At 36.6% G+C, this 546,751-nt stretch overlaps 3 protein-coding genes and 1 long non-coding RNA gene across 26 annotated transcripts; 2 read left to right on the forward strand and 2 right to left on the reverse strand.

Moving 5' to 3' along the window:
- Nucleotides 1-68,329: 68,329 nt before the first annotated feature.
- Nucleotides 68,330-449,153, reverse strand: RYR2 (ryanodine receptor 2). 6 transcript variants are annotated; one of them, XM_064413748.1, is made up of 104 exons: nucleotides 448,857-449,153; nucleotides 351,704-351,823; nucleotides 333,165-333,269; nucleotides 313,126-313,146; nucleotides 293,353-293,427; nucleotides 292,519-292,597; nucleotides 291,640-291,752; nucleotides 279,407-279,506; nucleotides 275,932-276,028; nucleotides 266,213-266,287; nucleotides 263,049-263,205; nucleotides 256,846-257,010; nucleotides 255,696-255,817; nucleotides 253,565-253,748; nucleotides 252,772-252,907; nucleotides 250,109-250,204; nucleotides 244,171-244,289; nucleotides 243,648-243,781; nucleotides 239,790-240,031; nucleotides 236,285-236,477; nucleotides 234,552-234,768; nucleotides 234,227-234,331; nucleotides 230,005-230,108; nucleotides 226,180-226,263; nucleotides 223,026-223,185; nucleotides 212,361-212,508; nucleotides 209,236-209,444; nucleotides 207,128-207,302; nucleotides 202,048-202,256; nucleotides 200,840-201,192; nucleotides 200,497-200,611; nucleotides 199,475-199,635; nucleotides 198,705-198,864; nucleotides 198,474-198,560; nucleotides 197,541-197,767; nucleotides 195,829-196,630; nucleotides 195,116-195,316; nucleotides 194,880-194,985; nucleotides 192,363-192,506; nucleotides 190,580-190,853; nucleotides 187,870-187,984; nucleotides 187,119-187,251; nucleotides 185,880-185,983; nucleotides 184,344-184,479; nucleotides 183,464-183,650; nucleotides 182,857-182,962; nucleotides 181,192-181,312; nucleotides 179,726-179,895; nucleotides 178,373-178,593; nucleotides 176,997-177,087; nucleotides 174,360-174,500; nucleotides 173,494-173,657; nucleotides 171,693-171,771; nucleotides 170,950-171,039; nucleotides 169,731-169,868; nucleotides 168,814-168,891; nucleotides 166,062-166,137; nucleotides 163,574-163,697; nucleotides 160,393-160,508; nucleotides 158,799-158,863; nucleotides 156,667-156,788; nucleotides 153,663-153,712; nucleotides 149,908-149,968; nucleotides 148,002-148,240; nucleotides 145,719-145,800; nucleotides 144,080-144,210; nucleotides 142,048-142,368; nucleotides 140,447-140,687; nucleotides 139,949-140,036; nucleotides 138,807-138,899; nucleotides 138,286-138,456; nucleotides 137,248-137,307; nucleotides 133,081-133,215; nucleotides 129,863-129,975; nucleotides 129,124-129,220; nucleotides 124,787-124,890; nucleotides 124,189-124,240; nucleotides 124,004-124,057; nucleotides 122,361-122,384; nucleotides 116,238-116,337; nucleotides 115,315-115,394; nucleotides 113,312-113,388; nucleotides 111,865-111,938; nucleotides 103,842-103,922; nucleotides 102,767-102,855; nucleotides 101,188-101,316; nucleotides 100,422-100,526; nucleotides 96,793-96,874; nucleotides 94,609-95,912; nucleotides 94,150-94,214; nucleotides 92,198-92,345; nucleotides 90,583-90,669; nucleotides 89,544-89,762; nucleotides 87,303-87,433; nucleotides 86,693-86,735; nucleotides 84,647-84,780; nucleotides 80,626-80,686; nucleotides 79,181-79,327; nucleotides 78,186-78,320; nucleotides 75,311-75,467; nucleotides 73,445-73,509; nucleotides 72,597-72,697; nucleotides 71,059-71,110; nucleotides 68,330-69,387 (listed from the first exon to the last, which is right to left on the reverse strand). In XM_064413748.1, the coding sequence occupies exons 1-104, from the start codon at nucleotides 448,902-448,904 to the stop codon at nucleotides 69,292-69,294; spliced, it is 14,877 nt and encodes a 4,958-aa protein (XP_064269818.1). In that variant the 5' UTR covers nucleotides 448,905-449,153; the 3' UTR covers nucleotides 68,330-69,291. The 6 variants fall into 6 exon arrangements, with proteins under 6 accessions (XP_064269818.1, XP_064269817.1, XP_064269819.1 ...); XM_064413747.1 differs by having other exon boundaries at nucleotides 163,574-163,700; XM_064413749.1 differs by lacking the exon at nucleotides 313,126-313,146 and having other exon boundaries at nucleotides 163,574-163,700.
- Nucleotides 449,154-455,646: 6,493 nt separating this feature from the next.
- Nucleotides 455,647-461,976, forward strand: LOC135298140 (uncharacterized). The gene is made up of 3 exons (XR_010360129.1): nucleotides 455,647-455,675; nucleotides 459,334-459,423; nucleotides 461,840-461,976. It is a non-coding gene; the product is annotated as an uncharacterized LOC135298140 (long non-coding RNA).
- An 18,669-nt stretch (nucleotides 461,977-480,645) lies between these two features.
- Nucleotides 480,646-540,926, reverse strand: MTR (5-methyltetrahydrofolate-homocysteine methyltransferase). 17 transcript variants are annotated; one of them, XM_064413755.1, is made up of 34 exons: nucleotides 538,445-539,444; nucleotides 537,144-537,329; nucleotides 525,616-525,830; nucleotides 523,021-523,110; nucleotides 522,134-522,203; nucleotides 520,929-521,021; nucleotides 520,730-520,836; nucleotides 519,398-519,457; nucleotides 516,100-516,194; nucleotides 512,327-512,427; nucleotides 511,921-511,982; nucleotides 511,135-511,202; nucleotides 509,866-509,942; nucleotides 508,666-508,778; nucleotides 507,150-507,290; nucleotides 506,327-506,512; nucleotides 505,560-505,739; nucleotides 504,456-504,572; nucleotides 504,217-504,357; nucleotides 501,655-501,744; nucleotides 500,851-501,003; nucleotides 500,184-500,291; nucleotides 497,320-497,420; nucleotides 495,239-495,306; nucleotides 494,261-494,381; nucleotides 491,249-491,330; nucleotides 490,401-490,499; nucleotides 489,537-489,612; nucleotides 488,254-488,409; nucleotides 487,344-487,540; nucleotides 484,126-484,326; nucleotides 483,233-483,425; nucleotides 482,389-482,501; nucleotides 480,646-482,258 (listed from the first exon to the last, which is right to left on the reverse strand). In XM_064413755.1, exons 2-34 carry the CDS (start codon nucleotides 537,217-537,219, stop codon nucleotides 482,166-482,168), a joined length of 3,843 nt encoding a protein of 1,280 aa, XP_064269825.1. In that variant the 5' UTR covers nucleotides 537,220-537,329; nucleotides 538,445-539,444; the 3' UTR covers nucleotides 480,646-482,165. The 17 variants fall into 17 exon arrangements, 13 of the variants coding, with proteins under 13 accessions (XP_064269825.1, XP_064269831.1, XP_064269830.1 ...); XM_064413761.1 differs by adding an exon at nucleotides 536,895-537,054 and having other exon boundaries at nucleotides 525,616-525,827; nucleotides 537,144-539,436; XM_064413760.1 differs by adding an exon at nucleotides 536,895-537,054 and having other exon boundaries at nucleotides 537,144-539,436.
- On the forward strand, nucleotides 526,887-535,344 carry LOC135296861 (endogenous retrovirus group K member 24 Gag polyprotein-like). 2 transcript variants are annotated; one of them, XM_064413769.1, is made up of 2 exons: nucleotides 526,887-530,142; nucleotides 533,516-535,344. In XM_064413769.1, the coding sequence occupies exon 1, from the start codon at nucleotides 527,908-527,910 to the stop codon at nucleotides 529,855-529,857; it is 1,950 nt and encodes a 649-aa protein (XP_064269839.1). In that variant the 5' UTR covers nucleotides 526,887-527,907; the 3' UTR covers nucleotides 529,858-530,142; nucleotides 533,516-535,344. The 2 variants fall into 2 exon arrangements, with proteins under 2 accessions (XP_064269839.1, XP_064269840.1); XM_064413770.1 differs by having other exon boundaries at nucleotides 526,887-530,121.
- Nucleotides 540,927-546,751: the final 5,825 nt, after the last annotated feature.

Raw genomic sequence — 546,751 nt, forward strand, 5'->3', positions numbered from 1 at the left:
GCACATGCCTGAAAATGGGTTAAGGACAATGCCTTTAAGAGAGGATAGTGAAAAGGAAGGATCACCTGGGTGGCTGAATGTTGTTAAAAACAAATCAAAGAAAGCCACAAGGACAACTATAACACCTTGCTTACTGTTTGTCTTCTGTGTCTTTAGGACTGCAGAAATAATTTATTGGCTGAGTATAAGCATTTCTGGTGATCCACCCTCCAGAGGCAAAACCAGATTTTTGAGGAGAAAATTAGGGAGCTGCTATCCTGAAGAAATATGGAGTAATTTCTCTTTAAGAAAAATTAATTTTAATCTTCTTTCATTGTAATTCAAAAACTAGAATCCTTGAAACTATTGTTGACATTTCAAGCTCAGTATCAAAGGTGTCACCTTTTTAATATGCTCCTGCTTGTCCACACTGCTTGCAAAAGCAGACATAGGCAATGCCTATAGAGAGTTTCAGGGGTACAGACTAAACAAATTTCTCTTTAATTCAGGAACAGGATTCTGACTGAGGGGACAATAGGTGGACCCATGGATTTCTCACAGAAAGTGAACGGATTGACTCTTATCTTTGTGTGTTTGCAGAGTGTTCTATAAGATGAAAAGCTAATGTGTAAGAAAGCAGTTCGAACACCTGCAGTATTTAGGCAGTAACAGACCACAGATTTCAGAAGAGGAGCCCCTTACCTGGCCACAGCTGAGTCACTGGACAGTGATGACACTGTGTTTGTTAGAAAAATAAGCAATGGCTCATCAGCACCAGCTTGCAGGTAATTCATTCCTTTGCATTTAAGATATAGAAAGCTGAAGCAAAAGACTTGGACCATTTTTAAGATGGCCCAAGCTGGCTAAGAAATTGCTGAAATAAAGCTGGCTAAGAAAATGTTGATTTGAGAGCTCCTGTAGCACCAAGGGATTATTTTCATTCAAACATAAAAATGTTTAGGAAAAACTGAGATGACCTCTCCCTCACATTTTGTTACATGAGAAAAGTATTCAATTGGCTACCTTTTACGAGACAGCCCTACCAAAATTACCATTGCTTCTTTCTGTTAACTCATTTATCTTTGGAATATTCTTCACTTCAGCTTTGTTTCCACATAGTCAGCATGTTATCCTTCAAAAATCTAGTGACACACTTTGACTGCTCTTCAGAAGCATATGTTGTAGAGTCTCTTCATCAAAGCCATCAGCAAGCTAAAACATTCCCTGTGAAGAGAAATAGGCCACATTTCTCCAAGGAGGCTAAGAAAGAATTAAAGAATGAAATGAAACCTATGAAATTAAGTCATAATTCTTTCCCATTTCATATGCTGTGCTTAATTTACCATGACTAGATGCTGCCATTCTAATCATATGAATGAAATTATATTTAAAGGGGAAAAAAAAATAAAAGGAAGGCTAGCCAGAAATTTAAATACTCTAAGGTTGTCCTGGTTTCAGTACTTATGTGTTTCAATAGGAATGTATATCACAGCCATACTACTTTGGAATTAAGTGCTAATCACGATGGGGTTAAGGTAAGCCCTGTAATAAACAACTGTCATGATTGGCCTGAAAGCAAGTTGAAGATTTAATCAGCTCCAAAAACTGAGTTTCCTATCTATTGCTAGATAGATAACTAAAACTCAGGTGCAAAGTGTGTGACATTAAAATTAATATGTCAGCAAATATTTCTGAAGTAATTTTCAGAATAAAATTCCATGTCCCACAGCCATGAAACAGCACTACAACAATACTGAGTTATTAAGAGTAAATAATATTAAATCAATTTTTGAACAGACCATTTCCCTAGTAAATGGGCTTTTTGTTCAATTTTACAAAGTATAAGGAAAACGTTCCTTCCATTAGTATCTCTTCTTCATTAATTCCATGCAAGCTGCTTTTTTCTCTGCCAAACACAAATTTTATATAAGGCCAAAATAATACCTGTAAGATTTTAATTTGTCTCCAAAATTTTCATGTCTACACAAATGACACAACAAAATTATTTAAAGTGCAATAAGCATCAACATTTCTATAAGAAAAATAGAGTATTTTACATCACCAAGTATGGCTATGTTTACTAACATTAACCCCTTTAAATCAGAACACATTATTAGTCTACCGTTGAACATACTTACCGCACAATGCAGTAAATACATTGTGTAATAGTAAATACATTGTGCCTTATTAAGCTGCAGATTGACAGAAGCTTGTTGATATGGAGCACAGCAGCTTAATAGGAACATTTACAAAGTCATTATATAGCTTCAGGTGAATGATCTTCACTTCTTTCCTTTAATGTTTTACCAAACATCTGTTTCAGCTGCTGCATGTAAAAAAGCACAGATCTCCAGAGTGAAAATCCATCACCTTACTGACCCAGAAGGAGCCTTTTTTTCATTACTAAGCCTTGGCCTCAGACTCTTTCCTGTGAACTCATTGTGCCCTCTCCTTAATTCCAGTTTTCAGTTAACACACCTTGAAGTGTTCCTCACAAAAGCTCCAGTGAGCATTGCTGCATTCTCCTACAGAAAACAAAGGAAAAAAACACACAAAACAAACAGAAAAATCCCCCACAAATCTCCACAGAGTCCACCACTGCTAGCAAAACTGTTGTTTTCCTTATGAATCTGTTTTCTCACAGCATAATGGCCTGGGGATGAGCTGCTTCCTGCAACATTCAATTAGGGTGAAAGCTATAGCTTAATAGGTTCATGTGAAAGTTAACCATGTATAACGCCACAGACTGGAAGCTTTATAAGCACTTTAACTGCCTTTTTTAGAACACTCCTTCCTTTCCTCAGGCACAGTTGGGCTCTGAATAGTCAGAAAATCCCTGGCAAGCTGTTTATTAGGTGTTATCTCCTGTATAGGTGGAAGAGCACTTAGCAGATCACAAAGGACTTCATGTCAGCATGTGTGACACAGACATAACAAGCAGGGCTGCATGAACTTTTTTGGGTGGAACACAGTAAGAATAGTAAGAAGACTATGCTGAGTCTTCAGTGGAAACAAAAATTTATCCACACACATGCACACAAAGTAGGATTGTGCATTTAACATTACCATTTTTTTGCTTATAGCTCTATTTAGTTAGTGGGGAGGAAAAAAATCTCCAGAGAGCAATTACAAGGATATAAAATCAGCTCTTGCTTAGGCTGACCTTCAGTAAAGATTTAGCCTTTCTATTGACCATTTATAAGAAAGGATAAAATAAGCTGGACTACTTAGCCAGCAAAAATATGGCTGATATGAATATGCACTGCCCAATTGCATCTTTTTTTATACACTAGATTGCAGAGTCCAGGGACACTACAGGATTCTCGATGGCCCTAAAAAGGAGAGACAGAAAAAACAAAAGTGATCAAAAACTGACATTGTGATACAAACCCTTGCACTAAACAAAAGAGAAATTCACATCTCTCTGGAAGGTTTCCTAATAATCTCCTCCCTGTTAATCATTCTTCTCAGGCAAAATGAGCCAGAGTTTATTTTTGCACCTGGAGATTTCTTTCTATAAAATCGTTAGCTGAAGATGAAGTTTTTGCTTGAAAGCAGACAAAGAAGAAAAGTCAAGAAGTAGTCCAGTGCTTGATCAAGCTTTCCCTAGTAACAAAATGTTCTGTTTAGCAGCTGTAACTTTGCCCTTATTATGAGGGCAAATAATAAAAATCTTATTTCAACAAATAATAGATAATAAAAGATAAGATAATAAAAATCTTATTTCAACAAATTTAAACTGCTATCTAAAAAACAGACAGAAAAAGAAAAATATTAAGATAGATTTTTGGATGCTAGTTTCTAATTTGAGAAGACACCATCTAATTTACTACTTGAGTTTTAATGACTATAACCCATCCATCCTGCACTGATTTTGCAGCAAGGTATAAAAGATACCTTTTCTTCATTTAGTGCCTTTTTTTTAGTTTTAATCTAAGAACATAGAAAGTGGCAAAAGGATCTGCCTCATGGAGTTAAAGTCAGTTTACTCTCTTTTCAGTGATTATTTAATTGGTATACAACAATGCCTGATTAAACCCAAAGAAAGCTTGGTTACAGGTGGTACAAACGTGGGCTACAGCTTTGCCAATTTCAGTCTAAATGGAATACTTAATTTGAAAATTTATTAGCACTTTTTAAAATTGAGAATATTTGGTGATTTCTTGCTTTATTTATTACTGGAAAGAGAGAAATGGTCACCTTTCCCTAACTTTTCTCTTTATTGTCATTCAACTTCTCCAGTATATGCTGTCACCATTGACTTCTGTGTTTCCCTGTAGCATCACTCACAGGAAAATTCCCTATTCAGCAGGCTCCGAAGATTTATTCTGCATTCACTCTTATCTTTCTGCCCTATTAAGCTCATGACAGCCATGTTCAGAACAGGAAAGCATTGCACTGAGTTCTGGATGAAAAAAGAAGTGCTTTGCAAGAGATGTGAAAAACAAAGGGGGAATAACTGGGTAAGCAACAGGTTGGGGAGCTTTACAGAGTAGAGTTCCTGCCTCTGGCTAGGAGCTGCTACCTGCTGTTCAAAGTGCATTGGAGACCTGTCCCTTGCAAACAAGAAACTTGTGGCCAGCTCTAACAGCTGAGCAGAAAGTTTCTACCACTCACTGACTAGTCATGAGCCATAAGATGGAAAGACAAAATGCCTGTAGCATTGTCTCAAACTCTTCTTATGGTTCACAAGATCCTCAGCAATCTATCTTCAGAGGAAAACCAGAAAATAATATGCCCCATTGAATAGCATGGCCATTCGGGAGCAAGACAGCATGACAGTTAATGAGAAAGAGAAAAATCTAATCTTTCACAGTTTTGGTTATCCATATTATCTACTCTAGGACAGTCACAGATATCCACAGATAAACTTGAATGAAAGCATGAAAGAAAACACGTGGTATAACACATTATCTGTTCTAGGTATTCTGAACAAATTTTAATCTGTTTTCCTTAACTTGACCTACATGTAGGTTAACTGAATGGAAACAAGGCACTCCTCACACAGGAGAGTAGCAAAATTACAAACTGATAACTGGGACACCATACCTGGTCTTCCCAGCACAACCAGGATCCCCAGAAAGTGATGCATCTGAATTGCCCAGATCTGGCCGAAAGCAGTGTCAGGGGCAGGAGCTCAGAAACATCCTGCAGAGGCTGTTGGTAACACCTGCCAGCTCTCCAACATGCAGTAAGAAACTGGGGGACAACTTCAGTCGTAGGGGTATCCATGAAGGTATATCTTTGTGCCTTTGCCCTGTCCAGCTGACATATTATCTCTCATTTTTTTCCCTTAAATGTGATGCTCTTTCCTTTCCATTCTTATTCTGTTGTTGCTGATGTCATGAACTAGACTACAGCATTAGTTCAGTGACTAGAATAATAAGGCTCTACATATGAATGTGGCAACATTAATACCTGTTATAGTTAAGGTCAAATTCCACAAATGCTTTTAAGAAAAATAATCAGGGGAAGACATTTTGACAGCATCAAAACATTTTGTTTCAGCATGCTGAAAATAACACGCTGTATTTCAGCCTTTTGGAACACTTGTCATTTCAATGGATCGGCAAGGGTCAGAACAAAAAATATAGTTGAGGTTGAACTAAAGCCCTTCAGTGTGACTAACAGCTGTTCTTCTCTGATTTAACAGTAAATTTTTAAAGAGGCTATTTGAAATAGAGCTCATCTTCATTCAAATGTATATATGAAACTATCTGTGCAGCTGGATCCACCTCTGTTTAGTGATACAGCTTTTGAAGTGCACCACAACGGGAGAAATAATGAACTTCAGAAGTGGACTAAGAAATAAAAATTGAACTTTTATTTTAAGGCTGTTATAACATTATGTGGTATGGTTTTGAGGTTAAATTAGAATTTTAAATGGTTGATGAAAAGGTAATTGTTCACGTAAAACCAACACTGTGTAGGGAGGAAGAAACACAGGGAAAAAAACGAGAAAATTTTATTTTGGGTTAACTTAAATGTTTCATTTAGACATGAAAGAAAAAGGTTGTTTTCATTTCTCTGTTATGTGACTTATTTCCCCGCCCTTATCTTTAAGGGAGCTGACTTCAATTAAATTTTACACGAAAGATGCAATTTCTAATGGAAAAAAGTCAAAACACTGTAACTGACGTAGAGCTCAAAGGATAAATATTTGTACCTCAATTGCAATTACAGTTAGTTCTCATTCCTTTCCTACAGACAAATTGAATTTTGTCTATTTCAGAACTGCATGAAAACAGAAATGCTGAAAGAAGGTAATTCCCTTAAAAATAACTGAGAACTCTTGGCCTCCTTTCTCTATTTCTCACAGGCAGCACAGCATTTGCATCCCACACTCCCAGCTTGTCTGCTGAAAAATAATTTATGACATCTACAATTTTACCTCTCTTTAAAAAAATCAAACTTTTACTCTTTTAGGGAAAGAGAACTGAGGAACCAAAAATCCAGCAGCAAAAGCTTATCCTGTCAATCTGAAGATTAGATGTATGGATGCTTCTTGTCATTAAACCTTGGAGCAGCTACATGAAGAAGCTGCTCGGTATGCTTCTTGCTCATTCTGCTTCCTCACAGTGCAGAACACCCAGCAGATCCAAGCCACCACTGGGCCTCATTACTTAATTTGAGAGGAATCTCTGCTTTTGTTGCATTTCTACAGAAATCCCCATATTCTTTTCAGTATAAAGTTTCAAAAATCCAGATAATATGTGACAGCAAAATATTCAATGTTTCTTCTTTATTGTCAGCAGTGCTTATGCATCTGGATTGAAACACTGAGTCAATGCAAAAAATGCTTTTGGAGTATTAAATTCCAATTTTTAAATATATATTTTTCCTGAAGCAGCATTTAATTTCTTTACAGGCTCTGTAAACCACTGTTCTTCTGGCCTGAAGAGCTTCTCTGGGTTGCTACAAAACTGGCTGGTGAAAAGATTGCCCATTTGTCTCATCTTTGTGGAAGAAACACCACCTTATACTCTCAGCGACATTTTAACCCTGTGGTTTGGGTATCCACTTAACTTTTCAGTCCCTGTACATCATGCTGTTTCTGCTGCCAAGATTTACAGCGCTTTGAAGTGGGATTTGGGTTATAATTACTGGATTAGATGCCCAGGTACAACGAAGATGCTGCCAGCGTATCTCCTGGGAATAGCATAGAGATTGCTGCAGGTCATCCTGTCCCATCCTGTCCCTCCACATAATCTCAGCATATCTCAGATCCTCTCAGATGCTGCTAGATCCATGCAGAAGATATTTTTTGCTGTAGTTCTCCCTCCTCACACTGCCAGTGCAGGAACACTCTGGAAGACCTGCACCGCCAGGTTTTTGCTGTTTGATGAGAGACCCTCACTGTAGAATAAGGCAGCTTGAAAACTCTAACTCCCACAGCACGAAGCAGACACCAGGCTTTTTCATACAGCACAGGCAACGAATTTGAATGGTAGGACAAGGTTTTGTTGCCTTTTAGTGCGAGTTGCTCTTCAATACACCATCACTTTACTTTCCTTCTGTATTTTCATCCATTATGAATGTTACCGTAAAATTTAATTGTTTTTCCTTGCTGTCACTCCTAGCAAAAACCAGTATTGTAAGCAAATACAGGATTTCTTTTGAGCTCTCAAAAATATTCCTATCTGTAGAACATTAATCTCTTATGACTGCAATTAAAAATGTGTCCAACACCATGTACATGTCTGCATGCAAAATATTCCTAAGTGGTGCTATGATGACAATGCTCTTACTAGAACTTCATTTTTTAATTTGTGATTTATTGAACTATTTATATAGTTTATTTAATTTGAGATTGTGAATAGTACACAGACTACTTTTGCCAGGTGATTTATTCTTAGTGAAATTATGGATTCACAGTTTAATTACTCTAGTGTTTGTCATTCACAATTTACAATTACCTGTCAGTGTCTGTTGTAATACTTGACTTTCAGGTGTTTATCTTTGCCACATTTTAGTATTCAAGTTGGATGTCTTCTTTTAGATTAAAAGTCTTTGAATGCTTTCAACTGAGATGACTTATCTCTTTCTAAGGAGAGTGATAAAAAATGAATACAACACTTTACCTTCAGTAATGCTTTAGTCCCTTTTTTGGTCTCCCTATGAATTAACTTCTTTTCTCTCATTGCATAACTTTCAACCACTACTTCCACATCCAGTGTCCTCACTGTATATGTGAGGGGAAAGAGTGGAAACAATTATCAATGTAAATGTTAAATTTGAAGTGTCACAGAAAAGGTGTTATCAAAAAAAAGAAATTCCAGCAAAACAGCAACAAAAAAGCCCCAAAACAAAACAAAAAAAACTAAACAAAAAAAAACCCACCCAAAAAACCAACAACAACAAAAAAACCAAACAAAAAAAACCCAAAAAACAATCAGGCAATTTAGAAGCAATCTTATATTTTCTTTTAATATGAAAACCAAGGTTTTAACTCTATGTAAACTCTACCAGACCCAGGAGATACACACATTTTATTAACTTTCTATTTTATAGTGTAAATACTACTCTCTGGTTCTCTTCATCGCTTAAAAATATGTAGTTTTTAAAGTTAACAGTCCTCTCTTTGGGAATTATGACATGTCAGGGATATCACTCATTTCTGGTCTATCTTTGTACAGATTTCTTTCCTATCACAACTGACAGCATCACATACTTTTAAAATCTTCATGGCTGTCTTTGAAACTGCTCTGCCTTAAACGGACACAGTTTTATTCTGTCACTTAGGAAGTATAAATTTGCTAAAAAGTCTTAAATTAATGTGTTAATGTTTACCTGCATGAATTCTCAAAGCCAAAAAACCCACATCCTTTTGGTACAGTAAAGAAGAGAGCAGCAATTTAAAATTAGTTACTCCAAACAAATTTTAAATAGTACAATGAAGAGGAAATATTTTTCTTGCTTCAGGTGTTTGTTTATATTTCCAGGAAGTATTTATCTGGAATTTTCTTGTGCATTACCATTACTTTAATACATGAAGGTCTCAATTGTATATGGATATAATTCTGATTGAAATTACTCAAAGTTTTTGAGCATGAATATATGTGCATGTGTATGAAACTGAAAAAAAATAATGATAGGCAAACAGAGGTGAAGTGTTCTGCCTTGGCCATATAATTTATTCATAGTGTGTCCTTGTACACTAGCCATTCCTAACCATTTAAAAAACATTTGCCTTGGTCTTAGAGTCCTTTTGCACTCTGTACCTTCACTACAAATTTAATTCAAACTAACAAATTTAGGCTAAGGTTGCCTCAACAATTGACATCAGATGTTTCTGCAGAGTGAACTAAAGAAAAGAAAATGCACTGAAAGCCTTGGAAAAGATTAAGGCACAGACTTTTCCCATTCACATCTATTTTAGCTTATCTCAGCAACTTGAACAGCTTTTAAGGTGGATGGCATGGCAAATTCATTACTCTAAAATAACGATAAAAATTGTTTAAGCATTTTAGAGCAATTAAGGTTACATTTTCAGTAGCACTAAAACTATTTTTTTTTGTACCTAAACTCTTTGTCTTTGGGGTTTTAGTGTGAATGTCCCTGTAGCCCATGGAGTCAGCACTCTAATGCGCAGACTCAAAATAAATCCTTGCCTTTCCAAATTATTTAAATTATCTGACTAGTACAAATCTGAGTGCTCTTTCATCCACATTTCTTCAGGTATGCGTGGATTTATTTGCAGATCTGTCAAGCTATCCATACAGGAACATACCTTCCCATCCTTTATGTGCACTATTACATACAGACAGGTTCCAGGTGCCAGTATCAGCAATTGGCTGCTAACTCATATCAGCTAAGCACTGAGATACTAACTCTCATTTCCTTTCAAAAAAGATAAAGGAACTTGATTTTGGATGAGGAGGTTGTTTTCAATGAGAGTCCTTTTGACTGCTTGCTGTTCTGGAAGAGTCTGTGCTGCAGTAAGTATTCCCCAAGTGGCCATAACCCCAGGGCACACACATTAGAGGCAAGAGGGAAAGCAGCATGACTTGGAACTCCTACACAAGCCGTTTCCTACACTAATGCTCTTCTAGAGACATGAACTAGTTCTCCTTTCTTAGCCTCAAGGAAAAGGCTACCCCAGCCCTAAGCCTCATCTTTTTTTTTTCTCTTTCCTGTATCCCAACTTTTGTTGGTAGGGTGACTGACAATTTATCAGTTTTGCTTGTAAAAAGAAGCAGGATGATTGTTTTGAAAACTCTATCTAGTCTGTAGTAGCTTTTCAGCTACTAATTTTCAGAAATTAGTACCTAAACTAAGAGCAGAAATTTAATCAAATTAGTTGCTCCGAAACTGATGTAATGAGTGAAGCAAGATTTTCTTTAGTAAGTGCATAAAACAAAATGTCAAGAAATAGTGAACAGACTCAGTGAAAAAACTAAGAAATACTTTAAACATATGCTGGATTTCTCACTGAGATTGTTTTCTCTGATAATACTAAATGGTTTCACTTACATGTGATTTTTGCCATGATTTTATTAGGAATTGATTTTGAATCTCTTATGAAAATAAGAAGCTAGAGTAAGAAGGTAAAAGAGCAGGAAGGTAGAGGAGAGAAGGTATGTGATCGCAAGAAAAAGTGAAGTGGAAGTCTTTTGACTCTCATTTTCCAGGGAATTAGTTCAAGGGTCAATATCCATGGCAGGCTTATTTTAAAGCCAACTGGGCATTTTATGGAGTATGCTCATAGACAGATCACTAAATTAGGAGACAAAATTTTAATTATAGAAAAGTTTAAAATGAATATTCAGTCCTGAGAAAAACTCTGATATGTCAACTCTTGCTTCTATCCTGTACAGAAAGGGAAGGTTTTAATTGGAAACTAGTTGGTGAGAGATTAACAGCTGGCTCTTCTTAGACTGAAATGCCAGGTGCTGATGCTGGCTAAACCATTTTCCTTGACCATGCAGAACACTACAAACTGCCCTTAAATTTCACTCATGCATAATAAAGATTTACTGCCTCAGTGACCCTAAAAGATTAACAATCCTAACAGTAACACTTGCTTCCTTAAAACACTGTGAAAGAATTCAAAACTGTAGTCACTTTTGGAAATAGAAAAATAGATAGTTTTGACATTTCTGTATTTTAGAATAAGAAAGGTAATACAATAGAATTTACTAAAACACAGGAAGTTTCAATGGCCACAAAATAAAACACAAGAAGTTCCAACTCAACATGAGGGAGAACTTCTTTGGGTTGAGGGTAGCAGAGCACTGGAACTGGCTGCCCAGGGAGGTCATGGAGTCTTCTCCCTCTTTGGAGACATTCACAACCCACTTGGACATGTGATGATGTGTGTCACCTGCTCGAGGTGATCCTGCCTTGGCAGCAAGGTTGAAGTCAATCATCTCCATAGTTCCCTTCCAGCCCTAACTAATCTGGAATTAATTGCAACAGAAGACTGTGAGATAATATTTCAACCCAGACCAGACTCAGTTTTTTGGAACATCAGTTGTAAGTCAGACAGGCAGACAAAGGCCAAAAGAGAGTGGTTTTCACCATGAGTATTTGACAATGAGGTGAGAAAGTGTCATAAGGATAATCAAGAACATTGATTTGTGTCATCAAGAATAAGATTTATCCTTGAGGCTAAATGATTAAATGTTCCAGCAGCAGTAGCAAAAACCTGAAGAAAGCTGCAGTAATTTCACTGGATGTGAGCTAGACAAGGTACTAAAAAGAAGATACTAAGCCGTGGAAGACATTAAAAGTTGAGCTTTTGAAGAATAAAAAGGGCAGATCTTTTTCTTTCTGCAGGCAGGGCTCTGAGAGCTCTTGATCTGCCAAGAGTCCCTCAGAGCTCCGGCAGTCACCGCCTAACATGATGAGTGGCAAGGACCAAACAGAGCAGCCAGATCTGGAGAAGGAAGAGGATAAAATGTATGAAGAAATGAGGAATAAAGGAGGAAAGTAGCCAAGTTATTACAAACAGTAACAAATGTTCTTTTAAAACATTTTAACTGCAAGGTTTTCAAGAAGGGTGAGGTATAAAAACTAGTAGCAGGAGAAATAAAACTGATGTGAAATGTGTTTCATTTTCATGTTTTGTTGTGAAGACAAAGCACACCGTTCTTTTGTCCTTATTATTACAGGTGTGAAAAGAAAAAAATCTTTTCCATTCCCATACAGCTGTGCAGCCTTTTTTCAAGGGCTGGAAAGAGTCATCAGAGTAGGAAATGAATGAAATAAAGAGTAGGCCAGGACAAATGCATAATCATAATCAGATGCTTAAGGGATTTGGATCGTCAGGGGAGCTACTTCAACACACTTCAAAAAAGCAGAAAGTAGAGTGACACAGGAGAGATGATGTATTTCCCTAGGGTCCCAGACAAGCAGCTGGAAAGATAATAGGGACTACTTAAGGAAGACAAAAGAGAAGGACAGAAAGGAATTAGACTGAATCAGGAAAAGAAGCAAAAGCAACAGGCATGTAAGATGTTTCTAGCAGGGAAAAAAAACCCGTTAGGTCAAAAAACAGAAAAAGTGATAGACCCAAGGAGTCCTATGGGTAGTGCAGAGTAGCACCATCACAAGAGAACTGGGCAAACAGAGCTGTAGGTGTCAGTGAGGACACTGTCAGAAAGGAGCCAGAGTCAGCACAAGGTTGGTGGCAGGATCCTGTGGGTGAGGTGATAAGTGGAAGCTGGCATAGGCACATTTAGAAAGCAAAAAGCCTTTACATCGGTTCATTTCTTCAGAATACTAGAAAAATAACATGATGAATGGAGTGATTTAACCCCCTATAAATTATGCTGGCACTGTGCATAATCGACAACTGCATCTACCATGCTAAGTAATAATTCTTCTGCATCAGTCAATAAAGAATTCCTAAATTCACATAGCACACACTAACTGTGCCCAAGGAACTATTGCAGTGTATCACATCAATATTTAACAGTCTAATGTCTCCCTAAGCAGGCATTGTCAACATGCACCCAAAGGGCCTCAGCAGAGCTGTAACAGCATCCTGTGTACAAAATCTGTGGAATAAACACTAGTTTAATAGGCTGCAATGTAAGAGAATGTAGCAGGTACTGCCCATAATGCCAGTCATCCATGGGTAATGGGAGAAACTTCCAGATTCAAACAAAACAGATTCAAATTAATGGCAGCAAGACAATCATTCTACCAGTGCTTTTCAAGCACCATATTGGGCACAAATTCACTAATGTAGCCTGAATTAGATAACTGATTATGTTACCATTTTAAATTGCAATCATAAAAGAAAAAAAAAAGAAAAAGAAAACCAGAAAGTCCTCAACTTCCCAGCATCATGGAGAACTTGACAGGAACCCTTGAGAGGGGGAATTACTAATTAATGCAGCCCTATCCTTCTGTTTTAATTTTGTGGAATGCGTGGTGGTGAAGATCATGCTGTATAACTTCCCCCAATAAAGATACTTTTGCAACAAAAACAGGCTTGTTTTCACTCAGAAGAATTTCAACTTGCAGTAATGGCTTCCAAACCCCTCCTAAGATTTCCCCAGAAAGGAGATGCTATTTTGGAGGACGTGGAAGTGGTACAAATGCAAAAGATCTGAAAATAAAATCTGAATCCTTTCACTTTTCACTATTAATAATTTGTCTGCCTCTGACGTGCTTAAAAAAGTATGTTGTTCTTCTGAATATATATCTATGTAGCCTCTTATTCCTGCAAACAGAAATTGTACCACCTCATACTGCAGGAAAGACATGAACAACTTCCAGAAACTTCGGAGAAGGAAGGGGAGGGAGGGAGGAAGGAAGGGAGGGAGGGAGGGAGGGAGGAAGGGAGGAAGGAAGGAAGGGAGGGAGGGAGGGAGGGAGGGAGGGAGGGAGGGAGGGAGGGAGGGAGGGAGGGAGGGAGGAAGGAAGGAAGGAAGGAAGGAAGGAAGGAAGGAAGGAAGGAAGGAAGGAAGGAAGGAAGGAAGGAAGGAAGGAAGGAAGGAAGGAAGGAAGGAAGGAAGGAAGGAAGGAAGGAAGGAAGGAAGGAAGGAAGGAAGGAAGGAAGGAAGGAAGGAAGGAAGGAAGGAAGGAAGGAAGGAAGGAAGGAAGGAAGGAAGGAAGGAAGGAAGGAAGGAAGGAAGGAAGGAAGGAAGGAAGGAAGGAAGGAAGGGACAGCCCATTTTCTCAACTATACTTTATCTAGATGAAGCACACAGCAGGAGTTATAGCGCAGGCCTAAACCAGCACCCTCCCAAGTAATCTCAGTGCTACTGTGCTTCTACAGAAAGAGTCAGGGAACAGTGAAGCTGCAGGATGGTGGTTCCTAATGGTTGGAGCCATTCAAACTGGACTCTGTGTCCCTCTCCAGTCAACCTCAGCAAACATTTTCAGATCACAGGATATCCTGAGCTAGAAGGGACCCACAGGGATCATGAAGTCCAGTTCTTGAGACTGGCACATCTGGGGATTGAAACCACAACTTTGGTGTTTTCAGTATCATGCTCTATTTCTTCATGGAGAGCTGTCATTTCAACAGTTTTTCCAAACATTTGAAGATGTACTTTGGAACAGAGTAAAGGGGACCTACTGGGTTCAGAAATTTGAGTCAGATGTTCTTCAAAATATATGAAATCCATATATGTTGAAATCTCATTCCCAAACCAGAAAGTTGTGCTTTATTTTTTTTCCCCTCATATATCAAGCCCATTGCATGTTGAAATCTCATTCTCAGACCAGCAAAGTTGTGGTCTCTCTTTTATTTTCTTCTGAGCTCTTGGAAGACAAGCTTTCCACTTTCTACAATAAGAAACATATTTTGAAAAAAAAAATTACTCAGATTCCCACAAAATCACCATTCCGGTGTTCAACACACAAATGTCATTAAATACCCCATAAAGCAAGAAAGAGCAATCTCCTAAATGGCAAAGCCCAGATTTCTTTGCTCTTTAGGTGCTACAGAGATTTAGATAGATTTTATCTTACTTGTTTATCCTGGTCATCAAAAGCTGTCTGCAAACCTATCTCAAAAGATCTGCATATAGCATTTATTTTTTTATTCATTTTTCCATGACTTCACAAATAAATATAATGTGGGTTTGGGTTTTCGTTTCTTGGGGTTTTTTCCTTGTTTGCTTCATTCTCTATTTCTAATGTAAGGGTAAAGAAGGAAAGAAAGTGTGATTGTTCCCACACTTGAATTTATTTGCACAGACTTTGCTTTGGGACTGCACAGCCAAGAAATACAGAAGTACTAGAAAGGCCTCTGATAAATGTAGCACAGTGGCATTTTTTTATTTCTCTTCATCCAGCCTCTTCCCCTCAGATTTCTGAGTTTCCTTAACACTTTTAATTGAGTAAGTAATCTGGTGATTAAAAAAACTATTTTTCCTAAGTCTGGCCAATAAAAAATAAATAATAACAAGCAAGCATAAAGGAAGATTCATCTGGTAGGTTCCTACCACAGATAAACACAACCACAGACACCAAATTATTTGCAAATGCTAATGTTCAAAAATGCATGAGTAACTTGGGAGTCTGAGCTCCATATTTTAAGAGACAGTTGGGAATCTTGCTTCCACTGATTTCTGGGAAAACTCAAGATACTTCTTTCTGAATTAGTGGTATCCAAAACACAAATACCAGTTTGTCCAAGCTTCATTCTACCCTGCCTGGCTCTTCCTCTAATCATACCCTCTATATCCCTGCTAGGAAACCTTTCTTCATCCAAATGAAGACTTACTATCATCCTCCCAGAAAATCCCTGAAATGTGTCCCTCTGACCAGAAAAAGTAATTGCAAACCCCCTATGAGTAATTATGAGCATATCAGTGCCTATGTGAGTTTCTGTGAGAGATTTGCAAATCATCTTGCAATGGCCCTTCCTCCATGATTTGCATATATATTAAATAAATAAATAACACACTTTTAAACTGACTTTCAAATAAAAATATCTATATGTGATATCACAAAAACTTGACAAAAATCATTTTTAGTAGAAGTTTTTGACAGACATATTAATATAGCTCTCTGAGAAATGCTTGATAACAGAAACAGCTATAACAGCTGAGAGGAACCTCATCTGAATGGGAAGTTGGGACTTAAAAAGACTTCATAAGCAAATGAGGCAGCTTTACATTGTGGCATAAAAGAGAATGATACAAGAGCAGTCTCCTCTCAGACTGAACTTTCCCCTCAGACTGCAAAGACTTGACAGCAGAAGTGAAAAGAAGCCTCAGTTCTCAGCACGCTTTCCACCCTCAGCAGTGTACTGAGCTATCACACCTCCACAGGGATTCCAGAAGCCAGGAGAAGGTTATCTGCTCAAATTTGACTACTGATCTTTCTTCAGAAGCAATGCTTAACCTTTATTTTCTGAAAAAATGTGTTAAAAGTAACACTTTATGTCTATCAGCACAGAAAAAACCTGCCAGACTATCTAGAGGCGCAATAATGAATATGTAACTATGATTTCTTTGATGCTGTGAGTGAGATTTACTCCTTTTGAACTCAAGGTCTCAGTTCAGGCCTTACCAGGGAAGCCAGCTTTACAACTGTGTGAGGTTCGTGTGCAGCCAACCCACAGAGCTGTCACTGCTTTAATGTCTCTAACACTTTACAGTACTCCTAACAGATGAAGATCCTCAACTATTTTAGCACAGCTGCCTGAAATACATTGTGAAATACATCCTGAAAACAGAAATAGGACAAGCAGAGCCAAAGACAAAATAAACTATTTCCCATCCACTGAAATCTGAGTAGATGTCACACTTTGGGTTCTGTATAAGGTCCTTGATAACACCAACAATTCCAACACAGAAAACTTCAGTTACTAGCTGAAAGTGCAGACATAACTTCTTTTGCCCAGTGCCACAGCACACCTATGAACCAAAGGTGAGCCTTGGCAAACAATGTCTCTAACATTAGGTTCTAAAGCACAATGGAGCACAATGGAGCAAAAATTATATTTGAATACACACAAAAAAGCTAATTATTTTAATTCCATCTTTTTTTTAAGCAGAAAAGTATTTATGCTACAGTTTTGAATCCCAGCTTTGATAAAACAGATAAAATATGCCTGGTTTTTGCCTGAGATTGTTACTGTTACCAAAATATGGGCATAGCAGAATAATGGCATCTAGAGCAGCTCCCAGTGGATATTTTTTTTCAACAACAGACATGTGTGTGAACATATAATGAAATGCCTAGCAAAGGAAGCCAATGGTAGAATGAGTGACAATAAAAATAATACACAACATCAAGAGACTCATGCTTCACTAAATTATGTCAGAGGACTGGGGCTGAAGCCATTTATGGGGCACCAGTGGAGCTGCCTCAGTGATGAGATTTAGGGGCCTGCATCCCAATTGCTTTGTGGTCCACAGTGCTGCTATTGCCAGCACAAGGCAAGCATGACATAAAGTCTGCATCACATTTTTTCAGATGATTTAAACTCTGACCCAAGAAGCCTGCCACCACCTCACTCTTCTGACATGACTGTGCCAAGTTAATCATTTATCCTGTCTCTGCTGGTTTACTGCAGAAAGAATAACAACAGCTTTGCTCTTGAACGCTCTCTGCCCACTTGGCATCAACAGCTCGCATAAGCACAGAAATGTCAGATGATTATCCAGAGAAATTATGGCAAGGAGGGTGGACAGCAAAACTTTGCTATTGTTTCTCATCTCCACTGGCAATAGAGAAGGAGAATTGAATAAAGTACTCAAAGAAGGAGGACAACAAGGCAGCCACTTTGAAAAAAGGCAGAAAGCTCCAGATGGTTGTCATTTTCACAGAGCTGCCTCAGCTGTTTGTGACACATAAACCTGTACCAGTGCCAAGCTGTCAGAAACACAGTGTGAAGTGGTCAAGCAGAATCATAATTGGGGTCCTTGAATGTACACAGTGGAGTGTCAAATATGAACTTAACACTTTCTCTCTTGAGACTGCAGTCCAGTATGTCAAAGCACATACATCAAAGGAATTCCAAAAGGACTGGAAAGGGCAAAATATTATTTAACCCACAGGATAATCTACAGTGGAAAACTGACCTATATTATTCAGAGACTATCTATCATTAGCAATTTTTTTCTGCTCTTATTTATATACACTTGCCTCTGTGTGCTCTGACACGTACTGATTTGATGGCAATAAGATTCATCTGTAGCTTTTATTTTTTCATGGATTTTTTTGTGAAAATATACTTAAGTGTGATTTTCACACTGTTTTAAGAGGTGCAAGGGAAAGGAACAGAGGCTGTACCAAATAGATATTGACTGCGGGTTTCTGCAAAGAAAGTACCTACAAAATAATTAATCAATTGCGTACCTACAAAATAATTAATCAATTACTCATTCCGTAAGGAAAAGATGTGATTTGCACCATTAAAGGAGTAGTTCATCATGGCCATATTGGACATGCTCCTGCTCTGAATCAGCCACAGCAGGAGTTTTGTCAGGAATAATTACCCACAGGACTAGCCACAAAAATCAAACTTATTTCAAGGAAGTCCCCAAAGGATAATCATCTCACTGTGAATTTTGTTGACTACTCATGCAGAATGAATCTAAACTAGCATTTCAGTGAAAGAAGGCTCTAAAACTTGGTACAAAGCCATAAAATTAATTTGTCTTTCAGTCAGCTTTAAAATGGCTCTTCTGATATTCAACGAAGGATGAAAAGAAATAATGTAGAACCCTACCATATGTATATGGGACTTCTAGAATGAGTGTAGGGTCTTTATAGAATGGTAATTCATACATTCAGAGAATTAAATATTTTATTACTTACACAATAGGAAAATTTCTGAATAGGTAGTGGAAACTCAAGTAGTAAACCCAACATGACTGTAAAAAGTCCTTAGACAGAGGGAAGTCAGAAGACAGCACATCAAGCTTCAAACTGTGCTAAGGAGCAACTAAGGCTGACACTTCTCCCCCTGGCTGATGACTGCCTTCCCAGCAGGAGTTTGCACTGGGGTTGTCTGCACAGCATTATCTTTACCTCAGCCCTTCACTCTGTGTGTTAGCCAAGAAAAAACCCACAATGTGCACTTATAGTTCGGGTATGACCCTGCTTGCAAACAAGTAAAACTTGCCCAGGTGTGTACAGTCCATAGAACTCCAGGTTTCAATAACAATGAATATCATGCTTACTACCCTTTTTTGCTCTCGTGGATCCTACATACTGCAGAGCAATCTGGCTGCAATCCAATTAATCACTCAGAAAAGTGCTGAGTGTAAGGGTAACCTACAAGGGGGATATATGCTTACTTACAGAAAATGTGTGATTAATTTCTTAGGGGTAATGGTGATCAACGATTCATTTTGCCTGCAGACTTGAAAGCATGAAGCTTTTTATCAGTCTGACTAAACCCTCTAGATTAGCAGGAATACAAAATATGTCAAAATAAAATACAAAATCTTCCTGAAGAGTCACACACAACACGTATTTTTTCCTAAATCATGTACCTGAATTCATATAATCTTTATGGTAACTTTTACCGAGCAACAAAACCAGAAAACCCTTTAGCCACATTCAGTTCTGTTGTCAGCTCTGGTTCATACCTCTGCTACTCACTGCAATACATGCAGAAATCATAAGAATAATAGATGACATCTGTCAGACTGTAGTGCCTTTGTCACATAAGCCCAAACTGCTAACACTCAGGGAATTCAAAGTGTTCAGCAAATATTTTCTACAGAAAAGTTGCTGTAGGATCAGGATTCAGAGTTACATGTCACTATAAAATGGGCTATCTGCCCCGTGTACTAGGAGAAAAACTGGAAGATACACATCAGAGGATAAACCTGCTTCCTCAGAAGATTGCACTGATGACCTGACAGGGCACCTGTTTCCACCAGCAAAGTCTCATTTGCTCATTATATTGATTCATGTGTCTCTCATGAACCTTGCGCTGAACCTAGCACCTGTAATTTACCTCGAGTTTAATCCCTGGACTTTCAAAAAACATCCTTAAAAAAAAAAAAAATCTATTTACAAAAAGCAGCTCCCGAATTTCTAATCCAGGGGTTTTAAAAGATTCCCTAAGCTTATGCAGAGCTAGGGCTGTGCTGCACAGACTGTTCACTACTTTTATTAGTGGAAGAATATATATTTTCTCCAGTCTTGCTTTCTACAGCATCAGTATGCCTGCATGTATGCAGGCACACATCTGCGCATGTACAGCTGGCTACATATTTTCAGCTAAAAATATTTTAAAATTTAATTTTTTTAAAAAAAATTAAAATTTAGAAGATGAAATTTTAATTACAAATGTTTATATGGTATTGTCCGTCACAGCTTTATACCTACAGTTAAAAAAAATTTGCAACAGAAAATAAAATTATTTGAAAAAATTAAGATAAGGGGAATGAAATAAAAGTGAATTATTAAATGGTCTGATTTGTGGAGGACATACTGTTTTACTCTGCTAAGCAGCATTAACAAATAGTAAAAACCAATAAAGATTGGTTAATTGAGAGCAATACCTTTGTTATTTCTTAGCTGCTGACTGAAATGTAATGAATTAAATCTACGGATTAAAGGAAACACTAGCAAAAAAAAAAAACTTTAAAAGACCTGAAATGGGAAAGCATATGTAACCTTTCAAAATTTCATATATTCTTCCATATATCTGGCCTTTGCCAATTCTAAACCATTTTCTACAGTGGTAGATAGGATCCCAGGGTCATAGTCTTTCACAAATCAAAATCTTATTTGCCTTGTTGCAGATGATCTAACAGGGACCCTGTCCCTGTTACACCATAGAATTATTCCTACCCTGGTGGAAACTACAGATGGAGCTGGAGCATTCAACCAGACAGTGGTATCTTAGGAATAACTCTAGCCATTGTAAACTTGGCAGCTTTATTTGGGGGGTTTTGGGCTGTTTTCTTGTTTGTTTGGTTTTTTTGGTAGGTCAGTCACAAGATCTGTCTTGGTAACTTATAACGTCCATGTTCCCACACAGGTCCAGGATATAGAAAGAGAAACACATAATCTCCTCTTCAGGCAGCTGTAAACAGAGCTCACCAGACAAGTACAAATGGCTTACACTTGCATTCTTCATTAAGAACAGTAGATTCGAAAGACAAAAAGGAACAAGCTTATCATAGCACTCTGGTCTTCCACCTAACGTTTGCACATTCCCTGAATTTCTCCTAGTGTCAAATTTAATTGCTGTGATTTGATCCTTTTATTTTCTAAATTGCCAACGACAGAACACAGCAAAAACATACGTGAGTTGTTACAACAGTTAATCGACTTCTCAGCTAAACATATTTTCTGTATTTTTCTTGTTTCCTGTTCCATGTGCTCGATTTACCATAAAGTAGGGTCACCACTCTGGTATTGTTATCTTTTATACCAGTATAATCACAAAATAAGTGTTGCACATTCTGCTCAAAAATCAGAAATAAGTTACATATTAAAAACCTCTACAATATCTTATTGTTTGTAGAGAGGTATATTTGAAAACTGGTTTGAATTTTCACAGAAAATTAGTAAGAGCAGAAATCTATAAACACAAGGATTGCTTCCTTCCTCAGGGCCAGTTTGTACTTCATACCCATAGGAGTTCACAAAACAAGTCCAAAAGAACAACCAACTTTCTGCTTGTCATGTAAGAGTTAATCACAGCCACAGACCTTTTTGTCCATCAATGTGCTATGGGGGCAAGACGTGGTGCTTATAAGTACTGCATGGCATAAGAATTTTTAATATTATTCTTACAAATTTTAGTATTTCTTTGATGAAATAACAACCTGTAAGTTAGTACATTCAAATGGTAGAACTTCTAGTAGTTTTAGAAAGTGAGACTAAATGAATCAGCTTTTACATGCTTACTGTGCCTCATGATTTACCTCACACAGCTCAAGAAGCAGTTACTGTGGTGCTCAGGCGTATCATGGCATCACTTCACATGTTTTCAGCAGATAGGGTTGGTCTGCTACATTACCATGGAAGCACCGTGTCTGGAAAAGTATAAACTTTGTTCAGGATTTGCTTCATTTTCCCTGGCAGTTACAGAACCTCATGGCTGGAATGAAGTACCTTCCACAAGTAGGGAGTTCACTCACACCATGAATTTCAAGCTGCTCATTCTTTATCTGTAGAGCACTGGTCCAGGGCTCATGTGGCTGCATTTCTCTTCACAGAGAGAAGTTTCCCAAGGATGTTTTCTGGGAATTGCAGTGAGGAACCTCAGAGAAAGAAAAAACAATTCTTATCTCATTTTCTGTTCCTGTGTTGTGCCAAAGTAGAATGCAATATGGAGATTGTTTACCCAAAGTGATGGTGTTTTGTTTCCTTGGCCTGTCAGGGCCAAGCGTGTGTCCAGACTGTTGGTCAAGAGATAGTCACAAGATTCTGTTCAGAGCAGTTGAGTGCTTGTGCAGATTCAGTTTAGATGTAGGGTAATGTAGTGTAATATATGATAAAGTAATTAATTAGCCTTCTGATATCAATGGAGTCAGATGCATAATTTTTCCCTTTGTCAGGGCTGTCTTGATCCGAGAGGCTCAAAACCAAATATTTTGTCTTCAGTGTTTTGTGACTAAATTACTATACACTTAATAAAGCAGAAATATTTTCTTATTAGTAATATTTTTTCATACATCCATGTTACAATTGTCCTTTGAAATTTGGAGGGAACCAAATCATTGTAATAATTGATTTGAGAAGGCAAAGTTACTTATACAAATAGTTGGATAGGAGGTGTCTAGGAGACATTTTGTCCCTTAAAAAGCAATCAGTAAACTGAACAGCCCACTGCTCTAACCATGGATTTTTTCACATCATATTCATAACTAGAGGGATAGATGCTTTCACAAATGCAGGATGATGATGGAAAGAGCAGACAAAAGCAACAGCTGATGTGTGAAAGAGAATTTTATTAAGAGAAACTTGACTGTCTGACTTTGCAATATTACAAACATGATTACTCTGAGGAAATTTCTTTTTGTAATTTTATTTTCTCATTGTAAAATTATTGTACCATGAAAGTCTCCTTTTTAAGGATCTGAGCATAGTTAGTTTGGGGCACTTTTTGCTTTGACTATTCAGGGTAGAAGTACTATTAGAAGAACTAGAACCTACAATAATCCATCTTCCCCCATACCGACCTCAGCAAGCATGGCAGAGCCCCTTCTGATGAAGCTTTCTAGGCTCAAAATGTTTGCTAAGATGGAGGAGATGGGATGGGGGATGAACAGTGGAAGATCACATTCTTTCTTAATTTGGTAGGGCATAGATTATCACATCTAAAAGTCTTCAAAACCACATTATTAATGAGCACTTGCATTTGCCTTTGAATGAAATACTTTCAGCTGACACTTGAGGGGGTGTGTTCAGAGAACGAGGTGTGAACAGGAAACTGGAACTAATACAAGGATTTCTGCCTGGCTGTGAGAGGGGCCATTTGTCTGTCAGAGGTCAGTAATTAGATAGATAGATAGATAGATAGATAGATAGATAGATAGATAGATAGATAGATAGATAGATAGATAGATAGACAGAGAGATTAGATAGATAGATCTAATAGAGAGAAGACAGCTGGAACACCTAAGGAGGAAGCCAGAGGCATAGTCTGATCAACAATATCATAACTATACCAGATGCTATATTTTTCACCACATATCATATCTTTAACTGTGATCTCTGCCACTTTATCTGAAGCAACAGAATATAAACAAATCAGCATTGTTCAATTATCAGGGCTGAGTTGGGCTATTAACATCAATTTAAAATCCAAAACGTTTTAAACAAAACTACTTACCAGATTTGACAGGATATTCTCTTTGAGGATGTGAGAGGACTTGAAGACATTGCAATTGGAGGAGGAAATTTTTTTTCATTGGATCTTTTTTGCTCTTTGTGGGGTTTTTCAGGTTTGGTTTTTGGGAAGGTGGGGAGGTGGGGAGAGGGGGGAGGGTGCTGATTTTTTCATTTCTTTTGTTGGTTTGGGGTTTTGGGTGTTTGGGCTTGGGGATTGGATTGGGTGGGGTTTTTTACAGCCAGAGCATAGTCAAGTTTCCCAGATACAGCTTCTAGAAATTATGTTTGTATTTTATAATAAAAAGGGAAGAACAAATATCACCAAAATAAAACATCATCTGTAGTTAAAAATATGTTGCCTCACTTCTTGCACAGTAAGTGTTTTTCATCTCTCTCATGTTCTTGATTTTATTTCTTACAGAATGCCTTCATTTCACCAAAATCATCAAAAAATACTTTTAGCCTGTGAAGGTTTCTTAGCCTTCACATTGGTAGAAAGGTTTAAATGTTATTGGCCTGCTATGAATGAAATCCTACTATTCTTGGAGGACTCTGCATAATATCTGAACTTTCCTCAGTGCATTAGTTGAAAAGATACTGGTCAATAACTTTTATTATACTTCTCCCTGCAGTTTTTATTGCCTCAGGGTTGTTCTCGTCAGTTTCAGTGAGGTTAGAAAACCTAAAGGGCAGGTCTGAGGAAAAGGATGTTCTGAACTTGAAAGTTCAAATAGGTTTTTTGAGATTCACATACCTCTATTCTTTTTTACATTATTAAATTCTTCAAAATTCCTACTCCATGTGATCATTTACAGTTCTACTCAAGTGCAGATGCTTCTATAACAACTTGTGTAAATCAAAGTAGGCATACCAAAATTAATTACAAGGCTGGATTTCATGTGTATAATTCACCATATCAATTATTTACTAAAGGTCCTAACTGAAGTGCCTAGAGTATAATTTAGTAAAAGGTCCTTTATGATACCAGAAGGAGCAAATATTTTTTGAAGGCTTTAAGTTATCTTGCCAGCAAAGTCAATGACCATCTCCCCAAAAGAAAAAAATCATTTCAGAGACATAATAGCATAGAATTTTCAAGTTTAAGATATTACATTTTTATCTTTAGTGTAAAGGGATCCATCACATATCATAGAATCAAAGAATAGTTTATATTTGGATCTTAAAGATCACTGAGTCTCAGCTCTCCTGTCTGGTATGTCTTGTCCTCTACTATGAACACAATCTTTCTTAAAGCTTGCAAAAACCCAGATGAATATTTAAGGAGTCTGATTTTTACTTTTCTTGAAATTTCTATGACTTGAAAAGAGACATGCACATCTACAGCAAGCTACATTTTACACTGAAAGCACCAAAACAGTAAATCAAACAGTAAAATTGTCTGAAGTGGCACACAGAAATTTGTCTCTTCTTCAGAGAGCTCTAGTTTCAGCATCATAGCTGTCCTACAATAAGAAAGTTATATTCCTACTGAAAAGGCAGCATTTGCAAACATATATAGGCATAACCCCAAAGAAAGCAAAGACATGCTAGGAGTATGTGCATGATGTGTCTTAAGGAAGAAAACTACAAATATGTGAAAACAGAGGAAGTAGTTTTGAAAAACCTTTACAGTGACACATCAGTTTCCATCTACTGGTATCTCTGTTCTTAAGTAATTACTGCATTTGGTCTTCTCTCACAAATAGAAAACTGAATTAAGAACTCAGTCATTAAATTTACAAAAACAGAAGAAATTCCACCATTCACGTCAGCAACATCCACAAGCATGTCTGATTTTGCACACTGGTGTTCTGCAACAACAAAAATTTTCAGCAGCCAGAATTGTGGTTAATGTGATCCTTATTCTCTCACACTATAACTTCTGCAAGATGTGACAAACTAGTGCTGTGGAAACACACTCTTGCCAGATTCTTCAGCAGATGACAAAATTATGCAGTATCTACCCCCTAGTCTATAAGATACTGAAAGTGGCAGTGGTGTGTCTTCACATATTGTTGAGAGTACACACTAGGAGCTCTACCATTAAGCCAGGCCTAATGCAAGTAGAAAGAGAGAGCTGTGGTTTTGGAGAATATAACCCAGCCACAGGCAAACGTGCACCGGCAAAAAGGGAGACCATGTAAAATATGTATTTCTCTTGAATTGCTTTGGTTTAGTTAAATTATTTTTATTATGAACACAGTGTTTATAACCACACATAGAATAATTTCTTCAGAGGGATTTGAGCTATAAAGGATTATGTTTATACAAGGCTTCCCTTTTTGCATTTAGAATGACCTCTAATTTAAATTGTTACAGGCAACTGCTCTAACTCTCATTATTTTACAGGTCCTTCTCTTTATTTATGTCATGCCTCATTATCACCTCCACTAGGCTAATGTATTAGTAAAATTTCATCTGCAGCTGTGGTATGCAAGGGAATAATATTTAAGTTAAGCCATTAAGCCATTTGTCCTTATGAAGCCTTTAAACTTCCTTATGAAGTGAATACAAGTTCAATCCTTTCATGTTTTTCAAGTTTAGACTCAAGGCCAAATCACAACATTGAAGACAATCTCTCAGATTAGAAACTGTGCTTACATAGCCTAGATATGAGGACCCTGAAAATTTTTGAAGACTGACTTTTGAGTTGATTACATGCAACTTTTCCCCTCTAATTTTTCATATCTCACTTCTCAAATATACTTCATTTCAAGAATTTGCATTGCAATGGAGGAGCTTTTGGCAAATGAAGAATGTTGTAAATCATACAGCATAATGCAAGGTAAAAGCTACATTAAAATTCACTGTGCTCCTCTACAGGAATCTGTAGCAAATATATGAGTAACATAAGTTCACATGTGTCCACTAAAGTAGTCTGTGCTATACACTCATCCATTAATGGAGGGAAACAGAGCGGTGCTTAAATAATGCATACAGATTCCACAACTGCTCAGGACTGAAAATGGATACCAATGCAATAAATCAATTAAAAATGAAGCCAAGAACTGTAAAATTTCAAATAATGACTTTGTCATAATGGCAGAACTAACCTCTGTTATGAAGTGGGGAAAAAAAAATTAACTGGACAATGATGAGTTCCCAGCAATGCATCTAAAATCAAAATACTTGACATAAGCAATAGGACTCACGTTAATACTACCTCAGTGTCTCATGAGAATAAATCTACTCCATTACTGTAATACACGTAAGTGCCTAAGATGTCTTTTACCCAGACACGGATTGAGCTTGACTTTGCTTATTTAGGAATGGGTCACTAATTCAGCATTATGGAAATGAAGGAAAATAGAAGACACACAGAAGACACAGTCTCATCATATTGTTGTATGGCCTCTTGGTTTTGTGAACTTTCAGTAATCCACAATTGTGTCACAACTTTCTCACCTTTTTATTCCGCTTCATTTTTTTTCTGCTCCATTTAATTATTTTTTGTTTCTCTTGCTTTCAGTTATACAATAAAGGAGACAATTCTGCATGCCAGGAACACAAATTGCACAGAAGTTAGTCACACTCTTGGTGTAAAATCATTCCACAGATTTCAGAAACCTTAAAAGGTCAATATTGTTTACAGGGCAACAAGATAAAAACATGAAGATCAATAAACTAGATACAGCTTCAAGTGCAAATAATTCAAAATTTAAAAGCACAGCAGAGAGGTGAAAGTCAGAGGCAATATTGAAAGGTGTATAAAAATGCATGACAATCAGACTGGTGAGCATGCTAGCTGTGTCCAGCATCCTTCATACTGGGGAGGAAGATAACTCTATTCACCAAGACAGCATTATAGATTGTCATCGAGCCTTTGTGTGAGGTCTCAGTTTATGCCCTGAAGTGTGAACCTTGGTTTCCCTGATTTTATTTGGAATAATGTTGCTGGTAATAGGAATTTGGCGTTCTCCCATATCCAATAGAAGTATTATTTTGATGGTGAAAACATCTTCCAGATCTATGCTATGCACTGCACAAGTGCTGTAAAAAGACTGTGCTTTGTGAGATGGTGCATTGCTTACACATATATTCACAACTTTGAAATATACTCCTTGGATACATTTCACAGATACAGTTAATATTTTTTAATACTTTTTTTTTGTTAAATCTTTTATCCTCTCACCTCCCATGTCTTAAGTCAAAGTTTTACAAGACAATTTTTATTTCAAATTCTGGACAGCTTTGTAGAGTCATCCTTTAAAAAATGCCACTCTGATATATCTTTTCTCCCTTACTCACTGTATATGAATATATATATATATATATATATATATATATATATATATATATATATATATATGTGTGTGTGTATATAAAGAGAAAAAAGAAAGTAATACTTCCCTTTGGTGTGTAATCTCTCCCTGTCCCTGTCTCAATCCATGACACCTTGGTTATATTTTCTCTCCCCTGTCTAGCTGTGGAGGGGAGGGACTGAATGGCTTTTGTGGGTTCTTGGCACTCAGCCAGCATCCACCCACTCCAAGTTCAAGCACAGCAATTAATAAAGCTTCATGCCTACCTTAGTACCTTTTTTCACTGATCAAAAGGTGATGTTGCTGCCATCACCCTCTTAACAACATTATTAAACTAACATAAAACAGCTATTAGTAAATGTAGGGTACTTTTGCTCTTCAGTTTGCAGTTGACAACAAAAAAATATATTCAAAATATATCATTTTGCATCTTTTTTTCATCCAAAGATTACACACTTCAGCTGACATATCTTGAGACAAGTGAAAATACAGGGCATTTATTAAATACAAAGAGTATACAAGGAATGCAGGGTGACAGTCCTGAAAATACTCACTTGTTTCCCCTTCCCAAAGCCATAAACATCACTGAGAGAGTCTTCACTGCAGTCTGTAAAAGCCTGCTGAAGGGTCCCCATTTGCCTTTGTGAGGCAGAACTGTATTAACAAAAAACACTGTGGTAATTACTGTATTTTGTAATTTCTATGCAAATTGTATGTGGGACTTCAAGTTGATAGTTGAAAAAGGCTGATGTTCTCTTGCATTTGTGAGTCCTGTGACAGGAGTCATCGTCAGTAACCAGGGGGAAACCAGTCTCTCACAGGTTCTGTCTTTTTTGCCCTTAAACGGTAGGGCAAAAGTTTTGCTCTTTTTCTCTCTTGCATCCTCTATTGTTCATAAAACTTTGTTTCTAGAATCCAAGAAATTAATTCCAACTGAGTACCAACACTTCTTACACATTTAGAGGAGATAAGCTGTATCAAGTCACATCTTTTTTTATACAATTCATCATTCTTTAAGTTGTAAAACTGTGGAAATACAGGCTGTTTTTTCTAACATCTGAACCATGTAAACAGGACATTAATTCCACTTGCAGCAAAACCAGTGTCTTTGTGTGCAAGAGAAGGGTGTTCAATAAAATGGATGATGACTATGGGCTTTAATAAGTCAGGAGAAATGAACTTTTAATGGTTTTATGCTAGATGTAATTTTTAAGCAGACAGCCATATCTTGAGGCAGTCTCTAACACTTCTATTCCAATCTGTTCAGTGTGTTCATCATCTGATGAAATTGTTATAACACTGTATAAATGTTCTTCCCATTTACCCCAAAGGAAAAAAGCCCGTAAATTCTGACTGTCTGAGGCATTCAGAGGTAATACTGCTCTCCTTCAGTATAACAGAAAGTCATCTCGCTCACCGGAGTGAATGGTACCTACAACAAACATCCATAAAAAATTAATGACAGGAGCTGTTTCTTCTTCCATGGTTGGTGCTCTCTAGAATTTCAATCCATGTTTCTCCATTCAAGAAAGTCAGTTGTATTCCCTGGCTTGCCCTGCAGGACAGCAGGTATATTGGTCTTGGAATGCCCTTTCATCACCCTGAACACAAGCTGTAAATCCAGCTCTTGCTTCTCACAGGCAGTGACCCTTCCTCACAAGCACAGTGAGGCTCATGGGTCCAGCTTATCACACGGGCTGGGGAAGCTCAATGTGTTCAGAAACAGCAACTCGCATCTCACGAGTGTTGAAAGGAGTCTCACCTGGAAGGTGTTTGTCTACTAACCTGTTACTGGAAATGTCCTTTGACTCAGAGATTTGTCAAACTTGATAATGAAAACAAGAAATAAAAGAAGCAACATCTTTTCAATTTTGTCCAATTCAAACTCTCCAGAGGGGAGAAGAGCAAATAGGAACCAAACAAAACTAACATTCTATAGTATACTAAAATAGAAACCTTCCTGAGCAATTTGTTGGTAATGTTTAAGGGCACATCACTTCTTACAGATAGGAATCCTGCAAGTAGCTTTAATGTGAACAATTAAAAATAAAAACATCTTCTGCTACATTTCAGTGATGTATTCCTTTCAGCTGAAAGTGTCTGATTTCCAATATTGTTCTCTTATCTTAAAGGAAAAGAATCTTCAAAACTCTGATTTCTGGCCTTTACTGCTAACAAAAAACAATACTTTTTATTTCTTCCTCAGTTCTCCTCTGATTGCACATGAATATGTATTAAGGACAACTTGGACTTTGTGTCACCTGGGCAAAACATTTTTGTCATGTTAGTTTTAAAGCTGATTCACTAAGGCCACAGGTTTTGGAACTGAATGCCTACAGCTTGACATCTACAATACATGACCCAGACATCTGAACAATTAGCAAGAAGCTCGTATTGAATGCAGAGGAGAATACCAACTCTTTCAACCAGCTCAGTTTCAGATACTTTGGTTGTTATTAGGTAACCAATCTAAACACACTTTCAGAGGTAGTGAGTAAGCAGAGAATCTCAAGCTCATGCCCTGTAGTTTTCTGGTCTGAGGTGACTTGAAGTATAACATATGCACTCACTAAGAAAACAGTTGTAATACTGAAAACATAAACAATGGGGAAAACTCACTACACCATATCATGGTTTAACCCAGCCTGCAGCCAAGCCCAAGGCAGCTGCTTGCTCATTCCCCCACCAGTGAGATCTGGGTGAGAGCAGAAGGGTGAAAGCTAGAGAACACATGGGCTGCACTAAAGACAGTTTAATTGGGAAAGCAAAAGATGTGCATGAAAGTTAAGCAAAACAAGGGATTTCATTCCCTGCTTCCCATGGGCAGGCGGGTGTTCAGCCATCTCTCCAAATGTCCACTCCTTCCTCCTTTTCCCCCTGACTTCACATACTGAGTAAAATGCTCTATGGTCTGGAATGTCCCTCTGGTCAGCTTCAGTCACCTGTCCTGGCTGTGCCTCCTCCCAGCCTCCCAGCATCCCCATCTTCCTCACCAGTATGGCCTTACAAAAAGCAGAAAAGTCCTTGGCTCTGTCTAAGCCCTGCTCAGCAATAACAAAAACATCTCTGTATTATCAAAACTGTGTTCAGCACGAACCCAAAACACAGCCCCATGCCAGCCACTGGTAAGAAAATTAACTACTGCAGCTGAAACCAGGGCACACCACCAGTCCTGTATCCAAATGTATAGAAAGCTGAAGTGTCCTTTCAGAGGTGAAACAGGTGCAGCAGGAAGAGGGGAGGAGAGGAGCCTTCTTTTATTAGCTGGTATGCTCGTTATCTAGCCTTATGCAACCTAAACTGTCTCTACTCCCACAATAATGCAGCTTCTCCCTGAACACCATGGGTGTCCATCCTAAACCATGACTCAATCATCTCTTCTGTCCCTTGAGCCATACAAAAACACCTCCAGTTTCCTCTCAGGTTCCCAGAGCTTTGATAGCAAGAGCCAGAAAAGCCAACTCTTAGGAAGCCAAGCTAAAGATAAATCTAATGTGGTATGTAAATCAACAAATGCAATATCCCAGACAGTTTAATTTTTTACCTTTCTCTGATTTCTAGAGAGCTTCTTATCCAAGGAAGACATCCACATCAAAAAACAAGGAAACTTCATACTATAATATGACTGCCTGGACAGAGATAAACAGAAGAAATAAATGGTCAGGAGAGTAGAATTATGCACTTTGTGGTGACCTGTCAGGGTCAGGAGGTGATGTACTATCCCTGCTGTTCATACTTTATCTGACCTCTTAAAGAGGGAAAAGGGCTGTAAGTCAAATCAGATGGTCATTTTCCCCTAAATGCAGGAAACACAGGAAGCTTCATAAATTTATCACTTCTGACCACTACAGAGAAAATAAAACGTATCACATCTAAAAAGAGAAGATCAATCCTTCAGACCTGCCATTCTTCAGAAAATAACAGACCTTTCTTCATGTCAAACACTGAGCTTTTTTGAGTCATTATATAGTAACGCAGCTTCAGAAAAACTGAGGGGAGGTGGGCATCAGTCAGATATGAGTTGCTAAGAAAGGGAAAAGGTGAGGTTTGCTAATTATGTCATGTTCTTATTTTCTGTTCTAGGAGTAAAATGATATTTTTGAGGAATAAACTGAATTATTAAAAAGAGCATATTGATTCAGCCTGCCAAAAAGACACTGCAATATTCATTTTTCATTAACAGCTTTCTTAATATACTCTGTGATACATCCTAACAAAGGTGTTTATCAGCACCAATGTGGGCAATTTTAATAAGGCAAGCCTTGACTATCACACAGATTACACCCATTTATTATCTAGTACCTCAGCCAATTTCAGTCTCTTTTCCCAAAACAATCTGCCTCCAGCTACTATCCAAATTTGCCTCTGTAAAATGTCATCATGAATCTTGGAAAACTGTGAAAAACAAATGAAAAAATAGTTTGGTGCCATAAGGATTGATACAATGACTACAAGAGAAAAAGCCATATTTGTAGCAAACAAAAAAATGTGTCTTTCCTTTGCAAAGTCCTCTTGTACGCATCAATATCTTTAACTGTACACATATGCTCAATTACCAATGGCTTCAGGAGAACTTTATAAGTTACTTACAGTTAATAATAGCTGAAATATGTTTCAGAACACTGATAAAGTTAATCATATGCCCCAGTGTTTTACCAGAATCAGTTTCGTGTTGGTAAATATTAAAGTAAGTACTAAAGCCAACACTATTGGCTATGACTTTCCATTTTATCCAATTCAAACCATGGAAGTCAAAATGTAAAAAGAAATCATATCTGGCTTTTTGCCCATGAAACACAGAAAGTTCCAGCAGCCACATTCAAATGCACTATTAAGGACTGTGCCGTTTCAGCTGTTAATAATTATGGTAGGTTGATGGCTTTATCTATTCAGCCCTCTTCAAGATGGCTTTCTTTGCTAGCAACATTGTATCTCTGCCTTTCTTGATGAAATGAAATGCTATAAAAAAATAAAATTGTAAATTGAGCGAATACAATTAAATGGAATGGGATGACATGAGGTGCAATGAAAAGGACCCAAACATGCTGAAATGATACTCATTGAAATCTAGAAATCAGTTAAAGAATTGAAAGGAACAGGAGAGGAATTATCACATATATTCCAGTGGCACAGTGGGGCTGGAGTTTCAACTGATTGCTATTTCATGGGGTCTGCACCTCTGGTTTGGCTCAGGCTGGTCCTGGTCCTGGTGTCTCTTCTCTTGGCAATGTCAGGGCCTGAAAGACTTGAGTGAACTCTATCCAAGATTTTTAATCAGACAAAGTGACATCCAAAAGATGACCACACAGAGAAAATCTGTACATGCACCCACACATCTTTGTGTTAATCTATGTCTTTCATTATCACTCCTCTTTCAGAACCTTACCTTATTTTCTTTCCGAAGTTTTAACACTTAAAGTTAAGTGAAGAAGTTTTGGTGGTTTTTTTATCTTTCCTGATGTAACATCTGAAGTAAGTTAATAGAGTGATGCCTTTCTTGCACCTATGCCTTTTGTGGACATGAGGAAGGCATCAGAAAGATGTTCTTTCAACACAGTCCAATGTCCCTAATAGAACATTGAAAAAAACCCATGGTGCCAGAAATATGCTAGTGAAAGAATAATTTCTATGACTGAAGAGAGAATTCAGTTCAGTAAATTCACTGTAACATCTAGAAGTCTTTAGAAGATAGATATGTATGTATGTATTTAAAACTAGACTTGAGATCTGATGTTTTAAATAAAATGACATTTTCATAGGACTATTATTTAAACTTTTAACATTTTTAAAACAGAGACAAATGCTCTTCCTTAAATACATAAATTCTTAACCAAAAAAAAAAATTAGAAGGTAGAAGACAAATATTTTGTCTCTATATCTAAATATTTCTTTATTGCACTTAATTACCGTCAAGCCATTTACTGATTTCCAGCAAAGGCTGTAAATCTTTTCCTATTGCAATCCATATTAAACCCTCCCTTTCTTACAAGTGGTCCACATGCAACCAGGCAGTTAGAAAAATACAGGGATTTTTGAGTCTGTGCAAAAACTGGTGATTCCTTTGCACTAAGCTGAGCTCAGAGAGCAATTTAACAGTCTGGACATAAGCATGAATACCATGAATGTATGTGTGTGGAAAATAGGTACTTATTTATATTACCAGAATCATGAAAATGTTCTTGTTAAATAGCACCCAAGATCTTTGTGTTTCACAAACCTCTGAATAGCCAGAGTGCATGTATAAAGATTAATATATTTACATAATAGAGTGAAAATTAGTCCTTTAGTGTCCTGAAAATTAACAATGTGACATCAGCTAGTTCCTTCTTAAAGAAATAAATTAGCAAGAATCATCAAAAGAAACCTAGATTTAGTTGGAGATAGATAGGGCGAGAAAAGTCAGTGGTAAAATGAAAACATTTAAAGTACAAGGATTACTCAGACAGAAAGAGCAGACTTTCTGACCTCTGTAAATATTGCAGAGAGATTTCTGACATTAAGGAGAAAAAATAGATGAAATTTTGTATACACCTGTGTCAGCCTACCAAAGAAACTAAGAAAAGGAAGGAAAAAGCAGTTTTTGTTTTCACAGTTGATGGTTAATTAGATTTGATTTTGAACAAATCTCACCTGCATTGCTAACAGATGAGTAGGGTGTGATGTATAAAACCACTGTCCTTCTATTAATTTTTATCTATTCTGAACTTCAAAACAAATGCTCACCATTACTCAAAATTTGCCATTTACTCCAATTTCAGTAAAGTTCATATTGATTTTTATTCTTATGCTGCAATAAGATAATGACTTGAAACCCATGCTTAGAAAACTATTATTTAAATAACTTTCAGAAATCTTTTTGGTAATAATGAATTTGTTGGATCTAAGCCCACTGATGAGTTGTAGAGAACACATGAAAGAGCATGGGTATGAAATTGATATTGTGACTTTTAGAGAAAAAAAATTCCCCTAGCCAAGAGCCTCAGAAAAGCCAGACTGAAAGCATCCTATCAAGATAATTTACCTGGTTGTATGCAGATTCCCTGTTTTTCTTCCTCAGGACATGCATTTTATTGTTAAAATGCATGTATTAACAACCTAAGTATACTCTTTGACTTAAACACCTTAATTTCCACAGAATCCTCATTAAAATGTTTTTAAATTCAGTATTATGCTAACAGGTATTTGCTTCTGAAATTAATGCGTACAATTTTATCTCTAGAGCTTGAATAACACTATTTTGAGTTGGTCTGCTTCTAATGCCTCACAAATTTTAGTACTATTAAAGAGTCAGAAGCTTGCAATACCTGCTTATGAGCATTAAAAAATATAAATATTTGGATTAATGTTTTTAAACTTCAGACTTACAGTAACAACAAAGTATGACTGGATATGTCTTCAACAGCCATGAGGTTGAGAAATATCTCTAACAAAGCAAGAAATTTGTATAGAACAGAAAATTTCAAGGTAGCTAGAAACAAGAAACACAGCATGTGAAAAGGTCACACAGCTTTCACCCTGCTGGGAAGCACCAAAGAACTCTATGGAGAATAAAAGATTAAGAATGTCTACATTACTGCAGCCACACTTTTTTTCTGTCCCAGCTAGCAAGTACAACAGAAGAGGGAAAGTGGCCATAGGCTGAGCACAAACCACCAGAGGCAGAAATTACTTCACATCAAAGATAATGCAATATTAAAATCAGCAATAGAAGACTTTTCTTTATCTAACTCATCAACAACCAGCTGCTAGCTCCCTCTTTCCCCACACCCAACATAGCAACTTTTCAGGTGACCATGACACCTCTCTTTCTGTACTTTGCAGCACTAGCACATTACTTGAGTCTTTCACTTTGAAGGCAAATTAGCACCAGCATGTCAATCTGAGCATCACAGACAGGTCAGAAGGCTCTGGTACAGCAGTCAGGAAAATGGAAGCAGAAATGGACTGACCTCTGGGCATAGAGCAAGCACCTGTTAAAAGGAGATGAGCTCATGGACAGTTTATGAGGGGAGTATAATAGGATTAGTAACCTTGCTCTGAACCTTGCTGTCTCAGTAGGAACTATTTCACTGATTTGCCAGTCATCACATTTTGCCACTGTATATTCAGCAATCACATATAAAAGCAACAACTCTTACTTTATAAGTAGGGTTAAGTAATGATTTTAAGGAGTGGATGCAAATTTTTCCTTTCTGCTTCAGCCTTTAGACACAGCAAGACAGTGGGGGCTGCAGCACTAAGGAGGAAAATTTGAAATGGCTGTTGTAATTTGTCTTTGTCTATACACTCACATTAATGCTTCTCCCAAATTCTATCACTATTTAATCTCTCCTGATCAATGTGCTGATACCATCTAAATTCTGATTGCTAACCTGTCAGTGTCTCCATGCCCATTATCCACTAACACAAAGGCTAAAACGAGCTCAAGCTCACCTGTGGTGTCCAGCTCTGTTCTGTGAAGCTGTTTCCTGAGCCCTGCTGACATGAGATACTTGGCATGGGTAGATGGCCACAGGACCTGGATGATGAAGTTCTCAGAAGCAGGGAATGTTTTACCCCTGTGCATATCAGGGGAGATGTAAAGATTAATATATTTACATAATAATACTTTTAATACATGAATGGGGCTGACCATGCTTTAAGATGTGAGGTAGGTGCCAAAGCAGAGGGTGGAGGGACAACTTAACCACTGAGGTGTTGTCTGCTTAATTCAGGTGTGGAAATATGAATCCTTTCCTAATAGTGTAGAAAAGTACTGTATATTTTATTTTAGCTTATTTTTTGAGTTGTCATTTAGTTTGCTCCAGAGCTTGGCGTAAATTTCCAAGACAATTCTGTCTTAGAATACAACAGTGCTCCATCTGGGCACACTTTAATGCTTCCTATTGCACTAAAACTGCATTTGCAATGAAAGTCACATGAAAAGATGGTGAAGAAAGTTTTAAACCTTGAAATATTGCATTTTTAGATACATACAAACATGACACAGAAGAAACAATTTTATTTTTATAATCATATTTTGAGATGTCCTTTTCCCATAAAAATATTCTAATTAGTCTTACTGTTATGCCTGGAGAGTACGATATGTTTACCACAAAAATGTATCACAGTGTAACTAAAAACATATTTTCACTTTCATTTCTTACATGCCAGCAGTAATTTTTACACCCAGAGTTATACTTATTCCACAAAACTGTAGTGGTAGCCATAGTGCCATGACAGTTTATAAAGATTCCAGTTGTGAATTAAATTGAATTTATGTTTTCTACAGTAAGTAGTAAACATTTCACTTTGTTCTTAATGATCTTAATTATTCAGTTAAAGAACTTCATATCTCAAGTTTCAAAAAACCTCCATGATAATAAGATCTGGTAGTTGGTAATCAGTCATAAAGCACAAATATATTATATTTTAAAAGCCTTTGATAAAGTAACCATTTACAACAATTTTTGAAACTGAATTTTCCAAACTGACATCCATCACATTGCTTTTCTATCCCTTCATTTGTATTTTCCCCCTACTGCTGAAGCTAAAACAGACAAAACAGTCTATTATGATAACAGAACTGCTTAGCCAAATTTATGTACCTGAGGTTATTTAATATTTAAATGTATATTTATATTTATGTATACACACTCACAGAAGTATGAGTGCTTGTACATCCAAAGGTAACTCCATCAGTGAGGAATGGCAGGCAAGCTATCTATCCATAATTTAATTTTCTATATTTAAACCAGAACCACATATAAAAAATTAATCTGTTACTGACTTAGTTTCAGCCCTCTCTTTTGTGTTTCTTTAAATGAAGCCTTCACAGGAACCAAATTTCTGGACTGAAGGAGAAAAAGAATAGGGAAGGGAGGATGATATCCATGCTTGTCCTCACAAAAAGGAATTGAAGGCAAGAAAAACCTGGAATTATTATTACCAGAAGAAATTCTGCACTGCTCCCTCCCTTTTGCCACTAGACTTAATGAACCCACAGCCTGAACTGGTTTAAAAGAGGCTAAAACAGGACTCAGATTTTGGTTGTTACAGCTCTGCTTGTAAAACACTATAAAGCAACAGACCAAATGGCATTTAGTTGATCCAGAAAACCTTCCAGAAAGGATATATGACCTGCAGCTCTGCAAACACTCAGAACAGTTTCCTCAAAATAAAGCATTTAATCTACAGAAACGGAACTAAACATAAAAATGGATTTAGCACAACAAATGGTCTACATGCACTTAATTTAACAAACTTATCTAATTTAGTGGGTTTTGTAAGCTAAGATGGATCTAGGTGCTTAAAGGACTATTGAACAGTTTGTTCATCAACCTGTTTCCTCATACCCTCTATACCTTTATTTCAACTCCTCTGGGACAGACTTTTCCATTTAAATTACTTTGTTCTAGAAAATTTTCTCTTTTTACATCCCAAGATCATTAATGAAAGCATTTAAAGCTCCCATGCCAAGAGATATAAAATTTTAATGGTATCATGTCCTACACATAGAAGCTGAAAAGACGCAGAAAGTTGAAGAGTTTCAGCAAACATGGGACAAAATTTCAGTAATGGCAGGTATTTCTGTGGGTTGTGTGAGGGTTGGTTTATTTTAAAGTGTATAACTAAGTTGATTAGGCTGTAGTGTCTCAATATTGCTTAAAACTTACAAAGTCAGTTTTTAGTCTGGTGTGTGTCTTAGAGGTTTCTTTTCCAAAACATGGGCCATCTGTGTATTAGTCACTGCACACTCATAAAACTAATTCCCCTATTTTCACAAAGCAATCTCATTAAAAGCAGGAGAGTACAACCAAAATGGTAATTTCTATCATTTCAATGCCCTAAACCAATTTCAGACTCTACTTTTCTGTAAACACCACTTCATTGTATTGACTTTCTCTTGCAGCTTGCATGTTGTGAAGAACCAATTTCATTTTTATTTATGCTTCAACATATGTCACAAATCTGTTTTCTGACATGGGGTGAAAAATGACTACAGGGGCTGTACACGTGCTGGGACCTTTAGCAGGTGCCACAGTTTAGGAATCATTTGGGAGAAAATCAAGGGAGGCTCTGTCCCTGGGGAGACTCTGCCTGACAGCCCCTCAGGGGAGAGAAAATTTCCACAGCTGAGCTGCCAGTGATTTATCCCTTGGAGGCAGGCAGACCCTGGATGCCTGGGAAAAAATTCCCAGGGAATCAGGCTGTGGAGGAGCATTAGCACATAAAAGCAGTGAATCCCCCTCCAGTCCAGGGGGATATCCTTTATCAATAAACAGTTCTCAGACACAGTATTTGCCGCTTCTGGGCTTTATTTTTATCCAAGAAATGGATGAAAAAGAATCCTCCCCAACTCTCCTTACAGCGGGATGGGACACATGGTTCAGCACTGAGTAAAATGAAATTTTCCAAATCACTTACATTTTTTGGGTTAGAAAACAGAACTATCCTTTGGGCATACAAATTGAGATTTTATAGCCTCAAAATTTACTTCTTTATCCAAGAACTATCTGAAGCCAGCAGACCCTTATTAAATAAGACTTATTAAAATTTGTGTTAGAATTATTGATTGAATACCCAAAGGTCTGTGTGAGTCTTGGTATTGCTGAGCATGGCAGTATTTCTCTAAAATAAGTTATTCCTACAGCTAGGTCCATACATCGTTTAAGTAAGAGAAGTTACTATTGGTTCTGTCTCCTTTGCAGGCCAGCAGGTATGCTTTCCCAAAGACTGGAGAGAGTCTTGAACCTACCTGCGGAATAAATGCCATAACCATTACCTACCTTGAACTTGCATTGCTCTGTCGCTGTTACTGCAGATTTCCATCTTACCTCACTACCTGCTGGATTAGAAGAAAAGAGAAGGAATATGTGACTTTTTAAACTAGTGGTGAGATCCACCAGCAGAAATATTGGAGTTGAGACCTTCCTGTCAAGTTACAGTCTAAGTGCTTACATCAATGTCATTAATTGGACTGTGGAACTGCACAGATGCAAAGAAATGGACCTTAAGTACAGATGCTTAAGTCCTAATGGGCACCAGCATTACATATTCACTGCTTTTGGCCACTGCTTTTCAGCTCTGGTAGACCATCCTCTTATAGAATACTACATTTTCTGTTCACAGCTTTCTCTGCAAAAATATTGCAATCTGCTTCTCTCAGGACCATTAAATACTAAAGTGCTTTTAAAAGTTAGTTGCTGTGACAGAAACCTTTTGTAATTAATCCCTAGAATTCAAATCCTAAAAACTTTGTTCTATTTTTGAATCCTACATCCTCAACATAAAGTTTAACAAGGAGGATGTTTCAGCCACTTGAGACTGCCAATATAATGAACTAGTATTTGCATTTCTCTCAGAAGACCAAACACATGAAATCCTGTTCGCCTGAAAGTCAATCATAGTATTGCCATTTCATTACCTTTGGGGACAGAGGCTCAAATGCACCCTTAAGTGAAGAAAAGAAAGCTCTCTTGCCATGGTGATTCTGAAGACAAGAGAAGAAAGGGGAAAGATTTGGACCAAATGAGAAAAAAGACATCTCTTAGTTTCTAATATTGAACTCATAATTGTAGTTACTAATTCACATATGTAGTACATATAGACAGAAGTGGAGCTCAGTGCAGTAAGGAGGGCCTAGGCAGAAGCTAACCCACAGTACACATATTAACAGATTGTTCCTGTGTATTTCCACAAAACTCTTCATAGAGATCACAGACAAAACTGCTTTCCTTGATAACTTAAGAATTGCTATTTTCAAGAATTGAAAATACTCTAATAATCTGATAAATACCAAAGAGAACACAAAAGAAATTTCTATGCCTGCCTTTCATTAGGCTGCTGTTTTGGTGGAAAAAGTTACCATTTGTAGGAAGTTTCCCCTTTGCAGTCATCCAAGAGAACCAGAAAGAGTTAATCTTTCACCCTGAAAGTGATACTGAACCACTGGTCCTTCACTGGTCTACAAGATTATTATCATATAGATTAGAGGAAATGATGATTTGATGGAAAATAAGGAAAATCTGCTCCAAGGTAGAGATTGGACTAAATGGTCACATAAATTTCCCTGCTGGTATAGGTAAAACATGTATAAAGAAATGCTTGAAGTGACAGAGGTTAACAAATAATAAGTGTAGCATCTTTATAGACAAGTGTCCCTTCCTGGATGGAAACAACTGAGTACAGAGAAGCAGATTCCTGCTACAGTATAGTGGGTCTATTTGTCATATTTACTGTGGGACTATCTGAAGCACTTCTACCACAATCCAACAGGCTGTCTTTTCATTCATCTTTCATCCTGTGTGCAATACAATGATCATTTGTCATAATGAAGACAAAGATTTCACATCTCTGTAGCATCTTTCATCTAGGTAAATCACAAATCACTTAAATTTCACTTAAACATATTGCATCTAGCTATTTTTTGCCAGTCACTGAAATAGGGCTGTTATTTCTTCTTGTGCCAAGAGAAAACTGAAATGGATGGAAAATCCAGCTTAGTGACCCCTTAATGCATAGCTGTCTGCCTCCTCTCTTTCACAATACAGTAACTGCATTGTGAAGTCTGCATTCTGCAAATAATTTCTGTAGTTCAGCAGTTCTGCACTTCAAACATCATAAGATATTTTCTTAGAAAGTCTTCTGTTGCAAATATCATAGGCCCATGATGGGTATGTATACATGGTGGCTATTCCCACTATCTGTCTGAGACCAGTCTCCTAGGATAGCTTAAAACAAACTGCAGTAAATTTGTGGTGATATTCTTGTGCTTGAAAAGCTAGAATTCAGACCTTTGATTCTTACATTTTCAGAATGCCTAAAAGTATTACTTTTCTATATTTTCTTCGCATTATTTTAAAACTTGCTTTACATCTTGCACCTTTTTGACAAAATAGGTTTGAAGTACATAATATTCCCAGACTTTTCCTGACTTTTAACTATTAGGGTAAATGTTTATATTTCCTTTTTTAGTGCTATTTTTGTTCAAGTTGCATTTTCAATCTTTAAGCTTATTTTGTTTAAAATAACCTCAAAACTCTATGGATTTAATTTTCTCCTTCCATTCTACCTGTTTCTTCCCATGCTAAAATAGCAGTTAAAGGCAGGTAGCATCTGTTAACCTCTGCAAACCACTTTGTTTCATCCTATTTTTTGTGATAGTTAACTATTTTACCACTGAACAGTAAGGGAATTTTTTTCACAACATACCACAAAATCCCTCTCAGATGGTTGCCACCCAGCTCCAATTGTCATAGATTTGTCTTGGATTCTTTACCAGTCTTAAAATCATAAAGTGTTTTATTTCAGCAGGCATTTTCTTTTTATTTTTTTGTGACAGCATAATGTCACAGAAGAACATTGTTCCAGTAGTGGTTACAGACATTTCAGTTTGGAGAATCCAGAAAACAAATTTAATGTCGGAAAAAGTATTAAAATCTGAGAGTGATTTAAAAAAATTAGTCATCAAGATCCCTTTTCTTGATGGAATTTTGCAAATAAGGACTTAGCAACATGGAGTCACTGAAGAAAATTAATCCAAATTATCTAAAGGTGTTCCCTCTTAATGTTTTTTATATACCATACTAAAGACTACTTCAGGATAAAAGTATCTTAATTAAATTTTAGTATTGTTATTTTCAAAGTAAATTAAAGTGACTAGCATCAGAACCATTTCTGTTCTGACTTGAGGCATCTCTATAGGCATTCAACACTGCTTAACTAATCCATGTAGAAAACTAATTAGGCTTAATTTTCCTGAATGTTCTCACATAAACAGGCTGACAGATATGCACTGAGCAAATCCCACTTCATATAAAATATGGGAGTTGAAATACATGAGTGGAAATGCCTACACTATTATCTCAAGCAGGCAAGAAATCAAGTGTTGATGGTTGCAGTCAGCGTTGCTTGAGGGATGAGCAAGAGGCAGCTTATAAAAGCCAGCTCTGTTGCACCAGACCCACCCTCTCCAGCTCAGACCTGCTTCCTCACATGCTTCTATCAGAAAAACAGTAAGAAATTTTGAATAAGACCTATGCTTCTAACCAATTCCATTGATAAAGGTGAAAGGAATTTGAATGGCTGAAGTCTACCTGGAAAGTAAATAACAGATTCCTTGAAGAGACAGAGCAGAGAGAGTAAAGCAGAAAGCAAGCTTACACAAATGGAGTTTAAAGGGAAAAGCGTGACACACTGCTAGCAAAAGTAAAGTCTGCAGTAAATGGAGCAGGTTGATGAGAAAGCATAACTGAGAGGTTAGTATTGAGGCTTACTGATTAACTTCTTTCATGACAATTTGAAGACAGTCTGAAGTAACAGCATATTGATTTTCTTCATGGGAAACAAATAGAGTACATTACCAAATTTACTGTCAGCAAATAACATAAAAAATGCAAAAGAGATGAGATATAGAAGAAGAATTAGAAGCCCAGCTGTCTATTTACCAGACCTGTCTTGTTAGAGGAATTCTAAGTTTGTATAGCAAAGGAATGGACTAATCTGAGCTGAATTGTTTAGCAAACAGGGACTCATAGCAAAATAAATATTTAGGTTTAATTAACAAATTTTGATCACCCCATTTGTGATACCATATTTAGTAGTTCGAATTAGAGCTTTCTATTTATTATACCAATGCTATTTAAAGAAGGAATAAACAAAAATTCACAGTGAACTAAAATTTACAGCAAAGTATCTGCAAAACAAAAAGGGTTACCCAATGGCCCCTAGTGCAATACAACTGTTTCTTTAAAAAAAAAAAAAAAAGGCAGCTGAATTTCTTTACAGAGTGCTTCCCCTGCAATGCAGTTGAGATTTTCCTTCATCCCAGACTACAAGAATTAATTCCAATCATGCCTTTATCTCTACCATCCAAACACAAATAACACAGGTTTCTAATGGTAAGATGTTTAAGACGAAAGTAATTTTGCACACTAAAAGTATACACTGTCTGGCTAGTGAGGAAATGAATTTCTAGATTTGGGACCACTTTTCAAGCAACAGACTGAGGGTCTTATAACACAAGAAATAAGAACACACCTTTTTCTCCCATTCAGGTTAATCAGTGTTTTAATGTGAAACGGAAATCTGGATCCAGACTGTATCTATCCACATATCACCTATTAATTCAGAAAATCATGGGTTCAGTTAGAGATTAAATATAGTCCATAAGTTGATTACACCAAGGTATCAATAGTATAATGACTTATAAGAATTATGATGGACCTCTGTGGCTCCATCCAGTGTTTAAAGCCACTCCCAGACCAAATTAAGTGCCTGAGTCGATTTCTTCTATGTTGATGTGTCCTTGGGACTGACTTCCTCTGCAAAGGAAAAATTCCAGGCACATTCAGTGCATAGAGTAACCTCCAGTGTAGCATGAATGGTGTGACACTCAAGACAGACTCCAACCCTTGCATCCACCTTGTGGGGACAATCTTTCTGGAAGGTGAAATATCATCAATCCTGCACATCAGTGCAGGCTTCCTATCACAGGCTCCCCACCACAGACACTACTGGCACCAGGTAGCAGTTGCATCCTTGTTAAACAGAAAGACAGCAAAACACTGCCCTAGGATTATACCAGCAGATTATATAATTTCAACACAATAAACGTCTAGGGGTGGCTAAATTAAACCTGGCAAACCTGAACACACAGTGGACCATTGTAAATCTCCACCAGCTTTCTCTCTTTGTCCAGGGAGGCAACCTGGGAAAGTGATGGTCATTCTACTGCTCAGAAGTGCATTACTTGTATTCTCACTCCCATGGGACTGCTGCCCAGCTGCTCACACCCACGCAATCCAAATTACCATACAGCATGTCATGTCTGTGAGTCTACCTCTGGAAAGGGCTTATTTCCACCATCTGTGTAATAGTCCAAGAGATAGTGCAGAAGCCCCTTCCCAAAAGCTTGAAAGATGAACTACAAAAGAAATAAGTGATGAACATGATAACAAGTGTTTCTTTCTTTCACTGTCCTGCATTTTTCTAGGGATTAGAAGGGAATGGTGATTGATACTTTGATGACTGCATTGAAAATAATGTAAAGGGTACCTAGAGGAAAGGGAGAGATGTTCTTTTATGAATAATAAGCATGGAATAAGCAAAACATGGTCACCAGAGAGTGTAACTTTTCCCTTCTCTCCTAATTACTGCTTAAAGAGCTAAAGTTTTAAAATTTTATTTCTTAGTCACTAAAATGTCAAGAAAAATTATGCAGAAAATAAAAGCCATAGACAGTCTAATATCTAGAGAAATTACTGATAGGTTTTGGAGGTTGTAAAAATTCCATTCAGAAAAAATCCCTTCTGGTGAAGAAATCTCTTAAGTCCAATTTCACAGAATGGATCATGATGAACTCTTCTTCCAACAAACTTTTAGAAAATCTCCAGAAGTCCACTAAAGGCAAAAAAAACCGCAAAACCCCAAGTCTTCGGAAAAGATCCACATCCCTCCCACATTATTCAATCATTGTCTACAGGACTGTTAAAATAAAATTTAACGGGCAGAAAGATGCATAGGATTGGGTTTGAATTTTTGAGAGAATAAACAGCTTAAACCAAAGCTGGGTGTACTCATGAACTGATGTCTGGGTTGATTCTTAGGCAAGAAATTTGTAACAGTATATCTCTTATTCCTTCTCCATCTTATGCTTGAGTTACCTTGGTCTCACTGGAAACAGAATCCGCTTTATTTTGCTTTTAACTCCCTGATTAAGTACAAAAAAAGGTTAAAAATTCAGCCCAAGGCATTATATATTTCTGGCAGTTGGCAAAAATTATGTACCAGAAATAAGCTGAGATTAATCCTAGCTGAAAAGAGAATCAAGTGCTTATTTTCTGTTAATTTTGCATCCTAAGGTTGCATTTTTTATTTTCATTATTGCACTGCTCCCATTATTGTCTCAAGTCCTGTAGGAATAATTGTGAGACACTGGTTTGTAATAATAAAACAAAAGTTTATGCAATGTAATGTGATGAAAAAAAAAGTTCAACAAAGTTATATCAGTTTATTTCAACTAGGGAACTAGATTTGCAGCTTCATCAACTTCAGTTGCTCATTTACACCTTTGTAAGTTAAATGAAACAAAACAAAACTGAGCATACAGGAAGACTTTGATTGTTTCCTTTTCACTGTTGGTAGAACAACACAGTTGAGACCTATACCAACAAAGAGATTTAAGTATCTGAAGCAAGAAGCTTGAAGGCTAAGCCTGGTGTTTATATGCCCAAAACAACTGCTTTTAATTAACTACTGCTGAATCATAGAGCTGCTTATGTGCCAATAAACGGCAGTAAAAAAATTAACACCTACTTCTTCTTCATCAGCCAAGTCACACCAGGCATTTTCTCAGTCTCTTTCTCTGGACTCTGAACACCTCAAATTAAACATTATGAAGCACAGCCTAAATGTCCTTAATGCATTTAGCTCTTAGGCAGAAACTAATCTAGAAACACTTTACAAGCTACTAACACAGGACTCTGGAATTCATATCCTAAATGGAAGACTTCAAATTCTGGGCTTCTGGAGCCAGAAAACCTGAGGGTATTACACAGATTTGGCACTATGTATCACGTGAGACACCTGTGCAAACAAGCAAATGACACAGCTAAAAAGTGAGGTGGTGAAACATCTGGTTCTCAGAGTCATGAGCTGGACAGCACAGACCCAGCAGCTACTGGACTTAGCAACTAACAATCGGTAGCAACTGGAAGCAACTTTCATTGAAAATGCTGCTCACTTTTGCATGAAATCCCACTCTCCCTACACCACCTTTAAGACCTTTCCTAAATCTCAGAGTATTCCACTGAGACATGCAGCTGAGAATAGAACAGAAAATAGCCAGAGAGAGACAAATGGTGTGAAACCTGCTTCCCTATGAGTTTTTAATGCAAGGTCTAATACATTTAAAGCATAGAAAACTAGAGTTCCCAGATTCCTCCTTCTCTGCTCTCATCCATGGACTTTAACAATTAAGCTAGGCAGCCTAGCTTTTCCCTGATCAAAGCAATATCTATGTGTAGCAGGGCTAAAGACCATCCAAATGGAGGATAATATATTTAAAGCTATTAGATAACATGTGCATCTATTATCTAGGTAAGAGGAAGGCAAATAAATAAGATCTGAAGTACATAATTTTAAATGTCTGCAGAATCAGAGAAAAGGGAATGTTTAAAAGTGAAATGCAGAAATACAATCTTCTTCACAGACACAAACACAAAGACATATTTAATTAAATCTATCCCTTTTGCTATCTTCTAGGGAGAAGACTTGTCTGGCTGTAACATTTTTTACAGATAGTAAGGGATGCCTAAGAATAGGCCATGAAACAAATACAGGTTTTGGCTTTGTTTTGCAAACAAAGGTTTTAGTTTTGTTTTTCCTAAAAGAAAATGACAAGTTATAGGAAATAGCAAGTGGTGATGTCAGGCTTTGTCACTCCTTTCTTTTACAATTTTTTTCTTAACAAGGTAACTTTGAGGAAAATTTGCAGTAAGATTGGAAGGCCCAGCATAAATCACTCAAGCTCTTTAAAATCACATTGACTGGAAGAATAAGAAAGAAAAGGTATTTAAATTGTTTCTTCTATTCTATCATCAATATGTACAAGATTCTCAAGGCCCAATAACAAACCAGATGGTTGTAAAATGAGACATTTTTCCACCAGGCGTTTTTTTACTCTTTAAGGCTAATTGGCACTATGCACTGAAGAATTATCGAATCTCAAATTAGCCACTTCTGATAGCACATCACATCTGTTTGTCTGTCATTCTCGTGATACACTGGGATTGTTGAAAAATTTGTTTACAAATAGGAGAACAATCTGTGCTAAAAGTTTTGCAGATGAATAGGGACATCTGGAGAAGAGCAGCATTGCATTGATTGTTTCAGAATAGCCCCAGCAGATTGAAAAACAAAAACCTTTGCAGACCATTAGTCAACATGATGGTATGTCTCCACAGCTCTGTTAGCTTGAGGTACAATTTAACTGTTGTTCCCAACTCCAAACAATGCTGTTTTATTTCATTTACAGCTAGTGTTTCCTGCACTATCAGTATTTTTTTCCCAGTTTCAGTCTCTACTATCAGATTGATTTTTGTGAAATTGCCTGCACAGTTGTATGCTTGACTGGACAGAAAGCTAAGGGCCAGTAAGAGATAAGACCTTTAGTAAAAAATATCTGATTTGGATTGAGGAAAACAAGCATCACCAGTGGACTGTCATTGTTGAGAGAAAAGAAACATTACTTTGAAGGCAGAGAAAGGAAATGAAGCAGTGATTTCAATATACTCCATGTTTAATTGCCTTTCACTGTAAGAATGATATATCCTTCTGTCTTTGATAATTTCTTGTGCCATCTTAGATGTTACAGCCCATCACATAAAGAAAGTGTACAGAATATCCTAGGATTTCTCCTTTAGCCAGTGTTTCCTTCCAATGGCACAGCTACTATTTTGTGAAATTAGCAGCAACAGAAACCTTTTCTTTTTCTGATTCTCCACTGGGTAGGTGGATATCTTCATACTAATTTCAGGATTCAGTTGTATGAGATCTAGAAAAATCTGTCATAATAAAGAGAACTAAGGTTCACTTCTCATTGAAAATCAGATTGAAAAGAAAACCAAGTTTGCAGAATCCTGTGGATAGATAAAAAAGAAAATATGCTTACCAAAATGTCTTGCATTACTTTTATAAGAGAAAGTCCTCCCATGAGTTCAGTTTGCTTTATTTTTCGGAATACCTTCTAGCTACCTTGCGTGAACTAGATAAAATTTAACCAGCAGGTAATAGGTGGGAAGGAAGTATTTGACAATTGTAAGATCTATCACTGACGAATGAGAGTGTGGAAAAATGAGCAGAAATATCAGAAACCAAATCCCATAAAATATTACATTATTTTGAAATCCCACTGTTTTAAAATTTTAAAAAATAATTACACATTACCATGTGTGAACCCTATTCTACCAAGATCCATAAAAGATATGGCTACTTTGTTTCTTCTATTTGTCTATACACTGTGATTTTACTAATATATATCAGAAAATTTTGAGCTCTAATTCTTCTGCTGCTGACAGGAACAAAGCTTCTGAGCATGCTAAAATAACATTAAAGAGTCCCAAGACAGAAATTGAAAAGATAATTAAATACCCAGACGTAGCTGTTCTGTGGATGCGACACCACAAACCAGCAGCAGAGAGGTGTAGGATCAGATGCACTAGTGAGAGTAAGAAAACAGTATATTAGTGGCCAGGAGTTTCATAAACAGCTCACACAATGAAATATACACAGTACAAAAGGCTGCTTGTCAAAACAAAAAAAAAAAGAAAAAATTTTAAAAAGGGAAAATCTCTATGTGTCTTGGATAACCTTTACAAATCTGAGGTACTGCTGACCTAGGGGAGCACTTGTCCCACAAAGAGATCAATAAACCCGCTTCCCTCATTTGCAACTAAATATATATCAAAGCTGATCCAATAGGTGCTAATACTTAGCACTGTGTGACCTAATCAGCACCTTCATTCCAAAGACATCATCAGGAACTGAGATTTATATGCTAAGCATGCTATGAGCATTCAGAAAATCATTATCCTTGCATTGATGGATGCACAAAATACAGAAAGCGTAAAAAGACACGATGTGAGAAAAGAGAATAGTATGTAACTTATACTTATGAACCAGATCCACTTAAAGCTGCAGAACTAAAGCAGTTATGAAAAAGCAATTTTGTTTAGAAAACTGAGGCATCTTGCAAATAAAACACAATAAATTCTCTACTGGAAGAACATTGTGGGTGAAATCCACACACAGCACTTTAAAGGTCAGAAAAGGAACCCAGTAAAAAGGTTAAGTTATGTGTAGGTAGAACACGGATTTATAGTCACTATGCATAGGTGCTAAAACATACAAAGAAGAGGAAAGATATAAAGGCAACAAGCAGGGGAATATGGAAAACTGCTTGTATTTTCTTTATCTATTCTAGAGTTCTTCCAAACTTATGGCTGTAGTTACCACAAAGTCCACAAAACAAGTTCAAGAACAGACACCTAAGAGTTAGGTTGGACTGCAAGACTCGAGAGATCTAGATGAGGTAGCACCGGAGACAGATCATCAATTCATCAATGAGGAGAAAGCTGAACAAAGTCACCTGAAGATGACAAATGAATTGATGACTTTATGACTTAACTGGAGGTGGAGACAGACAAGGGGTACCTCCTTAGGGCAGTCAAGCAGCCAGTCTAGTTTCTGTGTTTTTTCTGGTGTCAGACATGAACATAAACCGTGGTACCAGTACTCACACATGCTCTTCTCTCCTTGCACAGCTGCAGCACAGATGTTTCTGCTTCACTGTCAGCTTGTGAGCACCACAGCAGCTCCCCAGACACAGACCCCACCTGGAGTGGCTGCATCCTTGCCATGGAGCTACAGCAACAAGGGCAAGCCTGGGAGAGTGGGGCTAGTGCTGTCTGGTAGGTTTAAAGAGAGTAGGACCAATCTGCAGTGCGGATTTTTTTTCTTGAGTGCAATCTTTGACGCCAATTTACTGCTTGTTTAAGACTTAGAAGTAAGGAAGATAATGCTTTATTCAAAAAAGGACTGCAAAATTACCCTTACTTATCAAACAAAAACTAATTGACCTCAACAGGAACAGAATACGATACTTTGTTTGATCAGTACTACTTTATATAACTACTAGCATAATTTCCTTTAAATTAAGCAAAGCAGTAAATAACGGCCCAATACCAAGAAAAAAATCTCCTGAAAACCCTGCAGATAAGTTTACGCTTATTAGACAAAGTACTGTTAATAAATGATTGTTACAGATAGATAAAATTTTAGAGACATAAAAACCCCACTTTTTGCTGTGAAACTAGTGAGATTTATCTGTAGAGCAAATAACAGTAATAAGGCTGAGTGGTCATTCTCCACTCTTGAATTTCACACACAAAGATGTTTTATTGTGAAAGGAAAACTGCTAAAATAAAGAAATGTTAAAATTGCCTATATTTCATATCCAAAATACTTCAACAAGATTTTAGTGCCTTTGGTAGGACATTTCCTTGGTGCTAATTACCCAGAATGAAAAGAGCCACACATCTAGTAATTATAAAACTTCCTCTAGCAAGAAAGGAACAAGATGTGTTATGCTTGTTTGCAAAGAGCAACTTCTCAGTGTCCTGCCTTTGAAAAGATAATTTGCAGCTGTCTCAATGCCTTCTTATCCTGCCACATTATGTTAGAGTAAACTTCTAAACAGAGAGCATTTCATTCGTTTCAAATAAATTCTTGAATTTCTTGTAGTTGTTAAAAATAAAAGTTCAAAGTAAGAAAACTGAGAAAATCCTTTCTCAAAACAACCAGTATTCCAGTCCAGAACAGACTGAAAAACAATACCTTTATTGGCATTTCCCAGAGGAAGAACATTACTGTCATCAAATTAAATATTTAGCATTGCAAGTAGCATCAAGTTCCTGGTCATCACCCCTTGTTCTTAGGCTTCACTATGATGAAAAAGAAAAATCAACTCCCACATAACTATTCTTACATCAGTCTAGACCATGTCCCTTTGTCAGACAGACCAATCTCTAATTGCACAACAACAAAAAAAAAAAAAAAAAAAAAAAAAAAAAAAAAAAAAAAAAAAAAAAAAAACCAAGACAAACATTTAGTATAGAGACTTGTGTCATTGGGGTCATGAACATAGACAGAGCTCATGGGTTTGATTGACTTACTTGGCCATACAGTAGGCAGATTTTGGCAAATAGAAATAGACACTCATGTAACAGAACAAAGATGCCGCAAGTGTTTTCTAGAAACAAACACACCACAGGTTTGGTAATAAAAGACAAGGATTATTCTTGCATCTCTTCTGTTGCTTCATTGCCTAAAGTTAGAAAAAATCACTCTCCCAGCCTGTGCCATCACTTCTCAGGTACAGGCTGAAGACAATCAGTTTCCTAAATTTAGGAAAAATCTTGGAAGGTTCACATATAAGATTTTTATGAACAGGAAGTTTGAGTAAAATCTAAAGTCGATCTTACAGAAGTAACACAAAATTGCAAACAAACTGAACCATAACTTCTACAGCCTGCACCTTTCTCATTTGAATGTTGCAAGCCAATGCAGGTCTGTCAGCAGCTACTGCATATACAACCACAGAGAGATAACATAAAAATCTTTTTGTTCCATTCAAGCAACAATTGCTATTTAAAACTCAATGTACACTAATTTCTCCAAATTATATCCTTATCTTGCTAGTGGCTATAATCCTCACTGAAATTAAGCCAGGATTTGGCACACTAATAATCAATAATTAAGTAGCAAAGATAATTATAGAGCCGATGGGGAATTTACAGAGAGGAGTTATTAGTTTATAAATTGATTTGCATTCTAACAAGAGGTTTTATAATGAGGCTTGTGTAGCTGTCACTAACAGGCACCTGGGACATGATCCATGACTCTCTGCCACCCTCAGATTTTAGACCATTACAAAGCAGAACACTTGTGAAGAAGAAAAAGGCAAATAGTTGTTTTTGCTAACAAGAGTGATTTCCAACCAAAGATCAATTCTGGCACCCCCCCAAAAGAGAAGAATGTCATGAAGCCAGTGAAGCAATGCTGCCTGTCTGCTGTTTTGCCAGTGTGAGTCATTCATTCACTATTATCCTGGGCTGCAGCTGCCCTGTCTAATAAGGCTAATGAATTCTCCACTATATCTCTCTGGCATTACTGACATACAGAATTGAATAACACAGCATCACTGGGAAAAAGTAGATCTAAAAATGTGTTGAAGCAAATGAATATGGGTGTCTGAAGGAGCAGAGGTGGCCTCGCGCTCCTTACTCTTCTCATTTGAACATTCCTTCTTGCACGTTTCAAAAGATTCCACTGGCAATGTTTTTAAGTTACTCAAATTGCTTGAACAGGTCTTTTCTTTCGTCTCAAAGTTCCCATGGTGAATCCACCACCGAAGTGGCAATGTGTCTGAATAAATACGTAAATACATATTCCTCAAGGATTTAATAACGGTAGTTATTAAACATTCACTTCAACTCAACTTCTGCTGTACAAGAAGTTGCAAGAGCTTCAGTGAATATTTTCACAGATGTCTAGGCTGGTAACTCTGTTGGGCGGCAGCATGATTTCCTGCAATGCAAAACAGAATAAAGGCTAGTCAACACACACAATCTTTCAGATGATCAGGTGAAATCATAGTGACAAAAAAGTTTGGAATTAGTGTTATTAGTTAATCTTCTCACTGAGCTACAGTAAACTGGAGGGCTGTTCCACTGACAGGGCAGAAGTCCTTGGACAGCTTGTTTGACAACACCTTATCTTTCCCACTTCGGCCTGCCTTGAGGTCTGGCACTACTGTCCTCCCCTCTACCCCAGTCACAGAACTGAGAGCAGAAAGACCAACCTCAGGGAGACCTCAGCTGGTACACAAGCAAGCAGGGCTCACAACATAGCTCACTTTCTCTATCTGATTCTCAGTGAAAAAGCACTACAATAAGATTAACTTTTGCAACAAATGAATTTCCAACATTAACACAGCAGCAATAAGGACAAGTTTCCCCTGGGATCCACTAAAATGAGCACATCTCATCTGTAAAGCCAAGACAACATACAGCATACACACACACTTCACATGCAGAAAAAAAGTACTTTGAAATACCTCAATATAACCAGTAAATGAAGCTAGAGCCATCTCTGTTTAAGGGCAACAAATTACTCTAATGCATGCAGACTAAGTCAGCCTCTACTGAATTAAAAAGTGTGATTCATTTTATCTTCAGTTAGTACCAGCCTATATATTATATTGTCTCTGAACACAAAACTAGGTCTTTACTGGTATATTTATATTTATAAAGACACTGAAAGAGCATTTCTCTAAAGGGCACTATGTCAAACTCTCATTTTAAATTATTTGTTGACCCATTTTTTCACAGGAGAAATCTGATACACTTTCATAGAAGAAAGAAAACAGAAACAAGATTGGGGAAACAAGCTTGAGATTGAAGAGAGATGAGGATAAATAAACATGACAGATGTTGATTAATATGATCTGACAAACATTCATTTTTTGAGACTCTAAGTAACTATTATTATTGCAAGGAATTCAAACCACACAAGAGTATTTTAAGACAGAGTAACATAACAAAAAATCACAGAAGAGAATGAGCATTTTCTTCTATTTTGTTATTGTGCTATTGATTCAAAACATACCATTACTTCACACATAAAATAAGATATAATAAATTATGATACTGTACTTTCCTGTGTGAAAGTATGAGCCATTGATGGAGAGCTATATGGTCTGAAGTGAATGTAAAACCACATCCAGAGAAAAACAGCCCTCTCCAGAGGATGGACCAGATAATCTGAAGGAAGCTCCACAGATGCAGCCTATGGAGACCACTGGGCTCCTATCACCTCAGTTAAGGACTAAAAGTTAAGCAATCTGTAATGGTACTTTCAGACTCAAATAATACAGAACTTTATAAATTTCAGTTCATTCTCAGGGCTTGGATTCCCGATTTCAGTGTGCAGCAGTGTAATCTGATGTCAGAAAAATCTGAAATATCTGAGTTATTGTTCTGTTAGTACATTCTGGTCATTAGCTTGCCACTGAGTTTGGTTTAATTACCTCCAACTGAAATCAATGGATACTCAAAGGAAGAAGCATCCAAAATCCTAGGCACACTTCCATAAAATCAACATCTTTCACCTGGTTATAGCTATCTGTACATACAAAAAATAACTTTTAAATTCTAGCTCTTATTTACGTGATTTCTCATATTAATTTGTTTGTAATTGAAATAATTACTCATTCTCACAAAGGAATCAGTACATAAATAAATTAATCTTCACATTTCTCAATTCTTCTGACATTGAAAACAAGAATTTTTATTAACATGACATTTCCCCTAGGGGCAATCACCTCATGTTTCATGGTACAAGTAATTAATGTTTTCATTCAACTTACCTGAGACTATGAATAGTATTTCAAGTGGGTTCCACTCTCATGTATCTGGTATCAGCCATATGGTAGGAAGGAATAATTACTGTTTATTAAGCCTACATTAAACTTTCTGAGAACAATTTTATGAGATGCCATAAGGTCGTATACTTACTGCAGTCATTAATCTTCTCTGGGCATCTTTAATCAAGCAGTTCTGGGAGAACCATTAAAAGATGTTAGGCCTACATAAATGCTTAAATTATTACACAGGTTTTGTCTTTAAGAACCAATGTGCTACTGAATTATTTTCACACGTGAAATTGCTCTGTTTTCAGCTGGAATCAGGTTCCCCTTATAAAGTTATTTTTTTAACGGTTTCTGAATCTGTAGTGAAAACACCATATGAACACGACATGCCAATAATAGAATTACTGTGAAGTATTCGCATCAAGAGGTCAGGAGTTGGAGAGAAGATTTCTAACACAAAGAAAAATAACAGCAATCAAACAAGTAACATCTAAAGTCAGTCGCCAAAGTTCATGGAAGAGATAAGTGCAAATTGTCTAGTAAAATAGCCCTGAAACATTGAATGGAATAATTTTAGGGGTTATTGGCATTGCTGTATGGTACTTGCAAAACAAGTGGAGAATAGAACACTGCAAATGTTATTGATGGCATCTCCATGGTCCTGAACAGAGCTACTGCAGGCACTGACCTCTGTGTCCTCCTGCTATGCTACACTGTGATGGGAATTTGGCAGCAACTCACACATGTGCTACCAGCCAGACAGTCTGGAGGAGGCAGGTCTGGCACTTGGTCACATGCTTTATCCCACAGAGGGTACTGCCTTTCCTGAGGAAGCTGCTGTGGTTGCCACACTTCCACAGGGAATTCATCTGGTGCCACAAAATATCAGCTAAAATATCAGTGCAGCTACATATACAGGAATTAATTTGAATGGAAACAAGGATGGCAGGCGTACAAAACAAAAAAGAAATTAAGTAAAAAACCTGACTTCCAAATGTCAGCTAAAATGTCTTTTCCTCTGGGCCTCCTAAGCATTTTGAGGAATTCAGGAGGGGACAATAACAGATGTCAATGGAAAGATCAGATCCTGTGAAGAGAAGTGTCATCAAAAGAGATGAAGTATGGCTTCTATTCATAATATAATTCTTGAAAATGCATTATCAGCCTCTTTGAGGAAACTCAGCTAATGTTAAGCAAAGCACCCTTTCCATACTAAAGAAGTTGCTAAGGCTCTAACATCTAGAAGTCATTACCAAAATGTCCTCCAAAGGAACCCTACAGAAAGCAAGCAGGAGGATAGGAAGAGAAAAACACCTAGGGGCAGTTGGGTCAGGAAAGGAGCTGCTGGTTTGGTGATGAATATTGCTATCCAAAGGTATTTCAGACACCCTTAAAAGACTGACAACTTGCATAAAGAGAGAACATAAACCATTAATTATTTTTCTTTTATAAATTGAACCTAGAATATTTTCTTGCGACATTTTAGAAGACAGAGAAGTGAAAAGTTCCATAAGGTATTCCGTTGGAATTAGTGTTGGGTAACCAGCAGTAGTATTTTAACTGAAATTAGTTTAAATACTGTTGCCAAACAGCTCAACTCCTCTTACAAGAGGAAAACAGCACAGCAAGGAGGACAAGACAGTCACATAAGGGTTTGTATATTGACTGGTCATTTTGAATAGTTTGAAATCACAGGTTCACAAATAACAAATACCATTTCATTTTAATCTGGAAAGCAGTGGGGCTTGAAAATATGCAAATGTGATAAATATGTGTTCGAGCAAATAGAGTCACGTTTTCAGCATGATGCTTCTTTCAAAAGGATTTAACCAAACCCTGTCAGCACAAAGTCATAGGAGTGCTCACTTGATTCTTTGCATATGCTTCTACAATGCATATGATTCTCCAGGTCATGCTTGAGAAAACATGCTTTTCAAAAAATTGATGAGGTCTGAGGAAATCCTCTTACAGAGAAAGATGTCAAGAATTCAGTGTACTTAATTTATCAAAACAAAATTGAGAGAGGCATCAATACATCTGTGTGGGCATGAAAAATAGAGTATGAAAAAGTGCTTTAGAAAAATGAAGTTAAGATAGGGAAAGTATAGAAAAATTCTTTTTTGTTGTACTTGACAAAGGAACTTTATAAATAAATAAGGTTTTAATTTCTATAATTAAGGCTGATCAAGAATTGAAATAAATAAGGAAAATTTTGTTTCTGTAAAGACTGTTACCTTAATATAAGAAAAGTTGGATGTTTGAGAGATATGCTTTCTTCAAATACAATTTATGTGCAACTGTATAAAACATAAGTCTATTCTACACAGAAACTAGAATAAAATATTAAATTTATGCTCTTTCTTTCAAAAATTTGTGAAAGAAAGTCAGTTCAACATTTTCAGTCAGGGTAATCTTACAAAATTCAGAGGCCCCTTTCTCACAACCTGTCCTCCTTTAATGCCATGACTTGGCTGTAAAAGGCTGCAGGAGGTTCTATTTGAACCAAAACAAGCAATTGAAGGAGTCAGCTAGCATGAATTCATAAAACAGTAAGAGTGCGCAATTAATTCTAAATATATTTCATAAGGACAATGTATGAAATGTAAAGCCCCAAATCTGAATGTTACTATTTTCATGATCAAGAATTTTTTACTTTTAGGATTTCTAAAGTCTTTTTCATATCAAGAACATACATACATACATATATATATAAATATATATATATGAGGAAGTCCACTCCACATTAACACATCTGAAATTTTTTCAAGAGTATTAAATTAAGAAGTCTTCATTGCTTTGATACAACATAACAATATTTGTTAAATGAAGCATAAAAAGATACTAAGCAAAAAATGAATTTTTGACTCTTTGTTCTTCGCTGTTGCTTTTTTTTGAGGCATGAAAAGAATCATAGAGGAAATTCTATTTCATTGGTTTATATTTTAATCTTTAGGTGGAAATGTATGAACATTTACACACAGCTGACCTTAACAGGAACACTATAACCTACTGAAGTTAAGACATGTTTTTATTGCAGCTGTAAATATGCGATAACATTCTAGATTTAATGATTGTTGGAGGTAATAAAAAATTTGGAATGGCATTGGATCCTTATTTTTAATTGCATTCTCTTCCTTAATGTCTGATACACAATACATTAATTTAAGTGGTAAGCATGTTACTCTAAATTTTCTGTTGGAAAACTTTGGTATCCAGAAAGAGTTTAGAGATTACTAAATAATAATAAAAAAATTAACAGAAATAACAAAATAATAAATACAGATATGAAAAAATAAGCCTCACAAATTTGCAGGTGAAAAAGTCATAATTCTGTTTTTCCAAGAGACAGTTGAACAGCTCTGTGACTGGCAGAATCCTCTGGGGGAAAAAGGTTAACCACCAACGAAGAAAAAACATATGACACAGAAAAAAGAATTAGCATTTGAAACAATGAAAAAGGATTGGGAAAATAAAGCATTTGAAGCACATTAACATACACTTGCTATTAAGTGTCAAGAAAAGGTAGGTAGTTCTGAATAGAAATCTTTTTTCCTCTTTTGATAGTCAAGAAATTATCACAAATTGAAAATCAGTAAACAGGAAAAATACCAGAATCTCTTTACACAGCTTGTTGACAATTGGGAATTGGTTTCCAAACAACAAACTGAGAGAAAGTAAGTACTATGTATCTACTTAGACAACACAGTCATATACTGCAATGGTTTCTTAAGAATAAAAATATTTAAGAATACAAGGATCAACAGTTGCTTTTAAAATTATCTTCTTTCTGAAACAATGCAGTAAAAACTAAAATCCGTATAACTGTGCCTCATTCTGCTCCAGGGTGCCAGGGTGTTCTTCATTTAATTTACCAGACTGATCTCCCTGAGTTGTGCAACACCTACACATCAGGGTTCCCAAGAGGCTCTACCACAGACACCCCATGCTGGTGCTCACCAGTTCATGTCCAGCTGGGAACTCACCTCACTCTGGGAATCAGACATTCCACTACTCAAATGGACTTTGAGGTTTAAATGAAGGGAGGAAATGGCAACCTCGTAATTTCATCATGATTCCTTTTTTTTTTTTTAATAAAATATGTTTCTGTCACTTTCCTAAAGCAATTATCACATTATTAAAAGGACTGAGGTTACTAGTAAACATTAAGCTTCAAGTTTTATACACACAAATTATTTATTCTTACATTATTCTTGTGAATCAGAGCTCGGGTCACTTTTTTATCTTTCTATCTTATATTGCAGTGTAAATAACCAGTGATAACCATTCACCACATTAACAGATAAATTCTTCAATATCCTTTCCAAAAATGAAGGTGTCTCCTCAAGCTACTCGCTGTCATAAGGGCTAGAAGCCTGTTCAAAACTCTCCAAGATATAAAAACCTTGTGCTTTTTCAATGATTTTTTTTTTTCCCCCAGAACTCTTTTAACAGTCGGGCTTGCATGGTTCAATTATTTAATTTTGGTTACAAAGCCTGCAGAGCTCCCAGTGGGTAAATCCTGGTAATAATTCTGTTCTACCTGTGTCTGTAACAAGCCAGAGAAGCTGAGTAGATAATTTTTATGTCTCTAATTCCCCACTGGTTGGTCTTTGCTGCATGCCTGGTGATGGCATGCACTCAGGCATATAAAAGAGGCTTAGCATTTCTCAGCATGCAGGGCAGCTGCAATCCAGCCTGTGAATTGGTTCAGCCACAAGCTAAAGCATGCTAGAACACTGCCACAAAACAGTGCTCAGGGGTATATGCCCTCTATCAAATCCTGCTGTTTCTAAAACCAGGGAACACAAACATTTTCTCATTATATTCTAGATTTATTTTTCCAAGTCCTGTTTAGCTAGAGGTTGCTCCCTGTTCTGCTTTAAAAAAGAACCACTCTAAAGAAATCTAATAGAAATCCTGCATTTTAAATTATTTTCCCCAAAGAAAAAAAAATAATTTCAGAAACCTTATTACTTTGTAAATGAGCTTGCAGTTTTGAATGATTTTCTCCACTTCTGTAGAACACATCTAAGTCACTAAATATATTTTCTAAGTAATTTCCTTCTTCCAGAAAGGGTTTTGATAATAATTAGTGGTCTTTTTTCTTCTGTTGATTATGATTATTTGTGGATCTTATTTTACTGAGTTCACCTACTTATTTCTCCAACCCCATAAACACCTAGACATGTTTTATCCTGTAAAACCCGTTTTGACCAAAAGACTCCCTTAAATGTAATTTGCCATATTGGTTTCTGATAGTGTTCTTTGCAATTAATCTTGACAGGGCAACAAATTTGCATTCTTTAAAAGAATGTTGGTCATTTCAGCTGCCTGTTCTTTCTGAGCTTAAAAATAACAGTTTCATGGTAGTGCAATAGGTTACATAGAATATTTTGGGACATAGACTTTTAAAGACCATGACAGCTGAAAAGGAGCAGAAGAAAGCAGAAATGAAAGTTATTGTCAAATTTGTTTCCTAAAAGCCTTCTGTTAGGCATTCTAACTCTTCAGTCAGACACACTTCAATCACTTTCAAACAGGCACAGACCCACAACAATGGCTTTGTTGTCAAGAAATTCTATATCCAGATTATTACCTTCCAAGAGAAGTTGTGCTATTCCTCTTCATGAATTAAAATAATAAATTTAAGTCACAGAATTACTTTCAATTTTTTTGAGAACTTAGAGATTTATTTTAGGTTAATAAAAACCTACTTTAGTTTTTAAAGCCTTTCTCATTGTCATGACCTTTCTAAATCACAGTGAACTTCTGGAGAAAAAAAAGTTATGTAAAAACTTTTAGGACAGATAATAAAGCACAAAAGTATAGTGGTTTTACTATGTCTGACTAAATGGACACGAAGCCCAGCAATTTGTTTCCAAAATTAACTGCCCCCATAACTGGAGGCTTAGGAAACAGTAAGAACACTTTTGATGTCTCTGTCCGACAGAAACAAAGCAGTCTTGCTTGGACAGCACTTTTGGATAGCATCTAACCCCAGGCTTCTACCCAGAGATGAACTTTGAACCTTTCCAAGGATGGGAGTCCCTGGACAACTTTTCCAGTGCTGCAGCCCTCTCCTACTGAAATTTTGTTTTTTCTAATTTCCAGACTATATCCCAGGAGCCACTGTTTAGTCCCCTTGTCCATTGTTTGTAGGGTTAGGGTTAGCACAACCAATTTCCATACTTTCTGAGCAGGACACTCATGATTTTCTAGACTTCTGTTTCTTTTATTTAATTCGTGTGATATTTTTTTCCAAAGTAATCTCTTTTGTAAATGGATGAATCCTTCCAATGAAACTGCGCTTCCCGCAAAGCTAGTGCAGAAGGCTCAGAAGATGGTTAGTCAAACCTTTAACAAAACTAAGTATGAGATGCAATTATTATTATGCTTTAATGAAATTAAGCTTCATATTGTTGTACTGTCCCCCTACTATCCCCTCAGAAAATAATTGATTTAAGAACACAGAAACAACAGTTTTCAAAGGCTGTTCTCCTTGGAGAAAAGTAGAAATATTTATCAGATCAATATAGTCCTCATGAATTTTCAGAAATTAAGACAGTGTTTTCCTTAGAAATTGTTTCCTTTTGTGGTTCCAACACTGTATGTTCTCATTACTCATGAGGAAATCTGGGAAATACACTGTTTCACTTAAACTGTAAAAAGCTCTGGGGTTACAAGCCTCAAAATGAAATAAGCATTTCTTCCCAGCATTATTCTTATGCGTATTTTATGCCTCCAAATTAGACCAGATTAATTAATTTGAATCATATTAAGAATACAGGTGTATTGCAAAAGCAATATACAAAAACATCAATCTTTTCAGGTTATATTGAATAAGTTAATTTTAAATATTAAGAGGGTATTATATCATTTCACCATGTAATAATAGTGGTAAAGTATGTAACAATATCTGTAGGCTTCCAAAAGGCTAATTTTCCACTAAAAATGTTAATTCTTCTCTAATTAGTATTTATGGCAGAATTTCTCTTTTCCAGCTGGTCATGCCAAACTTATTATAATACAGGTAATTGTGCTTTCACTGCCATATAACTAACTCTGCCATACATGCATGGCATAGTCAGAATATATACAGTAAGTCTAAGACTTCCCTAAATATCATCACACACATTAGTTCCTCACTGTTCCTCAGCTGTCTTTGGATATATTACTAGAATAATGCTAGTTTTGTCAAAACAATTCATTTTGCCTGCTACTGACCCTTTACTATCCTGGTTTGTATGAAGTTTTGTGAGTTGGTTCATTTATTTTCTCGGGATTGCCACTTCCTGCTTTTACGATTGTTTGAAACTGCCAGTGCTCCCATGCAAGTGGACAGGTTTGTATAATTATTCTGTGCATGTCTTCTCCACAGAAAAGAAGAGGGCATGTGACCTAGAAATATGGTACCCTAGATCCAGTTGCCTGAGCCAGAATCCATCTTATCCCAACATGTCCCTGTTCAGTTAATTCTGGTGCATCACTTAGACCCCCTGGCTATACTCTTTCAAGTTTCTGGAGCATGTAACAATTTACATATAGTGAAGAAACTTTAGAGGATCTCAGGTAATAAAAGTAATCCAAACTGTGAGAACACAAATTAAGCCACAGCAAGATACAATGAGGATGCAAAGCCAAAAAAATACATCAGATAATGAGAGTAGGGCTCTGGGACATCTGAGTTTCACTAGCCTACAGTGGCAAGACCACAAGCACAGCTTGTTTATTGCATCTAGGTCAACTTGGTCAAAACAATGTCTGCACAAATGTTTCTACGCACAAATAATGGTTAAACTGCAAACTGTATAATTGGGCCTCAGTTTGTCAAGAGCAGCTCATATATGCAAAATGCTAACTAAAAAACAGCCTTGCACAGTAATTTCCTTTCAGAGTTACAGATTCTCGTACTTAAATTGCCACAACTGACAAATTAAGCAGTAAACAATAGGAGAAGAATTTAATGTGATTTGTTTTTTAGCAATTCTCCCAGGCAAAACACTTTGAGCACTAGTATTCAGATTGCTCCACGGAAGCTGATTTTAACCAGCCTTTTGTAACTCTGTTGGATTCCCACAGCAAGGAACCCCTAGACTGCATAAAAATGATGTAGGTGAAATGTGCATATTAGTCTTGCAGGCATATTAATTACTTTGATTATTTTGGTTTTTTAACCAAATAAGTCCAGATAAGAGGCTACCGTAATTCAGACTAAACAAAGATTCCTTACAAAAATAGTATAACTAATTATTAATTAATTATTCATGAGTTCCATGATGCATATAGAAGTGAAAAGTGTGTAGATTATTGATTATATACTTTGGAGATTGCTATTAATACTCAATACTGGAAAGTCCCTAATTTATATTTTAGATGTTAAGGAACATTCAGACAAATAAAGATTTGGAAAAAAGATAAAAAGAAGGATTTACAGTCTGTGACATACAAGGTTTACAAACGGGGTTTATAAAATCATTTGCAGAAGCAAAATTTAAAGAATAAATGGATTTCGTATATTGCCAAAACCTACTAGTTAGGAAAATGATATTGTATTTTTCTCTGAAATGATCCAGGATTATTTTGGCCTTTGTAAATAGTCACTTCCAAGTACTGCAAAATATGGAATATTAACCCACTGATATGGGGCAGAAGTCTGAGCAAATAGAAATAAAATTGCCTCATTACAGTCAGGAACAATGAAAGCTAAATCAGGGAGAGACAAATTCTTAGATTATGGATGTATCTTTATGTATGGATATATTTTTGTATTCAAATTTTTATTAAATACAAACTATACTTGTCTGAGCATAAAGAACCAGTGTCAGTATTTCCTGTCCAAAGCTCATTCATTTTCTGTCAGATTTATTTAAACACTGAGTGGTCTTCCAGATGTGCATAAAACACTATGAACAACTGCTCTTTTCTAAAATATTGTTATTGTATATTACCATAGTATTATTTTATTATTACCATTTATTTTTTATTTAGGGTAACATTGTAAATCACTTTAAAACAGATCAATAGTTACATCAAATCTATGAAGCTACTTATTCTGATATAGATTGTAGGTACCTAAAAAGTTCATAGTATTTTACTTAGTGCCTGAAATTTTATTTTGTTTGGACAGAGCTAAAAATCAATTGCCACTATATGGCCCAGTGGCATTAATATTTTTTAATTTCCTATTCAGTGAATTTACAACTTTCCTTCCATTAGGTGGACCACATGATAAAAGGACACGTGTTGTTGTCAGCACTGAGCAGCTGTTTAATCAATTTAACTTCAATTTGTTCTCACGAGGAAGTGTCTGCAAGTGTGTGTGTATCAGCAGGTACAGCGGTGCTCAGTCTGCTGCCAGAGGACTAAACCAATAACACAACCAAGAGAACACAGATGCTCACTTGTCTTCCTTTCGCAGGCACTGAGGGAGATGGGAAGGGACCCCTTCAGAACGGGATGCACTGAGCATAGTGTGAGCAGATTACCACAGCAGGGAAGAGCAGCCTCTCTGGATGCCACTGTGTAAGGCAGATGCCATCCATTCTCCTCCCTTCCCACTGATCTGCACGACAGGCACAGCATGGCTCCCAGAATAACACTTCTCTGAGCCACACTGTGCCTGTCGTGCAGATCACACTGCAAACAACACTTCTTCAAAATTACTGTAATTTATTAGTCTCTGAAGAAATACAACAGCAGCGTGTGACCCTTCACACTTCTTCCATTTATTCACTTGTAGCTACAGGACTGGAGGACCTTCCCTTCTCTGATTCTCCCAGCATGGTTCTATATTTTCAGTGCAATCAATTCACGCAGTTTCATTCCACCCTCCTAGCACTACATAAAGAGTAACTAACCAAAACCTTTTGAACCATTTCAGTTCTCAACTTCCATGATCCAGAATTCTTTAGCCATTACTTCAGCATTCCAAAGGTTCTTATTAAAACATATCTTATTAAAACATAGAGAGGTATTTCGTTTGTGTAACTGCAATTTCTACAAAGTCGGCAACTTTTTCATCTTGCATGCAAACTTGGAGCATTTACACAATGGACCAACAGCATGGACCTGCAGCTTATTTTAATTGTGAAGTTTTCAGCTTTTCCCCCTTCCATTCCAAAAATTTCAATACGTTCTTTTCATGAGAACTTTAGCTCTGATATTCCAACCCAGCAGCAAATGAATAGGTTAAGCCTTTGTAACTGCAGATTAGCCCGCAGCCATGCTATTAGAGAAGCAAGCTGCTCATATCAAGAAGTGCCTCAGCTCATGACCTCTGACATGCAGAAGGATGCTGCTTGGCTGATGGAGATCTTCAGTTACTTCTGAGAAGGGTCTTATCTACCACATAAGAGAGAAACTTCCTTTTGCCTAAACATCCAATTCACAAATCCAAATCAAAAACATAATCGTGAAGTAAAATGGAAGGAGTTGCATGGATGCACTTAAAATATTATGCAGGTGAAAATTAAAGCAGGAAATACAGGAAAAAAATCCTACAAAACCCCCCTAAGAAAACATATAAGTATACCTTTCTGCTTAAATATCTTGCAAATTTTCCATAAGAACTTATTTAAGATCTGTATAATCTGAAATTCTATGTGTAACCTAGCTTCTATGGCTTGGCAAGGCTTTAGAAAAGCTGAAGAAAACTGATAAAGAAGCAACTAATTATACAAATAAAAGCAGCTATGACTTAAAGGAGAGATTGCAGAAGCTGTATTTATAAGCATAAATATTAGACAGATTTAATTAAAGAGCATATCCACCCATGCTCTCTGTGATAGATGTCTTATGATTTGACAAAGTCTTTTTGGACACCAGTTTTATTTGTTTTGGCTAATGAACAAAAAAAGCTTAAAATATTCCAGTTTAGAAAATATTACATCCTATAAATACTTCACAGGTGATTATGTAAGTAAACTGAATTATTCAGTGCCTCTGAAGATGGCAGGAATATTATCACATTTATAGAAAAACATTAATGCAATTCCTATTAGTAAGAGCTCTACAACAGTAGGAAGATAGTAAAAATTAAAATATTGATAAATTTAAATAGCATATTAGTGCTATTAGAAGTAATTTGTAGTCATGCAGGGGCGGATATTACAGAATCATTTTCGTCCTTTCTATTTTCTGTGATTGTCTCAGTAAAAACACACAGATAAGCATCAAACTAAGAGATAGGAAAGACATAATAACAATATCAAAAGAAGGTGCAAAAATTTTCAGTTCAAAGAGAGAAAAATATAAGGAGGCAACAACTTCCACAATTAAATCACACCACAACTACTCTTCCATCTTACTTTGTTTTTCCATTGCCTTTCATTTCTTCATTCCTTTGCTGAAATCAACATGGGTGGGCTGGGATCATCAGTTTTGGAGGTCGTCTCAATTTTTTTGACATTCAGAGATAAACAGCAAAAATTCTGTCTTTGTTTTTTTCAATAAAGGGTGGGAGATACTTTATTTCCCCATGAAAATTAGTGTTTTACTGACACAATCAGTAAATTTAACTAACAGCTAAAAAAAAAATAGCATACACAAATGTATGTTTAAGTATAACCTTACCTTAAATGCAATGTGCATAAACAGCATTTTTAAAGTTTTCTTGGATCTAAAACTGTAGTTTTCAAGTGACATGTTATTATCACCTGCTCTTGTACATTGTGCTAGTATACAGGATACTTGCGTCAATGTTGATTTCTTTTGATGCAACTATTAAAGGTGTGAACTGTCTGTATTGGTTGACACAAAAATTCAACACAAAAATTCAAAGAAGTTGCATTTGGAACAGTCACAGAATGTTCAGTAATTTTCAGTAAAATCTAAGAATTTTTTTCAACTTTGTGTAAGGCTAAAATAAATTTAACTGTATTAAATTGCATCCCAAGTGTGTATTATATAGTATGTGGACTGCTTAAATCATATTATCCTGTGAAAAGTGCACATTAGAGGGTTTTTTATTGAATTATCTGTTAAGATAAAGGCTCTCCATGACAAACTTAGTGCATCAAACAGGAAACAATAAGTTTCTGAGACTCACAGAAAGCCTACAGCTACTGCAGAGGGGACTGTGTAAACCAGAGTCTGAAGGTCTGTCAAAGAAAGTCCAAATCCTTTTTCAGCACTAAACACTAATCTTGTAAACTGTCCTGACCAGCTTCCTAGATGCAGGAATTTGCTTCTGTTAAAACTATAATTGATTTAATACATGTAGATTTTTCATACCCAGATTTTTTGTATCACCATATAATCGGTTCATCTCATCATAAAAAACCTCAGTTGTTTAAACCTGGCTTCACAAATATTTGTTAAACAGCATACTGGATTCAACAGGATGGATGCCCCAGGAGTTCTTTTACTTGGAACTTGAGGTTAAAGAAACATGTCACATTTATTCTGGTATTTACCTAAAAAGCCCATTTGAATTTGTTTTGAAGATAAAGGAATCTTGAAATATCCCTCAGAATCATTACCTACATATTTTTCTACAAAATGTGCAAAACTGAAATAGCCTGTGTACCTACATGTGTGAAATAACAACTATTCTCATGTTGTACCTCCAAAAAGAAACATCACTGCAACTCCCCATTTCTAAATCTTAGACACAAGTCCCAGAAAGGCTGAATAAAGGTGCTTTATGATGAAGTTGTTCCAAATAAGGAGGAAAAAGAGCTGTACTGAACATTCTGGTCTGGGTGGGAGTGGTTTAAAAACTGAATACAAATTGCAGTTGCTGTACCTGGTCCTTGCACTGTCACCAGCCTGCCCAGCCTCTGGCCTCAAATCTTGCAAAGCTTGGGAGAATTTTACCATTACTGTGAACAAGATACCAAATTCAGCAAAATTCACAGAACTGAAAGCCTGGCTTTTAAGAATACAGCCTTAGCATTTTTAAGTGATTATTCCCTTAATTGCATCTTTTTCCTTTTTTTTTTTTTTAGTTATAACTGAATATTGATTCAGAAGAACTTTTTATGATAAAAACATGACCTGTAAAGAAATGAGGGAGAGCAACAGAACAGCAAGAAGTCCAGCAGAAAAGACCAAAAACAGTACCAAAAACTTTCATTAGAGTAGCTTAAACCTGGTTTGAAGTGGTTGAAATTAATTTAGGAATTGATAAAAATACTCTATAACAAAGACTTCAAATGCTACCAAAACCAGCTTTTTTCCATTCTGAATGTCTCTTTTTATTTGTAAAGACTGGCATTACAATTGAAAAGGACTCAAAATGGAGTAATGTACACATCATTGGTGTTTCATGATGCAATTGATGGAGTCCCTGAATGGATATTGCTTCAGCTTTGCTTTTAAAAAATAATTTAACAAGAAAATCTTCAACTCCACTATCAATCACAGGTGGCAGAAATGAAAGAAAGAAAGAAACCCAAAATTACTGTAAAATTCATAACATATATTCATATTTTTGGTTGATGACACTTGTTCCAGATGTACAATAAAGCCCACAACACTTTATTACTATGGATATAATTATTGTGAATGTTTTTCATGTTGATCAACTTGTTTCTGAAGGTTGTTTTTTGATTGTTTTAAACTTGCATAATAAACATGCAATGAAACGTTTCTTGTTAAAGTGTTTTTTGCAGCTGTCTTGTATTCATACAAAGATTTCATAAAGTAGCAGTGTTGTATCAGAGCATTACCAAAATAAGAGCAAAAAGCTAAAGAGGAAGGTAAATGTGAAATGAACTTGATGAGAATAACCTAATCTTGTCCTGAGACACTCCAGTCTTGTTAAAAAGATGTGCACAATCAAATCCCTTCCTCCCAAACCCATCAAAACCATAACATAAATACTAAATTGGAAGGGAAGACATAAAGAAAAAAAAAATGTCATCATGCACTCATCTTCTGCATAGCTCAACCCACATATAGTAAGGCACTATTTCCCCACAACTTAGTGTCCACAACAATCTTTTTATGGTGCTCTGTGAACTACATATAGTTCCTTCCAGGATGATGAAATAAACAGACCAAATGAGTGTTGCTACCATGTCACCCCATGTGTGATCTTTTAGACAAGGGTATCATCTGGCAGTTTCAAAAACAAGCTGTCTCAAGTCTCTACTTGTGTGTGCATGTTATGTATAGGGACATCTTTTGTCTGTGCAAGTGGTTGGTTTGGTTCCAAAGTTGCTGTAATTTTTCATTGTTCTTTACTCCAGTGTTCTCAAAACAAATACACAAGAAAATAAAAGTGCAGTTAGGTCATTAAAAACAGAGCTTTGGTGCTCCAAAATGCACACAGCTTTGGGGATTTAAGAAATCTTTTAGACATTCCAAAAAGATCTGGGAAATACATGGACATTTATGTCCAGAAATCCTCATTTTTGCTTAGTTGAGCTGGTCTTCATATTGTTTTCGGAAGCAATCACCAGCAGGAAAAAATTCCCAGCACCGTTCTTGATACATTTTCCATACATATGATTCCTGAAAGAAACACAGTTTAAATTATTGAACTTGATTTAATGACAAATCATCAACCATTACTTTTTCTCCTTTATTTATATATCACTTCACTTCTTTTTGATTCTGTGCATGCAAGGTTGTTGAATATCAATCTGCAAAATCATGTTAATAATTTTGATTAGTTTAGAATAGCTTTTAGTTTTTGTCACCTGGTCAAAAAGCACTATAGAAATGCACAGAAGAGAACCAGGTATTTCATTCTTTTTGCACATCAAGGAGCACTGTAAAGCTCAATTAAAGCTGACCACATGACAGATAACAGGGTGAGCAGAATATTTGCTGTCATAGAAATTTGATTGAATTTCTGCATCAGTCATTTCAAGACATGTCTACAAACAACACATAAAGCAAAATGACCTTTATAGTCAGTATTTTCTATCAGTGACATTTGGTATTTCTTCCTTTCTGATTATTTCTTTAGGTAGGGTTCTGTCCCTAGACATTCCAAAGAATAGTAAAGAATATGCCCGTTTGTCTCTATTTTAATCACACCACTTAAATGTGGTTTTTATTATGAAAATTTCATGGTAGAAATGACATGTTACACCCCAGTTACAAAACCATAGAATAATTTAGGTTGGAAAAGACCTTTTAGATCATTGAATCCAACCATAAACTAGTGCCAAGACTACCACTAAAGCCCATTCCTAGAAGTTATGTAGTATGAAGTACACTCAATTTTCAATCACCTATCCCTATCACAGACTCAAAACTGAATAGTTAATAGAAATCTCTCTTCACTGAATACTAGGATGCACTGCCAAGAAAACAGAAAGTGTATACAAAAAATACATTCAAAAATCTCAGATGAAATCCTCAAATGACAAATGAATGTTCAAAAATAGCTAAGCAAACACATAAAATCTCATACTGGACAAGGCTGAGATTTATGCAAAGAAGATGATTACATCACATGTCAGAGTTCAGAAAGAGTAAGCTATATAGATTTATAGCAAATCATCCTTCTGACCCATGTCTGTAAGGTTATATATGTGATACTACACAGTTATTTTGTGTTTTGATCTGCAACAAAGGAATATTTGCTTAGTCAGCTGAAAGACTATCACTAGGAAAGAAAAAGACTGTGTCATACATTTCTTAGTGACTTTTATTATACTAAAAGGAAATTGAAGGGGGTACCAGAAGTTTGAAAGAACAGAGAAGAACACAGTAGAAACCTCCAGAGGAAAGATCACATTTTTCATTTTAGATATACGCACAAGTTCTTTAATATGGACTTATTCAGGAATGCAGACATAGAAGATTATACGCAGATGGCAATAATAAAAGAAAAAGACTATTAAAAAAAGAATCAAAAGGGAGAAATGAAGAGTGTTGCTTTCACAGAATACGTCAATGTTCTGTTTATCGTTATTTTGTTTATAATATGTATTAATATTTTGTGGAAATAAAAATTTTAAAATAACAGTTTCAGATACCAGAAAAAGCATAGAAAGTGCTTCAGAATTGATACCCCTAATATAAAGCAACCAAAGTCTTCATTGCTTAGAAGAATAAGAATTAGGTTCCATACCATACAGGGGCTATCTATCAGAAAAATCTTTGTTTTTTCCAAGCCTGAATGATTTTTATTTTAGAATCAGCTGACATTAATAGAGTTGTTCAACCTACCTGTCCTGTATGTTCAGTTTCATCTTTGTTAATAAGATACATCAGGAAAAACCTACAAGCAAAGAAACAGCTATCATGAATAGAGTGTTTGGCAAACCACAAGGAGATGAATATTCTTCAGTATATACAGTAATAATGCTGTTATGGACTTACAAGTTCCAGACTTCTATCTATGTTAATATTCTGAGACAGATTGAACACTTTCCTGACACTGTTGACATTAATTGTTCAATGAGTAGCATATTAAAAGGCATGATAGTCAGTTTGACTTAGCAGTTAGCAACTCAGTTTAAATGAAGATTTTCTAAACTTTCTAATCCAAAACTTAAACAGACAACACTTTCTTGCCCCTGAAAACCGACTTGGGAGTAGAGAGAAAATGGTCACTGAAAATTTCTTTTTTTCCTCTTCCCACACTGAATAAAAAATGCTGAAGATATCTAAGAGATTTCTGTTGCTGGAATTACAGGTTGGGGATATTTTGGTAGTGTATGCAATATCAACATGAGTAGAAAAGAACTTGTAATTTATTTTTTTTTTTTAAACATTAGTCTTGAGGGTTTGAGCTGATATTCACTGGGTGATAATTTCAAAAGTTCACTCATAAGAGACCTTCTCTCCAAACATATGTAAAAACATAAAATATGATCATACACAGAAAGAAAAAAAATATATTCCTAAGGCTGAGGCATTTTAAAGCAAGTATGCTACAGTATGCTATTTTTAAGTATTTATTAAATAGGAACAAAACCTCTTATGATAGTGCTTCCAATGTATTTTGTTTGCACAACCTTTTTTTCAGGTGGAAGGCTTTTAGAGCCATGTTTGACTTTGAAGTCTCATTATTTTGTGCATATACAATGCCAGTTTAAGAACACAAAGACACAAGCCATCCCCTGCTTCATACTGACAGCACTAGTATGAAATACACTCTGGCACTGGATTTTCATACATGAGAGGAACAGTATGATATAGTGATTGTAGACCTGCTAATTGGCTTTATTTAGTTTAGTGGTCACTGGTGCTCTGCTTGGATTTTCCAGAGATGGACCTGATGCCCTTGGTTGATCCCTCTCATCTCTAGTTCCTCATTATAGTTCCCCTACCTCCCTTTGTCCTCGGTTCTCTTGGTCAGTCTCAGCACTCCACACAAAATATTTTGTCCAATGTAAGATTTTTTAGTGTTAATGCTGTGTTTATTCTCTCTTTCCATCAGTCTCCAGGCCAGGTCATACCGCTCCTCTGTACCTTACACACCTCATTCAGTTTTGCAATTTATGTGGTCTCTGCAGCCATGTATCAGGTTCATTTCTACCTACAACATACAAACTTCTTGTGCCACAACCAAGCTGGAAAGCAGGATATGAAACTTAATTAATTCATTGCTGTCACTGCCCCAGAATAATACATTAAGAAAGTACAAGTGCACACCAAAGCTGAACAGCACTGACTATTACTTATGCAAATGAGGCAATCAGGTACCTGCAGAGGCTGCAAGGATCATGAGTTAGTGAGGAGTGCATTTTTATCGTACTCACAAATAATTGGCCAAGTTGTGCTCCTGTAGTGTGTGTGTTTCAAAGCCATGAGGCACCGTATCAAAGTAGTCATTTCCTATTCCACAGATAAAGCACTTTGTCTAGAAGAAAGAGTACAGAGCACTTCAGCACTACATATAACACCTGCCCTCCTTTCAGAAAAGGCAACAATTTTCTTCAAAATGGCAATGCATCATATATAATCTGCGCTGAACAAAAAGGCTTTTCTTTTAATGATTCAGACAGGATATCTCAATAAAACCACTTGAATAGGAGCTTAGCTACCATCAGAATAGCTTCTTACTGTTTAAAAAAATAAATCTTTGTCAGTTCTAAGTGAACAGGTATCAGGAGACAGAATGGTATACAATGATCACAGCAGACCAGCAGACTTTTTTTAATGTTAGGTAGCACTTACTATGACACATGGCAATATTTACCTCAATGCTTGTCCAGCTGAAACTGAATATGCTTCAAGTTCACATTACAAAGTAAAGCTCATTTGCAACACTTTCCTGACTTCTTACTTCAATGACAGAATTAAAAACCACAAAAGTACAAGATACTTTCACACATATATTAACCAAACAAAATTACATCTGAGATTAAATGTAACAAGACAGTGTTAACACCCTGTGTTAGAAACTTCTAGTTTGAAGATCCAAAAGACTTAAATAGCCACTGACATGCAATTCATTATAATTCATATTGTATGGTATCACACCATGTAGAGGGCTGTATTTTTCTCTTAGTTTGAAAAATTATCCACTAGCAAACTCATATTTTGACTGAAAACATGCACTCATGAAATCTAAAATAGGTGTGGTTCAGCAACTGAATATTCTTACCTCCATGTCTTCCTTAACTTGCTCTTGCTGATCTCTTAACTCACCAAAAGCATCAATAATTAAACCTAGGGTTTAAGTTAAAATGATAGTTAATGTTCAATAACAATTGTGACAAAGAATATCTGGAAATTCAGTGATAACATAACTCTGATAAAGAATATTAAATGAGAACCTTCTGTAGAAATAATAGAAACCAAAAGCAACAAAACCATGAAGAAAAAAGAGCAAGCCAAAGAAACACCAGTAATATGTCTGGCAGTACCATTTTGAATTATAAATGGGACAAGCAGACTTTATTTTTATTCCCAGTGCTCTAATCTTGACTTAGTATATTAAGATATATGTGGGTTTATGTGCCTTGCTTCTCTCTGGGAACAGAAATGTGGCCACAGGTTTACAGTGATTAAGGCCTTAATACAGAAAAAATAATACTGTACATTTAAAAGAGATGAGATATTTATTACATGGCAGATGCAGAGAGGCCCAGACCTCCATGCATGATGGAGCTCAAAATGGTGGTCAAGTAGTAAAAGGTTCCACTATTGGAGCTCTGACAAATGTAAAGGGTCATTTGAGGGAGATACAGAAAGAAGATGAAAAAGAATCACAGACTCTATGGCTCACACTGTAAACTGCTTATAACCTTCCCTTCACTTATTCCAATACAAATAAGGACTAGCTCCACAATGACTATTGACACTCCTGTACCCAAATGTGGATAGTTAAGGATTCTATTCTTCAGCCACTCACAAAATGAAGAAATGAACCACATGAGATATGCCAACTCAGGGTATAAAAAAATTTCCACCCTCCCCAAGCTCTTCAAAAAAAGCCCTTTTGCTTGAGTAAGAGTAATAAACAATTTACCAAAAGCTCAAAGTTGCTTCTTGAATTTCCTTGTAGTGAGGGAGAAAGCACCCTTACTGCTGTCAAAATTATTGTAAGTTAGCTGTCAGCTGACAGAAAGCAATGAGGTATGAGTATTTATGACAGCAAGTGAACCCAGCAAAACTGTTTATTAATTTTTCCAATATTGAGGATATGCTTCTGTTAACTTGTGCAAACTCTAATAAAAAATTACCTTTAGGGCATTCTTGACAATATTTTAAAGATATAGTATGAAAACAAACAGGGGTTTAAGTATTCCAGGTAATATCAATAAACATAATTAATGTAAACACAATAAAAAAACTCCTTGACATGCCAAAAAAAGGTATCCACTATCCAGATTACAACAATGAAATTCCGAAGCTAACTAATGGCCGCTAACTTTCCACTGTCATTAAGCAAGCTGTACTAAAGCTATTTCATATCAAGCACTTTTTTACTCTTACACACTGTTCAAATAAGGAAGCATCACACAAAACAGCAATTTTATGTAGGAAAAGATTTAACCTCTTAAAGCTATGGTCCAATTTTCACACCATTATTACCAATCTGGATATCTGCCAGATAGTCAAGAACTTATGATGTTGGCAGAGGGAATACTGACAGCAGTACTGATTTTGTCCATGAAAGCTCATGTAGGGTGGGTTACACTGAGGAACAATTTTAAGTTGTGCCAAAAGATTCCTATAGGAGGCTGTTAGAAAGGACGGTGACAAGACAGAAACTGCAGTGACAACAGTATTCTTAGGGCAAAACATTTATTTTGTTTCTATTGATCCAGTTAGAGCCTGTTGATTTTAGAGAGACTCAGAAGAGCAGTGTATAAGAGTCAGCTGGGTGTGATTTTCTATATAAACCTATCCTTTGTGATCTGCCCTGCTGCTCTGCCTGAATCTTAGGTTTGTGATTACCACAGCACTGAGAACTTTGTGCTGCTAAATAATGCTTTCAGTCCCACTGTGGACTACAAAAGCATACCTTGGATAATTGCAAGCAGGATGACAATCACAAAGAAGAAGAAAGTGATGTCAAAGATAATCCGATAGATTTCATATTCATCTCCTGCTGGATCTTCTATTTCATCACCAATGCCTCCTCCTGCACGTACTCCAACATACATATGAAACATGTAGCACTAGAAAAGACAAAACAAAGGAATACAAAGGCTGTTTGCAGCTAAAAAGCAAAAATACCCAGTGTTACAAATTCAATAATTGGTAGAACTGATCTATGGTCTAGGAACTATGACATGTCAAGCCATTTTTTTCTCTCCTTTGAGATTATGCATATTTCTGATTGAGGGGAAATGCTACTGTGCAGCTGAAGCTTCAAATGCTAAAAATAAACAATCCTCCTCCTCAAACCAAAATAAAAAAACCCACAACCAAGCAAAACATCTTATGAATGCTTGTGCAGAGAACATTATTGAAAATTTCTGAGAATACTGTGAAACTATGATATGAAAAGTGGTAAAATAAGTCTATCAGAGAAGTTGCCTGGGATGCTGACAATACAAAATTTCCAGTTTTATCATCTTATAATTTAATAGAAAATTATGGTATCACTCTTTTGAGGTCTAGAGCAGGCAGTTTTTTTCTTTAAGCACTTTTGCAAACTACAGGTAAAGGGTTCTCACCCTCTATCAAAAAATAGTGATGACAATAACTAACTCCTAAAACCTCACTGATGTATCGTGCCTTTGGTTTTATTAGTAGGTTTATGGTTTGATTTGTGATTTGGTGGTTTTCCTTGGTGCTGTTTTCTTTTTGTCTCCGCCTTTTCCGAGTTATTTCGCCAGCTAGTATCTAGTTTCTATTTCTCCAAACTTTAGCCGTTTATTGAAACCGTTTTTCCTCCCTTGGAAGTTTATTGGTTCACTATTGTTATCCCTGTCTAGGTTTTTTACTCCCAACTCTCCTGATTTGTTGAAAGTTCTGCCTTCCCCTGACCTCCCCCCACATATAAGTCTTTGTTTGCCCCTTGATCAGGGTCCCTGGAGAGGAAAAGGGGAAGTTTACCATCAAATAAAGTTTCCCTGGGACCCATGCGCGCTGCCTGTGTTTTATATTGCGCCGAAACCACTGACAGCTGGGATTCAACGGAGCTCCAGGGGGAACCTGCCGCCCCCCCCACTCTTGTCATCAGCTAGCCGGGGAAAGAGAAGCGGCACCTCACCATACAAAAAAATCCATTCTTCTATTTCTATGCCACACTGTCCCCAGAATCCCTTCTGTAAGAAATTAATATAGTACCATATAATGCTGAGTGACCCTTGCCTGAAAAAAATCTAACAATTTCTAAAGATAGCTTATATTCCAAGACTAAAAGGTAATAATTAATTTAATGAGTGAATGTAGTGTTACTTATGTAAAAGGTTTGGGTTTTTTGTTTCTAAAAGGTTACATATATTAATTTTCTTTGAAATCCCATTTCAAGTCTTACTGTTTTCACAAGACACAACCCTGATTTTACAGCATATCACATGTTATTCTAACTAATTCCTGTACAATATTATACCCTTGTGGTACGAGTATTTTGAGATAATTACAGAGCAGGTCAGGTCAGATCACTTCATGAGATCTCTGCTCCAAGCAGAGCCCACTGCAACCTCAGAAAAAAATTGTTTTAGGCTTTGTCCAAGTCAGTTCACTACAACTTCCTAAGGATGTACAACAACCTCTCTGAGCAGCGTGAGCCATTTGGCTCCGCTCAATCAGAACACATTTTTCCACTTTATGTCCACAGTCTCCTGCCATGCACTTCCTGTTAGGAGCTTGGATGTGTCTTCCCAATAATCTTTCTGCAGACACTGGGAACTCCTCTTACCCAAACCCACCCTCAGACTTTCTCCTCTCTAAGCCAAACAAGCCCAGTTCCCTTCACCTGTCTTCCCGCAAAAAGTGCTCCAGCACCTGACAATTTAACAGCCCTTCACTAATTCATGTTCCAGTTCATCTGGTTTTGGTGTGCTGAATGTCCCAAACCTAACAAAAATAAAGACATACTAGTTTAGTTTATCTAGTTTATCTATTTAGTTTAGTTTAGCTATTTTAGATATATCTATTTATTTCATCAAATAAATAGTTTATATATTTATTTGGCTTTTAAATATTGTTGATTCCCTGGAAGAGATTCATGTTGCATAGCACATTGAAACACATTTAACACGATTTTTTACTTTTTTTTTTTTTTTTTTTTTTTTTTTTTTTTTTTTTTTTTTTTTTTTTTGAGAGAGAGAGGTATCAAGGGAAATGCATCTTGGAAATTCTTTTTGGTTTAAACTCTACCAGTCATAACTCCAAAGCCTGTCACTGTCTTAGTTTGTTCCAAAATAATTTAAAACAGTTGTGAACACTGCAGTTACCGAACTGCCTATTAAAGATAACTATGGCAATTCATGCTGAGAGAAACTGATGGATTTCAAAGCTTAAACAATAGTTTAACTGTTTTCATTACTTATGAAAATGCTTGTCTAGGAATGACTTGTTGAATTTCAAGATCCAGAAATGCTGCCCTTTAGCCAGCTCAGCTTCACAGCTTGTAGTTGTTTCGCATTTTTTAAACAGCTATAGCAAAGTGCAGTACCACATTTCTTCTACTCCTTTATAGAGGAGTTTTTTGAGAATACACAATATCTATCTATTTTTTGAGCATCTTCATCATATTTGTCTGTTTGTTTTCAACAGCAATCTTTCCTCCCTGCTGGCCAATAGTATGACTGTATGAATACCAATTAACAAGAAGGTCAGGACAAAATCACAACAGCTTGAGGAAAAAACAAACAAAAAACCCAAAGCAAAAAAAACCAAACAAAAAGCACCAACTAAAAACCAGAAAGCAGAACAAGCCTTACTGTTAGCATATCATCACATTTCATATCTGGCATGTCACCGTCTTCACTCTTGTTGTAGAACTTGCGGAAAAAATTGAATGCCACTACTGTATACAAGTATACTACTACTGCCAGTAATCCCACTGTTAGGACAAGCTGGAAGAGAAAATTACAGAATGGATTTAACACCATTATGGAACTGTGATTTATCTTTTCTTCTTCAAAAAAAAAAAAGGAACTAACAATAAACTGTATGTAGTAGCAGCAGGAAAACTTTTACTCTTTATATATTTTTGTAATACAGAGTAATATATCAGCATATTTTCATGCAAAGATTGTGTCTATCCTTTTTTTTTGATCAAACATAATTACAAAAACAAATTACACTGAAATATAATTACAAAGACAAATCATATGGATAGACAGACAAGGAAACAATTATTAGAATCATATGGAATCCCCAAAATCAGCTGGAGGATCTGAAAACTCACTACCTAATAGTAATATTACTATCACCTAGTACATAATTAATTGAAATACAGTTATCTACTAATTTAATAGGAAAGCAACTTTATTGTTTACATGTATGAAATTACAAATAAAAAGAAGCCTGTTCCTAATATTTTAATATCTCAGAAAATCAGGAATAAGTACTCCACTGCTCAACTGCAGCATGATTCAGATTTTGCTCTGAGCTTAAAGGAAAGCAGCTGGAAGGGGGCTTCAGTATCCTGTAAATCCATATTTCACTTGTGTAGCTCCCAGATCTAAAAATTTTCTTATAAATAATCCCCCCTTAATTCATAGGTAATTTGCCAGAACTTCAGGACTATTTTTAAAAGGGATTTTCTTCTTACAAATCCCATTGTCTAACTTCGTCATCCACTCAAGTTCTAGAGCTCATGATGAAAGAACATTTCTGCTGTCAACCTGTGGAGTGCCTGACTCAAGTAATGAAGTGATCTTGCCTGTGTACTCCTTAGGTAAAAAAGCTGAAAAGAGATGACAATTGATACCTGTTTGCCATTGTGGGTAACTGATGACAGGATAGTCCGCAATGTCTTGAATCCCATCGCAATGTCAAGGAGATGAGCAGCAAAGAAAAAATTGTTGTAATGGCCAAGGACTGACATGGTCATGTACCATGCTAGGTAAAGGAAAGACTAACAAAAAAACAAGTACATTCAAAATAAAATTCATGGCTTTCATCTATAAATTAATTCAAGACAATAAAGGAAAAGTAGAAATTTCTCAAATATGCTTTTCTTAAAATAGACAACAGTTCTTTTTAAACAGAGAATTTTCTAGATATTGTTGAGAATTTTCTATTCATGCAACAACATTAAATCCTCAAATACAAGTCAACAAGATATGGGCAAAATCAAGAAATTCAGAATTTATACTACAAAAACTTAGTTTGAAATTCTTAAACCCCTATTTGTAAATGTTGCTACTGTAAAAAGAGTTTTTCTGATTTAAATTATTTTTAAAAATAATTTCTAAATAATTACATTAAAATATTAATGCCTAAACTTAGTTAATGACAATTACAAAACAATGCAGGCAACAAAAGAAATTTTATAATTAATTTGAGCTACTAAAATTCCTATTTAAACATATAGGTATTAATTATGTAACCATGAATGTTAATTTCATATGATCCTCTATCAATTAATTTTTTTAACCATAAAGACAAGTATTTATAAGAGAAATTATACTACATCCCTTAGAAAAAATCCTAGTCCCAAACAAACACTGTTTAGAGATCATGTTGTCTCTAGACATGGAGATTTACTGTTTCCACTTTTCCTGAGTACCTTCAGATTACAATTTCATTTTCCATCTGTTCTAATTCCAAAATAATTTTTCCCTAACCATTTTTTTCTTAACAGCAAATTAAGTAACTAGGCAAAAAAATAATTGTAAGACTGAAAAATCTTATGGTGACTGACTTAAACTGCATTTTAATATTCTTGCTTATTTCTCCTTGCTTTTTTTTTTTTTTTTTTGCTTTTAAAGACTCCCTTTTTCAAATTATTTAAATAATGTCTATAATTTTGTGCATATCTTACTATTGGTTTCAGTGATACTAATTTAGCAATTCAAGATACCTTAATTATATTTATATGACTGTGCTCCAGGAATATTCAAGTGTTCATAATATTTATGAACAACAGGAAAAATGGCAAGTAGCATTTATACAGTTTTCAAATTCTACAGTGCAGTGCTTTCTTATTGCTTCTAATAAAGCATATCAGAAATAGGGCAGGAATTGACTGAGGTTCTATTAACTACTACCAATCTAACTGTGAAAATATTTTGTAAATATACTACATCTTGTAGTGAAATAAATATAATCCAGAGTATTTCACACCTCTCATTGAGGCATTTTGCATTAGCAAGTGCCTAGTTCATTTTAGAACATGAATATATACATATACGTATAAACTGAGAAACTTACATTATCAGTGAAAACAACTCCTAATTTCCACATCTGATATTTAACATCAATGGAATTTAGCCTGCAAAAAATAAAAAAAAAATCGTTTTATAGCAAAACACATCTGGAAAGCATTAAACACAATCTGTAGGAAGTGCATGGTCACATAGCAGGAGTCAACAGCTGATCAATTTCTTCAAAAGCTGAAATACATTAGAACCTTTTTCTAATTCAGAATTTTACTCTGGAATTAATCTGTCAAAAAAAAAAAAAAGGCCAAAATCAAATTCATAAGTACTGTTTTGAATTCAGCAGACCTAATGCTAATTGATGTCTAAAAAGTTATCATGCATACAAGTGAAATAAGCTGTCTTAAAATCCATGGAGAAGAAAATATTTTATTTTCTTTTTAATTCAACCCACCTAAGCCTGAAGTAGCTAGTCAAAAAAGGTAACTGAATTTGCACCTTAAAATGCCAATTCTTTACCTTAGTTATAATAGCATACCTCGAGTGACAAAATTAGATGTCATTAAAGACAGACAAATTTAGATCAGATGAATCTCAGCACTTGCTCAGAAAATTGTCCCATTTTTCTAAGGATATAAGGAAAATTGTTAATGAAAATAGGATAATTCTTACCAGTTAATGAGTTTTGACATAGGTACTTAGGAAAAACTTCTATTAATGTTACTTTTTTAAAAATAGAAAGCATCCCATCAGATAAAAAACATGCTTTATTAACTGCCAACTAGGTAGGAAATAGCCTTTTTATTGCACTGCGTCAAAATTTTGTGCCAGGCACAGAACAACATCAGCAGGTGATACTTCATCAAGAATGGTGCCATTTGACCATTACAAAAAAGAAACCATTGAACCAAAACCAAACAATGAGTTATAGGGTGCCTGCCAGCTTCCTGTGTGTCTTCAAGACAGAGCATAGAACAGATTCTTTTGAGGTATCCTGCACAAAGCCCCTGCAAGGATCCACTACGCTTAAGATTCCCAAGTAAATAATCACAGGAGGAGATATTTTACATGAGCATCCATAAGGGAAAAGATTTGAAACTGAGATTCCTGTATATGCAGCAAAGAACAGGCTGGGAATTTGAACACTAACAGCGACTATGTCTCCCAACCACAACAGTTGAAGCCCCTATCCACCTGCAGATGCACACTTCTACTCAGACAAAGAGGCACATCCACACTTTTGTAAATCCTATAGTGTCATCATAGAAAGTATAAATCTTGAGACTTCAGGTGTAAAAACTACTGCAAGTAAAATTCCTTACTTTTTCACTAGCCATTCATTACAGGCGAGATATACCATCACTTGAGGAAAAAGTCTACTATTTTTCCAGGAACAATCATGTTCCCTGAGATAACACTTTACTAAAAAGGGAGTTATCCACTCCAGAATATTTTGAAAACCTAGGTTATTGTTTCTCATGGAAAGGAAGAGCAAGACCTTTTAAATTCTTCCACATTCTCAGGCCAACTCCATTCACTGTTTGTACACTTCACATTTAGGATATGGTTTAATTTCTCACCAATCTGTAAAAACTTCAGATCTTCCAGGAGAAAATTACTTACAATTTTTCTATTTTTGAAAGTGGAAGACTTATTCTTCCGTGTGAGCATTTGACAGAAGCCCTGCTTATTTTCCAAATTAGCCTTATGTCAAAGCTCGCTGTAGATGCTTAAGCCTTATCTTGCCTCTTCTGTTGACTCTGACTAAACGAATGATCCCAGAAAAAACATCAGTAAGAAGGCTAAAGGAACAGGGAAATAACGATGGCATCTTTGAAAATTAACTTTCCTATCTGTGTCTTCCATATTATTTTCTCAAATATTCTACATCCATGATGCATCTAAATAAACACCATTCACCCAAAAGAAGAAGCAAATTCAATGGGAAAACAGCACCACTGTCCCAATTTCAGTGTGCAAAATTTAACTGTCTTTACAGCTAAAATCTAATCTACAGGAAAGTTGCAACCACATCATCCTTCTAAGTTGGTTACAGTGAAATAATACTGCAACATATTTAAATAATTTAAATATTTGTATATTCAATTAAATACACTTTAAAAACATTCAAGGCTGTATCAATGAGCTGGATGGCTCTTCAAGAATCAGTAAAATGCAGATTTTTTTAATGCAGTATATCAGTGGGACAGGTGGAAGCTTTTGAAGCATGGTCACCTGCAAGTAGAGTGCTTTAAGTCCATTGCAAAAGGACAAATGCAAATCCAGGCTATTTTTCCAAAGGAAAGGAAGAGAAAAAGTAGGAGCTAGGGGTCAAGGGGACCTGTTCAATTGTATTGAAGATGAAAATGCTGCTCAATGCACCTCCCTTCTGTGTTGTGAGACACAGCTATCTGGTCTGTGACACTTCCTCCTGGCACAAGCAGAAGCACCAGATCTGAAACCTGCACCAGATTACACCAGTCTCTATTTTCTTCCCAAAGTACTGCAGTAAGGGATTGGTTCCAGTGCTTTTCCCACCTCTCTCTTCACTGCATGGTAAATACATGTCAAATTTGGAACCTGGAATATGTGTAAATTTTAGTAGCTTCATTAGTATTCATTTCTGAAACTGTTAAAAAGTGGATAAACATACCTTCCTGAAGAGTATTTTTTTATGCAACTGGTTCTGTAAATTTTTATAATAATTTATTTTCCTGCAACATATTAATGTGTTAAGGGTATGAAATTATTCCCCCAGGGAGAACAGGAAAGATGGATGAGGTAATACATTTTTTTTACTGTATATAACATGGAGGAGATATTAGAGATGTTAAAAAAAAAGGCATCCTTCAGATATGATTCTTAAATTGCATATTTCATCCGCCTCCTTTAACTGTTTCATTCTGATCTGTTTTTTCAAGATTACTCACAGTAACATTATTTAAATGTTTTTCCCCTCCTATGAGTATGAGCACACAGGGGAGAGAAAGTAGTTGTATTTTGGTTGTTTTTACCAATAATAAAAGTAGTAGGTTTTTTTCCTGAACTCAAGCATGGGTTCTACTGTAATCCAGCAGGAGCAAAACAGTGTGAAAGAAAGCACTCAGGAAAGTACTTCTGCCACAATATTAAATTCTTTTAGTACCAAAATGCCACAGAGTCCTTGAGCCTTTACACTGAACCTGATTGATTGTTCAGACAGACTCCTGATTTATTAATATCCATCTTTTACAAAGATGGACTAAAGAGCCATCCTTACAAAGTCAGCTCTTGCTTCAATGCACCTCTAATCCACCAGTAGTCTCACTGCCTACTTCTGAGAATCCTTGCACACCCATAGATAAAATGATGCTTTTAGAGAGAACTTTAAATAAACCCTTACATCAGAATCTCTGTAGCATTAAAATTCTATCTGTGAAAATGTTCTCTCTAGCTGAATACCTTTTTTAATGGAGAACTGGAAAAAACATATTTTGCAGTGCTTTATAAAAGCCTGTTCTACAAAGGAGAATTTACTACTCTGAATGTCTAGGGGCTTCTCTTTATTTCTGTCTCCCAAATGATATATATGATATATAAATGCATAGTTTAGGGAAAACGAATTATAAAAGGATGTGAAGATTAATCATCCAATAATAATCCCAGATTTTACTGGTCACTAGCACTTCAATTTATTTCATAATTTCTTTATAATCAGAACACACAGTACCATTTTTGCTCATTCTTTTTAGCATGGCTGAACAGAGAACTTGAAAAAGAGATTCCAGCCCAGCTATGATGACACTATCAAAAGAGTGGGAACATGATGTATTCAAGCTGCTGTGCACTAAACTAAATCTTCATACATAAAAACCAGAGAAATTCTGCATATACGTTGTCTATAATTAAATAAATTTGCTGTATAATTCAGCATAAGAATTGATTTCTTATGCAAATATCCATAAATGATCAACAGATGTTTTGTCTGAATGAAAAACCTTGAATGATTTTAACTTACAAAAACCCCAAGAAAATTAAAAAAAAAGAAACAAACAAAAAACCCTAATCACAAACAAACTGTAGGCAATGCTTACACAGCAGAAAAGGAGCTATCCTTCTTTGGTTTCTTCTTTTCTCGAGCATCACTAAAATCAAGAGCAGCTTTGTCCATTCCGAGTAATTCGCTGATTCTGTCACGGCCATAGAATTCACCATATTTATCCATTACCTAAAGTTAGAAGGAATATTCAAAAATATTCATTAGTGGGGTAGATCAGCAGTTATTTGGCCTGGATCTGAGGACAAGAGGTTTAACATACAAGAAGCCTGAAAACAGTGCTTCATGACTATGGATGATATTGTGATCACAAGATCTTGAACATAGAGTTACGGCAAAAAACTATTTTCAGTGAGGCCCTATCTCTTTCTTAAAAAATTTAAGATGTTTCACAAGTAATTTTGCAGAAATATACTTGCTTGCTTTCATTCTGACTGAACACACAGCTCCTTCCTAAATATTATCTGTATCTTCTCATTTCAAAAAGACTAGACAAAGAAATACAAATTTTTCCATAACAAGTTCATAACTCAGTGACTCCTGCAGGTGAAGAGGTATTTTGCCACCTTTCTAATAGGAAAGGCTTTAAATATTTATTGATATTTTTTCAGATTTTTAGAGAAGCTTTTTTTGTAGCAAGCCTGAAAACAGTGCTTCATTATATGGACTACATTGTAGACTGGGGATTAAAATACAAATATATATAAAAGAAGACATTCATTGCAGAATAGCATATTTTATGACAGTTAAATCATATAGCACAGTTCCTCAGCCAAAGCTAAAGTCTTCCACACAACTTAAAACCATATTCCTTTCCTTTTGATTTGAGCCTTCCTTGACCATCTACATTGACAGAAGCAAGGTAGAATTTTATTTTCTTTCCTAAGTACTCTTTGAGAGCTACTGCTTCCCCTTTGCTTAGACAGACATGTAGAAATCTCTATATAATAACCTAAAATATGAAAAAAACTTCCACAGTAAAATGAGTACACAATTCAAAGGAATTTTTTTGGTCAGGTTGACCTAAGACTGTTACAAAGCAGAAGAACTAAGAGTATTAAAAAACATGTTTCCAAAAGTATGATACAAGATTGGCATTAATGTGTGAAGCAGTGGTAAATGTGATCCAATAACGTGCATACCCTCCTTTTCAATTGTGGCCAAACACACTAAAAAGATTCTTCTTGCTGTAAGCTATTGCAAAAGCATTAGATTTATTTCTTAAGAGCAAGCTGAGAAAACATTTAAAATAGCATTTGTAAGAATGCTCGAGCCTAGAGGACTACAGTGGCACAGGGGCAGGTAGGAACCCAAATTATGGATTCACAGTGAATGGATGCTCTGCAAGGTCCCCCCCAGGGCAGCCCAAGGAGAGCCTCAGACCCAAATCTGAAACCCAGCAAAATGAGTCACTGGTAAAAACTCTCCAGATCACCTGCCAGACTAAGAGGATTACTGCCAAGGGATGCATACACTTATGCAACCCACAAGTCGGATGTTATTGGTTGTTACAGAGAGAAAGCAAGATGGAGAAAGGGATGGATTTAGGTACTTGGGGAAGAAAAACCATGGGAAAATAGAAAGGTAAGGGACAAAAAAGGCCAGTACATATATATACCTTTCAGAGAGTTATAGCTGCCTGATTATGCCCTGTACCTAAATACCTCAATTTGTCCTGTCTTCTTATTAATTACTTTTTTACCTTCTATTGGGTGAGGGACACCACTCTCTGTGTATCGAGGTGAATACACTCTCTGTGTATCAAGGTGAATACATAAATACAGACAAGACATTTTACAAAATTTGCATTTTGCATACAAAATTCTTCATGTAATTTCATTAATGTATTTTAATTCTTGTTTTACACAAAATCTGTATGTAGAAAAAGTTTGAAATATCTAAAAAATAGTTGTAAGAATGTGGTAAGGAATTCTGTGTATTTCAGAATTGTAAATCTCAAAATCTAGATTGAGTCAAAGCTATATTTCAAAGAAGGGTAGTCCACATTTCTCCCATCATAAACATAAATATGCATTAGAATTTTATTTTAACCTCATAAATCTTTTTAAAAAATAAGCTTTACCTTTCTTTTCACAAACTTGTCCCAATAGTTATTTGGAAAAGACCTGAAAAACACAGATAAACAAGATTACATTTCAGAAAAATATATACCAATTCTGTTTCTAAGAGTCTCAGTGTGGTGGCTATCACCAGTCAGTCACCTGTGAACGCTCTGGAGTGAAAGTTGCCAAATGGTGCTCAGCCTACCATGTAAATGTGAGAAGTAGAGCCAATGCCTGCACACAGGATTCTAGAGCAGCTGCATCCCACACACAGCCCCATCAGGCAGAGAAACAGAATTTTAAATATGTGATGCAAAGCACAGCTCACTCTTGAACTTACAGCAATGCACAACCATCATCACTGTCCTTGCCAAAACAAATCCATCCTGTTTCTTTTTTTCTTTTATGAAGAGAAATAATTTTAAGGCAAAAATTTGGGAATGCATAAGATTAAACAGTAATAGTAAAAATTATAGTAAACATTAGCCTTGCAGGTGCCTGAAAATGTGCCAGAAATACATCTCTAATAATTGTTTATTTTAGACAAGATGGATGATAAGTATGTAATTGAGGAAACAGAAGAGCAATTACTTACAGGGCCATAATGAGACAGAGTAAATAGAAACTCACTGTGTGTTGATTACAAGTCTATCCCACTGTCCCTTAATATCATCCTCTGACGGCTGCTCAGTTATATACAGCCCATCAAATTCCAATTTCCTTGCCACTTCCTTTTCTCTCTTAAAAATAACCAGTGGAACCTGCAGTTGAAAGAAAAGACAGGAATTATGTAATATGCACTAATATGTCTATAAACTTTAACAAAAGCCAGTTGTGAAGAAATAAGTATCAAAACTGAAGAGAAAAAACAGTACTTGAAAAAATTAAAACTTAAAAATTTCCCAGAACACAGAAAAGGTATTGCTACACAGTGTCAGGTAATTCAGAATCATTAAACTACAGTGTTCTAAACAGTTGTAAAAAGATGGTCAAAACACCTGAAGAGGGATGCTTCAAATAAAAACAGTTTTTCAGTGCTATGTAAGGATTAGAGGTAGTCAAGTGAAACAGACCTAAAATGTTTTTTTAATCCTTCGAAATTTTAGTTCCAAATATTATTTTGGGATGACATTTTTTGATTTCATTTTGATACCCAGAGATGTTACAGGGTCCTTTCATTTACTAAAGAATTTTTGAGGTTTCACCGTGGGAAACAAAGTGTTTTGCTGCAGAGAGCAAAGACTGTAAGCAACAAAAAAGGACTGTCAGCAGCTGAGACACCTAGCCAGGCTTTACCTACATCTCTCTTTCATCAGCTAGATGACTTCAAAAGTACACAAGAAGGCAGATGTAAATAGTGGTCCAAGTTGAGTGAATTTTTCTAAGAAATCTTTTACCAAAAAAAAGTAAACTCTACTCTTTCCTGGAACTATTTCACAGATCCCCAAAATTCACTCACCTTAGATTATCCACCTTGACTGTAATAGTAGTCAAGATTATTACTATTTCAGTATACTCATGGACATGGACACAATGAAATAGTAATAATGAAAATCAAGACTACTCCAGAAACATGGTGATTACATTAGATACTATAAAAAAGAGTTCTAACACTATTTTCAGACAGCTAAAAGAGAAAAAATATAATGGATTGCATGCTAAGCAATATTTAGAAGCAAACATATCACACAGGCCTGCACTGTAGTTCGGAAGACTTTGGACTTAAAAGATCTCCAAAATTGAGACTGAAACCATATTTGGACCATGTTTTGGTTTCAGAATTGTAAAGAAGTCAATTAATTAAGATAAATATTTATAACAATGTTTTTCCCCTTCCAGTCAGAGGATAAATGTTAAGAATTAAAAAAAGTAGCATAAAAGGTCATAGTAGAAACAAACAAAAAAGTATGAGGCAGGAGAAGAAAACATCTCAAAAATCAGAAACCTAAGCTTTCAAGCTGCATGGCAAGTAATGGAACAAAAAAATGGTTTATGGGTCAATTTATTTATTGATCCATAGGAATACTTAAAGTAGAGATGAAAATCAACACTTAAAGTAGTAACATGATGAACATTTCCTTGAGCTACAAATGCAGATCATGTATTTTAGCAGAGAACAAATTACTAGCCATTGAAAGAGGAAAATAAAAAGATTAAGGACCACACAAGACCTTTACAGAGGTATAAGGACAAATGAGAAGCTGGGTCATATCAAGGGTCCATTTAATTTAGCACTATCCTGCACTTTGACTTACAACTTTTGCCCTGGAAGTGTGTAAAAACGGGGGAAGTACATGTCAGATATACTTCTCCCAGCTCCTGAGATTTATGAAATTTGGTTTTCTTAAACCACAATCACCGTTTTGCCAACCAAAGTGGCATGTTTAGTTTTCATATCCCTAACAGGTATCTTCTCCAAGACAGTCTTTCACAAGATGCTTTGGCTCCCGCCAAAACACTACCAGTAGAGCGTGTGTGTAGGAACAGCAGGCATTTTATAGAGTCACAATATGCAGCAGCAGTAGTCCAAAATGCTGCACTCTTTTCAGATTACCTAATTGACAGACTAGTTATGCAGCGTCTAAAATTGTCATCTGCATCATGTGTGCTCACACCTTGTCTTTGCAGTCACAAGCAGCTCCTGAAGCAGGTTACTGCTGTAACTGTCTGACAGCAAATCAGACTCTGGCCTACAGCCTCCTGAACAGACACATCACCTAACACACTTTCTGCGTACATCACACTAACAACCCACATTTCTTTACACAATGCCCCAACCTGCTTAAGCAGGTTGACTTTTTTCTAGGTTATACTGCTAGATAGAGTAAAAAGTTTAGACCTAGAAAAAAAAGAGTTAATTTTCTTTCTTACTTTCAAACAATAATACCCTATGATGCAGAAGAATGAGATGACTGTGTGTAGGATGGCCAAAATCCTCAGTGTGGGCTCCATGTAGCCACTGCTTTCTTCCAGGACATAATGCACTGCAATGACCCTCTCATCATCACTTTCCAGGATGTTCAGCTTGGTACTTTCACCATCAGATACCACAGGAAGCTCCTTTTCTTCTGTCACAGCAGATGTGGAGACCTGTTTAAAACACATAATATTGCAGCTGTATTCGTTTGACAGGAGCTGTACAATACTACAAGCTAAGTTGCTGAGCTGAAAAACTGATGCCAAAGACAATATAACTATAAAGAAACTTTAAATATTTTTTTTTACATAAAAATGTCCACAAATAATACATCAGCGAGACCTTTTCATCTTGTTACACCAGTCCATGAAAATATGCTTTTTCTTTTCCTTTTTTCCACTGTCTGTCCATGTTACCAAATCTGGTCTATGATAAATTTTATCACTTCAAATTCAAGAAAGGTTGCAGCCCTCTTAGAAGAAACCCCTGATAGTAGTCTTTATCATCACAGCTCTCTGCCAGAAAATTATTCAAGTCCAAAGACTCTAGAGTTGCATTAATGTAACTAAAATCTTGACAAAATCAGAGATATTCTAGGCAGCTTAAGATGATGTGACTCCTGGCTGTAAAAACCCTTTCAGGAGAGCATAATGGCACAAGGAAACATCTCAAGTGATACGGATTAATTAAAGTTACCTGTGAAGTCCCAGCTTGGCAGGTTCACTGGGAAATAGAGCATCTGAGGCAAGGGTGTGCCTCTCAGCCTGCTCCCTTTGTCCTAGCACAATGCTCTGTCAATGGCTATTTGTGTACTGGAAGTCTATTTTTACTTACCATAAACATTTCAACTGTCACCATGTTAGATTTCTGAAGGGGTAGGATGAAGCAGGTATTTATCCTGTTAGGCCAAACAATTTTACCATAACATATCGGCCACAAAACCCAGATGTTCTCCAGTATGCAACTTAAAAAGTAATATTATGAGAAATTTACCTTATAGAAAAGAAGGATGAAGTTGATGGCAAAAGCAACAAATAACGCCAACATCCTCATGTTGTAAAAGTTTCGTGCAAAATAATTCTGAAAAGAGGACAGAACATAAATATACTTTGCCTAATAAAGATTCAACCATCATTACTAAGTTGCTGCTGAGAGGGTTTTTTGTGGGTTTTTTTTTCCCTTATGAAACTTTTTCATAGCATTGTAAATATAAAAAAACCCAAACCAACAGACATTTTGAGTGATGTACAAGTTCTACTTTACACATGTTATACAAATTCTACTCTACACATACAATAATGAATAAAGGGCATTTTGTTTTACTCCATTCATAAAGGATGAAGGATTTCTAATTGCCTCTCGCATATTTTTCATTATCCTCTCAATACACTTGGAAACAACACAGAGACATCACAAGTAGGAGTAATGTAATAATACAGAAGTCTCTATCTTCCCTATAGTTCAATATTCATACATTTAACAAATTGCTACTTTTACCAAAAAATAAAATCCCCTGCATATAAGTTCATCTTAAATATTTTCTATTTCTAAATCAACTGCATTTTTGCCAGGCCATCAAAAATTTATGTGTGACATGATTACCATGAATAGAAAGCTTTTCTGACATTCTGTCACTGTCAATAGGACTGCAGAAATGTACCTTTTCCCTTCCTGACAACACACAAACATTTACAGCACACATTTTGAATCTTTTAACACTCCAACAGGAATTCTGTCATTTTTTAGCCCTAATGACTATTAGTGAAATATAAAATGAGACTATCAGAAAAAATTTAGCTAAGTTCACATTATTGCAATGGGAATTGTAGCCTAAAAACATATCTCAGTTCGAAAGCCAAACTTAAACACTTAATTTCTTAATAAGATTTTGACTGCAGTTTTGTAGTTTTGCTATGTTCTCATGCTAGAAGTAGGCCACCCCTACATAATTATATACTATATACATAGCAAAAGTGTATTTCTTTTTGCTTTGCATTTCACTTTGTCCTCAGAGAATATGAATGGATTTTAAGAAGTTATGGAGCAAATACTATCTGATATTTTACTGAGAGACTCTCAGATGCAGTTTTACATTTTCATAAAGACTTATTTTCTACAGCTTTTGAAAAACTTGACAAATACTGACTTGCTATTTCACCAAAAAAAAAAAAATATCTGCAACATCTTTTCTTATTCACATCAGGTTAAGCATTATATCTCAGCTGATTCTTTTTACAGGAGAGCTTGTTATTTCCCAAAAGTGTCACTCTGGGAAGGAGAAATCCTACTGTTTCACTAGCTGCTGTAAAAATTCAGGAATTTTACTCCCAGAAACATGCATGGATGCTTTCCAGTGATGCACAGGCATCTCTGAATGTCTATGTTTGGGACAATAATTATCTTCCTAAGAATTAATATTTGTATACTAAGTTATTTGTGTGTTTCTTTTCTCCAGCATTCCCATTTAACCTTTGCTTCATGTCCTTTTTACGGGCAATGGTGGATAGAAGAATGTGGTGCAGCAGATGCTATTTGTCTTTATATTGTTAGAATGTGGTGGTACAAGTCTCTGCCAACAGCTAAATACAAGAGTTAGATAACAACTTACAAGAAGCTTCTGCTGATATGCAATGATATTCTTCCAGAAAACTGATTCCTGAACTTCCGGTTCTCCATATCTGTGTGTATGCATCTGTCTTAATTTCTGTTTCCCTTTGTCTTCCTTGGTTTTCTCTTCTTTTTCTCCATCTTCTCCTCTTAGGATACAAATGAAGACAAAATAATATGTCAAATTAATAAAATTGCTAAATTAAAATCACACACTGAAAAAGGCTATTGCATCTTTAAATGAGGCTCAAGTAGACATGATTCATGCAGTTCATGCACGTAACAAATACCCCTCTTCAGTCCAAAGTGTTGGCAAGGGTGACAGTCTGGTTAAGGCCACAGATGAACTCTGGTTCAGCACCCTGAAGTGGGAAGGTAGAGGCAGGTAATCAAAAATCTGCCAACCTTGCTATCAGAGGTTCTTCATAATTGTGCACTGATTCTTGCAGTGACAAAATGTCTGTAAGCTCACAGCTCTATGTCTACATGAGTGCCTACATGTTTAAGCGCTCCCCTCCAACCTCATGCAATTAAACAACCCAGTTCCCACAAAGGCTGCAGAAATCATTGGTTCTTCTTGAACTTACAAGTCAAACCTCAAGTTTTAAATTCTTCATTTCTGCCCACCTGGTGAAGTCATAAGTACCCAGTGCAGGAGGAGATGAAGTAAGATTTTGTCAGCATCTGGTGTGTGGGTATCACCATGCTGTCTCATTAGAGAAAGTCAGATTTCATGGGCTGCCTTCTCCAAACACATGATCTAAAGAACTGCGAATTGTCTTAGAAGTTAACTTGAACTGTCAGCATTATAGATGAAAAGATCACAGATGTTCATTTGAAGCCAAACCAGAGTGAGAGGCAACTTCTAAATTACATTATTTATTTCTCTGTTCCTATCTACAAACAGAATGACTGATGTCCAAAGCCAGCTACTCTTCCTAGAAGACATTTCATAAACTTTCACTTGAAAGTTTGTCACGTCAGGAGTAGCTTCAGGGCAGTTAATAGTGCCAGGCACTGTACTCTTGGCAGAGAATAGAGGTATTACTGCAATTCACACAGTCAAGGAGAGCAATCAACAGTGAATGACCTTCAAAAGTCAAGAAGACTCTCCCTCACAGAGTTACAGTGGCCAAGTTAGAAAATTGCTACACTGATTAAGAAGAAGAGCTTTTGTCGTGGACAATGCTTGTCATCCCAGAAGAGCAGTAATTATTAGAGTTTGAAACTAAGGGATCTTCTTGGAATTTTGACAGTGATAAATGAGCTACAGAAACTGTACACAAAAATGTACATGTATCAGGAGCCATAAAATACAGGGATAGAGATTCACAGTTTTTACTGGTTAAAACAAAGTACTGTATTTTGCTTTCCACTATTTTATCTTGAGCTAATGGCATTAGCATTAGATTTTAACATGTCCTAAAAGGGTTTAAATTATTATTGATCAAATATCTTCATAAAGATGCGAAAGTACTCTGTAATTCATAAAAATTGTACTGGAATGTTAGGGTTTTGCAGAACACCAATAACTCAAGACATGTCATAGCAAATGGGAGAGGGTAAAGCAGATTCAGCCTCTACCACTGATGGATAGCAGGTCTCTGGAACTCAGACAAACTCTTACAAAGTTTTCAAGAAAATTTTTTTCCAGCTTTAAGACTTGCCAAGAAAAAAAAAAAATCAATTAAGCACATTCTAAAAGAAATTAAACGCACATTACACAGGATACTTCTGGGAAGAGAAATTATAGAATCAGAGTGGTGCTTACTACACGACATTTCCTTGCAAATGTGCACAGATGAAGAAAATTGTTAAAAAGAATAGCCCAGCCTAATTGGAATGGGAATGGACAGAAAATTAAAGGCAAAGGTGTACAAATGAACCTGAGGTTTTTTTTCAGTGAAACAAAACACTTCTTTTTGTAGGATCAGAGGTTAAAGTAACACATACTCAGCTTTTTCAGGTTCTGATTTTGTTTCTTCTTTCTCTTCCCTTTCATCTTCTTTCACCTTCTCCTACAAAAACAACAGGATTAAAAACTGTGAGTAAATATTATTATAAAGTACAGAGTTAGTTGAAAGAATACCCAGAATGTAGAATGTTAGGGGGTTTTGGGTTTTTTTGTTAAACAATGGAAAACCTGAAAAAAATATGATCATTTGATTTACATTAATGAAGAGAGGCAATTTAACACTGAATTAAAAGCAATCCAAAACATTATGTACTTAGAGAAGGCTGTGGAAATTCGAGTTTATGACATCAGAAAGAGTAAACACCAGTAATTATACATAGTTCTTTAAAAAACAAAAGTCAGAAAACCCAGAAAAACAAAGATGCAAGTTTTATTTCCAGACTACATTTAATATATGAAAAAGAGAAACAGATATCAGATATAGAAGATACAATTACCTGGATTTTTTCCTGCACCTCGGGCATTGGGGGTAAGGAGGGAGTGCTCAGTAAATCACTCAAACCAGCATTTGGATTGTGAGGGATCAATTTATACTGTCCACCTTCTCGTTTCAAATCCAAACCAAATATATCTGAGAGTAGATCACTCTCTTCTGTTAGAGTCTGCAGATCTGTCAAGTCTTCTGCAGGCAATGCAGCTTCTGTTGGTTTCCTCTCCCCTTCTTCTTCTTCCCCACGCACTTCATCCTGAGTGGGATCTGGCATATTAGCCAACAGTTCAGCCACCTTGATTTTCTTGGCTCCTTCCACTAGGCTTCCTCCAAGCAGCAAACTGCATATGATGCGAAAAAAACCCCGGACAACACTGCAAGCAAAATGTAGTAAGCCCACCAAAATGCTCCAGTAGGAAGAAAACAAAGCCATGACCATGTCCTTCATGGTCATTTTCTTCACTTTTTTCATTTGTTTCTTTAGACTCTTCATGCTGAGCATTTTCATAAGAGTCATTAAATTATACTTGAGAGCTACTAAAGCTGACTTCATGGTCACGAGAGAGAAGAAACCCATTCTAGGATCTTCTTCCTCAGGATTATCTTTCTCATTCTCCTCTTTATTAGCTGACCTTTCATTCAGATCTGACTCAGAGATCTGGGCAGCCAGTTGCATTTCAAAAATCGTATCCTCACAGAAGTTAACAAAAAGCTCCATCTTTTCTTTCTCCCCACCTTCGTTTACAACATCAAATATAAACTGTCTCTTTGACTCTTTTACCTGAGGTTTTTCCCACTGAGTCCGACTTGACTCACTTATTTCAAAATAAACTCGTTCAATGCGCTTTGCACTGCCCATGATTTCTATACGTCCGAGGAAAGGCTGAAAGTAATTCAGCACACTCTCTGAGAGCTCCAGGAAAGTTTGCAAACGCGTATCATGGGGCATGTGTTCTGACAGGTTCGTCAGGAGAACAGCAACATTGAAACCAATGTCTTTTGCAGGCTCATGAAACCGTTTCACAAACTCCTCATAGTCCAAAGTCTCATTCTCGTCTGTTTCAGCACATGACAGCAGAAACTCCGTTTCAGACTGAGTGTAATGCTTATGGCTTTCCATTGCCCTGTGAAAATCCCTCTTTGAAATTATCCCTTTACCATCAGGGTCATATTCTTTGAATGCATCAGAGGAAGTCAAATCTTTCAATTTTAAGAACATGTCAAAAAACTTCAGAATCATCTCCACATTGTTTGACGATTCCACAAGCATATCGACCATCTGCTTTCCAATAGTTCCATTCACAACATTACCTAGAGGTAACGACAGGATATTAGAGATAATGTCAGCAAAATTTTGGCAAAGAAAAGTGTATTATAATGATTAGTGAAGCAATCAAAGAGTAAGAATGATAAATTATTGGATAACACACTCACATAAGAAAGCTAGCTATGAAATCTTTTACTATTAACTCTACCCTAAGACTTGGAAAAAACATGACTAAGTATGTTCAGGTACAGAAAGGAATAATTAAAAAGGCCTGTAGAGAGGGATCATACGTTTAATGCAGTACTAAAACTGGGGTAGCAGATTATAAATTTCACTATAGTGCAGCACAGATAGATCTAATGTCACTAGTTCACTACTATCTGGATGAGCAGATCAGTAGGCTCCATACAGAGCAAACCCTACTAAGAATTTATTTTGCTTCTCAATATTAACCTAAAGCCTGGGAAATCAAAACTTCAGGACCTTGAACATAGTCACTAGATGAATGAAGCCTGTTCTTTATGGACAAGATCACTACCAAAATAAATGCAATATATTAAGTTTGTTAATGAAATGACTGAAAAACGGTTTTCTCCCCAGAAGTCGAGATTTCAACTTAAATGTAAAAACCTCCTTATCTAACCCAAAAGATAAGTCAAGTTCACAAAAAAAAAAAAAAAAAAAAAAGTCAAACTTTTGCTAGCTCTGGATTTTATAAAGTTCTGGCATTCAGAATTAATATAACCTATGTCAACTACCCTACTTAAATCTCCCACTCACTTTCAGACCTGAAAGGTCTTCTCACAATTGAGACATGAAAATTAAAAATGCAAAGAAATATAGAGCACTATCTCTCAAATTAAGAAAATTACAAAGGTAAAAACTTTGCTAGAACAACTACAAGAGATTTCACATTTTTACTACCTTCCAGCATAGACAGCAACATGACAACCATATCTTTCTGAAGATCCATTAATTCCTTCAATAGTTCAATTTGACTGGAATCCTAAACAACAAAGAAAGTATATAAATATAAATTATATATTGCTTTCTTTGACATTTATGTGCATGCATATTTCAGCTTGTAAAAAGCAGACTTAGAAATTAAGAAGACAGAAGCATTAAAATGGTTATACAGTGAAAATATACTTAATTGCTTAACTCCTTTATATTTACACCATCATCTGTTTAGAAAGAGTAATTTAGTAAAGACAAAACTGAACGTGGTAAAAAATTTAAAGCAATAACTGGGTATGTTCAAGGTCACAGATGATGCTTCTGTCATGTTTCCTGTCATCTAAAATATTGTCACTTTTGGTGTCATCAAGTTTACAGCTACGGAAAATTGTCAAAACAGCAACAGCAGTAGCACATAGAGCTCAAAGTATAACATGATTCAAAATAAACAATTTCATTATAGGCCACTGAACTTTTTGGAGGAAAAAAGAAAAGTTGAAATAAAATGTTGAAATATTTATTAATAAAGTTCTATTAGTAGATCTTTAGACATGCATTAAATTGATTTTTTAAGCCACCTCTTATCTCTGATAAGAGAGTTTACTGAGTTTACTACGTCACTTGCCAGGAGTCTACCTGGATAGAATTATTCAACTACTTAATTTCTTCCTCAGTGATACACTGCTGTATCATGCCATTGATAATGAATACTTGAGCAATGCCAGACTTCAGTGAGTGGTACAACAAACTCAAGGTACTTTATGGCTGTGGCAGGATGCTTTGCCCTGATAAAGCTTATCTGCTTGGCCTGGAACCTAGTCAGGAGATAAAGCAGTGCAAGCCATCTGTGGTGAGCTACCATAGTGCTATTTTTAGTGTTGAATATGCTAAAAGGCTGATCTGGCTTACCATCTTTAAACACACATCTGTCCTTTTGAAGTCAGACTTGAGAGATAAGCTGCAAAACTGACCTAGTGACCTATGACTGCCAGCCAACTTCTTTCTGCTATAAAAATCTCAGGCCACTTTCATACAGTTAGATTCTTCCACAAACTTGAAGTATGTGGCATTTCTCCTGTGGATTTTGGACACCTCTCCAGTTACTACACAAGGATTAAGAGAAAGAGGAAGTACACCACAAAAAGGAGTGCGCTGAGATTCATCAACCTCTACATAATGTTTCTTCTGTTACTTGTATACAATTGCTTTAAGAGAATTGCTTTCATACAGTGTGCTTTGACATTTAGTGTTATAGTTGACCAGTGTTTTTAACTTTTATACTGTGTAAAGTAATTCTGGTTAACATCTGTCTGTTCAATTTTCTTAATAATGAACTCATTTTTTATACATTTATCTGATCATCCATCATTAAAACTTGCAGGACATTGATTTAATCACACCTCTTTAATTCCTCAAATTTAAACTGTTAAAAAAATCTGAAGCTATGGGAGGGTTTACTTTCATTTAAACACCTTTCTGTGAAGGAGTTTAAGTACAAAAAGATTTTCTTTCTGTTCTTTAAACTCAAATAAAAAGCTTTTATAATAAACATTGTGTAAAGCAACTACTCCACCGTCAACAATGACAATTTGGATCTTGGATTGACTGCATAATTTGGAAATACCAAGATTTTTAACTGATTTGCCCAGTAAGTTTTCATTACAAAACTTTTAACTACAAAAGTGATTTAAAACCCAAATAATCTTTGTTCATTTGGATTGAAAATTGTACTTCTTTTTCTGTCTTATATTCTTAAGAAGCATTACCATTATCAAATTGTTGCTTCCTCGTACAAGATAGAGATTTAAAATGAAAAAAAAAAACACCAAAAAAAACCCCAAAAACACCAAACTGCAAAACCTAAACAAAACAGTGATTTAATTTTGGTCCTGTTAAAATCTTGCTTCAAATGTTTTCCAAAAGTGCTCTGGAAACGCAAGTATTTAGCCTATGCAGGCCCCTCTTACAGACCAAAGTCATACGGCAATTCCTTGTAACTCCACTTGCCACACCCAACACTTTTGAAAACTGGTATTTCAACAGAATCTGAAAAATGTATTGATATATTCTTGTAATAAATATAAACAAACAAAAGAGCCCGTGTCTGTTCTGGTTTTTCCTGCTATGCTCCTTAAAGAGTTTCAAAAAGCCAAAAGCTCGATCTCCAAGCAAGGGAAAGATACAATCACTATTTATAGTGATGCATTAGGAATGATACACTTGGAGTTCTCTGTGTTTCTCTCATCCCACAGAACATCATGAGTAAGTCCATACTCCTGTTGTGCAAAGCTGCTGGGCTATCTTTGAAGAGGTGGGATGAGTATCGTTATTTTCTAGACTCAGTAATCAAAGATGCTGTGAAGCCATTCTGGGCACAGCTGAGATATAAACTTGTCATTACTGTAAAAGCAAATCTTCCCAACAGCCACATCTTATTTAATAATCAACACACAGCTACCACATGTTTGCCTTACTGTCAGTAACTACTTAAATGCCTCTTTCCAGTTTGCTTTAGTGGAACAGGAGAAAACACAGCCTTCACCATGGCCTACCCAAATATGGACTATTTAAAAATTCTTAAAATAACAAAGATGTTTCAAACCCAGAACAGTATCTGCAGGCACTTTTAAATACACTTCAGGAGAAATTCAAGGCATTTCTCTTGAAAATCATGTTTGACTGTGATGCCATTTGTGGGAAGAAGACTTCTATTTAGCCATAAAGAATGAGAAACGCCCCTGTAGCCCAAAGTCCTTAAGTGTCAGCAAGCAGCCTACTTTCATCCATGAAGTTCCAAGGGCAGGAAGAAAAATAATCTGAACAAGACTACTTTAATTTATGCAAAGAATACTTACATGGACACCTTTGGAGCCAAATAATGAAATCTAAAACCTCAGAGACTTCAGAGCTGCATTTCTTAACAATAACACTTTCACAAGTGTATGACATTTTTCTTCAAAAATATCAGATTATTTAAAAAATAGAATTAGTGCATTCAATTAAAATGTGCAATTCTTTAAAAAATTTAAGAAATTGAAAAATGCACTGCTTAAAGATAGGATTCCTTGCACCTCATTTTCACATTCTAAATAACTGTCTCTGCCAGGCCCTTCACTATTTCTACAGCTTATGAAATGAGTACTCACATTCAAAAGAAATTCTGGTCTGACACTCTCTACTAAGAGTGAAAAAGGTTTACATGCAGACGTGTTGAACTAGGGTTTAATAATGATGAATTAGGGGTCAGTGCAGGAGCCATCAATGAACATGACGGGTTCTACTAAAAGGAAACTACAGAAAACACTGTGAGAGAATTTTGGTAAAAAAGACCGGAGCTGAAAGTTCTTTTTGAATATCAGTGATATACTCTGTTTGCAGTTTGATCTAATCTGCTTTGCACCTGAGGCCAGTGATCCAATAATAGGCGTGCTATTCACACCCGCTCTACTTTTGCAATTTTCTCCCTCAATTTTACTGTATTCTATCATCTCTTTTATTTTTCTTACCAACATTCATGTCTCAAACATATTAACACTTACTTCTCTTTTATAAAAATGCTATTTACTTATGAAGGAAAAAGTGAACCAAAAAGATACCTGAGAGAGCTTCATCTGCATGTGGGCAAACACATGAAGGAAACCAACTACAGCATCCCACAGCCTGCTGTGTGCCAGACTTTGCTGATTACCGGTACATGGCCCCTATTGTTCAGGAAAATAGAAAGGGGGAAAAAAAAGGGAAAAAGGAAAACCAAAGTTTGTTTGCAAGAAATTCAACAAAACCAGGAAGAAATACACACAAGCACATAGTTTAGGGTTGTCCTTTAGAAACACCTATGAAATATTAAATATATCTAGAATTATGTATATAGTAACACCACTGACTGTAAAAAATGCATACTCCTAATAACCATTCTATTTTAGCCAAGTCTCAATATACTAATTCAGAGCACCAAAGTGTGTATCTGTTTGCAACTTCAAACAATAAATGCTGATGGGATACAAATCTATAAGCTGTTTCATCTTTATGTAGTCCTGTAAATTAGGAAAAACCTTAGAGAAGGTTAATGTAAAATTGACATAAGGGATTAGAGAATCACTTTCCTGATTTTTTTCCCCCCCAGTACATTGTAGAGAACAGTGCTAAAAAATATTTAAGGAAAATTCTAATAGGCAGTGACCAGTGTATATACATATATTTCATTCTTTAGCTTCAGACATAAACAAATGCACTAAAATAATGCTGAAGAATAAATGTATCTATATTATATTTCTATGTTATACCTAGCTACTTTATGTCTTCATGCTAATTGTATGATGCATTTTCTTTTAAGTTCATAACATTACAAGGAAATTAATTTACCTGGATATATTCTGTGAGAGTATTGAAAACTTGTTTTGCAACCTGGATGGCTTTGGAAAAATTTCGTTGTCCTTGTTCATCAATAACATCCTTCCCAGAATAATACCAATAGAAATCACTGATGGACTCCTAAAGAAAAAACAGTTGTGAGAAGCATAAAGAGATTCTGTGGCCAAACTGGCACCAACTGGATATTCATCAATATAAGAAAAAACAGTAGTAGTTTTTTTTCTAGTTCTAGAATTTATTTAGTTTATAAAAGCTTTAAATGAATCACCCAGCGATTCTCAAGTACTGCTTCAAGAGTTGTAGTTTCATCTCAAGAGAATCAATAGGAAAACAAATACAGGGAAAGAAATAACTTAAATACCCCACAGCAAACCTCAAAATAAAATAAATTAAAATTAGATGAGTTGGTATCTGATAGTAAAAATACAACCACCTGCATTCTGAAAAGAAATGCTCGGTAGTACTGCTATGCTGCATGCTGTTCATTAAACAATGTCTCTTTATACTGCGTGCTTGACACCTAGTCAATAGTGGGAGCAAATGTTGCTTTGTGTGCACAATTCCTCCCTCCATCTTCCCCAAAGGCGAACTTATTAAATTTTCAACAAAGTAAGCAATGGAATGAAAATCATTGTATTGTCTCCACAACTTCTACAGAGCGCATAAAGATAGAAAGCAATGTTGATAACAGCAGCAGTGTAAACAAAAAAAAAGAAAAAAATTTCAAACTCTGGAATTCTCAGAGCAAATAAATGAATGGCTAAATGGAAATTAACTACATAAATAATTTTAAAAAAACAAACCATAATATATTATCATGTACAGTGATTTTCAGAAAGAAGACAATTATAGCTAAAAATTATGAACATTTATCACAATATATGTTTTCACACCATTCACATGCTGCAGTCTGGAAACAAAGTAGATTTTTTTCATTAATTTCTACCGTCTTGTGACAATGAAATGTTTTCGTACTAAAAGGATTTGGGAGATAGTTAAAAATAGATTATTGAAAGGGTTTTTAACACACTGCCTTCCGCAGGTTTTTTTTCCTTTTGTCTTTTTTCCCCCTTCTTAGAAAATCTGCTATTCTTATGCTTCACTCCACTCCAGCACATGAGCACACCAGCACATCAGCAGTTCACAGAGCTGCCAGTGCTCAGCCTAAATCAGAATACAGATGAAAAAGCAGCTGGCTGAAACTGAATTTCAGCAATACAAAAAGATTCTCGTTCACAGGGTAATTTCAGCCAACACCTGGCTACCTGTGCTCAGGGACCCACTGAGCATGGCCCCATCTCCTGCTGCTCTCTTCGGTTAACAGCCTCCATCGCATTCCCACGGATAAAGGCTGGAATCAGTTTTTCACATGTATGTTACCTTTGACTCTGCCAGTATAAAGTAGCAATTCTTAAAGAACTGCAACCACTACAGAATTTCAGCCTTTCTCATCAGCTTGGGCTACAGGGACCAGAACAAGTATGATGACAAATAAACATGGTCCTCCAATAAAACTTGTATAGAAGTAAGTCATATTTTCATCTACATACTCAGTATATAAATTACTTACCTGAACTCTCAATAAGTAATCCACAGTAGAAATTATAATATTAACAGTTGTGTTGTTACCAGTTTGAGTTCTCAGGTAATTCTGAAAATCTAAAAATTCAAATAGAAGTTTAATTTAAATGTATTTAAGTTTTGAAACACTTCTGAAAATTAATTCTGATTTACAATGGTCTAGAAAAATTTAGCTTAGAGGCATGGATTGGCTTCTCTTTCTTTGATTTTTTTTTAGTCTTTTTTTGGGGGGGTTGTTTTTTTGGGGGGGTTGTTTTTTTGGGGGGGGTCCTTGTAAGAGTTTTAACATCTAATTCAGAGATCACACGCCAGTGAACTTATGAAGGCAGAACCTTGTTTATCTATTTCACATGTAAAACTTAACTTGGTCTTACTTTAATCTATTTATGACTAGAACTACATCAATACCAATGCAATTATACTTTGAATATATTTTGTTATGTAAAATTAAATCACATAATTATAGAAAACTTGATAACTAAGTCAGAAATATGTCTAATGCCTAAAAAGGAAAAATATCCCTTTTTTTTCTTTTTTCATTCCTTAAGAATGACAGAGAGAACACATGGAAATATACTTAATAATAAAAAATTAAATTATGCATTTTTAATGTGTTCTTTTATATTTAAAAAATATGTTATTTCTTCAAGAAAGGTATTGTGTACCCTGTAACCCCACATAGAATTCAAACTGACAGTAGTGGGAAACATCGTGCACCAGGAAGCAGAGACATGACAAAGGACAATCAATACAACTTCCTGTTACATTTTCCTCTGAATCTTCCATGTCTAGAAGTTACAAACCACATACATTTTCCTATGTAAATTCAACCTTCCTAGTGGTGCAAGATCCAAAACTCATCGTTTTGGAAACAGTTATCTTATTTATAAAATTAGCGCTGTTAAAAAACACTGGCAACTTAATTCCACTTAAAGATCTTCCCTTCGTGTACAGTCCAGCAGCTATTCCACCTTTCATAATATTTTATGAAGGCTGCCAAACCTCCAACAATTAAGAGCTTTCATCATCAGTTATCATCACCTTGATTTCGCCTGCCCACAAACCTGAATTGTGTCCTTCACAAAGCAACTGAAGGAAGCGGAAGAGGTCACAGGTGAACTCATCATCCTGCATCACCTTTTCTCCTGTAGAAAGGCCAGATGAGCAGGTTATCAGAGTCTGCCAAGCATCAACTCACAGCCCCTGAAGAAAATCTCCATAATTAAGAGAGAAGGGGAGAGAAAATTTATAACCACCAACCTATCTGAAGCACCTACTACTTGTGCTTGGCAGATAGTTATTTGGTTATAAAAAAAATTCAATTACAAACTTAACTTGTGATTTATAAATATGGCAGCATGAGCTTGGCAACATTTTACAAATAATCCCTGATTTACATTCTTGTTTGACTTCACTGGACATGGAGGCTGTGACACATACAAAGGTTAGGCTAGATCAATTTGGTTCCCATTCATCACAAAAGAAGGTACTTAAAATACAGAATGAGATTTAATCAGTTATGAAAATAGGTCCTCAAATAAACTATTTGATTTTAAAATATTCTAAAACAACCCATGAAATTTACAGCTATATGCATTCTCAAGAGCCATTTAGACTGAAATATTCGAGGATTTATTATCTGTCTGCTGCTGATACAAAGTAGAAGTCTCCTTTGACAAAATATAGCAATATAGATATAATTAAGACTAAGTGCCAAAATGCTTTACTGAATTAGGCCCTTCAGTTAATTTCTTGGTAAACAACTAATATCCAAATGAATAAAGCTTTAAGCTTTTTTTTTCCCCACACAGGAAACAGTCTACTAAAAATCCCTCAATTGATACATCATTATTTCAAGCACACCAGTACATACAGTTAACTTTGTAAAGGGATATACAAAGAGGAGAAATAACCGCTCACCCAGGAAAACAAGCACAACTGAGGAAAATGTAGAACAGCTTAAAAAATGACACATGAAGACAATACTATAGGTGTTAAAGCAATAAAGGCCACCTATCAAAAGTAATAAAATTCCCATATAGAACCTTGGAGAATTATTTTGACTATGTATGCAAAGGTAGAAGTCACAAAAACTTCTACTAAATAAGAATATACATAATTTGAATTTATAACAAGTGCTATTTGTAAACAAGAAAAACAGAGATACAAAAATGTAAGCAAACTGTAAAATGGTTTGGAAGAATTTTTTTGAGGGGATATAATTTAGGTTCTACAAAGACAGAATCTTTAGTGTGTGAACAGGAGACCAGAAAAGTGAGTAAAGGCATTAATTTTATTTTTAAAAATTAAATACCTTAGTTAAATTAACGATTTCTTCCATGCTGTTTTACTGGTTAATAATTCTAATTACAATATCCACAGTTACAGATTACTATATTATTATAATTAGATTATCACTGGGCTAGATTTGCCTAAGATCAAGTTAATTTTCTTCATATTAGCTAGCTGAAATGTAAACAGCATTTAGTACAATTTGGAGTATAAACAGACCTGATCAGAAGTTTAACTTTCCACAAAGTCAAGAGCAATTATAATTTCTAGTTAATGGACTTATCAGTCCACAGACTGTGAATTTAAAGTGAGAGACTTCAGTACACTAGGAATAGGAATCAAAAGCACTTTGAAAACTAATATGAATATTTTAAAGCACAAAATTTAACACTTTTCTTTTGCCCTCAAGACAATGTTTGGTATTTAGAGTATTTATCGCTAAGGGATATGCCAATATAACTTGTTACCACAGGGAAAGATAAGATGCTTTTCGTCCTAATTCTAGACATATAGTTAGGCCAGTTACAAAAACCACCCAATTGTTTCTCCAAGAATGAGCCAAATATTTTGAATGACATTCCACGACATTTTTCTGCAGTGAAAATATAACTAGCAGGCACACAGTTTTTCAGTCACAGGAGACTGAAAACCCTTTCAGCTAATCAAACAATGGAAAATAACTAACTGTTCCTGTCAGTACTGATGAACATATACATGCAATACAGGGCCAAGAAGGCAAAACCAGGAGGTGGCTGGGCTCCTAGAAGTACATTTTTCAATGCTATATGCAAGTTCAGTCCTGCAAGAGAGTTTCTCATGCTGCTGGCCAAATGCTATAGTAGAGAAGATTTTTCAGGGTTAGTTACTTTCTTCTTTTCAATTTAACTGAACTCCTGTCACACGTAAAGTGATATCTGGGGTCATATGCTTTGTTGAACTAGGTGCAAAAATAAGAATTGCAGAAAACCAAAGATTTGGTGAAGCCTCTATCACACATGTAATGCTTGTAAATTGACTGCTGAGATGGCAATGACTTTACAAAATAACGCATCAGGAAACTTGCTTGGAAAAATCAAGGCTGTGAAAGGCCCAATCATCTATTTCTTGTGTATTAAGGCACCACTGAATCAAAGCCATTTGTAGGAATGAGACTACAGAATAAGTTTAATATTTTTGACATCTATATTCCTTGCTCTCTTAAGAAGTAAGATATTCCAGAACAAGAAAGAAAACAAGTCTCAAGTTGAAATGTTATACAGGTCCTGGGTTTTAGTAGAATTACTGGACTTCAGGAATTTTTATTAAATAAATTACATTTTTATTACTGGAAGGGCCCGGAAGGGTCTTTTAATTAGCTCCACTGTAAATAAATCACAATTTGTACACCAGTTATTATAAAATTCTTAAAAATCAGAAGGTGTCAGGTGCATCATTGCCCAAAAGCTGAAGGCCTGTTAATTTTAAAAATATTTCTACATATTTTAAAATTAAACAGAAAATGCCTATCTCAAACCACCTGGCCACACTAAGATTTACAATATCCTGGTTTTCATTTTTGCAGATTTTACATCTGATCAAAACCAGACAAGAACCAGGAATTTTCATTTTCAGATTGTACTTACTGACTACAAATGGTACCTCACTAGCAACTACAGAACTGAAATGGAGATCCATTTCTTTCTAAAAAATTCAGGAGAACAACCTTTGCTACTGTGCACACAAATTCATGCCAGTTCACACAAAGATTTGCAAATAATGTACTTAGAAACATACACACTACATATAGTATGATTGAGGTTGTTATGAAAAATCATTCTTTAATTTCTGTTGATATTGGATATATTCTGGCAAATATTTGCTCAGATGTTAAAATGCTGCCATTGCTCATGCTGTAGGAAAATGGTATGGCTGTACACACAAAGGCTTTAAGCCTGCAGCTTTTGCAAAACTGGCAGTTTGTGTTTGTGAGATACAGGAACAGAGGTATCATGTGCAGGAAACAAAAATAAAAGTCAATGAAAAATTAAATACATGGAGGTTTTTTTCATTGAAAGTGCATGTGTCAAAGTTCAATGATTCTCTCCCTCTTTCTCGTTTTATTTTGTAAATCCCCAGTGGAAAAGATCTGGTTTCTCTTGTTACTCAGAAACATGGGTTTGATAGTACGCATTACAGAAACATAAAAATACTTCCAGCTTTCAAATGGGAACAGGACTTTTTATGATGGCTGTTAAACAAGAGCAAATCTGCCAAATAATAAAGCATATGAATTTATTCTTATCACAAGATCCAGACAGTACTAGGTTGGATTGTGAATGCTGCATACCTTTGACATCTCAACAATCTAATGCAAGTAAGAAATACATTTGTTTCTTCAGTGAGTGAAATTCTCTGAAGTTATTTAAATCCCCTTTTAAATGCAAACACTGATTCAAATACAGTTTTATAAAGGTGAAAAACACCTGTCCAATGCAGGCTACAGTGGATTACACAGAATTTAACCATCTACTTTAAGTGTGACTAAGTTGGTGAAGGCCAAAAGCATATTTGTTAGTTCCATATTATTAATGGCTGAAAATAGCCATGATGTGAAAACCCACAGTACAGCTAGTTATCATATCACATGTACCTTTCAGATTGGTAAAAGCCCTTTAAGAGCTACTACCTTATTCTAAAATTGTATTTTATTAAAATAAGGCTTCTGTGAACTTACAGAGAAATTAAAGTAAGACATGATAATATATTAAAAAATTGAACACTTAAAAAGAGCTTTCCTGGAAAGGTAAATAAGTAAATAATCTAAATGTAAACTTAACAAACATCTTAAGTTTTGTACTTCACAGAAGTAAAACAATTCTCTCCAAAAGAGAATAACATTGCACTTTCAAGATTCTTGTGACTCATAGTGAAGTGGCAAGGAGTATGAGTTTAAATGAAAAAACATTGCAAAATAGTAAGTATTTCTACATGTCTTTGATTTTGAACCCCCCTTTTTGGAAAAGGAAACAGAACAATCAAAACAAAATACATACAGAAGAAACAACATTGAATACGCCACAAAAACAAGTAAGAAACACATTTGCTAAAGAACCATCAATGTTGTTACCAGTGGGGGTTCCAGGGTTTGGAAAGGGAAGGTAGTACCAGTCAGAGGAATATCAGGACAAGGCACTTACGATGTGGACAGCACAAAGAAACAATTGGAATAGAGCAATAAATTTCACATCCATGTTGACTGAATAAAGGGCTTTCTATCTATTGCTAAGGTGGGCATGGGACCAGAAACACAAACTGCATGTGAGGAAAGGTTGACTTTATTCCCATAAGGTTCAACAGTTTTTCTTTGACTATGGGAATAATAGTTTCGGGCTTGTAGGTTGCGAAGTCAATGACAATTACTCATGAATGTGCTTCTGCAGCCGATTCAGATGAAATGAAAAGCAGGCAAAAATGCACATTTTACATCCCATAATTTCCTTGGGAATCAATAAAAATATCTTTAATTGAGGATTAATTAAATATTCATAGAATAAGCATCTTTCTCAAAGAAACAAAACTAATAAAACCAGTGCGAAAATCTCTCTCATCTTTGGTACTTCCTTTGTAGTATTTACAGATGGTTATTCACAGGATTGCAGACATAAGAGCTCAGATATCCTATAAAATCTAGGATACTTTGAAACTGTTCACTAGAGGAGTTTCCCCACAGACACACTGGCTTGGTTTTCTTAATGCTATCAGGTATTAATACCAGTACCTCTGCAGCTCTTATGTAAACTACTTTTCAATTAACTGAAAAAGGTGTGCTTCATAATACAAAAAAATTGTTACTATTTGAAGGTAGCATATTATCAACAATAATGTAACTTTGAAATGCGAAAATACAGTATTTTTTGGTTGGATTTGGTTTTCTTTTGTCTTGAATTTTCAGTATCTGGATATTAATATGTAGGAAAATATGGTATTTGCAAATATTATCCCTTTGTGCCAAGAAATCTTTGACACAGTGATTACTGTATCTTGACACTGCTATTGCTCACTAACAAAGAAAACAAACAAAAAAAATTATCCTAATCACTGCGTAGAATTTTGTTAAGCTGCCAAATAGAAAACTTCCACTGAGAAAACAAATAAAACGCCAGATCATCCTCCTCCCCAACATTTGGCTAATGAAAAGACATCTGCTGTGTTGGAGTTCATTGTTTCTCCAGACTGGTATACACATTTTGTATTTTAAATTCTCTTTTCACATGGCGACATGAACATCTCATGGCAACTGCTCTTATAAAGCTCTTCCTTTACTTGAAGTAAGGAAACTTTGAGGTATAGCAACCATAACACACCAAACAGCTTTCAGAATAAGGAAGAGTCACCTGAAAAAAGCACTGACTCGTCTAAGTTAGCAATGCACCACCTCTTTCTTGTATCAACTCCTGACTGCATTAGATAAACCTAGCCAGTGGCAAATCCTCCCCTCACTAACCACCCTCAAATCCTCACTGGATCCACCACTGATTTCCTGTGCTTGCACAAATCAATGCAGCAATAAAGCCACATTCAATACACAACAAAAAGGCTACAGGAGGACTAAAGCACAAGGCTTTGTGTATGTATATATTATTTTTTTCCTTTTAACATTCATCCATTGCAAATACGGGGCTCACTGAAATGAAAACAAATTAAAAAAAGAACAGGAAAGAAAAGTATAAAAAAGCTTGTTGCTCTTACATCTACTGTGTCAGTCACTGTGCAAATCCTGAGAAAGAGAGGAAGACCAAAATGGGAAGTTTTGATGTTTAAACCAAGAATTTTAGGATGAAAAATTTTAATATAAACAGAAAAATCACACTAGTTTAGCAGTATTACAGGAAAAAAATCTAGTGATATTCAGGAGCTGTACAATGCTGACACAAAGCAAAGAGCAGGGAAAATAAGGAATAGGCAGTTCTTTTTAATAATTACCACGCTCATGGGTGATGACTGAGGAAGGGAGGACAGGACAATTAGTTCAAAGAAAAAGAAACAGAAAAAAAAGAAAAAAAAGTGAGAATTTGTTTTAGGAAATACAAAACATAGTTAGTATTGGTTTTGCCAAAATTAGTTCTGTACTAAAAGAGAAACATCAAATAAACAGAAAATGAAAAAAAATCCCTCAAATGAGGAAGCACAAAAATACTCTTAACATCAGTAGAGTCAATTATGCAGCATTTAAATATTTATTTATATTTGCATGCAAAATCAGTCATTTCTAGAAACAGAGGCAGAGGTCAAAAGAATAATGAGCCAATATCTTGAAAGTCCATTTCGGAATCCTACATTATAAGTAAGTTTAGTTATGTAATGGCAGAAATGTTGTCCAAAAGAACAAAAGGTTGTGCAGAATAATCTTCAGTAAAACATGAGAGTAATGGCCGAAAATTATATGCCAGACAGCTGTACAAGGGCTCAATTTACCATCTTGCAACCAAATTTTATCCACATGGTTCACTTTTTAATCACTCATATAAGTCTAGAAAGATTTAATCTATAATTTAAACTATGAGAGCACTTTCAGAGAAGTAGAATTTTTGACTGGCCTTGAAGTCATTCAGGCAAATGTAATAGTTAATGAAAAATCATTATTTAAGCAGTTGAATATTAAAGAAATAGGCCGCATAAAAGACCTACAGGCACAAGGGACAATGAGATATGCAGTGTTGCTGGTATGAATTATGATCCTTCAAATGCAATAGGGATTATACAGTCAAGCTTTTTTTACCTTGCTTTTAAGACAAAAACATGTTAAAACGTTAGGTCACTGTAGGATTTAAACATAAAAATGCACTGTAAAAAACTCTGAAGATAAGGGAAGAAAATGTGCTTTGGTAGCTCTATTAAGCACGTAAGAACGAACTTAATGTACCCAGACAATCACAGTAAAGGAGTTGTAGAACTTACTATCAAGCAGAAGAAAGAAACTGACAGTGAAGTAACAACACCAAGGGTGGAAAGCCAAATTGGTTCAAAGTCAAAAGCAGAGTGAAAATTTTGCAATATTTCCCCGAAGACAAATAGAAAAAAATTATTTTGAAGAAAAAGCTTTTCTAAGACTTTTTTTCCACAGAGTAGGTAGATTTCCATCAACCTCTTATATTTCATTTATGGCTTAAGTAAGTGGTGTGATTTTCAGTTTTAGAAATCAGGTGGGAATTTTTAATTTCATTCTATGCTGAAACTGGTTGGGAACATCTGAAATCTTTTACATGCATAAACACTGCTGTTTGTAACTGGAATATGTTTTTAATTTTACATGTAATGTCTTTACTTCTTCAGAATGATGAGAAAGAGTCCTCTGAGACCATTCTGAAACTCAACACATGCTTTACCGCTGACAAGGACTAGCTTAGGTAAGTCTATTAAATATAAATCACTTTTAGGAAACCTGGTTTAGCTTTAGATAAATAAAGATAGATATACATTTACAGGATACATGGGATCATAGACTATTCTGAGTTGGAAAAGACTTGAAGAGATTTGAAGAAGCATCTTCAAATTCTAAATCCTGGCCACATATGAGACACCCCAAAAGTCACACCACATGCCTGAGAGCATTGTCCAAACAAACACTGCTTGAACTCTGCCAGGCTGATGGTCTGATCACTTCCCTGGAGAGCCTGTTCCAGTGCCCAGGCACCCTCTGGGTGAAGAACCTGTTCCTTATACCTAATTTAAACCTCCCCTGGATTCTTTCAAATTCAGCTTGCTTCTGCAAAACTTCAAAAAGGTCATGGATAATTTCTGTTGAATCAATAGTACCTGATCCCTCTTCAGTCACCATGCCAAGGCCTTCTGCTTTGTTCTGACGTTCAAACGCATTTAGGTCAAGAACACTGCAGTGAGAAAAATTACATTTATCCAGTGATTAATTAAATAAATGCAATATTTAATTTTGTGGATGTTAAAAAGGATGTGTGATTTCACTGAAGTTTACAAGCATACTAGTATTAAAAAGATACATCTCAGTGACTTGATATATGTGTCTGTTACAAGACTACAAGTCTCAGCTCAACAGCCTGAACCTGCTTTTGCCCTGAATGTGACCACAGAACTCAGCTCTGTATGACTAACCAAAAAAAAAAGGGGGAATGTATGTGTTTATGATGTGCACACCCATTTTTAGCCATTTCCTTGGCTATAAGGAAGCCAAGTTATTGACTACTTTTGTATTATAGCCCAGTTCATAACAAGAAGCAAGGTCCATTAAGAAACTGTCCTTGTTAGTTTCATTTAGTGTTTCTCTTCCTCCATATTCTGAAAAACTGAAGCTGCCAAAAGGGAATATGTATTCAACTAACCGGATTCAAGGAAGGAGGATACCTCACATATTTTTTTTGTGAACCTGTAAGGCTCTGCCTTCCAGGTCTTTGCATGCCAGATGGCCAGGGATAACTTTTGTTCATAAGCAAAAATGGTTATAGAAGTTAGATTAACACAGAACTATGACAGAACCTCTGCTGGCAAGAAATCTCACTGATTTCAAAATGAAACTTGGCCACAGACAGCCTTAAGAAAAAATAATACATAACATGTTACCCTGGACATAACAAGAAGACTGAATCACCTGTTCCAAGGAGCCCCTTTTAGTCCTATGTTTTATGTTCACTAATACATCATTTACTGATACAGTTTATTCCGTTTATTCTAAGAAATTATGTATAAAACATTTAAACACATACATTAATATATGAAATGAATATAAATCATAAATAAGCATGAATGAACAAAAAGCCACAGTATCACCTCAATTTATTAAAATTCATTAATTTAATATTAAATTAGATATTTAATTTCTTTTTCTGACTTCTAAGTCCTATGAATAATTCTAACAAATCTGGGGTTTCCCAAAATTTTTAATGATTATTTAACATTGATCATTAACCTGATCTCTGCAGGATTACTGGATGCCTCCAGAGTTAAGGATTTGCCTCTGAGGAATGCTCGTAATTCTGGAGTTGTTTTCTGCCATACCTCAGGTATACTCAAATTCTGTACATATTTTTGTAAAAAGCTTAGAAAGGCAGATCCATATCACCAAGATTTTTACACCACGAGTACCATTCTGTCCTTTAACCCAAATCTAGCACATTATAAACCCCAAGCGCTATTTGCAGGAACTATGTAGGGCATCATTCCAGAACTATAAATCTCATGGAATAAAATATACATGCAAAATAATAAGTTTTTCAAGTCAATACTTTCTTACCTACAGGACTGCATAAGACCGGCAAGGCTCTGAAAGAACCCCACATCCTTTTTATCCTTGAGGTAGTCAAGCATTTTCTGCAGCAACACAAATAGTTTACACAGCAAATTAATATTCCTATTATGTGATAACCTAGGTAACTTAAGACTATATGCATTGAATACTGTTAGTGATGTTGGTGTTTGGAAATATCTCTAATATTTAAGACTTTTGCAAAGAAAACTCCAGATATCAGACCCAAAAAGAACATTTAATGCTCATGTACTTTATAGAAAAGGTCATACATTTTGGTTATGCCTTCCTAAAGCATAGAAAATAAAGATAGCAACTAAAGTCAAAACAGCCAGAAGAATTTAGAGTTTAATACAAATGCAATCTTGACACTACTAGGCTAAAAATTTATATTGACACTATTGTTTCAGCACCAGATGAGGCTTTTCTTAACCTCAGTTTGTTTTAAATTATTTTAGCTGAAATATCCTGGTAGCAGTAATTTGAGCATATTTTAAATTTTTTTTAGCTTTATTATAATGTGTAATAACTATCTGAAAACTGATTACAATACCAAGAATTTCACTGAACTGTGATTCTAGAATGCAATGCATTGTTGAATAAAGACACAGGATGATACCAGAGCTCTCTGTTGTGAAAAAAACCATGATGCTAAAGGTCAGACTTAGTAGACAAGCTACAAGAATTCATTATGTGAACAAAGTAAAAGTATTTTTACAAAAATAATAGGAAAAGTGGATAATAAGTAACCTCCAAAATGGATAGCACATAGGCAGACATTGTTAGCAAAACACATCATTATAAACCCAAGTAGACCCAAGATTACAGAAAAAGAATACCCCAATCAACAACATTATAGCAATAAAAGCAAAGAACTCCAGAGGAGGATGATAATAATGAATTTTAAAAACCACTACTGCTCCTCTCCCCCCACCCATACCACTCTTCCCAAGGAAGACTAAAAAGCTAATCTTAGAACCTAAAGGAAAATTTGAAAGATAAGCATAACATCAGAAGAAACAGGTATAAATGAGGCAACTAAAAAACCCAGTAATTCTAACAGTACGACTGATGCTTTTATGCTGTATGTTATTTAGACTAGTAGCATTCCTATCAATGTAAAAATACTGTTTCATGCATTTTGATTAATTAAGTCTTTAATAAAATATTTTTAGTAATAGATTGTAGGATTACAAATTTCATGATTTTCCTAATTTAATATCATGACATCACAAAGAACGGGCAGTGGCTCAAGCAAATAATTTTTGCACTTCTTGTAGTCTTTCATGTCAATTCCTGGCAATGACAGCTCCCAAAAAGAACATTATTATGACTGCATTCACCAGCTTCCTTTGGGACCTTAATTGCTCCCAGTCGTCTGTATTCTTTAAACTGTACTACAATAATTTAGTAATGGCAGGTATAAACCCTTCTCAACACAGGAATCTTCAGCTAGTACAGAACACTGAACATACCCTATATCAGCCTCTTCACTTCAACAGTGCAGAATTATTTTAATGTATCAGACTTGTCCACTGGGAACCAAATTATCTTAGGATAGATTAGTTATTCAGGATTTTCTCTGCTTTTATCAGTAAGAGTCTCATTGTATAAGCTAAGGACTTCTGAAGTTGTGTATCATTCTTTTTGGTGAAGACTGGGGTCAGCAATTTTGCTCTATAGACTATAGGACAATGGCAATCTCCCAAGAAAGCCCTCCTTCCCAATGAATTCCTAAAGAAGTAAATGACATAACATAAAATTTCCCCCTTACACCTGAAGTGCTAAATAAATCTTTTAGAATTGTAAACAAATAAGAAATACCCATCAAACAAGGTACTTTTTTATACAATTTTGTTCTGCAAACAAGAGTAAGAGGATAAACAGTTTTTCACAAACAGTCACTCTATGTAATGTGCTACTACAGCAATAATTACCGTGGTATAAAGACCAATACTGGCTAGAAAGGGTAGAAGAAACTAGTATTTTACCTGTTGAACAGTAGAATTTCCTCCATTTAGGATGGCAATTCCTAGTTTTAAGGTTGCTGCAACCATTGGCCCCATCTCGCCTTAAAAAAATATTTAAATTTTTTTTTTTTATCATATATAAAAATAAGAATGTTTTATTAATTATTTCATCCATTCAATGAATTGTAAAACTGAACTATTTTTCCTTAATTTCTTCATGAGTGCCTACAGACATAGTGTAATGCATAAAAAGCACACAGAAGAAGCAAGATATAAGTTCAGTGAATATAAATCATGTTTCAATAACTAGAGCATCCAACAGTTGTTTTAAGGCTGGGCTCACAATGATAAGCTAGCTTTCAAATTTAACAATATGTCCCCTCTGCATGGAAATCTGGATGTCCTTCTGGTTTATTCAGAAAATGACAGTAACCCAAGAATTTAACTACAGTGGACAAAATTTGTAATTGGGAATTTTTAAAACATCACTATTGAGGAAAGAAATCACAAAAAAAAAACAAAACTAAAGCATAAAACCCTAGAATAAGATGATTTCTAATCGAAAAAAAGCATAATTTAAACTTTTGAAATGTTTTATCAAAGTACACCAATAAATCCCATTTATTAAAGCCATTTGGAGAATGGGAAATAAGAAAATTACTTAAGTCCACACCTACTTCAGAACTGTACACATTCCAGAATTTAACGGCCATTTTGTCATTCAGTGCTGCTAAAGCTATGACACAATTCACACATCCTCAAAATTAGCACTAGAAAAAGTAATTATAACTAGTTGTCAAAAATTTTGAAATTTCAAGTTCATTTTGAAAGCAAACCTAAGAGCCAAACATCTGCATGTTTTGCCCGCTAAGAAATAAAATCAATGAACTTCAAAGTTCATTAGAAATAAGGTTTAAAATTTAATCTACACACCACCACCTTACCTTTACTTGCACTGATTGTCTGCAGAACCATCTCAGCAGCACCCCGATCATGCAGTCTGGCTTGTTGATACAGAAGTTTTTGCTTTTCCATTTCTTTTTCCTGAATAAAAATTCCGGTCATTTAACATGAGATTTGAGTTACTATCAATCCTCCAAAGGTTCTTGGTTTTCTCTTAGTATATGGGCTCTATGGCAACATCATGAACCATTTTAATACATACAATGCTATTGAACAAATAATTAACAGGTTCAAGTAATAATCTCCACTTGGTATTTTTCTTTTATATGCTTTTAGCAGTTTATCTGGAAAGAGTCATCTCAATTGTGAATCATTAGGTTAGTTCAAAGCCCCTGTTCATTGTATATACTGCATGTATCAAACTTGCACTTTTGTGCTGTGTTTTTGTGCAACAGTTCATACTCTTAATAATCTTCTATAGTATGACCATAACTTCATACTGCTCAGTATGTGGCTCTTGAGTTGTAAGTTGTTGCTGAATACCAGAGCAAAAGAAACATCTCAGAATTTTTTTCAAAACATATTATATTACAATATAGATTGCCCCCCTACTTACAGAATATTTGATAGAATACACTGTGCTTTTATATTTTATATTCTCTAGCGGCAACAAACAATACTGCATGGCGTTGCTTGAGCAATGGTGAAGTTTCTTTTTTGTAATTTAAACTACTACCGAAAACATAACGAGCATAAAGAGCAAACATAAAGGCACAGTTAATTCCAGAAGAGTTTCAACTTTCATCAGGTTAATTGAAGTTTGCTGGAGAATTGAGGGTGACTAAGCAGTATAAGTTGCAAAATGTAAGTTGCATAGAGCCCTATGACAGTGAGTCCATCAGATGGCGTGGTAAAAAGCTTACTCAAAAGGAACATGACACAATCAGTTAGTATCATGTCCAAAAACACAACGCCCAAAACATGTATGACCTAGAAGCAGGAACAGCTGCAGCAGAAGTAGCCAGAATGACAGCTTTGCTGCCATAAACTTTCCATCCAAATTACGGAAAAAATACATTGGAAGATGGAAGAGGTTTAAAAAATGAAGGCTTGCTAAATAGAGGGTATGAGTAATAAATTAAAAAAGAAGAGGTAAAAAAGAGAAATATGTTCAAATGAATGAAAAATAAACCTTTAACTCAAAAGCAAACCAACACAGACATTTATGCTGTTACCAGAGAGTTCTCGCCGAGGCTGGCAAATTTGTTTCTTAAATCTTTGATAATATCGTGCTGCGGAAACAAAATTCATCAGGGTTTTTTTTTTTTTCACACTATTAGCTCTCCTGTGGTTAAATTGTATCTTTCTTTTTGCTTGAAATTATGTGACAGATCTAGATGGAGGCACAAAAAGGAAAAAAAAATGGCAGCGTTGCTTTGTATTTAGCCATGCTAGGGTTTGAAAGTTTTGCCTTCATGTTTAAACCTCTTCCTGGGAGTTCAACAAAAACAAAACAGAAACATACACGCACACGCACACACACACCACACACACAAACCACCAGAAAACCATGACATCACAGGTTCAGTATAGCTACAATAAAATATTTTCATTTGCTTCAGAAGCCATTGAAAGTTGATCAACCTTTCTTTTCTTAAAAACTATTTCCTATTTCTAGATACTTTTAGTTTTCAACCCAACACCTTTTCATCTTTCTTCCATTGCAAAATTTACCATTCACAAGCTTAACATCAGCTATACTACTTTCATTGTGCAACATTTTTTATAAGAATGTCAAAGATTTACAAGAATGCTTACAGTGAGGATGTATCTACATAATCTACAGAATAACTTCTTGCAATAACAGTATAGAAGAACAGTAGAAAGAGGCATTGCCAATCATCTTAGCATGAGAAGAGTGACATTTCCCATGGAAATCAAGATGTCTACAATATTAGTAACAAACCAGATGAATAAAAAGAAAACCAAAACCAAACCAATCCACCAGCAAAAACACCACAAGCATTTCTCTTAGAAGCAACCATTCTTTGATGGTAACCCACAAAGACCATGGTTCCTTCTTCAGCTTCACAATGCATTTTCACTGTTACTTTCTCCCTGCCAGCTCAATACATATATATAAATATATATGTGATGGCAGCACTTGCACGAAGAGGGCCACCCATTGCCTACGAAGTGTACTAAAATAATAAGGTTATCCCCATTTCTCTAAGATATGCTTACTGTTTACACTGTTATCTGTGCTACCAGTTTCAGCTTTTTGTACTTTATCTACTTACTTGCCAGTTGTAGTCAAGAAACTACCAAAGTAATTAGCCAATGATTTGAGCTTTCTGTCATTCACCAAACCATCACAACAAGAGCAAAAATACTTCACTAAATGAAACATTTAAAATGATTGAACAGAATTAAAAAAAAAAAAAAACCCTCCAAAACCAAAAAAATCCAACCAAAACCAAAAAAGAAAAGAAACACACCCCAAAGCCCAATCCTCAGTGAGGAACAAACCTATTTCATCTTGGATGTTTTCCACTCATATAGGAAAAAGCTGACCGCTTATAAATGTACATACACATGTTCTCATATTATAGACTTTTTCCAGCATTCTACCAAACCATGGAAAATTTTGAATCATACTCTTTGAAAGTAGAGACCCAAATATTTTCTACTTCATTCTGTTTTTTGGGGTTTAAATCATTATGAGAAATCATATGCCAAAATAAATGAGGCAAAACCACAATTTTTAGTTTGAATTTGTAGGCAACAAACTTGCTAAAACTACAGAGAAGCTTTAACTGACAAGTGTGTCTCTGAAATTCTTAAATTTTCTTGTAATTCATACAGAGACTGATTATTGGAGTCTCCCTTTGAGCTAGGACATATGGAGAGGTTTGTTTGCTGCTACCACTAATCTCCAAAATAGAGACTGCTGGCATAAGATCCTACTTTTACAGAGCTTTTTTCTTTTTTAATATGAAATCATGAAATTAAGTTAAAGAAAAGAAAAAATATATAAACAGAATATGTAAACAGAAATTGCTTTCAACTCAGCTATTAGAAGATGAATGCTTGTCCTGTGAAGTGTCTTCATATTTTTTCAAGACTTCTGCTTAGTCCACAAAACAAATCCTATTAGGCAGGATTTACACTGGCCAAACATTTGTTCATTTCAATGTCAAGCATGCATAAGTATAAGCTATGTAATTAAAATATCAAGTACTCATGCATAATACTTCTGCACTTTTTATATATACCTCTTTATAAATACTTCAATCCTTTAAGTTCAGTATATGCTGGTTTCTGCTCTATTAAAAAATTTTCCTAAATCACTCTTTTGGACTTCATCATTTAAGTATCATTGCTTGTTACGAGGGGTTTGCATTCAAGGACCTCTAAAGGTCCTTTCAAACACAAACTATTCTATTAATAAATAATGTATTCTGTAGTGTAGAGAGTGAAAACATGTATTAGGTTCCATACAATCCATTACATGCAGGAAAAACTGAGGAAAAACACATTTTTACATAGTTATTTGAATTACTTTCTTAGAATTGATAAATTCTTAGAATTAATAAATTGTAGAGTCTGATCTTAATTCACAGTATAAATAGTTATTTATTGTAAATACGTAGTATACGGACACTCAGTGGTTTATTCAGGATTTGTGACAGTAAGAGATACAGGTAACCATCTTCAAAGGGACGGAACCTTATGAGGCTGTATTATTTGTATGTAAAGAAACATGAAAATTTTTGTCTGAGGTAAGTGACAGCACAATGTATCATTTTGTTACAAAACTTGTAAATAATGAAGTTTACCAATAAAGTTACTACTAGAAACAGGAATGAAAAGAACTGACATAGGAAGCTCTATTTCCCCCATTTTTTTCCTCCAGTGAAGAGTCAATTTAAATCAATTGAGTCAAGAGTCAATTTAAATCAACAAATGAGTTTAAAAATATGAGCTAAATTTTGATTCCTTCTTTGAGTTCCCATCCAACACGCCTTTAACTCACATTAATATGTAAGAGTGACTCAAATGCAGAAAATTATTTGCATTTAGCTAGTGAAACAGTTTGATTTAAAAGAATTTCCTATCAGATAGAATCAAAGAAGACAGTGGCACCAACTTTACAGGGGGTCAATTGAGCATCTGTTGATGCTCAATTGACCCCCTGTAAAGACAAGTTAACTTACAGACAAAGGGGAAGGGGCAAAGACATCTGTAATAACTCAAAGCAAATACTAGCAGGTAAATGTTGACAGGAACATACTAACAAACAGAGAACATCACGTCCCTATAGTTCACACTATTAACCCAATTCAAGTTAATTGCAGAAAAATAAGACTACACTGCATGAGATATGAGCAACAAAATTGTCAATAAAATACACTCGGCATTTTCATCACATTCTAAGCTTGCCCAAATGTCTCTATTGCTCTGACTGCAAATGGATTCAAGACTTCAAACACCACACATTTTTCAAGTCAAGAGGAGCAGTAGACTTTTATCCCCAAAGAAACTGAAGTCACACTTTTTACATGCAAACACAGGATAAAGGAACTGCCTTCAATATTGACGTCAATCACCAGACAGAAAGAAACACACAAATGCACACACAAGCACACACGCATCTGGTATATACAGTTTCATATCTGCACAACTGTTTAATGCCATGTATGAAGAAAGCAAGGGTTATTTCTTGTTATGCTTTTTTTCCCTTTTAAAATACTTCAGTCAGCAAGAAAAAAATTTTCAATGGAGCATATAAGATTTAGTGGTAATCAGGTAAGCAGAGTGATAGATATGTAGTATTTGAATAGCTGAATTATTGGAATTAAAAAAGAAGAAATTATATTATTAGATTCCTTATATATTTTCTTTGGGGTTTTTTGATATGCACTTTTTTCACAATAATTACAATACCTTTTAAATAAATTTTTGTGAGCACATTAATCTTCCAGGATAATGCCTTTATCATATGAAGATGGAACAGACCTGCGCAAATTTTTGGAGGAGTAAGAGTAAAGTTGATCCTAAAATATATAATCTCTCCCCACAGATGCATGGGAACCTCTTTCTTTTGTGATCTGAATGTTAACAGAAGACTAGCAAACAAAGTACCAAAATCCCCTTGCTCCTTTCCATGGAGAATGTTACAATTGTTTCCCTACATTGCCACAGGAAATTAAATTTGAAGTTACTGACTGAAGTCTGACCATTAGCTAAATCTGTGCATTTCAAATCTCAAACAAGTCATCTTTACTTACTCTAGCTGTCATTAACCAGAGCACAAATAACTGTATATAACCACCTCAGAACCAAAAACTAGCTACTCCACACGCCATACCCTCTCAGAATACCAGACTTGCAGCACTAACCAGCAAGTGGCTGAGTCAACAGTGGGAACTGCGACTTTGACCTGCATGAAGCAGGCAAGTAGTCAGCTGCACAGCCATGGGACACCTTTCAGTAACAAATGGTGAGGCTTTCATGATGACACACAAAAGGCTGAGTAAGAAATTGAGCCGATAAAAAAATTAACACTGAAGTTTCAGAACTATTGCCTCTATGTCCTTAGAGAAAACATAGAACTATGAATCGTTTAAGGTAAGGAGTATCTAAGGAGTTTCTGTCAAATACTATAATGTTGAAGGCTGATGACTCAGTTCCAAAGGATCTGAATCAGACATGGACTATGATTGATGCTCTCTCTGTGACAAATATTGGAAACAGAATTCTACCCCTATGTCAGAAATGTGTCTCTGCTAAGGTACAGAAGAAAAGTTAAACTACTTTCCTTTAATAACAAGATAAGTTGTTTTACTAATTCAAATTAAGTTAAAACCAGAAAGATAAATGATTCACGATAGGTATGAACAGCAAAACAATATGAACAAGCCAAACAACACTCTGTTTTCCCCAAAACAATATCACAATTTTACATGGCATATTCTGCATAAATAATTCCTGAAATCTTTAAAGATCTTGCGTACAAAAAGGGTTTGGTAGAGATGTCATGCTGGAACTGAAATGTTAAAAATTATTTCAAGACCCTTTAGCTGAACTTATCCAAGATGTTGGGCCTGAAAAATCACAAAATTGGACCCAGACAAATACACACATATTTTTTTTTGTTTTACCTTGCTGCGTTGTGATCCTGTCACCTTAAGGAAGGGCAAGGACAAGAAGCGAAATAGTAATAAGAAAAAGAAGTCCAAATTTTTTTTCTGCAGGTGACTGACCAAATACATACACAAAATTGTCTTTTGAACATATAAATACATTATTTAAACATAAGTTTCACAGCTACAGGAAAAATAATAAAGAGAAACAAATGAATAGGATCTTCTCTCAAGACAAAAAATTGAATGCTGAACAAAGAACCCATTACAATTTAAGTAAGGAGCACTAACAAATTTCTTACTTATAGATTTTTCATACACCTCAATGACTTCCTATTTAACAATTTTTATATCTATAAGCATGAGACTTTTGATATCTAACAAGCATTTACAGGCTGATAAGACCCTATAGGAATGTCAGTGTTATGTCATAAACTGCATTCTCAAAAGAAAAGAAAAAAAAAATCAGAAAAACCCACTGAAATTTGGGTTCATACTGAGATATTTACCAAGAAGCAAAACTTTATATTTTGAGTATATTACTTGTAACTCAACTGGACTTCTCAGTGATTGAAAATAATTTAGTATTGATATTCTTTCTGATTTCTTTATACAGTCAAATAAGGAATATGTAATTAAATAATTCAGTGCTACACCATATAGCATCATGTAGAAAACATACAGAACATTCTATGTCTATAAAACAATGAAGTAAAAGTAAACGTGACCCAAACCACTCCTCAACAATCAGAACAGCACAGATAGTTTTACAGCAAATCAATCAGTGCATTTAGAATTTTTAAAGAAATAATAAAAGTATTTATTTCATGCTTCTGTGTTTTAGTAGATATGAAATGTAAATACTAATTGATTTGAAAGACACAAGATTCTTTTAATGTCAGAATCATAATATTAAAAAACACATTAAAATATTAAAAATATTAAAGAGTTAATTCCCTCAGTGCCCCTCAGAAGAGACAAATTTCTTGCAAACTCCATTTTATTAATGGAAAAAGAGAGACAGATCCCAGAGCAAGCACATGACAAAGACTCAACTATTACATTTGTAATCAACTCATGTGTATATCCTTAAACAGTGATGATCACTAAAAACTCAACATTAAACAGCAATAAATATAGATCTCCTATTTTCAACACTAGCAAAAAGTCTTAGCAGTACCAATGAATAGAAGTTCACATTTTATTAAGAAGCACTAACATACATGTGAACATAAAACTACTTTTTGAATCATTGTAAATTATTCAAAATGTAAATGACTACTGTAAAAAATAGTATTATAGTATTATAAAAAATCCAATCTAAAGGTAGGGTCAGAATAATTTAAAAGATAGAGTCTGTTATTATCAGACTTTTAAAGTTACTATCTGTAATACCTAAATAAAAATTAAAGTTAAATGAGATAAATATATAAGATCCACTAAATTATTCTCTATTTAACCTTATATTATGTAACACTGTGCACGTTTTAGTTTCATTAATATTAATCTGGGGACGTGTATCTGCCATATCCAGCTTGTGACATGCAGTTCACTGGCAGAATAAGCTGCAGTAAGCCATGAACCAAAAAACATAAATGTCAGCTGGAAGCTATGAAATAATGTCTAACATGACAAGAAAAACAAAACAAGTATGATCTTACTTCAAAACTCTTCACTTCTTCTTCACCATCATCATCTTCTTCATCATGGCAGCTCTGATATCATGTAGAAAGAAAACATTGCTGATAACTCACCATTTACTAATAACACTTTACAAATCATTTCTCTTGATCTTCAGTAACTTAATTAAAACACAAAATAAGCAATAGGTATCAAAACAACTTACCTTTGCCATAATGTCAGCATAAGCCATATACAGGAAATCTTCTTCCAATTTGCTGGTTAATAGAGAGAGAACAGGTAATACGAGGAAGATTAGAGTAATTGCAATAGAACTGAAGTACCAAAATATTTTTAAACATCTTAAAAATATTTTAAAATTACTACTATGCTCTTAAATAATTACTAAAGTATTTTTGGAAAATGAAGAATTGATTAACTTATACAAATAAAAAAGTATAGCCAGCTACAAACACAGTACTCAAATTCATAAACACCTTCCAGTAAAGTGAATATAGTTAATTTTTAATTATACTTGGAATGTATTTCATATTCAGAATGTAACTGTCAATAGGGAACATAGACAGAAGACAGAGGAGTAGTGAGCCCTGAACATAGCATCCATTGCTGTGAAAAAGTCATGTTAAATTCTCTTTACATACCACAAGCTAAAGAGGTTTGAGTGTAAGTCAAACTCACCATATGTTCACATGCATGTTTTGGCCTAGCTTATGCAATCTCACTTGAAAAGAGACATATATGACTTCAAATACAGAAGTAATGTGAAAATCTGCATACACTCTAATCTCTCACACCATCCCTACCATTTTTCAGTCAAGGCTGTTCGACTGAATAGCAGAATAAGCTGATGTAAAGGATCAACTCTTTTAAGGCTTTCATCTTCTTCTGGTGGTTCCTCTCCAGGTTTCTTTAGGGAAAAAAAAATTTAAAAGTATATTCAATTATCAATAGTGAAAAATGCTTTACTCTGTGCAATTTACTAAACATTAAATATTAATAGATGTAATTTTGATTTGAACAACCAAGAGGAAGCAACTTTCAAGCAAAGTATGACAAAACTGACGCCAACTGTTTATGACCATGAAGACTTACAAAGATGATTCCACTTGTAAAGCTTTGGAATTCTTCAATCTTTTACTCTGTTATCCTGAACTAGTGGTAACCAGATGCCATCATTTATAATTGTACTGTTTGTTGCTATGTTAACCAGCTTCATCAGATAAAAATGAGAATCCCATTTCAAGCCTATGCTAGGTATAATGTTCACTGAGAAACTCTGAGAGACTTGGAGGGAGAAGAAATCCAAACCAGAAGCTTACCAAAAGGAGCTCTGTCTACCTACCTACAAAAGTAATGTTGGCAGGATGTAGAATATTAGGAGATGACAAATCAATAATGTACAAAAAATATTATATATGATTCAATAATATACATAAATGCATAAAGAGGGTTCTTTTTTGATGTGGTTATTTTGCTTTCAGTTTTCGACAGCTCTAGTTGGCTTTCTTTGGAAAGAAAATGTAGTCCTAAATACTATAATGACAACAACCACAGCAGTGTTCTGAAAAGCATCTATACAAATCTCTGGCTTCTTATTGTTTGCCGAAAGACATTTCAGAAAGCAAGTTTTGCCTATCAAGTTATTAACAAAATTGCTTCATCCAGACAGTTTTTTCTATGAAGAATCTGGTAGCTCAGAGAAAATTGGTTGTATAAAATATGCCCACTTTTCACCCTTGTTTTCATCTAGCACTATACACTAAAATACAGATAAAAAGAGTTCCATGCATTGATAAGACAGCATGAGTAATACATCATTATATTGCCATATGTTATCTGTTAAGCAATCAGGCTGGGTTGGCCACTTCAGAGATACGAGGAAAATGGATTATTGTCTATTAAGAAAACAAATTTTGCATGACAGATTCCTGTGGGAATGCTTATAGCTTTCTATGAACACTACTATTTCTATGGGCCTGTGAAGTCCACCTTTTCCACACAGCTGTACCAAACGTGACTGGCTGAAGCTGAGAACTCCCTTTGTGCATACACGCCAGCTGATGTCTGTGCACAATGGTTGTTCCATATGCCACTCCATGATGGCCATAAAAGGTTCATTTCACATTTTTCAGTATGTGATAATATTTCAGTATCAATAACATGACCTGAACAATTGTGGATCTCTTCCCCTGCTCTTTATTTCAATCTCATTTAGAACGCTGACCTTCTCTTTAATTAACTGGCAGTATTCTGTACTTATAATGTTATCAACCAGGATACCTCCTTAATGCTATAAAAACTGATGAAACAAAAGGGCAGAAGTTGTTTAATGGGTTACTAGTTTACATAGATTTATAGAAATTAAATGGAGGATCAAGTTCACCAACAACTGAGTTAAGTAGAACTCATTAATAAGCACAGCATGAACACTAGAATCAGTGATTTTCTGACATTTCTGACAAATAGGTATGCTTAATTTTCATTGTCTTGAGACATTTGCCCTATAATTATTTAATTGTAAAACAAAAAGCTTTACCTGAATGTAACATAAGAGGGTAAAACAAATAGATTTGGTACATTTTAGCTGCCATTTCTCAATCTTGAAGACTTAAAAAATATTATTTTATATAATCTAATTGTATTATTAATATTTTATATAATCTAAATTTCTAGTAAACATATTGTTCTTAGAATTTATTATGTCCACTAACATCTACCAATAAAACAAATCAACAATTATGTCAAATAAGCCTAAGTGTTATTTATTAAGCTTAAACTTAAATATAACCTATTTATTTAAGCAGAAGCATTTTTTCAATTAATAGAAAGTGTTGAATACCTTATGATGCTAACATGAAACATAAAAATCTAGTTCCCTCAGAGGCTTGATATGTTGAAACAGAATTAAGAATCAGCACAATTAAACTCCTCAAAAAGAGCACAAGTGTATTCTTTTATCCTTTAACTTCACAAGTGGAAGAAGCAGACCCACTTTTGTATAAAAGACTTAAGGACAGAAGATTCAGGGAGCAAAACTGCAACTGTAAGTTCAGTTCTCAGCTTTTATGTGAGGGAAATGCTCAATTCCCACATCCCAAGAAGAGCTCTTACCACCAGTCTGTAAATCACCAGGATCTGGCAAAGTCAGGAATAAAGTGGCTTTGACTGTATTTGTTCCTTTCAATAATTTTTACTTAGTAGAAAAGAATGGTCAAGGTTCTCAGTACTGAGAAAGAACTCACTATGGCATAAAAGACTGTACTGTACTAACTACAGAGAGCTAAAGGACAGGAATCTTGCCTATAGTTTCTAGGTCCTGGATTGACTAATTTTCGTGTTTAATATGTGAACAGTCCAGAAACTTCAGACAACCCTTCAAGAATACATCTGAGAGCCCAAGGCTTCCCCTTTCTCCCCTTCCAGATGAGTTCTGCTACCCTAGCCTAGGCTGTGATTCCATCTTGCAGTTCAATAAACTTTTAATTCCTTGCTAAACCACGGTATAGTTTCCCTGAGAGGAAACTTCACCAGCAACACAACCACATCTTCCATGATGTCCACAAAACATTCTGTGTCAGATCTACAAAGCTGAAACTCAAACTCTCACCCTTCTGAGAATGAGTACTCTAAGGCAGCAAGAATGTGATGAAAATTTATTTAAAAGACAGATGGAGTTTTGTGCTCTCTTTTTAATAAAATGTGCAATTCATGTCTCCTGAAGAGAGCAATGGAAACACACATATCCATATGTTTGAGGAATTAGAAGGGAATTCCTGTAGTTTTTTTAATACAGGATGATATAAAAGCTAGTTCAAAGTCTTTTTCTGTCTTCTCTGAGACAGTTTTTCACTCAAGCTAGCAGCTGGCAAGGAGTTGTTAATAAACAGCAAATATATAGGTTCATCGTGGAGGTAAGGAGGTAATCCTTCATGTCAGTGTAGTCAAATTACCATGATGGGCTATTTCTTTCCATGTACACACCTGTACATGCACACACACACACAAAGACCTATGTTGTTCCACTGCACATTCATGCTCCCAACTGCTAAAATAGAATTATTTTTGAGACTCAACCTGCACTATTTAAAACACTTGCACTGTGTTGGGACACATAAGGCTATCAGTTTAAAAGGCTTTCTACAAAGTAAACATTTGTAGAAGTCTCTCATTTTTTCTCAATGCTTGTTTGTACAATAAGGATGCCGCAATAAATTAGTTCTGCATGTGTGCTGGCAAAACTGAACTTCCAAAGTCTGTCTGCGTTGAGCTCATTCCTATTGATTTCCCTTTCACTATTTTGATCTTAATTTTCAAAATTGTTTACAATTTGGGTAACTGGTGTTAAGCATAAGCTTTAAGCAGTAAAAGCAGATTATTACTTTCTTTTTCCTAATAGAAATTTTATGGTTAGCTTCCTCTCTCTATTGCAGAGAGCAGGCTCTCCTTACAATAAATTGACTGATTTCAGACTTTGTTCTGTTGGACCTCCCAGGGACTGAATCAGTTCCTATCTTCCTGCCCAAGCTGTGAAATAGCTACCTTTCAGAGAGACAATTGTAAGGGATGAGGACTCCAGAATCAAATGAAAATCATTGTAAGTATTTGCAGGGCTGAAGACATGGCTCTAACACTTCACCACTGGGAAAAATCTTCATGTCCCTGCCAAGAGGACTCTTCTGTGAAGAAGCAGACTCTGACAGCGTCTAAGGAACTGATTGATCTAAGACTAGATTCCTCTAGTTTCGTATTCTAACCTTTTGACTTAAATGGTTTTAATGTGGATTGTGAAGTCCTCAAATACACAAAGGTTAGCTGCAAAACAAGAGGGAATAGGCTGTTCCAGTTCTTGACAGGGCAGAAGATAAGAGATAGGGGAATGACAGCAATTTATATGTAATTTAGAAAAAAAAAGCTTTATAAAAGGTTATTGAAGCCCTGAAGCAAAGAGCCTGAGGGGATTTTGGAATCTCCATCATGTGTAATTTTTAAAAAGCTGTCAAAGTGACTTGGTTATAGCTCATCCCTTTGGGCACAGATAGCTTAAGTGTTATCTTAGCTACTTCACGGATTTATAATTATTGCTATACAAGTTGAATGCCAATCCATAACACATTCCTATGACCCTTTCACCCAGACGTACTGCTAAGTCTTCTATCAGTTTGTCTTCGAAATAGTGTTCTTCTGTTTCAATCCAAGACTTGTCATAGCCTTGAAGAAAGAGATTGACGGCTCGGTGTCTAAAAAGGAAAATTTAAAACAAAAGGTGTAAGCATTTAAAAAGAAGATCTGGTCAATATGAATTTCATTTAGCTTGAACTGTCTAGTCATTACAACAATTTAAAAGGGAAGAAAAACTTTTACGTTAAAACCTATCAAAGCACCCATTTAAAAAGAAAATTTACATTAAAATGTTTTATTTAAAACTGTGTCACACTAAATTGTAAAACTGCTGCTAAAACAGTAATAATTATTTAGGAACAGATATTAAATACAACTTTAGAGATATTTAAGTGTAACAAATAAAAAAAATAAATTGCCACATTGGTGTGTTTTATGGTTTTTATATATAAAATATTTTTATATTTTAATACAAATATTGAGATAACAGCAATAGATAACTTTGGATTCTGCTCAAATAATTGCATTTATTAAAGCTGAGGATTAGACTTGAAATCAGAAATTGAAAATTATATTTTTTGTTATTTTTTTAAGAAGCTAGAAAAGAAGTAATTAAAGCTAATAAATGAAACAATATAAAAACTATAACACCAAGTAGTTTATCAATTACTAGTTTGGGGTTTTTTTCCATTTTGAGCTTGCCAAATAGCTCAGTATGAGCGTTAGTGCATTTGTGAAAGACAGAGCAATACAGCTCTTACCTTGGAAGATTATACAACGGTGCCATTCTAAAGCAGGCCACTACTGCTCTTTTCCTCTGCTTAGACAGCAGTTTATGCCACACTGCTTTTTTGGACCGCTGAGGATGCTCAACCTGGTACACAAAATGCACATACAAAAATAATGTGGCAATGTCCCTAGTGTCGGGAAATAGTAATATTAGTAAAAATGTTAGTTAACAGATAAATCAAGTAGAAAAGCAACAGAAGAATAGATCTGAAAAAGTGTTCCAGACAGAGTTCAAGCATTCAGCCAAAGCATAGAATCGGAATTTAGAAAACGAATTTAAAGCAAAAATCTCCCTTTCCTGATATGATACAGATATTCTTCTTTTTCACTTCATTCTACTTTTTCTATCTTTTAGACAAAATACTATCATCAATAAGGCCACCTCTCAGGAAATCTTAACTTTCAATGCAAAGAGCCTTCATTCATTCTATTTTTTATATGTAAGTCTTTACACATGTACAGGAAAATTGTACACCTTCACATTGCCTCAGACAATATTTTTAAAGACATTTTCATGGACACAAATAATCTTTTATTTGTAAAATTTACCACGATCACACTTCAGCTACATTTCAGAAAACTACAGCTCTGTCTTAAAATATATTCTCTTTCTGCATCTTGTCTCTACAGCAGCATGAGATGAAATAGGGTGCGTTCCATCTTTATCTTTTATGCCTTTAGGCTTTCTTCTTCCACTTTTTATTCTTGATTCCATCCCAAGAAAATTACTGCTGTGGTGCTGAAGAACACCTGTATACTTCTGTATATAGCCCGACTGGATAACTGGGAACCATGGTTGCAGATCATGCTACTGATCTCTCCTTTCCCACAGTCTATTTAGTCTCTGTGATTTATTTCACACAACTTCCATAAAAATTATATAATTTGATTTAACTTATGCAACTGTTGTAGAGTTAAGGGGAGTTGAACTTTGGGGTGGGCTGTTTGGTTTTTTTATGGGTGGTTTGTTTCTTTTACAAACTACACTCCACTGTGTTCCAACAGCATGAAAGAAGGCAGTGTAATTTAGCATTTCTACCCTGAAAGTCTTGGTAATTCTACCTTGCAATAAAATCAAGCATTACATGAAAAAAATGCAGGGACAATTATGATATTTATGTAGACTCAAAATTCAATCCAAATTTGGTTATCCAGTTTAGGGAAATACAAAAAAAATTAATAGTTAAACAATGAACATTTAATTAAACAGACAAAAATACTGCTATTCAGTGAAATATATAGTTATACTTGTAAGTTTAAATGGTAGCAATCTTAAATAAGTTCTTTCTAAAAGATAAAATACAAAAGAAAAATATTTTAAGAGAAAGGACAAAAAAGCATTCACTGCAAATATGTTTACAATCACAAAAACAAGTGCCAGCACTACGAATTTAAAAGTCAGACAAATCCAAATGTGAAAGTTAGGTAATTAGTAATATCTTCACAAACAAAAACCCTCAATACTTTCCCAAAAGAAATAGCCTCGGCCCACGCAAGCAGATTTCTGAAAACAGTAAAAACAAAGAAGTTAGGTCTGCATGGAAAGAAAATACAAAGAATGGACTGTTCACTGCCAGTGTAATACAGAAAACATTTAAAGTATATATGAAGGGCAGAGTATTTGTATACAGAGAGCAAAGGATTACTCAAGACTATCATAAAAACAGATGTAGTGCTCATATATTCATTAATTTTAAAGACACCAGATGCTCCTGAGAATTTACCTACAGAAGATAAGAAAAGCTGTGAGACTAAATCTTTAAACAAATAGGCGCAAGGCAGCCACAAAAAAAAAAGGCAGAAAACTCATCAACAAATTAAGTCTGATCAGAAATACTGATCTTAAATGTTGATCTGGTATGACAATGGGAATCCATCCTGTTCTATACTACTGCTGGATCATCTCAGTCAACTTTGATAAAACCAGGGTAGAAGAAAAACCTTTCCCTCCCTCACCACCCCCCACCCCCCCCCCCAATATTTCTAGCTTTTCTCTAGTCTTCTTCCCTCAGAGTAAACCTATATCCTTTCAAATGAGCACCCTCTCTCGCTCTCTCCCATAGACCATGACTGACAAGAATTTACTTCCATACTTCTATCCCTTTTTGCTTGCTCCCCACATATTCAGCAACAGGTAAAAATTAGTGACTCCTCCTCATTCTCTTCTACCAAACTGCATAAGGCTGTTGAACTTGCAGCAAATCCATATCAAGGCTGGCAAACCATATGAAGAAGAGTTGTGTGATGCAACAGACAGGACACAGATATTCATATCAACACACCTTCTGCAGAGTGTGTATATGAGCACACTCACATATCTCTCCAGCTCCTACTGACCGAACCAGCGACTTCCTGACAGTAAGGAAACTTCCTGACATTGGATCTGAAAACTTTCTGAGTGAAACCAACTAATCTAATATGAATGCAAGAGAACCTCGAATTTTCAAATATTCTTTGAAAAGGAAAAAAAAATTAGTAACATTTATATGAAGATAGTTTATAGCCTATGGTGTGTAACCAGCTATGCTCATTTCTGCCATTAGGAACACCTTCCAAGTTAATGTCCTGTTTTTCCACTACATTTTAAAAAGGAAAAATCATAATAAATCTAAAGTGCATGATTCAATAATTATGTAATTATTCAAAGAGAAAAGTCACAAAAATAACTTATCAAACTAGTCTTTGACCTATAAAATGTATCCATATAGGAAAATTTTTTAACTTCATTTTTTAAACTATATGGAAAGGACATAAAATAAAAAAACCAGAATTGCTTAAATAAAAGTTACTGTAGTTCAGGCCACATGGGAAGCTCATATATTAATGCAAAAAAACATTAAATAATACAATAGAGTTTTTTGCCAGATTCTGAAGCAACTTAAAGTTTGACAGAACTTTTTCAGAAAAAAAATATTCCTCCAACCTGCTTCTGCTGTTTCTTGAATGCAGCAAGGAATATATGAGTTTTCCATACTGGCCAAACAAATTGTTGGAGCTGCTGCAAATACACTGCAAGATAGATATGACCATGATATTGAACTACAAAACACAGGATTAAGCATGTAAACAGTAGCTATCAAAAGAAAGAAAAAAGATTGTAACATTAAATACAGCAGGTGAAAGTACAAATGAAAGGGTGAATACTTTTATTTAGATTAAGAAGCCATGAAATTGGTAAAACGTGTCTAACCTGTTCCAGGTGAAACAGCACATTAGCTATATCAAGGACCCTTTCCACAGTCTTCTCAGGATCTGAGGAATCTTCAGTCCTGTTTGGCAAATCTTTGTAAAGTGCCATCTGCCATCTAATGGCAGGATCCTCAAGCTGCAGGAGAAAGATTGCACATGTCACCAAGACAAAATGTCCCAAACAATTTAACTAATAGAGAAACAGCTTCAAAGGTAAACTGAAACACTTTATATGACTAACCTACACCTTTACATAACCCATCCAGCATCCGTTACTCTGTGAGAACAAGACTAATTTGTGCAATGCTTTGTCAGAGTTTCCAGAAAACAAAGTGTTTTGGGATGGAAGGCAATTTTAAGGCCATCTACTTCCAACCCCTCTTCCATACACAAGGACACCTTCCATGAGATCAGATTTCTCAAAGTCATGTCCAACTTGGCCTTGAATACTTCCAGAGATGTTGCATCCACAGTTTCTACGGGCAACCTGTCCTACAGAACTAAAACAATAATCATACAAAAACTAATAATCATACAAATAGCAAAAAATCATTGGTCAACAAATAGCACTGGCACCAGCAATGAATTCAATATCTGAGGAAAAGTAATGAATATGAGATACACAGACATAACTTAGTACACTGCCTTTCACATTATTAAATGAAACAACATCAAAAGTGTTGCTCTCTTAGCTGGGATTACTTAGTTTTCAGTCATGGAAATTAGTAGTATCACTAGTATTTAAATTTTTTTTTCCATTTATAATTTTTTAATTATTAGGAAATCCTAATTTTACTGATTATTAGCTAAAAAATTAGAAGTTAATTTGGAAAAATGAAATGCAGATGCATTTGCTTATCAGCCTACAAATTACAAAGAACTGTAAGAAGCAAAATGGTTTCTATCAAGTATTTCTTTTTACATTTCAGTTTTTCTACTTCATTAATCTGTGATTCTCTGTTTTACAACTGGTGATTTGTTTTTGGTTTGTTTTGTCTCCCCAGTCCTTCTGCTAATCAAGACTAATGCAACACACTTTGCAACCATTTACTGTGCCAGTTACACTGATGACCCATTTTACTGAGAACTGTGGCCCATGATCATTCCTGATTCTGCAGTTGGTGTTGAAGGCACACTGGCCCAGATGGCCACAGACCTAGGGGGGCTAAACCCTAGAGATTTCCATAGGGCTTGAACTCCACACTTACTTGACTAAAACTTCTTTGGGGATCCAGATTTAAATTTGTGCCTAAGGTGAGACAATAATGCTAATTCACCTCCTCAAAACATATTATGATACACGGTTTACTCAAGTTCCAGGAATGATTAAAAACTTACACAGTCGTTCATTAATAGTTTATTATAACCTAGAAAGCCACATTTTGCAGGCATTTCTTCCACCTTTCGGCTTTTCCATTTCTTAAAAACTGTCACATCCACAGTCTTTGTGTGAGCATTTGACTGGTTCATCATGAATGGATAGTCCACAAAAGACTTTTTAATCACAGGTGGAGATGTCTTTTGATCTGAGGACTCCTCACATTCTACCAAGGTACAGCTTTTTTGTATAGGTAGTTTTCTAAAGGTATGAGTAGTTGGCATTTCAAGGTGTGAATTTGAAAGGCTGGAAGAAGATTTTGGTGACTTGAGCTTCATCCATGTCAAAATGAATGCAAGTTTCATCATCAATTTCTTGAAATAAAAGGCTTGGTACTGAGTAACAGCATGCAGGCATGCAAGGAAAGGAAAGACAGAAACAGGGTGAAGACAAATGTAGACAAAGGTAGACAAATGCATGAAATAGACGCCACAACATTAATAGCTAAAGATTCAGAAGGGTGATTCTCTAACAGCGTAGTACTCCAAAAATGAATCTAGATAAATTACATTTTAGCTCTAATGTATATAACAGAATGTTAGGTGTCTGTGAGAAGAAGTGCTTAACTGAAAACACCATTTAAAGAAAGAATATTGCTAAGGTTGGAAGCAAACCAGCCTTTCAAAAAACAGTATTTTTCCTGTATTTTGAAAGCCACTTTACACACACCACTATAAATAAGTTATATATTAATTCATAATAGAAAATAATAATTTCAATTTATAAGACCATTTGGACCTCATTCCCATTTTATCTAATTCAATTAGACAACAAAAGGGTAGCCTATGCACGATGGCATCATTTTTTGTAACAAGAAACACTATACTTGACTGTATAGTGACTGAATCCTAATGATATCAGAGAATTATGGAATAAATTATATTGTAATTAGCACATAATTACTGAATTTAGCTTTTGACATTATACATTAAGTAACTAGCTACACACTTACATTTAGTGTTAACTCTAGAATGTGTAACTGATAAAATCACTGTTTTGTCTGCAGTTAACTACTTGTCACAAGTCGAAATCAGAGCTTTTAGAAGTTATTAAAGTAATATGTAAACAGCTGTAAAATAAAGCCTACTACAATAGCAGTTTAGTTTTGTTATCTATGTATTATGTGGTTCTCGTTCAGATTTTCATCTTCCACTGGGAATTCATTTAAAAATAGGAAATTCTACAGTCACTGATGAAAAGTTTACAACTGGAAAACCCAACAGTGTGGATTTTGGATTAGCTGAAATTACTTTTGTCTTAATTATCAAGGCACTGTGAAATTGCATCAATCCAAGAAATTTAAAAGCACTTTTATTCTCATGTAGTATAAACAGAAAAGACGTATGTTGCTTAACAACAGCAAACTTTTAATCGAAGCATAGGAAGCTTCTGAAGAGAAAGCATAGATCAAGGTATTAAGATGTATCATGACTTTCAGGCAACAAAGCAGTAACAGACAAAAATTTCTCAACAGCAGAATGTGTCACTTAAGAAACAAAACGGAAACTGAAGTAGTTAAAACAGGAAGGTAAGTGCTAAATAGCAACATGATGTACCAGGCAAGACTTATAACTGCATGGCTCACAATATTACAATGTACAAATACTGAAAATGAACAGAAATATCTATCACTGTCACTAAGAAAATGCTAATGAAGTTTATACACAAAATCACTTCATGTTCAGAGGTTTTATGTTCATGGCATTCACAGAGGTTTTATGTTCATGGCATTCATATTGGTTAAGTACTGTTGCTCATTAATATCTTCAGAAACACTGCTTTCTTCCCAGTACTTTGCCTGTTTGTTTTCTGCTTCTCAGTATATAGCAATATGTGCTACATAAGGATAAGTATTTCAAGGTTTTAGGATTTAACCAAATCTTTTGCTTTCAGAGCAAGCTTTTCTATGTGCAAACCCTATAATTTAAAGCTACTGGATTAAACACTTTTGTTGTTAGCATGGCAGAGACATATGGAAAATATGATGGAAGAAAATTAATCTTCACATATTCCTCAGGAAGAACCATCCCACTACCAGCTCATCAAAAAAGATTATTACTGCCATGCACTGATTGCAGTGGAATCTAGACTTCTGAATGATTCTTAAATAACAGTTCGGAAAAAAAAGTACCTGATTTTCAACTCATGTTTACTCTTTTAGTGGAGACAGATGCATAATTTCATTACACTTCCATATCCTGGCTTTTTTTTTATTTATTTGAAGCCTTAATAAAACAGTTTCCTTACACTGGCCATTTCAAGACTTTCCCCCTAAAGCTATTCACCTGGCACTAATTTGAATTCAGTAACAGAAATCTATACTTCTTCCCAAAATACCTTCTTTTCCCAGGGCTGAAAAGCAGGAACCAAATTGAGAAAACTGGAGATTTTTCACTTCACAGAGTATGTCAAAATGGCAGCTTCCTTTTCATTTACACTTCAAGTTGATACTAAGTAACTCAAATACAATCTCAAATACAAGTAGGTGCAGTTTAAACAGTGATAGAACTTCCTTTTATCTCCAATTTTGTATTAATGGTGTGAATGGAGAGAGATTTCAAGGGCCATATTGTATACAATGCACATACACACCCATTAAAAACCTAACATTTAAAAGTTAATATGAACAAGTTCCTTGACAGAAGAGAATACTACAAGATTACAATACTACAATACTACTAATACAGACGACAAGTTAGCCTAATGAATCAAGGCAGGTTATCATTATATGGCACCAACAAATGAATTCAAAGGAAGAAAAATCAAATTTAAAAACTGCATATAAACTACCTTGCCCTGAAGGTGAAGATTACTGCGGATGACATCTCGTACTTCATCTTCAGTGTCTTTCTGCGAATAGATTACAAATCATATACATTAAGAATAGAAAGTAATTAGTAAATGTTTTGATTCATATAAATATCAACCTTGGGCATCATGAGATGATGAACAAAACTGACAATGTGAAAGATTGTGAAACATCTCAGAGACAAACCTTTTCTTAACCAAGCTTGCAGGATCAAGTTCTGGAAGGCATCATACATATCTGTTCACAGTAACACACTAAATGTGAGCCTGAATTCAAATTACTAACATGCACATAGTAAAAGTTTGACCAAATAAAACCAATGGCATGAACAGAGCCTTCTATGATTTGAGTTCTCTTTTTTTGCAGAGCTCTTTCACAGCATCCTTTATAGGACTCAGTTCAGCAGTCCAATGGTCATACAACCCCCTAGAGTATAGAAAGTATTATAGCTTGAAAAAAGGAGTATATTCCAAATTAAAATCAAATTATTGCACTGTGAGTATATACCCAAAAGAATCACTTTTGAAAGAGTCTATCTCTACAAAAATTATTTAATTCACATGAGAGTGATTAAAAGGAATTAGTTATGATATTGGGCACAGAAGTTAGGAAACAGATAGTTCTTAATTTTATGAGAGTCACAGAATCAACTAGATTGGAAAAAACTTTAGAGATCAACTCCAACCAAATTCAAGCTTCATAAAATATAACAAACACTATTTTGCATTAAAAATTAAGAGAAAGAAATAACTAGTTCAGCTACTGAATGCTATCTCTATTCATGTAGGGATCATTCTGAAATACAGCCATACTGATTGTAAGTATGATCAAATTTAAATGCTTTAAGCCATGAGGAAAATATGTGTATATACACCATAATCACCCACTGTACCCTTAAGAAACAGAATTATAATCTTGATTCTCTGTGTCATGCTGTAAGAATGAACACAGGGTGAAACATTCAAAAAATCAGAGTAGTAAATATTTTTAACTTTTAGAAGTGCAAAAAGAACACCTACCATGCTAAAACGATTTTTGGCCAGTGCAATTAGCTCTTGGTCTCCAGGAGCACAAATGTTTAGGCCTATTGGAAGCAATCTCTTCAGTGCTGCCACAATGAGAGAGGTCTGCATAGAGTAGCGGTCACCTTTTCGCTTCATCTTCTTCCTTTCCTGGTCAGAAACTGCTGCCTGCAGTAAAGATAAAAAAGAAACCAAATCCAATATTAAATAAAAGAACTGTACTGGCAACTTTGAACTTGTCTCTGGCTTGACAATTTCCTTATTACCTATACAGGTGTGACCTCATCCAGTGAACTGGCATTTTAACATTGCCAATATTTTGCAATGTGTTACTCAAATGACTGTACTTTGCATCTCAACCCAGTATTTTCAACAGATTTCTTCACCTGAGAAAAACAAAACCAAAAGCAAATCCCCTCCCCTACAAAAATATCAAACAAAAAAAAATCAAACAATAAAAGGTGCTTCTCTGGAATCTTCCTGACCCCTTCATAAAGAGAAAAATATGATTACGCTACCTTTGACATCTTAGATTTGGTGTCACTGATAAGGAAAGACATGTTGTTGATTTCATTTTGTACCACAAAGTTCTGCTCTTCCCTTTTGAAATTCTGGAAATACACAGATCTCAGTTAGAAGCATTTATGTGAGTACTCTATCTAAACATACCTTAAAAAAAAGTACAAATTAAGTAGAAATCTGTAAAATCCACAAGCGAAGACAAGGGCAGTAAAAATTAACAGATGATCAACAATGTCCTTAAATTTCAGCTTCATTTACATTGCATAACTCAGGTAGTGTATGTTTGGGGACTTTCCCCATGTTAGAGAGAAGGAAATGTTTCCCTATCTATGAAAAAGACATGCTAAAAATCTCACTCCTCCTCCAATTCAATATGAAAATATTGAAAACAGGTTTTCCCTTACTAATAAATTATTAATTCATTTTCCCCACTATAAACTTCCACTATATCAGGAACATAAGAAAATATTTAAATAAAAATTGCAGTTATGAATACACAGGTGATTTTGTTATCTGGTATCTACCTAGAGTGTGATCACTTTTTGTGCACAGTGTTGTTTATAATAAATCTCACAGCCAAATTCAGCCACAAGTACTGAAGTTATAAGGTATCTTGTTCCCCAGACTTGAGACAATTGAAGCTATAGCAAATAAAGAAATTTCATATAGACAACAGTCCATACAAAGATCTAATGCCTTAAAGTAATTAGACTCTTTTGGGTTTTTAATTCTTTGTGCTCCATTATTCACTGAATCATGTTTTACTTAGGAAGTATCAGTGCTTACTAGGTGTGATTACAAAAAGACTATGGGGTTAAAATAATTGAAAAGAAGAAAAAAGGTAAGGACACAAACTGCAATGAATTTAACACATTAAAAAAATCCCCAAAACAAACCCAAAACAAACAAACTAGAATCTGTAAGAAATATACTTTTAATCAAATTACTATGTTACAAAATACCTATCCAACTCTCTTATCTTCTCTGCCATTTCAAAAGTGTCAGAAAAGTCATTAATACTTCCCATCTGTGGTTTCACTTCTGTCATTAAATGTGTTTTACAAATATAATCACTAAATAACTGATCTACCTATTAAGAAACCTCATTAAAAAAAGTATTTACCAAGGAATTACTTACATGAGATTTTGACCAGTAAATAAAAACCTCAGCCACCATGCGGAACAACTCTTCTGCTTCAGGATTGGGCTCTTTCAGCCATTTTGCCCTAGAATTTGGTAAAAAGGTGAAAAAGGGGATAATCCTCATTGTCTTAATGCTTTGAAATCACTTTCCAACATTTTACAAGGATATAAGTCAACAAAACCAATGATATATGCTTTTAATCATTTCTGGTAGCAGTGGCTTTTTGATGTCCTATTTCAAAACCCTTACAATCCTTTAATATTAATCCTAATTCTAATCCAATAGATCTGGATTGTAATTTTGTTTTCTTGTCTTCTCAAAAAGACCCCAGCTCCTCCTAAAAGTCAGAAAGCATTAGCTTGAGCAACTGCAAGGTTGTCAGACTGAGTAAAAGCCACTTTAATTCAGTGCTGGGCACATCAAGGGACAAGAGGCGGTATCAATAAAAAGGAAGATTTTATGAGATTCATTGACCTAGTCCTCTCCACATACCTGTTATAGTCCACAAATCTAATCAACAAAGGGTAGAAGGCATAGAGGTCCCGTGCCAAAGTGGTGAACTCATCTAGGATGAGCAGTTCAGCCTCCGACATGTCACCTCTGCCTTCTGCTCTTAGATGCTCTTCATCCGATACAACCACTGCTGCCTTTTTCTTTAGTTTATCCATCAGTGGAAGGAAGTGTGTCTTTAAGAGCTGTGGCTTCGCTTTACTTATGATGGGCTGGGAAAACACTATTTAAGGCAATGAATATTATAATATATACCTGGCCACAAAATATAACTAAAATCTTCTACCTTTTCCCACTTTCTTGAATCTTACTTCTAGGCTACAGAGCCAAATCCTGCCCCCATTGAAATCAGCAGAAGTTTTGCCAAGAATTAAATGTGGTCAGGATTTCACAAAATCGATTCACTTTGTCTGAGGGCAGAAATTGCAACTTCACAGAATAAGGTTGCAAGATCATAAAGCTGAAACACTTCTTTACTGGAATTCTGTCAACATGGTATTTGTCTGCATAGTTTTATTGAGCAATGCCAAAGTTGTTTAATGGTATGGATGGATACACATACAGCTACATAGTGCATGCAAGTTTTGTCAGCTGCTGGCTCCTGCTTTGAACCTTGCTTGAGTGAAGAGGAGCTGGAAAGCATGCTCTGGTCATTTGAAAACCTGTGGAAACATCTTGCCTGTATTTCTTCAGCACAGTAAGAGGCCTTGTATGTAGACACAAATGGGAGTGATTCAAATGATTCATTTCAGACTTGTCAGCACAAGCTTTTTGAAAATCTACTAATAAGAACAGTTATGTAAATTAGCACTTCAACTGGGCCCATTGGTACCAAACCATTTGTAACACACTGATTAAATTACACAGAATTTTAGGCAGTTGCTGCCTATTCTTAGAGTGCATTACATTACTAACTCTCAAAACACTAGGAATTCTGAATGGTACCATGAATTAAATTACTACTACAGTAAATACTGAAAAGTCATAAGAAATTCTAATTAAAAAATTGAATTCACACCACTGAAGTGACTTTTCCTCAGAGAATGTAACACTGAGAATTAAAGTGTTTTTAAATGAATTTCAAGTTGCTCACGAGATGAAGTCAACATAACTATTACTAAAATTACATGAGAATTTCAACATTTCATTGTAATGAATATGTTAGATATATGCCTTCAAACCCAGGTTTTAAGGATCCAGCACTCATACAGAATAGTAAGGAACTGTATAATGCCTGCAAATGAAAATTTGCTATATAATGAACATGGGGGTAAATTACTATAGTCCTTGAATTTAATACACTGCAAAAGGCACATGTGTATATTTTGTGGGAAAAGAAATATTCTAATGTACTTATACTACTTATAGAGAGATTAAAACATACGCTTACACAGCTTTTTCTTTATACTTGGTATTTCTGGGTCATCCAAATCTGTATTGTTTAAAAATGTAAAAATATGAGTGTTCTTCTATTCCAGCTTTAACAGGGTAAATACAGAGTGATTCAGCGTCTCTGTGTGTGTATGTACATTCTGAATATACACATACATTTGCTTGATAATTAATTTATTTTCACATCTTACCTGCTAATCTCTTCATCCAGGCTCCTTCATCAATACCAAGGTTGTTATAGATGATTTTCAATATGTTACCCAACAGAGTGTTCATGTGCTCTGATGTCAAGGCTGTGCAACACATTTCAGCCTTGTCAGGATTGTTCTCTGGCCCATGCTCCCACCAGTGAGACATGTAACTACACAGCATAGGCAGTATGACTTCCATGATATGTGGCATTTGTGTGTAACGAATACCGGATTCTGCCAGCTCCACTATTTCTTCCATCAGCTTCATCAAGGAAGGAATGTTTGGGCAAACCTCTTCTACACTAGTTGGCAAATTGAGAACTGTTGAAAAAAAAAAATCAGTAAACTAGGTCACAAAAGGAAAACAGTTTTCAGCTGCTATTCAGTACAATTTCTGTTTTCTGTTTACATTTTCGCCCTTGTGATCCAAAGGAAACATGCCCAACACAACAATAAAAAACACATCCTTTCATACTGTTGAGCAATAAATTGTTTATATGAACAGTTCTGTAATTAAAATTTCTATATGAAAGCTTCAACAATGTAAATATTGTGGAATTAATTCAGAGAAATCAGATGCACTTTTCTATATAAAAAAATAAACCTTAAATTTCAAAATCCCTTCCAGTGTAAGTTTTGCAGTTGAGGAAACAAATGGATACAATGAAATATCTCTCAACAATACATCAGATGAGACCTGGAATTCTAATAGAACAAACAGAAACCATTGCCTGTCCTAACAAATTGAGCAGATTTGAGAAACTGATTCTAGAGGTGAATATATGATTGTAAATGTTTACTTTTGAATGCATTTGAATTCTTAGTTCCTTCCTCTGAAAAGGCACTGCAGTTGCCTTGATTTTTGAGGTAGTTTCTTTCATCTACAAAAAAATCTCTGCAAGTGCAATGTGTAGCTCCTGAATGTTTATGATATAAACAGACACATACCATGACATACGCAGGTATCTATAGAGCAAAAATTTAGCCTGTAACTTGTGAATACAAGTGTCTCTACCAGCATTCCAAAAGTCCTTTTTGTCTTTTTTGCCAAGCAAATATATTTTACAGAGACATCACAAAGTCTCCTTAAAGATTATGCAATTTTGGAAAAAACATTAAATTTTCTGTTAAAAATCATGACAATAGAGTGGATTGTATATGTATATGACAAGTATGCATAATTGTTGATATTTTGAAGTTTGCATACTACAGCTCCTTGGAGAAAAAAATCTGCTATGTTTCCTTTTTTAAAAAATAAAGGTGAAGTTATAAAATTATTTGCATTATAAAGTGGCATCTTACATGAACATATGCTGTTATCTTTGTGTATCTGTAATATGATTCACACAGCATATATACAGAGCTTGTGAAGTTCTATTGCAACTTCTGTTTATTGCAGGAACAGTTTGTGCATGTGACCTTATTCAACAACCATGCTGCAGCACAAGAAACATCAAGAATGGAAGAAAAAGATATATGTAAAGTAAACATATATAATGTCACTGTAAAGCATCTGTACTGCCTTTTATGTCAAACAAAATACAACCAATCTACATACAACTCTGCAATTTTTTTTACTTTAGAAGGACACAATATGTAATTAATACAGCAAAGCTATTTTCCTGCAGGTTGAAGCATGTATGTTTTAGGGACCCGAAACTGTTTATGCAAACTGAGGAACCAAAGCTACTGACAAGAACGTTTAATTTTATGATCAAATATAGAGTATCTGAGTTACTAAAAATGTGCAGTCTCTTCATTGATTCAATTTCAAAGTGGTATGTTGAGAACAGAATCTCAAAATTAACACATCAGTAACATTAGGAACATATAGTGATCAGTTTTATCAGATTTAGAAGAGAAATTGATCAGAAAATTGATTTAGAAAGAACAATTTAGAAAATAAATTAATCCACGAAATCACAAGAAAATTGTTGCATATAAAATGTATGCAAAATCACACATCTTAAGGCAAGCAGCATTTATAGTGAAATCTTGTTTTCATAATCATGATGTCAGTTTCTGGAAATACCTGCTCTATCTCTCGCATTCTTGGTATTGTAGATTGAGTAGATATTATGTTTGTTCAAATGAGTTTCCAAAAAAGCCACTGGAAAGGCCCCTGAGAAAGCAGCCAAGCACTCTCCTAGTGCTGATCGTTGCCTGTGAATTGACAAAGATCATTAATGACACACATCTTTGATCACAGAGCCACAGAATGGGTAAGGTTGGAAGGGAGCACCAGTGGAGTCAGCTGGTAAGTACTGACTGACCACAGCTGGGGGTTGTGTTCTGAGATCAATGCATTTCAAAGAGAAGCTACGGCATGACTGGGATCATCAACACAAGAACATGTAATAGAAAACAAAGTCTAGCAATGCTCTGCTAATATATGAATAATATGTAAAGACATAAAATGTCAAAGGTGGCCTACACAGCTTAGAGAAAATTAAAAACATGTATGGGAAACCAAAGTAATTATAAAAATGCCTTCTTTTCTATTACTTCCCTCTCAGCTTTACTGACTGTATAATCCCTGCTATTAAGAAAAAGCTACTGGATACAACAAGAGAACAAAATCAACTATCTTTTTATCTAAGTGATGTTTCATTTTTCCAAGAAATAATGATAATCATTTTTATGCTCAGTCTAGTATGAAAGTCAAGTTCTTCAGCTAGTGGAAAATTATTTCTAATGATCAAGAACTCTGAAATTTTCTCAGAAAGCCATTGCTTTAATATCTTCAAATATATGCCATGTATTTGATAATCAAAATTCTTTGTGTGTCAAAATTTTAAAAAGCCTTTTTCTAGGAAGAAGTAAGTGATACCCTGTCACTTTACTTGGGTTCTTAACAGGACAGCTATACTAGTCTTTCTAATTTTCTATTGAATTGATCACAGCAGAATTTTGAAATGTGAGAAATCTCTAGCAGAGACCACATCACACATGTGACAGAAATTGAAGAGAATTTGAACTCAGGAGAACCATGGACTTTCAAATTAAAAAGAAAAAATACCTCAAAACTGATTTTGTGATTTAACAAGGTTCATCCTCGGTCTATAGTTTATCTCAGTCTTGGAGATTTTATTCTTTCTAGATCTAACTCATTAAAGTTCATTTTGTTAAATCTAACTTCATTCCCATTATTATTCATACTGCTTTCTCCTTCTTCCTATTTTTCCCCTTTTCATTGAGTCTTCATAAGCAAAACATACATCCATCACACACACCTGAGAAGAGGATGTGCTTTTTGATTTTGGTGGCAGACAATCGTACACAAAAACTATCGGTTACACTAATATATTTTGTCTTCAAAAGAAATCTCATATCCTTTATTTGCCAAACAGCAAAATAAATTAATTTTATGTCCTTCATGAAATCAAGGAGACCTGATTTTCCACAGATTTGGGGGTTTTTTATATTTGGGTAAAAAACCCCCAAATCTGTGGAAAATCAAAATTTGGGGTATTTTGACAAACATAAAATGCAATATTTCAAGCATATTATAGTAAATGCACCTGCATTCCACTTAACATCTGAGCACATCTGTATTTTCTCTCAAGATATCTTTCCAATAATACTCTCCTATATTAATTTCTGAACTGAAAATTCATGATGCTAAATATAAATGCAAATATTAAAAACAGATAAACTATTTACCCTCTTACCTCTCTACATAGATACTCTTGCTGGTTCCCAGAGCATATAAACTGGCCAATATTCTGTAACAAGAGACCTGAACATCTTCCACTAGAGAGAATAAGAAAACTAAATTCACAAAGAGATTTTTCTTTGCAATACTTTCCCAAAGAATTAAAATAAATTACTTTAGACAATAATGAATTAAAAATATTAAGCTAACAAAGACAATCCACAGAAATCATCCACTAAATACAAAGTCTTTGGATGTCTAAGTGCTATACTTTTTACTAAAAATTTCCATTTATATAAATATCATGTTAACAGCTAAAATAGGAAACCTATTTCACTAGTGCATTAATTTTTGTAAAATTAATGGCATACCAACTCTTCACACATGACACCTTTACAAACAGAATACCACTGTACAAAGTAAAGGCAATCCTGTTAAATATATATTTAATTATTTTAATCACAGTTTATATATTTTTTTTTAATTTAGGCACTTATGCCAGCTAATACCATGTACTTAATTTACACTTTAAACTTACAAAAGATTTTAAAAATTAACAAATTCTTTATTCCATATGAATACTTTACCAAAGGATGTTTTAAAATTATCAAGTAATTCAGTCATAAGACTGTAAGAATAATCCTAAAATCTATTTGAAAAGTGCTTTTGTAATGCACTCTGCAGTAACAGTGTAACAACAGTGTAAGGACCATCAAGGACAACACTCCCATTCTTGCCATAGATATCTTTTGTAGTCTCTCCTGCAGTGCTGATTTCAGCCCTCAACACTCAATGGATGAAATATTGTGAGTAAAACAGGGTAAGACTTCATGGGCTGGGAGAGCCTGAAAGATATTGCGTCAAAGCTGCATGGCCCAGCCCTTTCCTGTAGTGTGATTTGAGTTCAGATCATGTCAGAGTTCAGTGTTTTTACACCGTTATAGTAACCTCAGGTAGACTGACCCATCTTTGTACATGATCCGCCCACAGAGTATAGTGTAACCAGTTCTCTCAGGTACAAGCACCAGGTCAAGAGGCTTGTACAAATAATATAAATCTTACTCTTAACAAAATGTAAAGATGAGTTGTGTTTAAGCAAAATTAGTCTTCCCACTATGCGCTAGACAAAACAAATAGGCCCAGTTTTAAATAACTATTCTTTCCCAGCTCATGAATTCTAAATTTGGTGTTTTACACCAGTCTGATGTATGTAGAATAGCTGATTAAGAACACTAATTTAAGTGATAAAGAATTTTTTTAAAGCTAAATATTAAGTTCCAAAACATGGGATACCAGAGACCAAAAATTATAAAAGGCATGAACATGTTGCCTGAAAAAGTGGTTTATGATGAACAAATTACTTTTTCTGGATACCAGCACAGTCTCTGGAATTTTACAGAAATAGTTTAACCAAAAAAAAAGTGGATGTTTACATCTTATTACTTTCAAATCCATCAATACAAGTGCAAATTTTTGAAGAGTTCTTTTAAGGCTACTTTAAATAATACTGTTTACAGATTCTAAAATGAGAAAAAATGTAACTTAATATTCTTTTCCTCCAAGTCCTTCTCATGGATTTTCATAATTGAGTAACAGAGTTAGCTATGCAGGGCAGGATTTCTCCCTTTAGTACAGACAGTGATATTTCTGTGAGTTCCTAAAATATATAAAAAGTCAAGTTTTGTGTGCAGGCTGCAAAGTCTGCAAAATTTTGGCTGCAAAATTCTGGGGTTGGGAAAATAAAGAACAACGGAATCCACTACAATCAGAACCTTTAGAGAAATCCAATATCCAGACACCCATATACATTCCCTTCGCTGGTGTCTAAATTCTTCAGGAGGTCTTTCCACTTCTCCCTTTTCCCTTAAATTTTCAGAATTTAAGGACCCACACAGATTCCCCTCTAACTGAAACTGAGGTGCACGTATGATGGTGCAACACCATTCTTGTAGTACAACCTTATTTATAGACAGAGTAAAGGCAAAGTAACTTACACAAAGTGAATTCTCACGCACAAGAAAGTCACAGTAAATCTATGATAAATTTATAAACCAAATTGATCCTTCTGACTTTGTACTCATGTACACATCTGCTTCAATATTTATTCTGAGTCCACTAAAACCTGGAGACTGTTTTTGGTTAATTGCTGCAAATGTTTGAATAAATCAATAAAAATTTTGTCAAAATTACACAGGATTTGTCCTTTAATAGACTTGAGAGTCCAGTAATGCTTACTACAGATATTTTAATGGCATGGACCTGGACCTTCTACATGCATATATGATAATATGATACATACATATCAAATCTTCCCCAAACTGGTGCTGTCCAATATGCTCAAATAATGAAGATAGCACTGGCAGGAGAGCAACTGTGGTATAATTAATGATTTGTGTAACTCCTTTTGGCTGGTTTCTGCTGTGTGTAAACTGGCCTTGCTTAAGATTTTCCATTGTTTTCTCCAGATCCTCAGCAGCATTGTCCAAAAATGCTCTCAATGCCATCCTAACAGATTCCAGACCAGTTTTCATTACAGTCCTGTTTATATCATGCAAAAAGAATGAAAAAGAATATTCTGTTAGACAAGCATGGAAGAAAGCCTAGTCTTGGATTATATGTAATAGATAACAGAGATCTGAAGAAAAATACTTCATCTTTTAACATTGTAAAATCTCCTCAGATCACAATAACTGACTGAAAAAAGTTTCATAGGTATCCTGAAGAACACAAAGATACTTTATCTGTTTTCCTGCCAAGCAAATGGTCCTTCAAAATTTATAAAGGGATTCATTTGCCTTCAGAGAGGAAAAAACCCAAAAAGTATACAACAAAAATAAGAATTACTAAGTCTGTGATTCTTTACTCTAGAAAGAGAAAAATTGACTCAAGCTAGAACTCAGAAAATCTTCCTAACTATAACAGTCACATTTCTGTCTCCAGAACAATGGCATGAGAAAGGAATGAGTAAAAACAACCATATCTGTTAAAATCAAATCAATCAATCAATGCATTTATTATGTAATTATAGCACCATAATCAACAATGTAAAGATATAATCCAGGAGAATTATTACCTTATATGATTTAACTAGCTCAATTACAAAGACCCTTTCTTTAAAGAAAGTATCCATTTAGGCGTGTGTGAAATTAATTGACATGATGCTCTTTTGTAAATTCAGTATCAGTCCAGTTCTTTTAGTCTGATTGTTTATTTTAAAGAGTGGATATATACTGTTTCAAGAGTAGTATCTTTAAACTTCCATGTTACTTCCATTAATTCCTTTATCTCCATCTGGAGCTACTTTCACATGTCTACCAAGAGCTGAATTAATGACCTTCATTTCTGTCTGTATTCTATGTCATTGCATGGACCACGGACAATTTATGACAAAAAAACCAAGATATTGCAAACTAAAGGTGTACCATGCAAGAACTGAGCCATATTCATGGCCATGATCATGACTCTACCCCCTAGCAAATGGAATATAAAACTTGTTCATAAAAGCAACTGCAAAGATACTGAGAAAGATAACTATATGCACATAATATATACAATTGTTTTGAGACTTAATGCAAAGTGAAAAAATTTACCTTAAAATTTCCATGGAGGCAGTTTTATCATACTTTGTTTAAAAATGCAAAAATCTAAAAATCAGCTGTCAGCAGAGATGGCTGACTTTACAGCAAATGAAAAGCAACACATTATTCTCCAATATATCAATGCCATCTCATACATAAATCTCACAATAATAGCTCAAGCAGCCCAATTTAACATAAAAGTAGCACTGAATTCTAGGCAAAGGGTCTGTTTTCTTTTAATTAGAATCTGAATTAATTTTGCAAATAAGACACTCTATAAGACATTTACTGTGCATTTAACTCCTGAATTTTTGATTAAACAGTGTAAGGAAAATAATAAAATATTTCTAGCATTATTTTGGTTTTGAGAAAGTCACATTATTAAAACCACATAAACCAACAGTCAGAAGTTTCACCACTGATCCATAATGAAATTTAAAGTGTATCCTACAAATACTCTCCTGTCAAATCCTAGTAATTGACCTGTTTTGCAACGGGAATTCTTTTCAGCACTGTTACTTCTCAAGTGTTGAAATTCTGTCACCTTACACAGGTAGCACAAATGTAATTACACATTACTTTCTTCAGTGATTTTCCTTGTACTTTAGAAAATATAATCAGCGTTACCTTGCATCCAAGGTCTGTCCCAGTATGTGAAGACAGTTGACTATTGATGTTGCATCGTTTCCTAGAGAGGGAGGAAAATTATTCACCAGTTAAACTGAGCACAGCGTATAGCTTATCAACACACTGCTAACTGTACCCCTGGATTTGATGAAAGAATAAATGACATAGCAGAAGAGCAACTAAACTTCTGCATAATCTCATGTTAAAGAACATGCAGTTTTTTGTCTTAGCCTTGTTCACACAAATGCAGAAACTAGAGGCAGGAAAGCATCTCTCATAAAATAGCTGAGGCAGTCAAGATGGAAGCACTTAAATGTGGGGTTAATTACAGCTGCAGTGTATTTTCTGGTTTCCATTTGATTTCTCTAAGTTTTGCTTTAATTAATTCAAATTTATCTGATTATTTATCTTCCTCCTCTCAGTAACATAAAAGCTGTTAACTTTCCAAAGTTGCTATTGCAGGAAGAGAACACTTATAAAAATGTCATTTAAAAAGTTCATTCCCTGGTGTACTCCATAGTCTGCAGTTATTTATAGCTTAGTTGGGTCCACAAATAACAGTCCCTGACATAATACAAGTATTCTGTAATTATATTTTCCCATTTAGGTATGTAAAAAGAGGACTTACATACAAGAAGCCTTCTATACATACGTACATCCCAAAATGCTGCCATGTACAAGTCTGTTTCCTCTAAGATCACTTTTTAAATCCAGAACAGATGTACGCTATACAAACTTGAATCACAGCCTATTTTTTAATTTACTTTTTTAAATGAAATTATGCAAAATAAAACTGCCTTTTCTTGCTTTTCTTTAAATTTTCTTGATTTAAAAAAATAGAAACAAAATGTTTAAGAAAGATTTCTGAAAATACTCCTATCTGCATATAGTGCTACAGCATACTGTATTTTCTCACTGGTGGTTATTTCTTAAAAATATGAGCAATCATTCAAGTAAAATTAGTAATTGCTTCAGTGAACTAGAGGTTTTAAAAGATAAAGTGCAAGGAAGGTGTGGGAGGTTTGTTGCAACATTGAGAAAGCTGTTTTATGCCACCAAAATTAGGAAATACTGATGTGGTGTTTATCCACAGCAGATTAAAAAACCTGGACCACAACTTCCACAGTTGCTTCAGCCAGGCAGCCTCACTTTTTTTTCACTGGCACATGTGATCATGCAATGGTACAGCAAGCAGATAAGAAAGCTGAGGCAACCTAAAAAATCCTACCAAAAGATTAAGGTTTTTTGTCAGATCAAAGTTTTTTCCTTATTATTTTGATGCTCTGGTGATAGGAATGCCCGTGCTGACGAAGAGAGCCCAGGACTGTGCTAAAGACAGCAGGTATGGAGGGAAGTACTCAAAGTACACCAGACTGTGCGTCAGACCATCACAGAATGGCTTGGGTTGGAAGGGACCTTAAAGATCATCTAGGTCCAACCTCCTACCCTGGGGGCAGGGACACCTTCAACTAGACAAGGCTTGCTCAAAGCCCCATCCAACCCATCCTGAACACTTCCAGGGACAGGGCAGCCACAAATTCTCAGCAACTTGCTCCAGAATAGAATGGCTTACTAGAAATCGAAACAATCAAGCTATTTAAATTTGGCTTTTAAATTTGAGAAAAAATAAATCAACATGCACAATTAACCAAAATTATTCACTGAAATATTTCCATTTCTACCCAGTAATACTAATGAAAATAAATCAATACTGTCTTCCTCATGTACAGCTACAGCTCTCAAACCATAAATTATTGTAGCCAAAATCCACTTTCACATTGTAATGAAATAATGATTCCATGTTGAATGATAATTCCATAATCTCAGTGACACTCTCAGATATCAAATGTGACTATTTAAGTTCACTCTGTAAGACATGCATGCTTAATTTCCCATTTTAACAAACTCCTACACCCATCTTAAGCTACATGACTTTCACTAATGATTTCAGAAATGCAGCTCTATATTCAGAAGCACCATTCATATTCACAGTAATACAAAGTACCTATACAGCAAAACTATATAGAATTGTGATATTCGTTATAGCAAACTCCACACTATCCATAGAAATTACTATTAGCAACACTTGCTCACTGAAGATGCCCTCAAAATGCACAAATAATTTTCTAGGTCCCAGGTGTGCACAGTTATGAGCACTTTCTTCTCTTCTGCACAGTCTTTGCTGGAATAAGTGCAACTCTCTTAATCAGATTTTCTCACATCATGCAATTCACTTGCATGAGAAAGCAAGCCGTAAGGTGACTTTGACTTGAGTTATTAAGTCCATAGTAAACAACCCAATCCTGCTCCATAGTCTCGTGATGACCTTGTCACAGTTCATGCCAAAACTACTGTGTTGGCATAAAGATTTTGTAATCTGTTAGTTACTGCCGTCTAGGAAGAGAGTTAAAAAACAAACTGTAGCTGTCACAAATAATCAGATGATCCTATCTGACTTATCTCCTAGCACTTGAACCCAGCCAAACAACAGGAAACAAGCAAGCTGAGAAGGGGAATAGAAAAGATCTTTTCTTTACTACTGAAGAAAGTTATATTGACTTAGGTTTTTAATTTCAACCATGATTCATTTCAGGAAAAAAAAAATTCTGAAAACCAAATGCACAAATAACAAAAAAGATTTCCAAAATTTTAATAGTATACCTGAGCTAGTTCATTCTTTGAAGAAACAACCTAGGGTATAAATCAGAGCTTATGTGTAGGTTTGTGACATATTCCACCCTCCAGAAAAAGCTGCAACAATGTCACACAGCTGCAGAAATAACTCCATTCCTCCTACAATCTTTTGGCTTTGTAGGCAAAACCACTCAGCTCCTCCCAAAATATTTAAAAGCAATTATGCCAAAAAACCTTCCAATGTTTTTCCACAGTTTAATGGTTTTCATAATGATCTGTAAAATTTTTAAACACCGCGCTACTGCAGCAAGTGAGTTCCTTCCCTTAAAATTGAATGAAATATGCAGGAATTGAGTTAGGTGCATGTTATCATAATGAAATTCTAATTCACTAGATAATTACCCAATTAGGTATGTTCATGGATGCTGAAGTTTGCACTGCATCCATCACAGAAGCCATGTATGCATAGGATGTACTGTTCCAGCTCTCCTAGCACCATGGCATAAGAGAAAATTGCAAGGAAAATTACTGTGCCACACACTGCATAGCACGTATACACTTGATACAAACTTCAAATTTACTTCAATTTAGTGATTTTCACATGGCATAAGACAAACACCAAGCTCCTGTCAAGGTCACATAATACCAGAAAGAGAGTACACATGCGTATGTGGAGTCGAGCACATCTGGGAATATTCAAGAATTCCACAGAACATAACTAAGCACTTCAGCCCAGTTCTAATTTTCCTTAATGACTTTCCAATACAAATGTGCAGTTCCAATTGTCAAATGTTTTTCCCAAATTATTCAGAATAACATCACAAATCGGTAATTTTAATTTACTCATCAAAATTCTTTGATATGATAATGAAACCCAAATATCAATTAAGACACACAAAAAACTAAAAAGCCCCAATTGCCCCCCCCCCAAACTGAAAACTACAAAAGCTTTTTATTCCACCTAAAAAAGTCTTTGAACTACCAGTCTAAACAATTGGTGGTCTGTGTAGACCATGCATTTCAGCCATGCAGCATGCAACAAAGCAGCACTTAACACAATGCAAAAATGGCAAAGAAAACCAAGTGATGGCCATGCTAGTATTTTTCAAGGGTCTCCTTACCAAACAGTGAAATCCTATGCCTGACAAGAACTCCAAGTTTGCAGAACAGGCTGAAGACAAAAGAAAAATAAAAGAGAAGAGAAGGGAAAAGGAAAAAAATAAGGGAGGGAGGGGGGGAAAGAAAGAAAAAAATAACAGCTGATATATGAGCAGGAAAAGCAACATGATGTCACGCAGAAAGAATCAATTGTCTGAGCAGAATGTGGGACAGAATACTAAAGAAAGAATTTTCAAGTGCATATCTTTAACAAACATGGTTAAATAAGCACATATTATAATTAAAAAAAAAAAACAAACAAAAAATTAAAAGCAAAGCTAATTAATATAAAAGCGTTCTATACAATAACCCACAAGGAAATAACCATCAAAGCTTTAAAAAGTAAAATGTGGTCATTGTGCTACACAGGATACCACTAACAATTTGAAAACACACAGAAACAGAATCAAATTAAGTGAGTGTGTGATGGCAAATGTTTTACTAGTTCAATTAGGATCTTGTAAACTTGAACACAGCAAGAATTTACCTTCAAATAAGTTTTGTTTTAAATATCACCTCTTACATGGTTTTAAACACTTATTTTGTTTCACGTTTGAAGTACTTCCTGTGCTGACAAACAGCACTCCATTGAGAAAAAAGAAGAGTGAAATTTTGTGTTAATTCATAGAAGCAGAAGCAAATGACCATACCCAAATTGACCTAGGCTCCAGATTAAGTTGGAATTATAACAATCTTCAAGATCTGGTTTGGTGTGAGAATTTTCACCATGAACATCCATTTTTGTGGTATTATTTTATGCTGCAAACCCCTTCATCTGCTATAAATGACATGAACAATATCATGTCATTTTATTAAGCTACTTAATTAATAGGCACACTGGATATTTATTAGCCTCTGATTTAAAAGCAAAAGATACAATAAGCATGTCTGCACAGCCTATGGATGAGATCTGAACATGTTGTTCCATTGACAGACAAGAGCACGGTGTCAAATGGAAACCTCTATGTCCAGAATCACAACAGCCAGGTTAATGTGGGATTGAATCCAGCTAATTAGCCAATGCACAGTGATCCACTCTAGCAACAGTAACTGCTCTGTTTTAGAAATGAGCCTGCTTGGTACATGTTTGGGGATCTCGGTTCACTTTTTATTCCATGATGCAGACATAGACTATATATTCTTTTATGAGGATCTTGGATCACCAAGTCCAACAGGAAAGATGTAGAGAAGCATGTTAGCATCACAGAGATTTTGTGTCCATTCTGGAAAAGACATAAATAGCTCACCACTCTATCTTATACTCTGACAGACAAATGTTACACAACTGATTGTATCTTTCTGCAGATGCTATACTTTCACAAAGTGAGACTGAAGCTATTACCTACAGCGTCTTTAGCTGAGGCCAAATAAATAAATAAATTTAAAATACCAAAAGCTTGTTATTCAGAACCAATTTCATACAACTACAGCAGTTCAAGAACTTGTAACATGGTCTACTGGATGAGAAATTCGAAAAACCCAATCATGAAGAGGTTGGTTACAAATACAACAGCATATAATGCCACCACATTTCAGGAAGAAACCTGACCCGTATTTGTCAGCAAAATAGATCTGGACTTACTGTATTTTCTGAATAAGGAATGGTTGCTAAGACTTGCATTGCATTAAAATTATACTCTTCCACAGCTTAATGAATGCAAGTTTATCTTCACTGGAGAAGGAAAGCAGCCAGGAACTGCCCTTAGCTTAAAACAAATTCTGCGTAGGAGGTGCACTCAATAGAATTAGCTATTACTCATCCAAGATTCCCCGGCATCTTTTCTTTTCTTTGGCTGACACATCTGGATGGCACACAACCAAATCAAGTATGGTAGCAGCTCTGATCTTTTTTCAGGCCTATAAGTTCTAGAATCTCGCACAGCTATAGAGCATATGTGCATAAACCCTGAATCTCTGTGCAGCAGGTATGGTGATATAGCTGACATATTCCAGAAGTAGGGAGGTTATTGGCATGACTTAATTGTAAAAATACTTTTATCCAGAACATTACAGACAGAAAATTAGCAGCTCATAAGACTGAAAAATTATTTATATGCATGCAATTTCATACAGTTTTTAAATCCCTTGAAGAACAGCATTCAGATAAGCTGCCAGTTCAGATTAGTCAATGAGATGATGCAAAGTCAATACAGACATTACTTACTTGAGCTTAATATTGTGATAAAAACTTCACTCAGCATTCACACAATCCTGCAAACCCTGCATGTCTGAATGACCACCAACTGGCTGTCAGCCTCAAAAAGCAGCAATTCAATATTGCTTGGTTCATGCCCAAGAACAGCCAAGAAGGCAGCCATCATACATGCCCACATTACAGGTACTCAAGAGATCCTGTGTGAAGCTTACTAAATGGGAAATGTGGGTTTCAATTCAATCAGAAGCGAAATTAAATTAGAACTTCTTAGAGAGATGGTCTTAAAAAAAGAGTAACTTCAGAGAAAGAATCTAGTATTTCTGTGACAGTAGTACTCACTACTATTTATAAAACTATAGAGCAGAAAGAATGCAACTCCCTTATTTTTATGATGGACATTAGTAATGATATTTATTGAAACTTGGCTACAAATAAGTTTGGCTTATAAATCTAACAAAGTTTTGCAGGAATAATGATTTCAGTATGTACCTATTTCTAACAGTGAAAACTGATACATAATTGTACAGCCTGTGCCACAGACTGTGCAAGTGTTTCGCTGTTGGATATAAGGATAAATTGAAGTTCCCTGCATGCTAAAATCATCACCTTTTAAACAGCATATAATAACTCTGTACTCCTCTCCATTTTATACAATGAAATTTCCTAATGGGAAAATAAAATGAAAAATGTTTAATTTGCGTGTACATAAAAATACCTCTGTGTTTCCCACTTCTCACTTGCCCACAATGAACTGCTGCTCTTTAAAGACCAACACACATATGCATAGACATTAATATTATTTTAAGCTTTACCTTGTCACCATTTCTTTCTCTTTATTAGAGGCATGACCTCCACTGCTGAGAGGCCTACTTGCTGAAGATAAGAAATACAGGCGATGATTTTTAAAATACTGATCAATCAAAGGGAGCACAACCTGAAATTATATCAGAAAGAGTGGTTATCTCAGGACCTTCTTTACTATGTTCTCTATTATACTTTGTAGGTCACAACTGAAGACAAGAGATTTCAAACAGGTTTTCTGTTATCAATCTTCTATCTGTTTGGATTTTTTCTTTAATAGCTATTCCTCTGAATGTATTTAATATTCAAGGCACTTAATATGTCATCAAGAAAAGCAGCAAAAAAAAATACCTTATCTGTGGGGCTTTTTTACGAGTAGTACAAGGTAGAAAGTAAAATTTAATTTTATCTCACAATTTAAGATTTTTCCTATGCCACATAACCAAATACAATTATTGTTTTTTGGTCCTTTTAATGTAGGTTAAAAAAATTCACCTACAACTGTCAGCATACTAACAGCACTTAGTTCTAGATTTTTCAAATAAAACTCCCAAAACAACATCACTTACTAAGGGCTTGTGCCACAGAAGTTTTTCTGTTTACTTTCTGTGGTGATTATTACTCAGTGCCCACTACAGATGTCAGCCAGCAGCAGATCCAAAATAAATGGCTGAAAAGAAAATATGGAATTGTTTCCTTTTTGGAGCATGGTTCACAAGAGAGTGGAATGCTAGCTTCTGAGTCAATCAGCTTGATAAATAATACCACATGGAAGTACTCTAAAGCATTGAAATAACAACTTGCTGCAAAGGATACCAGGGTTATAAAATGCTGCAATCACTTTTTCTTATTCAGTAATGAATACAAAACACATTTTGAATATATAAATACAAGATTTTATGTGTCAAAGGTAGCAGCAGATTTTCTTGGTTTATAATGTGCAAAATCACGACAGAAAAAGGAGAATTGTCCTGAGAGGATTTCATGGCTGTCAGGAGGAAGGGGAAGTGCAAAGTCCTGCACCTGGGGAGGAATAAGTCCAGTTCCCAGGACACACTGAGGTCTAATCAGCTGAAAAGCAGGTTTCAAAGAAGGACCAGGGGAATACTCAGCGGACAGCAAACTGACCATGAATCAAAAATGCAATTTTATTGCAAAGGCAGCCAATAGCATCGTGGATTGAACTAGACGGAGTGTTTGTCAGCAGGTCCAGGGAGGGGGTTCTTCCACCCTACTCAACTCTGGTGAGAGCAGACCTGAAGTGCTGTATCTGGTTCTGGGCTCCCCAGTACAAGAGAAACCTTGACATGCTGGAGGGGGTCCAGTGAAGGGTCACAAAAATTAAGGAACTAGAGGATCTTTCAAATGACAAGAGATTGAGAAAGCTGGGACCCTAACCTGGAGAAGAGAAGGCTCAGGGATTATCTCATCCATATGTGTAAATATCTGAAGGGAGGGGGTATAGAAGATGGACCCAAATTCTTTTCAACTGTGACAGGGTCACAGGCAATGAGCACAAACTGAAACATGGTAGGTTCTCTCAGACCATCAGAAAACACTTTTTTACTGCCAGGGTGACTGAGCACTGGCACAGGTTGAGCAGAGAGACTGTGGAGTCTCTACCCTTGAACATATTCAAAAGATGTCTGGGCAGGGCTCTCTGACACTGCTAAGTAAAGGGTCCTTCCAACCTCAGCCATTGTGTGACTCCATTGTGGAGACACCAACAAGGTTTTAAAACAAGAGAAATAACTACCATGACACTGACAGATACACAGCCATGTTAATTCCAATACCTATTGTTCACACTAACCCATCTGAAGATTGTAAAAGGTAAAAATCTTCAAAATTAGACCAATTCAGAAAACCGAAAATGTAGGGAGCTTTTGAATAACATCATATGAGTAGCTGCATATCATGAAGCAGGAAATAATGAGAATAAAAAATATAGTCTGTAATCTTCCCATGTTTATACTTCATCCCACATTGTTTTCAAGCTATTTTTATTACTGCTGTCTTTAATTAATAAAACAATTAATTTAACACAGAAAAACACCACTATAACAATAACAGTCACTAAAAAATATGTTCTCACTTCTGTTAATCACTATGTTGACAAAGAATAAGCAAAAATATACTGTACTTTGGCAAAAAACTTGATTTCTTGTTCATATGGGAATTGCTCTCCTTTGCCTCTGCTGCCACCATCTGCAGAGAGAAGAAAAATAAGTTCCTTGTCATGTATCCAAATTACAGTCTACTCTGCATTTTTCTTAGGAAATGTACACTATAAACAAATAACACTGGTCATCTTTAGATGTAGATTTAAGGTACCTCAAGCATTATAGGTACTAGTTAAAGTGGTATTTTAGGACTACCTCATTAGAGGAAAAGTGACAGCAAATAAAATATATAAAGAATAACTGCCCAAATCTTCATAAAAGTGTATGCATCTCATACTCCAAAGAGATATGGATGTTTTTGTGAGATAAAAATCTCACGCTATGTTTATATTTTCCTGTTACAGGTGACAATTTGGAAACCTGAACTCAGATTCTAACAAACCACCTTTCTCCAGTCGTTCCCAGGAGAAATGGAATTAATGAATTCTCATTCCTTATTTATCAACTAGGTACCAAAGAACAAAATTAATAGTTAGATATATCCAACTAACATTTAACTTGCTTCACTCTTCTCTTACCATACAAAACAAAATCTCTTTCAAAATAAAATCTCTTACAGCTCCCAAACTATTTCTCATTTATTTAATGTCTTCTTTCCATTAATCTATTGAGGGACTCAAACAGTATTTTTTCCACCAATGTTTCTAATGTTTCAGTATTTAATCATTATCATTCTTGCAGTTATCTCAAATTTATGTAATTAAGAATGATGAAGCCATGGTAATCAAACATTAACAGCAGAACTAGCCTGGTGAGTTATCAAGACCAGACTTTTGCTACTGCAAGTAACCATGGCATATGATAACTTCTAAATTTGCCAAATTTCCACTTGAAAACTAGATTGGTTTTTAAGTGAGCATTGATTTATTCAATCTCCCTGATGTTCCTGTTACTGTCATTTACAGCATATATGACTATGAGGCACAATATATGTTATATGCCATTGCAACTCCCATGGTCACAACAGAAGCAGCACCTGGCCAGGTTTTTTTGGCTTTTACTGCTTGTGTAAGAAGATGTCTTAGGTCACCAAACCTTTGTATTTTTTTATCTTCACCAAAAGCAGATGAAGTTAAATCCTTCATAGCACTGTTGACAAAACATGATGGGTATTTGTGAAAGAACATTCCCATTGTGGGAGTTTGTTGAAAATGTTTCTCTACTACCTTTTTGAGAGAAAATTTCAGAATGGTACAAATGACTGGTTTGATTTGATCTCTAAAAAAGGGATTACATGTGAATAGTAACTATTATTGTGCACATGTGAGAGATTATAATTTTGTGTATAAATGCAAGGGGGCAGCTAGTTTTCTTTTTCAAAGAATGAAAGTCATAAATTTTTGCTGAAAATTTTTAATCTGATGAATGAATATGGGAAATTGGAATGAATGGCAGTTTCATAACTCCAAAATTCATGATCTTCATCACCTACAGGAAATTAAAGGGAAAACTAATCCAGAAATGCTCCAATTAAAAAAAAAATTCTGGTTGTTTTTATGACATCACAAATCTTAGCTAATACTTTTTTTTAAGAATGTGCAAGGGGTACTATACCAAACTCCAAAATGTACTGATGGGCTTCATCCACATATCTTATAAGCTGCTGAAGGAAACTATAGGCAAAGCGTTTCTCAATGGAAGGCGTGTCTAATTCCAGGTCCTTAAGTCCTCTGTAAAAGGAAGCAAGTAAATTTTTACACATACAGAAGGACTGCAAACACTCTTACCTCTCCATGTAGTCTGACACCATTTTCTCTGGTAATGATCATGTGCTTATTGATATAAGATTTTTTTGTGTTTAATGTAAACAGCACTCTCACACTTCGATTTTGAGTAAATTGTTAAAACACAAGTAGATTTCCCAACCAGAAGGCTAGAAAAAAAATTACATTTGTCAATAAAATTAATCCACTATTACTATAATTTCTTTCCATGACTTGTACTATCTTGCATTTCCCTACAGGGACTGATTCTTGGGTGAGGAAGTTTGGAAGCTGAAAAAATACTTTGATTTAAACAATCAAACTAGAAGTAAATCTAAATATCCAACACTATGACTTTTCCTGAAAAGTTTGCTTGTAATGGAAATTTTTTGAATAGCTATGCAGCATTTCTGAAAAATCAGAGGAAAACCAAAACAAAGTGATAGAATTGCTTTTCCAGCATGTTCCATCCATCCTAGTTACTAGTCTGATATAAAAAATACATCATCTTTCCACAAGACTGAAACTCCAAAGTGTGAATCCATATCATGGGATGACATCCCTAGCAACAAGCTGGCATTGGCACAAGCCTTGTTTATGCAGGATCAGGACTTAATTGATGGCACATGAAACATCTATTCTTAAACAGTGAGGGAATCAATCACACCTCATCTCCCCCTGACTCATGCACCAAGTTACACTGGCACTCAGCTAGGTTGCAAGTTTAAAAAGTACACCTACTGCACATATACAGAATGGAACTGCCTGTGTATTGCACATTTATGCTTTAAATAAAAGCATACACCTAGAAACACAAATCTGGTAGACAAAAGATAAAGGAAACAATGCTGGAGAACAAAAGTCCCAAGTTTACTAACTAAAGGACCATTAAGACAACTTTGGAGAGGGCCGCCTGAACTTTGGAACTCCTATGAGAAAGGGACATGAGAATTTGGATTATTTGAGGCAGCTCACTACACGAAGCAATGATAGACTGTACAGGAGGAAGAATAAAAAGCCAGGTACAGAAGGGATGAAAACAGATTTCAAAATAGCTGGTGACATGTAAACTATCAAATCAATTGACTGACTGAGCCCTTTACCTTATCACTAGAGTTTGCCCTATATTCTTATTAAATGCTTTTGTACCCGTATCTCTGGGTAATGTCACTCACTATTCCATCTGCTGTCAGGAGTAGATGGCAGCTACTGGCAAGACCAGTATGAGCTGGATACTGGGCCAGCAACTGGAGTCAGGCTTGGGGTGTAGGTGCTGCCAGGTCTGTGACAAGTGGGATGAAAGAAGGTCTCAACAATCAGCAGCTGGAGACACCACAGCTTTGGGGAACAACTCCATGGGCCCTACAGACCTTGAGTCCAGAGAGGCAGCTTCAGCAGGGGACTGGCATAAATGCATTTGGCAGTAGCCATTGGAGTCAGACAGTCAAGGGCACAGAGCAGTGTCTGCAGCTCCAGCATCTGGAAGCCCCATTTGCCTGCCACTGGGGTCTAAAACAATTCCAGCTAATGTGAAGGAGCAGTGTCAGTAAGATGAGTGAGGGCTTCTGCAACAAAAGTTGAAGTGGGCCTGAGTGCCACATGCTTAGTAGGGGGCAAATGTTTCTATCTTCCCAGAAGCCATTTTGCATGGGGTTGCAGAGACCTGAATGGTCACTGTCAAATAAAGACTGGAAAGAAATGCGAGCAAGGCATATATGGAAAGTATATGAAGTGAGCAGACCAAATTAAAACATGAATCAGGCCCTTGTTTGTTTGGACAAGGTAATTGTCAAAGGTGCAGCAAATACATTTAGTTTAGTATTAGTGCATCAAATACATCGTGGAAAAGCCTGAATTCAACCAGCAAAGGAGGGTGCAGGTGTACCAAGAACTAAGTCACAAGACTATGGCTGTGCCCAAGTTAATGGCTATTTTACCATCCCTCTTAGCCTTCCACTCCCAAAAAAAAACCTAAAAGCCACTTTTCACTTGTGTTTAACAGGAATAAAAAGGGTTAATACTCCTGAATGCAGCTGATCATATTTACAGGGAATAAGGAAATAAACCTCTGCTGTCTGGCATCCCTCTTTGTACATCCTACGACACTGACAGAAGTAAACTCAATTATTCAAGCTAACCTGAAAGATTTTACCAAAATTATTAGATTAACTGTGGGGCTCCAGAAACAGGCTGGAATTCACATTTGATAGAAAAGAATGGAAATAGGCAGATTTTAGGTAGATGTGCAAGGTTAATTAATTCACAGTGATTACTTAAATTGATCTCAGTGACTGTTTAATTCACTTACTAATGTTCAAGTCATGCAAGGCTCAGATACGCTTTCAGCCTTTTCTAGAGATTCTCATTTTCTAAGTCATGCTGATAAGGCAGAAAAGACTCCAAATTAATTGGAATTTTATCATGCTACATTTAGAAGGTAAATACACCATATTAAAATGAATTATGCATGTTATTCTGCAGACTATTCACTATTATTACATTTACACTGTGGATTGTTAAAATTATTTTAAAATATCATTTTTCACTTTTAAAATATTTTAATAATACTGTAAATGAACTCAATTGAAATAAATTAGTCATATGTTTTAGAAATAAAACTGTTTTGTCTAACCAATTGTCTAGAAATTCCTTTAGAGAGAGACATGTGCTTGAAGATGTGTATGAACCTGTAACTAAGACTTAAACCCATCACTTGTAAAAAACTGGTACGTTTAGTACCAGTTGGATGCATGGCCACATGCGTCATGTTCATGCCTTCAAAAAACCCTGCTACTAACTCTGTAATCGATTTCTTCCTTACAATATTTTATATGAAGGAGCTCATCCTTATTCCCAGGTACTGAAACATAAAAAAAATTATCACAGAATTCTAGTTTGATAGAAGAAAGCCCAAAAGACAATAACATAAACAAAATGCTCCGCCTCAACCAACCAAACCACAAAACAAAACCAAAAAACCACTAAGGATTATCAGAAACATTCTGTGAAATTAACACTGAACTGAGAATTACCTGGAGACAACATATCCATTAATCTGTAGAAATTTCAGAATATCCTGTGCTTTTTCTCTATCCTTGGCTTTTTCTTTGGCTGTGAGTGTATCATAAGGGACAAGAAGGGGATGGTTGCCTCCTCCTACTACGGAGCATAAGGAGAATTAAAAATTAAAGTTATCTGTTGACGTGATAAGTCCCAGTAGGTAAAAGTACTATCACAATAATACACAGCACATTACAGTAAATTCTACTCTGAAATAACAATGTACTTGTCTGTTTCTTTACACAAACTTTAAAAAATATTCAGGTAGAAACTTAGATATGCTTACATCATTTTAAGTGCAAGTACAAGCTAAATACACTGAACCTATTGCAAAAAACCCTTAAGGAAGATGAAAATGCTTAATGATTACAAACATGTATTATAACTGCAACTTCATTTAATGAAACTGAAAATATTTCAATAAATAATACGTAATTTCCTCAGAAAACCTATACATAAACAAATACATAAACATACATGAAGTCCTGCTTTTAAACATTCTAATGACAGGGTTCCTCAAGATTAGCAAGATACACAAATATCTAAAAATATATTAAAGTGATATAGTTCTACTTATAGTAATAAATTAAAGACAGAAAATTAGAATACATGATTCAAACATGGTTCACACTATTGTCCAGCAAGATCAAAAGAATGCTGCAAAACCACAGGTAGAAAGAACAAACATCATTGTATTGCTTATTAAAATCTTATGTATTGGTATTTACTGCATGTAGATATTTAATGTGGAAGAAAAATAAAGTTGCTATTGTTAATATAAATATCTGCATAAAAAACAGCATTCTTAGGAGTTCAACTTCTAAAATCACCATCGCATAACACAACACAAAAAATTCTTATGGCAATTTCTCCCAAACCCCAGGAAACTGTAGGGGTAATGATAAGACTTATCTCTGGAAAAAAAACACTAAAGCAAGTATCTAAAAATAATAATAATTTTTAAAAGGAACACATTCTCTATAGAAAATATTGGAGACATAACACTGGGTGATTTTTTTTTTTTTAAGCTAAATATTCTGAATTTTTCAATTAGTTCTGTCTGAATCTATCTACATGCAAAATGAAAACCTAGTGGGCAAGTCTGATGGTGGATTGGGTTTTTTTGTTTAGTCTGGATTTGTATTAGGAAGTACTGTCTTTAACGCTGGGATGATTGGATTTTATTCTCTTATCACCAACATGATGTCATTGTACCACAGGACAGCTGAACACAGAAAAATGCACCTAAATCCACATTATTCTTCTCTTCCTTACACACGGGTAAAATAATAAAAAGACCAGCATATGAATATACTGAAGACAAAACTCTCAGAATTTTTAAAGGCCAAGTTTTGCTCAGCTGATAAATTAATCTACTTTTCACATACCAAACCTCTCCAACAGAAGCCTGTCCTTCAATCACTACAGCCCAGCCACCTCCAGCCTTCCCATACTGCACAACACAACAAACACTGTACAGCATTCTTATTGAAGTGCTTCTCTTAGGCAAAATTCTGCTTTCAAAGCTGTGAAAAGCAGCTGAAATATTGAAATATCTCATCTTTCTGTAGCCTATGACTTCCCAAACTTGGCCCATCCTGAGGCTACTTATCCTAAGGAAGGTTTTACAGAAAAGGAATAATAAAAAAATTATATTAAGGGGAAATATCATTAAAGGTATGGAAATATAAAGTGTTTATCAAAGGGACATCCAGATAGAACTTTGCTTTTTTATAAAATCTTAGCTGATATACCTTTTCTGGAATTTTACAAATTTAGACCTCTTTTGGTGCATACAATATACACCTAATAGACACCTTCAGATAAGGTCAAACCCTAGCTTCAATAATTTACAACTGAGAACTTGTTTTCTCCATGCACTAATATAGTGTTACCTGGGAAAAAAAATCAGCTTTACTACAAATAAAGAAATTATTTTAGCACAGAGGAAAAACAGTAAGTTACACAACAGATGAAAAAAAATCATTTAGGTAAGCAGAGATCATGAAGCACATGCAATTTTTATATGCAATCAATTATCAGCTCTAGGTTTTTCCACTTGTCAATTCAATACATGATATGTGCAGTACTTAGTAAACACTTCAGATCTACCTGCAATAAAAGAAGCAATACAAATGAAATCATAGCCCATCGGGTAATAGTCTGAAAGATTAATGCTACAAAGAAAATGGATTTATGTGCTTAAATTTATTTACAACCTTTGAGTTTCCTTTCCTTGATATATTTGAATTGGTAAACTATTTAAACAAGAACACTTACAACTGGTACTATAACAATTTTCAGGCACTAAAATGACAGTCAAGAATAGATACTTCACTGTTTCTTCTTTGTCAATTTAAATTTGCTGTTCCTTTTTCTTCTTTTTAATGTTTTGAAATGTATGACCTAAGGTAGTCACAGAAAACTTTAAATATTTTAAATACCTATAGGTAACATTACCTTTTGCTTCAAGCTCCAGCTTCTTTTTCTTTGCCCATATGTTATGGTAGTTTTCAGCCATCATCTCAGCCATAGCCTTAGGAAAATTGAGAGGTTAGTGATGTGGGTTGCATTGAATAACGCTCAAGGAGTACAAGTTTCTGGCTGATATTAAATAACAATGTTTGTTCTCTGGGAAGTGTAATACAATTACACTATAATGGTTCACTGGGAACAAATTTTTCCTGGAAAAAATACTGTATAGAATTTGGGTAGAATCAGCATGGGCATAAGAGTCAGGAACCTGGTGCTGAAGAAAGAACTCTTATTGCAGAAAGCAAGGAACCACAAAGAAAAGAGCAGTCTGGAAATAGTTCTGGGGTGTCAGATGAGGGACTTCATTCTGAAAACAAGGCCAAAAAGAACCACCTGAAGGCACTTTAAACAGAAAGAGAGAACAGCAAGCCAGAAGACTGAATGAGCATAGTTATTGCTGGCTGTGGCAGACTAATTATGAACTGATGGATACAGTTTCTTCTCTGTGGATACTGTTCTCATTTGTGTGATCTCACTGTTAAAACCACCAACCACTTTAGAGCATAAATTAGTCTATATATTCTTCCTACAAAACAAACTTCTCCACACTGGTGAACTAGAAGCTAGACCCCCAAACCAAACAAAAGTGACAAGCTCTCCAGTGTCTACCGAGTAGGAAGTGTTTCAATATGAAACAACTTTTTAAACTCACCTCTACTGTCCTCCTGGTTGTGTACTCTAATTGTACAGAGTGGTGGAATTTACTGCAGATTTCACTTTACATTTCTTTCATGAACCTACAGAGACCTTCTCATCTTCAGTAAGGATTCTGAGTCATGAGTATTTCTCAATACCACTTTCTTTATTTGTGAGTATACTCATGAATTGAGAAACTTTTCAGCCATATCTTATCTGTCCACAAGACAATTTGTTTCATAAACGTTTTTCCAGTAGAGTAAATGATGATACATTTCTGTTGTGTATGGTAAATGCTGTCTGTCGTGCACACTCTGATCCTGGTATTTTCATAATCCCAATTAGGACCTTAAAAGGATGTGTTTTCATAGAACCTAGCAAAGCAGAGTGCAATGAATATGTTTTTTAGAGCAAGACCTAGCTGCTCATGGAACTAGGATGTGATCAGGTGACTTAAGACCAAAATAACGAATATTTTGCAGACTTACAATTTAAGATATGGTCATGATTTTTGATAGTTAATCCTGAACTCCAACTTGAAAGATATTAAATATTTTCCAAAATGTTCAAAATTACACATAGTTAATTTTTAAAACTCATTAATAACTAACATGTTTAGATATTTCCTCAATAGCTGTATCAGGACAATTAATAGCTGAAATTGCATTTTAATTAAATTTATTTAGCTTTTAAATAACTGGATCTAGAGCTGGTTTCAAAGAAGACCTCTCTTTATAGGGCAAATTAATCATAAAGCAAACAAGTTCGGCCTTATAGCTAAGGGCTACAAAGGAAATACAATTAATGAAAACAGTTAGAGGGTACAGCATAAAAAAATACGCAAAGGACTAACAGAAGTTCCAATGCCCTTTCTATGTGACTTGTGACTTGGATGGTTACATTTGTGTGGGCTTGGTTTACTGCATCATAATATCATGATGTTGGTCACATCTTCAGTTGTTTCCTGAGCATTAAACAAAGTCTGCAAGGTCCTTCAACCATACTGAATTTATACAAACATTAAATGTCATAATTGTAAGGAATCTTTGTCATCAATTTAAAATAAGAACATTATGGTAGAGGCAGATATTCAGTTATCAATTTTATGAACTCTGGAACTCTGATTGCTCTGATCAGCAATCTACTGACACTTAATTGGCAGAAAATTATTTTAAAGCTAGTCAGCAATCAAAAACTGCTACAACTATCAAACTGGAAACTGCAAGACAGAAACCAAGGAGTGGAAATTCAAAGCAAGAATTTGTTTAGAGGTACAGTAGAGTATATACCACACAGTTTGTCAAATAATTTACTACCACTGTTTGTTTGCACTATGGCAAAGCTCGGTGTCGGCGAAGTTAAGCCTGTGTTTCAGGACTCAATTGTAGTCAGCTTTGAACACTATGCAGCCATCACTAGACTGGTACAAACACTCCTACTAACTAATTTAAAGCTATTTGATACATGCCTACATTACATTGCAGTTATACTCACGGGAAATTAGCAGACTATGAAACCTAGCAAAAAAATTCTATCTAATGACAGAAACAGACCATCAACTAAAACATATAAGTCCAAATAACAGCAACCTACTGACACATCTATCAAAATCCTACCCCCAATTCCTTCATTCTCTATTCTCACAATACTTAATGGTTTCTGACTCTGATTCTTTCGGTTTAGAGAAAAAAAGAGCATTGAAAAAATGCTTTGTAAAGTTGATAGAAATGAATGGGAAACAGAAAAATGTGATGCTGCTAGCTCTTCTAAATGAGATTCTCCTCAAAATGGCAAATGTTCACAAAGTGAGCTGGAAAACCAATCCAGGACTAAAGAAAGTTTTGAAGATTTTCAACATGAGCCACGTTTTTTAAGCAACAGAGGATGAGAGAGCAACAATGAAAAAGACCAAAAACTCCCCACACCAAATGCAAAGCATATCAAAATAGGTAATATTTAGTACCAAAATTGTTTAAAATAAACTAGAAAAACAGACAAAATTAAGTTGTAAAACAAACCATTTTAGGTGTTTCTGACTTACATGTAAGTCTCTGGAGAGGGTGACATTGCTCATGTCAATTGCTCGAGGAGTGTAACCATGGGCTGTATCTACAGAGATCTGAACAACAAATGTGCAAAACAGTGGAGTTACACAAGCATTTAATATGAAGAAGTTAACGTTAACAAGATACTGAAAGTAATTAAGAAATTTAAAGAAAAATCACATGTAGATCTCTAGAGAGCAAAAGGATCTTTTGTGGCCAAGCTGAAAATATATCAGGGGTGGTAAACTTCAGTGAGAATTAGGCAAAGGGCAACAGAGTTTGTTCCCAAAGACAGATGGCCATCAGAAATAAATCCCTTTCATTTGAATACAAATTTCACTTGAACTCATTTACAGTATGAAGGATAAGGTTATGATTAAATCTCTGAATTATCTAGAGATTTTTTTTTTTCAGCAATTTCACATGATCTAGTTTAAGGAGAATTTAGGCAAAAATCAAACTTTTAATTTAGCTTTTTAACCCTATTTCTACATTTAAGACTAGAGCCTATAAAAAGTCATCTTTTACCTTCTGTTCCTCCTCCCCACCCAGAAAATATCACCATTTATTTTATTCTTTGTTTTTACTGTATAAATTTGTCAGAGGTTTGCTCATTACACTGACACAAATGGTCAAAGGAGGATAAAAAGTGACAGAGGTTCCCTGGATAACAAGCCACTGACACAAGAAGTGTGGCTAGAATAGAGGAATTGACAGGCTTTCCTCTATGGATTATGCAGTAACAGGTACCTCCTGCTTTAAAAAGAACACTGTCCAGGCTTTTCTTCCTATGTGTGACGTTATTTTCATATGCATGTATATGAACATACAGAGCCCTAAAAGTTCAAAGGCTTCCTTTCAAAAGGCAGTTATTAACAGAGAATAACACAAAGTTTTTAGGAAAATGGCTCACTTGACTGGTTTGAGATATGCGACGTGTCCGATTATACAGTGCCATGGAATCTCCTTCTCGTGTTCTTTCAATTCTCCATCCCCATGCCAACATGGTTTTGAGTGATTCTTTGATTGGCCATCGATAAATTTCTTTCTCCTAGAAGAATGTACATGCAATAATTAACTTGTTTATTATGTAGCTGTACAGAGCAAAAAGAAACAATTAGACTTTTTCCTGGTTATACTTAGATGCAAAGACATGTGCTGAATTCAACCATTATGGCTCAGGGTTATTGAAATGATGCAAATAAATCATACAGATATTAAAAAGTTTATTTATCATTCCAGAGGTAGGGAGAATAATTCTGGCCCTGCAGAAAGCTGATGTTCTCAGGCAAAACTGTGTTAATAGCATGAAATCAAGGGTGGAACAGAAATTATCAGGAGTAACTCAGTGTTTAATCTGCCACATGAACCAAAACACAGAATTATAGAATCATTAACAAGTCTATGTTGGAAGAGAACTCTGGACATCTTCTGCCTCTACCTTCTGTTGAGGTAAGGTACCTAACAGGGCTATCAAGATTAGGTTATCTAGGTCTTGCTATGTCATGCCTTCAACATGCAGGTCATTTCACCACCTCTTTGGGTAAGTTATTTCAATATTTAAGCTGTCAAGATGAGAAGTTGTTTTAGAAAGCATTTCTGCTAAAAAGCTTACAGCCATTGCCTCTTGTCCTGTCACTGTACACCCTGTGAAGAGAATACATCCATCCATCTTCTCTGTAAATAATGTTTAGGAACCAGGAAACCAAAACCACATCTCCAGCAACTTTCCCTTCTTTGAGCTGAAAAAACCCAGTTCCTTCAGTATTGCTTCATTATTATCAAGTTCTCAGATGTTGTGGTTTTCTGCTGGAGATCAGACAAAGCCTAAACCTAAGTCTTCACTAAGCAAGAAGGCGTTCCTCTATGACCTTACGGCAAAAACAGACTGGCAATATCATATTTTGGTTTCACTGTAGTTATGCCATGTAGATTCAGCTCTGGGAGAAAAAGTTTGAGTGGCCTATTTATATACAATAAAACTCTTCTATAACTTTTCAGGATTTTGAGGAAGGCAACAACCACACATTAGCTGACATAGTGTACTTTTTTTCTTAAAAGAATGAAAAGACAAGGCAATATTTTCAATGACATTTCAGCAACCCTGGATCAAACATGAACAAATCTCTTACCTTTTCAGACAGTAACTTATATTGTTTCATTAATGGTTGCACTTTTGCAGATTCAGAAAATGTTTCACCATAGGTCCATCCATTGGCAAACTGAAAGCAGCAATAAGAAAGATAAAATGGGGAAATGAAGAAAAGTAGGAAAAATCCTTTCTATTGGTAGAACTTAACTGAATAATGCTTCTGCAGAGCTGTTCTCTTAAAGTATCCTTTCTACTATTTTCTCAACATTTTCTCAAGTAACATTTATATTATTTACAAATTAAGATGTGTGTCATGTAGCATACCATCTTTTTGCAAAAGTAACAATTACCAAAGCAACCATATCAATATATTTTTATTTCAGAGATTTTTATAAAGGAGAATACTGTGCTACAATTGAAGAACTATTTTTTAACACTGGACAGACAAAATGCCTAAAGGAATAAAAAGGATAAAGAGTTTATTTGTTAAAAAAAATAAGAAAAGAAAAATTCAGGTCCATAAAACTGTTAAACTATTATCAAGTATATTTACTCAAAATCAGCAATAAAGATTATGAAGTAATTAAACACTATTTTGAAATACCCATATGCACTTAAGAAACTTTCCCCCAAATTTATTTCAAGAATATAGTATGTCCTATCTTACCTACATACCAACTTGTAACATCATGAAAAAGAATAATGTTCAGAATATAATATTTTAAAGATTAAATTGATAAAAATAAAAATATTATTTTGCTTTAAGAGGAATGCAGATTTTACCTTTTCCATTGACCATTTGTCATGAGCATGCTCTGCATATTTGTTAATGAAATATTCCAGCTTTTCAGGGATCGTAATGCTGAAAGTGAAAAGAAAATCAGCATTATATCACAGAAGCTAAAATTTAATGTTTTTGTTGTAAAGAAAACTTTAAAATAATAAATAATGCAATATTTGTGCAATAATAAATAATGCAATATGTGTGCTAACAGTCGTTTTTGAAACATTATGTATTTTATATATTTCAAAAATATTTGTCAAATATCAGTTGTTTACTTCATCAGCATTGCTACAAATGAAAGGGAATAACTACTTTTAATCACTGAGGAAATAGTAATGCCATCCCTCCTAACAAAAAGAATTTCAATACCAGTAGTGTTAGAGCGCCATCTACTGTGGAATAGAAGTCTGGATTTTCAGTCTTTTTCAAAAAGCAGAAATGTAAAACCAAATTATGTCAGAGTAACAGCTTGCAAGAGCCTCACACACACACAAAGGTCAGAAAACATTCATCCAGCATTGTCAGCAGGTTTTTATTTAAGATTGTATTTTGAGGGGAACTTTATTAATACTTAAAATATTTTCAGAAATGCAATAAAATTACAAGCACACTAACATCCTATTATCTATACCTTCATACAAATAGGTCCAGTATTAGTAAGCAACACAAAGCTGGATTTGCATGTTAAAAAATGTAGGATAATTTGGACATTACAATGATAGCAGCAGTTCTGTCTTGGTCTTGAAACATCACAGAACTGCTGACTCCTATAGCAATGAAGTGACATATAATTTCAGTAATATCAAGTAATATTTTCTGATTTTTTCAACTCTATTCCAGCTAGCTACATTTTGTTCTGAAATGACACCAGATAAATACTCAATTAAATGATAATATAATATTCTAAAGGAATTTAGTTTAAAACCTTCATGTATTTTAACTACATCTTAGAAAAATTAATTTAAATGGTCACTGATGTCCTTTCTATGCTCTAGATTCGATTATGACTTTTACTGCAGTATTTAGATGTGCATACATGTGCAAACATGCTATAAGAAAGGTGTCAATCTACTGACAGCATCCTGTGTGCTGAATGTTAATACAGCACAAAACTCACAGGAGCAAGTGAAGCAAACATTTTACAATAGGAATTTTTTTAAATATAGTGCATAGCCATGCTTCTCTAAGACTATTCTATACAAAGGAAAATGGCACACTTGCTGTAGTCAAAAATCAGAGCAGAAAATTTCTATTGAGATACATGCTTTCTCTGGCTAATATACTTTAAAAAGCAGGGCCAGAGTCTGGTTGCCTAGAGAGAATGAAGATTATTCTGCCTAAATCCCATTATTCATATTTTAAAAGATTATGTGAAGGCACAATCAGACAATTTTCTGTAGGTACACTGTCATTCACACAAATTGGAATTAGTGTCTTGACATATGTTAATAATGACAGGGGTGATGTAGACATCTACTTATTCAGCTTCTAAGAGCATGCTGGTTTGTTTGCAGCAAACATGTAAAGACAATTGGATAGTTCTATCTCCTGGTTAAAAATGCATTAAAAATATTCTAAGTTAACCAAGAAATTAATGATGTAACTTGCTAGTTATTGATTGCTAGTACTTGATTTAAAATAACTACATAAATAAATATATTAAGATCTCCATATTATCTATAAGTTAAACATTCAGAAGAGAAGCTTTAAATTCACATCACACCAAACAACAGACTCTCCCCCCTCTTTTACACAATCATAATCAAAAAAACCCCCAGGTGCAACAAAGTAATTCCTTACTTTGAGGTATCAACAGGTTGAGGATTAAAATTCCCATCTGAATCCATTGAAGACTGTTTTTCCATCATATTGACATAATTTGATTCCATATAATCTGGAGGTAAGGCCCCTGCGACTGCACTCAGACAAGGCAAAGCCAATTTGAAGAGTTCTTGTTCATACTTCTGTGGAACACACAGGGGACAGAAAGTGAGGAGCGGGTGGGAACCCTCAACATCACCAGTGAAACTGATGCAGCTGTAGATGAAACGAAGCAGCCAGAGAATGGCCTTCTTACTCAGAGTGAAACTGAGTTTTTGTTCTGAAAATAAAGAGAACTGACTGTCCAAAGCAGAAAGCTAGATGGAAATATTAATCTTGCTCAAGTAAATGGGAAAAGTGCTGACTTCACTAGTAGAAACGCTAAACATTCTTCAGATGTCAAGAAGAGAGCACAGCAAAGGAATACACACAGCATTCATTAACACTTAGATTTGGAATTAAACTCATGAAATTTTAAGCAGGTTTGTTAAAAATAGTCACAGAATGAACAATAAATACATACCAAGACATATTATTAAATTTTTGTTTGATACAGAATTGATTCAAGTGTGCTGTAAGTACAACTACTAAACAGAGAAGTGTACAGATACATCTCAAGATAATGGCTTTAGTGTTATAATTTTGTTAATTAGGAGATAAAATTTTATACCTACATTAAATTAGAAGCTATATGAGAAAGATTTAAATTCACTAAAGCCTGTATTTTTTTTTCTTCAAAGTGCATGATACAATGTTACTATAAGCTGGGTAAAAATTACAGATTTAAGAAAAACGATTCCACAGTAAGGATTTTACAGTAATAGATGGATACTAAAATTGCTTACCTTTTGAGATAAAGCATCAAAAATACCCCAGAACAATTTTCTGGATAAATGAAGTTCTTCTTCTGATGCAGCACCAAAGTTACCCCATCCACTTGGCAAACAATAATACTTCCAGCATCTTTCATAATGATTTGTCAGCAACTGAAACAGAACATATTTTGAAAACAAATAAAATGTAACTGCTGAGGTTCTTCCATTCTGGCACTCAAACATCAGACAGATGCTACCAAAAAAAAATGCTATACTTTTATCAATAAGTGATGTTGAATATACATTTTTTAAATCACTGGTGCATATACATCCAGAAGGAGCAGTTTTTTCATCTTTGTTTCAACACCATTTTGTAAAGATTTTTGGAAAATATTGCAAGTCACAGTCAGTAGAGAGCTGATGTGATTTCCCTTTTTCCAGTCTGAATAAACTTTAAGTTGGAAAAATGCAGACATTTATAAAAAAAATGTGTATATGCGCATAAATAGACAGGAATTAAATTTTAAAAACCCACACCTGATATATAGAAGTGAGGATTTTAATAGCCAAAAATATAATCTTGATACTGCACTGTTCTCTTACACTTTCAACAAATCAGGAAAAAAAAATCCCAAAACAATACATGTCATATGTGTGTATATCTTCATATTTAAATAATCTGTAAATATATATTTACTATTTAAATTGTTGGATGACTAAAGAAAAAATGCAAAGTACTTAGATGCATATAGAATGCAAAAAGACAGAAGTTTTACCATTTATGCAGCACCACGGGAGTCTCTGAAATATGGACTCTAAGAGCTGAACATATTTGAAAATACTTTTTTAACTATATTCAATTACACAGTGGCCAGACAAGTTTGCTTTTGGACTACATGTCAATAATAATATATATAAATATGTTTTTAAACATACTCAAGAGAGTAAGATAGGTTTAGTCTTAGAGAAATCCCTGATGAAGCACTGAATATTATTTAAGAGGAAATAAAAACAAAGTAGTCCTATTCCAAAATGTCTCAACTACATGGAATACAGAAACAGCATCACAATTTGAATTTGCATGCTGCTTAAAACCTGAGGCAATTTTTAACTGTAGAAATCAGCAAATGTCTTCACAGTAGATAGCACTGTATTCTGATTTGCCTTCTCCATTTTCTCCTCTCTTCCCAATCAAAATTACATTTTCAAATGTCTGATTAACTTACAGCTGCCTCTTTATAGTAATATAACTGGCTTGCTAGCACAGGCCCGTAAGGAATGCACACTACAATACTACAATACTTTCAAATCAGAAACACAGCAGATATGGGTAGGAGTCCCTTGTTAAATCACTGGATTTAACTGTCAGTGAAACCTTTTAAAAGTTATAGGTCTATCTTCAGATAAAGAGTTCAATTTCTTCAGAAGTTTTAGTCTTTTAGGTGTCAATGGACAAAATCCTTTGCCCATGCCAACACCATGGTTCTCTTCACTTGCTTTTCTCGCAAAGCCTGATTAGCCAAAAGGATCCAATTATTATTTCCTTACTGTTCAGTTCAGCAGCAAGGGCAGCTCACTGCAGTCATGACCCTTGGTATCACAATATCTTTTCTTTTAGATGAACAGTTGTCAAGGAGCTGGGTTTGTTTCTTCTCCCCACAAAAAAAAAACAAACCCTGAAGAACTACAGCCATACATGAAGTGCCAAGTTACTATTTGGTTTTAGCAACACATAAAATGCCATAATGCATCAGAAGGGTCCCCTTCAGGGCAATATACTGAATTATCAAGTGTTTTTCTCACAGGCATGAAAGAATGGCTACTTCAGAATCTTTAGCTTGATTGAGGATTTCTGGGGGGCGGGCATAACCAAATTATGAAGTCCTTGGAAGAACTTCAGCAGCAGGCCCTGGCTATGGGATAACAATTTAAATTCCTCTTATATCAGAGTTGCAAATGTGCTGATATGCTCTTAAAGCATAAAAACATATTAAATGAGAAAATATTAAGTATCCAATGCAAAACTGTGGTGGGAAAGCATTAAAATAGACTGCTAAAAAACAGTAGGCAAGGTGTGGAAGCAAATGTTTATTAGAAGTGATTATGACATCAGGAATCTTTAAGGAATGTGTCAGCTCCAAAAGGAAAAAACCCTCACTTTTCTTATGCATTAGAAATCAGAATAAAATGATACAGCTAAACTTTCGTGAGCTGAAAACAAAATGTAACATTACTACTAAGCATTATTACTTAAGAGATTTCCAGGCACCACCACGAGAGAAAGAGTCCTTTTTCCAGAAGCAAGGAAAACCAATGCAGAGGCAAATGGAAGGTCACGTACAAACTGTAAATTGTTATGTTCTGTGCACTGGATTCTGTGCCCTGCCCCCAAGGATTTTTCAATGCTGTTTTCACATAGGCTGAAGCAAATAGGCAATAACTAAAGGAGAAGCAAACATTAGACACAGACTTCATAATTCCATATGGATGGATGTAAATTAGATTGAATTTCTCTTAAACCAACAATTTATCCTTAAAAACTATGGTGTTAGATTACTGCAGAGTGGAAATAACATAACAAAGATTACAGAGAATCTTCTCCATGCAAATACTTTCTGTTGCATTCTGTCATAAATAATGCTGTTGAATACTAATATTTACTTTTACCTTGAGAGGCATCTTTGCATGTTCATTTAACAGAGGTACATCAAATACTAATCTCCTCAGCAAATGCTGCATCATGGAAGGCCGCAACTGCCTAAAAGCAGACAAACCATTTCAAAAGGGTGTACCAGCACAGTTTCATGTAAATAATTGATAAATACTTTAAAGCAACATATCAGCTCTATGCCGTTAAAATTCTTCAAATGCATACAATATTATTTTCCTTGTGGCACTAGGGCACTACGGGTCCAGAAGAAAGCAAACAAGTGTTTGCATCAAATGCTTCAAAGAAGCCAAGAAATCATTTGATCTACAGACAGAGAAAACCAGGAAAAAAAAATCCTGGATTTTGATAATGCGTATTAGGATCACCATGCTCATCAAAAAAGGGTCTAATGTTGATTGCTTGTAATATATCTCAATGACTCTTAACATATCTTATAAGCTAATGAAGACATAAGAGCACTCTCTCTTTAGGTGTGCTAAACGACACGGCAGCGGGCACCAACTGGAAGGACAAAAGAAATTGTTAAAATATGTATTTTAGAATGGCATGGACGTTAAAGCTTTCCAGATAAATAGCAAAATCTAGTCAATTTTATTGGTTCCCATCAATGCCATGTATATATTAAATAGTCATCAAATACCATCTAATGTAATATATTTTTACACTTTTTTTTCAGTATTATAATATAAATGTCTTGCACATATCACACACAATTAAAAAAAGTCATGGTGAAATACTAAAAAAAAAGGCAAACCAAATCCTCTGATGAACTGAAAGCCTAAATGCTGACTGCAATTAGAAGTTGAATTCATAATTGCCTAGTCAGCTTTTCATAATTCAGCCTGTGAATTTATAAAAAAATTAGATAACCAACTGCTTTTGACCCTGCAGACACACAAACAAAATCTCTCACAAAGCTGTTCAGTAGAGACATAACAATACTAGTCATTTATTAGGATTTCAAATGGAATACACCATAAATAAACCTCTACACAGAATTAGATAAGTTACTGAATATCAATCACAAATCTGCACAGCCAAAATTATTTAAATAGCAATTCAGTCTATGTATAACTCTACAATTCCACAGCTTTTTCTTTTTGCATTCTTTTAGCTAATCACCAAGATTTTAATATAAAAGGTTTGGTGATGGCAGAATAACTGAGGACTGAATGAATGAGAACTGAGGAAATAGTGGTAATTCATAAAACTGCAAATTGAACACAGTAACTTAAAAACTATCACAATCATCTTAGGGGGGAAAATAATCTTGTTTATGTTACTGGTGGCATAGTTCTGCATTCCTGTATTATAAATATCACATATTACTTTATCACTTAGCATTCTTGTACAGCCAGGAGTATTTTCTTACCCACAGATGGACAGCAAACACTCTTCAATAGAATCTCTCTGAGCTTTGGTAAGAGAGCATCCCTTGGAGAGTCTGTACACAGTGTGTAATAAGGAATCGATGAGGGAAGCATGGTGCTCCGTGCCAGCAAACAGGGGAGCACATCTGGTCAGGAGAGGCAAGACTGCTGTGCAAAGATATCGATTCAGAGCCAAAGCCATATCCGTAGCACTTAAAGCAGCCTATAAATTAAACAGGACAGAAATTAGACTTGTCTCATCAGTGTGGTTACAAATGAAAAGAAATTGTTGGTTTTGTTCTGCAATTATAAAGGGGGAAATTTCCATAACACAGAAATAAGGATATGATGTCTACTGGAGCTAGATGCCTACCTTCTTCTGCTGCTTTTCAAGCATCATAGAAAGATTTGGTTTTGTTTTTAATGAACAAAACCAAAAACAGTAACTATGGTCATTCAAAACCAAAATAATTTTCAAAATTATACTGAAGAACGTCCTAGCTGCTAAACAGAACACTCCAAAATTTCTTCACAGAAAGGGTTGTCAAGCATTGGAATATAGGCTGCCTGGTAAGTGGTGGAGTCATAATTTTGGAAGTGCTCAAAAAAAGCAAAATATATATTCCAAAAAGTGGATATGGCACTTGAGGATATGGTTTAATGGTGAACATGGTAGTGGTGCTAGCTTGACAGATGGACTTCATAATCTTAGAGGTCTTTCCTGACCTTAACAATTGTATGATTCTATGATCCTAAATAACAACATCATTATTTTCAGAAAAAAATGTTGTATTAAAAGGTTGAATAGGAAAACCAAATTTAATGCCTCAGCCCTCATAATAGCTCTCTAACTCTAAGCTTTCTGGACAAGGACAGCTAAAAGAAATTAGATAAAAATAAGACTCACAGAAAAAAAAAAAAAAGGCAGCAACAGTGAGGAGGAACAGAAATAGAAATGTGGTAATTTTCTAAATAACAGCGTAGATGTCCCTAACAAATGCACAGAGATGAACACTTTCTGTCTATCACTGGAAAGAGGCTCCCAGTCGCTTCTTCCCTGCTGCTTCATTGGCAGCTCATTTGATTTGGATTCCATAGCACAAACTCAGAAAGTCTCCTGAGGAAAGGCATTGCATCTTTTCTAGATAAGGGTATCAGTGCAAGTTCTTAAAAAGGGAGCATTACACTGGATGATGCATCTTGAAACATTATCAAAGCTCAGAAGCAACATGCAGTTCAGCCAGCATTTGAGAAACGCAGAAGATGTGAAGACATAAAAAACACTGTTTCAAGGGATGAAAAATGCTGTAATGTTCAATAAGAGAAGCAACATAAAAACAGACTGAAAACCTTACCGTATCTAATGAGGCAGCAGCACGAAGGTCTGGCAGAAAGCCAACTTCTAGAAGGTGTAGAAGAAAATCCTGGTCCTCAATTCCATAGACCCTGTCAAGGAACAAAACCATGGCTGCCTTGTGATCTGGGCAAAACCCCGCAGACATGTCAGGTTCCACCACAGTACCATCTAAAAGGAAGAAATAAGACTTCAGTGACAAGGATTCTCCTTCATCAGCAGACTAGGCAGTCATGCTGCTACCTGACAGAGCTTTTTAATCTCTGTTAATATCTCGGCATCTTCCCCATATTTTTTTTACACAAAGGAAACATATTTACAGTTAAATCAAAAAGAATGCGTAAGACAAATTCTACCCAGAGACCTCAAAGTCCCTGCATGTTTTTCTGTTTATGCTTTGTATATTAAGAGATTCTTAACAGTTGATATTCTAAATGCTAAGTACCTAAAACACAATCATTAACCCACATAACTACCTAGTTCTCAGCAGAAGCAGATGGGAAGTAAAATTACGCTTAAAAGAACGCTGCATCAGAGATCTCAGAAATGCAGCATTGGTGAGAATATCTTTAATGTATGACAAAGAATTAAGAATGTGCTAAAAAGTCCTACCTATCTCAAAATTTTAAAAATTGAATTCATTGAAATTTCAATGGAATTTCATTGAAATATTTTAAAACATTAGTACTTTCATTTTGGAAAGGAAACAAGCACTTCTGCATCTATGAGCTGCAGATTCCTACTGAGATTTCACCTATAGGTCTATCCCTATTTGGAACATAAGTAAGTAATAGTAAAATGGACTTATTGATCTTTTCATCTCTTCTACGGTAACCTATTGAAAAATCTTGTCCTGTGAGTGTCTCAACAATACAGGTTGCATTTATAATGTTTTCTCTCCAGACCCACAAAAAAGCAGAGGCAAGTCCTTTCCCTTTTATATAGGTGCTCACATAGCTCCCACTATTGCAATCAATTTTATATAGGCAGGAAAAAGAAGATATGCTTTTGCCTATGTATGTTACACCTATCTCTTCACCATAGTTGCTGGAGAACAACTCTGGTATCTTAGTAAGATCTGCTAGAAGCAATTGATAGGGTTAGAACAGCAAGAGCTAAGCATTATGTTATTCAGAAATCAGACTGCAGTACTTTAAAATAGTTCTAAAATCAGAAAGCATGCATTTTAAAAATTATTTTTAAAGTTGTAATAGATTTTCATCGTTCAATTTAACAGGATTTATATCCTGTTAAATATGTGATTTAGGAGCACACAGAATTGACTACAACATGCAGAATGATTTTTGAAACATGTATGAGATACACATGATCTGTCTTTTAATTCTCATAATAAAAAGTTGAATTTCTATAATTTTTTTAAATGCTGAAAAAAGTATGACTGTCAGTATGACAATAAATTGCAAATCATAAGAGTAGGATAGAGGAACAAGTGTAGCAAAATCTTACCTTTTGCTATGGTTGGCATGTGGAAAGCAATACTGATTACTCCCACCAAATCTTCAAGTGGAATCAAAGACCGTAGAATTGATCTGATTCTAATGGCTTCTCCTTTACCAGCATGAATTAGCTAATAAAAAGACAAATAAAAATTCAGAAAGGTCTTCTTTTTATCTTCTATACAAAAGAATTATAATGTAATTTTTGGAACAGTTATTAACAATGTAAATTTCATGCAATCTGCATCAATTTGCTGTAGTTTGGATGCAAATGTACGAAGTCTAAAAATCTACATGTTTGCTTATTAAAGAAAACTAAGTTCATTTTTGTAGCCATGATATTTTAGTGAAAAATCCTCTGCTAGGATTTTTCCTGTCCTGAGGAGCTGAGAGCCTCAGGAAAGAAATGTAAACAATAACTATCTGCTGCTGTGGAACGCAACAGGTGAATCTTCCATTGGTCCATGTGGATTGCTTTCAATCAGTGACCAATCACAGCCACCTGTGCCAAGGCTGTGAGCAGTCACAGGATTTTGTTATGCATTCCTATTCTGTTCTTGTCTTTGTAGCCTTCTGATCATTCTTCTCTCTGTTCTTTTAGTATAGTTTTTATGTAGTATTTTAATATAATATATAACATAACAAATCAGCCTTCTGAGCAAAATGGAGTCAAGCCTCGTGTCCTCACACAAGGGGTTGCCGAGACAAGACATTTTCAGAACAGAAATTAGGTAAAGCTGGTGAACAAAGCCTTACAATGCAGCAGCATACGGTGAGAGGGGTGGGGAGGAAAACAAAAACAGATTTTCAGATGGAAAAAATTAGGGTTTTGTCCTGGTCAAATAAGACACTTTCAATATCTCAATTGTTGGTTTTGTTTTTAAAAGAAAAGGCAGCAGGACAGGGAGAGAACAAGACAATTTTTTTATTCAAACGAAACAGGTATTCGTATTCATACACTGGCCTTATTAACTACATGTATCTCTCCTCTCTCAAGTTATCAATCCCTGCACAAATTTGATACTGATCTATACTAATGTATATTAATTAGGACACATTCCAGTATGAAATGAGAAACTATGTATAACTAAATTTCTGAAGAATAATAATGTATTTTGAATCATAAACAACAAACATTTTCAAATAGTTTCAATCTCTAACATAATAAGAGAAAGTGTTCATGGTGTTTCTGTCCTCCATCCAATGCCTGAAATAGTGACATCTTTTCTTTGAGGTTTGTTCAGTGTGAATAGATTTTGAGTTATTTATGTGTATATCCAAGTATAATGCTTATCCCTACATTTTAAAAAAATGCCCTATAATATTTACATTTACATGAAACTTTAAAAGTCTGTTTAAAATATGAAGTATAAAACTTTAGTTTATAAAGAATACATTACTCTACACCATTCCAGCAAACAGGGACATTTGAGGAATTTTATTGTCACAATGGACAGTCAAAAAAAAAAAATCTATTAAAAAGAAGAGCTTCTGAGGATCTTTTCCCCCTTGCCAATCAATAGAACAGGACATTATGTCCACTAAGATACTATGTGGCCATACCACTGCTTTAATACCTGATAGCATGATACTGAGAAAAAAATGAATGGCAAGCCTGTAACCTATAAAACAAGTATGCCTTTACTTTCCAGTGTCTGAAGAACATAAAACTTACATGCATTTCAGGAGCACAACGTCCTAAGAGATCAATTAAGGCCGCATAAAAGGTCATGATTGCATTTCCCATGTGAATAGTGTCATCTTCCTGCTCTTCTATTTCACTGTAATTAGTTAGATGTTACAACAAACAAAAGATTTTTTAAAAAAGAACTTTTTAACAAGAGTAATAAATAAAGAAAATCTTCTCATAGGTGTAACAGCTTACAGAGAGTAGCTTCTGTTAACAAATGGACTCACAGTAGACTAAGACAAAATGTAGTTTGTCCCTAAAGATTGCAGCAACATCTCCATTGTAACCACTGGCACTATTTATATGTCTCATTTTGCATCAATGGACTGACTCTTAATGGAATGAAAAAGAACAAACAGAATTCTAGAGATGTCTTAATATTTGGAGAGAGTTAATTAAATTAATAGTGCAGAGGAAGCACTGTTTAGCAAAAGATAAATCTCTCTCCGACACAGAATCCAAGGAAGGATGAACTGGTAACTCACAGTTACCAGTTTTGTTTTAAGTTAAAACAAAAAAGTCATTTCGCATCTAAGATCACAAAACAAATAAACAAATATGATGGCAATGTAAGCAATTCTGCTGCACTTACAGGGTTTTGCTAGATCCATTACTTGGGGAAGGTCCATCTCTTGTTCGATCTTCTGATATTTGTATTGCCTCCTCCATGGCAGCAAGCAGCCCATTGCCTCCTTCTCCTCTTAGAGCAGGACCAAAACACTCAGGTCGGCGAATAAGCAGTCTGACTACAACATTAGCATTCTCCTCCACACTCTCACCTACCACACAGAACAAATATCAGGATAGAAGATTATATCAAAAAGAGTTCTGAAATATAATCAGGAAAAAAGGTACAAAAAAGAGCAGAATGCATAGATACCTTTTACTACAAAACAGTTTAAATATCACAAAAGAGTTGCATAAACACGTATACTCCTCTATTACTGTAATGAAATGAAAAAAAAAAAGTATGAAATAAAATATTATTTAATTCAAAATTAATGAGAGCCTAGGAATTAACTATGTTGTAAAGGATGTTTAAAGCACCACTGAAACTACTGAATTTTAGTAAAGACTCAGTCAAGTGCAACGGTTAATGAGTATACCAATATAATTGCTTGGACACTAAAACTGGACTATCTAAATCTTCATAAAAAGATAGGGCTTTGGCTCTATATCTGCCATCTTTTTATCACAAAAAAGATTTAGGAATCTGCTGTACTTCCAAAGGAGACATGGGCATTTCAAAAACCAAAGATGGACCCAAAAAATGGGGCACAGGTTCACAGGACCCTAGGTGACCATTTCAAAACCCATATAAGTTAGTGTGTCTTGAATAATTCTACTCTTCCTGCAGGTTCTTTTATTTCACCAAGTTAGTAACTTACCAAGTTAGCTTGTGTTACTATTTAAAATTACAAACTTATTTAGATATCGGAAGAAGTTATAAAATGTTTAGGCTTCTACTCTACCATTGCAAAAAACAGCAAAACGAAGAAAATCCAAATATCTTTCTCCTTCAACTGGATTCCATCCAATGTCTGGGTAGCCTTTACAAATCAACAAAGGACAACTCTGCAACCCACATCCAGCCAAGTAGCGAACCACCTAAAAGCAAAGTTGGATGAAAAAGATATTAAATGTGAAAAAGAGAAGTGCAACTACAAAGGGAAGCCTCATCATACATTGTCAGGATATGGTATCCTCAATCTCTTATCCCTGACAAAACTGTGTCATGCTTTGGGCAAATCTGAAGAGCACCCTCTTTCTTGGTTCACTTTTCCAGTCTTTTCCTACTCCTGCCATGAACTGCATGACCTACTTATCTCTATTTCATCATTTGTCTCTCTAGAATATGCTTCTCTACCTGTTATCTCATTTCTCTTGCAACTCTAAATATTACAAATGAGTCAATTTTGCAATATCCTCCAACCACATACCATCCACAATCAAAACCAAAATTTTTTCTTTCATAAAGAATAAAAGGTCCATTATTTTATTTTCACCATTCATTTTCACTTGTTTTTTTTTTTTCCTTTGTTTTTTATATGCACAGCCATAATTACAGCAGGAATTACACTCCCTGTAACTCAGGACTATATGCTCAGTAGTAGTTTTCAGTTGGCCCTTTCCTTTCTGAACTGTAAGAATTATAAGCACAGCCTTTAGCCAGTTTGGACAGCTTCTTCTTGCTGAGCACTTATAAGAAAGCTAAGACTGAAAATGTTCTTTTAAATACACATGGTCCATCTTCCTATTCTAATTAAAGAACATCTGCACTTTTATTATTCCTGACATAAGTTTTCCTATGAAGATTACACCATCTCCAGAATCTGAAGTCTTCAAAAAGAAATTGGATATTGCAATGCCTCTGTCTTTTCTTAAAGTTTTTAATGTCTACCTTGAATCTATCTTTCCATTATTTAACCTGCTTTTCCTATCCACTACTGACAATATAACTATTATTTTATTCCTCCTTGCAGAAACAATTTAGACATACTACACAATTGTCACAGATTCTCTTGAGTGTTTTATTCTTTAGTGTAATTAACCCAAATTTCTTAAACTTTTCTGAAACAGGTTTAAATGTTAGGAGGAAATACAACAGATATAGACAGATATCTCTATGAAAATTTGTCATCTATTGTAACAAGTTGTCACAAAGCTCCTAGTAACCCTTATTGCCTCATGTCAACACTGCATATCACCATTAAAAGAACAACAAAGAAAGATTTCAGCAACCAAGTTTTGCTGGATATGGACTCCACTACTGCAAAATTAAGTCTCCCTTGAAGCAACTCTTTTTGGCTACAACTGTGTGTGTAATCACTGCAAAAACTCTGTTCAACTCTTCAGACCACCAGCAGAAAGAACAACCAACCAGGTTCTCAATCTTCTCCTGAAAAGTACCAGAAACTGACATATAATCTTGATTTTGTTTACTCCAAGAAAAGAGTATCTTCTCCTATATACAGGGGAAAAAAATGCTTGATGAAGAAGCTACCAACCTTCTCCAGATCAGGCTCCCTTAAAGCCAGAGCAAGTTCATTGTTATCCATTACAGATGCTGCAGCAACATCTAAAGGAGTTGACCCTCGCATAGAAGGAGAAGCTGTTAAAAATAACATTAGTTTTAACATCAATTGAATAAACAAATTCACAGGAAATGCAGTAACTTTTTTTAATAAGATGCAACATTTTGTCATTAGTTAGATTATAAATATATAATTTATACATCTCACATTATAATACATCATCACACACTTGCATGAAATTTGACACTGATATGAAATGAAAATACAACATGAATGTTCAAGCTAAAAACAGCTTGTCTTGCACATTCCTCTTCCTATCATATACTTTAAGATCTCATTCTCATTTTCCTAACTGACACTACTCTGTTTTGAGGAAAATGCAGTAATTATTTTATGTCTAATACATGGACATGCCACGAAATTCACTGAAATAGAAAATATATTTACACTTTGAAATATAAGCTTATAAATTGTATATATTTTAAATGTCAGTAAATATAGCATTAGAAAAATCTAAGGTTTTCATATTGACTCTCCAAACACATTTGATTTGGGCTCTTCCTCTTCAAAAAGATTTTGAGTTTACACTTCTGTTCTATGCCTTTACATAGATCATTTGTGATCATTTAAAAAATTACCATGATGATTCCTAAATACAAATATATTGTCAATTTCAACTACTAAATTAAAATAACGACAAATATATTTCCTTTACAACACTTCAGGCGAGTAAAGGAAAGCAATTATTTTAAGAAAGTTTCAAGGTTAATTTCTGGGCATCAAATCATGCTTCTAATCAAGCAAATGAGGTCTGTGTTTCTCCCACTGTCACAGCTGTATACTGACCAGTACACAGAAAAAAGTATAGGGGTGCAAGCTTGAGCAGTGAGAGGTAAGCCTTAATGAAATGCTGCCAAAACGTATCAATGATTCTCTTTGTAAAAACAGGAATATATTCTGTTCCTCAACATTAGCAACTAACCAATATGTCTCTGAATGTTCAGGCATATACAACAAAGTGTACTAAATTAGCTCAACTTAATGCTACTGTCAGGGAAGTTGTTTAGAGCTAGCAATACAGTTAATGAAGATATTTTGCACCAGAAATACAGAAATTTCAATACATAGTGAGTAAATAGAGGGATGAAGAAAGATATAGGTGGTTGCATATATAAATCAGCAAGAAATTTTACATTTTGTTTTAATACTTACCGAGGCCAACACTGCTGTTTTCCAATAAATAGCTCAGATGATCAAACATAGCTTTTTGATTCTGCCTGCTGATGCGGCAAAAATAACATAGAAAACGACAGCAGTTTGCCACCATCTTTGGGAAAGTGATTTCCTAAAATGCAAATAAAAACAGACTGATGTTCAAACTCTAATATAGGCATACAACATGCAAAGGATCACTTTATATAAAGCCTTCTAACATACTAATATGCAGGTGGTGTACTCATTGTCCCTCAAGAAAATTAGCTGCTTCGGTTTCTCACTGGAATCAACAGGACTTTCCCAGGCAGTTAGTAAAATCTTACGCTTCGAAGATCAAGGTACCTTTAAAAACTAAAGCTGGGATCATCCACAGATTCTAGATTCAAACATGAAAAAAAGGAGTATACTCAGTTTCATAGAGTAATACTGAGTTGTTTTTTAAATTAGTTGATAAAAAGATCTCCCCCTTAAAACATAATAAACATAGAAGTTTATTATGTAAATAATACATAATAATGTATTATGTACAGTTTTCTCTTTAAAGCATCTAAAATTGCAATGTTAATAATACCTTCCTCTGGAATGGAAGGAGAGATTCTTCTAAAAAACTTAGTCAACTATTACGTTAATGGAAATTAGTAAAAGGTTATGATCCCAGTTCCTCCAGTCATAGCTCAGTGCTTTATACGAAAAAGCTTTAAACAGCTCTATCATGAACTCTCTGCCTTCTAGCAGTGAAATGCTTTACCTTGGATTCTCCTCCACCAAGCACATTCACCATCACTTCCATGACAGTTTCATGCATGCCTAAAGCTCTCATGAGATTTGGATGTTGGTAAAATACTTTATTATTCATGATGTCTCTACAGGAAAACAAAACAAAAAAAATGTTATGGACCAGAAATTTACCTATTATGTTATTTGCAAAGCTGATTTACTGTGCAATTCTTCACTACCTCCTGAAGTAAAAAATTACCTCAGGGACTTCTCCCATTGAGTTTCAATCTCTCCTGTCTATTTTTCTATGCACATTGTGGAAGAATGTGACCTTTGTTTTCCCATATTATAGTTAGTGCGCTAATTACCCCTTAATTACACTGGAGTAGAAGACTCTTCTACTCTCATAGAAATGCCATTCAGATCTAAATCTATGTTGTGACAAGAACGTCATCAAAACTGCTACATTATTTTACATTTTAAATTCAATCATGCAATATTTTTTGACACAAAAAGCCTTTTAGATCATTGAAACATGGAGACATTTCCTATCTGCCATCAAAAGCAATAAAAAAATCCTAGGGGAAAGAGGTATCCAGCTATCTGCTAAGTGTGAAAACCAGAAGCTGCACAATGATTCATGACTTACTGTTCAGTAAAACTCTTCTATATATTTCATCAGAACAGATTTTCATATTTAAAATCAAACTTTAAGATCGTAATGTCAATATTTTATTTGACATGGTATATCCAATAAAAAGTCTAGTTTAAAGAGTAATTAAATTTCCAAAAAATATAATTAGTCTTGAAATCAAATACAACCCATAAATAACTGTGGAAGCAATTAGGCCATGGGAGAAAAGGATTAGAAGGTCACTAGAGAAAACACTGTTGGCAATTGCTCAAATTTCACTGTACGTTTTAAACAGTTTTGGGTTTTTTCCTCCTGACCTAAAACTCCTTCTCTCAGGCAGGAAAAATCCAGCCTTTTAAAAGATGAGATGTGAAGAAGACTATTTGACACTGAGTTTTTGCCTAAAACTGAATTTCTATCAGTAATGGTGCCTCCAAAATCTTTCTCATCTCCTTTCTGCACTAATGCTTCAGGCTTGAAAAAAGACCTCAATGGTATCAATCTTCCAAGACATTCTAAACTCCTGGTTATCTGCAGCAGCTTTCTTTTACAGAAAGCAGTACAGAATGTCAAAATGTCACTTCAAGGGCTGGCCAGCAGCATTGCCCTACTTTGCAAATTATATCCATTTTCAGTGTTCTGTTTAACTGTGAACTGTATTATAAAATGACATGCTTAGGGAAAAAAATCTTAACAGCATTTCTGAGGAAACTGAGTTTTAAAGCAGCAATAAGTAACACTTCAATTTCTCAGCTGAAAGAAAGGAATACCACTCACAGCAAAAAAAAAATTGCATTTCTGAAAAGGTGTTGGAGCTCAGTTTAGCCTCTAAAAGGTACAAATACCGCAGCTGGGTAAGTTACAAGTTAAACAAGACGTCATAGAGGTTACCAAGAAAGGTGACAGGGAGAGGCAGCGAGAACAGTGGCTTAAGTTACACCAGACTTTCACATATCAGCAAAAAAACCCAATAATATTCAATATATTCAGAAAATCTTGGTTCTTAATTCACAGCAGAAAATGTTGAGGGAAAAAATGTGTAAGAGCTGAACACAGAACATGACATGAAAACCAAATCTAGCAATCACTCACTCATTTTAGACTTCCTAAACTGGAGTGAAATCAAACATTTTCAATCTGTATAAAAAGGTAGATTTGGAAATGCCAGTACTTGACAGAGTCAGACTATGCCTTTTGCCAAAGCCTTACCATGAGTATGCCGAAGACTTCAGCAATCATAAAATACTGATGAGACCTGCTGGTAACCTGAGAAGTAGGCATTGTTTATAATGACAATACAAAATTATGTATAGACATTATTTGGGTATTTGAGGTTTTCAGTAAGCTAAAAAAAAAAAAGAAAAAGTGTTTTGCACAACAAAAGCTTTGCTTCTGTTTGCATTCCCGGCATTCTTCATATGATGCTGTCTTTCATTCTCATTGCTCTTGCTGACTGGAGATTTTCAACAGATCACAGCTGATGCTTACAATCAAAAGACATCTCTTTGAAAAACATGAGAGAAAAAAACTAACTAACCTCTTTCCTGCTAGAGACTATCATGTTTGCTTTATTGTTTCCTCCAACTGACCTCTTTATTAGCCTATACTTCACTGTTATTAATCATATCATTAGGAAGAATAACAGTGTGTGAACTACTTCCCAGCTCAAACACACTATCTACATTTAGTGCAATAAAAAGAATGGCATATTGCAGACATGGGTAGGCACAACTCCATTAGCTGAGCGCTGCACGAAATCCTATGTGTCAAGAGCCAATAGTCAGTGCACTCATAGAAATGGATAGTATTCTTGACAGGATTCTTCACAACTATACAATTTAAAATGTAGTAGTAAGACAGGTTCTGATGTCATAAAATATTACATACATATTTTCAACTTACAGAGGTCAACAGTTTCTCCCCGTATATGATACCTATAATGCTCCAAAGGCTTTATCTTACTACTGAGGATACTGTATAACTGAGAGCAGTGTCTGCATTTACACAGGTATTCAGATTCAAACTTCATGTACAACCTTGGCCACAACCACACAGCAAATAACAAAATAAAATCTGTAAATATAGAGAAGTTACACCAGTTATTTACCCTAATCCACGAATCATAAGTTTCTCCTCTTCCTTCCCCATTCTGACACTAAGCAAGGAGCGGATTTGGCCAAGGGATGCCAGAAGATTGATAGTGTCTTCCACAGACACACTATTGATGGTGTAGGTCTTGGGTAGGGCTCGAACCAGACCACCAATACCATCATACTGGCGATGCAGCAGCACAAACATGGCCCTCACTAACTCCGGGTCTTCTATCACTGACTCCTGGGCCCAACGCACCATCGTGTCTGAAATCAACTGCTGCAGAGTAGCTGTGAAGAAAATAAATAAATCACAGAATTACCATTAATTGCTCACTTAGCTTCTTCCTTTGCCAAAGACAAAGGCCTTTCAAAAGAAATAAAGACACTAATATTAAATAAATGTCAAATCATCATTTGTATATTCCCAGTTCAGTCTCCAATGAAACAAGAAATCCATATCAGGTAGTGCCACTGACAATCTTTATTAGTAGGGGTATATGTATGTTTGGGAAAGATATGCTGATATAGACAAGCTATGTAATTGCAGTTAAGGTAATTCCAGGTTAACTCAAACTAACAAACAAAAAGAAAAGTAATTACAGAAAGATACTGAAGAAACAGTTTACAGAAAATAGAATGTTTAACAAAGAAGAGAATTCATGCTAATACAGGGAAAGGGGTGAAAATAGTAGTATTTCATTACTACTGTCCAGGCACTGCACTGCAGGTCTTTCCACTGACACAGAGTATGGCATTTTTTAAGAATATAAACACTTTAAAATAAGGAAAAAGGTGAAATGTATCTGGGCTGATGATTCAGAAGGACTGAAATAATTAACAATAAGAAGGGACACAATCCTAAGTTTTTTTGGGTGGGTTGGTTTGTTCTGTTTTGGTTTTTTTTTTTTTTAAGGAAGAATCCTGGGAGCAAGCAATCCAATTATCCAATTTTTTCCTGTTTTGATAACTGCAATACTGTATTTCACCTACCTGTGGGTCTGTTTGTTTAATGTAATAGTCTTTCTACTAATATGAGAAAGAGAGAATCAGATTTTATAGAGCTTTTATGCTCACTACAAGGAAAAAAAGGAAGAGATAAGATTCATCACCAGATTCTGCACTGACCTAGCCTCTAATTATCACATAAAAAATAAGGACACTTGAAAGTGCCACGTACGACAAAAAAAGGGGAAAAATAGAAAAATAAAGGCAACACCGACAAATAAAAAGATAAATAAAATTTAAATAGTCAGTTGGCACCAACTGCAGAATGAGGATGCTACTGGCAGTGATCCTTATCAAGATGAAAAAGCAGTAAATATCAGAAAAAATGACAGAGCAGCAGTTACAGTCAGCAAATCTTGAATTTTAGGTTGGGTGGGGAGGCTTCTGCTAATTGCAGTCTAATTGCAGATTATTTCATATGGTAATCTTCATGCAAATCCTGATTTGAAGCTGCTGCAGCTGAGGAAGTTCTCATAAAACAGGACCTTGCTACGATTATTAAGTCTGCACTAATTCTATTAAAAGCAAGATGTATTCAGAAAAAATTATGAGCCAACAAAAGATATAGGGCAAGAGTGCCACTAAAAGAAATTTTCCTCTACATCCCACTAGGAAACAAATCTGCCTAATAAATTCATCTGTGCCTGTTTTGAGTTAAGCTACAAACTTTAGGGTGCACAGATTTCCCTAAAAATACAACTTGCTTTGGCTGAAAATGTGTGAAGAACTTCCTGGTCTGTTTGGTCACCCTTTTGTAATTAAGTTGCAATAAACTGATTTAATTTTGCTTACAGGATGTCTTATCATCCTCATCAACTGTCTTCTCATCTTGTTTCTTCTTCATATTTGTAACTTTTTCCATAAGGTATAGGAGGCGACCCCTAATGGTTGAATCACTGTTGCCATCCAAGGTTCCATCTTCATCTAGTTCAATTCCTGAAATTAAAATGCACCAAGCAGTGAAAGAATAAAATTAAGCAAGCTACAGATATCTTGCATATACAAACATAATTAAACTGAACTACTGTTCTGCTCTGAGAGTTTTCTATGGGACATGCTTAACCAGCATTTGGAATAAGTATCGAATAGGCCTATATGCCAAGCAGGAAAGTACAACTCGCAATTAGCAATTTAGCATATAAATTGTGTGATGTTACACATAAAACCTACAATAAATATATGTCCCCCAGTATGCACTTTTACACACTGATGTCTGTGTTTTGGACATATGTAGCCCAAAAGTGTAGATTAAGTCCCCAGAGATATAGTGTGGTGGAAATGATAGTAGTAAAGATTTTTACCTAAAACATATAAAAGAAGTGAAAGCATGAGTGTTACAACAAATGTACTTTCCAGTGATCAGTCAGAAGAAAGTAGCCACCCTCACAATACAGTGCTTTTTCATGACATTACTATAACAAGCCATAAAAAGGTAAAAGCAATTAATGTGAAGAGTCACTGAATCATAGAACAGCTCTGTTTGGAATGAGCCTTTAGAGTCCAGCCTCCCAGCTCAAAACAAGTCCAACTAGGGCAAGTTGACCAGACCTACATCCACTGAGGTTTTGAGTATTTCCTATGGTGAAGAGACTCTACAACCTCTCTGAGCAACCTATGCTTGAGTTCCATCACCCTACAGTAACAAACAACTATAATTCCTTGATTTTCAATTCATGTCACTAGACATCTCTGAGAAAAGTGAGTCTTTACCTTCTAAACTCCCCCTGCCCAACAGGTATTTATATACATTGATACCATCCCCCTTTGAGCTTTCTCTTCAAGTTAAACAACCCCAGTCCTTTCATTCTCTCCTTGTACAAAAGATGGTCCAATAATTTAACTATCTTTGATGGCTCCTCTCTGACCTCACTCCAGTACAGCCACGTCACTCGTGTACTGAAGACCCCAGCAAAGCTACTTTCTAATTTGCTCCTTAGCCTGTCCTTGCTGCAGGACTTATTCCTTCCCAGGTGCAGGGCTTTATACTTCCAATGCTGATCTCCATGGGATTCCTATAAGCTATTTCGCTTATTTTTAAACTTACTGACTCATGCAGAGGAATTCAAAATTGCAGAGGAATTCCTCATTGCAGAGAATTCCAAATCTTGACCTGCACCTATTACTCACAGTAAGTCCAAGTAAAAATGTCATTCAACCATTTTCTGGATCTTTTTGTTTCCAAAACAAGACCTGAAGTTAAGGGTTTTATGGAGAGTTCTTTAGCAGTCTTGAATTTTATAGGATGTTTCTTCATGACATAACATCATTCTTCTCAATTTATTGCATCTCATTCTAGTTGTCTGATTTTTTTAATTAGATACAATTCCATTTCTATTAAAAGTCATTTTGTTATATATTGTTGTAACAGGGCAATTGATGCTACATTAAGCAATGGTCATCTAAATTCGTATTATACACTAAATCATATTACAAAATTATTTGAATGGTAGTCTCCTCTACCAAACTAATTAACAGTTAAGACACTGAAATGTCTTATCAGTTGGAATACAGAGATGGTCTGAAATCACGTAAATGAAATGTCTGTTTTCTCACAGTTATGCTAGTCCCTGAGCTATAGTTGTGATTTTTTTATTTGCAAACTTTCAATATATTTTCTCTCAACCATTCCATAAAATGTGAATCCCCAAGTGGTGGCTGACTAAGCAGGCAAACATTGGACTTAGGACAGGTAACTGTTTTACTTATTTTGCAATATACAGAGCAATTAGTTCTTCTTTATTAATTAATGCACCCTCTGACCCACAAAATTAATTTTCTACTTGTAGATAATGCAAATTCCTATTTTCTTCTACAAGAAAAAGGTAACAAAAATTATGTTAAGTAGTTTTAACAGAGCAGAATGATGAAAAACAAGGAAAGAAAAAACAAAGAATCAAAAGATAAAGTTTGTTTTCTTTTTCAAATGTTTATGTATATTATTTATTTCATCTGCATTTCCTGTTACCAAACACAAAAAAAATATTGAAAAGCTGGAAAGCATTGAACAATAACCCACTGATGTCTGGACTGCTTGCCCCATAAGGAGAGAATAAAGAAACTGAGTTTGTCAGCTGGTAAAATAGATGCTTATGAAACAAAACATACAACATTCCCTTCTAGTTTAACCAGGTAAGAATATTTCCTTGGTCTTGACTAAAGGCTAATTATTTTTATTTGATAATATTTAAAATATGTACAGTGTAATTTACAGACTATTCAGTTGATGTTTCTTATATAAAATTACTTATCAAAATTGCTTCTAAAGGTAATATAATTTAAAAAGTAAAAATATTCAGTAACAAGACTTACCACAGTGTGTCATTAGGTCTTCATGGAAATCCAAGAGTTGATCCCGAATTTCTTCAGGGCATGGACAATCATTTTTATCATCTTTAAAGTTCAGCAGCATGTTAATCTAGAGAATACAACGAAAAGACAAATCACACTGATCTCCAAAAGGAAAAACTTTAAAATCAAACAGAACTCTGCAACATAAACAGGCAATAAAGCGCAACAAGTAAGAAACTGTCCATTGTAAGCTGTACCTGCTCTTGAGGAGGGGATCGAAATTCTTTTGTTTTCCTAGCTGTCAGGGCAGCAGACATGTTCAAGGCCTGCATCACTTCATTGTACCGGAAGCGCTGATTCTCTTGAAGCTTGGCCACAAAATCATCAGAAAATGCTACAATGGCTTCTATTCGGTGTCGCACTTGGCAATCGCACAGGTACTGGAGTAGGTGACACATCTGAGAAAACAACATTGTGAGAGGCAGGAGTTGGAAAGCTAGGAAATATCTTCTGGATAATATGCAAGTAAGGATGGATTTCCTACTGCAAGTTACTATTAAATAAAGTGACTAGATCATTTAATGCTGTTGTTTACTACACATAAAGAAATCTTACAGCAAGAATATCTGGCATCTGCAAGGGATTAATGGGCCTGAGACATAACTAAAGCTACAGCAGAATGGATTTACCCCTTTCTGCTAGGGAATTTCTTTTCTCTTTGGATCCATAACAAGGAGGAGTCCACTATTAATGGCACTGAGCAAGTAATTCTTTTTAATGAAAACATAGTTTCTTGATCTATGGTGAGCAGGTTTATATCATCAGAAAGATACTAAGTCTTCTCATTTTCTGAAAGGAAATTACATCTCTATTTAACTGAAAAAATTAATTTCAAAATGCTTTATTCCTTGAAAGATAAACTACCACATGAAGAAAACAGAAGCAACCACTATCAAGACAATATTTTTACCTGCAATTTAACAGGTTCTGGAAGTTTCATCTGAAGGAGTCCTTCCTTTGGCATTTGCTCTCCTCTGGTTTCTTCTTCTCCTTCTTCTGACTTGAGCTCATCTGAACTGAACTCCTTCTCTGAGAAATCAACTTCATCATCCTGGCTCACTGCTTCTTTGAAAACTCGGGGCTCAATCAACTGCAAGATGTGTTTCAGATCCTCATTGTGGAAGATTCCCATAATTAGGAGGGTATAAAAGAGCTTGATGAGAGGAACAAACAGAAATTCCGTAGAACCCCCAACTGGATCTCTGACATGGAGGCTTCCCTCCTGGACCGCTTCAGTCAGCATCTCTATGGTTTTGGCCTTCAAAATTTCCAGAGGGAATTCAGGACTGAACTGAAAGCATTCACTGCTAATGCTTACAAAACTCGGAGAGGAAAACTGCATTCTTGGCCGTAATGAAGTGCTAAGTCCTATACCAGGAAGGCCGTGTTTTTTGTTTTCATCAGGAAACAAAGTAATACTCTTGGTCTCATCTGTCATTGGAACTATAAATTCATTATTCATCATCAACCTGGCAGTTGCATAGGTATTGAGATGGATGTCAATGAGTAAATCATAATATCCTGCACGTAACAATCCTGGCATGTATTTATTCTCAATAGCATAGAGGAGCTGAGATTCATCCACATGGCTGCACAGAGCATGGGCCACTCGGTTGTTGCCTAAAGCACAAACAGCTGAATACAATCGGAGGGTGTGGTAGTGAAATTTCAGCAGTTCCTCTTGTTCTGTCAGCTCTAAAATATCAATGGTTCTGCAGAGAAGGAAAACAGCATAGTAAATCACATATTCAAAAATGTCTTTTTAAGGGATTCAAATTTCGCCCTAAGGATAACATTTGCACAATATCAGTTCCAGAGATGAGTTTTTTCCACATTTCAGCTTCCATGTGAGAAACACTGTCAGTGTAATAATCAAGACTAACAACAAGGTTTAATCTCAAATTTATTCAAGTCACTCCTAAAATCATTACTTAAACTACTTTCAGTGGGGAAAAAAAGACCAAATTATTTACTTAACACAGAATATTTTTCCATACTAAAACAAGAATTCACATAACTGAAAATTAGGGTTTTAAAACCAGTTGGGGTTAAGATATTTATATCATTTACTGACTTTAAATCTGGGGCTACTAAGGGGCAACAGACTAACCAGAACATTTGAAGAGGGTTCAGTGTTGGGGCTCTTGGTGACTTTGTTTTCAGTTTAGGCACTGGCAAAATGGTCAGATATTTGGGTATCAAGGAAATCACAGAGTTAAATTCCTCAATTGTTTTGATTAAATTTAGGAAAATTAAGGGAATTACATTGGTCACAAATCTTGAAAAATCTCAACATAACCAGATTTTTGCTTATTTTACAGATTATCTTAAATAACTTATAAGCAGATTTTCTTTCATTTTCTTTGCAAATCTACATATACTATTGACATTTTTGGAGAGAAACTGGGAGAGGCTAGAAACAAAGTAAAAGAAGGGAGATTTTAAAACACTGGAAAATTGTATAATTTTTAATACTAGTTAAAACACACTGTCTGTATTTATTTGTGTTATAAACACAGTAAATACAAAAGAAGACCTTGGGCCTTTCTTATATAGATGGATATACATGACTAGGTCCATAATCTCAACATAATTCTGGTACAATACAAAACAAACATCAACCTGTTTTCCTCAGGAATATGAAGGGCCATGAACTGCAAAGGATTCATGCACTGTATCATCCAGCCTTGACGTTCACTGATCCGAGACACATCCACCTTCAAGAAATGGTTTGGCACTCTGCTCCAAAGCACATGAGTCAAAAATTGGACATGGAGACGTGGGGGACATTGAGAGACTGGGTTTTTGTGTTCACTTTTGAATAATCCAGCAGATAATGGCATTACATTCTGGAAAATTCCAATGAAAGAGACAATCAGTTTCCTCATCTTTACCAAACACTGTATTTCTTTTCCAGAAATATACTCAACATATAGTAAAGTAGAGTAAAACAGGAAATCATCATTTTCACTAGTTTTTAAAACAAGCCAGGAACTGTTGGAAGATTAGCAGTAAGACAGCATTTTCCATATTTTTTTTAAGAACAGCCAAATTTGAAATATAAACTTGACTGCCACAGATGGTTACTTCCATGGACTTCACATTTCTTTTACCTCTACTGATTTCTTAGACATCCAAGTATCCAAAGCAAGGTTGAAAAATTCAGCTCAGTTTTCTTGTGTTCTATCTGAATGTACTTTAAAAATTATTTTGAAACTCTAACCAAATTCTTCAGATACACAAGTCATCCATTCTCTGTTTGTAAAACTACAAGATTTGCTTTACCAACCCAAGTGATTTTATTTCACCATAAAATACAAGACTCAGAAAATTGTGATCAGTTTCAACCTTTTTTATTCAATGTACTGTGTTTTAAGTTCATCAAGTATTTAAAACCGAGTTAAGAATAAAAATAGCAATAGTGCAAACACCTGGAATCATAGAAATGTCCCAAATACCAAGAACACATCACAGGAAATAAACAGCAAAAATAAAATGAACTTTTTTTATATTATTTGCTAGTCGTTAACCTGCACAAAAGCCAACATTATTTACCTTTATTCTTCCCAATTCAAACTGGAAAACATTGGGGCTTGTAGCTTGAGCAAATACAGCAGGAAACAACTTCGTACTTGGTTCAACCTAGATCAAACAAAGGGAAAACTTGTTGCTGTAACAGTGATGATTTCTTTTTTCTCTACAATCTTGTACTAAAGCCTTTAATGCTGCAGGCTAAGGATTCAGTTTTCCCCCTTCCCACTGCAACACACCATCCAAAAATCTCACCTGATAGTATGTGCCTAGCTCCTTGCCATTAGCTGTGAAGGTCAGCAGGCCACTGGCAGCATCAACCAAGCAACCAATCTCCAGACCATTGTTATTACGTCCTTGTCCAGGGCTCAGGCTCTCTCCTGCGCACACCATATAGCAGTTGCTGCGTTTTATACTGAATGTCAAAAGATAAATTTATTTATGAATGGTCTGCAAAATTTCTGCAACATACTAAGAGCAACCTTGCATGGCTGCAAACATACAAGCCCTTGTGGCCAAAAACAATGGATCACATCCCAACCACTGCCAAAATTCAATGAAACATGGACGTCATAACTGAAAAGAAAATAAAAACTGAAGATGACAATGTATGAAAAAGTTCAAGTTGTTTGTAAAATACCCAAGATGAAACCGACTTTGCAAGTCAAAATTTTAAATCATTTAATGTTAAACATAAGAAAAGCTTCTAGTACACATAATATTTTGAAGTGCTGAGACAAGCGCATGTACTGATTTTAGCATCAAGTTAATATTTACAGGATCATAATTTCAAACTATATAGAAAGCTGCACTATATTACTTTTCAGTACCTATTGATTTGACTAGACCATTAGTCCACTGCAAGCAAGAGCAGATAACAATTAAATTAACACTTCTTCCTACTACTGCTGTTTCAATTATTTTTTCTACATCAATCCAATTACATTAAATGGAGTGGATTTACACCTTATAAATTGCAAGTGGCTTATACAATATAGATTTTTTTTAAGCAAATTGTAACCAACCTCTCATGAACCTTCCCTTTTTCGTCTCCCAGTGTAACTGTGACAGTACGCACTCTGTCCAAGTCAAAGCTTGTGTCATACTGGTGAAAGTCGGATGTAATCCAGCCCACCCAGACATTAGCAGGTTCTTGACCAGGAAATATTCTCACAGAATAATAGTACTGTTAATAAAAAAATAATATTATCAAATGTTAGTGTTTGTTCCCCAATGTATCAGTTTGATTCAGAATTTGCTGCTCTAAATCTGAAAATACATCACCTATTTAAAAGTAGCACAGGCTTGTTCAAGTGTAATTCGCAAAGCAACAAAGACTATAAACACAAACAAAAACATGGCAAACAAAATATGTATTTTAAAACAAAAAAATGAACAAGATTAAATATGTAGTTTATACACTTGTACTGAAGGCTTCTGCAACATAGCATTGTAAGCTGTATTGCTAAAGCAACTATAATTTTTATACTGCAGGTGATTCAGTTTGTAGTATCTAATAACTTTTAGAAAGAGAAGAACACATCCTGAAGAGGAGTGTTTGTTTTCCTTTGAGGAATGAGTGCTTAGAAAGCGGATCTTGTCAGAGAATGATCTACAAAACCCGCAAAAATCTTCCATTGGGAATTAAATTAATGTTCTGAAGAATTAGTAGTGATGTTTTCAAATGGTCCTGAACACTGACCTACTAGTTTAATGTACCTTTTCCAATTTATTCCATTATTCTAAAACTGTTTAATCTTCCTCTTTTATATCTAGTGCTATCAACAGTAGTTTCAAATACGGATTAAACCAGTTTATAGCTTTTCATTTGGAAACTGTTTTAGTCTGAGAATCAAATCAAAATAAAAGGAACAAAACAGTCTCAACTTAAGTTGAAATTCAGAACTATTACAGACATTTAAACTGAAAATTAGACTGTCGATGAAACTCTTACAACAAGCAAAAGAAAAGTATTTAAAAAACCCCAAACAAAACAAAACAAAAAAAAAACCCAAAGAGCTAAAACATCAATCCTGTATTACAATACCGTGGAAGTTTGCATCAAATAATCATAGTCATCCCTATCATCTGCTAGCACATCCTCAGTAAGCCGTGCAGAGTGACTCATGCTATAATCTGGCTTTGTCCTCCTGAGCATAAATCTGCAATAAAAAAATTAAAATTAAAATATCTTCTAAAAGCCCAATCACAAAGGCAAATTATTCAGAAAATAGAAAGAGACAAGCTTATTTTTAAAAGTACTTAAATTCATTCTGACCTTAAACTGTATACTCAAAAGTTACTTGACTAGTTTTGTCAGACGAGTGGCATTTTGCTCTACTTTGAGCAGCAGAAGGGGGAGGGGTGGGAAAATGTAGCAAGCTACTAACCTTTGCTTAAGACGTGAGGGCTTTTCTTGAACATAATCTTTATGGTTATTCAGCTCTGGTTTTGTGGCATCTTTTTCCCTTTCTGTCCGGTCAGGAACTAAATGACCATGAGCAGTTTTCATAAGAACCTCAAAATCAGAATCAGCATCATAATCCTCCAAGTCATTTTTTGGGCCAAAAAGACCAGAGCTTGGTAACCCTCCTGCAGCTGATCTAGAGAACACTTCAGCACATTCAATGGGCATGCTCAATCGAAAAAACATGACATCTGTTTTACTGTTCTGCGAACCAAAGGACTTCTGCGTGACCTTCAGACAGGGGCAGCTGTCTATGGTGCCATCAATTCTCATCACCTATGAAACATAAAGATGTAGTTTTTTTTAAGCTGATGCTTTTTCTGCCATGTAAACATTCAATTACTATTTCCACAATAACCATCCATGACTTGCAAAACTTGCAACAGCATGGTGTCTACAGTCTAATGCATTGCAATCGTGTGCTGCCATTTTGAAGGGAAATAAATACTATGAGAAGTGGATGATTTTTGTTGCTCCATTATTAAAATAAAAAAGTCACAAAGAAGTTATGCCTCCCACTCTTTGCAACATAAATCCAACTCTGCCCAGAACAACACAGACCAAGGAATAAAAATCATGCATGTACCTATGAAAGAACATACTGTTTCTTAAATACCACACACCAGCCGAAAAAGAGTTCTTATTATATCATTTCAGAAGAATTTCATGGCAAACCTACAAGGCATGAATTTGGTTCCATCAAGATGCACAACTAATTGGGACATAAGTGTTGACACAGTTGGCTAATAAATATTTATTACAATCAAAACCAATTAGCTATGGAAAAATTAAAAAGTGTGTGCACTAGAACACATGTTATCTGTTATTTTAAAATGCCCAGTTTCTGGAAGTTGCTTACATAGCTGTCACTGCACAAGGAGCTCTTAATGAGGATGTCTTGTATAATTTGTCTCTCAGATTGTCACGCTAAAACACGTCACAGGTTTTGTAGAATGACAAAATCAAACAATTACATTCTTTGCAACCCTACTGAATGTAAGAAATTTGTAACAGGTGTAAGGTTCATTCAAAATTGGGTCAACATATCACATTAAAATCTTGTGTGGAAGTACAAAAGTAGAGACGTAAACATATTCAAGTGTCTAAAAACATTTCACTAGGATCACAAACCTCAATATGTTCATGGTTTTGTGGCACTGGTAGAAACTGAGGAAGCCTTTTACTCAGCCATATGGTGATGTCTCTGTTTGTATTAACAGCAAAGGGTTCATACCCTTCCTGTAAGCCACATATAGTGAAATATTTTAGCGTGCTGACATCTTTTCCAAAATTCATTCTTCCCACTTGAGATGGCCCCAGGCTGCACACAGGTAGAAATCCTTAAAACAAGATGAAAGAACACGTGGGTTGTACAGAATGAACATCAGTGAACTGCTTTCTTCCTTAACTGAACTAAAATTTGTGGGGAAAAGTAAAAACAAACCCTACGAACAAACATTATAAAGGTAAGCAATCATCAACGACACATCTCATCTTGCATGTCACCAAGTAATGTATCTTAAACATAATTCTGAAAATAAAAGCCCTCTAATGGCCATGGATATTTTTAGGCAACACTTAACCTACTTCACAGAGTCTGATAGCCAGCTCTTGGTTAATCTCTCTGCTGAGCTGGTAGAGTCTTGCCAATTTTACTTTACGTCTCACTACTGTTGGTATTTTTCCTAAAATGTCCTTATTCATTGTATTTTGAAGGAATCTTACTTTAAAAGCAATAAAATGCTTGTCCATGCAGCTACAATAGTAGAAAAAACCCTACAAATATGCACAAGTGCATGTCATATATATATACATATATATATATATATATATATAACTTTTTTAAATAAAATTAACTAATTAATTCTAAAAATTCAGAAAACTCTGGCTCTGGAAAATGGGAACTGACAATATGACACCATCGTTTCATGAAACTTAAGGCGCTTTAGTTTGGGATCATGTTTTCTGTCTTACCTTTTGAATCAGTTTTACATTTGTATACATCTTACTGTTTAAATAGCACAGGGAACGCATTTGTGACTTCTTTTTACAAACAGGGTTTTTTTCCTGATTCCCCAGAATGGGCAAGGGCACTTCCCCCCACAGCCCCAGCTGTGCTGCAGGCACATTTTCCTTTTTTTTTTTCTTGACTTCAGCTTCACAGTCTAAAATCCTATGAAAATCTTTTATTTCATCAATTTCTTTTCATCCTGCCTTTCAATTTCCACAGCTACAAACTACTACGCAGATTAATTTGACCTAGTTATTAACAAAATGTTTTCTTTTTTATCTACAAGAAACATGAAGTTCTGTTCAGTGATTCTGATTCACATGAACATAACAGGTATTGAAAAATGTAAGGACAAAATACCAAGTGTTCCTCACTTTTCTTTAGATTTCCCAGATAAAAAAATGTCTCTTCATGATGTTTGTTCTTCAGAGACAAAGCAAACTCCAGAGCACCATCTACAGGAATTACTGTCCACCAGATAAATGATCAGCCTTCAGTACCACTTCTGGAAGATTCTACTACACATACACAAGACTGGTTGTCATATGTATTTACATTAGACACGATAAATTTAATGACATAACACTATTAGCCATAATTTGAAGTCCAGATTTTTATCTTCACAACTTGGCTCTTAGATGACAAGGCATCAACTCCTCAGATAACATAGCTATAATAGACAACATAATAAATGTCAATTCTGCTAGTGCAAATGTAGACATGGACAATAATGCAAGTATTTTCCAGCATTAAACAGAAAATAATTGTGTTACACAACACATAAATAGGAAAATCACATTTACATATAGAGATATGTGCCATGATAAAGCCTAGCAGCTCTAGTAGGGACAATTTACTAGGCTCCCTCTTGAGTTAAAGGAATCCACAAGCTGTTGCATAAGTTGCTAAGCAAAGCCAAAATCAAAATGGTTTCCAATCACCTTACAATTCTCATTTCATCACCAAAAAAAATGGTAATTCTTCTACCTACCTGTGGTTTCAAAAAAAACCCACCCCAAACCTCCCAGACAGATTAGATGTGAAGCAAGTATCTTAAACACACACACAAAAATAAAATGTAATAAAATGTAAATTAGCATTTCCAAGATTCCCCGAAAAAAACCCCAAAGAAACACAGGAAAAACTCCTACACAGGTAAAGCTGTCATTGATGGTTTTACTCAGTGTAGCGTGTCCCGTGAAATTTGCCATGGGAGGCAATGTGAAATCAAGGTGACAAACCCTCTCACCAATACAGTTCTCACTTATAACAGAAGGCACTGATCAAGTAGCTGATTCAGGCACGTAATTGTAACTGTGGCTCTGTGTAAATGGAATAGAAACACCAGTCCCCGTCCTGACCATGAAAACCCTACTTCCATCTCTGGTGAAATTCTGTATCGATTTGCCAATTATTAAGTTGTTATTTAGGTTGTTTTAGGGCTCTTCCATACATGGCAAAGACAGAGCATGTCATAGAGGGTGCGCTCTTAAGAAACTACATATCTTTCTACAGAATAAAAATTTCAATAGCCATCTTTGAATGGATATCCAGCCATTTTAAATATTATTATTCATAGATCCCCTATAACCCTTGCAAGCTGAAGGCTACATAAAAAGATTATTTACCCCTAATCTGGCTCCTTATCTCGAGATACATAACTGGGCTATGGAGCAAATTTTATTTCACGGTATTAAATAGCAAAACAAGTAAAAAGACTTGAACACTGCCACAAGAAAAGTAAGCCTCTAGCACTGTCTGTCACAGAGAGCAAAATCACAGGACAGCAACACTTTCCATAATGTTCCCTACTTTCAAGAATACAACACGAACCTGATTCAATCTGTAAAACGCTACAAACAGCTCCTGCTCACAGAAATCACGACTTGACAAAATAAAATTTGGGTTGTACAAGTGTACCTGTTCATATATACAGTCAAATTTATCTGTCACAAATGCATAAGACACCATTACATTTATCAATTTTACTACTGAGATGACATCTCTTAAATAAATTCATCTGCCATAATCCCAGAGAGCTCTCCTTGTTGATAGTACAAACTAACATGCAGCACAAGCTGTATTAGTATTACTTAGCTGGCAGAGCACCACATCCTCTTTTCACTGCTCCTAAGTAAATTAAATCTATATGACTGTAGATTTACTGTATGGCTGCACCAGAAATTTTAAGTGTTGTCAAAAGAGAAAGGTCCCTTTTTGCAGCAATACAACATGCACAAGATTCACTAATTAAAGTGACCTGCAGAAAGGTCTCAGTGCTGTTAAGCAAGAGCCAGTAACAAAATCAAACTAAAGCCAGACTTCCAAAAAGAAAGAAAATTAAATAAATTTATTTTGGGTATTTCATATGTGTGTTTACACATACACACTCATAATCAGTTGTCGTCACTTTCCCTCTCCTTATGCCTCCAATGTTTGTGTATTAAGCACTCGCAATAATTTCAAATATAGCTTTGGTGTTATTAAATATAAGATAAATCAGCACATTCCCTTGAAAACAGACTAGGACATCTTATTTAAAGGCAAAGTTCTTTCCTACAAAAACAATAGTAAAGGAAATTAATGTGAATTACGAGGATATTGTGGAAAATCTGAGAAGTTTGACATAAAGTCTTTGACATGGTTACCAAAGCCTTCAGGCTCCATGTCAAGCCAGGAACTCCTTTAGCAGAGAGATCTGTTTCAATTTGGACCTGCAGCTAGAAACAAGCACCACCCTGCAAAAAGTACTACACTGTGATTTCATCAACTTGGAATAAATGCAACCTTCCCTGAGAATTTAATGGAATTTGAGTTTCTTTCAGAATCCCCTATTCCCCAATGGGAGTATACTAACTAATAACTGGAAAGCCACTAAAATTTAATGGCACCAAGATGATTTTTTGCATACAACACTAACAGCAAGCCAGTTCTCGTATCCCTTTTCATCATCATGCTACCACAGCATCTAAGGCAATCCAAAGGCGGTAAACTAACAGGCAGCAGTCCAGAAAATTAATGGCAACAATGTAATTTTAAATAAAATATTTCTGATTCCTAATGTATGGCAGAGGAAGGGAAAAAAAATCTCCCAAAGTACTCTGGAAAGTAAAATATTCCAAAATCCAGAAGAAAATAAAGTGGTTAAAATTCAAAGAGGGAATTGCCTAATTACGAAGTATGAAATCCATATTTCCCATGGCAATAGGGTAGGGATAAGTAACCCAACAGCAGCATATGGGTTTAAATTTAACTTTATTTCTCAGCTACAGCTGTATTGTTTAATAGATGTATAATATCTATGGCAGAATATATTTATCTAAAGGTAATGAAAGCTTAATTTTAAGCATTAACATAGTTCAGAAGTTTTAGGCAGTTAACTTACAATTTCTTACCCCTTTTCTGTTTCTTTCTGCACACAGATACACAATTAAAATTATAAACAAAAATACTTCTTTGGTGCAGAATCAATCTGCCACCTGACAGACCCTCACAATCTTTGCCATCTTTAGCAATCTCTTAGGTTATGTCTTGACAGTAAACTAGCACCTGCTTGTGGATGCTGAAACCTGCACCAAAACCCTGCAATAAGCACAAAACTCAATCTCATGGTTTAGAATTAAGCAGAATATTTTGGAGGATAGTTTTGTGTCAGCTGACTGGAACAAGCGTCATTTCTCCTCCCAGTGCTAAAACAAAACTTTAAAGATAGCGAGAAACTGGTAGTGAGTTTAAGCTAATTGGACAGACACTTACTATTATTTCAGTCCTTCATCTAGATAATTTCTGATGTCTTTGCCCCCCATGGCAGGGGGGTGGACTTGGTGCCTTCCAACTCAAACCATTCTATGATACATTCTATAATTCTATTACATCATATAGTGATCTACTGCAGGGAGGATGAAATATTATAAGTCATTAATCTCTCTCTTCAGACACATCCCTGAAAAACAGTTAAAGGGTCTCACAACAAAAGACAGCCACAAAGATCACTACAGAAAAACTCCTTCCTCATTGTCACACCCAGCAAATTCCCTTTCCAAAGGCTAATAGTAATCAAATAGAAAAAAGGATGAGACAGGGGAGGCAGGGTCAGGGATGAGAACAGGGAGATGAGAAACAAAAGAAACACATTGAAGTGAAGTCAAAGCAAAAAACAGGCAATAGCAAGTTAACAGCATGACGTATTACATTACTTACCATCAGCAACCTCAAAGTCCTTGAACGCGAGTTCTGAGCCTGAGTCATCAAGCAGGATTTCACCATTTAAGGTGAACATCATAGTGTGCTCATTCATGTCAACCATACATCCAACAACATCTCCTGCCAACCAAGAGCGGCCAAAATGCTCATTACCTTGATGCCACCGCTGTGCCTGAAATAATTAGAAGTATTTAAAAGAAAAATAGTGACAATGTATGTGTTCTTCTCATCTTCATTGGTAGAACTAATAATTAACTGCCTCAATTAGGATGGCATTAAAATTAACACTTTCACAGAATATCATTCCAAAACTGTGTCTGTGAGTACTCCAAGCTGACTCTGAATATGGAAATCCAGCAATTAACTTCTTGACAGCACCCCTCACTTCAGCATTATAAAACATTGCTAAGGGAGCTGACAGGGAAAATTGCTATTTCAACATTTTAGTAAAAAGTAAGAGTACGGTTTAGTTTTCTGCAGAAGCTCCATGAAAGACTTTTAATCACAATAATATGCTATCTATTACAATGTTTAATAGCTACTCCACAAACTGTTTTTAAGCAATTGCTTTTATTTACTTTAGCAGCCTAAAAATTCATTACTTGCAAACAATCTGTATTGTTTCCGTAAGTATAATTCTTAAACTATTTTGTGCAAAATAAATTAATCTTTCTCTCATATCAGATTTTGGAAGGAATAGAACTGTCTGTGAATGAGACAAGCACTGGGTTCTGATAGGTTCCAGAGTAGCTGAGGGCATGATTCCTCTGATGGACTTGCAAGTCAAAAACTGCAATGGCTTTCAATGGGGTCCTGGACTGGAGCTCGAATAAATGAATAATTAATTAATAGTTCTGTTAAGAACTACTGTAACCAAGTACAGGAATAAAAAAGTATTAACAACCAGTAACTGATACAATTCCTATTCAAGTATTTCATCACAAGTAGATGTTCATGTTCTGTATCCATCCAAGAAGTTGTACAAAACCAGTGAACCTTTCTTGATATCTTGAAGGTCAATTTTTTTTTTCCTAACCAAGGAAAGAACCCATTAAAACCAAACACAACAAAATAGCTTTGTGGATTGAGGCCTAAACATCAGACCCTAAGATTCAGAAGGCAACTACACAGCTATTCCAGTAAAAATAGAGGACTTGCATGGTTTACATAAAATATTTGCAAAAAAACTTTCCACTTCTCTTTTCAAGGCATCTTCTCATGCAATGCAGGATGGGACCAAAATAAATTCCCACAGCATAAATAAAATACATCTTGAAAACTTTATCTTACTGGGAATATGCAGGAATTCTGTTGATTTCTATTACATATTTTAACAGTAATAAGAAAATTAATTCCAATGCCAGATACAAAGAATAATTTGACAATGAGTCATCAGTAGCCTTAATAAGAATTAAGGTTCAGATAGCAGTTGCACTTGCCTTCATACTGAAATTGAAAATTTCAATGAGGCGCTCAATCTATTCTGAGGATAGTCAGTAAAATAAAGGTTTGCTTTCCTATATTTTATTTTTGTATTCCTATTTTTACTACTAGATTTAAATTGGTCATTCTTTTTGTGCAGAGTTAAATTTGAGCAAATCTTAGTGGTTCTATCATACTTCATTTAAGCTGTAAGGATTTCTAAGAAAACCTAGCTATACTCTTTGGAACTCTTACATTTTTACAAGTACATTGGATCAAAGTTTGCCTCAAACACTTACTGTTAATAATCTTAACCATATTTATTCCCTAATGACACATCTTATAGAGAGAATAACAGAGTAAAACTTTAAGGAATTATTCAAAGCTAATTACAGCTCTGTCAGTATTTTGAATTTGATTAAACCACTTTGGTTATCAATTCTTTATATTGTAGAAACATGTTAATTTGTTAAAAAAATTATAAAAATGCCAAACCTTGCTAATTAATTTTTCAGGTGACACTGATTCTAGTTATTGTGCCTAGGCCCTCAAAGACAAAGAAATAATGTCATGAAACATCAGTGAAAGCAGAGAAGGCAACTGAGGCAATGATACATAGAATGAGACACAAAAATTAGAATTTTTTCAGCCACTCATATCATTACAGATAAACACACACAAACCTTAAAGCCATCAAAAACAAAAGCTTCTTCATCTGAGCCAAGTTCCTGATCTGGCAGACAACCAGGCCTGGTCCAGCCAACTCTCATGTCTCCTGCAGTAACGGCCTCAAACTCAAAGTACCACTTCCCAGCCTTCACTGCGTACGTCTTTTCTGTGCGGAAGATCCTGAACTTTTCCATTATCCCACTGCACACATCCAGTCTTGTTGCTGTAAAGATTTAAAAAATAAAAATAAGTATAAGGGAACAAAAAAAGAAAAAAAATCAATGCAGAAAGTACTGTTTTCAACTACTGATAAGAAACAGTAAAAGCAAAAGGTAAAGGAATCCCTTTGAGCACAGACATGAAAAGAAGAATGTGCCTGCAGAACAGCCTTGTGGGGAAGTGTCCTTGCCCATTCTGGGAATAAGGATTTAAAAAAAAAAAAACACAAGAAACCAAGAAACAAAAAAAAAGACAAAGAAAGGAGAAGTTAGAAATATGAAAGCAGCTACAAAGTGATGACTCAAGGATCACTCTGATTCTTTTTCTCAGATTAGGGGGAAAAAAGGCCAAATGCATGGATCTTCTCCCACAAATTTGTAATGTATCAAATAAAGCCTGTGCAACGTTTGAAAAGTCAGCATTCCAGTCTAATTGCCACAATTCCTCTTCTCCCTGAGAGTGTTCTAAGATCAAATTTGTCTGCACCTATTTGCACCTGTTTGTTAGGCCATCCTAAAAACTTCTCCCGTCCTCTTCTATTTTCTCACACACATCAAGGTTCAAATTTCCAGTATCACCTAGGATAGCCTATAAAATCACATCCTTCAGAATTAACCATCATTTCTCATGCCTAACTTCAGTCACGTGAGGTTCATGAAGTTTCCTCTAAGCAACACATCTCTCTGCCACGTAATTCTTTATCAGTAAAATTTTCTCTTTTATAGTCTATGCAATTAATGCCTTAGAAACACCTTTGAAGACCCTCAGTACATCATCTATACAGATGAAGCACCACAAAGCAGGGTACCTGATAAATTGTTTTATTTTTGGATTCTGAGTAAAAAAATGCTTTCTGAAGTAAAATCAATTCCAAAAATGCAGCTGCTGTGGGAAACCAGTAAGTAAAAATAATTTAAAAAAACGTAAAAACCAATACTTAAGAACTGTGTAAAATTAATGTTTAAGATTGACTGGACATGCAGAACACCACTAGAGGGCTCTAAATCCCTTAATAACAGTATGAATTTTGGCTAATGAACCAGGATCCTTGTGACATGTTTTATGCATCTCCATAACTTGAGAAGCTCATAAACTCTAAAATCTAAATCTCCAAAATGACTAAAAAAATCTTTTGCCGAACACAATTCCAGCCTTTGCTCAAGGAAGACCAATTTGTGGGACACTGTTCTGCAGAACCTTTCCTCTGAGAATTTTGCAACAACCTTGATCACATCTTTCAGATGCAAGGATTGCACTAGTGTTCTTTACATTTCATTACTGACTCCATTCACAGAACCCGCTCAACAATCCCTGCATTCTAAGGAAAAAGAGAGTGGTTTTCAACAGTCCATTCCCAACGAAAGGCAGCAGTATGCACTGCTGGTTCTCAGAGCTGTAAATGAAAGAGAGGATCACTGTTGTTCAGCAGGATGTGGAAGACACTGAGGAAAAGGAGTGTGCTCGCTCCCCCTCTTGCCTACACCATTAGACAGCCCATATATTTTCACAAGAGGCAAAAGCCTCCTGTACCAGCCAACCCACCCTCTCAGAACCAAGCAGAAGTCATGCTCAGTCTTTCTCTGCAGCATCTGATTCCCAACAGTGGGAGAGGAAGAAATTCTAGGATTATGCAGCAGGGTTACCCAGTCTTGGCAGATTTAAGAGTGAGACCACAGCATTTTACCACCAACACAGTCCATTCCACTGAGGAACATTGTTCTACGTATTCAGCAATCCAGCCTTGCTACACATTCATGATCTCAGCAATGCCTCATATTTAAGTGTAATTTAATGACGATATCTCATAAAACCTAAGGATCAGATCATGCATGTGCTTTGGAAAAGAAATTCCAAATGATAGGTTCCCTGTGTACAATTTAGATGTCCCCTGCAGAAATGCTTTAATGAAGGTCAATGGCCTAAACAGGTCAAAACTTAACAACCACTATCACTATCATTATATGAAGGGGGAAAAATAAGATTTAGACACATTTCTCAAAATGTCCAAATTTTGCTGAGATTATAAAGATCCTAGTTTCAATTTTGATTATTCCATATTTCCTTATCTTTAAGTGAACTTCTGAAACAGAGTTGATAGGGGTTAGATCTATTTATTTTATTTGGACATTTTATCCTGATTTTTTGTACTTAGCATCATATATGCTGCAGTTATTGAGTTAGTTGTTGTGCACTTCCTTTAAAAATACGTTGTCATTAGTTCAGATTTTTTTTTCTGCTCTAGGGTGTCTCAAAACTGAAAATACTGCCCACAGTATCAATAAAACATTCAACCCAGCAATGATGGAAGTTCAAAGAAAACTTTGTAAAAAGTGAATTATAATTCACTTATTGTCTAATTCAACTTCCAAGAGCTGAGGAAGCCCAGGAAACTTAAAGGCTTTAACAAATTTAGTCTAATTATAGACTTGCAGGTTGATATTCACAGAAATTTAGTTTGCAATCATTCCTTTTAGAAAATTTCATCTTGTATCTTTAAGTGCTTAAATACAAGATTGTACACAAACTGTAGAATTCTTCATTATTTAAAGTTAAAATTTTAGGAATATAAAATTCACATCTACTGAGTTTACAGGGTTTTTTCCCTATTTTGTCTTGAAATAGTAATAAAGCATTAAATAAAAACTATTCCCAAATATTGTGTTGATTGGTTGAAATTTTAAATAATTGCTTTAAAATGTAAAAATGTTACATTTTGTAGATATTCATTTGAAGCCACAGAACAATGAAAGGAAACAAAAATGAAAGAAAGAAATTAAGATCTAAGAGAAGAGAAGATGGAGAAAAGCACCTATTATATTTGGAAACATCCCTACAAAATGTTTTATTGTACCAAAACATTCAGTAGCAGAGTAGAAAATTCAAACCTTTTTTTGAGGAAAAAAAAGCCAAAATTAATTACCATGATCTTGATCAGGAGCTTCCAGATTGTAACCATAGCCTAGAAGGGTGCGGACTGCTTCCCGAAGACTGTCTTTGTTGGACTTCTTCGTCCGATCATCCAAAAGAGCGTACGGAACAAGGCGAGGGTTTCGTCGGTTTTTTACATCCTGCATTAGTATGAAAAACCAGTTCAATTTCAGAAACTGTGGTTTATCTTACAGACAAGGTTATTCTTCAAGAGCAGCATAAAAATTACTGTTATACCAACTAAAATCATGTAACTTCAAATATGGCAAGAATCAAAGAAATTGCAATAGTGTAGAAAGTACAAGACTGAATTCACTTTAGAAAAGTGACGCATACAAATAAACAAAGCTCCGATTCTTTTACCTGATGCAAGTTTCTGTCAAATTTACTTAATATAGTAACAATACAAACCACAGAAATAACAGAAAAATCAAAATAATTATATTTCATACACTGTCTATGAAGCAGCCACTATAACAAGAATCGTGTTTCTAATCAAAGCTGACATTACTGTACCATAAATATACAAAATTCCCAAGTAATAAATGTGATAAAAACAAAAGAACAAAATACTACTAATAAAAAATAACGAATGTGTGCAACAGTAATCAATAAATTACAAAATAGATAATAAACACGTGCCTTATTATAACAACTATTTAAGACATGTATTTTTCAAAAATAAAGGGGTTTGCGAGAATATGATTCATGTGTTCCACGTGTAAAGTTTTTTCAATAGATAATTGAACTAACAACTCTCCAACTATAATTAAAATATTGGTAAGGTTTAATCTTTGAATTTTTGGTTTATTAGAAAACATTGATTAGGTTTTCCTCTACTGCAAAATGATCTTATTTGAAAGCAGTGTTTAACTGGATTGTTTAAGTGGGTAATCTAATGTTTAGTGACTAACAGAATTGTTTTCTTCTCTATATTTTCTTCTCACATCCAGTCAGAATTTGTTGGCAATGAGAGAAACCATGCAAAGAACTCTCCGTGTTTTTCCTAATATCTATATTTATTTTTAAAATTACAGACTTGACATAGCATATGAAGAATAGCTGCTGTTGAGAGACTTTTATTATTGGTTAGATTTATTAAGAAGTCCAAAATCAATGCCTATTATTTTAGAAGACAGTGAAAGTACCTTACTTCTTTTACAGGATTACAGTTCTAGTTTTAGGAACATATGTGGTTTCAATCCTATCTTTTCAAGAAGAGAAGAAATGGAACATCCATTTGGAAAAAATTCTCGCAAGCATCTTTTGTTACCCTTTAAATGCTCAGATACAAGACTAACTGTCTCTTGCTTTGTCATAGTGAGCAGACAATGAAAGGTCAGTTATAAACCAGTGCTTGATGAAATCTGGTCCTACAAAATACTCCTCTAGGAGAAGAAATATTAAGGCATTACCTACATGCTAAAAGGGCTAACAGAAAGATAAAGGTAATGCATTGCTGGTGACACAAATTACAAACCCATATCAGCTCTAATTATATTTTGTGGAAAGGACAGTGGCAGGACCAAAACTAATACCATTTGAGGGATCCACTTCCCCTATTTTTTCCAAATTCTTAAGCTGACATCCTGCTTTGTCCAATGTTTAACTTGGTAGATGTGAAAAAGCAAATGCTGAAGTAAATGTTATAAGAAATTATTTTTTTTATATAAGAGCATTCACATTAACATCTGAGGTCATGCAACACTACAAGTTTGATTATTTGTTATTGAAAGGACACAAAAAAGAGAAATCATTTCCTCTGAAGCACTCTACATCCAAAAACATTGTAAAATGCTGTCTTTAAAAATATGAAAGTTTGGAACAATAAATGTGTAACTTCTTATCCATGATATAATGTTAAACTAATGCATTTGTAGTTGCCATAGCAACCATGACACAAATTAACATAGACTGATAACAATGTATAAAATGAAATATAGTATAAGTGCTTTTAAAATTACTAAGCACAAAATGAGAGCAAGGAGAGAAAAAAAAGGAATAGAGAAATTCATTAAATTGGTATTAAACCAACTTAATTTTATAGATTTTTTTTTTCCTTGGATCTGATTTTATAACATTGTGACCTGTTTTCTAATAACATTGTGACCTTTTTCACCTATTCAAGGCTGTGGCTATATCTTTAAATTTGAATGTCAGAAAAGATTTTTTCTTTTAACAACTTTGTTCTTTTTTTCTTATTACACATCTATTTAAATTTTGAATGCGTTACTAATTTCTGAATTAAGCACTCTTATTGTTATATTCATCATAAGTTTTAGTACTAATGACCTTCTGCACCTCTCTGATTTAAGTGTAGACAATGATCCTGTACAGTGATTGAGCTTTGCACACTTGCAATCAAGTCAACAAGAAAACTGATTAGCTAAGAGTGGTAATTTTTACTGAGTACATTTCCAAGCAGTACAGAGACTGAATTGCTCTTACTCAATACAAAGATGTTATTGTAGACTGTTAAAATACGTTTTAACATTCACCCTAATTTTTTTAAGTTTTTTTGCCAGTTTTCCAGATTTGACAGTCTAATGATTCATCAGAAGACTGTCTGGTACAGAGTTTGTCTGGTAACTACTTCTTAACAGGCAAATGGTTTGAGCTGGGTAGCATACATGATATTTATACAATTCTTTTGTTTTGAATTCAGAACCTACCATATCACAGAAAAAAAAAAAAAGGAAAAAAACCCTGTGTATTTTATTACACAGCTTTGTCTTCATTTCATGTGACAAACATCCATTAATAATTCAGAATTTAATTTACTTTACTTAGGAAAACATTGCAACCATAAAAAGTTGGGATGCCTGGCAGAATGTGCCCTGGATGGAAGTGATAATGTTAAACGTCAGTGATATAGCACTGACCATGGAAAGTCAGTATTACTTTTCATAGTGACATGACAGATTTACATAGCAAATGATAGACAAACAATTATTTAAATGGGCACTCACAACTCACTTTTTTGTAGGGTATATAAGGATATCAATTAGGCAATAACTGGTCAACAATAGGCCAATTTAACTGCATAAATTTTTTAACCTACATGGAGCTCTTAAAAGCAAAAGAGCTACACACACCAAAAAAACATCAAGAAGCCTCTTAAAACTTCCGTGACAGGTAAAGAACACTGCTGCAAAGTAACTCCATGGAAACACATGGCAGATGTAAAGTGCATTCTTTTGTTCAACGAGTCTGTGATGTGTCTATAACTGATCTCAAGGCACTGGACCTACAACTGGTCTTGGAACTTGCACAGACAGATCTCACATAAGAATGAAACAAGGGATTTCCATAACGTCTACAGCAGCAGAGAAAACCATAGTGAAAGCTCTAAAAGAACCTATTAAGAGATGCAGTGTGTGTAATACAGTGTTGCCACATTTCTCTTCATAGAGAAAAGCACAGCATAATTCTTCCCAGGGATATTTCTGGGTTTCACATTCTTTGAACATCAGAGAAAGGGAAAACACAATTCTTATCATTTGCTGTGCCTGTGTTGTGCCAAAGTAGAATGCAATATGGAGATTGTTTACCCAGAGCAAGGGTGTTTTGTTTCTTTGGCCTATTAGGGCCAAGAGTGTGTATGTGTGTCGGACTGCCGGCTGACAGTCCCGGGATGGGTGCAGTGCTGTGCAGATGTGTGCAGAGTGAATGAATGGCAGATTCAGTCTAGATGTATGCAATATAGCATAATAAAGTAATTAATTAGCCTTCTGATAGGACAAAGATGCATCATTCTCTCCCCTTCACCTGGGGCACCCTTGCTTCACTAATACAGTTGAGTGCTTCAGCAGTAATCCAGTAACAAAAAACAAAGTGTCATATAAACTTCTAATAGACATCTGAAAATAATAATGTTGTTTTCAGAGTTATTAATGTTGTATTGCCAAGCTATGCACTCCTGGACCTTCCCAAATCTCCAAGAAGCTCAGGAACAGCACAGACCACTAAACTAAAGGGAACAAAAAGTCACCAGAAACATATGTAGGTAAGTGCTTAACAGAAAGATAAAAAAAGATTGACAAGTTAAAACACATAGTAGGAAGAGTGCAGGAAAAATATTATAATAATTACTTGGGAACACATATTTTGTGATTTAAAGTTTAAGAGCTGTACTGATACATATTTTGTGTGGTACTGAAATTATTTCGTTCTCATAAGCAAGGCTGTAAAACTACAACCACAAAACAAATGCATTCAGCACATGTCCAGTGAGACAGACATGCTGTTGTTTTCTCAGCTCCCTTTGCACCATTAGCAAACCCTCATTCCACAGCTGTGAATCGATTCCACTTGCTGTCAGATCTCCACCGACACCCAAGTTCCACACCTCTCGCTATCACAAAGATTTCTGTGCAATTTCCACAACAAATGCTACAGGGCAAGCTTGCCAGCAGTGCTGCCAGAAAACCAGCAAGCCACCATGTGTGTGTGCAGCACAGGCACTGCAAGCAGGATCATTTACCCGCACCATGCCTTTCATGCCTTGCTATCCAGAGGGCTAGCTTTTCCACACCTATCACAGCAGCTCATATTTAACCAGAAACCACGAAAATTAAAAATCATCTTATAGGGGAAAAGGAAAAGTACAATTCTAAATTAGTATTTACTAAAAAAGTAATTTTCAAAGTCCAGAGCATTAGAACCAGAAAGCACAACAAAGCAACGTTAATAATCCAAATGCACCCAACCAAAGAAGAGGTTGTATTCCTCACATGGAATACTAGCAGCTGAGTTCTAACCTTGCAATTATGTGTATCTTTAGTAATACATGTACAGCTTCTGCCATCTTCACTGAGGACTGCAGCCATACAGAATGCCTGGCAGAATGTGCCCTGACTATAAATGGAAGGAACTAATATAGCAGTATAAATCATGTAAAATGTCAAAGTGAGGTAACATAAGTGGTTTTTACAAGGATAAGATGCTAGCTTTATATATATTTAATGAAAAAATAAGCAACAACTTGATTTTTCCCACACATGCATATTTTACTCAGCCTGACTTTCCAGAATAATGCCTCTTCTGTATTGCAGCCTTAGGCAGCCTGAGAAGACCAACACCTAATCTTAATTAATGATGCCATATACTTTCCGTACATCTGCAAAAATAAGATCTTGACTTTAAAAGACCAAAATGTCTTGCATTTTTGGGCCAAAGAGAAGTAAGATTTTATATAATTGCTTAGGAATACCAGCTGACTATTCTAGGACAGGAACTTCAGAGCATCTTTTTTAATATGTTTTTCCCACAGTGGAAGGAAAATTTTAAATTGCCAATATTTACAAACAATTGTTAAAGCTGTGATATTTTAATTTTTTTTCTTTTTTCACTATAAATGGGATTTTTGATTGTTAGCTTTTCTAGCCAGAACACAATGGAGTATGAAGAAAAAGCAAGACAGCTTAATCAAAGGGTGTCAGGATATGTGGCAATGTATATAAGCAAAACGTGAAAGAATCTTTGCCTGTGATCTCCACAATCAGTGGGGAGACCTAGAAGTCATGTATTCAGGAAGAGGGATGAGGCAGGCAATGTACTATAAATTATATTCATTTGCTTTCTTATCTCTAAGCTTCACTCTTTTCTTTTCTGTCTTTCCCTTATTCATATGGATGTTGGGATTCTCCTGTATGCATAAAATCACATTTTTTTTAATGTCAAAAAAATACACTAAGTTCATGGATATGCCAAAATATACCCTAAGTTCATGGATAAACTTATATCAGTTTTGAATATTTTCCATTAAATTGTGAAGATTTAGTCACAAATACATGCTTTTATACTTCAATGTTTTTTTTCCATTAGCTTGTTATGAAAAATTCCTTAAAAGTAACCAAATGAAAAAACTCATGTAATTATGACAGGATTTAATATCAAAATCCATAAAGGTAAAAAAAAAAACCCAAAAAAACCCAAAAAAACCCCAAAACCAAACAAAAAAAAGAAACAAAACAAACAAACAAAAAATCCCCCTAAAAAAAAAAAAAAAAAAAAAAAAAAACAACCACAAAGTCTTCTCTCATAGCACAAATGTGATTATTTTAATTCACTTACAGCAAGGCTAAATTGCTTCTTTGCGAGGATCTAACTCCTGTATCTGTCCTTGTACATTTACCATTTCCCTAGTTCCAAGACCACCAACTTGCAGGTAATTCTGTTCTCCCTTAAAGGGACACTGTCAAGTATTTAATACTGATATTTGTGCTTGTTTTTCCACTTACTGTTGCTACTGAATGCGTTCTTTTAAGCAGAAATACATAATTTTCCTACCTGTTTCGCTCCTTCTGCTTTCTTCCTTCATGGAGCAATAAACAACTGTGAGTCTGTACTACCAAAAAATACTTGTTTGTGATCAGTGTCATCACAGGTGTCAGGACAGTTCTGGAAACAGGATTTATTAGCTAACTAGTGCTCCCTCTCCTGGCTGGCTATCTGGCTCTGCAGCAGCAAAACAAAAATACTGTACATAGTCATGCATAAAATGTAGCTTATTATATCTTGTTAATAAAAAAGCCTGACAATCAGTAATGGATTTAGAAGAAGAAAAAAAGTATGGAGGTTGGAAGGAATTTTCCCAAACTATTCCTAAAGAAATAAATGGTTTATACTTTAACTATTTGAGACTATCCCTTTAATTGTTTCATTTTATATAATCCCAAAATGATGAGGCTCTCATATTGAACAGACCTACTAGATTATTCAATTCATCCTACAGCCACAGCACAACTGCTGTTCAGTTCATCTACCTTAAAACATCTGTAAGCTTCTTTCCCTTAAGAAACTATTTTACAGCTCTGCAAGATCTGTTTATAGTATTATACAGCACAACATCATGTCACTGTATCACTCCAGTACTGAAGCATGTCACAGTAATATGACAGGATGACAAAATGTAGCCCATGAAATAAACCCACTGGAGTCAAGCAGAAGCATGAGGCAGTGTGGACAACACCTAGAGCTGGCAGCTTCCATGTAACATGTATGCCAGCTAAATGAGAGGCATCTCTGCACTGCACCCAGCGAGGAGCAACTTGCTCTTCTGCTCTCTTCTTGTGGGTTTTAATAAATGGTGTTTGTTATCTGTATATGGCAAGCACTCCTGAAACTCAGCTATTGGTCTTTTTTCCAGAAGAAATATTTGAAAAGAGAAAGATTACAGAATTAAGAACAAATCAATATTAATATCCATAGCAGGGCACCTTCTGCAAGACATACTATTGTTGCAAAAGGTCATAATCTACCTGTTTAATTACCCATGAGACTGTCATAACTTGTCTGCCAGGAATTAGGAAGTATACTGTTGACCTTGCAAATCTGCTTCCTGAAGGTCATGAATATTTCTGAGCTCTCATCCACAATTACAATCATACTTGGCTGAAAGCAGAACTATGACACTGCTCACTACACTGCATTCTCAACAACAGTGCACAACTCAGCACACAAAAGTCCTTAGACAGTAAAAAATTTCTTGGATGTTTAAAGCATAAGCATTCAGGACTACAAAAGCCCAATTAATCGTCTTTCCAACTCCAAATGTGATCAGTTTCATAGGCACTTAAGCTTTTTAGCTGTAAATTCTCCAGACTCTTCTCTGCATGACCATAACTGTCTTTGCCTTGATAAGGAAGAACAGCTAAATACTTGTCATATATACCTAAGCCCAGTCAAGATTTAGAGCTGAAGCATTTGTCTAAGACTCTTTCAGAGCATAACCCAGTAGTCAAAATCAGAGCTTGATACACATGGACCACTCAAAAAATATCTGAAAACTTAAGAAGGGGCTACCATTCTAATAACGTTTTTATACAGAAACTTGTCCTTGGCCATCAGAATGGATGAAGATACAAAATCCTATTTGTCTAGTCAGACATCTTTGAGGTTATGGAGTCAATCTTTTAAAATTCTTGAAAAATGGGCAATGTACCACTTGGTAATTACAAGGCTAAGGGGTTTTAAATAAAACCTCTAGCTGCCATGAATTTTCTCACAACAGACTATAAATTTTAATCAGTGAACAGAGATTTAGTTTTCACGTTAAACTTTGTCATCCAGCAAGCAGGACATTTATTAGGAAGGGAGTCTAGGATAGGCCAGAGCTCCCAGAGTTTCCCTCAGGAAACTATTTTAGGAGTCAGTAGATAAAATAGAGAGAGCTGTTCACTGAGTAGATCACAGTCCTCCTTTTCCCCCTCTGCTTTCTCCCAGTGAGGCTCAAAAATGTCTCCTCACAGGGCTACAACATCTTTGGTTCAACAGTCAGTTTAGTCTCTCTCCCAAAGCACAGCACTTTATGATTCTTCTGAAGTGTTTAATTTTAGGTTATATCCCATACTAGATTTGTCTGATCAATGTTTTTTGGGTTTTGGGGTATTTTTTAAAACCCAAGTTGTGGACTTGAGCAAATCCACGGCCTTTTGGGAGCCACAGTAAAACTAATGGCTTATAACTATCAGATCACACCTCATCAAACGCAAAACCTCCTATATCAACAGGCACACCAAAACACACATAAAGACAGCATATAATAAAACTATTGTGAAGATGTAAAGAAGACATTTTTTCATTGCCACCCACTCCCATTACATCTTTTATGTATTATTCCCAAACCAGTAACATTGGGAAAAGTCTTTGACATTTAACTGACTTTCCTGCTTAATACCTCACTAATTCAGAAAACATGTAATTTAGCTGTAAATTCACTCCAATAAATACAGCAAAATTATTTGTGGGGTTTTTTCCAAAGATACACTAATACAAAGGGTAGGTTAAATTGTCTTCAAGATCTAAGAAAATTTATTCACTAGATGTGAGTCATAAGATTAGATTTTCCCAAAGCTAGTTAGAAATATAATTAGCTAAGAAATTCATTTGATTCCAGAAACTTCTTAACTTTTTCTTAACCAATAAATTCTGTTGCAAAACTAAATTTAATTTTGGGCTATGTCAAGTTTCTATCACAGTTGTAACAATTTCCCAACTTTCATTCATTTCAAAGTTCCCAGCTGGCAAGGTCCTGTATTGAAAATAATTGGCTTTTGGAAGAATAAAAAATATGAGAGACATGGTATAAATTCTTGAGTGCCTTCCTTTATATATCAGAAATATTTGTTTTGAACATACAGTTTTTCATTCTAGAAATGAATTGTGCACTGACTCCATAAACACAGGATTGAAATATTGATTTCAAAACTAATTAATCCCCTCCCCCTAACCTGACAACAGAAAACCATCACTTCCAACCCTTCTCATGATTCATGTTCCATCAGAAATGTTAGCAGCATTTCAAAGGCCACCTTTTACTAAAAGACGCAGTATTAGGGAAAAATTTTGATCCTGGGGAATACAGGGGAGTTGCACAAACACTGAATTGTCTTCAGTGTTTTCCTAGTAGAGAATATACATATATTCCAATGAGCAAACAGAAGAATTTACTCAATTTACTCAGTCTGTCTAGACCCCAACACAGAACATAGATTTCCTAAATAGCTTACAGAGTAACACATGACAGCTTCATAGTAAGATACTATAATGAACAACACTGAAATGCAGATATGCAGCATATTTTGTCACATAATCATACCTGTATATGATGAGGTGAAGAGCTTAATATATAAAAGCGCAGATTATTTTCTTGTTTTACACAAAATTTTGCAAATAGAATGAATTTTGGTTCTGTAGAAGAACAAAATTTGACATATGTGCCACTAAAAAGTATAACTCAAATTTTTATCAAAAACAAGGAGAGGGGTATATACCTACAAAACAGCTGTATGTCATTTTTGCAAAAATAATAATCTTTCATGCTCAGCACAAAACTATGAAAACACTTTTTTTTTTCCCTAAGGGGTAAATTGCCCTAAAATTTCACGGTGAAATGCTACCACACATTTATTAACACAAGTGAAGAGATCTTTCTATATATAAAATTCAAAACCAATCACAAAAAGAATAGAAAATCTTAAGAGAAAACTGACGTAGAAACTGTCTTGGAAAATACTAAATTAGGCTCATGGTATACACAATTGACTGGTTTTGGGTGTTTAAGAACCAAAGAACCTGAGTTTTGCTTTAAATAATCCACCATGCTTTATTCTTACTCTCTCCCTTGTAGCACATTGGGATAACTACCAAATAATATTCACATTCACTGGAGCAGAACAACTAAAGTAGGACTGGAACTTTGAGACTGACTTAACTATTCTCAGTTAAACACAGCTTCTGCCAGAAATACAACATATTAGCAAAGTTATTACTAGAAGTTTACATTCTGATTTTCCTGGATAAACAATGTTATTCAATTCCTGGAACTGCAAACATTTAAATTATTTCCCTAGTGGAAGTCAATATTTACATTTCCTAAAATACTGGAGCATGTTAGCTTCCTGCATGCAATTTTCTCACCCTGAGATTTAAATAGCATACAAGGATACACCACCACGTTTTTTAATACTGCTTGTAAAAAAGTATCATACTGCTATTTAGCAAGATTGTTTTAAATTACGTATTTTTTTCTTTGACTGACAAACCTGCATTCACTAGCTGTTTCTTCCTGACTGTGTGTCACCATTATTTCCATTTGGCTGTGAAATATCTCAATAGATAAGTGTTGTTTTAAGTTACTGAAGTTAGCACTTACCTGCTGGATGCCATATGTCCAGCCTTGCCTTATACGGTCCCTTGCCCACACATTGTGAGCATTCTCTGCTAGTTTATCCACCATAGCTTCTTGTGAGGGGGTCAGTTTGATAAAACTCAGATCCATGGGTGCTGGCTTATATCCACTCAACAACTGATAGCTGTTGAATAAAAGCAGAACTTGCAGTTACTTTTCAGCAAGGAAAAAAACCTAAGAGAAACCACAAAAGAAAGAAATATCATCTATGCAACATATCTATATAAAAATTATATCTGCCTTTGAACATAAAGAATGAAAATGTAGTTTTGATTACTGATTTGTTTTTTATTTTGGTTCTGTTTCAAGCTAATTGCATCTCAATGGGATGAAGTAACTGGTAATGAAAGCTATCCAAAATAGTCTAAACTAAAAATGTTTTTACAGTATTTTAGTAATACCACATATTCAACGTATTAGATTAAGATGCTGTTTATCTAAATGCTTATTTCTACCTCTGAACAGATGACAATATTTATTAAATTCTATCTACTTCCTACTGAAATGAGAAAATATATTCTTCCTGTTGTATAAAGGGATGCTAAGAGACAGAGCAGGTCAAATGGCTGACTCAAGACCAGTTTTGAAATCCACCTTAAAATGTCTTCATAACAATTCATACCTTAACTCTTCAAATCGCAGGAGCAAATTTTTAAGTATGACTTAGAATAGATATGGCAGCTAACTTTTTTTAGCACTCCTAGGAATGCTACTTGTGTAAAGTTATTCCCTTCCCATTAATTACAGAAATCTCCTACTTCACTTATGAGCAAACCTTCACTAGAAGACATAAAGCATTATAGTCTTTTCCAACCTAAGTGATTCTATGATTCTATTTCTCCTTCAGCATACAAAGTACTATTTTGGTTGAAACAAAAGGAGTCTGTGGAAAATAAGCAACAGCATTCTCTCACTGAAATTTTACACCCTGGGGTGTATAAAGAATGGCTAGTTTAAATAATCACTCAATTATTTTCTACACAATTTGGCAATTTTCTTTATTTGTACTGACAAAGAAAAACCCATAAAATTAAACAGTATTTATCCCTATTTATATCCTAAAATATTCAAATCCTTTACCCATCTTAATTAATTCTCTTCTGTAACAACTATTTTAAATCACAGTTAAACAAATTATTTGTTGAAAATAATAATTTAAAACAAGCAGGTATTTAAGAGGGATTACATCTATAAATAAGAGTTTGAATCTTCCTTCAAAATTACCACAATAAAAAGAAAAAGTTTAAGCTAGAAAACAACAATTCAAGATCATTCCAAAATCAGCCATCCACATAGTTCCCAATCTGCAGGTTGCTATTACAGCAGGCCCCCAGAGGAGTTCACTGCCCTCACAGTTACCTCTCATCAGGTTTCTGTGAAGTCACTTCAGTGAGATAAGTAAAACAAGACAGTAATGGAAACAGTGAACATATGAAATTAGCACACTTGTCAGGTTGGCAATTACTGTGCTCTTTCCAGTCACGCTCCCTGCACAAGCTTTTATGAATACAGCCACAATGTTTTCCTTTCCTTTTTGCTAGTTTTTTTTTCAATCCATTATACGTGAGGTATCAAAATTCTAACTTTGTATGTATGGTATGACTTCAGGTTTCTACAGTTATGATGGTTAATGACATTAAAAAGTCTCAACATTATTAGATTTCTTATATTAGAAAGTATAATTTCTTCAGACTTGAGATTTAGCTACAGTTTCTCAAAAGCAGGAAATTTGATTCACTTAAACAATCTTGCAAATACACATATACTTCTACCCAGGAAATTCAGAACAAAAATACAGAAGGCCCTAGATATATTTTCTTCTTTGAGAGATAGAGGGTTATTTTGGCATACTGAAACTGAAGAATAGTTTGGGGGAGTAACTTAAATTAATACCCTGCTTTTCTTCCCATTCATTCTGGCAAAGCCACCACATCAGGGATTCTGAAACTGTAGTATCAATGGTATGTAAATCTGTGCAGTGTGGTAGATATCAAAGGCTTGATGGTCCAGATTCTTACAGCTACCTTGTAGTAAAGTATTACCTAAAAGCCTGCAGGGATCTTGCCAGAAGGAGGCCCAGGCTTTTGGTTCACAAAAGGAAGAAAGACGACATGCTTTAATTAAACATGCTGGAGGTTGTTACACTGGCCTCAGGGACTGCATGTAATGCAAAGGTATGGGTCAGTGAAGGATTGCAGCGAATAATGGAGATATGCAATCCCAGAGGAACAGCTGCTTCTGCACAGAACGCATTCCTGTGAAGAGCAATGAGTTCCTACTGGTGGCAGGAAGTCGGCAACCAGCATTTACCATTGCTCTGAGTCATAAACAAGGAAACTAAATTACTGTCTTAAATTCAGGAGTAACAGATCATGCAGAAGTTCTCTCCTAGTAAAACTGTGGCTCTTACCTTTCTGACGTTTTACATATTATATAATCTTCCTTCATCCCCTGGGCTCAAGTGTATGTTGGGCAGTAGGGCTATCAGATAGGCATAGGAAACTAAAGTTCCATTATCTCAACTGTGTCCAAGTTCTCAGGTTCTTTATGCCCAAACTCTGTGTGTGCATACTGGTGCTAGGAAGCCAGGGCAACTTGGCTGGGCCATGACAGCTGTTTTCAGAGCTGTGGTAGTGGAGGCCACTATACCATTCCAGGCTAAGCCCAGTCCTACCAAAGCTGATGCCAACAGATCACTCAGAAAAAAGTCAGGTGATTGCACCAGTTCTCTACACCTCAAGTCATGGCCATTTGAGAACTTTCAAAAGGGTCACCTTTAAATATCTGCAGCACCATAAAATACATTGGCAAATTTACTGTAAAAATTCTTTGCAAAGTCTCTGTGATATGCACAAGATATAAAATAAACACATAAGATTGTCAGACATTACAACACAGAACAAAAAAACCCAAAATTTGTCTAGGTGACACATTAGGTGGCAAATATCTGGAAGAAAAACTGTGAATTATGGTATGTGAAAATTGCTGAAAATTCCTGAGAATTCATGCAAGTACATGCATGCCCAAGAACTAATACAACTAGCAATGTAAATACTGAATTGTTAAAATAGAATTCACTTAATTCACACTGCCTAACAAGAAAACACACTGAACTTACTTCTTTGGAAGTTTCATTTTTTTCACTTTTTCTTCAGCACGTTCATCAGCAATTCCAACATGGCAGCCTAATGCCAGCAGGGTTCTACGGCACAGAAATCAGAGATTAATTACTGATAATGTTCTGATATTTAGAGTTCCTACTGTTTATAGGCACACTATAGTGCCTATAAATGGAACTATAAAACAAATTAGACTTGTAGAAATTATTACAGTGTAATATGGAAAGATCAACACCAGCCTTTTTGTATACATAGTAAGCTTTCTGATAGTGCTAAAAAAATGCCACAAGATGTTCCAAAAAATTTAGTAAAAATATGAGTCAGGTACTTCAAAATGGAACTATCATACAGCATATTTCATCTATGAGGTATCAGTTTGAAGACTGCCCTTGAAATATTATTTCTGCTTTATACTCATATGGCTTACAGTCTCACTCATACTGCTTCATACCTACATCTTTATATGTTTTGCTACTGTAAATTATTAATTATTTGTTCCTGCATCTATATTCAATGTTGGCTTATAAGTCTTTGTTTAGTCTAGGTGCATTGATAAAACACTGACATTGAAATTAACAGAAATCTAGACAAAAGTCAGAAACTTAACTTTGGAGTCAGATGAGAATTTTCTCAAAACCTGAGGGTGATAAACCATATCTTTGAAAGAAACTGATTACAGAAGAAATCACAGGTGTAAATACCTTGGACTCCATTCCAAATTTTCCTGAAGTGGAAGAAAGGTGTCGAACAAGGTTTTTATTTGCTCTTGCCACTAGCTAAAATGGTATTTTCTCATCATGCTCCAACTATATTTACTGCTCTTGAACTAACAGGGGGAAAAAAGAGCATAAATACTCTTCTAACATTATATATTTTGGCAGATTAATTGTTCCTTTCAAGGAGATTCTTACAGCATATTTTCAGTGCTAGCTACATGAAGTAAGTCCTACTGCTATGGACTGCGAACCCTGATTTAAAATTAGATAGTAAAATCAGAAATGAGGAAACTAATATCCAGTGGCCCCTTCCTGCAAAACACACTATCTGCTAAGAATATTCCATGCAGCTACATTTCAACTGGCATAAATAGTACACGATTCCTATGCAGCTATCACCAGCCTAAGTAGGAGAACATATGTAATAGTGAAATGCAGTACAGACGAGCTAACCTCTGGTAACCCTAATTTTCCTGTAATGTAAGCCAGGAATTATCTCTACCCAAACAAAACAAATTCAAATAAGAGTGCCACAGGAGGATAAAATGACAGACTATACTGGCAGAATCTGAAATACAAAAGTTATTTCTGAAATTAAAGTACTTCAAACCTAAACAAGAAAATCAAAAGTGGCTGAATGTAGCTCTCATCATCACAATGGTAGATGTAATTATCACACAAGACAGAGTAAATACACAGAAATGGGAAAGCCAGTCACAAAACAATAAATAAGAACAACCAGAAAAATATGCAAGACCAAACTCTAAAACATATATATAAGCATGTGCAGAAACAGTATGAACAAGCGTATTTTAATCTCGACATTTTCAGAGGCAACTCATTCCTGCCTCTTGACATTTCCTACAGTATATAGCTCATGAAAGTATCCAATCTTACTTAAAATATACAAAGATACCAATATATGGAAAAGAAATGTTGTATCAGATAATATGACTTAGATCTTCCTTGATTTCTAACTCTCTCATCTGGCAGCAAAACTGACAACAAACCACAAAGGAAAACAAAATTACAGTCAGCATTCTTCTCCATGTTTTGCAACCATTTCAAGTATGCAATTTGATGCAAAATGTAAAGATAATGATTAGAAGTTTTAAAATAAAATTTTCTTTCCTTTTCCCCCTTTTTCCTCGTGTCAAGATTGACAGCTAGTAGACTAGACACATCTAGTAAAGAAAAAGTCAAGGTAAGTTACAATTCAAGTCATCATCTATGGGTCACCTAGAACTGATTAGTGCATTGATTTTTCCACATTTTCAAGCATGTAGAAACAAACTGAGCAAGAAGCTCCTAATCCCTGCACAACAGATGTCTACATGATAAATACAACTCAATACTACAAAATTAGAATTTCATTTATCACAAAACAAGGACTGATACAAGGAGGTAAGGAAAACTTAGTTCAGTAAGTATACAAATTTTAAAGCACGTAGTAGGACTGAATGCTTTATATTTTGGATATTATCCATTTAATAGAAAGATTCTTTCTCAAGGAAGCAATAAAACTAATTTTAAAAAGAGTAATCCATAACTTGTATGTTTATAAAACAAAAACTTGGAGATTTTTTACAGGGTTAGATGAGATAAGCACTGGATACTGATCCAGTAATCATCTAAGGATTCATTAAATTTGTTCAATACTCAGTGGAACATTGGCAGTGTGCATTTAATTATGAGAGCATGATTTTACTGCTGTTTGAGCCTTATTATATAGAGTATTCTAGGAAAATATCCAACCATAGTGAAAGTTAATGACATCATCTTTTATAGTTTCATTAACTAGAAAGGAAGAATCTATTCTGAATCCTTAGCACATTGCTCTGCTGATGGGAAATGCTCAAAAACTTTCCTTTTAATTCTAATATCTACCCATAGAAAATGTGAACTTCTTTTCTTGTTTCCAGTACAATTTGTCTCTGAATGCTTTACCTCTAAATAATGGCAAGGTACCCCTCCAGAAACTGTTCAGCACTCAGGGTCATAAATATGACCCTAAGTACTCAGTTTCACACTGAGTAATTTATTTACTGTGGGAATGGTAGATCAGTAAATAGTACAGAGAAGCTGGCCTGAAAAGAAATCTGCAAGAAGTTCTAGGAGTATTCTACATAGCTTTCTACTATGAGGCTATAAAGTCCTTTTCTTAGGAGTATAAATACTATATTGCACTATCAGTTTACCTGGCAAGGATTTTTATAATATAGGATAAATTTTCACAGAAAAGTAATATCACATGCAGACATTCATCCCTTGTAATCTCTCTGAATAGTAAAAAGCAACTATATTCTAACAGGGGAAAAAAAAAAGAAAAAAGAAAGAATAGATTTCAAGTATGGATGACTGGAGAACCACATCTACCATCGAGCATTTATCAGTTTGAGAAATATTTCTATACATTGGCTACATGCAATCCTACATGTGGAAGAAATTACTTCACTAATAGATTTTTCAGTTAATTCACAGCAAAGTAAGAACTCACACCTCCTTGACCGACAAAGCTGAGGTGAGGATTTGTATCTTTGTAAACCAGAAAACTAGATTATTTCAACAAAACCTTTAACGTCCCACTGAAATTTTCTAGCATTCCCACTGGGGAGCTTCCATGACATTCACACATCTAACCACTCATCCACAAAAGGAGGGAATGCCTGCTACTGTTTGCTCTGTGGCAATATGCACACTGACACAGAAATAGCAGCAAGGGGTCCTGAAGCAAAGTTCTTAATTTAAATATCTACTGAGTGTCAAAGTGTGCTATATCAATAAAGAAAATTGAAAGAATTAACTACATTGAATAAAACCAAAGAAAAAGTAAAGATTTTTTTTTAAACCTTGGATCTAATCTCTTTCCTCCTAGATGAAAACTCTGAATTTTTATTTCACATTCAGCATTATCACAATAATTCTAAAAAGACTATCAAAGTAATTTTCAGTGCCAAATACATAATTCATTAATGTATCTCACTCTCTCATTTGCTTATTATTACCTTCTTCTACAAATCAAATTTTAATTTGCATGTCAATGTATAATTCTGGAAACTTCATCTCCTACAAAACTCTAACTATAAATTTCAAGTTCAAGCAACTTACTTCAGTGTTTCAAGTGACATTTGCAAGTTATAATTTCTTTCCTGCTCCGGCAATTTTGAGAACTCCACTAAGCATGGGTGTTGCCTTTTGTTGTCATCTCTAACCTGAGAAAAAAGTAAAAAAAATAAGCTTAACATGCCTCAAAAATTAAAGAAATTTAAAAGCAGTCCAATCAACAAAGTACTTAAAGCTGATCCTGTTAGAACTACTCAAACTGGACAACACCTTGAAACAGAAAGTATTCTGTATTCTCAGAGCATGACCAGTGTTCAAGCAAGGCAGAATTTGCATTCGCAAATAAACTTTAGATTTGCATATCTCAAGTGGAATAAATGCAAATTTGTACACACTATTATACAGATGTTCACAGGAAATATGCAAAGTTCAAGAACAGTGCAATCTATACTGTTTTAACATACAGCCATAAAATACCACCTCATCTTCAGCCCCATGTTTCAAAAATTCTACATCTAGTTTGTATAAATACATTGAAATAGATAGTACTGAAATCCTTACTCAATGAAAATAATAATGTAAAAGAAATCTTCCCAATACCTTAATTCTGAAAATCTTTGTTTCTAAGTTATTTCTAGTACATAGAAGCAGAATATGACTGTTAGGAAGTCACATATGAGTGGAACATGAATTTACTTTTAGTGTAGTGATAGGAGAGACATACAGACTACAATTCACAAAATCCTGTATTTTATAAACTTGCAAATCAAAAACATTTTCAACCTCCTCTACTTTACACAGTTTTAATCTAACACTTGCCATAACCTAGAAAGGCACTGATAATGAAGCATTCTATAGCTCTCAGCTTACCATCTCATGCTAGCGTTCAGCTAACAACATCTACAAAGGCTTGATAAAATACATTCATTTGAAAATAGTACCTAAAAGTCCCCAATGCAATTGTTAACATCTGCAAAGTAATATTTTCGTGTCAATCTTATATGGACCACAGGTTCACCATTTATATCAACCTTTAATGGTGCAAAGTGGAAGTTATTGGAAAATAACATTAATGATTTTTGATCAATCAGATAATTCTGCTGGAAAACTGAATGCCAACAGTTGAAGTTAAAAAGCCTAATTGTTATAATTTTTCAAAATTGATATTTACACTACTACTTAATCTAGTTTATTTAACATGAAAAAAATCACATTTCTCTATAACATTGCTGAGTAACATATTTTTTGCATTTTAATCCAAGCACATAATTCTCAAATTGAACAGCAGTCATTTATTTATGTTTTGGACTGAAAAATTGTTATAGTCTCCAGGGGGTATTTATCTTGATTTGATCTGATTAATGTTCTTAGGACAGAAAACACAGGCAATTCAACTGTCAAACTACTCAAAAAATTTAATAGATGATTAAATGAGAAATGTCTTTTACTAGCACTGAAAATGTTTATTTACAGATTCCTAAGATTTTTGGTAATCTGTATATTAAAAAAAAAATGAGTATAGTCTCTGAGTTTAGATCTGTGTACAGCTAATTTAAGTCTTGGATGTCAGGTATTTTCCTCAGAAATCCAAATTAATTTATTTCCCCTACTGACAGTATTTCTGTCCTACAACTACAATGCATAATAATTATATCATATAGCTAACATCTTTTGTGGGTTACCTTGTAGTGTCCTGGTTTTTTTCTGAGAACAAAATAAAAATCTACTGCCTTGTAAATTACATTAGTGGCAGAACTCATGCATCGATTCTTAATTTTTGTGGCTGGTTTTAAATGTGCAGTGACATTGAACAGAAACAAAGATATGCAGATGCATCCGATTATTTCAATAGCACACATATTCAGAGTTAAATAATTTTTCTACATTAACTTGATATTTTACTTTGTTATATGCATAGAACACCATAGTAACAGGACATGCAATAGTGGGTATCACTTTGGTGATACAATGTACACATCTGATGATGCAGATATGTAGGAAGAATAGAAAAGTCTACAGCAGAAATTTTTGATAATCTGGAGGACCATTTAAAAAGTCTGTCTATTAGCCCTTAAACTTTTAGACGGTGAAAAAATACCACTAGCTACTACATGCAATGCATCTTGCTCTGAACTAAAAAGACAAAATATAATATTAGAGGACTTGTGTGCATCTAAACAACCTAATTTCTGTGCCATGCCTTCCCCCACTACTCAGTAATTGCAGTGCATGAATTCAGATAACTAGAACTGGCAACAGAGGCTAAAATGCAGCCAATGCAAAACTGGGAGGAGCTGTTGACTCCCTGGAGGGCAGGGAGGCCCTGCGGGGAGACCTGGACAAATTACAGGCTTGGGAAATCACCAACCCCATGAAGTTCAACAAGGGAAAGCCCTGGATTCTAGGCCTGGGGTGTGGCAACCCTGGATGTACAGACAGACCAGGGAATGAGACACTGGAAAGCAGTGCCAGGGAGAGGGACCTGGGAGTTCCTGGTCTTTGGAAAGCTGGAGATGAATCAGAAGTGCCCTGCCAGCCAGGAGGGCAGCCTTGGCCTGGGGACTTCAGGCACAGCATCCTCAGCCAGGCAAGGGAGGGGATTGTCCCACTCTGCTCTGCACTGGGACAGCCTCACCTCGAGTGCTGGGGACAGTTCTGGGTGCCACAACCCAGAAAAAGTCATGGCACTGTTAGGGAGTGCACAAAGGAGGGCAATGGAGATGGTGAAAGGCTTGAGGGGAAGGAATTTAAGGAGCAGCTGAGGTCACTTGGTCTGTTCAGCCTGGAGGAGACTGAGGGGAGACCCAATTGCAGTTACAGCTTCCTCATGAGGAGAAGAGGAGGGGGCAGGCAGTGATTTCTTGTCTGTAGTGCCAGTGGCAGGACCCATAGGAATGGCCTGAAGTTGTGTCAGGGGAGGTTTATGTGGGATATTAGAAAAAGGTTCTTCACCCAGAGGGTGGCTGGGCACTGGGACAGGCTCCTCAGGGAAGTGGTCACAGCACCAAGCCTGACAGACCTAAAGAAGTGTTTGGACAACACTCTTGGGCACAGGGTGTGACCCTTGGGAAAGGTGCTGTGCAGGGTCAGGAGTTGGACTTGATCCTTGTGGTTGCCTTCTAACTCTCGGTATTCTGTGAAACTGATAAAATCATTTGTGAGGAACCAGTATGAAATCAACCTCCAGAAAATTATCAGCATATACTGTATCAGGATGCTAAAGAGAGAGCATCCTGCCACAATGCATTAAAGCAAGGTAATTTAGAAGATTTAACACTTATTTTCATTTTGAACATAACTTTATCACTTGGTACTTATCATATATGGTTTAAATAGTGTTCAACTCTACAATTAGACTCTCAATATGTAATGGAACACTAAGAGTTCCTGCAGATTGCTGCACAGCTGGTATGATTACACTACAATTAAAATATTTTGACACATTAATTTAACTAAGGTTTGGTGGGGAAATTAACTACAACAAAATCTAGAGATCTTCTCTGTAAATCATATATTTTTAAGTACTGCTGTATGCTAAACCAAATAAATACCTTAAACCTGTAATGTGAACTCCTCAGAAGCCCAAAATCTTTTTAGTAACAAAAACAGAATACATACATGTTTTTACACTTATATCTAGTACATACAGTATGTTTCTATGTACTCTTCACAGCAATAATTTTTCATAAAGCAGCACTTGGGAAACAAATAACAAGCATAATAATTTTTTACTGATTAAATTTTGAAATAATTTTTTTTTTGTACTCCATCAAAAGTAGGAAAGAGACAAGAAAATAGTTACATACAGCACCTAATACAGACATGAGACTGAAGAAGTGGAGAAAAGGAAAGCAAAAATCAGTTTTAATGGAATTTCCTACAGACAATACTTATTTGGGACTTTAAAAGAGTAATGTCAGTCAGCACATGTAAAGAGAACCAAAAAAACTGCTTTCATTGGCTTATTCCCCCAGTCAGTTGAACATCTTGCTCCAGGAACAAATAGGAGGTGAAAAACTCACTATGTTCATTCTGTGTGGACAGTTAGACTGAAAATTTCAGTACCAAATAGCTTTAATACCAGAATTTTTGTTCAGAAATGCCCAAGTGCCATTGGTTTCCACATGCTTTTGGTAGGAAGGTGTTTAAAACCTTACTAATTTTGGTGGGGGGGGATGATGAAAAATGCAGTTCCATCAGTACATTGAAACCAATGTACTGAATAATACAATGCAATTAACAGAAAATTAAGTTGGAAGGTACGTACTGGTCCATACTGCCAGCCAAGTTCAATCTTATTCATAACCCAAAGTTCATGGATGTTCTCTGCTAATTTTTCTCTAATCCTTTCCAGGTGGGGAGGCAAAACAATCTAAACAGAGAAGAGATAAGAGAGGAAGAGGCTATTACAAATAAGTTGCTTGACATGCCACCAAAATTCCATAACAGACGAACTTCATACAAACCAGATCTCAATAAATCCCAAGAGAAAACAAGTTTGGGACAAGGTGCAAATTCAACCAAATTAAGTAAAATAGGCATGTAATATGTGTGTGTTTAAAAAGGAAAGTGCAATCTTTCCATTGCCATACCTGGCTAGTATCTACAGGAACTGGAGTGAAAGCTGCTTGTGAGAGAGAGACAGTGGGACCCAACAGGTCTCTTGTGTAGCTACGATCCTGTTTGTACTCTCGGCTGTTCTCCACTTTCAGCCTCTCTTTTGGTAGGACAGCTTCAAAGCATGGAGCATATCCAGGTGGAGGAAGAAACTTGAACTCTCCATGGCGACCTCCAAGCAAGAAACGAACCCTGTAAGTATCAGAATTACTTTAGATAACCAAGACACCTCTGGAGGAAAGCCTAATCAGTCTCTAAGCCTAAAGAATATTAAATGTTATTTTAAAAAGGGGGGGGAAAGTAGGAAAAATGTCAATGTTGCAGCTTCTTTTCATTGTTTACAGTTCAATTTTTTCTAACTGCTGCTGGTTTATGATGTAGGAGGTCAAGAAAACACAGAAAAAGTAAACGATTCTTTTTTCTAGTTAATTTTACTTCACTGAAGGCATTTTAAATCACAAGACCAATAATCTTTGAGAGAGAGAACTATCAGTTTACTCTGCACACCTATAAAGTAAGAAGCAGCCTTTTGAGTCTCAAAAGGCAGAGATTAAAACTCTGAGTAATCAATTGGAGAACTTCAGAACTCTCTCCATTGAAGAGTTCTCCATTCAATTTCATTTGAGAAATGAACCTAAACCCTCTGGTTCTTTCTTTTCTCTCACAAAATGCTAAATCTTCAGGACACAATTAAAAAACTCCTGAATTTCCTTCCCTAAAACTTTTATTTGTTGTATTAATAGAGACTCAGGGGAGTCTGTTATTAATGACAAAATGGTAAACATGTCACGGTCTTTCTGAAAAATTCCATCAAGGAGATAATAATGGAGTAGCAATGACATAATACCAACGTGACACAGTCATGGCATAATACTGAAAAATCTTCCTAGAACATTGCCATCGAGAGGGAATTAAAAAACACCCAAAGACTAGACTTAAACCAGAAGAATTTTGTCTTTTCTGTTTACTCAGTATTTTACAAGATTTTTGTTAATGCTATACCAGCACACACTTAAAAACTGCATGCAGAACACAAATAACATCTGTGAATAATATCTCTGATAACAGAAATAAAGCATGCAGGTTTATAGTGTTGCATTTTGTAGTATGGAGATCTATGATTTTACTACATTTTATCTCCTGTACTATCAAAAGCAAAGTCTAAAGGAATGTATTTTGCATCTGGAGTAAGAGATGGGTGTGTGCTCTGTGTGACAACTTTTAGCTTCTATGGTATCCTTTGAATGATCCCTCAGAGAATGTTGCTCCACCTCCAACAGCGATCAGCTTTCAGCCTTCACCTTTGCCAGTCCTGATAATGTTGTTCTTCCCACTAGAACACCACGCAATCTTTTTTAATATTATTGTCTAAAATTACATGGAAGCAGATGTTTGGCACCTCAAGTGTGACTTGAAATAGTATAAAAAACCAGAATACAGACTGAATTAGTTTTAACTCATGCTGCAGAAAAGTGTATGACTAAGGTAAGTGCAGACAATGCATATTTTAACATTATTTACTACCTCATAACAGGTGAATTAGGGAAAATATGTTTTTAATATCAAAGGCCGATGCAAAGTGCTGCCCTGGAGTGAATGTATAGCAATGTGTCAGCAAAGAAATTATTAAGAAGCTGTTTCTAATATATGTCTGCAAACCACCAGAATACACTGGTGTGCTAAAAAAACAACTCCATGGGATGCTAACTTTATTCCTGCAGAGAAGCTGACAACTGGGAAGAAGAGGCCATCTATGTTGAAGTTTTCAAACATTCCTTGAACTGGCTGACCATTTATTCGGAAAGAGATGCTGGGGGCACTCAGGTCCAAACAGCAGCTAATAACATCATCAGTTCTTAATAGATGCTGGTTGGGAGAATTTACTGTTCGTGCTACACAACCTATGGAAGTAACAGAGGCACATTTAGTGAAACTTACAAAAACCACACTGGTTTTCACAGAAGCCTATAAAAGAGAAAAACATCACTTTAGAGCACAAACACATTAATACACAAATATCTAACCTATGACACCCAAGATCTGGTTTTAAGCTTGCAATATAGTGAATAGCAGCATACAGTCATATCAACACAGCTATTTCAATCATAAATAATATAACTCAATTAAATTTAATGTGAGAATAATTACTGATATCCATATAAACACGCAAAACTGAGAAAACTACATTTTATTCCTCACATTACAGCCATTAGTACCTAATATGAAATGTAGTATACTTTTCTAAAGAATGCTTCATTATTTAGACAAAGAAAACTATCTCACTTTGAATTATTTATGGAAAATTAGGTACTCCCTGTTAATGGCCACATCATGGTACTCTTCCAAACTTGTATGAGATTATACTATTCAGTTTCATCACTAAACTGCAAACCCGAGTTTTTCAGCAATATACAAAGACATCTGCATTTTGAAGGTATATATATTCAGTAATAAGTATTTTAATCAGTTTCTATGATTTCTAGAGGATTATCCTATCTTACACCAAGTTTATACAAGCACACCTGCTTCCCAAGAGATACAAGCTGTAGAATTTAGAAATAGAAAATTATTGTGTCTGAAATATACTGCCAACTACAGTACAAAATTTTTGAAAAACATGGAATATGTTTGAAAACAGGTCTACATATGTTTTCCAAAAATAACTTATGCACTGTCTGCAAGAGATACTTCCTAATGCATACTAAGAACAGAGCACTAACTTTTTAACTAGGGCGTCCAACTTTTGTAAACATGAAAGACTTAACTAGCACTTCATTTCCAGGATGAAGCTGAAGGCATATGGTTTTATCAGAAGCAGAAATAATGAAATCTCAGTAATTTTTCTACAAGTGAATTTTCATGCACATATCTCCCCAACCCCTGAGGAAAAATAAAATACCAACACTTTCAAAACTCTATATATGAAAAATGACTTTGTGATGCTGCCAGATGAAAATATCACAGCTGAAAGTTAGTATAAAATAAATCACAGAAATGGACAATTATTTAATAGCAGGGATAACAAAACACTAAAAAGCTACCAATGAAGAGTGGATATTTCATCCACTTAAAGAATACTACTTCAGACCAGATGCCTTTTAGACACTAACATTTTGCCAAATATAGGTTCTGGAGATCAATGCAAAGATGACTGCTAACAGAAATATGTATTGGTCATTGATGAATATACAGTAGAGCAAATGATCCAAATGCCTTTTCTGGCCCCAGACTTTAAGGATCTATGAGTTCCACTTCTCCACAATAGGTTATTTCAGGACTGAAGAACCAAATGTAAATTATATGTGATTCTCATACAGGCTTGGTCGAGAACAGAAACTTGGGGGCAGAAATTATGGTTGCTATTCAGTAAATACAGTAAATATTTAATGGTAAAAAAGTTATTCTTAAAATGCCATTGGAGAACTTATCAAAATGCAGCCTGGGATTGTGGAAGCAAAAAAAGGCTATGATTTTCAATATGCAACAACTTGAAGTTCTTCCATGTTTTTTGAGGTATGTATGTGTTACACAATATTATCAACAAAGAAAGATGACACAAATCTTTTCAAATCTACCAGCCACATCCATAACAGATTAAAAAAATTGGAGATACATTTGTGGTCTCACCTATTTTTTTTGACAGGACTTGAGAACCACAAAAAACTGCTCATTTTTTCTGTTGTTACATTTCTGGCTGGAAAGTTTGTAATGAGTACAAAAATAATTTTTATTTACAGTAATCCTTTGTCTCCTCCCTAAAAGTGACCTTAAGTACAAAAGCTATCTTGGTTAGCTCATTATTTTCAGGTTCTTCTGTAATAATACTTTTTCTGTCAAACTCAGTCACGACACTTGAAATGATACCATTAATTATGCATCATTGTTCCAAAGAAATTCTCGCTACACATGAGAGGCTAAGTAGCAGCTTCTTTCCTAAGATGCCACTCCAGTTGATATGCTATTATTTATTAATAAAATCTATTGCTATTCTGATTGGAATGTTCTTTTGAAATGTAAAACTATATTATTTTCCAAGTATCAAGCTACAATGCCTCAAAACTGCAAAAACTTTGGATGATGCAGCTGACTCACTAAATTATCTCTCTTGTCAGCTAAGGAGCTTTAGAAAACCTGCTCGTAACTTTATGGTGGAAAAAACTGCCAATCCAAGGAGCCTTTCCCAGTTTCCAGGATGTTCTCTACTTCACCACTACCCAATAATCTCTGAAAAATCAAGAGAAAAAAATCTTCTCAGCAAAGTGAAATCACAGTAAAATCTCCTTTCAAGAAGTTCAGGACTGTCTAAGTGTAGGACTACACAATATAAATGCTATCTGGGAATCTTTTCACAAGTCCAAACTTGTCAAAAATATTAAGAAAAAAGAGAACAAGCTATCATTATTCTGATTTTGCTGAGCTAACCCAGTCTGAAGAGACAATAAGGTATTTGCAGAATCAAAAGCAAATAAAAATGCTTTAGATACTGAGTTCAGCTTTCTGTAACACTAGAATCTTCATGCATGAATTACTATTAATGATTAGATTTTAGGTAAGCCAAGAACATTTTAAAATGAATACCTGAGCAAATACATCATATGAAAGCTAGGAATGCGATTCTGCAAGTTTTGCAGTAATCAGTCTTAATATATGCAAATAAAACATCACTACATAAAAAAATATATTGTTTTAAATGTATGGCAAAAAACATATTTAAAAATCTTCTTCACCTCTAAAGTATCTCTGAACTCCTAAAGACTCATAATAAAAATCTGGCTTGAAAAAGAAAAACAAACCAAAAATCAAAAAGAAGAGTCCTGTTACTTAAATCTGTCAGACTGTTCTTATACTACCACACAGGAATTACAAATCCAGATGACTGTCATACTTCAATTTTTCCAGCTGTGAAGTTTTAAATAAAATTTTCATAGTTACCATGAGCACACAGTCTCCTATCCACCCACCCTCCAAAATCCCAGGCTGAAATGTAAATTATTAGTCTACCTGCATTACTTCAAACAAACCAATTTTTTTTAATGGACATTGTCAGTTTAAATCATATTCTGATATAGGGTACTGTTTCCGTATGTTCCAAGTGTCAGCTGAAATAAATTATTCACTTTGCTGCTGTTGAAACCAAATTCACTGAGATTGCAAACACAATCACAATGTTTAAACACAAATAATCAACAACCACAAAATACCCAAGAGAATACCTGACCACAGATGTAGACCATCAAATCCATAGGAATATAGGTCATCACCAACACCATTTCCTCCCCATTCCGCTCCTCCCCCTGGGTAGGGTGAGTAGCCTTCTGTTGAAGCCCAGCCCACTCGTAGGTGAGTTGATTCTGCAGTCACAAAGGGCTCTAGATGGTCCACCATCAGTTCATAGTACCATTTTCTGTACTGGGCCGAGCCTTCACTAATCCCTAAGAAGATGTTGGGTCGCATGCTTAAACAGAAAGAAGAAAAGTAGTTATTAAAATCTTATCTCAAGGACAAGATGAGCTGCTGTGTACTTTTCATTGACTCAAATTTCAAGCTAGTTTTGTGCGATTAAAACAACAGAAGTAATTTTACTTCACGTAAACACACAGATTACCAGGTAGGAAAAGATTGCAAGAACCATCTGGTGCATACTCTCTTGACAAAAGCACAGTCAGGACAAGATGGCCCAGCACACTGTCATGCTGAATCTTATACATGTCCAGTGTTGGGTAATCCACCATTTCCCCAAGCAAGATTATTCCAATTAATGATTCTTCTCATTCTGAAAAATGTTACTCTTTTCTCCAATCAAAATTTCCCCAGGAGATACTTGTACCCATTACCGTTTGGCTTTTCCATGTGTCTCCTGACTGCACCTGTTTCCCTAACTGGAAAAATGGAAAAAAGGGGTAGCTTCAGCTCTAATACTTTTCATTTGCACTCCCAAAGCTTTATTCTTTGTTGATTCTATCGAGGTTCCAGCTTGCTGTGCCATTTATGCCCCCATGAGAAGAGTAACAATGGATAGCAATCTGTGCTCTGGACAAGTTGAGGCACCCTCTAGGCAGCATCTTAGACCTTAGGTCCAAGAAGGCAGTATATATAGTTATTTATTCTGGTGAAAAATGGCCTATACATTTTAAATTTTTTTTTAAAAATGTGCTTCAGTAACTGAAACACTATCCTCATTCAGATCCCAATAGTAATTGTTTTATGTGTTTGTACAATTAGTGGATATTAAATACTGAAAAAAAAAATCACAGCTATTCACCGGGTACCAACACAAGCGTAGTAAGTACACATTGCAGGCTTAATTTTACATAGCAAACTGCATTCTGTAACACTGATTATCCGTTCAAGAGAATAACATTTTAAAGAATACAAAAGTGAAGAGTCATTGTATTTCAAAATTCTCTTGTACCCCTTCCTCATTTTTTCCAAGTCCTGTATAATTCAGTAATTTGCAGTGGTTGTAGAAATCCTTAATATCAATGTGATGTTCCTACAGTTACTGGTTTTACACTACTTCACAGGACTACTTAAAAAAAGGCAAGCTACTACTGTACTTATTCAATATCTAGCTGAAGAGCAATATGTAGAGTCATATCTAAAGGTCAGGAGGGAGAAAAAAAAAAGGAAAATATCCTATGCTTTTCTAATCTGATTTTTGGGGATAATATTGAATATAGACTCTCATACAAAAAAAAAAAAAAAAAATCTGTCTCCAGGCAGTCATTTCTGTGTCAGCTTTGTACTAAGAAAGACATTCAATCTTGAATTAAAACCATAGAGCATAGAAGCATCCAAAATCAATACTAGCTATATTTCTTCAATGGTTGGTTACCCATATTGCAAAACATCTTTAAAACTTCTATACTGAGTGTATGTAGTCTTCACATTCCTTCACTAGATTGGGTTATTACTTGTATAAATATTTTCTTTCTCCATTTATGCTCACTAATCAACAAAAATGTAGCTCTAAGCTAGTCCCAGTAGATTTTCTGGTAGAGGGAATGCAGGGGGAGGAAAAAAGGCTGGTATGGGTGGTTAAATACAAGTCAGTGTAAAAGCAGACTCTACTTATCTGGTTGCTTATGAAATGACAAATTTTATCAGGTAAGATGAATACACTGTCCTTCTAGAAGCATATGGGTTGTCTTTTGCCAAATGTCTAAGTAAAGATACTATTCACATTGCTCCAAGTCAAAAATTTAATGCAGTTAGAAACAAAATGTGTTTGACAAATCTATCTTCCAGAAAATTTCTATTATTTGTAAATTATTAGCAAGATCATCAATTTAATCTTTTCAGCCTGAACAGAGTAGCACCTTATTATACTTTTGCCCAGACTTCACAATTTAATCAGCCTCATCAACCAAATTTCTCTTGTTCAAAAGAGGTTTATGGACAGAATTTTCCATGAAAAAGTATGTTAAAAAGCAGTATCTTCAAAAGTTCCAGTAATACCTTAAAAAGTTCTTTTGACAAAAATTTTGGATCAAGGAATACACGTCTTCATCTAACACTAAATTTCTTTAATGATTCCTTGGTATTATTGACTTTTGAAGAAAACATTTTCTCCTTATACCTGCAAGAATAAGAATCTTCTCATTCTTACCTTTCTAATGAGAAGCAAAAATATGGAACAACTAATTTGCTTTTTCTACCACCTTATTTGGGAAAGACAAGTCTGTATTCCTTGTAAGATCCAAAGTCATCCTGGAAGCTCAAACACAAATTGCAGAATCCCTGAGGCTGGAAAGTACCTGCATGATCGTCAAGTCCAACCTTTGCTCAAATATCTTCATGACAACTAAACCACAGCACTAAGTGCCATGTCCTATAATTTCTTGAACACTACAGCGTATGATGACTCCATCACTTCCCTGGGCAGCCTGTTCCAATGCTTAACCACCTCTTCCATGAAAAACTTCTTCCTGCTGTCCATTCCTCTCCTGGTGCAGCTTGGAGCTATGTCCTCTAGTCCTGTCACTGGCTGCTCGGGAGAAGGGTCTGACCACCAGCTGACCACAGCGTCCTCTCAGGGAGTTGTAGAGAGTGATAAGATCTCTCCTGAGCCTACTCTTCTCCAGAGTAAACAAACCAGTTTCCTCAGATACTCATCATAAGACTTGTGCTCCAGATCCTTCCCCAGCTCCATTGCCAGGGAACACATTGCTCCATTGCTGGGTGCTGGACACACTCCAGCACCTCACAGCCCTCCTTGTAGTCAGGGGTCCAAAACTGAACACATTATTCCAGGTGTGGCCCCACCAATGCCAAGTCAAGAGAGACAATCAGTTCCGCAGAACCTTTACCTTTAAATAGCCTCCTTATAATATACAGTGTGGGTTTTTTATGGTTTTCAGCATCTAGTAAATCCTATGGACTCTGAATTATAAGTACTATTTCTGTATTTCAATTTTCATTCTCAAGCAATGATTGAGACTTTTAAAACTAAACAAGTTTGAGACAGAAGAAGATCCCACAGATCTTCACCCAAGGCCACATTCTTTGGCCTCAGCATGAATTTGAATTTAGGAAAAACATTTACTTAATAATATTTGTAAATTATACTTTACCAATTTAGGATGATACTAGCTTCATTATGTTATAAATATCTGCTTGAAGGCAGCTTCTAAAAATGTGTCACTGGAAGGAAGGGTGAAGGCACTCTAAATATTCTAGGCACTGATGAAGGTGTTTGGCAGTAAATTCCTAATTTGGACCAAAGGTGATTAAGAAATCCTCACAAGACCATAAATATAAAGGCAATCACAGGACATCAGTTGACAATACTTCGAATGTACAGCTAGATCTAGACCATAATCTTCAGAAGAGACTAGAGCTTTGCAGATTTAAAACAGTTTAGGGCAGCTATAGCTTGTGACAGCTCTCTCTGACCCACGTTTCTAATTTAATCACTACGGCAAAGTGTAAAGAAGTGAAAATAAAAAATCATAACAAAAGTTTTGGGAGTAAAAGAGATTTTCTGTATTGACTACTTCTTTTAAGCACAAGTTGGGGTTTTTTTCTTTGTTCATAGATAGAGATGATTTTTTTTTTCCTTTTCTTTGTACCTGCTCACATGGTTGACAAGGCGTGTCTGTAAGAGAAGATCTCTTCCTGGCAGGAGATTATCACAGATTAGATGTTGATTAGACCGCACAGCTACTCCATGACAAACACAGAGAGAACACAAAACATCCAAAACCTAAAAAAAAAAAAGATTATTTTAATCTTAAATATTTTTTATTGTCATGGTTAATTACTTCAGGCAATGTAATGCTCTATACCTTGTTACTGGAAGACATGTAATGGTACGTAATTCATCCAATACAGTGGTTTTATTTTAGAACAATTCTGAAATTCTCTTAACATTAAAACATTCTTCCCACTTCCCTCACAAATTTTTATGTATCAATGCTTTTTGCCAAAAAGAAGGTAATATTTCTCTTTGCTTCTTCAAACTGCTTATATATATTTTAGGATAAGTTTCATTCCTCATTATCGAAACATCATTAAAGTCTTTGAAATGAACTTCCACACAGAAGAATGAGCTTGCTCTGTTCATCTAAATATACTTGTTTAGTCTTTACCTACCTTATGGTTCCTTCCATGCTTGTCCAACAGACAGATAATTGACTTAATATGTCCTTCCTTAATAATGTTTAGAGCTTCTGGGCTTTCTACCAACACACAGTGTAAAACCTCTAGAATTCCTGGAGGGGGGGGAAATAATTATTTCATTGATGTGCATATAATGTCATAACTGTACATAATAGTTTGCAATCTGTTGCTCATGAACATGAAATAGTTTCAAAAATCATTGTATATGACAAACAAATTCAATAAAGCAGAAGTCATTGCCATGAAGAATCATTAGCCTTAAAACATTTCTCTGCAATGGGAAAATAAAACAAACTCACACGTGCACTGGACCAAATCAACACCTGCTCTGGGATCTTCTGCTTTTGGAAAAGGGAAATATTGTACATGTAGTTTATCATTATCTGTTGCTACAGTTGTGGCCACAGTGAGAAAAATAAAAGGAAAGAATGCTGAGAAGCAGCCTTCAATCTAGATATATGCAATTCCTATTAGCAGTGTACAGCTCTCATCATTCTGTCTTCAGCCCTTTATTTAAACCACATCTCCAAACACTCAGCTTAATCCTTGCAAACCAAAATCCAGAGCATGAGTCTTCTGCTCTTTGCTATGCCCTCTTTCCATTTAAGGAAACTGTAGCACTGCAAACTCCCCTGGATGTGGGAAAAATAGTGGTTTTGTCTGATGGTTCTGTCTCAGTACTCAGAGAGTACTCTGGCGCTTCTTTAATCCTAGTGAGAAAGAGAACATCAGCTGCTACAGATAACCTACAGCACCACCACCATTTATCCCCATACTATTTAATATTTTTACAGAGGTCTGAGGGACATAGGCTGTCATCACTAATAAAGAGTAGGAATTACTCAAGAATTGAAATGTAGAAAAGGTGAAAGACAACAGGTAAGTGATCATTTGATTCATTCAGTAAACAGGTTTCAAACAAAGTGTCTTGATTAATATACTTGTAGACAAAATCATGCACATTTAAACAGAAAATGCAGGTAGGGGTGAACGCCCAAAGTGCTTCTATAGCCCTGAAGGTTTAAGTGAAAGAAGCCTTAATTATAAATAAAAGAACATACTAAACCTGAATTTGCCAGTGGTATGATCTGTGTTGCAATAGATGTGCACTTCCATTATTCCACCATTCTATGATTCTACGAATACTGACACTAACAATATTTTTAAAAAGGATAAAAACCTAAGAGTCATGAGAGCCAGCTAAAAGACCAGGCACTCTGTAGCAACATAGCAGTAGCACAGTCCACCCAGCCTACCAACTGGATGAGGTCAGGGGCCACTGATAAACTGGGGCCACTGATAAACTCAGGGAGGTTAAAAAAGTGCTACAAAAGGATCCTTAACCTAGAGGTGTAATCTAGAACAAGATCAACAGCTTTGTGTGTCACAGTGATCTGGGAATGCACAATAATCACCATTCAAAATTACCATTCAAAATATGGTAACTGGATGTTTGCCACATCTCATTGTAGCACTGAAACACACTTGATCAATATAAATAATAATCCACTATTAAATGACACCACATAAGTGTGGCAACCATATCCTTGCAATTTTCTGTAGGTAGAGTCATAACCTTTTGTCTTAAAATAGTACACAGGGTTCATTTTGCAGTCTTAACATTGTCAATAACAGAATTAAAAATCCTTTGAAGATGTAAACATTCAATAATAAATGCATGCTATAAATTAGGCGCAGCTGCCCCGCACTTTCTTGAATTACTATAGCATCTGAATGCTAATTACCAAATATGCTTTGTTCCCTGTGTTTCAGAAAAAATCACATGTGAGTGTACAGTGTCTGTTCAGCCTGACTCACTTTTAGATTATCTACATTAAAGACAACCATACTTGTTCCAATTTCACTGGAGCTGCTCAAGGCAGTAAAGCAGTAAGCATTTGAATCTAATACAATTAAACAGTATGATATACAGAGTTCATAGTAAGGAGAGTGAAAACTTTCTTAATGACTAACAGATGAAAGGAAGCATGTATATTCAGGAAAATATATTGACTCCTCTGATGTCACACTGTAGAACACTAGAATAAAATGCAAGCATTTGAAAAATAATCCTTAAACCTGGTTTCATCTGGTTCCAAAAACCTTTACTAGAGGATAATTGTGTAGGAGAAACTTCCCTGTCCAACCATTCAAGAGCCACTCTGGCAGTCACTCTTGCACCACCTGAGTTTGGAGCACAGCCCCTTTTGAGCTACACATCCCACACCTGCACAGTCAGATCAGGTTTCCTTGTCAGCTCAACCCCAAGTTTCTCATAGCAGAGTCTCAAATGTCCCAATCCTTAAAATAATTCCATTGTGGTACATAACAAGATATGTTAAGGGTCCTACCAAGGACAGATCCCCAAGACGGGAACCTGAGATTATCTCAGCTGGTTAGAGCATGGTGCTAGCCATATCAGTTCTGTTCAATCCCTGTACAGACCATTTATGTAAGAGTTGGACACAGTGAACCTTTTTGGCATCTTTCAACTCAGAACAGTCTATGGGCTCCTGGGCTTTTATACCCTTACAGTCTAAGCATGCAGAACTCTGGGGTCCTTGACTCCTGCTGTGTCTCTGACTGTCAGCTGCCCTGGCTACAGGTTCCTTTGCTATGCTACGAGTCAGCAGTTCAAGGCTTCTCATCTCACCCAGAGTTCAACCAGCAGCTCAACTGCATGCTGCAAACAGAGCCTCCTGCACTGAATGTATTCCTCAACATTAGATTACTAACTTGCTGTATTCTATTTTTTTACCTATGTTTTAATGCATTTAAAATTATAGAAAGGCTAGTTAATTCCATCTGGAATATATTTCAAAGTGAAAGACTAATCTAATCTTAATTTATGGATTGAAGAGACAACTGAAGCATTTGCATTGCAGCTCTGTGATATCTCACTTCTCACATGGTCTGCTCTCAGACATATTTCTACTTGGACAGATAGTAATTTTCCTTCTTTTGCTTCAGTGAAGCCCAGGAAATGAATCAATTTCTGATCTAATTTGTACAATCAATTCACAGTTGCTGTTTATATGTTTAATGGCTTTGTTCTGTTTTCATAACACTTTTAGTTCCAGTACAAGAAAAAAGTGAAACCAGGAATTTTATAGATAATAGTTGGTCGCATCAAGTCTTTCAGTTTGGCATTCAAGAAAACACATGCAGGAGATGTAGCTGACAACTTTAATGTTTAAGGTGAACTTCATTTTGGTATGATTAACAGATCGCGGTTATGGTCTTTCTCATAAACACTTTACCTTAGGAAAAAATTTATTCTATGTGAATATATGTATCCAAGCATTCTTAGTTTAAAGATTAAATATAAACCAGTATCTCTTCCTATTGAAGATCTACCACCGTAAATTAAATCAGTGAATATCCACAGCCCGTCAAGCCAAATACAGCTTAAAATCAGAAAATTACATACTAAAACTACTGTTCCTCTCAAGATAACAAAAGCACAGCCTAATTAGCATCTTTTATAACTGACTCCCTCAAAACCAGAAAAAGTCTTTATTATAAAATCAGTTTTGGAGGCAACATGGAAGTTATGTTACCAATACACATGGGAATGAAAGTGGCCCAGTTCCTAGCAGAAAACTCAGAACAGGTGAGTTTTGCAAATATTAGTACATTCAGAGTTCTTGCTGCACTTCAAGAGGCTCACTATCCAGAGCAACTAGTGTCAGAATACCCTGCAGTTTAGAGAATGCATCTCATTCCTTAGTATACTATCATCAACAATTACATTTTTCATTCTCAAAACTCTGTGGTTTGAGATTAAAAATTAAAAATACATATGTACATAACAGAAACCATGTAACACAGCATTTTTAGAGCTGTCATAAGAAATTTCATCTTGCACCTCCAAAAGCTGAGCAAAAAGTTTTGCATTATTTCTGAAAGCCCTACCCTGAGAGTTTCAGATGTAAAAGTTGGTCTTTTAGGAAATAGTTTCACCAATAAGATCTTGAGATATACATTGAAATTAAGCAAGTTGTAATCAAATCCCATGCAAATACATAATTGTGAGATCATTCTCCTTAAATTAATGCTCTCACACCAAACATGGAGCATAGCAGAAAAAATAATTTATGATTTTGACATTTTTCAAATGTTTGTTTCAGTTTAAATTCACTTACTCAAATGCCCAATAGAGCAAGGAGATGACAGCATCTGCAGAGCAGGTTCCCCAAACAATAACGTAAACCAACACAAATTATGTTCAGTTATGACATGTGTTTAGTTAGGATCACCAACCCCAGTGCACAAGCTGCCATGACAGGATGATCTGCAAACCGCTAACTAGCCGCCCGTGCTGGAAGCAGCCATCTGAGTCAACAGCTGAGAACTAACGCAGTGATACAGGCAAAGACTCTCATGTTCCTGTTGCTGTATCTTTTGAGCTACTCAAGCATTCAGAGCATAAACATACCAGGCTGAAAGAGATTGGGTGCATGCCAGAAGTAGGAGGCAATCCTGCAGTGAAACAGGTCCCCTGCCCTAAGGCCACAGATCTGCAACTAAAACGTGGAACAAAACTCTGCAAAAGTACTTCCAAAACTGCTTTTTGCAAGTGCAATGAACCACCGCACATCTTGTCAATCACCTAATGAATGTCATGCCAGTTTACCCTCAGCTCTGAGAGGGAGAACACTCCTGCCACTGACATTTGACAATATGTTCCCATGTTGTTGGTCAGTTCACCTCAGGAACAGATTTATGGCAAATAAACAAAATGCCCATGAATGTTTAATGACAAAGCTGAGGGGAACACAAACACCTCGTTTACTACAGGACACATCTGTTCTCACGGCTGCTGCTGGTCCATTGGATATAACCAGGGTAGGAAATGTATTAATATATGCCAATGGTGACCTGCACTGAGACAACTCCTGGAACTACATGGAATACTAAGCAACAGCAGGGTATTTTTCATTTATTAATGCCACTGTAAAAGGCTGTGCTATGCCTATGACTTTATTTTATGTTTACCATTTTCTAATATAAATCAAAAAACTTTTGCAATGGGGCACATACTTCCTTCTTGGCCTTAATATTTCAAAGATTCCTAAAAATTGTACGAGGAATGCAATTTCAGTTCCTGAGGACAACTCTTTAATCAATCATTATTTCTTCCAGTTCATGAAACAACACATGACACTAAACAAAGAAGATGATGGGGATAAGTTACAAATATGTAACTGAAGAGGTATGTAACACTGTTATTTAAACTATATTTCCCACTGGTTTGACTACAAATCTTCCTGGCCTTTGAACTTACTCTAGTATTATTGCAAACAAGAAGTCTTGAAAGGGTCTTAAGAGCCTACCTTCCAAACAAATTGTAAAAAGTACTATATTTAAATCAAAACAGACTCAACTGCTACTGAAAAACATTTCTTGTTAATTTTATACAGAAATTTGCACCTCAGGAGCAAAAGAGGTGATTCAAAAGGAAATGTATATGTATTATGTAGGTAAACACTGTTAGGCAGAACAAATTATATCTATTCCATATGATTTCTGTTATATTTAGTTTGATGCAAATCCTGAAAAACAAGCAGACTTACAAAGAAAAGGGAGGATACTAGAATTAGAAAACAACTTAATACAACTTACACTATTGAATAGCTATTTTATCAAAAGCTTTGTTTTTCTGAAATAAAAAGTAATACTACATCCAGTTGGTCAAGGAAAAGGCAAGACTGCTAGAACTTAAAGTAGCAAAGTAGAAGTATTCAAAGTAGAAGTACAACTAAAACAGTTGTAACAAATATAAATCTCACTTTATTAACATAATTTACGTTCTCATAATAAATTCATTATAATTAGGCTGAACAAGTATTTTAACTTTAAAGAATTTAGAACTGGTCAAATAAGGAAGTTAAAATACTAAAAAGCATACCAGAAGAGGCTTCCAGTCTTTCTAACCTGCTGATCAGCCAGTCAAGGGATCCAGAAAATTGAGCACAGTTTTTACGATTTCCTCGAATTAGAGCCGCTATTGGGAAAAGAGAGAGTGAGAGAGAGAAACTGAATCACAGTTATAAGTGCATTTAAATTTTAAAAATTCCTGTCTTCTCTTGTCAGAAAGAATCCAATAAGACAGAGTCTTAACCTTTAATTGTTGATGTTCTAGATTTAAAATTAAATAATACAAATGATAGAATTCAGTATAAGAAATACCTTTGCTATCAAGTCGACCTTTAGGGAATTTAGATTTTGGCTCTACAATCATCTCAATAATCCATACAAAATGCACTACATAAAGAAGCCCCTACTTACACCACAGAAGTCAGCTGGTATTATAGAAACAAGTTTCTGTTAAACAGTATTCTTGTAATAACAGACAGAAAATATTGCAAAAGAAGAGCGTGAAGCCAACACTACAGGTGATGAATGCAAATTATTTTCTGTTACAATGCACTTGTTCAAGAGTAATAGGAAGTAAAACAAGATACATGTCTAGGAACTGCTTGCTATACTTTTGACAAGGTTGTAGGGAGGAAGTAACAGCTTTGAATCTGTTTCACCCTCATCCTTTAAGATGAAGATTGAAGTAGACTGAATCATGCACTGACATGGTGGGTACAACTGAACTGAAATCTCCCTGAATGCTGCAGGCACCCACAAGCTTGCCCTGTCCTGGATTATGTGCAGGTATGTGCACACACACAGGCTCCCAGAGAAGCCTCTGCTCTACTCCAAGAAAGGACTGAGGCGCAGAGATTTCTGTTTGGTGTGTGGAACAGTACAAACCAGTTTTAAGATTTTTTTTTCCAGTTCCACCAACAAATTATTTCAACTTGAAGTTTCTGTGATTATTTCCAGCAGCAGAGACTGTTGCTAAGAAGCAATGGCCTCTTAAAATCTATGTTAAAATATATACAAACTCCCTGTAGTATATTTTACTATGTTTTTATGCTGCTGTATTTATAAAACGCTAAACTTAGAGACTTACAACATATATATGACATTAAACTATCTGCAAAGAGGAAGAGCAATGAGTAATCCTGACCACAGTTATTTGAAAAATACTCCGGAATCAAACGAAGGGGAACATCTTGTTAAGACACACAGACCAGAACTAAGGAACACCTGTATCTGACTGTGACTTTTTTATTGGTTATAGGCAAGCCATACAACCTCACTGTGCTTCAGGTAGGAACATAAATTGAAGGCAGAACAGTTCAGTGCTTAACACGTCACTAAATTTAACTTCATTAACAGTAATGAGACACAGATGGTTTCATAAATGCTGCTCAGCACAAGTTTGTGAAAGGTCAGTATTCACTGGATAAAGCTGTGCATTAAATGAGGCACACAGACACTTTAAACTGCAAACAAAAAATAACATCCTACAGTTGCTTTTCTTATTGCCTATTACTCTGAACAAGACTGACTTTCAGTTTTAAAGAAATAGAAACCATGATGTGGTCAGTCAGACATTAACATCACATCACTGCATATACTCCTGCATGTTCTTTTGTAATGCAAAAGGATCTAGTACAAGTTCATAGTGAATGTATGTATTTGTAACAGAAAATAGACAGATGCTTTAGTAGACATATGTCAATTATTTCAAATTGAAAGACAGTAGACTTTGATTGAATATAAGGAAGTATCTTTTTCCCATCAGGATGGATGGACTAGATGATCTTTAGAGCTCTCTTATGAGCCAAACCATTCTAAGATTATATGATTTTTATATGCAATAGTATTCAGCCTCGGCATCTATAAATGCCTTCATTCTCATCACAGTGAAATACAACACAACGTCAATGACATGACAAAAGACATGAATTCTGGCGTTACAGTGTACTTTTATTTATGTGCAGACTCAAAAAACAAAGTACTATTTGCTGAAGCAAGACTGAGCAAGCAATATCCATTTGTCATCCATATAATTACTGTAGAGATCCAGCATTATTCAGAACAGAGCAATGTACAAATTCATCATAGCCAGATCAAAGCCAAGCTTCCTGAGCATTAGATGCCAGAAGATAATGCAGTTAGAGAAGTAACATCCAAGGGCAGGAGGGGCACAAAGACTGGGAAGTCAACAAAAGCTGTTTGTTCTCATCACTACAAGTCCATGGAAGCAATAGTTTGTACAAAACAGGCAGACTCCTCGTAAGGAATTTTCTAGCCTTGCCAATTGGAAATCAAGCAACTACTTCCTACAATCTGCCCTGTGCTTAATGCAACAAGAGATAAACTAAATTGTAACAAAAAAATTGAACTCTACCCTACATCTACGAATAACCAAGCCACAGAATTTTAGACTCCATCATCTACCAGCTATACCCCAAAAGGTCATTATTTGATTTCATGGAGATGCTAACTCTCTGGACCTAGTTTGGATACTTTAAAATGTTTGTAATTCCTGACATGACTTCATTTACTGATTATTAATACATAAAATAACTACAAATGCAAAAATCTTACTTAATTTGTATTCTAAATTTCTAGACAGTGGAAATTATTCTGTGCTACAACAGTTATTTAATTCTTTATTCTTCACTATTTTGAGCTAAAACTATCCAAGTAATCCATAATATGTCTTACCTAGTAATTCATACAAAGAATTCAGAATAGATTTCCATGCCTCTCCAGCTTCCTTCCCAGCTACATCTGCAAAGTGAGCTGCACTGCTGTATACATTCAAGCGATCAATACATTCAAGAACAAGGTTGATCATACCCTAAAAATAAAAAAGCTTACATTGTCAGAGGGAAAAATGAGTTTTAGATGCAAACACAAAAGATTTTCAAAAATCTAAGAAAACAAAACATGAAAGACCAGATATACAAAACATAAGAGTATGTGTCAAACAGACAATCCCAACAGAAAATTTGATGGAGGTAATATACATCTGCCATTTAGGATGGTCAAATTAAAACAAAAATAAACAGTATTAATGACATAATTTTAGGCAAGATTTTATTCAGGAGGACATTTAGGCATCTGACAAAGTCTATGCAACTATTATTACCAGAAAAACAACACACAATATTAAACAAAATGCTTTAAAGAATGCTTAGTAAACCAAAACATCCTTCTACATCAAGAGATTATGACAGAAAAAATTGATTCACACATAAGTAGAAAATTGTGGGTAGAGTTCAAGGCACAAGGTCATCTAATTTTATCATAAAGGGAAAAAGAAGGCCATAAATGTATTTCTTCAAATAGGCAGGAAAAACAGCAGATCTAGAGATTTCGAATGTATCAAATGCTAATATAGTTTGAAAAAACCCCCACTCTAAGCACCCGTATTACACATCAACACTATAGAGACTGTGAAAGAACACTTGCAGACAACATAATGGAAAATCAAAAGTAAAAGTGAGAGAAGTACCTCTTCTTGGAAGAGGTTCTGGCGATTCTTCAGTGCTCGGAGCCTGTTTTGTTTGTTTTCATGCTCCAAATGTTCATCAGGGGGGTGAAAGTAGCCAATCAAGTCCTGAAGGCTCAGACTGACTGACTCAATAGGCAAATCAATGGTGGAAGACTTCACTTTCTTGCTGAGAGCATCAAGGCCCCTGCAGGAAGATGCAAATTCTCCTGAGAATTGAAAATTATTTTATCGTTCAAACTCCTTCTAAACAATATTTACTTTTAAAGATGCCAAAGCTCATTTTCTGACAGCAGCTTGTCAAAAATTCCTCATATCTGTCCATTCTTCATTTAACAACCTACCCCTTCCTTCCCAAACAAAATGAAAAAGCACGAAAAATGTTATTTCAGGTAATATTTTTTCAAATCAGAAAACCACATTTTAATATTGTACCTATGGTTGCAGCAGTTTCAGAGGCAGAGCAAAAGATGAAGAGAAGTTTGTAAACCAGTACAAACCATCATGCAACTGGAATGGACACGAGTTAAAGAGACCAGTCCTGCGGTGCTGTGGAGGGTCCAGATTGTCCATGGAGACTCTCAAACACATTTCTAACCTGTTCTTAAGGCCTTTTCAGTGTGGAAAGATGCATCATTTCTACATTCTGTCTTAGCACTTCATTAGCCTTTTTTGTTTCCCTGATATCCAATTCAAGCTTGGCCTTGCTGACATCTATGAACATTCTCTCTTAGAAGAAGAGGGCTGACTCTTCTCATCCACATTACACCTGCCCCTGGCTCAACTGAACCCCTTTGCAAATAATACAAAGCTTCAAAGGATTACTACAAATGTTATCTTTAAAACTTAATTTTTATCGTGAGCATGCTATCCAAAACACAATTTTTCTACTGACTTTGTGAGGAAGCACTGGAGCATACAGATAAAAGAATAATTTTCATCCTCTTCTATTTGGCTTTTTCTTTTTGAAGTAACTGCCTGCCAAAACTAAACTGCTAAACACTGCCTGGGACTCCCTGTGCACTCCACAAAAATCTCCACTGTAATTTAGCAATACCTTGATTTGTGAAACCTTATCATTAAATTGCCTTTCTCTATCTTTATCTTTTAGGGCATTCTTAGAAACTTCTATGATGGTGTATTATATACAAAGTAACCCATGGCTTATATTTCCTTTGTATTTCAAATGTCATACCACAGACAATTCTCTTGATGGTGATTTTGTCCTTTTTTTTTTAAGTACCTTGCTATATGCTTTTCAAAAAATTAATATGTCTGTGTCTTTGTCGGTGCCCTTATTTAGGACATGGTTACTTCAGGTCACCATCTCCTACATTGTGTTTTATTTGTGGCAAGTAAGTTCTTAGGAAATTTTTATCATTCCATAGAGTCTTACTGCATATCATTTTTCTAATGCAAGCTACACTGATGAAAGGGCCTTTCATCAATTACTGAAATCACAAGCATTTGAGAATTAGCATTTTATCAGCATTACTTAGGAATAGAAAAATAAACGCAAATTGCATACATCTGACAGGATTTTTAAATGGCTAATCACTATAAAATATAATACAACATTTTTCATGTTTCAAAATATTAAAAAAACAAGTAGCATTAAAAGGGAACAAATAAGCCAAGTGTAATGTCCTGGTAGAAAGAAGGTATCATTTAAAATAAAACTTCTCCTTGATACTGTGAATTTCTTCAGTATATTTGTGGGTTTTACTGATCTGCAGTTACACAGTTATCTCATTCTTCCAGGTTTTTCCAGGAAGATCACCTTTAAAAACCATACTTAGAAAAGAAAAAGCTAATTTATGCACCACATGACTTAAAGCAAATTTTGGCAGGGAAAAATCTCTTTATGGTTTGTTTGTATTTTCAGTATGTCTATGCATTTAAATCAAGATTGAGCAATAAATTAATTTTATAAGATAGAGAAAAAAAATTGACCAGTATCTGTCAAGGTGCTTACTTATCTGCTGATAACACAAAGAATTGACATAAAGTCCAGTTTGAGAAGCATTGATCTATTTTTTCTGAAGGATATATTGTTCCCTGTTGTGAAAATGGCAACTTTGAAAAAAAACTGGATAGAAAAAAGAGTGAAGAACAGATAATTTTAAAAACACACCTTATGAACCTGTTGAAAAGGAAGACTGTACTACGGATGACACGTGCAGTACGGGATTCTTCATTCTGAGATCGGGACAGCGTTAAACCATCATCCATGTGCCCTTCATGGTGCATTATTGCCTGAAAACAAAATCAAGAAGCAGTCACTGCAAAATGAGACATTAAATAAGAAGTTTGAAAACATACATAGGAAGGCAGGCTAGGAAATTATGAGGTCACATACAAAAAAACCCCAATTATATTAAAAACAAGTAATTCCATGGTTTAGTTTCTTATGTCCAAGGATGGACCTGTACTGGGCCAGCAGGTTCAGTGCCATAATAATCTCAAAGTTACAGCTTTTGAAACAACATGCTTTATTAAGAAAAATCTAGGGGGTTTTGTTTGCTCTGACTTTATCAACATTAAATGTACTTCCCCTACAGAGCACCAAATCCTTAAAGCAGAAAAGGTCATAACAGGTATTCTTTACTGGTCCTCATTTCTAAGGGTGCCACTGGTTTTTCTGACCATGCTTTGAGTCATTTCCAATAACTTACAATTTTTAATGTCTAGTTATCATGGCTCTAATGGATTGAATGGCTCAATCCAATCCACTAAATATTTTAAACCTCTGCTCTGTGTAGTTCTGCTATCTGAAATAGTCATGGAAAATACTACAGTGTTAAGTTGCAAAAGAATCCTTTCCCTACTTTATGATGCTGAGCTAGCATTCAGCTTGGCTGTGATTATTCTACAAAGAAAGAAATCTCTCAGGACTCAAGACTTGAACATTCTAGACCAAAAGGTAATATACTTACAATGTGGAAAAAAATGCTTTCAACTAAAAGCCTCCTCAATCCAAACTACACTGAAGAAAGGAAACCTCCTTCAGTTTGAAATCAAATATATCCAGATTTATCAATATTTGTGAGATAATGTCTACAGGATAACACATAGACTTTGTCAGGTCTTCAGTTTGAGAATTCAGTATGCCACTTAACTTTTCACTATGTGACTGAAAAACCCCAATCTTTCATCTGGAAAGCATACTTAAAATACTTGAAATGCAGAAATTACCTGGCTCACATAGCTCCCTTCATATCCCAGCCCCCCAGCCCTCACCCACCCTATGAGTGAATGAAATGCATTCCTGTTTACAGCCTTACCTTTCGCTGCAGTGAACCCATCCTTACAGACTTTGCATCAGCAGACTGGTATGTGAGCCACAAGCCTGTATCTACATGTTGTATGAAGCATATTGAATCCCCATACTTTATTTCAGGTGCTCCCATTCCATCCACCTCCTTTCTTGTCCCTACGTCCAACTTTTCCTGAAGAACAAAAAAAATGTATACATGAAAAATAAGCAATGTGCTAATATTTGCATGAAAAATTAAATATTAGGAAATTATCCAGAACAGCACCTGAAAGAATATTTGAAATCCTTCTTTAACGATATTACTAAGAAAATGGGAAACTGTAACTTTTAGTTAAAGACAAAGAAATCCCATCCATGAAAAAACTTAGACTGTTAAACTTGAAAGGCTGCACAGGAAAGAACGAGGATCATATTGCCAGTACATGTCAATATTGAAACATAAGAGCTTACAAAACAATCCGAGATATACTGACTCCCCTAGCTAAATGAGGCTATAACCTCCACAAGTTTTTTCTTGAGCATTTGGGGGTTTTTTCTAGCCTGGAAAAGATGAGCTCCATCCAACAATCACTGAGAGATGGCTTTTAACTTGTTACTGACAAACAATGGGCTCACTACTTCCTGAAAAAAACAATCCATTTCTGCACGATTGACCCGCAAACTATTAATGGCATGACAGCATGTCATTCCAGCTGGTGTCCTGTAGAGACAGAAGTTGTTTCAGGAGCAGAAATGTAGTATCCCAAAGAATACTAGAGATTGTGACTAATTTGAGGTGTTTCCCCAATACTTAGTTCTTTTAAACAAAAACTACTTCAGAACAGACTTGTATGTACAAACAGCCCAAGCATCCCGCTCCCTGGCAGATCATCCATTTAATCTCTCCAAAAACATAAGGTTCAACTGACCGATATACCTATTTGGCTGTACATTCTGTATGCAAAATGACTCCCTCAACCAGGTACAGCTTCAACATTCTGGGCTTCTCCTGATCAGCAGGAGATATCAAGCATCTTCCTGCAGCTACGCAGGAGTCATGTTACAAATAGTGTGACAAAAATAACTTCTTGTTCTACCTGTCTGCCATCAGGAAAGATCAGAAGAATGATTACTTCATACATTCGTGCCCTGACAACACGGGAAGACAGTTTCACATAAAAGTTGAGAAAGACTGGCACATGTATACAAACAGACAACAACCTCTAACCTATTAAAGGTTTCTTTAAAGCATTTTTTAAGTAAAGGGAAATGGCCTGTAACAAGATTTTCAGCCTATCGTTATGAATGTATTTTGAACCATTTGAAAAAAAAAGTACAAAAGTATGGAGGTGAAATTTTTATGATTCCTTTTCATAATATTAAATTTTCAGATATAATATATTCATCAATTCAATTTGTTTTCTGATTATTTCTGGACACAGATGTTAATTTCACTACCTCATAAAACACCTTCAGCACTTCTTAAGTGCTGAAATTCTTATTAAAATCTTGTCCATTGATACATTGTAGTAACTGATTTATTATTAATCTGATGCCAATTAAAGTTATTGCATGCCTCTATTTCCTATTAACCTATTATTTTCTAATATAATTTCTCTAAATGTTGTAATCAATGCTTTCAAAAGCTAGCACAAATAACCTGAATGTAGTAACAGTTGGAAATTGAAAAGCTACTTATGACATTGCAAACAAATGATGATCCAGGAAAAAAATAAATTAGATCCTGATTTCAAGCTCCAGGTTTTTTGAATTCTCTTTATAACTAGAAGATACTGTGAACACAGACTGTGCTTCCACATTTTAAGATTTTCTTTTTTCAGGTCTCACAATTAATTTCTTAAGATGTGAATACAAGAATTAACAAATTTTCTCATAAAGCACTGTAAATAACATGAGGGATTATTCATTCATATTTTTGCATTCTTTGTTAAAAATCTACTGGCTGTAACAGAAAGTGAAGGGGTTTGATACTGAAATCTCCATTCCAATTAGAATTAAATTTACTTGGCATAAAAATTGCAGTGTCAACAATTTGTCAAAGAATATTTCTGTTCTCACTGATGTAAGTATACTAACATCTCTGCATGTATGTTTAAAGCCCAGATTGAAATCAATCCCATTAATCTGAGCTCTGCAAAATAAATATAATAGCCAGGAAAGCTATTATATAGTGTCAAAGTTGAATTACACATAGGAGAGAAACAAGAGACTAGAGGATGGTGTGGGGGCAGCAGGCATTACATCATTCATTTGAGAGCTTCAAGACATTGAGCTTTTTGTGGGAGTGAACAGGAACCACAAATTGTTTATAAAGGGGAAGATTTGAATGGAGTGCTCAGTTCACAACAATAAATAGCAGGTAGCTGAAAAAGTACATACAGTGAATCAATCTCATTAGCTACAGTACAGTAGCTCATCAGTGAAAATGAGGATCTGAAAAATATCAGAAATCAGCACGTTACTAATTAGTAATGGTGCATGGGCACAGACATTGCATGGTAAAAGTTTCCAGCCACACTCTTACCACATATGTAACCTGTCATTACCAAACCATCTGCTAATTCTTCCTACACCATTTTTACAAAGAATATCTTCAGTTTTATTTGTAATCTAGACCCATTCTCAGATGCTAGCCTTGTCTAAACAAGGATCAAAAATCTTCATTTATTACACTGGACCAAACAGCAACAAATGGATTTTGCAACAGTCTGTAAACTATCTCAGAAATGCAAAACAAGAATGCATTGGAAATGAACAGGCTTACTGAACAATAGGCCAGATTTTCTCCAGAAGGCTGTTCTCTTTATAAACAGTGTTTATTCCACACATACAAGAGCACAAGCCAATCTTCCCACTTCTATCTGGGGCTAGGTGAACAAAATTTTTAAAAAATTATTTCATTCTAATGTTGAAAAATTATTCTATGAAGCCTCACCTTCACCATTATTTCTGCCTAATGTTTCTATTCAATTCCTTATAACATTCCAAAATGGATTGCCTTGATTAAGGATTGTCTTTTCAACTTCACCTCTTGTCATCTGACCTAACCCATACTCTCTGTGGTACACTTTCAGGAATGATATTTTAAGACCTCACCAACTGCAAGAAGCTTATTTATGGCTGCTTTTCAAATTAATATAGTTTCCATTAAATTTTAGAAGAAAAAAGAAGAAAGAAAAAGCTGAAGACATAAAAATACAAACCATAAAATTTTATTAAAATTGATGTGTTCCTGTCCACTGGAAAAGACTATGGACATGAAAAGCAGACCTGGTACAGAATGTACAAACATTACTAAATTGGTAAAATTACCTTATTTCAGGGAGTAGTGATATTAAAACAATGTTCTTTATCAAAAAGAATCAATATTGAGTAAATGGAAGAGAAAAAAAATCCACAAAACTTGATCTCTACAAACACAAGTCTATTAAAAAAATAAACTGTAGATGTCTGCGGACATCCTGTGCTGAATGATGGAAAAAAATATAAAAAAAAAAAAAAGAAAAAATAATTTTCTGAACTTCAGATTCTTGAAAGGCTAATATATTTTGCATTTAATGATAATTATTAGGGTAGTATATGATAACCAGAGAACAAAGCAAAATTAAGTGACTGTTAATTAAGCTCCCTTATCTTCTGGGTGCTGTTTGGCAACACTGTGATATTTTCAAGATTTCACAAAAAATAAATAAAACCAAACAAATAAAACCTTTTAGCTTTCTAGTTCTCTTCTGGGCTGTTTTTAAAATGAAGTACTGGAAAGGTAATATGTTTAAGATTATGAGCCCTTGCAAATAATAGGGTATAAAAAATAAGTGTTGAGCCACTATACTTGCATGTGAATCTTCAGGTTTGCAGGTGACACATTTTCAGCAGTATCTCTGCAAAGATGAAAGCTGGTTTTCATACAGAAATTGAAGTTGTCTACTCACATGCTTGAAGGAACTGATCCCTTAACACCTTCCTCTCCCTTGTTTGTTTTTGCCTATTTTAAGCTAACTTACTATTGTGCAACACATGGGAGATTCACAATTCTTCCCACTTCTTTCCAGCTACTGCAAGGAAGAATTATGACTGTGGCAAGAAAAGGGATGAAATTTCAATAAGAAAGACCCAGCCACTTGAAACACCCACAGGTTTTTATGCTCTGTACTCAATAAATAAGATTAGGGGCTCTCTCTTATCCATCAATAATTGTTTAGGGTGCTAAGTGAATACAACAATATAAATGAAAGTTTGAATGGTTTGTTCAAATACACTTAGAGGAAAAGAGACCCCAAATCTGCATAACTTCTTTACAGAAGCCTTTCTTGCACTCCTATAATTTGAAATATTTTTTTTAATGCTCCTGCCCAGAGAGGGAAGGCACCTAAAAATGTTTAATGTTACTAGCCTAATAAAGTGAAACATGACACTCCTATAACAAGTCCAGAGCAGGAGACTGAATCACAGAATGGGTCAGGTTGGAAAGCACCACACTGAGTCATCTGGTCCAACTTCCCTGCTTAAGCAAGGTCATTCTAGGGCACATGACACAGAAATGCATCCAGACTCAATTCATCTTCAGCACAACATTTACTCCTCCTCCTCTGTGGCAGATCTATAATTCTCTCCAGCTAAATCATTTGTTAAAATTAATTTTGATATCCACTACATTTACATCAAATATGATCTTCCAGATTTCCAATTTCTTTGAAAATACATATTTAAACAGCAATAAGATTATATTTGTCTTTTGCTGATTAGCTTATATGCCCCTCTTAAAATTCTCTCATTACTTCAAAAATTGATTACCATAACAAGTTTCTACCTTCCCCAAAGCCTTTTGTCTCTGCTCAGCTCAGCATAGGATAGGTTTGGCCACCAAAAACAAAATAAATGTTAACTTTTCATTTTGAGAATGGCAGAACAAAACCATTTCAAAATATAAAATCTCAAAATAATTTCAAATGAGACTTCCAAATTCAGGCTGGGAAAAAAGAATAAAAAGCAGAAATTTAAATACAGCATCACCTAGTCTCCAAAGCACATGTGCATGTGCTACATAGAAAATAGAGATAAACCACCTTATCCATATCAACAGGTGACATTCTTTATTGCTAAAAATTCTTGCCTTTGAGTATTTTTTGGACTAAATAAACCATGTAACAGTAGAGCACAGTACATTGTTCCACTCTTTTTGAAGCAATCCCTGCTGACAACCCATCGTAAAAATCAGTGAGTGAATTATTCTACCCCTCTTGTTTTCAAGTGTTGAAATCTAGAGTAGCTGCAACAGGAAATTCCCAATATGCTTGCACTGCATTGTCCTAAAATATTTAAGCATTTCTATGATTTTCTAACTGGTTTCAAAAAAGATAGATTGTCTGAGTCTCAAAACCATCACCTGAACTACAGGTTCATTGTTATCAAATTGCAAAAGGCAATTTACCTGCTTTTGGGTATCTTTTCTTATCTTCCCAAGCAGGCAAATAATTAAAACATATATATAAATTAGATGGTACAGAGAAGTTATTGAATAATTCTGTTTACTGTTACTTTGTATTTTGGAAGACAGTTTTTACAGTAACAAAATTATTGTTCGAAAATTTTCAGACAAAATGCTACAGATGAAAAGTATGAGAAATAAAGGGTATTTAAGAATTTATCAGAGTATTATTTACCCACAACAAAAGTACTGGTTTATACTCAAAATGCTTATTGAAGCTGTCAAAATGAAAAGTCAAACTCTGGTAATGTCATATTAGACTACACTCAAGTATCAGCTGAGAGAAAACCTGAATTTGCATTTAATTTCAGTAACTCACAAAATGATAAAATTTTCCTATGTCAGACAGCAGATATAAGCAAGGGAAGCAGCAGAGAAGTTAATCAGAACAACAAATGAGAAATGAGTATACTACTCAAATGTGGAAAAGCAGTACAGAAAAACCCCAACCCAACCAATGAAACAACAAAAAAGCAACATATTAACAAGAAAAAAAGAAAAAAAAGAAACCCACAAACAGACAGCCAGGTAACAATACATAAAGAATGTATGGTAGAAGAAGCTTTCTAGTTATTGACTATACTGCATTTTGGATTTTTTTAAATCAGTTTTTAAAATTTTAATAATTAAATCAATCACAACAAACAGAAAGTATCTTAATCTTGCTTTCTAAAGAGACTAGAATTATTACTAGTAACATTAATGCTGCACTGATTCCATACCTTGGAAGACCGAAAACAGAATGCTGTAGATTTTACATCTGCCTTCTCTTTTTCTGTAAGAAGAAGACTCTTGTCATCCAGGAGACTTAAATATTTTCCTGTTGTTATATGTCTTAGCCTGAATGGCTGTCCCCATCTAATGTGGCTTCCACTCCACCTAAGAGAGTCCATTAAAAAGAACTTATTATTTTTTTTAACTACTGGCAATAATATTTTAAAGTAAAATATATTGCCAACTAGTTGCTACAAAATATAAAATTCCCACATTGGATTATCAGCAAGAAAGTGGCTACTTTATGGTTATCCCAAATAAAACCATTCTAATAAATAATCTTAAGGTCTTCTTTTGCACAAGCTGTCTTTGTTCAGACTGAATTCCTCTTGAGAGAAGGTACAGACCGCCTACAGAAAAGGAGGCTTATGCTGTACACAAAGAGTTTAGATCTGCCAGTTCCCTCTCCAACAGTTCATCTACCAGCAGCTGCCATTCTACTCTCTCCCAGAGATCTTTTAGCAGTCAGCAGATTTTAAGCACATTTTAAATGTTGTGCAAAAATTAAATGCCTTAAAAAAAAAAAAACTAGAAAAATTCCTAAAATAAATATTAAAATTTATTAAGCAAAAAATAGCCCAGATTCTTCATATTCTATAGAAGGAAGAAAGGCAAAACTCATCTAAGCTCCCCAAAAATTATTCACCTTAAAGTACAGGTCACAGTTTTCCAACTTCTTGCCATAAAATGAATATTCAGCCCTACTGCTCTTCCTATTTAATTCCTGAACTTGTGTAGGGGTTACTAAGGAGTATGAAAGCCTTCAAAAAGGCTTTTCAGATTGGAAAATTGTCACAACTTTTTCTAGTCTTCACAGAATTTTCTTCAGTTCTGTATTTGCAAAAGTTTGCACTTCAGATGTATATGAATACTGCATTTTGGAGAGGAAATAATGTATTTATTCTGTATATGTATTATGTGTATGGTTTTTTATGTATGCACATGGAACTCTGAAATTCCATAAAGTTAGCACTTACACAGGTTTAAGTTAAAGTCATTTTCATTTTCCCTGATACAGATGCAGCAGGTTAAAGGACTTACCTATTTAACACAAACATCCACTAGTTTAAATATGTCTTTGTTAGAGTTGGCCATACTGGGTGCAAAGTATGCAAAATCAATTTGGCAAACATTTTCAAAGTGCATTTTTTAAAATGCTTCTTTTTTGTAACAGGGTTTTTTACACTTCAGTGATTCAATTTCTAAACCTTTTTAGCTATTGGTTTTAAAGGAAACAGAAAAATATAAAGGTTTTCACCCTCAACTATTTTTTTTTTAAATCTAGGGTCTCTTCTGTTTAAATTGAGGGAGCTTTGGGGTAGAAGGAAATAGGGAAGCTTTATATCTTAGAAACATATTTATCTTTTTCTGTCTTCGGCACAGGAAAGTCCATATACTCCACAAAAGGACACCTGAGTCCAGTGTTCTAGCATAACTTCTGTTTCTCTAGTCAGTGAAATGTCAGGTCATCAATCTCAGCTATTGTGTTGCCAAGTCTGGTAAATTACATCGGTTCTGCACCTTTTATATTACAGGTCATGCTGGGGAGCTGCCTTTTCTCTTGTCTGATTCAATTTTCTTTTGGTCCCAATAGCTACAGACCACAAGAAAAAAAAAAAAGGTAGCATAATTGAGCCATGCTTCTAGTTCATGCCTGCAGGATAGGAAAAATACCAATTCATGTGCACTTACAAAAAAAAAAGCCTTTTAAGCAGGAAGTATCTTGTGAAGCCAATTCTAACTACTAAAAATATTTTTTGCAGTGTGTGAGCATGAACTCTGCCGCCTTTTAGGAAAGAAAGCAATGCTGAGCAATAGTATTTGTCGTCCCATGGCAGAGCATCCCAAGGGCATCTGTCCATGTAGACTACCCAGGCAATTTTTATCAGAGTTCTCTACTAATGGACAGAGTTGAGAAAAAAAAATTTGTTCCTTTAGAAACGTAAAATTCACAAAGCCTTATATCTGCAGTCATTCTGGGCAGGACTAGAACTGATAGAGAACTTCAGGATGCATACACAAAGCTACAAACTGAAGCATTTGCCTGAATATTAATGGACTGCAATTCAGCACTGAATATATATAGCAATTAGAATATCATACTGGAAAATAGGCTGGTGAGGGAAGTGTAGGAGAGAGTGTTATTCTTGGGATTTTATTTGGTTCTTTTTTTCCTGGTAAGAAAACCCTGTTTTTTAAGAAGATAGATAACTACTCCCTCTGTAATAATTGTTTTGACAGTTCTTACAATTTCTTTCAGTCATGTATGTTGAAATGTTTGCTCTTCAAAATTTTGTATACAATGCCTGTCAAAGTGATATATATGATGGTCATAATAGAAACCTGTCTTTACTTGAATCCCCACATTACTCTTGTACTGCTTGTTAGGGAAGTAAATGTCATGGGGAAAGAAAAAAGCCAGAGATCCTTCACAGCTTCATTGTTGTCATCACTGTCTCAAGGTCCATTTTAGTCTAAAGGAAAAATCTCACTGCCCAATCACTGACATTTAATGTCATCCTATTAATAAAATGCACACAGAGAAAACAGCATCATTGGAATGTAACCTTTTCATAAGCTTCTCTGATTTAATCTCTAAAGAGCAATCATTTATTTCTCACTAGAAACTTTATCATAGGCACATATCGGAATATGATTTAAATACAGTTTTACACTTCAATTACTTTTACAAACAGGGCACAATTCCTTACTGTTACTCCGACACTTCCAATAATGCATGATTGAATTTTTTCTTTTAAATTTTTTATTTTAAAGTCTTTCAAATGACTTAAACAAGCTGGGGGAGGAGTGTCACAAGTGACTTTTATTTTAAGGAAACCAGTCCCGGTTTTGTCATTTATGTGCTAAAAATGTAAACTGTGAATTCACTGACAGCTATAACAACTTTAAAAAATAATCAAAATGCACACTCTCTGTCTCTCTAGGAACTTGTTTAGTGCTCAATTAAAGTACTATAAGGCATTTTTTAAGGATTATTTTTGTTTTACTTGTCTGGATTTATAATTATCATTTCGATTTTATGGGATTGCTCTTACTATACAAAAAGTGTCCTAGCAAATGTCCTTATTTTTCTGAGATAGATGTTACTTACGCAACTCTTAGAGTCTCTAGTCGCCAAAGGGAACGAGCATGAATGGACACAGCACCACCTTCATAATGGACAGTTCTGAAAACCAAGCAATGGCACAGACTAAGTGTTCAGCAGAAATCATGACCATATGTGTTTGTTCATTTAACCGCAGCTCTCATTTTAAGATTGTCAAAACAATTGTGGCATTTGTCAAATTCAAAGGTTATTAGCTTCAAAACCCAGTCTTGTCAATTAAACTTTCATACTTGGTTATTTAAATTTTGTTTTAATTGTCCTTAGCATCCATAATTGTAACATTCATACCAACAAGGTTTATACAGCATTTGCTTAGACATTTTTCTTAGTGTTTTAAGGATAAAGCATCCAGGGGGAAAAACAGTACCAATAACCTGATTATTACAACATTTCTAGATTCTAACAAAAAACAAGTTTCAAAAATGATTAAGATTTGTGAGCACTGCATGTATCTCCCAGGAAAGGTAGTGTTGTCTCAGAGCTTATACTATTAAAATAACTGCAACTTTTCACACTGAATTTTGAAGATATACTTATTTAGCACTTTATTTTAATACCATAACACCTAAGATATAACAACAACCACACTGACACAGTCTTCACACATCTCAGATGTTAACAGCTTCCTATTTACAAACTTTTAAATGCAATGACCTCTCAAGTTCCTGGATATAACCAGAAATCTAAGTATCACTAGAAAAACATCAATTAAGCCTAAAAAAGATTTTTTTTCCTCCATTATTCTACACATAGATAAGTGATCTATACTGGATGCACAACATGTTGAAGATCTATGGTCAGCAAAAGCCCTGATCAGACAACCCTGTTTTGCTTCAAAGTAAACACCAAGGAAAATTAGCTTTGCCATTCCCAAATTTAGGGAGCCATTCTTTGGATTGTGTCCTGCCTATGTCTGTATTTCTGCCCTATGACATGGACAGAATTTAAAAGCCTAGGCCATTCCTTTGGGAAAACACATTAAAGTCACTTAAGCACAGGAGTGATGTTACTATGCTTATCAGATTAAGCATGTCAGGGGAGACTACCAAACAATGGGCTAGTTTTATAGATCCTGGAAGAGCTGATGTTTTGAGTTAATGTTGTGAACTTCAGTCAAGATCAGGCACCACCAAAAACAGCCAGCAGCATAACTTAAGGGAATGTTAATAATGAAATTGTAGGCATTCCCCAATCTTTGCTAAAAGCTGTTTTTGACAACTAGAGTTTTGGAATCAAGTACAAGCTTACTAAGCTTTACCTTTCAAAGTCCTCCTGTGGATATATTACAGAAGGACTGAACGTTTAACACAGAGGAAAACCCAGCATTGAAAGAAATAGTTCAAAAACCAAAAGAAAGAAACTATGTTTCCCAGTACTGTGAAGCATACATGAAACTATATATGTGCTAAAATTCATCTTGGAATGTTTTAAAAACTATTATGGAAATAAACACTCCCAGACAGTGTGAAAAAATGAAGATGAATCATACAAGAGAAAAATTAGTCCAAACACAAAATAAATACATCTCACTACAATTACAGAATCAGAAACACTGAACATTCATGACCCAGCTATAAATAGAAACTATGGCACATGTTCCACATAGCAGGAAGTTACAGATGGATATAAATATGTACAATATTCACCCCTTGACCTTATATCTACTATTTTCCCCAAGTATTATCTCAGCCATTTGCTGCAATGGTTTGTGATCCTAGGAGCAGCTAGCAAGTATTAGCAAGTCTGTTATTTCCCCCTCACAGAAGGAAATTATATTCAAAGGCAATCTTATTTTTTATTGAAATGTAACTTTATTATTACAGTAAAATGTAATTGCTAAACAACCTTGAACTCATTTATTTCTCTGTTCAGACATTCTCTTTGGGTTTCAGGTATTTGTTCAAATTCTTCTGCAGCTAACAGACCAAGACTGGATTTACGCGGCAACATCTCAAGAATAACAGATCAGATATCACCCTGGTTGGTGGGTTTGGATTGGGAGTGGGAGAGCGTGAGTTGTTTGTTTGGGCAGTTTGGGTGGGGGTTCTTGGTTTTATTCAAATCTGAAACATTCTGATTACATGCTGGCTTATTTCATTATGAACTTCACTCACAAAAATGCATTTGGAATCCTTGCACTTGCACATTGCATAATATGAAATTAAATTTTATTCAGCAGTTTTCAAGTCATTTATTATGTGAAAAATTGGGTGGAAGCAAAGGTCTAAATTCAATAATAATGTTTCATTCTTAAGTTGGTACCTTTTTACTTTTCAGAGATTAAGCACTTCCTCATAAAGGAAACCCCAAAGCTGTCACCAGTTACTCAGTTTGACTATCCTTTTGAAGCGAGTTTTGGATTATCTATAGCTGTTGGGTCAGTGTAACACTAAAGATCTAAAAAAACTCCCATTTTAAACTTAAAAGAATGGCTTCTCATAGATGAAGAAGTTTACTTTTACATGGCTGTCTATCCATTATTTCTTTTCTCTCTTCCTTCAAAAGGGAGCTATCAGTCTTAGAACAGTCATGTAAGATGAGAAAATGGGAAAGAGATAGAAGAAATCCTAAATAAAAACATATGACTTGTTTACTAGAGGAAATAAAAATTATTCTAGGGTTGTCTGTTAGTTTCATATGAAGGACCAGGTATGGCAGCAAGAGAGGGAGTAAAGGCTAAAAGACAGTAATAGAACTTTAAAAACAAAAGCCAAAGAGGGCAGAAGCTGAGCCTCAGCAAAAGAACAAGTTACAACAAACTGGAGGAGAACTGAAAGAGAACTGGTAACTGGAGGGCTAGGGATAAAGGATCCCTACAAGGAAGCAAAAGGAGAAGCCTAAAAACTAGAATAAAGGATGAAATGGCAAGACTTTGAAAGAACAGGAAAGAAGACATGTGCTACAAAAAAACCCCCAAAAAAACCCACAAAGCTTTAGAACAGTGTGTAAACTCTTGTGTTTTTAACTAGATACTGTCTTTGCTATAGAAAAGATGATAATGAAAAGACAAATAAAAAAATATTTTGAATAAAATATTTCTTCAATGAAGAGCGAGTCACTTTGCCTTTACCATAATAGCATGCATGCTGAACATCGTCCCAAAGCAGATGAACAAGTTTTTAACCCAAACCATCTCATAAGTTTTTATTCTAAGGAATTGGAAGTTCATTTTTAGTTGTTTTCACAAAAAAAAAAATGTAGTAAACTGCTTTGAGATTGCTCAAACCAACTTCCTTAGCACTTGCTTTATATATCATTACTTGATGGGATGCACGTCATTTCTTTTTATATATTTCTGATGACAGTCCAGTGCTGAAAAGGAAGGATGGTTCAAAACATCTGAAATTTTCCAGAAGCTGATACTAGTAGGTCTTATCAGGTACTGGTAGATCAAATTAAATATTGCATTTAATGACATGAAGTAACACACAAAAATTCTCTATCTAGATTTACTATAGATTAACATTGACAGGATGAAAAAAAAAAAAAAGAGAGAATACAAGAATCTATGAGTGTTAGTTTTCCTCAAAGCTTTGGATACCCTGCATCTTCAGAGCCATACCTTCATCTAGTTAGTTAGCTGGTGCAATTAAGCTGTTTTTTGGGCTGACCAATGACTGTAAGTTAAATTTAAAACACCATCCTTTTTCTGACTGTGTCGTTCATCTATTTAATTCGCCTTAATCCAAACCAGAGCTGGGAGTGGACATCGCCTTTGCCTCCCTGTGTCCGGTTTGTGTGTGCAGCACCACGGACAGCGCCATGGCCCTGGCGGGACCGGGCTCTGCTCTCCCCGGCTCGCTCTCCGCGCTCTCCTCCAGCTTTCCAAGAGGGCATGCAGGGGCAAAGAGACAGTAAACATCAAAAAGAAAGCTTCATATCTGAATCTATCATCTTTAATTTCAAAAATGAATTAATTACAGAGGTTTAAAATAGACTACCACGTGTCAACCCCCCTGGAGAACCATTATTGAATTTATATTCTTATTAAAGTATTGTTTGAGAGAGAGAGGGCAATCATTTCACTGAAACTCACTGACTCAAGGTACCTGTAAACAAGAAGAGATTTAAATATTTTGCTGGATAATCATATATAACCCTCCAACCAAAAAATAACGTAGTATTAAAAATTATTAACAAATTTCTCCTCTATGAAACTGGAGGGAAAAGGTGGAAAAAGAAGACTATGCAATCCTTTATTTAAATTTAAAAACAAATGGGAATTAAATGAGTTTAAAAGAAATTACATAAAATGGCAGTGTTTCAATACTGCTGAAGTAATCTTGGTTGAAGAAACTGCAAATCCTAAGTTCCACACCAAGAAAATAATTGAACAAATCTCAGTTGCTTGGAATGAACCAGGGCAATATAAAGAACAATAGTGTACCTGGATCACACACAAATGAATAAATCCAAATAATATGTCAAAGTCCAAGTGAAAGAAAATTTTCCACTTCTCTCTATGACAGGCAAGCCTGGTTTTAGTTTGAAAAATCAGTCACTAAATATCTCTATATATATGTTTTCAAAATAATTTTTTTAAGCACAGCCATCATTATTCAAGGCTCAACAGTTGTTTGAGGTGTGGGGGAAAGGTTATTGACTTATGCTGATTGAAAACTTTCTGAGCTTATATTTCAGTCATAAATCATCCTCCACACATGCTTGATCCCAAACTTTCTGAGGTACAACAGACCTCGTTAGTGCATAATGCCATAAGAAAAGGTGTCAGGGAATGGCATGGAAAAAAAAAAGGGATTAGCTAAGTCATACTGATTTTGACCATCACTTTAAAAGCCTGTCCATCCTGAGACTAACACTAAGTGTTCAATGTCATTTACAAAATCCTCAACATAATATGTTTCACCCAAAGAAAGTCTCAAAGGCAGGAATGGTAAAACTGCTTCTGAAATTGGGCTACATTTACCCATTCCCCCATGAAGACCCATGGAGGGTTTGAGAAACTGGAGTCTGCTCCAGCCCAAATGATACTTTGAAAAGTCAGGAGCACTTTTCTTTCTATCACAGGTAATTGCTTTCCACAAGAAAATATTTCTGAAGGGTCCAAATTGCACTGCAGTCATCACTTTAAAATACATATTGCAAATCAAAATGCAAATAAATTGCAGTGGAAACACTCACAGTTCCTTTCTAGACCGGGAACTATGACTATCAGAGCCCTACTTCTGTGAAGTATTTAAGTTCTAAAAGAATATGAAAAATGGTGGTATAAACAAGAGCAAGCCCCACAACCCAATCAAAAAATAAAAACCCACCATGTAATTTTGATTACATAGTTCTACTTCTACCTGCCATTAGCTTTTTTGGGGACATCTATTTTAAAAAAAAAATCACAGAAAACCAACCAACCACCAAAAGAAAGAAACAAGCAAAAAAATATAAAATAAAAACCCAACCCAGCTACAAAACATATCCTCCCAACATGAGAAAGCAATCAAAAACTCTACAGTCAGGCCTGCATTAATAACCAGCTTACATTTCTACAGGAAACTAAAAATAACACACATAATACAACCATGTCAACATGTAAAACAATTCCACTGAACTGCAAAAGGAAGGGGGGAGGGAACTGGTGACTGATTAAATTGCGATAAACTTATTAGGAATATTTTTACTTTTTTTTTCAGAGATTGAACCAATGGAAAGCAATTTCACAGAAGCACATTAATATATACATGCTTTAAATACCAACTCCCATCATAATTAAAATAAATGTATTCATTCCTTAGATATTATAAATTCAAAATGAACACTCAATATTATAATTACCAAATAACAGGTTTAAAAAAGAAAAAAAAAGAGTCACAATTTTAACAGGAAAATATGTCAAAGGAAAGTAAAGACCATTTCAAGGTACCTGTAAACAAGAAGAGATTTAAATATTTTGCTGGATAATCATATATAACCCTCCAACCAAAAAATAACGTAGTATTAAAAATTATTAACAAATTTCTCCTCTATGAAACTGGAGGGAAAAGGTGGAAAAAGAAGACTATGCAATCCTTTATTTAAATTTTAAAACCATATGTAAATCAAGGAAACTGTGGTGGGTTTGCCTCATTCCTACTGACAAACTGTTTATATCAGCTGCTGTGATGGGATCTACATCATGAACCATGCAGACAGAGACTAAAGGAAAAGGAGTCAAGATAAATATGGATTCACAGCTACTGTGCTGCTGCAGAAGATTCCCCTGGCTTTGAAGATAGACAGAAATCAAAGTAACCATCATAAGAACAACAAACTGATGATACTAGGCCTTCTCTTGTCTGTCTACAACTGTATCTATTTTCTACTCTACCTGGAAATGCTTCCGAAATTTTACTTAAAGAGCTACTGCGCAAATTTTGGTCTAGCTTGCAAGATGTAACTAAGACACTTTGAAGAATAAAAACACAGTTTAAGGGTTCTATGCATAAGGCTTAAACCAGCTGCCTTAAAACAGCAACATACCTAACTGGAATATGCAGCAAATTTAATTCATGAAAAATGCATGTACTTAATCTTTCGTCTGTTCCTTTTTTCATTCTTTGGCTGTGTCAGTGAGGAAAGACTCCCAGGGTGTCTTTGACCCTGCCTGTGGCATTTTAAAAATAATACCACTGTATTCCTCTACTGTAACATCAAGTAAGCCATCATATTACCACAAATGTCTCCATTTGTACTGCTTCCAACTAAAATGCTTTTTTATTGCAAAGCAAACTTAATCTAGCAACTTCATGGAGCATCTACATGAAACTGCTTCCTAAGGAAAAGCCAAGTTTCTGACTCAACAGCAAAGTCCCTCTTCCATAATATGAGTCCACCCTACCTTTTAGGGATCACAGTACCACAATCCAAGGCCCACGTGGAGGGACACACAAGCACAACAATTAAGCAAGGAAACACAGCACAGACTCAGAAAAAAACCTGAGATGCAGAAAATTATTTTATAAGCTTTTTATATGACTCCTTCTGCCACTGTACTAGGCCTCTTCCAGTGTAGATTTGGATGACCTTGACTCAGAGGAAGCTTTGTTAGGTACTGTAATCATGAAGACAGTACCTGCACTGTCACTGCTTCATAGGTCTCCACTGTGCTAAGTCAGAGCATTAACTCTCATATGTACAAGAGCCTGAACATCTTGAAAATGTGTGCAATGCTTTAATTTGAACTCTTGGTACTCTTTGAAACATTTTTATACCTAAAACTTATGCAATTGTATCCATGTTCTAAGAATAGAGTAAAACTACAGTTATTTTTGGACACTGCCTAGGAGGATACTTCATGTCTAAACTATTTATTTATTCCCTGAAATAGATACCAGGTGACATTATAGAATAAAACTGTTATTTTAGGACTGTCTGATCTTTTATTTATTTAAAAATGCATAAAGAGGAAGCCTCTGCAGAAAAATAAAAATGAGATAGAGGAAGTAGTGAGTCATAACAGGGATGGTACTTCTCACTGCTCCTTTATGCTGACATTCTGCAGAGCAGACCTGCTCTCCAGGTGTATGCTAGAACAAATCAAACCAATCACAATCACAGTAATCTGTCTTCAATCAGCCTACTTAAAGAGACAATGACAGGACAATATGGAATTATTGTACTTCAAATATATCATACCTTCGTATGCCTCATGTGCAAAAGTTACAGAACTGAAACTGAAATGAAAGACAAAATAATTTGTCTTAATTTCCTACCTGCCAAAATGACACATATATTTACACATAATTCTGCCAGATGTTGAATCACAACCATCAAAATGATGTATGCACACGTATTGAAAACTGAAAGGAGCCACAAATTATTTTGGATAGGCAACAGTCTTAATCAGAGATAGAAGTAGAGATGCTTTAAGCAATAACTAAACTTGCTAATAATTCAAGAGGAGAAAACATGGGTCACAGAGTTACATAATATAATTAAAAGTAATCATAGATTATATTCTAGTTTTATTTAAAAAATACTTTTAAATATTTCAGAAAAATAGAAAAATTGCAGAAATAAGACTATGGAAAACAAATTTAATTTTATTTTGCTTGTTTATAAAAGAAAGTTCCTGAAAAATAGCACATTTCAGAAGATCAAATCTGTTTTTAAGAAGCACATAGAAGCAATGTTTCTCAGTATTGCTATGAGGAAAAAATAAAGGCAAAGACATATGTCCTATTTGTTGCCTAACAGCTCTGCTTCTTTGGGGGTTTTAGACAGATACGGGAAAGGGATAAAGAAATACAGAACACTCCAGACACTGCAGAAAGAAATACAATTTTCCAATTTGTTTATAGGCATTGGTCTGCAGATTAAGAAATTAACCATATTCTTCTCATGTTATAGGACAGAAAGATGCATCATGTGAATGCACGAGTAGAGCAAATCAATTTTTTCTTAATTTGCAACTTCACACTCCATTATTGTGTTTTACATATAATGTTAGACTTGTTGAAAAGAGATAGATTTTTAGTGTATTCTTAAGCACTAAAGTTCATTACTGAAGTGTTTGATCACCCCATAAATCTCAAGTTACACTGCAAGTACATTTTTAAAGGAATTTTGCAGGATTTAGACTGTTGTAAGAACAAACACTATAGCATCCTATTTATTTACCACCTAAAGTTTTCCTCGGTTTCAGGCTGAGGATAATAATAGCAGTCAGTGATCAAGGGGTAATGACTCTCACATGGTAACTAAAATTGAAACCTGAACAGATCACATTTTAAGTATCAGCATTACAAACTATCTTCTGCATTCAAAAACTATTCCCTTGTCTGAAATAAGAAATATCCATGAAATGTTGGTCACCAGTTGTACAAGAAAACTCTGAGGTTTTTCTCATTAACATTTAAAAATTCAGAGAAGAATTTTGAGATGAGAACTTCCAGAGAATTGTCCTTATCTTTAAAAATTATAATAAATAAAATAAAAAACATACTTCTATTTGCAAACCAAGAAAACTCATTTTGATGAGTGAGTTAATGAATAGTATTTCCTTTGTCATGGAAATGAAGCAACCCAATACGCTGCATTAAACAAACTATTCTAAAATACCATTGAGTAACATTTAGCAACATTTAGCCTGAAGGTAGAAATAAATTATACCACACTGCCCTACTGAAAAGAAGCTTAGGGCATATGTTATTTGGGCAAATAAAGAGGAGTGATGCAATCACTCCACTGAGACATAACACTCACTGTGTCAGTCTTAGTTTTTTAGTTAACAGACACACAGACCAGGCTGTTATCACTACTTCCATTCCAGGACTCCTTCAGTCAATAAAATAACCATAATTTAAATTCTAGACTGCCATGACAGGTAGACCTGAGATTAATCCCAGATTAGTTGCTTTGAAAGATTGGGCAGGATTCTTACATACCCTGTCCTGAGGAATTTTTTGTAATTACAGAAAAAAAAAAACTGATGAAAAAGTCAACATATTTAATTCACAGTGCTTTTAAATTAGGAAAAATTACAATAAATTATCAGAAAAATCACTATTCCTTTTACATCTGGTAAGTGAAATCAGACGTGAACAATACAGAAAAGAAAATACAAAAGGCTTATATCCAAAGTTTATCTCAACAATTCTCATTCTTATGAGTATAAATATCATCACAACATCTTTCAAACATCTGTACTATGACTGACACTTAATTCAGTAACATTCATTACATGATTCTATTATAAGATGGAAACCTACCTTCTTTGTTCTTCTCCATGTTCACCCGAAGGCACTGTCAAACATTCATCCATGTGCCCATGCAACAGCCTCAGAACATCCCCTCCTATCAGGTATCCTTGAATAAAGGGAGAAAATTGAGTTCATTTCTCTAAACACAGCAACATGTACTTCATAATTCAATCTGTAATAAATACTATCAGGTTGATTTCACTTTTTTCTGTTTGAAATTTTATAGTACTTTAAAAAGAAGAGTCCGAAGGGGAAGCTATCTCATACTCCATGGAGCCAGTTGAACATTGTCAAGTAAGAAAAGTTCCAAGTCAGCAACTTGGGAAGGATGGATCAGGGTAAAGAGAAGCTACAAGTAGGGGATTCTGCATAGTTATCACAACTCAGAAAAAGACTGAGCCAACCAAAACAAGGAATCAAGTACTCCCCTCCCAGATTACAAGAGAAAAAGTGGGAAACTCTTCTATCTTACCAACTCACTTTTCATTTTATTTAAGGTAAGAATTCTAGTTAAAATACAAAACCAGACTGATTTAGTTAGTTCATTATTTGTAAAGCACTTTTTGAAGTATTTGAAAGTTCTCTGTGAGAAAAACTTCTCATAGAGGAAGATCTACCCTAAACTCTACTTGACAGAAAGTTCAAAACCAATAATCATGATTTAATTGGACTCCAAAGGGAAACTGCTATATTGCAAATGCTTCCAATGCATGTGCAGGTTCACAGCCAAACACCTGGCTTCACAGTGTACTCTGTGTGTGTGTGTTCTCAAACTAAGGCACAGACCATACACACAGCATCATCACAATATTTGATGTCCCAGGACTTAGCAGCCAGAAGCTGAAAATAAGGCAATAATTCGAATCCGTAAAGATGTTAATAAAATAGATCTTTTTTTCCATTAGTCTTTCTGCATTAGAGATGTGACATTAAAAACAATATAATTTTATATTATCCTACAATTATTGTATTATAATCAGCAACGGAACAGTACTAAAACTTAGTAGGTTTTAAGCACAATTCCATGATTTTTCCATCTGACAAGCTAAATGTAAACATTTTTTTGTCTCCTTCCCTTCTTGCTAAAAACAATTAATATCAAATTCTACATTTGAGTGGGATGCCATTACATAAATCTTTGCCTAATCTTTAGCAACAAGATTTTTAAAAAGTTATACTTGGAATTATATTTTGAAACAATGTCTGTACTAATAAGTAATGCTGTGAAGTAAGACAGATCTTTGAAGGGAAATGGTGTAGAAGACCCTTCAGTCACACTGTACACCATTCACGAATTTATTTTGAAACTACATTAAATCTTTTTCCTGAGTATATTAGGTAATATTTCAGGATATAATTTTCAAACCTTTGACATTAGTATAAAATTGGAATTTATGTGGCCAATTTTAGCACTGATTTTTCCAATTCATGATTTTGACAGAGCAGGGCATGCCCAAGTAACTGTTGTTACATAGATTCCTTTTTACATGGGCCTGTGTCAATATAATTCTATAATTTAGGTTTTGTCTTTAAAGTGACCCCCATCTACTTCATCATACAGAATTAGCAGAATTACTTGATTTAACTCTAAAGCTCTGTTTTGGCTTAAACAAAAAATTGACTTCTGCATAAGCCAATTTTACAGAAATGCATGTAAAAACTAATTATTTTCTTTGAACTACCTCCAATATCCTAGGTCATCTTACAGACAAATTATCCATTATTTTCACTTAAAAATAATTTCATTTAACTGAATGGTTTAATTTATTAATATATTTTAATGGGGATTTTTGATTAAGAGAGGAGATTGTAGAGCAGTTATTCCTATACATTAATATTTTAGTGATGAATGTGATAAAGCATTTTACAGATCTAACAAAAATAAGTTTATTCCCTTCTTCTTCCTTTTTGAGGTAATTTTCTCTGGCTTTACTACTGTTTTACAGAGGACATAGAGATAAGGCTTTACACAGTGTGAGATTCACTCTGCCTCCACCACAGGACTACCTTGATTACAGGAACAGTTGCCACTTTTTCAAGAACAAGGCCTTTGGTGCAATTCTTTCTAGACAGCTGAACTACTCTAGAAAACATGCTTAGCTTAAAGATAATGTCTGTATCTGAGGAAAGTGAAAATGGAAAAGCATAGCAACAAAGAGCAGGCACATACACAGATAAATGTACAGCTACAAAAACAGTATTACATCATTTTCCCATTTCCTGGGAGTACGACTACACAACATGACACTATGTCATTGTGGATTTCTGCTTCTCAAAGAGACAGGCAGGTCTCAGTAGTGAGGTTCACCAGGCAGAGATGCGGCATAGCACAAATCTGGGTCTCAGCACATGAACCATGCTGGGATTGTTAGCGAGAGTGACACACCAGTGCTGCCAACAGTGGGAGGACAAGGAGAATGGGATTAATAGGAAGGAGCAAAAGGAAAAGGTCTTCTCATTAACAGAAAGGTTTTCTCCATAAAGTTTAGGATACTGCCAAGCAATCATTTTTTAATAATGGTTTGTGCTATAAACCATGTCAGAGAATCTGTATGTGCAGAGTGATTCTCATATGTAAAAACCAAATGGCTGTATAAAAATAGATGATGGCAATGGTCTCCCTAATATCTTAATTAGCAAAGTTGCAAGAACATTCCATGATTGAGTTTTAAAATATGCCAGATAATAAGAATTGATGTGAAATTTCAGTGTATTGCCTCTTTAAAAAACAGCATCCAAAAATCACACAAAATTAAATGATCTGCAGCTTTAACCTTCTTTAGATTCTACTACAGCACCCACTCAAAACAGTTGGTCTGCAGGAAAGTAGAAATCATTAGGCTTTGCATTATGACAGAATTTTCAGAAAAATGTTGTTGTTCTCTGTGGAACCAGTATGGCATAAATTCAGGGATCCTTGTCCTTTCAATGTCAGAAATTGCATTAAAACTCATTCCTAATTCCTAAATAAAAGAAATAGTTCTGGAAAGCTGTTCTCTTTCTGTCTTTACCCTCCTCTTATTTTTCTTTCCAACCATATGTTAGCCATAAAACTATTTCCCATCTTCACTCTTAGGATTTCACATCCTGCTTCCAAGCCTCTTGCCCATTTTTTACTCAGTCTCAGAAACATGTAACCATGACTGCATACATCAGAATAATTTGAGATAATATCTTAAACCAGGACCAAAATCCATTTCAAAAAACATACTAGGAATGTCATCATATCTTTAGCAAAATGAGATTTGAATGAGCTGTTTAGTATTCAGCAAAAATACACAGAAAACTATCAGTGTTACTTTCAGTATAACCTTCCCTCTGTTTCAGAACAGTTGTATGTTTATTTATTTATTTATTGTATTCAGTGTTTACATAGGAGAAAACCACTCCCACACTCGGCATAATAATTTAATTTTTTACTCTCTTGGTTTTTTGATTTCATTTACTCTCAGTCTTTCAATAATTAAAGTTGAGTCAATCTTACCTTGGGCAACTTCACTTCCTGAACTGATTGGAGCTACACTCCAGAGCGTCTGCTGGAAGGCTGCATCAACATGTAAGCTACCATTGCCATAGGAGAGATGCTAGAACCAGGAAAGAGGGAGGCTTTTATTTGAGGTTAGTTGAAAATCTCATTACAGTATACAATAATAGAACCAAACATTCTCTTTGTTTCTTTCAAACATTAATTGTTCCCATTGACTCTATAAGTAAACACAAAGTTCGACCTGGGTACTCCTCAAGGGACTTTAGAAGTAAAGCTAGAATTGTAAAGTATATTCGACTCAAAAAAACTATATAGGAACAGTGCACAACACAGTCAGCTGCTTGGCATCTTAGACTTACTGAACACTCTGAAGAACTAATTTTTAAATGCTGTGGGATTTTTACACTAGTGTTCTTCCTTCTACATACAATGGGTATTTCCATGAGGTTTGAATATTGGAATATCACCGTAATCTGTACTTCAAGCGTAACTCACCACTTGAATTTTTTTTGCAGGTCACTGGCTTCTTAAAACTCCCGTTGGGTAAAAGAAATTACATAAACAAACTATTGACTTTGTAAACCACTTGAGACAGTTGACAAAATCTATCTTGAATAAGGTTCCCAAGATCCAAACAAAACTGAAACAATCTTTCTTTGGAAGGCTCACCTCCTACCTAGGCATTCAATGGATACTTTTTGGCTGGGTTGCCCCCTACCTTCTGCCAGTGTTGTAGATCTTTGTCATAAGTGCAACAGGTGCTGTCTTTTCTCAGAAATTCCGTGTGTGTGAGCTCCTGTTATTTCATTGACATGGTGTCAAAAATTCTTATCTCAAAGCATCTTGTATTGCACTCATGTTTGTCCCTCCCACACCATTAGCCAATTCTACTGTCAATGACAAACAAGATATCCTTATAGACGATTATGGAACCAAGGGTTCTGTGAATAAGCAGCTGTTTTGAAGCATACTTTTTATCTTACCAGGTACTAATTTTTCAAGTGCAGTAATATTTAGATGCTTTCTTCATAATTTTATTTTATTCTACTGGAAAGTAACTGTTTATAAAGCAGTATTGTCCTCTGTTTCCAAATGTTCAGACCAACATTAACAAATTCTGGGTAAGCTAATTAATGACACAAAAGACAAAAATGTCAGTGAAAGTCAGAAGAGGGTAGATTCTCAAGACATGTGCAGAGTTCTGTCTTCCTGACTGCACACCTTCTGGCTGTACAGAAGTACAAGAAATAGCATATCAACTCATTTAGAAGGGTCTCATAACAGCTAATGGCCTACAAAGTAAGAGTTCTCACAAAAGCCACATTTACACTGCACCAGTGCCACTCAGCGCATCATGGAGAACATGAATGAGCTAACAAGTTCTTTGCCTTTTATTCTTCACTTACTGCAGTTATATAACTTAGTGAATGGCAGGCCATGATGGGAGACTAGGATCTGGTTCTATTTTTGCCCTGTGGGCCTTCATTTTGTTAGGGTTCTTCTAAGATCACCAAATAGATCCAGTTAGTGGCAACAAGCAATTCAACCAAAGCAGGAATATTAAGTTTCAAGGAAAACACTTCATTCAGGATAGACAAAAGAGAAGGAGAACTCCTCAGTTGTCTAGATCTGCCGTCAACAGAGCACTCCTTCTGTGTGTTCTGTACATGTTAATTAACTTATTTTCACACACAGTAGTATCAATTGAAAAAGTGTTACATTTTTATAGAGAGGACACTGAAAAAAAAATACATTCCTGACTTCTCTCTTCAGAGTATTTGTACTTTTCATCCATTTATTGGATTCTAGTTCCGACTCTAATCCAGCTGTCTCAAGGTGAGTCACCGTCACTTTAAAAAATATAGTTCAAATGATACATCATATGACTTCTAAAACAGAGTATATTCTGCAATTCCCTTCTTATCCTCACTTCCCTAGATTCCCTGTAGCATCCTTTAATTTACAATTGACAGCAAGGGTCCTACCATTTACAATTCCACAAACTACGGTGTTCGCTCCCTGGAACCATTCATAGAAAATGGCAAAAGAAAGCCATTGTTAAGGGATATCCAAGAATTCAGTTATTCATTTTTTCAAATGTATTGAAAAAATACCAAAATATTAGAGATGACAGTATTTATCCTGGCATTGTCTAAGTTTTTTATGCTGGATTCTAACAATCTCAATGTTGCTTTAAAGCAATCTGCTGTCTGTCAATAACTTACTGGAGTTTACCTGTTTGGTTTTGTACCTTCAGCACAATAAAGCTATGAAAATGAAACAAGTTCTGTAACACGATGTCCAGGATGTGGACATAACACTCAGACTGGTGCTGAACAGCCTCCATACATGCTGCACAGATATTTGATACCTGGCACATCAGTGCATATGGCAGAAGTGGAAGGCTGCCATCAGCACATAGCATAGCACGTCTTTTGGGTATGTAGTAATTTGAAAAGCAGAAATATATTGGGTTCAGGAATCCTGATGTCCAGTCTAATCTTCATACAGGTCTTCCCCACCACAGGCAAATAATATTTTTTCTGCACTGGTCCAGGTTCAAGCAAAGAGTTGGATTTGTCTTCCCTGCTGATAGACCGATAATCTCCTAAACCAGCATTTAACCTGCAATAGGCTTTTCATCACTTTTCAGATTTAAAGACCATATTTTATGAATATGGGTTAACACTATAGTCCATAGGCAGTTTATCTCAAGGATAAACTCCAAGACTCATCTCTCAGAATACTGCAGGTTTCCCAACTGAATTTAATGACATATTGTAAACTCTCTACTGCTTTGCAGCAAAGTAATATAATCATAGCTCTGTTCCTAGGTCTTCAAAAAGAACACAGTGTATTTAAACTCACTGAAGAGCTTGGGGATCAGATGGTAATTTCCACAAGAACCCTTTAGCAGCAATTGCTGCAGCATAGCTGCATTTACAAGAGCTCTGAATAACTAGAGCTTTTAAATTTCACAGTCTGCATGAAAGTTTCTCTTCTCCAAAACATGCATGTGTGAAAAGACAAAAATATAAAGAATGGCAAACTTCTGCTTCAAGCTTCCTCTTGGCTAAGGTGTGCCAATGTTGACAGTTCATCCAGCAATATCTATTTTTATCTGCAGTTTGATAACTCTGCCTTCAATCTCAGGCCACTTGAAATTGCAAGAATAGCTTAAAAAACCCCAAAACATTATTTACTGGTAGATTTTGAAAACTATTGCATTTCTCAGAATGCTTTAGTACTGCACAACCACAGCATCAACCACACTCCTTCAGATTTCTTAGTACCAGCTGGTGCAGAGATAGATGGAAGCTATTTCCTTTCCTGTATGCAGACACTCTGACAGCCCTTGATTCCTGACTTAAAATTACTACACTGATCCCAACAGAAAAGCAGTTTCAAATAATTTAGGCACCTATCTGACCCAAGAACCTCTCAGATGTTCCAAGTCTTAGACAGACACCATTCCCACAACAGGTGCACAAGAATTTACTTGTATCTATAACAAAAAACAAAAAAGTAACCAAACAAACTATACTCCTTTTCATTTTTTAATTAGGAGGGGAAAAAACTGCATCAAAAACCTGATGAATTAGCAAACTTCAATAAAAATTCAAAGGTTAAACTAAATACAGTCTCTAGAAACAAAACTATTTTTTAACTTCCTACTTATGACATGTCATTTCTATTAAAATTGATTACCTGAGTCATTTAAAAATTATTCTGTTACAGAGAATTATATTGAAACAGTCAAAACAAATACAAATATTTATTCACATGAAAGGGAGATATTGGACAAAACTACAAGTAATAAGTGTGTCACAGACAGATTTTATGAAAAATCCTTTTGCCAGGATCTTTTCTCCTGAGAAGCGGGGAAGCTTCAGCTTCTCCATGTTTTGCTGCTTTGGAGAATTGTTTACCCAACATGTGAAATTGTTTTTGCTTGATGACCAATGACAGCCACCTGTGTTGAGGTTGTGAGCAGTCACAAGATTTTGTTATTCATTCCTTTCTATTCCTTTCTAGCTTTCTGATGGATCCTCTCTATTCTCTTTAGTATAGTTTCAGTATAGCATTTTAATATAATAATATAATAAATCAGTCTTATGAAACATGGAGTCAAGATTCTCATCTCTTCCCTTGTCCTGGGACCCTCAAACATAATCATATAAGTACATCTGTGTGAAATTTTTATAGAATTAGGGGTTTGTGCTCATGTTTTATAGTGGCAATATATTTATATTCATTGAAATACTATTAATGCTTTGAAAAAGTTTGAACGGAAAAACATACACTGCTGAACAAAAAATTAGTATCTAGATTTTGATCCAAAGTAGGCAAAGCCCAGGAAATTTCCAAAGGGTTTAAAGTACTAAAAAAAATGTGGTTTCTTTACTTTTCTCCACAGTGCTTAAGCAGTTGGCCCACAAACCCAAAAGCAAAGGGAATTTTTTCATTGATAAAGACAAAAAATTACAGCAATATGCTAAACAATTCCAACTCCTTCATTCATCATATATTTACCATCAGTAAAGGGAGAATAGAAGGTAAAACCTGCAGATACTCAGAATTGTACCATTACAATGAAAACCATCTACTCTGCTGCAGCATTGCTGAGCATGGGTAATTGCAGATGCATGGCAGAAAAAGCATAAGGGATCCATGGAGTGTGGAAGGGGATAGTTTGCATTCCTCCAATTCATAATAGCTTTCCTTCTGCACTGGCTCATGAAAAGCCTGAAGCACATCAGCTACTGTGCTTCCCAACAACAATCATTTTGCATGATTAGTCACAAGAGCTTTCATTAACAAAGCATTAATTTTATAGAAGCAAGCATCAAAAGTTAGGAAATGTCAAACTAAGTACCCTATGAAAAAGGAATGGCTTCTAGTGAGCATATCCCACTACAGTCTCCATCTCTCAATACTATTTTTTGCACATGTGTTGCCTCATTGTATATACAGGATAATGGAGCTCACTTTGTCAACAGCTGCTCAGTGCTTTGTTGTCTCCTCAATCTTCAATTTGCAGCCTCATGCTTTATTCAATATAGTCAATTCTTCAAAGCTTTGAAAAGAGAATTATTAATTTCCTCATAAGCTTTTCTCTTGCACCAATTACAGTATTTCACAAAACACAACTAATATTAATGGTTTAATTTTCTCAAAACCCCAAAGAAGTAGTATTATAACCCATTTTCCATTGGGGAAGGGAGGTACAGAGATTAAACTAAGAAATTTTCATTAATCTAGGATGCCCAGGTTGAGATGACTGCATTATATGTAGTTTATTGGCCAAGCCACATCTTACATTCACCTCAGCTGCAGCTATCAGGACTGAGCAACTCTGAGGTTTCAACCTCAAATAAAAGGAGGAGATGCACAAGACAGAAACCCAGTACAGAATATTCCCAGTAAGGGATGAGTAGTGACCCCTTGAAAGCAAGCCTAGTATACAAGATCATCTACTCAGCAAATTCCACAGCAGAGTCTGGTACAGAATCTAATTCTTCAGGAAAATAATTGTACCAATACTCCAAATGCAATTCCCAGCTTGAAATTTCATTTTCAAAGTTGCTTCATACCACAGCTTCCCTGCTACACAACCCTGACACATCCACTGAACTTTCATCATCACTAAAATAGAATTCCATAAAAAGCCAGTGTGACTGTACACTTAGGAGATGTCCTAAAAATATACCAGTACCAAAACTTTTGCATTTCTGAATGCCTGTGACTTCTTAAAATTTAGGAAAATGATTTTTATTTTATCATTTGTATGTAGTTTTCCTAAATTGGAAAAAAAAGTTTAAAAAAATTCCACCATTACAGTTCTCTACCTGTGATTCATGTGGGTAACTTGAAAACCCTTTTTCAGACATTGCCTTCTTATACTACTATAAAAATCATGACCAGAATTGTCAGCATACCGCATGTAACTTCTGTGCCTTAGTACAATGGGTTTCCTGGATAGTTGCTGGTAGTAGTTATCATCTGGCCTAATCACTCCAGGCCTCTACCACTCTCTTTTCCTTTCCAAATCTTTACCCCAGTCTCACTAGAAATTCTTCCCTGTGAAGGTGGTGAAGCACAGGCTGTCCAGTGAGACTGGGGCTGCCCCATCCCTGGAATTGCTCAAGGCAAGGTTGAATGGGGCCCTGAGCAACCTGCTCTAGTAGAAGGTGAACCTGCCCACAGCAGGGAGGTTGGAACGAGATGATCTTCCAGGCTCTTTCCAACCCAAACTTAGAATCTACAAATTTTATTCCATTTAGCCAAACCAGCTTCCTGACTTAATTACAGGCCACATTACCACCAAGAATTAGGACCTCCTCCTACTTGAAAAAGTTCTCCTTAGACCTACAAAGCCTAAGCAGGGTCTTTTAGCTTTTTTTTCCTTGCTCCAGCTCTTCCTCACCACATCAGCCAGCATCAGACTTCTTTCCAGAACCTCACAACTCCTAACCCACAATACCCTTTTCATTTCTTGGCCTCCCTCTGCATCTTTGTCCAGCAGTTTGGTTCTCCCCAAAAAGCTCATTCCCCTACAGATGTCTCTTGTCATCCTTCATTTCCATTCTCATTCCACTGGTTCTTCTCTCAGTTTTCTCTGCCAAAACCACACAGTTTTTCTAACCTAAATTTTGAACACAACTTCAACCAGTGGGTGCCTACTCTTCCCTTGTCACCAGCTTCTTGTCCCAGACAATTTGGATAGACCCTTTCTACCTGCCTGCCTTCAGTTGACAATCTTTTCAGCCACTCATCAAATCCCACTCAGTTTCCCTCCTTCCCAATTCAGTCCCACTCCTGTCACTGATACATCACCTGCCTTTTGTTCCTTCTACTTTGTCACAGCTTCTTCCTCCACATATCTTAAATGACAGGAGCTCACCAGCAGCACACACACACTGAGTTATATGCTGTCAATACAGTGCCTGGCTTCATTCCTGCCTTGAGCAATCCATTTCAAGGAATATCTGTCCCACCAGGTTGGCATGTATTTAATTATTCACTGTAGAGGGAGTTTAAACAGTTCATTAACACACAGGCAGTGCTAGCTTATGTAAAAGAGACAAAGGCATCAGACTTCTACATACTCAAAGAAAATTTAAACACTCTTCCCTGGTCATGATCAAGCTCCATTGTTTCAGAAGAACATTTATTTACTAAGCTGAACCAGGGAGAGGTTTGTTGCCTTTTTATTTATTTTCTTGAGTTTTTTGGTTTGGGTTTTTTTTTTGTTTGTTCATTTTGGTTTTTTGGGGTTTTTTTGTAAGTTACCAAGAAGTACACAAGAAAATTACATAAATTTTCTTAATTATGTGGCTTTGTTTTCTTCCCTGTCTTTGAGCTCAAAAACATCTTATTCCTTCTGGATGAAATCAAAAAAATTATCTCACACTGATTAAAAAAAAGAAAGAAAAAAACCACAGAAATAGATTCTACTAATTCTAGTAAGTGACTTTTTACATCACATGCACTTGATTATAAGCACTTGGAAGCAGGACTCCATAAGGCAGAGCAGCTTGACAATCTTAATTATTGGAAAGTCCTACCAACCTCCACAATAACATTTCAAATCTTTGTATAAAGGCTCCATGGGAACTGCATTATGATCAGTGTAACAGAGCAGCTCAACACTACCTCAGTTCCACTAATTTCAGATTTGCTTATGCAAATTAAAATTATTCTTCACAAAAACCTTTTTTATAAATTTTCAACAAAGGAAAATGATGGAATTGTGAATTTACACAGAAGAAAGTAAAGTCCAATACTGAGTGTCATACTTTCAGAAAAAATGTGAAAGGGAAGAATAATTTTTTTTTACACTTAAAAAAAAACCCTCACACACTGCTGTATTTCCTGACTACTGCACCAAGAAGCAATACAGACACTTGGAAGCTGTTCCAAGCATATGACATGAGAAATAAAACTCAGAGCTGAAAATAAACAATGTATTTGATACAAAAGGATACAAAAGTAGTGCCTTTGCAATACTGAGGAACCTCTCCTCCTTCCCAGGAGTAATGGCATATATGGACTCCAGCTTTAAAATAGTTCAAGCTAACTTGGATGCTATTATTTTTGAAAGGGAACTCTGCCATCAGTTCCCAATTAGTTTCTTGTTAGTTGTCAGTAGGCAAAAAAAAAAAAGTCATATCAATCAAATAAATGTCAAGGCCTGTTCACAGATCTGCATAATGCAGTTCCAGGTCAGCATTGCAGCCACTGAGACAGTATCTCAGTAACTACATATAAACCACAGGGTATATACAACTGTAGTAATATACTCAAAACTGTGCACTGTAGATTCAAAGCTGAGGTGTTACCCTCTTTCCTGACTTCTCAGCCAGAGTTACACCAACCTGATGGATAAAAATTTTCAGTTTTTACTTCATTTATGCATTTTGTTTTTCAGCTTCCTGTCTAAGGACTTTTTCTTGAATTACGTTTAAAAGCTATTTAGAGACTTCATGAATTTGAAAGAAATTACAACTAACTGAACTTCTAAGCTATTGAAAATTATTGCATATCAGGATATGTAGTTATCAAGAGGCATAGGCAAAGCTTAGTGCTGAGGTAGATAATACAATGTACAATTTGGGGAAACATGATGGAAATATCACATCTGTTCTTTGTCAGGCTGTACTGCCTCAAGAAAGGAAACATAGCAACTCTGGCTTGAACTTAAATGGCGGCAATATTTATAGCAGAACATCTTTTTGCTCTATGCTAACAGAGTTCAGCAGAGCCAAGTTCTCCCTCTGAAGTATCTGGCAATAGCACAGCTCAGACATTATATAATGTCACAAGCACTTATGTAAGTGCTTCTCCTCAGAAATGCTACACAGTGTAATAAGGATCCAAAATCCCATTGTCTAGGTAGATAACGAGAGTCAGAGCTAGTGAATGACTTGCCCTGGGACACTGCTGTGAGTCAAAAGTCAAAATCCACCTCTCCAGACCTTTGGCTTATAATTGTAACACTGATCTTCCTATCAGTTTAGTACTTGGTTGGTGTAAACAGAAAGACAACTCTTTGAGGAAAAAATAGAGCCAATTGTCCCAAAATATTTTATTTTGTGGAAAGAGGGGAAGGGGTACTACAACAAAGTCCTGATATTTTCCTAATACTTAAGATTGTTGCCAACCAAATGAGGTCTAAACAAAAATCTACTCATCACACTGAGATCATAAAGTGTCAAAGTCAATGTTAAATTAATTAAGCTAAAGCCAGACAGCTGGAAGATGAACTTAGGAAGATGACATAGTTCTTCTCTCTCCTCTTGCATTATACAAATTCAACTAAGAGCTGACTAGATTTTGAAAAAGCCATGCCCTACGAATGAACTGTTTTCATCTGTTATTTTTACACACATATCTTTGCCCCAGGATGGTTAACCTATTTTTCTTCAATCAGAAAGAATTAGCAAATTGTTTGAAAACATAGAGCAATATTGCAATATACAAAGATGACATCCCAGTCCTATTCCTAACAGCACAGTTACATAAAACATTTGATGGAGAACTTACATTTTCCTAAGATTTTAATTGTAGACTATGCAACATACATAAACCTAACCCTCAGCATCCTGATGGACACTATTTTCTGTCAAGAAATCCCTATGAGGAATTCCACTCCCTTATAAAAAGCACTCCTCAACTGGATTCAACAGAGCTTATTTGGTCTCACTGTTGGAGCAGATTCACAAAAATAACTTCATCTCTCCACAGTCCTAACTTTTACAAAAGATCTAATTTGCTACATTCTTTTAAGAATTGTACAAATTAGCAGCTACAACACAACACTGCACTCAACACGTAAACAATGAATTGTGTATATTTTCAAACTTATATCCTTTGAAGTTATTTTGGAAACAGCCAAATGGATTAAGACAAACAGCTTAAGACAGAGAGACAGCTTTCATGAAAAATATTGGTCGCTCACTGATTATTCTTTACCAACTGTTTCAATTTTCATGAAAACTTCACTGGTTTATTGACAGTGCAGAAGTTCAATTACTGAATAGGTAGCAAAGCCACTAACATTTTTATGACTGTGGAGCTACACAGTTTACCAGCTCTTATTATAGTCTTGAAAAACATCTGATCATAAAAATATGTGAGTGCATGTTAGAGCACAATTAATTTGCTGACTCCTTGCTCCATCCTACTCCAAACCAGAGCTATATAACTGAAATAGGCTTAATAATTATTCATTACAATCTAGCTCTAAAACACTTTAAGACTGTAATACAGTGTTATTTCTCTCTGCACTGAAAATATTATTTATTTTTAGTATATTGATATTTTGCATGGAACACGCAGTACATGCATTAACACCATATCTTAAGGAAAATCAGTCTCTGCAGACAGAATTGTGCCTCTTGCTGTATAAAAGTACATATGACAGCCTTGAGAATCAACAGCTGAGGCACAAAACCTAAATAATAGGCTGAGCTGATTATTACTAATTAGTGGCCAGGACATGCCTACACAGAGACACAATCTGTACCAAAATTCAACTTCAGCAACTCAATTCAGCAATTCAAAGAAATCCAATGTCTTCGAATAAAACCTTTCCATTAATTGGATTTCTCAAAAATTCAGTCCACAAGAAGTTGTTTTTTCACTATGTGTAGTTACAATTCTCATAAAAGTAATTATTTAAAATAATTTTTAAATGCAAAGATGACCAGAAAGTTTTCAGAACATCTAATTACAAAAAACTAATTAAATAAGCTACTGAGCTCCTAATTAGAAGTTACAATTATATTCTAACAATTGTATTCTCATTTTCCTATGTATTTTCAATAGAAGGGAGAATATTTTCAATTTTATAAAGGACATCCTATTAAACTACTCACTTTTTTCTTAAATACTTTAAAAAATTTAAAAAACTCATTTTAAAAAAGCAAATTATAGAGAATAAATTGTAATGTTATATGCACATTTCATAGAATCATAGAATACCAGAGCTGGAAGGGACCCACAAGGATCATGAAGTACAACTTCCTGCCCTGCACAGCACCACCCATAAGAATCACACCTGTGCCCAAAAGGGATGTCCAAATTCTCTCAGGCTTGGTGCTGTGACCACTTCTCTGGAAGTTCTCCGGGACATCTGTTCCAGTGCCCAACCACTCTCTGGACAAAGAACTCTTTTCCAATATCCCACCTAAACCTCCCCTGGTGCAGCTTCAGGCCATTCCCATGGGTCCTGTCCCTGGTCACCACAGAGAAGAGATCAGTGCCTGCCCCTCCTCTTCCCCTCCTGAGAAAGTTGTAACTGCAGTGAGATCTCCCCTCAGTCTCCTCCAGGCTGAACACACCAAGCGACCTCAGCTGTTCCTCAAATTGCTTCCCCTCAAGTCTCTTCAACACCTTCAATGCCCTCCTAGATCTGAGACAGATTTTTGACATACTCACAACACTTCCTCATTAGAGAATCATTTTAAGTTGGGCCAAATGGCCAAAATGGCCCAACTGGGGCTGATTTTTCAGAAGCTTCCAGCAAAATTATTTTCTTCTTATTTTCACCTTCTTTTTGCCATAAAGTGGAATGCAGGTGTTTGCAACACCAAGAATAAAAAAGAAATACATCTTAAAGTGCTGACCTGCTTCATTACAGAAGAAATGGGAGATCCTTTTGTGAAAAAGAAACCTGTATAAACCAGTGACAAAAAACAGCTAGCACAATAACTTGTAAAATATTTCAATTCTATTTAATCATTGAGTATTTCAATTATATTTCATTTGACATCTCAGCAGCTCTATATATTACACTGTACATCATCTCAATAAAATACGGACCTTCTAAGCCCACAAATCCGATAAACCTATGTTAGATATCCTAAAATTTTGTACAAAGTTTTAATATATATGATAGTGTTGTTAACCTATGAACACTCACACGGATTCTAAACATCTCAGTCATGAACTTTTGAAATTATTTTTTTCTGTAATCACTCCTTCTCATCTAAGCAAATTTTAAACTCCTAGTCCACTACTGAAATGAACAAAAATTAGATTAGTCATATATCACACTTTCCAGACCTTCAGTATGTTGCAAAATGTTGTTTAAGAAAACAGTTTAAGAACCTAAAGTTTTAGTTTTAGGAGGCAGAAATGTAAGCCAAATTTTACTGTAAAACTTCCATAAACTTTTTTTTTTCCCTGTAGAAGAACCACTGTACAGATAATTTTATACAACTTACCAAATATCTTTCTGAAGAGACGCTGACTAAAATCAGATCATCTCCAACACGCACTTTTTCTCCTTCTGACCGTTGTTTGGAAGCAGGATGTATGGTCCACCAGCAAGCCTCACCTAGTGTCAATATTAACAGCAAAGAATGAAACAGGAAAGAAAGGGCCCAATGTTACTGGTGTTACCATCACACTTGTTTCAGTCTTAAAAGTTCTGATCCAGTTTTCACTGGGCTAAACCAAGTGTCCATGTGTTTTCCATAACTAGTATCATTCCTGCATCACCTTGTTGGAAACTCAACTCTAAATAATGCACATAAGCAAAAGAGTAGGACCTCTGAAACAGTGACTCCACTGTTGAATAAGGCGATGGCGCTCTGTGTTCTCTAGGCAACCTGGTCCAGGCTGCTTTTGCTAAACAAGTCCCTGTCACCTTCGTTACAGATTCTGGAAAAGACATTGAAGAATATTCTGCTGAGAATTTGGACAAAGAAATAGAGCAACCCATAACTAAGGGCAATGAAAATAAGCATTTACATACCACTTAATATTTGGAAGATCACATTAATCCAAATATGTTCTTTAACTTTTACTGACTGTTAGTGCCTCTAACACCCCCCAGAATATGTGTAAATACTAAAGTCTAATACAAATTCTGTTCCCATAATAAATCTTGTTTTCAGATGGGCTTCTTTAGCTAAAACCATGCTATTTAGAAAAGAACTCAGATCTTTGAACTGTTCAATTGTTGCAGCTGATATTTTTACTACTTCTATCTAAAACACAGCTTTCAAAAACAAGCAAATAATTTAACTAAGCTATTCTTACACTTTCATTTTTAGACTGATGGTATTCTTCATTATATAGTCTTTTAAACTAGTGGTTACCTGTTGTGTCTTCTTGCAATCCTACATCAAATGCCAGCTTATCCATTGATGATCGAGATGTAGAGAGACAGCATAGGTACTACCAAAAGAAAAAGCATACATTACTTACTCTGCTCACTTCTAATAATATAAAAAGCCATCAACCTACTAACACATGATTAAATATTCTTAGATTACCCCCATTAGTTATTGCCTGCCTGCTAAGCTGAAATGTATGCCTGCTAAGCTGAAATGCACTCAAGGAGTCTTGACAAAAATATGTGTTCTAAATTAATCTGTCAGTCTACCCAAGTCATCTTTTCACTAAGATAGAAATACTAAGAGTGGAAATAATGGAGATAGTTGTATCAGATTTCAGTTCCATGAAGTCTCACTTTTAGCTAAGGAGTTTGGAACCTATATAATTCATCAGGGAATTTCCAACTAAGACTTCTGTCCAAAATACGTGTAAGAAGGAATTTCGTTTTCCACCCAGTCTCTAACATGTTCAAGTTGACAGCACGGTGCCAGCTGTAGATTCAGTCACAGCTTTTGCAAGAGGGAAAATCCAAGGGGAAAGAAATGAAAACTCACCAGCTGAGACTGACAAATAGGGGATTCAGCACTAGGGGAGCCAGACTTAGTTTTGGCACTTACCCACATACAATCAGCTTGGGTTTGTATTTCCAAGCACCTACCCTTCATAAAGGTTTCTAGGGACCACAGTAAAATGCCTCTGATGTGATTAATTCTCCAGATATCAGTAAATGGTAATATTCTGGGCACCTTTGAACATAAATTCCATACAAAAAAGAAATCTCTGCTGCTCCCAGCTGATGTAACACAGTTACGTACCATGCCGCTGTAGGAATGGCGCAGCAGGATTGCATGCCCGTAGAGCAGTGTTCGATGTCCACCACCTTGTGCAGACTGAAAGGCAAAGAGAAACAATATACTGCTATGTTTTAATAAAATGGAACCTTTTGAGAAAGAAAGAAAGATGAGGGAACACTGTGTACTTTGAGCCATCACTTTTTTGGTAAAAAATATGTTCTAGAATCTTGAAACCTTTTTCCTTGAGCTGAAAGCAGGTAGCCTCTATGAGCAGCTTAGATGCGTGCCATGCTACCCTCTACACACTCAACTATTGTTAGATGTCTTCACCCATTTTTCCTACAAATTATATCCTTCCAAGACAGATGGTATGCAGAGGGAGATTTTTGAATATTCTCCTAATTTTACCAGGGAGTAATGTGATCTTCAACCACATTGAAGACCATCAGCCTGCAAATTGCTTTGTGCCACACAGCTTTAATATTATCAGAGAGAATTCTTTATCTGCTAGGACAGGTAAATGCTTAAAGACATCCAAGCTAACTCAACAGTATTTGGGGGTTATGAAAACTCAGAAATCATGTCCAAGTAATAGTTCCTCTTGAGAAACTGTATAAATCTTGAGTAAAAGATAATTAAAGTGATAAAATTCACTTTTATTCCAAGAAACTACAACCATTTTCCCCCAGTATTTTCACAACAGTTTCTGTTAATCAATAATCAGTTTCACTACTCATGAAAGAATAAATAAATCTTGTTAAGGCATGAACAAGCCTTCAATTTCTTCTGAAGATTTATGTATTCCTTATGCTGAAATGCAGAAGACTAGAACTGGACAGGAGCAGACGCTGTCTGACAAGACACTCTCAAGAGCATAAGTTCATACCCCTCTGACAGAACAACTCAAGTAATATTATGCACAGCACACTCTCCAAGAAGCAGTGATAAGTAAATATTTTATGAGTCTATAAATGTGACAACTCCATAAGTAGCATTACTCTTTCATATAGGAATCCTTTATTTAATTTAAGGAGTTTACTTTCTTATATATGGTATTTATACCCTTTCTTTTACCATAGAAGACTGATCTTCAATTTGACTGGAACATCAGATTCATTACAAAATAAACTTAAAAAATCATACTATCTTACATCTCTGGTAGCTACATTTCAGTGCTGAAGATCAATTTAACTGAATGGCTATGAGAGCAACACACAATTATTTCTCTTCCATGTTTATTTGTTGTCCTTCTTTATATTTTATGCATTAGCATTTATTGAACTTTGAATTACTTGGTCGAGGAAAAAAACAAGAGGGATAGGTGGTGGAGCACCAAGTACTTCAAAGGTAATAATTTTAGCATTTTTAAGAAACTGCCAAGAGTTTCTGGCTTTTATGTTTATTGAGAAAAGAGCAGCTTGATGGACACAAGGTATATTTTGACTGTCAACAAACTGCATAGCAGGCAAAATGCAGGGAGGCACACTGAAAAATCTCTTTGGAAGAATGAATGACATGAATTTTTATTAAGAAATAGTCAAAGTCATGGAGTTTGTCACAGGCACAGTCCTGACAATAAGATATGAAGACTTAACTCTGAGTTACCGTTAGCACCACCACTTTTCCAAAGGCACGAGGAAAGAACAAGGCATTTGATAATGTCAGGCCCAGTTTGCCAAAGATGAACACTGAATGTCTGCTACTCATCACACGGGGGAAGAGAGAAAAAAACTGCTGTGAACACACTGCCCTACCAGAATTTCAGATTTACCCACAAACTTTATCAACAGCGCATAGAGGTACTCAACTAAAAAAGTAAGTAATATGAAAAAAGTCAAAATTACACCAGTATTTTTATCAAAAGTATTCTATTATCCATAAATTTGATATCTAGCATAATGATCTGACTGCCTGTTGCACAAAAGTTGCAAATAGCATAACCCAAAAATTTGCTATATTGATTTGTCTGTCTAGCAACTATTTTGTTAAATTCTTACTTGCAGCTGAACAGAAGAAAAGTAGGTTCTAAAAAAATTAAATCACTTCTGTCAAAAATGGAGGAGCAGGTTTTTAGATATTTTTTTCCAAAAGGATTAAAGTGATTCTTTTTAATTAGTATTATTTTGTCCATTAGAAGAATGCAAGCAAGTCAGTGGTTTGTTTCTTAAATGTAATAACATTTATAGCATTTTCCACTTAAGGGTTTCTGAGAGGCAATCATAATCAAACCATTCTTTTGGACACAAATTGAAAAGATGAAACAGAAAAATACAGAAAAGGATAGAAAACAAGGCTGCCTCTATGAAACTGCCTTCCAGGACATGTACATACCTGTAAGTTCATTTCCTATTTTAACAGCTCATTTCATAACTACATACTCAGCATTTATCTTTATGCCAGAAGCTGCACAGCAAGTAGCTGTTGGACCATGACTGCCTACTGAAATAATCCTTGATTTTTAAAATGATCCATTCAATTTCCAGCAGAAAACTAAATTTTCCAGATTAAAAAAATTAATTTTTAACAACTACATTTCTGTGGCAAAAATGCAACTCCAAGATGAAATCTGACACTGAAGTTTTACCAAATTTATTCAAATATTGCAATCAGAAGATTCTGCAAGACTACTTGGAAGCCACAATGCTGACTAATTCAATCCATAATGGCCACAGATTTTTGCACAGATGTATGAATGGCATTAGCATGCAAGGCAGTTGCTAACAACCACATTATTTACCATGAGTCTTATTTTCTTTATGTTTAAAATTTCCAATTTTCAGAGTAATTTCCAAGTTGAACAATACATTCATATTTATTCCTTGAATAAAACCAAGCTGAATAAAAATACCTTTGTTTTCAAAGAATAACTTATCCATTGAAGTACTACAAGCTATGCTATTCAGGAGTGTCAATTATGTTAACAAAAGCTCTTCACATTTTATTTTCCAAGAATGTGGAGTATACAAAAAAACTTAGAAGTCTTCAGAACGGGTAAACACTAAAGATAATAATTTCAGATTGAAAGCACACAGGACTGACAAATTCACACTGCTTGTGAAAACTTCATGTAAACTGCCCATCTCTAATGCAATATTTCTGCAGCTGGAATACAAGATTAATTTGGAGTCATCTCATTACCCAAAAGTCATTTCTAAAGAAAAGGCAATTTAGAATAGAACAACAAGAATTAGAGCTGAATAAATCAGCATTCAAAAAAATATATACAGCTTTCAAATTCAATGCATTGGAAGACCAGGCAATGACAACAGATTAAGATCTGTTTAACTTGATGTAAAGAGTGTTATTGTAAACAAAAATCAAAAATAATAAGCTAAAATTGGGATATATATTTCCATGTTTTCTTAATAGAAAAAGGATTAAAATACTAAAAAGTACTCAAAAACTACAACCTGAAAGCCAGGTAGTAAAATGTGCAAAGACAGAACAGTAAAAATTATCCATTTTACCATGAATACCATGACTGTCACAGGCACAGACATGTAATCAATCCCCTCACAGACCAAAAGACACACAACAGCACTGCATTGCTGTGCCTATGGTGCACTGCTGCACTTCTGGACACATGAGAAGCTGCAGGAAATTAACCATGGTCACATGAATACATGTTTTAAAACCATTTGTGCTTTTGGGAACCTCACAATGAGACCTTTTAGAGGCTGGTGAATAACCTTTTATCATCCATGATTCTAAGCCAGCTATTACCATTCTGTTGTTTTTATACTAACAGCCTTATTTCTACTAGACAAAAACATCCCTTAGACCAATGAGAACTGTACTGCAAGCAAATGCTGACTATTTTTTGCTGACTTTTCTTCACAGCTCTGCACAATCTTCAAATGTGTGAGAAGAGAGAAAAAGCTCTGATCTTCAGGGAGGAACCAGAGAGAGAACCATGTGAAAGCATTTAGAAGTATTTAAGCAAGACAGTTGTTTCAATGCTTTGCATATGTAAAGAAAAAACTTCTATAATGTTATTATTCAGAAATAAAATTCGTAAGAAAGCCTGACAGCAATTGCATTTAACACATGACTATTCAAACAAGTCTAGTCACCCACAAAAGAAATTTTAAAATACTGAATGTGTCACACAGGAACTGATTCACACTCTAGAAACACTCATACAAAATAACATAGCAAGTTTTTAAGTAGCATGTAAAGGCTTTTCCTGCTTCATTCCATGCGAGGTCCATATTATTAGAATGGAGTTACTTACATGTGGTATATGGAAAATGACAGTACAAAGACTAAAGTGTAAGGAAAAATAGCTTTCATAGACTTCAAAAATAATTTTGAATAAAATCAAATGAAACAATAAACCATATCAGTAAATCCTTCGACAATGCAGTCCATATAACTTACAGTTATGGTATAGCATGACAATCACAATCAGCTGTACAGCCTTGTATTTCCTCTGTGCCCCAGATCCAGCCCTAAGAGTCTAGATGGAACTTATGACCGATCGGAACTTATGACCGATCAATATTGTTTTTAATGGGTTTCTAAAAAAATACTGCAAAACTGCTTTCATGGCATTGAATATGGCAGCATGGTGGTACAATAAAAGAAGAAATATGCACCACATTTTTCTTTGCAAGTGTTTTTCAAGGCATCTACTGTAAGACACCATTAAAAGTTTCAAATATGAGTATCAGTGGTTGTTTCATATGTATATTGGAGTAAAACAATGTCCTTTAAAGCAGTGACCACTCACACTTCATTAAAATGGAACACATAGACAATGGCCATCTTGAATTTAAATTAGATGCTGGAGACAGCACCATGTTAAACGTACTACACAAATACTTCCATAAAAACACTAGCAAATATGAATACTAAAGGCGTCACATTCTCCATCACAAGGATGTTCCAGGTTTCATGAAGTTCAGGAGCTTATACTGTTAGAAAACTGCGAAGTTATTTAAAAAATACTTCTAAATCTGGACATTTAGTCAAAATACATAACCAGAAGCATAGAATTAAATACAGAATAGCCTACAGTTACCTGTTTTGAACCATTTTAAATGTAAACCTACCACAAGTACAGAAATAAACCAAGCAGGATATTGCACCCACCACTGATGGAAATGCCAAAGAATTATATTTACAAAAAAAGGAAATGCTCTTCCAGTGACAAAATCTTTTCCAAGTCCCTTCCCCAGGACCCACACTGCAGCTGTCAATTTCTTGATTCAAGAGAATTTATTACATTCTGAAATTCTGGGTTTGATCCATTAGAAAGAAATCAAACAGGAAACCCGGGTCTGACCACATTTACTGGCATGAGAAAAGCAACTACCATGTATTCTGAGTACAAGTGTATTTAGGCCCTGGTGTTCCCAGTCTGAAACAACCTGTGTCAAGATCAGATATGTAAAGGCTGTTGATATTGATGCCTTTATCAAGATGCTGAAGTAAGTTTTTAAAACCAGCAGGCTAATATAAGTATTTATTGTACGCTAGATACTGGGGAACAAAACCAAAAAAACAAAACAAACAAAAAACCAGTGACTGCACAAGAAACGTGCTTTGTTTATATAAAATTCTTTACAACTTCCTTCATTTAAGCAAATTAAAGCTTTCTATTTAAGCAACCTGCAAGACAAAAATTATTGAAAGGATGTGGAATACATGTAAATCTTGAAAACTTTGAATCCTTACTTAGAAGGAAAACCCCAGATGGCAGAATAAGTCATGAATTGAAAGGAATCAGGAAATTAATAAAGGGACCTAGGAGGAATAGGAGGGAACCATGTCCCATGGTTTAAAACCATCCCACCATGACTCTAAACATAAATATTTGCACGACACTACAACCACTTCTGTAGAGGAGATGATTCTCAAAATATTTCCATAGCAACATCATATCTACTCACCTACTGATTTCATTATTAATGTGAAATTTCTCAATCTGTTGTAGACCAATGTTGATGGAGGCCAGTATCCTTTGCTAAAATCAGCAATGATACAGTGCTACAGAGCTGCATAGCATAGGAGGCCACAACAGGTACGTGTTCAACAAGACCTCTTGCTCCCCACAAGTCCATGCTGTCTAAACTCTTTCACACTGAACACAGCTACAGATGACTAATGAGAGCTTCTTTCTGACACCGAGAAACAGCCAGCTAGAAAACACGGGAAGGCTTGTTCTCTTAATACCACTATGATCAATTACAAGGAAAGCTGGAAATGAAAAGCTAAAGAAAAAATTCAGATATGGTGGGTTGACTTTGGCTAGATGCCAGGTGGCCCCACCCCCCCAAGCTGCTCTATCACTCCCTCATCTCAGCTAGACAGGGGAGAAAAAGTAAGATGGAAACAGGAGAGATAAGGCAGTTTACTAAAGCAGAAGTGAGAGGTCATGCATGCATACAAATAAAGGAAAAAAAAAACCCCCAAAAATATTTTATTTGCTACTCCCCATCATCAGGAAACTGGTCACTTCCCCAGAGGCAGGATTTCAGCATGCATCATGTTGCTCCAAAAGGCAAATGTTGTAAACAAAAAACGCCTCCACTTTCTCCTTTTCGTAGCTTTTATATGTAAGCTGACACCATATGGTATGGAATATTCCTTTGGTAAACTTAGGTCTAGTGTCCTAGGTGTGTCCTATCCCAAGATCTTTCTGACATCAGCCCACAGCTGAGAGGTGGAATGTTGGAGAGACAGTGCTGATGCTGTGCCAGTGCTGCTCAGCAATAGCCAAAACACCGGTGTGTTATCACCCCCAATGCAAAGCACAGCCCTCTGATGGCTGCTATGGAGAAAACAAACTCCATCTCAGCCAGACCTAATACAGATGACAAAGGACTCAGATGATGTAGCTTAAGGCAACTAAATAGCCAGTGGATAGAAAAAAGGCCCTTTTAGTCAGTAAATCAGCCCACCCAAAATCTGAGCATTCTGCTCGTGGTTACACAGAGAGCTCAGGATATCCATGGCTCTAAGTCTGGCATTTCAGTTTGGCAAGATGACTGCCAAGCAGAGTCCACAAAACCCAAGCAGTGGTGAAAACAGAGTGTGTGGAAACAGGCTGAATCACTGCAGAACTTGAAAAGTAACCCTGGAACACATCTAAAAGGCTTGCGAGACAAGATTAGTCAGGCAAAACTAAACAACTGATGCTTGGAATACTAACACTGGGAAATTACATCTTTGGCAACATCAGAGAACTTGAAAATGCTGCAAGCAGTAAAGACTACAAAGCCACAGAGAATAAGCCAAGAACTATTACATCATCTTCTTGCTCACAGAAGTACACATTTTTATTTAAAATCTTGATACAAAACAGAAATAATTTCCTTTCCAAAGTCACAGCATCCAGGCCCAGAACCCTTGAATTCTTCTATGGAAGAAAACAACAAACCTAACCCTTTTGCAATTACTGTGCTCTCGGGTTGCCATTTCCAGTGGTTGGCACCAAATAACCAGCATTTAGTTGCTTAAAATTTAAAGATACAAAGTAAATCAATTCATTGACATGAGGCATTGAGCTAATATTCCCTCACTCTGCTTGTGTCACATAAGAGCAATACCAAAGGGTGAATCCAAATAGTCCAAAACCCCTTTCTTTGTCTCACTGTAGCCTACACACCACGTTACATGAGAACAGCAAACAGGAAGTTGAATCTCTCAAGACATTATATATGCTATACATATTCATGTTCTTATATTTACTCTTAAATCACTATAGACTTTCTGTGAAATTCACTATCAAACAGCAAATGCTGCAAAAATTCAGCCATAGAGATTGGCATGATTGATGACTGCTGGTACCTTACTCCCAGATAATGATGGCCACTGAGGCCAAAAAAATAAAAAAAATTAAAAAAAAAAAACGAAGTAAGAAAAAAAAGCAAGAAAAAAGTAACAAAACAAACTTCTTTTATTAACTTGATCAGCAGTTACCTCAGATTTTGTGCCAGGCCAAAAAAAAAAAAAAAAAACTAGAAAAAATACTTCAGCTAAACTATAGGTTTCCTAAAGATGGCTTGAATTTAAAGCTGCATCACAACATGTAATTCTGTTCTATATAAACATCACATGAAAATCTGAATTTGAATAAATAAGCTGGCCAAAAAAAGCCCATAAGCATGTCTTATTCCATTGAGAACACAGAAATATTTTACTATCAACATTAAAAAGACTGGAATAATTAGAAATTATGTCAAATATTTGTGCCAGCACCATGCTAAATTATCCCAATATTGCTAATATTGACCTCTTGGAAGGAAGAATTAGAAACACTTCAAATATACTTCATTATTAATATTTCTGACACTGCATTTATGTTATCACTTTCCTAGCAATGGGAAGCTTCACGACAATGAATAGCAGACACAGCAGTAAAAATTAATCAAAAGTAAATAATATTGATTGTCTGTTTCCAGATTTATATGTAAAACATTTATATTTATGGCTGGGGCAATACTTCCATTACAAATGCCTACTTTCAAGCACTTCCAGTGTTTTGGAAAAGAAATTAACCTAGGAAGATAAAATTTATCGATTTCTCCTTTAGCCTAGTGAGGATTTCTCTTCCCCCGTTCTCCTCCTCCTTATCTGCATAGGACATAGAAGAAATAATAAAAATATTCCTGGTTATTTTAGAGCTAAATAAGCGGAGGAGGGAGGCATTTTTCACAGGTTAAGGATCGTGACTAAGCTTTTTCTGTTGTTGTATGGTACAAGGAATGTGAATCATCCTTGTCACTCGAGAAAGAAACTCACAGATAAAGAATAAGACAGCTGAGTGGGAAGGAAAGATGGATCAGCAGAGGAATCATGCTAAGAAAACTCCTCTGACATCATTAAATCCAGCTCTTAAAATAGAACTGCTTATCTAGCTGAGAATTGCTCACTTTTGGAGAGTGACAGTGAAGCAGGACCATACCATAGAAAAGTAAATTCTTAGGGGATGAAAATCTGAAAAGAAATCAGTTTAGATGTTGAATTGGGAATAGATTAGTAACTAAAGTAGAAAATGGATCAGCACCACATTTTGGAGAAAACTGCAGGTAATTATTTAATGTCAATTATTCAAAATGCTTGGAGGTTCAAGTGCTTTGTCATATTCTTAATGAGAAAAAAAAAAAAAAAGACAAAAAGCAGCCCCAAGAAACAGAGCTCCAGCAAATGCCTGTGACAGCCCAAAGGCTGTCCAACAAACCCACAGGTGAGACACAAAACCATCACAACAGCATTCTTGTTACAGAAGAAACAATGTGACGTCCCTGCTTTCTGAAATGTTTTGCTGTAACTTCTGTTATTTATTCATTGTCTCAAGTCCTTTCTCCGCAGTGTGCCTTTGGTCCTTCACATTCAAAACCCCAAAACAAACTAAGAGTCACCATGGTTTCTAAATTCAATTTTTTTTTTTAATTTGGCATGTTTTATGCTCAAGAAGGTGAGTTTGAGTCTGTTGTTAAAAATTAATAAATAGAATTAATTAAGTTGTAGGAATACATAGGAAGTATAATACCAAATGTTTAACTTCCTTACCTTCATCATAAATTTCTGTAGATCCATGAGAAGGGGGAAAAAAAGAGAAAATGTGAAATGAACATTTGCTTTCAGGTGCATAAAAATGGGATTTGTTTCCCCTGAAAAAGTGAGTGGGATACACTCACTAGAAACCACATTTAAAAGGTACATTTATCATTGCAATTAACATAATTATAGCTCGTGCTAGATAGCAAAACAGCTACTCTGAACAAGACTTTATCTTTTTTTGTTGTTGCAATAGTTTTCTCAGATTTTTCTTAACTTGAAATAATACAGCACATGAAACTCCTATTGCTTAAAGATTAAACACAGTACAGGTAAAACAGGAGCCATGCCTGATCACCTTAAACAACTTGTTCTGATGAGTTTCTAACAAGAAAAATGTGAATTGTTAAATCCTGCACTCAAAGTGCACTGCTGAAGAGCAACACCACAATTGTAGTAGCATATTGTATGCAAATGAAAAATAAATTAAGAAAATTTAAACATTATTAAGACTTCATGCACTGGTTTAAAAAAATCAAGTGCCACATGGCTGATGCTAGAAGATTATGGAAATTTTTAAGCAGATTTTCACAAAGGTTGCTCAAGAATAAAAGGAGAGTGGTGTGTTACATGCAGTGATTTGCTTTTCTTTGTCAGAGATTTATGGCCACCTTTCCCCTTTTGACCTCATCAGTTCATGTTCTGATATCACAAAGGTTGAAACTGAGGACTGAAGTTTGTCTCTATCCCAAATGAAAAGATATTCTAACTGGAGAGCTTCCAAGCAAGGCTGGCTGCTTTCATTTCGTATGTGCTTTTTTGAAGAGAACTATCTGTTCTCAAAGATGTACAAGATGTTCTAGCTAAAAGGAAAAAAAAACCCTATAATCTAATAATCTTAAAATGTTCAAAGACTTCTCTCCCTCTCTTCTTTTAGGGCTATTTGGTTGTTATCAGTATAGCTTTGTAGTTGTCACTCTCAAATTTTGCTGCTTTTACTGGGTGGCTTCAGAAAACAACCAGGAATCTTTGCTGAGCTTTCTACAGTGAGATGCGTGTAAATTCATTACTACATAAACAATTTATGTAGATAATTAATTCAAATAAATCCTTTCATATTTGTGAAAGTTTGTATTTGTCAATACAGACTTTCACTTGCCAACATGCTGTCAGTTTATCAAGGATATTAGATCTATCAAAAGATCTCAGTCTCTTCCAGCAGTCATTCATATATAAAATTTTGTTCTGAAAATTACATGACCCCATTGTTTTTTCTCATATTACAAGTACAGTAAACAACAGCCCTGTAAAACCTTCTGGTTCTCTTTTTGATAATTTATTAAAATGCTTGATTGTAATCTTTTAACTACCTTCAAATTAAAGTGAATAGTTTATATCTTCTATTGATTACTAAAATGATACAGCAGCTTCTTGCGCCAGATTTTTTTTTAAAGACCAGATATATCAATTCATTTTCTTCAGTTGATTCATTAAATGAACTACAGCAAATGAGACAGAAACAATTGTCATCTATTTGGCTCAGTCATATCATGTGCTTTAAAGCTACTTTGGTTCCTTAATAATTTTTAAGATAATTCTTAGAGCTACAATGTGCTATGAATAAACCCCCCAAGAAAACCTGAAAGACAACAGTGGGTGAGGGAAGTTTGAACACGTATCTGTCTGTCTGTCGCTTTAAAAATCCACCATACTCTGAAATGTTATCACAAATACTTAAACATGCATAATGCCCACAAATGCAAGGTGAATGGCCCCGTGAAAGTTCAGGCCAAGCCTGAGAAGTTACATATCATGACCAGTGAGGGCCACAGTTGCAAGCAAATGGCCAGCACAGAGGGTTCTGGACACTCCTGTCATACTGTTCTGAAAGAACATTCTCCAAGGTTTCTAGACCAAATCTCTTCTTAGCTAAATGAGAATGCTTACTCTGAAAAACATTAACTCTCAGCTTGGAAACAAAAAAAAAGGAAAGAAAAAAAACCAGCAGAAATTATGTACTTTATGTATGCAACAGGCTGTTACACAAGAAATTTCCTCCAATTCATTCTCTGCAGAGGGCAGAACTACCTGCTCCTTAACACTTGCTCTCTGTGTCTCAGGACAGTGGTGTACATGAGTTTCTGGACTAACATTAGCAATTCAGAATGCATATATGAAAATTAAACAGATAGAACACACATATCATTTCAAATTTCTTTCAAAAATCATTCCAACTCCCTGTACTGATTTTGTCTGGGACAGAGTTAATTTTCTTCCTGGTGGCTGGCACAGTGCTGTGTTTGGAATTTAGAATGAGAACAGTGTCAGTAACACAAATATTCTAAACAGTATTTATACTAAGTCAAGGACTTTTCAGGTTGTTTTATCACCCTGCCAGGGAGCAGGCTGGAGGGCACAAGAAGCTGGGAGGAGATGTAGCCAAAACAGCCAACCCAAATGGGCCAAAGGGATATTCCATACCAAATAGAGTCATGCTTTGCATACAAACTGGGGACAAAGCTGGCCTGGGGCCACTGCTCAGAAACTGGCTGGGCATCAGTTGGTGAGTGCTGAGCAATTGCATTGTGCATCACTTGCTTTGAATATTCTAATTCTTTTTTTATTATGATTATTATTATTTTGTTTTCTGTCCTTACCTCAACCCACAAGCTTTACCTTTTTTTCTCTCAATTCTTGCCCTCATCCTATTGGTGGTTGGGGAGGCAATGAGCTAGCAATGTGGTGTTCAACTGTCGCAGATTTAAACCCCATCAATCCTTTCTGGAGCCCAAAATGGGGCACACAGGGATGAGATAAGAATAGATATGACCAGAGAGTGCTATAAAAATTATTTATAAGTATTCATTTTATTAGTCTCTGGTCACAATGTTGACTTATTTGCTCTAAGAGTCCAGGGAAATGTAGAATCATGGAACATTTTGGGGTGTAAGGAACATTTAAAGATCATCTAGTCCAAACCCTCACAATGAGCAGGGACATCTTCAGCTAGAACAGGTTGCTCAGAGCTTCATCCATTCTCACCTTGAATGTTTCCAGGGATGGGGCACTCACAACTTCTTTGGGCAACCTGTTCCAGTGTCTCACCACTCTCATAAAAAACTTCTTTATATCTAATATAGAATGACCCTTTTTCAGATTAAAACTACCAAACCCATCCTATCACAACAGGCCTTAAAAAAAAGGCCACATTTCTTACAGCTGCTGTACACATTCTGAAAGTTGTATTATGTAACATCTTACCTGTGGTATGCATTCCCTGCCATGCTGTTTATTACTTCTGGGGGCTGGATGAATGCCATTATTTTGCTGTGTTTTGTAACACTGCATTAGGATAGGTTAAATTGAGGATCGTGAGACTAACCTGGAGTTTGTACAAAGCATTGCCAATCACCTCTGTGTTCCAGGAACCATCTACTGGAAATTATTAATAATTATACCTTTTATGTTTACTTCAAGGAGAGCCAATCTATGGGGGAGATACCTTCCTCCATCTTCCCCTTCTCCAGGCTAATTACAACAGTGCTTGAGAATTCTGAATATCCTCAGGATGTTCAAACCAGCATGTTCCTATTGCTAGGGCTCCTGAACGTGTTTCAGGTCTTGTTTATGGTTAAACAATTATTTAAGAGTACCACCCACAGATCTGCACTGAGGCTGGATAGCGAGGAGTGGCAGGGTATGTGGGATAGAATACACAACTGGTTAGGACAGTGGCCAGCTCCAACATTTTGGAATCACACCTCTGAACAAGTGCAGAATCCTGAGAAAGTAGTAAAATATTTGGAAGAAGTATTCTGTCATCCTGGGAATTCCAGAAAGACACAGATCACCTGCTGGGGCCTGACTCAGGTCTGATGAGTCCTGTTCAACATTATTCAGTACCCTCAAGGGGCAGAGGAGGACTCTGGATCTGACGGCAAAAGGACAGGCTCTGCAGCTACCCCAACCCTGGCACTGCAGCTGAACCAAAAAACCAACGTGTGCCAGCATCAGTCTTCTCAGTACACAAAAAGAAATATTGGAAGCAAAATTGAGGTCATTTAGTAAGGGATGAAAGAGCATCTCCTAACAGGAAGCAGGAGGAAAAAGTGGACGAGGCAGACTATGCCAAAGCAGGGCCATCACAAGAACAGGAGGAGGAGAGAGGCAGACACTGACAAGGGAGAAGAAAGAGCAAAAACTCACAAATGAGGTGCCAACCACTGGACCTCTTTCCCTGAGTGAGCTCTGAGATGTGTGAAAATATTTCAGCTGCTGTCTAGTGTCTAGGTTAGCCCATTGTCACCTTGCTGCTCTTATGTTGGGAAAAGGGAGCAGCAGCCCGGAATTAGAGGGTGAGGAAGCAAAACAGCTAGGATTCCCTTCCAGGTAATGAAGCATTGACAAAGTGGATGGAAAAGAGGTACAAGTCCTTAGGTTCTGAAGGGAACTTCTGTCAGATGTGAAAGAAAGATATTCTATGTCACACAGGTAAGTGGATCACCACTGAGAAAGATATCCAGTACCTGAGGAAATTAGCCATGCTGAAGGTGGATGAACTGGCTGGCCAACTCCAGCAACATGAAGAAAATCTTTCTTCCTTCATCATCTCAGCTGTGGAAAAACTGGTGCAGCAGCACAGAGATCCAACTCCCCACCTATATAGACCAGTATCTCAACTATTAGGAGTAAGCTTTCCTCTGCTCAAAAGCAAGGACGCAGTGAGTACACACCACCCTGTGGTTTGACCTGAGTGACCACAGAGAGAAGAGGAGGAATTAAGCTCGAAAATCTGCCTCAGTCCTCGAGGTACAAACATGTGAGTTGCAAGGAAAAATAATCACAAATGTGGTTCTTCCAGGAAAATTGCTGGTCCAGTTTCGTGTGGGAAGTTCCCCAGAGCAGAAGGGCTGACTGTATTCTTGATTGAGGGACTCAATCAGGGACTTCTGATTCATATTTACAAGAAGTGAATAGTCACAACTATTGCTAGGACTACAAGGACCTTGCCCACAGAAAGATGGATGAAAGGCACAATTGGACTTATCTGGACTTTACTGGACTGTGTAGATCAAATGGTCTGGCTCATCAGACCCACAGTGGTAAAAGGCTCTAGTATACACCCGTGTACAGTTGTAATACCTTCAATTCCCATTTTTATTTCTGGAGTGACAGGGAGATCCCAACAACTGACTGTACTGGAAGTCAAACAGAGCCTGACTAGGAATGAGTGGCAAAAGCCCTCCCCTGTGACTGGGGTGAGGGGAGCAAGTAAGCAGTGAGTACAATAAACCCTGTACAAGTGAGACTAATGCAAATTTGATGAATAAATGCATTGAAATTACCACTTCCTCCTTCTCTTGTTATAGAAATCAGTGTCCTCTAATTTTTAATGCTGTTTCTTTAGTGCCCAGTTTTTTCAGAAGTTGTCCTGAGAGGTAGGACTGGTAATTGAATGTAACCAACAACAGGATAATCATATTCCTCTGATTAAGTCTTCAGTTGCATATGCCATCTGACCTTTCTGGGACAAATACTTATGTGAGTGCTTAGCATCAAACAAATAACCTCATGGAGGAACTAAACTGAGCACTCAGCAGCTGGAATACCTGACTGGCTTGGAACAGGACTTTAAAAAGGAAGAGTAATAAAAAAGCCATTGCAGAACTTCAAAACATTATATTTGAGGAACATAACATCCATCATTCTATTCATCCTCTTAATTACTTCCTCCTTCTCAAAATAAAGCAAATTATTGGCATTTAAAACCTACTGAAGGTTTATCTGAGTACACTTAGATGTGTTTTTAATATAAATATTTTCAGTTGTTTGAGGCCATTATATTCCTTGGCTCCTTGGACAGCTTTCAGGTAGCTTATCACTTACTATTCTAATTTATCATAATTTTACCTTAATTCTTGGGCTTTCTGGCTAGATGCAAAGAGAAAAAAATATGATTTATGTTTTATTTGGAATTTTTTTAATAGAAAAGCTGCCAAAAATCCTTTAATTTAATCTCCTGACTACATCTTTTGCAGAATTTTTGTAGCATTCCATTTGCTACTTAGAAATATTAGCTCTTTACACTCACCTATCCAACAAGTATTGAAAACAAGTAAACTGAGACAGTTTGCCATAATTCACAGAAATTACTATTGCTATGTAAAGCACAGCTTGAAATTTTCAGATCTATAACAGGGACTGAAGGAGAAACACCAAAGAAACTTCAGCATACATTTGGAAATGTTACTATTTGATTAAGTTTTAATCAATTTGCACACAGATTTCTTTTGAAATTAAAAAGTGTACTTAGAAAATGTTTGTATTAGGGTTGTTTTGCAAGTGAATTAGACTTGGGCTGCAATTAGCATCTGCTAAAATATACAATACACTAAGGATGGAATTACAGATGTGGTTGAAACTATCACTGTAGGTGTGACATTTTAAGAAGCATTTCCATAGTCACTCCATTTTGATATTCCTGTTCACTTTAACATCATACAGTATTATCTCACATTTTCCTTCAAGACGTGTATTAGAACTGAGCTCTCAGCATATGAAACTCTGTTAACACTGCTCATATTACTCCCTACATTGAGCCACCTCTGCAGTCTGTTACATCTAAAATTTGAATGCAAATTCTTTATATTTGAGGATTACATATTTGTGCACAAATGTATTTTCCCAAAGCAATATGAAAAATCAATCTATATTTAAGCAAATTAACTAAGTGTGAGCAAGAAATTATACTATAAAAATGTCCTTGTATAATTCATTTAATGCTTGAACATCATACTGATTATAAAGTACTGATGTGCAATCAATTACTTGAATAGAACTGAAGATGTATTACTTGAATCATTTCTCATGATGAAGCCTTGTTTTGTGGCTCACTCCAATCTCCACAAGAACCCTAGGTTGTTTCCACCAGACAAATTCCATTTGTTATATTTATCCAGTCCACACTATCAAAGTGAGAATTTATTCACTACTTCTCAGCTTAGAAGTCTCTGCAATGAAAGCAATTATTTTGAAAAGTGTCTAAAGTGTGTTTTCTTACTCTGCAAGTTTCTTTTCTCCAAAGAAACTGAAAATTAGCTTCACTAGTGGCATAAAACTGAGCTAACATAGTTACTACTTGATGCAAAGAGAAAAAAAATTACCATTACCCTCAGCAGAAGATGTTTCTCTGTCTTAAAAACTGAAGACAATCCTGCAATGTTATAATCAGCATAGCTTTGCCATCAGCCAGGGTAAACATGGAAATTCTTGGACCTTGCACTCTGAAGTTAAGAAACAACACACTTCATTTCCTTTCAAGTAAAAACCTCTTCAGAGTAATCCCTCCTGAAAACAATAGATCTGGATGGCCCTTAATGCCAAATTTCCACAATAATTTACAACTAGATGTAGTCAAACGTGTAAAAAAGGCCAAATTATTACATCACCAAAGATACCCAAGAAAATTTCTTATCTTTACACTGCTGTAGAGCTTAGCAGTTATTCTGAAAGCCAAGGCAGACATTCAGATACTTTTACGAGTACATCAGTCCTGTTGTATGCAAGTATACAACACCTCCCTTGATATCACAAATTTACAAGCACATTGCTAATTCACAGAAAAAGACACTTTATTTCCCTTATTTCATAAATACATTAAAGAAAGAAATGTCAGGGAGATTAAAGGAATTCCTTTCACTATGTGGTATTCAGTTTCATCTTACTGCATTACTGTTATTTTCTCTGTGAAGAAAGTACATTCAGGGTCTTCTAAATTTTGGTTCAAATTTAATAAATCCCTTTGATCAAATACTGGGGGTTCCCCACCTTGGCAGTTTATAAAAAGCAGAAAAGCCAGTTTCAGATATGAAATGGGAACCAGGATGCCTTACTTCCCATAGGTTTTACATTGGGCAAGATGTCTTTAATCTGCTTGATTCTGCACTGAAGCAGATCTACAAGCCTTCGCACCCATACCTACTCAGAGACAAAAGGATGAAGCCAAGAGTTCAACAAGTACCTTAAAGCCATTTAATTTGTACCCAGCTTCAGCTGAGAGCACATCCCTTCAATGGAATAAAGATTTTGGAACAAAATCACAAGAAGAATTATAGTTATTTGACAGAAGTACACAGGAACTGGAGCAATTTCTTCTAAAACTTTGGTTAGTACACTTCACAGGCTAGAACAGCTCCGAAGTTAATGACTTTAGCTTATCCTTTGAACAGCATGAAACTGCTTACAGCAAGGTTCAGTTACTAATTCGCTCATTAATTTGACATGAAGCTTCTCTCTGGGCTTGGGCTTTAAGGTTTCCACAGACGGATATAACCAAACACACTTGCATTAACCTTGTGTGCTCTGTGCTGGGAAATGGCTTAGCAAGAAATGCATGTGTTAGAGTGAGGTGTCTGCCCCAGTGAGCATGCAGCTTTACAGCAGCCAGCTCTCTACTGCATTAATTCACTGCACCTCCAATCCACCATAAGACCTCTGGTAACACTCTGGAGCTACAGAGGGAGTTAAAAGCTCCTTTACAGGCCAGAGTGGAGCTTCATCTGAGAGAGAATAATTTTATGTATGAAATAAAGCCAGTATGCACTCCACCCCCATCAGAGAGGTTGTCTGGATTATCGAATCAGTCTATTGGAAAAATTCTTTACCTAATTTAACTTGGAATGACACATTTAGCCTTTGCTCTCATGGGAACCAGTTCTATTAAAAACGGTTTAACACATGTTGATGAAGCAGTCTTTCTGAAGCAAGATTTTGATGTTGCCAAGTTCTGAATTTAAAAACAAACAACCAAAAAAAACCCCGCCAAAAAACAAAAACAAACCTCCAAAACAGCAGATTTTATTTCTATTTATGCAAGTAATACTACATCTTCCATGAAGAGATTATGAATACTTCAAAATAAGCCATGTCAGTGTCACCAATTAAATTCTGGCATATAATATTTGATGTGTTGTGGAGTATGAAAAGCGGTGTCTGTATAGTACTGAACATGCTCTTTATTGCTGTTTTTCCTCTTTGTAGTAAAATTTTTCATAGGAATAAAGCAACAGACTCTAAAGATGTATAACCAAGCTTTCTCAATCGTAATTATAAACGGGACAAAATGAAAAGATAACCTGATCATCAGTATGTCTTAAAAACACTTAAAATCAATTGATGGTTGTCACAAACACCAGATCCACAGAATACGGATAATGCTTCATACTGATACAATTAGCAAAAAATAATACTTAATTGAAGTTATTGTTTAATAAATATTATAAACATCTACCTATGTATGTGACATGACACAGATATTTTCGAGTACAGTAGAAACAGTGTTGAAAAGCCTAAGCTACTATTTAAATAATGTACTTACCTACAGGAGTCTCAGGCAAGCTCTAACTTGAGTTACTACTCACTATAAAGATGCAATAATCACAGATTTAAATTCTGTAATTTCTGGCTGAAATAAAATGAGACCAGTGCTATAGTTATGTTATTGGCCATATTTCAGAGGACACCTGAGGGCGTCTCTGTTCATGTGGAGCCCAATCAGAGTGTTATGAAACCAAGGATACCTATTATGGTCCAAGCTTTCAGAGAGGCCTCAAATATTTTGAAGGTGAACAAACAATTCTACACACATTTTACAACCACTAACTCTCACATAACACTGGTGTTAGAGATTACATTGAAGAAAAACATACATAAATATGTCCCACAGAGGGGAGTCGTATCAGATGCCCAAACAAATATGTATGGTATACACAGACACATTAGGAAAGGTTTTAACAACACATTAAGCAGAGAACTGTGCTTTATTTGCTAAGATCTAGGAAATATTGTTTTTATTCTGTAGCAGCTGTTCTACATCACTAAATATATTTTGTGTATTTGCAGCTACACACAACATCACACATTATTTATCAGTATTAACTATCTTACTGTCATGCAGTCTAAGATTACAGTGTCTATACTGGAAAAGACAGGGTGGATTACAGAATGGAGTTATAACATTAGACAGCAGGGCTCAAAACTGAAAGGACATAATCATACATTTATATTACGGGATTCTGTGATCAAATTTAAAGAGATAAAAGTCACTGTGATAACATGAAATTTGGTAGGACAATTCAGGAGTGACCATATATTCACCTCTTTTTTAGGTTTTTTTGAGCCGTGCAAGTTGAAGGGTCATGAACACACAGGGTATCAAAACAGACAGGTTAGACTCAGTGGCAACATGAAACATTTGGGATCAAGTGAATAAAAGACAGAATCACATACCCATTTTTCCACATCAACTAGCTGTAGAAAGAAAAAGCAAGAAATCAGTAAATCTCTTTCCTTAAATACAGCATATCAAAGTCTATTTTGAAGTTAACATTTCATACTTTCAGAAATGTATCTAGTATAAAAGAAAATGTATTCTATAGCTTCTAGTAATGAAGATATTCTCCTGGCATCTTCACTTCAACATGCCAACACCTCACTTTCTGTCTTTATTTTGTGGAAAGCACTTCAAATTCTAGAACTCAAAAATGTCCATCTAAAATCAGATAACAGGCAGCAAAGGAAGACTGATGCTGAACTATTTCCACACTGTATTCTGTACCAACCAGTCAAAAATGCAGAATACAGTATCCTACAAATCATCTCTCCATTTCCTCTTGAGTAAAGCTCTGCCATTTGTGAACATCACTGACTTGAAAAGGTTTAATTGCAAACCATTCATGGTTTGCCATTTTAAAGAATGCTGTAATATTAAAGTAAAAATTAGGAGTACCTGTCAAACCCTGATCCTACAACCTGCAGCATATGAGAATATCTTGCATAAGAACAGAGAACAGCACAATGAAAATGTAATCCATTTCTTCTATAGGGAAAGTGAAAATAACTCCAAAAGCTTAAGGTTTTATATTCACAAAACTGTTTCAGGACTCATTAAGGAAACAGATTTTAAATTATTCTCTGTAAAAACTCTTTGGACTATCTTACAGTCTCAGAAAGGATTGAGAATATCTACTAGAACACAATTCAGCTACTAGAACAGATAGTATGCCACTACCTATTAAATACTTAGTTGGCACTAAAAGCAGTATATCTGTAGTAAATTGGTCTCTGGCCTTTGCACAGAAAATGGTGCAGAATATCATGCCTTCAGTGGTTTTATTGCATTCACTTATTGACCTTTTGTTAGCAGATGCCACATAGAAGTTTAATAATTTAAGATAGCTTAGTGCAAAGCAGGAGCAATTTTCAAAACCAGTAATATCTGGATGTCAACTTGCTTGTGAAATTACTGTAATAAAAGGCAATGTATTTAGTTCTCATCTGTTAAAATAGCTCAATTGAAAGTAAACTTTTTTCCTTTTAATATACATTTCAATTAAAGAGCAGCTTTATGTTTTTGTTCAGTGCTACACAAAATTCTGATTTGCTGTTATTTATTTTCTTAGCAATCCTTACTGTGACTTTTGTTATCAACCACAGCTGAACAAATGCTTCCTCAAAAACAGCTAAATGTATTGAAACAGATACAAGATAAGAAATTATTTGATAAAATGTTGGCAAGTTATAAAAGTAAGCAATTATTTAAATCTAAATGCAACTACACTGTCTTAAAAAAAGAGTAAGAAATAGCCAAGTTAGATTTATGTACAAGGATTTCTTTTATTACCTTGCCTTTTTTTTTTAACAAAACAATCCTTTGTTTTGTTAAAATTTTATACTCACTGAAAACAGCACTGCAAGCCATTTGCCTGTGTGACAATGCTAGAAAGAGGTGATGCATGCTTTATTGCTCTGCTCTGAGAAGAAATTGCTGTCCCAAAGTGTAAGTGAACAAGCAGCCTCAACTGTTAGCAGAGAACCCACTCAAAGCTCAACAGCCATAAACAGTTTTATAATTAATTGCCTTATAATTGCTGGATTGTCCACTTACGTTATTTTAATGAACACCAGATAGCTACATGAGTCATGAGCAATATTTTCCAAGTATTTATGCACTGCACACACTAATTCTGCATTGGTATATTAATGTTTAACTAGAATGTCTCTCAGGACAGCTGCTTGAACGGTGCATGTACACTTGTCAAACCGTACAGAGTTTGAAACCCACATGGGAATGACTATGTATTTATCCAAAGAGATCTGATTCTGAAAGTTTGGTACAGTGCACAGCAAAATAAGATCCTCCACATATAATTACAGCTCTATGTTATAGGCTTTCTGCCGTGAGCCTCATTAGAGCCCTCCCAGGCCCTTCTGTGTTCTCGTCTCATCTGTGGGAGAGACCTTTGAGTCACTCAAGCCACAAGAAGACATTTCTTTCTTACAGACCACTTTGTCACAAATTCTAAGACTTTTTTTGTGTAGCATATGGAGATAAAATTTTGTCTGCTTTTGGAATCCATTCTGGAAGACTTGTGACCTGGACATTTTGTATCCCATTTGGGGGAGGAAAAAGACTTAAGAATGCTAGAATATTATATTTACCCATCTGAAATTTCTAGGAATACAGATTAAGTAAAGCTAAAAATAAATAAGATTACTCATATCCAAGAGTAATTGTCTTAATATAGATAAAATAAATGTAAAGCTCACATAAACAGAGATGAAACGGTTGATATCTCAGTCTAGCACATGTATCTAAGCTATGATTCAGAAAATAAGCAAGCAAATGCTTCACAGCACATCTAAATACAGATCCTGCTTCACACTGACACCTCCATCTTTTGTCTGTCTTCAAAACTAGAAGCCACAGAAACCCTTTTCCCATGGATTTCCCAGCACCCATCCAAATTTAGGAAACACTAAGATTCAAAGCTTCTGTTGCTATATATGCATTGGTCATTAATCCAAGGGGAGAACTGAAAAAAACAAATTAAAAACCTAACAAAACAAACAAAAAATCCACATATACACCAGAGAGTGAACAAACAAGCAAACAAATTCTAACATTCTCTTCTACCAGACAACATTTTATTACCTCTCTTGTGGAGTGCTTAATGTTCTTGGACTTGAAATTACCTGTTCTTACCATAAACAACTCAGGCTTTGTTGAGTTGTTCACCTGTTAGGAGGTGTAGATCTTTCAACTAGTCTAGGAAGGTTTAAAATTCAGGAAGGGCTGGGGACATGGTAGGCAGGGACTGGCAGTCACTTCCAAAGTTACCTCTCACTGTGGCATCTCAGAGTAACTGCTTCATTTCAATCATACATTACATTAAACACAGTCCAAAAGAACAGTACAATCATTTCTTTCATAAAGCACAGGAATTTTTGCCTAGTCAGGAAAAAAAATGCAGATCCCTGGAATTCAATAACTTTTTTTCATCCAGCTAATTTTCTCTCCTGACCACTAAGTCACATTTTTTGGAAAAATTAAATGTTTAGTTATGTATACACTGATTTTTTTCTCTTCTTCTTTATTCTCTTCTCTTACCCAAAGAGTATCAGGATTTACAACACTTTCTTCAGCAGAGGATGCAGGATCCATATTAAAACATATATACCTCAAAGCAGTGTGCTACTTAAAAATATTCTTTCCTCATGTACCTGGGTAGTCAAAGATTTTCTGAGGAAAAACAAAAAAAAAAAGAACATGACCCTATCTAACACTGGAATATCATAATTTAGTGAGTACATTTTCCATATGACAATTCTGAGTACAGGAAATATTATCTTGCCATGAGAACGTCAGATTTAGCAAAAGACTAAAGAATATATCACCTCTGGAATTTATTTAGTGATTCTGAACTACTTATACTACAATAATCATTTTACTGAAAGCTACCATTTGAAGACAAAAGAATTATTTCACTGTCTACTGCCAGCAAGTAGCCATCAACCTAAGTTAATGAGTAAAAATTTTGACACTTGAAACTGGAGAGCAGTGGATAATAAAATGGTACAGCACCCATATATCTGGGTCTATCTAAAATATACAAGTAGTGCTATAAAATAAACCCAGGGATTCTAAGTTTTGTTCTAAGAATGAAGCAAAATATCAAAGATAGCATTTAGAATGATGAAATAATCTCCCTCCTTTAACTAGAAGAGAGCACCACACTACAGTCTTAATACTTTGCTTAAAATTTAAGGTAGCTCTAGCAAGAAGAACATACAGCCAAAACCTAATAATTTACTGCTACGCTAATCCACAAACCTCAGAGTGATCTGCACTTGTTGACTTCTCTTCAGGGGCACATCAGAGCTCAAATATTTTCAGTCAAGCTTTCATTTTAAATGCATTTAATCCAAACTGGAAAGCTGTTTTTTTCATCATTTTTTCCCAAGCACTGCAGATACCCGGAACTACACTAACCACACATGAAAGCCAGTTAAAATAGCAGGAATGCTATTCTGATAACATTACTTTCTCTTGCCATAAGGAGCCATGAACTAACTGCAGAGAAATAAAGAGGGATCTTGCCAGCATTATGAGAAGTTTTTTTCATTTTTTAAATTTGACAAAAAGCAAGATCACAGAACATGTACTGAATAGCCACTAATACAGAGGCATTAATTGCAAGTGCAAAAGCTACAAAGTAAGCTACTTTAAGCCATGAAAACAACCTCCCGTTCCTAATTCTGGCTTCTGAATTCTGTTTCCTTTCATCTTCTTGAGCAGCACACAAAAATACTAAGGAATTTTATTTCACAGTGTATCAGAGAATCTCAGCTGCCCTCTGGATAATCACATTCTCTACAAGTATTTATGAGAACTGCCATGATAATTATAATATATTGCCATGAGCCACACATGGGATTGTGTCTGAAATCTCAATGAAGAAATGTATAACATTCACTAGTAGATGTTTTATCTTTCCTTGCATTTAAACTCATTTATCTGAACCAAAGTTTTATTTTAAAAGTTGCAATTTTTTTTATTTCTCTGTTGTGGAAACTGAGAACATATAGCAAAATTTTTGTCTAAAACTTTAATAAAAATAAGCAAGGTGAGAATAAGTAGAATTGAACTAGATTCCAAATTGAACTGCATTCTTTACTTCTATTATAACACTTGATTAGCTTCATCAACACCTTGACTTCCTGAATTTAATATTAAACAAGCTAATTAACAATATGCCTTCTCTTCCAGCCTAGGGTTGCCTTCCAGTGTAAACTTTTGTCATCAAGACACTTAAAGAGCTGTGCTTTCATGTCTACTTGTTTTAACTCCTTCTCTGCATGTAACTGAGATCAGAAAACGTTACGGAGTAGAAGCAAAGTAACTTCTCTTCCCCCGGCATAATTTTTTTACTGACTATCACCCTAGAAAGAAAACTTTGAGCACATTAACACTCCAAGGATCGTGGTAAGGACAAAAAAAAAAAAAGACCTGCTGCTATCTACCTCCAAAATAGGAAACTTTTATAGGAAAATAATAATGTTTTAATTCATGCCATACATCCGCATCCCAAACACAGTGCATACACTAAAGAAGGGCCCATGTGCCAGGCAGAAGTATTTGGGTGTCACAATTCTGTGATTTGAAATAGATACTGATTTTATTCCTGTCCTCGCTTGACTCTGAGGATAAGAAGAGTGCAAAAACACTGTGCCTGCCATTCTTGATCTTTTCCAGTACTTGCACTTGATCAAAGTGCAGTTCATCAAAGCTAAGCCATATACTTTTTGTGCCTTATTTGAAATAGCCTGCTAACAATCACTTCTGATGCTAAATAAGGCTCACTGAGGAGGAGAGTACACGTTTCTCTGTAAAAGCTCCATGCTTTTTTTCCCCATTGTTTTACTTCCCATTCCTATTTCCAGTATGGCATCACTAAAACGTGTAGTCAATATTTTAAGTAGAATAGGACTCTAGCTCATCTTTTTATAAAGTTTTCCACTGGTATCAAATATGTACGTCCATCTATATGATACAAAAACCCACACAGCACTAAACACTGAGATCCTTTTCCTCTCCTTCCTCTTTCTTCTGTCATTTTCTTTCCTTGCAGTAAGAAGCACTTGGGTCATGTAAACACAAAAGTCTGGGATGGACAACCTTGCAGTAAGTACAAGCTAATGTTGTTGGACAAAGCAACTCTGTCCCTCTTTATGACACGCCACCATCTGACAAAGACTTGTTCAAAGAATTTATTAAGAAAATTACTGTATTTTGTTATTTCAGTGAGTTATGACTGGTACCTGTAGTCAACCCTTAGACTAATGAAAAAACTCAAAGTATAGAAATGAAAAGCTATAACTTGGCCTTTTTGCCCAAAAGTTTGATTATGAAAACTCAGGTCAGTAATAGGAAACTAAAGCAGCTCTGGTTTGTTACATCAAGAAACCTCTGGTTCATTTCTGACTCTTCCTTCCTACATGTGGGGGTTCTTCTGGCAAACCTCAAAACATTTTCAGCCTGTCATATTCACAGCTGCTGTTAGCTTTCAAATAGGTTATTAACTAGGCTACTGTAGTGTGAATCAGAGAGCTTAAATTTTCAAGAGTGCATTTAACTGCCAATCTTCATACTTTTTTTAAGGAAGTACCTTGGTAACTTGGCTTATTCATTAATATACAGAACACTTATTAAAAGAAATGGGAGGTGTTACCTCTTTCTGCTGGCATGAGAGATGAAATTACTTTTGCCCTCCTCCCATGCTGAGAAAATGACAAAGCTGCCAGCTCTCCGTGTTATCTTGCTGCTTACTAATACAAAGTAATTAATGAATTCAGAGTTCCACAGTTGGAGATAGATTATTTGAATATTCAAAAATCCACCAGCTACAGTTTCATTCCTATCCCAAAAAGGCTCCATTCTGTCTTAGAAGCACAGGAAAGATTTTCAGCTCTGTGAGGAAACACACATTTTCCCTATCCCTTAAACACAGAAGGATAACCATACATGCAAGACACTTGCATGTGATAATTCCTTCACAGAGCCCTTCAGATCAGAGGATAAGGGCTTCACTTTAACCCACAGCAAAGACTATCCTGCACATGAAATTAGACAGCAGTTTGCTGGCCAGTGGCACAGAAAACAGATTTTAATAAAACAAGGCACCAGGAGGAGTGATTAATCAGCCATGACTGGATGATTAGATGGGAGTTAATAAGCTCATGATGCAATTTAGCTAGAACGTTGCCTTACCAATGGTATTTTGCAGACAGCATTTTCCTGAAAAATGAAGTTGTCAACTATTGGAGTAGAGGTTGGGAAATTAAATTTTTTCATATTACAGAAACACTTCAGCTTTGAATTCACACATAACGTGTGCAACAAATGCTTTCATTCTCCTAATAAGGTCTGACATAGATTTATGAGGGCACAAGTCTGAAAAAACTCCTAGCCTTAGTTACAATGCTTTACCATAATATTACTGAGACTTTTAAATAAAAGATATTTGCTTGCTGCCAATGAGTTATTTTTGTATCCATTTCAGTGCTTCTCTAACGTAATTGCATTATAGGGTAGGGGGAGAGAAGGGGAGGGCAAAGCAAAGATTGTGATATTTGGAGGAAAATACAGACATTCTAGAAGTAATGTTACTAAGGAAGGAAATAAAATATGGATATTAGTGTCAGTAAGCAGGCAGCAGAATGATCAGCTCTATGCCAAATTTAAGGTCTCCTGTTAGTAACAGGAATGAGACAACAATGTATAAAAACAGTCTCACAAGATAGGGAAAAATGTGCAGCAGATGACAAAATCACAGTATAAATAAAGGAAATAAAAGCTATCAAAAGAAATTAACAAAAATAAAGAAAACCTTTATATCAATACTAAAGAAACATACCTGTTTTTAATTGTTGTACTCTAAAATCAGTGCAAAAATCAGTGTCAGGTTTATATTAGAAAGACAATTAACTCAATAACAGTCTATTTATTTGGTTACACCAAGCTAAAGAACAAATTAAACTTATAGCTAAGCACTTCCTCACAGATTGAAGTCTTCACTTAGACATGAGTGTTATGTGTTGGCATCACTCCCTTTAATAATCACATTGACAATCTCATTTTGGCTCTCTGAACCTGACTTCTTGATTAGTCCGGTCTTGCTCTCAGTTTGAAGTGATCCAATAAGCCAAAAGAAAAAGAAACTGCTGGAAATGAAAAATCCACCCAGAATCAGGAAGCAAAAGAAAGGAAATTTCCCCTTATGGAAGGCAGTTAAAATATAAAAAGGAGATGGTTATGAACCAAAATTTCCTAAATGTTTTAAATGCAAGCAGAATAAGCATGTAAGAGAGAATTTAGAAAATGCTTCCTACTCTGCTGTATTTAAACCAACAGCTATATTTGCAGCCTTTGAATCCTCAAGAGATTTACATGTCAAGGTACAAGGAAAGCCCCTAAACACTACCCTATCATATCTAGAAAACGTTTCAAAGAGTGGCCTGTGGTAAAACACATTGTGAATTAGATGTTAGGGTGAAAAAAGAAAGAGGAAGAATAAGGGGAGAGAAAAATGTTTTGGCATAGAACAAAATTGTTTTTGTACTTCAGTGATAAACTATATCAAGCAGAAATTATCAATTTTAACCATGAAGATCCACAAATCAGCTTATTTCATTAATCTCTTGATTAAGCCTTTACTTGTGTTAAGGAATTATTTTTCTTTACTGTTTTTACATCAAAACAATAAAATCTTGAAGTCATCTATGAAAATGCTAATAATTTCACTAAGAAAATTTGGAAAAGTTACTGGAATTTCAGAAGAAATCTCAGAAGAAAGCTTATTGCATGTGCTATTTCTTCTTTCAACTCATGCCATGGCATACATGAGTGAGAAAGGACTCGGCAAACTGGGTAGGGTTGGACATCTGAGGTACAAAAAGGCTGTGCAGTCTCAAAACTCAGCATGTTTGTGTTTTTCCACGCAAAGCTCTCAGTTCCCTAAAAATATTTTATATTTTTGCAGCATCTTGCAATACTCAGAGTCACAAGAAGCACTGGAGTCTCATACTGCTTGCAGTAATACCAAGAAAGCATACAGAAAGAGAACTGTGGTCTTCTGGGCAGAGGCAAATGTTGGCTGCCTCATATGTTCCTCTGAAGATCTCCAAAGCCACCAAGAAGCCATTTCTTTAGGACAGAAATTTTGTATTTCCCTAAGTAATGTACCTAAAAAATAGTGACATATGGCTGAGGAAAGAGAAAAAGAAACTCCACCTGAAATTTCTTGGAACAGCCAAAGGATTTAATCAGTTACTGACATTATTAAAATTTGGGCAAATGCACAAGTTCTTTTAAAGAAGCCAAGCTATACCCAGTAAATCACTTATGTTCTAACAAACAAACATCACCTAGAAATGGACTTTTACAGGAAGACCAAAATGCATGAATACCTAGATAACTAAAATAGTTTGTTGCCAAATGACCTACATATACACTAGACTATGTCAATTTACCACATTAAATAATCACCAGTAAGAAAAAACAGGATTTCCAAATTTGTCACTTTCCTTCTGCTATTTGCATACCGTTATCTTGTGACTCATCCCAACTTTTTTTAAATAGAAACATCTTTCAAAAAAAAGTGAGTATTCTGCATATTTGTCAACAGACCGTCAGCTATCAAAGGCTGCCTCAGGAGTGGAAGCTGCACGTACCACCATCATTACAAGCACAATCCACTCTATCAGCAGTATCTGCAGAAACGAGCATTAACTACAAGAATCATCTACAACAACACAGGGCTCCCCAAAACAAAGCAGGTGACACCAGCCAACATAATTAGAACACAGGTTAACTAGCAGAAGCTTGAATACCCTTTGTTCTTGTCAAGTTTCTTTTCTTTGTTTACTTAGAAGTACATCATTTCCATAAAGAAAAATAAGGCTTGAGCTTTCACCCCTATCACATAAAAAAGGAAATCAATGCCTTATCTATTTATACACAGAGGGAAAGTTATTATTTAAAAGACTAAAGGCTTAGTTCAACTGTCGAATTAGCAAATGCTAAAAAGACTGTAGCCTAGGCAGAAAGAGGAGACTGCAGGGGAAAGGGAGGACAATCAGCAGAGCTCAGCAGCTATTATATTTGTCAAAAAAATATTAATGGACCAAGGATCAAAAACCTAACCATGTGGGGATAATACCTCCCCCTCTCACCTACCCTGTACTCTAAAACACAGGTTTCAATTTTCACTTGAAAAATGAAGGACAGGTACATACAAAGAGGTCAGGAAGTGTCAAGCACATTCCCTCTTTTTAAACCTAAATGTGTGTGAGTGTGTGTGTGCATGTATACATGTATATTTATCAGGCATGCTTTTGAAGAGGAAGAAGTCAATCCAGACTGCCTGCAGGAACACAGCAGGAGCCTTAACTGCTGTTGAGATCCTGCAAATACTCCAAAATGGATCCTGCTGGCATGGGACCCACTCCCCACTACAGATGCCAGAGGCAGCTCGGCAGGTTGGATGCACAGGATGCTGTGGGCAGGGGCAGCTCCCTCCCCTGCCCCAGAGCCTGCAGTTCTGACTGAACCCTGAGGGAACAAGGCACTGCTCATAAGAGTGGCCACTCAAACACTAAAAAATTAAAATCTAGGATTAGGAAAAGCTGAGTGATCCTGACACAGACTGAGACAAACTCATGGTCTATAGGTGGATGATCCTACGACTCAGAAAGGTAAATCAGCGCCCCTGTGAAGAGCAGGGGTTCACTACTCACTCAGGTTTCTCTGTTGTGCTCAGGTCCCAGACTCAGTTACAAATAAGGAACCTGGAGGCCAGGGACAGAATCTCACCTCTGCCTACCAAGCTAGGATTCCCATCCTCTCTCCATTTACTTAACACTCCTGGACTTAAATCCCTTCATTTCTTTCACTTTCCTTCCCTCCACCCCCAACTCAAGAGTTTTTATCATCCTGATGAGTAAATAAAAAATGGTAATTCTCTATGATAAGACAAAAACAAAACTTAGGTCTTAACTTTAGACCTGAAATAGGGTAGTTCTCACACTGCAGTAGTATTCAGATACAAGACCAATACACTCACCTGCTTGGAAGGCTCTTGTCTCATTATAATAATTGAAACAAACCATTTTCTGACTCTCCAACAAAACATTACAAAACCAGAAACCTTCTTGGTGAATCAACGCTACCACAGTCACTAAGGAACAGGTGGGCATGAAAAGATGCCCACAGACAAATGGTTGCTCCAGGGACGGGTGAAATAACACCTGTTCTCACTAAACCTATTATTTTTGCTAAGATATCATAGATTTGCTCAATGATGCAGCTACCATGGATTCAAAATACCTCTTGCCCTGAGGAGATGCAATTACATACATGTAGATGAATCCTCATGCAGAACAGAGTTCATTGACAGCAGCAAGAAACTGTGCATATTTATCAGCAACTCTGACAGACACCCCACAGAAGCAATAGAGAGATGAAGTCACCCCAAACTCAATTCCTTCCCATTTCCTCTGTTCAAGACAGGAATCCAATCTGTTCACTTCTGCTCAGTCTCACTACACCAGTTCTATCTCTTCTTTTAATGCTACCCTTGTTGATGTTGCTCAAGTGTTAACACTTTGGGGAGGACCATTCACATCCAAACTTAAATATGGGAGTCTATGATGCATATAGAGCACCATTAAAACCAAAAGCACTCCAAGGTGCTGAACCCTGCAGGATAAGGAGAGTTAGGAAAAAACTCACATTACAAAAATCATGACTGAATTTGAGGAAAAGGGTGCTTTGTTGTTTTCTTTAATTACCACAGAAGGTATTGGTAGCTCCTGGAGGTTGAACACACTGAGCACATTTCAAGAGGGAGACTCCCATCTGTAATCTCCCAGCTCCAGCTGCTGGGATCCTACAGAGCTGGCTGATAGGAATCTAGTTTCTTGCTACACAGTACTGCAGACAGAATCAGTGTTTTTCCACACTGCCACTTCTGTAGCACTGCTATGCATTTCCTACCCTGATAACATTTTACACCACTCATCAAAATATTATTTTAATTTGCTATAATAAGTCACTGAGTTGGAAAAAAGGATCCTCCCTTTTTTAGATTTTGAACGAACTTAGCCAAATATTTCAGGAAGCTACCCTTATAAGAAGCCATTACAAGACAAATAGAGATATTAAGAATGTTCATATATATTATGAGGTGTTTATTGAGTATAAGCAGTCTGTTTAAAAACATTGAATAATTATTACTTCCAATCTCAATATAACTGGATAAAAGTAAAAGTTATGAGGGTTTTTTTTAAATTTAAGTTCTTGGGCTTTACAAATAAATCATTTTACATCTGTGTGCATTGCAACAGAGAACACAGTGTTTGAGTATCACTTTATCCAGGCCTTGCCTCAGCCAAGAGATTCATGTAAAACTGCACGGTGTACAATCAGTAGTAGAATTGTAGCAGACAAGAATCATATATAACCATGAACTCAATATCTCAAAAAACTTTTGCCTAAGCTAAAGTCTAGGGTTTTTGTGCTTTCAAACAAAGTTTTCAAAACATATGCTAACTTTTAAAAAAGGAGTTAACAAATTTAAGACAAAGAGAAAAATGTCACTGTTTTATGATGCAGGCTTTCACACGTCCATATCCTTTTCAACATCAAATCTTCCTCATGCAAAACATAGATGAGAGTGTGGTCACTTACTATTTTGTTTCATTCCAGTTTGTTGTGCAACCATTATACTAAATACTGATTAAAAAACTCTTCTAAAAAGAAGACAATTAAATCCTATCCATTTTATGAAATTCACTACCATAAAGCTAACCTCACAGATATTAATTCAATTGTCACAATACACCAGATGACATATTAATAGATTTTAAAAATCCACTAAAGTCAATGTGATACACAAAGCAGGGAGGTTAGTCTGAGACAGCCAGGTCCCAATTTCTAGCATTATTTTATCTGTAGCTTTCATCAGCTATGGTCCTCAACACATGCATAAGTCAGTCCTGAGGTATGAAGACAAATAAAATCAGAAAAAAATGCAAGCAGCAATCACTGCTTAGCTTATTGATTCCAATTGCTTATCTACGCTGGTCTGCTTTAAAAACTCAGTGTGTTACTAGCTATGTTGAGACATCTGGTAGAATTAACAAAATTAGTGGATAAGGGTCTATCTCAGCTTTACATAGGACTGAGCAGCAAAACTGAGACTCTTCAACATTCTAGAACAGCATCTGAATGTGAGGATTTGGTGGGGTTTATCTCTTCATCATTTTGCATAAATAGCCTTTAGCACATCAATTCCAACTGCTGATAAAAAAAGGGGGGGGCGGGATTTGGTTGTGAAGATAAATTTAACTGAATCATTTTCAATTTTGCTGTACTTAAATTTCACCAAAAAACCCCAAGCTCCTTCAGGAACTAACTGGGAATCTTTACTGAAAAGCATCAGTATGTTGCTATATTTTATTTTAACAAGTTATAGCTTATAGATGGCACAGGGATAATACCTATAAAATTGATAGGTAAAAGGCATAAAAACAACCAATCCCCTTCTTTTTTCATCCAAGGTAAAAAGCCACACAGTACACCTTGGGTTCCTCATTCTAATCTCTCTGTCATTATTTCTCAGCTGTCCTTATGACAGCTCAATACATAGAAGTGCCAATTTCAGTGATTTCTACATTGCTTATATTCAGTCAGCAACTTTTAGTCCATCTATTCTCACTTAGGACCACATGGAATCTGAAGCAATTCTTGCTTTAATCCTCACTTTTCCATTCTGCTCCAACGGCGGAACTGAATTTGCTACAGTTCTCCCTAAGTTCAACTGCAACAGTGCACTGAGTACTCATTCCACAATCAGATTTTTCCTTCCATGGCCAATGTTCTTCTTCAGATGGGTTGGGAGAACACTCAAAAGTATTGAACAGAAAGAAGTCAGCTTCCAGCTCTGAACCTGCAGCTCTCTGGAACATTAGCCCTCAGGAGATGATTGACATGGACAGGGTTTCACATCTTCATCACCAGCCACGAGGACAGGATAGAGCTGCCAAGCACAGCAAATCTTCATGGCATGAAGTATTAGAATAGCACAGTTGCTGGGCAAATAAATATTGGGGAAAATGCAGCAAACTGCACACTGAAGTGTTCAGTAGATAAAGTAGCAACTAAGACTAATTTGCAGGAAACTAAGAAGAGATTAAAACCTACATTTCATTTTGCCTAAAAGTAAACAAATTTCAAGCTTACTAAGGCAAGTGAGAGCCAATTTTTCCCCTGTATAAGGAAGTCAAGAAAGACAAATAGCAAAAAAAAAAAAAAAAAAAACTTCAAGTTTCCTCAGAAGTAAAAAAAAAAAAAAATCAAACACAGCATGGTTTTCTGAATAAGCATTTAAAATTATTTCAATATAGATTCTAGAGAGTCCTAAGCTCTCCTGATGCATTCTAGTTCCTAGTTTATTGTGTCATTCAAAACACAAACTGTAACTACTTATATATTCACCTTCTTGCTACAGGTGACATGCAAAGAAATCCTTCCTTATTTCACAACTACACTCTTTTCTAGTAAGCAATCAAAAAGCTGACACTTGAAGTGAAAAGCCACAAAAGCAGCTGAGAGAAATCCATTGGGTTCCATTGAGGATAAGCGAGTTTGGTGCATCTGTCCTGCTGGAGTCATTAAAACACAATTCCAAAGGAAACACATTACGCTCCAAGTGCAGATGATTTTACTAGTGAGAAGTTCATGTAGCATGAAACCTAGCCATTAGCAAAGGAATTGAATGTTCCAAATACTTCACTGACAAAATTGGAAAAAACAAAAACCAGCAAACAAAAAAACCTACAGGAGTCTCATACATATACCTGAACAAAAAAAAAAGCCTATGCATATACTTCATGTTGGCAGAACAAAGCACAGATCAACAAACAGCAGCTCCAAAAGCTCTCACCAAAATAGATGTCTCTTACTCTACACCCTCCCAATGATACAAGATTTTCCTGGGGATGTATGGTGCAGCAGTAGAACTGGAATGGCTTGGCACTCACCAGTCTTCTGGTAGACCATAGTGAAGTGAATGTTTTACCACTGCTGACAAAAATTAATTAAATCTCTGTAAAAGACAATTTATTAATAGAGTTCTCAATCACTCCAATGGGATGGTCCAGTTAAGAACAATCCTCTGTTTGGGATACAAGGTCTCCCATCCCACGCAGATGTACAACACACTGGCATGTGAAAGCAAGTCATGTACACTTGTATTTATATGTGTCATATATAAATACACACATATGCATATAGTCTATTCATCAGGTATGGCATGTAAAATATAATCCAGAATCTTCAAATTTCAGTGGTCTCATTTATTACAATTATCATGAAGTACTATAAAAGATATAACAAGGTAGAAGAAATAGTATCTTATTTATATAATGAGACTGTTGGATATATTTCAGAAAACGCAGGCAAGCCAAGTGTAACTCAGCATAATAACAAGATTTTTTTTTTCCAGCCAACACAGATGATAGATGATTTTGTGCTTGTCCACTTACAGAAAAATTTCCTTTAAATGCCAAACTAATTTAATTTCCTGTACCTAGTCATTGTGCACAAAACTGGTTTTTATCTCTTTGAAGTAACAAAACCATTAGAATAGAATGAAAGTTCTAACTAGCCCCTTTTTATAAAAATACTAAGAGTAATGGTGTCTGGAATACTGAGATTATCCCATTAGAAATATAATTCATATTGAATCATATGAAAAATCCTCTGAAATATATTTCAAATAACAGTTTGTAGCAATGGGCATTATGAAGGTTACCTTACACTTGATTTTAATTTGCACACCATGTTGGAAAATTTTTAACTTAATACCTATTTTTCATGTGGCATGTTAGCTTGAGGATTATTTAAAAAGAAAAACCTTTTAGACGAAATCTAAATCATTTTTGGACCAACTGAGGCTAAGAAAATACCTGGCATTCTTCCATGTCAAATATGTCTGGATACCCTTTCTTCTGGATACCCTTTTCTACTGGGTATACAGCAGCACAAATTGAAATAATTTTCCTTGTCTTAAAATGTGAGACCGGTAATAGCATACAATGTATAGGCCTCTTGCTTAACTTTCATGAAAAAGTCATTTAAATCTCAAAACTGAAAGAAGCCACAAAATTATAAATCACTCCCTCACACTTGAAACCTGGTAACTTCCTTCCCTTGTGACACCTTTTCTCAGTGAAAACAAATCTGTGCAGAAGGTGCAATAGCACAAGAGCAGTTGATGGTAATGTAAAAGAGAAAACTCTGCCTTCCTTTCCTCTTATAGGATATAGAAAGTTAGATCCCTTTCTCCTACCCAATATCCATCATATCTGGAAGAACTATCTAATCCTGTTTCTAATATTGCTCATCTTGTCCAGAAATTGCAGAAGTTGCTGAATTCAAGAGCACTAATGGAAAGATGGCCAGGCTTCATTTCTCAAGAAAATTGGGGAAAATGTCCAGGGATTGATTTGATTATGGCATTCAATCACTTTTACTTTAAGAAGAAAGTACTAGATTATAGAGGTCTTGAATCTAGGAAAGGAAGATGCAATTTTAAAAAATAAAATATTTTTAAAAAAGAAAAAAATATCAAACTAACCAAAAAGAAAATCAGAGGAAAAATAATCAGAAGCAAAACACAGTTCCAAGAAGTTGCAATGACCATTCCTAAATTACTCCAGAAGCTATGCATTCACCTTCTCAGGATCACTCCAAATAATAAGCTTTAGTGAAATACAAGGTGTTTGGGTCCAGAGAAGGTTCGCTGGAAATAACAACCAGGCTAAGAATAGATGGCCTGAATTCTTTTTATGGTCTTAAATGCTGTATAAAAACATAAAGACTTCCATTTTCATCTTATGTCTGCTTTTCTAATAATAATAAGTTACACTAAGAAAGTGAGCCAAAATGATTACAAAATAATTCCTGGGCTGTAGGTCACCCTTGTGTAGGACAGTGCACCTGTAATTCTGTTTGCCTAACACACCACAGTCCAGACTACATGATGATACTCCTCATTAGAAAATTATTTACTATTCCTTCTCCACAAGATTCCTCCCTTTTTCCTCATCTGTTTCTGGTTTGTTGGTTTTTGTTTCTTGTTTCTTTCCTGCTGATTAACTGATGAAAGTGGTACATGCATATGGCACTCCACACCCCAGCAAAATTTAAAAAATTACCTGTTTAAAATGAAAGTGAAAATAATGCTACCTAAGCAAATAAACTAGGTTGTAGTTCTATTGTTGAAACAAAAAACATTCAAGCAAGCTATGAATGTCAGTGTTTTAATAAATTGTCAGAGTTAACCATACCATTTTTACAGGGAAATTCTGAAACCTCAGAGCACAAAATAACTATTCAGTGCCTAGAAGAAACAGAGCACTACACACATTCCTTCTTCGGAAATTTCAGTCATTTTCCACTGTTGCCTTTGATACCAGCATTTATCTGGTTCAGGAGAGTCAAGTAGGTATACTCAGATGGATCACTGATCTCACAAAGTATGAAAATTCTCATTTTGGGATTCTTGCACTAAAAATGTAGTTTTTTATTGCAGAGCAAATCTTTCACCTTTAATGCACACTAATTGAGAAGCAGCAGTAAATCCAGTAAGTGCACAGTTATTCTTTCCTAGGCACAAGAAAGCTGCTTATTGTTTTGACCCAAGCCAGCATGAGATTTTGTTCATATTACTCAACCATTATATTACTGCTAACTTACCTGTTATATAACAAAAATGCCTATTATATAAACATAGCATTCAAGAGATTACACAACACAAAAGGCAAACCAGCACTCTTATAAGCACAGCATCTTAATGATTTCTAATGAAATGAAAAGTAACTGAGGACTGAAAAGACCTCTTTTTGGAGGATTCTTTCCACTAGAAAACTGAGGTCACACTGAAACCAGTTTATAGCAACAATTTCTCAAAAAATTGATGTACTTTCTTCTACTAATGAAATGAAGCACTGTTATTTTAATAAAAAGAATTTATGCTTCTCTAGGAGGATAATAGTGCTTCAGGCAAGACAAATTACCTCATATCTTAAAAGTTCTTTTAACAGTTGCTTCAAACAGATACGAAGCTGTCTATATACCTACATGGCCTATGATATACAAATATAAATGCAAAGGCAAAAGTTATGTATTTTTCATAGAAAGTACATACAGATACCAAATGTCAGTTCTATTAATTTATCAATAAGTACATATTCAGTCATTTTAGTACCATCTTGACTTTCAGAGAGTTACTAAAAAGAAAAATATTGACATTGAAAACATGACCTTGTGTTCATCTACAAACCATTATTTTCAGGATTGTTCTCTTCTAACATCAATATATATATATATACACAAGAGACACAAGCATATTCCTAATGCATTTCTACAGAAGCCATTGCAGTAGAAATATATTTATGATTTACTGAACACCATCTCTCTTTGTTGGTACAGCTGTAGCTCTGTACCTTCTGCTAGAGTTGGCATTTCATAGGAGCTGAGAGCACAGTAAACTGCTCTGTAAACAGCCAAGAGCCACATAATGACCACACTCAGAACTTCGCTTTATCTTTCCTGTCCACATCTCAGAAGACGTTTGAGTACAGAGCACTGTAGACCAGGGCAGCTGTCATCAATGTTATTCAGGCACGGGTGTAAGTGTCCATAATTCTGACCTTCATGGTTATGCACAGAAAAAATCAGTATTACCAGATTACCACCAAACATGGTATGTCTCATCGGTCAGTGTGTCCTACAAAAATCTTTTTTTACTCACATCTAGTGCAGAAAATAGTCCAGAACTAGTGCAAATATTCCACCTAAGACCTCTAAAAGGCTCTCTTAAGTCTGCCCTGTTCCCAGCAGAATACCTGAGCTCACACGGTCTATTCATTCTGCAGAGAGGTTTGTTCATTCTCCCATATTCTCTGGGTGTGATCTCTGTATTAAAAGCAAATATTCTCTTAATACATGGCCCCAGCACTCTGCTAAAGACAGTGCAAGAGAAAATCTGCCATTTGATGTTAGATTTAAAGAAAAGTTCCAGTACCTCATATCTGAAAATTGAATGCTTTTTCATTCACTGCATTCCGCCCTATAGCATTACTCTATCACACATTCCCCCATACTTCCTTTAGTTCATGCCCCTGCTCACACCTGTTGGGAAAAACAGAAAGACAACTTTTGCTCTACTTTACATATGTGGCCATACACAGTTATCACTGTACATCCTGGGGTTTGAACTGTGATTTTTGACATTATGCCTGTGTGTGTCTGTTCTTTTGATTTTATTTTTTTCCCCTGTGAATTTGCTTGGTTTCAATATTCACAAAGCAAGGGAAGAAGGGTTTAGAAGTCTCTATCTGCTTCCTCTGGTACCAACTCTTCTCTCAGATATGCTTTTCATTCTCTTGGAACAAACTGTCACTGCAGAACACACTCTGGATCATCCATGGGACTGCTCCCAAACTTCATTTCCCAAATACCATTTGCATTCTAAGTGCCTGGCATTTCATGGGACTGACTACTCTACATTAGTTTGGTTTCTTGAGGCATCCCCATAAAGATCAGAGGCATGCTTATCTCCTGCCAGCTTTCTTGACTGATGGACTTATGGTTAACACCTACTTCTCTTGTGCCTGTGTATCTCCTAAGCCTACAGTCACTCTTCCTCAAAAATTTACAGGATTTGAGCTACAGCATAGCATTCAAATGAACACTATAAAGTGTATATGGAACATGCAATTACAGCACAACAAATCAAATTAATTGCACTGCAGGGAACAGTAATTACACTACTACAATTTATTTGTAAATAACTATTTGCTAGTAAAAAAATTAATTCTATTAAGAATAATAATTCTTATAGGATTTAAGTAATTCCTATATCCTTCATCTTCCAGACTGCTATTTCTTGTCCACCAAGGCTCAAAAATAATTTATCTTCAGCTTAAAGGTCTGTCACAGCATACTTTAGCTCAGGTCACACACAGGAGTTTCATTATTTCCAGACATAACCAGCATACATCCAAGTAATTTTAAGACCTTTTGACAGTCTCACCCAATATAGTCAAGAATGCTCAGGAAGCTTATTTGTTCAGAAGAAGTGATCAAGCTTTATATTACACATCATGAGAATCCCTAATTAAAACACCCTTGTAACTCTACACTGACTCATAGCACATTAAAATTGCGAATTTACAACTCAAGCTTCAGTGGACACTGCAAGCGCTTATAATTTCCAAAAAAAAACAGGCCATTCCTGTAGCAAAGGAGGAAAGTTCAGCACAATCATGCTAGAAGCATATGACAGCCATGAAACCTGTGGTATCATAGGAAAAAAGCACTATTGTGCAAGATGAAGAAAGGCGACTATTTAATAACTTACCCCTTCTGCCTTTTCTTCTGTGTTAGCCAGCATCTCCTGGAGGGCCCGTACTGACAGAGACTGCTCCAGCACAAAGGTGCAGATGGACAAATCAGGTGGAACATTCTAGGTAAAAGAGAACCATGAGATCACATTAGTAACACATTTGATGAATAGCACTTTCCAGTGGCTCTATTTTGCCTCACTATCCATGGATTTGAAAAATCTAATATATCTCTGAGGATATGAAATCCAGCCACACACCAGGCTGCAACAGTTAAGTTTTAGCCAGTAAAGGGAAGCCATGCTCTGCTCAGCAGGTGCAAGCTGATACCTGAGGTATCAGGTCCCCTCTAACAAAGAAAGAAACTCTCCATAAAAGAAGAAACCAACGAATTTCAAGTTCAGCAGACGATCGCCATGAATGTCAGGGCTAGTGCACTCCCCTCTGTGACTGCAGAGAGGAGGAGAGGAATCTTGTGAATCTCTTTAAAAATCTAATGGGGAATAGAGGCAGACTCTTCTTGCATGTGCTCCTTGGAAGGACTAGGAGCAGCAATACAAGTTGAACAATGAAAATTAGAGAAAAAAACTGGGAGTGAAAAGGCCTCTAAGCAAAGCAATAATGGGTCTGCTTGGACATTAGCACATGGAACATGTGTCCCAGACATCATGCTCAGAATGTGAGGAAAACCAAATCCAATCTTTAGGCTACTGGTAGTTAGCCAGAGCTCATCATTATCATGAAGGTCAAGATAAATTTTCATAGCAGAAATAGTGGACACCAAGTATCAAGGCCAAGCCAGCAGCTTCAAAGCCTTGCAGGGTACTGTACTTCACCACAGGCTGCTCTAATTGGGCTAAAACTAAAAATTCTTATAAAAATTATTACTTGTCATGCTTGAAATAAATGTCATTGAACTATTGAAAAGTTAATTTTCCAGACTATCATAAAAATTCATACAAAAATAAAAGAGGTTTGTAATAGCAATGTCTAAGTTACAAAGCAGCAAAGTAAAATTAGATTTTATGGGGAGATCTTTTCTTCTGTTAATAGAACATGCAACTCCTACACTCCTTTACTTGCCTCCAGAAATTATTTCGTATTCTTTCTCTATTTTTTTTTTCATGTTAGTTGCATATTTTAGTTTAGGAATACTTTTATTGACTGTTGGAATTCAGTTTTTTACATCATGAATGCTTTTGCTGCTAGAGCTGTAAAACTGCACACTAACTCAAACTGTACAAAGTGAAGAGGCAACTTCCAAACTGTAAAAGGTAGCTGCAAAATCTTCCCCTCCCCCCCCAAAAAAGTTACTTTTCTCAGAGTATCTCGCACTCTTACTAGCTTATTATATTTCTGTTCATCCCAACTAAATACAGCAATTCAGGTCTGTTTAATACGTCACAGATCTTTCATTATTTTCCAATACCTATATTTCAATGAAAGTAATGTAAAATTGTATTTTAAGTTGCTGCCAAATGAAAAAGGTTTTAATAGCATCTTCTGTTGTGTGGGTTTTTACTGACTTATGCAATGACACTTTGGCATGAAATATTTTTTCATCCAACTCTTTCAGAATCAGGTCTCTAATTATTTGTCAGTGTTCTTGTTACCATTTCTCTTTTGTAGCTAGTCAGACACTAAAATAGTCCTTTTAATGGCAAGAGTGGGCCAACAAACAACACATTAGATTGTCTTCAAAACATCCTTATAATGTAAGTACCATCACAAGCCCTTTTTGTTACAAAGCAGGAAAGAGAACACTCCAAGATCTCAGGCTGCAAGGTGCTGCTTCTACTCAGTTAATGTAAGGACAGTTTTCCAGTCTAGAAAGCCTCACAACCTAACAGTGCAGCTCACCCTCCAGTCTGCCCAATTGAACTGACAAACAAGAGTACAAACAAAAGAGAAAAGATGCCCCATACACTGTGCTCAGAAATGAGCCAAGGCTACCTTCTCTGCATCTATAAGCAAACAAAGTCTCCTTAACAATATCCCCACTGTTATTACTGTTATTTAAAGTAGCATTTTTGCTGGCAGAACATGTCTCACACATACAATATGGGACATATCAAATGTTTTACTATTGAACCTACCCCACAATATTGAAAATCCTGCAATTGTTCCAAACACTGATCAATTCCTTAATCCATTTCACTCTCCTTTATGTTCAAGACAGCCATGAGCACTTCCTTTCCTACCTATTAAGACTAAGGCAGGAAGTCCCAATGAACACTTTTCAGCTATTCTCTTTGCAGGTGAGTAAGGCACACTTTTTGCTGCTAGGGAGTAAAAAAGGAGGACTGAAGGAGATCATTTTGCTTTAATTTAGTGAAAGAAGTACTGTGTTCTTACAGTCTAGCAAAACGTTAGAGCCAGTTTCTTTTTTTCATGAGGCAAAAGGGAGAGCACATTATCCCACCTCATCTTTGTTGCATGAATGCCTGCCTGGGTACTTGGTGGCCCTCAGAGAGAAATGTTTTTCCCTTAAGAGCTGAGGAAAGATGCACCTACTGATGCTTGCAGGGAGGATGTGATTTAGACCTTCCTCTCTGGCAGTTCCTCAGCCAGCTCTGCTCTACTGCAGATCCAACAGGCATGACTGCATCAATCCCAGCACGTACAACTATCAAAGCATGGAAAAACAGGGGACAGATGCAGACCTGCCAATGTAGGTCTGTATCTGTCCCCTGTTAGCTCAGTTACAGCTCTGCTCATCCCTACACACTTTATTTCAATGCCGATGCTTTTAATGCTATGGATTTTAGGGGATGAGGTCTGGGGCCTCAGACACAGACTGAAGCTTCCTCTCTTGAATAGCCCCCTCTAAAGACAATAATTCCAAGTAATTTTAAAACTCTCATCTAAATATTACAAAAATTAATCACAGTGTCTTTTCCATCTCTTTAAAACATAAAATTATGGAAGAAAAACAGTATTTGCGAGACCTGTGATTATCTATCTTATTGTCTGTCAAATTATCTCACACACAGACAGAGGATGGCATATGAAAAATAAAGGTATTCCATGGCAGTCTAACATTCTCTACTGAAAGATATCTTCATGCACAGTACATTTTAGGACCCAGCCTGGAGAGCAACTACATATTCTAGTGGCTGCAAGGAAAACATGTAGTAATTTATTTTCAACATCAGGTTTTTTTGAGGACAGGTGAAATATTTGGCAGATATTTCAATGACTGCTTTGCTAGACTATGAACACACTATTAAACATTAAGTAATTTTAAAGAAAATATTTTGCTACATGTCTAACAAACCACCAATGCACTTTTAATAAACACCAAAACTATCAGGTTTAATCAACAGTTAAATGGTAATAATACATCTGTTTTGTTAACAGAATACAAACTATAACCCCAAAAACTGATAAGCTCAAAAGCAGAGGTCTCATCAGATATAAATAAACATATTGGCAATATTCAACTTTTTTTCCACCAGTGTTCATCACATTTATATTTGCTGCAGTAACTTTTTAAATGAAGACGTAGAAAATTAATTCAGATTCCAAAGGAGGGGTTGGTGTGTTTTGTGACAGAGTATGTAATGTCCTTGGATAATCCAGGGAATCTGTATCACTTCAGTTCATATGATCAGTGGAAAATGCTGATAAGCAATGGCAGTATTCAATAACATTTATTTTCAGTTCACTTCTGACACATTTGCAAAATCAATCATACTTTAATGGGTTTGAATATAAAATGTACTCACTGACTTAAAAGGTAAATAGTCGTAACTCCAGTTTATCTCAGTATTAATTAAAGCATTACTGATTTGGCTGCCAGTTTATGTTTAGATTTGCCCCCTTGTCAATTTTTCTTTTTAGAAAATCTACTCAGTCATAATTACACACTAATGTGCAAGTAGTTCGATTTTTTAAAAAGTTGTTAAATAAATTAATAGAAATTGTATATTGCATTTCAGAAGGACATTCAGTACCTCTAGGAGAAAAGCAATTATTATCTTGTTCTAATGTTCCTTCATCATGGTTTGTAATAGCCCAATCAGCAAAATTAGACAAGTTAAAATAAATGTAACGGTCATCTGGCATTTTTAAGGCATGCCCATTACTGAAGCAATTACTAGATTACTTAGAGAATTGGTGAATTTCTTATTGTTCCTGTCATTTTAAACTACATTTATTGTGTACACTAGTTTTCTGTAGTAATATTTGCATATTAAACTATGCTTTACTCTGTGGGAGGCAGATTTGCAAATTAGATAATCATACCCTTTATTAAAGAGGTATTTTGAGTAAAGCTTTTGAAATATATTTCAAAATAACCCTAACTGCATTCCAACCCACAGGTGAATCATGGGTACTGGATGTATTAATTATGCTCAGTTTCATTTTCTAGAGAATTTCTATTTACACACTCCAAAAGCAAGAGGCTGAGACACAAAACTCAGTGCTATTGTCATTACTCTGAAAACCACACAGTGTTAACAAGCCACTGGAATGTACAGCCTGCTCATATAATATGTTGCATGTAATCTTATGAATGTAAACTGAACTTCTGCCTCTCATAAATATTAGTGCAAGACTGAAAGATAATAAATTGTATCAGCAAACAGAATTCTGTCTCTAAGAATAAGCAGCTTCACCTCAGCTTTACCTGTCTAGATATTTGCAAGCTTCATAGTTATTTTCCTAAGCTCACAGTAATTTTTGTTATTTTTCTAACTGGATTCCCAATTAAATGGACTTGCAAGTATTTGGGTTTTAGCCATATACTGGGAATTCACACAGCAGTGCCTAATCAATCACCTAATTAAGCAGCCTGATGTCAAAAAAATGAGATGTGGGTGTTCATAACTCTTTTTAATGCTAGCACATTTACTAGATGCCTAACTTCAAGAATCCAAGTAGGAGGACTCAAAATTCATTTTAGTACAGAATTTAAGCAAAACATCTGTAGTCCTATTTGTGGGAGTAGCCTGAAAGAAACTGAACCCATCAGCTATTTTCAAGTTACACTGCAATTTATACATCTCTATCTTTCTGGCAGCTCTTTCTATTTAAATGAGATTCTGTCTGGTGACAGTGATGAAACGCACTCAATATAACCAAGGAAAAACTTCTGTTTCTAAGATTCTACATAGAAGGCCTAGATTTCCTTGTTTTCAAGCTTGTCATTGAAACAATGGACCCAGAACAGAAATATATGAGTCTGACAACCCAAGTTCCATCACCCAAACAGAATGAACCATATTCATCAAATCCCAAAGCAGAAAAGACAGAGAATGAATTATGAGTCTTACAGTTTCAGTTCTATAGAGTGTCAAGTAACACTGTCCTCTCCCTAGAACTCCTCCAGGAGCAGTGTCAAGCTCCCATGTGTTTACCATGAACAGACTCTGAAAGTTGCCTGGACACCTTCTACAGAAAGTTTGCTATCAGCTGCTTCTGACTATTTCAGGGTGAAACCATCATGTTCTGTATGAGGCTTTTATAGGACATGCCATCCCAAGCAGTTGTCTCCCTAAAAAGCGGAGAAATTCTCAGCATTCACAACTTTTTATGTTACTCTACCTAAAACTTGTAATATCCTCATATTTTTGGAAAAGCAGTTTGACAAGGGAGTGGCTTTTTATCACAAATACACTTTTCACTTTTTCTAGGAAAAAACTTCAAAAATCTGGGTATGCTCTGCTTCCTGAAAAATGTCATTTTCACATAGTGCAAAGTTTCTTTTTAACATCTGAATGCTCAAAAGAGTCCTTTTTAAGAAGAAAGGAGACAAACACAGGGAAAACAAGCTAGTGGTGGAACTGAGTTCAGACACAAATACATAGCAATCATTCCATTTTCAAACCTTAAAACACAAGACAGCTCCATGTCCTCAGTGGCTCTCTTGAATTGGTTGCCTATGCCACAAGCTGATCTCCTTGTTAATCTCACCTAAACAACCAACTATTTTCTTAAAAATACTCTCTGTGGTCGCTATATAAGTTTCACCATCTTGTCCAGATCTCTGAGTACAGAAGTCTCCCACAAGGGAAGCATTAGATTTGATAAAACCAGCAGTGGAAGAAACCTTGATATGCTGAGCATACTTTCTGCTGATACATCAAACAATCTTCTACACTGATTACAGGGAGTTACTAGTTTTTATTCTCTATGAGTTTGCACAGCACTGAACACAAAACTCCTTTCCTACTTTCATTTTCAGATAGTGAAATGTCATCTGCTGGTCACTCTGTAACAGAGCTTATTGGCAAAGAAAATTGTGCGTGCCTGAAATTTAATCTGTGCAAACCTGAAGTTATAGAAGGAAACTGCTTCTTGGAGTTTTTCCTTCCCACAATCTTCCTCAGAAATCCATAAGAAACCTACTTCTACTTAAGATGTTCTTACTTAAGTACAATTACAGTTTTTTCCTTTATGCAGAAAACAGGTTTAAAGTTTCATCTTACAATTTTTCAGTTTTTGCTCTTTGGAAATAGCTTTGATCCTGAAATCTGTCAAAGGTCTTGAGGCCATTATTAACAGAGCAGAATATCTTAATCACTTGGAAGCTGTAGTTCCTGGTAAGGTATTTACTTTCTGTATAGATTAAGGGCTGCATACATTCCATCCTTAAATGGATAAGAGGCTTTTTCCTCTTACACTCCATCTCTTCCCTCTAGTCTCCTTTCTAACCTAAGGACATAAATCCCACATATTCACATTACTAGAGATGTTTCCTTTTTATTTCCTTTTTGAAAATTTAAAAGTCTTAGCCACAGATAAAAGCAGTGTTAGGTAAGAAGCCATACAACTACACTGCAGCATTGATGGATAAACTTGGTCAATCAGCTCAACTCCCAGCACAACATTTGCTCCTGTAGCCAGAAGCTTAGATGAACTTAATTAATAGTGTATCACCCTGATGCAGTGAAAATGTGTTAATTTTTAAGGTAATTAGGAAAATTTCCTGCTGATTAATAAAATAAGAAAAGCTCATAGGATCAACAGTGCTACAGAGGGTCTAGGCACACATCCAAATTAACAAAAACATGGTTTGTTTAGCTTCATATTAATGCTGAAAATTCTATCTTACTATGTTAATCTTATGTGTATAATTCAAAACTTTAATGTTCCCTTTTATTTTTAGAGATTATGTTGTATTTGTAACTACTGCAAGTAATGGAAAAATCTAGGATGATTATTATCATGGGAGGGTACTGTTGCTTTATAACCTGGTAGGAAGTAGCTACCATTTGATTCTTGCAGCATCAGAAAGACAACCTTTATAAAATACTACTTTGTCCCTCTCTGAAAAACATACCAGACAGCCAAAAGGAAAATCTTCCTAATCCCTGACCAGATTTAATATAAACCATACACATTACAACAGTCATCTTTCTAAGCAGCAATCCTGTAACCTTCCAGGATCAAATAAATAGGACAGACATGCACATCTTTTGTGCCTGTAATAAGTGATACAGCCTGACCTGTGTCAGTGGAATTCTTGCCTCTGCATAACAACTAATATGTCATTATTTGCTGAGATTATCTTACTGTTAAATTTATCCCATATCTGAAATCTTCACAGTAGAATTTTCACATTTAAAAGTATATCCATAATCCTTCCAGAATACCAACTGTTATGAGCAATTCATCTACATTGCAGTAAACATTAAAAACTATGTCTAAGAAAAACAAAATCTGCTTATTTATCTCATAAATTATCAACTAAAAACATAACAGACATCAAATTGTAACTTTTAAGGATTTTGTTGTAAGTTTTAACTACTATATTTTCTATTGTATGTTGCTGAAATCAGTGGTCAACTTGTGTACCTAAGAAAATCAAATATTGCTTAATGGGGCACTGGAAGTTTATGCTCTGAGTCACCCCTGGCTTGCCCTTAAATGAAGGGAAGAATATGCATCATCAGCTCTCTCCTGGGCATGACAGTTTAAAATTATATTTCAAAAAAATAGATTACCTTAGAAGATCTCTACATCCACCTCTGTAATGTAAAGCAAATCAATCAGAATTGTATATTGAAAGTTTTTTAGTTAAAAAAAAAAAATTAATAATTAAGTTCTTGTAGCTCAAGAGAAACTCTAGCAGACAATTTGGGTCAGGGACAAAAGGATATGAAAAGTCCTAAAAGCAAAGACTGCCTGCCAGGAAACTTCCAGGGATTTAAGGACTTATACTGACATGGTTTCACTGCTGATAAAAAGCGCAATAATACTTTCCAGAATAAATATCTGTTTAAAAAAAAAAAATCTAACCATGTATACTTAGAAACTGTGGCTTATCTATCAGTGTTTAAATATATAAAGCCCCTGCTTGCCTGGGCATGGCACTACATCTGAACATCCACTGCATGATGTGAAAAGTAAACACTTGTTTTTGTATACAGCCCTATTAACTACAAAATCAAATAGAATAATTGCAAAAGTAATTTGTCCTTAATATTCAAATTTTGTTCTTTTTTTGTCTAGGTTGCTCAAATATCGCTACTAAGCCCTTAATATAAAACCAACTGCTGCTTTAAATAATTTTTTGCTTATCATTCAGTAACACACAGAACAAACAGCTTCCACAAAGTACTGTCTAGACAGAAATACCCACATGCATTTCCCACCTGCCTCGGAAGTGAATTATGCAAGAAGCAATAAAGCAAGAGGCTTAAAAATTTAGATATGGTAAGGACAGTCTCAAGGACCTTAACAACCTGTGGACTTTTTTTTTTCCTGCTACACTTGAATACATGTTCAGTGAGGAGTATAATGAGGAGGGAGTATAACAAGTTGACCCAAGTTTGAGTATAACATGAGATATCACCCCTACGTGAGAGTAGAGATCATTGACCAACCTAGTTTCCTCCTTTACCACAGAGTCAAGATCTTCCTTTTCGAAATATCACATTCTGACATCAGATAAAAAGATAATAACTACAGACCTTTGCAGACGCCTATTACTCACAAGCACATATTTTCTAGATAGTTCTAATTTTAATTTGCCCATACCTTAACATTCAACTAACCAGTCAAAGATGTTTCACTCCCCTACTCAGGTGCCTTCCATGCTGGGGTTTAAAATAACCTTTCAATTGTCTGGTATTGGTTTATTTTCTAAAAACAGACCAAAACCAAATCCACATAATCTTAAGTTATTCAAAATAACCAAAATTCTCTGTCATTAATTATTCTAAGGAATTCTCCTTTTTATAGACAAAAATTAACTAAGAATTATGCAGACAGTTATGTGTATCACCTCTGTGATAAATTTGCCAGAGACATGCAAAACAAAAAGGAATTATTTGGCCAATTTGAGCTAATGAAGGCTTACATACTCATTAATCTATATGCATTTTTCACATTTATCAGCCCAAAGAGACTTAATTTATTGTTAGTGTACTTCAGACCAAGTCAAATATGGCACTCAAAGTTTATTAAGCTTTATTCTTAAAACAGCTAATCAAACTAGGCATGTTTCTTATTTAACCTTATTGCAATTTACTTAATTTATATGGGCCTTTTTATTTGATAACACTCAATCAACTTACAGTAGAAAGAAAAATTCTCTATTCATGGGCTTTCTAATTTATTGAATAATGGGCACTCAAATGCTCTCTTGGAAAGTCAGTTCATATTTCACCTTGCACTGAGTAGAACATTTGTTTGCTTTCTGGGACCTCTGTCCAACCTTTTCATGCAAGATCCTGTGCTAGCCCTGTTTCTTTTTCTCTCACAGTACTCAAAATGCCACAGTTTTGCAATTTTCCTTCATATAGAAATAGCTTGCTCCTGCTACTTCTTTTGAAGATCAATACATACCTTGGCTGTTTAAAGCATCTTAAACTACCAAAACTAATTCATCCTGCATCATCTAAAGTAATTCGAACAACTGTTGATCTTGATTTGCATTTCTGTCAATTATTGCCTTATTGCCAGCTGTAAACACTGTACTGTGCAAATATAACCAGTCAATACTCAGAGAAACACCAAGAAAACATGAAATGAAATTCTTAACTCCCTATTATCATTAAAAGACATTATAACTCCCTGTTACCATTCAGAAGACATTTAGATGTGGGATAGAATAGAGTTTGCAGCATTAAGACAAGATTGTATCAGATGTTAAAAATCAGACCGGTGACATTGGTTTCCTGTTCTTTTTTAATCACATGTAAAAAGTCAGTGCTCATGAAAAGACAACATTTTTGTGGAAGGTGTCTTCGTAAATATGCCAAGACAAGAGTACAAGTACCTGGAAGATGGAATTAAATTCCCACTCCTAAATACATTCTTTATATCCAATAGGGAAGAAAAAGAGAACTTGGAAGGAGTTAAAGCTCCGAAACATCCATTAGCATTATTCACGTATTCACGTCCATCTCTATTATGTACAGGTTTTCAAACAAGCAGCAAACATTCAGCAATTATTCAAAAAACTATTAAACACTCAGGAAAATTAGCCTGAACTGTAACCTTCAGCATTTATGCATCATCTTTAAGAGCATCATAACTTATTTGGCCATCTGGGCTGTGGTTTTTTTAACGCAAAATAAAGCAGCTGTTCTTTTGTTTGTGAAACCAGAAAAAGTTAATCTTGTATTTGTATATGGCAACCCAAGAGTCAGCACTAGGAAAGTTTCTAAAAAAACTTGCATTTGGGTTTCAAACACAGGGTCACAAAGCATACATCTCCAAACTACTTCAACTTGCCTAACTTCCCTCATCCAATTCAGATTATTTATAAACTAAAAGTCTTAATTTAATGCTGAAAATATTCTTTTTACGCTATCATATTACAGAATTTGTCAGTTGCTACAAAAGCACAAATAATCTCCCTTCTTTTTCATGGGGAAGTAGCCAGGAGGTAAAGTCTAAAATCTTGAAATCACAACCCAAAATGTCTGTTTCAAAAAGCCATGAGAAATAAACAAAAAAAATGTGATACTGTTTTTTCCATTTTGTTTCAGATATGATCAATATTAGATGCCTCAAATAAAAACGGATTCACTCATTAATAGGCCACATTTCTTTGCCCTAATTTCTGGGAGCCCATTGGGCTAGGGTTATTCATACAAGTCTGCTGAACCAGATTTAGCCTAACAGTTCTTAAAAATACTGAGTACAAAGTAATAATACCATGACTTGAAGTGCAAAGAAGGGGTACAAAGATAATTTGAAACTGCTGTTTTAGACAAACATTCATCTAAAAGGCTTAAAATAAGCATTTATAATTTTATGTGTTCTTAGCTTGAAACACAGATTTATTCATGTTTTTTCAGGTTTTCAGATGTGCAGCTACATATCAGTCTAATTAAAACTCAAATGACTGCTTTGTAACTACTCTGCGTGTACTAATGAAGTACATTTCACTCTAAACCCTTCAGAGAAAATATTTAAAATGCTGAGCTCCAGGGGACTTGGCAGAACATGCCAGCTGCGTAACCTTGCAATGTTTGGTTTCCCAGGGTAAGTCAGCAAGCCTGAAGCTTCTGGGGTGAGCTTGCACTGAAAAGCCAGCAGCTCTAGCTTGCATCAGACATGAATGTACCCAAATAACTCCTACCTAGAAATATTTTTTTATTTCCTCTATATATCACTTATTTATCTTTCAAGGACTTTCTTATTGTATTTTACTACAGTTAGTGCATTTGGTGAAGACAAGTAATCTGTTTGCAGTCCTTAACATACAGTCCCAAGATTTTTAGACTCACAAGGCTTGTATACTAAATGGGAAAAAGACAAACCCAACCATCAAAACCCATCAAGTGTGCACTTGGATGAGGGCACTGCTTTGAACAGACTGCACAAAATGCAAATAGAAAAACCAATCATGCAATTATAGCAACTTTCCTTTTTACTAGGAGCTGAGCTAAAAATGTTTGGACTCAGAAAATAAATCACAGCAAACTGGCAGGCTTTTAGAAGCCTCCAGAAACTTACCAAACCAATTACAGAACTGTACACTATATATCTGACTTCATTTGATCACAGTGTTCGTGTTACAGCCATACCTCAGACAAGATTTTTCAGCATAATATCTGCTTCTTCTTAGATTTTAATCTTTAAGTAATAAGATGCCTGAACAGTTACTGGGATATATAGTTATAAAGAAAAACTGATTAAATGGAATGTTTCAGGTTTTCTTCACTTCTTTTAGACCAGAAGTGGAATTCCTACATCTGTTTTACAAAAAAAACCACCCACACAAATGCACCAAAAAACAACAAAAAAACCCCTACACAAACAAAGGAAAAAACACCCAAAACAGCCACATTATATGTGAGTTTGTTAACATTTAGGGTTTGTTTGTTTTTTAACATACATTTAGATAATGAAGAAAGTTGCAAACCACATATTTGGCTGTAGAAATTACAACTCATGTTTCATTCATTAAATTTCATAAATTTTATAACTTTGAGTTAAGTTTCTTGAATGGATGCCTATGTTACTATTAACGTGAAACAACTGATGAATATTAAAAAATGAGACTTTGAAATGTTTTTTGCATTGTTTTGTTGACATGATGCATGCATGGATATCATATGTACTATCCTTTCATTCAGTGCCATCACTTGGAGTACTATCATCAGCTAAACTGACCTACAATATGACTTGGATTCCATCTCTCAGCTTTTGTCACTATACGTTCAGGTTACATGTCATGAAATCTAGCAGCCTATTTAGGAATTCAGAACTTTCCTTTGGAGGTTTTTTTTCCCCAGGTGCTTTATTGACTACAATGTTACATATTTCTAAATTATGTTTTGACAAGAAAACCCCAAGTACACAATACACTTAAAGTTTTCTTATAAAACTCTCTGGGTTCTAAATAACTGGTATTAAAAGCATTCAGGATTATCCCTAAAACCAGAGAACTGGCCTATAATAACATCTTCCTTTTAAAAATATTAACTGAGCATAATTTAAAAATAAACTCCTTCCCATTCATGAATGCACAGTTTAAAGATAGGAAGAGCTTTAAATTTATATTTCGTAGCAAATAATGCCTTATTAAGCTAAAACTCAATGTGAATCTCAACCAAAACTAGATTTGATAAAAAATATTTAGGATCAGAAATAACCCATTCCTGTGTGAATTTAAAAATTCAACTATCTGCTTCAACAGGAGATAAAATGAAAAATTAAAATACTAAGGTTTCACAGATTGGATCTACTGTTATTACACTGTTTAGTCTGTGATGATCTCCTTTTTGTTTTCTTTTTAAAAGCTACCTCAGTTACAGGTGACAGTACAAATATTCTAAGCTGTATTGTTATGCCTAGTAACAATGCCCACAATTTTCAGCTGATATAAAGCCATATGTCTATTGCTGCTGTACAGCCATAGAGATCTGACCATGTTTTTCACAGTCCAAATGGTTCACATTCATTTTATATTATTTCATTTCCATCTCAATAAACATTTATGTTGGTTTCTGGGACTAATTGCAAGGACCACAATTTTACTGGGAAAGAAGGACTCACTGAACAAAATCCTGTCTGATCTACACCTGTGAAGAATTCATCTACCTGTGTCTAATATATGTATGTCAAGTATGCCAAGTAATGTGTAATTATTCATAAATTCTCTTCATTTAAATTATTGAAATCACCAGCTTTAGTCAAAATTGACTAAATGGAGTCTTCTGAACCTAAGATTAATAAGATTAAGTGCCATCTTTATCATTAAATGGGAATAATCATTTTGGCAATATGACACAAAAGCAATTTAAATGGCCCTAGAGGTGCAGCTGCAAAGTCCTGACAAAATTTTTTTATTATTATTATAAAAGGATGAAGTGGAAACTCATGTACAGAAATGAACCACAGCAATTACATTACAACAAATTCCAACCAACCACCTCACTAAATGGCATATTCACAGAATGACCCAATGTAAACACAAGCAAACAACACTGATCTAATTTCTGAGAGTGAATCAATTTTTTAACTGCTCAAAAAGTATCTGCTTGCATCCATGTGTTAATAGACACCATGTGCTTTTTTTGTGTATTTGGATTTACGGAATCAAAAACTGCACAATACAGATACTGTTTCTCAGCTGTCACAGAGAGTTTCAGACTCAGTCTCTCTGGAGACAGATTATTTGTCTTGGCCACTGAGAATATGTTTGCTGTAAAAGACAAAAAAAGAAGGCAACCCTTGCCTTCAGATCTTACACTCTAGAAGACAAACAGAGAAAAGAGATTTTCTCCCAGAGGCAATCAGGGTACAGGAGTTCAGGCCAATGTCCCACCATTCAGGATGACACCCTTCTCCAGACACATCCATACATAAATTGACTGCTGGCATGGAAACAGCTTGCAGAAATACTTTAAAAAAAATCATACTTCGATGCAGCCTTGTCTGTGCCAGGTATAACCTTCTCCAGACCCCTCCCCCCATTCTCCTCTTCCCATTAAGCATAGCCACCTGTCCAGTTCCAGCCAATTCACCTGACCAAAAAAGGCAAAGATGAAAATAAAATTATTTGCATTTGTCAGCACAAGAAGCAGTATGTCAGTCTTACCATCAGGCTTTATTTTCTACTCCCTTATACAACAGTAGCATCTAGGGACCAACAAACAACAGAGCATTACTGACATACTGTGGATAATGGAGTCAGAATTCCCAACCAACTGGCCTACACCAAATCTGAAGAACCTTTCTGCTCTGAAACAGAACAGACTCTTCAAAAGCAAAATGGAAAATAAGTTATCAAAGTCTTACTTCCATTTGAAATACCTCCTTAACTTTACAAATAGAATTATTATCAGTTTCTGGACTCTGCTCTCACCACTGTAATTTGCTATATGCAAAAAAGATCAAAGAATAGGATAACACACTGCACTGCCTTCTTGCCTTCTTCAAAAAGTTAAATGAAGAAAAAAAAAACACCAAAAAAAACTTGGGAGACTTTTCAGAGCTTCAAAAACCCTCACTATGTTATCCTCCCCTCTCTCAAGTCCAAATTACAGAGACTTCAAGAGGGAAAAAAAGCTCACACATAGTTTTTATCAGTATTTTTCAATGATGTAAAGTAGGTACATACCTTGGGGCATAATGAAATTCATATGAGTTTACCACCTGCCATAAAAACAGGAAAAAACCCAAACCCTTATGCCATTTAGAAAAGCATAACTTAGCTTTCAGCGTTCTGCTGTGCAGTGATTCACAAGGGATCAACACCACCTTTGTGACTGACCCAGAGCTGAGTATTTTTCATCCTGCACTATGGACAGGAATAGTTTTCAGAAGCTGTTAAAACACAGCTCCACTTTGTCTGTTTTTCAGCAATCCATGTATTATTTAAGTCTAAAGAAAAATTACTTCACTAGCAAGACAACATAATTTTTTAATTAATAGACTTCCTCATGTTACCAATGTTTATGTATAGAAAGCAACAACTAGCATTCAAATGTAAACAGATCTCACTGATCCTGAGATAAGTTAATTTATGTTTCAATAAAAGGGATTCATTTAAAAGTACAGCAAATAATGATGAAACAAAATTACCTATAGACAATTGCTGAAAAGGAAGTTTACAGGTCTGCTGGTTTTGGCCAGAGTCAAGTTAATTTTCTGCGCAGTGGCTGGAATGGGGCTGTGTTTTGGATTTGTGCTGAACACAGCACTGATAATATAGAGATGCTTTTGTTATTGCTGAGCAGGACTTGCACAAAGCCAAGGCCTTTTCTGCTTTCTCAGTTTTACCCTTCTGATTCTCTCCCTAGTCCCACCCCTGATCCCACTGGAGAAGTGAGCAAGCACTCTCTGTAGGGCTTGGCTGCTTGCTGGGGCTAAACCATGACAATGAGACTTGTACCTTTTTCTTCTGACAGCCATCCCTTATTTTCTTCTTTTTCATGAAATAAAAATTCATGCTATATATATGACAAAACTTGCTGAAGAAATAATCACGAGATAAGGAAAGTAAGCATTTTAAATTTTGTCTTCAGCATGTCTTCTTTGGGTTTTGTTGTTCTTGCTGCTGCAGCTTTTTCAATGTTAAAAAATTGTGATGGTTTATAAATCCAATATTGTTATACCCTTGACATTTCCAACCTATTCCTAGGAGGTCTCTTCTGAGACAGATTTGCTTTGAAATTGGTAGAAATTGAAATAGAAATATTTTTTCTTGAGCTACTACATCTCTACAGATGAGGTAGTCATGAGTTTATCTTGGGCAAGCCTGTATGTTTTATATTCAGGACTGTAAAATTACACATAATTTAGACCTGATGTCTTGCTTATCTATTATCTTGCTCTTCAAGATATGGGGTCAATTAATGCAAGGTGACAAACTGCTCGATGTCAAGACCTTTTCTGGTCCTCAACCCCCTCCACCAGCGAGCAGGCCAAGGTGACAAGGAGTTGTGAGGGGATATTGCCAGGACAGCAGACTCCAACAAACCCAAGGGATATTTCAGACCATATGACCTCATGCTCAGGCAGGGAGATGAAAAAAGAAGCAGAGGGTGATCAGAATGACAGCATTTGTCTTCGTAAGCCACTATGATGCATGATAAAGCCTTGCTTTCCTCGGGATGACACCTGGCTGCTTATGGGAACAGGTGAGTGAACTCCTTCTTTTACTTTGCCTATACATATTTTGCCTTATCTCCCAGGGTTAGTGCTGTACAGAGATAAGTATTAATTTGCTGTTAGCAAATTATTTTATCAAGATATCTTTAATTTGACCATTACTTAAGTAGTGTGAATTATTTAGTGATCCTGGGGCAGGAAAGTGCACACAAAGAAGTTGTGCTAATAAAACGTCAGCTACGCAAGGAGGACCCACATCCTGAAAGATACTGGAGAAAAGCATGGCATAGCAACAAGCATTCTCAAAAATGCAAGTCCAGGATGACAACTGAAGTCTTGTGTTTGGCCTATTACTGGTGTTTGGGTTTGCATCCCATCCTTGATCCCTCTCTGTAAATCAGATGCCCCCACTACTGTTTGCATTAAAGTGCATCACAATCCCACTCTAACTGGAAAACAGCCTCTAAAATATGCATTTTAACAGGCTCAAGAATTCTGTTGGAACTATTTTCAAATTATCACACCTCTTTAAATATTTCCTATGTTCCTCTTTGTATAATGCAATAGTAACATGCTATGGATACAGACATGAGGGATAAAAAAATTTATTTAGTCTTATTTATAGTCACTTTTGCTTTAAGGATTTGATAATTTTATGGCTCCCTCAGTATTTATATCTATGAGTGACTTCAGATGAGTTCATCCTAGCAACTGTCAGCCCTTAAAAATTAAAACACAGATGAGCTGGATGGGCTTGCTTTTGTTTGCTTTTTTACCCCCAAGCTCATGAAGAATGAGCAGAATACAGATTGTGTCATAAAAGAAGGAGAAAAAGCAGCATCAGCAGACAAGCATACAAAACTGATACAAAATCTACACTGTATACCATAAAGACAGAAATATTCAGGACTTTTATATGGGGAGAGAGAGACTGTAGATCTAATATCCAAACCTACTGAATGATAACAAATTCATTAAATAAATCTTTCAGGCCTCACAGGCAACTAGAACTACAACCACTTCTATCCTGGCACATTTTTATTGTTAAAAAGATTCATTTAAAACAGAGCAGCATGAATTACTTCATCAAGATCACTGCTATTATAATGAATAATTAATATCCTAGTGAAAAATTTATTATTATGAATAATGCATTCAAAATGATGAGACAGAAAATGAAGCATTACTCTGTGAAGTATCAGAGAAAATCAAAGCAATGTTATCAAAACTGGCAAGATAACCATCATTTTTTGTTCTAAATCTTTCCAGATGCTTTACCTTTATTATATTTTCTTGTCACATATTTACATTGTAACCAAAGAAAAACAAATATGTTCTTCCCTTTCCATGAAAAAAAAGTCCAAGTATATATATTTCTTTGTCCACAAAGCCAGTTCTGCCCTCAGGAGGCCCATTTTTGTCTTCATAACATTTATTTGAGCACATGTGATTGTGAAACAAAATCCCTTCTTTGCAATAATCAACATAGTTATTTTTTGAAACTATCTACTGCATATATACCAGAGTTAGAGGAGGTTTAGATAAAATGTGTTAGATGAGGTAATTTTGATACTTGCACTATGCTCAGATAGGGAATCAGGTATCAAAGCAATAATAATTTCAATATAAATGCCATAGAATAAAAATTTACCATAAATATAATAATTGCTGGGTTTTCTCTGTGGATTATAATCAGAGCAATCAACTTGTCTTTTGATTTGCAGTACACAAATGTTCCTCTGTGGCTTACTACAACTGAGTTCAGAAATGCAAAATAACAAGCATATTATTTGGGGTAGCCTTCTGCAGCTAACTAGTTTTAAAGTAAACCCAAAACAGAAAACACTACACTAGAGTCCAGCCAAAGGAGAAAGAAACAATCTTTGAATGGCCATTAAGTATTCCTTATATTATTGACAGACTTGATTTGTTCCTTCTCCTTGACAGATTTGTGCATATTACATCAAAGCAAGCAATGCCAAACTATCCTTGTTTCGTGACATGAAATTACAATTAAAACACTCAGTGGTACCTTAGAATTAGATGTGGATTCCAAAAAGCAAAGCCTGTTGCCAAATCCTTCTGCAGCAAGACACAATTTCTGTTGCTCCTTGTGAACAGTTGCAGTGCACTGCAGAACCACTTCATCATCCTATCAAAAAAAAAGCAAAAAGAGAACTAGGGTTAGGTTTCTGACCCGACAAGACCTATGGAAGCTTTTAGAAAATCACTGTTAAACTGCTGTCCCTGAACACAAGCAGAATCAAACCCCAGCATATTCTTTATTTTGAATTGTAAATGGGAGCAAATCAATTAAAATAATTGCAATAACTGCAAATGGTTTGCCTGTTCTGGTAATAAAATTCAGAGCAGGAGTTTTATTTTAACTACACACAAAGTACACAGGAATTAGTATTTCTTTCATAGCAAAGAAATTGTTTCAGTCATACAATGCAAAGAAGTAGAAAATCCTAAAATCTTAAAGTAGAAAATCTTAAAATTGATGGGTACCATATACATGTGAATTAACTTGTTTGTGCATATACTGCACATATTCTAGTTAGAGTAACTTGCTTAGAAAGTTGTAAAGAAATAAGTAAACAAAAGAAAATATAGTCTTCCTATCTTCAGAGTCATTTTGTATATATAGTTCATAAATTAGTGTTTTTGCAGTAAACTGAAAAGTATAATCTCATGTAAATAAAGGATTTTACTCCTAAAAAGCTAGTGTCTACTCACTGCTGCTCCTTGTAAAAGCTGTGGAGAGAACTACCCACAGTTTCTTAACAGAAAGAGGTGTGGTGACTTGCTGAGACTTTTGTGAGCAAGGAAGAGTTTGTGACAGAAGATAATAAAAGTATGATGACTAAGCAGAGTGCTGAAGCTTATCAGAGAAAGTACTACCACTATCTTATACCGAGTTTAATAGACTTTATGAACTTGCTAATTAAGTGCTCTGAGCTTATCCTAATGTGCAAGCATATAAGGACAGACGGAAATACTCAGAATTAAAAGGGAAAATGAGTTATTGGGGCAGCTGTCCCATAGCTCTGCTCAGTATTTCAGAGAAAGGAGGGTCTAGGAGGAAGCAATGATATCTGGCACACAGCAAAGCAAACAGTGTGTTCCTCAGTCCTTAATATATATTAACTAAAATTTTATAGGTCTAATTCTGCGTAGTAATAGTTAAAGATCTTGTCAACAAGCCCTAAAAAACAGAGGCAGACCCTTATTTAAATCACAGTTCTTCTAAGTAACACAAGCAGCAGCTGGAGAATCTCTGTAGGAATACAGTTCCAGTATTTCTGGAAAGATTATAAGAAAGAAAATTTTGTTGCAATGAAAAAATAACATCTCCCTATGCATTCTGCCAAATCACTTATGAATTTCCAATAATAAATTTCAAATGAATTACTATGAAGAGGCCATATTGAACATAGTAAATAAAATTCAACAAAGAGAACAATAAAACTACAGTATGAAGTGTGCAACTGGAAGCGGAACAGGCTGAGACTTCAAAAATGCATGCTTTAAAGCAGGAATGTTTACCAAAGGAGTTGTTCTTATAAGTAGTTTGTTACAGAGGAACATTCAGAAAAGTTCATCAAATAAATGAATGCCTGAATTTAAACTGAACTGAATAATCTGAAGCCACCCATAAACATTCACCCTGAATTAAGCTAGTTTTTCATTTGGTTACATTTTCTTCACTCAAATAATTTAACTAGACTAAATTAAATTTTATCTCAACCTGAAAAGAACTTACATAGGGTTTAATCGGACACTTCATTTCTGTTATCCTTTTTAAATTGTCCCCATATGGCCAAAGTAAGTGTAGGTAAAGCAATTTTCCCTGTATACCAGCAACAGTGCCCATGCTGCAATCCACAGTCAATTGTAGAGTTGAAAAGTAATAACTGCTTCCAGTCAGGCATTAAATCCAAAAACCGTAACGCATGCATATGTTCTGGTGAAGTTCACAATGTAAAATCGCAGCTAACAAAGAAAAATCCCTGAAGGCCAATACCGAGGATTGAAAAGACCACACATACAGACCAAGCAGTTTTGTTGGGTACTCCTTGTAAAAGTAACATCATCTATTAAAACCCAATGCATTTGTGGGGGGAGAGCAAGTGGTTGATTGTGTTTGTTTTTTAAAGCACTAAATTACTATTTTCTGATCTTAATTACATTTGATTCAAATAAAGTTACTTTTCAGTTAAAAATGTTGCTGTTAGATAGAAGAAGTAGAGTGTATTTATATAGCTTCATTCTCTTCCTAGCCCTTCTTTCTGAATCAACCACCCCAGCAGAACAGAAATTTCAGTAATCCTGTCACCATTGTCCTAAAGTTGTCTCCAAAAAGCGTTGCTAAAGATTATAACATTGTACCACTACAGCCAGAAGCAAACAACATAATAAGGCTACTTTCTACTAAAATGAACCACCAATTTTGTTTTGAACTGCCCCATTTTCTACCATTGTAAGCTAGGTTTTTAGGGAACATCTGAGAACTGTTTGACATAGCCCATCTAGAAAAATTAGTGTATGCTGACAGGAGCAAAATATAAGTTGGTTTGGGGCAAGTCCCTTAGATACTTAATTTTAGTTAATGATCTAATGTATCATATCCTTCCCTGAAAACCAATTAAGCTCAATTACCAGGCACACATGTATAATGTAGATGCTGACTGCTAGTGGATTAAGAACAGGAATACAGCAAATGTTAAATTTCCTGACACACAAACTTACTCGATACATTTTGCAAACATTTTCCCCTTCTTTCTCTGTGCAATGTATGGCATACATGGATTTTTTCGCTGCATACTTGGCAAACAAAAAAAAGACATTTTATTAACAAATGCCTAGAAGTTCATGAAAATCAATCACCCTCCCATACCCTTTTCCAATGTTTGTTTCTGGCTTGGTAGAACATATTCATTAAAACAAATGAAATTACAACTCTGTTATATATTATTTTTTATGGAGATGTTCACAATAAATGTTCTCTTAAATCAGGCCTCAGAGTCACAGTGTTGTGGAACTTATTGTTCTAGCCCAGGTGGTGTTGAAACAACTGGCACAGAAGGTTAAGAAAGATGTGATGCCATTGTCATATCACATGAAATGTAATTATAGATAATGACTGTAACAGTTACTGTGCATGTCTGTGCATGCCCATCATTATAGAATTGTCTTACATAGGCTCCACATTAGATTCAGTCTTCCAACATTTACTGACTATATGTTAAGAAGATTTCTATAGATATTCAATTTGCTTGTGTTGCAGAATTATTTTCAGATACATTATTCCATTACATTTCTTTAAAGCAGACTGGTAAGTGGGTAAGCATCTCAGCAGTGTTTTTCTAAACATGTTTTCAAATCAGCAAATGATAAGCAGTTCCAGTGTCAAGAGAGCTAAAAATGCAATATTTCCTTAAGTCACACCACTAAAGAGACCTTCCTGAAGGTCACTTTGGTCTTGCATGAAGAACACTACAATATGCATCATACTAAATGTCTATTAAAGAAAAATATCTTTCAGATATTTTTACATCTTGAATTATGATATGTCTCAAACTGGTTCATTCCTTCCTATTATCTTCTGATATTAGATCATCATCACTTTTGTTGTCAGGTCAACATAATTTATAGTTCAAAGGGCTGTAACTGTAGTCTTCAAAAGTTAAGCAAATACATCAACTCTCTTCATACATGACTGAAAATTCAGGGTAGAAGAGGCAATGCAAAGTTCCTGACCATAATGTTGGTACCTTTTAAACACATCTGCAAATGTTATTTAATATCACAGTAAACTAAGCAGAAAAAGATCTGAGAGTTCAAGAAACCAACTTCAAGCACAGGTGTTTAATGCTAAAACGTAATCACTTGTACAAACTTTTTATCCACATGGAATATAAACTCTTGGACAGAGTGTTTCAAGACATGTAGAAACCTGTGCATGTCTGTGCATAGCTGCACTGATGATATGAAGTGCACAGCCAAAAGAACAAAACCTAGTCTTTTGTAATACAGTTATAGGTCTTTGTAATAGATCAAGATAACATGCTTTAATAAACAATAGCATGTCTCAATAATTTGGAAATAAATTAGTTACGTATATACGTGATTTCATTAAAATGCAAATAGAAAACAGTATCTATATCAACTTTAAATTTATTTTAATTTAAAAGTCATATTTAAAACAAGCAAAATGGATAGAGATTATACAAAGTTTCTTATAGTCTTGAAAAAGCTTCAGTACAGCTTGGAAGAAATGGCAGTAGCACAAACCTAAAATCCCCGCAGTCTTTTCCACTGACAGATATTTCTGCTACTCTTGGTTTGCTGATTAATCATCACTTCAGTAAACATCTGCCTGTTTTCTCCATGGAAATTTGAAATGTTACTATTTCCACCCCAATTCCCTATCACCATAGCAGCTTTCACATGTAAGTCCAAAGGTGCTGCTTTGTCTTCTACTTTTCCAGGATGTGAATACTGAAAGAGGTATCTAGAGAAGAAAGGAAAGTAGGTCCCAAAAACCACACAAAGTCTGTGCACACAATTACCAAATGTACAAGGAAATGCCAGCCACTATAACAACAATGGAGCACAGTCTCAGGTGTATTACATTTACTGCATCTAAGAGTGAATCTAACTTGGGAAGCTATCCACTTAGACACTTTAATGAATGATTCTTCTATCCATTCTCATTCATCCTTCAGTTCACAATCTGAGGTGCTTCGTGACACTAAGGAATTCAGAAGAGCAGCAATCTCTACCTCAAAGATGTGGATGTGAGGAGCAAAGAGGATACTACCTAGCTACAATAACAGAGGATGCCTAGGGGATGTGCCTGGGCCCAGCTGACTGATAACCTGAGCCAAAAAGCTATTCTGCTCCCCAAGTTTGAGGACTGAAACATCATCTCTGTGAAGACAGGATTTGAAAGCTGAGCCTGTTCAGCCTGAAGAAGAGAAGGTTGGGTGGAGACCTCATGGCAGCCTTCCAACATCTCTGGCCAGGGAAGCCAGAGAGGGACTCTTCATCAGGAATTGAAGCGATGAGACAAAGAGAAAATGGTACAAACTGAAAGAGGGGAAATTTAGGTTAGACAGGAAGAACAAATGTTTTACTGTCAGGCTGATGAGACACTGTAACACGGCCCAACCCTGGAGTGTTTAAAGGTTGGATAAGGCCTTGAGCATCCTCATCAAGTGGAAAACGTCCCTGCCCAGGGTAAGGGGGTTGGAACTATCTATCTCTGAGGTCCCTTCCTTCCAACCCCTTGATATTCAATGGTTCTATGAAACGAGCTTGTGGAAGGTTATGCAGCTAAAGCTTCCATAACTAGCCATACACAGTGCTTTAAGATGATGAGCAAGATTCATCTTGGAGTAACCCCTTAATCCTGATAAATCCTTGTGTTTCAGCCAGTACACCAGTTCCCAGTTTTAAAGATACCATATCTCCCAGCATGAAGATATTCTGCTTTGTGTTGTCTGATGCCTGCACCCACTCAAAGGGCACAAGCTTTTGATAAGCACACTACAATATTATTTCTGATTTTTCAAGAAGCATTCTGAAATTTCAGGTATATGGTATCTATGCCACAAAGCCCTACTTATGTTTAAAACATCAAAATTTGAAAAGCAAGAACAGTTATTGACTAAAAAGCAGAACACAGCAGATTTTTAATAAAATCTATTCAGTAAGGGCTATATAATTCTTGTCATGAAATCTTTACACTCACAGAAACTAAATAAATAACTGAATGATTTAGTAGAGGACACAGTGAATTTAAAAGCCAGTGCTTATTTTTAACAATGGCACAGCATTTTCTACAGCTAAAAATTACACCTAAAGCCAAAATATTGCTAGTAATAGCCATAAATTTCAAACTGCATCCTTAGAACCGCATGCTGGAAAACCAGATTAATGAGGGAAGAGAATGGATTTGCTCTAAAGATATAATATTGAAACAGCAAGTTTTCAAGCTCCTTAATAGCACTTACTTTCATATGCAGCAATTATTTGACTTCTCTATGAAATACACTCAAATCTCCTAAGATTACAAGAAATATATATTACTCAGTCAAGAAGAAAGGTTAACTTCTCATGTCAAGATCTGGGCATGTTATGTTCCAACATGAATGTTTTGACTAAGTGTATTTTTCAAAAAACACCAATTTAAAGTTATAACTGGACAAAAACATACATACACATGTATACATATGTATCTACATGTATATATGTTTTTGTCATATTGTTCATACATATATGCATGCATATACTTGCTTTTAATAGCATTGCTGTGTCCTACTAAACCCTGAAAATTGTCACCTCCCATGTAAAGTCAGTTCTGACTAATCCTTAACCTTCTCAATGTTAATTCTATTAAAGAACTACAAGTGTCTGGCAGTTCCCACAGGTGGGCATATCTAAAGTGCAACAGCTGTTTGTACCTCCTCAACATGGATGTATCTGGGATTTAGAGGGTGGAGTACTTCCTGTGCCATTTTCCTGGAAACCTGATACTTGTTGGTTTGTTTAGTTGGGTTTTTTTTAAATATTCATAATGTTTGATTTTATTTTATTTTTATTCTGCACATTTTAGTCCTTTAAAATTTTAATCATGTCATATACTATTCTAACTTCTAAGTTCATTCATATCTGGTAATGGTTTAGTGGAGAGTAAAAAGATAAGAAAGATTGAATAATTTCTTTTTTTCTCTCCATTCTCTAAGAATGTAAAATACATTTTCCTACAGTGTGTCATTCTCCTGTTTTACAAACTATCCCATTACTACCTCCAAGTGTTTTACTTTATCTATGCAAGAAAAGCACAGTATTGGAGCTTTTACTCTTGCTACAATCCTTTGCAGAAAAAGGGGAAGACAAAGTAGCAATATATCATAAGTAATACATTTATTTAGAAACACTGCATGTGCTCCAGCCTGAGGTGCTTAAACTCATCACAACTATGACGTTTGTGTTTCCCTTCCATTTCATGACAAAAACAGGCAACCTTTTTAAGTATTTTCCTTTATTTTAGGTTTTATACTTTATATCATACTTCTTTGCAGAGAATGCAACAAATAACACGAGTTATTACTAATCTAAATAATTTGCTGTGCTCTTCACAATCCAATTATATATAATTACCTCTCAAAGATGTAATGCTGACTCTGTGTTTCTGTGTCATGACAATATATCAATTCTGAAATAGTGTAGAGAGTGTCACATTTACAAAATTCAACATTCAAAGATTAAACTTTGTAAATTATGCTTGTACATTCAAATTCCTACTGTTGTTTTATATGACAAATACTCTGTGTAGTGGAAGGTTTCCTCAACTTCCATATGCTATAAATCAGGATCTCAGGACAGACTTTAATTTAATATCTCAATTTTTAATAGGTCACAGAGGCAGAGTTCTGCTTCACTGCATCCAATTTGCTGTTCAGCTGTGCAACCGAATGGTGCAATGGGAATAGGTGCCACACATACTTTAATCTATTTTGTAGATTTACAAATAGAAGTTTAGCCAGTACAAATTGCTTTCTGCCTAGGGAAACTACAGAATACTTCTTGATTTATAAACTTCACTTCAACTTCCCTTTGTCTTGTCATGAAAGTTGTAAGATTACAGCGTAGAAGATTACAGATAGATTACAGAGTAATCTAGATTACAGAGTAGAATAAAAGGTTTGAAGGATCTATGGATCATCAAGCACAAGACTTATATAATTGCAGACAACCATATGATATATGCTAACAGGATAATAGGGTCCACAAATCAATCCCCTAAGATGATCCTAGACATCTGACCAGCAAGGGAAAAAAAAATCAGATGCGACTTTTTTATTATAGGCATCTGAGTAACATACACAACATGTTTTGAGTCTTGACAGAAGTCCTACTACTACTGGTTGCCCCAGAGCCTTTTCCTTCTGTGATTTAGAAGGTAAAAAGCTACAACATAGAAGTCAAGTAAAAAGTTAAGATGGTGTTTTTCCTTCTCCAAGTCCCTGCAGACAACAAACAGAAACCAAGATTTATGAAACACCACATACATAACACGCAAAAACTGTGACCTGCAGAGATTAAATAGCTTTTCAACAACTTTATCAAATACAGCAACGGAACATCACAGAGTAGCATTACTGTTAAGTCTATTCCTGACTGATCAGCCAGTCAACAACCACCAAATTTTAAATACCACTTTAGGACAATGACTCTAAAGCTTCTGACATCTGAACACAAAGACTGACAGAAGTAAGAAAAGGCCACAAACTTCTGATTATTCTATCTGAGCTTGAACCACAACTAGACTATCTCCTTGGATGCAGATCACCATTGCAATAGTGCAGTTCAGCCATTTTGACTCTTCATTTTGCATAAGGGAAGAACAGAGAGCAAAAAGATTAATCATACCTACAGGAAAAAAAAGGAAATATTCAGGAATACTTCTGGGATGCAGTCTCCTTAGATGGTGGGACAACTTAGCAACACTGGTATTTTTGTCACTAATACATGGAAGAGAGGACAGGTAATACTGGTTCTTAATGCATTAAAGAAAGAAGTATTAGACAGTTGGGGAAAAGTTTTCAGAAAATAAAACATTTTTATAGACCAGTTTAAGAGCCTAATCATTAAGACTGCAAAAACTGCACAAGAAAACTTCTTTCAGGATGATTTATGCATAGCTGAACTTGTCTTAGGATGAGAAGAAGAGATTACTTTTCTGGTCACACAATTCTAAATGGTCTGAACATATTTAATTGTACATGTTTCAGTTTTATCCTGTAGGAGGAGTAATTTCCTAAGGATTCAACTTTATTCCAATGGAATCCTCCTTTGAGAAAGAAAACCCCAGGCAAAACAGATTCCAAAGGACCAGATTAGCTCGTATTTCTCAATATGAAGGAAGGACTATGAAGCCAGCTGCTTGAACAATAACCATGTTACCTCCTCCTCCTTCCCCAAAAAGTTCTAACTTAGTCATCAAAATAATTTGCAACATTACAGCAATGCCATAGCAATCTACAGCACTAAAGACATGTGGCAGGGAAAAAAAAAAAAGGAAAATCAAACCTGAAGAAAATAGCCCATGTTGAGTTACACAGATTCATATTCTGCATTTGTCAGACAAAGTCTTCATTAAAGAACAATGACACAAGGAGTTTGTCAGAAAGCAAACACTAAATACCAGGTAAAAAAACTTGTTACACACCACATGGATAGTGTGATGCTACATGGCAAAGCAGAGTTTATCTGGGAGCTGTGCTTCAACACTTCAGAATGTCTCAGACACAGTGACCATCCCAGCCTGTGCATTCCACAGCTACCCAAGGGAAATGAAAAGCATGACCAGAAGGCAGTGAACAAACAGAATGCCCAGCTCCAGCACAACCAGGTAACAATGCACCGTGTGTGCTCTGAGAAGTGCTCCATGGAGAAACAAGCACAGCTCTGGCTTTGGTCTGGCTGGGCACTGCTGTGGGATTGCAGGTGACTGTAACCTTCAGCTGCACATGCTAGCCAGCCATGTCCTCAAGCAAACTACTCACTAGTGACAGTAACATGCACACAACACTGAATATATTTTCTATAGACACAAAATCTAAACGCTTCTTCTTCCAGCTCTTTACTCCACTGACTCATCATGAAATAGTGTCAAATTTATTTCAGCATTCATGTGCATGTGCTAGCATGTTCTTGATTGATGTCTACTGTGTCTGCTAATGATCATATTCCCAAATTAGATGGTTCATTTCATTATTTCTCACCTTCTGTGGTCCTACAGTCTTTAAAAAATGACAAGTTCCAGTGTCAATGTCTAATAATACATTTGTTTGTTACCATAGTTAGCAATGGCTAACTCTGCATCTGACACAGTTGACAGAGTGGTGAGAAACATCTGCAATGAAGTGTAGCTACTAAATTAAACACAAACATCTGGTGAGCTGATTTCAGCTTCTTAACAGCCTCAGTATTTCAAATTTATCTCTGATGTAATTCACTTATTTTAGGAATTTGATAAGAATTTATTGCGTTAGACCCTCACTCACCAGTTCCAGGCTATGCCTCTTCTGCACTCAAAGCTGTGATAACAGCATGGGAGATCTCCATGATATGTTTGATTTTGCTGGTGTGAATAACAGCAACAGTAAAGACAGAGGTGAGAGCATGCTAGAAAAGGTGTCCATAAGATTCTGCAGGCAAACACAAGATTATGTCTATTATCTGAGTCAGGAAAGTAGAAAACTGACTGCAACAAATATCAAGGACTTAATAACCCCACAGCACTCAATAGCTAATAAATCCCTAGCCTCTCCAGTATCTGAAAATGCTGTATCTGAAAATAATCACTGAAGCATTTTAGTTTTACAACACTTTTCTGAGAAATACCTCATTAATCTCAGCTGAAAAACAGAGGTACTTGTTAAAGCAAATAATTTGTTCAAGGTCATAAAACACTGAGACTCAAAGTGAACAAACACACTTTTTTTCTGTATATTCCTACTAACGAGTTCCAGAGCTAGAAGGCTCTAGGAATGCACCTGTCACGAACAAGGTCCTCTCACTCCAATTCAGACTGTGAAAACTTCTCCTCTATGTCATCCCTTTCATGCAAGAATATGGGAGAAAAAGTTTATCAGCCCCCAGTCTTGGATCTTGTGAGCAGTCTCAGGCAGGTAAGTTTGTAATATGACCATCTGCTTGAGTCTGCACATTCCATCCTAGTTGACTTTCTCTTCCCTTCATCTTTTATCAGCAGTATTTCTTGAATTGCTCCAATTCAGTGCTCTGACAAACTGATATTTTTCAGCAGCCCAATCAATCACGCGATTTTTCTCTCCAATTCCCAAAAACTCACGCCGTCACTCTCATTTATTTTTGAAGCAAGGGGAAAGATTGATGCCCATCTTCATCTGTTTCAGCCATGTAGTCCTCCATCAATATTTCTCCCTGCTTTCATTCTGAAGCTGCTGTAATTTATGAGATTAACCCTTTCACTTCACACATTTACTGTAAGATACCTCCTTGTTTCCATGAGAAGTCTACCACCTTTCTGTATTCTTCTTAGACTAAATCCATTTTTTAAAATTCTCTCAGACTACAATTCACTCTGAGCATCTTTGATTTATGACCTATTCTTTCCTGTAGGCCATTAATACAATCATTAAGATGAGATGTGGAACCCTCCCATGAACATGTCAAAAAGAGCTATTGCCAATATTCAATCTCTACTCAGCTTAAAATGCCACCAAAGGCCATCAGGTAGCTGGAGCTGAACCATATTATGAAACCCCAAGCAATCATTACATTGAAAATCCAGTTCCTAGACATCTTCACTATATAATCAAGTGCAAAAGAGATTTTCATTTTCTCATTAAAGATACTGGTTGTACCTTCAAAAAAGGGACCAATATCCACTGTCTCCAAAGAGAGCTGCTGTTCAACATTTATCTCTTCTTAACCTGCCCCAATGTACCTATTTCACAAAACATCAATGTACAAAATAAAAACTGCATCAGTCTTAAAACATAACACTATAAAATTTATATCTAAGAAACTATAACACCTAGATACTAGAAAATAAATTTCTTTTGTAGGGACAGTGCAGTTGACACGAAGAACACTAAACTGACAGAACTGGTAGATGAATTTCACTCCCAGATCTCCCACCAAACTTCTCATTTGTCAAGTTACCCCCCCTGTGCTTTTTCCCCAACTTATTGGCTGTATTTGTTTAGACTTCAAAAAAGGACTCAGAAGAAGAAGCCTCCGTAGGTACAGTGCTAGGAAAATATATACAACACAATAAAGCAGCTGGAAGTCTGCTTGGAGGCCTTACCTGCAGGGCCCTGGGACCAGGCAACAGTGAATAGGTCAGATGCTTGGTTCCAAGGCTGCCTGTGACCTGCAGCTGAGATATTTTTCCTCTGTTTAGCACAATTATAATCAGGTTTGACCAATACTCATATTTTGCAAAATCATAATATAAAGTCTTACTGCTCTTCTCAACAAGAAGGTGAAAAGAAGTAGCAGGATAAATGGGAACTGATATATTGAAACAGCAGTGATTAGTGATTTTGACTACACCCACTGATTCAATTCAGAGCTACATACGGCAGGAGATCACCATCCTCACCTGAATATGGAACTCTTTTTACAAATTAAATTCTTAATTTCTTATCCAGCTTATCCCTGAAAAAAATTCCATGGCATTTGCCTCTGAATTTCCAGATATCTCATAAAAAATTCTTCTTCTCAGGTACTCTGTCATTCCCTGATTTTCTAACCCTACCACTTCAAAATTTCAGTTTCAAAAGCTTCACTAGTATTTCCTCTACCTCAGTTCTAATGATTCACACACAATTGACCACACTGAGCAGTAGAAAAAAAGGAGAAGTGTTGGCCCTTCCACACACCCGGGGTTGTCACTACAAGAAAGACAAAATGCCAAACAGAGGCAGCCTGATCTTGATTGCATTTAGGAATAAATATATACCTAGGATATTACAGTTTACATGTATATTGTGCGACAAAAATAAAACCATTTCTGTTTTGAGGGGAGGATGTTCTACCCATAATACCAGCTGCCAGTCAAGGCAGCAGCACAGGGATAGCCAAGGATGTGAAGCCTGCTAGGCAAGGTTGAGAGAGTCCTTTTTTATTGTCAGGCATTTTCAGTCCTAGGAATGGTACTCAGCTTTACAAGGAAAGTGTTATCAGGAAAATATTCTTCCAGCCAGGAACCTCAGACCATACTGACAGTTCTTGTTAACTTTACCCCAATTTTGAATCACAGTAGTGAAGCTGTATTTATTTTACAACTTTAATCAAGTTATATGACAAGCCACACCACTGGAGCCCTGTTTTTAGTGAACTCTGCTTCAAGAAAGATGTTCTGGATAGTAATAATTGAGCATTTTATTTAATTTGCCAGCTCTACTTTTACCACATTTTTATGACAACAGAAAATTTGAAAAAATATTTTGTTTTTAAAATTATGTTTCAAATCAATGCAATGCAATCCATAAAATTGCCCTGCTATGTCCCAGAAAAAATATAATTAAGTAAAAACTCTTTGTTTTACTTGAGACATCATGGCATACCATGATCACAGAGCTTACCTAGCAAGAGCTCTCCCCAGAAGCAGTTTCTGAACCACTTAAGACCCATTTACTCTGTATAAAGTTAAAAAGAAAAAAAAAAGTGTATAAGGGTTGTAAAGTGATCGAACTCTTTCCTAATACTAGTAGGGAGGATGTTACATGGTAACAACAAGATGTAATAGGCAAGGTGCAAAAATAATCCCAAAATATTTTGACAGGAGCTAAGTACTCTAGCTGGCCTCTGGGCTTTCTGTTTCTGACATTAATAGGCTACTTCTTGGCAACTCTTGAAATGCTGTGAAGTAGGGGATGAGGAGGCAGATCTGTGGCATCCTGAAATGACACATCTCCAGCATCAACACCTTGAAAATTGAAACACCTCAACAGGTCTCATCTGCAGCATTCCCTCCTCAAACAGAACATATTTTGTATTTTACACTGAAGCTGACAGGCAGGGTCTGCCAAAGGTCAGATTTCTGTGGCAGGATTTAGGTCCAGATCATGCAGCAGCAACAGAGCCATGGGTTTTAGTGAATTTTGGATATTGCTCTGTACTTTAGCAAGTGCTACAACTTGCTATTCTTCAATCAGTACTGGAGAATATCTTAGAATGCCTCCTCCAGAGAAGGACACACTGTTTATTTTGTAGCAATCGCATTGCCATTCCATTTCCATTTTTTGTTATAGACTGAAAAGTAATTTTTGTATTCAAAGACTGAAAGATTCAGTGCAATAGTAGCACAGGATTGACAATCTCTGCATAAGAAATGAAAGCACCCTGAGGTAGAAGACTTGGTTATTAAAGACTCTGTGAAGGTATTAACAGAATACTAAGCAGATCCCCATGCATTCTGTGCTGATCCTGCCTTTTGAAACAGTAAAAAATTATAGTTTCCTAGAAGAATTTTTCTTTATCCCAGTTTTCAGGGCACCCAGTTATTTAATCATTTATCCTGAGTCCTTCACAGTCTTCCTTGGAGCTGAACAATTCATGGAAAAGCTGGAAGAAGACTGAACTAGCACACTGTATACTGCTAACTTAGAAACATTACAGAATTTTCAGGCACATAGGAAAATGGCTTTCTATCACCATGTTCTTGAGCCAGCAGGTAACTCCTCACAGATTTTAATCAGGTGCAGTGACAGAAGGCTGCAGTGAACTGTGAGTCCCAAAAATATGTTATTAAGCAGGTGCAAAAATACCTTTCAGGCTTGTGTACGTGTTGCAATGTAACATTCAGAGACAGCTCAATTTTTATTTCCTGTTTATTCCCTTGAACAAACTCACCAGCTATTGTACATGAGCCAGTGAAATGGAAAATTATCACCAAAAATATTGAAACAGCAGGAGTATGTTTCAGCTACTTCAACCCTAATTTTTTTTAAACCCTACATTTTCCCAAACAAACAAATGTTAAAAGTAGATAAACAATGGCTGAAAGGAAAAATTCTCAAATACTGATTTCATGATCATATGCTGAACTCCATTTTCCCCATTTTTCTTTAGAATAAGAAATTCTATCATTGCTTCCACTGTACTTTGAGAGTACTTGGAATAGTAAAAAGTATCATGTTATCATAGGAGCTGCATCTGAAATACTAGAAGGCCTTCCAGAATATATCAATTACTACTAAAGACAATAGAAAAATAAACATTTTTATTTCTAGTATAAGGCTCTATGTATAGTTTGTTTTTCACAGGCTGCTCTCTATCAAGTGCCACACTTGCTAAAAATCACACTATTAGCTGTAAATCAGAGACGCCTGAGAAAGAAACAGGAACACTTTAACTAGGGAATGAATTTAAAATAATGGTTTCATCTGAGCCAAAGAAAATCAAAGCTGGATCTTTTAATGTTGGACAGTTCCTCTAATTTTCTTCATACGTTACATGACTAAAGAGTTGTACTGGTATATTTTCAAAATTTAACCCTTAATTTAAGATATGCTTAACTCACAGAATACAATGTAATAACTCACATACTTATTATGTCACTTTTCATTACTACTTTTCTTCTTTAATTTTAACTGATGTTTTAACATTTATTATTAAAACAAAGGCATAATCCACAATTTCATTGAAATTTTCACATTGCCTCAAATACATTACATTCATGTAAGTTCATTTTGGGACACATATTTCAATGCTTATCCTCTAGATTCACTAACTGTATCATTTACTTAAACAACTTTAAGTATGGCAGCAAAGCTATGCTGACAATCACCTGTGTACCAAAGAAACTAAGAACCATGAGCCCTTAAGTGTTTCTTTTGGCTCCACTGAGTCCATCTGGTTCACTGAGCCCCTGCAAACCCTTTAGACTAGGATGTACCACGCTTAAAGCACCTCAAATTCACTCAGCTAAGTCTGTTTAGCTACATCTGTCACTTACAGCTACTCAGCTTGAGCTTCCTTTGCAGTGGATGGCAGATCAGTTCTGCACAGAGAGACACCTTGTGAAACTGGGACTAAAGAGAGCCCTGGTAAACCACTCTCTGCAGGTATCTACTCCTCTCCTTGGACTCTCTCAATGATCAGCTTAGGCTGGCATGACCAACACTTAGCTGTCCCAGTTTAAGTGATGTGAATCCCAGCCTAAAAGTGCTTACAGTACCCTGACCACTTAGAGGCAACAGGGAAACTTTCACCTTCTGCAGAAGACTCTCATGTGTTCAGTGAAGAGGACAGATGAAAACTAACTCACAAGAGCTGAAGGCATCAAATGGCAAGAAATTTAGACAAGCTTTGCATAACTATTGAAATTTCAAGTGTATCTTTAATAACAACAAATAGCACAGTGTGAACTGGATCTTCACATTTTTTGGTCTCCCAGTGCCTTAACCAAAACAAGTAAAGGCCAAGCAAAGAATACCTCACTTATTAATTTCAACCTGAATCAGATACAAATCTGGATATTCAAAAGAAACATTTGTCAGTCATTTATTCCATCTCTACTCACAACCCCTGAGTCCTGGGTCACAAGGACTCATTTTCTCCCCAGTTCTGGTATTAACTTACAAGCACATGCAATGCAGCCTTCAGCCCCCAAACAGCTAAGGGGTGGCCATCCTGAGGCAACTCAGGATTTACAGACCTCAGCCAGCACAAACTGTGAGCCAGCCAACTCCCCAGTGCTCTGTCAGCTGCTCCAAAACATTCAGACGAACTAGGAAAGGCATAAGAAAATCCTGTGAAGAAAGTATGAATTTTTTGAGGCTTTGGCAGTGCAGCTTCCACACAACTGGTAGTCCCAGGATGAGGAGTGGAATTGCTGCAGTCTTTAGGGATCTGTGTCCAAGCTAGTGCCATTAGGAAATCAATGTCAAGGGAAAAAAAAAAAAAACTTAACTGAATAGCTGGCGTAAGTCCTGCTATTATACTTCTCATGTTAGGTCAGCATTACTAGCTGCCCTCATGTCCAATTTTTATGGGCAGGCATAAGATAATAGAACTAAATTACAGGTCAGCAATCACAAATTCTCACAGTAAGTACCACAGTAGAAAAGGATATTTAATAAAAGCTGGCAAGCCTGAGGCATGACAGAGCATGCTGGTAGGATGACAGTACCCAGATCACGGAACAAGATTTAAATATGCATGCATACACACGCACACATTCACACATACACATATATCATTAACAAATCAGTATTACTAACTAGTTAAAACTTAAAATTCAAGATTTCTGGTTTGACAGGGCTGCCAGCTCCCAATAATTCATCTTAAGTAATGATAAGACATAATTTTGTCATTTCCCCACATGCTGTCATAAATTTTAAGAGTATTAATGGCTAGGTAGAGATTTTCTTGACCCTTGTTGTACAGGCCATTGATCTCAATACTGCAGAGGTAAAAAAAATATGAAAAAAAAATCTCTTTGGAAAGAAAGATATATAGACAAAGGCAGATAACTTGAACCACAAACTTTGCTTACACAAATGCAACATTCTCTGCTTCAATACTGACCTCCTTTTAGGTTCACCCTAAAGCCCACATTTACTATTGAACTAGAAAAATGGTGAAAATTAAAGGAAAGTGAAGCCTCTAGAATGAAATTATACTGGCCTCTTTGTGCCTTACCACCTGAAAACACTACAGCATGCAGGAACTAAATCAATTTAAAGCAGTAGGTCACGAGCACAGCATAGACAGCCCTACAGAACAACCACTGGCCTCAGTGCTCCAGAAGGGAAAGGCTGCTATGGCTGCCCAAGGAACTACAAGTTAACTGACAAGATACTTTTCTGCTATGGACAACACAAATTCACAAAATATGAAACAAAATTTTGACATCACCATTACATTGTTTATTATTGCACCTGATGACTCAAACCTGTAGGTTTTGCATTTGAATTATCTAAAAGGGGTAATTTTTTCGCCTGAAATGCTCAGACTTGGTCTTTACTTAAAGGTAATGATGTTTTCAAGGCGGCTTTTTAAGACCTGAAAGCCTGAAATCTGTCACACATACTTAACTAGGAAATTAAAGCTTATATTGATGTAGTGATAAGAATACTGAGGCAAAATCACAAACTGCAAAATTTAAAAGTGCTCAGATGCTCCAACTCAATTTTGGCTTTCTCAAGAAATACTTACATTGATAATATAACATTGTAAGACTGATTATATTTATTCTGTGACATGCTGAGAAGCTTTCTGGAAGGTGCTGCTTTTGGCAGAAACACACTGTGCTATATCACATTGCTAATGGTAGGCAGAGCCTAACAAAACTGGACTTAATTACTAAAATATGGAATAAAAAAACAAGTAATCAAGGTGTGCCTTTACAAGACATTTTGTATTAACAACAACAACAACAAAAAAAAAATAAAAGAAAGGAAAGAGATAGATTACAGTAATATGTTTATTTAGGTTTATTTCAGCAGCTTGAAAATTATCTTCTGGTGACTGCATCTGTTCCATTTACCCAGACAGGTCTACACATCTGTTCAGTTTGACTTTGCATCTTAAGAGGAGGGGACAAAAAGAAAAAAAAAGTCTTAGTTTGACTTGGTTGGGTTTTGATATTTTCCAGTTAAGCTGGGGCGGGTTGGAAGGATTGTCCTTCAATGTTCAATTCCCTTTAATTCTTGCAATTAGATGCCCTGTGTAATTTTGCCATCAGAATGCAGCTTCTAATAACATCTACACAAATTCAGAATGCTTTCAAAAATCTTGAAGTATATACCTAAGTAGTTTCGTCATGAGCAAAATACTTTGTTAAAAAACAAAACAAAAAAATATTTTTAGGCTTCATAGTGGTCTTCTCCAAAAGATATGACTCAATTCTCTTGGTCTTATCTCCAAAAACCAAATTCAACTTTTTTCAAGTCCCTCATTCATGTTCCTTCCCCTTCTATTCTCAAGTCATGAAATAACAGTCTACAGAGTTTTTAAGATAAAAATACTAGATCAGCAACATTTCCCAGAAACAGAGTTAAGAAATAATGAATTAAAGATCTAATTGTAGTATGCAGATCAAAAAGAAAACAGATCTTAGAAACCTACTCAGAAGTACAAGGGCAATAAGCATAAACATTCATATAAAGCAAATACTACGAAATAACACAAAAAAACTAGTGCTGAACACCCTTGCCTAAAACAGACTGATTCTCTACAGGACTTGCCACAAAGCTTAACGACTCTAAACAAACAAGCCTTTGTTTTGTCCTCTGTTTATTGGATTGATACACTTTTCTAACTGCCAAGAAACTGTCCATAACTAACTACTCAATTATCATTTCCATACAGATAACACCTGGATTGATTTTGCTGCATCAGATATGTTCCTTTCTCCAAAATAAGGTATATGCTTGTGCATATAATCCATACAATAAAGTGGCAAAATCTTGCTTTCTCCAGGCAGGCAGAGCCTTGACTCCTTGTGTCAAGCTTGGCTCCCTCACATGCTCCTCAGACATCCCAGCTGGTACTCTATCCTGGCTTTTCTCAGGAACATCTCTCTGCCACTGCATTTTTTTTCTGCACCAGTTTCTCCAAGCTTGTGTTCCTTTGCGTCTGATTACCAAACCACTCCTCTTGCCGCAACAAACACATTCTACTTCAACTCCTAACTTGGTAAAATGAAAACATAAGAGTTTCTTAAACATTTGCTTTGAGCCTTTGTCACCTTTTTCATCACCTTCTTGCTTTTCCTCATTCCAATTTTTATGTGTAGCCTGATGCTGTTATTCATTAGAGATGGTCAAGAAATGTAGTACCTGGTTAATAAGAAAAATATTGGGGAGTGGGGTCTAAGAGGGGCTGAATAGCAATGACAAGAAAATCACTTTCATATTCAAGAAAACTTCATGTAATTTCACACTTTACTGCCTTCATGTAGCTTTTAGGAAAACTCCATAGCGCTCAAAAAACACTTGCAGCAGCTTTATGCATTACCAAAATCCTTAACATTTATTGGAAACATTTGGTATTAAAAAGCAAATATAAATCCCTAATTCCTATGTAAAAATAAGAGTTTATGTGCAAATAAAGCCCAAGTATTTTATTTACTGTTATTTACAGCTGGTGGCTGCCTAAGAAGCTTTTACAGTTTAGAAAGTTTACATAATTTTCTAAGTGTGCTTAAGCAATCTCCCTGGCAAAGCCAAAAAACAAGTTACTTCTCCAAGAATAATTACACACAAGTTAGATGCCTTTTGGGGGGATTAAGATCCTTAAGAATCATAGCAGTTTTAAATAGATATTTGAATGTGAAAGTAAATATTTACATAAAAGAGGGTGGTTTGTGCTTATGAGAAATTCCCATTAAACCGCTAACCAAATATAAAAAACACATCCAAAGATGGAGAAAAAACCCTCCAGAACCTCTCATTTGCTGGGGTATTTGGCAGATCTTTCCACACAGACATAGTCATCACCTTCATGGACACCATTTAGCAGTATATATCCAGAATGCAGGTGATTCCCAAACACTCATTAAGGATGCCGGGCCAATAAAAGAACACTTGCTACTACAAATTACCACTAGACAAGCCCTCATATTTCTAAAGTATGCAGGAGGAAGCTACCCCAGTGCAACGCCTGCAGCTCACGGCTTCAGAGATGTCTTGCTCCAAATCCCCCTTTCACCTCAGTCTGCCTCTCTCATGCGCACATGCAGCTGCACAAGGAGGGAGGGAAAACGCGCTGCACTGCGAAGCGCCAGCACCACCAGAGCTTGGGGACATCCCTGTGTCTTCCACACCATGGCTGAGACAAAATCAGCTGCAAGCGTGCCTAATGGAACTACATGCATTTTTTCCCTGTGTCATGAATGCAGTGTGATACTGAAATCCTACTTACATTTATGACTAAAAAAGGTTTCTCAGGCAAAAAATAAAGTAACCACTTTTTCTAGGTATTCCTGGAATGGGAGACAAGTAAGCTGACACAAGTAAAGAGTACATTTATTTTGAATTTAACCAGGATTTGCTACTTTCCCTTTCTAAAAACAGGCTTGGAGGGTAAGGAGTTTTTGTGGGTTTTTTTCTGTATGGATGTTCACTTGTTTTTAAGATGATTGTCTAAGTATTACTTCTGGCTTCATATAATTTGACTCTTATTTTCCCACTTTTAACAAGGTGATGTTCCCAGGATAAACCATAGATTATTAACCTACTGTTCTGTAAAATTCCTAATCTATAAAAAAATTGTAGGTTTTTTTTAAACTACGCCATGTAATCATTGTTTATACTGAAAATAAGACAGCTTTGTCTTATCTGCTGCTAAATCCCACAGCCAGAAGCTCCCAAAAGTTTAATCACAAGACCTTCTCTATAGAGTATAGAAAAGAAACCACAAAACCAAATATTTCTTCTTCGTAGGGCAAGCAGGGTGTTCTTCTTCTTTTCTTTACAGTAATTCCAATATTGAGCTTGTATTGCCTATTTTTAATCCTAGAGTTGCCTACCACAAATTTACAGAACTCCATAGAAATTAATTTATTGTCAGTAACTTGTCCTGGAGGTTATTAAGAGAAACAGATATTAAAATCCTTGGTTTTGCAAATTGCACTATTAAAAAAAAACCTGCCTTTTAAAAACCCATACATCATTTTCTGTCTTGCATAAAAATTATATATTTTAATGGAAATTGAAACATTTCATTTAAAAAGAAAAATCTTTTTAATATTAACCATTTTGAGGTAAAAATGTCCTCACAGATATTTTTGATGAGCTCTGATGCTATTATAGCTATAAAACTGACCTCCAGTTAAAAGAAAATTCCATCTGCTTCTCAAGAGCTGGAGATGACTCATTTTTGCCTCACCACTGCTGCTATCTTTTGGCATATTCTCTTATATACGTGTTAAATTTAGAAAATCTCTCAGATCTCCAGATAGAGAAAATGACTATGAGTGCATTTAGATGTTCAGGTTTTGCCAAATTCTTACATGCCTTCAGTTTTTTAGCTTGTAGAATGCAGTCATTCAGCAAAAGCATATATAATGAAGCATTTAATTCACAGCAATGAGCAATGCAAGAACATAATTTTTACTATTGCTCTGGTCCAATGGCTGACTGACCTGCCAAGAGACCTTTAAGATGGTGTTCCATTGTTTGGGTTTAAAAAAAAAATTATTTTCAGGAGCTCTATTAACAATCTATTCCAGTCCTTGGCAGGATGAAAAGCCATCACAGAGCACAGAAGACAGTCAAGCTGCTTAGTTCCACTTCTCCATGTTTCTACTCAGAGTTTAAATTCAAGATCCTAATCTCTCTCCATTTACACTGTGAACCAGGGTGGGGGAGCCCCTTCCTTGCTGAGGATCAGGCAGCTCTCTCAAACATTCTGAGTGGACCATGTCTAACCACATATCTTAGCATTATCAGAGTTACTCAAACACAAGTCTTTCTCCAGCATAGTAAGGACACTTCTATTCAGACCAGCATTATTGCCAAGTGCACAACTAAATGCCTCTGATAGATCTTGGAGAAATATCCACGCTGAATTCAAGGGGCTGCAATGTGCATCCCTACTCAGAGTTACAGACAGGTGAAAACAAGTCAATTTCCTTGACCTTTATCTGTGTACCAAAAAAAAAAAAAAATTGAACTTAAATAGGTAGCATACTAGATGATGTTAACAGCAACATGATGTCTTTTTTGTGATCATATGCATCAAAGAGCTACTTCCATATTAATTAATATTTCATATTTAAATCTGTAAGTAAAACAACTGCTAGATTTCATACCATGAAAAATTATTTAAGTGTAAAACTTAGGGTGATGTCCTTTCTTATTGGCACTGAAAATCTGCTAAGGTCTCAGATTTCTTACATTGCTAGGGTAAGCTTATTTGCTTTTATTCGATTTCATTAAAATGAGATTCTAAAGAAAAGCTGCGTAAGTGGTGAGCTGTGATAAGAAAGCACTTTATCATACTAATGAAGTTGATGTTTTAATATGACAGTTGAAATCCGAAGCAGTAAACAAACAATTAGCAAAAATGCTGGAATGGAAGAATTAATGGGCTGAGCAAGATGCACAGAGTCTCAAGAAAATAAAAATATTATTGATCTGTAACCATGCGGCTCTCAAAGTTTGGCCCCTGAGAAACTGGCTTCCATCAGTAATAAAGAATGTGGTACATTTTAATTAAATTACTTAAATCATTGCGCAGTAACAAGATCCTCAGTATTCTGTTGCGTTCGAAAGCAAATGTCTGTACTTTAAGCTTGTACATAAGTTGAGGTAATCATATGAATCAGCATTATGTAGAGGTTGTCTCTTTTCAAATATCTTTTTAGACAGAGATCAGGTATTTACCAGAAGTAACTTTACTGTTAGGAAACCTCATCCAAGAACACCACATAGGGTTGGCAATGTACTTTATGCAGGAATACACTGGAAGAAAAAAAACTTTGAAAAAAATAAAAGCCAGGAAAAATTCTTGAGCTGATATCAGCAAAAGGAATGGACTATCTTCCACTGCAATAATCCATTAGCAAATTAAAGGGAGGATATCATCCTCATATGGCCACTTGAAAAGCTGAAATGCAGCATTTTCAGAAGGGGATGGAAGCCATGCAAACCCACTGTCACTGCATGTAGGACTCAGGTGACTGGCAATAAGGCAGGTGACTGCTAAAAGACACTGGACTCTGTCCACCAAATGCTAATGGGCTTGTCCATCCACACCCTGACATCACTCCCAGCAGACAGCTGAACACTCCATTGTTAGATGTACCATGTTAAGCAGAAGGATGTCACCTCTGACCCCAGAAGCTGCTAATCGCTGGGGGCTGAAGGAATCTTGTGGCTAAGCAACACAATATGACTGCGCTGTTTAACACCAAACACCCCAAATTAGAATTGCCTCAGTCTTACTGTGTTTATTTCAAACTCAAATCTCATGACTACCACTGGACCTCAGAGATGCAGCTTTGCAAATCCTCTCATTTGTGTTGTATTACAAACTTCTGCAAGCACTGAAGGACAAGTAAATATGACCCTTAATTGCTGGAAAACAACTGGATAAAGTCTGAGGCAGGGAGACTATTCCATGCAGAATGAAGGGAGATAGAAGTCCTCAAGTGTCACTTAATCTATTAAGGCATCTTCCTCTCTCTTTAAATGAATCCCTAGGTCACCCCAAAGATGCTCGTTACAAAGAGCAGAAAGGCAAACTCTCATTTCCATCTCATTAATGTGCACATGACATCAGAGACCAGCCTGGTGACAGTCATTCCTGCAGCCAGCTTCATGGTAATAACTCCTTAATGGCAGGCCTCCTTTCTTCCTGACAAGACAAGAAGGCATTAAGAATACCGAGTAGTTTGGGGGACAGGAAACTGTAGTTGTTCAGTCCCATCTAAACCAGTCACAAGGGACAGTAAGTGACGGGTGTCTTCTAATAGCTGCCTTACGGGCCTGAAACAAACAAAACCATCAAAGAAGAAACAAACAGAGATAATGTTCACATCTCAAAACAAAGGCACTGCAGCTGTCAACTCTAGGTGTTATAGCTCCTACAGAGATAGGAGTAAAAGAATTCACACAATTCTTCCAGTACGTGCACAATGGGCCCTGTCAGTCGAGGCTGAGGCTTTGCCACAGCAAATCTCGTACAAATATCTCCAGTCTTTCCAGACCTGGCTCTCTGGGCAAACTAACTGTCTCTCCCTTTAGAATTTTACACCTTAGTTCTAGTACAAATATGAGCTATATTACTATAATAAATAATCCACATTAAGAATAAGTTATTTTCCATTTCTCCTTGTATACTGGTAGAATAACAGGTGGCTTCTTCAAATGAAAGGAACTAATATCCAGACATATTCTTTCATCCAATTCCTATATCTACAATCACTTTTTTAGACAGAAGCCAAAACTAACATAAAAATTAAAGCAGTTCATGAGAGTTGTGGTGCTTTCCTTGGACTTCCTTACATTTCAGACTGCCCTAGTTTAAAGAATCCCTTTTTATTTCAACCAAAGTCATATAGGAGGTAAAAATTCTTTTTAGAAGTCCGCAAACTTTCCTTGTCGAGACATAACATGGGAAATAAAGGTCAAAGATTAATACAGTACTTATTGATTAAGGAGAGTACAAAGAACATTCTTCAAACCACAGCAGCTGGAAGCTTTAAGATGTGGCCACATGACCACTACCCAGCAGTCACAGGAATGTGTCACAAACACAGCTCAGCAAACTGAGGACACCATATACCCCAGGCCCCTAACTGAAGGAGGCCATAGACCCACCTACAATCAAGGATTTGACAAGGTAACACCAAGAGTATTTTTCCAAATAAAAAAGAAAGGAAGAAAACAGGAAATTCTAAGAATACCAAAATTTAGGGTGGCAGAACAAGAAAATGCAGGAAAGAGCGAATATTTTTTTGTTTTCTATCTTCTTGTTGCTCAGCCCAGCCACAAAATAGGGGCTATGCAGAATTAAGCATGTTATGGAAGACTTTCCAATATGCTTTCTAACAGCTCCTAAGGCTCAGCATAATTAAAGATTATGGAGAAATAATTTATACATTTTTTGCAGAAAGCCACAAAAGCAGGAAATTATCTGAAGAGTCTTGATAAATATAGATCTTGAAAGTTGCTGAAACTCAAGAAAGGACTTACTGCTTTGGTAGGGTAAAAAACAAACAACTTAATAAAATAAAATTTTAATTTTGAAAGGGCTTTTTTCCTTTTTTTTTAATCACCACCCTCTTGCAGCAAAAAGGAGATTAGAATAATGCCTGCAGGCTTTTAAGCATGGTTATACTTTAATGGTAAACTGTGTTCTCTATTCTAGAACACGTACAATAATAGGCATACTCTTATGAGTGAAAAAATACTACACTGGAACCAATGTAAGCAAGGTAGACCATTTCTTTTTCCATCTCTTCACTCAAGGAAAAAAACAGATCTCCTCCTCCTCGAAATCAAAGTGCTTTAGTAATTTTTGCTACTACACAACTTCAACATTAAACCGTTAATACTTAACTGCCAAACAACAGACAACTCTCAGACATCAAAACAGTATGCATATGCTAAAAAAATATCAAAGAAAAGTAAAAACTTCTATTTAAACACAGAGGACAAGTACTGATTAAAACTGCAAGTATCTGAAAAATTATATATCATATTATAAACATGACTTTTAAAACAGTACAGAAGGAAAAAGCTGAGGTGGAATTCGAGAGGAAACAATACTGGTTCTTCAGAAGACATCACCCACAATTCTAAGTGGAAAATCCCTGACATCCAGCAGTCCAACGTACAAGAAAATCACAGAGTCACCTGGATGGAGGACAGCTGAAATGTGGGAACCTCTCTTCTTTTGATTGAATTAGCAGATTCGTTAATTTAAAAACTGTTAGGAGACTGTCCCTCCCCCTTACAAGAGAGTGGACTATCTGTGGAAATATGTACATAACTAGACACAGTTAAAATCTATTATATCTATATGAAAAAATCTATGAAAAAATCTATTATAAAATCTGTAACTTTAGGTAAATGTCTGCTTCAGTTAAATAACAAAATGAGCAATAATAAGGACACAAAATTAAATTTTTTTCTTTCAGTACATGTGTAACAGTCTGCAGGAGTTTGATATGCCAACCAAGTAGCACAGACAGCTGATTTGTCTTCAGCAATTCATTAGATAATTCTAGAGAACAACCTGCCTGTAATATACTGAGTCTTTCTGAAGGATTCTGAAATAAAGGAGATGATACCTCCAGGGGCCTGGATTCAAAGTTGGATTTAGCTCTGCAGTGTTCACATCACTTCAAATAAACGGGAAGTTAGTAAAAATGTTTTGTGAGACTGGGCTATGTGTAACCACAGGTGAAAACAGAACAGGGCTGATGGGAAATCATACATAAGTCAGTACACAAACTTTGTATTAAAGTGTGCATGTAGTCATATATCCTCACAAGATCATGCTTCTTCTCTGCATCTCTTTTCCCATTCACATTAAAGGGTTTCTGCCTCTCTTCTCTGAAGCAAGTTGAGATAAAAGAAATAAATAAGCAACATTTATTATGATTGTTGTTCTATGAACAGAGTTCATCAACACTTTAGGTGGTTTCTGCATGAGATTTCAGACACAGCTTAGCAACAACAAATACTTAAGCTGGCAAAACACCATAATAAAATGTTCTGATTCATAATGTAATTTCCAAGGCACTAATAGTGGAAATAAAATTTTTGCTCTTCAAGATCACCCAGTTGTAAGTCCTCTATATTAAGTATGATTTCCAACTAATAAACACACTAAACCAAAATTTGAAATGGTACAATAAATACTGTGAAGCACAGATAGTTGAGCTCATTTTCAAAAAAAGGACAGTGATTAACTTAACTCTTTGTAATACTGACTACAGACCAAAACAATTCTAATAGCTTTAAATATTTTGAACAGTGCAAGAATGTTTTTCTAGGTACATGAAGGAAATAAAAACATCTCTTTTTTCCTACAATACCTCAAATTATTTTTTTCCTTAGTCTCCTCGAGAGGTGATAACCATTTCATAATCATAATGAGTTAAAATGAAACTATACAGAAGATATATTTAACTCACTCACATCTTACCTTGTCAGACAAGTACAAATATTCTAAAACTTGTATTCCTACTCATTTCTGCATTTTAGATTTCATCCTAATGTACACTCCAAATAAGCAGCACTACACTAATAATATAAAGTATTAGCTCAAATGTTTAAATTATTGACATAGAAAGTAATGATTCACTATTTCCATATCAGAACATACCAGCATATGGGAGCAATAAATAGAAGCAATTATGTGGGCTTAATAAAAAGAAAACATATTGAATCAGAAAAAGTAATACTGGCATAGGTTAAAAGGTACTATTTGAATTCATCAAAGTTTTGAGATTTATTAAAAGAATAAGTTTTAAAAATTCAAGAGTTCAAATTTATGACCAAGTACCAGCAGTAGGCCAAACCTATTTTTTCAGTACAATCACAGAGCTACTTAATCTTATATTGTATGAATACTTATGTAAAAAGAATTACATGAAAACCACACTTAGAGCACAGGAATTTTCTATACAATGATCACTTTCATTTGTCATTGTTCCAATTTACTATGAAGCAAAAAAACCCCAAACTTGTCCATATGGGTTCTTTGAAAGAACCACTGATGACATTTTGAACCAAGAAGTGATACCTGTCCTCTCTCTTGCATATTTTACATGAGTACCCCTCACAAAGAGGTGCACACATGAGATGGTTCAAAACGCTGCAGCAGTAGTGGGGCTAAAGCTGGACTGAGAGGCAGCATTGCAGCATCCTCATGGACTGAGGGAGCTCTGCAGTCGTGGGAATTTCCACAATAGGCAAAAGCCAGTGTTGGCAATGGAAGACTTTGACAGATGGTTTGCAAAGTTCAAGGGGACTGACAAATAATTCCTCCACAGAGTCTAAAGACTGCAGAATTGGCCAAAAATGTTAGATTAGTTATAATTGGGCATCAGGGTGATCACAGTACCTTCTCTTTGTTACTTTAGGGAAAGGGGGAATGTAGGAAGGGTATTCTGAAGGCTACATTCAGTTTCTTAGTTGGAAACTGAAGTTAAGGACCTCCATGGCAACTTTCACCAAAATGCTTAAAAATCCTTGTCCAAGGCCCAAGAAATAGGCTGTGTCAATGAAACTATAAAATAAGGGGGGGATAAGAGGAGATATACAAAGGACTGGGGAAGTCAGGATTAATCAGAAAGGCAAGTCTGACCTCCTGCAATGTCAGCTGACCTGCAATAGTTAACAACATAGTACAGGTAAAACTTTTAAGTGCTTGTACAACAGTATTAGAAGCCTAGAAATGTGTTAGGAGACTTTCATAAAGAGATTTTATCTGAGACAAAAAAAGGTCAATATGCAGATGCAGCAATTTTTTTTCTCTCCACATGCAGTATGGACTAAAGTCAGATCAGGACAAGATGAAGAAATACAATTTTTTGGATGCACTGACTGGTTCCTAGAAGAATTAGTCTTAAATCCCCCAAGAGAATCTCTTCAGGCTTTATTCAAAAATGAAGCTAATTACTTGTATCAAGTTGTGAGTGGGAAAACACAATGTTTAAAAGTAATCACAACAAAATGAAAAATAACACTGAAAAAAAAGGAATATTCCAATAAATCCAGCATAAGGATATCCAATTTCAAGAAAGGACACAAATAGAAATGGTACAAGAAGACAAATCAAATGAACAATCCAAAAGGATTGGTCAAAAAAAAGCATGAGAGAATGAAAGCATGAGCTATTAAAAAAACAATGTACTAGATGACCAGATAAAACTGTCTAATATTTCTAATAGAAAACAAAACAGAGACCTTCTTAGCTCAACAGGAAAGTAGAGAATATCCCAGTGAAAAAGCCAACAGTTAAAAAAACCTGAAACTCACACAAACAGGGAGAGGAAAGCACATAAACCATGACAGATCATATGTACTGAAAATAAAGGAATAATTGAGAAAAATTCAAATAAATCCTAGCAAAGTTTACAACAGACTAAAAGAAATTCTCCCACCCATTTTAGGGGTTGTGGGGGTTTTGGTTTTTGTTTGTTTTTTCCTGGGGTGGTTTTTGCTTTTGAGAACAGAATCTATAACTAACTTCTGGAATTTCTCAGAGGATACTGCATAGGCATATAAGGAACCTAAGGAGTAACAATCTCATGTACAAGTACTGCTTCAGGGCTGACCTGCTGGGAGCCAGCTCTGATGAAAAGGACCTGAATGTCCTGCTGAGCAGGTTAACCATGGCCTTTGCAGCCAAGGTGGCCAGTGGTACCTTGGGGTGCATGAGGCAAAGGGTGGCCAGCAGGTCAAAGGAGAAGACCCTGCCCCTCAGCCCTAGTGAGTCTCCATCTACAGAACTGCCCCCAGGGCTCCTCAGTAGACAGAACAGTGATCTGACCTAACAGAGCATTTATTAACTTAAGAAACATGTTAAAATAAAACCAGGAAAATCTAAGACTCTTCATAGAAACAGAAGACTGAAAGATAAGAGGTCATAATCACTGTGTTCAAAGTATAATAAGCCAGTCGCTGGTATAAAGGTCTTCACTTTGTCACCTAGTTTTTGGAAATGCATCCAGCCATGTTCTTTTCTTGACTTCACTATTTAAAAAAAAAAGAAAAAGAAAAAAAAGCTGAAGAGAAAAATCAGCCATGTGTATTTTCTGCTCTAATATGGCAGAAAAATTGTGGTAGATCATTGTCAACTCAAAATTAATTTAACGAAAAAAATAAGCAGAACAAGGAAATGTCATTAAATAAAAAATAAAAGCAATAGAAGAGCATTCTATGCAACTCACAATTCAAATATTTGTTATTTAACATTAATTTTTTTCATGAGTAAGCAATTGTTGCTAGTGTTTGCTATGCAATTGCGGTAAGGGGGAAAAAAAAAAGGGTCCACAAGGCATAGGAACATATTTGAAGGTTAAGTGATCATTAGTAATGAAACTGATGACAATTGTTCACTTGTGACAGTTTCTCTCAGAAGGGCATCAATGTTCCTGGACATATAGGATTTCTCCCAGAGAGCAAGTAACTATTCTAGCGAGAAGTACTAGAGTTACTGTTATAAAATTAACATTCACCTTATGTAATGAATGCAAAATCAGACAGCCCAGTTAAATTAAAATAGTCTCCTTTACATGCTGCATTGCTTCAACATTAGCTTTGATCATATTACACTTGAAAGGTGACAGATGAAAAAAATTAATCTCCCACCACAGTGTTTGCTCCTTCTCTGGACAGCCGTGGCAGTCTCTGAAGGGATCATAAAGAAAAACCTAATTGGATGTATGTCTCTGCTTTTCCTGTGTGCATCTCTCCATCCCACCTTCCTCCTGAGTCCATCTTGCCTTATGCTTGGGACATAAACACATAGCAAGAGCTGGATTTTTGTTATGCTTCTCTGCAGTGTGTGACACAATGGGAATCTGTAGTATGATAAATGTCTCCAAGAACTACCTCTTTATAACTCCCCAGGGTACAACTACATACACCAGGACCTATCCTAACATTAATAGCAATTGAAATGTCTCATCATACTAGGAAGAGGACTTACAGGACTAAATTATCACAGTCCTTTATCACACAAAAATGAGAAATAGAGAGATTCAGTCTAGTTTTTCCTGTTTTTCCACCCTAACTCTCCTTCCCCCTGTGAGCAAATTGGTGGAAAATCAGAATAGTAATTCCATTGAACCTACTCCTCAAAATGAAACACACAGTGTAAGCTCACAGCATAAACATGTCCTACAGCCAGGAAGGAGCAAAACAAACTTGGCTGCCCCTTTTCCAGGACATGATAAAAGCTGCATCTCAGTCCTGACCAAGCAACAAACAACTTCTTCAGCAGACAAGAAGCGCAGCTGCCACCCATACAGAAGCAGCAGCTATCTTTAATCAGCTTGATGCTCTTTTTATTCATTATTTTGACAAAGTAACAGGGAAAAATGGATTTTTTTTCTATTTCACAAACATCAGAGGAAAAAGGAGTGAATGCCCATTAACTCTTCAAATACTACTTCCAGTTAGCTGAAACTGAAAACGCACATACAGAGGAGTGATGGCTTTCTGTCTAAGGCAATGGACTAAGTATTTTCTCCTTTCAGATAACAGTAAATATTCTGTCTCAGTTCCTTAACCCTAGAAATATTGGCCCCTTATCTTATGGGGATAAGAACATAGTGCATTAAAACATCATAACACTGTTGTCTTTGCAAATACATAAAACATTTTAAAAGATGACAGTGCTACAAAAGATGACACAACAGGGCCAACAAGGCCATCTATAACTTGCCAAAACCTCTAAAGTCAGTGATTATATTTCACATCTCTCAACTCAATCAGCTTGGTCAAATAAGTAATATAAAAAAGTGAGGTATACAAAGGATGTAATTAAATTTATTCTTTTCTTTCATTCTGGAAATCTTTAGTTTGGGACTTCGTGACACAAAGCTAATAAAGGCTCCCAATCATCCTGTACTGGGAATTACATTAAAATAATGAAACTTGATTGCAAATCTATTACTAAGTCTGTTTAGAATCATGTAAATCTGCTGGGTTTGGGTCACTAATCAATGCTGGGTCTATTGGCAAATTCCATGAACAAAGACCATCCATAGCACCCTGCTTAGCTTGGACTAGGTGAGGCATCTTAACAGGTTCCACTGCTTTATTGGTGGATTTTTATGCTTTCAACTGACTTGTTTTATGCTCCTATCAAGGGCTTTTTGACTTTTCATGCAGCTTTCAACTGAAATTTACTGCAGAGAGTACTGCCCTATTTTGTCCAAGTCCTGACATGGATTGCCTACCTGACAGCAGAAACACCCAGACCTGCCCCTTGGGTTTTATCAAAAGAGTCATAAACTCTTTCTCCTTATAAATTTGGAGAGAAGCACTGGTCAGGGCCACTCAGAAATCATTCACTCACTTTTAGTCAGACCATAAGTCATTGCCTCAATGGTACAGCTGAGTAGCAAAATCTTGGATGGCAGTATTCAGCACAGGGAACCAAAGATCTGCAATGCAGGACTGAAAGACTGTGATGAAGCCAACAATCTAATAAAATATTTTCAGAAATTAATTTTAGTGCTTAATCCATACTATGTATCATGCAACATTAAAAAAAAAATTAGGTCCTCTAATAGACAAGTTTATAGAATAGGAAAAGCACTACAAGGGATTCCCTGAATCAGTGAATAAATCCCCTAGTGATGCCTGTATCATATCTTATTATTTCCTTAAATTCTCTCCATCTTAAACACACCTACTTTCTCTTACACAGATCTGAAATGAGAAGCTACTAATTATGAAGGCTAGGAAATTTATTTTGATTTCCCAAACACATTTAATTTTATATAATGTATATGGTAACATAAAAAAATTCTCAAGGTTCTATAATTCTGTTTTTTCCCTCCCTGATGTATTATTCCTCTCAGAACAATTAGATTTCCTTTTAGCCTTAAAACTTTCCTCCACTAAGAAGCTGCTGTCTTCTTATTTACCCCATAAAATAAATTCTCCATCATACTTTCCTCTTTCTCCGCTTCATTTTGCTTGCAGTTTCACTAAACAGATTGAGTTTTGCTAACAATTTGCACAACAGCATTAATATTTCTCCACTGGGAGATTAATACTCTGAATGGAACACACAGAATATAGGATTTATAGGTTTAAAACTGCAAAATAAATCTGGTTGAAGTGCAAATTATCTTTGCTACTTCTATCATTTTAATGGCACAGAGAAATGAAATCCATGTCAATATTTAATATTATTACTATACAATTAAAAAGCCAAATTAATAACTTTAATGTCATGATTATCACTCCCTGCTTTGAGATACTTGGCTGAATCTGTAATCAGGTTTGCAAACCCAAAGTATGAGATGGCAAGGTCAATGACAAAACAATACACCCACTGTTTTTAGATATAAGCATCTAGCACAGCTTTTGCCCTTCTCAAATCCCTGGATGTCTTTACTGAGTGACTGCAAATGCTGCTTTTCCTCTGCTACAACCGGCAATCAAAAAAAGTTATTTCAGCACCCCTCACATATCAATAACATTACAATTTGCTGGGGTTTTCTTTTTTAGAAAATCAAAATCCCAAGAAACAACATTCTTCCATCATCAAAATTTTTGTCTTAATGCCTCTTAAAGGCTTTAAGTTGCTTCACTACTAGCTTGAACATTTTCTTTTTCCTCTTTCATAACACATAAAAATCTAGTCACTTAGATTACAGAACACTTCATTTCCTCAATTCCTCCCAATATCTCTGGGAAAAAAACTGTCCTTGACACGTTGAACAGTATATTTTTTCAAAAAATGGTTTCCTGACATCATCTTAGTTTATACTAAGGTTATCTGATAGAACATGATACTAGTGTACGCACTTTCAAAGAAAAACCAATTTGGCTATGTTATAGAAGTATTTTTCCCCTTACCTAGCCAAAAAAAAAAAAAAAAAACCACACCAATCTGATTCCCTTCTGTCTAGCACGAAAGGCTCCATAGTTCATATTTTTGGCTCCCCATCTTGGTTTAGTATTATCACATGTATTCCAAGACTATGTAAGAGACACCCATAATATACAAATAAACCTTGAGAGCATTATGTATAAATCCTGCCCATTCATTCTAAATGGAGCAGTGACTGAAAATCAGCATTTGCTTAATGTTCCCCACAGTCCTTTTTTAAATGGTGACAGGGGCAGATAATAGCAGCAGGTAGGACATATGTTATAGCTCTACAGAACCAAAACCAACTCACTGGAGAAAAAATATGCCAGGTAAAAGGCAGATTCCAAGTATCACATTACTTTCTAAATATTAAGATTTTACATAGTAACCTTGACTTAATTAATGCACATAAAATATTTCAAAGATTATATCAGAATGAAGCAAAAAATTACAATTAGCCTTATGGAAAAGCATAATTTACAAAAAAATGCCAAGAGACAGTACATTCTCTGTCCTCTGTAGCTACAGACATGTCTAAGGCCCAGGAAATAAAATTCTATTAGACATTATAAGCTTGTTTGTCAGTTCATAAAATATGTATTTCTTTTCAGTGCCGAATTTGGCTGCAAAGCTTTCCTTTCACTAGACATTACAGGGAAAACTAACTCTGTTCATGTTCTGCTTAGCAAATTAAACTAAAAATAACTACTATCATTGTATTTAATTAGTACTTCTGATAGTAACACTATCAGAGACATCCATGTCTTCAAGCAGTCAAAAAACAAACCATACCATAAAAAAGAAAAAAGGGGGGATAAAACATCTCCTCCCACAAATTAGTAACAAGATAAGAAGCAAAACAAAAGAACACCAACCACCATTAAAATGGTGGGTTTTCATTCATATACATGGTTCATCAGTGGAAGAGCTGTGGACCGTGAAACAAACAAAAAAATTACGTGTACACTGCAGGATGCTCAGACATATTTCTGTCAATGACAGTAACTTCCTGAAGCCTTTCCTAAACACTAAATTGACTTCAAATGAAAAACAGGTCAATGATCCTGGAAATACCATCTGCACCAATGACAGACCACCTTTTAGGATGTAGTGAAAAAAAAGAATACTAAGTGAGAAACATTAACTACCAACTATCACAGTTCCCTTCCATAGTATCCAACATCTATGCATTGCATAGAAAACACACATCTGCCCAATATTTTTTTTAACAACAAAACTGACAGACACCACTATTCAGCCCTGCTGAAGGAAAACCAGCACAAAACCAGTGTCAAGAAAAAAAAGGAAGCTAATAGAGATAATCAATAAGCATCAAGTCAAATTCAGTATCTTTCAAATATCAAAAAAAAGTAAACCATGATGGATGGAAGTGCACTCCCTCTCCATCCATATCAAATAAATTTCACCATCCCCATCAAAAAATTTGTCTTTTTGATACTCACCCCAGACAGTGAGTTGCACTGACAATTTATATGCAAAGTTTTCCTCCACTAAAATGAATCTAAAAGTAATGGTCTAATATTAAATAACTTGCATAAATTTTCTCATTTGTCATCCATTTAAGAAAGAAAATATAATCCTTACAAGTGGCCTTACAGCTAAAGGCAATACCATTATTTATAGCTACAAAGTGAGGAAACCTGGGAAAAATGCCCAAGCTCAGAGAAACAGCCAGATTTTAGTAGAAAATTATAAATACTCAGTAATCAATGCATGATCTTCTGCCAGGTACTGTGCACCTCTATTATTAATATCTTACTCCTTACATACTCTCTTATAGCCTTAATCAAATGTTCTAAGGACTACTGGAGAACTTCAGCCAGTACCTCTGGGAATCACTTCATGTCTGTGCAGTAACTCCTTCCACTGAAGTTAAAGCTCATTAAAGGATATTTTACATATAAATTCCTGACATACATACATATTCCTCACATAATTGCTAAAATTGACACATATCTTGTATGCAACTAACCGGGAAGAGCAGTGGTTCCACAGTATAAACTGTTGAAATGCAAGCTCTGCAGTTAAAAAACCTAAGTGTCTTTCTTTCATAAAAGGCTATGGCTGAACAGTCATTAACAAATTTTATAAAATTCTGATACTAATATGCACTGCTGTGCATTTTAAACTCACCTTGTGCTATAAGGGTATACTTCAGTTCTTTGAGCCTATCACACTAGCTCAGGAAGAAAGAGAATCGGAATTCTTTCCTCCTCAAGACAAAGGCAGACAGAAAATCTCTTTTTATAGCACTAGTCTAGATATTCAAAGCTAGATGACACAGCAAAATTTTGCGAATACATTCCCACACTCAGCACAAAAATAAAAGTGAGGTACCTATGTGAAAATAATGTGACCAGGAGTTTTGCTGCGTTCCAAGGATTCCATTTACACTTGTTTAATTATTGATAAAAGTAAAAAATTGTTCAAAAAGCTTGGAATTTGAGTCTCCCCATGAATTTACAAATACATTGAGCTGTGGTAATACTTTGTCATTCATTTCCAAACTAACGGGGATAGAGATGTTTCAAAACTGAGCTAAATTTATCTGAAATATATTCTACGCCTATTTTGATTGGGTTACACACAAGAGAATTGCAATTTTCAATTGTTAGAGAAATTATTTTTGTCTAGCTAAAATATCTACCACACAATTATTCTAAGGATTCATGAGTGACTTTCCCAGTTTTAATATGAGAACTAGCTACCATGCAATCAAATAGCTTAGACAATATTAACAAATAATGAAATAATCATATTGCAATCTAGTTAATTGCAGGCAGGAAGCAAATGCTGCAACATATGAATTACCTGAGTGATTCCATACCAATGGGAGTAAATACACACAGTCTTATGGGACCAGAGGGTAATCAAACCACTCCCCATCTCCCCATCTGTGCAGGGCCATAGTCATGCTCCAAGTTTTAACCCTGAGTTCAATGGCAAAATAAAGTTCACTGCAATAATATTATCAGAATAACTCTCATACAGTTCTCCAAGCATTGCTAGTATGACTGAGAATTAAGAGATCATATCAGAAGAAGATCTGTCTGTTAGAACAGGCATGAAAAACTTGATTTCACATTAAATTGGGCCACTAAAGCAGGAGCATCAATTCCTCCAGCAGCCCCATTCCTTTCCTTGGGCTTTATCTCCTCTTCATCCTGTCCCTTGGTCTCTTCCAGTTCCCCAGCCACCTCTGCTCACCCTCACCCACGCTGGCCCCAAACAGCACAGCCATGGGGCAGGGAGCACCAGGGTGAAACAGCCCAGTGACAGAAGGAAAACATGGGACAGCATTAAGTGACCACTGCTTTAATCAGCTGCAACAACACGGGCACTTGAATCCTTGTAGCAACCCCCAGCAGGAGGCTCAAAGGAAGCAGTTAGGGCAGCATAAAAATACTGCCCATCAACTATTTCCTCTCCCAAGTTAAAAGACAACATGTGTCTGTCTTGTTTGTTTTCAGCAAGGTAGAAGCCAGATTCATGGCACATGTTTACTCATTAAGTTAGATCAACAAAAACTTTTCCAGAAGTACTGAGCACATGTGGGTTCAACCAATGTCAGAGGAAGCCATAGGCAGGTATAAAACCTAAATGCAGAGACTCCCATAAAACATGCTTTCATTTTTTTCCTCATGCAATAGCAGCTTCAAATAAATTAATCCTAATGAAAACTCAAGAAGAAATAGCATGCTAAAAAGTTATAACTATCTTCTCTTCTAACAAAACTTTCTGCACCATTAGACTTTTGCTAGCCTTTTGACAAAGCTCTGAACTTTCCCTGAAAGCAAATTATCAACCTTGTAAAACCATCTCATCTGTACAAATTTGCTTTTCTATCTGTGCCAAATAATGACAATCATGGTAAAAAGCACCTAACAGCATCCCTTGCCACACAACACTATTCACGTAAGTATTCAGCAGGACTCCCCACCAGATGACCAAAAAGTGGCCATGTGATTCCCAATACTGCCACTACTCACACAACCACTAGGCTTTCCAGTCCAAAACAGCATACACTTTTTTCATATTAAATAATTTTCTCACTCCATAATAACTAATAACAATTAAGCTTTCAGCAAAAATTCTCTTCTACACAAAACCTAAAGGTAATTTTCAGAGTGTGAAGATTATCACACAAGATTATCATGCTGACATATTTCTCCATTGTTTCTTGTCTTAATTTTAAACTTAGACCCCTTCGGTGCAGGGACTATCTTCACTTTCTCAATATTTTTTACTCCTGAAACATTATAGTCCTGGGTCCTAACAAGAACAGATAGAAAAAAAGGCTTAATAAAAGAAGTGGCAGGACAAGAGCATATAACGTCTTGCAGTAAAACTCTCTATAAAGAGTCTTCTCTAAAGAGATGATTGAGGGTTTAAAATAAAAAAACAAAGAACATTGCCCAAAAACTCTGAAAGATACCTCCCCTACCTGAATTTAACCAAAGAGGATGAAACATACTTTGTAGACAGCTGTTATGTACGATATCTGACCTATTTACTTGCAGCTCATCCTCTCATTAGAACAAGGAAAACATATCATATAGGGTGAAATGTATTTGATTTTGAATATTTACATCAAGGTAAGATAAATTCCACCCCATGTGACTGGCAAGTTTTCAGGAAAATGATGGGAACTTTTAATAGGTAGACTATAAATTTTCATTTAAGCATCTAAACTCTCCCTAAAGAAGGGTGCACTTGTAAAAATTTTGAAAAAAATCAATTTTTCATTTGCAACTTACATTAGAATTAGAATTCTCTAAAGCTCTTTGGGACCTAGAGAACATCACACATGAAAAGGAAAAAAATTCTTAATAAAAACAGTTAAAAGGAATTAGCAGGCTAAGAAGAACTTTGATTCCTTGTTAAAATGGGCAATATCTGGAAAGTAAAATCTTTAATTCTTCTGCAGCCTGCATTCTCCAGTGCTACCAAACACTGCCCAAAACAGGGAAAAATGTTACTACCTTCAGTTAAGGTCACGATTAATGTTGATACATCATGCCATTGCTTATTTAAACAAAGGTGCTTCAGGCAAACAATTTCCTGACATCCCATATGCTCAAGACTGAAGAAGTTAATCATCCATAATTAAAACTGAATTAGCGTATTATCTGGTCCAAATATTAGAATAAAGGTAACACATTTTATTAAAGCTTTTTCTTCTATCTGAAATAATTAGGCATTTGTGTGCATGGTTGATCATCACCCCTTGGTTTTGACCTCCTTTCTTCAGCAGAGGCACAAGAGACCCTCTATACAAGAGAACTAGGATAACAATTTTATATATCCTTGATGGTAAAGAAAAATAGCATTATTCCACAATGTCTTTTCTGAGCAAGGTCAAAACATTTGAGAAACAGATTTGGAAACCAAGGACATTTAACCCCTAACAGCAATTTGCAATAGTTAGACTGCAACAGCTTCACTGTAAAATTTTACTTCCACAAATAATTCACCTTTTGTAGGTTTTAAAAACATATGAAAGAACTTGAGCAGATATGAAATACAACATTCATTTGCTTGAGGTTCACAGTTTCTTAAATTAACTGTAAAACTTTCTTCATCCAAGAATCAATCCAGTTTCAAAATACTTTGTCATCTAAGCTTCAGAGCAATTGATTGCCCCAACTCGTAGACAGCACTGCCACAGAAGATGAAACAAGAGGTACTGATTATGGCCAGTTTACAGTGTAGACCTGATTTTGAGACTTTTCCTATAAGATGCCCCAGCCTATGCAGAACTCGAACAAATAAAACGAATTTGCTACTCCTCACAAACACACATAAAGAACTAAAAACCTTAGCTAACAAGCCTATACCCTTTATTGTCAGCATTTCTGTACTACACAGAAGGTGTGCTTCAGAAATGTCGAAGACAGAGCAGTGACTATGGTGAGTCTCACTGGCATGGAATTAACTCTCCACAGTGGCCTATGCAGTGCTGCATTCTGGACTTGTTTCTGAACTGGTGTGGGGACAACAGAGCAGTGTTTTAGCCTACAGACCAGTGCTTGCACAGTGTCATAGCGTCTCTGCTCCTCACTCGGACACCGCAGCAGGAACTTCAGGGATGGCTGAGCAGCCAGAGTGGGCACAACCACACCAGCTGAACTCACCTGACCAAAGGCATATTCCACCTCGTGTAATGGCACACTCAGCCATTAAAAGTGAGGGATCACCTTTCCAAAGCAGCCACTGCCTGGAGACTCACAAGGCCTCAGTCTGCATGTGAGTGGTGGTTGGATGGCTTTTGCATCACCGGGGCTAGAAAGGGTGGCCCATCTGTTTTCTTTACACTCCTAGTTTGACTCAAGTTTTTTGTTTGGTTGGTTTTGGGTTTTTTTTGCTTTTCCAATTCTTTCCCTTACTCCATTTAAGGTGAGGGGTGAGTAAGTGACTGGGCTGGTCCTGGACAGCAACTAAACCACACAGTGAGATTTGGGGTTCATGAAACTGTCTTTATGTTGCAGACACCTCCAGTCCTATTGCATCTGTACAAGGGTTTCTATCTTCAGATTTACACTGCAGTAACATTCCATGCATCTTTACCATACATTAAGAACCATATCAAGGATAGTATCTGACCACTCTTTACCATATGTTTCATTACTTTTCATAAGGCATCTGAGTCATTTCCTAGAATGCAAGCGTGCTAATGGCTGCTCATGAAAAGCACTTAAACTTCAATACTACAGTTATCAAAAGAAGGGTCCTTAAATCATTGCCAAATTGCTTTTTATATATCAGACACTGTCTGCATTTGAAGATCTGTTGCTACACTACTTGTTTTGTATCCTTACATGAACTTCTTTCATTAATACTATACTTAAGTGGTGATAACAGAAAAATCAGTCTTAGTACAATAACTGGTTTTCTCTATAGTTTTTTTTTATAGTTTCCCATAGCTTTTCCAATACTAAAAATCTAAAGAATGTTTCCTGATGAAAACTCCCTGATCAGGAAAGTGCAAAAACGTACAGGCTCTGAGTCATAAGCACTCTCTCACTTGTGTCTTTGCTAACTTTCATCTGCCATCACTCTACTAAATTTCCCAGGCTGAATTAACCCTTCTGGAGATCCACTTTTCTTTAATTCACCTTAATTAAACTGAAATCTGAAATACATGATTCTTAGTAAAGCATATAGAGCATCTTATTAGGTCTGCCTTCCAACAATGTTTATGCATTTATCTCATTCCAAGGCAAAGGGGAAAAAAAAATTCAAGATCACCATAATAAGATAAACTTCATACTTGAACATAATGTACTTTTCACAGATGATTCACACAAATAGCAAAGTAAATAATATATGACAGTTAATTTATTTTTAATAAAGTCTAGATTTTGTACCACAAGATAGAACCTTCTTGTGGATCAGCCTTGATCAAATGGTAAGTAAACATCGAATCCACTGCAGTCAATTTTAAACAAGTCTTGCTCACACAAATTGACATTATTAATGAAATGTTTCTAATATGGATTCTGCCACCTTTAATCTGAAAATCATTGTACCTAGACTTCTTCTTACACTTTAGCCATTGTTTAGTCCAGTAAGACATTAGTGTTGTTAAGTGATGTGCAGGATAAATACCACTCACAAAAAGCCTCAGTGTTACTTCAGAAAATTCTGGGTTAGAAGGAGAAGGCAAAAAGCATTTGTCAGCACAAAGAAACAGCAAAAACTTGCTATATAAAATGCAGGACCCAAAAATCAGCAGGGAAACTCAGATCTCAGCTCTTCTCTCTCTGCACTGATACTCCCACCCTTCCAAGCTTGATTCACTCAAATCTATATCGCCATCACCTCTCCTATTCTGAATTTTACTTTCTCCACAACAGAGACATTGCTTTCAAGGAAGGGTGAGAAAATATTACAGCTGCCTCAATTTCATCCTTCCAGTTTCCATATTATGAAAAAATAATGTATTGCAACAGTTCAAAATCCCTCCTGAGAGTTTCTAATCTCATCTGCTAAGCAATCAGATGACTCTCAAAAGAGTATACCATGCCTAAAAAAAAAAACCAAAACAATAATACAAAATGAAGAAACAAAAAAATCCCACAAACATAAACCCTAAAAACAGTAAGCAATCACAGAAGTTCTTCAGATTAAATACAGATAAAAAACTGAAAAATTTAGTTCATCAATGTACAAAAGACTTCCATAGATCTTTATTGTTCTGAGATTTTAAAGTTCAATAGCACATATATTAAATGCTAGTGAGAACAATTTCACTGTAAAGGTTTATCCATAATTGATATGCAAATACAGCCTTATATGGGCTCTATTATCAGACTAGGAAAAAATATTTGATTAGAAACTTTTATTCTGTTCAAAAATTAGAGACAATTTGGGATGGAATTTACCAAGTGATGTTTTTTATTCTGTGCTAACCCAAAGGTTGGGCAACAAAATTGCCATAAAGCCTCCTGGCCATGCAGCCTGTGACATCCCAAAATATGTTATGCTACGTTTTATGCTGTAATTGTTCACTGTGATGCTGACATGCCCGCAGGACACAGGCTAAGAAAGCAACAAACATCAGAAAAAGAAAGCAAAGAAAGAGCAATTGAGCTAACAACTAAAATTTCATCCCCTGCAGTGGCAACCAAATACCACCAGAACATTAAACCAATAAAAAGTTAAGCAAAACACCAAAGAGTCCAAACTACAGGTAACTGGCACAGTCCTCTTGCATTTACTAGCTACATTCTTGTTTATTTATTTGAGAATACCTACATGCAACAATCTGTTAGCAGTGAGAAATACAATCCAGGACCTCAAGCTCACTCACTGCTTCTCTGCTATGCTGACATTGCAACATGTATTCACAGGTTCTGGATGACTAAACAGCTCCCTCCTTTTTCCCAATACATACATCTACAAATGTGTTTAGTTTCCACTGCTCCTTTCCATCTCTGTTGTCTTATCCTGGCAATTTCACAAAAGCAGTACGAGAGCTGAACTCACTTGTTTCTTATGAAGGAACATCATATAAGTATATAGTTCACTATTTGGGCACCCGGAATTGTCATTAGGAGATAACAGACTGAAGTTGGCAATAGAATTACAATTTACAAATATAAAAGCTATGGAGAGATTTTTAAAGAGTGTAAAGTCTATCAAAATAGCCATCTCTGTTTATTATCTATGCTACATTTCATTTCTGACCACACAGGAGAATGAAACTCTGCCCCTCTATAAGTTTAATACTAGCAAGTGTTTGTGTAATGTTTTTACTAAAGGAATAGTAAAGTGCTAAGTCTCATTTTGTTATAATAAACCAACTTAAAAGTAAATCTTGCTAAATTTCCTAGTATGTTACAGTGATATACCAGCCTAGGCATAATCAAAAAAAGCTTGATAGACATAATAATATAAAACAAATTTTTAAGTGTTATACAATGATTTACATGAAATCCAAAACTTTCTAAATTTACATAAACTCTATTCATAATTTTCACAGTCTCCATATAAAGAAATACACAGGCACAAAATTGAAACATAAGAAAACAACTATTAGACAATGTTCAAGTACAGCCTAAAAAAAAAACAAAAAAACACAGAAAATCCCACATGGACTTTCAGAGCTAATCTTTCAAGATTTATTTATTGAAACTGAAATAAAATTCTGAAAGTCTATGGGGCTACAGTTTTTACTACTGCCACAGCTTGTTTCTCCAATATCACTTCTATCCTTATTCCAACAAAGGCACTACCATCAAGACTTCTAAAAATTGTGTTCTCTTAATACCTGCTGAGAAATTGAGCCTTTCAAATTAATATTTTTTGTTGATAAACAAGTCACCTTGCTAACAAAGGACTAAATATTCAAGGATTCCTCTGCAGCTTTGAGCTTCTTTATGCTGACAGGATTACAGAAAAAGACCACCAATGTCTCCCCACACCATGGTAAACCCTAGGATCAAGGACTTAAGGCTGAAACAAGTTAGCATTTGTTAAAGGCACTCTAAGTACTTGCACCCAGCTCTTGCCATTCACTATTTGGGCTCTGAACCTGCCTGCATCTTTTGAGAGAGCTAAAAGAAGAGAGTAGAAAGGCTTCTTTGGAGGACAACGGAAGTGTTGAGTCAAAGCTTGCAGTCCAGTCAGTACTTTGTGTTATAGTCCTTATTCAGAAAATGAGAATCAGTTTTCCTGAGTAAGACTGCAGAACTAAAATACCTCTCTGCCACCACACTACTAAATTTTATTCAAACTGGGAGTGTCCAGAAAAGGTCAAAATCTCTAATTCTTAATGTACCAACTTGTGGTTTTGTTAGGAGTATTAGTACATCTGAAACAGCCATAGCCAGGGGCTAATCCAAAGCCTTGCTAGTGGCAATTCTACTCAATTACTCAGCAAAAAAGCAAAGGAACTGACAAACTAATTCCAGACCCAATGTTACCCATATTTTAGTAGCTAGGCAGAGATTTGCATTACACTTCTTTATTATATAATTTCTATCAACTTATTGCTGGAAAATGAAGCAAAGCAATAGGAATTCAAATACACTGAAAACAGAAGACCTAAAGAAAGGCAGGATACATTTCTTTCTGTTTCATTAAAAAATAAAGTAGTACTATAGCCATTGTGCCTTGCTACTGAACCCAAATTAAGGTTACAAGGAGCTGGGGGAGGTAAGACACTTGCAAAACAATAATATTTATTTTCTTGCACAGACAAAACGGATGAAAAATTGTGAATTTAGTCACAGACCAAAAAAGCTCTTTCATACATTGTGCATCTCTCTAACTTAATGTGGGACTTATAACATTGCTCATTTCTGCTCCCCTTATTCTTTGAGATGCGGCAGTGGAATGAAGCTTGGTTTATGACAGCAAAGCTCCCTGAAGACTTAACAATGCAGACTGCATCACCCGCAGCCTATTATCACTGCAGCCACTTGACACAAACACATTTGGATGCTGAATACTCACTGCAGGCTTTGGATACAGTCAAATGCCCTCCAAAAGGGAAAATCAAAAATAAACAAGACAAAATATGGGCTTTCCTTAGATGTTCCTCTTAAGAATAAAGGACAGGTAGACAGTTACCAGTGATAAAAAACATTCATATACTTACTGAAAAAAGTTCTAACTGAATATTGCTGAACAGAAAAATTATCTAGGTGAAGCCTTATCACAACTAGATATAGTTAAGAAAATAATTTAAGCATTGCCCTCACTAGTTCTGCTGCTTATCTCCAGATTTAGACAGGAAAAGCAATTTCTAGGAATTAAACTGGACACAAGCAGCCATTAAAAGCAATAATGCAATCAGTAACTTTGCACATGTAAAAAGAATTAAAGGTATCTAGTTTTTCAGTGTATTTGCATTCAGATTTCTGTGGCGCGGCATTATTTTTTCTCTGAACTACTAAAAATTTTTCAGCAGACATTACTAAACAGTACAGATATCTGATCCTGTCAAGCACTACTTCCCAGAAATCCTTTTGCTTAGAAGTCAGCTGAAAGATTTCTCATGAATTTTTAGACCACAAAATTTTAGAACAAGAATTTAAGGCTGCAGATTATGAGGAGGAGGAACAAGAGAATTATGTAATATCAACATCATTCTGTCATGGAATCAGATTCATATAAGTTACCATGAAATAATGCTAATATTCAGGGCAGCCTAAACATTTATTACAGACACATCTGTAATTTAGGTACACTTTTTTCTACTCATAGGAAGACCTTCAGTAAATCAGTAATATGCACAGTGTTCAGTGCAAGATTCCCTGTTAGAGGGGCTGGTCATCTAATTTAGGTACCATTCTCAATTCATGTACAAACCAATAAAGAGACTATATACTATAACGCAGGACAAGAACAGAACTAAAAATTGCATGGTTACTTCTATTAGGTCTGCATAACTTACAAGGCCCAATATTATTTTTTAATAATTTACTCCTAAAGACTTGCAGCTTTTGGTAAATGGAGATGCACAGCTTTAAACAAGAATGTTCAAAGAAAAGAAAGGAGTGCTGCAGCAAATTCCAGTAAAGGTTTCCTGCAAACCTCTACAAAGGCACTTACACGTATGAAGCCTGAACAGCAAGACCAAAGTCCCCTGTGCATGAAGTCAAGCAAAATGAAAACTTCTGCAGAACCAAGATGGTACCAGGCAAGGATGCAGGAATGAAGTAACTGGAGGGTCATGCAGCACAACATTTAAGGATCAGAGATAAGAATGACTGTTTGTTTTGTAGGATAAACTCACTCCTTTTATCCCCATTACTGTACATTACTATACTTAACTGCCATAATGGTTGCAGCTTTCACAGGAAATAACACAACTCTACTCACATCATTAAGGTAATTACATTACCTTTAATGTCATTATCTACAGTAAGAAAATTATATAAAATTTTAAAATGCCATCAATCTCTCATATTTTAGGAATAAATTACACTGCAATAAACACCTTATTATCAGCACAACTGTACATCCCAGAAAGGCATACACATAACACAGGAAAATTAAGGAGCACACAATTAATGAGTATTTTACTTTCAAGAAAAAGGACAATTTCTTTGTCAAGGCATTTATTTTTAAACTATGAAATGTAATAAAATATTGGAAGAGAAAAACAGCACATGAAGCTGTATTAAAGTTTTGACTTAGTTGCTTGTACATAAAAAGAATGAAAGTAAATTTCAATTTTTTTGGCTTAAAAATACCATTTTTCTTATGAAATAAGGCTACAAAGGTGAAGTCTTATGACCAAGCATATTAAAATTACGTTCCAATTTTAGAGTCTCATTCTAGGCAAGTAACACTAAAAAATCCCTGCCACAAATTAAGAGGTAAGGCTAAAAATGGCCTGTTCCACTGAGGCTTAATATCTGCTCCTGATAGATGAACAAAAACAATTGTCAAGAGAAGCAAAGCTCCCTAGTTTTTCAGTGTGAAGGATATATGGATTTTTGTGGTTTCATAGGTTTAAGAAGGTTAAAGCCTTTACTAACTAAATTATAAAATTTTATAACATCATTTTAAGAAGCATCTCTAAAATAAGAGAAAGACTGCCCTTGAATACTATAAACTTTACTGGACTATACTGTCAAAATACTAAAAAAAAAAGTGTAGTCAATTCTATATCATTGTCTTTATATGAGATATGTAGTGGCCACAGAACTAGATTGAGGAAAACCATACTGTAAAAGCTGTCACCACAATAAATATGTGGCATTTGAATTGGATGAGATCCACATAATATGACAGAAAAGTCAAGGGGTTCCAGAGTCTGCCAGATCAATATCCCAGGTTCAACCTGCAGCTGTTCTTGAGTGTATGCTGCAAGTGATGAGATGTTTTAATGTCAAGAAGGCAGTTGTAGTGTCAACTTCCCATCTGCTGCACGCTGAGCAGAGGATTTGAGAGTGTTGGTGCTGATCACTCTAAGTCTCAATAAAGACAAATAAAAGCTTTGAAAAAGTTTATTCTGGCCCATGTGTTACATCTGAAACCCAGGTAAAGGAGAGAAACAAAATTCCTTCCCAGTAAACACAACCATGCAAAGTTTTAGAACCCAGAAAATATGAAATGAGATGTCCAGCTCTTGAAATTTATATTTCCTGACTGCTCCAGTTATCTGTTTACTTTTTATGTGATGAGAGCTGAAAAGTATTTGCCAAGTGCTGACTAACAAAAACAAATGCAATATTTCGAAAGGTAGCATTAAAATTACAGACTAAAAATCCTATGCCTATTTTTCCAATTAAGACTAAGAGCCAAAATAATGCTGAGGAAAACTGTCTTTGAGGATTTTCAGAGCGCTTAGGATTATTTCTGGGTTATTACACAGGTTGTGAAAGCAGACACACAAAAAATGATTTTTACTATTCACTCCATTTATAACTTAACCTTGTTAATTTAGGCAAAGGCCACCTTTTTTTTGGATGTCTCACCTTTCAAACTGAAATGGGACAGAGTCCTTAAAACAAATCAGAACTTGTCATTTTAAGAGATCTCCAGAAAAGTTTAGCTCGGGTACATACACAGAAGAATAAAAAATTATAATTTAAAAAAACCCTCACAACTCTGAAAATTATTAACCAACATGGTTTGACTATTTGAGAAAACATTTTTTGAAATATACCTGGAAAAGCTACCAATACATGTTACATGTTTTATGTTACATATAGCTTCATCACAACTGCCCTGTGATGAAGCTATAACTGGCTAAGAGCATAAGGTAAGGTGAACAAATACAACAAAAGAAAACAGTGAAACACACAAAAATCTCACTTTCTCCCCATCAAATAACCGTATTAGGACTAGTGTAAGGCTCTGTATCTACTCTCCACCCCAATGAGCTTAGGTGCCATATAAAATATTTGCACACCATCTACAATTCTTTTACATCATATAGTATTTGTCTATCTGCAGTTGTAGTTCATTTTTATGTATGTTGCTTACTAGAGCATAGCCAAATTTTATAGAGAGACCAGGAATATCTTCTGCATTTTACCAAAGCAACATTTCATTGATGACTTGGCAAAAATAACCCATTTCCAATTATAGTTTCACATAAGTTAAAATTACACTTAAAAATAAATAACTGAAAAAACTTCAATTGGCTAAATTAAGCTGCATCACTGTAAGAAAATCTGTATTAAAAATAAACTACCAATTTAGTTCTCTTCTAGAATCCATCAATCCTTATTTCAAAACTTGTTGGAGGCTAATTTGACCATTTGGAAATGTCTCTTGCACTACTGAAATTCATTACCCAGCGTCTTGCCAATTAATATTCTTATTTATACATGCCTAATTCTCACACTCATGTATTCACTTGTTGTTGTACATCCAAATTAAAAAAAAAAAAAACTAAAAACAGCAGCATGAACAAAGTCACTTCACAGATAATATGCAGAACACAAAGTATACTTCTCATCCACATGAGCTCAGGCAGTAAAAATCAGGCTCAAGATTTTCCAGCTACTTATTGGAAAATTACAATACTCATAAGATATTCTTTATTCAAATTGTGAATTTAAGACAGAAAATTTATGCAAGTGAAATGAGCATACCAGCTAGATCTTCTATGCTTTGCTTTAATAACAATCTCTATGCATACAGATTTTACCTAAGCTACAATTTCCTAAATTATTTTACTCCAGAAATCATATTTCATTCTAATATTTTTTTTTAAGTCCTACCTCATCACCACTCTTCTGTATTCCCCACGATCTCATTGACACAGCACTGTAGCTACTGAAATAGAGCTACTGTTGACAGAGCAGCAAAAGTCAGCTCAGAAAAATGCCTTTGGAGGGTTTTTTAGTGACCACTAAAATCACAATATGGACAAGTTTTTCCTGGGATGTAAAAATAAAGGCCTCAATTCATTGCATCCTATGATCAAGTTGTCATATGTTTCCTAAGAATTTCAAAGGCTTCCTACATATTTACTTTTCAGAGGTTACCTGAAATACTGTCAATGATTATACAGTTCAATAACTATACATTCTGGTTAATAAATGTCACTGCACTAGGCACAACAGAGAAGAGACTCAGTCCCAGAAGGCTCAAATCTGCATATCAGATGGAACAAACCTACAGATGGAGGTGAGGTGGGCCAGAAAGATGAACAGATCAAAGGGATGCATAAAAGAAAAAGAGTAGCATTGCATATCCACCGCTCCAAAGCTTAAGGATAAATACACACAACTCTTTTTAAAATATCAAAATGTCCAACTTTCAGGTCAGGATTTTCCCACTAAAATACAATTTTCTTTTCTTTGGGGAAAAATTGGGTATTGTTATAATAATAACAACAGAACCAACAAAAATATCATAGAATGGTTTGGGTTGGAATGAAGCACCTACTATCTTGGCCACAGCTACCACCTCTCTGGGCAATCTGTTCCTGTGTTCCACTCTCATCATAAAAATTTCTTCCTTCTTGCCTTGACAACAATAACAAACAAGCACCACACAAAAAGCCTTTGATATTACTTGAAAAACTTTCCATTTTCTTTAGGACAGCTGAAGACACTTCCCACCCTCTCAGCCTAGAGGCACCCAGGGATGCTGGTTCCCAACTGCACATCTACTGAACTGCCCCGCTCCTTCACCAAACCTAATGAATTGCTGGACTGTCCAAGCCCCTCGCTCACCACTTTGCAGGTGAACATGCTGGGCTGGCAGCATTCCTGCTTTCTTGCATTCTCTGCCTTTTTCTGTCTATGGGGCTGCCAGATTTGACAGACCACCAACCATGCGTGTTGTCACATGGGCTTGTTCTGCCAGCTGCCTGGCTTTACAGCAAGGCACACAGATACCCTGGGATTCTGTCTTCATTTGCTCTGAATCCAAAAAGAGCTTAAATTTCAAGTCACAATGAAAGCTACAGACTTTCAGCAATATCTCTTTTCCTCATGGAGGAAAAGCCCACTTCCTACATGACCCTGACCCTCTTGTCAAGATGCAAAGACAATTCAGACACTTTTCCTTTCTTACATGCTTGAAAGACACTAGAGAAGTATTCGTATAAATACAGAAATAGTGCTTTAATCCTCAGGTCCCAGGCATTTGCCACTGATAGTCACAGCTATCTGACAGTCTGCAGTGTGCTTGTGAGCATCCTGTGAGCCTTGGCAGATGCACCAGGTCTCTGAATCCTGCCAGCATGACCCTGTGCTAGGTGAAGAGCTATCTTGTGTTACATCACTGGCCACTGCAGTCAAAGTGTTGTTTTCTGGCTCCTCTGATTCTTCTCCTTCACTGTGTCTTGATTCTGTTTTTCTAGTGAAAAACAGTTTTTTCTATTTTGCTTTACTAAGTCAAAAAGTTGTCTATGTGTATTTCATTTACAGTCTCTTTCATGCTTTCATTTAACTTTTTCATTGCATTCTGGAAGGCGAACTCATCAGTAGAAGCCTAGATATTAAATAAAAGGCTACAGAAATGTGTTAGAACCTGCCCTAGATGACTGCCCATTCAAAAAGAGACTTTCAATACCCATTATATTCATGACAGTAAAAAAAGCACCTCCTTTCTCAACTAAGAAACAGTGGTGAGAGCCACAGCATAGAATAAATTTGAGTTTAATGTCCAGAAAGGGGGGGTGGGGTGGGTGTAGGGTCAGAGGGTGAGAAACACCCACGAAAATAAATTTAAAAGTCTATTTCTCTTGTTTTCCCTGAGGTTTTTCTGTGCAGATTTTTGGGTGGTTGGGGGGTGGGATTTTGGCTGGGAGTGGGTGTGCTTCTTTTGCTTTGCAGCAGCTGCTTTTTTCATCCCCTCTAGAACACTTTGACCTAATACTCATCTCTTTTTCCTCCACTTCCTCGCAGTTAATCTAGAGGAGATTATAAAAGCAACAAGGATGTGCATCTTAATCTCTTTTTTGACAATATTGGGGAAAGCAGCTTATGGATGAAGTTTTCTTAGTACAACAGAAAAGCAGTCTGCTCTGTAGCAGGTTTTAGGCAATTTCCTTAGAAAAGGCTGAGCACATCAGATCTCACAAGCTAAGAGCAAATCCTGTCCACCAACATTTGAGAACTGCTGGCATGACGGAGCTGTTACAGCAGGGAAGATTAAGGATTCTGCAGATGGCACTCTTCCCCCTGAATCAACACAGATAATAATGCCCCAGAATAAACTTTCTGAGCTCTTATCAGCAGTGTCATTTTTTAATGAAACATTAAGAAGAAAAAGAGCTCCATCTACTATTGCTAAGCATCAGTTGTATTCTACCCTTCACTAAAGAAGGATAAATAACATTCAGGTAACACTTAAACTTTCCCTTCATGAATTCCTTAGCTTATCACTACTGTCCTCTGTCATAACCCTTAAGTGCTAATTACACAACTGTACCCTGTTCAATAGATATTTATACTGCTTTCTTTGGGTTTAGCACTCATATGGCTAGATAAACCTCTAGCCACAGCTAATAGTTACACACCCTAAGGCAGCAGCAAACAAAATTCCATCACCTTTTAAGGACTACTAAATGGCATCCTTGTTAACTGGCTGAGAAGAGCTCTTTCAGCTATCAGCTGCATCCAACATTCTGAGAGTCACTTCTTGTTTTGCTGTTTCCTGGAGTCTGTCCTAAAGGCTCACTGTAATGTAACTCCTGAAGAGCAATACTGCAGAAGAACAATTCTGGGAGAAAGAGTAAAAAGCTCTACATTGTAAAACTGGAAAATCACCAGATTATATAAGTCATTCACATTCTTATACAAGCTTAAGTAACCAGCTGTTAACAAAAGTGATTTGAAAGTGACAAAAAACCGTGAAAAAATACTCCTATCTTCAAACTTGACAGTATACCTTTAAATAAGGTAATAATCTTAGATAACTACATCCTTATAAATAGCTCACATACAATCTTGACAATACAATCTGTGTAGTCCACATATAATGCATAACATTACTCAGCTGATCTGTAAATGAATACACAACATAATGTCTACTCTTGATTTAACCTCATACAGTCAAAAGAAGTTTGTAGAGACCACCACTCTGTTTCTCTCTTTTCCTCTTGATTTTTATGCCTTTAAAATGAGTTGAAAGTTGTCAGCATTTTGTCAGTAATAAATTATCAGGACATGCTAATTTATATATCTATGTCTGAAACACTAGCATAATACTTTAACAAATGTAGCCAATCCTTTGCCAACAACTGTCACTTCATTATTATTATTATAACTTGCAGGAAGATCACTCTTCATGAGTGAGACGCAAAACAGATAATACACAGGAACCTCCAAAAATTAATTTAGCAATGTCTATTAAAGGCACACAAGACCTTCCATCTAAGGCTAAAGAATTGAAAATCACTGTTCTTTTTCAACAGGTCCCTTTTCTGACATTCGCCATATACATGGATATGCATACATATACATCCTTATAATCTATGGGATTTCTTCAAAGACTTTACAGCATCCATTAGGAGCCATGACACACTGTGCTGTTTTTCCAGCCCTATACCCTGATAAGAAACAGAGTTGCTATGAACTCTGTATTGTATTTTCTTTTCTCAGATTCTCCACTTTGAGTTAAGAGGGGAAAAAACAGAACTGGGGAGCTCAAAGAAAAGGAAAGGCTTAAATGGTGCTTATTTGCTATGGGGCTGTCATTGTCTTATACACAAAAGTTGATTTGTTTTTTTTACTTAGAGATGCTAAGGAAAATCAGGCAAGGCATTCAAGAACAAAACAAAACAAAACAAAAAAAAGAAAAAGAAAGATATCACCATACTACTTAAAGCTGTGGATTTGGTCTGGACTGCATATACCAGCCAGTCTGGTTTGGCTTTTCTTTTTTCCCAGATATAATAACTTCTTGAAAGCAATCAATATATTACAACTGTCAGAGTAATCAGTATGTTACAACTGTCAGAGTCAGATGTATATGGTCATTTCTATGGAGGTTTGTGAGTCCATTCTAAGACAGCTGAAGATAGGCTGCTTCCCAGGCTGCACTGAGGAAATTTGTGTCATTTTAGGCCTGCACATGTCCATGTGAAGTTTTTACTGCCCACAGTAAAGCCCTCTCAACCAACTACAAATGCATGAGCACTGTGTCCATAGCACAGAGATAGAATTTAAGTGCAAAATACACATCAGAGATTTCCTAAAGAACATCCTGATTCCTCTACAGAGCGTACAGCAAGAGTTTCTCATTACAAGGTTTGCATTATAAGCAAATCAACTGCACCCCTACTAAATGAGGGAGTGCAATCAAGATATCAATCATAGAATGGTTTGCATTTCTTGCATCTTTCCAGATCTCCTTACTCTTGCCACTGCTGGAGGCAATGCCAGAGCAGAGTCACAACTCACAAGTTTGGAAGAGCCTGCACTAGCTTATGTATTTCAGCTTGCTCTTCACTTTAAATGTTGGCACACCCATGAGGCATTTGTCACCAACTGAAAAGTATGGATCAGAGTCATCCAAGAACGATCCACTCATTATTTCTTCAGTAGTTTGGAATAAAAATAAAACAAATAGGAATCTTATACAAAAACTGTCTTCAGGACGATAAGCAAAGTACTCCAGATAATCCTAACAATCTGAGCCTTTGTTTCCATCCTTGCTTCTATCATCATAGACATCTGAGAATACCAACCAACCTACTAAGGTCTGCTTTTACCATAGATTTCTTTTGCCCTTCATCTCTATATCTAGAAGCAGCATGAAGTCCTACTCCTCTGAGAATCAGAAACCATCTTCTAATTTCAGGCTAAGCTTATTCAGGGTCAGTTTACTCCCTTTGGTTTTAGTGCCAACATTGTCTTTAAGATCAACCAATTTTTATTCCTCCATGATGTTTATATCCTAAACATTTTAAAGGCCACAATCTAAGTTGCATTGTCCTAGGATAAACAAGGCAAGCTCTCCCTAGCCAACTTCCCCTTTGTTATAAGCAGCCCATAGTCAAATTTCACAGTTCTTTAACAACAGGGGAAAGAACTACTGTTAAAATTACAGAACAGTTCTCATCAGTGACTTAATACAATAGTATGAATACTATTTTCTATTGGAAATACTTTTTGTGACATATTCTATATTTGCATTAGCCTTCCTCATAACTACATTCCATTACTGGTTCAAACTGAGTCCTATAAATTAGGCAATTTACACGCCTTGTGCTGGCATTGCAAAAAAACAAAATATCCAATTTGAAATATTTCTTCTGTGTCTACACTGCTTGTGAATATAGTTCAAGATTTATTCTTGTTATTTTTATCGTTACTAAAAAAAAAAATGTAATTTTCTCTGCATATGCAGCGCAGTATATTTCCCCACTTTCATATGGACTTCTATTTTCTCCAGCTATGAAACTTTCAACTGTGCAACACCATTTACACTCTGGTCTTGAGTTAAAAGGAAATAATTGGAGCTATCATCTTAAGTACACTGATCAGTTGAGTATTACTGAAAGCATAGTTAAGAAATTTCCTGATCAGCTAGCAAGAAGTAACTTCAAGCCTAAAAGTTTAAAACAAAACCATTTGGAGAGGAAAAATACAGATTTTTAGTCTACAAATAAATTAATTCTGCATCACCAGCAAACCTTCTGTTCTCTCCCCATAGCTCGTCAGTAACATTGCTTCCAGTAACTTTCCTCAGGAAAAAAAAGCCTTCAGCTTCAGAATATATTCTCCTTTAGGAGAACTCCCCTCCAGTTGTGGGAGGGTACAAACAGCCTTTAGGACTTTGGGAGGCAAGGACAGACCTGGGAAAGCTACTTTACATCCAAACATTATGCTAGCCTAATAAATACATGGTGCTACAAACTGCTCCTCTACTTTGCACGTTCCATTCAACTCAATCAGCATTTTCCAATAATTCGTAAGTGCCAACTGAATTAACGTGGTTTCTGCTGGGTTGTTGGGGTCCACTCTGGCTAGCTGTGGACCCCTGCCCACATGATATTTCATAGATGAAAGTAAAAGACTGAGAAGTGCTCTTCTCCATGTGTGGCTTCTCTTTATTCCAAGACACACAGCAGGTGGACAAACCCATGGGAGAAAGAGGGCATTCCCTAGTGGCAGGGAGCTTTTATACCGCAGGGATGGGGGACAGAGGGAGAGGTCCACAGCCAATGGGACACCAGTGAGGAGTAGCAAAGGGAGGGTCTCTTCACCCAGAAAGAGACCACCAGGGGGTACTGGGGTGGGTGAGGGAAAGACACGTGATGGGGGAAAGGGATAACAAACCATGGGATATAACATAAGCTATACAGTGCAATATAAAGACTACTCTGTGCAAATTTCCAATCATCCAGTGCAAAACAAAAACTAAATAAACTAGTGCAACACCACAGCCAACAACAATATTTCTTACCTCACAGTGTTTTAAGCAGCTGAAAAAATTATTAGGCTACCAAAGGCCAACCATGTGCATGCCAAGACAAAGCTCCATGGGTGCTAGGGCCCAGGAGTAGTGGGAGATCCCTATGAGGGGTGTGCCTCTAGGTCTGTTAGCCAAAGCTCATCCGACCTCCCAGACCCAGACACTGTGCACCTCCCCAGAGTCAGTCCAAAGCTGGGCTGGGATGTGGGCCACCAGTGAGCATGGCTCAGCATGACCAGTGGCTGGGCAGAGCAGGGCTGTGCATGGCTGGAGATTGACCCTGCTGCAGTGCTGGGGCTGACACGGGGTCCCAGTACAGGGACAGGGTGGGAGGGGAGCCCTAGGGGCTGTGCAGGGACAGCAGTGTCTGAGAGTGCCCGCAGGGTCCTTACAGTGTAGACAGACAAAAGTGAATGGATTTGTGGTGGGACGTTTTCATAAAGCTAAATTCTTCCTGATCTCTTCTTCATAAGGCAGAGGACCTCTTGTTTCCGTGGTGTTGATTTCTCTCTAATTTAGTTTCTTTTTCCCATTCAAATGGCTCCTACACAACACTGGCTGTTGAATCACTGAAGGATCATTCACTCTCTGAGTGTGGAGGTTCTTTATCCTTTTCATCCATTTCTTCACAGGAGACAAAGTCCTTCCACCTTGTCGTCTTTCTGCTATGCTCAAATCTGATCCTCTAAAGCCTTCCTCACTTATTGTCCTGGAATAGCTTCCTCCAACTTTTGTTTTTCAATTTATTTTCATTTTCTTTATCTTTCTATTGCTTCCTTTTTTCACCTGCACCTCATCCAAAGAATTTTCCTTTTCTCCAATTTTAACATCTTCCTGTTCTTAACCTACTCTGCTCCTCATCTCTGTCTTGCTAATCTTCATCATACTTTTTTATCTCTTTTTCCTCATACTTTACTATTCATTGACAATCTCTCTTTTTCCTCATACTTTACTATTCACCTTGCATTACAACAGGGTCCTAAATTCAGGGACCATAAAGAGAGAGGAAAATGTTTGGATGTCATCTTCTTTTATTCCCTGTCTGCACTGAGAGTCAGAAAGAAGGAGAATGACAAATAAGTTCCTCAACCATGATACTGAATGGATTGGACCACTAAATTTTCTAATGATTTTTTAAAGTAAATTCATCTGCACAGTTTTATATTTTGTTCTTTTCATTGATTTCAAAGGACGAGAATCACAAAAGAATTTTGGAAAGAAAGTGATCAATTCTACCTCCCAAAAGTTGCATCTAAACAAGGATTAAGAAATTTAAAAGAAATTACTGCAAATTAAGCAAATGCCAAAGACAGAAATCTCAACAACACAAGTTCTTTTTTATCACCATTACACTATTTTTACTATTTATGTCTTCATACATAATCCAGTCATCTTCTACCCATGTAGATTCTCAGAACTGACTTCTTACCCAGTCTTACCACTGCAACTAATGAGTAAAGGCCACTGTACAAGTACATACGTTTTTCTCATAGTTCCCTCATTTTCCTGGGATATTCAATAAGTTCTCTCATGCTAGGCATTAATTAATTTAGTTCTCAAACACTATACATTTTACTAATGATAAACTGATGCTACACTGTTCTCTGGACCTTCTCACTACACTGTAACAGACATCCAGAGGGGAGAGGAAGTGGAACTGGATAGAACAGTCCCTGCAGCAGGGCAAACTTCAAATAAGGACAAGAACATCCAGCTAAGAGGCTGGCTGCTTCTTTCTCCCAAATGTTTTGCTGCCTTCTTAGAGAATTTAGTACATACCTTACTAGGTACCATACAAGCAGCAGCATAAGCACTGTCACAGGCATGACCTGTTTGCTACAGCATTCACTGCATTCACAGTGGTTGTGTGCTGAGGGGCTTTAATTCAAGCTCCATTCGATGACTGAATGCAAATGTTGCCAAGGGGATACTTCTGCCATTATATTTAAAGGGACTAATCCATGGCTCTCTCTTATTCAATAAATAATTTCATAATCCTCAAATAACCTCACAGCTTTACAGTTTTGCCTGACACACTTTTTTCAAGTGCAATGGGACACTGCACTGAGCTTGTCTTCTCCTAATATTCCATAGTGAACTTAAACAAGCTCTGTCAGGAAGACACAGCAATTCTGATAGCAACTTTTACAAACATCTAGGAAACAGTTGCATCATTGTAGTCTGGGAGGAGAAAGAGCCTAGTAAGCCACACTCTCAATGACCAAGGGGTAAACTTCTTATTCTGATTTTTTAATATGAATATCCCTCTCATAATGGTGACAATCTACAAATCCTAATTCACCAGACCACAGCACAAATGCCATGTAAGTGCTGTAAAAGTTTTCTAACTCATGTACAAAAGGTATGTTATGAAGACTGTTAGAATTCTTCAAATTTTTCAAAGCTATAGAAGCCATAAATGCCAAATTTCCTACTCCTCACTCTTTAGAGCAAAGGGAGTAAAGACAGAATGTATTCTGATTAGATTATATTACAGAGAATTTTTAATACAAAAAACCTTCTTTGAAGGATCTTGAACACAATCCACTAAGCCTCCAGAGGTAGGCTCTGTACAAATCAATCTTCTCTCATTTTCAAATGTTCTCTTCCCTTTAGCTGTACTGATTTTGAGTATCAAGACTGTGGCTAAAGCCAAGCAACGACTAAGAACTCCACGCTATGAGCTTCACATTCATCTGCACATCAGCATCACTCTTGATTTCAGCAGAGCTCCTGAATACAGCAATTAAAAGGAAGCTGGGGTTTCTAACAAGGGCAGAGAGTTACTGGGAGTGTTCTTAAGGGAGATAATCCTGAACTAGGCTGGCAAGGAGCCTTGCCTCCCCCAGCAGGAATGCAGCAAGACAAAAGATGCTGACAGAACTTGCCGATGTAGCTGCAAGGAGAGACATCAATTAATTTAGTCCTGTTTCAAAGAGGGGTGCAAGGGAGCTATGCCATCATCTAGTCTTTCTGTTTGAAATGGAAAAACAGATAGTTTTGAAAGAAAAAAATATTAAAGAGGTCCAAAGAACACAATTCTTGTCAAGCTCTGAGGTTGATTCTCTTTTCAGCTTTAGAATACTGGGGTCACAGAAGGGCTCTCCCTGCTCAAGAGAACAGCGCCTGTGGTACAATAGCACCAAGAAATAAAAGTCATGACTGAAGGCAAGTTTTCACTTTTTTAACAAGACATGTTAAAAAAGAAGAGAGTGAATATGATTATTCCTCCACCACATTAGTTTACTTAAGACAACTAAATTTAGGAAATTTAAGAAGTAAATATATGCCCCATTTATGTGGTAGATACACATGAACCTACCATACACTGTGCAGAACATCAAACTGTTTAATGGAACAAAAGCTTTAACTAATAAGTATAAACATCTCTGTCAAGATTTCTCATTCCAGAAATACCACATATCTTACTCAAGTAGATGATTCTGCCTCTTTCAAAAGCAGCACTGCCTCTTGGACATTCTCAGGCTTCAGAGACCCAGTGTATAATGATTGTCAGAATAAAATGTTGCTTTCAAGTTACAGTGTTCTTGCTTATATCTCTTAAGTCAACATTGTAGGGAACAGAAACAGCTAGTTTCATGCTTAATTAATACAAGAGGGAAGATTCTGTTTTGGGACTTTCATTTTCACTAGAAATCTTTGATTGTAGTCAGCTAAATGCAAATTCAATGTGTCTGAGTATGATAAAGAAGGACAAGGCCCTCTGGCAAATGAAATTGCCTTAATCAAGACTCTAGTCTAGTAACAGATGCAATTATTAATATATGCAATTACGCACTTCCACCAGCAAGGCTTTTAGGCAATACAAAGTTTTTATGCTAGACTAAGAGAAAATAATTTAAAAACCCACCCTAAACAAGCAAACGAAACAACTTCCAGAAAACTTTGAATAACAGTTGAATAATCCATACAAACACAAGTTGCATAGAATAAGCTTTCATAGAAACAGATAAAAGAAGAAATAATTTAAACCTCCATATACCAGTAGAAGGAGAGAGCATATTTACTCTCTTCCATGACTTCTCTCCCATTTTAAAATGCCTACCTGGACTGGGTAGCTATTTTACAAAATGAGCCTTTGAATGGGCTGCCAAGGGAGGTGGTGGAGTCACCATCCTTGGAGATGTTCAAGGAAAGACTGGATGTGGAACATCACTGCCATGGTCCTGTTGACATGGGGGTGTTCAGTCAAAGGTTGGCCTTGATATTCTCAGAGGTCAGTTCCAACCTAACTGATTCTGTGAAAAAACTTCACAAAACTCCACCATTCCAATGTTTAGCATTTCCCAGAGCTGCACAAAGGTCACATAGTTCCCCCTCTGTTACCACTAATTGTAATTATTCTGCCACTCGTTTCATACAGGCTCCACTTCCCATTTCTACTGCCAGTCTGGCCAGAAAACACAACAGTTCTAAGGGATCATGCTGACATAACCATCAGCTAAATCTTACCATTAAATTCAATCCATATTTTTCTAATTAAAGAGAAATACAGATCTATCAAGAGCATTATAAAGCACTGCAGCTGAGAGCATGCCATCCACCTTTCATTTACAGAAGCCAAGGCATGTAACATTTCCTAGCCTAATCATATAGCTCAGTGCTTCAGACAATGCTACCTCAAGATCATATATAAATGGAATAAATCAGGGAGATTTTGAAATCGAAATATTACCTATCAGTTTAAAATTGGTCAATAAAAGTGAAAGAACTCTTCTTAACTACTATACCTCTTCCCAGTTTCTTACTAAAAGGACTGTAATCAAGGTCTGAATTACTGACCATGTCTGGAAAACAAAACAACTCATTCTTGTTTGTATCTTAGTGATACACACCTTGTATAAAACTTAGTGATCTTAATGTATGTATCTTAGTGACAAAATTCTTCTATTGCTAAGAGATACTTTATGACTTAGAGTAAATTTGTGAATACTTGAATACTGCTTTTGAACCTACTGTAACAGCAATGAAAGTCTTGAAAAACAAAATAAATCCCACCAACACATTCAGCAAGATACTTAAAATGATCAGAACCACCCCCAGCATTTTTCATGGCTCATCACTAGTTATTCTGAATCCCAACACCCTGTTATCTTGGCCAAAGTTCAGTTCAGCACTCAGATGGTGTTCCTCTAGAAACTGAGATAAACTGTAGCATGTCTGCTGTTTGTGAGCCTGGAAATTCTCTAGAACCACTTACTATTTTTAAGCACATTCTTTTAATGGAACATACTGGCATGCTGTCATTTTTTCCTAATGAAAGGCAATAGCCAGCACATTCTGATTGTCATGAACTCATGTGAATTGTTTCTCTGTAACAAAGCCATCATGAAATATAGCACATATATTCCTAGATGATACATAGCTCTTGGTGTGAGTCTCGGGACAATGAACAAATCCAATACAGTGTATACTTGGGAGAAAAATTAATGAGAACTTGAAGAGTGAGCTCCTGAAGAGATTCAAAAACAAACAGCATTCATTCTTGCCTATAGTTTCTTCATAGGTACTTAGATAATTGAGTGATTCATAAGCCATTATCTCCTACAGGTATGAATACTTGGGTTGCAGACCCTGCCAATTTGAAGAAGAGTAATTACACTGCAGATTAAGCCTAATGAACTCACGGAAAAACAAACTTTAAAAAAAGAACTGCACGACCTTGTGCAGAGCTCTGCCAAAGTACAGTAACACAGGCCATTGGGCCAAAAGGAACACTGGTGGCCACTGCTGCTGCAGCCCAGTAGCAGACAGGAGCCACCACAGGCCCAGATTCAGAACACACTGGACAGAGGACACTCGGTACCTGGCCACAGCATCTGGTATTATGCCTAGCAGGCCTTCGTCAATTCACACTGCCAGCTAACATCTGTGAGTTCAGCTTTCTCGGCTGTAATTCAGGTCACTCTCAGCCAACACTCAGCAGTTTTAGTGACTGATCTGGCTGCACCACAGTGTCAGAAGGGCTGCATTCCATCTGCTTCCCAAACTTCTCACCAGCACAAGGCATACACACACTAGGAGTGGATAATATGAAGGTGTAAAGATTGACAGATTTCCAGTACTCCTCCTCACCTATGATAACCAGAACAGAAACGTAGCAGTGAGGTACTGGATTTGGGATACTGAACTTGCTTTTCACTGGGATTTGCAGCCCTACATACTGCCAGAGCTCTGTTTAAAGGAAAACACCTGAAGACATAGCTTTTGAGAGAGGCAAAGCCTATCTTCTAATTCTGGAGTCCCTTAAAATAGTTTATTATAATCAAAGAAGAAACAAAAATTCGAACATTTTGAAATGAGACACTGGCATTTCTCAGCGTGGGGCAAAAGGTACTTCCTGGTGCCCATCCCTGTCCTCCACTCCTAAATATTAGTGGGAAAACATCAGTCTCAGATTACAAGCCTGGCTGACTTAAATATTTTCATCACTAGTGGACTTATTCACATAAAACCCTGTATTCTGCTTCAAGCTTACCTCCCCATAACTTAACCTATTCCATAATAAGATTCTTTCATATCACTTACCTGAAGTGGTGAGATTATTTTACTTCTCCAAAGCAGCGTTGCATGAAGGCATTTAGTGTTGTCTTGTATCTGACTGCTATTATCTTCATTGACTCCCAATATAAAGAAGAGAATGAATTCCGCAAATAATCCATAAGTAATTTTATGATGGGATTTGAAAAAAACAGGAAGGATCTAATTCCCAGATAGTGACTTATTACTATGTTGATCTAAGGCTGGATGAAGTAATGCATCACTGAAAATATAACTGCATCCACAGTAGTTTTCTAGGCTTTTACATGACTTCAGGAGCTAATAGAATCTAACTGGTTTTATCTCTATAATGCCATTTGAACAGATGCAAACTGCAAGAAACAAAAATCTGCAAAACCAGTCAGTTAATAGCTTTATTCTATTAAGAAAGAGTAGAGCTCTCATTAGCCTGCCATTGTTTTTTGTTCTGAAAGAAATGAGCAGTATAATTTGGATGTAATCACACTGGAATCATTTCAGCATTTCTCATCTCATTTTTTATCCCTATTGTACAACAGTCATTAAGGGTGTAAATGCATTAACATTCACCTTTTGAAAATCAGCAAGCAGCTCTCTCATTAAACAGAGCTGTCTTTTCATAGAACCATATAGAATCATCATTATTATTATTACATCTATTCAAGAAGTGCACCCTGTCTTCAAGCAAGTGCTACCTTAACTCTATTAAGCCTTGAGTAAGAATGTAAGTAGGTTTTCTGAATCAAGAAGCAAGGATCATAAGGAAAACATCCAGTAAAAAAAAAAACAAAAAAAAAAAAAGAAACCCACAACAATACACAGCCCCCAACAACAGATTTCACTGACAAATATCACGATATCTTCTGTAGATCCTGGCCCACTCAATTTACAAATCAAAAATCATATCCTTGATTAAGAACTAAGAAACCTTTGAATAATTTATTTTTAGTTTGACAGATCTACATGCAAAGAGTGCTGTTTAAGTTAACTGTTCATTATGTTCACTGCTGTCTCTGCTACGCCCTCTCCTCTCCATCAGACAGGAATGTTGGACACATCAAATCACTGCAAACTCCAGAAAGGACAACTAACTCTTAACTGCCATCAGGGATTTCACTAGATTCACACTGCAGAGATCTGCAGTCTGTTCCATCAAATATTCAGCAAAGCAAAGCTTCCAAAGGCCTTACCCTGCAGCCCTTCAATTTTTTTTATTTTTTTTTTTACTCATGGGTATCTGTCTTTCAAAGTTCTGCCAGTCCAGGTTTTTTTTGCTACACTTTTTTGTTGGACATTTAGGAAAGAAATTCACCTGTGGCCAAGCTGTCTCACTTCTTTTAATGGTCAATGCCTGAAAAATTGCAGAAAAATAAAGCAATTCTATTGCATACCACATTCTGTATCACAGTTTTTTCAAAGCACTACTGGAACTTAAATGGCAAGTGATGGTTTAATAAAATAATAGAGTTATCTGATTATCAAACATAGTTTAAGCAAGAGACTGAATGTACAGCATAAGAAAATGCTAGAACAGCCCTTCTTAATACCTTGAGTACTGGAATTAATTCTTTTTGGTAATTATGTCAGTCCACAATTATCTTGACACAAGCCTCCAATAAAATCCTCATAAGAACAGATGTTCACATGAGAACATCATGTGGCTATACATACTGGGTGGGTTCATCAATACAAAGATATTCCTATATTAGTTTATGTATATACTCCATATTGCTGTTTTAGAGGTTAATTTCAAAAAGTTATACTATTGGAAATGTATTCACACAACAGGAAAAACCTTTTCCAGTGTCCCCCTAAATAGAGATGATGTAAAGTCTTCGTGTCCAGTGCTAAAGTCAACAGAAACTCTAGAGATATGCTGTATCACTTTATTAATTACATTTTTCTCATTAAATAATTATTTCCCAAGAACATAAAAATAATGTTTCTATTCAATTCATTGTGGAGACATGGCAGATGTTAGAATGATTGATATTAATTCTAGGCTTCTATTCCCATTTTTTCAAGTTTATTCATGCTCCTGCTATTTACTTTCCAGTGGCACACAATTTTTGACTAACAAACTCCAAAAACTGCAATGCGATGGGTGAGAAAATTTTTTAAAGAAGTCAGTTACTAGATTCGAGATAGACTTTCACTTCACTATATTAAATATTTTAACTCATCCCCAAAATAATAGTATCATCTAATAAATTCTGGTATTTTGACGTTTTGCAGATTTAGAAGATGTACCTACACTCTGCTACACCTTCCAAATGATTTTACGAACAACTGAAGTTTTGCTCATTTCTATCAATAAGATTCTCATATGAAGTCCTCATTTGGATACTGATTTTATTCCTTCTTGCTGCACAGATTTGGAAGTTATGTGGGAGAACTTCAGATGAAAACTTAATGTCCTCCAGGTGAAGCATAATACAGGCAAGTAATATACCAGATTCAATTTTACTCTCAGCCCCCCTGTAATATACATCTGTGCTTCTGCTGTCAATGCACATTTATTATATACTATATATTTCCTCCATCATACTGAAAGCAGCAGCATTTCTCTTCCTTCCTACCCCTTTCTAAAACAGAGGAAATCGATACAAGCAAATAAAGAAGTTAATCAGGTTTTGTAAGGAATATTAGCCTTCAGAATTTTCACCAGTGATCAATTCCATTAGTATGCCACAAGGCCTGGGAAATGAACTATGGAAAGACAAAGGTATCATATGATAATTACCAGTGAAAAGAGTCCTGACAAAACCATGTATTAAAGATAAAATGGATCCGTGGTAGGATGGCTGGAAGAAAACCTAGCCATGTTTCTACATCAAACCCAAAATTATTGTAAGTAAAATAATTTCAAAGGTCCACAGATACCACTTCTGACAGCTTTCTCACTCTGCAATAAGCTTTGAAAATTTTTCATTTTGGCAAAATATTTATTCCTAAGGGGAAAAAAGTAATTCTTTCTACTGTGAAAATCTCAGAATCATTTTTTAAAAAACAGTAGACAATATCCAATTTACTCTTTAAAGTTTGCAACCATTTTTGGACGCAGCTCTAAAGAGCACTAAGCAAGTGTCTTTGTTTTGAATTATATCCCTTGGGAAAAAAAAAGCAAGCCCAAACCTAATATGTTTTGTTGAAATCAGTATCCAGGAAACACAAAAGAACAGTAATAATGAGAAGTCTCTCTTATTGTCGTAGTGGTATGTTCTCTACTCAATAATTCAAAACCTGAAAATAAAATATTGTCTGGGGAAAACATACTAGAGTAACTATTTCCTACCTTCCTGAAAACTTTCTGGTGGGGATGGTATCTGAACTAATATTAATCCTAACCATCTCATATCTAAGATAGAATTCAAATTCTAGCTTAGTGAAATAAAACACACAATTACCTACTTCTTTTTTACTTCAGCAGCAAAGAAATCAAGGGAAGCAAAAACCATTTGAAAACTGAGACCAGAAAAACAACATCACTTTGTTTAAGTGTCCAGTCTCCCAAGAAGCCCTGTAGCTCTTTTTGCTGCTAACAACTGCAGCAGCTTCTCTCCTTCAGTCCTCTCCTGCAGCCTGGGTACCAGCGGGACTCAAACCCAGGACAGAAACAGGTGCTAAATAAAGGGACTTGCTACTCTTAACAGGAGGATGAGTTAGTGTCTAGCAGCTGGCAGTGCTAAAGAACAGATAAAGAGTTTAGAATCTAGTTCACTCCATGAACCCCTATAACACTTCACAGAAAGGAAGCTTTGCTTTTACAATTCCTTCAGGGGTGGCCAGGAAAAAAAAAAAAAGCACAACACAAAAACCACCATCTGAAAAAGTGAAATAGTAATTTATTCAAAAGCTACTTAATTTAGAGAGGTTTTCTCCCATTATTTATTGGATAAAGAAGCCTACCACAGCTGTCCATCTAATAAATCATTTGACTACTCTTAAACTGTGGTAAACTAAATGTTTCTAGTTCTGCTTTATTATTATATCCTCCTTACTTTTAATATCTCTAATCAAGCTCGTTCTGTCTAAAATGTGAATTGCATGCTCTAAAGATCAATAACTAGGCATTCATTTTCCATTGCTTTTTAAGTGAATCACCTATCACAAAGGGGGTCCACTCTTTCAGTGAGGTTCCCAGTAGTTACCACATTAGAAAGAGTCATTTTCTCTACATTCCAGATGGCAAGTATCCCAGTGACAGCCAGAGTCCTTTTAACCGGCACACTAGGGTGAATGTAATGATTCTCTTGGGAAGCATTTCCTGTAAAATGTTGAGAAGTTGGCAGATGGGACAGAAGATTTTAAGACCAACTTTTTTACATGAGTTGATTTGGACAAATTAGAGATGCTATGAAAGCAAGCTCTCTGGAGGCAGAGAAGTTCTAAAGACCTCTTCCAAGAGACAGTCAAAGTAGCCAGAAGTTTGTGGGGGAAAAAAAGACAGAAATAAAAACTGAATCTATAAATCTCCTCATTTGCCTTGGAAGTTTTTTTCTGTCACCTGGTACTGCTTTGGAGTAAACAGAGTAACAGCTTTTAAATTTGACAGTTTTATCTTAAACACCTAGGAGGAAGACCTAAGCTTATTGTATGAAAAGGAATCCCTTAAGGCTCACTGTTTAACCTATCAACCTCTCATCAAGCATAAATGTTGTTACAATACACAACAATACTTGCCTAAACTAAAACGTGTGCAATGGAAAACAGAGAAACTGTTCTGAAAACCACCTATTGCTTAGGCAGTCACCTAAAAAAAAAACAAAAAAAAACCCACACCATAGAATGTTGTCATCTTATTGCAAAAGGTTTCCTACCTTCTCAGTGATTTCTCATGGGCAGCTCCTCACAGCACAGCCAACAAACTCCATCTAACTTCTCAACCAGCCAACCAACTCTTTTATAAGACCCCTCCTAGTTGGATCTGGCTGTAGCCTGTTAAGGGTAGGCCTGTTCCTAATTCTTGATAATTAGCACAGCTGTAACTCCTTAGGGGTGGGCAGCTTCCCTTTACACAAACCTGGTCACATTCCAGAAGACAAAGACTGTTAGAAGAGGCAATGCAGAGGGGCCCTACCAAAAGGCTTAAAGAATTCACCCAATGTTTTTATTTTTCCACACCTAAAATCTCACTTGGCACGTATTACAGATTTGATTCCATCTCTAAAGGTCTGTTGCTCCATAAATCAGTACATGTACTGACTCACATGTCCTTCAGTTTTTAATACAAATCTGTGTTAGAAATAAAATTTTATTTGTGTTAGCCATGCTAGAAGGTAACAAAAATATTCCTTTTATTCGCCCATTGCTCTAATGTTTTCTCAGAAATGGTACAAAGTCTATCTTTGAAAATGGCAGGAGGTTCACATATTAATTTGCAGCAAATGTTTAACTTGCTTAATTACTAGAAAACCCACCACAATTAAAAAATGCAAACAAGTTTATTTCCTCTGAAACAGCATAGGTATAACCTATTGGAACTTATGTTAGGGCTATAAGCCTAACTGCTGGCTCCATGCCTGGTAATACTAGAAAATAATGGACAACTTAATCCACAGTTTTCTAGTAACATGAATGGGAAATACAAGGCACACTTTCATATACCACAGGGAAGAGCATAGCTACTTGCACAAAAAGAGATAAAAATTGTGAATTTCTGTTATCCTGCACCCTGTAATATGTAATTTACACTTATGCTACATAAGTAGAAACACTTACACTGCACTTATTCTGCACTTACTTTCTGCTATGCTAATGCCTCCAGCAAGGTGAAAGGGAATGAAAGAAATTTTAACAAGTCAATCTTACATTGCCAAATGTACACGGAGATGCAATTCCTGTAGATATCTTTACTTCTCAGAGTTAAATCAAGCTACTATACATTTTATATTTCACCCATGGTCAAGAAGATGATGTAGAACCTGCCTTCAACTGAAAACACAAATTAAAAAGGCACGAAGAAAAGGATAAGGCAGCAAGAAGGAAACTGAAGGGAAAGAGAAAGGGAAAAGAGCTTCTAATCTTATTCAGGAAGCACAGACTTCTCAGAGGGCCAAGCTGTGCATAATAGCTGTGTAACTGCTCCAATGGACCATTCTATATGTGTACAATTACCATAACATTAGACAATTCCCTCTGGATTTTCTGCAATTAGTACCACTGCATCCTTTGTCTCATACAGATATGGAGTAAAAAGTAGTTGTTAATTAATTTTATGAGCAAATATCTTTTCCCCCCCCACAGAAAGCAGCCTTGTAAGAGTGCAGAGTGAAATATGTTCAACAGATTGTTTTGCCTCTGGTGTTCAGTACATGCCCCAATGTCTTGCCACCTTTACTGCACACCACTTCATTCCATCCACCAGTGCATTTCATATTTCACATTCATACCCTGCCAGGCAGACAGCACTCCAGCCTCATAGCTTCACAAGCACTGCAGAATCGCACACAGAAGACCTCCAAGGTAAAATGTCATTGCCTTAATTTGCAAACAGGGAAAACCAACTGAAGGTAAAAACAACCAGCTAATTTTGAGTGTCCAACATGCATTGTCTGGGAGCAGCCTCTTGGAATACTTACAATTAAATAACAATTTACATGATCCAAACACATCCCGTACTGGATTCTGTGAGCACTCAGCATTTCTCCAACTCAGATCCAGATATTTCATATCAGATAATTAAGAAAACACAACCATCTATGAAAGTTAGTCCAACAGTGCTCAGCATAACACAGAAGGGATGGAGGAGCAGCAGCTCTAGCTACCAAACCCTGATGGTGCACAGTTTTGAAATTCCCACTGTTCAGGCCACTCAGAGCAAACAGTCAAGCTCTTGGACATCTTAGAGACAGACAGGATTTAAGATGTAAGACACAATCTAGTACAATCTGAATTCAAAAAGCAAATAATAAGTCCTAAATTTCTGAGCTGAAAAGACTTAATCAAAATTTTTTGATTTATGAAAAAAGGCTAGCAATAAATTTAATTTACCAGTCAGGCTGTGAGTTGGTCTGATGGCAAAGCAAACCACCGGATTTTGTTTAGGTAAAAGCAAAATATGCTTATATAAATGTAGCTCCTGCTACCAGGGATGTGAAATTTAAATTATAAACCTACTATGTATTTTCATTCTAATTGGGAAAGGGGGAAATAAAAAAGACCAAAAAAATTAATTTACAAATTTTTGCACACACAATTTTAAAAATAATCTGATTATAATTCAACCTATTCTAACATTCACAGAAGAACTTAGACAAATTTTAAGAGCTTTCAAGCAGGCTTCAGAGACATGCCGACAGAAAGTCAAGTTTAGCAGTGTCCCTGTTCATGTCATGAGTGATGGTTTTAAAACTGAAGAAAAATCACAATTTTGTGCAGGATGGGAACACTGGATTTTTCTTGTTTATACTGTGGATTTGGGACAGCTGAGGGCTGAAAAACAAATATACATCTTTGGAAGTCATGGGTTTTAAGGCAGAGAGAACTCAAATCAATGTTGCTACTCTTGAATTTCATGGTGTCTCAGCAAACACAGCATGCTCAAGTGTTTCAGAGTGTAGATTCAGACAATACAGTCTAAATGTTGCCATTCTTCCCACAGAGGTCACAACAGAGAATGTCATGACAAACTTGTCAAAGGGCCTGAAATTGAACATATGAAAATCTTCCTTTCCAATTAATAGGTTAGACTTGAAGTCAAATTGAGGACATATAATCAAGAGATAAGTGCTCATTTGACAGTCCTTAATGATAGTTGGTCAGGAATTAATAATTTTTTAAAATTTTATTCGTCTTCATTTACAGCCAGATATCAATAAGACAAAGCCTAATAAACACCTAACACCTAGTTAAATGGATAATAGTTTTCATTATGAAAAGAAGAACAAATCTCTCAAAGTGCAACTGAAGGCCTCAGCATGCTAATTCATGCATAGTACTTCAGGGAAAGTTGATAGACCTAAGAACCTACATTAAAGTTCAGAATCAGAACTGAACAGTATCAATCCATGCTGCAGTATATCTGCCTCCTCTATTCATGTCACTGGGGGACTCAACACTGGAAAATCTAGTCTCAGAACAGAGTATATTCCAACATCCCCACAATAATGCCTAGAACCAAGGCAAAGTCAGCCCAGGGCTTGGAAAGAAATCTTGGCAATCTTGGTTTGCCAAGATATCTTAATATTTGTTGACAGGAGCAGAAAAAACACCATCCTCATTTATGTCAGCACCTGACCTGTACAAACCATAAAACACCTGCACTGCAAACAAAGACCTGAAGGCAAAAGCCTGATTTGATCCAGCCTGGGTGAGAAGACACCCCAAGCATATCCTTTGCTGAAACACACTGAAAAGAATGCTAAAAAGCACTGGCTTGGCACTTAAGCAAACAAAGGCTCTTTGCAATGAAGAGAACACGTCTTCATCTCTCCAGAGAGAGGAAGCACATGACATAGGACATTTGAGTTTAGCCTAGGAGAGCAGCCTCAGTACAACAGCTCTTGACAACTTAGGCAGCAATGAGAAATAACTTCAGGCATGGTGAAGACTCAGCATCACGAGATACAGCAAAGGGATGCTCTGATGACATTAACATTTTGTAAAATTTGAAGTAGCTTATGAATATATTATTGTTTTTAAGACATAAGAGTCTAAAAATTTCTCTGTTTCAATCTCTTTTGGAGGGTTTCACAAAATTTAAATTACTGCATTATTGATCCTGTCTATGACTACAGAATGCTGCTGGCACTTTGATCTCAAGCTATACTGTGTACCCTGATCACAAGAGAAAATGAAAGAAATGGAAAAATTAACGATAAACCAAGCACAGTACAAGTGCAAAGATGACCATGGCAAGGGGTACAATTTTTGAAAAGGTGCCCTTACATTACTGTGATTTCAACTCACTTCTCCAGCCCTAGCCTAGCTTAATTCACTATTAAAAACTTAAAGACCATATTAATGTGCATATTTTGAATCTCAACAATTTCACGTGTGCCTATGCACACACTTTATTTTAAATTAGTCCTTGATGGCAAATTGCAGATGTACCCAGCCCCCATACACACTTTTTTCACAACTGACACAAGCACTCCTGCACATCTGCGGGCTTCACACTGACATGAACTATGTGAGACCATCATTACATAAGCAACAGCAGAAAACAAATTTCCAATGTAAATGGATTTATTGAATCATTCATGTAACCAAAGTCCTAAGGTTTAGTAAGTCTAAATATACAGCGCAAGACCAACTCTTATAAGCTCACTCATTTCTATCTGTGCACCTAAAAGTTGAAAATTGAACCAGTTTCCAGCCTTCCTGTGCTTGCCTCTGTTAACAGGCACTGCTGGGGCACATTCAGCATGTCACCACCACATTGCCTTCAGGCTTGCTTGTGATATTACAAATCAAAATCAATACCACAGGCTTTAACAGTAGTTGATTGATTGTTACAGAGATCTGTAGGACAAGTAACTAAATAAAATTTATTTAGTCATGCAACTTTAAAAAAATCCTACCTTTTATTTTTTCACTATGCTACATAACTTGCACTATGCAACAGAATGTGTTGGCACATTCTGACACCTGCAAAAAATACTGTTGCACCTTACTCTTGAAAAATTATATTATTTTTTTAAGATAAAAAACACATAATTCATTTCTTCTGAAATACATAGATGATAATTTAAATATTCCAGATAAACAGAAAATGGAAACAACCTGAGAGAAGTAAACCAGGAAAAAAAGAAACCAAATATTAGCCCATTTACTTCTCAGTAATTAAATATCTAAAAACTTAATACATCAGTGACCCTTATTTGAGAAAAAATTATAACAGCAATTAAATGAGAAATCATTTTATTTTTTGAGGAAACTGAAAAGTTAAGATAAACTATCACTGAATTCTATAAGAAAACTGAAATGTTAGTTGGCACAATAAAGTAATTACAGGGGAAAAAGATGCTCCAAACCATGATTTATAACTGGATCAAAATCAGAGATTGTTCTAAAGGACAAGCTACCTCTACTACAAGATCTTGAGGTAGAAAAATTTACTAAAAGCAGCTGAGATACACATACAATAAAGGATATAGGAAATGTTTATGTCTGTTTGAATATAATTTATGGTGAAGCCACTGCATGGAAAAACCAACTTCACACAGAAATAAAACCAAACCTGAGAAAGGTACAAATGAGACTGCTGTCATATCTCACAGAGAGACTGCAAGTATCTATACCACTGTAGGTTATAAATGCCTTCTAAATTTATCTTTTGGTAATTAGATATCACTAGAGGACAAATAAGGGGTAAAAAGTCACAGGAAAAGAAAGCATGATTTTTAACTGTGAGGGTAAATAGCCACAGGAATATACTGTCAAAGGAAATTACTAATTCATAACAGAATATTATCTGCTTAGGGCTTTGGGCTTTGCTTTCAAAGAGATGTGACTTAGCTTAGCTGTTCTCCAGTGGACTTAAGAGTAGTCACAGAATATTCAACCTTAGACACATAAGATGACCTATCAGAGAACAGGGGAATCACTGGGCAAAACTTTGACTTGTGCTAGGATGGGAAATGAGACGAAAGAGCAACATTGGGTCGGCAAGCCCCAACAATCAGAGCTAAACCTGTGAGATGTCTCAATTCAAAGGTGCTATGGCACTCTCAGAAAGACTGAAAAGCACAAGAGACAATACAGGCAATTAAGGGAGTGCAGACATGGCAAACTCTGCCTACCGTAACCACTTTTAGACAGATCATACATATTCAGGATTTGACTTTAAAAAATGGTAGCTACAGCTGCCAGTACAAATCAGTGAGAGCCTCCAGCATCAGGCAGTTCTGAGACAGCATCACCTCAGAGAAGACACAGCAAAAGCCCCCATGCAAGACTGCTTCTGTTCAAGGTACAAAACACAAGTCTCACAGGCTTCTGGGTGAGCAATCCAGGCATTCTTAGCCCAGTTCAGAGCAGTATGTTGAAATCTGCCAGAGCTAGTACATTGTCCTGGTATGTTGTGGTTTAGGAATGGTTCTCCCCAATTCAGTGCCTTCACCAGAACTGTTCAAGCCACACTGCCTCTCTCGGGCTCCCTCACCTTCCCCTTCCTCTCACTCCTATACAGGAAAGGAGAGGAGAATTGGAGGTGTATAAGGCAAATACTACAGGTTAAGAAAAGAACAATTTACTGGAAACAGCAATGAGATAATAAAACTAACAGTAACACCAACAATACTGATGACAGAGGGTATGAGAAAGAAACAATTCAGAGAAAACCCCTAAAAATAGACAAAGATTGTTTGGCTCTCTCCATCACACATATTCAACCACACCAGAACCCTTTCCCCTGCCCCTGGCAATGATGTGAAGTGGTACTGAACAACCTCCAGGTCCTAGCCATGCCCTCTCCTGGATGCTGCAGAAGTTGTCCCTGTCCTGGCCAGAACCAGCACATACTATAAAGTAAAACTGAACTGTACTGAATAGTACAAGCCAAATCAGACCAGAAAATCAGATAAGTGAAGACTAAGCTTTTACAGGATAACAGCTGACCTCCATTCATTCATGCAACGCTCTTTCCCATGAGTTCAATAGAGGCAACACAATGTTTCATGGCTTTGAGTAGGAAAAATAAAGAAAATAAAAGAAAAAAATATTTTATGCTTCTTATGAAAGGAGGACTGCACAGGAATACAGGGAGCTGTTTCCACAAAACAAACCAGTGGACAAGTACACCAACAGCAGCAAGAAGCAAAAAAGCCAGAAGAGGATTTCTAGGGAAACAAACAGTGACTGCGTTTGTTACAACCCATTTCTGTTTGCTCACCCTAACACATGAACTACATTATCTACTTTACAAACAAGTTACGGGAATGGTTTCACACGGGAAATTGTATTCTTTATTATTAAAAGCTACTTCCTCGAAATCACCCCTGCTCAGTAGCCACTTTGTCCCTGATCAAATGACACAGCTCATTGTTTTCCACAGAAGCATCAGTAGTTGAGTGCTGAATTCATGCCTATCCTCCTGAAAACTTGCCAAACCTTTAAAAACTGCAGATGCCATTTGGGAATGAGGTATTTATTTCTTATCAACAGTTATTGTTTAAATGAAGCAATAATGTAAATGCATCATTCTCCCTATTAGCCTGAAGATGTGAGAAGTCCATCTACTGAGGAGGAGGGCAGTACTTATGATCTTTCAGGGACATATGCCTCCCATCTACAAAAATACACAGCCCAGTGGGTAAAAAACAAAAAAGGAAACAAGTTGGGGCCTCTCATAATTCTCTGTTTCAAAAAAATAAGTTTGGTTTTAAAAACCAAAGCTGAAATGACATTATCACTCTCAATACCAAAGTTGAAGACTTTTCTGCTCTTATACCTTAACAATTTAAAATAATATGCACTTTTCCTTGCCCCTAAGCTAGAATATGTTCTTTCCCATAAATATTGCTTTTGAAAATGGAATAGAGGTGCTCTGAAGAATCTTAACCTTAAATCTTATATAAGAAAAAGGATCTATGACCAAACTTTAAGAATATGGCTTTCTTAAAATAGTAACTAAATGGAAACCTAACAGTTAACAATTTTTCCATCTGAAATTGACAGCATTTTTAGCCAACCTTGTATTTTTCAGTTTTCATCCCTCAGGATCTCCAAGCATTAGGGGTCATCACTGAAGGTAAGAATTAGTGACCTCCCCTCCAGAACTTCAGAAACCCGGAGATGTTCAGGACTCAGCTACCATCCTCATACTTAGAGTACTTACTTTTATTTGCAATGCACAGCTAACAACACAAGCAGCTGGATTTTTCTCTCTCCTCTAAATCTTTGCTGTGGGACTTGCAAACCATATCTGCTGCCCAGATGGAAAAGGAGCAATAGAAGGAGCAACATAATTTTCTTTGCTACCTGAGGACATTCTCTTCATCTCGCTTCTAACCTCACACGGGGAGCTTCAAGAGACTTCATTTGAATATTTGACTGGGAGGAAGTTCTCATCACAATTAAATTTAAGCATCTGGAACAGCAGTAATTATTAATGTTTAGTTTTAATGGAATTCTTATTTCTTACTGTTGTTACACTCAAGACAGCAGCCCACTTTGAATATTAATCAATTCAGTAATCTTTCAGAGTTCCTTTTGGAAAAAATATCCACTTTATTGCAAAGAGTATGTTGAACTGTAAAAGTCAAATCAAAAATACTTATAATGCTGTTTTGGTTTTGCTTGGTTGCTTTTTTAAACAAACTGCAGCTATTGGGATGATATTTTTTATCATTTTTCACCTCTAAGATTTACTTTGAGCACTGGCAGTAGCTAATACTTTCCAGCATTCAAAGACAAGACATAATTGCTTAGCACCATTACTGTAAACCTATACAGAATGCAAGAAAATACTTTACTTCACCTTTTTACCTTAACAATAAAGCATTTAGACTGTAAGTTTGCCCTCCACCCTGACTAAAGGGTGAGCATTTAGCTGTGGCATATTACAGATTGCCTGTCCCCTCACAGCGCCACGTAATCCACCGCCTGTTCCATATTTGCTCTGCTCACCTACACATGCATGAAGGTCAGGCTTTGAATCCTTTCTCATCCTGCCAGTCCTCACAATGCAGGCATGCCAGGGGCATAATAAGGATGGATCTCTTTTCCTGCACTACGAAACAGGCAGCCTTGCAACCATGGAAGATCACACCTTGTTCCTCCGTCTGGCCACAGCATTGCCCACGACTATCTGACCACAGCTGCTGTTGGTTTCTTAGGTTGTCCTGCTAAAAAGAGCTGCACACCACAACATCAGGTTTCTTAAGCTCCAACTCAACCACATCTCTCTCAAATATATGACAGCAGCAACTTTTCAAAAGGGCAAATGAGAGGGTCAGCAATTAGAGCCCCAAAAAATTGGTGCTTAGTCCATACCATTTCACTTGAGGCACTCTCATCCACACCCCACAACCCGGCTACAGCAGACTGGACTTCTCTGCCCAGGTAGCATCAGCCACCATGGCCCTCTCTGTGCACTTCCAGAAATGCTCCTATGGGCTTTCCAACAGAAACCCCATTTCAGGATGCAGAGACAAAAGCATGCAGCACCGCATCCATGAGGAAAAATATTTCAGTACAGCAATGAAAGCACAATAAGCAAGTAGCAATGATCTCAATTCAGGTGTAAGTCTTAAGTATGTTTGACAATATTTCCAATTCCCCAAACACCTCTCCCAATAGCAACAAATGGAGACAAACAGGCTGCTGCTTCTACAAAGGGCCAGGAAGCACCCAGAACAGAGGCTACACACAAATGCTACTGTTAGGACTATAAAAAATTAGAAAATCTCCAACTGCAAAGCCTAAGCCTTCCACAAACGTACAAATTAAGAACTACAAAAAGGGAGAAGTGGATGGGGAATGTGAGATTATAGAGAAAACACAAAGTACCCCAGTTACTGCTAAAAGAAATCCCACTGTTTTTTCAACAGTTGATGCTGTTTCAAGAGTGAACAACAGATTTAAAAAGTACTGAACCTTTTGTAGATGCCTACCCAAAAAAAATCACAATAGTTGCAAACACATGTAGTACTATTTTCAGTTATGATTCACTACCCTTTCTAGTACCAGAACTAGAGATTATCAATCAAAAGTTGCACACAGAAGCTTCAAAACAAAAAGCAATTCTTCCCCACTCAACATCCACTGCAGCTGAGGAACTCAATTTGCTACCAAATTCAGTGTCACCAAGCCTGAGACTAATTCCCCCAAGACACAAATTGCTACAGGCTATTTGTGACAGCACACAACAGAGACGGGGAAAGTATATTCTTGTCCTCTTCCCCTTCTGTTATTGACCACTACTAGAGATAAAATACTGAACTAAATGTACCCCTTAACCTTCAGTTATTTTTATGCTGTTATGCAATCTGTAGTAAATACATAAATACAGCACCCAAAAGCACTGCTAATAAGAACAAAAGCACTCTAGACTATTTCTCTGGGAGCACTGATGAAGTATATAGAAGATACATAGTTTTTTGGAATGCAATATGATAACAAGAGTCAAGAGTTTTAGAACAGCCTTTCCTTTCAGATAGCAATGTCTACTTTGGACTGAAATATCCTTTTCCTGAGTAAGATAAACTTCTGGCACTAAATCACAAGTAGAAAACGCAGTCTTGGATAATTTCTTTTAATTATTCCTTTTAAGGCATAATTTGTATAGTTTAAGACTACAGAAGGGATCTTTAAAAAAAAGACTAAAAAAACCCCCACAAAAATATAAACCAGTGAGATTAATTGAATACAGTTGTCATTACTATTTTTAAAGTGTCTTTCCATCACCTGACATGAACTAAATACTTAGGCAATTTTATGTAAGGCATTTTAACTGTGAGTCATCTGCAACTATGCTCTTGCATACTAAATAAGCTGAAAACAGTTGGTACTACATGCTGAGTGACATCCCTGTTTTGCTTAAATCTTCAGACTCCATCTTCACATGGTATTTCTGTTCATTTAAGAAACTATGTATTTCACATTGCACATCTTCCCTTCTGTTTGCCTTTTTTATTCACTAGTACACATTTGCATTCCAATTTCAGATGAGTCATTAAGTCCAGTTAAAATGCCAGCCTTGGTTCTCACTGAGACTTAATGGCAACAACAAAATCATCTCTTCTCCTTACAACCTAGTAATACCTTGAGAAGACATCCACGTAGTAACTTGGTTAGTACCATAAAGACAGAAGATCTGGCTAGAAGAGCATCCTTGAACTGTACTGAAACAAAACGTGAAAATCTTGAGCTATGCAAAGCTTTCCACAAATTAAACAAATCCATTGTGTTAAATCACTCACCATTTTTCTTACTCAGGTTTTTAACTACAAATTCACTGCTTTACCAGAACACAAGCCCCAAAACCTGTAAGGTCTTATAATTCATTGTTCTTTCATTATTTTGCTTGTACCAAGAAATCACAATCTCAAACAAATTTTTTTAAAAATCAAACTGAATTATCACTGTTTTCACAGGACAGAATAACCAGATTGTAAGAATTAATTACCCTCACTTGAAATATTTAATCCAGAATTTTTTACAATAATGATAATATACTGAAGTTCAGGGAGGGAAACTAGTAGCTAACTACAATTCAGGATTTTAGAGTTCAGATTAAGAGTTTCATTTATGTTAGCATTAGGGACCTTTCTTTCTCATTGCATATGTCTTCATGACTAAGGATGGTCAATCCTACATCCACGAGCAAATTGCAATGTGCTTTGACTTCTCATCCAGAAGATATCGTGTATTGACATAATACAGCAATAAGGAAATAACATTTAAATAAGCCAACTTTTAAGCACAACTAAAAGCCAGACTGACCACCTAAAATATTGGTACATATATAACACAGGATGAAAAAATAATTCTGTGTACATGGAACACAACACATTTTGTAGGTGCACAGAAAAAACAAGAGTTAAAAATTACCTCCAAAGTCATCTCCTTGAAAACATTACCTGAAAATTCCTACATTTATTCAATTCTAATTGCAATTTCTTTTTAGGTACTTCAGGAAATTCCATTTTTTTTTAAATCAGGGCAGACAAAAAAAAAATCCCCCCACCTTGTTAGCCTAGCTTTCTTCTTCTAATGGTTACATGAAAGCAAAAGAAACAACTTTTGACAAGTACATTCATAAGGACTATGCAGATGCCAAAGTTCCTTTCAGGTTTTACAGTATATGGATGGAGCAGACAGAGCTTATCCATTAACACTTAAAACTCTGCATAATTAAATGAACAAATTTATTGCCATTTCTGCTCATTTATGACAAAACATTCTACTTAAGTATTATTTGTATTAAGTGTTGAGGGCTCAACACTTCCAGATCTCTAGGATGCATGTTTTACAATAATTATTTGGCTATGCAGTTTTTCACAATAACTTTCATTTTTTCCTTTAAGAATATCTTCTCAAAAAGAACTACTTCCAAGTCTTTTTAGCCTGATATGCCATGAACACAGGAATCCCAACACATTCTACTTTAAATTAAATATTACCATTAAAGACCAGGCACTATCTTAAATCAATCAGGCAACCACAATTTAGAAATTTTCAACTCAATAACTGTGATGTATCTTTTATCCAACTACACTATTATTAGCAGCATTACACATTTTGTACAAAGACATCTTCATGTTTCTGATAACAACCACTGAATAAGTTGCAAATAAATTCACCTTTTTTGGTTCAGTCTTCTGTCCATGAGGCCTTGACTCTATGCACTGACTTCCAGTATCCTCCCACATAATGTCTGCATTGTATGTCCTCATCTTCAAAGGCACAGCCCTCCAATTCTCCATATTCAAATTCATCAGGAATCCAGAGGAGATTAGAATGAACACCAAGATATCCTCTGTGTTCCTGGGCACACTACTTCATTTTACTGTCCCTTGGTCTCATCTCAGTGTTCCTCTGCTCTTTGAGGCAGGAATTGTGACACGTTGCACATTTGTACAGTAGCATAGTGGCACCCGTGCCTCAGCTGAGCCCTCCAGGCATTACAAAATGCAATCAATAACAGTAATTAATTTTGTCCCTTGTTTCCTCTTTTATCCAACTGCTGTGGTCTTTCCTCTGACAACTGAATATACATCACAGCTCCTTGTGTTTTGTCCCACTAAGAAAGACACCTATTGTTCCCCTCTCCTTAGACCTACCTATACCCAATTCTTTAAAAAAAAATAACAATTGGTTCTCTTTATTCAAATTCTGTCACAAAACTCATTTCCTCCAGGTAAACTTTCATTACTAATTTAAGGCAGCATGCACTACTTCAAACTTACAGGTTAAACAACTAAGAGACAAATATAAGTGTTTCAGAATTAAAATACCAATGTTACATGGAAAATTGTTGGTTTTTTTCATATGTATATATTGCCCCTTATCAAACTAACAGGTGACAAGTAGAAATCTGAAACCAGGGCAGATCTTCCACTACAGATCAGGCCTTCTGAGAATGGCTTAAGTTATTTCAAGATTCCTATTGACATTAAACACAGGAAATGCTCAGAGAAAATATTCATGTACTTTCATCCATACTCATGCACACATACACACCCACACAAGCAGACAAGAGTCCAACAAAGCCAGAGCTCTTTTGGCAAGACAAACCTCAAATCAAAATTAGTGTTTTGTGCCAGCACCAGTCATCAACAACTTCTTCGTATCAGTCTCTTAAACACTGAGTACCTATTCCTAGACAGAAAATGCAAGTTTTCTCCATGTAACTATCTCTAACATGACTATTTAAGAGCTCCCACTATGCAGCAGAGACATGAATGTAGAGAAATCACAGGCGACTTGTGCCATTTTAAGGGACTACCAACAGGACACTTTGAGCAAAACCAAGTGAAATTTGGGTTAAACCACAAGCAGCTCATCTGCACTAGCAAATCACATCACTACCACTTGGTTGCTGTCAACCAAGGCAGCACCATGCAAGAAACAGTAAAACATCCTATGAAGATGTTTTAATGTTTCAGTACTTGTCTTAGTGTCATGTCCAGCACTGAAACAGTGCCAAACAAAGGCAGATTTGTTACAGCTTGTTTAGGGACCCCATCCTTACCCAGGAAACTGACAAAAAAATTGCTTCAGTTTAGAAACCAAAACATGAAACTTCCCTGCTTCAAGTTAAAAGTCAGATTGTGACAACTCATGAGCTGGACTTAGACCATTCACACAGTGGAGAAAAATCCAGCTTTGCAAATGCAAAGTGATGCGATATATCTGCAACTATCTGAATACTCCAAATATTTCTCTGCAAAAGATTCTTCAACATTTATTTCTCTTAAAACAAATCTGACTTAAACACTTGAAATTTTACATCTCCTTGTTTATATATTTTCAGAAATAATTCTGCTTATTCATTGTGGCCATCAGATTAATTGTGCCTTTTAATTTCTCTGATAGTGATGAAATATTTCACATACATATTTTGCGTTTTCTAAACGTTCTTTCCTGTAATCTTCCTCTTGTAACAAAGTCTCTTCTGAGGATAGATATATAGCAGTTAGGTACTGTTCTTAAAAAATGTAGTTGACCTCCTAATGGGCAATACTCACTTTTTTATTGCTTTTAGTGTTGTTTCTGGAAGTAAAGAAAAGCCACGTATTAAGAGGTCTCGTAATTCACTCCAGTGTCTGGAGCTGGAACAGGGTAGACACGGACTGACAATGGAAATTCCAACCCTGTAAGAGTGCTCTAATCACTGACCATTTCAATTCTGAATGTGAACGACTTTTCTTAGTTAAGTTCTTCTAAAAGGGTACTTTTATTCATTATGAAAAAGTCCTGTAGTCATGTTATAGGGCTCAGTACATGTCATAGACCTTTCATGATGTCTTGCTTGGACCAATACAGGTTCTAAAAATATTGGTGAGCCCTGAGATGAGACAGGATGAACTCCAGAAATTACTTTTTTACCCCCTTCTAGGGGGACATTCCAAACCCCGGAATAAGTTGCCCCGAGGCACTGTGAACTGCATCTGTGGAGAGCTCAAAAGCAAAATGGACTAGATGATCTTGAGAGGTTCCTTTCAACCCCAGTGGTTCTGTAAAAAATCCAAAAAAAATGTCAAGTGTTGCAGCACTAATAATTTTGACTATTCAGACTGCAATAATCTCCAAGACAACCCCAGTTCAATTCAAACACCTGTTCAAGCCCTTGGAACAGCCAAAAATCAGCAGGAAAACAATGATGGTTATAATTAAATTGGACTTGATAGTTTTGATCAATCAGTCTCCAAACAATTTAAAGGGAGTGGAATGTGATTTCATATTATAGATGGAAATTTGCATTTGAATTCCCACACTGATACACATTTCACTAAATCTAGTTTTAACAGCAGAGGTAGAGGATATCATGATTATGTGTCTTAGTTTAGCTGAGGTTTTCAATACCTAAAGCAGGTTCTGAGGATTGTTCTACTTTCCAACAACACTGTATTTAAGCTGCTTCTTCAGAGGATGAACTTGCAAAAATCAGAAGCCGCACTGCCTTAGGCAATGTGCTGTCAGTCAGACCACACACTCTCTCTAGCAGTAAAAATATATTTTGTCATTGGATCCTCAATCTGCACTCATAAACACTGATACTCATAGAGGTGCTTTCTACAGAGATTCTTAGCCAAGTATAAGGATAAAGTGGCAAGAGCTAATTGAAGACTAAATTTTCAAATATATTTCAAAGAGCCCAAATTCCTTATGCAACAAGTAGCCTGAATCCATAATACTCGTTCCACAGGTGATCTTGACAACCTCTAACTAAACAAAGTGGCACTTAGTTTCTCACTTTCCCAGACCCCACTCTCTTTCAAGGCCTCCAATCAGATATCCCTGAGCCAAAGAAAAAACTAAACCCAAGAGAAAAATTAATACCACAATATTTGTTGTTTAAAAATCAATCCATATTTAAGTGAAATAGTTAAGAGCAGTCATTTAAAAAAATACCTTTTCATTGTTTATCCTGCAACCTCCAAAACTAAAAAATTGCTTGATTCACTCCTTTGTTTAACCTAGCTAGCCAGCAAAACCATGCCAGGTGAGCTGTGCAACTAATGCACTGAAATGCACCAGAAAATGCAATAGGATTTCTAATGGCCAAAGTCTGCAGAACAAAAGAAAACAAACAAAACAAAAAAAAAAAAAGAAAAAAACAAACAAACAAAACAAAAAAGAACTACCAAAAAATATTGGGAAAAAAAAAAAACCTTCTCAGGAAGCTCAGCAGTTTAACAGCTCCCTGAAGCAACCTTAATAACATAACATACTGTTAAAACAAATAAAGAAGAACTCAAAACCCCCCAAAAACAACAAAGCCCACAACCTACAAGCAGTACTTCTGCATAAGCAAAGTCTTACGTTTAAAACAATATTGGAGAGAAGAGTTACACACTGCATTGCAAGCTGTACCACAGTTTCATAGATGTCATGTTGACCAAAGACACGGGAGTGATACCTCTGTCAGATAATCTTTAATAATACTCTGTCTGTCCCCTGGACCATCTCCAAATCTCCTAACAGCACCTTCTGTCAATATCCAGACTCAGCTCACGACCACCACATTGTGCTGCATCAATGACAATATTTTGAATTGACACATCTCTGACTGTCAAAAGTTCATGACGTACTCTGTGCTAACTTCAGCTAGAAGTGTGCCTCTCTACAATTGCCAACACTGGGCTCATCACAATGCTCTGGCCTTTGTATGCTCTTTGCCTCTACTGCTTGTTAAAAACTATTTCAACATACAGTATGTAAAAATCCAATCCTTGGCACACATGACAAATCTGAAAATTAAACAGGCGAACAACAGCTAAGAGCAGGAGCTACCATCCCTAGAGCAGACATTAAAAGAACACTATTGATGTAACCCAAGTTACACAACCAAAACCTAGGGAATTCTAACACTGCTCACTTTCTCATCTGAATTCTCTTACACATCCAGAGGAAAAAATCCTTGGCTACGAAGAGCTGTGAACTCAGGAGCTTCTGTAAGAGTTGAAGTAAAAGGTTCATGTTTCCAGCTGAACCTGACAAAACCACCTTCCATGGGCCAGAGGGTTGCATGGGAGAAGCACAATCCATTCCTGATGAGCTTTCTCTTCCTGATGAGAAGTTTGAAGCTACTGCAATTAAAAGCAGGTGAATAAATTCCTCCTGGAAGTCAGCACCAAATCTGTGTAGTCCAATTCTGATCTGTTTTCAGCCCTGCAGGATTGAGTAGAGTGATGGAACTCTCTTCTGCAACAAGATCTCCCTCACTTCATAAGGTGTGGAAAATATAGGTATTTTGGGCTACTTTCTAGACGTGTAGTATCCAAGTCCACCCAAATACTTTTCTATTCTCTGACACAAACTAATGTCAGAGAATAGAAAGCTTTAGTACAGCTTTCAGAAAAGCATGTCCAGTCCTAAAAAATGTAGTAATTTATGATTTTACTGTGCTGTAGCTCCTTACCGAGAAACACAAATTACAGACTAGAACTTACTTTTCACCCTGAGGAGGAAAAAAAAAAGTAACTTGCATCTGTTAAATTATAAAATTACTATGAGTTTAAGAGACAATGCTCTTATCTCTTTAGGGTATAAAATCTTTATTATGAAAATATATTATACTTTAAACAAATGTTAAATTTAAATCAAGAAATATATTAACCTTTACTTCAGCAAGAGTTGGGTTAGAAGAAGAAAAGAATGTAGGTCAGTTTCAAAAGATAGCAAGAGGTTGTTTATATATGCTTCAATTTTTCTCAAGGTCATCCTCTTCATAACAAAATACTACCATTTTGCGCTCACCACTCCAGTTCTTCACAATGAAGGAGATATATATTTTGGAAAGAAAAGTTTCAATTCCAGATAGGGGTTAGTTTAGATGCAAAAAAGAATCCAAAATACACAAATCAAAAAGTACCAAGAAAACCAGAAGAGAAAACAAGGCACATTTTCATACAAGTATCACTATTTTCTTAACTCTGATAAAATTAACTCCAGTCTTTAAGGAGAAAAAAAAAAAAAAAAACAAAAACCAAAAAAAAAAAAAAAAAACCAAAAAAAAAACCTTCTATACAGCATTTCAAGTAAACACAGAGACCACATCATCATTTGGAGTAATTAGTTTCTGATAGAAGTTTCTGAACAAGATATCTGGAAACTGTAGAATAAAACATATGCAAGGCTTCACAGAAAGTTTGGTTATGTGAATGGAAAATCCAGTAAATATGAAGAAACTTACAGACTATTTCTGCAGGATATAAGCAGGAAATGGTCTCTTACCAGATACTGCCATGCAAACCATGTGCAATCAAGAAAACTCTTTGAAGTTCTTTCCACTTTAAGCCTTACAGTTTTCCTGGAAGACAGGAGCTCAAGCGCTGGACTAGGCAGATTAGACAAATGTGAGCAGAAGGCATATTCCCATGCCTATATATTTTTTTCATTATATATTCTGCTCCAATTCAAGTGCAGGGCAAATCACTCAGATCAACTCAGAAAACCAGCAGATGCATTTTAATGTTTACCTGATTTCTACAATGAATTTGAAAGTGCACATAATTTTAGCTATTTTGCCACTGCCATAGTTAATACATGAGGCTGAAAAAGCAAATTTGCACAGCAAGAGCTCAGCTCCACCAAGTGCTGATATTCCTAAAATGGATTTTCCTTAGGCTTGCAGACACCAAATAAAAATCACAGGTGCACTGCTGATGTTTCAGAAACTTTGTGACAAGATAATTTCTTACTTTGAAGTATAATTGATACTTTCCTCAGTAACTAAACAAAAGTAATTGCAGTGGTAAATGCTTCAAGACAAACAGATCTCACAACCTTGTAATATAGACCAAGTAAAAAGATATCTTTTTTAAAAGGTATTAATTAAAATATGACACTGAAAGTGTAAAAAATAAATAGTAAGAAGCAGCATTTTTGCATGTATCTAGTACCTAAAAAGCAGTATTCCCCCACAGCATGGATAACTTCCTGAGAAAATTAAATAGATTTTTAATCTCAAATCCAGGTTAGAGTTTACTTCAGATTCCATGGTGGACACAATAAAATTTATGCTGAACACAGCAGAAGTACACTGTTGTTAGCAGAAAAACACGCAAATGCAACTCTACGAGGATATTTAGCTTCTTAGCAAAGGCATCAGGGAGGTTTATAGAAAAAGAAAAACCTAACTTTCTTCTCAAAAAACAGAATTATTACCTTTTCTGAATTGGACAAGATTATATATCTGAGTAGCAAAGTTGGAACAATTTACCATCAGATGTAAATATTTTGACAGACAATTAGCAACACGCACACAATTTTAAACTAATTGTGCAAAAGCCAGGTCACACATTTCTGGCACCTAAGCAAGATTAATATTAATTGTGTTAAAATGGCAGACAAGGACATGAATTCAACACATTTAGACCATTACATACAACAGCACACACCACAATTAGTGTATGATTCAGCTCTGGTTAAAATCTAGCAAAGGTTTGACATAAACAACAGCGAGAACAGAATCAGACTTATAAAAAACATACATGGCCATATAGAGATATCACAGTCATAGACCAACAAATCATTTCATGGAATGTTTAACAGATGAAGAGTAGATTATTCTGCTAGACAATATACTAAAATCAATTAATTTACATTTGATTTGCAGTATCATTTAAGCAAGAGGTAAGAGAGACAGGTTTTTATTTGAAGCAGTCTTGTAATACAGGATTTGTTTTTAGGCTGCTGGCCAAAAAGTGTATTTGTGCCATAAGTATTTTCTTCCAGCCTTTTGTTAATAGAATAACCTCTAACAACCTGTTATACCAATCTGCCTGTTTTATGTATTTCTTTCATTTAAAAGATTTATTCCTCAGGCAAGGAAAATGAGATCCAGCTAGAAATTTTGAAAGGAATATAATTATTTTTTTTCAGCTGATCACTCTTTAATTTAAAGGTATACAGTAAGGTTACAAACCCATTTCACTCACAGAACTCCTCCTTTCTCTGCCCCTCCAATACAACAAATTACTAGGGTAAAACCACTAACAGCAAACCGTAACTTTTGAGTAAGAACTTACTACAACAAAGTGCGCTTCCCAAGCTCTAGATGTGGTTCCAATTGTCAAACTGTAATTCTGTAACAGACATAAATCATCATAAAAAAACCTCACTCATCAACAGAATTTACAGAGGTACATAAAGAAGTAATTTTGTTAGCACTGACAATCTCACACAACTCACCACCAGTTAACGTCATTACTTCATTGAATATGTGTTCTGACCCATGTTAGTTCATTTTGTTAGTAAATCAAAAAGTGCAGCAAGGCCTTCTTGTGTAAACAGAAGTGCAAATGCCATGCATAAGAAACAGAAGTCTCCCACTGAGTTCGGAAGGTTGAGCACTTCTCATACACCATATTAATTGGATTACTTTACAGGATTACAGCCTCAGAAAACTGATACAGTAACTCTCACCTACAGGTTTTCCTACCGTCAGCAGAAGGTACCTTTTTGCAGAGGGCCAAACTATTCCCTAAGTCAGGCACAGGATGTTTGCAATGAGCTGATTTACCGAGTTTGAGGGACAGCCCCCCAAAACAAACTGGTTTTGAAGGGAAAAATACTGTCACTGATGCTCTTTTATCTTTACAGCTTGTCAAAAGAAAAATAAACTGTAGAACAGAAAGCAGAATAAAAAATAGGCATAAAATAGAAAGCATCTAATTCTGCCTCAGTATCAGATTTCTAGTATAAGTAAGATAAAAGTCAGAAAATTCAGCTGCAATTGCAGCTGACATACAAGTAGATAGAACCCAACCAGAAATTTCAAAAGAAAAAACAGCATTACTTCTGACATAATCAGAATAAAGTGATGCTTGTAACATTTTCAACAGAATATGTCAATGTTGCAACTTGATATACCTTTAAACCACATCCATTTAATTTTCAGTAGATTAAAAGAGGTATGAGAATTCCAAGGTCAGATGGGAGAAAAAAAATCAAATATGCTTTCAGTTGCTTGAAGTCAATAAACAAGTGTAAATATCCCAGTATTTTAAAATGCAGGTATACAGTATTTTGCTGAACTGAGCAGCACATCTCACCTGGAAAAAGATACCTCCATTCACCTTTAGGAACATGAAAATCTAATTCTCTCTACCTAATTACTCATTTTTCACCTCCCACTCATGGAAAATTGAAGCGTTTCTTCTTGCATCTAAACTTAAATAACACTTTCTGTGCAAAATCTGGTTTGTTGCTTGTTTTTGGTTTTTTTTTTCCCCCTGAAAAGCCAGGCAACAAACTATGCCTCTCAAAAGGATGGCAAAGCTCACCTGCAAGTTATGACATCCCTCCCTCCCTCCTACATTCCATCCCTCTCCCTTTCTAGACAAATTCTGTTCAGTTGAAATTGAAGATTTTTGGAGTCTTTCAGTTCAATAAGATGAAGCTTTCCAGAGGCAAAGCATGCAAAGGAAAAGGAGAAAGAAAATGCAGACTAATCATACATTAAGACAAATGATGTTCTGAATTCATTTTACTGAAATTCTTGTGGTAACTTCTGACATCTTAGTAAACTTCTTGTCATGCAAACATCTTTGCATGACATTTTTAAAACACTTAATTTTTCTTGTTCTAAGACAAGAAATGAACAAAACCTTGACCTTTGTCAGACCAAGAATAAAATTTAAAAAATAAATAAGACTGAAAGAAATTCCAAATTTTAGACACCCCTTCAGAAAAAAAAAACCAGCCAAAAAACCCCATAACCTTCTATCGATTTAAATAAATTCTTAAATTCATAACTATGGACAATAGTAAACCCTACCACAGGCTTAGGTTGAAGCTGTGCCACACTTAAAATCAGGAAGAGCCATCAAATCCAATACTGGAAGAGAAGGATCACAGTGGCTCTGACAAGACCAAGGAAAAGTGACAGGGATTAAACAAGGTTTTGGACTCAGATCTTCAAATTCCAAAGAAAAGCAAGTTAAAATGAACCAGAAGATAGGGTAGAGAACAAACACTGTACCCTTCCTGTAAAAGATACTTCTAACAGATACCAGAAATGGACTTGGAGGTATAACATTGCAATATTCTGAAACGATCCAAAAATGCAATGTTTCTTTTGCAGGATTTCAGCAACCTTCTCAAATCAAAGAAAATTTACAGGATATTTCTACAAGAACCCTGGTCAGTTCAAAATGAAGAGCAGGCTTCCATTGATTCTTCTTCCATTGACATACAACTAGAAAAAGTAGCAACTCTTTAAATGCATAATTCATTACCTGAGACAGATTAGAAGTGATTAAAGACTAAATAATAAGGCTGACATATCTGATCAGGCAGTCAGACCATCATGTAAAGACCTACTGAAAAACATCTTGGGGTCTGCATCATTAATTCACAATCTTACCCTACTGAAATTCAGTTAACAATTATGGCACTTGAGTTTTCTGGATTTACCTGTGCAGCTATCACCCTCCTGCAATTACTAAACAGTAGAGTAGTTGTTTTTCTTTTGCTCACAAGCTTTTCTGAAGGACCCAAGACTACATAATTCCAGGATTACAATAAACTAGGCACACTCTGAGCCCAGCAGAGCCTGGTGGAACTGGTGTGGCACAAAGTCAAAACCCAGCAGACTCAGCATGGCACGGGACAAACCTTTGTTTTCTGTGTTAGCTGGGGCAGTGCAAAAAAACCAAAAACCACATTTATTTAATATAAGCTTTTAAGAGAAGATTAATCCAGCTCTTAAGAAATGAAGAGCTATTAAATTGTCTGTAACATCAGAAGAAAGAAATGGGGATGGAGAGAACCTTACTGAGTATTTCCCTGCATCACATACTGTGAATTTTTTTACTTTCCACTTGCATGGAAAAGGGAATATGCATTCCATCTCCCTGGTACATGCCATAAAGACTGCAAACACACATAACTATCTATGCATTAGCATTGCAAAATCCACTTCCTAAATGGGCAGAAAATAGACAAAAATATGAAGTCGCAAGATCTTGGCAAATCCCCAGTGTTAGGAGTACACAGAATTCTTGTGACTGTTGCAGGGCTAGGGATTCTTAAGTATCTGTACAGGTATTTAGGTTGCTTCTGTCACCATTGGAACCAAATGCTTTTACAAAGGCAGCTTAAGGATGAAGACCGTGTGTCTGCAGAGAGATTTCACAATCTGGCTTGTGCTTAACATGTTAGAACTAACTAAATTATTTCTTAGTTTCACAAAATAAACACACAGTAGGTGATGTTCAAATGTTTATTAGCATGCCTGATGTACAATGAGGATCAGTTACCAGTGAATGAATCCCACAATCCAAAAGTTTACTGAGTCTTATTGCAGATCTATCCAATTGCCTAGGCTTACTCTGAAAACTCTTCAAATTCCATTCATTCCTCCACCTAAATTTATATACAAGTCAGCTTGCCCATCACAGGAATGAAGATGTTCATACACCACAGGAAATGATCTGGCATATTCAGCAAAGGAAGATACATTCCTCTTTCTCATTTTCCTTTTTCTGAAGCCAAAAAACACATCCCACACAAATCCCAGGTACTTGTTTTTTCCAGCTTTGCCTGGTTTAAAAGGAAAAAATATAGCTGTAAGAGACAGCCATTTCTGGCTTGATTCCATTAATACAACTCCACATTCTGGCAACCTCCAGGAAAACTCACAGACAGCCAATGCAAATTTTGTGTTGCTTACTTTCATCATTCCTTTGAAATAAGGATTTAAGCAGAGATATACTTCAAATTCAGCACACTCAGTTTTCACAGTAGAATTCCAGAGAGGTTTTCAGAGAGGTGGAGAGATAAGACATGCCAGTGTTTGACATTGGTTCTGTCAGCTAATATCCTTCAGATATTTTTTCCCACAGTCAAGTAAAAGACAACCAGGTAACACAGGTCTGTTGTTATGCAGCATTATTACCCAAATCCTCTGGGAAGCTGTCTCACAAAACGCAATGATCTTGTCACTCCATCTCGGTGACAAAAAAAACTTGTCCTGAACCAAAATGTCATCTACATTAAAAATTAACTCATCCATGCATCTTCCCTCATAGATTTTTGCCAAAGTCCTTCTGGGAAGTCTGAATTACTAGGAAACGTAATATACTTTTTTTCAAGCACATGACAATTATAAGGAAGTCACTCCTATGATAAGCATTAAAGTATGCCACAACACTGAAGGAATGACATCATCTTTTTATTTAAAATTTTATGTAGTTGTTAGTGTGAATGTTCTTACAAACACATCAATATTACTTGAAATCTGACTATTTGAGCACTATATTTACAAAGGAATTGCAGCTGTCACACAAATTAACACAGCTCATGTTGTCACACCTTACCTATCACATCTTTTCCTTTACTAACAGAAAGCATTGAGACACCAGTTTGTTTTTATTCACCAATGCTGAGAAGCTATGAAAAGCTTCTACTAAATCACATGCCACAAAAACATTTGTTCCAACCTATAGTAGCTGAGTAACATCACAGGGCTCAAGAAGCAGCAACACATTTGAAGAGGTTAATCCCTTCACCTCACAAGTTGCACCATGGTTATTACATTTTAAAAAAAATTTTAAAAGAAGAAAAAGTTCTTTAATAACTGAATACATAAGTAGTTATTGAATCTCACACTTCATAACAAGGGACTACAGTATAAAAGTACACTGCAGTAAAACCACATGGGAGCTCTTGCCAGTCTTTGTATGGAAACTGAGGTGACCTCTCGTGATGGTGCAGGCAGTGCCCTTAAGCTGCTCTATTTCTTACAAGGAGAACAAAGAAATACCACAGCTGTGCCTCTGATGGTGACAGCATATTACAGCAAGTTCCATATTGCTGTGGTTGCATATAAAAAGGCTTAAACTGTTGTCAAAACTAGCTCCTTTATGCCTTTTCTCAGTTACTAAGATGCATCAGGCAGACCCAGAGGCCCTCCATTTCCAGAGTGGTACAGACAACACAGCCAGACATGGCATAAGTGCCATACAACTGCAAAACATAATACAGGCCTTTAGCAGAATACAAACTGGAGACAGAAAATGATGCCAGGCTATCCTTACTATCCAGGCTACAGGGAGAAATTCCAGGGTGTAACTGCATCAAACACAGCAAGAAGTTCAAATTCTTTCAATCACCCTGGTAAAATGTGGTCATTTACAGTTCAAAGTTATTGATGTATTATTACCAAATGAAAGAATTATTATTAGTATTATGAAGTAATATTAGGAAGTATAGGAATATATACACTTCTTGACTTTCCTTCTGTCATCCACACAAAGCTTCATTTCAGTCAGATCAGGAAATTTAAGCAAAAGCCTAGATGTAATTCAGAAAACAATACCAAAACTAATGCAGATTTTCAACATGAATCAAAAATCAGAAGAAAACTATTTCTGTCTTTTCAGTTTAATTCACATACTTAGTGGGGTCAGCCCACTGTCAGTATTTCACCACACAACTTCCAATCTTCTGCCTTGATTTAGGGAAATACTTCAATAATCCATATCCCTGCTAAAGAAAGACTAGTTTATTTTCTTGAATTAGAATCATCCTGTGCACTTTGCACACAGCCATGTAAGAGGAAAAAAATGCCTTTAAAATATGCCTTTAACAATATAGCACATAAATAGAGAAGTACAAGTGAGCTATCTCATGCCCATTCTAAATCTTAAGTCAGAAATAAGAGGTATTCTCTCTTTATAGTCTGTCCATGTTTTAAGTTCCTACAATGGATTTTCCTCAGGTCTTCACAATTCCAAAAAGCAGAATGCATCAAAACATCTTCAGACTGATAGGAAATGCAGCTCTGTCTCTCGGAATATCAGTCAGCAAACTCACAGGGCTATCAAGAAACTTCCCTGGTGGACCAACTATTAGCTACAGAGTTTCCCCAGCTGCCTTCTCACACATCAAACACAGACAACTTCCAGATGCAGACCACAGGACAAGACAGTACACACACTAGACAAGTGATTTCATCCACTAATATAATCTTAAAGTGGCATAAAATGTTTGGCAACCAATTGTGGAATAAAAAAAAAAAAATTATACCTGAAAGCTTCATATGTAATCCCCAAAAATGAAATGGACTGCATGTCCTAGCTAAAACCCCTTCACTACAAACAAGCTGTCCAGCTCAATTCCAAAATAGAATTTGAGATCATATTCAGTATCTGTACTGCAGTGCAGTGCCTTAGAGAGGAAGGTACAAATGCTGCAATCTCAGCCACGCCATCCCTCACATGAGCTGTTCAACAGTGGTCTCTTGTGCCAGTCCCTGGTGTATCTTCAAAAGTCACAAACTGACAAGTACAAGAAACACTTTTTAAAATAAACAAAGGATATCCAAAGTGGGTTTTGGCATATTTTAATTCTAAAATTGCTTCTAATAGCCAAAGTTGCTTTTGAGCATTTTCTTTTTGTGCATTCTGATAATTGTATGTTTGATGACTGCAGCTACCAGAATCTCACATATTTTGATAAACCCCTTTAAAAGATAAGCAGCACATGAAAAGCATTAAGGGATTTAAAAAAAAAAAAAAAAAAAAAAAAAAACCACGTCTTTTTTCTTTTCTGTTTCACTGAGAGACTTGCATAATTCTTCTCCTGTTGAGTTACTTATCTTACAATAATCTTCAGATTTCGTTTCTTCTGGTTCCGTTTGTGTCCTCTAATTCCATAGCATCTTCATGTAAGAATATGACTTTTAGTCAGATTTAAAGCAGCACTCATTGTTTAAATGCTGCCATAATGAGGAATATCTGAAGTAGGAGACTCTGAAATCAGAGAACTGCTGTCCTTGAAATGTGAACACAGCATTCTTCATTTCAAACTTCTCTGCCATAAACTTCATTCTAAAACCCAGCACTGAGCAAATAAAAATCTTTTGCATGTCAAACATGAATGCTAAGTAATGTTTAAATTTGTTTCAAACTACTCTTTCAGTGTTGCAAAGCACACTTACACTTTCCACTGGCAGTCACATTCAGAACTATTAAATCCATATAGAAAATAAGGCAGCACAGAATACATTCACACATGCAAGAGGTTCTGTTTTACTGCAAGCTAATTTAAAAAATTTGAAAAAGGCATTGGAAGAGAGTGAAGACGGAAAGTCATCATTCAAACATTTAAAAAAAAAAAAGATGGAAAGAGATGATGACTCCATCGGTCCTGGGGAACATGTGCTGCTCACGCTGATTACACCTCTGATTCCTGACAGGCATGGTAATCATCACTGTCTCAGAAGACAGTGAAAAAAAACATAACCCTGTCAGCCCTACTTCAGCATGTCCTGTTGGTGTCTCCTACCATAAACAGCTAAAAGCAGATCTGCCTCTAATTTAAGAAACTCCACAACTTTAGAAAACCATACACGCTGGCATCAGGAACATCACAAGACCAAATAGCTAAATTACACATTTCCCATCGCTTTTAGGTACATCTTGCTCCTGAAAGTCAGGACACCTTTAAAAAATATAAGGGACAAATATAGGCAATATTTTTTTGAAATCTTGCAATTGGTTTTCATCTTTTCACCAGCTTGCCACTGCACTTCTTGCAAAGGCCTTCCCTTATAGGGGTTCTGTGTCACAGAAAACAGTCCTTGTACATGTATATTAAGGAAGGAGCCTATGCACTTAGGGGAAAATATTTTCTGTTTTCTCCTGGAACTTGGAATTACTTTCACTCTCATCAAATTACACATTCTAATAAAAATAGTAGAAAAATAAAGAAATAAAAACCAGGTGATTTCTGTATCAACTATGAATGGTTTAGATTCTTGACTGTAAAGACTAAACAGTGAAATCTATATACATGCAATCTTGATCTTTCTAGTATTATAAAATAAAAAAACAAATTCCCCTACAGGGAAGAGGTCCTGCCTGGACACACAACTAATAAACACACAGCAGGATACTTGTTCTCCTTCACTTCTCCCACAGAGTACATGTTTATTCTGTGGGAGAAGTCAGGAGAATGTATGTCCAAGCCTAAAAAAGGCCACACAATACAAAGTCATCTCCACCTGGAGTATTTGGCAAACTAATGAGGGAGATTCCTGTTTCCAGAGAAGCAAGTAATTCACAGGACTACAGAAGAGTTCCTTGAGAAGAACTGAACAGCACAGAGCTGATCTCCAGTCCGTCCAAAGCTGTCCCAAACAATGTAAGCTCTGATGCTTCCAGAAATATGGGGCTTTAATAGGTTGTGTTCACATCTCAGAAGTGATGTATCAAACTCAAATTATTCCCAAAAGAAACAGAAACCCATCATAGCAGCAGAAATTGCAGGAGGTAATGCTTAATGTCACTTTACCAAAACAAAACCAAACCAGGAAAAAAAAAAAAAAAGAAAAAAGAGCAGCAAGTAAAGAAGAGGAATCATTACACATATAGGAATGTGTGAAGATGAGAAAAATCGGAATTTCCAATAAACATGTGGCAAAAATACAAATTCAGTCTAGTAGCTTCATGCAAATAAAGGGCATTTTTAATTGAGTAAAATCTCATGTGCAATTTTAAACATTAAAAAATACAGTGTTTACATTGGAGGGTAGACTCTAAAGATTTTAGGAAGTTTATCAGGTCCTACCAGAAGAAGAAAATATGAAGAGCACTGTTTACATGTAGTAGGCCTACAGATGTCATCCTCAAAGTATTGAAAGCACAGAATGCTTTTTGCTTGCATACAGTGTTCTTTGAAAAGTTCTCATTTATCTACACAACATTTATGAATCCATCTGTCCCTAATTAATATTTTTAAAATAAATAAAAAGAAAAGCTGCAGTAATTACCAGGGTAATATCAAATTCCCAGTGCTTTCTACCAAGGGCATGCAGAAAGTTGCAGACATCTAATAGCTTTAGAGACCACTAACCCAAGCCTTCTAACAACAGAGAGGTGGAAGACTACATAAAAAATGTCTGAAAGCACGGACTTTTCCAAGTAATGCTCATAACTTGGACAAAGTGGAAGGAAGAGAAGAGTAAAAATCACTGCTTACACACCACTAGAGATTATACGGGTTTCTCAGGCCTTTTTGATTAAACCACACAACATGCCTCCCCAAAGCTCAGTTTACCATACTCAAGGTCATTTTACCAGGGGTGCAACATGCTAAACATTTTCGAGTATTATCTAAGACTGGGTTTGCCAAATCTGTATCAAGGCTGACACACATTATCAGGAGTGCTGTTTTACATAACATGCTGCTACTGTCAGGTGCTGGAGTTTAGCATTACTGTAGATGTGCTGAGCTGTATTAGTATGCTCAATGCTTCTCCTTCCCTATTAAGCATTCAGATAACATGAAGTAAGCTTAACATTCATGCCTGCAGTAAGGCTGCCACAGTACAAGTCTTCCAAAAATCTTTACCAGTGAAAAGTACTAATTAAAAAAACACTCGCAAATTGAGATGACAAATTTTCTTTCACAGAAATATTTGTCTGTTTTGTCTTTAGGTGTTAGGCAACACTACAATACAAGTCACATAATAATGCTGACAGGAAAAAAAAGTTGTGGATCTTCATGACAATATTGCATAACAGCTGTATTTTCTGTAAAAGCAGATTTTCTAAGAATCCTCAAACAAATAAAAAATAATTAACACTAAGGTATACATCTACTATTGTGCAGTTTCTGATAGAAATGGAAGACAACTGAGAACCAGGATTCTTAATGCCGCAAACAGCATATGAATATCTTTCACATACACTATGTTGCTTTCTTTCCATCCCCATTTAGATGTATTTTCTTGCAAGCCACTGAACGTGAACGTTTTCTAAATCAGACAGTACTAAATAAAAGGGAAGTTATGCTTCATCCTACAGTCTCAGTATTTCCAGCTCTACTTAACAAATGTCTCAGCAATTTTTCCTCAAACTGTGGCACGGTTTGTAGACACCACCATTCTAGATGCAGATGCCTATCTGTAAAACTTGCTAGGATTGTGCATATAAACGGCACTTGGGAGATGGCCGAGAAGATAAATAAAAGCATTGCTTGAAGAAACATAATCCAGCTAAGCATTAGATGCAGCAGTCCCGATGCATTAATTAAACGGAAGGAAGAAGCGCTCTAGCGCCTTAACATGCCCTGGACCGAAGTAACGAAAGGATGCGCACGCCAGGAAAAGCCGTGTTAGTCTGTGCCCGGCGAGGAGAACGCCCGCAAGTTAGTGGGAACCTCCGCGGGGAGGGAACAGGGTGACAGAGGTGGTTTTTTCCCCAAGCCTATTTCTGCAAAGGGAGTGTGACTGCAGTTTTCGCGCCGGGGACGGCTGCTCGGTTAGCACCCGCAGCACATCGCGGCCGGCAAGGCTCCGGAGAGGAGCTGCCGGGGAGGCGCCGCTCGCCCCCGCCCGCCTGCCCGGTGCCCCTCCCGCTCATCCCGGCCGCCCATCGCCCCCCGCCCGGCCTCGGGGCCGCACGCTGCCGGGTGCAGAGGGACCCCGGGCTCCGGAGCCCGCTCCGCGCTGCCCCCGCCCGGCTCCCGCCCCGGCCGGTCCGGGCGTCGCCCCCGCAGCCCCCGGCCCGCCCGGCGCCCCAACACAGCGCGGAGGGGAGGGAGCCAAGCGCGGCGCTTACAGTTCGCAGGAACTGGATCTCGTCCTCGCCCTCGCCCCCCTCGGCCATGGCTGCCCCTGTCTCTCCTTCTGCCGGGCGCTGCTCCCGGTGCCCGGGCGGGCGGCGGCGGGGGCTCCCCGCGGGCTGGCGGCGGCAGGCGCCTCACGGCCGCACCGGGCTGGGGCAGGTGCGAGGGCGGCGGAGCCGGCAGCCCCAGCCCGGCCCTGACTGCGAGCGGGGTGCGGGTGCCCGTGCGCCTGCAGCAGGTTGACAGCGCTGCCCGGCTGCCTGTGCCTGCCGCGGGGAGGGGGATGCGATTAACCGGGGGAGGAGGGGAGGCGGAGCTCCCGCCCCCCCGCCGCTGCAGGTGATCCGCAGCCCGCTCCCTCCGCACTCCAAAGGCGCCGCCCAGCGCCCCTTGCCGGCGCTCCGCGGAGAGGCGGCTGCCGCCCGGCCCGGGGCCGCTGCCCGACCCGCCGGGCCCGGGCGTGTCGGTCACCTGGCACGGCCCGAGCCCCGGGCTGCCTCCGCTCCTCCGGGAAGGCCGGCCGGCACCGCGCCTGCCTGGGCACGCCTGTCCCGCAGGAGTTGGGCGTGATGTGCTGCATGGAGAGATACCTCGGGATCAGGGGGAGAGCTGAACGGCTCTGCGCCAGTTATCTTGGCAGCCGAGCGTACTGTCGGGGGGAAGAGATGGAAGGTACAACATGGCTTCACCTGGTGTTGTACTTGAGCCATCGTGTGAGTGAGCTTAACCCGGGGTGAATGTAAGGCTTTAGAATACCATTCCTGCAAGGATAGCTACCATGTGTTTGCCATAGGGTGCAGTCAAGGGTTGCCAGGGAATAGCTCATCTATCATGAGCATTCGTGCAGATCGTACCTTTACAAGGACACATATGTCCATCAGGGAGGATGATTGGCCTCCAGAAGGAAGTCTGGCAAGCCAGAGAGCCACCAGACTCCTAACAGCCACAGCACACTGAAACAAGTGTATGGCACAGAGCCTCTGTTAATGCAATGCAATGCAATGGTCATGAGGGGAGGACGACAGGGTATCTCAGAAAAGAGTAAAATTAACACTGGATCATTGACAGAGTGAAATGTGTGGGGGGGTGTATAATTGCAGAAGGTTTCTGAAGGACCAAAATGGTAAACATAATGAAATCACAATTATTTTGGTAAACACTGTAGCTAGTGTAGCAAAATATGTGGAAAGTGCTTCTAGAGAAGCTATACTCATAATCTGTAACTTTGTGCTGTTCAAGGACATCATGAAAAAGTGCGGCACTGTGAGATTTTATCATTACTTCCAGCAGTGGAAAACCTGTTCGTCTGACAGATTGGAAACTGCAAGAGCAGTCATGACCCATAAGACCTCTAGAGCAAGTAATGTACGAATGTTTAATATAGAGGTTCTGAAGATGAACTCCTGAGTTATGACAGCTTAAGCTTTTCCTCTGTAATTTCCTGGTTTCAGTTACTGCTGACTTAAAATGACTTTTACCTCTCAAGATTACTACAGACTGAAAATATGTATTTTTTTAGGAATGATAAAATAAAGACATTTTTTGATGTTGTCCATTCATATTTCACTCAAACCTCTTAAGTATCTCTTCTCCAAATTATTTTGACTGAGAGATATATATTGAAATACACCCAAATCATGAAGAAAGGTCCTGAATTTGGATAAGTTTAAACAATTAGGTTTCATGAAAAGGCGCTGAACAAATATCTTTTATCATACTATCATATCTCTTTCTCCTGCTCAGCACATAAGTTAGTTCCAGCATAACTATTTCTGAATGTATTTCATATGGTTATAAATCTCAGTTCACCTGGTCAAAGGTCTGGATCATAGAACATCCAGGGTACTTTCCATAAAGCTTTGAAGATGAGTATCAGATTAGATGCCTTTTTTGTTTGCTGCATGTAAAGCAAGGACATTATAGAGGAAGGAAAGGAAAAAAAAATATAAATAGTTCACTATAACATCAGTGCCTGAAACATTTTGTAGTTTTCAGCACCTTGTGACATCATGGACATCATCATTCCAAGAACTGTGGAACTGATCATACCTGGTTTCGTATAGATTTGTAGATCATAAGTAGACTCCTTGGTGTTTACAAAAACAAAAACTCCATCTGAAGCTTCTCCATGCTAGGGCAGTGATATTTCTCTAATAAAACACAGTTTTGTTGGTGTTTAATATGAGTAAAATGTATGCTGCAGTTGTTCAGACACCAATGAGTGTTATCTGGTGTCTTCTTTACCCATACATCTGTTCTAATGAAATGGTTGGGAGCATGTATGATATACTATTAACCTTTTGTGAAATTGTTGGAATTTTCCACTTAGTTCAAAAGATATTATGCAGTAACAGAGACACACGCACCATATCTGGCCACATTAGATAATTTGCTTAGGAAGCAAAGTTAAAAAGTAGTAAAGATTCTTCCAGAAACTTTCTGAACAGGGTGATAAAGGCCTAATGTAGATGGAAGCTTCTTGTTAAATTACTCGTCAAGGACACATATTCATATGTGCAGTACACATAGATTACTATATATGTACACATGTGAAAAATACATATTAAATATAGTTCCAGCATTTTAGCTGATGTGAGGTTTTAATCAGCGGTTATGGTTCACTGTACTGAATAATTAAAAGTGACTGATTGGTTAACAACAATGGAAAATAATGGTTAAAAATGGAAAAACATGATAGTTTCTGTCATAACAGGAAGTAATGTAAAGTTCACAGAATTATTTCTTAGATGAACTAGTGGGAAAAGCAAAAGAATAAATATCCTCCATGGCTGATATTTACAGGTGGAATTCAGAAGAATTGCATATTTTGTGTGGGTGCGAAGAACAGGGCTCCCTGCTCCAGGACTGGCAGTCCCAAGGTTCAAGATGTCAGTCAACAATTGCCCCATGGCAATTCACTTTGTGTTCCCCACTGTTACTTGATCATTTTTAGTCTATATTACATCTCATCATACCCACTGTTTTCCACAAGTCTGACAATTTTTATCACTGATAACTGTGCTTTCCATAGAAAAAATGCAGAACAAAAGAGTTTCTACTTCTGCCAAAACAATCCTCTGCTGGTTTGTGAATTTAAAAGTTCTAACACAACCCCTGAAGCTTAAACAAAAAGTTTTCACAAGAAAATTGGCATCCCCTTCCAGCTCCAGTTTATGTTTTGTTAGCCATCTAGTTGTCTTGCATGACATGCATCTACTATGTCTACTTCCTTTTCACCTGATCTAGAGGCAGCCTTTCAAATTTTTGATCCAGTTCTCCCACCTAATACGACCTTAAGCTACTTACTGTAGACCTTTTGTGGTCCTGTTCTTGTTATGTTCTTCCTAAAGTCTCACTTGAAATCTGCCCATGTCCGTGCCGTTTGTAATTGTCACTACAACAGATACTTCACTCGGTGCATTTTCCCTTTGCACAGCAAGTGCTTCTTGCTCCTGCAAGCCTAGATTATCAAGGCAGCAGCGCTGTGAAGATCCATAATATGCCCTTAGCAATTTTCACAAAAAACCCAGGTTTCTTTGTGTGATGCAGAGGCAGTACAGCAGCACCAGTGTGACAGCGCTTCTGAGGAATCACAGCAGGATTCTGAACTGAACATAAATTTACACTATTGTAAGGATTTTAGCACTTTTATTTCATAAATTTTAATCATCTAAATTAAATATTACAAGAAGATTCATAGGTAATTTTGTGTGTACACACTCAAAGTAATAATCTATGTGAAACAAACAATGTTTGCTGTTTATAATAAGTATTGTGAACATTCAGTATTCAGTAACATGAGGGGAAATTCCAGGCGTTTCTTTGTTTTTAATAGTAGAATATACTACCACACTATTTTTTCTTCTTGGGAGCACAGAATAAGATAATGCCAATAGGAATTAAATGGGGTAGATACTATCCTTTCTTCTTGGCACTGCTCTTTCTTGCAGGATGTCATACTTTTCAGCCAAATATCAATCTTGCAAACATGTTATTCCAAATACTGTAAAACTAGAAAGATTGCATCTCATATCACATGTCATAAATCCACACCCTGTGGTAAATGAAATTGAATCAATGTAAAATCTATGCCAGTTTAGGTCCCAAATGTGACTTGGAAAGAATAAAATTAGTAGACCCAATTCTGCACAGAATTTAAAAGATTTTATTGCAGATTAGCAGAGTTTAAGTGAGAATAATTATGTCTAAGATCACATAGTTGTATGCTTGTCATGATCACTCTGGAGTTCAACAATATACTGCATTTTCTTCAATTAGTATTTATCTGGAACCCATAAAGTACAGTATAAGTGTTAATTACATGTCTGTCATTAGGTACATGTTTTGTACTCTATTTATAGCCTGTATGCAAGGATTTACATGGGGATACAGTGTTATAATAAAATTTAGACAACCAAGCTTTTCCTTTTATAAAAACTTCTGTTCTGCAGCTACAGAGCTCATGTCTAAGTGTAGTCTGGAACATGGCTGTGCCAAAGTCTGGAAATTACACTTCTCACGTAAGAAAAAGAAACCATCATTGTCTGAAGCATCCTTCCTGGCAAAGTTCAAAGCTTTTAATTTCTCTTTTCATTATTTGATTTGGACAGAGGAAGCAGGGGGGTGAAGGGAGGGGGATTATTAAGATTAAGGGGGAAACAGTAGATTTTGTGGCTTATCATTTGGGTGAAAATAGTTTGCTTGTGTTTTCATGTTCCTGCATCCTTTGAGGTTTTTATTGCTCTTCTAATCTTTTTCTGATGCAGTCTCTGATAAATTCATTGGAATCTATGGTGAGGCACAAATCCAGAAGAACTCGTTTTTTGAAGGTGGCCTTTTTTCCCCTTTGGTCGTTTTTGGTTTGAGGGCAATAACATATTATTTTTCTAAAAAATGTTGATTTAAATTAAAAGAGCACATCAAATAACCTCCTTAAAATAGAATTTCCTGGTTTCCTCAGTCTTGTAACAAGTTATGTCATTAAGTAACTATTTACATGTTCTATATGACAATACATCTATCTCACACTTTCTGAATAAATTGAGATGTTTCTGGTGCCTTCTTCAGCTTGCATTCTTGCAAATGAAATACCATCAGTTTTTAGGCAGTGAAAAGGAATCAATAGGAAGGTAATTCTAATTTTGTTAATAATTTATGTTAACCATATGTCAGTCTCAAAAATCAATGCTTTTGCAAATTGTTGGAGAAAATAAGCTCTTCTGGGTTTTCCAAAATGTTTTAAAGTAAGATTCTAGATAATCCATGTTCCTGATTTATTCTGATTGAGTTAATATCTGAGAACTTAAATAACTTGCTGGAACAAAGGCAGGGAAACCCTTCCTTCTTATTAATATGCAGCAATCCACTGTAAAATTTTCCAGTAAACTTATAAAATCAGAAAAAATTTATCCCCTGTCCCTGCCATGACAATCTTTGCTGTGAAGTTCAGTTCTGTGATATTTAACAAACCTGTTTCTAAAGCAACAGGCAGTTTTCTGGGAGAGATTTTAGTAGACATAGGGCTACTCTGAAACTTGAGTAACGCAAATAATTGTTAAGAGATTTGTCTACCTCAAAAAAAAAAAAAAAAACAACCCAAAACGTGTTTGAGAATGCATTATATTCACACTTGCATTTTCAAAAAATGAAAGTTCAGCAATACAGCAGACTTGCATTTTTTTCTAAAGCGATAAAGAATATATTTTCCTTGGCTGCTGAGACAACCAAATGAAGGTAGACAGCACAAATACTAGGAACAACATGAAACTTCTGCTAGGATGCATTACAGGTATTAATCAGATACTAGCTACCAAAGGCCAAAGTTTTTGGCAGGTTCTGGAGAAGCAACTAATTCTTTTGTCTTTAGAGACAATAAAAAGAATATTCTTCCATGGGGAAATATTTACATTACTTAAAATGCCTATAAATTAGTGATAAAAGAATTTGGTAATCAATGCAAAACTCAGACTGACAATTTTCCAACTGGATATCCTTTATGCCAGCAGGTGAAATGTATTTTTCTCATAAATATTATGTGAGGTGATGATGTGGTAGCCTGGAGAAGCTGCCAGAATAAAAGGGGGGGAAAGGAAACAAAGAAAGAAAAAGGGAAAACTTTCAAGGTCTTCCAATCGTAAATACTGAACCTGTGTACCACAACATTGTTACAGTAATATCTTAATTTTTACCTTCTGTCTGCCTTTCTAGTACACTTCTTCAAGTGTATCATAACATAAAGCCCAAGATTTGAATATTCATACAAGACACAAAACCATCCAGTGTTTAAAACTAAAACTTAAGCTGGTCATAATGAGAACATCTTATTTAAGTTGTGATTATGACAACACAAGTGCAGAACTATGACTGTTACTAGGCAAACTATTCACTAGGAACAAATGATTAGAATAATTGAATATGCTGAGTTGGAAGGATCATCCAAGTCCAACTCCTGAACCTACACAGGACACCCCAAGAGTGCCTGAGAGTTTTGTCCAAACACTGCTTGAACTTTGTCAGGCTGGTGCTATGACCTCTTCCCTGGGGTGCCTGTTCCAGTGTCCAACCACCCTCTGGGTGAAAAACCTAATTTAGCTTTTTTTGAGTCAAAAATTTTGTGCCAAGTCATTAACTAATATACTTGTTATTCAGCATTGTTAAGAAAATATAGGGCCATAGTTTTCAGAGTATTCATTTGGGTTTTTCCTTAGAATACTTCTCACAGCCTCTGTGATGTCTGTGGTCATGTAAGTGACAGAGTATCATTTCTGCTGCCTCACTGGGTGACAGAGTCAGAGGGACAAGCGTTACATACCGTACGTAAGCACAAATAACACTGTGCACATGCCACTGCAGATAACTGAGGAAAAAAATAGATGTTCCCCACATACTCCTCAGAGAAATCCGTGGCAAGGCTACTTTTTTCCCACCATTATTTCACAGGCCAGCATAAACACAGGCTCCCACTTTTCACACACAGTTAATTATTAATTTCTTTAATATAGGATAATTACACAAGTTATATAATTTGTTTTTCTTTATAATTATTATGGGTTTATTCCAGCCTTCCTTTAAGTTATTCTAATGTCCTCTTCATGAGCTATTCTGCTTGGAAAGGCATGCATGAGCTATAATTTCCTTCTGACATTAAAAGCCACAAATCTAAACATCATTGCGCTATTGCAGAGGAAAAATGTTTGGCTCTTAACTCAAGATTAGTCTGTGTAGCCATTAAGAAGTGAAAGCTCCATGGAGGTAACAGAACCAAAACCACTGAGATTACATTCCAGTCACAACAAGCACTTAACTGCTGTAGATAAGGTATCTGGGAAATGATATATAGTAAATAACCGACATTCATTTGTCTGTTTCTCTAATATGAAAGAAAATAGTCATTAACACAATTGTAAACCAGAAACAAATAGATTAATTTATTGAAAAGCAATAGTTATTATAAAGGAGTAGCAGAATTCCTAAATTGGAGTCTTGTATCACACTCCAGGAATAAATTAAGACATTAACAGTACTTACAGTATTCTTGCTAGAGCACAAAACTTATATTTGCTATGGTTCAGTTACTTCTATAATTAAAAAGAAAACCATTTTCTGAAGCTCTGTGAGGAAACTATCTTACAGAAATATTTAGTTTAGGTACCTAGTATCTTATCCCACAGCCCTAATGAAATTCCTTGCTTCTATAAACTGGAAACACCATCTGTTTCTGACTGTTCACTGAACAAAATAAGGACATACGCTGAAATGTACCTAAATCAAAATTTATAGAGTATAATGTGCTGAATTCTGAAGAGGAAGGATTTGGGGGTTTGTGTTGTTATTTTAAAGACAGTTTGCAATGCTGAACTGGACCTAAAATCTGTGAGAGCTATTTTCTAGTCAGCTTCTGTGGCAAGTAAAGAACTGATGCAAATGGAAACTGTCTAGTTCTCCCCTCATTTTCAGTCATAAATTTTTCATCTTGGTTGAATATCTGTTTCATAATCTTTTGTACAGTTGATTTTTAAATGAGTTTTCCTGGTTTGTGTACAAAATACTTTAATCTTGCTTAAAACCCAATGACTCTTGTTGAGTCCAACAATACACAAATCATTAACTGTTTCAAAAATATTTTCTACCTCTTGACTGGATCTTTTTGTACCATCACAAAAACCTTAGACATGACTATTTGGCATTTGGTAGAACTGCTCATATAATTTTCAGCAATACTAGCGTCTTCTGTACCTTACTCTTCCTGTTCAGTTCTCCCTCCCAGTTCTTGGGTTCTGCTGTACTTCTCGTAGCTCAGACTGATTCCATAGGCAAAGTTCCATTACATTTCCCAGAACATGGCATTTTAAAAGAACATCTCACCAGGCGACCAGGGAAAACAACTGAATTGTTTCCTTTTTGCATCATCTCAAATTCTTAACTAAGGTGCTTCTGCTTTCCTGACAGCAGAGACTAGTTTTGTAGTCACTGAAACAGAAAGACAATATTAGGTAATATATCAGGTATTTCCCATCTTTATTACTGATTTTCTCTCTTTGATCTTAATAGTATTTAATACTAATCAGTATTATAATATCAGTCATAGTACTGTAGTATCTCTCTTTTCACTCCTTTGAGTGCACTGTTCTTTTTCAATAAACACTGTGCAGCCTGTTAAGTCTGTTAATATGACACTGCATTGTGTGCCTTATGATACAGCAAAATAATCACCTAAAATCTGTATCCATGAAGTAACGATTGAGAAGTGGTGTTAGTGAGTCACTCTGAGCAGTATGATTTTACTTCATTAAAAGCAAGAAAAACACTCTTACTCCACTTAGGTGATCCACTTAAAATCATCTTCTCTTTGAGGTTACTGAGGTCATTTCAATAGCTTTGGAGATTGTATAACTCCAGTTCAGCTGGGCTAACCTCCTGGTAATCACAGTGAGAAAAGGGCAGCTCAGGGCAGGGTGATTCGGTCTAAGTAGAGTGAGTGTTCTCACACCATGGCATGACTGAAGCATCATCCAGTTCCAACATTTCTAACAGGCCAGCATATTCCTCAGCAAGGAAGGGAAACAGCACTGCAGTGTCACCCACCTAGAAATTAGAGAAATCCACAAACATACAGAAATTTACAAACCACACATAAGTAAATTGCCACACGTCATTTCAAGGCAGGCATGGATGATTTCAGTTCAAAAACACAGCTTTACATTAAAGCAGAACCCCCAGGCTTTTCTGCATATCATAAATAGGGATTTTAATTGTCCAATTAACATTTTCTTTTTTAGCAATATATGATTTCCAGCATTAACAGCAGCACTGCAGCTCAGGTTTCTGTGACAACTCTGCCTAATCTGCTTATTAAATGTTTTTTAAAGGCTTGGTTCCATGCCTGCCTCTTAGCATATATAGTCGCCAGCAAAAAAGTGGGTGTAAAACTCTCCCACAACAGACTGATAACATTTTACACACACATTATCCAGATGTATATCACTACAAAGCAGCAGAGCATGAGGATTTTATGCTTTGGAACAATATTGGTAGATTTTGAGCTAACCGTTACAGGAAACTATTAGGAGCTCATAAACAATTAACAATGGGACACTCATGTTTCTGCTGATTTAGCAGAAGGCAACAATTTGCTGGTGATTCACTGCTTGTCTTCTAACAGAAACACATAATTTGCTAATCCATTTCAGTCCCTGCCTAGTGGTCCTAAAGGATAATGTTAACATTCTTCACCTGTCTTAGCACACAGAATAGGTATAATGAGACAATACATATACACAGAGATAAGAATGTAGGTGTATACCCATCAGCCTTAAGTGAGGATGGAGATCTCAGTACAAATAAAGCAGCACCAACTGCAACAATTCTAATCTGAATTAGATTTTAAGAGTGACAGAACTAAGACTGCTTTTCTCCTGTTGCAGAAATGTGCTTTTATTACCGGTCAAGAAGACAGGCTTCCTTTTAGGCCGTGTAGCAGATCTTTCCTACTGACAGCTGAACTTATTTTAATTAAATCCAAGCAAGACCATTAGGGAGGAAAATGTTTCAACTATTTTTGCCCAAATAAAGTAATACTAGCTTTAGAATCAGTATTTTCTGCAGTTATATTGCTGCTGCCTACAATCTCTTCACCCCAGCTTGTATGATCAGTAGTTGGTTGTTGTGTTCTTCAGCTGTATTTTGATGTCAGTTTGCTACAGGGGAAAAAAACTGATTTTTGCATGCAGTAGCCCCTGCACTTTGGATCTGCTCTCTGCGTACATATATATAATTTTTCACAGACAAGATAAAACATTCAAATGAAACATTAATCCTGGCCAAGGACAAAGGAGGGCATTTAGTGAGTTTTGACATAATGTTCTGTCATTCAAATAGTCACATTGGCAGTTCTTCTCCCATTAAGTGTGATTCCCCATTGTCCTTTCAATGTTATTTTTGCAAGATGTCATGGTTCTGTTTCACATGCAGGTTCCCACAGTCCCTGAAGTTCATTATCCTTCACTACTGGTCAAAGAAAAAAACAACCTAGGAATGAAATATATGCTGGATTTCAAGGAGGTAGCTATTTGTAGTGATATTTCCATTCATTTATTTTCCTTTTTGGTGCTTTCTAAACTAACCCTTTGAGCTCTGCCTATTCAAAGTGCAAGTGCAGCTGAAAAGTACTATTTAGTCCACCTGAACTGGCACAGAAAACTGGCTGCATCAACAGAGCTGAGTTTATTTCTTTCATTGCATGTGGCAACATGCACAGCTTTCATTTTTGTCAAAATAAAAGCAAAATCTCTCAAATTTATGTAGTATACTTATGCCCCATGCTCCAAATAGTGGAGAGCAAAGCCTTAGATTGTACTTTCTGTGTGCTGAATTTAAAAAAATAATATTAGAGGAGATTCCTGCATATGGAAGATATCTTGGTCTCTGATTAGGGCTGGGCAAAAACTACTCTGAGCACATTAAGATTATATAACTTTTTTTGTATTGAATAAAATTGCTCCTGCTAGTCAGAGGTACAAAGTAAGCTTTGTGAAGAATCCAGGGCAGGACACAAACCAGCCAGATGTCCAAGTGGTTTGGCCACTCCCCAAACTCCCTATGTGTTTTTTTCTGTCAAATGATCAGGGAAGTATATTAAGTTTGATAGAAAAGGGGACAAAGATAGAGAAAAGGACAAAAATCTTTATTTAAATATGATAGTCTATAAAACCTGGATTAAGAGTTTCAACCTATCCACTTGGTTTGACAGTGAAAATTAAAATGCTTTGACTCTTCTTAACTAGGAAAAAAACCCCTCACAACAAAACACATTAAGTAGAATAGTAAAGGATTTTCTTTTGCCTTTCCCTACAGTCTTTAGGCTTTTATAAAGGAAAATTTTACTTTGTGTGAAAGAGAGCACCAAAGTTATATTTAGTTGAAATCAGGACTCCTAAATCAGTGCTACTTCCTTGTAGCAAACCAGATCCACACAGCAAAGGTGAGCAAAGCATGGGAATTAGAAAGGAAAAATAACTTCTATTTCAACTCACTTGCCCTTGGAAAAATACAGACCCAGCACATGGTCTTATCAGCCACTCCAAAACCTGGCAAACTCTGAGCAGTATCTGACAACTTCAATTCTGCTTTTAGCTGCCCTTTTAGTCATGGGTTCATAGCAGGGAAACAAGACATGCCACAGCCTTAATCAGCTAAGTCACACATCCTAGGAAAACACCCACACACAAAGGTCAGAAAAAGACCTCTAAGAGGAGAGTAGAAAAGAAAATGAGATAGGAGGTGATGGTGAAACCCAACTGTTGTGTATTACATAGATTCCGTTTGGTGCCATGGGTTTAGCTTAACTCGGGGGAATGACAACACCCTTCAGTCTCTCCTCAGTGGAGGTGGCCAGAAGATCTGTCAGGATTAGATGACAATTGTCCATCTGCCCCATCTGTCCCTTCCCTTCATTTCAATATCTGTAGGCCCAAAGAACTAATGACAGGGGAAAGATGGTGGATTTACTTACAATGTTTAGTTATCTTAGAAAGATCAGTCACTGATGTAATTTAGTTTGTTTTTACACAATGGAGTATTTGACATATTCTGCTCCCTATTATTAAAAAGCAGAAAAAAGACTTAATCAGACATGGCAAAAGGAAGCAGGTAATTGGAATTGTACTAAAGGAAACACAAGCTGAGATAACTATGTCATTTCCTTAAACCCTGCAACACTCAGTAACTGCATTTTTCAAAGTACAAAAGCCTATTTTTCTCCGTTTTCTTAGATTATCAGGTTTGTCCTTGAGCACACAAAAGTCACTAGTTTAAAGTCCAATTGGATTTGCCTTTGATTTGTTCTTGATTCCACAGAATCTTGACATAATAAAGATTAGATCTAGAGATAATAACGATTTTCAGCCATCCCAGTATTATTGCCACTTGCAGCTTCCTTAGTATTTTGCTGAGATTTATTTGTATCTATCAGCTTCCTTCAGGATACTACTTCATATCATAGAAACTGTATTGCAAATTTTAAAAACTAGCTATCAATCCAAAATTATCTTTATTAATTTTTTGTTATTAATTCTTCTTAGTATGCTAAAAAATCCTTTTAAGCATACATAATATAGGATATTATTACTAAGAGTTCTGTAGAATGCATATTAGCATTTTGTTTGCATACACAGGGCCTGTTACTATAACTCTTGTTCTCCTGGGTGGCTTTGTTATGATAAGACTGTAAAAATAAGAGTTTTTAGTGTGAAAAATCAAAAGATATGTGAACAAGGTTTTGACTCATATGGAACTGAAAGTATACCAGGACCAATTCATGTGCAGAAACAATGGCCCAGCAATTGAACATGTGTCAAGAATAGACAAGTAATTTGACTTTAAAAAAAACTATATAAGTACATGAGCCCCATCTTTTTAATTAGAATACGAATCACACAAACTACATACTCCTGAAAAAGCCCTCTCTCACTACATTCAGTGGAAGACATCCAATGTAGATTCCTCAAGGAGGCTGTACTCCCATCTGTGGTGACATTAGCAGCAGAAAAATCTCTTCATATGCTTGCTACCCATTTTCTAAAGTGAAACAGCAGTCACTCCACGAGGGGAAAAGGCAACGCGGCAGGCACAAGCAGGTATGGAGCAGCAGGTTACATCTGTGGGAGAAAGGGCTGTGCCCTGTGGGGAAATGAAGCAACAGGGCCTGCTCTGGGACACTTGGAGCCCAATGACCAGGAGCACCACACCTGCCATGTCTGTGTCACAGAGTGGCAGCAAGGAGTTCCTGCAAGTGCCTTCACAGAGCTGCTTCCCACAGAGAAATCTACAGTGACGAGGAAAGCAGTTCTAGCCCTGGATACTCAGTACACCTGGGACTTGTTTTCACAAGCCATCCCAAACACACAGTGCTTGGACTGCAAAATTTTGTTAATTTTGGTAATTTAACTACACATTCAGTGTAATTTGGAAGCACATAGCTACACGAGACTGTAACAGAGCCATTGCCACTGAAGACAACCAATGCCATAAGGGAAACAGCTGGTACAGGAGCATCCATGAGAACATTATTGCATAAGCACACTTAATCCCATTATAACAAACAAGACTTTCATCACAAGATGAGACCTTTAAAAACTCCCACTGTCATTAGAGGAAGACCAGGAGACACAAGAGGATAACAGCAATGCATTAGTGATCAAAGATCAAGTCATAAAACAGTTTATATAGGTCATACAATTATGTAATGCTTAACGACCAAGCCAGGAGGAAGTTCCTTGCCCCAACAAACTCTAATGATTGTTTTTAGTGTGTGCATCATAAGAAGCAACAGTAGAGCCTGGTGCTTAGGGCAGTTTTTGAAGGAAGAGGCATTTGACATCAGGAAGGTGTGAAACCATGACTTGTTTGACCATGGAGCTGTACACCACGTGCCACAGGAGGAGCAGTAGGGCTAGAGAGAGACACCAAACAGACACAAAAACAGACACAAAACAGTGGGAGAGATAAAAGTGAGTAAAAGAAGGTTTGATCATTTCAAAGGGTGAGGAAATCACAGAAGCTTAGATCTGAACACGTATTTTGCTTGCAGGATGAGTTTCATTGTACAGATGGTGAATATTTCATCTCAAAGTAAAGGCCATTACACTGTATGTGCTGGCTTCTGCTCAGCAAATACATTCTGTTTCTTTCTATGAATCTCCCATTTTTATTTAATATGAATTTTAAGACATTGGAGCTTACATAGTCCCAGCCACCGATCCAAAAGTTACGGCTGAAAGGTAGCTCCAAGCTGTTCTCTGGTCCTCCTCCACCCAGGGAGAGCTCTGGCTAAGTACAGAGCTATAAAATTTCCTTTAGGTGACCAGAAGGCTTGTATATTTGTGTGCCTCCTGACTGTTAATCTTCTCTAGACACTCATACATCTACATATCACAGTAGACATAAAACTGAAGAGCTGAAATCTGGAAGTCTGCTGTGCAACTGACCAAGCGTTTCCTTCTCAGTTTGGTATTTTCTTTCCCTTTCTGTGTTACATAAAACAACCTTATAGGTTTGATTCCATTTAGTTGTCAGCTATAGTGGATATTTTTAGTACAAAAATTTCAACACTATCTTGAAACAGTGTTTAGCTAAGGACAGACAGTGACATAGACAAGTGTAACTTGACCCTGCTTTTCTAAACAACAGAGATACTGAAACTGAAGATAATCTCTCATGCTGTAGCTGTTTTCAAACTAAAACTGCCAAGAGGAAAGGAACGCAGTGAACATCTTTGAGTATACAAACACTGTAGAGAAGACGGCAGATGACAAGTTTCTTGAAAGATTTTAAGAAATGCAGATGTGGAAAATTATTGTCTCCTAAATTATTTCCTTATCCTTCTGTGTTCACCTTCCTCTCATATCCACATGCAATTTGCTAACTTTTGGTGAAAGAAAATAGGTTATTTCATGCCAAGCCTATAACAAAAAGGCACAGAAAAGAATCACAGTAAATACACCAATGCTATCTAGACCTCTGGTAAGCTTTACAAAGATGCTGGAACCCAGATAGGTACATCCTGTGTAACAGCGATGCCTGCACAGACACTCGAATTTTTGATAAAATTTAAGCAATGTGAAAAAAAACAAACCTCAGTTCTCCACTGCCCTTCACAGTCACCTGAGCCAAAGCAGCACCCTGAGAACAAGCTGCAGGAGATAAAGAGATCCTTTCTTTTTAAGAGCTCCCCACAATTAGGTGAATGACAACAGTTTTTGTTTGTAGCCTGAGAGTGGATGAAGACTGGCAGAGGAAATCTTAATCTCTAAGGAGATGTACTCTTTTGCTTTAATGGAAGAAAATTTAGTCCTGTTAAAAGAAACCTTTCAATGCAAAGCAGACTTACTTTCCTTGGTAATATTATTCAGTATTTAAATAACCAGTTTAACAAGAACACAAAGACCTAATTTCAGAACTGGATATCAGGTGGACATGCAATTAACAGCCCAAAGAGAATTACAGTCTGAGCCTATTTAAATGACTGTTGTGAATAAGATGTTTGACTGCCCTGTTTCTTTCCTATTTGGATTTGTTAATAGTCCCTATCTCAGCGATTATATCTAGGTAAAGGGACTATCAAAGTGTTCCTTTCCATTTTCAAAAGGTACTTTCTAGTGTTGTCACTCTGAAGCTTCATATAACCATGTAAAATTTTGCGTACCTATCTTTAGTACTTTTATACCAACTGCTGTTTCAGATTGCCTGTTTTGTTCTCCCACTCAATATAAATATTTATTCATTATCCAAGATTTTATTCTACCCATAAAGGCCATTGATTTTTAGTTTTTATCACTTTTAGTTTTGTTTCTCAATTGTCAGTGGTACACATATATTTATTACCACATGCTAAAAAACTGATTGCTATACTCCGTATATAATAAGAATTGCATCTAGTTGAGCAGGTATTTTTGGTGGCTTGTTTCAAAATTATATTAGATATCATTTTTATTAGAGATAGTAACTTGTCACATACTGAAGCAAGAACTATATTTGTCTGAAATTGAGAAGGTGGCTGGTTACATAGCCAACTTTGATATTAAATCCTGTCTAGTTAACCTTCAGAGTAATTTACCTAACTTGAAGGCCTGTGTGAGAAGAGGAATGCCAGGCTTCCCAGGCAGAATATTCAGCACTTTTAGCCTATCACGATTTGGCTTTTACAAGATTTTTTTGCTAATAACAGGCCAAAGTGAGGGCTCTGTGTTTGATTTACTGTTAGCCAGTTTAAATATATAATACTCTACAGACAGACTTGAACAGTAAAGATGCCTAGTCTTCAAAAATTTTAAAGACAATAAATTACGGCCATGCACTCACCAAGACAGAACTTGATTTGTTTGGATTTTGTGCCCTGTCTTTGACTTTCCAACTACTGATGAATAATTGCACAGTGGGAAGCTCCTGCAAATCTAAATTCTTAAAGAAAAATCTCATTGCTTTAGTTCTCAAAAGCTAACTTTTGCATATTAAGTTTTGCCTCCTAGAAAACTTAAGTGAAGCCTCCTTATAACTCTATGAATCTGAGAGTTTCTCCTCTTATATCTATAAATATTTTTCAGAGATCTCAGAGTGACCGTGAGCAGATTCTGATGACTGAGAAAGCTAGCAATAAATGCCTGTAGGTTTTTTTCTGATCTTGTCTTTCTAACAGAACACAAGTCAGCAAGAATATATTAAAGAATGGAATTGCAAAATTCACGAGGGGAAAACTATAGACAGAGGTTTTCCCCTGTGTCACTGTCTGCAAGCACATGAGAAGAATCATACTATCCATAGATAATAGGAATTTATAAAACAAAGTCAAGCACCAGCTAAAGACAGATATTTTAATCTCACAGCCTACATGGCATTCTAAGAAAGATGAAATTTAAATCAGAGGTAAAGGTATTATGCCAAATTAACTGATAAGGTACCCTAATCTTCTTCTGTAAAAGAGATTAGAATAATTGATTATTTTAATAGTCTCTTCTGAGCTTAAAAACCATGAAGGCCTTGCTCTGCTTTTTTTTTTTTTTTTTTTCTGAAGTTGATCATCAAGAGTGCAGTGCCTCTTGACATTTTTGGACAAGTCCCAAGATAATACAGATATTGCACAGATTATCAAAATTTAGAACATTCCCTAAAATTTTTGAGAAAAAGAAAATATTGAAAAACTAGCCACACAGAAAGTTTAGTTAAGAGGATGAATGTATTAACAAGATTTTTCATGCACAGCGTTTATCTGTTCTCTCTGCACTTGCTGTTTTGCTAACTCTTAGTGTGTCCATCAGGCTGGCAATGCTCATGTAAACTTGTTTTGCAGCAGTTCAGTTTTTAGCTGGTCTTTGCAGCCTGGGGGGGCTGGGAATGCTTCTCTATTTATTCTCCTCTACAAAACCACAGAGCCCCTTCCAGCACATAGAAACTATTAGAGTGATGAATTATCCATTCCCTCTGCTCCCAGATGTAACCATCTCAGTTACTCGTACAACTAAATATTTGTTGTCATCTCACATTTGTAAGTCTTCTACCGTGGCCAAAGTAGGAAAGCAGCAACACATAAATCAAAAGTTTTAATTTTCCATTCCATATGCCACAGTCTGCTAGAAGATCCAAAACAAACTGAAGTAGCTGTAAAGAAACACAGACCTTACAGCAGTGTGTACAAGACAGCAAATGCAGTCATTTAACAGACCAGTTAATGTTGTGTAGGTCTTTTATAACAATTATTTGCTTAGGAATTTTAGCATCTCATTTTTATTGTGCTGAATGGAAGAGCAGTTCAGCTGCTGTTCTGAATCTCTCTCCAAATAAGTATTTTTCTTCCCATAGGCCATACAGGGAACCGAGCACAGCTACATTCCTAAATTGGGTGCCCAATTCCTAATAGGCAACGTGACTGCCCTGTGCTCAGCACAGCACACACTGCCATCCACAGCCAAGGCAGCCTTTTGCCATTTGGAGCAGACAGCAAAGCACACTCTCCCAGCAGGCTTCTCTCATGCACTGGCAGAGTTTAATTCAGCAGGAACCTGTGTGCACCCCATGCATCTGCCAGAAAGTGCTCTATGGCTTTTGCCCTACATGGCCAGCTGGGAGCCCAGGGAAACTTCATCTCTCAGGAAAATACAAGGTCCAGGGGCAGCAGTAGGCTTAGAGACCTTCAAAGCAAGGTGCCTGCACTTACCTGTTCTTCCTAACACACAGTTCCAGGAGAATGGAGAATGTCTGGGATAATCTCACTGTGCTGTAAAATCACTCTTCCCCCAGCTCTCAGCTCTGCCAGCAGCACATGACATGAAGAGAAGCTTCAGGCTGAGAAAGAGCCCAGACCAGACAGCAGCATGAAGAAGGTGAAAATACAGGAAAGGGGATAATAGGATTTAGGACTTAGGATTTAGGATTTTTATAATGTTTTACAAGGGATCTGTTTTGCTGAGCTGCACTTTTAGCAGTAGACCTGTGAGCAGTTGTAGAGCTCCACCCTAGGCTCTGTCTATATTCCAATTTCAGCCCCACAGTCTTCCCTTGGTTCATTTCTGTGGTGAGGAAATCCCTAAAAGGGAAATAATCCATGGTTCAGGCAGCCCCTGGATGAGAGCAGGATGATGGGGTGTAGGGCATGGGGATGAGTCTGGATACAGCCCCTCTGTCACCTGTCTCTTCCCCTGAGCCTGCCTTCAGCCTGTCCTCCCAAGTGTCTCTGTGTATGACAAGGAGGGAATCCTGCTCTTTGCATGACCCATGGAGTAAGGACACAAACCCACTGAGAATCGTCCTTCCAGCCCTCAAAAGTATCCAGAAGAGCAGGAGATGCTGCCTGGGGAAGGGATTCAGACACACATTCTCCACTGCCCAGGAGAATTTAAGCCCAAGATGGCTCTCTGTGTCTGTTTGACCTCTGTCTCCCCCTCTAACAATTTCCTTCCTTCCCACACAGTAAGTAATCTTGGTGGACTCTTTTTGCCATATGCCAAAAGGACACCTTTTTACTTTTTAATTAACAAATTAAAATGTCAGTGACCTGGACTTTCATGAGAGATTTAGTTCTTTTGCCCTTTTATTTGGGTGCCATTTGTGCCTTTCTCCCTTTTCTGCTGTTGGGAAGAAGGTCAGGGAAGCAGTGTGAGATGTCTGGGTTTCTACTGTGCTCCACAGTACAGTCTAGGGTGCCTTCCTATTGTTTCTAGAAAGTTATTCTGCATCTTAAACTCTTGTGGTTTGTCTCCATGCCTGGGAGTTTTGGATTGCCCATTGGTAAGTGAGCAGAGAGATATTTTGGGGTAGCAGTCCTTTAGTCTGGCCAAAAAAAAAGTACAATTAAGATAAAATAAGGGGAAAAAAGGACAAGTTTTTGCCTAAAATTAAGTGTTGATAGAGCCACCGCAATGTACCATCCTGGTTACAAATTTCAGATTTTTACCATATTATGTCACTTCTCTATAGCACAACAGAGATTTCACTATGTGACTCTTGCAGAGTAATTGAAGACAAAAAGACTGGTATCTTTCAGTAAATTAGTTGTGTTAGAAAATCCTTAGTATGTCAGGACTTGGTGGCTTGCTGATCAGCCAGCCTTGTTTTGCAAGATGGGGAGGAGAAGGCAGACTCCTCCTTGACACAGCCTGGGAGACAAACCCTGACTGCAGCCATAGTTGCACCAGGAAAGCAGCACTGTGTGCCATACAGAGCAAAATTCTTATGCTGTTGTGCGAAGCAGAGCTCTCCACAACTGGTGTTTGCTAACTCAAAAAATATATACAGCTACTTAAGACAAGGGTTACAGAGTCCTGTGTTGAATGTGGAAGGATGTAGCTGTCCCCATTGAAATATGGCTGCTGCCAACATTTTGGCTCTTGCTCCTGCACTCTTCCATGACCATATTTGGGCAGGACTTCATTTTAGATCTTATCAAGAAGTCTTTCTTGCCACAAGAAAAGATTTTGCAAAACTGTCAAGACTTTTGTTTCTACATTTACTCCTTCAAATACTTCAGAGCTTCTGGAGGCTTTTGTTTCCAGTGGTTAGAATAAGAGCAAGGCAACAAAGTTTTGACAGTCCAAAATATCTATTTGCACAGTACTTCTTGCTGTTATAATTTATAGCCCTGCATGGGGCATTTCTCCTATGCTTTTTAATTCATAGTAATGCCATAACTTGAAACATGATCTTTGGATGTCAGTGGTTCAACATGAATAAACAAACTTAAGCAATAAGAATCTAAGTCAATTACCCTTTTAGTAAAAGAAAAGTGCATGTCTGAACTGTGGACTTTTCACCAAATCTCATTACCACTCTTTTCAAGTAAGCATTTCAGAATAGTTTGAACACCACCATCAAACCAGGAACATGAATACTGGCATAGTAAGGTAGGTGTCCTGTCAGTAGCATTGTACCTTCCAGCTCAAAACATGACGGCTTCTTTTGCCCTTTCTCACACATTTCTAACCTTAATTGCTGTGGAGTCAGGGCTGCCATTTAGCAAACTCCTTGAGCTATGCATTAAATGTATTTAAGGTAACACTCACTCCTGCAAAATAAAAGTAGTCCTCACACCCTGCCCACCTTGTCACTGCATCTCTCTTGGCCATTCACAGTAAGCAGCTGGATAGTGAAACAAGACAGTGTTATTTAGGTGCTTTGACTTCCCTGGCAGCGTGGAGAGAGGGTCAGAGTTGCAGCCACTGAGGTGGCTGAGGCACCTTCCTGCAGCCACAAGCACTGGAGCCAGCAGGGATGAGTGGGGAGGCTGGGGACAGGGCCAGGCAATGACAGCACCAGCTCCCAGGCACGAACACCACCAGTAGGTCACTGGCAGGCTTCCACTTCAGACAGCCCACTGTGCATTAGTGCAGTCTAAATAGGCATTTGGCAAGCCTCACATCACCTCATACGAGAGCATCTCACTCCTTAATGTAATCATTAATTCTGCACTGAGCGCATCCCTTTTCAAGGAGGAAACAATAAAGAAAGGCAAAATTCTTGACACAACAGTGCAGAGAAGCCTCAAGGGTTGTGGTTCCAGAGGACAGACCTTGCTGACAGCGTCACTGCTTTCTACAGGCTTACTACAATACAGTGAAAAACAGAAAAAGGGGAGTAGAAGTAGTCAAAAAAGAATATAAATCTGAACACAATCTGATCCAACTCAGTACCATGTTAGGTATTAGAAGTAAATTTTGAAATTCCCAATCTTGAAACTCTCAACAGTTTGTCTTCATTACTCAAGAATAAAACTTCAGGTCAATCTTTCACAGAATTCCATTATAAGTCATGGTGTTCCAGGAGACATGTATATGCCCAGTTCTAAGAGAAAATATAAGTGATTTTAAACTGTGGGCAAAGAACCTACTAAACTACTATAGTAATGACATGCATGGGAATTAAAATATCCAGTCTCAAAACCAGAAGGTTTGGAAACAAAACAACTCAAATTGCATTTCTCTGAGGTAACTACTAAAATGATATAAAGGGGTACAGATAACACCATTCAAAGGATATCTGTATTAAGCGTGTTAAAAAGGTGCTTCTCTTCACACTTTGTCTATGGATATCTCAAAACCTTTATTTCTAGTCAGCTATGAGGAGGTTCGAACTGTTTATCTGACTTCCACTTGCATGTACATGCATTTATTTTATTGCTTACACTCTGATGTGCTGATGCCTAGCAGCTTCTCAAAAGTGTACCTGATAACAGAGTGCTTCTTATAAATTTGTAATATTTATTGCAACATCAAGAATGATGAAAGAAAAATATATATAGTTGCTCTCAGCTCAAAACAAATCTATTTGGTTGATGGATGATAAGAATTCCTCAGTAAGAACCTTAATAAAAAGATTATATTGTTTTTCCCATGTGAACAGTGTCTCTTGGTAATTATCCATTTCTATAGGGCACTTGGATCCTTTACATAATCAAAAGTTGTGAGACTAAGTTCCCACTCCAGTAGAAAAATTAGTCACTTCACTTAACATTTCTGTAGCAGAAGAGGCTGGTACTCCCCATTTCACATGCAACAAAGAATATAATTGCCCACAAAGCATGTGAAGAACTGTGCTTAGCTTTACTCAAAAGGCATATTGCATAAAAGCTGTAAACTCTCAAGCTGAATATAGAATTCTCACTCTTTCTAAAGACTATTCATGCTGATCCACACAAGCATTGATGATTAACTACACTGTGCTCCTCCAGCTCTCCTTTATGAAGCATAAGGCTGTGCTTGTAGGATGGCACACACCTGCTAAATACATATTTATGGAACAAAATCTAACCTGTGTGTTCACTGTCCTCACCTCATGTGCTTACATATATACTGTCCAGTTATCTCTCTGAAAGAATGAAATATTTTTTGCTTATATGTAATTTTTTCCAGCAAAAAGTTATTTCTTAAAACTATTGTGCCTTTGAAAACATAACAAGCTCAGCAATATTTTTTGTCTAATAATCTAACATCCACTGCTCACACATTCTAGAATTCAAAAAGGTATGTAGCAGATTTCAGATTTTGGGATCAGTAATAATTTCACTGACTAATAAAGCAGAACCTTGAGTACAGTATATTTGCCTTCTATAGAGTAAGTGGGTAACTATTCAGCAACATTTCATTTTGGTGGGAAAAGGCAGCATGGTTGCTCTCTACCAACAGAATATATTTTAAAGTCAGGCCAATTGCATTCTAAGATGGATCAGGTTTATATTATAAATTGGAGTTCAGCCAATCCTTGAGTTTTGACAGAAGAATCAAAAGATTACAGGGACTACATTATCCACAGTTTTTCATTAAGGAGCCAAATCCATGGGTTTTGAAAATTGGAACACAAATTACAGACTGCTAAGTCATATCTCAAGTGCTCTGTTGCAAGGTTATCCAGCTGTCAATTCCACAATCCTATAAGCAGTGGTAGCTTCCATGCTGTGCTGCACTAGTTGCTTCTATAGGCAATACTTTCATGCAGTGTTGCAGCTACTCTGTGGTAACAGCTGGTCAAGAATCCCAAGAACTGAGAATAAAATTCACACAAACTATTAGAAGAAAGCACTCTGCTTTGTGTGCTGACAATTTTCCACAGTAGCTTCATAGTAAATCAAGAGGTGACATATGGGAACTGGATTTCACTGATCCCTAGCCATCAGACAGGATGAGTCTACATCATTCTCCAAGTGCACACTTGGCTCTCCTCCCTGCATGCTCTTGGGCATAGCGCCATGCTGAAGCTGAGTGCACCAGAAACTTGATGCATCCTGCAGTCTACACTCAGCCCATCACCCCTTGCCGCAGTGTTGCAGGGCAAATGCTGACCAGTTTGCACTCGACAGGCTGAAACGAAGTCTTGTTGTTCATGGATTCTTTTGTTTGTTTGCACTTTTTTAATTGGCTGAAAACAGAAGTGCTGAGGTGTAAAACCAGGCTGACTCTTGTTCTTACTTCTGCCATCAGAGTGGTACCAAAGAATGTTAATCAATAAAGGTATTGGTGTTTTATATAGGTAAATACTGGCTTGTCATTACCAGCAGCCATCTAGGAATGATTTATTTAAAATATTCCCTTGCAAAGACAACTGTTACAGTTCCATGTATATTACATAAGTGCAGGTGAAGAGTGTACCAGTTAATGGAAATACTAACTGGGCTCAAGTACCACAGACTAGCCCAGAGATTAGCATGTAAATTTATAGTTGTTTGCTGCTAGGTTCTCTGTGTTTTAGTTGGTTTGTTTGAATTTTTTAATCCAAGACTCACAACCATTTAAATATGTACAAGTAGAGGTCCTAATGACTGCAGTCTTCAAAACTTTTAAAAACACATCAGAACTCTCCACCATATTGTGCAGAACTGAACCAAGAAAGTGGCTCTTGTGGCTATGCAAGATGGAAATTTATGTCCCAGTCACAAATCCACTGACAGATTACGTTTCTTAATCTGAAACATTTCCCTACTTACATGGCTGTTTCCAGGAACTGACAAAGCAGAGTATGAGTAGAGGACCAGTCAGCTGTACTGGGTAGAACTAGTAGATCACCAAAACTTTAAGTATACTTAAATAAAGTGCCTAAAAGTCCAATACCAGATTTGGACAAAACTTACATTTGATAACGTGGGATTTTCAGCCCTTGAACAGTAATCTGTGCCAGTACCTGCTATCCTTCAGTCATAGCTGTCTCAGCATCAAGCCTGGGAAAGTTCAAGTGTCTGGACGATGTTCTCAGGCATATGGTGTAATTCTTGGGGTGTCCTGCACAGGGTCAGGAGCTGGACTCGAAGATCCTGAAGGGTGCTTCCAACTCAGTATATTCTATGATTCTATGATTATATAATGGCTTTTTCCCAATACCCATCAACAAGTGTACTCCTTACAGCAGGGGAAAATATCTTCCACCACAGATACTAAAAATCTTGTAATGTTTGTGACATAAATATTTGACGTGCTTCAGTTTTTGCTGAAGGAAAATATCCATGGAGGATATTTTGCTGAGGAAATAGCCATGCAGCCACACCCACAAAATATCTTATGGAAAACTTATTTTAGAGACAAAACCAAAACCACTCATGTTTCTCCTTAACCTAATTTAGGGCTTTTCAGTCAAATTAATGCAAAGAAATATATTTAGCTTTAGCAGCAGTCTCATGTTTAATTTCATCAAATCTTGTAATTGTTATCATCTTTGTAGTAAATAAAGTGACTCCTACCTGGGAAAGAGACAGGAGCATAGTTCAGGCATTTATTTTTCTAACCAATCAGCAAATACACTGTTACAAGTTTTGGAATATCGGGACTCCTTCTGTAAAAAAGAAATCTCTGTAACCCAACTACAGAGAGATAAACATTTACATTGTTCACACAATTACTCACTCTCCTAATTTTCCAGCACTCTCAACTCCTCAGTCAGTTCTGTGGGTAGTTGGCTTATGAAGATTCCCAGCAACAATAAAGCTGAGCACAATGCATGGATTCTCTGCAAATGGTGGCATTTCCTACAGAAGATACGAAAATTGTTGAGTATGACACCCAAGATACTTGGCAAATACGCATGACTGAAAGAGAATTGTAATGGTCCAGAAGCCAAGTAAAAACTGCAGTGGCAAGACTAGAAGCAGCAGCAGAAGAAATATGATGAATTTGAAAAAAAAAAGTTCCACAGAAGTATAGAGCCAATAAAAGTACCATAAGGAAATGAAAAAGGTCTCTCAGTTTACTTATAATCAAGGCATATTTTACTGACAGATCAAGAGACCACATGATAAGATGTCTTATATAACATTAAAAATTTCACCTCATTACAGGCTTCATTTGAGCTACAAAAGCAAGAGATTTTGTATACTTCATGCTGACAGTTCTGGAGAGAAACTGCAATAAAATTCTCAAATTTATTCAGATTGATTAGCAATAACCACACTGCAGCAGCTGCCTTGCCATTGCTCAGCACTTTGTGTGCACGAACAGCACGAAATATGTGACAGTAGTGTGATTTTCCTGATATTTGGAGAATTACACAACACAAAACACATATTTAAGGAGGGAGTTTAACTAAAAGGCAGCTCTTGTTTAAAAAATGTCCAAGTGAAACTCCAAGAGTATATAGAAAGTTAGCACAATGTATGTTCACAACTATCAAAGACTCTGAAGTTCAAACTCTCATTAAACAGTATTTGTTTAAAAATCACAAGAGGCTTAAAAACACAAAAATATTTTTGGAGCATTTGCCAATCTTCATGTGATGAACCAAGGCACTCTAACACCTTCTATCACTCAAGAATACAGAATAGAATCAATGCCCATGTTGCTAGTTCTGTTAGGCAATCTTCCTCAAGCATCCCTGAGATGGATAGCTACCATTAATCACACTGGACTGGAAAGCTCATCTATTTCTGGCTTGATACGGTAGCACTTTCTCTCAGGTAAGTGCTTCAGAATGAGAGTAAAAATTACTTTCATAGTCCCAGCCATCTATTTCAATGAAGCTAAGCACTGAAGGAGGTTTAACAGCACATCCTGTTAGTCCTCAAGTATTTTTTACAGGATTCCAAGACCAAATATTCTTTTGGAATATTTTGGTGTTTTGGAGAGGTAGTAATTTCTCCTGGCACTTTAATAGCAGCTGGGTCAGCACTAGAAAACCTGCTAAGAGGTGTTCTAGCTCACTTCAGCTCTCAAGCAATGAATATGACACCTGAAAGATAATGCTGTTCAAGAACTGAGAATAAAACAGCACCACAAAAAGTCCTCTCACTCACTCCCTCCTCCAGCATACTTGTAGATTTGAGAAAATGCAGGCTATTTGGTTCTGTTCACTAAGTAATAAAAAATGTATTTTTTATTTTAGTATCTGGGAACTTTTTGAGGAAAAACAAGTATTTTAAGGTTCAAGAACTTGAATCATTTATCTTCAGTGTGGTTCTTTAAACTCTTTTGGACAAACAATCCTGTAAATGCACATAAAAAACTTCAACAAAACCCATGTCAAACCCTTCTTGTGGAATAACCAGGAATCTGGATGCAGTAGCAGCTTCCAGTTGTAGGAGACAGTGACAGAAAGAGGCAAAGCATGCAATATAATGCCTAATGAAATACTAGTGATCCAACATCTGAAAATCTAAAACCTTCATGTACCTTCATGTAGCTGAATGCTGACTCCTGTCTTACAGCATTTTCAGGTAATGCTTATCTTTAGAGACAATGTCGGGGTCGGCTGTTACTCGTCTCTGCCCCAACATGGGAAAAGGTCGTTCTGGGTAGGCCACGCTTTCGAAGGAGTCTGGACTCTTGCTTTTGGTCTTCAGTTGAGTTTATTGTTCCTTATCTACAAAGTTTTTCTGTCTGTCCAGCCGAGGTCTGATCAGCAAGACAGCCAAAGGCACTCTCTCCCGCCCACGGGGCGGTTGTCTCTTTTATAGTGAAAACTATGTATTAGATATTTACCTTCTATTTCCAATACTTTTTGCCCTTGTTGGCAAGTGTACCTTCACCATGAACCAATCCACACATGCCAACATCATCCTGAACATGGATGCCAAAGAGAAGAAAGAAGAAGGACAGGGCATGCCCAAATCTCTCCATCTTGGGACTCCTGACCCACATGTACAGAATTCCAAACGCCCCTGTACAAGGTTCAAAAGTTTTTTCCCTTCACCCTGTGATTGCTACTACTATGCTACTTAAACTTTTGTGACCTGTAATTCTTCATATAAGGTTGGCAATTTGCTCTATGAATTAAGGTCGAATTTCCAGGTGTCTTTGGCTTCCTGCCAGGGTCTCCGAGCCCCTGCCAGGGCTTTGAGACATCCAGGGCATCCAGAGAGATGTCCTGGGTTCCGACAAGACAAGATGATATTTGGTAAGTACCCTGTACATTCCTACATCATGTTAAGTTTTGAATGCCTTGCTTTAGTAGTCCTTACCATATGTGTATATCTGGTATTATAACAACTGAATCAAAACTTCTATTCCTTTAGTTGCCCTGAAAGGTGAGGAACAATATTTGGAAGAAAGTAAAAGCAATAAACCCAAGTGCTTACATTTATTTCCTAAATAAAGCACAAACAAGGTCATGCTTTTGTAAGTAGCAAATCCTCGACCACATTGAGTAAAGTTGTTAAGTGGTGATAGTAAAATCTGATCTTATGGGCCTTAGAGAAACAATGTGTTTATGTGCTCTGCATTAGTATTCTGAAGAAAGCCATCTATTTGGTTACAGAAAAATTAAACAAGGCCAAAACTGTACCAGCAATTACTGTGAAGCCATCCATTACAAATGACCGATTATGCAAAGAGGGCCTCGTGCAGTGCTTAGCAGGAGATCTCATGAGTGGCAGCTTCCTGAAATAAAAGCAGCTGGGTACAGATGAGCTTGAGACAGCAGTTGAGAACAGGCCCTGACCAGGCAGGCAGGAGCACACGTTGTACCAATGCACCTGCAAAGAGCAGTCTGCTAAAGAAGTCCTTTGGCCACACAGGGCAGCATTTCATCTCCCTGACTTGCTGTCCCACCACCACCCTCATCCACGAGAGAGACAAACACAGTTGTTCTCACAAGGTCACAGCAGGAACAGAAGAACGGAAGGAGTCCACCAACCACAGAGAACTGACACCTTTTCCAGACCACATATTCGCACTCCACTTCAGAACCTCAACCTAGATTTCCATCTGATGGCCAGATCAAAAGGAAAAAAGTTGTCCACTTCCTGGGAAAAAGCTATTTGGCAAGAATCTTGATGAAATTCAACAAAACCTGAAAATAATATGTATTTTTAGTTAAAAACACAAACATATGGCATTCACAGGCCATTAGAGAACTCTCAGTCACATCCCCACACTTGTATTGCGAAGCCAGAGAAGGAGAAACAAGTACAGATCAAGTATATAAAGAAGTAAAGTAAGAACAAAACATCCCCTAAAAGTTGCACTCTAATAGGAAAAAAAATGATCTTTTCAACACCTTGAGTAAGGAAAAAAAAAATCCATTACACCTACACACCCAGAGCTATTTTATCTGCTAGACCGAAGGAATTCTTGGGTCAAAATTGCACTGACACCTACCTATGTGCAGGTACAGAGCTGATGCAGAGTTTTAACTTTTGAAAACTGTGAAAAAAAACTGGCTCCTTTGTTTTAATTTCTCCCAATATTTTTCCAGTTTCAGGGAATACCAGTGTCACTGAAAATCCTTTCAGAAACAATCATGTAAGTAGTGAATCCAACAACTTCAAAACAGTGGGGAGGGTGTTGTGACATGGGCTATCCTTTTTTTTCTACAGCTTCTTACTTAACCCTAGAACAAGTTCACGACCAAGTTTCCTCCTCCTTCTCCCACTCTAAACATGCAAATACAACTCATCAATCCCAAGTGTGCATTAGATTTATGAAATCTCCTTAAAAATTATTCTCAGATTTATTAATACATAAAAATGTTTCCTTTATTTTCATTTACTGCAATTTCTAATATTGCGAATATCTGGGTTGTAAGACACTTATGTTTGACACAACTCTTAATCTTTCAGCTGTTCCCTGAAGAACTGCCTGTTCTTCTGCAATTAAGTTACCCTCTGTGAATCCCACACTACTCTACCTTCTTTTGTTACATGCAGTACATGCATAGAAATTTCTGCAGGTAGTGCAGCAAACCTTCCAGTCTTGTAAATCATTTTTATCAGCTATTTCTAGAAAGCAGTGATAAAGTCTTTTCAATCAAATTATAAGTGTTTTGTAACCTGAGTTTTTACTCAAGATAAATTTTGCTTCATAAAACATTTAAGTCATCAGTTGCCTAAAGAATTTTAAAAGCGTTTATTATAACAGCAAGGCACAGATAGATTCTTTACTTCTTGGTAGTTTATACCATTAAAATACTTCAGTTGAAAATTACATTAGTTTTACTATCAGCTTATTATTAATTGTGGTCTTAAAACAGCACACTGACAAAGGATGCAATTAATACACATTTTGCTTTTGCTATCTAGATGAAAACCACTGTGTAACTAAAGATGCGGTTAAAACACAGGGAATAGTTTAACACGTTGTGTGGCCTTCTCATTAGTATTTTAGCAATGACTGACATACCCAGTACGAGTACCATTTATTATTATTATCCAATGCTTGCCAGGTGAAAAATCTTCTCTTTCTGGAACACTACCGTGTTCAGACATAAAAGAAACTTTTTTTAAAGAAGACTCCTACAGTTTCATTTTGGCAGAACCTACAGGGAACCCTGATGTGCAGCTATGGAGCAGGACTGCTGGAGGGAAAAGGAGGAAGAGGAGGTCAATTTGACAGGGACATGGGACAGGAAAGACCATGAGCCAAGGACTAATGTGGGTTCAGTTTGAGTTTCCACACTCCCTCCACATACTTCACGCTCTTTCTGCAGGAAGGAATGGCAGAGACCACCCACCCTGGCCTGGGATCACTGCCCATTGCCTGATCAGAGCTGTAGGCACAGGACACACTGGTGCCTTGGGGCAGTGAGGAAGAAAACGGGGCCTTTCATCCCGCACTCGTCACAGCAGCTTCGGGCCAGCGAGGATAATTACTAGCTTGCTTTTGCCGTCCTGACTGAAGTCGAATCACAAACCCAAACCACCAAGTTTGGTAATCTCAGCTGAGGTCTCCTTTGCACAGCTATTTATGTCAGGCATGTGGCATGGTCAGAAACTCGCGATATTCAGCCATGCTGGTATTATTAGAACAAACGTGGGGGCAAACTCCACTGGGTTTTCAGTGCTGCCTTCAGCTGGACAGTTTACAAATGCTGTGTGAAAGCAGGGTGGACGTGTTGGCATTCTGTTCACAGTGCATCTTCATTTGAAAACTGGCACCTACAGAAGCCTGACAATCAAATGAAAGAACTTTGTAGCAGGGCTGAACAGGCTTTGCCGTGACAAGGCCATGATAAACTTGGGGCACAGGAATCCATTTCTCCAGTGACTGAGAACATGTGCTACTGTTTCTGTAAGGAAACCACCCTCCTGAACTAATTAATGGGCTTACTTCTTTTCCTGTTCTTCATTTTAAGACCGTGAATCCAATTTTTCAAGGCACACTCAGGTAAACCAGACATAGATTTAAAAAGGGAAATTAATGAAACTCAGTCGCAGTTACTAGTAAACAAATCCTTTTAGAAAAGGCAAGGTCCTCATAGGCCTCTCACTATTCCCCTCATTTTCTGGATATGACTTGTGTTTTAAGAAGCAGAAATTAACTGAAAGGGTGTATAACTTTCACACTGTTAAACAAGAAAACAGAAGCTTAAAAAATGCAGAAATACTTGCAAAAAAAAAAAAGTGAGTTTCAGGGGTTTTTTTGAGAAATTGACTGACCTTGATAGCACTCTCATGACAAAATAAGCTGCACTAGATTCTTCCCAGGAGTAACAGCAGCACTGAAACAGACCTCGTAATGAAGGGGCAGGTTTAAGTGTAATATTCCCTCCTGACAGTCATAAAATATATGTGCCTCAAAACTTAATCTCCAGGCTGCTGGCCTGACTTACAAGAAAAAAATCAGTATCCAAAGTCAATTACTCACAAGGACTAAACCAGAGTAATTTACAATGCATCCTAAATTTTCCATCATCTCTTATATCTAGAACCTTTGTTAGCAGAATTTAGAAAAGCACTGCAAATAATATTTTATGCATTCCAAACTTGCCAGCCTTTCAATAAAACAGCCTTACCTGGTACACTTATGAGACTCTTTTACTTCACAATTTACCTTGGTTCTGGAGACAAGAATGAAAATTTGTCTTATCCAAAATGTCAACTGACAATTTAAAATAACAAAGCTTTAAAGGAATTGTCCTTGATAAAAACATTTGTATAATAACAAGGAGTAATATTCCAAACAGATTGTCCCAATGACAAGTTTTGCAGGCAAACATGAAGATTTCCTCAGTGTGTCATACCATGTGTGATACCATTGCTAAAGCAACTGCACTCCATTTGAAACCCTCTGCTTGTACACCAGGTACCACCACCACTGTTAGACAGCAGGGACCTCCTGCAGTCAGCTGTACTCACTGAACTGGCTGCCACTGATTTCAGGAAAATAAATCAATAAACAAAGCAAGCTGAGCAAGTCAAACTTTGACCCCATTCACACGATCAAATTTTCAGACTAATAAGGCACTCTGCTTCCAAATGTAAGAATATGGAAGAGTGCCGGAGAGGAGAGATTCCAAGCAATAAACTGATCAGCAGAAGTGCAATTACCAAAAACAAAGCAGAGAGGATTTCAATTTTCATATGCTGCATATTTCAGGAAACAAATAATCTTTTATATTAAGAACATTTTACTTTATTTTTGGCAGTCTAAACGAGTGTTCTACTGAGAAACTGCTCCCACTACAAAAATCAGCTGCTCAGCAAGGACATGTCATGTCTCTTGACATGGAGGGAGGCAGGGGGAGGGGAGATCCATTTAGAAATTATTTTTGTAAGTCATTAAGGGATGAGCCATTCTAAAAGATTCAGTTAAGAATACACTTACACAACTACTTTAAAAATCCCATAGCAGCTTCTATAATTTCAGGTTCATGGTACAAACACATACTAATTTTAACATTATCTATTCAGATTACTGCACACATTTTATTGTTGCCATTTAAAGGATTCTAATATGATAACACCATCTTTATTAAACTGTTGATACCAGATGATTCTTTCAGCATGAAGTCAGATAAGGCATTACAAAAATTATGCAGCTATTAACAGATTACAATAAACTATTAAAAGAACATCTTCCTTACAATACTGGCCTTCTGTTTACAATTAGAGACCAAAAAAATGAGGGGGTTCTGTCATAATATTTTACAAATTAGCATTTAAATAATACTTGAGACACTTTTCAGAAATTATTGAAAACTATGAACAATTAGCACACAGTTAAATATGAAGAATAATCTGCAATATTAACTGTTATATATGATGGTACTATTGCTTTTAAAATCCAGTTTTCTAGAAGGTTAAAATTTTGTAAAGGTCAGCTCCAAGCTTTCTGGCTGTCTACAGTAGCAAATATGCTGCCCTTATAATTTTCATGTACAAATGATTGTTTGTGTATGAATTAAGCTTGACAAGATAGGAAGTAAGGTAGGAAGTGCCAGTACCTTTTATACAGAATAGACAGATTGTGATTGCTGAAAGAAGAGGAAGCACAAAGCAGACAATTCCATGGGCTCTGTCATTTCATTTCCCAATACAGATCTCGGATACTACTCCAGAAGATTGTATTATTCTTATAGTTCTACCATCAAGAACAATGTGTGCTCCCAAGCACAAGACTAAACACTGAGCAGATGACTTTTAAAAAGGAGATCTGTTGTACTTCAGTTGTTCTTGATCACTCAGTATAAAACATTTTGTGACTTTGCAGAAGAATCACATCATATTTCTGTCCATGGACTTGCCAAAACACACTAAAATAACAGAAGTCAAATTCTGTTCTATGCATATCCACAGCCATGGGAGAGAAATTCTTGCCCCTGATTTCAAAATCTTCCAAACAGGAAAGCTTTGCAGTTTCCCCATCTCACCCTACACCTAGCTTCTCTGCTGGAGTCTTTGTGAAAACATAAAAATAAATAAAAGTATGCTGCTGTGACTGAGAAGCTAAATACATTCATGGTCCCAAGCCAAGGGCACCAGGAAGACTTGATTTGAAATATTAAGTTCCTTGATTAAAAATTTAAGATAATCATACAAGCAATTGGGATGGATGGAAGAAAGCTGTTTCCAGTGGGAAGAATTTTCTTGTTCTTTCTGGCAAATAGACCATCAAAAAAGGATGTAAATATCACAGTTGTTCAGTATCATATCCCAAAATGGGTTCCAGCCACTTCTCCACTTCTGCCACAGACAAATTTTTTCTCAGTGCATAATCTTCAACCTGCAAAGTGACCACAAAATATGATGAAGATTTTGAAACTCCAGCTTTAAATGTTTACAAAATTTTTAAGACATCTGCTCATAAGACGATTTTGAATGGTCTAACACTACTACAATTGAGTGTCAGTTACCTGATCTTTACATATCTTGCCAACAGCAAAATATTTGGAATTGGGACTGGAAAAATAGAGGCCAGAAACTGCAGAAGCAGGCATCATTGCTAGTGATTCTGTTAGACCAATTCCTGGAAAAGAGAATGAGGATTTTATTATTCTTTGAATTAAGAATAAGCACACATTCAGAGCCTTTTTTTATGTTGGGCGCCTTCAAGCAAACTCAAAAAAACCAAGCAGCTTTCAGATGAAAGCTGCAACCAACCCCTTTTTCCACTTGTTAACCATTAAGAAAACCTCAGAACTTTAAACATACCACAGACTTTCATTACAATTACTGTAGAGTAACTCTATGGTTTCAAGGAAAAAACTTGGACATTTTGGCAAATGAGGTTTTGAAGCACTGAAAGTTATTTTTGGAATCGTGGAAGTACCAGTGAAACATCTGACATGCAAAATATAAGAGGAAAACAAATGGAATTAATCCCTTTTTAAGAATTACCATCTCAAGGTTCCTGGGGACCAGGAAACACTCTGCTGAATTGATTTTTCTGTTTCTATCTGGAATGTCTTCTTATCACCATAAGGATGCCAGAAATTTTTTCTGTGCAGCAGAACCCTGTTTTGCATGCAATCTGCTAATTAGGTGGACAACTCCTCCACCAAAAGCAGTGGCAATGTTTTACAAATTCTTCCTTGAATGAGGCAAAATAAAAATGGGAATAAAAAGGGGAAGACAGCAATTCCCAGAAGCACCTCAGTTTAGTATTTTATGTAATTCTGCAACAGACAATTTGTTCTTTGGTTGGAATTTTGATTTCACATTAAAAGCAGTTTAAGAGTCTTAGCAAAGCAGAGTTACCTGTTGTTTCCTCAATGTTTGCAAGTTTCCACATGGTGAGTTTCTCCGTATGGTCAGGCTGGCTGGGATATCCAGGGGCAGGGCGAATTCCCTCATATTTAATTTTGCGTAGGCCAGAGAGATCCAGCTGCTCACTACTACTGTAAGCCCAGAATTCCCTTCGAACTCTTTCATGAAGCTCCTCAGCAAATGCCTTGGAATAAAATGCAAAGATTTTTAATTTTTTTTATTTTTCTTTTACTTTGTACAGACTGATGAAACAGATGATTGATTTACAATGACAGATGCTTTCTCGCATTCCCATTTGTGTTTTTAAGAGAGCACTTAACATAGGTGAGACATTTGAAAGAATTAAAGTTCACATTAAACACTTCTTTTGCTAATTCAAGTTACTTCTCTTATTGGTAGACGTGTTTTTTTGATTGTCCTGCTTCAAAGGGGTAAAGATGTGGACAAGCAACCCAAAAAGACAAAATTCATTAACCTATGGTAGCGACACTTCATTATAGCACTGAGGTCATTAGGTCTTGACTATCTGGGTGTCTCACCCAGGTCTACCCATAGAAGGCCACATCATTTTTGCCTCCATGCTACGATCAGATACAAGCATTTGCTGCTGCTCCTTTTAGCAGAGGACTTTTCCTATAGCTCCTAATGCTGTTGTGGGCAACTGCTTTTCTGAACTGCTCCTGCATCCTACATGATTTTAGCAACACCAGTTGCCCTTCAGGAAGAATTCCCACTTCAGTAAATATCTTCAGATAATAGTAACAACAACAACAACAATAATAATAATTTCTGAAACCCTGCTACAGCTTGAAATCCCCAGCTAGAGCTAGCTCCAATTGCAGTTTGCTTCAAGTTGCAAGGAAACACGTGATAAAACCTCATACCTCTGCCAACCGATCACCAAGAGCCTTCACCATTATGATGTTGTATTCATCCTCCTGTTTCCTAAATTCACTGCATAAATCATCTACACCAAAGCAGGCCACTGCAAAAAGGCCTAAGTAGTCACAAATGCCAGAATCTAGTGGTGCTATGAAGTCAGAGAGGCAGTAATATGGATCTGTGCAGGCAGAGTCCTTTTCAGCCTAAAGTAACAAAATCAATGTGATAAATCAGAACATTTTAAAATACCTCATGAGTGCACTATTAAGCTAAAGACCAGTATTTTTAAGACTCAAGGGCCTAGGGCATTTCTAACAAATACCTAACTAGTTTTTGAGCCATGGTAGTTTTCCTGTAGTTAAATTAGAGGAAAATCACCTCTCTTACTCTGAGAATGTTTGGACCACTGAAGAACAAAACACCAAAGAAGAGAGATGCAGCACTGAACACACATTTTGCTTCTATTTACAGCTACTAAGATTTAACAGCTTATACTGCAAAACAAAATATTACAAAGTAAGGAATAGTCTTGTGCCAACAACTGGGTAAGAGGAGAAATATTTCATCTCTACCCCTAACAATTTCAAATTTATTAACAAAACTAATGGCTGATGTGCAAACTGAAGAATTCTTCAGCAACTCCCACTATAGAATGGTTATGACTTTATAAACAGTCCTTATGCTACAAACTATGGGCTCAGTCATCCAGACAAAACAGTGCCCAGAATGCAGACTTTTTACTAATCACACACAAACACAAACAAAATGTATGTATCACTGCTGGAAAGTTGAATCCTAAGCAAAGTTCGAGTGGGTTTATGCAAAGGGAAGGGGCCCAATGGCAAAGGACCTTGAGGTGCTGGTCAGTATCCAGCTGAACATGAACCAGCAGGGTGCCCAGGTGGCCAAGAAGGCCAATGGCCTGCATCAGAAACAGTATGGCCAGCAGGACCAGGGAAGTGATTCTTCCCCTGTATCTGCCACCGGTGAGGCTGCATTTGAATACTGTGTTCAGTTTGGGATCCCCAGCTGAGGAAGACCGCTGAGGTGCTGGAGCTAGTCCAGAGAAGGGCAATGAAGCTCGTAATGGTTCTGGAGCACTCATCCTGTGAGAAGTGGCTGAGAGTGCTGGGGAAAATGAGGCTCAGGGGACACCTTACTGCTCTCTACAACCACCTGAACAGAAGCTGTAGCCAGGTGGGGACTGGTCTCTTCTCCCTGGGTAACAACTGACAGAACAAGACAACACAATTTGTGCTAGGGGAGGTTTAGGTTGGACGTCTGGAGGAATTTCTTCACAGAAGGAATTTCTTCTACTGGAATAGACTGCCCAAGGAGGTGGTGGAGTCACTATCCCCAGAGGTATCTGAGGAACGACTCAATGTGGCACTCAGTGCCACGCTCTAGTTGACATGGGGCTCTTCAATCATAGGTTGGACTCAATCTGAGAGGTCTTTTCCAACTTAATTGATTCTATGAAATAGGAAATTATACTGTTCATTGGATCCTTTTCCAAAATGGAAGAAAGGTAACAGAATACCTGAGCACCCAAAAAGAAATCTTGAATCATATCAGGATATTCACTGTGGAAGCATGATTGCTATTTAAGAGGTGGCACAGTTCTTGTAAATCTACCCAGCTTACAGAGAGTCAAGTTATTTAATGGCTATCACTTAGCTGAAGATTCAGTTTTTCAACCTATGACAATATTTAGCCATGTGTTTCACCCATTCCCAACTGAATCTTAAAAACAAATAAAACACTCCTACCCCTGAAAAAGAAAGAAAAAGTGTCTATTAACCTGCAAAGTTACAGAAAGTACCATAAAATTAACAAAATATCCTTTTTCCCCACAGGTGAAATTTATATTAATTTTAAGGTTCATTTGCAATTATTAGAGCTAAGAAAAATATTACATGCATCTCTAACTTTTAGATTTATATTATATCCTTAATTAGCATCAATGTCATGGAGAAAACTCTGTGTACTGAAAGAAACATTTTATATAAGAAACAGAAGACAATTATTCTCTTCTACTTTGCTCTGCTGAAAACTCTGAGTTACTGCATACATCAGGCTGGAAGAGATGCAGCTAAAATACATGGAGCCCAGAAGAACAGTATGCACAGAGTTTCATGACCTTAACCTTTGAGAGAAGCCTGAGAAATTGGGATATACAAAGTAAAAAAGGCTAAGGAATACAACAGTATTCTAATAAGAAAAAGCATTGGAAGAACAACATCAAATCAGATATTTTCCTTGGGAAAATCCTGGGAAAAAGCCAGGAAAAGAAAGAGTAGCAAAGCTGATTTACATGGGCTATCAAAATGTTTAACTAGACCATAAGTCTCTGAAACATCCGTGCTTGTTGAGAGTGTTTTATATAAACACCTGCCACTGTCAAGATGCACTAGATACATCTCAGGGAACTGCAACAGATAATCTTAAGAGCCAGGTATTTCTTAGCACAGTTCTGCAATGTTGGCACACGACTGTGCTCACAGAGTATTGTACTCCCGAAATGCAGGCAGTTAAACTCTTTTTTCTGCCCACATTTGATGACTGAATATGTGAACTATGAAGAAGCCAAATCAGAAGACAGGGAAATAGGAGAGGCAGAATATCTTGCAAGCTCAATCTACCAAATTAAATGCAAATCTAAGTACGATTCTCTCTATCAAAATTAGCTGCCAAATAATTCTAAATGGCCCTTTCATATAGTGAATTTTACAACAAAATTAAGCCTATCAGAAACACTCATCTCCTCTGGGATTTATTTTCCAGGTTTTTTTTAATTCTAACTGGGTTTAAACATTAGCACATACAAGCAGAATTCTTCATCTAAAGTAGAATCCAGGGATATTAGAGAAGTAAGGTTCGTTAGGTTCTAATTTATCTTGAACACAAGATTCATGTGATTAATTAGGCAACATACTGCTTTAGGACATCTTAAAATTGAGACAGAAAATGCACATCATATCTGAAGATGCCAAAGCTACAAAGCATTTTGTACAATTATTACAATGCAAAATAGTACAAATACTACAATACAAAGACCTGGCTCATCACTAACAGAATCTTGTTATTATTGAAAGAAATGACATGACATTCGCTGCAGAGAGATTACAACCATTTTCTACAGATTTTAATAAGGCACTTCTATTACATTCCTGAAATTCAGGGGAAGAAAAGTCCCTTAACAAAGATGCTGTCACTGTACCTGTTGCCTCAAACCATAAAATTTTGCTATTGGTTCTGAAGATCCCACTGCCTCTTCTACAGCATACAAGTGGATATCATCTTGAACACTTCGAGCTGGCCAGAACCCAACCACACCTCTGGCTTGTAATTTCTTTTCATTAATCAATGTTTTCAGTAGATCTTGAGCATCGTTATAAACTCTCTTTGCTTCTTCACCTATTAAAAACAAAAGAAAAAAAGAAATTGCCTTAGAAAAGGCATGTTTTCATAACTGGCTAAATAGGTTTAAGAATTGTTTGAAGATTGATTCATTTTCCACTTGTCCAATGACTGCAATGGACAGCTACAGCAAATAGGAAGATGGCAGTGTGATTATAGGTTTGTAACAACATACATCTCAGGGAATAAAAAAAACCCAAACAAAGCACAAAATGTTTCAGCCAGCACCTAGTAGAGGAAGAGAACAGAATAAAACAGAATCAAATGAGCAAGAGACCCAGTGTGTGCACCTACATTACCACAGTGCAGCCGACCCAGAACATTGCTTTCATTTTATTCACCATTGCATTTTTATCACCTATTTCAAAGCCTACTGAATAGCTTCAAAAGGAGCATGCCATCTTTACCCACGACAGGAACACAGATACATTAAGTGCTCTGCTGCCATTTTCTGTTAATAAAATACCTCCCTGTGCTTTGGCAGGTGAATGCTAAATAAGATGACCGAGCATTTTTCCACACTTATATTTCAGCCTCACATGGCAACAGTTGGTTCACTAAGCGCTGCTTTGAACAAATTATTTCAGTGACATTCTTTGCATGTATTTGTACTATTCCTAAGGTATTTCATTAAACATTTGGAATCTTACTGCAGCACACTGGACCTGTTAGGATTAGTTATATGACGTAAAAGAAATTTCAGTACCCACCTACAGTTTTATCATTGAAGATCTTAGGGAAACTCCTGTTGGGATACTTTCCCCTAAGCTGCCAGACGTCAAAGAAGGGCTTCCAGTCAATGTACTCTACCAGCCTCCTCAGGTCATAATCTTCAAAGACTTTTGTGCCAATGAATTTTGGTTTAACTGTAGCAATCAGAAGTACAATTGGACATGATGAAAATAATTTAAAATTACTTTAACATCTGCAGTATAACTGATGTTCAGCAGCCTCCACCCTTCCAAATGACCCCTTCCAAACTGTCCTAAAATTCTCATAGTCATATTTTGCCAAGTCATACCATAATCCATATGGTATGATTTTGGTTACAATGTAACCCAAAAAAAGCATAAAAGTTGAAACAGAAAAATTAAGGCCTTTTGTTCTTCCACGTAAATAAACAGCTTTCAGCTGCTGGACTTTGGAATTTATTTAATTGGTCAAAATATTGGCCAAGACACGAGACCAAACAAACCTACACAACTTATCAATCCCTAACATACTTCATGGACCTTTCACATTTACCAATTCCTTTCTATACACAGACATGTACTATGACACCGCAGAATATTTCTGTAAATTATTACATAACTTCTAAGAACTTTTGCACATTTAGATGCACACACACAAGTGATAAAGCAAGATGGATCTGTGTAAAGCCACAAGCTTTGCACTTGTTTTGTCTGTACAATACTTTCTAACACATGAAGACAAGTTATTGAAAATTGGCATCTTGTTGAATCTTGTAAATGAAATGACAGAAAACAGTGTTAATGTCACTGCAGGATGCAATTTGAATGCTGTTTATACTTCTAGTATAATTTAAAAAAAACCAAAACAGAACAAAAACTGATGGGGGAAGGGTAGGAAGGAGTGTAAGGAGGACTTTGATAAAAATGCTATGTTACAGCATGTGTTCCCCAAATATGGTACAGTAAGGTGTGCAATGTAATGAACCAGGCAGACTGTATTTTGAAAAGCTGTCATTAGTGTTTTCTTTGATTATAGGTTGTGATGGGTAACTCATTGTTTTGGGATTTTTTTCAGTTATCTTTATTGAATATTTATTTTTTAAATGAGGAGTAAAAAAGCAGAAACAGCATGTTCAAAGTAATGCCAAAAAAATCTCAGTTGAGACAGGTACCAATTTACTTAAGCTGTTACATCGCAACATTCTAAAGTTTAAAGTATATTTTAATTAAAAATATATCTAAAATAAACACACAAAATAAAATAAAGGCATAGCAATCACAAACAACAACATATAGCTGACCTGGTATATGGCCTGATAACCAGTCATTATGGAAACCTTTTCTTCTAGCTTGCTGTAGAGACAAGTACCTTCTTTCCTATATAGACATAAAGGTTAATTTCAGAACACCACCTTTCAGACACAAACTGTAACTGTAGACTTCGTGGTAAAGTTTTACTCAAAATACTCTTCAGGATAAATCTAACAACAGATAATTTCACTCTCAACAACTCTGAGTTCCCATGTGTAAAGTAAGATTACATCACAAGCAGATCATTATTTTTGCCTGTATAATGCTAATAAAACTGGCCTACAAGATTTCTGGTTCCTCTCAACTACACCAGAAGTTCTTTTATTGCTTCACAATACACTAAAATACAAGCAGAGAAAGATATTCTCCTACTGCTCTGATCACTCACCTAAACAAGACTAAGACATTAGGAAAGCATGGTGGTTTAAAATTCTCAATAGAGTGTGGCTCAGTACCAGCAAAATCTACCAAGAGCATTTTCACTACCCCAGCTGAAGCTCCACATATCCTGCTGCTGCTCCAGGAGAGCACTGGTCTCCCACAGGCTGATTAGATAACATGCCTGCCAGCTCCATGGAGGTCCTAGATACCACTGATTAGCCATTGAGGACAACAACAATTTGCCAAGCATTTGTTAAGAGTCATGCAGCAAGGCCTTATAGGCTAGAAATTTTGATTTCATAAGCACTTCTGGAAGTTTTCAATCCATTTTACTGCAAGTTTTAAATCAAAACAAATATACCTGAAGGTCTTCACAAGGAGCTGAACAGCAAGAGTAACAGCAAGTTATTTGTAATAGCTGAACAGCAAGTGCCAACCACTTCAAACAAGAAGATAATCAATTACATTGGTACCTTGAGAGACTCATAGTGTTCTTGTCTAATTTCTTCATATTCTTCTAATATTTCTTCAAAGAAATCATCCTTTATACTGTCATCTAAGAGCTGTGAGCACTGAAAAGAACAGGAAGGAAAAAGCACTAAGTACCTAGTGTAACACACTATGGTAAAGACAGAGTATGAATTTCAGTCTAGGCAACCTGACTTTTGGACTCTTGGCAACACTAAACTAAGCCTTACCATTAGTCTGCAACCTACATTCAAACTAGCCATGTTTAGACTACAATTATTACTGAGATCTCTGCCCTACTACACAGGTAACATTAACAGAGCCAAGTCCAGGTCTGGAAAGACCTGAGAGGAGAATACTCCAGAACTTCAGAGACTGAGTAGTCACAGAAGCAACACACAGCTTGGCCTACTCTTTACCACTACGTATTTGCCAGCTGAGATGACCCATTTCTCTGAAAGAGAATCCATCCCAAAAAACTCCAGCCACACATTTCTCAGTACGACTGGTGCTATCTAACTAGCTTCAGAAATGTATCCAAATTAGCCAGTACACATAGAACTCTATCAGTCTCCACTACAAAACTACAGTCAAGGACTCAGTGAATGTCACCCTCACGAGAGTAATGGACATTTAAATGGAAGTGCCCAGTGACAATAGCTGCCACAAGCCAGTTGAGAACCACGTGGCAGCACAAAACAGCTGAAACAAGTGTAATTTAGAAACTTGTCTCTGATGTGCCCCTTTTAATTTTCTACCATAACACTAAACTTTAGAGGAAAGGATGAAAGGGACAACAGAAAAACAGGGCACATATCTTTGCATGGACAAGAAACTATAATTTAGAACTTACAACCACAACACTCTTGGATGCATCCAGGACATGAACTACAGGTGCGCTATATCGTGGGGCAATTTTAACAGCTGTGTGTGTTCTTCAATGAAAAAGAAAAAGAGTGAGCATTTCACAACTAAAGCAAAAAAATCAACAAAACAAAACAAAACAAAACACCAAAACCCAAGCAACCCACCAACAAAAAAAGCAGACAAAATCCCCGGTGAAATAAATCCTGACTTAATGCATAGACCAGAACTTCAAAAGAAGGAATTCATTCATCCATCTGCTATCCATGAATCATTAAACACAGATTTTAATAACAGGTATATAAACACTTTCCTTCAAAGAGTATCAGAACATTTCATAAATAATGTGCCGACTCACATTCCCTCAATGTCTTACCAGCTGAATGAAAATCAGCAACTCATTAGTTTTGAGTCTCAGAAATCATTAAGAATATTCCAAACTAAGCCTACCAAGAACTAGCAATTTCTTTAATCCTTTTTGCTCATCTTACATTTTTTCCTCCTGCATGCTAATTTTTTGGTCTGTGGATTGGCATTAACCTACTTCAGTGATGATTATTCCACTTCTAAAAATCAGAGGCACAAGTCCTCTATATACTTGAAGAATGAATTCTGCCAGTGGTCAATAATTATTACAAACTTGCACCTTGAAGATGCAGGGAACTTTCTGTTTTAACTACAGGTGCAATGAGGACAGACCCTTCTCTTCACAGTCTGTCAAATTATGAGACTACTTGCTGAATCCACAAAATAGAGACTCTAATAGGTCTGCTACAATATGTGTTGCTCTGATAAAGAAAGCAACACTGCTAACAGTTTCTAGTGATGCAAGAAAGAGCTCTGCTTAGAATCCTACCCAAACTCTCCAAGCAAGTATAGGAACAAAGACCTTATAGGCCTTATAAATTGCTTTCTTATATATTAAGATCAAACAACATTTCTAAAAATATGAATCAGAAGCAATCTTCCCTAACAAAGGTAAGATCCCCTTTTTCTTCAGGTTCTGTCAAATATTTAAAGCACTTGGACATGGAGGTTTACTCATTACTGTGCAACACAGCTGTGTAAACAACTGTCCAGCATCCCCTGAATCTGCTGCAGGGAGATGCATTTTTGATCTTGGCAGCTCTACTTTTTACAAAAAGGTATCTCATCTGTTTTGACAGAAACAGACAAAGGAAACAAAAGAAGACATGGTCCTAAAATGGCACTGTATCAACCATTACAAGCTAACTTTTTTATATTTTTTTAAGTAAATTGTATGGCAATGACAATGTCACCATTCTTTCTCAGCACCTGAATTTACCAAAGTAGCATAATATGAATGGAAAAACCATCATTACTGTAAAGTATGAAGAAACATTTCTTGTGTGGATTCTGGAGACTAAATCCAGCCTCCCTGTTCTTTTTCAAACTAACCTCACTATACACTCTTCCAAGTACTCATGATCCCCTCATTCCAAAAAACAATGCCTATTAATTACAGTGAAAAAAATGCAGATGGTTCTTCATTAGCAACCTCTGACATATACAACTTTAAGAATGCACATGGGAGGTTAAATTTAAGACTAGGAAAGTAATGTTAAATATACATTAAGAATCCAGTCTTCCATAAGGAGTACCTTTACTGGACATATATTTTATAGACACTGCATTGTATCTGGACATATGTGCAAGTATATATTTATATATAATTCACATTAATAAAATCAATTTTTGTACTCAAAAAGTAGACATATATTCTTTAGTAATTTCCATATTCAAGGATAAAACTAGTGCAGCTTCACTCTGCTACACTCCTTTCTGTGAATAAATTCTGCAGAATTATTTGATGGTGGTTATTTGACATCAATTACTAGGCCACAATGCCCTGGGTGAAAAAAAAGAGAAGAACTGAAAAGGCTCTCCTAAGACCTCCATTTAGAATAAAGCCTTCCCCTCAACTCTCCACATTTTTTGGTGGGGTTTTTTTTTTCGTTGTTTTGTTTTGTTTTTGTAAGAAAAAATCCTCCACATTTTCTCTCAGTATCAAAGCAGTAGGAAGAGGCTCATATGGAAAAGGAGAAAAGGGATACAGTGAACCTTGCATTATACATGCAGGAACAATAAAGGCAGGTAGTGATCCTACTCTCCACTGTCTGCCAAATTATGAGATGATTTGCTAAAGCAAAAAATACAGAATACAGTACATGCTGCTCTGATAAAGAAAGCAACACTGCTCACAGCTTTTAGTTAGACAAAAAATGACCTCTACAGTCTTCTGAGCTGTCACCTCCTCAAGTACATAGCACACAAACCAGTTAGCAAAGCGTGACCCATGGCTGTTACACATGCCCAGAATGCATCTGCAGTAAATGCTAATACTAGGTGTCACTGAGCTGTCAACATGGTCTTCAGGAAATCACAGCAGCTGTATTATTCATTTGAGCAGATCTGAGAGAACAAGATTTTAACAGCTCAGTCTATCAAAATCAACATAAGAGCTTCACAGCAAGCAGCAGGGCTTTATCCCCTACCAGCCTGCCTGAGCAGCACTGAAGGCTCAACACAGTCATCACCACATTGAACAGGAAAATACAGTAACTTCCTTAAAGATAACAGCTCCCTCATGTCAACTATTTCTAGTCGCAAAATCCTGCATTTTTAGAATGCTTCGGTGAATCAAAATAGATCATTCAACCTCTTAGAAGAAGAGGACTATATTTATTTGCATATGAGCAAAAACTTTTAAAGAAAACAAAGTACTTCCACATATAATATACACTTGCAAAAACTAAATATTTAAGATGTCCAATTTTTGTTATGTACTAACTAGATTTTACCTCGATAATCTAGGACTTCTGAAACAAGAAATAACAGCCAATCTTAGGATGAATACATATCACTATGTGTATTGCAGAAAAATGAGAGAAGGGGGAAAGAAATGGTTATAAATTTTCTTTTTCACTAGTTAACACTGTTTGCATACAAGTTGCCCATCTTCCCAACTGAGATATCTTACTTAGAAGTAGTTGCTCCTCCAATGAGCAAAGGAATCTTTATTGCCAATCTCTCCATTTCCTTGGCGACAAAAATCATCTCATCCAAAGATGGGGTGATGAGACCAGACAGGCCAATTATATCTATTGCAAATTTACAAACACACATGCACAAAACTTTTAGCCAATCCATTCTAGAAAGACACAGACATTAGTACAGAAAAGTTTATTTCATACATCAGATAGCTTCATGCATCAGATAGGAAATAATGAGATAAAAAGCAAGACAGTCTCTAGTCTAAAAGGGAGGTTTGACCCAATTAGAAAGTGAAAGCTTTCCAAGAATGACAGCAATTCCAAATCCCCAGTTTAAGGTATTTCTCAGTCTTCACAGCTGCTGAACACCTACTGCTCTAGTTTCAGCAATAAATAAACAGCACTTTTGATTAGCAAGCTCCAAGTCTCAGAAGTTCAGCACTGAAGAGGGAAGTAAGACAAAATAATTATAAGTTCTGTTCTTAGAAACAGCAAGTGCTTTCAAATTTCACCACCTATGTTTCACACCACTCATATTTTCCAAGATGCAGTACACTGTTCCAAAGCAACTGCAAGTTGTTTCAGGAAGTTCATTATTTATTAGAACAATTCATTCCCGATTTCACACTCACTGATCTGACAGGCCAAATGCCAAGTTGTTTTACTGATTTACGACCCAAAAAGAAGTTACTTAGACGTTTTCAAGGCTCCATTTATCTATCTGTAAAAGAAATACTACACCATGTCTCTCAGAGTTGTCCTTCTGATACAGGGTTTCAGTTCCTCAGGCTAAGTTTCACAGAAGTGCCAAATGCTAAATAATTAACATCGTTAAAGCAGAAGTTCTGATTTCTCTGAAGATAATCTGATCAAATAATAGACAGTACAGGAATGCAATAAGCAGCAATAAAAAATGTGATTTAAATATCAAACAATTCAGAAGTACTAATGAAGTCTCTCTATACCTGCTTTGTTCTCAACAGCAGCTCTTAATATCTTATCACATGGAGTCATGACTCCTAAATCAATAACTCTGTGGAAAGAAAGGAGATTACACAAGATCCTTTAAATAGCAAATCAAATTTCTGCTACAGGGCAAATACATTCCTCTTGCTGTAAACAACTGACCTAAAAATTGAAATTAAGATTGAGATTTTTGTTTGTTTCTCTTAAGACCATTTGGGAAATGGGAAATTGGGGAATCTTTATACAGGAAATACCTCTGAGTCTGGTAAAATTTTCACTAAGAGTTCCAGATGGCATAATAGTTAAGAAAATTCAAGTGTAGGAGGAGCTTTTTCTTTAAAATAAATTTTTGTGCTTGTACGAAGTCTGGCTGAGATGAGTTAATTTTCTTCACAGCAGCTGGTATGGTGCTGTGTTTTAGATCTGTGGCCAAAACAATTCTACAAATTAAAGTTTAACTATTGATGAGCAATGCTTTCACAGCATCAAGGCCTCTTCTGTTTCTTACTCTAGCTCCCCAAGAAACAGACTGTGAGTAGACACAACTAGGCAGATGATCCAAACTAACCGAAGAAATAAACCATGGCACATGAAGTCAAGCTCAGCAATAAAAAGTGAGAGTAAGGGGCTTAGCAGGGGTTAGCCACATTTTGCTCAGGAACTGGCCTAGGCACCCATCTGTCCATAAGAAGTGACGAGGGGATTGCCTTTGCATCACTTGTTTTTTCATTCTTTCTCTCTTCTTCCACTTCACCTTCAGTTACCACTTTTCTCCACCCTGCATTTTTCTTGCTTTCTTTCTCCACCCAAAAATTTTTCTTGCTTTCTTTCTTCCTTTCCTCTTTTCTCATCTCACTGAGATTGCTGGGTGGAAGTGAATGAATGTCTGTGTGGTGCTAAGCCACCTACCAGGCTACCCACAGCAGTAGCATTTCTGAAGGCATCTGGATAATATAAAAATGTTTTGTGCACATCGTATCTTACATCAAAAATGTAAGATGATTCGCATCAAGCTTGTTTGCCTTATTAAAGCATACATTTTATGAAAAGGGACTCTGAACTTCCCTTTTTAGCATTTCATTCCTATTAACCCTAGCAACTGCGGAGGCATTTAGTTCAAGTAAACCACCCCAGCCTGCCGATTTCATTCAGCCTCACTCATATTCATGGTGACAGAGAACACTGTGGCTTTCTTTCAGTAAGTCTAAATAAAGCTCAAGGAAGCCTGAATCCAATCAACAGAATTTCAAGAGGAAATTCAATGGAATATATTGCATATATACAGCCCTGCTACTGACCTCAACACTTTGTGCTTTGAAATAAAGGAATAATTTTGGTTCCTTCTAGAGCAAATGACAACCCAAAGTCAAAACTAAACTAAATGAATGAACAGTAAGACAGAGCTCCAACACCAACTCAGCTTTACACAGTCTGACAGACCCTTGAAACAACACTGATGGAAACATGACCATTTATTCCAACACTGTTGCCAAGCCTTCTGCACATACACAGGCCATGAAAGACTTGACTTTTCTTGAAGTTCTAACTTCTGAAGTTTAGAAACAGAATGAGAATCTCATCTCTTATTTAAGAAGACATACCTCAGCAAGTTTTTAAAACCTCATAGTTAACAAACAATGTGAAAAACACACTACAAGATTCATTTGAATCTTCCACTATTTTTTCCCATCATAACCCCTATATAGTACTGCCTACTGCAACAGTCGTATCTGATTTCTTCAGACATTATAAAAACAGCACAGTTTTTGTATTTAACTGATATAAAACAAACACAGAAATTGATATTCTCATCTATATTCCAACTGATGTTAAACTGCAGAATCACCGCAGATGTCAATTTGTTAGGAAAAACAGTATTCAAGGAGACTGTAATACTCCTCTTGCCTCCCCATTTAGTAACAGCTGCTATGATCTGTGCTCCCAATCACAACCTGGGGAACAGAGGACAATTCCCAAGAAATGCCCAGCTCTGTTATCACCACAGCTGCAACTACGGAGAGGTACTGACCCTTACTGACCCTTAAACACTTGTGTTCTCAGCTACCTGATGTCTCTTTACCTGAAGTTGTTGCAGCCCAGAACAACTCCCACGATGTTCTTGCCGATATCATGTACATCTCCCTTCACAGTTGCCAATACTATTGTACCCTGGTAAGGATCCTGGAAGTTGAAGAAGTTGGAAGAGTTAAATTACTCAGAAACTTTGGTATGTTTGAACACATCCCTCAACAGTGCAATCCTAATCCATGACCCAGACTTCTATTATAGTACTGCAAAGCATAGTACAGATAACACAGGAAGTATTAAAAACCATCGTGAAGACCCAGGTAATAGAAACTTGCACATAAATTATTCTTCAAAATGCATGGATGTTATTGAAAAATCTGTGTTTGAAAAAAACAAAACAGCAGATAAAACCATTTCAGATCTGGATAGCTATTTTGCAGTGCAATAAATTAACTCCCAAGGTACTTCTGCTCCAAATATACACCTTGCCAATAAAGAGATTAAATATTTAGAATAAAAGGGTATGAATACTTATAATTACACGTCTGTTTGTGCATCAAGATCAATCTTTTGATGCAATGCTGAGAAAAATGGGATATTAGCAAACTTAGAAGAGAAATTAGAGGAATTAGAAAAAGCAGAAGAGGCTCATTTTTATGCAACACAAATAACAATGGAGTTTTCAGTGCAGTGATCAGGCTACTTCAGACTACCCAAGCTGAACAAACAGGCTGAAGAAAGATCAACTAGAAGAAAGAAAGCTGTTCTGTCACAAGCAGGTCCTAGGCTAGATGGCATTCAGCCTGACAAGGGGTGCTGCCAGCAGCACAACAGTGGAACTTCCCACAGCAGTTTTCCACCAGGACACAGGACTTGGCAATACCTTTTTAGTTGTATAATCACTGCCGTCATTTGGAACAGCTCCAGGCTATAACAGTAGTATGTCTGAGTTGCTGCAGCATCAGATGCCAGTAAGCAACTACATGAATTGCACAGAATTTAAATAAAGTGGAAATCTGAGCATATTGTATGTGAAACTACAAAATATTTTTCCAGACAGTATCTCATCTCCTTCGCACATGGGAGAACTGGATGACTGAATCCTTCTATGAAGCACGTTATGTTTCTGGACATATAGAGTAGCTATTTCATGAACTTACATTGCTTTTGTAGTTGCAATATTATGGGTTAAAAAATCCTGATATATTACCCAGAGTAACTTTAGTATTTTCCTGTGGTTCTAACACATTTGTTGAATAAAATACATGGATCTCCACCAATGTTGCTGTTTACTAATATCTCTCCAGTGCTTCTGTTTTACAGAAGGCCAGAGAACAGAGGAAGTAAAATGGAGGTCTGTAAGTCAGCCATCTTAGTACATCAACAGAAAATTTTGCAGCTGAAAATATACTGCTGGAATGTAAGAGAAAAATGGGGAAAGAGATTAATCAAGAACTGGGAGAATAACAAAACATGCTGGGCCACATTAGGTATCACACATAATCATACCTAATAATTACTGATGATTTAATTAGTGATTGATACAAATCCAAAAAAATTGGATTTGCACATCTAGCAAACAACATGGGCAACAGCACATACCATTTTAAATAAACCCATTTAAGGCACACATATTTCTATTGTCTTAAGCAAGGAGGTCCTCAAGTTCTGGGCATACATTCAAAGGCCTTCATTTTTTTTCATCTTTGATAGAGATCAACAGCCACAGCTATTTATCGTCAAATGTAACTATCAACACTTTGCATTTCCTGGCAGTCTGTGACTAAAACTGTCCTGGAGGGTACAGTGGCCTGGGTAACATCAGAGAGATCAGTTACCAGTGTCTGCAAATTGTTTTCCTTCAAGACAATGTACTTTGGGAATAGATGCAGCTGTTTTATCTCTTACATTTATTCTCTATATAGTGGCATGTCTTTTTAAGAGGAAGGAACTACATCCCTTGCCCACCTGACGGTAGAGAAGGCAGGATGAAGCCCTGCCTTTTTCTCCTGCTCTCCTCGGCCACACAGAACATCTAACTCACTCTCTTAGAGTGTTTCTATCTTTTTTAGAACCTCTAAAATTCCACTTCAATCCTTTCTAGCCAGAGAATCAAGTGCTAGAGGGTTCACAGAAGATCCTAATCCACTGCTCATGGAATCAATGGGGTAGCGATTTTAAAAAACTTCAAACAGCAACAGAACAAAACAGAGGGTGCCAAATACCAGAACTGTCATCTGAATTAAAAGAGAACAGCATAAGCTGGAGAGAGATGATAAAGTGAAAGGTGATTTGTGACAGCAAGAGAACACATTCTCTTGAGATACAAGAGAGAAGACACCTTCACATCTCGAAAGAGCATGGGAGAAGAGACAAAGCATTCTCCTTTCATTAAGATCAGTCAAGTTTAATTATCAGGCCATTTTTCTTTCCAAATTATTTGTTGCATTTGTTACATTTATGCCGGGCAATCACACAACAAATGCACAGCAAATACGTTGTAAGATTTCAAGGAAAGAATTGGGAACCATTAAAATTTTTAAAGAGGAATTAGAGAGCTCACCAAGGGCAGAAGTATTAGAAGCAAGTAGCAAAATCTGTCATAAAGTTAGAAGAAATAACACCAAAATTAAACGTCTGTAAAAATACAAGAAATTAGTAACATTGGCATAAAGGGCCTACAAAGTCTCACTGGCACAGTTCAGAAAACTTTGTGAGCTTAGGCACACACCAAGCAGAGTTCCACAAAATCCGCACTTCATGAATTTCAAACCTACTTCAAATTATGCCGAGATTGTCAGTTTCCATGTGACTGCATCAACTCTCCAGCATAATAAATATAAACAGCAACAAATAATTCCTATATTTGTCATAGCATTCTATGAAAGAACTACAGCACAAAGGACTGTATCTTGCCTCTTCTTCTGTGCTGCCTTGCTTGGCTCTCCTTTCCTCTCTTTCTTTTTCCATATAGGGAATAAGGTGGCCAACTGCTTTCTTCATAACTCGAGCAGACTTTATCACCTGCACAGATAAAGGTGGGGGCAGAATAAACAATAAATACAAGGTTTAGGAATCATCTCTCTTTTCTTTTACCTTTCTCATTTAGGCAATAAATGAAACTTCATTTGTAGCCCCAGGAGGCAGTTTTCAAATCACTCTATGGCTGCAGGCTGCCGGCCTTACTGGGCTAAGGTTCTACACAACACTTTCTTCCACAGTGCAGCATCCCAGACTAATCACAACAGAACCGAAAGCTAGAGACAGGCCTAGACTTGGAAGGTGCTAAACACGACAAATTTTATTTGGGCTTTTACTCTCCTGCACTTTTTCACGGGCTAAGACTTAAAACTACATTTCAAATAAAGCAAAAACACTCCGGAATAACAGAAAGAAACATAATCATACACAAAGAAAGTGAAGTTTCAAAGTAAAATAGGAAAATGGCTGCTTCTCAGCAGTACCTGAATTGCAATTCCTGTGCTGTATCTGAAAAAAACAGCCAGTATAGAATGTTTTGGCTACATTTTGCAATCCTAGTTTTTGCAAAGTAGGAAAATATTTGACATTTTTTTCTTATTACCTGGGGCAGAAACATCTTTCCAGCACCAAAAAGATCACCAACAATTTTCATGCCATTCATCAAAGGCCCTTCAATTACATTTAGAGGTCTAGGATATTTTTCCTGTTTTAATCTTGCTTCTTCTGTATCTGAAATGACATACTTCTCAATGCCCTGAGAAAAAAAAAAGAGAGCAGCTTTTATCTTGCTAGAAATACAACTTTTATTTAGTTGCCTTCTCCCCAGAAAAACCCCACAATGAAAGTACAAATAGATACTGTAGATACTGACAAGTCTTTAAAAATACCTCCATTGTGTATTGAAAATAGTCTTTCTTAGGAACTAAAACACTGCATGTCTTAGGCAGATAAAGTTACTCACAGCATTTCCCCAGTATTAACAGATTTGTTAATTTTTCTTAACTGTGTCATCAGAAAAACCCAACACTCAAAAGGCTGCTTCCACAGTCTAGGTGCCACCCAGTGCAGTACTACTGAAGGACCAAAAAGAGCCCTAGGAAGTAAAAGGAGTGTGTTCCAAAGCAAAAGCAGTATGTTTCTACCAACACTAGTGGAATAAAATATTAAGGGTCAAAGACTTTAACTTCTGAAGCTTAAAGACACATTTCTACAATTTTCTCTGTTATTGAAATTAAACAGATCAGTTGCCTTTATTATTCATTGTTAATCAACAGTTTGTGAAAAAATGGCAGCTGAAGAACTTTTAAAGGCAAATGTGTTCCTTAAGCTGAGCTTAAGGTCTGAGCTGAGCTCATGGCTCTGTGCCATGAGCTGATGGCTAGGACAGTTTTCTGCACAGATTCACCTTGATGAGAGCATATTCCAGCCTTTCCTCCACAGAGCCTTTACGCCACTCATCAGTCTGTACAACTTTTTTTCCTCCCTGGGCATGATTCTGAAAAGAAAAGATATCCATAGGAGCTTGCTTTTACAAGAAGTACAATTATGGACTTCACATTCAGAAAAACAAGGATATTTCCAATAGTGACTCATAAAATAATTTTAGACTATTCAAGAGGTTTATTTAAACATGCAAATTATGTTGCAAACATCTGTGATGTAATACAGGCACCCAGGGTATCTACATCCCAATAGGTATACACCTCAATGAAAATCCAAACAATTTTTTTTTTTTTAAAGACAGCAGTTTGACAAATTTTATGCTCATAAAAATGATGACATGACTAATCCTAAGGGATTTACTTCTGGGAACATATTTTAAATTGATTCCTGGCCCACACATTACATTTAATTTTAAAATTCTAATTAATTTGGCACTAATTCAGTTTCTGCTGGAATAGGTTATGTTATTCCATATCACAGACATGTTTTCAATCAGTCAGCCTACAAAACTACTGTTTGTCACACACATAGACTGCCCTAAACTACCACATATCCTCTTTGTCTCATACTCCCCTTGGCTATGAACACAGAGGCCAAAAGGTCTTCATAGTGCAAGAAAGTTCATAAGCACCCACCCCAGGAAGGCTTGTGGAAGAGCACCTTATCCAACACAGTTCAGGCAAGTAATTTCTTTCCCTTACTCAGTTATTAGACATAATCTGACATCTCTCAGGCCTTATGAACTTCCTATACTTTTGAGTGCTCATCAGCAAGTTTTTAAAGATAAAGCCATGGAAACAAGACCTCACTCATGGGAACAGAAAACAGAACAGCTTTCATTCATGTTTATACAAATATTAGCTAACTTCACAGCTTCTTGTTGCATAATCTTATTACCCCCATATGTCTAGATTGTAAAAGGGAATGAAGGAAGGAATAAAATGCTGCCTGGAGAAACGTAGAGCTACATTAATTCTTAGTTATATTAAAAACCTGACTGGACATGTCCCTGAGTAACCTTTGAAGGCAAATATGTTCCTTAAGCTGGCCCCTGATTTGAGTAGGGGGCTTGTAGTAGGTGATCTCCAGAAGTCTCTATCCACCTCAGGAATCACCTTGTGTGATTCACTGAAATTATACCAAGTGCTCTTCGACCTCTGGCCAAAAAGTTGAACAAGGGAACTACTCCCGCCTAAAAACCACCCATGACACTGTAAGGTGGACATGCAGCAACAAAAGTGTTTGAGAATGTCTGCAGTTACATGCATCATGGAAAATTATTTTTAACCTCAAACTTCAAATGAAGACTCATTCCCTAAACCTGCAAGGATTAAGTTCTTCTTTTTGCCACTAGACTAATTCACTCCCTCAGTGAACTACAACCATAAATAACAGCATATTTTCCAACGATGGCTTCCCAAACTTACAGACCTAAGACTCATCATCCCCTTTCATTTCTACTTTTAAGGCTCCATTTAAATTCACATTCAGCTTTCTGCAGAAACACTTGCTCAAGTAATCCTTTTCTAACTCTCCCTTTATTTTTCTTCCTCTTTATGCAATCTTGAATACCCCAATGGAGCAACTCAGCTTAAACAGAAGGTCACTACCAGGTGAATTGCTTGGACACCAAGAACACCATCTAGAATAGCCTAAGCACAAGGGATAAACACAGTCTTCCTGTAGTAGTTTTTAACATGTTGCCACTGTTACTATAAAGCATGCACCACAGGGCAAAATACAAACCAAGTAAAGCTCTGCAAAGAAATACTGCCTCCAGGAGCTATAAAACAGACATGCAAATCTTCTTGTGCACTCAAATCTAACCCAGAGAGATTTTTGTTGTATCTCCCATTCAGAATAGAATTTCACCAATTACCTTACAGACAATTGTAATCTTTGTCCTTTATCATCACCATCACTAAAACATCTCAAAAACACTAAATCAAAAATTAAAAGATCCTTAGTCTTGACACGTTACATGAACTGGAAGTCTATGCAGTGCCACAAATCACAAGCAACTATTTCACCTTTTTTTATATACTCCAAGTAAACCATTACCACCACAGAGAGAGGTTTACTCTTAGTATCTCACAGTGCACATGTCATTGAAGTTCCAGCACCAAGATCAGCTTGCTTATGAGTTGGCCTATTTTTTGGGTTTTTGTTGGTTTGTGAGCATTTTCTTTGGGGGAAGGTTTGGTTGGAATTTTTGCTTCTTATTTTTTGAGGGTTTGGTTTTTTTCTTTAGAGAATGCCTATGCAGCTTAGTCTCTGAAGCATATGAAAAACTCTGGCACAGGCTCTTCCATTGTATGAAACCAGAGAGGTTTGATCTATCACAGATTATTCATTTTATTCTGTGTTATTAACTGAACCACTTGTAGTATCATCAGCAAATTCTTACACCCACAGTTATACTGACACATGCAGTTTATAGGCTGTTTTACCTATCACCTGCATGGAGGTGGTGAGGCTCAGGTGCTAAGCTAACTACTGTTCAAAGCTTAAAACTGGAAGTTACCTGAGCATAATGTAAAAGCTTCTCTGTCGCATCAGGATCTTTGTTCCAGATTAGATTCTCACACAGTTGCAGCAATTCCTTTTGGATATCATCATACACAGGCAGATTCCCAGCATTCACAATTCCCATGTCCATGCCATACTGGAAAAAACCACACAGAATCCTCCAGACAAGGCTGTCAGACATAGCACTGCACATCTGCCAAGTGCAAACATATGGAAGCCAAAAGCACATCATACCTTAATCGCGTGGTAAAGGAACACTCCATGCATTGCTTCTCGAATGGCATCCATTCCTCGAAAGGAGAAGGACAGATTGGAAAGACCTCCACTTATCCTGGCTCCTGGCAGTGTTTCCTATAGGAATTGCACACAGATTTTTAGAAAAGTGCTTTCCAAAAAGGAAATGTAAGTAAAGCATTCAGTTCATAAAACAGTTGGCCCCTGAGCTCAGTGCATTGCCTATGTACCCTTTCTCTTTTCCCTGTTCCAGATCCTTCTAATTACTCAAATTCATAAAAATCAATTCAAATCTGTACAAAAATTTACAAGTAAAGGAAAGATCCAGCAGCTACTGTGGTTTCCATTGTCAAAGGTGCTATTCTGAACACATCAGTTCTCCTCCCACTGCAGCATTCTGTATTTTCTCCATGCAAACCTACTTTTGGCTCTTCCTTGTCCCCACTCCTGTGGAAACAGGAGCAGCCAGTCTGCCTGCTTGCATGTCTCAGGAGCAGGCTGCAGCTGAGCAGCTAAACTCAAGGGTGCAGCCCTACTTCCAGAAGCCCTGTGGTGACAGAGCAGCCTGTGGGGTGTTCAGCCCCAGACAGCTACTGACAGAGCATCTCCACATCTACCAGGGTGTCTTGTGAAACACAAGGGTGTGGCTTCCTTGGCTGCATGCAGGTGATGTTCCTCACTGCTATACTTCTTTACACTTATTTTGGCTACATAAAAAATCAGGTTGCCAAACAAATGCTTTCCACAGAAGAATGAATTTTAATGAAAAAAACCACTTTTCACACACCTTCAATGAGGTCCATTTAGCTTGCACATAAATGTGATCATTACCCCATTTAATTAAGGCAGTATATTTACAGTACAGAAAATGGATTGAAATATATTTCTAGAACTATCTGAAATTGTTCTGCTGGAAATACAGCAATATTGGGGAATGTTTGGACTTCAGAAGAGTAGTCCTCACTAGGCTAAAATGTGTAACATTTTCAGTGTTTCATTGTTGTTGTTTGAAGGGGGTGGGCTGCTTTTTTCTACTTTATGGGGGTTTATGGTTTTAAGTCATCTCAGCAATATACTTCAAGTTAAAATAGCCTTACAACTCACTTTTATGGTTTTAGTAGCATTGATAAAATTTATGGCATAAAGGTTATGTTCTTCCATTCCAGTTCCTATGGTCAAAATATTAGGGTCAAATATTATATCGTTCGGATTGAAGTGAACGTTTTCCACAAGGAGATGATAAGCTCTGGAACAGACTGCAATCTTGGTTTCTGTTTCTGTTGCCTAGTGAAGAAAAAGAATTCTGACAAGAAACTTATAGACCACACAAAAAATAAACTCCCCAGAAATCATTTACAGCTCTAATGACTCAAGACTGAGAATGTGAACATCACAAATATTAGATAAGATACATAAGAATATTGTATTTAAAATATCATCACCCCTATACCTGGAGTTTTCACTCAGCTTATAAAAAGCAATCCCGCTGCCAAGGTTTCATCATCCTATGCGAAGCTTAATATGTGATTTTTGATATAATTAAATTAGTTCACAAAGATTTCACTCTCATAACAAACAGCTTCTGAACTAAAAATATCTTTTATGAAGGAACAGTTCAGCATGTCTGAATAGCAGGAGACTCTCTTGAACTAGCAGAGCTCCACTTAGATAGTACATTGATTCTTCAAACATTTGAGCAGCGTAAGAAATACTTACAAATCAGGGTCAAAACTAAGGTCATAACTGCTAAGGTTATACAGAACTTCTCTAAATAAACTGTGTCAATGAAACAAAACAACTTTGTCTTGAAAAAGAGGAAGAAAGCCTTACACTTCAGAAGAAAAACACCTCTCATTTGAAGTGACACTCACCTGCCCCACTTCATCAAAAGCCATAACAACGACAGCAGCTCCATACAATTTAATTTTCCTCGCTTTCTCCAAGAAGTCTTCCTCACCTTCCTTTAGACTGATGCTGTTTACAATGCATTTCCCTTGGCAACATTTCAAACCTGCTTCAATCACTGAAAAATTTGAGGAGTCTATGCATAATGGCACCTGGAAATAATAGAGAAGTAAGACAGGAGAACACACAGAAGTTATGAATTACATTTCTATGTGCTGTTTGTCCATTTGGACATAAAAATGCACACAACATTAATCAGCATTTATGAATAAATGTTTCCACATGATATTCAGAGATTCACTTTGCTTTAAATGCAAAACTCAGAGCAAATTTATTTCAAGAGCTTCCATGGCAGCTCCATCATGTATCATACAGAGATCTCTACTTCTCCCTGTAGTATCTTGTGTTTCTAATTTAGATACTCATTTTTAGAGAAAGCACATTGCAGAACTATTTTTTTAAGCCATTCTATATCCATAGCAACTTTAAGGTGGAAAGCAATACCATTATGTACTGCTAACATATACATTATGGCTTGTAACTGCTCCAGAATGAACCTGCATTCAGGTTTTCTAGCCAGTGAAAAGGACTGGCATATATTTACGTGAAAACAGACAGAAAAGCCTCTGTTTCCCCCAAAGGCCTTCCCTATTACAGTGTCACTTCCTCTTGGGGGACAACTACATCTGCCCAAGCACATAAACTGCTTTTTAAATGAAACAGTATCAATATCTCCTGCATGCAATTTACAAGTCAGTAACATATTCTTTATTGTGACTCAATTACAACCTTTGCAATATCAGGTTCCGAAGAAATCAAGTTACAAAATCTGGCCATTGCAGTGGGGCCATCCAACATCCCATCATCCATATTTATGTCAAGAATCTGGGCCCCCATCTCAACTTGCAACTTGGCTACACTCAGGGCTTCCTAAAGAAGAAAGTCAAAAACCAAAACAACATTGAGAAGAAAAAAATCCTAGTTATTCTCAGGATAACATTTCATTTCTCCAAACTAAGCATGCAGTCAAATTTAAAAATTTATAAGACATCCTATAAGAAAATAAGGAAGTGGTTTGTAATGTACAACAATACAAAAAAAGTTGCTGATATGGAATAACCTATAATTAATTTGTTTACAGAACATGCCATCAGACACCTGATGTGCTGGTAGCATCACTGACTGTAGAGAGTTGGTCATACGCTCAACTGAATAATTTAAGATTCGCATGGTAACAAGGACTTGTGTCTGCACAACATGACAGGAAAATACAGTCTCTGTGATGGTATGAAATAAGGGCCTTCCATTACAAGCTCTGATGTTTTGTAGCAGGATACTTAATTTTTAAAGGCTGTTCAACATTTTTGCAAGCTGCAGAATAATCTCAAGTGCTAAGAAGGAAAACTAAAGCTTTTCCCCCAGCCTACATAAATATCTGAACACCTATGTCTGTTCGCTTTCTCTTTTCTGTCCTTCCACAGAGTCCTTAACAACCTTTGTTTAAAGATCTCTTCATTAAATAGGCCTAACCTGCTTCATGACTTCTAAGAGCCTAAGAGTCAGACTTTCAAAAACACCAACTAAGCCTTTCATTCTGATTCAAGGTAACATCAGAGTATACTCTGGGGAACAGTCTCGGCTCCAAAGAAAAGTCACTCTGCTATTTGTTTCAATGTTACAGCATCAATTCACACCAGGAAAGAATGAGTCTTCATTTCTGCCCTGCAGTAGTTTCAAGAAAGCAATTACCTTCTAACCATCTTTTTCTGTACCAATGCTCATGTAGCATGTTGGAGGCGGAGATCAAAGTAAGTAGCAATTATGATGTAATCATGACGCTAAGCAGAATTGGGGAAGTGAGAAAGGGGAGAGAGGGCGAGAGCTGCATAGTGCCACAATCTATCCCAAGTCAGATGTACCTCATAACTTGAAAGAGGGGATTACACCCATCTTCTTTCCCCTCTTCTCTGTAAATCAACCCCTTGATGCAGCACAGACCAGGACATTTTCTAAACCATTACCAGCTGTATAACTAAATTAAAAATTAAAAGTTTCCTGTAGCACTTGTTAAAAAAAAATTAAAGTCCTTGTAAAGCCCTTCTCACAAAGTTATTAGTAGCTGGCAAGCAGAGAAACAAAGAACAGTGAAAAAATAAATCCTCCACATTTTCTTACTCTTGTAACTGGTGTAGAATAGTGCTTTGTGCCAGCAAAACTAATAGTAATAGTGTAATGGAGCAATAGAAAATCAGAGCATCAGCTATAAAGATTACTGTTCATATGAGATTATTGTTAACATGTATACTTCATAGTTGCCTGCCATGATGAGTTTAGCAAACTTCCGTGATCCTGCAACATTGCAACGTTCACCAATATTAACGAAGTTGGTGTATGGCCCAATCCTGAATGGCTCCAGACCTTAAAAAGATATTTTTGAACATATTTGTTAAAACAGAAAAGAAAAAACTGCGTAAGAAAGACAAAATCTCTTTTCTGAACTGTAAAATAAAAGTCTCTCTCTCTCTGCGAATAGTGATTTTTCAGTACATCAGTGCTCTAATGAGTAACTAGCAAAGCAATGCAATGAAACAGCTGCCAATACATACACCAAATCTTTCTGCTCTTCCTCAATGACAATCAATAATTTACCTGACCCACAAAAAATAACAACCAACTTTTCCGATAAGCTATGACATCTGTGTGTATGTCCTCAACTTTCAACTATTTTACCTCATGCATGACACCCTGAGAGAAGCAACAGCCCACTGAATTGACTGACCAACAAGGGCAGCTCATAACCACATACCCTAGTTTAGAGAAACAAGGCCAGTTGTGCCCTTGGGTAGCAGGCAATGCAGAGGCAAACTCTACAGCAGAACCAAATGAGCTAAGGCATGACATCACAGGCCAACCATGATATATTTTATTTATGCTAAACTGAGCTGACCTGAGGTTAAAATGCCAGACTGAAAAGATGGTACTGTTTTACTCAGATACACGGCTCAAAGGCTTAAAAGAATGCCTAAAGTGTGGAACATACAGATCTAGACTTGTTAAAACAAAACATGTTCTAGACCTGAATTTATTGCTAGAACAGATGTACCTCATAACAGAGTCTCAGCATCTGAGGTGAGACAGGGCAGCCCCCACACAGCTGGAGTACAAGGATCTCATCCCAGCTCTGCCAATAACTGTAGCCAAATTACCTGGTCTCTCTGTGTTTGTCCCTCCCCGTTGTAAAGTGAAGACAAATATACTCATTCACTATTTCAACACATATGAGACTTGCAGAGTAAATATGCTGGCTTGATTATGTTATACAAGACAGCAGCAAAAATGTTCTACTACTCCTTTAGACAAAACAGTAAGACTTAGATGCGTTTACATATCCTGGAGTCAGGTAGAACCAGACATTCACAGCATTGTTCTAATCAGCAGAAAACAGACAATAAATTTATAAAGGAAACTTGCATTGGTCATGAAACTAAACTGTTACACACTTTACCTGACAGCAGCATGTATCCTTGAGAGAGAGAAGGTGGAACACGAGGCTTACAGAATTTCACAGCTTCGGCAATTTTTCTGAGTTACAGAAATAAGAGAGTTTTCAATTAAAATTAAATTACTCCAGACAAGACTCAAACAGCATATATACTAGACATATAGCTACATTTCCAATTTAGCCCTGTAGAGACAAGACTAATTATGTAGTTTCACTTTGTGAGGCCAAAGGCAAAAACATACTTCCAGAAGATTCTAACATAGCTATTTGCAGGCAATATAAAATGCCGAAGGTTTTTGAAGTACAGAATGAGATACAATGGGACACTTGAAGGATTTCAGAATCAGTGCTCAACCACACTGACTCTTACCATATTAATGACTTGCTGACCTGAGCAACTGCTAATGACTGAAATACCAAAACCAACCAACCAAAAAAAAAAGCCCAAAAAACCGCAAGCAAACAAAACAAACAAAAACAAGCCCAAACAAACAAAACCCTGAACACAAAAAAAAACCAAAAACCAAACAATCACCCTCCACAAAAAAAAACAAAACCAAAAAACCCAAGGGACAAATGGGACAAATGTTGCTCTGTAATGAGACACATTTCTCAGACGCCAGGATGACTCATGCTGGTCACATTCATTTTCTCTCCACACTAGTCAGGACTGACACACACTGTCCTCTACATGTTTACATGTCACCTCTTCCCAGTTTACATCAGGGTAAAAATTAATCACAACAGCCCTTTCTTTTTCGAGTTTAAGTAAAAAAGGAGGCCTTCCCACTGACCTTCTTGCAGTGACAAAGACATTAAATGCTCCTCCTGACTAGCCAGGACCAGCACCAGCTGTACAGCATTCACAGAACTTCTGTTTAGGAATTTCCCCAACACACACACATCCCTTCCTTCCATCTACCATCAAAGGAAACCTTAAGTTTCACCTTGTGGCTAAGATTGCAAAAAAAGAGAAAGAAGATACAGCACAATAAAAGAAAGAATGAGAAGTCTATTCTAGTCATCAATAGAGAGGGAGAAGAATTCCAGAACAATTTTAGATGACAAAACCAAAGAGGTTTAATCCTTGTCTGAACCACACCTCAGCTCATTCTTGGTGATATGAACGGTTGTTCTCACTTCATATATTCCTGCTATTGGCATTCAAGTGATCCACCTTTTCAGGAAACTCTAAGACAAGCCATGGAATATTGTGCCAGAGAAGCAGCACGTAAATTTACTTTGCAGTCTAGAGCTGTAGCACATAAGTACCTGATATGTGCTGGTGTGGTACCACAGCAACCTCCAACTATGTTGACCAAACCATCCAGAGCAAAATCCTGTAAGAGGAAGGAACATTTTGTTCAGTTATTAAAGCTATGTTATATATACATTTATTTATTTGTTTTTCTCCATATGTGAAGCAATTCAGAGAGCTCAGAAGAAAAACACTAAATTAAAAAAACAATTTGCACTATATTGTCTCTTTAGGATTTGTTTTGAGATTGGATTCCCAAGGCTAACCAGCAATTTCAACAGGCAATTTCAAGAGACTACATTTGAAACTGGCCTATTTTATACTGTGCTCTTGCTGACACACTGCAGCTTCAGACACACAGTTCTGTCCTGCACAGATCCAGTGGCATGGGGAAGGACACTGCACTGGTACACCCCCAACATCAGCAGTTCCTGTACACACAACACTGTAAAACTGTGCCAAGTTCATAAACACCACTGAGCTTTTTGAACAATTCCCAAATATAACAGTAAGAACACAGGAGTGCAATGAATAACATCCACAGATCAAGCAGCAGGAAACCTTAGCTTAGTACATAAAAGTAATTAAGGTTTTCAGTTTCCTAAGTAGTTTTCCTAGTGTGATACTTCAAATCACTATCATTGAGCAAATTGTCTATAAACAATCCAAATGACATCCAGAGCTATCTGAAGGAAAAAAAAATCCAACCCCAATATTGTAACAAGTATGCACAGGATACAAGCAGAATTCTTGTCTACTAGTACATTAGATGTGACTTAATCAGAAGAAGTATTTTATACCTTTATATGCTTGGCAGTCACTTCTGGAGTTTCATCATAACCACCAAAAGTATTGGGAAGACCTTAAAACATAATTTTTTTTTTAGTATTACAATCTTTTTCAAGTCCAAAAGAACAGAACTAAATTCCATAAAAGGCACATTTAAAACATCTACAACTGTATGAGGACTAAAATGCCTCATCACCCTTGCAATCACTACTCAGTAGATTATTAATTATGCAAGAAAGCTTTCTGGATTCACCGTCACAGAACTAACAGTTAATTTCAGTAGTTTAAAATATTCCTACTCTCTTTTTATAGTAAAAGCAATCATCTTTGTAAGCTACTTTATTACTGCTAACAAGATGGAACAGGTTATCTACATTTCATGTGCCTGCAAGCATAGGAACATGGGCACCAACACACCTGCGTTGGGGTAACAGATGATGTAGGCGGTTGTACATTTTCCAATTGTTTCAATGAATGGACGCATTTCAACTGCCCCTAAAGCACAATTTAAGCCAATACTGGAAAATAAATTTTAAAAAATTATGTTGAAGTAAAAACACCTTTTATACACAGAACAGATGAATGTTAGTGCTGGCAACTGCTAACTCCCACAATCATCTAAAACAAAACCAACCTGATCTCCAATTTCTTTAATCATCATCATCAATACAGCATGACTGTGCAAAAGGAGAACCCTCAGATGGAAGAAAAGCACGAGAGGGAAGGGGGCTGGGCTGAATTTGACTGGGAACAATAAATCAAGATTTCATTTCAAAATCCAGGAGGAAAGTGGCAGCATTTTGACAGCAACTGCACCAACACGACGGCTCTGTGTTTTCTAGGTAAGAGAGAGAACAAGTGGAATGAGAATGGCAGATGGGAAAAGACAGAAAAGGAGTCTTGTGCTACAGGAAAAGGTATGAAAAAAGGCTGAAAAGGCAAGACCTGCTTCAAGCTGCTAACTCATCATTTCCTTTACAAATTATACATAAATTCTGTCATCTTTGGCAGAGAGCAAGTGCCTCCCCCAAGAAGCCTCATGGCAGCACTAGGCTTGGGCAACTGAATCTGCTACATCTTACTAACCAAGACAGCAGTACAGCAGAAGAATTTTTCCATGAATAAGTTTCTAAACAATTTTACCAGTATATGAGATATAATAATATTTTATTTCATTCAATGACAGATACATAAATGAGATTTGCACTCAAAATATCTCCATTTGTATTAAATACAGAAATTTCTTTTGCAGAAAGTATGTAAGATATCTTTTACATATTTCCTTATCTTTCTGCACCATTCTAGAAACCCCCATGTGAGTACTGCAGAACTCAAAAGGTGTTCATAGAGCTGGTGGAAGAGGAAGCCGTAAAAAAACTTTCTCCTTTCCTGGAATAACAGTCTCAGAGAGAATGCAAGCTAACCCACTGAAACAGGAATGCATGACAGCCCCATCTCCCACCTGACTGAGCTCCACAGCCAGCTAAGCTAATTAAGTGCTTGTATGCACACTTAGTTTCACAGAGGTCAAAAGCAGAAAAGCCCTGCAAAGGACTGGGAGCCTAAAACGGTTTTTGACTTTTCTCCTGCTTCCAAGGAGTAGGCAGGGCATTGGTAACTCCATAAGTAGTAGAAATTGCAATCAGATTTACTTGTTGAACAGCATGAAAAATTGTTCAAATCTGAGGGGCTCACGGCAACATCCAAACCAAGGATCTTGAATATCACAGTCACAGATGAAGACCAAATAACACACAAACCCCTTCTCCCAATAACTTGGGAATGAGACAGTAAGGGTTTGGTTGTTTTTTTGATTTGGTTTGTATGTTTTTTTTAAACAGCAACCTCTACCTTCAAAGTGCTTTCTCTAATACATCTTATACTAGCCAGAAAATTTTGAAAATAACCTTTTTTTCCTCACTTCAAGATTTGATGTTTACATATCTTTAAATCCATCATACAGATTCCCTGGGTATAAATAGCAAGCCCAAGGAATACACAATTCATTACAGCAATGAGATTCTGGAATTCATTTCAAAGTATGGGCTCCCCCACACTCAAGATTTTCAAAGCAAAACAAGTCCAGAACAGTTAGCAAGACTGCCCTTATCAAATGCAGACCAATGCAGTGTATTTCCCACTCTTAAATCACTCAGTTTACTAGCCTCCAGCTCATACTCCCCACACTCCAAACTGCCTGAATTATTACCCATTACAGGGGTTGCTGACAAGTATATTCACAAGCATGACACAATCCAAGCATTACTTGTCTCAGAACTGCATGTCTCAGTACTAAAGACATGCACATTCAGTCAGAAACAAAAAGTAGTTTCTGTGGCCAGTATCATCTCCTCACAGCATGCAACATCATGCAAGAAAATATTTGAGAAAAGCAAACTGTTAACCATGCCTTAAAAGCCAGCAGCCTTGAGCCAAATAGCTGACATTCTGTCACTGCTACCCTAGTGTAATAACCATCACTCACCCATCTTAAACATCATCCCCTCTCCTGCTCATTTCTCCCCAGCAGTCATACATAAACTCCTGTGAAAGATAAGGCTGCAGATGACCTTTGGGACCAGAACAAAATCCACATTATGGCCCAAAACTCAGTGTATGTCTTCTTAATGCTGCCACAGTAGAAACAATCATAGTATCTGAAACAACACATCTGAGCATCTTTCATGGCAAGCAGCTTGACACGTATCTTTCAGCACTTATTAAGTATAGTTCATGAGTTTCTCAGCTACCACTTCCCTCATCCAGACACAAAGCACACACTTGTAAGGGTGAGGTCCAAACCAAACTGAGTTAAGGATGACATATCACCCTAATCAAGCCATACACAACCCAAACAGAAACACATGAACATGTGTAACACGATTCCTAGGATTAATCAGCTTTTTCACAACGCTAAAGCCACTCTGCACCAATTTGGCCACAGAAACAACATTAAACACAATCTGTTCCAACTACTAAAACCCTTCTGCTACAGTGCTGTATAGTAGCCTTTTCACAAATGAGAAACAGGCCCTAAACACTGAGACCCATAAGACATGTTTTATGAAATATGCTTTAATAAATTCTTGATTTCTGCTCCAGTGCCCTTCTCTCTTTTTCAGAAGCAAGAAAGTTAGAGCAAAATTATCTGAGACAGACTCATGCCAAACATGGATCACGAGGCCGTGATGCTGAGAGAAGAAGTCAACTACCACCCTGTTCCAAGAGGCTCCATATGTTACTTCTGGAACACCGTCTGGTCTGGGAAAGTGGAGCCTCAAGGGCAGTCAGGAAAACTGTGAATGCAGTCTTCTGCTTCTGCATCACTGAGATGACAGATTGCGTGGTTTAGCTGAAATTTTGTTGTAAAAACAAACAATGGCTCATCATAATGTGCATGGTGTGCACTACTAACAGTGAACTAAGTGCTTTCAATTAGAATATTCTAAGAAAAAAACATCTATTCCTGGTGTAAGCTTTTGTGTGAAGAGAACCAACCTGAGAGTGAAAAAAGGCAAAGAGGGAAGAGAAGACAAGGAGGTAGAACAGGGTAAAGAAACACGGAAGAATAGATAACCAGGAGAAGGTACTTAAATGCACAGGCAAAACCTTGCAAAATGACCAAATCTGACACATTATCCATTTGCACAGATCTTAACCTCATATTTATTTGAACTTTTCTGCCTGGAGAGAAAAGAATTAAAGTAAATGGAGGCATCAGGAGCTCTCAAAACAACCACGCAGATCCTTGAGAAATCACTCAGGGCACATTATTTTAAGAATTTAGTAAAAAGAACATTGCAAGAGTATTTTATGCTTTGTTCTTTCAAGACACCCTAAAACACTCTCAGATGGCACTGCTTCCCTCTAAGAGATACAAGTCCTGCCTGTACCAGGGACTGGCTCCTTGAACAGCCCAAGACAGTAGGAGATGGCAAACTACAGTTTCTGATTTTGACCTAATTGTGGTTTCAGCCCCAGAATATTTAAAGCAATTAATCAAAACTTCAGCTTTCTTTCGAAACATAGTTTCTGTTGAGGGAATGATAAAAAACCACGTTAGCAATGCACATGATTACGTATGATTACAATTTGTATAGATTCCATTTAGCTGCAAGCAAGCGTTAAAATACAAAAGAATCTCAATGTACAAATAATTAACTAAGAGAATGAATGATATATTTCCTTACCAAAGTGGCTTACTGTGGGAAACACTAATGACAAATGCCTCTCCTGTCTGGCCAGAGAGGGTACGCCCACTCTTATCCACAATAGTTCCAGAAACCTAAATATCAATTGAACACAGAGAAAGGAGAATTAAATGCACAACAGAATGGAAAATTAAAATGGATGAACTTCTATAACTCAGAGAGACCTGTGCTCCACTCAAAGTGATGAGGCACAACTCAAATGGAAAAATTAAACTCTTTTCACCATGTAAATGTTTAAATATTTTTCTAGGAGAAAGAAGACTGGTTAAAGGTTTTTGTCTTTCCTTCTATCCCCTCTCTGAGTCAAGGGGTTATGTTAGAAATGTAGTTAGCAAAGATCATACACTGTGATTAGAGCTTAACAAGAAAATTAATCAATACCAGGTGGGGATAACTGAAACAAGGCTGGGAATGACAGATGATATATTAAGTATTGTAAGAGTGCATGAGCCATAAATACCACTGACTTCTTGATTGAGAGGAGGTTTGGACTGTGACCAGCAAACCAAGGAGCCTTGCCAACCTGACAGAGGTGAAGAGTTTACCATGAGGAAGACATCTTACTTCCTCCCCAGAATCCCACCGACCCAATTAAAGAGGTCAATTGCACAGCTGTAATGGATATTCAGCGGATTATAACACAAAGCGGGCAGGTAATGATTATCTATTTACACGTCCTTAGAAACCGCTCGGATATGTAAAACCTTTTCTGTATAAATAGAGAGCAGGAGCCTCCAACTCCTCGTGCATGTCTTTGGAAAAGATTCCACATACATCCGGAGCTGTATAAAGTTGGAGAGTCGTTCTGTCTATGCTTTACCTCCTCAGGGGGGAAGAAAGAAAACAAAAGAAAATAAAAGGGAGAAAACTACTCTGAACCATCCAGCAGCCAGGTAGCATGAGTACCATGGTATCATTCTGATTACAGCCTCTGAACCAAACCACAGGGTTTTTTTGTTTAGGCAGCTCTCAGTAGTCACCTTCTCCTCACATCCCCATTTAAGTTATTTCAGGTCTCAGGAATGCTATTAAGTTTGATGGTGGTTAGTGGGAGAGGTGAGTCTGACCTTAACAAGTTACTCCTTTCACCACAAGGGAATATCAAATGTTGCAACTTAGTAGTGGAAGTATAAGTTTTAACCTGCATAATCACACTTCTTCAGCAGTAAGCAGAAAGATGTGCAAATAATATCTTGACCCCAACTAACAATGAAGTCAAGAATTTGGGAGGCATCTGGATGAGCCAGGAAAGGCTACTCAGATGTCCTGGTTCTGGCCAGGATAAGGTTAATTCTTGCAGAAGCCAAGAGGGGACATGGCTAGGACCACAGAAGTTATACCACATCATTGCCAGGACCACAGAGGTTATATCACATCATTGCCAGGTATGGGAGAAGTGTGACTCTCCAGGGAGAAGGACTTCCTTCCAGCAGGACAGACCGGTGGGGTAACACCGGTTCTGAGCCAAATCTCCAAATCTCCCATTCTGAGCTGGAGATTTGGGAGATGCCGGTCCCAAGCCAGAGGGAGCAGTCAGGGTGGCGTGGCTGCAGTCAGGTTGAGCTCCATGGTGAGCATCTTCACATGTGAGTCACTCACTCTTTTATACACTTTTGTTACTGATATTGTTGCTGTTACTGTTCATTTTCTTATTGCTGTTTCCAGTAAACTGTTTGTAGCTCAACCCCTGATCTTTGCCTTTCGGGCTTCCAATTCTCCTCTCCCTCCTGCCACAGGGAAAGAGAGAGGGGAAGAAAGTGGAGGAGCAAAAAATGCAGTGCATGATTTGGAGAATCTCAGTGACGACACTGATTTGCAGAGTACCATTCCTACACCACAACACCAGGTCTAAAATCTTTTTGTTCCAGAAGATGGAATGGGTTTAGAAGACTCCATTTGAAATTAAATCCACAATTTACTCCAAAGCATGCTTTCATATTGATGCCACTTCCCGCCTTCAAAGTACTCAGTCAATAAGGGTGATCAGTGGAATCTCAGAAAGCTGTGCTAAGGGTTGTAACTTCTCAGCATAACTGAACAGGGAACAAAGAATAAGGAACCAGGCTCAAGGACCACTCTGTTCAGGGCAATGAAGGCAAAAAGCCAACTCAGAAAACTTCCTGTGCTAACTGGCCAAGTACAAAGTTGTGAACACAGAAGTTCTACACAATGACACCTCCAAACCAGTCTTTACTGTTCTAGAAGCTAAACTAAGTAACAAAAGAGACTTTTATGAATGCAATTTCCAAGCTCACTAGCAGTGAAGCAAAACATCCGAAACTACAAAGAAAAAAATGGAAAAGGCAGAGAACATCACTAGGCTATCACACAATCCCTGACGTCTGCACTTTGAATGCTGTGTTCCATTGTCATTCTACTCTGACTTGAGGAAGTAGAAAACAAAAATGGGCACAATAATCTACGAACCAAATAGAACAGCTAAATAGAAGTGGACTAATCAGGCAGAAAAAAAGATGACTAAAGGAGGCTCTCACAAAGGACTACAAATGCCATGACTATGCTGCAAAGAGAACATAGAACAGCTGCTCATTATCATTCTCAAGAGATAAATGGCAAGACACAATAGAAGTTATCAGGTGGATGGGCCAAAAGTAAGTAAACTTTCAAACCAGCACATTCATAAGTTGTCAAAGTTACTGGCAGATTATTTTGTAGATGCCTGGGTCCCACATAGGTTTGAACACAGATGCAAGGAAGGAGTAAATGCATTCAACAAAAGCCTACAAAGAGACACCAACTGCAAATCAGAAAGCCTGGACTGCAAACTGTAGAAAACTGGAAGAATACATCGGAACTTTGAAAACAATCTTATTCATTTTCTGTACTTCTTCCAATGCATTCATGAGCAGGAACTATCAGAAAAAGAATATGGAGCAAGGCAGATTTTTCTGATTTCAAATGACCACTCATTCTACTTGAAAATATGTCAGGATTTGCATAATTTCCTCCTTGTAGCATTGCCCTCAAGACAGCAAGCCTGAAAAACACCCATGATTAGACTTTTTCTTGTGGAAATACACAGAATGAATACACACTGGAATAAAGTCATTCCTTAGACTATGGTGTGATCTGCTGAACAGAGGTATCCAAGGCTGATTTGACAAAACTGTAAGAGGTTTTACTTTCACAATCATGTGGAAGAAAGTACATTTCCAATAAACTCATTTCCTTCACTTCAAAGCACTTTAATCAACTGCCATCTCAGCTAGTTCACAAATGAAGCTTAAGGATATAAAAAATATTGAAATATACTTACAAATATGGGTCGGGAAGCATACTCTTCCTCAAACAACATCTGGAGTGCAAAAAGAGCTGCCTACAGAAGAATATGTTACAAAACATTAATGATGCTTTGAGAGTTCTTCAGATTGTTAATTTATTTTTGTTTCTAGGGGTTTGATGCCCTTTTTATTTATTTATTTATTCTATGGCTGTTTATGCAACTTGCTAGCTCATACTGCCTGCCAGAACTTACTACACTCAGAAAGTCTTACCCTTACCCCCAGCATCTTCCAGATGTTCCAAAACAGGTTTTGGTAACCAGTAGAAAGGAAGTATCACAGCGCAACAAAATAGGACCAAGACTACTCTGAAACCCCAATCACATCAGCACGTGGCTCTCCCCCATATCTGCAGCACAATCCCCACCCCAAATATGGCTGTATGTAACTCTTCCCAGTACACATTCACTGCCCTTGAGTCTGTTTAAGACATGTAGTTTCCAAAGGGTTCCAACCACCACAAATTTTTACAGTAAGAACTGCAAGTGACTCCTTTGAAGGTCCTGAAAATGTCCTCCCTCCTCAGGTAAGAAAGTCACCCGTGAACATGCCCTTAGCATTTGGTGAAGCCTATAGGCTCCTAGCCAAACCTCCATGATGACTGGTCAGATCTGCAAAAGCCAAGTGATGTCACTGCACACGTTATTCAGCCTGAGGCAAAAATCTAAAGAAACACTGTGTACACATCCAGCCAGACTTTTCCACATAAAATCACAAGACAGTTTTAAGCACCCTAACTCCACCCCCTGCACTGAGCAGTTATTAGATACAGAAAGAGGTGCTAAAATCCCATGAATTGTGGCATATTTCAACACTTTATTCCTTTTAGTTTACCCTTCCAATCTATTCCAAATTGTTCTTTCTTAAAACTGATGGCAGAGTTCCCCCCCAAAAGACACCTTTTAACAGAACTGCCTTACAAGCCTTCCCACACCTGAAACCAGATTCTCTGGACATTCCCTCTCTAGTGGGCATCACAAGCATCCCTTGGACAGACATGCTTAGAGGTAAAAACACAATTACAAGTATTTGGAAATGTTGAGCAATACAGTAGAGCTTCTGGGAATAAGAGGACAGCTGGCACAGGCAGCCACAAAAATACAAATGGCACATATTAAGAGTAACTTTCTGGAAAAGGCTGATTAAACACCATCTCCTCACATTCTACCCACTTGCTATCAACTGAAGAGTCTTTTCATGTATTTAGTAAAAAGTAGCTGGTAGCTCAAAGAATGGATCTTGAATTTCCTGGGGTAGTACACCAAATACTTACATTAGTGTGAGGGGGTTTTTCCCAGAAATCTCACCTTAGCATTGGCGGTGTCAAATATGGTTTCCACCAGTAAGATGTCAACTCCTCCATCCAAAAGTCCTTTGGCTTGTTCTGTATAGGCTTCAACTAGTTCATCAAAAGCTGTAAAACAGGAATGATGTTAACTTCATCTGGAGAAAAATCTTTCAAAACTACTGCCTAAGACAAATAACTTGATGTTTATAAATACTTACTTATGTTCCTGTAATCTGGTCTCTCCACAGATGGTGACACAGAGAGTGTCCTGTTTGTTGGACCCATGGCTCCAGCAACATATCTCTTAATTCCTAGACCAAGACACAGGAGGGGAAAAAGATCCTAAACTGTTTACTCTGGCTTTACAATGACAGTCAATGCAAAATACCTCTGAGGACACCAAGACATGCATATCATTCAATGATGAAGAACTATAAAACAGGAAACTCTTGTCTCAAATCTAGAGTTTAGTCAGCACAGGATCATCCAGCACAGCTGACTTTTTTTATTTCAATCCAACAGGATGCTCAATGTATACTCACAGGACAGAATAACATTTCTGAAAATGAATGAATGAACATTTCTGAAAAGGTTAGATATCTCAATTAATTTTTCTTCTAAGAATCATTTGTCTCTAACACAAGAAACTTCATTTAATTACTCTAAATGCACAGCATAGAACTGTCCTGGCTTTTTCACTACATAAGCTTATTTAAATATTCTGGCATGAGTCATAAAAGCCTCACTTTTTAAAAGCACATTCCAAATCTTACTTTTTTATTGCATACTATGAATCACATCAGTAAGGTGCTATCTGAACAGCAGCAACACTGTTAGCCTGAAATACAGTTTGATTGTAGAATACAAGCAGAAATGAGTCTTGAAAGACAGCATTGTCTACAGCACTGTAAAGGAGCTCTAACCATTCTCACATAATGCCTGGAAGGCGTCTGTAGAAATTAAATGAAAATACTAAGATGATTCCATTAGTTGCTGTATAAAGTTAAACCACTAGTCAAACACTAGGATTAACTGATAATCCACATTTATCTACAATCAGCAATCCTAGTTCTGGAGTACAAAGACTTGTGCTGTACAAACCTAAGGAACTTCTAACAGTCCCTGCTGAATTTATTTTCTCTAAAACACATCTGAAAATGTGTATCACCTGCAGTCTACACCAGGCAGGCACAGGACAGGTGTGCTGAACACCTTAAGGATCAGATCCTTCAAACATAATGAAATTAGTGTGATATAAATAGAGATATGAAATTGCTGTTACTGTGCGTAACTTGCAAACACCCAAAGCATCATTTTATGTCCCCATAATGTAAACCATCAAGTTATCCTCTAGTTAGCAACATTTCAAAGATTTCCGCATTGTAAAAACTACAAACAAGTAAGAATTTAAATTAATACTAACCTGTCTGAGCAGTTACAATGTCTGCTGCTTTTCTGGCCACCTGTGCAGAGACTCTGTTTAATCGATATGCCTGAAACAATTACAGAAAATTACAGAGCAAGCTTTAGTTCAGTCCAGGGTAACTCATCCTCAAAGAAACACAATATGTTCATTGAGCAGCTTGAAGTACACTCCAAAGGTTCCAAGTCACACAAGTACGTATCAGCACTACCAAGAGGCTTCAAAAGGAACAGCTGAATACATCTCAGCAACAGAGGTACATGGCAGGCTCATCCCGCACGTGCCCCAGCCTACAGCTGCTAATCATAAAATTTCATTCTTTAAGGTAGTAAATAAATCCTGCTGAGATCAACAGAAGCTGAAGGACAGGACTTTGATGACAAAATTAGCCTACTCTGATGTCCACTTTTTATTCAAGTAGCATATTTCCAAGTATTTACCTTCACATATTTCCCCAAATTCTCAAAACAATATATAACAAAGAACAGGCACAATAAATGCAAACCAGAAAGGACTTCTACATACACCAGCACAAACAACACATAAGAAATATCCAGGAAAAAAGCAGTTCCATTGTGGCATTGGTAAGTTGGAAGGACTGAAGCAAAACATCCCTGTTCACAGAACTGAGAGATCCTGTGAATGCTCAAACAAAATCTAGGACTAATTACTATTGCCTGCATCTCTGCCAACAAGAAGCACACTAGGTTTGTGACACAGCAAGTGCCAATTGTCCACAGCAGCAGAAAGGAGCTACAATCCCATCACATGGCTCAAGAAGCAGCATGCAGCCAAGAAGCACAACACCAATGAATCCTGGGACTAAGCTAATCTTGGCTGTAAGCACATAATTAGTATTTAATGTGTACATAGTTTAGCATTCTTACCAAATGCTCAAGGCCATAGTCAGCCTGTGCAACCCGGGTGCTGCTGAAAGTGTTGGTTTCAATGATGTCAGCACCTGACAGCAAGTATTCCTGCAAGACATAAAAGAAACAAAGCCTGAGGTGTGGAATGCAAGTAACCCAACTACTTTGACTCATCCAGTTGACAAAAAGTCACAAATCATTTCCCAATTCAAAGCTGATCAAACTCTAAAGGCTACATTCAAAAGCAAAGGGCAAAAGGAGTGGAAGTGTTCCATGTAAGCAATTTTCAGAATTTCCGTGTCAGCCACACTTTCTATTAACAAGTAACATTTATAGAGTCACCTCTGCCACTGGAGCACATTCTAGACTTCTGTACAGGGATACAGTCAGACACAGTCCAATCACCTTCAGCAAGCAAGGGCTGCTGTGGGCAGTCGCAGAAAAGGCCCAAATTAAACAACAACAGAGAAGATTAGAAAATTAAAATGTTTTGAAGAGATTTGTACAGCACAAGAGCAAAAGCTTAGGAGAATTATGTTTTGTGCAGATCTCATTTAAAGTTTAACTAATGAGGGAGATTTGCAAAACATTTAAGACTTCTGCTGCATTTTGGCTGTCTAATTCCCACCAAAGTAAACTGAAATCAATACAAACTTCAACATTTTTGCGGATTCTAGCCTGTATTTATATAACCTCCATCAGTTGCCCCTCTCCCTAACTCATCTTTTTGAACCCTTTGAACCCTGGCATGATCATATTCAAGGAAATTAAAGCACTTGAAGTGCTAGTAAATCAAAAATACTGATGCCACCATTAAACATAAACCTCTCAGATTTTCCTACAAGAAGCAGGTGAACCGATTGAGTTCAACAGTGCAAATAAAAGTCTTGATCCAAATGACAGCTGAAAATAAATTTGTTTTAAAACATGTGTTGCTGCAAACAAATATGCTTTCCCTGAACTCCTCTTGAAAACAAATAAAAATATCTACAAATAGAAATATGAAAATGTACAAGCTCTTACATGGCAATCAACAACATATTAATTTTCTGACAATTGTCCAAACATATTAAATGTATAAAAGCCCTACAACTTTCCTGTCTACAACTACAGAAGGCAATAACATACTCAAAGCAGGAAGTTAATTTTTTGCCTTTGAAAATACATCACATCTCTAACCTTTGAATCTGACTTTGCCAGCCAAGGCACAGTTAACATTTACTTTTTAAGCTACTGATATCTAACTTACTAGGTCACTAACCAAAAAAAAAAAAAAAAAAAAAAAAAAAAAACAAAAACACCAAAAAAAACCAACACCCACAAAAACAAACTAAACAAATATTTCTTTGGAGAAATATTTTCATCTATTATTGCAAAGTTCCTTCTGTCCAGTTCTCAGAAGAAATAACCTCTGGTAGCTTTAAAATATGAAGTCACCACCCATTGCTCAGAAAGCCTCTGACCGAATAGCTGCTGCAGGGATGGAGACAACAAAAGACAGGGTTTTTTTACACTCCTCCTAAAGCAGCTGTTACTGGCCATTACAGAGATAACAGCAGGTTATTTGGTTTGAATCAGTACATATATTCTCAAATCACATCACTATTGCTCTGCTAAACTTCCAAATTCAACTGTTAAAACAGCTTACCTTATTAAAACCACAAACTATTATAAATTCCAAGATTCATGAGCACTATTGCTTAGTTGAACTTAATCTACAAATACTTCCTTCTTAAATTTTTATAGGTCAAAGACTGATTCCTTCCAGCTCATCACTCTAAAAATCCAAAGAATGGCAGTTAAAACATAATTAAAAAATACAGACTACCTTCCAAGTTTAACCAACATAAGCCAAGTATGATTCTCATCAATGAAATACAGATTTTGTCAATAAATAATTGGAAAAGCCCAGAATATGTGAGGCTTCAACTGAGTAACAAATAGCTGTAACACCATTCAAGCATTCCAATTATTACAAGACCTATGAATACCTGCAGCTCAATAAATAGACTTAGGAAGTTATTTTTTAAAGTCTAATTGAAGACAGGAAAACAATGAAGTCTGTTTGCAAATTCCTAATCATGAACAGATTAGACTGTTTTATTCTCTGGGCCACATGTTAATATTCTAGGGAAAAACAAGACTGTGGAAGCACATACACTCATTAGGAAGCTCACATACTCATTAACTACACAGGCCTGCTTCAGGCTGCCACATTTAACAGCCCTTTAATACACAATTATAGAAACACATCTAGAATTCAGATATGTCCTACTTAGATGTATTTCAAGTGCTAGCTGAGAACAAAAAGAGAAAATAAAAATGAAATAAAACAGAATCTACAATTAATAGAAATACATCAGGGACGTAAGTCAAAAAGGGATTTAAAAATAGCACTTTCTGGGTGACATCAGAAACCAAGATAAAAATGCTGTGCTCACACAACCAGAACAGTCAAATCTGCTCATTCTTTTTCACATGGCTACATAGCTCTCTCTTCCCTATCCCCAAAAGACAGTGGAGAGCCAGGAGCCTGTGGTATGGAAAAGGGGAATGCAGAGGCCAAGTTCTCCCTCTTTCTCTTGTCAAGAGACAGAAACCAGAACCACCTACCTTGTGTATGTCACAGATTATATCAGGCTGAGTTATACTCAGAAGGTCATTATTGCCTTTCAAAGGCCTGGAATGATCTTTAAATTCATGCCCTCGGAAATCCTCTTCTGTCAGCGCATGTTGCTGGATCATGGTCCCCATGCCCCCATCCAAAACCATTATCCGCTCCTGCAGGATAGATTCAATTTCATCTTCCACTCTCGTCTGGGGATCTGCTGGAAAAAGATAAACCCAATATTTAAGTCGTTCTGAAATTCCCTATCTATACACATGGACAACCTGAGCTCTTCCCATTCAAGAATAAAGTAACTAATCCTCTACCAAAATCAGACAGTAACTGGTTTACTTCACCTGCAGTTCCAATCACCTGATGTAAGGTAACAGCTGCATCTACCTGAATACAATTAGGATCAATCGGTGCTTTACCTAAGGACAGTCACCCACACAGTCAACCACAGAAAAAATTAACACAAGTTCACAAAGGCAAACATGAAAATCTTTACATAAACTAGTTTCCAAAACTGAAAAGTGTGACAATTTCTACCCCAGCAATGTCTGAACAGCAATGCAGAGCTGCCTCTTGGTACCAGACACCACAATATAAGTGGTACACAAGCACAAAGCACTTCATGAAAAAAACCAAGAAGCAAATACCCACATCTACTCTAATTGCCTCTATCTTAATAATAAAGAGAAATAAACTGAGCAAACAAAAATAATTTTTCAACTGAGTCCTAATTTCCCTTAGGATTACAGTAGTAAATGACAACTTGACAAACACCAAGATATGCCAACAGATAATATCAGGCTTTACTTTCTTTCGTACAAAAGTAACAAGATACTCTTTTCCTCCACAGTGATGCCAGAGGAAAACAGATCAGGCAAATCACATGGCTGATTATAAGATATTGAGCAGGGTAGATCTAACTATGACTGAAACAAAATACTGTAGACATTTCAGCACTATCATTAAAAATGAAGATGCAGTACTGCTTGAAGATCCCAAACACAGCCCATCCCAAACATTAATAAAAAGCTTAATCTGAGACATTAAGAAAACAAACAAAAAACAAACAAAAAAACCCCCCAAAAAACGGGGGGGAGGGGAAACAAAAAAAACAAAAAACAAAAAAAAAAAAAAAACCACATAAAACCTCCAAGACCACAGCAAAAGTAATTCCACTTTTCCCCTTTAGAACATACACAGAATCATTTCAGAACACTGTTGTGGTGCAGGGTTCATTTGGTTTCTCCCGTTTCCCCCTAAAGTTATAATGGTTCGGTCCTAGGGTTCCCCCCCCCACCTCCCCTGGCAACCCCTCCTTTTGAGAGTATCAGTTTTTTGTCTCCACCCCTGTTCCCCTGGTTACCCTCTGTCAATCCCTCCCTGAGTTCCTGTCCATCAGCCACTGTCCCCTTCCCTATTTCCAGAAAGTTCTCCCCTCCTCGGTGGGTGACTGGATCAGGAACAAGGGTCCCTCCCTGTCACATTCCCTATTGGCGAGCCGGCATGTTTGTCACGAGTTTGTTCCGTCCCAAGTTCTCTCTCATTGGTTGAAATGTTCTATGTTCCGTCCCTTTATAATCGGCTGTACCCCTGCCTCGTGGTCCCGACTCGGCTGGCGTTCCCTGGAGACATTAAAGCACTCTGGACTTTGCCCTGATTCGGGTCCCTCTTTTCTTACTTCGCCTTCTTGCTGATCACTGCTGCCTCCTGCTGAGGCGCTGCCCGGACGCCCCCGGCGCATCTGGGCAGTGCCCCCCGGCTGTCAGTTGCTGTGCCACAGCTCGGCCGGTGCAGCCTCCTCCCCCGCCCGGGGGAGTAGAGAAAAAACCTCGGACAGCAACTCGGCAGTTTTGGCGCTCCACCGTGGGGGCACTGGACAGCCCCGGACCCCGCGGCAGGAGGTTAGTGGCCAGCAGGCAGGTTTTGCCCTTCCTGCATGGTTCATCGGTTGCTCCGTGGACGTCAAGACTACCCTGTCTGTGAGCAGACCTCGTTGTAGAGGCGTGGCTCCGGACCGGGACGGGATCGACAGCTTCTGCACCCCGGAGTCGGTCCCCGGCGAAGTCCCTTCCCTTGGAGTTTTATCCCAGTCGGCGCTGGTCAGAGGGTGAGTACCCCCAGCTCCCCATCTTCGGGTGGTCCCCCTCGCTTAACCCCCCCCGGTTTCGTCTGGTCGGGTCAGTGGTTTCGTCCCAGACCCGGTGGGGTTAGGGCTGGTGGCTGAGGGTTTTTTTCTGTTCTTGTTATATTTATTTTTACTCCAAGGGTGGGTTTTCTGTGTCGGCATGGGTGCTAAACTGTCGACACAGCAGAAAAGAGTTTATCTCCAAGTTATAACTATCCTTGCTGGGAGAAATATTAAGTTAATTAAGAGGGAATTAAAGCAGTTGATAATGTGGTTGTTTACTCAGTTTCCTCAGATTACCCCTGAAATGGTTCATAGGATAGATTTTTGGAATTCAGTTGGAACAAAATTATCTCAATTGGATTCTGAGGGGGAATCAAAGAGTAAAAAATTAGTTTATTGGAGCTTCCAAATTATTACAGCTTTAAAAGAACAAGGGAAACTGAGGAAACAACTATCCCCTGGTTCATGTTCACCCTGTCCCCAAGTCCTAGATCCTTGTTCCACCTCCTCTGTACCTCAGAATAAGGGAATCCTGAGGGAAACAGCTCACACAGGCACAGTGCCGGGTTCTTGCCATCCCCCGGGTTTTCCTCAGGGTCCTCCAACCCCCCACCTCCGAAGTCCTGGCCAGACTTCGGGGGATTCTTCCCCGAACCCTGTTTCCCCCACCCCGAAGTCCCCGGTTGTCAAGCCCAAAGCTGAGTTCTTAGTTCCAGAGGGTGACTACTCTCAGACTCTGTCTCAAAATGGCTCCCATGGAGCTCAAGATGGAGGTGGCCACATGGCTTTTCCCTCCAAAACCCTGTCTTCTTCCCACAATCCTTTTCTTTTTCCCTCCAAGCCTGTTGTCCCCTCCCCTCCCCTACAAAACCCTGCCCACCCCTGTTTCGCTCCACCCTTTGTTCCTCCACCCTCTTCCACGCCCTTTCCTCCTCCCCCTCCCCTAGCCCCGCCCCCAAGTTACCACCCACAGGCGGAGCATGTCCCAGCTCTCGACTCCGCCCAGGCTCCCAGCCCCACCCAGGTTCCCACGCAATGCCCCTCCCTCCCCTGTTCTGGTTCCCACGCCCCACCTCCTGGTTCCCACAACCCGGTTCCCGGGGTGGGGGCAGGGTTGGAGAACCGGAACACAGGGCTTGCACCAGCGATCACTGCAGCCCCTGTCACATACCAGCAGGAGGGACAGGGACCGGTCAAAGCGCAGTGGACCCCATTCCCCCACTCCACCATCAAGGAGCTGTGCAAGGCTCAAAAGGAGTTCTCCCGGGAGAGTGAATATTTCCGGGGACTCCTTCGAGCCTCTTTATTAGAAACTAATGTTGTTCCTGCTGATTTGCGGACACTTTTTTCATGTCTTCTCAACCCCACTGAATTCGGGGTATGGGAAGAGGCATGGAAAAAGGGAATAAGGGACATTCTCCCAGACTTATGGGCAGATACCCAAACAAGCACAATCCGTGGTGGTGAAGCGGTGTGTACCGAGCACCTTATCGGTACCGGAAACTGGGCCGACGGGGTGATCCAAGCAAGGGATATCCCCCGTGCTGTGCTCCGGGAAAGCGCCAAGGTAGCGGAGCGGGCTTTCCTATCATTGAAGACTGCAGTACCATCTCTTACATTTTCTAAAATAATCCAGGGCAGTGAGGAGCCTTTTATAATCTTTGTCGAGCGTCTCCGCAGGGCTATAGAACAGCAAGTCCACAGCGAGAGCGCTCGACCGAGCGTCCTGCTCGAGATGGCTGCCGCCAATGCAAACACCGCCTGCAAGGCAGCCATCCTCAGCCTGCCCTTGGACCCGCCTCCCACCATCCAGGCAATGATAGAGGTTTGCCAGACGAAGGTTCCGGTCATCGTTCGGCAGGACACTGACACCAAGCCATCGACCCGCCGGGTGTCCTTCGCCGAACCAAGGAACTTCTTTGAAGCAATGCCCGCACAGCCACAACGGACTCCTACCCTGCCAAGGCCGCCGCCGCGTGGACAGTGTCACCTCTGTGGCAACACCGAACACTGGATGCCGGACTGCCCACTCCGAACTGAGTTTTATGAGTTCAGGAGGAAGCAGACGGCATCCCAGGAGGGTTTTAAGAAAGATCAAAAAAACTAAGGCAGAAGCGCAGCCCCTCCCTGCGCGATGACAAAAATGGGGCGGGTGACTCAACATCTAAGAAAGGGGATTTGGGGAGGGGATCCCAATTTACCCACCCAACTCTTCAACACAATTTACCAGACTTGACTTCTTGCAAAACACCGATTCTTACGTCTCTAACCACCTCCTCTTTGGTTTCGCCCTACAGGTTGCAGTTAGTCGAGTCAGTTAAGATCATGGACTCCCAGTGCCATCTTGCGATGGTCGCACCTCAGGCACCAGGTACCTGGAACCGGATCAAGAGTGAGTGCGTTGTCATTGGCGACACTAAGTGCACACCACCGGAAATCACCATCATTCCGGGTTTATTACCACATGCCATTGATTCATTTGCAGTGGGATTTTTTTGCATACGCCCACCGGTTACATTGCAAAAAGGTCAAATTATAGCCCAGGCCATCCCTGTAGAGTTATTTGAATCAGTAGAAAACACAATACCACCTTCAACACATGCTACAACACCAACATTGCGCGTAAACTGGACTCATGCAATTGGAAAGGGGAAACCCCGACTAACGTGTAGTGTGAGCAGGGATGGTCAATTGACCAGAATCAGTGGCATGCTCGACACAGGGGCGGATGTGACGATCATTCCTAGTGAGGAATGGCCGCCACATTGGGAGTTGCAACGCGCGGCTGAACGCGTTCAAGGTGTAGGGGGCATACAATTGGCTAAGCAGTCTAAGAGCGTGGTACAAATTACGGGGCCAAATGGGCAATTGGCTTCTATTCGCCCATTTGTAATGGACTATACGGAACCCCTGTGGGGGAGAGATGTTTTAGCCCAATGGGGAGCCACAATTGACCTGCCAACGGCTCCTCAGGTTTTTCAGTAGCGGCCACTGAAGAGCGCCCTACCCAAAAATTAACCTGGAAATCAAATTCTCCGATATGGGTAGAGCAGTGGCCGCTCAACAAACAAAGGTTAAAGGCGCTCACGGAGCTCGTACAGGAGCAGCTAGACAAAGGCAACATCGTGGAGTCCAATTCACCATGGAACTCCCCTGTCTTTGTTATTAAAAAACCAAACAAGGACAAATGGCGGCTCCTGCATGACCTTCACCAAATTAATAATGTTATTGAAGATATGGGCGCTCTCCAACCAGGGATGCCGTCCCCAACCATGCTCCCTCAAAATTGGAAGTTGGCTGTATTGGATATAAAGGACTGTTTCTTTCAAATTCCTCTACACCCTGACGATGCCCCACGCTTTGCCTTCTCGGTTCCCACCATCAACCGAGAAGCCCCAAGGAAGAGGTATCATTGGAAAGTCCTACCACAAGGAATGAAGGCGAGTCCTGTGATCTGCCAGTGGTACGTCTCTTCCTTGCTGTCCCCTGTTCGAGAGGCAGCAAAAGATGCCATCATTCTACATTACATGGATGACATCCTGGTGTGTGCACCTGATGACAGCACACTTACCTACTCGCTTTTCCTGACAATCAATGCATTGACTTCTGCAGGGTTCGAGCTCCAGGAAGAAAAAATTCAAAGGATGCCACCCTGGAAGTATCTTGGCCTGGAGATCACCAAGCGGACCATTGTTCCGCAGAAATTGGCCTTTAACACCAAAATTGAAACCTTGGCTGATGTTCACCAGCTGTGTGGGTCTTTGAATTGGGTAAGACCTTGGCTGGGTATTCCTACGGAAGACCTAGCCCCCCTTTTCAATCTTTTGAAAGGGGGAGAGGAGCTTAGTTCTCCCAGGACCCTTACCCAGGAGGCCGCCACAGCCTTGGAAAAGGTCCAAAACATCTTATCGCAGAGACAGGCACATCGGTACAACCCAGACTTGCCGTTCAATTTTATCATACTGGGAAAGCTGCCACACCCGCATGGGTTGATTTTTCAGTGGGAGTCATCCACCAAAACATCTAAGGACGAGGGTTCGAGGGACCCTCTCTTGATTATAGAGTGGGTTTTCCTCAGCCATCATAGGTCCAAGAGGATGACGAGGCCACAAGAGTTGGTAGCTGAGTTGATCCGGAAGGCTCGCCTCCGGATCCGGGAGTTGGCCGGTGTTGACTTTTCATGCATTCATGTTCCAATTAATTTGAACTCGGGCCAATTAACCAAGGCCATGCTGGAACATCTACTCCTGGAAAACGAAGCTCTCCAATTTGCTCTGGACTCGTTCACTGGGCAAATTTCGATTCACAAACCGGCCCACAAGTTGTTTAATTCAGGGATGAATTTCAAACTGTCGTTAAAGACAGTTCAGAGTCGGAAGCCTTTGAAAGCTCTGACAATTTTCACAGACGCGTCCGGAGCATCCCACAAGTCTGTAGTGACTTGGCGGGATCCTCAAACTCAGCGGTGGAAGACAGACATTGAAAAGGTTGAGGGTTCACCTCAAATTGCCGAGTTGGCCGCAGTGGTCAGAGTCTTTGAAAGGTTCTCTCAGCCTTTTAATCTAGTAACCGACTCTGCATATGTCGCCGGTGTCGTTTCCAGAGCAGAGAGTGCAATTCTTCAGGAGGTTTCCAACATGGACCTGTTCAGTTTGCTCTCGAGACTAATAGATCTGGTCTCCCACCGAGAGCAACCCTTCTATGTTATGCATGTGAGGTCACACACCGACCTACCGGGGTTCATCGCGGAGGGCAACCGGCGTGCCGATGCCCTAGCCGCCCCAGTTGAGATGGCCCCACTCCCAGACGCCTTTCAACAGGCGAAACTCAGCCACCAACGATTCCATCAAAATGCTCCTGGCCTGGTCCGTCAATTCCACCTGACGAGGGACCAGGCGAGAGCAATTGTGGCCACATGCCCACAGTGCCAGGCGTTCCAACTGCCCGTAGTGGCTACCGGCGCCAACCCGCGGGGACTCAAAAGTTGCGAGATCTGGCAGACGGATGTCACACACATCCCAGAATTCGGCAAGTTCCAGTGCGTACACGTCTCTGTGGACACCTTTTCTGGGGCCGTCTATGCCTCTGCCCACACAGGGGAGAAGACAGCAGATGTTAAAAAGCATCTGTTACATGCCTTCTCTGTGCTGGGCATCCCCAAGGAGATAAAAACTGATAACGGGCCAGGATATAAATCCAGGGAATTCCAGAGCTTCCTGCAGGAGTGGGGGGTAAGCCACAAAACCGGCATCCCTTACTCTCCCACAGGACAGGCGGTGGTTGAGCGGGCCCACCAGAGCATCAAGCGTACATTAGAACATCAAAAAGGTGCTATGAAGGTGGAGTCCCCTCAGATCCGGCTGGCCAGGGCCTTATTCACCATTAACTTCCTTAACTGTAGTTTTGACTGCCTGAACCCGCCCATCGCAAGACACTTTAATACCTATCAGGACATGCACCTGAGGGCGAAACCCCCTGTGCTGGTGAAAGACCCTGAAACCTGGAAGGTGGAGGGCCCCTTTGACCTGGTTACGTGGGGTCGTGGATACGCCTGCGTGTCCACCCCCACAGGGTTGAGGTGGGTCCCTTCCAAGTGGGTGAAGCCCTACCTTCCAGGAAGAGCCCGTAACATCGGCTCTGCAGCACAGGTGGAGGAGGCAGCTTGGAGACGACGAAGAAAAGAAGTCTGTAGGTCCGGTACCCCCCAGGCTGAACCGCCACCAGCTGAACCCTCTGTATTAACCTATTTCCTTCGTTTGTTTCAGTTGGACCCTTCTTCATCATGATTTCGCTCCTGTTGATGATCCACCCAGCCGACCCCTGGATTGTTCCCCAACCAAAGGCGAATGTCTGGCGAACCTTGGCTCAAGCGATGGGGCAAGACCACCTTTGCCTATCAACAGCTTCTGCAGCAGACCCCCTCTCGACTTGTCTTGTGGGAATTCCATTTGGGTTGGATGATTTTCCCCCTCCCTTACTCCCCCACCTAAAGCACCTGTTTCCGGAGTTTGACCCTGTTGGTTCCATCAATCCCAGTTACTGGTGGGAAAAAATCATGAAACTTCTTAATTATACCACTGATGAGCCCACGGAATTCGAGCTGCTCGGCTCCGCACGCGCCTCCCTCTGCCTCCATTTCCTCCCTCACCAAGGTGCGATCCCAGACCGGGTGGTACACTTTAAGAATGAGAGGTATCAAACAAAGAACTGGTGCAATTTCACCACCACCGTTTATGTTCCCAATACCTTTTATTTGAAACCCGCACTCCTCCCTAAAGGCGCGTTCCTAATTTGTGGTAACCGAGCGTGGGCTGGAATTCCCCCTCGCCTGTCCGGAGGGCCCTGCACTTTTGGGCGGTTGACGCTGCTTACCCCCAACTATACTGAAATTCTCAATTGGAAAAGGAAAAATGTCACACAGGATTTGGCCAGAGTTAAGAGAGACACCCACAAAATTGACCCAGAATGTGACACCGAAATTGTTCATTGGTCTAGACCCAGAAATATTGCGGTTTCGGTATTTTTGCCGTGGGTGGCCGCAGCTAAAGCACTAGGGGAATTGGGCAACCTCGAGTGCTGGGTGGCGAAGCAAGCGAATTTGACCTCAACTGCCCTAGCAGACCTCCTAGCTGACGAGGAAACAACGAGGAAAGCGACCCTCCAAAATAGGGCGGCAATCGATTTCCTTTTGTTACTCCACAACCATCACTGTGAGGAGTTCGAGGGGCTCTGCTGCATGAACCTGTCGTCACGAGCCGAGGACGCCAGACACACCATCCGCCAGATGTCCGAGGACGTCAACAACATCCGACAACAGACCTCGGACTGGTTGGGGGACTGGCTATCCAAAATGGGGGTGACAGGCTGGGTGGGCTCCATCATTCGTACCATTTTAGTTATTATCTTCGTTTTGCTCTGTTTAATTTTTGGTTTCTGCATAATCTATAAGTTACTGACCAGAATTTTGTTTGCCTCAACCCCCCAAATCAACCATGTTGAGGCTCCTGCTGACCCTGCTCCCATCCCTGAAGAACCTTCCTGTGAAAAGACGCATTGGGAGCAAGCCCCTCAATCCTCCCTATGGTTTTCAGTTACTACACCAGTTTAAGGACAATTTCAGTTTTATTTTTATTTTAAACAAAGAAGAGGGAGATGTTGTGGTGCAGGGTTCATTTGGTTTCTCCCGTTTCCCCCTAAAGTTATAATGGTTCGGTCCTAGGGTTCCCCCCCCCACCTCCCCTGGCAACCCCTCCTTTTGAGAGTATCAGTTTTTTGTCTCCACCCCTGTTCCCCTGGTTACCCTCTGTCAATCCCTCCCTGAGTTCCTGTCCATCAGCCACTGTCCCCTTCCCTATTTCCAGAAAGTTCTCCCCTCCTCGGTGGGTGACTGGATCAGGAACAAGGGTCCCTCCCTGTCACATTCCCTATTGGCGAGCCGGCATGTTTGTCACGAGTTTGTTCCGTCCCAAGTTCTCTCTCATTGGTTGAAATGTTCTATGTTCCGTCCCTTTATAATCGGCTGTACCCCTGCCTCGTGGTCCCGACTCGGCTGGCGTTCCCTGGAGACATTAAAGCACTCTGGACTTTGCCCTGATTCGGGTCCCTCTTTTCTTACTTCGCCTTCTTGCTGATCACTGCTGCCTCCTGCTGAGGCGCTGCCCGGACGCCCCCGGCGCATCTGGGCAGTGCCCCCCGGCTGTCAGTTGCTGTGCCACAGCTCGGCCGGTGCAGCCTCCTCCCCCGCCCGGGGGAGTAGAGAAAAAACCTCGGACAGCAACTCGGCAGAACACAAACACACATACAGCATCACAGAGTGGGTCAGCTTGGAAGGGACCACAAGGGGTCATCCAGTCATCCGTCCCAACCTCCCTGATCAGGCAGGGTCATCCTGGAGCACATGGCACAGGATTAAGACCAGGCAGTTCTTAAATATCTCCAGTGAGGGAGACTCCACCACCTCTCTGGACAACCTGTTCCAGTGCTTGTTCACCCTAACAATGAAGAAGTTCTTCCTCATATTCAGGTAGAACTTCCTGTGCATCAGTTTCTGCCTGTTGCCTTTTCTCCTGTTAGCAAGTACCTTTGAGAAGTGCTTGGATCCATCCTTCTGGCATCCCCCTTTTGGATACTTACAGGCATTGATAAGATTGTACATATAGCAAAATAATCAACCAACCTCTTTACCATGAATCCAAACCACAGGAGTAGTACCCCACGGATGTTTCACAAACATGTGAATGATGTGCTATTCCTCATCTGTTTTGTTCATTCAGCTTCATCTTACTCTTAAAAACTTGTTTTGCATCTAGGTTATGAACTACCATAAAAAGCCCTTGTAAAAAAATGAATGATTTCCAAGGCACAAAAACATCCTCATGTCTCATTACAACTTAACTTACTACTACACACAATGGTACTTAAAAATCACTGGCAACTGCTAAGTGATTTGAGTTTTTTCCTTCTCCATTTGTGCAATGTATCTTTTGTTTTGACATCAGTACTGTTAAAAAAGCAAAGTGCTGGAGGGAAGCTGAGGCCATGAGGAAAGCATTGCAAGGTTACATTTATACTAACACTCTGGAAAAACAGCTCTAAATCAGAAGTAGGCTCAGCATGAAGATAAGTCAAAGAAAATGTACTCTCTAACAAGTATGAAGCATTTGAAGGCAGATTAAAACACCAAAAAGTAAGCTACCCTTGCTTCAAGTTGAAAGTTTTAACACCACACAGGCAGGCTCAGCAGGTTCTTACATAAGAGCTTAAATCTACTCACGTTAAACCATCAAATTATTCATGAAAATAAAATCAATCCTGGAGCTAAAGGCTTTTAGAAGCAAGACATGAAAAACTGTATCTGAAAGTAGGTCTGCAGTGCAGACTCCTAATGGAGTGTAACTCATGTGCTTCCAAGAGCCACAGCCCAGTGAGACACACAGGCACTGAAGCTCACTGGTGCTTTAATGAGCCTCCTAAGCCAAATCCTTGGCCCTGAGAGCTGCATCCCAGACAGCTGAGACAGGCTATTGGAATCCTCCCAGAACCAGGCCTGCTTTCCATAGGCTTTAACCTACGTGCTTCCCAACTATCTCCTCATCCACACTGGGAAACAAAGATTCACCCTTTGGTTGTAATCCTGCACCTCACCTGGTCCATCTTGCTTTCTCTACTGCTTGCCTCACCGAACAGAAGCAATGAACAGTCTATGGTTTTCTGCTCATAGAAGCACAGATCCTGCCTCTTCAATGCAAGAGCCTTACTCTGAAGTTTTCAAAAATCTGTGCTTCTTCAGCAGCATCTCAAAAAGCTGCAGGAAATAGGGTGGGAATCATGAGGGTGGCCATCAGTGCTTTACAGAGGGATCCAACAGCTCCAAGCCCACCAAAACCAATTTACCTGTCCTGGCTATGGATAACAACTGACTCTTCTTCCAGTAGGAGCATGCACTACTTGAAGTCGTGCCTTGGCACATTGATGGTTCAACTTCAAGTTGAAAACAAAGTCTGAAGACAGGTCCAAAACACTCCAGAAATCAAAGAAGATTGATTCAAAAAGCCATGCTAGGAAGTGCTGAACTCTTTCCTTGGAACAAAAGTAGGGAGGAAGCCGGGAGTCAGTTCTACTAACAAGTACCATAATCTTAATTCAGAATTCAGCTCAAGCAATTCCCCTCTCCAGCACAAACTGGGTGTGACAGAATATTACAGAATAAAAGAAAAAAATGTTTGGACAAATTCCTAAGCAGGGAAAAATCAGGTCAGCCTTTTCTTTTTTGTTGTCTTTGCTTTCATACCCTGCTCTCACCACTGCTCACCCAGGAGCTGATGAAAATTTTGTTTAATAAAGGTTACTGGTGAGCTTTGGGAAATGGATATCCTTTTCCATTCAGAAGTGTCCAGGCTATGCTTCTGTAGCCATAACAGAAATAGAAGGAAACCAGCAGTGGTAACAGGATCCAGGACCAATTACCTTGATTTTACACTCTACTGAAACTTAAAACATAAGAGCCCATTACCACAGAGTGCTGTAGGGCTGGAACTAGTTTAGAAGACCAAACCAAATGAACAACAATTACAGCACTGGCCTAAAAGTCAATGGGACATAGAATGCAACCTCACTTCCCCAAGATAAACACTCTGTCTTGAAATAATATGAACAAGGGAATTATTTGTCTGTTACAGAGAAATTATCTGAGTTACAAGAACTTCTACTCCTTGTAGAGTAGCTGTTCACCCCTACAGTTATTCACTAACAATTATAAACTTCCCCAAACTATAACCTTTCATTTTTGCAATGTCAGCAACTAAACAGTCAGGGAATAAGGCAAGATGATGTTCCTTCATCTCCTTATCCCAATGCAATCACATATGGACCACACGTGCAGAATTGAAGGGATGTGTGTTTTCCACAAGAAACAGGACTTCAAAGATTGCAATTTGGTCTAAACCAAACTTTTGTGATGCCTGCAATGATTCTCAAAAGGTATTGTTTTTTATTATTGATGCACTTCCATTACAAATTTATTTTTAGTATAAAATAGTCTGGTAAAGAAGTACTTGGAAGGGAATAAAAGATTACAAGTTGTTTCCAAAGCTTTTCTAAAGGAGCAAGCCAACTGTGACAGTATTAAAGTGTTTTGATCACATTAATGTGCCAGAACATGAGCAGAGAAACTACACAGAGAGAGAAGCACTTACAGGACCCGCTGTTTCCTAGCCTGACCAGCTCCTCTCTTCACTGGAAACAGGGCCTCTCCATATTTGCCCATCTTAATTCAACAAATCAGCATTCCCTGCAACAGCTCCAAGCACACGTCTCCCCATCATTCAAAAAATTACTGTGCAGCATGCAGAATTTACAGTATTAATACCTAGAAAGGATGCTCTTGCCATCAGCCTGCCACAGACAGCTCGTGATAACCTAGCATTATTTGATACTCAATCAATTAAATTGTCTTCAACTGGCAACAATAAGAGCTCCATGAACTGTAGCAACAGATGTTACACAGGTCCTCTGCAACAGTGGGCAGCAGCACCATTGGTATGTTATTTTTCACCCAGCCTATCCAAAGAGGGAAGAATTGGATCTTACCACTTCACCTTGTGCACTTATGTGCACCTTGCTAATATTTCCATGTTGGCAGCTGTCTTATGAACCATTCAGTTCTTACACAACAGACAGACAAGATACTTACGTACCCAATGCATTTACAAAGTTAGCTTGAGAGGCAAACAACCACTACAAAAGTCACTGAAATTTCGGAATAGCAGTGTCCCATTAGCTGTGCCCACTGTCTCTAGCTAAACATGCAAATCCCAGGTTTTAGAAAGCTCCGTGTTAGAACCACAACTGTTCATCTTCTGATGTTAAACTGTACACAAAAGACATTCTTTATAGGCAGGACACACCAGGAAACAGCCCTACATGGCCTCACTTTGTGGGACACCCTGCCCGTCAAAGGTGAGTGAGAAACATTGCACTCAGCTTCTCCATAACCCACTCCTGAACCCAGATCCTTTGCTTCACTGCCAGAGGGACACACCACCACCTACTGCCTCGTGCCTGCTCCTTGGGGCTCCACAAATACCCCGGTCACACAATTTGTGCTTCTGTCTATGCAGAACTCTCCCACTGCCACTGCTTCTCAAGCTGCTGCCACAACACCTTCACACTTTCCATTTCGGCCAAACCCATTCGGACCTGCAGCAGGGCAGTCGCTAGCCCACAGCTTGACCCCAAGTGGCACGGAAGAAAGGGCAGGGCAGGGCAGGTCACTTCAACATCCTCTTTACCAGAGGAACCTGGAGAAACCTCAGGCCTCAGAAGCTGGCTCTGGAGTCGGTGCCGAGCAGGACTGCAGGCCTGTTTTCACATGCCGAGGGATGCAAGCCCGAGCTGAAGCACAGGCTCAGCACCAGGCACTCCCTGACAAGTACTATTATAGATGGATAGTGAGATTACTGCCTCTCGCAATTAAGGGATAACTAGTGTGTGAATATTAAGAAAAGCTTTAGTGATGTATAGTTATGTTATTGTAGTTTAGATGTCCTCTGTTCTCCCCATAATTCCCTTTTCCCACCGTATTGTTACCATCAGACAGCCTGGGTGGTTCAGGACAGGTAGAGAGAAGGCGTGCACATCCATGGGACACTTGGGAATGGACAAGCTTGTTGTTTAGGGGGTGCGGCATGGCAACACCTGATCCCCAACCAAGTTACAAAAAGGCAGTCTCCACCGGTAAATGGCAAAGAAGAGCTGAGGGACAGACTTTGGGAGGGGCCAGGGCTGGCTGATGCAAGCCCCAGGGGTATTAAACACTGAGATGATGAATTGGCCACGTGGTATCCGCGAGACCTTTCCCAGCGCTGCGAATTTTTCCTTATATAGTCATTTTGTTGTACTTTTGTAAAGGTTTAATAAACCTTTTTAAATTTTCAAAGTGAGCAGCTGTTTCTCACAAGTATTAAAAGTGGAAGTGCTTGTGATCTCTGCTGGCCGCAGGACCACTGGAAGCCGCCACTGACAGACCAGTTGATTTTAGAAAAACCAGCGCCAAGTAGCAGCTGTAATTTTACTTATCCTCCCCATCCAACCACTTCTGTTTAACCCGTGAAACGGCGCTTTTGACTCAGAGTCCCGAGCATCTGCAGCACACCCAGCCCCTCCCACCGCGCCACTCTCCCGGCAGAACTGTGCCGCCGGACGGGTCGGTGCGGGTACCCTGGAGGTCCTTGCCAGCCCCTCCCTGGCAGCATGCGGCTGCTCCAAGGGGCCGGCACCAAAAAAGTGCACTCACTCACTTCACTCACTTTACTCACTCACTCACTCACTCACTCACTCACTCACTCACTCACTCACTCACTCACTCACTCACTCACTCACTCACTCACTCACTCCCCATACGCCACAACGCCGCTTCTGCAAAAAAGTTACACGAGGTGCGTAAGTGCCACCCCCGCCTGCAGCAAGCCGCGGGCACCTCCAGGGAATGTGAGGGGAGGGCGCGGCCGCCGCCCCTCACAGCCGCCCGCCGCCCCCGCCCCGGTCCCCCCGCGCCCCCCGGCGCTCGCGGCCGTTACCCGTCGGCCCCGCGGGAGCCATCGCTGCCGAGACGTCACCGCCCGCCGCCCCGGGCCCGCGCGCTGCCCGTGACGCGCGAGCTCCGCCCCGAGCGCGCGCCGGCGTGAGGGGAGCGGCAGCCGTCTGTCCGTCACAGACAGACGGACACACAGACGCACAAACAGACCCAGACCTTCGAACTAACTCACCTAACGTTAAATGCCCCGGGGGGAGGGATGATTTTGGAGCCAGGCGGAGTTCAATAAAATTGAATTGTCTCTCATCGCGGGCCGCGGATGTGGTGTAGGGGGATGATTCTTATAAAATCAAGTGACAAATGTGCTGCAATTAGAGACAAATGAGGAGGCAAGTAAATATGCCTTAGGGAAGCTGGAAGTTGGACGTGCCAGTGATGTATGGATGCACGTTGCTGTCATGTAAACCTGGAAGCAAGATTAGACTAAAGGAATCAAACATAAGTCACAGTTTGCTTAACAGATGAAAAAAATGTGACATATTTTGACACAAGAGTTTCACTTCCAGTGGTGCATCCTTTCAACTGCTTATGTGAGGACTCGCCTTCTAAAAGAAAGAAATATCCACAGAAGAACGCTGCAATCACCACGCTGTGTGTAGAACGTGCTGCCAAGAGATGGAGTAGCTCAAAGGAATAACTGATTCTCTCATTTCATGTTAGTAATTCAAGTGCCAATAACAAGCATCGGGAGCTTTGTCATCTAAACAGGTTCAGTGGTGAAAATGTGAAAAGAAGGAAGCCTGTAAAATGGAAACTAAATATTCACTCTTGAATTTTCTTTTGAGGCACAGGAACAGTGATTACAAACTCCTTTGAGTCCAGTGGGATGTAGGAACTTTCATAATAATGACTGTCACTTTGGTCAATAGTAAATCAAGTATATATATTTAAATATATATATATATTTTATGTTTAGATAACATATATATCTCATCCATTTTCAGAATAAATGCTGGCAGCCCACAAATCAACTAGGTAATAGACCAACTTCAGTTGTAAGAGGCCATGCTCCAGTTCTGAATGACAGGAAATGTTGGAGAGCAGACCTTACCTGTCAGCAAACCACTGCAGTGGTCAGCCTGAGCTCCTAGTGCAAAAATGTGTCCCAAAATTCCAGTGTAAGATGTGATTGTCGGGAAACCCATACTCTTAAAAAACCTAACAACAGAAGTGGAATACACTAAACAGAAGCAGAAATTAGGTATTTCTAATGAGTGCCTAGTTTGATCCCTAATAAACACAATTTGCATATATTACAGAGATGGGCAATGCTTTGAGAGCTGCTCATTATGAGATTTTAGGGGGTGTATTTCCTTGCTTGACTTTTTGACAGCTTCCAACCTTTTTGTCATGTCACATAACTGTGAAAATTTCCTCTGGCAGCAATGCAGGTTACAAAGCTCACTGTCTACACAGTTGCTTTTTGGTGACAGATCTTTGTACCACAACTCAGCACGTCCTTGCATGTGCTGATGCAGTTGTTTGTGTAACTGCTGCAAAGTAGGTCAGTGGGAAAGAAAAAAAAAAAAAGCTGCAGATTTGAAGGTGTTTTTGAAAAGGATCATTTCACATATCCCAGTTCCTTTGTAGTTTCGCAATCAAATTAAGCCAGTTTGACTGTGTGATGCTGTGAAAGGTTAGTCCCAAATTCCACCCTGTGCCATCCTCCTGTTTCCATCCTTTTCCTTGTGTGGGTGCTAGCCCTTGAACACAGTTCTTCTGTAAAAGCCAGTTATCAGTGGTAACAGATCTCTGATCCAATTCATCTGCAGTGGAATGATCTCTAGGGCTGATGTAGGAGCAGCAGCAGGAAGAGAGGGCAATAACCCTCCAGCCTCAGCCTGTGTTCAGTCTGCTTGAGAAACTGGAGTTGTGCAAACAACCAAAGGAGCACAACTGAAGCAAGATACATTTCAGAGGGTGAAGGGAAGAGGAATGAGTGGATGAGTGGTAAAGGCAGCACTCATCCAACAAAGACGTAACAACACAAAACTTCAGCCTTAATGTGTTTTGCAGTGTTAGAGAATCTCAGGTCCCTTTTCTTGGTTTATTTTCAATGCTGACAGTATTGTGCAGTGCTGGGAGCCCTGGTGTGTGTCCCTATCCCAAGGCTGACACACACCTGCCATTACCATGATTTTTGAGCTGTTTCTTTGGGAGGCTCTAACACATGGTGTGTTTGGATGGAACATTCAAGGATTTGCAGTGAACATACCCTTAAGCTTGAAGTGTGGTTTCTTTGTTGGGTTTTTTTTTTGGTTTTTTTTTGGTGGTGTGAAATACAAAGCTGTGTTTTGTGTCAGGTACATACAGGCAACCTGTGTATCTGTGATTGTGATATGTGTGGAAACTGACTATGGGACAGTTATAAAGACAATTCTAATAAATAACTGAGGAAGTAAAGCATGGAAGAAGGCCTTTGAACCTATCCTTTGTTTGCAATTAACCTCTCTAAGTCTTAAGTTGATTTAGGAGCATTCCAATTAAAGCTTTAAGGATGTTGCTGTTTGACAGGAACTTTCTGCTTCTAGCTAAAAAGAGTTTTTTAGCTCTTTATAGCAATAATAACCTTTTGAAGTATAATTTTAGAATATTGCTTGTAGTAAGGATCTTTGAAACTATAGCTTTAGAATATATGAAAAGGAAACATGCTTAACTTGACGCCTTAACAAAATATGGAAAAGCAGCTTGAGAAGGGAAGATGAACATCAACTCCAGGATTGATAATTTCGACCAAGGGAAGCTGGACATCACTGGTATGAGATTTATAGTCCTCGCAATAAAAGCTGAACCCGCATCTGGAATCTGGACCTCACCAGCTGGGAGACTTCTTTCTTCTTTCGGAAGCTGGACCCCCCCATCTGGGGATACTCCTTTCTGAGATACATCCTGAGAAAAACTAAATCACAATAGTGTATAGAATTGTGACGTAAAAATTGGGAATAGAAACTGCTGAGAAAGCTTATGAGAACCCCTATAAATAACTGTAAGCCCCAACTATCAGCGTGCAGTTGGAGGGAAAATTTCCCCCACTGTACCCAGTGCTGTATTGCTCATACTTTACCATATTAATTAATAAATTGATTGCTGCTTGAGTATTGGCCTAGTCAAGCTTCTCATTTATAACAGTGGGGTTTGGGGTTTTTTTTGTTTGTTTGTTTGGGGTTATTTTGTTTTGTTTTGGTTTTTTGTTGTTGTTGTTGTTTTTTGGGGGATTTTTTGTTTGTTTGTTTTGGGGTTTTTTTTGTCTTACAGAACATTATTCTAATTTTGCTGAATTAGCCTGTCAAAATACTGTTCCATTTAATATGTTCCCTTTAATACCAGGAGCAGCTTAGAGTTGCAGAGCAGTGAGTAAAATGGGGAAGAACACAAAGGTGGCATCATTCCTGTGTGTGAGAAACTTGACCTTAGCACTGTTGGGAATTAGCCCTATTTAAACATCAGGTGCAGACATGGAGTCACTCACACATCATGGTGAGAATCCTGGTTTCTGAAGGGGGTTATATGTGGTGGTTTAGTGAAGCTAGCATCTTCCTAATGGCAACAAGATTAAATCAGAATTAATATCCTTAGCAAAAGAAATTTAAAAACTCTAAGTCAGATTGAGTTCTGGTATTTATTCCAAGTATATTTGAATGTGTTTTCAAACCACTGTTTCCCCAGCTCCTCCCACACACAGAAATAAATTCTCACAAAAAGACCTTTTAAAACCAGGCAGTGTTGGAAGTAAACAAAGCCATCCTCATATTTTGATTATTTTTCCAGGGCCAAGGATCTGTTCACCAGCTTGTTACTCTACTTGCACACCCATGCATTCAAATAACACACTCACTTTACACGTGTGTGAGATCAAACACAGGTCTTTAGCCCACTTTTAGCTTTTGGAGTTGTGTTTTAAATATCTCCACAATATTAATTACAAAAATACAGCTCTTCCTTATTATCTGCCTTTATTTCTGAGGATGCAGTTCCTAATGGGTTTTTCACATAAGTAATCCTTATTTAAACAAGAACTGTAGAATTATTCATGTTACTATAGAACAGTTGCGTTTCAGAGAAATATATCCAAGTGAAGCATTCACAACTCCATGCAGAAGTCTGAAGGGGAAAGCAGATTAATCTGGTTTCAGAGTACAGGTCTTGGCACTCTCCTCTGTGAAGTTACCACTTGTGCTGTTTTGCTGCAGCTGGATTCTTGCCCTGTTTTGGATTACTAAGTTGCACTGCTTGTTTCATATTTTCAGAACTTCCTCTGAGCTTAGGAATTACTATTTATTTTTAATAATTTTGTAGACCCACAACTTAGAGGGTGATATTTTTTTTTGTTATCCAAATACAAATTATCTGTTCTGTATAAGTCAAATTATGATCTTAACATTTTTCTTCCAGGATCAAAATCTTATCTGGAGGCAAAAGAAAGCACTGAGTGCTTTGAGATCAATTCTAAGCACACTCCAAATGTCAGAATACCCTATTAAAGATATTAAACCAACAACTTTATTCTACATATTTACCAAAGATTTTGGACTTCACTACTTAAAAAAAGCCCAAAGTCTTCATGACAGTGAAATCAAACACACTAGAGTGAACTGAATATAACCTTTTGCATCACTTTAGAGAATCTCTGTTGATGAAAGAGTGTATAAATGCCTAGAAGAACTAAAATGCAGGCATGAGAGGACTGGGAATTCAATAGGGGGTGTAGTCTTACAGTTTATTCATACTGCTGGCAAATTGTGTCAACTGCTTTCAACTAGTTACAGGTTTGTGCCTGTAAATATTTTATATTTATTTCATTATGAAATTTTGCAGCATTTTAAAAACTCTTAAGAATGCACTTTTCAGGCATCCACATCACAATCATAGAAGAGAGGCTGGTGGTGTTCTCAGGGCCATGCCTATCAGTAGACAAGCTCAGAGATACAGACTCCAGGAGCTGAAGGGAACTGTCAGAGCACAAGCCCTAGGCATACTTTTGATGCCTGTGCACTGTAAATGGGATTACACTTCTTTTGACAAGCACATCGGTTTGTGATCAACACAGCTTGAGATCTATGAAAATGTGGTGACTGAGGAGGATTATAGACAGGTTTGAGCAGCTCTGAAATGTGGACAATGAGAAAACAAAGCCAAGCAGCCCAACCATCTGCATCCCAGTGGTGCAAACACGGCACAATGAGGCAGAGATTGTGCACAGGTCATGTGATGTGTGAGTGGCACTGGAGAGCTTCCAGCCGTGCATCCAGCTGTCAGGCATGGCTCCATCCCTGGCAGAGAGTAGCCTCAATTCTGTCACTTTCCTTCATTAAAAAGCAAACCTTGTAAGATTTTTTGCAAAGGCAGAGGGAATATTTCTGTGTAAAATACCTTGAAAGACCAGTGCTCTACTTGGCTTTCTCTAATTTACAAAGAGAAACAGTCCAGCATGTTGTCAACAATCTCTTGAAAATCGTGTTTTTTAGGCAGCTCTCTTCTCGTTCAAGGACTTTGGGACTTCATGGTTCATTCAGTTTGGTTTGAAGTCTAAACTGAATGTTTCCAAACTCTGTGGAAGCTGCTTATGACTACAGACATAGCAGTGACATTTTCCCTACCGTTCCTATGGGCAGGCACCATCTCCCTTAGCTTGAGAGAGATTTGAGCAAGGCTATATCCCCTCCCATGCATTCAACTCATTCTAGAAGAGCAGAAACAGAGAGGGGAGAAGGAAGCTGATGACGTAAGGAGCAAGGAAAGAGCAGCATGGATTTAAGTCCCAGACATGAAGTAGAAAACAAGTTTAAGGAACCTCTTCCAGAAATACAAACTTTTCTAGAAAGCTTCTTTTGCTGGAGATACTGCGACTAAAGAAAATTGTTTTCAAATCAACATATTAAATGAAACAGAACTGCAAGTGGTACAACAA

Source organism: Passer domesticus, chromosome 3 (assembly GCF_036417665.1).
Source record: "Passer domesticus isolate bPasDom1 chromosome 3, bPasDom1.hap1, whole genome shotgun sequence".
Lineage (NCBI taxonomy): Eukaryota > Metazoa > Chordata > Aves > Passeriformes > Passeridae > Passer > Passer domesticus.

What these genes read in the sequence shown, in the direction of transcription:
- RYR2 (XM_064413747.1), bottom strand. Translation starts at nt 448,904, where the DNA reads ATGGCCGAGGGGGGCGAGGGCGAGGACGAGATCCAGTTCCTGCGAACT. An exon ending in CCCTCACGTCTTAAGCAAAG is followed by an intron (nt 200,612 to 200,839) that starts GTTAGTAGCTTG and finishes TTTTTATTGCAG; the next exon opens with ATTTATGCTCAGGAGGACAA. An exon ending in TTTACTGGTCAAAATCTCAT is followed by an intron (nt 138,900 to 139,948) that starts GTAAGTAATTCC and finishes GTGTATTTCCAG; the next exon opens with AATTTCAAAAGGGAAGAGCA.
- LOC135296861 (XM_064413769.1), top strand. Translation starts at nt 527,908, where the DNA reads ATGGGTGCTAAACTGTCGACACAGCAGAAAAGAGTTTATCTCCAAGTT.
- MTR (XM_064413755.1), bottom strand. Translation starts at nt 537,219, where the DNA reads ATGTGCCAAGGCACGACTTCAAGTAGTGCATGCTCCTACTGGAAGAAG. An exon ending in TGCTGTTGAGAACAAAGCAG is followed by an intron (nt 494,382 to 495,238) that starts GTATAGAGAGAC and finishes AATTTGCAATAG; the next exon opens with ATATAATTGGCCTGTCTGGT. An exon ending in TTTATGGTTTGAGGCAACAG is followed by an intron (nt 484,327 to 487,343) that starts GTACAGTGACAG and finishes TTGTTACTTTAG; the next exon opens with GCTGAAAAGGACTCTGCCTG.